The 488,189-nt window shown below is 39.0% G+C and overlaps 8 protein-coding genes and 1 long non-coding RNA gene across 14 annotated transcripts; 5 read left to right on the top strand and 4 right to left on the bottom strand.

Moving 5' to 3' along the window:
• Nucleotides 1-10,052: 10,052 nt before the first annotated feature.
• On the bottom strand, nucleotides 10,053-48,150 carry LOC134754311 (kelch domain-containing protein 4). 2 transcript variants are annotated; one of them, XM_063690557.1, is made up of 9 exons: nucleotides 47,979-48,150; nucleotides 47,684-47,857; nucleotides 34,529-34,650; nucleotides 27,580-27,688; nucleotides 27,186-27,413; nucleotides 21,304-21,516; nucleotides 21,011-21,191; nucleotides 18,164-18,382; nucleotides 10,287-10,805 (listed from the first exon to the last, which is right to left on the bottom strand). In XM_063690557.1, exons 1-9 carry the CDS (start codon nucleotides 48,087-48,089, stop codon nucleotides 10,663-10,665), a joined length of 1,500 nt encoding a protein of 499 aa, XP_063546627.1. In that variant the 5' UTR covers nucleotides 48,090-48,150; the 3' UTR covers nucleotides 10,287-10,662. The 2 variants fall into 2 exon arrangements, with proteins under 2 accessions (XP_063546628.1, XP_063546627.1); XM_063690558.1 differs by lacking the exons at nucleotides 34,529-34,650; nucleotides 47,979-48,150 and having other exon boundaries at nucleotides 10,053-10,805; nucleotides 47,684-47,814.
• Nucleotides 48,151-56,403: 8,253 nt separating this feature from the next.
• LOC134754304 (general transcription factor IIF subunit 1) lies at nucleotides 56,404-101,195 on the top strand. Of its 2 annotated transcripts, none has more exons than XM_063690545.1 (12): nucleotides 56,404-56,690; nucleotides 57,308-57,483; nucleotides 58,036-58,170; nucleotides 58,415-58,516; nucleotides 65,376-65,444; nucleotides 78,107-78,228; nucleotides 78,515-78,634; nucleotides 79,585-79,690; nucleotides 80,352-80,417; nucleotides 81,886-82,139; nucleotides 92,291-92,435; nucleotides 99,036-101,195. In XM_063690545.1, exons 1-12 carry the CDS (start codon nucleotides 56,670-56,672, stop codon nucleotides 99,241-99,243), a joined length of 1,524 nt encoding a protein of 507 aa, XP_063546615.1. In that variant the 5' UTR covers nucleotides 56,404-56,669; the 3' UTR covers nucleotides 99,244-101,195. The 2 variants fall into 2 exon arrangements, with proteins under 2 accessions (XP_063546615.1, XP_063546614.1); XM_063690544.1 differs by having other exon boundaries at nucleotides 56,405-56,690; nucleotides 57,305-57,483.
• Nucleotides 101,196-156,476: 55,281 nt separating this feature from the next.
• On the top strand, nucleotides 156,477-159,533 carry LOC134754788 (uncharacterized). The gene is made up of 2 exons (XM_063691154.1): nucleotides 156,477-157,292; nucleotides 158,092-159,533. The coding sequence occupies exons 1-2, from the start codon at nucleotides 156,477-156,479 to the stop codon at nucleotides 158,134-158,136; spliced, it is 861 nt and encodes a 286-aa protein (XP_063547224.1). The 3' UTR covers nucleotides 158,137-159,533.
• Nucleotides 159,534-172,122: 12,589 nt separating this feature from the next.
• LOC134753909 (organic cation transporter protein-like) lies at nucleotides 172,123-226,427 on the bottom strand. The gene is made up of 12 exons (XM_063689874.1): nucleotides 226,165-226,427; nucleotides 204,831-205,063; nucleotides 203,766-203,952; nucleotides 193,930-194,059; nucleotides 193,709-193,837; nucleotides 193,425-193,617; nucleotides 193,223-193,328; nucleotides 192,712-192,944; nucleotides 192,555-192,634; nucleotides 180,965-181,140; nucleotides 176,291-176,445; nucleotides 172,123-172,904 (listed from the first exon to the last, which is right to left on the bottom strand). Exons 1-12 carry the CDS (start codon nucleotides 226,177-226,179, stop codon nucleotides 172,838-172,840), a joined length of 1,704 nt encoding a protein of 567 aa, XP_063545944.1. The 5' UTR covers nucleotides 226,180-226,427; the 3' UTR covers nucleotides 172,123-172,837.
• Nucleotides 226,428-243,895: 17,468 nt separating this feature from the next.
• On the bottom strand, nucleotides 243,896-303,762 carry LOC134754791 (solute carrier family 22 member 3-like). Its single transcript, XM_063691157.1, has 11 exons — nucleotides 303,739-303,762; nucleotides 303,413-303,633; nucleotides 299,041-299,227; nucleotides 297,689-297,818; nucleotides 294,916-295,044; nucleotides 293,457-293,649; nucleotides 293,106-293,211; nucleotides 290,001-290,233; nucleotides 264,346-264,425; nucleotides 245,753-245,928; nucleotides 243,896-244,062 (listed from the first exon to the last, which is right to left on the bottom strand). The coding sequence occupies exons 1-11, from the start codon at nucleotides 303,760-303,762 to the stop codon at nucleotides 243,910-243,912; spliced, it is 1,632 nt and encodes a 543-aa protein (XP_063547227.1). The 3' UTR covers nucleotides 243,896-243,909.
• Nucleotides 303,763-318,099: 14,337 nt separating this feature from the next.
• LOC134754337 (E3 ubiquitin-protein ligase RNF13) lies at nucleotides 318,100-414,179 on the top strand. 4 transcript variants are annotated; one of them, XM_063690613.1, is made up of 11 exons: nucleotides 318,100-318,294; nucleotides 336,536-336,752; nucleotides 340,108-340,274; nucleotides 345,229-345,320; nucleotides 372,738-372,840; nucleotides 373,286-373,391; nucleotides 379,088-379,262; nucleotides 389,079-389,254; nucleotides 400,817-400,900; nucleotides 401,185-401,237; nucleotides 405,190-414,179. In XM_063690613.1, the coding sequence occupies exons 2-11, from the start codon at nucleotides 336,648-336,650 to the stop codon at nucleotides 405,473-405,475; spliced, it is 1,347 nt and encodes a 448-aa protein (XP_063546683.1). In that variant the 5' UTR covers nucleotides 318,100-318,294; nucleotides 336,536-336,647; the 3' UTR covers nucleotides 405,476-414,179. The 4 variants fall into 4 exon arrangements, with proteins under 4 accessions (XP_063546683.1, XP_063546682.1, XP_063546684.1 ...); XM_063690612.1 differs by having other exon boundaries at nucleotides 336,547-336,752; XM_063690614.1 differs by having other exon boundaries at nucleotides 318,100-318,290; nucleotides 336,547-336,752.
• Nucleotides 414,180-422,017: 7,838 nt separating this feature from the next.
• Nucleotides 422,018-477,055, bottom strand: LOC134754208 (PAX3- and PAX7-binding protein 1). Its single transcript, XM_063690369.1, has 16 exons — nucleotides 476,673-477,055; nucleotides 470,139-470,269; nucleotides 469,681-469,953; nucleotides 466,675-466,822; nucleotides 465,090-465,200; nucleotides 464,450-464,600; nucleotides 457,605-457,794; nucleotides 456,495-456,615; nucleotides 454,459-454,665; nucleotides 449,306-449,481; nucleotides 448,850-448,914; nucleotides 448,443-448,642; nucleotides 446,540-446,726; nucleotides 436,242-436,375; nucleotides 433,282-433,459; nucleotides 422,018-423,195 (listed from the first exon to the last, which is right to left on the bottom strand). Exons 1-16 carry the CDS (start codon nucleotides 476,833-476,835, stop codon nucleotides 423,141-423,143), a joined length of 2,490 nt encoding a protein of 829 aa, XP_063546439.1. The 5' UTR covers nucleotides 476,836-477,055; the 3' UTR covers nucleotides 422,018-423,140.
• Nucleotides 458,317-461,886, top strand: LOC134754501 (uncharacterized). The gene is made up of 2 exons (XR_010128905.1): nucleotides 458,317-459,058; nucleotides 459,784-461,886. It is a non-coding gene; the product is annotated as an uncharacterized LOC134754501 (long non-coding RNA).
• Nucleotides 477,056-482,163: 5,108 nt separating the features above from the next.
• On the top strand, nucleotides 482,164-485,676 carry LOC134754387 (large ribosomal subunit protein uL10). The gene is made up of 7 exons (XM_063690692.1): nucleotides 482,164-482,291; nucleotides 482,455-482,544; nucleotides 482,619-482,855; nucleotides 482,937-483,093; nucleotides 483,391-483,515; nucleotides 483,774-484,010; nucleotides 485,415-485,676. The coding sequence occupies exons 2-7, from the start codon at nucleotides 482,491-482,493 to the stop codon at nucleotides 485,562-485,564; spliced, it is 960 nt and encodes a 319-aa protein (XP_063546762.1). The 5' UTR covers nucleotides 482,164-482,291; nucleotides 482,455-482,490; the 3' UTR covers nucleotides 485,565-485,676.
• Nucleotides 485,677-488,189: the final 2,513 nt, after the last annotated feature.

Consider the following 488,189-nt stretch of genomic DNA (forward strand, 5'->3'; position numbering starts at 1 on the left):
CTGAATAAAACTTGTAACAAATTAAATCTCTTTTCATTTTGTATAAGTGGCCAAGTCGCTCAGACGCATAGTTTCCGAGATATAATCCCCCCCCCCCCCCAGCACCAGGGTTATGGCCGGGGACTTTTGATATGTTCACCTCCTAACTAGTCCAAACAAAGCTACAAAGTCAAAAATTGTGTTCCAAGCATTTCCCTCTATACCTTTTTTTGGGCATTTATTTCCTGGCCTAAAGGTGCTCAATTGTTTACCAAGCTTCCTATAGTTATTAAAGAAACAAAATCAATGTCCCATTTTAAATCCCTGCTTAAAATTCACGCTTTAAAAAAAATCTAGTTAATACTCTTAAAAAGTTAAAACATAGTTATATGTAAAAGTACCTAATACTTACTTTATATACTTTCATAAATTGAACTTATCTCTGCAAATAACAACCATAAAATATAGCATTCTAAAAACAAAATTAAGATAGCTCATTGATGAATGTTCCTTTTATTAAAATGAATAAATTACAAAACAAAAAAAAACAGTCAACATAAAAGCACAATAACAACTAATCAAATAACCCACCCCGGGTCATTTCAGGCGCAAAAGTTCCCAACACGCTCGCTGCGTTTCCGCGTTGAACCGCAATAGATAACCTTTGCACCAGGAATGACCCGGAGCGGGGATCCAGACCCCTCTCACGCAAGCGACTCCCGAGCTCCCTAAAGAAGGCCCGTGCCTCCGAGCACCAACACCCAGTGGTCTCCACCGCGAGTGGAACAAACAAATAATTACCCAAGCACGCATACTTTTCCCGTTTTCTAAGAGCGGCTATCTCAGCAGCAGCCCCCGCTAAACCTACTGTGCGACATGTGCGAAGCAGCAAAAGTGCTGACGCATGTAGCGTCCCAAAGCAAGCACTTACCCTGCTGCCAAGGCACCAACGTCATGCCATCCGGCCTCTTGCCATCGGACCGGCTAAGGCCCGGGGGCTCCAGCGAGCAAGGCACATTTGCCGAGACGAGCACTCTGCGTATAATGTCGTTTAGAGCGTGATGGCGTGGGAACCTTCCTGCACATCGGCAACAACTCAAAGCGTGGTGACCGTTGCTCTCCACCATGGTGCCGCAAATGCATAAATGAGGTACGCACACATCGCAGCCCAAGCGAAGAGCAACAGCCAACCGCAACGAATCGTTGTCGAGGAGGGTGCCTAAATGCGGGCAATTTTAATTAAGATAGCTACATTAACGTAATAATAAGTATATATTTAAAATATATCCATAGACCTAAGTAACGCAACTTACCTATGTTATACTGTAACTACGCTCAGCGTATGCATGCCGCATCTAGTTTTAACCGTTCCGTGTACTCAATTGTAAACTTGTTTTGCATAGATACTCGCGCGTTATCGCTGCTCGCATCGCGGGCGGTCAGTTATAATAAGTATTGCTGTAAAACTACCTGTATTAGTTAAGTTAAATTAAGTATTTAAGTTTTTTGTGCGCTCTAAACAAAATCTAATATACTGTTCTGTATTTATCTCGTCAAGTGAATTGTACAATTCTTATGAGAATAAATTATCTTAAACCTAAAAGATAAACTTCAGTCCATACATTGTGCATGACCATTGGCCGACCATTTTCGACAGAGGGGAACGCCTGCTAATGGCTACTCCGTTTGGTTATATCCTCCTAGGAGAAAGTGGACGACAGGGCGAAACTGCTTGTCCATTCAAACTTAGTACCCATTTTCCTCTCAGGAAATTTTAGAAATAGGTATTTTTACCACACGAACTCGTAAAGGCTCTCTCTATTCATCAAAAACTGATGAGATGATTGCATCCACGAGAGTGGCAAAATAATTAAATGCAAATTTTAAGTTGTTTTCTCATGTTGGCTTTTACTTTAGTAGAATTTGAAATGATAATAGTTATTTTCCCCTCACTAGCTCGGAAAGTTGTCTTTTATCCTTTAAAACAAGCGGGGAAAAATGCATTTTATCCACTAGTGGGGAAAGTAATTGGACCTTGGATGGAGCGTGTTTAAGTAGCTTGACAGATAACAAAACGTAAAACGCTCATAATAATGGTTCGTTCGATATTAATTATCATTCAACAAATGGTTTGAGAATCTAATAAATAATACCAAATTTAGCTTTATTTAATGATTTTATGTCATAAACCTTAAAGTTCCATAAGAAACGTTTGTTTTTTAACAATGATGTTCAATATAATTCTGAACTCACAAGTTGAGTCGATGCAATTTCAAAACGAATCATTGACATTTCATGCGTCAGAAATGTCAACATTGTCAACAAAAATACAGAATTTCCAGAGTTTTTTGTTATAATATCGTTAAAAAATCATAAATCATTTATTTCGTGATAAACTTACATACTAGAAAATGAGTGATTCCAGTGATGAAGATGATCTAACGCCTATGGATGTTGCACTTTCCTCGCTATAGTTGTTAGAAATATTGTATTAGCACCCTTATAATACCTACGCATGTGTGTATCACACCTAACCTCCTTTCTGTATATGTCACTATGAATTTATCTATTCTCTTTGGTATCGACTACGCTGATGATCGGACGTGGCTCCCTATTTTACAAGTATATTTGTGTATTCAAGACAATAAAACAAATTGATATGCGAACAGTGACTGTTTATTTTCCACTGCCCTTGCGGAACCTGGTATCCGCGCAATAGGTTCTGGGCACAGTCACGATTTACACTCGCTGTTCACTGTCACGCCGTCTCCACGTGGGTTCTACTTCGGATCGCCGGTAAGCGCATTTATCATGGCCGCCGAGTTGAATCATTCTCCAAGCTACTCCAGCCAATCAATTGAAAAGCTGCGAGGCTCTGAAAACTACCAGACGTGGAAGTACCAGATCAGGATGCTGCTGACCCTCGACGGCTTGTGGGAGACTGTGGAAGGGACAGACGTGGACCCGTCGCACGTCAAACGAGCATTGGCTCGCATCGGTCTCAGCGTGTCGACCGCGTGCCTACAACACATTCGACAGGCTACTACTTCAAAGGAAGCATGGGATAACCTCAAATCGGTATTTGAGAATAAAGGTCTGTACAGGCGCGTGCTGCTCTTGCGGCAGTTGCATCGTATAGAATATAAGCAATTTAATTGCATGTCCCGTTACCTGGAAGCGGTGATGTCGCTCGTGCATCAACTAGCGGACATTGATAAAAATATTGAAGACAAAGAAGTGGTGGAACTACTTCTTAGCGGACTGCCAGATGAATACGACGCCCTGGTAAGCAACCTCGAGACTGCGAATATTGCCGACAACAACCTCACCGCTGACATGGTGAGATCTCGCCTTCTCCAAGAAGAATCGCGGAAAAAGGAAGGATCTTCCTATGTGGATGAAGCCGCTATGTTTTCCAAGGCAAGAAATCATTCCGTCAGTGCAACACCGAGACAACAAAAGCAAGTTATTTGTCACTACTGCGGAAAAGGAGGCCACGTAAAAAGCAAATGCTTCAAATATAGGAAAGACAAGGTGAAGAATCGGTCACTTCTAGCTACCGAGTCATCGAAAGCATTCTTTGCTAAGAAGTCAACCTTTTACCTGGACTCTGGTTGCTCCAATCATCTTTGCAATGACAAGACAATCCTGAAGGACTACAAGGAGTTGCCGGGCGAAGGAAGTAAAGTGACTCTGGCCAATGATGACTCTATATCAGCTGAAGGTGTCGGGGAACTACTAGTGGGTGGTGTCATCGATAAACTTAATAAGGTATTATATGTCCCTAACTTGACCGCTAATTTGTTATCTGTGAGTAAATTGTGTGATATAGGCTATACTGTAGTTTTTACCAAAGATAAATGTAATATATATAATAGTTGTAAAATTCATGGCAACCCTATTACCTCAGCATTTAATAGGAATGGTTTATATGAATGGGTTGGGTGTAGTCAAGAGAAAGGAACTTCGCAAGAAGTGCACTCTTCCATGTTCTTGCATAATAGGCAAAATACACAGAGTGCTAATGTAGCTGTTTCTTCTCTGCCAGTTCAACTTCTACATTCCCGTTTAGGTCACCTTAGCTTTAAAAGCATGTGTACTTTAAGGGATGATCCTGCAACCGGCATCAAATTTCAGGAAACTTCTGGTGTAAAGTGTGAGACCTGTCTGCTTGGGAAGCAAGTTTCCTTGCCGTATCCCGTGGGCGAGGCTACACGTGCAAACAAACCTTTGCAACTTGTGCATAGTGATGTAGCAGGTCCGTTTCAAGAAGACAGCATTGGCGGTGCGAGGTTCATGGTAACCATGACTGACGACTACACCAGGAAGTCACACATCTTCCTCATGCGTCATAAATCCGAGGTAATTGAACATTTTATTACTTATAAGAATTTGGTAGAAAAACAATTAGGATTGCCAATTAAAACACTTCGGACAGATTTTGGGTCTGAATATTGTAACAAAAGTTTTGCTGATTTTCTTAGAAAAGAGGGTATTGTTCATCAGAAGAGTGTACCTTATTGCCATCAGCAGTGTGGTGTTGCTGAGAGACTGAATAGGACTCTTCTTGACAAAGCTAGATGTATGCTATATGAAGCTGGTCTCAGCAAGCGTTTTTGGGGTGAAGCAGTTATGACTGCCGCATACTTAAAGAATAGGAGTCCAACAAGTGCATTGTCGGGACGTACTCCTGAAGAGCTCTGGACAGGTACTACACCAGACCTCAGGCATCTTCACGTCTTTGGCTGTATTGCCTATTCCTTAATACCTAAAGAAAATCGTCGCAAACTTGATCCTAGAAGCAAACCTTATATTTTTGTTGGTTACAGTGAAACAACAAAAGGGTTTAGGCTTTTGGACCCACTGAACCCTAAGAAAGTAATTTTGTCTCGAAATGTTGTGTTTTTAGAAGATACATTTTACAACAACTTAGATAAACTAAGTTTTAACCAATCTGACAATGAGAATATATTTTATGAATTTGAATTTACTTATAATGATAATGCTAAATCTAGTCATAATAATATTGAAAATAATGATAATTTAATTCCTAGTCAGGATAATGTAATTGAAATCCCTAGTGATAGTAACGAAAATTTAGTTTCTAGTCAAACTGATGAGGATTCAATGTCTATTCAAAATGAGCAAATTCCCATCTGTAACTCAAGAAGTGAAGAACATATGTGTAATCAAAAAACAGATGATTCTTCCATGGCGTTTTCAGATTCAGAGGAATTCTGTACCGGAAGCGAGAATGAGGAGCCAGGCTGCTCTACTTCGGGCTCAGGTGACTCGTCGAGCGAGTCTATAGTGCTGTCGCCGCGACCGTCACGTTCAGGGGAAGCCCTGCCCCCAGCTGATGCGCCGGCTGTACATTCCTCACGTCCCGTACGTACTACAAGGTCACAAAAACCCAAAAGGTATGCTGATTATACGTCAGACTACTCCATGGTAGCGCACAACGCTGCGTCTGTCTGCAATCTAGATGTACCCCTATCGTATAAGGATGCTGTCACTGGTCCCCTTGGTGCAGAATGGTCTACCGCAATGAAGTGTGAGTATGACTCTCTCATAGCTAATAAAGTTTGGAGATTAGTTGATAGGCCACATAACATTAATGTAATAAAGTCAAAATGGGTATATAAAATTAAAACAGATGCATCGGGTAATTTTGATAAATTTAAAGCGCGCCTTGTTGCCATGGGTTATACACAAGTCCCTGGTGTGGACTATAAAGACACATTTTCACCAGTTGTAAGACATAGTACAATGAGAATATTGTTTGCTTTAGCTTGTGAGTATAATTTAAGCATAGATCACATTGATGTGACCACAGCTTTTCTCAATGGAGACCTTGAGGAAACCATTTATATGGAACTTCCACCAGGCTTTAATCATAACCATAAAAATAAAGTTTGTTTGTTGCAAAAAGGTATCTATGGTCTTAAACAAGCTAGTAGAATTTGGAATAACAAAGTAAATAGAATACTGTGTGAAAATGGGTTTATTCAAAGTAGACATGAACCTTGTATCTATATAAGTAAAGATAAAAATAGCTTAGTAATAGTTGCACTTTATGTAGACGACTTTTACATTTTCTCTAATAACGACTCTTGTAAAAATAATCTTTTTAATATACTACAAAGTAAGTTTCATTGTAAAAACTTAGGAAACTTAAAGAGTTGTCTAGGCATCAATGTCGTAAGGGAGGGAGATGTATTGAAGTTGGATCAAAGTGACTATATTATGAAAGTACTTAAGCGGTTTAATATGGAAAATTGTAAACCTGTTTCTACACCTATGTCTGTAGGATGTAAATTTGAAACTGATGGAGAAAACTTATGTGATGAAACCTATAATTATAGAGAACTTATTGGTTCCTTGATGTACTTAGCTGTTTGTACCAGGCCAGACATAGCATATGCTTGTAGCCATTTGAGTCAGTATAATTCAAAGTTTAATAAAAGTCATTGGCTTGCAGCGAAACGGATTTTGAGATATCTAGCGGGAACAATTAACTATTCCTTATATTTTATAAAGAGTAGAGAATTGAATTTAACCGCATATGCTGATGCCGACTGGGCTAATGATGTAGATAGACGTTCTTATACTGGTTTTGTAATAAAGTTAGGCTCGAACTGTATACATTGGGAATCACGCAAACAGCGGTGTGTTGCACTTAGTTCTACAGAAAGTGAATTCATTTCAATTAATGATGTATGTAAAGACCTATGTTTCATCAAGAATATTTTGTTTGAAATTTTACATGTGAAACCTTACATCACTGTGTTTAATGACAATCAGAGCGCGCACAAGCTTTTACTTTGTAAAGAATATTCACATAAGCGTACTAAGCACATAGATGTACGGTATCACCACATAAAGGACTTGGTACATAATAATGTGTTAACAGTAAAATACTTACCAACCGAAGAAATGATAGCCGATGTACTTACCAAACCGCTGAGTCTATGTAAACATTCTAAATTCATTCAGAGCATGAACATAAAGTTAGATAATTAGGTATGTTTGCATGTGTGAAAGTAAGGTCATTATATAATAGTTTATTTTGCTTACAAATGTACATGTGCAATCGTAAAAATAGCATGCACTGTCTCTTCACTTTGTCCATGTTTGTGTCGTGTGAAAGCATGTTATTATACGAATGTGTATATGGATAGAGTTAGTCTCTACTTAAGGCAAGCATTATTGTAAATGTAAACTGATATAATTGATATTATATTGAGTTCAAGCCTTTTATCAGGGATGTGCCAATACACATTGATAACTTATTCTTGTTTTGTATAATGTTCTGTGTGCTCATGTTGTGTTTATGCATTGGTCTTATAAGTATGAGGGGAAGTGTTAGAAATATTGTATTAGCACCCTTATAATACCTACGCATGTGTGTATCACACCTAACCTCCTTTCTGTATATGTCACTATGAATTTATCTATTCTCTTTGGTATCGACTACGCTGATGATCGGACGTGGCTCCCTATTTTACAAGTATATTTGTGTATTCAAGACAATAAAACAAATTGATATGCGAACAGTGACTGTTTATTTTCCACTGCCCTTGCGGAACCTGGTATCCGCGCAATAATAGTGAGGTGAAAAGTTTTGTGTTACACACGGGTGCAAATGTATTTTACTTCTCGTGTGTTAAAACACTCGCTACGCTCAGGATTCTATTTTACAATAACTATACAATCCTTTCGCTTGCTCGTGTTATAATTCCACACTCACGTGTAAAATACAACTTTGCACCCTTGTATAACAAATAATATTTAATAACTTTTATTTAAAATTTTATCGTGATGTCGACCTCGTATCAACCTAATATATGTTTGGCATAGAATAGGCGTACACCTTACTTAATAACAATAAATTGTATTTTTACATGATTTTAACTAAGATGGCATATATGTAGTCGGGAAATTGGGACCGGTTCCGCCGTGGCGAGGTGGCCTAGAGGTTCATGGCGTTAGCCCGGATAGCTAGACGCCGGTTAGAATCCGGCCTTCACCAGACTGGAGAGCTTCGTCACTTTTTCTTTACTACATAATTATTATGACATCTATTTCAGTTTATAATAAATTGTACCCATCAAAAACATAAATGTGAAATGAGAGCCTAATTCAATATATTATATATGCCTATTATGCCTTGGTTGTTGACTTCAACGACAAAAGAAGTGATCTAAATGGGTGCGAAGTTCAATGGTCAGTCCTGAAATTTATTTATAACAACATAAAAACATTAAAAACTGTTATAACAACTCAAAATATAATTTCTTCTTAAAACTTAGGATAATATATTGAAGCCTAAGGTTTGACTTGGCTAGTTCTCATATACGAATTATATTATAGCCTTCGCAAGTTCTAAAGCTGTAAGTCCTTATTTAATTCTTCCGAAAATTTGGCTTATTGGTAGAAACTAACCTTCGAACATGAACATGACTGTTTTAGTAGGTACTTAATAATATGAGAACTAGCCAAGTCAAACCTTAGGCATCAATATATTATCCTAAGTTTTAAGAAGAAATGATATTTTGAGTTGTTATAACAGCTTTTAATGTTTTTAAGTTGTTATCTGGGAGGCACGGTAGTGCCCCCGCCAAGACGACCAAAGCGAAGCGCTAGGGCTAGAGATGTGCCAGCTAGAATGTTAATCGCTCTCGGGAATTCCTTCTCTTGGAAATTTCCGCACTTTCTCGAGAACATTCTCTTGGATGAGAATTACCGAGAAAGTTACAAAAATTTGCAAAAAAGTTAAAATGTTAATGAACAAGTTTGGGAACAAATCAAATTATTTTATTAAATATTTTGATGTGTTTTTTAAGTAGTCACACAGTAGTCAGTATATAAATTAAAAACTGTAATATATGACATCTATTACAGTTTTTAAAATGTTAATGTTCGTTTATCATTATTTAAGTAATTGATAGACATCCGCAAACATTCAAATGTAATAGTATATTATAACGGCGACTTTCTCTTAACTCTCGGGAAATTCCCGAGCATATTCTCGATGAGAACATGCTCCCGCACATTTCCTTATAAGGCGTCCGTAGTATTTTGAATACAAACTATTTACTATGTAGATTTTCTTTGGCTTTGTGATTTTCGTGTCGTACATGTGTTTTTCAGATACTTGAGTTTTTACAAGCTTTTATTTAACTTGCCCTGTTAGTGTGAGTCAAATCTTGGAAGCTAGACCCAATTACCGATTTCCGATTGAGCTGAAATTTTGCATACATATGTAATTCGGATGATAATGCAATATTATGATGACATGGTACTGATCTGATGATGGAGACAGGAAGTGACCATGGGATCTCTGTGATAAAACAACACTAACTAATTGTGTTTGGAGTTGTTAGAATTGTCTAGATGAGTATTAGTTGCTTATGGAAAGAAAAGTATGGTAAGCGATAATAGCTTGGTACCAAAAATGTGTTTTGTTTTTCGAATAACTTATTAAGTTGTACTTTTAGACATATAAATAAAAAAAATATTATACTTTCAAGTAGATTATCGGAAAAAAAATTTGAGTAGTTTTTGCGCAATTGAAGGTATGAATTTGTGGTGACATCAAAAAACAATTTCGTTTTTGCGATCACTAACATTCTGCAGTTGATAAACTAACCTAAATTTAAATTTAATTTAATTTAATTGAACTTGGCACCCATTTAGATCTCACTTCTTTTGTCGTTGAAGTCAACAACCTAGGCATATATAATATATTGAACTTAGCTCTCATTTCACATTTATGTTTTTGATGGGATATCATATCGCTTATATGAGCGCGGCTGCCGCTCGCTCGGGCACGTTCGCGTCAAGGTTATCGTATCGCACCGTTCCCCGCCCCGCTGCTCCACGGCCGCCGCACCGTGCGCCGTGATAAATACCTATTATTTAATTATTTATAAGTAATGATATTACACTATTGATGTGCGCTAAATATTGAAATAATAATTAATATAAAATCCTAGTTAATAACGTAATAAATCGTAAGTCGACTATACTCTTAGTTGTAAGTAGTTATAATAATAAGTACTATAAAACTTATGTTTGGATAAAAAAAAAATTAAGCGTGGTATTTTACTCGTTATATAGGTATTCACGTGAAGACTACATAAAGACAGGCTGTCATCAATTTTGTTGCTGTAATTCTTATTACAGGCACTACAAGTAAGTGTTCCGAATAGAATCAATTAATTGAAAAATTATAATGAAATTATACAAATTTTACTAGTTTCTGATTTATTTCCTTATATTCACCCAACTACCTATCTGGATGCCAAATTTGAACTTTCTAGGTCATCTGGAACAGGGTTAGTTTTTTGGTCTATATGTCAATATATACGTGATAAAAATGACGATTTTTGGACGTTAATATTTAAGTAACCGTTTGAGGTGCGATTATGAAATTTGAAGAACATATGTATGTCGCAAGTTTCAATATATGAGCCAAATTTGACATGTTTATGTGAAATAGTTTTTGAGTTATGAGGGGGTCAAAGTGGCTCCAGATGGTTCATGTAATATTACACACGGTGCTGCTCGCCAGTTCTGTTAGCATGAACTTGGCTTGACACGCTACCGCGTGTCTAGATATTTGATTGTTCAGAGTAGATATACAGTAGGTATATTCATATATACATTATATGGCTTATATTAATCTTGATCAGATTGAGTGGAGGAATCGTGTTGGTCGGAGTCGCTGCCGGAGTCCGAGTCGGAGTCTGAGTCTGAGCCGAGCCATTCGGGCAGCGGCGGCTGCGGCGCGAGCGTCTTCCACTCGCTTAGCTTGTGCAAGTCTGTAACAAAACAAACGCACCATTCACTGTAACTACCTACCTACAGTAAGTACCTAGTACCTACCTACTTTACTTATACCTAATAATAAACTGGTAGGTATATCTATCTATCTACACACAACACAACACTAGAGAGAACAACACTCAAGATAAACTATTTTGTTACAACAAATGTATTATCTGTAAAAAAGATAATAAAAACGTATATAGAGTTAAACCAAGATAAGTCTGCAACGATTTTGATAGCACACGCAGTACAAGTGTTATTTTAACCGTCAAACTTGTATGAAATTATGACGTATAAATAAATAATACTTGCACTGCGTGTGCTATCAATATCGTTGCAAACTTATCTTGTTCTAACTCTATCGATTTAATAATGACATTTAAATTTCGAACATCTCTGAAAAAATATATGGAAGTTGATTCTATTCGACCTCATTTCTATTAAGGTCAATTACGGATAAGTGTGGCTGGCGGCTGGCGTTCACACCGGGGCTTGTTTAGCCAAGCCGTATCGTAGCACCGTTACAGTTTACACATTGATTAGTGTTTATGCGAGTTCATACATTAGTGCGTTTAGTGGCAAATGTATTAATTCGCAATGATTCGATCAAATTATGGAAGACAAACTAATTAATACCGTTTTGAAACTGATGTATGTACCTTTGGGTATGTCGCTTTATGCACACTAGCGTCCCTAGTGATGTGCCGAGAAAGTGCGGGAACGTGAGAATGTTGCGGGCATGTTCTCGAGAACATTCTCTCGGGCGGAAATTTCAGAGAAAGTACAAAAAATGTGTACGAATTCAGTTTTTATTTTGTTCGTGTATCATTCTATAAGTAATATTGTCTTCGGTTACCGCGATAGTTCCTCATGAAATAAAACTATGAAAACGGATTATATCGCGTATATTGAGTTTATAATACATCCCGACGTTTCGAACCCTTTACAGCGTTCGTGGTCAACGGGTGACTGAGGAAAAATTACAAAGTGCAAAAATACCCACACACTAAAATAATGAACAATCATAGACTACAAACTTTAAGGCTGGTTGTACATGCAAAATCGGTTCATAAGGCTAGTTATACACTACAATTATTTTCAAGTAAAGATATATATTTATACGCGATAAAAACTACGCCGGCTCCAACCCTACACCACGGACCCGAGAAGATTTAATTCCCTCCTAAATTGTAGGAGGGTATCCCAATATGGGACCGGCAACAAACTCGGCGGGACACATCTTTTCAAAACATATTTTACTCAGAATGTCCAGCATCATCCAACACTAAGGTCTCACAGTCTATGTCTCACTTACTCCTTTATCAGATGGACTACAGGATCCCAAGCTGGTGGTAGAGAAAAGCCATCTTCCCTATTAAAGTTTGGATATTTCTTAATCTCAATGGCCTCGCGCAGCATTCTGGGTATGTAACGCTTCTCCTTGGCAAGAACCAGAGGCTTATCAAACTTGATTGAGTGATTGGCTTTATCCATGACATGCTCACAGACTGCAGACCTAGGTCGACGGTGCCTGACATCAGCTATGTGTTCCTTCACCCGAGTGGAAATGCTCCGTTTCGTCTGCCCGACATATGATAGGCCACACTCACAGTCCAGCCTGTACACTCCTGCAATCTGTAGAGGGGTATTGCATTTTACAGGCCTCAGGAATTGTGACATCTTCTTCATTGGCTTGAAATATGTTTTTATAGAAGCACGCTTCAAGATGTGGCTGATCCTGTCCGTGACCCCCCTGACAAAAGGCAGAATGGCAGGCCTGCGCTCGACTGTGGGGGTCTTAATGTGGGACCTCTGGTTGACCCGCGGTATCCTGAGCTCGTTTGCCTGGAGCGCGCGCCTGGCATGCTGGAGCTTCGCGGCCAGATGCTGGTCATCACATACCCTCTGGGCTCTCTGAAACAATGATTTGCCTACTGTAACAAGTTGACTGGGATGGTGATGCGATTTGCCATTTAAGTACCTATCAGTTTGAGTAGGTTTCCTATACACAGTGCGACCTAGGGTGTTATCAGGATTTCTTTTTACCAATACATCTAAGAAGGGGAGAGAACAGTCTTTTTCCAACTCCATAGTAAATTTTATTTTGCTATGGATGGAATTTAGGTGATCCAAGAAAGTTGAAACACTGGAGACACCGGAGACCCCATGGCCACGCCGTCGACTTGAAGGTAGAATTCACCATTCCATAGCAAGTAGCCAGATGTAAGGCAATGTTCCAACAGCTTAGCATATTCCTCTGACATGTTCTGCTCACATAACCTCTTCTTGACAATTTCAATGCAGTCTTGTACCGGTAGGCTTGTAAATAGCGACTGAACGTCAAAACTGACCATGATCTCATCATCAGTCAATGTTAGGTCTTTAATCTCACCGATGAAATGGTAAGAATCCTTTGTATGCGTGCTAGTGTTACCACGTAATGCTGAGAGGGCTCCCGCGAGGCTCAAAAATAAATAAATTAAAATAAATAAATAAATAAATCAAAAATAAATTGGCTCAGCACCTCGCGGGAGCCCTCTCAGCATTACGTGGTAACACTAGCACGCATACAAAGGATTCTTACCATTTCATCGGTGAGATTAAAGACCTAACATTGACTGATGATGAGATCATGGTCAGTTTTGACGTTCAGTCGCTATTTACAAGCCTACCGGTACAAGACTGCATTGAAATTGTCAAGAAGAGGTTATGTGAGCAGAACATGTCAGAGGAATATGCTAAGCTGTTGGAACATTGCCTTACATCTGGCTACTTGCTATGGAATGGTGAATTCTACCTTCAAGTCGACGGCGTGGCCATGGGGTCTCCGGTGTCTCCAGTAGTCGCTGACATCTTTATGGATGACTTCGAGGAGAGGGCACTCTCATTGGCTCCTGTGCGACCGAAGATATTTAAAAGATACGTAGATGACACTTTTACTAACCTTCCAAAAAATAGTGTTTCAACTTTCTTGGATCACCTAAATTCCATCCATAGCAAAATAAAATTTACTATGGAGTTGGAAAAAGACTGTTCTCTCCCCTTCTTAGATGTATTGGTAAAAAGAAATCCTGATAACACCCTAGGTCGCACTGTGTATAGGAAACCTACTCATACTGATAGGTACTTAAATGGCAAATCGCATCACCATCCCAGTCAACTTGTTACAGTAGGCAAATCTTTGTTTCAGAGAGCCCAGAGGATATGTGATGACCAGCATCTGGCCGCGGAGCTCCAGCATGCCAGGCGCGCGCTCCAGGCAAACGAGCTCAGGATACCGCGGGTCAACCAGAGGTCCCACATTAAGATCCCCACAGTCGAGCGCAGGCCTGCCATTCTGCCTTTTGTCAGGGGGGTCACGGACAGGATCAGCCACATCTTGAAGCGTGCTTCTATAAAAACATATTTCAAGCCAATGAAGAAGATGTCACAATTCCTGAGGCCTGTAAAATGCAATACCCCTCTACAGATTGCAGGAGTGTACAGGCTGGACTGTGAGTGTGGCCTATCATATGTCGGGCAGACGAAACGGAGCATTTCCACTCGGGTGAAGGAACACATAGCTGATGTCAGGCACCTTCGACCTAGGTCTGCAGTCTGTGAGCATGTCATGGATAAAGCCAATCACTCAATCAAGTTTGATAAGCCTCTGGTTCTTGCCAAGGAGAAGCGTTACATACCCAGAATGCTGCGCGAGGCCATTGAGATTAAGAAATATCCAAACTTTAATAGGGAAGATGGCTTTTCTCTACCACCAGCTTGGGATCCTGTAGTCCATCTGATAAAGGAGCAAGTGAGACATAGACTGTGAGACCTATATGTTGGATGATGCTGGACATTCTGAGTATAATATGTTTTGAAAAGATGTGTCCCGCCGAGTTTGTTGCCGGTCCCATATTGGGATACCCTCCTACAATTTAGGAGGGAATTAAATCTTCTCGGGTCAGTGGTGTAGGGTTGGAGCCGGCGTAGTTTTTATCGCGTATAAATATATATCTTTACTTGAAAATAATTGTAGTGTATAACTAGCCTTATGAACCGATTTTGCATGTACAACCAGCCTTAAAGTTTGTAGTCTGATTGTTTATTATTTTAGTATGTGGGTATTTTTGCACTTTGTAATTTTTCCTCAGTCACCCGTTGACCACGAACGCTGTAAAGGGTTCGAAACGTCGGGATGTATTATTAATATACGCGATATAATCCGTTTTCATAGTTTTATTTCATTCTATAAGTGTTTAATAAATGTTTAAAACAGTTTGAAAACGAACAAATTATTCTAAGGGCAACTTTCTCTTCACTCTCAAGAAATTCCCGAGCATGTTCTCGGGAATGTTCTCGCGAAAACTTTCTCGAGAACTTTCTCGGCACTTTCTTTGTCCGTTTATTGTAGGAAACATACTAAATTATTGGGATAATGTTTCTTTTATGCTCAAATAAATGTCGTATATGTGTTTTATTGATATTAGTAGAGCGACCTGGTTTCGAAACAATATTTTAAACTTAATAGAGTAAAATTCTCATTGCTCTCAAGAATATTCTCGGGAAAGTACTCTACTAAAATTCTGTGCTATTATAATTTTATATAAAAATGGAAATCTAATAAATAAATAAATAATAAATAAATAAATATTATAGGACATTCTTACACAGATTGACCAAGTCCCACGGTAAGCCCAAGGAGGCTTGTGTTATGGGTACTCAGACAACGATATATATAATATATAAATACTTAAATACATAGAAAACACCCATGACTCGGGAACAAATATCTGTGCTCATCACACAAATAAATGCCCTTACCGGGATTCGAACCCAGGACCATCGGCTTCACAGGCAGGGTAACTACCCACTAGGCCAGACCGGTCGTCAAATGCGAAACACTTTTTTTTAAATATTAACAACAACTTCGAAATAACTTAAAGGGTAAATTTTTAAAGAGGGTGTTTTTTCAACATTTATATGGCATTTTTTTTATTTTTGGAAAATCGAATTTATAATTATCGTTTTAGGAAGGGTTTAATAACAACAAAAAATATACTGTAGGAGGCACCGCTCTACTTTGTATAGTTGGCTAGATATGGACGTTTAAATATCGACATTTGTATGGCACTATTCAGCTATTTGTAAGGCGCGTTTGACATGTATATAGTATTTTTTCGAGATTTTATGTCAGTATAACATTTAAAACTTTCGCTTTTTGAACACATATTAAATCACATTTACAATAGGGTCACTTTTCGTCGGGTAGTCACACAAATCTTTGTTTTGATATTTTGCTGGGACGTCAGTTAGCCGCGACCACGACCAGTGAAACCTGTGTCGAAACGTCAGTAAATAAAGGTAACAAAATAAATTCGCGATAGAACCGATGTAAATTAATTTTATAGCAGTATCAAAATTTGTTTGGCACTATTGTTTATTTTTGTGGCATTTGTAAGACCCTGGCGATATTTGAATGGCACCTTTTCGATATTTGTATGGCACTTTGTCGACATTTTTATGTCACATTCGATATTTGTACGGTCAAAGTATCCATACAAATGTCGGCAATAATCTTTTTGGGCCATTTTCGTACATTTCGTATATTTACCTATTTATTTAAAAATTTAAATCAGGCAACAAGGCCCATATTATGTACCCGATTCACGTATTTATTAAACACACCATTCTTACACCATATTGCTAACTTGTATTATAGTGAAACACATTTTTATTTTTATTGTATATCAATAAATAAGGAATGTCGTAGTGGCCGTACCAAAATACGTCGTTCGAAAAGATTAACTGTTATTTGGTCAAAAATACCGTTTCTGTGTCCACTATCGTTGAAAATAGAAGCCCAAGTAATGTACCTACTATTGTATCGTTAATAAACATGTAATGGTAGATCAATAGACAAACCAGATTTAGGGAGGTATCCTTGAGTCATATAAAAACAGTGCTGCGCGGTACAACCACAAAAAGGCTTTCCTGATTTTAATAAATAACGCATTATTTGTTTTATAATTAGTTAGTAGGTAAGTTTATTAACTGCAAAATGTTAGTGATCGCAAAAACGGAATTGTTTTTTGATGTCACCACAAATTCATACCTTCAATTGCGCAAAATCTACTCAAAAATGTTTTCGATAATCTACTCGTTTTTTATTTATATGGCTAAAAGTACAACTTAATAAGTTTTTGAAAATAAAAATTTTTTTGGTACCAAGCTATTATCGCTTACCGTACTTTTCTTTCCATAAGCAACTAATACTCATCGAGACAATTCTAACAACTCCAAACACAATCAGTTAGGGTTGTTTTATCACAGAGATCCCATGGTCACTTCCTGTCTCCATCATCAGATCAGTATCATGTCATCATTGCATTATCATCCGAATTACATATGTATGCAAAATTTCAGCTCAATCGGAAGTCGGTAATTGGGTCTAGCTTCCCAGATTTGAATCACACTAACTAACAGGGCAAGTTAAATAAAAGCTTGTAAAAACTCAAGTATCTGAAAAACACATGTACGACACGAAAATCACAAAGCCAAAGAAAATCAACACAGTAAATAGTTTGTATTCAAAATACTATGGACGTCTTATAAGGAAATGTGCGGGAGCATGTTCTCATCGAGAACATTTCCGAGAACATGCTCGGGAATTTCCCGAGAGTGAAGAGAAAGTCGCCGTTATAATATACTATTACATTTGAATGTTTGCGGATGTCTATCAATTACTTAAATAATGATTAACGAACATTAACATTTTTACTTTTTTGCAAATTTTTGTAACTTTCTCGGTAATTCTCATCCAAGAGAATGTTCTCGAGAAAGTGCGGGAATTTCCAAGAGAAGGAATTTCCGAGAGCGAGAACATTCTCCAAGCGTCCCCCACCGTCCTCTTGATGCAACCCCTCCTCTTAGCATAAAATATCCGATCCGATTGACGGTTTATATTTACTTTTGAGAAATGTATTAAGAAAATATTAAACTACTCAATATGAGGGCTCACTATCCCGCAGCCACATTCAGTCGAGATTTATTATTTATGATGCGTTGTGTGATCAAATGCCGCAATGGCGGTCGTAACATGCTATCCCTAACCACTCGTGTGATCGGTGTGATGTTTTCATGAAACTCGCTTTCAGCTCGTTTCGTAAACCCACAAGCGTATTTTAATGCCTACATGATTGTAGCAGCCACATACCTATAAACTACTAATATGTTAATTACCTAGCTAAACTTGGAATCCATTTGTTTCGTGTATTGCCTACATGTAGAGACCCCAGCAGTCACATTTTAATTTTACGTTACGGTAGTTTTATTTTGGGTGCAGAGGAAGTTAAAGATAGCCATAACTCACCTAAACTATACAAATCAGACAGGTAGAATTGTTTTTCATCTTTTTCTAGGATTCCACCGTAGACGTAGAGAACGGATCGTTGCACGGCCATCATGGCTGACATGCGCGGGCACGGGCCGGGCACGGCGCGCGCGCAGGCCGGCGCGCCGGCGCCGGGGGCCACGGCGGCGGCCGGCGCTGCGCCGCCCAGCTTCATTGTGAACACCTCGTCAGTTACCACTGTAAACAAGCATATCTAATAGTATTTTATACAATCGTGATATAATAGAGAGCTTTTCAGTCGAGTACCGTGTTTAAGCAACGAAGCTTGCTGAGTTGCTTAAGTTAAGGTACGAGATTGAAAAGCTTGATTATATCACTATTGTATACAATACTTTTTCTACGAGACAAAAAAATAATACTTTCAACTAGTAGAATCATATAAGTAAACAAACCAAAATATACAGCTAAGATACGCGAGCTGCCGCAGCCCGCGATACCTTCATACTCGTACGCGCCCCGGCCGCGGCCGCCGCGGGCCCGGCGCCCCCGGCGGGTTGGTCAACTTGGTCAACGACACCTCCTCGTAACTCATGAGGCCCAGGTACCTGCTTCTTGCTAAATTCAGTTTTAAGACAGTTTTTTTCTCGATTTGGGCCACCTCAGCCTATGGAGACTAACAAGCAACGCTAAGCGGTTTTCGTAGGGTATGGATGTTGCTATATGAAGGGTGTCACATGCGCGTTTCTGACTTATGAAGCAATTATTTCTACTACAACATAAAATAAAATGTTTTTGTTGTTCAATTACAAAGCAGATGCGACGCAGCAGCGTGTTTAAGTAGGCTAATTTGCATTGAATCGAGTCTCCTTAAACAAGAAACATTTTATCGAAATGTATGAAGTTCTATTTTCAAAATTTTTATAATTGACTAAACCGTATCGATAAAATTCTTATGCTTGAGTCGGAAGTGCCATAGACTATCTAACTTTGAAAAGAGTAAGGTTGTAGTGTTGCATATTAAGTTGTAATACACAGATTATACTCGACGAGTAGAAAAATGTTCTTTTAAAGGCTGGCGTCCACTAGGCTCGCCGAGGCGAATCGCAATAATTCGCCTTCTATACATTTACTATGAAACTGCGTCTATTGACGAAGAGCCGCGGCGCGTAGAATCGAATTTACCATTCATAGTAAATGTATAGAAAGCGAATTATTGCGATTCGATTCGATTCGCCTCGGCGAGTCTAGTGGATGCCAGCCTTTATAGGCTATATTTTCTAATGCAACTCTTCGTCAATGGACGTAGTTGCATTAGAAAATATAGGAGGCGAATTATTGCGAATCGATTCGATTTGCCTCGGCGAGTCTAGTGGACGCCAGCATTTATAGTCGGACCGCGCTGACTCTACACTGAACTGTATAAAAGTTAAACATCTATGAAAATAAAATAACGTTCAGTAACTCTTTCAGTTAATAACGTTCAGTAACTCTTTCAGTTACTTTATCTATATCTCGTGTAACTTTATCACGCTGAGAGAGAGTGAGATTAAATACTTAATAGTACATTACTACAGAGGCCGGGAAGTAAGGGGTTGCCGGCCGAATGCATATATACGGCCGAACGTAGTGAGGCCGGATAGTTATGAGGCCGACAACCCCTTTTCACGCCGATGTATGTATAGTGCTTTTCTCAAACATGCAATCAATCCACGAAATCAAAGTTTTAATTCTAAAGAAACTAAAAGTAAACTAGGCACAAAATATAACTACCACCTGTACCTGTCTTTATCACACGTGTCGTATATTTTACACATGTAGTTAATCAATTTATTACACAAATGTTCAAAGGTATATTTACGTATCTTTGATTTTTCGCCTTGCATCCTTCTGACTGTAGTGTTAGTAGCCACATAACTAAGATTACATCGTTTTTTATGTTGATATTATGCTTCACATACATCGTTGCCTTAAACATGGAGTATAATTAACAGGTATTCATTTAATATTTTCGTCGGAACTCATATTAAATAACACAATAAACAACGCACAATAAATCCAATAAAATAGAATTACAGATACACAATGAAAAATGTTCAACTTTACCTCCAAAACGATTAAAAAAACACCAACGCGTGTTTGAGTAGACATTTTTACCGCTAATATTTAAATGAAATATAGTTTGTCAAAGGACTGTCTCATTTCAAACATAGACAGAGATAATCATACTATCTTTGTCTTACACTGGTACTAGCAAAAGAAAAGGATGAGTATAGTTTTTTTTGTTCTTATTTACTGACAAACTGATTTGACCAACTATATTTTAAATCTGTATTTGTATTTGCAATTCAAAATTATTGGAATTTGTTAATAATGTTTTATTTATATATTTTTTGTAAATTCGATACAAATAAAACTGCAAAATATATTAATTATCGTTTATTGTTTTTTTTTTTAAGGGGTATTGGCAGAATGTCATTCCGAACCATAAGCAAATATTGGTTATAGTTTTTTTTTTGGCTGAATGCCATGATGCTGTGTCACAAATATATGTGAAATGGAAATTAAAAAAGAGCCACTTCCCGGCCTAGGCCTGCAACTTTGTATGAAATTTCATTACAGGCCCCTCGTCTAGCCGCGCCGGAGTCGTGATACTTCCCAGCCTAATATAAAGAACGTAATATCAATATTACATAGCATGTTTGAGAAAACAAAGTTAATTAAAATTTAATAGCTAAGCACTTGCAACGAAAAAATGTATATACCGGTACGTTACAGTTTTCGTTGTAAGTATTTAAATGTTCGTTTAATGCGCTTGTTCGCATATATTATAGTACTTATTGGCGGTTGTGACTGTTGTGAACGCACCTGTGACGGGGTCCGGAGCAGAGTGAACGTTAGCGAGTGGCGCGAGCGGCGCGGCAGGCCCGCGCGGCGCTGGCTGCTGACTGCGCAGTGTCACGCTGTGCCACTTGCCCGCCTCCAAGTCAAGCATTCGGAGATCATCACTCATTTCACCTACTAATTCTTCTTCTGTCTCTTCTACGTCCTGCAAACGGCATCTTTTTAGGTTTTTGTTGTAAAATTAGGAATCTTTTTGGCCGAGGTCTATATTATGATATATACCTAGGAGGAAAAAACAGGGGATATTGTAAACTCACTGTGACTCCACCAAAAACGTATGCTCTCGAGGAGTGTGTGTTGACGGCGGCGGCGAGCTGCGCGCGCGGCGGCGGCGCGAGCGGCCCGCCGGTCAGCGCGCGCCACGCCCAGCCACCGTCCGGCCGCGCCGTCAGCCGGAACAGGTCCGCGTGCGTCAGCGCTCGCTCCGTGCGGCCCTCGCGCGCCCGAGAAAACCCGCCGTACACTATCAGCTGACGAAACACCACTCACCATTATTCAATGCTGTATTCGTGAGCTCGACCATCGACATTCAATACGAGTACATATGTAATCTCCTTAAGGCAAATAATTTAAAAAAAATCCACGAGCTACGAGAGATCTGGAAATACCCAAGGGCCTACCGCTAACATCGATAATCAAAATTTCGTCATCTGCCTCATCGCTTTCGCATATTCGGGCAATAGAGAGAGATACTGGGGTAAGTAAGTGCAAAAATATATGGAGAAATTGGAGAAGTATATTTATTTTCTCAAACATGCTACAGTCCGTTAACTCTTAGAACGACATTCGTTTTTCGGGTAAAATCGGACGTAATCGCGTAATAGAAAGTGACAGTTTCTTACTGATTTAGTTGCAATCCAACACCCAAAGAGTGCAGTCGTCTTTCCAGCCTTAAAATATATAGAGTAGTTAATACCACCATAACTAGTAGGTAAACAATATATTTAATTTCATATTTTTGGCAACTATGGGGACTCGTCTCAAAAAGGGTATTTCTGTAAATGGTCAATCACGGGAAATCATATATAATGTATACCAATATTTTTCAAAAGAAGCGGAAACTTTTAAGAATAGTGATACTTGTAAATATTTTAATAAAATTCAAGACCGGGTGATAGAAGCAACAGGAATTACAAACCATACATTAAGAAAAATATTAAGCGAAGCCGACCAAAAACCTCCATCCATGCCCTTTGAAACGCCAAAGAAAAAGAGACCGAGAAAGGACTGTGTTAAATCTGGATAGTTTTGATTACGATGTAATCAGGAGGATGGTATATGATTTCCATAATAGATTCAAAGAACGCCCGAATTTGAAAAAATTGCGGTTGAAGCTAATAGAAGCTATTAATTTCAAGGGTTCTACAGTCACGCTACGAAAAATGGGATTTCGGTACTGTAAAACAAGGGATAATCGAAAAACTTTGATGGAAAAGCATGATGTGCGACTGAAAAGGACCAAAGGTAGGGATATAGTGTATATGGACGAGTCATATATACACACGTCGCACGTTGGTAGCAAAGGTTGGTCAGACTCTAGCAACGCAGGAATTAAAAAACCAATTTCCAAAGGACAACGTCTCATAATAGCTCACGCCGGCAGTGAAAATGGTTTTATACCTGGTGCGTTGCTTATGTATAAATCTACAGACACAACAGGCGATTATCACAAAGAGATGAATAGCAAGAACTATGAAAAACCGGCCAAGTGCGAGTCGGACTCGCGTTCCAAGGGTTCCGTACATAACACAATTTAAACAATGTATGTTTTATGTGAAACGTGAGTGAAATGTCTTTTAAAAACCCGTAGGGGTCGGATCAAAAACTAAGTAATTAAGCCCGACTCACGCTTGACTGCACATTTCTAATAGGTTTTCCTGTAATCTATAGGTAAAGATCTATTTTTGTGTATTTTTTTCAAAATTTTAGACCCGGTAGTTTCGGAGATAAAGGGGGGAAATGGTCATTTTTTGCCTATTTTCTTGAATATCTTCTAAATTGTTTATCCTAAAATTATAAAAAAAATATATTTGAGATTCTCACAATGAGCTCTTTCATTTGATATGTAACACGATATAGTTTAAAAAACTTTATTTTTTAATTTTTACATTTAACCCCCAAAAGTGGCCCCCATGTTTAATATACTATACGCTTCTTTTAATATACTTACATATAATATACGCTTCGCGTTCGCGTGTTGTTCGCCTACGTAGTACGTAGTACGCTGCGTTAGGCAATCCAACATACATACTTATATAGCCGCAGCCTTATCGGATTGCACCAAAATCACTATGAATATATGGTTCAAAATTTGGCTTGGCACCGACTTAAAACATATCAGTTGGTAACGCATATACTTAAACACGGAACCCTAAAAAGGAAAATATTTTATTTCATCCTTTTTGAGGTCGGTTTATCTTTTTTTTATAAAAGTTTTTATTGCTAAAGTCGTCGTCAATAGAACCTTTAAACAATGTAATCAAATATGACAGACTTTGTTAGCGTTTGACACATAACCTAAAATTTTTACGAAGGTTATTTTCGCTGAAATATTAATAATTAACATTTAATTTAACTACAAATTTATATAAATAAAATATTTAAGTATATAGACTGTTGATAAGGTCTTGGTTGTCCTTTTAAAGAACGAGATTACGAAGTAATGAAGGTAAAACGGTTTGTTTACATTGTTTGCAAGTTCTATTGACGACGACTTTACAAATTTGTTTTCGTTTTTTCATACAAAATTTAACCCCCCAATTTAACCCCTTTAAGGGTTGATTTTCTAAAATGTTATTTTGTTATAAACTTAAACTGGCCGAGGTGGTAGGCGCAGTTTTTCTGGTCGGCGCGGAGTAGAGGTCAGCGCAGCTCGGAACTGCGTGGCGCTGTCGGGGTAAGGGCCAGAAGCACGCCACGGTAAGATCTCGTGGCTACCGGGCCAAATCAGCTTTTTTTGATCTAAAGGACAATCGTGACAAGCGGAATCGCCTGAGAAAAAAAAATAAAACCGGCCAAGTGCGAGTCGGACTCGCGCACGAAGGGTTCCGTACCATTACGGAAAAAAACAGCAAAAAAATCACGTTTTACGTCACGTTTCGTATGGGAGCCCCATTTAAATATTTATATTATTCTGTTTTTAGTATTTGTTATTATAGCGGCAACAGAAATACATCATCTGTGAAAATTTCAATTGTCTAGCTATCACGGTTCATGAGATACAGCCTGGTGACAGACAGACGGACAGACGGACGGACAGACGGACAGCGGAGTCTTAGTAATAGGGTCCCGTTTTTACCCTTTGGGTACGGAACCCTAAAAATACATACCTACTGTTAGGTTAGTTCAACTTGTCTCTTTCGCTCCTGTACCGTTAGGCGAGTCAGTGCATTGAATGGTTACAACGCGAGCGCAGCGCACGTCTTTCATTTATCACAGTGGCGACGTCCAGTTTTTTTTTAAGTACTCACGCGGTCATAATGAATTCGACGATCGGAAATCTACCTGTTTTTGAAGTCGGCAATGACTGGAAGGTGTTTAAGGAAAGATTAAGCATCTGGCTCAGTGCAAACGCAATAATTAAAACAGAAACGGGGGTAGATCGTCAACGCGCCGTGTTGCTAAGTGCACTCAACGAGTCCGCGTATAAATTGGTACGCGAACTAGTTTCACCAAAGACGCTGGAAGAGCTGTCTTATGAAGAAATTGTGAAAGAGGTGGACAAACATTTATTGCCAAAATAAGTCGCTTTTTGCAGAAACGCACAATTTCCACAGGGCCATTCAACAAGTGGACGAAGATTTAACACAGTGGGCTGCAAGAGTTCGTCAGCTAGCATCCGATTGCAATTTTGGTTCCATATTAGATAGCATGCTCCGCGATCGGTTCGTATTGGGCATGCAGGGCGGACCCGTGCGGGACCGATGGTTCACGGAAGATGCAGATTATATATATATACTCGTAGTCCTCCTCATCGATTTCGATGACGGCGACCTCAGCAATTATGGATTACGCCTATTATGGGCTCGAATGTGGCTGGCCAGGCCGAACTTGGTCTTAAAGACTCTATTGCAGGTGCTACAATAGAGTTGGCCAGACCTTTTATAAGGTGTTACATAGAGATTTGGTACATGGTCACCCTGCAAGGGCGTAGCAATGTCTTAAAAACTAGTTAAAGCTAAATAGTTATGTTTAAATTGGTACTTTCAGTGGAAATATAATAATAATCAATTCGTAGTAAATATATAACATTGAATTGGTGAATTATCGTCAAGAAATAATTTTATAATTATAGCAAATTAGAATGTTAATAATTAAATACTAAAAAATATATAGTTAAATGTCAAGTCGCTAGAATTAGAATAGTTAAATTGTCATCAAAGTACTCAGCATTGCTTGGAAGACATTTCTTTGCATCATTCAACTTACAGATATCTAAAATAAACTCTTGCGAGTCCTGCGATAGCCAGTCGGAAATAGATTTTTATACGGTAAAATATCCAAGACTTTTTAGTTCCCGGTTAGGCTGTTTAAATAAATTTTCTCAAACATGCTATGTAATATTGATATTACGTTCTTTATATTAGGCTGGGAAGTATCACGACTCCGGCGCGGCTAGACGAGGGGCCTGTAATGAAATTTCATACAAAGTTGCAGGCCTAGGCCGGGAAGTGCCTCTTTTTTAATTTCCATTTCACATATATTTGTGACACAGCATCATGGCATTCAGCAAAAAAAAAAACTATAACCAATATTTGCTTATGGTTCGGAATGACATTCTGCCAATACCCCTTTAAAAAAAACAATAAACGATAATTAATATATTTTGCAGTTTTACAAAAATATATAAATAAAACACTAACAAATTCCAATAATATTGAATTGCAAATTTACCTACAAATACAGATTTAAAATATAGTTGGTCAAACCAGTTTGTCAGTAAAAAAGAACAAAAAAACTATACTCATCCTTTTCTTTTGGGTGCTAGTACCAGTGTAAGACAAAGATAGTATGATTATCTCTGTCTATGTTTGAAATGAGACAGTCCTTTGATAAACTATATTTCATTTAAATATTAGCGGTAAAAATGTCTATTCAAACACGCGTTGGTGTTTTTTTAATCGTTTTGGAGGTAAAGTTGAACATTTTTCATTGTGTATCTGTAATTCTATTTTATTGGATTTATTGTGCGTTGTTTATTGTATAATATGAGTTCCGACGAAAATATTAAATGAATACCTGTTAATTATACTCCATGTTTAAGGTAACGATGTATGTGAAGCATAATATCAACATAAAAAACGATGTAATCTTAGTTATGTGGCTACTAACACTACAGTCAGAAGGATGCAAGGCGAAAAATCAAAGATTCATAAATATACCTTTGAACATTTGTGTAATAAATTGATTAACTACATGTGTAAAATATACGACACGTGTGATAAAGATAGGTACAGGTGGTAGTTATATTTTGTGCCTAGTTTACTTTTAGTTTCTTTAGAATTAAAACTTTGATTTCGTGGAGATTTCTTTATTTATTTCATTGCATGTTTGAGAAAAGCACTATACATACATCGGCGTGAAAAGGGGTTGTCGGCCTCATAACTATCCGGCCTCACTACGTTCGGCCGTATATATGCATTCGGCCGGCAACCCCTTACTTTCCGGCCTCTGTAGTAATGTACTATTAAAGTACAATTATCATTGAAGCCTAACAGTCAACCGATTTTTTTGCACATTGGCATTTTTACACTTTATACTTACCCCAGTAAGAGGCAAATAGACGAACGAAAGAAGTGGTTTAGGCGAGTGAAAACGACACTGCCACATCACTATTAGATGACGTTTTGTAGTATATTTTTATACATATTAAACGAAAATTGGACTTGTTATACCTAAGCATCATCAGACCTATCGCCATGTAGGTATTCTATTGATTTGCAGACTGAGATAAATTAATGGAATGTAATTTAATTGGAAATGTAAGTTGGCGGCCAATGTTTGGCAAAACTATATCGACAGTACCTACGCCGCATCTATAGGTATACCTATACGATGCTTAGCGCAGGTTTTAATCGGTCGAGATCCCTGAACCCCCCACATAGTGCATATACACGACAATCCTATAGAGAGAGCTGACCTCATCGTTACCGGCCGGCACCATGACGCAGGCGGAGCGCGGCGAGGGCCCGCGGCCGCTGGGCGCCAGCCTGGTCCAGGCGCGCGTGTCTAGACAGAAGCTGTACACATCGTCGAAGTAGCGGCACTCGCGGCCGTCGTCCGTGTACCCGCCGAACACCACAAGCCGCCGCCCCAGTTGCACCATGCGGTGCCCCGACCGCGCCGAAGGACCGTTCCACGCAACTACCTTTTACAATACAATTAATTATTTCTCTTTTAGGTACATACTGACATAAAATATAGTCCGGCAAACCAATGCGCGAAATAAAATAAAATATACTTGAGATCCACCCTTTGCGCCTACACAGGCTTGCCAGACTATACAGTTTGTAACACTAATAATTTTTGTATACCTTTTCCCATTTGTTCTCGGCGAGGGAGTAGCACCACAGATCCTTATAATGGTAAAATTGTGTCTCAGACAAGCTTGTGAATTCGCCGCCAAATACCCATAGTTCGCCTCTGTCAATAAATAAGTAAATTATAAAATAAAAACAATATAATAATATTAGTAAAACTAAAACTCATACATCGGATTGATTTATTTTGTGTTTAAATGAACAAAAGGGGGCCATTGATTTTAGGCCCGCTTCGAACTGATCACGTATACAGTACCTATTTTGTAAAATAAATACGCAATTTATTACGCAGACAAAATATATTGTGAATTAGAAACGGGAGTTATAAATACAAAATAAATATTTTTATTGGTATCATAGAGTAACTTATACTAGAGCGGTACTGTCATAGTAAATTTTGTAACCCCAGTAAATTCACTGCCATCTGTCGACACACATTAAAACTAAAATTGAAGATTTGTAAAAATTCGATAAAATGTATTTAAATATAGATAAATGATTTTTTTTATTTGCATTAATTATTTTGATGATTTTGACCCATGTTCTTTCACTGATATGCGTTAAAATTGTTAAATAACAAACGAAACCGTCAACGCCATCTATACGACTGTAGGCCAAAACTAGTAGCGCCCTCTGAACGAGAATGAAATTTTCTTGATTTTCGAGGAACGTTTTTTCCTTAGACTGTATCCATCTATTACGGAGTTATATCTATCTTTGTTGGTATATAAAGGTAAAATAAGGTTTAGAACCTCATTGATACGTTGATAACTTGACGGTCTTAAATTCGAGAAACATATAAATTTGAAGGTAAAGGCTGCGATGTACATGCTAGTTGAATCTTTAATTTTGTCACAATTTAACTATTGCGACACAGTCTACGGCCCGTGTATATTACAGAAAACAAGTCAGCGTATACAAAAAGTTCAAAATTCTTGCGCAAGATTTAGTGAGCGGCTTGGGCGTCGCGATCGTATAACTCCAGCGCTCAATCAATTAAATTCACTGCAAATGTCCGCGCGGCGGCGGGTCCACCTCGAGTGAGCAACGTTCCGCGTATTAGCACAGCAATCGTCGCGTGCGCTGGCTGACAAGCTGCGGCGCGCAGCCGCGGCCGACTCCGCACGCCCGCGCCGAGCCTTCCATGCGCTGCTGCTGGTACCGCCCGAGTATTGTGCGGCCGCCTTCAGGCATATCCCCCCCCCCCCCCAGTGCGTGAGGCAAAGAGTATCCAACAGTTAAAATCCAGGCTTAAGAAGTTGTACATGAATCATCAAAAGGAGTTCGAGAATATACATGTGACCAGACCCGTGAGGGATGCGTTCATAAAGTTAACTTTTTAGGTAAATACTAACTACACGAAACATATGCTATTCTGTTCCTATGTTAAGTACCCCGTAGAAAAATATTGTTACATTTGTTACCTACTAATGTTCTTTTGTTTATGTTAATTGCATAGTTTCTAATATAATCTTAACTTAATACCTTTCCAATTAGCTGACCAAGGGCGGGTTTAAATCCAGCAAGCTGTACCCGCACCTTTTTCATTACGTACACCATTAAAATGTATAGATAAATACTTACCTAATACCTACTTGCTCTTTATACTTAAGATGGACTAATTACCTACCTAACCCTTATACTATAACTAAGAAAAGCTGTAAAAAGTAATGAAATAAACTCATTTGTATTTGTATAACTTTGAACGAAAAATTCTAGGTGTCATTTTGACTATTGAAAAGGGGCAGAGATGGAGGATGGAGAAAGATTGGTTGGTTCCATTGTGAGCAGGCAGCTGACAAAGTTGGAGGTAAACCAGGAAGAGAGGTCAACTTGGTCGTAATCACAAGCAAATATGACGGCAAGCACAAGAAACTAGATGCCGCGCACGGACACGTGGATGTTTCAAGAGCAGTATTAGTAGGCCCAGATGGCAAAGTCAGCTCCAATTATGGCGTCATCGACCCGCGCACAGGCAAAATCGATTACATCGATCCGAAGACAGGCAAACAAGAGCCTAAACAGGCGTACGTTGACCAGAAAACAGGCAATATCTTGGTCACAACAGGTGTTGTTGATCCTAAATCTGGTAAAGTCGATTCATCGCTTGGACAACAGTTCAGCATTGTTGAGAAAGATGCCACCAAGGCCAACAGGGAAGTTAGACTAGTTGTTATTACAAGCAAATATGATCTTAAGAGCAAGAAACTAGACCCTAACTTCGCTCACGTTGACGCTGTTAAGGGCGTACTAAGCGGTACCGACGGTAAAATTTACACTGACTATGGCATTATTGACCCTAGAACGGGCGATATTCAGGTAACTGACCCTAAGACTGGCAAACAAGAAACCACGCGGATTACCATCTCTCGTTGTGGCACTAACTACACTGGCACTGATAAATATTTAAAGGACGTTTATGTGTACCTGCGGAATCATAATACAGAGATTAGTCGGGAACTTGCTAAATCTGAAATAACCTGATATTGTCTTCGGTTACCGCGATAGTTACTCATGAAATAAAACTATGAAAACGGATTATATCGCGTATATTGAATTTATAATACATCCCGACGTTTCGAACTCTTTACAGCGTTCGTGGTCAACGGGTGACACAACGAGTCAAACGGGTGAAACGTCGGGATGTATTATAAATTCAATATACGCGATATAATCCGTTTTCATAGTTTTATTCCTGAAATAACCTGGTTATTCAATCCTCCGAGTAGTCCTAATATGGGAGGTCTCTTTGAGGCAGCAGTAAAAACAGCTAAAACGCTTATGCGTAGAGTTCTCGGCGAACAAAACCTGACTTTCGAACAGCTTAGTACATTTTTCACCCGTGCGGAGGCAGTTATGAATTCTAGACCTTTGACACCCTTAAGTTCGGATCCAAATTATCTTGAGGTCCTTACCCCCGGACATTTTTTAATAAGTGAGCCTTTGACGGCCCTGCCTGAGTATGACTTTGAGGAGACAAATATCGGTCGACTTAATCGTTTTCAATTGTTACAACGTCTCTCACAACACTTCTGGTCACGCTGGCGTAACGAATACCTACATACCCTACAGTTAAGGCATAAATGGTCGGACCCGACAGACTCGGGTAAAATTGGGGACCTAGTCCTTATTAAGGAAGATAATTATCCTCCCTTACAATGGAGACGCGGACGAATAACTAAGTTACTACCGGGTAATGATAACGTAATAAGAGTTGTAGAACTTCGTACTCAAAAGGGGACTCTAATGAGGCCCGTTGCTAAATTAGCTAGACTTCCACTTGACGCTTAAGATCAACCAAGCGCTACTTGGTTGGGGGGGGGAGTGTATGTTCAGGCATAATAAAACATGTCCATCGGCTACATAATTCAAATGACGCGGGAAAACGCCGTCGTTGCGCCGATCGCGCGACAGTCACGCCGCTCTCCGGTGAGCTCCGCCCGTGGCTAAAAAGGGAAACCAGTCGCAAGAGAAAACAAAATACGGGCGGCACGTTTTTGCTTTCGCGCTGTAATAAAAACGGTTTTATTGTGAAAATGCTATACTTTTGACCTGTGACGGTTCTGTGTTTGTGTAAAAGGTGTTAAGGAACTCGGAACATTAAATTTAAGAACCAACGAGAGCGGGGGCTCTGCCCCTTGCCCAATTGAAGCCGGCTTCGAGGCGGTTAGCAACAGATAATTACCGTGTTATTTGTTTGTGTAGTTGATGATGTGTATTTGCCTGAACATGGGGTTTATGAGAGTATAGTTATTAACATAATTTCTGTCTTCGGATCTACAGACGCCTTCTAAAAAATGACAAAATAAATAAAAACACGCGTCACGTATCCGGCTCGAAGGACCAAAGGGGCTACCTTAAAATATGGCATCCTAATATTGGGGCAATTCAACAGATTCTTCTAAAGCTTTTATTATACAAAAAAAATGTGTAAGAGCAGTTTATGGCTACGGACCTAGGGACTCCTGTAAACCTTTATTCCAAAAACGAGGCTTGCTTACACTAACTGGCCTGTATATTTTAGAATTAGCATGTTATGTTCGAAAAGAGCTCATCGTATGCAACAGTGAAATGCAATCAACGACTTAGACAAAGAGACGAGAACAAATTACTAATGCCAACATGCTCAACCGCTTTATTTAGAAATAACTGTTACGGCATGAGCATCACGGTATATAATAAGATACCAGAAGAAATGCGGAAATTAAAAGACCCATTATTTATGACAAAATTGAAGAAATGGCTAGTAAATAAATGTTTTTACACAATCAAAGAATTTCTGGACGAATAATGTTACTAAATAAATAAATGACAATAAATATTAAATTTGAAAATTATATGAAATATGTGTAGTTTTGTAAGTCAATTATAATATCTAAAAATAATGAATGTATATTCAATTTAAATAATAGCTACAATGGAAAATCAATGTCACGTAAATAGTTTATTGTTAATGTAAATAATGTACCTATATATAGCTTAATCTTAAGATCAATATTTGCATGCTGCCATTGGCTAAACATGTGATACTGCTTATAATGATTATGTGTGAACTTAAAATTACCATGTTTAAGCAAATAAAAATGATAATCATCTAAGACATGATACAATTTTCAGTCGAGGCGTATTTACAAAAAAGGAATACCAAATATGTACTTATGTACTAGATGTCACTTATCAATCTTATCATCGTCCGCTCTTGTGCTGCCCGCAGCCACCTGAATAATTGATGGCAATTTGTTATTTTAATATAATAACGTGCCGCCGCCAATGAGGAACCTGCAAAGTATTTATAGTTTTAAAACTTAGCCAGAAACCTGCTTACACGATACGAGCTGCCTGTAGTTTTTTGCTTTTACTTACCACGTAGATTACGTTCCCTCTGCATTGCCATGGCACATTACTTTAAAAAACTTTGTTCTCGCCCTCTTGCGACTGTCTGTAAGCACTTAAGCAGTCAAATCTAGATGTTCTGATAAAATCGACCTGTCTTAGCTGTCATTTTAGTTTAGTTTGCGTATCTGCCGCATGGCGCTAGTTATAATCTTAGGCATAATGTACGGCCAAGCTGAGTTCGGCCGGATATAACAGCTGTACGTAATAAAAGTGTCTATTGTAATAAGTATTTTTAACTTGTCTCTGTCTTTTGTATGTTTTTTTTTTACGACAAAACTTTTTTTAAATCTAGACTACTGTATATAACTAACACATAAATCAAATTTATTTATACTATTCCAATCTAACCTCAACTTAATACAAATATCGTATCCGCAACAACAACGGTCGAAGTAAAACAAATGCAACACACAAAAAATTCACTGCAACGACCTTTGCCCTCTGTCTACCGCTCGACAACTAGACATACATTTTATCGTTGGGCGCTATTTGTTATGTGTTGTCGAGGGAGTTAAAATAATAATAATTATAAATTACCGACTAAATGTTTATTAACTAATTAAACCTAGACTTAAAACTAAGAGGGCGCCAGGAGAGATTTTGTCTGGTGTTCGACAGGGTTTCTCTGCCTACCCGCTGCCTTTCTGACTAGCTCTGTCTCTGCGCACACCGTTGTGCGTCCACCGAAAAGGGCATTACGTTACGCTAAAACCAATACAATTTAATTTATTTTAATTGCAAAACTAATCAACGCTATAAGTATTTGACTTTACTTTTTACTATGACTTACCCCTTTGTGGAATGTTATGACACTTAATTTCAAAAAGGTAATCAATCACTCTCACTAGTGGGATATCCAGATTCATGTCCATACAATTTCGGTAAGCTATTTCGGAAATCTTAATCACTGCACCAGTAGAGGATACGTGTTTCTCTTTTGAATTCTATTTCAAATCTGCCCGTCATGCATGCGAACGACAACTAAACAAAGAAACTTTGTCTTTAAAAATAAACAAATAAAACTAGGAAAAAGTTCATCCACTGCGGGGTTCGAACCTCCGACCTTCTGTTCGCTAGTCTGAGCGCCTACCGCTGAGCCATGGTGACTGTTAAGGCCGTGGCGGAAATTGATCACCAGTTGCGGCCACTCGTAGTGCAATATAGGGATACAAAATAATGTCAACCTTAGCGCTAAGACGGACGGTTCACAATCACATGAAATTACTTGTTCATTACAGTGTCATTGAAGAGTTCCATTCTGATCATCATCAGCAGTTCCACTTTATCAAATGTCACTTTTTTAAATGTAAATGCTGGATTTGTTGTTGAAATACAAAAATCACTATATGTATGCCTTTAACATTTGAGGAGTTCCCTCGATTCCTCATGGATCCCATCATCAGAACTCGAGCTTGACAAAAATGTTACTTGAAAACCTAACTTGCTTAACAAACATAACGAAGAGGACAAATCGCCAAACGTGAACTATGCGTCATTGAAGAGTTCCGTTCTGATCATCATCAGCAGTTCCACTTCATCAAATGTCACTTTTTTAAATGTAAGTGCTTGATTCATTGATGAAAATACTAAAATCAATATATGTATGCCTTTAACATTTGAGGAGTTCCCTCGATTCCTCATGGATCCCATCATCAGAACTGCTTTTTGACAAAAACGGGAGCAATCTGTATGTATATACTTACAATCCAAAAAAGAATTTTCAAAATCGGTCCCGAAATGACGGACTTATGGAGTAACAAACATTAAAAAAAAAAAAACAAAAAAAAAACATACAACCGAATTGAGAACCTCCTCCTTTGAAATCTTGAAGTCGGTTAAAAATAGGTGATGATTGACTTCCACCCCACCTAAACTACTAGGCATAAAATTTTGAAAAAATACAGAAAATAGTTTACCCATATATTACAGAAAAACATGTGATTACGGAGCCCTAGACGCGCGAGTCCGACTCGCACTTAGACGGTTTATTGTTGAGTAGGTACGTGGCTTGTTTCTCATACGAGTAGACATATATGAAACTGCATACTTATTAGCTGGAATGGCAACCGCCTGGTGGCCGCTGCGTGGTGGCGGAGCCCCTGGCGCCTTCACGCGGCGCCACGTGTTACTTGAAGGATTGAAGAAAATCAGCTCATTGTACACATATGTCTGCAAACAACAACCGACAACTACATTCAGACCAGTCCACTAAGCTCAAATGTGGTGGTTGGTGTGTTTGTCACCCTGATTAAGAACATGATACATTTTGACAAACAGGAAACTTGTTTGAACTTTGAACACCTTGAACTTTGAACTTCACTAACATAGTATCAGGTTAAGTAGGATTAGTTGATACTCAAGGTAATTCCATATTTCCGGTGATGTTACGGGTAACAACATATCCCATTTACCAGTGTTGGCCGAACGCTAATGCCATTAACCATTAAAAAGGTTAATGGCCATTAACCATTAGCCATTGACGGAAAATGAATTAGTAATGGCCATTAACATCAATGGCCATTAATGTTAATTTATTTCAAAAAATTAACAATTAAAACAAACTAATGGTTAATGGTTTACAAACCATTAAAATTTAAACCAATTTTTAATGAAAATTAAAAATGTGATTGAAAATTAACAATTAACAAGAAGAAATATCATAATTTTATAAAGGCGTCCAAGGGATCAAAGGTCTGCAAGACTGAACTTGTAAAAGTTTTGAGTATGTATTACTCATCCTCCTTATGAACCCTGGCAGTACCTAGAGGAACTTAGGTTTGGTGCAACATAGGCGCACGCTGTTTTGCTCATCCGACTCGTCTTGATGAACACTTGGGAGAACAGTACTCATGATAGAGCTGACGCTGAACCCTGGCAGTACATAGTGGTGCTCAGGTTTGGTGCAACATAGGCGCACGCTGTTTTGGTAATCCGACTCGTCTTGATGAGCACTTAGGAGAGCAGTACCCATGATAGAGCTGATGCTGAACCCTGGCAGTACCTAGTGGATCTAAGGTTTGGTGCAACATAGGCACGCGCTGTTTAGGTCATCCGACTCGTCTTGATGAGCACTTAGGAGAGCAGTACCCATGGTAGAGCTGATGTTTAACCCTGGCAGTACCTAGTGGATCTAAGGTTTGGTGCAACATAGGCACGCGCTGTTTAGGTCGTCCGACTCGTCTTGATGAGCACTTAGGAGAGCAGTACCCATGATAGAGCTGATGCTGAACCCTGGCAGTACCTAGTGGACCTAAGGTTTGGTGCAACATAGGCACACGCTGTTTTAGTCATCCGACTCGTCTTGATGAGCACTTAGGAGAGCAGTACCCATGATAGAGCTGATGCTGAACCCTGGCAGTACCTAGTGGATCTAAGGTTTGGTGCAACATAGGCACGCGCTGTTTAGGTCATCCGACTCGTCTTGATGAGCACTTAGGAGAGCAGTACCCATGATAGAGCTGATGCTGAACCCTGGCAGTACCTAGTGGATCTAAGGTTTGGTGCAACATAGGCACGCGCTGTTTTGGTCGTCCGACTCGTCTTGATGAGCACTTAGGAGAGCAGTACCCATGATAGAGCTGATGCTGAACCCTGGCAGTACCTAGTGGATCTAAGGTTTGGTGCAACATAGGCACACGCTGTTTTAGTCATCCGACTCGTCTTGATGAGCACTTAGGAGAGCAGCACCCATGATAGAGCTGATGCTGATCCCTGGCAGTACCTAGTGGATCTAGGGTTTGGTGCAACATAGGCACACGCTGTTTTAGTCATCCGACTCGTCTTGATGAGCACTTAGGAGAGCAGCACCCATGATAGAGCTGATGCTGAACCCTGGCAGTACCTAGTGGATCTAGGGTTTGGTGCAACATAGGCACACGCTGTTTTAGTCATCCGACTCGTCTTGATGAGCACTTAGGAGAGCAGCACCCATGATAGAGCTGATGCTGAACCCTGGCAGTACCTAGTGGATCTAGGGTTTGGTGCAACATAGGCACACGCTGTTTTAGTCATCCGACTCGTCTTGATGAGCACTTAGGAGAGCAGCACCCATGATAGAGCTGATGCTGAACCCTGGCAGTACCTAGTGGATCTAGGGTTTGGTGCAACATAGGCACACGCTGTTTTAGTCATCCGACTCGTCTTGATGAGCACTTAGGAGAGCAGCACCCATGATAGAGCTGATGCTGAACCCTGGCAGTACCTAGTGGATCTAGGGTTTGGTGCAACATAGGCACACGCTGTTTTAGTCATCCGACTCGTCTTGATGAGCACTTAGGAGAGCAGCACCCATGATAGAGCTGATGCTGAACCCTGGCAGTACCTAGTGGATCTAGGGTTTGGTGCAACATAGGCACGCGCTGTTTTCAACTGAACCTTTAAACACAGGTAAATAAAAAAATATATAAAAAGCAACAATCAACTTTACATATAAAAAATGTACTTCCACTATTCCACTATGTACCGCCAGGGTTCAGCATCAGCTCTATCATGGGTACTGCTCTCCCAAGTGCTCATCAAGACGAGTCGGATGACCAAAACAGCGCGTGCCTATGTTGCACCAAACCTTAGTTCCACTATGTACTGCCAGGGTTCAGCATCAGCTCTACCATGGGTACCGCTCTCCTAAGTGCTCATCAATACGAGTCGGCTAAAACAGCGTGTATCTATGTCGCACCAAACCTTAGATCCACTAGGTCCTGCCAGGGTTCAGCATCAGCTCTATCATGGATACTGCTCTCCTAAGTGCTCATCAAGACGAGTCGGATGACCAAAACAGCGCGTGCCTATGTTGCACCCAACCTTAGATCCACTAGGTAGTGCCAGGGTTCAGCATCAGCTCTATCATGGGTACTGCTCTCCTAAGTGCTCATCAAGACGAGTCGGATGACCAAAACAGCGCGTGCCTATGTTGCACCAAACCTTAGTTCCACTTTGTACTGCCAGGGTTCAGCATCAGCTCTATCATGGATAACCGCTCTCCTAAGTGCTCATCAAGACGAGTCGGGTGACTAAAACAGCGTGTGCCTATGTTGCACCAAACCTTAGATCCACTAGGGACTGCCAGGGTTCAGCATCAGCTCCATTATGGGTACTGCTCTCCTAAGTGCTCATCAAGACGAGTCGGATGACCAAAACAGCGCGTGCCTATGTTGCACCAAACCTTAGTTCCACTTTGTACTGCCAGGGTTCAGCATCAGCTCTATCATGGATACTGCTCTCCTAAGTGCTCATCAAGACGAGTCGGATGACCAAAACAGCGCGTGCCTATGTTGCACCCAACCTTAGATCCACTAGGTAGTGCCAGGGTTCAGCATCAGCTCTATCATGGGTACTGCTCTCCTAAGTGCTCATCAAGACGAGTCGGATGACCAAAACAGCGCGTGCCTATGTTGCACCAAACCTTAGTTCCACTTTGTACTGCCAGGGTTCAGCATCAGCTCTATCATGGATAACCGCTCTCCTAAGTGCTCATCAAGACGAGTCGGGTGACTAAAACAGCGTGTGCCTATGTTGCACCAAACCTTAGATCCACTAGGGACTGCCAGGGTTCAGCATCAGCTCCATTATGGGTACTGCTCTCCTAAGTGCTCATCAAGACGAGTCGGGTGACTAAAACAGCGTGTGCCTATGTTGCACGAAACCTTAGATCCACTAGGTACTGCCAGGGTTCAGCATCAGCTCTATCATGGGTACTGCTCTCCTAAGTGCTCATCAAGACGAGTCGGATGACTAAAACAGCGTGTGCCTATGTTGCACCAAATCTTAGTTCCGCTAAGTACTGCCAGGGTTCAGCATCAGCTCTATCATGGGTACTGCTCTCCTAAGTGCTCATCAAGACGAGTCGGGTGACTAAAACAGCGTGTGCCTATGTTGCACCAAACCTTAGATCCACTAGGTAGTGCCAGGGTTCAGCATCAGCTCTATTATGGGTACTGCTCTCCTAAGAGCTCATCAAGACGAGTCGGGTGACTAAAACAGCGTGTGCCTATGTTGCATCAAACCTTAGATCCACTAGGTACTGCCAGGGTTTAGCATCAGCTCTATCATGGGTACTGCTCTCCTAAGTGCTCATCAAGACGAGTCGGGTGACTAAAACAGCGTGTGCCTATGTTGCACCAAACCTAAGTTCCACTAGGGACTGCCAGGGTTCAGCATCAGCTCTATCATGGGTACTGCTCTCCTAAGTGCTCATCAAGACGATTCAATTGACCAAAACCGCGTATGTCTGTGTTGCACCAAACCAGAATTCCACTAGGTAGTAGGTAGGTACTGCTACTACTGCCAGGGTTCAGTCAGGGTCATTTTGCTGTCTCATTTTAAAATATCACGAATGTAATTTTATTAGACGTTAATGCAATTGAGAGTAATTCTAATTAATTTTTTGAAACAGTATGGCCATTGAAGTTAATCCGAATTAAAGTTAATGGCCATTAACTTCAATGGCCATTAACGTCTCAAAAATTTAATCCGAATTAACTTTAATCCGAATTAACTTTAATGCAATTGGTTAATGGCGGAACTAATGGTTAATAAAATTGATCAATGGTTAATTAAAATTAATAATTACGGCCAACACTGCCATTTACCAAAATTATTTTGTAATGGATCGTGTTCATTGATATTGCTATGATATGAATAGTCATATCATAGCAATACATACACATATTATAAATACGAAAGTCTGTCTGTCTGTTTGTCTTTCTGTCTGTGTGTTGCCTCTTCACGCTTAAACCGCTGAATCTATTTAGATGAAATTTGGCATAGAGATAGGTTGAGTCCCTGAGAAGGACATAGGATAGTTTTTATCCCGAAAATCATCCCTTAAGAAAGTAAAAAGCGGGGTGGAATTGAGATAATTAATGAAGTGTCTGCTAATTTGTGTGCATAATATGCTCAAATTGAATTATTGCTATGAGAATTTTTCCAGGCGCTACTTTAGCTGCTGTTACTAAGACCACGCAGACGAAGTCGCGGGCAAAAGCTAGTAGACATATATTTGCGAAAACAGCACAGCAAAATACGCTGCAAGCATAACTATTATCTGTACTGAATGTTTCAAAATACATAGCTAGGTGAAGAAATAACCCCATATTTGTAATAATAAAGTTAATTTTTAATGTCCGACCGAAACATGTTTTTTTGCCGAGATCGAAGGTTCAGCTTTGGCTTATTTTTAGCTGAAACCGAAACTTTAGTAGACTTGTTAAAATCGTTGAAAAAATGTCATAAAACCGCTTTTATACACATATTAACCCATTCAGAGCCAGCGGCTCAGCTTATGGGTCATGCTCAAACAGTTCTGCTAGACCGCGGGCCAGGAACAGAATTGAACAGATTTCCATGACCAATCGCCTCCCGGGCGAAAACTCGTATAGTGGTTAACGGCCATACGAGTTTTCGCCCGGGAGGCGATGTCTGACGAAATTTGCGCCTGGCTCGCGGTCCATGCAGGGCCAGTGACTCGCATGTGAGTCCTGAATAAATTCTGATTTAAACAAACGAAACTTAATTTGTCGTAATAACGTAAGTATCATATAAGCTAACAAACATTTTAAAAAGGTATATTAGATATCCCCCTATCCTATTAGGGATGTATTACAAGGGAAATATTATATTTAGTCACGATTTATTCGTTGGCGACATTACACTCCTCCTGTGCTGTTTAGTGATTTCGTATTTTGTGACCTTGGCTATGGATTACCGGAATTTGAACTCGCCTAACCTGACCAACTGTGCTATGAACTGGACCTCGAATCTGCTTCTCGATCGGAAATCGAGGAATGGGTCTAATTTAACATCCAAGATTGTTAAATAGAGTCAGACTTAGCTAAGTTGCCAGCGATTTTGATAGCACAGGCTGGGTGAAATAAGGCCATAAAAAAGGCTGTTTGAGTGTTATTTTAAACGTCAATTTTCTACGAAATTATCACGTTTAACTTAACACTTGCACAGGCTGGGCTATCAAAATCGCTGCCAACTTAGTTTGGTCTGACATTAATAGCTTGTAGAAAGTAAAAATGTTAATTCCTAGATTCAAACTGCAATAATTAGTTTTTTTTTGATAGGCACAGAAAAAAAGTAGTATAAATGTTGTTCAACTGACCGGCTTCATAAACGGCGATTTATTTACCGTGCGCGCCAGGCTCGAGAACCATAAGCTGAGTCATACGTTTTAGCTAAAAACGGTTTGTATGGTGGCCCGGCGTATTGAGTACGCTCGGCGGTTCTTGGCCATGAATGGGTTAAGACTAGGGAATGCGGTTCCGGTACTGTTCCCAGAACAGGGACTGACATTTCCGGTACTGGGAAAGAACCGGGATTTCCCGGTACTTCGGTACTTTTCGGTACTGAGTATTTACTGCTGTATTTTTTGTTAAATGATCAATTATGTGAAACTGAAGATTAAGAACCAATTTTGTGTAATTCAGAAAAGAACAAAATAATGAAAATTTACACAAGCAAAAATCACAATTATGTACCTAACCTTTCTTACTTTATTCAATAATTTTCGTAAAATGTGAAATTTTACGCACAAGATCTATAAAAAAATATGTCATAAACTATAATTTTAATAATTAATAAATGGAAAAAAAATTAACGTCGTTAATTTATTTATTTATTTTATTTATTTAAACTTTATTGCACGATATAAAATTGTACAAAAGGCGGACTTAATGCCTTAAGGCATTCTCTACCAGTCAACCATTGGGTCAAACAGAAACGTGTAGTTAGTGCAGGATTGTAGAAAGCGAGAGGAAATATGAAACACAAATCAAATTATTCTAAACAATATATATTTTGTTTATACACTTACACATATAAGAATAATAACAATATATACCTATATATATACAAACATGCATACATACATACATATATAAATAAATATTGTATTATGTACCCAAGTATACAAGTAACATGCGGATCATTTATTTTTAAGCGAGTTAGAGAGGTGCTTACGTAATTTTCTTTTAAAAGAAAATTTGCTCTGTGCTTGCCTTAAAGGAAGAGGGAGATCGTTCCAAAGACGAATTGCCTGAAGGGCGAAAGAGTTGGAAACAAAGCCAGTGCGGTGATGGGGAATGGTCAGTTTCAGACTTCGAGATGTACGCAACTCGCAACCGGGACGTGGTGCTACAAAATTGAATTTAGATTTAAGGTAACCAGGAGCGGCAGGATCAAATAATATAGAGTAAAGGGTACAGAGAATTTTTAGTGACCTGCGTTCACGGATGGGAAGCCAGTTCAGTTTGCGGCGGAAGGCCGATACGTGATCGTATTTACGAAGTCCATATATGAACCTAATGCAACTATTCAGAAGTCTGTCTAGTTTGTTGAGTAACTCCTGGCTTATATTAGAGTAACACACATCTGCATAATCAATCACGGGCAACACCAATGCCTGAATAATAAGAGTTTTTGTGCTAACTGGGAGAGAGTTCTTGAACTTAATTCACTAATCAAGAGAAATAGTGTACTTATATTATTTTCTTTCTTCACTCATTAACTTTTGTAGATTTTCACGAAGGCGTTCTCTTTTTGTGTCATATTCCTTGAGTGAAATTTCCCGAGATTTATTAGGCAGCGGTTGACCAGCTCCTTCAGAGGTGTCAAATCGAGAGATATGGTAAACTTTTTAAAAGGAACTTGTCGAGTGCAACCATGCGACGAATTCTGTCGTTTATGTTATTTTTGGGTTCACAATCAAATTCATTAAGTATATCTTACAGTCGTAAGCTTCACGTTCATGAGTAGTTGGCATTGGGAAAAGGTCTGTGTGCAAAGAATCATCTCTTGTACTGGGTCCTGGTTGTGGGTCTGGCTGCACGTCAAGGACAATTGTTATTAAATCCTTGCGTAATCCACTAGTTGATCCACCTAACTTTTTTAAAAATTTACCGCACTTATGTGTGTAGTTTTTTTTTCTTTTTCACATAATGTACACGCGAATAATAAGAAAAATAAAATAATTTAAATATCAAAAAGTACGTTCGGATTGGCCCCTAATCTTTATTTCTTTGTTTTAATTTACATATGTGCCATTTTTAACCAAAAGGGTACTTATTGTCGGTTGTCAGTAAGGCGCTATTTCCATATAGCTTCAATTAGAAATCAACCTTATCGACAAGCGACAATGTGGTACCTTTTGATTGAAAACGTCACATATATACACCATTAAACTAAAACAGCTACAATACTTATAATAAGTATTTATCTGACTACTTGAGCCTGACTGTCGAGGTAGTTATCGCGCCAAGCCCAAATCGTAGCCGGAGAATACCGAGCGAGACAAACCTTGGGAAGCCGAGACTGCGAAGAGTACTACACGGATGCTACGGAGATTACGCGCCAAATTTTAAAGTGATTTAATGCGGTTTACTTTAGAAATTTCTCAGTACCGAAAAGTACCGAAGAACCGGGATTTTCATTACCAGAACCGGTACCCGAAAAATTGAAATTTCCCGGGAATTCCCGGTACCGAAAGTGTTAAGACTGCGTCGACCGTCCAGTGGCGTCCTCATTAGGGGAATTGGGTTTTTTAATGAACCATTTAATAAAATTTCTTTGTATGTAAATCAGTATATAAGTTGTTGTTGTCCTACTTGTTTCCTAACTTATGGTCTTGTCGCCAGCGGCGGCTGGTGATTATATATTATGAGTGTTCACTGTCACAGTAAATTAACCAATGTCAATTAACCGACACAAAATACGGTCATTGAACTCTCGCTTATATATAATAGATTTTCGCTATTACGAATATCTTGACGACCGATAGACGCCAACTGCAGTTCATTTTACAAATGGATTCTAGGTTGTGAATGTTGTTTTAAAATTTTATGGAAATATGTGCTAAATTGTTAACACATCGGCTTCGGTCCAAGCAAACTCACCGCACAGACGTCGCCCAGCCCTTCCGCGCCCGCTAAGTAAGGTAGGTAACACGAAAAACTAAAATACCTAAGTTACTTTTATCACAGCGACATAACACAACCACGGTGTTTTTGCATATTGATCTGATTTAAAGACATATAAGTTTTTGTTTTTGACGAACATTGTTACGAAAGTTCAAGGTCTTCCTTTTATATTGAACTCGAGTCGATTTTGTAAACTTTTTTCACATTCTCCCGTTAAATTCATTCATTTTTAAACACCTCACAACAAACAAATTATGTGCAGTTACTGTTTAAACTCTTGGTTAATTATTTATAATGAAAAAATGCCAAAATTCCATTCAAGCGCGTACTTTAAAATTGACTACTAACTAAGGTCTGTTTACAGGAGCGAGCTGTCACTTTTTTTGCCATACTAAATTGAACCTTATCACCGAGCCAGAAAGGTGTTCGTACCAGACTAGAGAAAACGGTCCACATGAGATAGCAAAAGTGGGTCGCGGTGTCCCACTCGCACATGTTGCCAATGTTAAAAAAATACCATTTTGGTAGTATTTATATCAATAACTACTAAAATTAAATACCTTCTTATATTATTTAAGTGCTATATTCAGAGTGCGGTTTTGATATTTTTTACGTAATTTGTAAATAGTTATATTATTAGTCAATTAATAGTCAATATTATTAACTGATTTAACCAAGCATGTGCGCAACAAAAAATACATTAATTTTAATAATGGTAGATATTGTAGTAACTTTGAATATTAATTGGTATCCCCTACTTGATAAACAAATTTTTAAAATACATGAATGGCGGCGCTCAAGATTTATTTGCGAAATAAAGTATAAAATGGGTAAAAGATATTGTGTGAAAGGTTGCAGAAGTGAAAGTTTTGTTGATTGTGGTATATCTTTTCACAGGTAAACCCCAACTATTAAAGTTTACGATAAAAATACAAGAAAACACTGTCAAACTCATTAGGGTGACTATGATGTCGGCACGATGTGAATCGGCCTTACAGAGTTCTTATTACCTACGTACTTACTTAAAGTAAAAATAAGTTTACCTAAATAAGTATATCTTTATTTTGGCATGCTTAATTATTTGGTTGATAGATAGATAGATAGATAGATAGATAAATGATTTATTTGTGCACGTAATGAGAGCTATATAATTGCCAAAATTTAAATCCAAAATCCTTAAATATTACAGACACATTTATACATAATATTCTATATAAGTCTTTTCCGTCAGTACACGAAGGCGGCAAATTAAAAAAAAATGGTGCAATTAACTACGATGACGCTTAAAGAATAGCTGAAGTGTGCAAAAGAGAAGCCATTACGTATATGAACATACCATGAGTGCGAAAGAGGCAGACTACAAATGAAAAAAGTGACCATTTTTAGGGTTCCGTACCCAAAGGGTAAAAACGGGACCCTATCACTAAGACTCCGCTGTCCGTCTGTCTGTCATCAGTAACAGCTTTTATAACGACTAAATTAAGTAAGGTTTTGAGAAGCGTTTTACAGAGGAGAAAAAAACTATATCCATTCTCTCTGACTTCCTATGCATGAATGAAAAAAGATCTTGGCCAAACTATAAATTTCAACTTATCCTAATATCCCACATACATATGACTTATGGTCACCCTAATTAGAAAGAGATGCAACCGCCCACTTTGACTTCTCATGTGGACACACTTTTTGGCCCGTGTACTCCATCCGGTTTATTAAAATCTAAATCCGTGCTGTTTACAAACAAGTGACAATATGGCGCGCACAATGCGCGCGCATTCGACGAGAGGGCGCAAGGTCAAACGGGCTACGGAGCGCCGCTCCAATTTTACCTCTTTCTTCATAGAAAATCTTCTGTTTCACGTGCGAAACTGTGGCGAAATTTCTCTTTCGCTCTTATTGAATTTCCTATTGATTTTATGTACCAAATCTTTTTCATAGTAGCGCAATCCAAAGCGCTCCGCTTCGCGCGTTACCTATGATTCCTATGAAGTTATAGGAGTAGGCCGAATAGTATAGGCTGTCTATAAACTTATGAATAAAGGTAATTATTTAATTGGTATTGACTTTTGTACGATAGATCTTAAAGAGTAATATATTAATTAGGTACTTTAATTTCATTATGATTATTTATGGGAGTGCACTGCACAAGCACTCCTAAGGCTAGGATTACACTCGTAAGTTTTACTTACGTAAGTAGGGACAAAGCTATTTGCTAGGATGAGATAACGATATTCATATCTCATTCTGTAGTACAGCTGTGTCCCTACTTACGTAAGTAAAACTTACGAGTGTAATCCTGGCCTTAGAAGAAACCGCGCCTGCTTGTCACATAGTTTAGTTTCATAGTATGAAGTACCATGTTAAAAGTTTCGGCCCGGCCGAGTGCCGAGACATGATTTTATGGCCGAAACTAGCCGAATAGAATAGAATAGAATAGAAAAACCGAAACCAAATATTCGGTCGGACACCATAAATTTTATGAAATGAACAAATTAAATTACTAATTTATATCCCTATTAAAAAGTCTAATCTAATATGCATAAACCAGAGGGCCTACTGTCAATATGGAAAAATTGGAAAATCCCTCTAATATGCAAGAGTGATAGAGAGGCAGATAATTATTTCCAATTTTTCAAGTTGGCAGGAGGCCCTTTGATACATACTCGCACTAAACTAATACATACACATAACATAATAGCTTCTGCCCGCAAAATTTATCTGCATGGAATGATGATAATGATTGATAAAAACTACCCTATGTCCTTTCCCAGGCCTCAAGCTATCTCCATACCAAAATCCCTCTTAAAGTTAAGCAGTCTATGTGTGAAGAAGTAACAAACAGTCAGTAATTTGGTGAGCCTATTTTTATCGAATCTGCGTTTTATTGATTCCCCATATAAACTTCCACCCCCTTAAAAACCCATCTCATCTCTATACCAAATTTTATCTAAATTGGTTCAGCGGTTTAAGCATGAAGAGGTAACAGACAGACATACATTCGCATTTATAATTGTAATATGGATATATTAAACATGTTTAATTTAACACTATATATATGCCCTCTGCCAGGGGGGTGTCACTACGCAGTTTAGGTACATTTGGCCGGCGCGCAGTGGGCAGTTTTGGCAGTGGGCTGCCGCTCGGCTCGCACGATAGTCGTGTCAAGTGGCGCTCGCGCAAAATTGGAAATACACAATGGCTTCGAAACCTAAATCTCGATCTAATCCGTATAACAGATATTGTTCTGTCTACGGATGTCTGAATAAACGGAACAACAAGGAAGTTAAAATAACATTTTTTTTAAATTTCGGACGATTATATACGATATTTCGGACGATAACTTTAAACCATTACATTATGTTTACAGAATCAACGTTTGTAATTCCTACACTTGTGACGTTTTCAACTAAAAGGTACCACATTGTCACTTGTTGATAAGGTTGATTTCTAATTGAAGCTATATGGAAATAGCACCTTACTGACAAGCGACAATGAGTACCCTTTTGGTTGAAAATTGCACATTCATCATAAAAATAATAAATCAGTAGGTATAGGCAGGCCTATGGAACTCTCCGCGCGATCTCGGATTTATACCTACAACTCGCTTTTCGCCGGCAGGACTCAAGCTAGCCAGTTGGTTGCCACACGCGCTCACGCACGCACGTCACGCGCGCTATGCCAAAGAAATGTGTTCGTCACGAGTGGAAGGATGCAGAAACAACAAAACAAATAAAAAATATAGTTTTTTCCTCTTTCGGCGGATGAGGAAAAGTAAGTAGACATTCTCAATATACCTACTGTTATTATTTTTACGATAGTTACAAGCTACGTAAGTACTATAAAATTGTTTTAAAAATGTAGGTAATGTTTTTTACGACACATTTATAGCTAGATATCTACCTAAGACACCTAAGTATTTGAAAGAAGCATCGGCAACCCTAGCGTTGTGCACGTTGAAGGTCACTCCATTGTATTTTTGTATAGGTATTAAAACGGTAGGTATTTGCGTTTTCTTTGAGATAAGTATCTGTTCGTAAGAACTATTATATAATCTGTGGTATAGGTACAAAAACTTGTCAAGTGACAACCCTGTGCTGACACTCGCAGAGAAGATTCACGGTTTGTGCGCGGTTATGTTTCAATTTTGCTTGCAGGCAGCAAGTATAGGTATAATATTATACCTAAATCTGAGTTTTGTGAAGAAGTGAACTTTCTGTATGGTAGTACTATTAGTTATTCTGTGCCTCTGCATATGCCGCTAGTATTCTAATAGAGTGCAATTTTTTTACCTTTTGACCATCATGATATTCTCCCCCAAAAATAATAAGCTCATTGTTGATGGGGTGTGGAGTCACACTAGCGTAGGCTCTGGGCGAAGGAGGCCCGTGCAAGTTCTTTTCTTTAGCAGCTGATCGCTTTGCTTCCTCTTGTTCAATCTGGGCAACAACTTGAGCTATGTCTTCCTAAAAGCACAAGGTACAAATAGACTTAACGATTTAGTACGTTGAATATCGACGAATATATTCTTTTTTGGTATCGATAATATCTTTGCATGGTTGTAAGCTGAATGGCGCATGAACTAACCTCTCCCAAGCTCGCAAGTTCTTTTTTAAGTTTGTTAGCCATTTTTTTCTCTGTTTTAGCTGCTGTTTTAACAGCACCACTAATCTTATTCTTATTTTTCTTTTTACCCATTCTTTTAGCTATTAAATATTAATTACAGCAGTGTCAAAATTAAGCAGAGCCTAATTTTATTGTTGCAAAATAATTCACAAAAAAAATAGGTTATTAAAGTGTCAAATCAAGTCGACAAACATTAAGTTAGGTGTTCCTTCTTAAATCCGTAGCACACTACCGGACTGCAACAATCATTTTAGGACACTTTGCTTTCTGCTGAGAGAGACGGAGAAAGGTATATGTTGTTTTTCTGTCCCTCTTAGCAGAATGAATTAGAGCCGCCCCACACTAGTCTCCCGAGCGTCGGCGTCTACAACCCGGTCACAATATCTGTGCACCTCGCTGGAATGTGGCGCCTCTCCCGCTTCCCTGTCACCTCTCCGCGCACTCCCCGGTGCGACAGTACGGTTAGCATCTTCGTTGCCGCTACACCTCCACATTTCTCGAAAAAACTTTTTTTCACACCGTACCCAGACCGCCGATATGACGTCACGAGGTCAGGTGCACAGATATTGTGACCGGGTTGTAGTCTATTCAACTATGGCTGCCGAGGAAATTACATACATATATTAGCTTTCAAAACATTATTATTTTAAGCAAAGATCGAGCCGAGCGACCGGGGGTAAGAGAAAGAATATTCATATAAAATTTGGGCAGCATAGGATTTTTTCTCTTTCACTCTTATAAATTTCGGTATTTCGCCATCGCCTCCTACCTATGATGCCACCCGGTCGGAGATAAGGACAAAGCATGGCACTATTTTCTCTTTCGTCTAATAGGAATCGCAATAAGACTATCTTTCTCTATCAAAGAGTGTCAGGCCCTTGTATCACGGCAATTTCGCAGTTTGGTTTGCGACAAGATAGCGGAAAGGCGGAAAAGCATCAGCTGATCGAGTTTAAGTGTCATTTATCCACGGATTCTACGATTTCTACGGCATCATACGTGCTGCAGCTATTTTTCCATTTTGTTTTGTTGTAAAACCGTAAAATATGGCCGCTTAATATAATATAATTAATATTTATCTCGCCACAGATGAGCCAAAATAGTGTGTAATGTGGAGTCTTGAAAGTTCGCGCTTCGCGTCTCCTTTGACACGGGCCAAAAAACCGACAAAAAACGGGGAATAAGGCGCAAAGGCTTATATAATCTGTGGCGAAAGCGTGAACAATCTGCGAAATCGACGCCACACCACACAATCGCACCGCACCGCGACCTTGGAGCAGTTCTAGGAATAGGTAGTACTGGCACCGAACTTTCAAAGGCACCGAACCGTCAAAACGGTGCGATCTACCTTACAGACTGCCGCACACGTGCGCCAGTGTTGCCAAGTGTCCCATGTTTCCGTTTTTCATTTTTTTTTTCATGGAAATATGGGACACTTGGCAGCACTGGTGCACGTGTGCGGCAGTCTGTAAGGTAGGATCGCACCGTTTTGACGGTTCGGTGAGATAGTGTGGAAGCCCACGCCAGTACTACCTATTCCTAGAACTGCTACAAGGTCGCGGTGCGGTGCGATGGTGTGTTACGCCTTTACGTTCGCGGCTTCGTTTCGCGCATGAGTGTGGAGCGCACTTTATATATATATATATAAGACCAATACACCCAGACGGGTGGTGACGCGAGTTGTCCTATAAGCTTGGTTGGTCTGTGATGTCATTGCTGAATGCTGTCAGTGACGTCAGTGTCACTGTCATTTTTGATTTTTTGCCAGCGACCGGACAACCCTTTCCGCGATAAAACCCTTTCAATGGGCGACACTTATATACGGCTAACACATAGAAAGACTTTCCCTTTTGAATTGCAAGCCCATTCATACCCTTACCTTTGACTAACCATTACCGAAAAGCTAACCAAAAATAAGGCTAGCTCTTAATAAGGGTTACCCTTATCTTTAAGCGCTTTTTATAAAGGTTTCCCTTTGCGTGAAAGAGACAGGATTAGTATATATCTACGGTAGTGCATGAAAAGGAAAGAAAATACGTGCCTAGTCAAAGAACGCCGCCGTCGCCGCCGACGATCGCTCGGATTCGAAGTAATGTGTGCTTTATGAACAAGGTAGACGACTTAAATTAGCACGCTTATATGCTAAAAGGAAAGCCCTTTATAAGGCTAACCCTTATAAGCAATATGCAAGGTGTTGGTGAGCGGGTGGTAAGGGTTTTGTAAGGGTATTTGGGCTACCGATTACTCAATTGTGGTAGCTTTATATAAGGGTTTTTAAAAGCAAAACAAAGGGTTTCGTCTGGCAAAGGGTATGGTGAGTTAAGCCTTATGCAATACCCTTATAAAACCCCGATAAGGGAAAGCGGGCCGGTCCCTGGCCTCAGCTTCGTTGGTATGTTACGCATGTACAAATTGACAGTGTGGAGCAGTCAGGGACCGGACAACCCTTTCCGCGATAAAACCCTTTCAATGGGCGACACTTAAACACGGCTAACACATTGAAAGACTTTCCCTTTTGCACTGCAAGCCCATTCATACCCTTACCTTTGACTAACCCTTACCTTAGCTAACCAAAAATAAGGCTAGCTCTTAATAAGGGTTACCCTTATCTTTAAGCGCTTTTTATAAAGGTTTCCCTTTGCGTGAAAGAGACAGGATTAGTATATATCTACGGTAGTGTATGAAAAGGAAAGAAAATACGTGCCTAGTCAAAGAACGCCGCCGTCGCCGCCGACGATCGCTCGGATTCGAAGTAATGTGTGCTTTATGAACAAGGTAGACGACTTAAATTAGCACGCTTATATGCTAAAAGGGAAGCCCTTTATAAGGCTAACCCTTATAAGCAATATGCAAGGTGTTGGTGAGCGGATGATTTTGTAAGGGTATTTGGGCTACCGATTACTCAAATGTGGTAGCTTTATATAAGGGTTTTTAAAAGCAAAACAAAGGGTTTCGTCTGGCAAAAGGTATGGTGAGTTAAGCCTTATGCAATACCCTTATAAAACCCCGATAAGGGATAGCGGGCCGGTCCCTGGGAGCAGTTAGCTCCCAATAGGAATTACATTATAATTTCAGAACTTGACTGGCTGGCTTGGTATTTATAAATAGTGCTATGCATTTTTCATATCACTATATGATGTCACTCTAAAAGTCTAAATGTTGTATTGACTTGTAGAAGAGCCCTTGAGGCCTACTAGCAGAATAATTTTTAATATTTTGAATTATAGAGAACACATACATGGAACATGTAAAAAACAGAGTGGATTTGTATTGCTCTTGGATAAAATAGACAATGTTTATTTGCAGCAAAATATTATTAGTTGTTGTGTTAAAATGGTACGTATACAAAAAAAGGGTAACAAGAATGTCAAATCGTGAAGCCACAAAGTTCAACCTGAGACTAGAGGAGATAATTCACAATAAAACTCGACCTTACTTGGGCATATCTTCATCTAATCCTTTGAATTCCTTGATGTTGTTCTCCCTATCCATCTTGACTTGAGTCCATTTTGCAAAGTCTACATTCAGTGTGGCATTAAAACCTCAGAATAATGACTAAAGCAAAGAAGCCGGGCAAAAATAAAAGCTTGGTAAAAAATATCGTATTCACAACACGCTATTACTTTTTGTCTATGAGTGAGTGAGATAACAATCCGCAAGTTCTTTCGTTTTTTTCAGTATTGTCATAAGATGAACTGAGGGAAATGTCAAATGGTCCTATGTGGTTCAATAATATAATCCAGCCAAATAAAATATATGTTCGTTATTTCACAGGTAGGTGTCAACTCAGGGGCGTATTTACCCTAGGGCCAAGGGGGCAATGGCCCGGGGCGGCAGGCTGCGGGGGGCGGCGCAGGCCGCCGCTGGCTTTCAGTTTTGGGTGGTGAAAAATGGGAAAAATTTGAAATGAAAAATTTTTTTTGTAGGTTTACTTACTGTTACCTACTAGACATAATTTGATTTAAAGTAAGTAATTATTCGTTGTCTACTGCCAGTGGTCACATTACAATTTTTACAGCGCGTTTTCGCCCCTTTGCCTTCTACTACCTTCTTTACCCACGTCGGATTGTCGTCGAGCTCTCATAATGTCGCCCCGTGTCGTCGCTCTTCACATCGCCTTAAGGCCGCCGGCTCCCGTTAATGCTTTTTAACGCTGCATGCTCGACGTCGGCATAAATAAACGTCGTGAACGACGTCTAGGTGCCGGCCATTGCGTCAGCAGCCGCTACATCGTGTACGGTGTCCGTGCCTCTGTGGCGCACAGCGTCCAGAAGCTGACGCCGACGTCAACCGGAAACCGTACACTATAAATATGGAGTATAGAATTCAGAGGCGGCCTTAGGGAGGTGGCGAACGGGGCGGTCGGAGCCTTGCACAAGAAACAAAGCACGTTTTTTTAGTGGGTACTAAATTTTCCATGAAACGCTGTGTTCATTTAGTGAACATTGCAGTGCTCAGCAAACATTGATCAATAAACGCAAAAATCATATTAAATTATAGAACTTATAGTAACTACTAGGTATTGAATAAAATTAAGTTCGGACACGACACGACATGGGGTTAGTGTTTCAAACGGACCGCTGGCAGGGTATTGAGACTATGACCCTAAGGATGCCAAATGGGAGCGCTCCACGTAAGGCCGAGATACTGCAGAGCAGTGGCTCTGTAAGCTGTAGACCTCGCGTTAAGCTTAGAAAATGTATAAGTGAAAAATACTTAATTCGTTGAGTCATTGTCACAGTGAACTCACAATGGTCTTAAGTGCTATGTAGACGCTTTTGGCGCTTAAGTGTTCCCCCACATATATCGACGCGGAATCGGCAAAATCCGATAGAAAAAAGCTTTACGTCTGCACAATAAAAGAGAAAAAGTCATCATTCGGCTCGGCTCACATCGGCCGGCGTCTCAGACATAAAGCTTTTTCCTATCGGCTTTTGCCCAATGCGCGTCCATATATCTGGGGAGACCCTAAGTCCTTTATGCCAATTTCCGTATTTCGAAAAATTTCCTACAACTGGATCGACCAAAAAATCATTAAATAGAATCTGGTCACAAAATTTCACGAGAATCGGTTAAGATAAGCAAAATGCCCGAGTTAAAACGGAGACCTTCGCATACGCTTCGGTCATAAAAATAATGGCGGACTAAAAGGTCAGGTTGTGAGCCCTGAAAAGCTTAAAGTTGCGCCTTCCAGAAGACCCGAAGCATTTCCAGCAAGTCGCGCCTTCGTTTCGCGTTCGCTATAATTTGAGCGAACGCCAAAGGTCGAGTAGCAGGAGAGCCAAGATCACATGCTCTCACATCACATCTCCCCTCCTTTCAACTCGGTCTTCGGCCTTGCATAGAAGCGCTTTATGCGGAGCTCGGCCTTTGGTATCACGTGTCACTTTAACTTGGTCATTGTTCCAATCCCAACATTGATTTAACCCACCTAGACCTTTGGCTTTGCACGGAAGAGCGCCGCAATTGAACGATCCGGGACTTTGCAGTATTTAGTTATTCTGTGGCAGCACTATGCAGAGCTCGTCTACTTGGCCATAGGCTTTTGTCCCAGCTCAGATCCACTGAAGCTCGACCTTTAAGTCTCTTGGGCCCGCAGATTCATATTCGTAGCCTTCAGCCTCCCTTAGACATGACCACTGCTTTAAGCTCTGTTCTTCTGCAGTTCGGCCTTCAGCCTCACAGCACATCGCAATCGGACGCTCCGGGCCTCCACCCTTTTGCAGAGCTCGGCCGTCGGCCTTGCTCACAATTGGCTATAGGTTCGATTCCAAGCTCTGTAGAAAGGCACTGAGAAAAAAATATGCTTTTGTGTTTACTTCATGGGTAATGGGGCGGGGGGGGGGGGAGGGGGGGGGGGCAGGGACCCAATGGCCCGGGGCGCCAAATTTTTAAATACGCCTCTGTGTCAACTGTAACAACTTGACATAGTCGTATTATTTTAGTTGAAATATTTCGGGAATTTCAGCGGTCATCTTGGTTTATTTTAATTATATTGTTGCTATTCCTGAAAGATTGTTGGAAAACGTGCTGAGTTTTTATTTGTAATGGTTTGAAGTTCCCTTTGTGATAATGTCTTGTGTGATCGAGGGCTGTAAATCGCATACAGGAAGAAAAGAAAATACGCACGAACCGATAACCTTTAATCGGTGAGTTTTGTTCAATTTTGAAGAAATTAATTTATAGGACCTGACCCTGAACATAGAAATCGATATGTTGTTTATGTAATTATTACTTGCATCAAGTCTATATAGATTTTTGCATATATTTTCGAACTTTTCTGCTAAGTATGAAAGGTTATATTTTTGGCATAGTGATGTATCGACCTCAGATCAATAACCTATCGACATTTACATTTTTCTTATAGTTTGGCCCAGGACTGTCTCATTTTAATTGATGAGTACGGTACAGGGCATAAATATATATACATTCCCAGTCTCAAAAATATGTGTACGCTCAGACAATAAAATCGTGTTCACATATTTTTAAGCCATTTGTCTGGATCGATATTTTTGCCTTCGACTGTACCTATAGTTTTCTTTGTTCTTACTTACTGACAGATTGTGTTTGCCAGACTAAAGTTTAATACTAAAAACCGGTCAAGTGCGGGTCGGACGCGTGCACCAAGGGGACCGTACTTTTTAGTATTTGTTGTTATAGCAGCAACAGACATACATCATCTGTGAAAATTTCAACTGTCTAACTATCACGGTTCATGAGATACAGCCTAGTGACAGACAGACGGACAGCGAAGTATTAGTATTATGGTCCCGTTTTTACCCTTTGGGTACGGAACCCTAATAAAAAAGACATTAATGATCATTGATGAATGTTCCTTTTATTAATATTGTTGGTCACAAAACTCAACTTTTTATTTCATCATGTTCTGCCACCAGAGTGCAGCACTAGCTTTTTTAGTGCACCGTAGAGTAACTTATTCATACTGTACCTTTAACAGGTTTTTGACAAGTTTTCAGGGGACCTACCGGAAAACTCGAATCCGAAATTTCGTTATCTTGCTGCCTCTTTATCGCTCGAATACGCAAGAGTGACAGAGATGTTAGATAACGAAAGTTCGATTTTCTTGTTTCGCGATAGACCCTCAGATTGTGATAGTGGCGCCACCTACGCCGAGTTTCGCGTAATATTCCCTATTATTAAATAAAAAAAATATATTACACGAACGTTTTTTTTTTTCATTACCTATTTGGTACAGTCAGCTGCAGAGAAAAGGTACCCCACGTCCATACTAATTTACAGAACTTTGTATGCAGGGGGGGTGCCTTTTCTCTGCAGCTGACTGTACATGACTAGAAACTATACTTAGTCTTTTAGCATTAGAAAAAACGGTAAACCATTTCCACGTGTCTTTTTATTGACAAGTTTTTTATAAATATAGCAATATTTTACTTATGAAAGCAAAAGTATGTAAATGATCGTATATTATATTTGTTGTGACTTATTTTCAAAGTGTTTTTCGATAAAACGACACTTTAAGATCGCTCGCCTTCTTTCTAATGATAAAAAAACGAGAGGTATACTTAGACGGTTCTGAGTGGTAGACTGCAAATGAGATAAAAGCTATATTAGGTACATGCATTAATCCTCATATCAGGCGGCTCTTTGATTCCAAGGATTGCATAATTTTTATACTTTTTAATGATTTTTAGAATATGAAAATTATAAAAAGTATAAATGTTATGCAATCCTTGTATTCCACGCATTTCATTTCATTTCAACGAGCCGCCTGCTACAGATTTCTTGAAATTGCCGCGTTTTTTCAGGTTCAACTTTCATTAGCCAGACTATTATCAATTTGCCAATTTCGTGATTATTCTTTTACACGGCACATAAACTTATGCATAATTTATCGATATAAAAAGTCGACACAGTTACATCCCTAGCAAATTATCAAACTTATGAACGTAAATAAGAAATAACAAGCATATATGCATCTCTTTTCGGCACATTATCTAATTCGTAAGGAAGTAAAGTACGGGTATACATATTTGCGAAGCATTTTTGCCCGACTTCTATGCTTTAGTCATTATTCTGGGATTAAAACGTGTGGGAACACACTACATAAATGAAGATATACATATATATACCAAAGAGCATATAATCACTACGTTCTATATATTGTATATATACATCGATTGACACCGTGTGCTGAGGCTTGGAAACAGTGACACTGTTCTAATAATAATAAGAACAGTGCGATTGACATACTCCGCGGTTAAGCAGAGAAACATGAAGTTGCTCTGAAAAGGGCAGTTTTAATATTGCCCTGAGAAGGACTGCCCTGTGATGTCATTGCTGAATGCTGTCAGTGACGTCAGTGTCACTGTCATTTTTGATTTTTTGCTCTTTGCACTTGCAGTGTGGTGTGCCTCGGCCTCGTTGCCCGTTGGTACCGCGTCGCGTCATGTTGTATTTCATATTCCTTCTCAACACTTGAACTATTTCTTATTCAAATAAAATATACTAAGATCACAAAAGCACCCTGTTACATTGGTCGGTCAGCTTTGTGAATTTATTTATTTATCGTACTAACAGTAATCGGCGCGTCAAAAATTCCTTTCCTATGACTAGACACTTGACAGAGTTGACAGATTATATTATTTTGATGATATAAAATAATTTTGCTGCAAAATGACTACACCAGGAACTTCGGTAAGAGTGTAATTAGTATACGAGAAGTAATAATTGTATTTAATCCGAAAGTTACTTTTACCTACCTCATTGTGTGGGTATAAAATACGTGCCACGAATATTTTTTTGAATCACCTGTGATTGCGCCGCTTGACATACGTACTTATTTTGATAGATTAATTTAACCCCAAGTTGTGACTGTGAAAAAGCTAGTTTTGTAGTGTTTGTAGTCTATACTGCATCATGCATGTTCAAACATTGTATACTTACTCTGAATTGTTTTCTTTGTCAATAAAATTGTGAATTGTTGTGTCAGGCAACAACAAGAAATAGTTCTTGTATTGTATAATTTGCTTTAACTGCAAAGTACATTTTATATTAGGCAGTGAATCTGTTAGTATTTTTTCACACAAGCTTGTGTACTTGTGTATTAGTCTATCCCTTTGTGTGGCAAATTCCCATAGCGTCAACTACCTCAGCTATGAATAATATGGGCCACTCTTGGCTATGGTGTATTGAATAAAACCAAGTTAAATGTTGTATGATGTGGATGTTTAATTGTAAAATTAGAAGAAACATTGCTGGGTTTTACTGCAACACAATGAGACAGAATGAGAGGAAGTATTAATTTTCAGCAGGCATCACCATCTGTGCAAGAGTTTAAAATTAGAGTCCCAAAGAATGTGAAAAAGAAACATCATGTAATGCGTTTTAATGCCACACTAAATGTAGACTTTGGAAAATGGACTCAAGTGAAGATGGAGAGGGAGAACAACATCAAGGAATTCAAAGGATTAGATGAAGATATGCCCAAGTAAGGTCGAGTTTTATTGTGAATTATCTTCTCTAGTCTCAGGTTGAACTTTGTGGCTTCACGATTTGACATTCTTGTTACCCTTTTTTTGTATACGTACCATTTTAACACAACAACTAATAATATTTTGCTGCAAATAAACATTGTCTATTTTATCCAAGAGCAATACAAATCCACTCTGTTTTTTACATGTTCCATGTATGTGTTCTCTATAATTCAAAATATTAAAAATTATTCTGCTAGTAGGCCTCAAGGGCTCTTCTACAAGTCAATACAACATTTAGACTTTTAGAGTGACATCATATAGTGATATGAAAAATGCATAGCACCATTTATAAATACCAAGCCAGCCAGCCAAGTTCTGAAATTATAATGTAATTCCTATTGGGAGCTAACTGCTCCACACTGTCAATTTATACATGCGTAACATGTGTATAATAATGAACATCAACATTTGTGGTTAATAGACTATTTACACCCACCATCCACATAATATATGTACAAATGTATCAGTGACAAGCAACAATTATTAGCTGAAATGTTTATTTGCAGATTCGGCGCGGGCTCCGAGTATGGGCGAGACGTTCGCGAAGAAGCTCGTCGTAAGAAGTTTGGGATCATCTCACGAAAATACAAGCCTGAAGATCAACCATGGATACTGAAAGTGGGAGGAAAAACAGGAAAAAAGTCCGTTATACAATAAGCACATGAAACTATCAGCAATGTTGCACTTTCAAATGTCAGAGTTCTGAAGGTTCTTCTCCTAATGTTTATATTTAAGGTTGAAAGCACTAAAATGACTTATCTAGGGCTCAAGCCTTTATACCCTCGGGGGTTTATTTTGGTTTTTGATTTCTGACTCTGGAGTCAGAAATCAAAATATGTTAGAGCCTCGTCATACCTAACGGTAGGTCGTGTGATGTGTGCACAGGTTCAAGGGCATCCGCGAGGGTGGCGTGTCGGAGAACGCCGCCTACTACGTGTTCACGCACGCGGCCGACTCCGCCATCGACGCCTACCCATTGCAGGAGTGGTGAGTGTGCATTAATGTTGTTTAATTCCCCATTCCCGAACCCGCTTTTAAATAATATCCCTGAACTTCATGATAAATAAGTTATTGGCTAACTAAAATGGCTTGAACTGGAATATTATAGCTTATGCATTATACGGAACAAGGGACGAGTAATTTGCTCTGATAATAGCGAGCAATGGAGCGCAGCATTCTAGGTGTCACAAGGATGGATCGCATGCGAAACACTACACTGCGCTCCAGAACAGGCATAGCGTACGTCAGTAGGGGAGAAGACCGCTAGGCTGAAGTGGGACTGGGCAGGTCACGTCTGCCGCATGCATCCGGATAGGTGGGCTAGTATAGCCACCAAGTGGATGCCACAAAAGAAGCGCGGACGTAGCAGGCCCAGGCGGAGATGGCGGGACGACTTAGACACCTTCACTAATAACTGGCCGGAAACAGCTCAACAACGGGAGTCATGGAAATCAAAGGGAGAGGCCTTTGCCCAGCAGTGGGACAGTACAGGCTATTAAAAAAAAAAATATGTTACCCATGGAACTTTAATATTGAAATGTCCCCTAAGATTAATTTTACTAATTTCATGTTGTGCAAGAAATAAATGAAGTCACAATGCCGTCTTAAGCGTATAAATAATAACTAGCGACCCGCCCCGGCGTCGCACGGGTGCAATGCTGATGTATTATACATATAAACCTTCCTCTTGAATCATTCTATCTATTTAAAAAACCGCATCAAAATCCGTTGCGTAGTTTTAAAGATCTAAGCATACATAGGGACAGACAGACAGCAGGAAGCGACTTTGTTTTATACTATGTACTAGCTGTGCCCGCGGCTTCGCCTGCGTGGAATTCGGTCTGTGTCAGTAAGCGGCTAATTCACCCCTAATTTATCTCCCTCTCCCCTGAAGGCGGAGCTTGAAGTAAAGTTTATAGATGGATACGCTAGAGGATTGTAGTCCAGATAAAATATTTTAAAATTAGGTACCACTAAATAAAACTACACTCCAAAATCAATATTTTTTTTGCCCTTATTCAAATCTTTGACGTGATTTAAACGACATAGAGTAGTAGGTGTATATCGAACGATACAGTACCATTTTTGTATTTTTACGTCCTTGACTTTTTTTTATACCACGCCGGTGGCAATTAAGCATACGGCCCGCCTGATGGTAAGCAGTTACCGTAGCCTATGGACGCCTGCAACACCAGAGATATTACACGCGCGTTGCCGACCCTTTAGACCCTTTTTGACTGTACCTATCCAAATCATGTCCATGGCAAATATCATCCAAATCGTTCCTCCAGTCAAATCAGTCTAAGCATGACGCCGGCGGCGCGCAGTGTCTGGCCCTACGACTTGTTGATGGTCATGGCGAAGCAGACACTCACGGGGACCTGTAGGCGCTTGAAGCGGAACGGGAAGTTGCTCGGGATGAGGGGAATGCGCGGGATGAACACGGCTTTTCTGGCGCCATACTCCGTTAGAATCTGCGCCTACATATGTATTGCGTACGATGTCTTTGGGATCACAATCGAGACTCGCGCTGGCTTGCCGTTTCAGCCGAAAGCGAAGCGACCTGCCTGGCTACAGCGCCACTGACCGTGGTCTTTTTTCAGACTCCTGAGACCGTGCCCCTTGTAGCCTCAATGCGTTGCGAGACTTTCTCGAAAGATTCGATTTTTTTCGGGAAGGCATGGTAACGCGTATAAGTCCCAAATCGTTTGACAATTACTCCGCAAACGACATAGAAAAATGTTTTTTTTTTTTAAAGTACCCACCTTCGAGGCCATTATTAAGAGGAAAGGGCACGGCCGTTTCTCAATACAAACGCAGTCTCCACTTTCCTCTATCATTATGAAAATATTTTTAGGTACATAATTTGAAGTATATTTACCATAGCTAAATGCTACGTTTTCTACGTTTGACTTTTTTAGATTTTTTGATTATTGTAAAAATTAGGAGCGATAATTTAAAGAAAAAAAAAAACCGACTTCAATGGGGGATGCCGCTGAAAGTTCACTTATTGTTGATGGTGCACTCTTAGATTCCAGATAATGAAATGAAAAAGACAGCATATTTTGCCTAATTATGTAGAAAAGGAGGTAAAACAACCCACTTTTCTAGTAACATTTCGTTTTTGTAAGGGTCGCAGTTCTAACCTAACCTACTTTTCTGATAGCATTTCTTTTCTGTAAGGGTCACAGCTCCAAACTAACCTAACCTACTTTTCTGATAGCAGTTCTGTTCTGTGAGAATCGCAGTTCAAAACTCACCCACCAACCTAACCCACTTTTCTAGTAGCATTTCCGGGTCCGAGTCTGGGTCCGGATCCGAGTCCGGGTCCGTGTCCGGCTGTCCGGATCCAAGTTTGGGTCAGAGTTCGGTCCGGGTCCATTCTGATCATCATCAGCAGTTCCACTTCATCAAATGTCACTTTTTTTAATGTAAATGCTAGATTTGTTGATGAAAACACAAAAATTACTATATGTATGCCTTTCATATTTGAGGAGTTCCATCGGTTCCTCGTGGGTCTCATCATCAGAACTCGAGCTTGACAAAAATATGTCTTAAAAACTTAAGTTGCTTAACAAACGTAAAGAAGAGGACAAATCGCCAAACGTAAACTATGCGTCATTAAAGAGTTCCATTCTGATCATCATCAGCAGTTCCACTTCATCAAATGTCACTTTTTAAAATGGAAATGCTGGATTTGTTGATAAAAATACAAAAATCACTATATGTATGCCTTTCATATTTGAAGAGTTCCCTCGATTCCTCATGGATCCCATCATCAGAACTCGAGCTTGACAAAAATGTTTCTTGAAAACCTAACTTGCTTAACAAACATAACGAAGAGGACAAATCGCCAAACGTGAACTATGCGTCATTGAAGAGTTCCGTTCTGATCATCATCAGCAGTTCCACTTCATCAAATGTCACTTTTTTAAATGTGCTTGATTTGTTGATGACAATACTAAAATCACTATATGTATGCCTTTAACATTTGAGGAGTTCCCTCGATTCCTCATGGATCCCATCATCAGAACTGCTTTTTGACAAAAACGGGACCAATCTGTATGTATATACTTACAATCAAAAAAAGAATTTTCAAAATCGGTCCAGAAATGACGGAGTTATGGAGTAACAAACATTAAAAAAAAAACATACAACCGAATTGAGAACCTCCCCCTTTGAAATCTTGAAGTAGGTTAAAAAACTGTCTTTGTGAAATAGAGAAAAACAGAAAAAGATAATTATGACTTATCGCGTTTTTGGAGTTCCGTATAGTCAACTAGGAACCCTTATAGTTTCGCCATGTCTGTCCGTTCGTTTGTCTGTCAGTCCACGGGTTGGCTCAGTGACTAGTACTAGAAAGTTGAAACTTGGTATGAATAGGTATGTGTTGTAAAATGTGAACATGCTGACAAAGAGTGCTCGAGCAAAAACAAAAAAATCTTCGGTACCTCTATCACATGAATCGGGGTGAATTGACACAAGCTTTTAAGGTTCAGGGGCTTGAGCTTAAGTTAAAAAGCTAGAGTTCCCTATGAGGCCCGAGTCTTAAAGACTTCATTTTGACAAGTCATAAAAAGTTTGAGTCGTTAAGGTTCTAAACTGCTTTGTGAGCAAACCTTTAACGCTCTAGCTTTCAAAGCTTGAGCCTTAAACGTTCGCGAGTCGTTAAGGTTCAAAAGTCTTAAAGACTAGTCTTTTAACAACACTAGTTCAGGCGGTTATTGATTCCCCCTACAATATTACACCTTCCTTTTCAGTTTTAAGGTAATTTTTTTTTGGATAAAAACTACACTATGTTCTTCTATGGGACTATACCAAATTTTATCTAAATCGATTCAGCGGTTATTGAATCTCATACGAATTTCCACCTCCCTTTTCATACCCTTAAGGGATGATGTTTGAGATTAAAACTTTCCTATGCTCTTCCCTAGGACTCAAACTATCTCTATACCAAATTTAAACTAAATTGGTTCAGCGGTTTAAGCGTGAAGAGGGATTAAAAAAAAGTATTATTTTTTCATATTTTTTGTGTTTTCACTCCGGAATGGTGTCATTTTGATATCATAAATGAATTCGGCATACCCGATTTATACAAAAACGATACCTAACTTGGCCTAGTAGCTTAAATGATATAGTTATCAAGATATAGTTTTTAACCCCTTTTTCACCACCTTGGGGGATGAATTTTTAAAAACGTTGAAAGTAATTTTCTTGCTTTTTAATATAATACCTTTTTGCAGTTTCAAGTTCCAAGCTTAAAATAAAATTTGCACCCTAAGACAAACTTTCATCCCCTTTTCAACCCCCTGAGGCGTTATATTTCCAAAAACGTCGAAATTTCTTTTTTTGTAATCGTATATTATGCCTTTCTAAGAAGTTTCAAAGCATTTGTAATGGATTCAAACTTTCAACCTCCTTTTAACCCCGTTAGGGGACGAATTCTTGATAACGCTGAAATCACTTTTCCTGTATTATTATAATAAACACTGATTTAAACTTTCACGATTTTTACTCATTATTATTTATCTCCACGGGACTTAATCGCGTAAAATAGTTTTAAAATGTACCTCCGACGTTTCGAGGACGGCGTTGTCCCCGTGGTCTCGGAGAAGACTGGCTAAAGTTGACATCAACATCTTCTAGGCGCGCGAGTTTTTCGAACTACCCGCACTTGGTCTTGTTTATTAACTTGAATTCGATTTTTCAACTTTCGATATTTGGGTTCGCTTACACTTACTAATGACTGGGTTCCATGTGGATGAGATCTTAAAACCTTCGTCTCGATTGAAATTTCTATGTTTCTTGATTTCAATGGCTTCACGGATTTTTCTACTATAAAACCCACGATCTGTAGAAAGTATTCTAGGGTTGTGAAGCTCAATCCAGTGGTTTGGCCCTGACTCTAGTAAATGCTCAGCAACGGCAGACTTGTTCACCTGACGGTTCTTGACAGCTGCGATATGTTCCTTAACTCGCTCCGCAATGGTACGTTTCGTTTCCCCGATGTAGGAACTACCACAACTGCAATCGATCTTATAAACGCCAGGTGACTGGAACGGGATAACGTCCTTCGGTGACCTCAGGTTTCCTGCAATTTTGGATAAAGGAGTGTATACCGTCCTTATAGAGTACCTCTCAAGTACTGTGCCAACCTTATCCGTTACTCCTTTCACATAAGGTAAAAATGCCGGTTGCCTGGAGACATCAGGACGCTTCACTCTTGCTTTTCGTCTGGGTTGCCACTTTCTCACCTTATACCCGTTCCACCTCAGTACCTCCTGAATATGCGACATCTCGCTCTTTAAATATTCAGGGTCACACAGATCTTGTGCTCTGTTCAGCAGCGAGCTGACAACCGATTGTAAGTGTCGGGGATGGTGGTGGTGGTGGTGGTGGTATTATAATAATATGCCCATATACAAAGTTTCAAGTAACGCACTCGAAAAAAAAATTTGATCGCCATACAAACTTTCAACCTCTTTTTCACCTCCTTAGGGGATGAATTTTCAAAAACGCTGAAATTAGTTTTCTTGTATTTCAATGATATATCTTTTCACGAAGTTTCAAATTGCTAGCTTAAAATAAATCTTGAACCCCATACAAACTTTCATCCCTTCTTTAACCCCCTGAGGGGTAAAATTTCTCAAATTTTTATAGCCTATAACCTGGCCGTGGTTTTTTTCGACAGATTAATAAAGTTTGCATTAAAATAGTCAGATGCGTTTCATGATCTGCCTAGGAATATCACAACTTGAAGTTTGGCACGATATGGCAGTCGCTAGGCAGATCATGAAATGCCGGCGTTTCATGATCTGCCTAGGAATATCACCCCGTGAGGTTTTCACGATATGGCAGGTGATTGCTAGGCAGATCACGAAATGCCGGCGTTTCATGATCTGCCTAGGAATATCACAACTTGAAGTTTGCACGATATGGCTAGTGGTCGCTAGGCAGATCATGAAATGCCGGCGTTTCATGATCTGTCTAGGCATATCACCCCTTCACGGCGATTTCGCAATTTGGTTTGCGGCAAAATGGCAGAAAAGCATCGGCTGATCGAGTTTAACTGTTAGTTTATCTACGGCATCATATGTGATTTAGCTGTTTTTCCATTTTGTTTTGTTGTAAAACCGTTAAATATAGTCTCTTAATACAATATAATTCTAATTTATAATTGATATTTATCTTTCCACTTGAAACCCTTGAAGATTGCACGATATGGCTAGTTATCGCTAGTCAGATCACGAAATGCCGGCGTTTCATGATCTGCCTAGGAATATCACACCTTGAAGTTTGCACGATATGGCTAGTGGTCGCTAGGCAGATCATGAAATGCCGGCGTTTCATGATCTGCCTAGGAATATCACACCCTACTTATTTGATATGCCTAAACGTCGCCGGGCAAATCGTCAAACGTTGAGGTTTGAACGATATGGCCGGTAGTCGCTAGTCAGATCGTGAAATGGCGGCGTTTCATGATATGCCTAGGAATATCTCGATATGCCCGGTTTTACGATCTGCCGCCGACATATAGATATAGATTAAAGTTTCAGTGGTAGGCCAGATGACCTGATGGTTGTTTAATATATTTGTAGCTACAATACACTTTGTTTTATACTATGTAGTAAAGTTTCAGTGGTAGGCCAGATGGCCTGATGGTTGTTTAATATATTTGTACCTACAATACAGTTACAGTTTACGTTAAGTCTAAACATTGACTGAAACAAATGAAGTTTCGCTTTTGTCTTCTCATTAGATACCTTGTTTGGCAACCTTTTATTTGAGAAAGGGTTTATTTGAACGGGTGTTATTGTTTGATTTAAAGTGTGTTTTTTTTTAACAGGTATAACTTTCAACCTATCCAAAGATACAAAGCCTTGTCTGCGGAAGAAGCCGAACAAGAATTTGGGAGGTTAGTACTGAGGAGCAGGACAAACAGGCTGATATATGATAAATTGCTAGGGCTACAGTTGAAACTTTTTCAAATTGAATGTGACAATAAAAACACAGATTATATGCATATCAGCAGTATGTACAGATGTAGTGCATAATTGTTTTCCATCGTATTTTCTCGAAAACGTTCGTATTGTCATGCTACTTCAGTCAACGTCAGTACTTTTTGTACCGAGACTGACTGAAAAAGCAAGACACGTTCGTACGTTTCTGTGAAAATACAATGGAAAATAATTATACACTAAATCTGTATGATGATGATGAGATTATAAATATGTATAGTACAGTAGTAAGGTCAATCGGGGTATTTGCCACTATGGGCTTATTGCATCTATTCGAGTTATTTTTTTAGTCACTACAGCTTCCTCCATCTAGAGAAAAAGTCAGAACTACTTGGAGGACAACACGTAACATAGAGAGCGTTTTACCGAATCGTATTGAAATAGTTGGCTATTTTGAGAATTAGTTTCAGCCCTTCGACTATACAAAATTTTCTAACTAACTAACTTCTAACTAACTAGCTTTTCTATGGAACGGAACTTTCTTCTTGCTTGCCAAGCTTTGCAATACAAGGAATACATTTTCCAGTTTTTTTTTTTACCACAGAAACATTTTCGCCCGCACTTAAATAAAACCTCTTTATTTTTTTAATTTAATATCAGTTTTTTAATCGACTATAAAGGTTTACAACATCTGGAAATTAGGTTTGGATAAATGCGTCTACAAATTAGGGACGCATTTACCGAAATTATACAATTTTCTACTTGTTGTTCAATATTCTTCATTTTCTATTAAAACAATAAAGTAAGCTAAAAACATAATGACCTAAACTAAAAAACTTACAAATAAAAAATCTGACCTAGGTCTCGGTCGTGTGGTAGGGTGCCCAGGGCTCGGAAACCGGTCTCAATGCTCAAACCGTTATCGCTCATTCGCCCGGGAACGAAAAGGATTTCGTTTCCGTTTGCGGTTACCGGTTAAAGAACAGTTCTTTTGAGAGAACGGTTTACACCAATTCGTTCGCATTTCGTTCTTGAGTTCTTATTTCGTTCGAAATAAACCGGTTAAATTGAAAATGTCGCAGCAAGTTAAAACGAGTTTTATTATTTGTAACCGGCACGCGGCAGTCCGGCAGAATATCAATGCTTTGCTCGAAAAAGCGAAGCGTATTGCTGAGTAGGAATCCTTTTGCTGCCTGTGACGGCTGTGACGAACACAACGTGCTGCACCGAATATTGTTTTTTTGTGTTCCATATTTTTTAGTTATCTTTTAATTATTGTATGTTTGTTAGTTTTCCCTGTTTGTTAACAAATAGTTTTTTTTAATTCTTTAGTTTAGGGGCCCAGATTTCTAAAAATTATGACTATTTTGAAATCATTTTAGTTTACCGACCGCGATTAAGTACCTACTATACCTAAATACATAATAAGAACTAGTGTATTTACATGTGTTTATACATATTAATCATACTACATATAGGTAAGTTTATAATTATAATAAATAAACTTTTTTATAACAGTTTAAATAATTATATTAATTAAAGAAAGCAATATTATTAATATTTTTTATTATTTATTGAAAACCAACAAATTTAGAATTCAGTTTCAGTCACTGACTTGGTGACTGACTCATCAACGCAGAGGCGAAACCACAAAAGCTTGAAAGTTGAAATTTGCACAACAGGTTACATTTATATTGTGTACAAGTACAAGAAATAAGAAAGGATTTTAAGAAATTCAACCCTTAATTGGGTTAAAAAGGAGATGAAAGTTTGTATGGGGTTCAATTTTTATTTTAAGCTAGGAATTTGAAGCTTCAAGGAAAGATATATTTTTAAAATACAAGAAAAATAATTTCAGCGTTTTTGAAAATTCATCCCCTAAGGTGGTGAAAAAGGGGTTGAAAGTTTGTATGAAGATCAAAAAAAAATTCAAGTGCGGGACTTGAATCTTTGTATATGGGCATATTATTAGAATATAGTAAAAGCAATTTCAGCGTTTTTTAAAGTTCATCCCGTAAGAGGGTTAAAAAGGGGTTGAAAGTTTGAATCCATTATAAATAACTTTGAAACTTCTTGGCTTGGAAAGGCATAATAGCCGATTACAATTAAAAGGGATTTCGACGTTTTTGGAAATTCAATCCCTAAGGGGGTTAAAGAGGGGATGAAATCTTGGGGTTCAAATTTTATTTTAAGCTAGGAACTTGAAACTTTGCAACAAGGTATAAGAAAACTAATTTCAGTGTTTTTAAAAATTCATCCCCCCAAGGTGGTGAAAAAGGGGTTGAAAGTTTGTAATGAAATCAAATATGTTTACCCTGTGTACGACTTTCGACCAGGATCTGCCGCCCAATGCAGAATGCTTCAGAAAAACCCTCAAGAACGGGATCTACATTCGACTTCTTAAATACCAAAGCCTTTTGCTTAGTACCTTTAAGATATCGCAGTACACGCTTAGCTTGATTCCAATGGAATTCCGTATAACGAAACGATCTAACATATTGTCAATCCGCTTTTCCTGACTAAGTTTGATGGAAGTTGCATCACGTTCTACCTTTATACCTAACATGTTTCGTACCGGGCCTAAGTCTTTGAGTTTAAAAACGTTTAACAAAGAACTTTTTAACGTATCAGCCAGACGTTTGTCATTATAAAACACAAAAAAATCGTCAACATACAGAGCGATAAAAACAATCGACTCACCTGATCTCTTAGTGAAGATGCAGTCCTCTTGTTTACACTGTCTGTATCCCAAAGAAAGTAAGATATCTTTTACCTTTTGGTACCAGGATCGCGATGCTTGCTTCAACCCATAAACAGCCTTTCGTAATCTATAGACTTTGTTCTCACTCCCAGAGCATATGAAACCTTCCGGTTGTTGCATAAAGATCTCCTCTTGCAAATCTCCATTCAGGAATGCTGTCTGCACGTCTAAATGATCAATGTTAAGGTTCATTTCTACAGCCAGAGATAGCAACAATCTTATAGTACAATGACGAACGACCGGTGAAAAAGTTTCTTGGAAATTTCACCATATCTTTGAGTAAAGCCTTTAGCTACCAACCTTGCCTTATAACGTGTAATGTTCCCATCAGAGTCTCTTTTAAGAGTGAAAATCCACTTATTTTTAACGACATTCTTGTCAACCGGTTTATCAGTAAGCTCCCAAGCTCCGTGTGAGACAAAAGAATCGATTTCCTCTTTCATGGCCTTCTGCCATAACTCTTTATCTTCACAACTCAAAGCTTCTTTGACAGTACGTGGCTCTATGGGCTCCGTCACATTACACACGTTAGTTATGTTACAGGTTGCCTTAGGCATACGTGAACGTAGGTTATATCGTTGACCAGTAGACTCAGGCAACGTTACCGAATCTTCACTAGCCTCGCGTTCACACTCCAACTCTACAGGATGATTTGGTGATTCTGCAGGAACTGTATCTGGCTCCGCCTCAAATGGATGATCTGACGACTCAGCCAACAGGTACTCTAGCTCCGCCTCAACCGACGTAGTCTCCAGCATCACCCTCTCATCATCACCTCCTGTAAGATAAATAGGTTCAAACACACGTTTTGGCCCTATTTTAGAATGTCTCCCTGGAAACACAGATTCGTTGAACACCACATCACGTGATACAACGATCTTATTGTCATCAGGGTTGAACAAACGATATCCTTTGACGTTATCACAGTAACCTAAAAAGATTAGCCTTCTACTTTTGGGGTCTAACTTTTTACGTTTACAGTCATCTACATGAGCAAATGCCTCGCAACCAAAGACACGCAGATTTTTAAGGCTCACTTTCTTACCACTCCACACCTCTTCTGGTAATCTACCAGAAAGTTTTGAGCTTGGCGATCTGTTGATCAAAAACGCCGCAGTGTTTACAGCCTCTGCCCACATCTTGTCATCGAGATTTGCGTTATACAGTAGACATCTGACCTTGTCAAGTAAAGAACGATTCAGGCGCTCCGCGGATCCATTCTACTGACTAGAATAGGGTACCGTCAGCTGATGTACAATGCCTTTCTTTTTAAGAAAGTCCGTCAACTCAGCATTAACGTACTCAGAGCCATTATCTGTTCTCAGTACCTTGACTTTAGCACTACACTGATTCTCTACCAGTCTAATAAAATCTTTAGTGTACTTACACACTTCACTCTTCTTTGCAATGGGATAGACGAACACCTTCCTGGAGTAGTCGTCTAGGAACGTGAGGACGTAGCGCTTGCCTCCGAGAGAAGTAGTCGGCATCGGCCCCATGACTTCACTGTGAATGAGCGCCAGCCGCGCCTCGGCTACCTGTTTGTTATGATTGGTCACAAAGGGAGCGCGGGATTGCTTACCCTTAAGACACACATCACAAACTTTCTTCTGAGTAATAACCTGAAAGTCAATGTCATTAGCAACCTTCCTAAGTGATGCCAAGCTGTCAAAATTTATATGAGCTAAACGTTGATGCCATAACATCATATCCTTAGACGTAGATGACGTTGTCAGATTGACTTTACCCACAGAATGAAGCCTGTAAATTCTCCCAACTTTCCTAGCATGTAAAACTACTTTACCATCTTTAAGTATGTCACATCCATGTATGTCATTTATCAAAAATAAATTTAAATCCCTTTTCAGCAAGAGTAGACACAGATATTAAATTAACAGTAAGGTCAGGTACAAGCATTACATCTTTTAAAGTAGTATCTATGGTATGTCCACGAGAGTTAACCGTAAAATGTACGTCACCTTTCCCATTCACATCTAACTTCCTGCCGTTAGCAACATACACCTTAGTCGACGACTCATCAAGAGCTTCAAACCATTCTTGGCGTCCTGCTCCTGACATATTATCTGTCGCTCCAGAATCAATAATCCACGAACTGTCAGTGTTAAGTGCAGACAGCACCATAGAAGTCGACGTCGCTCCATTACGGGTCAATTGAGGACAATCCTTCTTGGCATGTCCTTTAGAACGACACTTCCAACACCACAACTTGTTCGTACTTGACGAGGTACTAGTGTGTTTTGATGTACTTGAGGCACTTTTCTTCTCGCCTCGGAAGCTACCCTTTTCATTACTACGATTCCGTGTAAATAAGCAGCCATCGCCACTACCAGCGGCGCTCCCTTTCCATCTCTTATCTTGAAGTAGTTTTGTTTTTACCATATCTGTAGTTATGTCTATACTAGAATGCTCCAGAGCCATTATCATTGGGTCATAATCTTGAGGCAACCCTTGAAGCATAATAGCAGCCAGAAATTCATCATCAAGAGGTTTCTTCATGCTACTCAATTGTTCAGCAAGTGACAAGATCTCGACATAAATCTCCATGCTATCGAACTGTTCTAGCTTAATCGAGCATAAAGTTCGCAGACACGACAATCTCCTGTTCAACCCGGTGTCATCGTAAGCCTTCTGCAAGGCATCCCATACATCCTTCGCAGTTTTTGCCCGCACAATGTGAGAATAGCACGATTTTTCAACACTCAAACAAAGCCTCGCTCGAGCCTTCTCCTCTCTACGAGCTAATTTGTTAGCGTTGTCACCTGAGGTTTCGGATTTTCCAGTAACACATTGCCACAAATCCTCGAATACGAGTATATTTTGCATTTGAAATGCCCAATCGCGATAGTTGATGGTACCTTTTAGCTTTTCCATCGTAACTTTCGAATTGGTATACTCATCCATATTTCGAGTAAAATAATAATATTTTCTCAAAATATTTACACTTCACGCATGTAGCACATAACCTATTATTTTTATGCGGAGTCGAGTGATAAACACAGTTGGAAAGAAGTGAAATATTTAATATATATTATTAAAAATAAGACATGACATGTTTACATAGGAAAAATAGTTGTCGAGTGACAAACGGAACGAACACTAGCTTTCACATCTGAATTTGAAGTATCTTCTCTATCGTTGATGCTGGCATGCCGAGGGATTCTCCCAGCACTTCGACTGCATGAGAGGCCGTGGTGACCGAGACTATCCACCGTGACTCCACATTGGCAACGGTGAGGCACATTGGTTGGTGCCCCTATTCTTAAAGATATGGCTAGACGGAAGGTGGTATTGTCCAGCAATGTGCCTATGGTTGTGGAGGGGAGTGCCTGCAACCACAGACCCGACTCCCATTCCGCGGTGGCAATGAGACGAGCCCGATCTGTCGCGTTTAATGCCGTGTTTAAGAGCGCCGTCTTTGTTAGACGACACAGCGGCTCATCCCACTGTCTCTGTGAACACGGGTTGGCAGGCGGGTCCGTGTTGGGGCATGTTACAGACCATACATTCTTGGCTTCAGTAGAGTGCGCAGTTTCCCAATGAGGCTTTGAGCGCCGTGTACCGAAGCCAAGAATGCAGGTAGCGCCACGCTAGAAATTTTGCGGATTCCCAGGCCACCGAACCTAATGGGTAGGCTAGCCTGGGACCATGTTCTTTCACCAAAAGATATGTTAAAAATGGATGTGAGCGTTTCCAAAACTAAATCGTCCAAATTTGAAATCAAAGTAGGGTGTTTCCAAAAGTGTGATCCGCGAAGAATGTATGTAAATTTTGGCACAAAAAGACAATGCTTAATGATGCAATAAGCCGAATGTATGTTAATTTTTAGCAAACTATGTGAAGATGCTTTGAAATTTAGAATTTTGGTATTTATGAAATTTTCAAAAGATTGGTCCAAAATGGGACACCCGAGGAGGTGAAGCGACTTGATGTTCTTAATTGCTGTTTTTGGCCACTTGTATTGATTATTCCTTCTAAAATTCTGTATTATGAACACGTTTCATGAGGTTTGAAAAGTCTTATCGTAATTGTTTAGAAAGGAAAAGGCGTCAAAATTTCCATTTAAAAAAAAAACTTCTCTATATATTCTAATTATAGCGCAACGAAAAAGTTACTTCACGAATTATCTTGGCAAAGAGTTATAGAAAGCACACAGCAAATAGTACATTTCGATGCTAGTGCGGAAAGTATGTCGTTACATAATGAATAATGAATGTCATTACAAAAAGAATGACATTCCGCACGAGTATCGAACGACGTTTTTTAATACAGTTGCGAAAAAATAAGAAAAACAACAAGTAAGGAATTCGAAAATTTTATATTAATAATTCTGTGACATCATTGTCATTGACATTATGAAGAGGTGTTTTCTTTTTAGCTTTTATTCGACTAAAATGGATTTTGTTATTATTGTTGAACCCACTTCAATGAGAGTTTTTTTTTCAAGTAGTCATACGTGTTATGGAGCTTTTTTATACAAAAGCTGCATTTTGAGATGGAAGCAAGCCACTTTGCACGATGATAGTGGAGACCCAATAAAACGATTTTTTTCGAAGCACCCGTAATTTCGTCCCTTAGGAGCCGAGGTAAAGCGAGGTCTGTTAATAGCAGAAAAAAAATGTACAAGTTTAACGGATCGTCCGATTATAATAAATTTTATATCAATCGAAAGAAAATAACTTTATTTAATGTAAAAAAAATAGATAAAATATTTTTAAAGAAATATATATGTAGTGTTAAATTATAAAAAACATATATGGTGCTTTATTTTTCAAATAGGGTCTTCCACGTTGGAAAATATCAGCAAATAAGTACTTTATGATAAAGTCAAACATATTTCTTATCGGAAACTGAAAACCGCATCGAAAACGGTTAAGGAGTTTTTAAGATTTACGTTCCAGAAGTTGGCGCAGTTTTATTGACATGACGATTTTTAGAGACCGACTACTTCAAATTTTAAGTATCAAAAGAACTTTTAAAAACACTATAAGTCTCGGTAGTAGTTCAAACAGTAAAACTACTAAATATAATTAGAAAATAATAAAATCAAGAGTGTATTTCCCATTTGTTCCTACCCCACGTGACCGCCGCGATACATGAGGCGGGGACATATGGGAATGATTTATATGAAGCGCCTGTTCACATCTGTGCCCGGCGGGGAGAAATAGGAATACACCACATTGAGCCATTACTCATCATATGTTTAAAACATGTATTTTTATTTGTTACTTTAGTTTAGGTATAGTGATGTGCCGTTCTCGAGAAAGTGCGGGAACGTGAGAATGTTGCGGGCATGTTCTCGAGAACATTCTCTCGGGCGGAAATTTCCGAGAAAATACAAAATATGTGTACGAATTCAGATTTTTTTTTGTTTGTGTATCATTCTATAAGTCTTTAATAAATGTTTAAAACAGTTTGAAAACGAACAAATTATTCTAAGGGCAACTTTCTTTTCACTCTCAAGAAATTCCCCAGCATGTTCTCGGGAATGTTCTCGCGAGAACTTTCTCGAGAACTTTCTCGGCACTTTCTTTGTCCGTTTATTGTAGGAAACATACTAAATTATTGGGATGATGTTTCTTTTTGCTCAAATAAATGTCGTATATGTGTTTTATTTATATTAGTAGAGCGACCTCGTTTCGAAACAATATTTTAAACTTAATAGAGTAAAATTCTCATTGCTCTCAAGAATATTCTCGGGAAAGTACTCAGCAAAATTATGTGCTATTATAATTTTATAAAAAAATGGAAATCTAATAATACGAGACACTTTTTTTGGAGATAATAACAAGTTCGAAATAACTTAAGGGTCAATAGGGTAGGGGGGTTAAGGGTTAAGGGTCAATTTTTGAAGTTATGGCATTTATGATATTTTTGGAAAATCAAATTAATAATCATGGTTTTAGGATAGGTTTTATAACAACAAAAAATATACTGTAGGAGGCACCACTCTACTTTTTATAGTTTGCTAGATATGGACGTTTAAATATCGACATTTGTATGGCACTATTCAGCTATTTGTAAGGCGCGTTTGACATGTATATAGTATTTTTTCGAGATTTTATGTCAGTATAACATTTAAAACTTTTGCTTTTTGAACACATATTAAATCACATTTACAATCGGGTCACTTTTCGTCAGGTAGTCACACAAATCTCAAATTTGACATTTTGCTGGGACGTCAGTTAGCCGCGACCACGACCAGTGAAACCTGTGTTGAAACGTCAGTATATATAGGTAAAGGTAACAAAATAAATTCGCGATAGAACCGATTGTAAATTATTTTATAGCAGTATCATAATTTGTTTAAATAAATAAATAAATATTATAGGACATTCTTACACAGATTGACTAAGTCCCACGGTAAGCCCAAGGAGGGTTGTGTTGTATTGTGTTTGGCACTATCGTTTATTTTTGTGGCATTTGTAAGACCCTGACGACATTTGTATGGCACCTTTCCGATTTTTGTATGGCACTGTGTCGACATTTTTATGTCACATTCGACATTGTTACGGTGAAAGTAGCCATACAAATGTTGACATACAAATGTCGGCAATAATATTTTTGGGCCATTTTCGTACATTATGTACCCGATTCACGTATTTATTAAACACAACATTCTTACACCATATTGCTAACTTGTATTATAGTAAAACACATTTTTATTTTAATTGTATATCAATAAATAAGGACCCATACAAATGTCTTAGTGGCCGTACCAAATTACGTCGTTCGAAAAGATTGTTATTCGGTCAAAAATACCGTTTCTGTGTCCACTATCGTTGAAAATAGAAGCCCAAGTAATGTACCTACTATTGTATCGTTAGTTAACATGTAATGGTAGATCAATAGACAAACCAGATGTAGGGAGGTATCCTTGAGTCAAAAAATTTAATAAATAACGCATTATTTTTTTATAATTAGTTCATAAATCATAAATTATTTATTTGCATGAATAAATAATTTATGATTTATGAGTTACTTTGTAGGTTAGTTTATCAACTGCAAAATATTAGTGATCGCAAAAACGGAATTGTTTTTTGATGTCACCACAAATTCATACCTTCAATTGCGCAAAATCTACTCAAAAATGTTTCCGATAATCTACTCGAAAGTATAATATGTATTTTTTTTATTTATATGGCTAAAAGTATCTTAATAAGTTTTTGAAAAAAAAAACACATTTTTGGTACCAAGATTTGACTCACACTAACTAACAGGGCGAGTTAAATGAAAGCTTGTAAAAAATCAAGTATCTGAAAAACACATGTACGACACGAAAATCACAAAGCCAAAGAAAATCTACATAGTAAATAGTTTGTATTCAAAATATTATGGACGTCTTATAAGGAAATGTGCGGGAGCATGTTCTCATCGAGAACATTCCCGAGAATATGCTCGGGAATTTCCCGATAGTGAAGAGAAAGTCTCCGTTATAACATACTAGTACATTTGAATGTTTGCGGATGTCTATCAATTACTTAAATAATGATAAACGAACATTAACATTTTCATATAGTTGGTCAAAGGACTATCTCATTTCAAACATAGACAGAGAGAATTATATAGGTATACTATCTTTGTCTTACACTAGTACTAGCACCCAAAAGAAAAGGATGAGTATAGTTTTTTTTGTTCTTATTTACTGACAATTTGGTTTGACCAACTATAGTCTGTTCGAAAAAAAAAGAGTCGTGAAATGTATTGGTTCCCTTATATTTCGCGACTTCCGCACAGAAGCGTCTTAGGCTACTGATGATACTATAGCGTCTTATATAGGATCACAAAAGACTTTCTTAATTATTTGGCTGAGTTCGACGCTAGGTGACGCCATGTGGTACTTTGCCTCGTAACTGGTCTGATTTTTTAAAGAACAGCGAAAATAAGTCAAAACTCTTTGACTATCTAGGCTGCGAAGTACTTAAAAATGGTTCAGACCAATTTGTTGTGACGAACGTGACTACAAATATCACAGCTTCAGTCGCGTGTACTTCTTCCATAGGTATCTAACAAGACGATAGCCTCACATATGGAAGAAACCGATGGCCGTCTTATTTTGCACGCGAAAGATATGGTTATGCATGGAGTTACCACCATCCTGGTGCGATCATCAGACTCAGATGTGCTGGTCTTGTTAATTTCTTACTTTCTGTCTTAAAACAGGAAGGCTTGCGGGAGTTATGGCCGTATACAGGGACATCTAATAAACGCCGTTACCGTGATAATATATGCGCTGCACTACTTGGCTTTCATGCTTTTACAGGGTGTGACACGACTTCGTATTTAAACTCTAAAGGAAAAAAAATCATGCTGGAAAACATGGATGTCGCACCCTGAAGTAACTCCTGCCTTTACAGAGCACGAAACGGTGAATGCAGTCCGTAAAGATGTTTTTGCATCAAAGAACGTTTTATACGGTTTTATACGTTGAAACCACTTTACATAGCACTTTTTCCATTCTGATTTTGGTATACAAAATGTGCATTATTTACGCAAGAACGGCTTGTACAGTAACAATCAAATGTTCATGTAATAGCTTACAAATGCTCATCATACTATTGTCCAGAGACGCCTCTATCTCGCTCGCGATATGTACTATGACGATCTTGCATTATGCGTTCACGCACAGCATCTATATTTTGTGGGATAACAGCCGATTTGGAGCGTTTTTTTTTAATCGACCGTAAGCATACTACGACCACAATTAAACTCACTAAGCCATTGATACACATTGATCTTCGATGGAACTTTCTCCCCAAAAGTCGGAAAAAGTCGATCTATGCATTATTTTTGAGTTAATCAACCTCGAAAATCGGAAATAATCCTCGCACGACACAAGTAAAACCACGTTGGAGGTGAAACAAGCAATATTTGAAATGGCGCTACAATGTAAAACCAATTGATAGACCCTATGGAACAAACTGTATTCTACTTCTAAAGAGTTCCATTTTTATATGTTGTATATATATATTCAATATTGTTCCAGTAAGTGGCCCATTCCGGATATATAAGTAGCAGTCCTCGTTACCGTAATATGGGGTTAAAGGAGAGTAAAAAAACAGTAACGCATTTACCCTGGTTGACCTTATAGGTAATAAATAAACATGCTTCTAAACTTCATATAATTAATAAATAATAAATTGTTTATCTCACTTAATTATGTAGATTTGAAGGTACGTACTATTTTGATTATTAAGCTTACAGTTTTATGAGTAAATATTTCGTGATAAATTTTTTGGCATTGGAAAAAAAGGTATTTTTGGCCATAAAACCTCTAAAGTAAAGTAAACAACAATAAAGAAAGAAATGGTACATATTAAATAAAAAATGTTTAAATTCGTGCGCGCGTCGCTCGCATGGAACAGGACCTCGAAGGCAGGCACCTCGTTATTTTTTTTACAAGCTTTATATTTGCTTGCAATAAGTAATTATGTACCTATGTAATGTAATATGTTTGTATGGGTCAAATATTGCAAGTTAAAGACCCACTTCCCGGTTTCCGATGAAGTTGAAAATTTGCATACATATGTAAGTCGGGCGACAATGCAATATTATGGTACCATCGAGCTGATCTGATGATGAAGACAGAAGGTGGTCATAGGAACTCTGTGATAAAACAAGAGACCTAATTGTGTTTGGGGTTTTTAGAATTGTCTCGATGAGTATTAGTTGCCTGTGGAAAGAAAAGTACAGTCAGCGATAAAAGCTTGTACCAAAAATGTAATTTTTGCCAAAAACTTATTTTATGATGCCTGTACAGTCGGGTTGTGAAACAGTTGAAATATTTAATATATATTTCAGACGCCAAGAGGCTTACTCTTAAATATATGATGATTTCAGACGCAACAAAGTGATAAACTACTTTTCACTCATGTTCCGCAAGCGCATGCGCGGCGACGACGCGGCCGACGACGGCGACGACCCCGACGAAAAGAAGACTAAAGGCGCCAAGGCCAAGAAAGGTGCGTACACTACACTACGGCACAAGTGCAGCGGAGTGCGCTCAGCCTGTGCCACTAGCCGTAGCTCCAATGTGCTAAGCTGCCTACACTCACCTGTTACGATTGCTAAAGATAATTGTTTATAATGCAGCTGGTTGTTACACTAACTACTGGGATCCGATTTATATATTACGGCAAAAAATAGGCGCCTTTATTTTTTCAAAAACTCGCATTTTACTTGACAATTGCGTCTTCTGCAAGGAGTTTCTGGGTACACTACCTCATATACTATTTTAAATCGTTTCAGAGTTAAAAATATCCGATATGGATGAATGGATCGATTCCGACGATGATTCCTCCGGCTCTGAGGCTGCAGAAAAAGACAATGACAGTGACTCTGGCACCAAGAAGAAACCAAATAAAAAGGGTAAACGTGATACCAGTGTTCATTTCTCACCCTAACCCTGCCAGCTCTAAAAACTACGGCTCTCTTGCTTGTCGCCGTCGACTTCCTGCCGACATCGCGAACTACATTATAAACTAAAATAAAAAGGGTAAACGTGATACCAGTGTTCATTTCTCACCCTAACCCTGCCAGCTCTAAAAACTACGGCTCTCTTGCTTGTCGCCGTCGACTTCCTGCCGACATCGCGAACTACATTATAAACTAAAATAAAAAGGGTAAACGTGATACCAGTGTTCATTTCTCACCCTAACCCTGCCAGCTCTAAAAACTACGGCTCTCTTGCTTGTCGCCGTCGGCTTCCTGCCGAGTGCCGACATCGCGAACTACATTATAAACTAAAATAAGACAGAATACCATGAAATAAAACTATGAAAACGGATTATATCGCGTATATTGAATTTATAATACATCCCGACGTTCGAACTGTAAAGAGTTCGAAACGTCGGGATGTATTATAAATTCAATATACGCGATATAATCCGTTTTCATAGTTTTATTTCATGAGTAACTATCGCGGTAACCGAAGACAATATTACAGAATACCATATTAAATTTATATTGAAATTAAGTATATGATACGTTCTATTTTTAATTAGTTAGTACCTAAGTTACGTAATTTGCGGTGCCCTTACAGGGTTCATAGCTGTTCACCATTCTAATGTAAGACCTTATTGTACCTTTGAAAGCAATAAATTACTGAAATGTTGGACGTCCATGGCGCTCAAAACTTTAACTTAATATGATCCAGAGTTGAATTATCAGTAGTGAGTTCACAGAATTGATAATGATAAAATGAATTACAATTTGTTCCTCTAACGATCTAATGTCTTTGACAAAACTGTTTCACGCTATATAATCGCTTGATATCCAAATGATATATGAATGTGATTATGAATGAATGATTTCAACAGGACCGGTGAAGAAGAAGAAGAAGGTGGACGAGGAAGCGTTCGAGGAGAGCGACGACGGCGACGAGGAGGGTCGCGAACGCGACTACATCTCCGACTCCTCCGACAGGTGGGCTCTCCCTCGCCTCACGCCGCCTACCCTACCCTACCCTACATCAACACGCCAGCCAATCAATCACTCTAACGGGATTCGAACCCGACACCTCTGCCTTCGTAGCCAGGCTCACTACACTACCGACCGACTGGGCTAGGAGGCCGTTCAATTGTATCGTTTCACTTACACGACATATTTATTTTATTTTATTTATTTTATTACAGACTATATCTGATTATCGAACTTAGGTACTTATGTTCTAGTATGTGTATAGTCATAGAGTAACTTATACTAGAGCGGTACTGTCATAGTAAATTTTGTAACCCCAGTAAATTCACTGCCATCTGTCGACACACTTTAAAACGAAAAATGAAGATTTATAAAAATACGATAGAATGTATTTAAATATAGATAAATGATTTTTTTTATTTGCATTAATTATTTTTATGATTTTGACCCATGTTCTTTCACTGATATGCGTTAAAATTGTTAAATAACAAACGAAACCGTCAACGCCATCTATACGACTGTAGGCCAAAACTAGTAGCGCCCTCTCAACGATAATCAATTTTGATTTTCGAGGCACGTTTTTTCCTTAGACTGTATCCATCTATCACGGAGTTATATCTATCTTTGGTATAGTGGACCCTTTACCGTTTCTTTTGTTTGTCTGCAGTGAAACAGATCACGAGGCGAAGGCGAACAAAGAACTCAAGGGCGTCGCAGAAGAAGATGCACTCAGGCAAGACGCTTTTTATTATTTACCTCTCACTTGGGCCAGTACTTGTTAAAATATGACATTTTTCAAGGTATATAATATACCTATAACAGAGATGGGCATTAATCGATTAATCTTTTAGTTAACTAATCAATCGATTAAAAATATCAATCGTCATTTTTTAATCGCGATTAATTTAGTTGCGATTAAATTAGTTGTGAGAATGTTCGACTAACAACTAAATTAGTTTTAGTTTCAATCGACTAAATTTCACGATTAAATCTTTAAAACTACGTAGTCGCCCATTTTTGCATTTTTTTATCTTGCAATATGTAACTACAAGTACGTATGTATGTAACATACGGAGGTACTCGTATGTTGTAACTATGTTAGTTTGGGTAGAATTTTGCGACTTATTTTGAAGCAGATATCTTCATTCGATTGAGCTAAAATTATGTATACACGTTTAATTTGAAATGCTTGAATGACAATGCAAATAATGCCATAATATTATTATAACGATATATTGGTAATAACGACAAATAGCGAAAAACTGCATTGTTTACAAATCGCAAACAATAAAGTAGGTTGGTGCATTATTAATACTTTGAATTATACGATACTGAGTAAATCTTAGACATATAAACTATCAATATTTTGCTGTCTCTGACAATAGTAAAACTCTTTTTAGTGTCACGCGGTGACAAAACAATGGGATAATCCTACTTACCTGGAACTGGAAGTTGTTTGTTACATTTTGGTGCAAGTGCCGACGCATCTTCTAAAAATAACACGTTCTATTGAATGACACATCTGCATGTTGTTTATTATCTACGCGGTCTATTTTGTTTTCAACGTGTGGTCATTAAACTTACTTACTTTAGTAGCAAAATAATAGTGAGAACAGATCTCACTCCTTAGAAACGGTCAAAATATCATAAGTAATACATGACTATTTTATTTTTAAACATCCGTTAAGATGTCCTAATCAGTCTGTCAACATAGCCATACCGAGGTATTCTATTCAATTTTCTTCTAACATTAGTCGCGAGAAAATAGTCTAACTAATTAGTCGATTACAAAATTTAGTTGTCCGAAATCAATCGGCAACTAATTTAGTTGCAACTAAATTAGTTGCACTCTATACAACTAAGATTGATCAATCGTCGTTTTCAATCGTCAGTCGCAATTAATTCTTGTAATCTTAATCGTTAATCGTTAGTCGATTACATTTTGCCCATCTCTGACCTATAATATATATAACCTACCTATTTATGTTCCGCCCGCCTTCTTCTTTTCGTACATAAAATGTTGGCTTATCCTTATTTGGAAAACGGAGTGGTTTATATATGATATGGGTTATGTAGGTGTGATATATGGGTAGACGGCAAGTCAGTTCGCGTAGGTATTCGTCCGGTCCGCAGTCCGTGGCGTGGTGTACCTAGTGTAGGCGTGGGAGCTGGGAGTAATGTGAAGGTGTGGTGTGGTGCAGGAAGCTGCTGACGTCGGACGAGGACAGCGAGGAGGAGCAGGAGCAGAAGGAGGTGTCGGAGCCGGAGGACGAGCCGACGCGCGAGGGCGAGGAACGCGCCAGCAAGCTCACCAAGAAGAAGGCCGCCAAGCGGGGCGACGACAGGAAGGACTCCACCAGCGAGTTCAGCTCCGACTCGGACACGGACGCGGAGGGCGCTCCCAAGAAGACCAAGAAACGCAAGGAGCCCGGCTCCTCGACGACACACCATTCAGGTGCGCCGCATATCATTGCTTTCACTACTACCATTTTATTTATACCACTTATTTTCCTTGTATCTGCCCCTTAGGGCCACTTGCACCATCCCACTAACCCGGGGCTAACCCGTTAAACTGTTAACCCAGTGTCAAAGTGTGTATTTGTTTTAAAAGGGGGCAAAGTTGTTGTTTAACCTCTCGTGCTAATATTGGTATCCGTGCCAGCGAAAGATTCTAAAAGTGGAATCTTGAGCGTTGCGAGTTGATCACACCATCGCGAGGAAAATACTAAGTGTAAAACATTACAAATCAAATCCCAATGAACGTTACTAAATGTTTATCACTCAAAATCATCACTTAAAAAAATCAATTATATCAGCCAACATGAGCAAACAACTCAAAATTTGCATAATATTACTTTGCCAGTTTTGCCACACATGTGAATAAAATGCAACTCTCTTCCAGGGACCGGCCCGCTATCCCTTATCGGGGTTTTATAAGGGTATTGCATAAGGCTTAACTCACCATACCCTTTGCCAGACGAAACCCTTTGTTTTGGTTTTAAAAACCCTTATATAAAGCTACCACATTTGAGTAATCGGTAGCCCAAATACCCTTACAAAACCCTCATCATCCGCTCACCAACACCTTGCATATTGCTTATAAGGGTTAGCCTTATAAAGGGCTTCCCTTTTAGCATATAAGCGTGCTAATTTAAGTCGTCTACCTTGTTCATAAAGCACACATTACTTCGAATCCGAGCGATCGTCGGCGGCGATGGCGGCGTTCTTTGACTAGGCACGTATTTTCTTTCCTTTTCATACACTACCGTAGATATATACTAATCCTGTCTCTTTCACGCAAAGGGAAACCTTTATAAAAAGCGCTTAAAGATAAGGGTAACCCTTATTAAGAGCTAGCCTTATTTTTGGTTAGCTTTTCGGTAAGGGTTAGTCAAAGTTAAGGGTATGAATGGGCTTGCAGTTCAAAAGGGAAAGTCTTTCAATGTGTTAGCCGTGTTTAAGTGTCGCCCATTGAAAGGGTTTTATCGCGGAAAGGGTTGTCCGGTCCCTGCTCTCTTCAGTTCTCGTCAGTTTTTGAAGTACAAAGAGAGCCTTTACGAGCTGGTGTGGTGAAAATTTAATAAACTCTGACACGCTAACTTCGCACAAACTGAGCAGTAAGAACACATACAGACATACACATCCCATAAACTCATATTAAGCTTCAGACTTGACATAGCACTTGGCATGAAAACTTGGCGTGGTCCGACTCTATATAATAGTATTGTCAAATATTTAAAAAAAATACCTCTAGCAAATGTCAATTAAGTATTACCCCACGGTATTAACCAATAATTATGATTTAAGGTGGTTCGATTTTCATAAAAAATTCAATCTACTTTAATTAAGTCACTACACACTATTACTACATAAATACTTTCGCATTTATCTAGTTTCGAATATTCGTTTGCGCTAAATTAATAGAAAAACTTTGTTTCATACAGAAATCATACATAAATCAACGTTATCTTTTCATCAATTTTACGTATGAGTGTGTGTCACAAATGTAGTATACAAATACGTTGCGAGTTGCGACTAGGGCTCGCGGTCGAATCCGTGTTTCGTTTACACGTTTCGAATACCCGTTTCCGAATAATACGTAAACGGTTTTCTGGCCCGTTCCACACGTTTAATTAAGAAACGTGTAGTTAAGACCCGTGTACACGGATAAACGGGTATTCGAAGATACGTATCTTATTTATCCGTGGCTCCGGACACGTCCTTGACGATAGTAGCGAAGGAACGAACGCCAGCTACAAATGAATAGACAAAAGATTCAGGACGAGTTTCTGTCATATTTAACCTTATTCCGTGGGTCATAGAGTCGAAATTCAATAAACGGTTTAGAAACTCCTTTCTTGAGCAGGTAGTTTTTGCTTGCAATAGGTATTAAGAGTATTCACGCTTCTTATCAAAGTATAGTATTTTATATAGCACTTTAAATAGCTACTTTTTTTTACGTTGCGGCTTAGCAATATAATAAAAAAACCTGCTAGTACCTATTTAAAAAAAAAATTAGAACCATCGAGTTCAGTATGTAGGCAGGAAGTCAAACTAATGTTCGAAATTGGCATTAAGTAAGTATTTATAAAAAAATACAATTTTAACTTGCTTCTTTATTTTTAGTTTAATTTAAGAACATGATATGAAATTGTATTTCTTGTCATATAATGTAGGTACACCTTATAAAACAAAGTCCCCCGCCGGGTCCGTATGTCTGTCTGTATGTTCGCGATAACCAGACCTCACCTATATGAATGAAGTTTTTCTTTGGGAATGTTTATGTGTATATTTTGTTAAGGTTTTAGAAATATGACGATGTTTGCTAATGAAGTTAGAAAAAATCACGCTGGCTTAATCGAAAACGCTGCCCAATCTATTTGATATCAATGTATGATGGACTTGTCTCCCTTTCATTGGTCTACAAAAAAGTGCGCGATGGCTGTCTGTCTATATTTTAAGAATAATTAACCCATTATTAACTTCTAAAAAAACCGGACAAGTGCGAGTCGGACTCGCCCACCGAAGGTTCAAGAGATACAGCCTAGTGAGTGGTGACAGACAAATGGACATTGAACTCTTAGTATTATTAGGCTTCCGAAGTGAATACTTGTTACAGAATGTATTTTATTATGCTTGACTCTCCATGCGAAGCCGGGGCGGGTCGTTATAGTTTTTAAGCTCCTGATGACGCTCCTCGGTACGGAGTGAAACATGTCGAGCGTTTTCGACTTAAAACACGTGGGTGACCCGTTTTTAATATATTTAATATATTAATAAACACTTTAAATCAACTTGATAAAATTGCACCTCCTCAATAAATTCTAATTGTTTTTACTTTAGGTACCTAGTACCACAGTAAAACGCTTTTTAGTGCGGTGCAGCTACAAAACAATGGAAAACATTTTCTTGTGCAGATGTTTTGACCTTATTACAACGACATAAAGCTTGTAATTGGCGGTGACACTTGTGATAATAGTTTGGGAACCTACATGTTTTCGACGATGACAAACAAAAGGATATTGGAAAACAATGGATGGATGGACCACCGGTCGGCAACGTGCGCATTTAAGTTTATTACCTGAACGCTAGTGCGAAAGTGACCAAAGTGAATTATGAATGATTACCAATTTAAAGATCTATCTTAATGTAATTAGCAATATTATCGCAAGTTATCCAAGGTAGTATGGGTTTTTATGGTTCTTGGGTAAAATTACTCGATAATCCCGCTTTTGTGTACCTACTAATAACTTTTTTGCGCCGTTGGCAGGTTTGTTGTTTTCGCAAAGCAGTAATAGATCCGAGATAAAAATAACCACGAAATAATTAAACTGTTATTTTTAATTAATATTGTATTCTGTCTGCACACCTATTATTAACGAAAATACTATACCATTATGTAATTATAAAAAAAAACTATGATCGGTATCAAATTTTTGTAATTAGCTTAGAAGCAATCGGTTTTATTAAATGATATAAATAGTTTAAAATAAAAATTATGTATACCTACTATTAAACATAGGAAGATTAGGAAGATGGCTCAGTACCTATGTTTTATCAATACGGTTAAAAACAATTTAAAAAAAAGTAATTGTGGGGTTTTATGAAACCACAATGCAAGTGAAACTTTTTTCGGATTGTAGGCATTTAACTAAAAAAATGGGAAATTAATTCGATTTACGGTATTAAAATCGCGGTTTTAATTTAATCTTAACTTAATAAATTGGGGCGATAGAATAAAAGCTTCACTTTAAAAATCGTACGACAAACGAATTCATCTGAAGTCAACATAATAATAGTGGACCTTGTTACCATTGTACATTGGCTCAAACTGGTTCGGAGTATTCAGACCCGTTCGGAACGGTCTTAAGTACCCGTGTAAACGGAGATACGTGTCTGAGATACGTTTCTTGGGAACGTTCCTTCGAAACGTTTTCGAATCCCGGCGGTTCCGTGTAAACCGGGTTCTTAGTACCGCCGGGCTTAAGAACACGGGTATTCGTTTCGGCGTGTAACACGGATACCGGGAGCCCTAGATGCCTCGGCCGGCCGGATCGGCGCGAATTTGCAGTACCGTAATTTTTAGTGCATTTTTTGTTGGCACTGATACTTGACAGGTACTTGATAGACATCAAAGCGTGATCAAAACTACCCCATGTTTATTATGTGACTTGTCAATTTTATTTGTTTGTGGATTGAAAATGATTGCAACGTCTAAATCAAGTTACAAAAATCCTGGTCCGCGAAAATCCAGGAAAATTCACGCTCAATTGAAGCGGAATTCATGATGGTGAAGTGTCGTAAGGTACAGTTTCACTCCTTCATTGTACATTGTAATTTTCTCGTGCCGATATATTTTTAGAAAATAATTCTCACTTCTTCCGTAATGCTAGGATAATAAACAGTGACAATACCTATATAATGTAATTATTACTGTTTTGGTTGCCGAATTGTCAATGTATCACTAACTGTAGATTTTTTAGGTATTGTGTAAAATTAAGAGGCAATCTTGGATATAAATTGTTTTCCTTCATTAGCCAGAACAAATCAGGACATCCTCACTGCAATAAAATAAAATGAAAACTTTCCTGGAGTTGAAAATGATGGAATTTTGTCTATGAATGAAAAACACAATTATTACTACCAGGTAAGTAAATGATAACTTTATTGGAATCCATATTGTTGCATCATCTTTCTTCCATAACATTAGATGATTAGAGATTTTGTGCTATCATGATATTATTTTTCTTTCAGGTACAGGGACAACTACGGATAACAAATATGAAAAATTTTTATTTCATGCGTTATGTGAATCCATCTACACCAACAAGTGAAGTGATGAATGATATCATCCGAAAGACATCCACTGCTGGACATAGGCCTCCCCCAGGGATCTCCTCAACGACCGGTCTTGCAAGACCGGCCAAAATATCGGGAAATAAATAATATAAATAAACATGATAAATATCCCGTTTTCTATAAAAGTTATAATTAGAAGGCCATACAATTTTTTTTTAAATTTTTATTTACAATTACTACTTTATTATTAGTACATTACGATACAAGTGCGAAAAGTAGGAAATACCTTTACCTTTTCGCGCGTGTATTGTACAACGTTTTACAGTACATATGTCCCTTTACATTTTCGACATATGCACGTATTGTACTAATTACTGCACTCGGGCGGTAACGTATGTAGCAGCATATATGTACTGTAAAGTATTTTTCAAACTGCAAGGGTACGATGATAGATGATAGAATTCAATACAGTTTTGCGACATTTGACATTTTTAGGTTATAAATTGTATGGAGATGACATCTATCATCGTACCCTTCCAGTTTGAAAAATACTATAGAGGCTGGTCAGTAAGGGATTGCTTTACTTGTAGTTATTACCTAGCGCTTTAAAAAAAACTGATACCTGACACAATCCTAGACTTCCTTGGGCTCGTTCTACTAAGAATCGTCAGTATTCTCCATCCTAATCCTAACATAAAAAGATATCCTAAAATATCGGTTCCATCACGTCACGTTTTAGTATCAACAAATTTTCTCAGCCTGCTTGACGTATTATATGGTCTAAGATACGTTATATATGGTCGACATTCACCCATACGTCTGACGGATGAAACTTATATTTTACGAAAGAAAATATGTTCCTGAACATAAATAAATAAGGTTGTCTAAATAAATATGGTCAAGGCTATTTTTAATAAATTTTTGAAAATAATTTTTTTTCTTCAAATTTCACCGATTTGTCTGACGAACGAAATAAGTTCCAATGGAAAGTATACAACTTCTACAACATGAATAAATTAGGTTGCCTATGTTTTTCCGGTCACTATTATGAGGTTGCCGTGTTTAAACAGGCGAGTTAAAATCGATAATTGCACCCATCTGTCTGAGGCTTGAATTACCTATATATCAAAATAATGGTAATTTTATTGCGAATACAATGGTATAGGGTTGCCTGCAAAAATCCGGTCACAAATAAGGGTTGCCAGGCTTTTCAAGAAAATAAGAAGGAAAGACTTTTAGCGATAACTCAAAAACGGCTTAACTGATCACGATTGATTTAACTATTTTCGAATGTGTTTATTAATCACTATTTTTGTGATTTTTTTTCATAATTTTTGGATGAATGGTTCAAAAATTAGAAGGAAAAACCCTTTTTTTTCTTTCTAAATAATTATTTCCGAAATGATTCACTTTATCAAAAAATGTTGTTCAAAGAACCCTATTTATTTTGAAAGATTTATCCAACGACACCCCACATCATGGGGTTGAAACGATAAAAAAATTCTCACACACATTTTGTTTCTTTCAAAGCGATTATTTCCGAAAATATTCACTTTATCAAAAAATGTTTTTCTAAAACCCCTATTTATTTTAAAAGACCTATCCAACGACATCCCACATCATAGGGTTGAAACGAAACAAAAAATCCTTACATACATTTTGTTTCTTTCGAGGCGATTTTAGTTACGTTTCGAGCCCTTTACAGCGTTCGTGCTTTGCAGCGTGTGCGTGTTTATACAATCGTGATATAATAGAGAGCTTATCAGTCGAGTACCGTGTTTAAGCAACGAAGCTTGCTGAGTTGCTTAAGTAAGGTACGAGATTGAAAAGCTTGATTATATCATCACGATTGTATACAATACTTTTTCTACCAGACAAAAAACTAATACTTTCAACTAGTAGAATCGTAAAGGTACCTAAACAAACCAAAAGTAAACAGCTAAGATACGCGAGCTCCGCGACACCTCCTCGTAACTCATGAGGCCCTGGTACCTGCTCCTTGCTAAATTCAAATTTAAGACAGTTTTTCTCTCGATTTTGGCCACCGTAGCCTATGGAGACTAACAAGCAACGCTAAGCTGTTTTCGTAGGGTATGGATGTTGCTATATGAAAGGTGTCACATGCGCGTTCCTGACTTATAACTTAGGTGAACATTAAAGTGATGAGACGCTGGTAAAATTCGGAGTACCGCAGGGTAGCGTTCTTGGCCCTACTTTATTTCTAATATATGTAGATGGCCTCTGTCGCCTTAAACTAAGAAATGCAGCTATTGTGACCTTTGCTGATTATACTGTACTTATGTTTGATGGACCATCATGGCATGATGTTAAGTATACTGCAGAAAAAGGCCTGTATCACGTTATGAAGTGGCTCAATCAAAATTCCTTATCTCTCAATCTAAGCAAAACAAAATATGTTACGTTAAGCATAAAGAACTCCATGCAACCATCTAAGTTTTATATTCAAGGTCACACTTGTCCAGATACTTACGCGGCTCCCTGCAACTGCTACACACTTGAAAGAACTAATGTTGTTAAATATCTTGGTGTAAATATAGATCAAAATCTAAAATGGAACTACCACATTAATACTCTATGTTCTCGAGTAAGAAAACTAATGTATATATTTAAAAACATTAGGCATTTGAGGGATCCTAGTGTTGTCAAAAATGTACATTTTATTTTGCACTATGCCAGTCCATTATAGCATACGGCATTGAAGCTTGGGGAGGTGCCAAAAAGTCTCACATGATTGCAATAGAACGAGCTCAAAGAGCAGTTATTAAGGTAGCTACATTTAAAAATTTCAGATACTCAACGACCGCTATATATAGAGAATTTAATGTTCTATCGGTAAGACAATTATATATAAAGTCCATCATTCTAAAACAACACAAAAAAGCACCATCTTCAGCAGTTTCTGAGAGAAGGAGAAACCGAATTTTTATCAATCCACCTAGTAGAACTAGCTTTGCCCATGACTTTGCCTTTTTCCTTGGCCCATTTCTGTACAACAAGATCTCGAAAAATGTTAACTTAACCCAGCGAACAGTGAATCGATGTAAAGCAGCCGTTACATCTTTTTTGAAATTATACGACTACGATGGCACTGAAAAACTCTAAAAAATCACTGTCTAAACTTAACTAAATACAATTAATACAAAAATGTTAACTAACTTAATAATACCTGAACTTTTAAAGTATTAACCTCCACCTAAAATGAACCATCAGTCACGCAATGCTTGATAATCTTGATATCCCGGTCAATATAAGTCTAGTGAAACTAACCGTGAATCATTTAAAACTCTAATCTTGATATCGATTTTTTTCTATATACGTTGTGCTTCCCTCACATATTACATATCCATATATGCTTCCATACACACAACACACACACACACACACACACACACACACACACACACACACACACACACACACACACACACACACACACACACACACACACACACACACACACACACACACACACACACACACACACACACACACTATTTGTTTTTTGCTTGTTGCAACCTGTTTTATTTTTTCATTTTCTTGTCATCTTTATACAATATTAATATTACATATATATATATATATATATATATATACACATATATATCTATCTAGTACTGCTCAAATACATGTATACCTACTGCTAGATAAGAGTAAATGTGATCCGGGAGAGGTGGTGCTTCCTGCCGTCATACAGTTTTTACTAGTACGGAGGAATCGTTTCCTGCTCTTATGAACAACATGATGTAAACTTAAAATTGCACTTAAAGGAAATAAATAAATTGAAATTGTTTCTACTTCAACATAAAATAAAATGTTTTCGTTGGCTTTGTGATTACAAAGCAGATGCGACGCAGCAGCGTGTTTAAGTAGGCTAATTTTCATTGAATCGAGTCTCCTTAAACACGAAATATTTTATCGAAATGTATGAAGTTCTATTTTCAAAATTTTTATTATTGACAACCGTATCGATAAAATTCTTATCATATTCTTATGCTTGAGTCGGAAGTGCCATAGATTATCCAACGTTGAAAAGAGTAAGGTTGTAGTGTTGCATATGAAGTTGTAATACACAGATTATACTCGAGTAGAAAAATAGTTTTTTGACGCTTTTTTTAACCGACTCAATTTCATAGAAGGAGGAGGTTCTGTATTCGGTTTGGGCTATTTTTTTTTATGTATGTTCACCGATTACTCCCGAGACCCGTTGTCCGATTCTTTTTTTGTTGGAAAGGACCTACTTCCAAGTTGGTCCCATATTAATCTGGTTCTGATCTGATGATGGGATCCCTGAGGAATTGAGGGAACTCTTCAATTTTTAAAGGCATGTGTATGGTGATTTCGGTGTTTCCTAAAGTAACTCAAGCATTTTCTCCCAAAAACCACCAATTTCATGTAGCGCAACTGTAGCCTAACCACGAGTTTGACACTAAATATTCGCTAGCGTCTTCATAACTTTTTATACACTAATATGCCAGTACGAGCGAGATGCATAAACAGTAAGCACGCGATAGCGAATATATCAATGTCAAACTCGTGGTAAGGCTACTGATAATGAAGACCACGGACGAAATGTGGAACTTCCCTCGTATGTGTATTATGATTTTTGATGTACGTAGTGTTGGAAACAACCAAAGAGACTAGAGGTGAGGGGTAGGTGTGAGAGGTGAAGGTAGAGGGTATTAGTGTTTGGGGGGTATGAGGTTTGGGGTTGAGGGGAGGGGAGTTGATGGGTCGGGGACTGAGTGGTTGGGAGTTAAGGTATTGGGGGTTAGGGTGAGGAGTTAAGGGGTCTGGGGTTAGGGGTCGGGGAATGGCGGTTGAAGGGTTGGTGGTTTAGGGTCGAGGGTTCAGTGATCAGGGGTTGTTGTGCTGTGAGGTTGAGTGATCGGGGGGTTTGAGGGATTGGGACAGTGATGGGGCAGAGAATTGATTTAGTAACAGGAATGATTTCCCAGACGGACTCGAGGAAAATTCTGATTATTTAAAAAAATTTAGAGTTAAACATGATTATGTTTTTCATTCATGCGTCACGCTCTAAACAATGTCTTAAAATTTGTACAGTTGTAATGGGATTTGTAGACATAAAGCTGATTATTTTTGACTGGTATTGTTACTACTTGGCTTGGCACCGACTTCAAACATATCAGTTGGTAACGCATATACTTAAACACGGAACCCTAAAACGGATAATATTTTATTTCATCCTTTTTGAAGTCGGTTTATCTTTTTTTTTTAAGTTTTTTTGAAGACATGAAGTACAGTTACATAGTTGTGTGTCTTTTGCAGCGAGCGCTCCGGGCAGCGCGAGCACATCTCGCTCTGTCTCGCCCGCGCCCGCGGCCGCGGCCGCGGCTGCTGCGGCCGCCGCCACCGCCGCCGCCGCCGCCGCCGCGCCGCCCGCCAAGCGCCCCAAGATCGACCCCTCCTACACGTGAGTATACTTTGCGAGAATCAGGTTCTTATCAATCAACAAAACCGGACAACCACCTGGCCAAACAGGGCCTCCGCTGGCAGTAGACGGCCAGGGAGGCCTTGTACTACATGGAGGCGATCAGTTGAGAAGGAGGCTGGCCCCAATGTACTCGGCTAGAAAAAACTAGAAGTAGCCGCTCAAGATCGCGACAAATGGAGAATTCTTCTGCGAGCCCTGTGTCCCTAATGAGGGATCAAACATCAAACATTTATTCGGCAAATAGGCCACAGGGGCACTTTTCAAAATTACAAAAAACAATTACATAAATATAAATGATAACAGGAATGCATCAAAGAAGACTGTTAACCTTACAGCGCCGCGTCCCTTATTATTTAGCTTTGTGTTATGAAAACTTTCACCTTACTTAGGTAGTGCTATTTAACCGCACTAAGTAAAATTGGGTTTATCTGATCGCTGTCACAGGCACAAAAGTAACATGAGAGTGTCTTGTTTTAAGCATGAAACATATTTAACCGCCAGTAGCGCCACCTATTAACCATCTAACAGAGTTAAAAAAACTGATCGGCGATTAGCCCTAGTCACACGTGATGGAAAGTGAAGACAGGGCCTAAGATGGAGCCCACCGGTCCAGCAATAGCCTATTCACTTTTGCTTTAAAGAGACCGAGGTCATATTGATCAGGGGATACAGATGGCGGGAGCGCATTCCATTCTTTAGCCGTCCGGAAAGGAGCAGGCAAAACGTTTCGTGCGAACAAATGGTACGTGGACCACGAACGGGTGCATTCGCTCCCCGCGCCTGGATGTTCGATGATGGAAAGTGGAAGATGGAATCAGGTCGTTCAGTTCTTGTGCGTGCACCCCCCGGAATATAAATATCCGATAGAATACCGATAGGCAAGCGACTCGACGGCGATGTTCAAGGCTAAAAAGTCAAGTCATCAATCGAGATCGAGTTTAAAATGAATTTATGATAGATAGACTTTTATTGCACACCTCTCTTTATTGCACAATAAAAATACAACTTCAGAAAAACAATCGATAAAAATTGAGGTAGTCAACATGCCGGCGGTCTCATCAGCATCACTAAAGAGCGATCTATGTCTAGAATTGCACTTTGTGCCCGTGGCAGCGTTCAAACAATAGGGTATTACACTGTATTCGAAATAAAATAAATTATTAAAATAAATTAATAAAAAAAATATTAATAAAAATTAAATAATTAATATTTTTTATTTTTAAAATAAATTATTTCACACCATGCATGAAACAAAGCACCAGATTATTATTAGAAAAACATAGATAGCACTTATTTTTAAACACAATCAATCGGATTGAAGTATAAAAAGTAGGTGAGATGACCGTGACGTCATTGTGGGTAGGCGGGTATCCCTACCGCGCGCATTCTTCGTTTGCTGCGCCGTTTTATTTTGTAAACAAATAGTTATACGCAGTTATACTCGATAAAACCTACACAAAATTAAACTTTACAATCTGTGTTAATAAGTGAATATAGAAACAATCGGTAAAATCGGTTGTAACTATTACTGTGAATACGTTTTTCTCTGGTAGTGCTTTCATCACGCCCTCGTACCACGATATCGGACGCGAGGAAGTTTTTGACAGATAACCCATATACCACAGCGACTTCAACGCTTCGCGGCCCGCAGTATCGTGTTTCGTGGTACAAGGTTCGTACTAAGAAAAATGGCAGGAACAAACAGTGAAAAAGTATGCTCCGGCTGCTACCTTCAAATCAATGATGGCCTAGCTATAACCTGTAAACAAGAAAACTGCTGTAAATCATTTCATGCAGAGGTGTGTGGTAACGCTTTAAGCCTCACCACAGAACAAAAAAAGGCCTGGGCTTGCCCTGACTGTCAGGCGGCCTCCAAAAAGGGCGGCGACAACTCTATGACACCCGTGCGCACATTTATGCCATGTGATATCACCGTAAGAAAAAAGAAAGAGCCTACCAGAGTATCGGAAATAAGCGAACTGACATCAGAAATCAGGCAGTTACGCGACGACGTATCTGAAATTAATAACAAACTGACGGAAGCATTATCTTCAATAAACAGCTGCACCGCACGCCTGGATAGTGTTGTTACCCGAATCCAACAGTCGGAGGACAGACTAAAAGCATTGGAAGATAAACAAAACGAGAACTTAGTACTGAAAGAAACCGTCTCCCAACTGCAGGACCAGCTAAATAGACAAGCGCAAGCTTCATTAAGGAACGAGCTGGAAATTGTCGGTTTTCCAGAGAACCAGAACGAAAACCTTCATCACATTGTTCTTGCCACAGCCGTGAAAATAGGCCTAAAATTTAACGACAACGACTTGGACGGCGTATGGAGAGCGGGCCCCCGAGCGCCAGCATCCAGCAGCAGCGGCAGAAATAATTTACCTCGTGTGATCGCAATTCGTTTTACTCGCCGGAATATACGAGACAATTATCTAAAAGCAGCTAGAACTAGGCGGAATCTTACTACCGCTGATATCCTGAACACTGACAACCCACAGAAGATATACGTCAATGAACGCCTGACTCGAGCAAATAGACTATTTTTTCGTACCGCAAGACAAAGAGCATCAGAAGCCCACTTCAAGTACTGTTGGACGACGAGCGGCTCGGTGTTTGTGCGTAAGCGAGATGGATCCAGTGCTATTCATATTAGCCGTCTTGAGGATATGGACCGCTTTCTCCCCTCTTCTCTCCCCTCTGGCCCAGATCAAACAAACGCGGCGGGCAACGTTGACTGCTTTCCTGATAGCAATTAATTTTATTACACCGTTCCATATAATTGATTTTCTGTTTACTGTTTTCTGTGAAATTACACATATGTCTGTCTCACTCTACTTAAACACACATTTTCACTATTTTCACCACACAACATTACGAGCGAACCAACCTTTTCAAATTTTTGGAAATACAACTCCGCTTTTATTTTTGTTTGCTTTAAGTAAATTTCCTAGTACAGCCTGGAGCCACGGCGACGGCGACGCTTGCGAAGCCTACTCACTACGGCCGGCCTAGACATCGTAGATGAGCTGGATAAGTCTCTACTGGTAAATTGTCATGCCGTGGAAGCTCCAGAGCTGTGTAACAATATTATTTCTCATAACTATCCCATTAAAATATTGTCACTTAACATTAGGAGCCTGCAACATAACTTTGACCAGTTCTTGGTAACGTTTAACAGAATCAATATAAAATTTGATGTAATTATCTTGACAGAGTGCTGGCTGAGGGAAGGTTCGCAGGTGGGGCATATAGATGGCTACATCTCCTACCGAACCATGAGAACTAATAACCAGGCAGGTGGAGTGGTCGCCTATGTAAAAAAAGAGTTAAACGCTACTGTCACCGAGCCTATGGTACAGGACTGCGACTGCCTCCTCGTTAGCATCCCGGATCATTTTTCTTTATTAGGTATTTATAGATCACCCTCTTTTAGTAATATAAACCCCTTTTTAATCTCTCTTGAAAGCATGATATCGTGTATAAGGAAACCTCCCTGTTTGGTTATTGCTGGTGATATAAATATTAATATAATTAACGAAGACCCGGACACATCGGAGTATCTCAGTGTTATGGCAAGCCTAGGGCTGACTGCAGCAATAGATAAGCCGACTAGGAATAATGCTTGTCTTGACCATATTTTTGTAAGATCGAGATTTGCCTTGGAATCGGTAGTATGTGCATCCGATATTACAGACCACGACATAGTCATGTTGGGTATTGGATCTTGTGCTAAAACTAAAACCTCAAAACTCATTAAGACAAAAAATACTTTAAATTTTGAAGCTATAAAAACGGACCTTAGCCAAGAATCCTGGCATAATGTTACCACTAAGACATCTGCAACGGAAGCAGCACAAGTTTTTTCTGATACTTTAACTACTATAGTTAAGAGACATACAACCACCAAAATCATAAGTCGATCTACTCATGCTCTTAAGCCTTGGATGACTCCAGGACTTATTAGATGTTCTAAACATAAAGATAAATTACATTCTGAATATCGTAGAAATCAAGGCTGTGACCTAACCAAGTTAACTTATACCAGATATAGGAATTTTTACATAGGCCTAATACGTAAAGTTAAGGATGAATATGACCGTAAAAGAATAGCTGATAATACAAACAATCCCAAGAAACTGTGGAGTACGATCAAAGATATAACGTTTACTCATCAGCAACAAATTCACCCCTCTGAGCTTGCATTAATTAAACCAAATGCTGAAGATTCTCTTAATTACTCAAACAATTATTTCACCTCGATAGGACACAACTTAGCTAATAAAACCCTAAATCGGCTTAAAACTACAGAAAGCAACTTGTCGGCGAATGAAACAGTTAAGAGAACCCCGGCCAATTCACTCTTCCTGGGCCCTACTGATGAGGCTGAGGTAGAGAGTCTGATTAGGAATCTCAAATCGGACAGCGCACCCGGACTTGACAATATTAATAATATTCTACTAAAGCACATCAAGGATTGTATAATTATGCCACTGACATTCATTTTTAACTTAAGCTTATCAACTGGCTACTTTCCGGACCACTGGAAGGTGGCAGCAGTTATTCCTATCCATAAAGGCGGCGCCAAAGACTGCCCAGGTAATTATCGCCCCATCAGTCTCTTAGGAAGCGTGTCCAAAATCTTTGAAAAAATAGTACATAATCAATTAGTTAAATTTCTTGAATCAGAGAATATGCTTTCTTCGAGTCAATTCGGTTTTCGGCATGGGAAGTCGACTGAGGATGCTGTCTCAACTCTTACTCGCCTTGTTTCTAATTATTTGGATGAGGGTAACGCGTGCATCGGTGTCTTTTTGGACCTGGCCAAGGCGTTCGATTCAGTTTCGATACCAATTTTGCTCAGGAAGCTTGAACTGTCGGGTATTCGAGGTACGGCACTCCTATGGTTTAAAAGCTATCTAACAAACCGTAGCCAGTGCTTAAAGTTGGGCGCCCTGGTCAGCTCTCAAAGAAATATTCCTTACGGGGTCCCACAGGGAAGCATTCTCGGACCAACGCTATTTTTGATTTACATCAATGATTTAACAGACCTTTCCATAGGCGCCGAAATTATCTGTTATGCGGACGACACTGCCCTAATCTTTCACGAATCGTCCTGGGAAAAATGTTTTGCAGCTACCGAGAGGGGGCTTGCTTTAGTAACTAACTGGCTTGCAAATAATTTACTTACTTTAAATATCTCAAAAACCAAATACCTTTGTTTTCACAAGACTGCAGCTTCATCTCCCAGCCACCGCCCTGAAATTAAATTAGTGACAGACCCCTCTAGTGGCCCGGGGAGTAAGGATAACAATAGTGTCAATAACTGCCGCACAATAAAATATTTAGGCATTACCCTTGATGAAAATCTTAATTTTAAAGCCCATATAAATTCTGTGTCCGCTAGAGTTAGAAAATTAATATATATTATGAAACTACTCAGAAACGCTGCCGGCAAAGATATACTTAAACTAGTATACACAGCCATTTGCCAACCAGTGGTCGCGTATTGTATCACAATTTGGGGAGGAACTGCCAGCTCAAACCTCATAACCCTAGAAAGAGCTCAACGTTTTATCTTAAAAGTAATGCTCAGAAAGCCTCGGCTATTCCCTACTGCTTCTCTGTATAAAGAATGGAAGGTATTGTCAGTTCGGCAACTTATGTTTCAAAGGGTTACTCTCATGATACATCGTAACACCATTGCTTCCCAAAACTATGCGTACCTGCTAAGCAGAAGAGTGTACAAAATTCCAGTTCCGAGCACGAATACAATTTTTGCAAAACGTTTCCCCAGTCATCTCCACCCATACATATACAATGTGGTCACAAAATATTGTGACATTAAGAACGCATCCCTATCCGAAGCCAAGAGAAAACTTTTCAACTGGTTAAATAGCCAGAACTACCATGAAACTGAGCAAATAATGAAACGAGTTGTCTAAATTATACTCCATAATAAACCTTCAGGCTCGCTCGTACAGGCACTGAATGACATCAGACACAATCACTACACTTATACACATCATACTCACACTCACATGACACACATCATGATTTTCTGGTACGCTCTTGAAATTGTAACTACAATGTAATAATTGTTAGTTAGTAAGTAATGTTAGTATTAGTTTTGCATGTATCTCATTTCATTTCATTCAATGTAAGAACTGTAAGATAAGAGACTTACTTTAGTTTAGTTTAGACTTTTAGAGGATACCCCTAAACTTGTTATGTAGTAAATCTGTAGAGCGGTCACCACGATACAGGCCTAGCCTAGTGTGGGACCACTGAGCCTGTTGTAATTTTAAAATCTTTCTTTTAATAAACAACTTTTTATTTTATTTTATTTTATTTTATTGTGTAGTATTTCATATAAATTCCATATTTGCAAATCGTTTTGACAGTTCTAAAAAAGAAACTGACTTTGACTAGTAGGAGAATACCCTATTCCAATTTTAACTGCACCCAACTGTGATCCTTAGCTTTACAATCCTGTTCTCTAATACGGCGTTGCGTTGTATGAGAGAGGTATGAGGGAGAGGAGAAGAGAGTGACCTGTGAGTTTGTTGTCAGCGAGTGCGGCGTGACGGAGGAGGCGGTTCGGCGCTACCTGGCGCGCAAGCCCATGACCACCACGGAGCTGCTCACCAAGTTCAAGTCCAAGCTCACCGGCGTCAGCTCCGAGCGCCTGCTAGAGACCATGACGCAGATCCTCAAGCGTATCAACCCCGTCAAGCAGAACATCAACGGCAAGATGTATTTAAGTATCAAAAACAACTAACTTATTTATCTGCTAAAACTCTTCAGTAAGTGTAAGAATAATTGCGCTCTTGGTTGCATCTGGATGACACTCGCAGAATTATCAAATGTATGGAGCCGTATCAGCGCCATGCACCTAGTAACAGTTAGGGACACCCCACACTAACACTAGCGTAGCGTCTCCCGAGCGTCGGCGTCTAGTCAACTGTGTGGCTGCTGGTTGACGCATCGTTGGCGCAACTGCGCAGCGACGCCATTTTCCATAGCGCTGACGCTGACTAGACTTTGACACTCGTCTAGTCAACTGTGTGGCTGCTGGTTGACGCATCGTTGGCGCAACTGCGCAGCGACGCCATTTTCCATAGCGCTGACTAGGCTAGACTCCGACACTCGTCTAGTCAACTGTGTGGCTGCTGGTTGACGCATCGTTGGCGCAACTGCGCAGCGACGCCATTTTCCATAGCGCTGACGCTGACTAGACTCCGACACTCGTCTAGTCAACTGTGTGGCTGCTGGTTGACGCATCGTTGGCGCAACTGCGCAGCGACGCCATTTTCGATAGCGCTGACTAGACAAGACTAGACTCCGACACTCGTCTAGTCAACTGTGTGGCTGCTGGTTGACGCATCGTTGGCGCAATTGCGCAGCGACGCCATTTTCCATAGTAGACTAGACTCCGACACTCAAACAAAACCTGTGGACCTTATTATCACGGACAATTCGGTATTTATTGGGCTCAATAAGCGTATTGTATGTATAAATAATAAATTAAAAGCAGTAAGTTTTGTAAACTTCATGTACAGTCTGACAAGAAATTGTAGAACTTAAAAAGTGGCAATACCGTAGTGTTGTCCCTTTCAAAACAATCAAAGAAAACGGGACGACACTACAGTATTGCCACTTTTTAATTTCTACAATTTCTTGTCGGACTATATATCAGGGACCGGACAACCCTTTCCGCGATAAAACCCTTTCAATGGGCGTCCCTTAAACACGGCTAATACATTGAAAGACCTTTCCCTTTTGTACTGCAAGCCCATTCATACCCCTACCTTTGACTAACCCTTACCGAAAAGCTAACCAAAAGTAAGGCTAGCCCTTAATAAGGGTTACCCTTTAAGTGCTTTTTATAAAGGTTTCCCTTTAGTAATGTCGTAGTTCAGCCTTGCGTGAAAGAGACAGGATTAATATATCTACGCTAGTGTATGAAAAGGAAAGAAAATACGTGCCTACAGCCGCCGCCGACGATAATCGCTCAGGTTCGAAGTAATGTGTGCTTTATGAACAAGGTAGACGATTTAAATTAGCACGCTTATATGCTAAAAGGGAAGCCCTTTATAAGGCTAACCCTTATTTGCAATATGCAAGGTGTTGGTGAGCGGATGATAAGGGTTTTGTAAGGGTATTTGGGCTATCGATTACTCAAATGTGCTAGCTTTATATAAGGGTTTTTAAAAGCAAAATGAAAGGGTTTCATCTGGCAAAGGGTATGGTGACTTAAGCCTTATGCAATACCCTTATAAAATCCGGATAAGGGATAGCGGGTCGGTCCCTGCTATATATACGGTTTATTTTTGTGTAGTATTAATTTAATATGATGGACCGAGAGACTCAAGGAACACAGTAACCATTATGAGATTTATGAGAGTCCTCTCCTCTCCATATAGTTCTGTAAGCACGGTGTAGCCGGGCCGGGGTAGCTCGCCAGCGTAAAAACTATGTTGTAGTATAGTAAATAAACGTAATGGTCACTGGCATGGCATGGCATTCAAACACACAGCGGACCTCTTCTTTCAAATTGAACTGCATGCAATTGCAAACGAGTACCTACCGACAACTATGATGAAAAGTAATTTCCTAATGTTAATTATACATATATAATAAAATTAATAAATAGGTACGAGTACCAGGTGAAGCCCTTATGTTCTCATTTATGCAGTTTTAAAATAGAATAAAATATAATTTTGAGATTGCTGTACCTTTTTTAATTTGTGACGTTTTCAACCAAAAGGTACCACATTGTCGCTTGTGGATAAGGTTGATTTCAAATTGAAGCTATAAAGACTATAAATGCCCTTTTGGTTGAGAATGGCACATTTTTTAATGATTTGTCATTTTAAATTAAAACTAAATTGAATGTATTTGGGCAATATTGGTTAGGATATTACACATAATGATCCTCTCGCCAAATAGACCTTTGCAAAATCAAGTCCCAGTTGCTCTAAATCATCCCTTTTTAGGGTTCCGTACCCAAAGGGTAAAAACGGGACCCTATTATTAAGACTCCGCTGTCCGTCTGTCTGTCTGTCACCAGGCTGTATCTCATGAACCGTGATGACATGACAGTTGAAATTTTCAGAGATGATGTATTTCTGTTGCCGCTATAACAACAAATACTAAAAAGTACGGAACCCTCGGTGCGCGAGTCCGACCCGCACTTGGTCGGTTTTTTATTTATCAAACGTCCTGTTTGCAAAATGTGTCACTTGTAACTTATCGTACAACGTCCCTTGTTGAAGATTAGTCAATATTACCTATACAAATGTACTATACTCGTAGTAAACGTCGTCGTCGTCGTCGTCGTCGTCTACTTACGACTAAAAATAATATGAAAGGAAGGGTCTCATCTCATTAAATGAGTAACGTATTTTATTGTTTTTATCGTATCCCGCTGCCGATAAACCAACCAGAAACCGGTCAAGCGTGAGTAGGTCTTACGGATAAAAATGAACATTGTAAAAATTGTAATGAATTGAGATGATGGTAGTTAGGATGTGCGTCCAACTCTCACTTAGGGCCGATACAGGTACAGCTACAGACAAACTGATAGTTGTATGAGAAGCGCACGACAACTAGATATGAGCGCCGATAGACATTTAGGCGGCGGCGGCGCGCCGGTCAAAATCGGTCGGCGGCGGCGGCGTTTCGGCGGCGTGGCCTTGAAAAACGGTTTTTCAAGGGAACAAAAATCAAACCCTAATTATGCCGAAAATACGTGTATTTTGCCTCAAACTCTTAAGGTATTAGACGACTTTTGTTATTTCAAGTAAAATACTAGAGTTCTGTTTTTCATGTCTGAATTAGACGTAGATATGTTGAAGCTAAAAAATGGGAAGGCAGCTGGACTCGATGATATAAGGGTCGAACAAATCAAATGTTTCGGACCCAAAGCCAAGCGTCAATACAACGTTTTTCCCAAAGATATGGAGTAAATCTCACGTCATTGCTACTCTAAACTATAACCAGGCAAAGATCCTGACAATGCGAAAAGTTACAGACCGATATCTCTACTCTGCCATACATTCAACTTATTCGAACGCCTTGTACTGAAACCACAGCCCACCCCCTATAGACCGAGCTTATAGGACGACTCGCGGTCACCGCCCGTATGGTGTATAGGTCTTATATAAGATTGCTCGCGCGCCGCTCCGATCAGTTGCGCCTAGAGATGGGTAGTGAGTAAATACTCAAGAGTAAATACCGAGTAAATACTCAGTATTACTCAGTATATGTTATTATGCACTTTTTTCGATAAATTTATTACTTTTGGAAAAAAACCGTTTGCAAAGGCCAAAATAATGTTCATCCCTCTATAACTTTTGGAACAAAGTTTAATAAAATATGAAAAAATAGCAGGATAATAGACCCTAGAAAACACTTTGAGAAAAAATATTTTAAACATGATCGGTCGGGTCATTTTTGAGTTTTCATTAAAAAAACTCTTCATAAAAGGACGTAAGTGCCGCGAAAACACGTAATTTGGCGTGTACGGGGATTCAGGATTCTAAAAGGCGGACCTGTGGATTCTATTCCAGTCCTCAGTCACTTATTTTAATGGGAGAGTGGAACCCAGCGTGGAACGACGCTTTTTAAGCAGCAGTTGGCCGCAACTAGATGGGTAGTTAGTAAAAACCCACCAAATATTTACCTAAAATACCCGTATTTGCCGTATACCGTAACTATGTATTTAGTGTGGTTAAAATATGATTTAATTATAGTCGTTAGTTTTCAGGCTGGCCCTTTCGGTTAACTCTTTGTCTATTGTAAGTAAAACCGCACGTGCTACTACCTGCAAAAAAAAAGAATCGCTAACTTTGACCGCGTATACTATACGGCTGTACTATGTATAGTCGTTAATTTTCAAGCTGGCCCTTGCAGCTAACTCATTGTCTATTGTAAGTTAAACCGCACGTGCTACTCACTCAATAAAAAACGGTTCGGTCAATTTAACCGGTTATTGAATTACAATTTCTATGGAACTTGCAATAAGATTCAAAATGAACTACGGAAAAATTGCGAGGCTGTGTGGGGTCCCTCTACGGTTACTGAGTTTCGGCGAGTCGAACGCTACAGAACCAGTCTAAAATATGTCAACGAGATGCGTAACAAAGGCGCATTATCCGATATAAAATATATATTTATCGGAGAGCTTACTTACACTGGTTTTTGAACGTTGGCCTAGGGGGTCATCCATAAATAACATCACACGAATTTAGTGATTTCACATTTGGCAATCCCGTTCCCTCTCGTGTGACTTCACATATTTGACAATTTTGTTTTCAAAGAAATTAGCAAATTCAATGAAATATAGTTATTTTAATAAAAATATTTTAAATAATAGGAATATTAGAAATTTTATGACACGAAACCGATACGATATACCGTTTCAAAAACTAGCTTATTTAGTTGTATCGCGAATACAAACAATCAAAACAATTTTCGACTACAAGTGAAATTAAAGTGACGTCACAAAGTTTGTAACTCCTCTCCCCCTCCTCCCTAATTAATAGTTTTCCATTGTAATTGCCACGTATTTAACCGGTCGACTAATTAATCGAATTTGGGTAGTTTAAAAAAAATATGGGTGCTTTTTTATTTTTAGTTAGCCTACTTTGGTGTCCCACTGCTGGGCAAAGGCCTCCCCTCGTTTTTTCCATTCGACCCTGTCATCGGCATTTTGCCACCATTTGGGGTAGAATGCGTCCAAGTCGTCCCGCCATCTCCTTTTCGGTCTGCCTGAACCCCGGCCTGCACCGTCTATGGTGTTCCGTGGGTCCCACTCAGTAACCATTTTGGCCATGGGTACTCAAATTAATAAATTGGCAACAAAAACGGAGCCTTAAATTAATCAATATGAGTTGTATTTTTATGAATTTTGGCCACAATGCCAGGAAAGACAGTGATAACCTGGAAAAGCTGGTAATCACTGGTAAAATCGAAGGCGATAAGCCGAGACGCAGGAGCCCAATGCGGTGGACAGACCAAATTCGCTCAGCCCTTGATGTAACGCTCCACGGTGCCCTACACTCGGCGACAGACAGAAAGAAGTAGCGGCAAATTGTCCAAGAGAAGCTAGAAGTTACCTAGAAGTGACCACGACCCTCAGTGATGAGGTAACCGATAAAAGGAGGAGGAGGAGACCACATTTTAAAAAGAAATAAAACAATCTAAAATATTATACACAGCCAAATTATATTATTATATGCCCAATGAAAGTTCGTGTTTAATATTTTAGATTACCGAATATTGATAAGACAATAGCGTATTTGACTGTATTTAAAATTAATTATTTTACATCATGCATAAAATAAAGCACCAGAAGTTTAATAGAGAAACGTAGACAGCAGTTATTTTTAGACACAATTTCTATTTTACAGCCCGTATAAAACAATAAAGAGTACGTAATTTGATTGTGACTTCACATGCTAGTGTTTCATATAAATTCCGTAGTAGCAAAATCGTTTTGACAGTTCGAAAAAAGAAACTGATTTGACTAGTAGTCAAATACCCTATTAGAATTATATGCCAATGACCGAACCTTTTTTGCAGGTAGTAGCACGTGCGGTTTTACTTACAATAGACAAAGAGTTAGCCGTAAGAACTACTATAAATACTATGTAACAATCGCCGCGCTATCTGGTAAGAGCTATATTGTAAAGTATTTTCGTCGCAGTTTTATTTTAATAAAGAACTGGTTAAAAACTGTATAATATGTGAATCAGCTTGCAACATGCACTTATCTAGAACGTAAGTAAATAAGTAACTTTGAAAGTAATTAAGTACCTTCTTATTTAAAACAAAATTGTTAACTATACTTTATCACGTCTATATCCGCTAAATTCCAAATTACCTCTCACTGATAATCACCTTTTTGCCCAAAACTAAGCGTAATAAGCTTCTTACAACATAAATATCATTAATACACGTTAACACAATTAAATAAAAACCAATTTAGTACTTAAATCTCACCAAAATATTGAAATTTTGTTAATAATCGTTTTTACTCACCAAAATGAGTAAATACCAGTATTTACTGTATGCTTTGAGTAAATACTGAGTAAATACTCAGTATTTACTCACCCCTACCCATCTCTTTGCGCCTTGCGCCCAAGAATACGACCTATTAGCAGTGTGCACGTCTGTACGAAAATAAATCGTAAATAATTGAATTCGTTCGCTAATCATTTATATTGCAGCGTAAAATGGTGTGGCAAGTAATCTAAGACTTCCAAATACAAAACAGATGGAATAACATTCCAGTTAATTGTGAAATTCATTATTTTGTTGAAAATTGTTTCTTGTCTGCGGGGTTCATTTTATACTGGTCAATACGGTTGTACTGAGCAGCAACGAAGTATGCCCGTCCCTTTTCGTCTGCAGGCGATTATGGTGCAAGTAAAAGATCTTGATGTATATGAAATAGGGATTTAGTATCCGAAACTGATACAAGGGTTGATATTCGCGTTTATGTATGTAAGACGCGTGCGGCGCTGTGGCGGCCGCTGGAGCTAATGGCTTGTGGTGGGGTCCGTACCCCGCGCGGTAACTTGTTGTCGTAGACATGCTGGGGGGCCGTTGGAGGAAGCTGAGGTGTCGGTAGCATTGGCTGGCGCTGAAGCTTCTTCCAACATCTCATCATTGTCATCAGGGAGGGGGCACACCTTATTCAGTGCCCGTCGTTCGATCCCTCTGATCGTTCTAAAATCGCCTACCCTGGCGATTCCGTCCTTGCCATGGTATAGTCGATGGACACGTGCAAGTTTCCATCTCATGGGAGGTAGGTTATCCTCTTTAAACACTACCATAGCGCCTTCCTTAAGATCTCTGTAGGGATGTCTCCATTTTGTTCGTTTTTGTAGCTCGGAGAGGTACTCGTTTTTCCACCTCTTCGCAAAACTCTCACGCAGCGACACGAGCAGCTGATAGCGCGTCTTTATGCCCTTTCCGGATGCAGCAGGAGGGGACGCCAGCGAAGTCAGGGGACGCCCGATGAGGAAGTGCCCTGGTGAGAGGGGAGAAAGGTCGCTGGGGTTACATGTAAGAGGGGTAAGGGGTCGGGAGTTAAGAACTGCTTTAACTTCCGTGCAAAGGGTACTTAACTCCGGAAACGTTAAGCAAGAGTTACCTATTGTTCTTTTTAAATGATATTATAAGCATTTAACATTGGCCTCCCATAGCCCGCCGAATGTGGGGGAATAAGGGGGATTAAATATGAACTGAATGCGCTCTTCGGCTGTGTAATTATATATGGAACTCATGCCTGCTTGTAATGCTCGTCCCAGTTCATTGTTTGCACCAATAAAATTAGTACCGTTATCGCAATAAATTTTACTCGGTCTTCCTCTACGCGAAATGAATCTGCGAAGGCAGGCAATGAATGCTTTAGCACTAAGGTCACTAACGGTTTCTAAGTGGACTGCCTTAGTCCAAAAACAAATAAATATACAAATGTAGCATTTGCAAATTCGATTTCCGCGTCCTATTTTGCTTGAAATTGGAAATGGACCACAGAAATCTGTTCCCGTTATAGCAAAGGGGTAGCTAGGAGTAATTCGACTTGTGCTGGTAGGTGGCCCATCAGCGGCTCCATGGCTTTGGCTCTAAGACGAGTGCATATTACGCAGCAGTGATATATGCTTCGTGCCAACGTTCTACCTCCCAGGGGCCAAAACTGGTCTTTGAAGCTTGCCAGGAGTAGCTGAGGGCCAGCATGCAGTAAGCGTAGATGCTCGGCTCGCATCAACAATTTTGTTAAATAATGTTTAGCGTGTAGTAACACTGGATGCTTTTTATCATAACTAAATTCGCTATTATTAAGCCGACCACCTACTCTCAGCACGCCGACGTCATCAAGAAAAGGAGACAGCTGTAACATATGGGATGAGGTAAGTTTTTTATTATTTTCTATTAGTTTAAGTTCATCTTTAAATGACTCTGACTGGGCTAGTTTTATAAGGTAAGTTAAGGCTGAACTAAGTTCATTTTCTTTAAGGGGTCCTACTGATCGATTATGTTTTTCTTTGATTTTACAATAACTTATAAATCTGTGTACATATGCAATTATTCTTTTTAAGTGTAATGAACTTGAATATCTTTTTATGTCAATTAAGTTATTAGTTTCATTGTTTTGATTTATGTTTGATTGTAAGACTTTTATTTCAGGTAAAGCGGTCTCGGTGGTGGGGTTTTGCGGCCATTGAGATTCGTCATGTTTCAGGAAAACTGGACCTTCCCACCACAAAGATGACTCAACAAGGAGACTTGGAGCTACTCCTCTCGAGGCCAGGTCAGCGGGATTTTTATCAGTAGGTACATGTCGCCACGAGTCTCTAGAGGTAAGCTCACGAATCTCATTCACTCTGTTACACACGAATGTTTTAAGTATTTTAGGGCTTGTTTTTATCCAGCCAAGTGCTATAGTGGAGTCGGACCAAAAAACCTTTTTCTGTATGGAGCAACGGAGAGCTCCGCTGACCTTGGAAACGAGTCGAGCGCCCAACAAAGCTGCTGCTAATTCAAGTTTAGGTATGGTCTGAAGTTTAAGGGGACAAACTCGTGTTTTTGCGCAAAGCAATCTGACGGTTATGGAGTCTGAACTATCCGTGGTGCGTATGTAAACGCAAGCCGCGTCTTCTTCTTCTTCTTCTTCTTCTGCTACCATGCCCTAGCGGGCGTCGGTGGCCACCTTTGCAAAGTCGTTTCTACTCTTGGCCAGTCTTGTTAGCGTGGCCGCGTCCTTGATGTTTGTCCATTGTTTGATGTTATCGAGCCAGTTCATCCTTCTTCCCCTTCCCCGTTTTCCCTCTATTTTTCCTTCTATTATAACTTTCAGCAGATTATACTTTTCATGTCTATGTAGATGTCCAAAATATGAAATCTTTCTCCGCTTAACTGTGGCTAATACTTCCTTTTTCTTCTTCATTCTTTTTAGGATCTATATGTTCGTTATTCTTGCGGTCCATGATACTCTCAGCATACGCCTGTACCAGGGACCGGCCCGCTATCCCTTATCGGGGTTTTATAAGGGTATTGCATAAGGCTTAACTCACCATACCCTTTGCCAGACGAAACCCTTTGTTTTGGTTTTAAAAACCCTTATATAAAGCTACCACATTTGAGTGATCGGTAGCCCAAATACCCTTACAAAACCCTTATCATCCGCTCACCAACACCTTGCATATTGCTTATAAGGGTTAGCCTTATAAAGGGCTTCCCTTTTAGCATATAAGCGTGCTAATTTAAGTCGTCTATCTTGTTCATAAAGCACACATTACTTCGAATCCGAGCGATCGTCGGCGGCGACGGCGGCGTTCTTTGACTAGGCACGTATTTTCTTTCCTTTTCATACACTACCGTAGATATATACTAATCCTGTCTCTTTCACGCAAAGGGAAACCTTTATAAAAAGCGCTTAAAGATAAGGGTAACCCTTATTAAGGGCTAGCCTTATTTTAAAGGTAAGGGTATGAATGGGCTTGCAGTTCAAAAGGGAAAGTCTTTCAATGTGTTAGCCGTGTTTAAGTGTTGCCCATTGAAAGGGTTTTATCGCGGAAAGGGTTGTCCGGTCCCTGGCCTGTACAGCCACATTTCGAAGGCCTCTATTTTCTTCTCCATTGTTTTATTTAAGGTCCATGTTTCAACACCATAATAAAGTATAGATAGTACATAGCATTGTACTAGTCTCCATCTTAGTTTTAACTTATAGTCTTTATTGGTATACAATGTTTGCATTTTAATGAAATCATTACGGGCTATTTCTATTCTCACCCTGATTTCCTTTTCTGGATCCCAGTTTTCACTCAGCCAGCAGCCCAGGTACCTATATTTGGAAACTCTTTCTATTTGTTTACCATCGATAAGCAGTTTGTTTGTTGGAAATGTTGATTTGCTTATTACCATTAGCTTGGTCTTTTTAACGTTCATTTTGAGGTTGTAATGTTTTACCTTAGTATTTAAGCGGTCCAATAGCTGTTGTAGTTCTTCTATACTGTTAGCTAGTATTACAGTGTCGTCTGCATATCTTATGTTATTGATATATCTTCCGTTACACTTTATACCCATCTCAACACCGTCCAATGCTTCCACAAACAAGCGCTCTGAGTAGAGGTTAAATAGGCTTGGAGATAATATGCAGCCTTGGCGTACACCTTTTAGGATTTTCAGCTCTTTTGTAGCAGATTGTCCGACCTTGATATGTGCTGTTTGGTTCCAGTATAGATTCGTGATCATTCTCATATCTTTGCTGTCGACATCTGTTCGATTTATAGCTTCTAGCAGTTGTTCGTGGTTCACAGTATCGAATGCTTTTTCGAAGTCTATAAAACACGCGTATACGTCTTTTTGGTGTTCTAGGCAGTTTTGTACGAGTACCTGAACTGCTGTCAGAGCTTCCCTGGTTCCAAGTACATTTCTAAATCCAAATTGGGTTTCACCTATGTTGTAGTCAATTTTGTTGTACATTCTGTTATGTAATATTTTCAAGAAAATTTTAAGGACGTGGCTCATAAGACTTATAAGACGATATTCATTGCAGGTTTTTGCATTGGGGTTTTTAGGGATTGGCAAGAAGGACGATTTCAGCCAGTCGTTAGGTAATTCTCCAGTCTCATAAATGTTATTGAATAGCTTTACTAGTATATCTATTCCAAAATTATCTAATAATTTGATTAATTCTACATGCACACCATCTGGGCCTACAGCTTTTCCGGTTTTCATGCTACTGATGGCTCTTTCGACCTCTCTATGAATAATCGATGGTCCTTGTAAATCTCTGTTTATAATAGGAGGAATTTGGGTTCTGTTGTCTTGAAATAGCGTTGTTATATAGGTCTCCCATTCCTTTTTCTGTTCATCTATTTCAATCAGAAGCTCATTTCTATTAAAAACTGTAATAGATGTCATATATTAAAGAAAATGTGACGAAGCCCTCCAGTGGTGAAGGCCGGATACGAACCGGCGTCTTTAGCTATCGCGGCTAACGCCATGAACCCCTAGGCCACCCCGCCACGGCGGTGCCCGTCCGAATTTCTCGACTAATGGGGGATTTTAAGTGTTATAGTGCAAGCACTTCAGAGCCCAAGAGGGTCAAATATCTTACAAGTGTTAGATAAGATTGTTCTCTTTGTAGCTTTTTCATCTTTAGGAATTGGTTTTATGGCAAATGTAAGATTGTCAGTGTTTGGTGTCCATTGTACACCTAGAACACTGGACTGTAACCTAAGTAAGGTTTAGATTGTCAGATACTGGCGAATCCTTAAATATCTCAGGACAGTTACAGACAACATACTTTATGTAAACGGTCAAGAGTTTATTCCACCTTCTATATCAAACAGCAAGGCGTTAACTCCAGACACTAGTCGCAAACAAACAAATCATGACAGCGACTTATCACTTAGTCCAAACCACTACCAAGTCTCCCAAAGTGAATCAAAACTGCTCCAGCCCCAAAGAGACCCTTCTTTTAAAGACCAACCTAACCATTCCTTTCGCAGCAAAACCCAAGCATAATAATAATAAAAGCAATAACTGCAATATGAGTATACTTGTACAAAACATCCGAAGTATAAAAAATAAAACGGAATTACTAGAAAGTCTGCTACACGAATACAACTACCCGGTTGTATGCCTAACTGAAACCTGGATTTCTGCACTGCAAAAAGACATAATACAAATTCAAGACTATGTCTTCGGAGCGGCCAGCTACAGGACTGGGCGAAGGGGATGCGGTACGGCGATCCTTATCAAAACTGGAATATCATTTAGTGAGAGAAAAGACATCTGATTTGTCTATAGACAATATTATGGAGTGTTGTGCGGTAGAACTGTCCCCTAATATTTTGGTAATAACTGTATACAGAATAAATAACAACATACATGTATTTTTTGATGCTCTTAACCAACTACTGAGTAAAGTTAAATCGAAAATAAACAAACAAGTAATTGTTGTCGGAAACTTTAACCTAGATGCTTTTCAAAATTCGAATGATTATCGGAAGCTTATAAATATAATGTTAGAATATAACTTACACCAAAAAGTTACGGCACCAACTAGGGTCACAAGCACTAGCTCAACATGCATCGACTTTGTTTTTTCAAACAACAAACATAGTACCGCTTTTGTAAAGGACCTAGGCATATCTAATCATATGGCCCTGATTTATGAATTTTCAACTAGCAAAACTCGGCCAAATGTTGACATGTATACAAAAAAAAGATTATTCACTTCACATTAGGGCTCGCGGTCGAATCCGTGTTTCGTTTACACGTTTCGAATACCCGTTTCCGAATAATACGTAAACGGTTTTCTGGCCCGTTCCACACGTTTAATTAAGAAACGTGTAGTTAAGACCCGTGTACACGGATAAACGGGTATTCGAAGATACGTATCTTATTTATCCGTGGCTCCGGACACGTCCTTGACGATAGTAGCGAAGGAACGAACGCCAGCTACAAATGACCAGACAAAAGATTCATGACGAGTTTCTGTCATATTTAACCTTATTCCGTGGGTCATAGAGTCGAAATTCATTAAAACGGTTTAGAAACTCCTTTCTTGAGCATGTAGTTTTTGCTTGCAATAGGTATTAAGAGTATTCACGCTTCTTATCAAAGTATAGTATTTTATATAGCACTTTAAATAGCTACTTTTTTTTACGTTGCGGGTTAGCAATATAATATAAAAACCTGCTAGTACCTATTTAAAAAGAATATTAGAACCATCGAGTTCTGTATGTAGGCAGGAAGTCAAACTAATGTTCGAAATTGGCATTAAGTAAGTATTTATAAAAAAATACAATTTTAACTTGCTTCTTTATTTTAAGTTTAATTTAAGAACATGATATGAAATTGTATTTCTTGTCATATAATGTAGGTAAACCTTATAAAACAAAGTCCCCCGCCGGGTCCGTATGTCTGTCTGTATGTTCGCGATAACCAGACCTCACCTATGAATGAAGTTTTTCTTTGGGAATGTTTGTGTATATTTTGTTAAGGTTTTGTTTAAATTGGTAGAAATATGACGATGTTTGCTAATGAAGTTAGAAAAAATCACGCTGGCTTAATCGAAAACGCTGCCCAATCTATTTGATATCTATGTATGGTGGACTTGTCTCTCTTTCATTGGTCTACAAAAAAGTGCGCGATGGCTGTCTGTCTATATTTTAAGAATAATTAACACATTATTAACTTTTAAAAAAACCGGACAAGTGCGAGTCGGACTCGCCCACCGAAGGTTCCGTACAAATACATCTGTAAAAATTTCAACTGTCTAGCTATCACGGTTCATGATATACAGCCTAGTGAGTGGTGACAGATAAATGGACATTGAACTCTTAGTATGATTAGGCTTCCGAAGTGAATACTTGTTACAGAATGTATTTTATTATGCTTGACTCTCCATGCGAAGCCGGGGCGGGTCGCTATAGTTATTAATAAACACTTTAAATCAACTTGATAAAATTGCACCTTCTCAATAAATTCTAATTGTTTTTACTTTAGGTACCTCTTACCACAGTAAAACGCTTTTTAGTGCGGTGCAGCTACAAAACAATTGAAAACATTTTCTTGTGCAGATGTTTTGACCTTATTACAACGACATAAAGCTTGTAATTGGCGGTGACACTTGTGATAATAGTTTGGGAACTTACATGTTTTCGACGATGACAAACAAAAGGATATTGGAAAACAATGGATGGATGGACCACCGGTCGGCAACGTGCGCATTTAAGTTTATTACCTGAACGCTAGTGCGAAAGTGACCAAAGTGAATTATGAATGATTACCAATTTAAAGATCTATCTTAATGTAATTAGCAATATTTTCGCAAGTTATCCAAGGTAGTATGGGTTTTTATGGTTCTTGGGTAAAATTACTCGATAATCCCGCTTTTGTGTACCTACTTATAACTTTTTTGCGCCGTTGGCAGGTTTGTTGTTTTCGCAAAGCAGTAATAGATCCGAGATAAAAATAACCACCAAATAATTAAACTGTTATTTTTAATTAATATTGTATTCTGTCTGCACACCTATTATTAACGAAAATACTATACCATTATGTAATTATAAAAAAAACTATGATCGATATCAAATTTTTGTAATTAGCTTAGAAGCAATCGGTTTTATTAAATGATATAAATAGTTTAAAATAAAAATTATGTATCCCTACTATTAAACATAGGAAGATTAGGAAGATGGCTCAGTACCTATGTTTTATCAATACGGTTAAAAACAATTTAAAAAAAAAGTAATTGTGCGGTTTTATGAAACCACGATGCAAGTGAAACTTTTTTCGGATTGTAGGCATTTAACTAAAAAAAATCGGAAATTAATTCGATTTACGGTATTAAAATCGCGGTTTTAATCTTAACTTAATAAATTGGGGCGATAGAATAAAAGCTTCACTTTAAACATCGTACGACAAACGAATTCATCTGAAGTCAACATAATAATAGTGGACCTTGTTACCATTGTACATTGGCTCAAACTGGTTCGGAGTATTTGGACCCGTTCGGAACGGTCTTAAGTACCCGTGTAAACGGAGATACGTGTCTGAGATACGTTTCTTGGGAACGTTCCTTCGAAACGTTTTCGAATCCCGGCGGTTCCGTGTAAACCGGGTTCTTAGTACCGCCGGGCTTAAGAACACGGGTATTCGTATCGGCGTGTAACACGGATACCGGGAGCCCTACTTCACATAATATTGCATGTTTTAGGGACGCTTTAAAGCAGTTTAAACGGGATGATATTATCAAAGATGCTAATGACGTAAATGAAAACTATAATAGTTTCGATGATAAAATGCAAGAATTATTAAATAAATACATACCTTTAAAAACTTTAAAAATTATACTCCACAGGAAAAAAACTTGGATCACAAACGGTATTCAGCGTTCATGCAGGCAAAAAGACTGCTCCAGATGTTAGTCAATAAAAATATATTAAAAAAAAGTCGTATAAAAATATATTAAAAAAAGAGCATAAAATCTTCTAAGAAACTCAACTATGCCCGTGAAATTCTAAGTTCAAGTAATAAAACTAAAAGTATGTGGAACATGATCAACAACATAATCGGTTCAAAAACCACCAATCGTTCGCCTAACATAACACTAAAACACCACAATTCCACCGTAGAATGTCCTCGACTAGTATCAAATCTATTTAATCATTATTTTTCGACCGTGGGTGCACCATCTTGCATAAACTGGACGGCCGGTTATGCAACCTGCCATAAACTCGATGTTCCTTAGTGTGACGGATTGTCACTTGGCCGCAATATCATGGAATCCAGGAAAACAGCTTCTGGTTGGTGGGATCGAGTGTTATGGGCATTTTAAATAATAAATGTATTGCGAGTACTCACATCACGTTTTATTACGTATTCACATAATTAAAATATATATAGTCACATCATGTAGGATATGTGTGCTCGGCGCAGCGGTCAAAGCGAAAGAGAGAGAGCATAGATAATACAGATCTACTTGTTATGTAGTTTGTCATAGACAATACAGCTTGCGTGTATTACTTAAGGGCTATACAGACATTCTAACACTTAGCCCCGTAACTGATAACGAAGTACAATCAATAATAAGGAAACTTCCAAACAAATATAGTGCCGGCGTAGACGAAATACCCACAGCTTTGCTAAAAAACTGTAGTACGGAACTTACACCTATAATTACTAAATTAATTAACCAGACCTATACGCAATCAACTTTTCCAGATAAATTAAAATTTGCAATAATAAAACCTATTCTTAAAAATAAAAGTGACCCACAAAATACCAACCAATATCGACCTTACTACCTGTAATATCCAAACTTTTCGAAAAAACAATGGCAAATCGCATCTACAAGTTTTTAGAAAAATTCCACCTATTAGATGTAAATCAGAATGGTTTTCGAAAAAAACACTGCACTACGCGCACAGTATATAAATATGTCAATGAAATTCTTAATTATCTAAGAGATAAACATTATGCTATCGGTTTAATGTTAGATATGACGAAAGCGTATGACAAAATTTCGCATTTTATCCTATTAAATAAACTTTATGGAATAAGTATTCGAGGCGGTGCGCACAAATGGTGCAATCCTACTTAAAAGACAGGGCGCAATGCGTACAGATCCAACATCATGACAAAAAAACAGGTGAAGTCTCAAACATACAATCAGACACCCTAATAACTAATTGTTCTATACCTTAGGAGTCAGTTTTAGGATGTATCCTATTTTTAGTTTATATCAATGATTTGCCTAAAATTACTAAACACACTTGCATCATGTTCGCAGATGATGTGTCCCTCTTGTTTAGAAGTCCTAAAAACCATAACTTTCAGAGCGATATCAACGAAACTTTGGCAGAAATTACGAATTGGCTAAATGAACATAGTTTAGAACTTAATATGAGCAAAACTAAAATAATTCAATTTCATCCGTACCAAAAAGAAGACTTAGATTTATCGGCAACGTCAAAACAACTGGGCATCGAAGAGGTTAGCTCATTCAAACTATTAGGACTACACATTGACACGAGTTTAAATTGGAAAACGCATATTGAAGAGGTCAGGAACAAACTATCACGTTTTTTGTTTGCGTTGTGTTCTAAAAAGGAACACAAACGTAGAATGTGCACTTTCTGCATATTACGCATATGAATAAACTGACAATATAACATTCTAATTTGCTATAATTATAAAATTATTTCTTGACGATAATTCACCAATTCAATGTTATATATTTACTACGAATTGATTATTATTATATTTCCACTGAAAGTACCAATTTAAACATATCTTGTTTTGTATAAATTAACTTTTTAGCTTTAACTAGTTTTTAAGACATTGCTACGCCCTTGCAGGGTGACCATGTACCAAATCTCTATGTAACACCTTTTATAACCATGGTTTTTGCATTAAATAAATAAATAAATAAATGAATACAGCAAGTTTGGCTGCCTGCATCAAATACAGCGCGTGCTACATAATCCACATTTGTATTGGGGTTGGATACCTTAACTAAAGCGGTACCAAGCATAATCTGCTTACCTGATCGGACTGTTAAAGCCCTAGGCGGTTGGTTGACTACTTCAAGGTCATTTGATGTTCCAATCGTGGGTGTCGTCGCAGGCAAGGGTTTTGTTACGTTATTTTCTTTATGCAATAAGGTATTATGCTTCTTATGACATAACCTACATCCTCCTAATCTACAATTACGTGTTTCATGTCTGCGTCGTAAACAGTTGGTGCAAAGATTTAACTTTAAGGCTTCGCTCCACTTGTTTTCGAGCGGTAAAGATTTGAATGATTCGCAGTCTATGATTCTATGACCTACACATTGGACACGATAAACCTACCGGTTTAGAAGCACTAGACGTGAGGAAACTTTTTGAAAATTTGCTATGTGTGAATGAGCCTTTATGTTCATTTTGTGTGAATGAGCCCTTATGTTCATTTTTTGGTTGACTATCTTTAGGAATATGAGAGACGCTTTTTTCATGTCTATTAGCTAATGTTGTTTCTAAAATGTCCGCTCGATTGCGAAGAAACTCGATAAATTCGTCCAAGAGTGGCAAGTCGGAGAGATTATTTCTATGCTCCTCCCACTTACCACTGGTGGTCGAGTCCAGTTTACTGGACACCATAAATATAATGAGCGTATCCCATTGGTCAACCGGCTGTCCAAGCGTGGTCAGTGCCCTCAAGTTTTTGGTCACAAGGTCAATTAAGTATCTTAAAGATTTATGTGATTCTCTGGTTAAAGGTTCTATTTTCAAGAGATTATTAATAAGAATTTTCTTATTATTGTACCTCTGACATAACAAATCCCATGCGACCTTGTAATTTTGTGACGAAAATTCAATAGACTTGATTACAAGTGCCGCGCTCCCTTGTAGGGACGATCTTAAATAGTGGAATTTGTTTATGTCTGGGATAGTTTCATTATTATGTATTAATGACTCGAACGTGTCGTGGAATTCCAACCACAAAAAATAATTGCCGTCAAATATCGGTAATTTGATAACGGGTAATTTTACGTTTACGTTATCCTGACGTGAGCAACTACTGTGCGAACTTTGTTTATCCTCATTATTTATGGGTCGCAATTTTAATTAAGTTTGAGCACTGGCAATACCACTGTAAACCCGTCTTTCAGTTTTCTCTCTTTCTCGAATTTGTTCATCCGGGTCAGGAGAATATAGTTTTTTTTTTTTTAATTTATTTAGGAAACAAACAGTCACATACAGATAAGTTTAAACTTGCAGATATACAATAAGACCTATAGTTCCATTAATTATAACATACTGATATTGATAACAAGTAGAAACAGGGCTTGTTCGGCACTGCCTATAAATAGGAAGATACACAGAAGTAACAATTGGATACACAACTAATAAAGTACCTAAGTATCAAACATGCTTACAAACATACATACGTTACATAAGACTATAGAACAATTACAATTTTTTTTTTTTAAAGCAAAGACTGCTATGGAAAAAGTAAGCTCCGCAGACCACTACTATATTTACCGAAAGACAATGAGAAGATATCTAGATTTATGAAATTAACATTGTAATCATGACAGGCTCGTCTAAAAAAAGTATTTTTGGCGAAATTAGATCTACAAAAATCAATATGAAATGTTTGGGGGTGGCGCGTGGGAATACGAGGCAATTTAAAGACAATTTTTTCAAGAAGAGTGGAAGAATCAGTAAGGCCATTTAAGAGTTTATACAGAAACATTTGGTCTATATAAACACGTCGTGTATCTAGTGGCCCTAGACTACGACGGTGTGTGCTATTCTCTGACATATTCAGACCGTGGCGGAAATTGAGCGACTTTAACAGCTTTTTTTGGATTCTTTCAATTATTTTTATGTGAACGGTATATTGAGGGGTCCAGACGACGCTACCGAACTCTAAAATGCTGCGAACGTAAGAGGAGTATAATACTTTTAGGGTGTTTGGATCTTTAAATGGTTGAGATAGTCTAAGTATCAGGCCCAATTTCATGTAGGCCCTCTCGGAGATGTGGTCTATGTGTGAAATGAAGTTAAGCTTAGAATCCAAAATAATACCAAGATCTCGGACCTTGGTGATTCTATTTATGATCTTTCCTGAAAAACTATAATTGAAAAGAAGGGGACTTTGTTTGTGAGTGAAAGTAATACAGTTGCATTTATCAGGGTTCAGAAGCAATTGGTTATAATCGCAATATGCGGCAAAGCTATCAAGATCGCGTTGCATGTCCAGGCAGTCGTTCTTTGTTTTTATGATTTTGAAAATTTTTGTATCGTCTGCATAAACTAGATGTCTTGAACTAGAAAACGATGAACCCATGTCGTTTACGTATATGATAAATAAAAGCGGTCCTAAATGAGAGCCTTGAGGGACCCCTGAATCAATGGTTAAGTATCTGGAAGTATAGCCTCTTAGTGATACTGCCTGGCATCGGTTCTGGATGTAGGATTCAATCCACCTGTAGAGGTCTCCGTGTATACCGAGTTCGTATAATTTGTGTAATAACATAGTGTGATTAATTTTATCAAAAGCTTTTGAGAAATCGGTATACACGGCGTCAACCTGATGACCGTTGCCAATAGCGTTCAAAATAAAATCAGTGAAGGTAATAAGATTGGTGTCAACACTACGGCCACGAAGAAAACCGTGTTGGTCAGGAGAAATTATACGAATGATACAATTTGTCAATTCGGATGTAACAATTTTTTCTAATATTTTGCCAAAAATGCATAATTTAGATATGGGTCTGTACTGTGTAACATCATGTTTTATCTCCGCTTTTATGTATTGGTGTTATTAAAGCCGTTTTCCAAACAGACGGGAAACAACCCTCGGATAACGATTTACGGAAAATAATAGTAAGAGGAGTAGCCAATTCCTTGCTACAGCGAGAGATTAAAATTGGATGAATACGGTCAAGTCCCGCTCCCTTATTTGTGTTAACCTGTTGGAGGTGTTTAAGAACGAGTTTATTATTTATGTTAATCGAAGAGATATCTACCGGGCTATTGTTAGTATGAGAATTTGGAGAAACAGGGTACGCGATACCTTTAACAAAAACTGAGTGGAAATAATCGTTGAAATAATTAGCTACTGTCTCACTGTCAGTTGAGGAATTGCCTCCATAATACATACAGTCTGGGGTTTTATTTGCGGAAAACTTTGATTTAATGAAAGACCAAAAATATTTAGGACACTTACGGATATTTTTCTCAGCAAAAGATATGTATGAATTATAGCAATCCAGTTCCATTTTGTGCTCTCTTGTTCTTAACAGCTTGAATGCAAGATAGTCTAAAGGATTTTTGTAAGTTTTCCACCTGGTGTGAATTTTACGCTTTTCTCGACCTAATTTCACTAATGCCCGGGTGTACCAAGGGGGACGATTACTAGAGCAGTTTGTCTTACTGAGAGGAACGTACTTTTTAATAAGAGTATTTAACATTGAGTAAAAATGAGTAGTAGCCTGTTCAGTATTCATATATTGCATTGGGGTCCAGTCAGTAGAAGAAAGAGCGTCACGTATTTTTTCGTAATTTGCAGCATAAAAAAGTAATTTCTCTCTAGGAGGATCATACGCGGCCGAAAGAAAAGGAAGCTTGATGTTAATGTCGAGAGATTTGTGATGGGAGTCCTCAGGGGTTAGTGGTGTCGTACAATGCGTAACAGAGCAAGACAAATCGCTTAACACCAGGTCCAAGATCCGATTGTTTACATTCGAGCACCCGTTAAGTTGTTTTAAACCCGAGAGGTTTAAGAAATCGGAGATTAAGGTTGCAGTCGTATTGTTGTTTGTGTCAATAACTAAGCTTCCATTAAGAAGCGTCCAAATGGCATGACTAATATTAAAATCGCCTAGAATTATGTAACTATCGTTCGGATTACTAATTATAAAATCGGACGCAGAGTCAAAAAAGGATTGCAAGTCGGAATAATGTTCACCGCCGTGAGGGAAATAACAACAAGCAATAAATAACTTAGCCCGATGCGCGGCAGCGCCGGGCGGGCGCGCCCGCGGCGGCGGCGCGACGGTGCCGGCGCGTTCGATGCTCAGCCACAGCTCCTCCCGGCGCGGGCCGGAGCGCAGCTCGGGGCGCTCGCGCACCGCCAGGCCGCGCCCGCGGCGCACCGCCACCAGCACGCCGCCGCCCCGCCCCGCGCCGTCGCCGCGCGCCGAGCACCGGTCGTGGCGGTAAACGGCATAATCATTCCAGAAATACTCAGCATCGTTAAAGTCACTCGTCAACCACGTCTCTGTCAGGCATATAATATCATAATCGGCTTTCAAAACGTTTGCCAGAAAATAATGCGATTTAGTTCGCAACCCCCTAACATTTTGATAGTAAACGTTTAAGTCAGGTACTGTCGTCACGAGAAATACAGGTTTGTATAATATATTATGAAATTCAAAAGTATTAAATGTGGTAATAAAAATAGGTATATTAAAGGGCTATTGTTATTGAGACAATTTCCGAGCGTAACAAAAAATAAGTTGAGTCGCCTGTACGAGAAAAGTATGTATGGGTGGGTAAAACGAGTGCAGTTAATTGTAATTTTAGGTATAATTAGAAACACGGTTATAGTCAGTGAGAGTGTGTTTAAATTGTTTTTATAACGTAATAGTAATATCGTTGATCGGCGTAGCAGTAAAGTGAGCACGTAAACAACGTAAATAATGAGTCATTTCAGTTTTGAAAGGTCGGATTCGTTTGAGATATGCAGGATTTTAGATTTATCATTTTTACGCATTAAAATCTTGCAATCTCTAACCCACAGGTAGGCATAGTTTAAATTAGATTTAACTGCACGGGCTTTTTTTAATAATAGCTTATTTTCGCGAGTTAGGTGGTCGTTTATGTAGAGGTTTTGTGGGGGCCCCGGCATTCCGATGTCGACCGTAGTGAGTGTCCGGCGCGTGCGCATAGCCGCCAGCAGCTCGTCCTTGCGGCGGCGCTGCACGAATCGCACGATGACTGCTGGCTCGCGGTCCGCGCCGGCGCGCCCGGCCCCGCCGCTCGCTAAAGCGGTGATGGTTCCAAAGCGACGCACTCGGTGAATGGAATCGATGTCGGAGTCCGACACAAAAACTCCTAGCTTTCTTGATATATCGGTCAAAAGAGACATAAGATTTTCCCCACTTTTATAGGTTAGTCCAGAAATTTCAATGTTGCTCAAGCGAGAGAATTGATCGCGACTATTCAAATCGTTTTTGAGGGATTCAATAGTAACACAGGCCTCGTCAAAACTCTTCTGCAGGGGACCCAGTGAGGAAACTTTGTCTTCTACGAGAACCAGCCGCGCATCTATGGCAGTAAGCGAGGTGTCGAGCTCGCTCCATTTTGCATTAAGCTCCCGCAGGCCCTGTGAGGTTGCGCGAATCTCGCTTTTAATAGTGTTAACATCCGATTTCATTGCGTTAAAGTCATTTCGAAACGATCTGATCTCGTTCAGAATGTCGGCGGTGGTTCCGGTGTCCGCTGATGGCGTATTTCGGCAGTTTACACATCGCCAGGCTGCTTTTGCTGCGGTCCCTTTTTTCGATACGTGGCTTCAGTCAATCCAGCACAATCGAAGTGCAATCGGCCGCGGCATTGACCACATTCAGCAAAGTCCGTTAATTCATCACCACACTTAGCGCAATTCATTTTAATCTTGGGTAGACTTTTGAGGTTAGTGCAAAAACACAACACAAAAATGAACCTTAAGTTTGTGAACACAAGGCTGCAATACGTATACACTTAGATTAAAATTAACTTGTAAACAAGTCCCGGTACCTATGAGTCGAGTTAACCGCGATAAGGAAAAAGTGCAGGCGGCCGCTCCGACCCGGTTTCGAGCGTTGAATATGAGCGTTGATAGTTCTATTTGACTATGACATTTTTCAAAATCACAGAATAAAGCTTCCATTTTTACACTTCGCAAATTCAATTCATTAAATCGCGCTTCGGAAATCTGGTCAGGTTGTATCCGTTTCAACTCTTCAATAAATTGTTCAAAATGTGTCAATCTACCTCTAATTGAACCGCGCTGTTTAATTAAATCTTTAAGCTTTAATTCATTTTCAAGCGGATTTATGTCTACGCCGCCGTGAGGAGAAGTGGGTGTAGACATTGTGTAAATTTATATTAATATTTTTTATATGTGAGGCACTAAAGTTGAAATGGATAAATAATGACCCAACACAAAAAACGGTAATAAACAAGATCTAGCGAAGGGCAATCAATAACAAGATAAGAAAACTGTGCATCAAACCAGGCAGGAGTTGCAGGTGCGCGGAGACGCCGCGCGAAACTAGATCAAGTCTCACTCGAACAGCTGACGCGAAGTAGGTCGGCACTGCGGAGAGTAGGCAGTAGGCAGTAGGCACAGCCGACGCGAGCGCAGTCAGTCCGAAGTATTTATCCTGGAAATGTCGGCCCGAAACGAAATGAGAAATGATGCAAGTATATAAGGTATATAATGGTTTGGACCTTTGAGGAATAAACACTATCTTTAATAATGTGAGAAAAGAATTATTTACTTGTAACCACTTAATTTTACTAATTTAATAGTACATTACTACAAAGGCCGGGAAGGAAGGGGTTGCCGGCCGAATAGTATATATAGTTATGAGGCCGACAACCCCTTTTCACGCCGATGTATGTATAGTGCTTTTCTCAAACGTTGAATATATCATCTTCAATCATACTATCTTTGTCTTACACTAGTACTAACACCCAAAAGAAAAGGATGCGTATAGTTTTTTTGTTCTTATTTACTGACAAGATTTGCTTGACCAACTATATATATCAATCAAATATCGTTTATTGTTTTTTTTATAGGCGTATTGGCAGAATGTCATAAACGAACCAAAAAGCAAATTTTGCTTACAGTTTTTTTTATGGCTGAATGCCATGATGCTGTGTCACAATCATATGTAAAATGGAAATTAAAAAAGAGCCACTTCCCGGCCTAGGCCTGCAACTTTGTATGAAATTTCATTACAGGCCCCTCGTCTAGCCGCGCCGGAGACGTGATACTTCCCAACCTATTATATAGAACGTAATATCAATATTACATAGCATGTTTGAGAAAAGTTACTTAAACTAATTGTTTTTATGAAGTAGCTTAGCGAAATAATATTTAAGGAATGCTTTGTATAAAGAAAGCGTGAACAAGGGCGTGTTCTGTGCACAAGCACTTATTATTAAGTATTTTACGTAAACAACAACTTAAGATAAATTATAATTTTAAGAAGTGCAAATTCAAGATGCAAAGCAATTAGCACTTTATGACTTATATATTAAGGTTGATTAGCTCTAGCAGGCCAACGAATAAAATGCTTTTAATTTTAAATGTTTTACTTTTATAGTGATTTTAATGCTGTATTTATTGCTGTATTATGTATAGGCGCGTAGCAACATATAGGCGAAGAATGCACTCAAGATAAGAAATATGATTACCGGAATCCTAAAAATTTAATAAAAGTCGTATTTATATATTTTTTGGAATAAAGTACACTAAGCACAAAAATCAAAACTAGGATAGGTAAAAGGGTAAAGGATAAGAATTAGCTCCATGCACGAATTTATTTTTATTTTTGGATTCATAATTTATATCGTTGGAACACCGGAAATGATAAAAATACTTTTGTAAACCTTAACATTATTTTATTAAAAAATATTTAAAATGTTGAAAATTTTTGAGCGGTTGAAACGCTCATAATTTTTGGCGCGAATTCGACAGAGCGTAATGACGTCACATGTTGGGCGGCCCAACTGACGTTTGCTACTAATGACACTAATCTGTCGAACGCGTGACGTCACGTGGCGTTTCGAGCGTTTCGCTCACTAGCTTTTCGCGGGCAAATTTTTGTACTTTTTATTTATAATTTTAAGTAATTAAATGGTAATTTAAAAACGGTAATGCATTTGTAACATGATATAACGGTAACAAACATCCGAATAAAACATATTTCGTTCAAATATAAACCTCATGCATGAGGCTAATTGGGCACTCCCCTGGAAGTAGTTCGCCGTAGAGACCCGCGTCGCATCCAGTCCAAAGGTCGCGCTCGGTAGTTTCTTTGTTCTCGCTTCTCGAACGTTCTGCCTTCCCTGTTGCTAAGCCGCGTACGCGCAGATGTCTTGAGGTAACTGGTCGTGTCACGGTCGCCATAAACTTGCAGGCGATTATGGTGCAAGTAAAAGATCTTGATGTATATGAAATAGGGATTTAATATCCGAAACTGATACAAGAGTTGATATTCGCGTTTATGTATGTAAGACGCATGCGGCGCTGTGGCGGCCGCTGGAGCTAATGGCTTGTGGTGGGGTCCGTACCCCGCGCGCCCGCGCCCCGCGCGGTAACTTGTTGTCGTAGACAGTCAACATGAAAATGCAATGTGCTATCCCTTTCACGTTAACGACTAGTGATGTCCAAACCTCCTCACATACGTAGAGACGTGGCAACCGCTGTAGAACGCGCAAAAAAACTGTGTAATTCCCGACACCCACTACATTCGCATACTCCTATAACCGGCAGGCTAAAGTCACGCATCAAGAGTTTTGTTGACAACCTTCTGAAATGGGGAATCAACCCGGGACAAAGTGATGTACTATACGAATGTGTACAAACAACGCAACATATGATGCAGTGTTCCCTGTGTCCAACTACGTGCACTACAGAAGACCTCATAAGAGCCACCCCCGGGGGGTTAGAGGTGGCAAGATATTGGCAAAATATTATTTAGTTATGATCCCTTCACACGATAACAAGAAGAAATACTAGAGTGCGTGACCGCTGAAGCCCTCCCCCCGCCGACGGGAAGCCTTCAGCTGGATGATCGGGAACTTATGCAGAGCTAGTCTTAGCCACAGATTTTTATCCCAGATCAGCTCCACTGAAGCTCGGCCTTTAAGTCCCTTGGGCCCGCAGAAAACTTTAATCATATTCGTAGCCCTCAGCCTCGCTTAGATATGACCAGTGCTTAGCTCTGCTCTTCTGCAATTCGGCGTTCAGCCTCACAGCAGTGGCGGATTAGCCACGTGCCAAAAATAGCAAATGACACAGGCCCCGCGCGTTTAGGGGCCCCGCGCACCTATGCCATGTCGCTGTAAAAAACCCAGTTTCACTTCGTCCGACAAAATTAAAATAATCCATGGGCCCCATGACAGAATTTTCTACAGGCCCCGCGCTGGCTTAATCCGGCACTTCCTCATAGGGCAGCACACCGTAATCAGACGCTACGGGCCTCCGGCCTTATGCTACAATTGGCTATAGGTTCGATTCCAAGCTCTGCAGAAAGGCACTGAGAAAAAATTATGCTTTTGTATTTACTTCACGGGTCAGGGTCAGGGGGAGCGGCAGAGACCCAGTGGCCCTTGGCGCTAAATATTAAAATACGCCTCTGTACGTGTCTGACACCTAACGGTATTAATATTAATTTCGTTGGCTACACCACGTTGCCTTAATTCTTGAAGCAGAGGGAACGCACTTGAACGCAGTGCCTATCAATAATTATCTTAAAACAATACTTGGTGGCTCTGCTTGTTTACCATGATTAATCCAATATGGAAAAAGATTTAAGGAGTGAAAATTCGCGATAAACAAGCTTGCAACCTTGCATTGGCGGCGGCGGCGTGGAAATTTCGTCGGGGGCGGCGGCGCTCATATCTAACGACAACAGAACTGCAACGTCGGCGTGCAGCTCCCATACATGTTCCCATGCACGGCCCGATTCCAACTTTAACATACGTCAAATATTAGCTCTACAAACATACACATAGTAGGTATATACAATACAAGTAGTTATATAGACGCGCCACCGACCGACCGGGGGTAAGAGAAACAATATTCATATAACATTTGGGCAGCATAGGATTTTTTCTCTTTCAATCTTATAAATTTCGGTATTTCGCCATCGCCTCCTACCTATGATGCCACCCGGTCGGTGATAAGGACAAAGCATGACACTATTTTCTCTTTCCTCTTATAGGAATCGCAATGATAGAGAAAGGTAGTCTCTTCCTCTATCAAAGAGTGTCAGGCCCTTGTCTAGAAACGATATGGATTAGATGTGTCAGTGTCAAAAGTGACGTTCCTTCAAACAAAAACGTCACTTTTGACACTGCCACATGTACTTCATATCGTTTCTAGACCTAATATTTGACGTATCTTAAAGTTGGAATTGGAATCGGGCCGGCAGTCGGGTTGCAGTCCGTCTGTACCGGCCCTTAGCCGGTTTTTTTTGTCGAAACTTGTGCTCTCGGAAACTGTAATTTAGGCTCATGAAGACTACGAAATTATCAATCAATTTGAAGAAGAGAAACTGCTCTTTAATTTTGTAACAAAAATAACTACTTAGTTATTGTATACATACTTGTCATACTTTAACGGAGTTACGGGATAATAAAAGAAATTGTTCTGATCTTGTGACGCTTAGTTTTGTAAATAAACATATTGTTTGCTTTTGACAAAAACATGGTTTTATTCAGACTTAACATCTTTATTACACGTCGGTTGGATTAGCACGAAGTATATTTTTAAAATAAATAGAAGAACAATAATTATTATTTTTATAATTACTATAATTAATACGTCTATCTAAAAATATAAAAATAAAAAATAAATGTAAAGTCAGATTAATATGAATTGAATGCAGCTTCAATTTAGTCGGCATCGGCAATGAACATTTGAGCAGGGTCGTATTCGTATTAAACAGCCGTCGACTAAATTATTTGATTATCTGCTAGGCACAGGCTGGCGTTCATATCTCTCTCTCAACGAAGTTAGACATTTACGTCATATTGATGAAAGTTAGAGTTACCGCTTTTGTGATACCTCATTGGTATAAGTGGACTTCTTTACAGAATGCGCAGGACCTACATCAGCGTCAGAGGCTCTACCGCGAAAATCGAATCACATCATCTTCCTCTGTATAGATCGAATATGCAAGAACGATAGAGAGGACATTTCAATTTTATTTTTTTGCGGTAGGGCCTCTGCCGGCCTAGCCAAGGTGACAATCGCTATGGCTTCAACAACGAAACGCTTTGTGTCTCTCTATCACTCTTCCATATTAGTGCGACAGTGACAGTTGCGTTTTATCGCTACGGAGCGTTAGCGATTGGCTTGTTGGCTACGCGGCCGCCGGCCTAGTCAAGGTGATAATCGCTATCGCTACGACAACGAAATTCTTTGTGTCTCTCTATCACTCTATATTAGTGCGACAGTGACAGTTGCGTTTCGATCGCTACGGAGCGTAAGCGATTGCCATGTTGGCTACGCGGCCTGGTGTATAGGTACATAGTGCAACCCAGCAGATGAAACGTACTGTCTAAAGTTGCCCGCTCCTGGCAACCAAACAACCTCTACACTCTAGACAAGGCACTTTACCACAGCCTCTATTTACTAACCGCCTCTGTAAAACAAGTGGGGCTATATAATATAATAGGTCTCGTAACTCTTATCTTAAAAGCTATGCTTAGAATACATTGTTCTACTTATACTCTTCTCAAATTGAGAAATCTATTAAGGTAATGTAATGAGACACATACTTAATAACGTCCACTGTTAGTATACGAGTAGGTAAGGTATCGGCAGGAGAATCGCAAAAACGGTATTAAATGAATGAAAGAGTGAATGTGACTCAGTGTTGGGCATTCAAGAATAAAATCATTATTTGAATAATAATTCGTAAGAATAAATCCGAGTTGATTTTATTCCCGTCAAAATTATTCCAATTATTTTGGTCGGGACTAATTCGTATGTGACAAAATTGAATGGGAATAACTTATTCCCATTCAAATAAATGTAATCATGATTTTTTACTCTAAATAATATTCCTGGAATAAAAATGTACCTATAGTGTGGGTACCGTTTAGGCGTTACGTATATGTCGCATCCTAGCGTCGTAGCACGGTACGCTTATCACCATGCCTGTCACGTTCTAACAAGTATGTGAGTGCGAAAGTGACGGACTTAGTGATAGGGAAAACCATGCTGCGCGGGCTAGTCATGATTACGGATAGTCAAATTACTGAAATGGTTATGAGTACGCCGTACTCATGACTCGTCGGAAGTTGCTGCGGAACGCAAGCGCCATCTGTGGCGCTGTACGGAGTCTAGGAGAGGGGAGCACGAGAATGGCGATTGGCGAGAGGTCATTCTACTTCCAGCAGTGAAACATTGCGCTAGTCTCTTAGGAACTGTACCGCGTTTCGTTACAACTACCAAGTTGATGTTGATTTGTGATTAAAATTAAGTTGGTCGAATTTACCTCTATAATAAAATTATAAGCAGTGTTTTCTTGAGTTTTGACATTGATGGTTAACATTCCGAATGCTTATTTCATGAACTGCTAGCGTACACTTAAACTGTGAAGTTAATACATCGAGGTACTGCGCCTTTCGCTTTTGGCCATCCCGCCGTCATATAGATAGAGGTAAATAATAGTAATTTCTTTCTTGTCTAATTTATACCTATTTTTATGCAATAATTGACCACTGATTGACCAGACCACAATGACAATGATTGACCAGAGACTAACATGGCACATGCAAACTGAACTGATGATGACCCGAATTCGGAAACTTATATGGTCATTTAAACATTTAAGACACGTTGCCAACATTAAATTATTGAAACAAATTTATATATCCCTCGCACAATCTGTCCTCTCATATTGTATCTCTGTCTGGGGCGGTGCCACAAAAACTAAATTCCTGCAATTGGAAAGAGCTCAGCGAGCTTTACTGAAAGTCATGTTTTTCAAGCCCTTTAGATTTCCCACCAGTAATTTATATGAGTTATGCATGCGGCCTCTTATCAGTCAGGAAATTATATGTACTTAACGTTATTTTAATACAATTGCTCAAAAAGTGCTACTTTTCGTGGCTGTTTAGCGTGCGGAAAGTTGGTTTTCGCGAACTGGTGCTTTTTACTTTTCCAATTTTTTTTAAATGTTTACTTGTTCCAATTCATGACTACTTATTGATGAGTGTTAATATTAGTTTCCTTTAAACGTCGTAATCAACATAAAAACCTACTGTTAATGTAAGAATACGAGAAATATGCATATTTAATATTTTATTACTTACCTCTTCATCGGTATAAGTATTATAACATGTTTATTTTTAATGTTGAAAACCCGTTCTTAATAAGTTGTCTGAATGGAACGGAACGCCTGTCAAAGAAGAGGCGTATTTTCTTACTGCAAGAATGTTTTAAGTTTTCAAAGGCAACATTCGATATTGTTTTTTATAAATATACGATACACAAATAATCGTAAATAACGATATTTAGGTAATAATAGTACAATGTTTTAATATTTACAATTGTTTCTGTCTTATAGAACATGCATTTGAAAAAAGAAAACTCATTGAAGTGGGTTCAATAATAATAACAAAATCTATTCTACTAGATTTATATTGACCGGGATATAGACCGTGATTACCTTTTGTATACTACAAAAGGTAATCACGGTCTATATCCCGGTCAATATAAATTTAGTGAAACTAACCGTGAATCATTCAAAACTCTAAAATCTATTCTAGTCGAATAAAAGCTAGAAAAACACCTCTTCATAATGTCAATGTCAATGATGTCAGTGTCACAGAATTAATAATATAAAAGTTTAGAATTCCATTCCTTACTAGAAAGGATGCCAATCTCTTATGGCAGAATTGTTGCAAAAGTGACCGCTTTCAGCTTTAAATAATAGTTCCTAATCTCTCCGGTGGCGCTAGTTAGGCTCTGGGACATGAGTATAACATGAACCATATAAGGCTACAAATAACCCGACCAAATTACGTAGGTTTTTTTTGGTATGGAAAAGCTCATTATATACATTACTTACAAAAAAATACTCAAAAAACATATAATGAATCCTTTTGGCAAAAAACGGCATCTTAAGTTTTTTTTCTTACTCGACTGATAGTTTTTACTTGATTTCTTTAAAAAAAATATGGAACGAATAGTTTAGTAAATATATATATAGTACTGCGGTGTCAGCATGGTTGCATTTTTATCACCTGTCACTATGCCTGTCACTTTCGCACTTACATACTTGTTAGAACGTGACAGCCATGGTGACAGGCGATAAAAATGCTACCGTGCTAAGCCCGCTGATATAATAATTACAAATTTATTTACATACAAGATATATACAGTGGTACTACGTAAACGAAATTAATAACTAGGTTAAATCTAAAATAGGCCCTTGAGGCATTGTACCAAGGATGCTGGCGGCATTTCACGGTGGGACGGTGCCAGTGTGTCTACGCAGGTAGCATCCCACACCAACATCCGTCCCAAGCTCCAAGGAACCAAGGACATCCCATCGGGCCTCTTGCCATCATCTCTGATAATGCCAGTCGGCTCAAGAAGAGCGGGTACATTGATGGTGGCAAGAGACCGACGGATTATGTCATTAAGCGATGCATGTCTTGAAAAACGGCCGGCACTTTTTTGACAAGATAATCAATCCATGGTGTCCCAGTCGGTCCACTACTGATTATATAAAAGTTAATACAAAAAACCCGACACCGATACCTTTCATTCTTCACGAAATATTTAAGTTCAATTATACACGTTCTTACAAATAAATTCTTTAAAAGAAATCTTCAACCGCAGTAAGTGCACTGATTTTAATATGAAATGTCAGAAATGTGTCATATGAAAAGAAATCACCCAATTTATTTTCATAAATAAAAACTGAATAAAGATTTCCTGGTGCTCAATTACAAAAAAATATAACAAATCTAAAATTAGAAATAGTTTTTATTTAAAGTGACTACATTTGTAAACAAAAAACTTAAATGTCCTCTTCGGGTTTACCAGTAGATGTAGAACTGAAAAAGAAAAGTCGTTTTGTAGTACTCCTACCATTCCAATACTACAAAATCACTGATCATACATGAACTGGTTGCTGTAGATTACTGTTGAATTATTTTTGTGCCTAGTTGATAACCATTAAACCTATAATTTTGTGCCAGACCTATAATCAGTGGTCAGCATGCAAAATAAACTTTTGATTTGTACAGCCACATTTGCATGATTTACACTGGGCTGTGCATGGCCAGCTGACGCGACGACACCCACAACCCACAACGTATAGTTTCACAGCCAGATTTGCAGCCACAATGGTCCAAGAGGCTTAATTGCGACTAAATTGCTGTAACTGCCGACCATTCCGGAGTCCAACTCTCTTTTTACTCAGTCCATCCCCAAGAAGATGGACATGGTATGGAAACTTCTAGTTCCAGAGCGTTTCCCCATATATGGCCCTCTTGGTAAGCTGCTCGAAGTGCATGTTTATAGAGAGCAGCTGATGTAGGTGGCAGGGTTGGCAGGTTCTAATTTCCCGGCCAAATCAGATTTGTTCCCTGAACGACGCCCTCCATTGACTGACAACGAAGGTTTGGTTTGGTTTTCGTACTGGAAGAATTCGTTCAGATCAAGCTGCCTTTCTCTGGCCATATAAAAAGAGGGGAAAATAGGAGTATGTCAACTTTTAAGTTTTTGATTTTGTCAGTTGTCAGGTGTGTACCTACATATTTTAATTTTAGTATAAAGTAACCCAAGATTTGTGTTATTGTTTGGCTCAACGGAACACATAAACGTAAATGAAGTTCACAAAGATTTGTTTGCTTCAAAAACCAACAACAACGACAAGCCTGCCACCTACATCAGCTGCTCTCTATAAACATGCAGTTCGAGCGGCTTACCAAGCGGGCCATATATGGGGAAACGCTCTGAAACCAGAAGTTTCCATACCATGTCCATCTTCTTGGGGATGGACTGAGGAAAAAGAGAATTGGACTCCGGAATGGTCGGCAGTTACAGCGATTTGGTCGCAATTAAGCCTCTTGGACCATTGTGGGTGCAAATCTGGCTGCGAAACTATGCGTTGTGAGTGTCGTCGCGTCAGCTTACCATGCACAGCCCAGTGTAAATCATGCAAAGGTGGCTGTACAAATCAAAGGTAAGTTAATGTAATTTTCAATCCAGAGTTATTTTGCATGCTGACCACTGATTATAGGTCTGGCACAAAATTATAATTCAACAGTAAATCTACAGGCACAAAAATAATCCAACAGTAATCTACAGCAACCAGTTCATGTATGATCGGTGATTTTGTAGTATTGGAATGGTACGAGTACTTCTCAAAACGACTTTTCTTTTTCAGTTCTACATCTACCGGTGAACCCGAAGAGGACATTTAAGTTTTTTGTTTACAAAATGTAGTCACTTTATATAAAAATAATTTCTAATTTTAGATTTGTTATATTTTTTTGTAATTCAGCACCAGGAAAAAACTTTATTCATTTTTTATTTATTAATTTTTTATTTATTAAAATAAATTGGGTGATTTCTTTTCATATGACACATTTCATATTAAAATCAGTGCACTTACTGCGGTTGAAGATTTCTTTTAAATAAATTTATTTGTAAGAGGGTGCATAAGGGAACTTAAATATTTCGTGAAGAATGAAAGGTATCGGTGTCGGGTTTTTTTTGTAATACTTTTTATATACTCAGTACTATATATTTATTAAACTATTCATCCATAATATTTTTTTTATGAAATCAAGTAACAACTATCAATCGAGTAAGAAAAAAAAACTTAGGATGCTGTTTTTTGCCAAAAGTATTCAGTATATGTTTTTTGAATATTTTTTTGTAAGTAATATAGTAATATATAAGCTTTTATTTGAGATATAAAACATTAACATCGGTCAAAGAGTTTAGCTTGTAGAATTTTTTGAAATATATATTTAAGAAATTTACATTCACATTCAAACTTTCATATTTCGAGAAGTATGAGAGATATCGGTGTCGGGTTTTGTTTATAATACTTGTTATTTATTCAGTAATATATACATGCATTAAACTATTCATATTCCATACAATTTTTTTGAGAAATCAAGTAAAAACTATCAATCTAGTAAAAACAAAAATCTTAAGATGCCGTTTTTTGTCGAAAGTATTCAGTATTGAATAAAAGTAATGTGTATAATAAGCTTTTATTTGAGATATTAAACATTTAAATCGGTTCGTTGGTTTAGCTTGTAGAATTTTTTTAAATATTTTTTAAAGAAGTGGCGCCATCTCTGTTCCTAAGGGGTGAAACTGCCACTGCTGCGGGTCAAATCGCTCAGTTTGGTCCCTACTATCACTGTGCAAAGCGGCTTGCTTTTATCATGAAGTGCAGCATTTTGTTCATAACAAGTATGACTATTACCACCAACAAAGACAGCTTTTGCAAAAAGGTAATATCCTATACAATCGGCGAGATTATACAATAATATTAATAATAGTAGTTTATGTGACTGCTACATAATGAAAGGCATTAAAACTCTAGTGTGGGTTTATGAAACAAACGTAGTGAGTTTCATAATAGAATCACACGAGTGTTTTAATGCCTAATTATGTACAGTTACATACACTGCTTTATCTATAAACATATTATAAACTTGCTATGATATATTCACTAACCTCATATTACAGCCGACATTGGGGCATAGTTGCTCTCTGGCGGAATTCGCGGATATGAGGTGGCGTCTCCGAAATATCTTTATCGACATTTTACACGAATCTACAAGAGTTACTATATAGGTAAAAACAACATAATAAATTATTTTTTACTTACAAACTAATTTAGTTAAACTGCACGTCAAATGGCGGCAAAGAAAACTTTTTTCACGCATGTCACGCATCCGTAGTTTTTTTATATATTCAGATACAAACTAGAGTGGGGGTCGATTTGCCATATCGTTCGATACCAAATTTAATACCAAGCGAGATTTGTTAAATTTGTATGCAATTGACATTTCATGTCGAATAAAACGTCATCTCGACTGATATTAGAATAGAGGTCAAATAAAATTTCTTTGTTTTTCAGAGATGTTCGAAATTTGAATAAAATAATGTTATCGAAATCGATGTTATTATTTAGCAATAATAACATTTTCGCATATAATAAATTTGCTGTAACAAAACAGTTCATTTTAATGTTGGCCATTATTTACTGTTTTTGAAGGCATCATAGAGGGTTTATGATATGTGTGTAGCTAAAGTAATTAATATTCATCCCACAACCTACAGAGAATGTAAAAAGAAAATTCTAGACTGGATCAAAACAAAAAGCTACACTGAAACAGAAAACCTCCTCGTAAATTGTATCTCGTACACTTGGCTCCTGTATGTTATACCTTTTAATGTAATTTACTGTCTTTAACTGAATTATATTCAACCATGTTCTCTCTTAGAAACTATAATTAATAATTAGTTTATAGTCTTACTCATTATATTGTAATGGCGTGAGCATATTAATATTGTTGTTATGGCGTCTAGTTCTAGTGTACTTAGTAGTACTTAAGTAATTAAAATTATGTTAAACCCACCATTATCAAAGATGTTGTTAATTTCTATGGAGGAGCGGTGTCTCTTTAGTACTATGCCTTATGGGAAACGGTCGAAGAGATAGTTCAGATCCGGAAACCACTACCAAACTTTAGTATGCTGTTGGGCATGGTACTGGTGGGTCTCCAAAACTGCCGGGAGACAGCGGCGCCGGCCATCTACTTCAGCGGAATGACGTCATCAAAATGACTCCCGCCTCGTTGTAAAAATTGAATTTTGCACCCAAATTATGCATTGCACATACACGTGTGGGGTATTAAACGAAAACCAATAAAATATTATATATTTCACTAATATACTATGTACCAAAATATACAACAGTTAAAGAAAAATGTAAAAATAAATCAAAATTATGAAAAAAAAAAATCGATTATTTGGGTTTCTCACCCAAACCAAAAGTCGGACGTTAAAGCAATGTCCTACAAAATTAAAGCTGATGTCTCAAGCCATACACTGATATCAAAATAATCAAAATCAGACCAAAAATGTGAAAATTATGCATCAAAATGTAGGTATTTGCTAGAACAAATGCATTAAAGTAAAAAAAATCGAAATTGGTCATTTTCAGGATAATCCGCATAAGCTTCTTGTATGTTATTAGCAATATAAAAAGGATTATAAAACTGCTGGGAGACAATCTCTATAGTGTCTGAGTGACAAATAATGGCGTCATACATGTGACCGCTGCCGAAATTTGCAAAATCTAAATTATAACTATACCATGAGTCATATATACATGTGTGCTATATCAGACGAAAGGTTATTAAATATATTATGATTCGTTAATATATTATTTATAAAAACAATATATATTTTAAGAGTTACAAACAAAGAAAAAACACTTTTTATGAAAAAAGTTCATGTATATATATTTTATAACTCAACTAATATTATGTTTAGTAGTTTTACTGTTTGAACTACTACCGAGACTTATGGTGTTTTTAAAAGTTCTTTTGATACTTAAAATTTGCATTTATTATCAGACGGAAAGATAACATCATAGGAACAGTATTAAGACGATTCTCGCTGATTTGGCCTTGAGCGTCTCAGCGTCTCTGTACTCGCACCCCGCTCACTGCGATCGTACGTGAATTTCGTCTCGGTGCGGCGACTGCGGCGGAACGAGGTTCAAAGAATAACCTACAGCCCAGAGGCGCGCGGCATTTGGCGCTATACCTCGTATTTCGTATTTGTGTATCTTTTGCAGATATTTTGTTGTTTGAGTATGAGTACTTGAGTAGATCATGCGTGTAGTGGAGGTCGTAAATTATAATAAAAATATATTCCCTTATGCATTATACTTTACAAACCTCAATTAGTTAATTTGTGTTTTATCTGTTTCTTACAAATAAATACCTAAGTCAAATCGACGGATTAAGATTTATAGTTAAAGCTTGGTATGTACTAAATTGAGGCGTACAGTGCGTTTATTTTATACAGTTTTTTTTATCCGTAATAAATAAATATAAATAATGCCATTAATAGTTAACTTATAAAATTAAAGTACCTACTAGCTTCATATACTACTACAAATGTGTTATTTTTCGAAGTTCGAAGTTTTCTCAATCATTACGTGGGAATATCATCATTATTAGGGTTCCGTACCTCAAAAGGAAAAAACGGAACCCTTATAGGATCACTCGTGCGTCTGTCTGTCTGTCTGTCCGTCTGTCACAGCCTATTTTCACGGAAACGACTGAACCAATTAAGTTGAAATTTGGTGTATATATGTAAGTTTGTGACCCAAAGACGGACATGTAACGTAAACAAATTAATTTTAAACACGGGAGCCACTTTTGGGGGGTAAAAGAGAAAATTTAAAAAAAAAAAAGTTTTTCAAACTATATCGTGTTACATATCAAATGAAAGAGCTCATTGTGAGAATCTCAAATGTATATTTTTTATAATTTTAGGATTCTTTATTCAAATAGGCCTTAGCAACAAGCACTTTTAAATTGTTTAGAAGTTATTCACGAAAATAGGCAAAAAATGAGCATTCCCCCCCTTTATCTCCGAAACTACTGGGTATAAAATTTTGAAAAAATACACAAAATAGATCTTTAAACTGTGTGAAAGACAATTACCCAGATTCATTCATATCCCATCGGTATTACGGCTAGTTCCTCGTTACTAAAATAATAAAATTTTGAAAAAATACACAAAATAGATCTCTAAACTGTGTGAAAGACAATTACCCAGATTCATTCATATCCCATCGGTATTACGGCTAGTTCCTCGTTACTAAAATAATAAAATTTTGAAAAAATACACAAAATAGATCTCTAAACTGTGTGAAAGACAATTACCCAGATTCATTCATATCCCATCGGTATTACGGCTAGTTCCTCGTTACTAAAATCTGGTTGGTTTACACCATTATTCGTGTCGCTGTCATTGTAAGGTACACTGAACTAAAATGCTCTGTTACTAATCTCACTCGAATTACTAGCTTGTTTATCATCATACAACATAACTGGTGGATAATTTGAACTATTTTTACGCAAGTTCTTAATATGGGTCCAGAAATACTTAGGATTTTTCTTAATCTGTTTTTCTATAGAGTTTATGTAACTATTGTAGCATGTTTTCATAATCTTTTCACAATCAACCCTCAGGTAATCGAACTAGTTTATCTAGTGGATTTTGGTACTTTTTAAATCTTACGTGATATTTGTGTTTTCTATTCAACAGATATATTAGATGAGTTGAGTACCATACTGGAAAGGCGCGGTTGCGTTTGTGTTTAGTCATGGGCACATTCATTTTGATAATATCACGCAAAATTCATAAAACCTTTATACCAATTGTACGAAAACCGTACTACGGGAACCACAGGAATCGTAAATAATCACTACAATTGATATATCAAGTACTTGATGATTTATTCTGCAACACTTAGAAGCTATTTTTATCAGCGACCAGTAAGTAATGAATAGATATGAATTGAATAAAGACAGCCAATGTTGCCAATCAGAATAAACATTTTTATAATGATCTACATTTTACATTATTCTTTGCATGTTAACTTTATTGTAAATATTTTTAAGTTATTTATACAAATTGATATCAGAATGACATCTAACTGGTGTAATTCAGTTATCGTGCATATTGCTTGTACTTGTCCGTATACAAATTAAGTCTAATATTTAAATTGATTAAAGTACATATTCAACTAAACTTGTACAATCATAATCCATGAACATTAAAAGCAATTAATCACTAAACTCAAATGATTTTCAATTATACCCTCAACTGTCAATCATGAAATTGAATGTTTACATTGTTCGTTACCCACCATTAGCTAACATTCGGCTTTTTCTGACACCGTAAGCGTCCTCGCGTGTACGTGTTACTAATTATTTATGAATACATAAAACAATACATACCAATTGTTATCATAAATAAATATTAATCTCTTAACATATACAATCCTTAAGCAATCTCATCATAAATATTTACTAGATAATTAACATTATGCACTTTAAATCAATCAATTTAAATCAATGATAACTGATAATCACACTGCACTTACTTTCATTATAAAACACCTTGTCCTTACCTATTGACGCCACTCCGGGCTAACAACGCCATCAGGGCTAGTGACGCCCTCAAGGGCTAGTAACGCCACCAGGGCTAGTATCGCCACCAAGGGCTTATAACGCCACCAAAGGCTAGTAACGCCACCAGGGCTAGTAACGCCACCAAGGGCTAGTAACGCCACCAAGGGCTAGTAACGCCACCAGGGCTAGTATCGCCACCAAGGGCTAGATTTAATTCAACACAGTACATTTACATTACCTAATCATTAAGTAACACAAACTTCAAAGTAATCATTAATTTGTTTATCCATTTATGTTATACAATCACTTTTCCAAGTGATAATCAATTAAGATAATTTACTTCACACTTTAATACTTTCTGGGTCAGAATCACTCTCCATGGGATCATTTTCAAAAACCAACCAAGGGTGTATCTTATCTACCGCAAATACTGATTTGTATATTGGTTTTCCTACCTTTTTAGTAATAGGCGTGTCTTCAACCTCATACCTGTCATTACCTAAAACTTTGGTAATTTTATAAGGCCCGCTACATTTAGGTTGCAATTTCTTACTTTGACCAGTTGGGTTACCTATTTCTCTTTCAATTCGCACTAGGTCACCTACATTATATTTATGTGGACATTTTCTCTTACTATCAAATCGCTCCTTTTGTTTCTCTTGTTCTATACGCATCCTTTCACTAGCCTCTGCCCTTATTACATCAGGATTCTCATACTCTTGAGCTTCGGAAACTATCGCATTCATTACCCCATCAGAACTGCCTGTGGGGCTTAAGCTAAATAATAGTTGAGCCGGCGTTTTATTAGTGGCCTTATTGATAGTATTGTTAAGACGCCATTGGACTTTTGGTACACAGACGTCCCACTCATTATCAGGTTTTCCATGATTCATTGATGTAAGTGCGTCTACAATGGAACGATTGTAGCGCTCAATCTGGCCATTTGCGCGAGGACTAGCAACCGCGTTAAGTATGTGAACAGTCCCTTGATCTTTTATATATTTTTTAAAAGAGTTACTAGTGAAACTAGTCCCCCTATCTGTAATTAAACGCCTCGGTACGGCAAAGATGCTGAAATATTCTTCAAAGACATTTATGGTGGTGCTAGTCTTACAATTTTTGACAGGTTGTGACTGGTCGTATCCCTATAGCCTAGTATTAAGCTCAATTTTCATTACAAAAACATAGAAGATGGGAAAATATACCTTTGTAATACTGAAATCCTCTTCAGTCGCATATTTCATTCATAATTCCACTAAATATTCTGACAGATGAAACTTGAAGCACTTAATTCCATGCTTTACTATTTAACACTAGTGTTCTCGTTAAATTAACCCTTGTTTTAACTTAGAAATAACCAAAATAAACTTCAAAAAAAGGTTCAATATAAAATTACGGAGACTGACAGCTTGACAGGATGTCGAACTGACGTTTAGGTGCTCCTGGTACAATATGACATGCAATAACGTTTTTGATACTACATTCTGATCATAAAACTTACGTGTAAAAGATAGTTAAATCTTAATTTCCGGAATTTGTTTTAAACATATTTGTTATTAATAAACGTAAAACACGTTGAAGTGAGCGAAGAATTCGGAAATAAATTAAAAATATCATAAAGTAAAATAATATACCAGATTCATACGTAATGGATTTCAGAACGCTCCTTCTTTTATTATTTGTTTGGGCTCCTCAAACTGAACTGCTATCTATGTGTGCGTGAAATGTGGATGTCGTTGTAAATGTCTCTGTCCTTCTATAACATCGCATGCGTGAAAGGGATAGATATCGGGGGAATCGACATTGATTGTAAACGTTAAGATATAGGCTGTAAGGATTAGTAAACACAATTGGACATATGACCTTCTCCTTGAGTCGAGCGCCGTTACGTGCAATGGGGCGAACGACCTCCTTCTCAATTCTGGTATCCTGGTACTTTTTGGATAACATTTATCTTAATAAGTCGCCAGTATGTCGCTATTATGTCGCTGTTATGTCGCTGGTCGCCGTTAAGTCGCCTGTCGCTATTATGTCGCCGTTATGTCGTCATTATGTCGCCGGTAAGTCGCCAGTAATTCGGGTATAAATAGCTGGAGCGGGCACGGGGGGATTCATTCATTCTTCAACCATCGGACTAGTCGTGACTCTGGCTTTTGGGCGTAATTTTCGTACTGGTAAGCGAAGTTTCTCTGCTACTTTTTCTGTGTTTGTTTTTACTTGAAATTATCTTGGTAAATTTAAACTTAGAATTTGTGTCTGCGTTTGGTTTTACGGGGACAATATCGTCGTAACGCTGAACCTAGACTATTGTGGAGATTCTTTGCTGCTATGTATGGGTTTTATTTTATTGTAAAGTTTTCGATACTGAGTTGTTCCGAGTGCCGCCACGTTATGCAGGGACAATATCGTTGCATAGCAAGGACTTGGAATTGGTCTGTGTTTGGTTTTACGGGGACAATATCGTCGTAACGCTGAACCTAGACTATTGTGGAGATTCTTTGCTGCTATGTATGGGTTTTATTTTATTGTAAAGTTTTCGATACTGAGTTGTTTCGAGTGCCGCCACGTTATGCAGGGACAATATCGTTGCATAGCAAGGACTTGGAATTGGTCTGTGTTTGGTTTTACGGGGACAATATCGTCGTAACGCTAAACTTGGACTATAGTGGAGATTCTTTACTGATGTGTTGTGAGTAGTGTTGAGTGCCGTGAAGTGAAGTTTTCTACACTGTATTGTTCTAAGTGCCGCCACGTTATGCAGGGACAATATCGTTGCATAGCAAGGACTTGGAATTGGTCTGTGTTTGGTTTTACGGGGACAATATCGTCGTAACGCTAAACTTGGACTATAGTGGAGATTCTTTACTGATGTGTTGTGTGTAGTGTTGAGTGCCGTGAAGTGAAGTTTTCTACACTGTATTGTTCTAAGTGCCGCCACGTTATGCAGGGACAATATCGTTGCATAGCAGGTACTTGAAATTGTGTCTAGGTTTAATTTTGCGAGAAGTAATTTTCGTAATGTTAAGCTTGGATAATGGTGCCTAAGGGAATTTCACTTCTTTATTTAGTTTGTTTGTTTTGTGAGAAATTATACTAGTAAAATTACTCTTAGTTATTTTAGTGTCTTTTCTATGGAGTCTTTTGCTATTTTTGAAGCCAGATCATTGCTTGGACTGACAGTTTGTCCAACTAAACATTCATCACGCCTGGCGGTGTTAAAGGTGATGGGTGGTTAGGAGTCTTTTAGTTCCAGGCTTGAGAGGGCCTGGCATCTCTTCTTTACCAACATAAGAGATGAACTATCTCCCAGGTCTCAAAGCCCAGCTGTTAGATGGAAGTGAGGGCATCACGTGCGTGCCATTCGGAGTAATCTGAGCTCACTAAAGTCGGCAGTAATTGGGATCTGGGCCCCTATTAAATATATTTATATATTTCGGTGCTCTGGCGCATGCTACTGTTGATTGCGGGGAAGGATTCTGTCGTGACTATTATTATATACTTAGTCTTAGTTGCGGCAGGACTTCTCATGTGGTTGGTGCTGGTGTGTGCAAAGGGTGCCGATCCACTGATAGACACGGAATAGGGCGACTTACCTCCTATTTTCTTTGGCTTGCGAGCGTAGGAGGGGGAGTCAAATACACGGACCATTAGTTTTGCTAATCTCGGTTTGGTCTACCGAACTTTCCAGCTTCTAGTAGGGATACACTTGTGTATATTCCGAGGCACTAGGTCAATGGTAAGTGCGATCTGTGCTTTGGGTGTACATAGAGTAGGGCCAGAGGGTAGGATTATAAATAGGGTAGAGTCATACACTATTTGTCTGTAGGGTCTCTTTTATGCTTGGTCTAAGACCAAGCATAAAATATAATATGGTTGATATAAATTCTTCTTTTAAAGACTTAAAAATATGGCTTCATTAACCTAAAATATGTGTATTTAAAAGGTAAAGGATTCTTTTGCCTAAATCTTTCAAACTTTTAATTTATCTGGGGAAAATAAATAAAATTCCTATGAAATCTTTATTTTTTTTATCTATTAAATTTCTGGTTTGTGGAGTAAAGACGAGGTACTGAGTTTTGCAATCAGGTTTCTAAGGTATTTACAAAATAAATTCTTAAAATATCAAGATGGGTTTAGGCATACAGATCGTTCTGGGATAGAAGAATGGTTTGTTTTAGGGACCCCTTGGCAGGCAAGAGCAGTCCAATGGGAATTTGAGTGGAATAATGCTCAACTTGATATTTCAGTCTCATAAAATATAGCAAATAACATTAGTGCTTCGTTTATACATCTAAAAGACTAGAAATTTAGTCTATACTTTCAGTTCTGGGAATTGGGAAAAGGGATTAGTATCCCTAGCTTTTGAACATAAAAAAAGAAGTAATTTTGATTGACTGATGATACTTGGCGCTTCTTTCATCAGATCATCTAGGAATGCTTAGGTTGCGAAGCGTTGGTCTTAGCCCGTCTGGCTACAATGTTAGGATAGGTGACCCGAATGATGTTTTAAAACGGGATAAGGCCTTCTGACCCGCATCGAGCATGCGAAGCAGTACGTGTGGACTCACACATCGTTTAGAAGGTGATAGTATAATTATAACTTTTCCTAAAAAGCTAGGGTGTAAATGGGCTTATCCTGGGAGTGCTGCTTCGTATGTTATCCCGAAGGCTTAATAGGCGTAGCGGGACTTCACCAAAAACATTTTTAAACTCATTTTTCCAATAACATTTTTAACCTTATATTTACCATATATGCTGCAATTACCTAAATAACGTCATATGTAGTAAGCCTTTAACGGCATTTACATTACACGAATAGATTTAACAAAATTGTATTATTAATTTCATCACTACGCTCGGAATACTATTTTAGAATGCTTCGCTACGCTCAGCATTCAATTATAGAATTATTCGCTTCGTTCAGGATTCGATGTGCGGCCTCACCGTAAATATGTCAATTCCCTCCTTAGCGACACAATCTACTATTTTTACTACTGTAACTATTAAAATATTCTTTAGTTTCATATTAATATATCTTTAATACCATAAATAAATATTCCTTAAAATATAGGTAATAATAGAATAATACCGGAGTCCAAAATTTAGTCGATACTCATTAAAGAATCTAGGGTTCCGCGGTACACTTCGAGGGGTTCTAACTACTATCTAGACGATCACATGGCCAAATTTTAGGGGTAGATTCTTAAGAGGTGTTTAGCATAAGAGTAGCTTATAGTAATAGTTGGGGAGGTGACAAGGTTTTATATATATGAATTTGGTAAATGCGTCAATTATTGCTAGGATGTATACATTTCGACGTTTACTCACAGGGAAAGGACCGCAATGATCTGCGTGTAAGGTGTGAAACGGTCTATCAGGTTTTTGGATTGGATGTAGCATGCCTTCTTTAGGGCCGCCGGGCACTTTGTTATGCGCGCAGTGTAAACATGCATTACAATATTTTTTGACAAACCGCCGCATCTTTTTGAACCAATATACCTTGCGAATTCTTTCATAAGTCTTTTCATATCCAAAGTGCCCAACGTCATCATGGTGACTTTTAAGTATCTGCCACCTAACTGATTTCGGAACAACCCACAGCAAACTCACATCCTCACCCTTTTTAACCATACGATACAGTCTATCATTTTTACACACAAAATTATTTTTAATATCTACCGTTGTGTTAGTTTCAGGGTCTTGTAAAATTTGTACTATTCTTTGTAATTCGGGATCAGCCTGTTGAATAGTTTGTAGCCACCTATCATCAACTGTGACATTTGATTCTGCACCAACTATGTGAAAGACGTGACAATCATCATCGCGACATGGTGGATTATCTGCTGCAATAGCGTTTCGACTCAGGGCGTCTACATGAGTCATCTTTGTGCCCGCTCGATATTCTATAGCAAAATCAAACTCTTGCATCGCCATCCACCATCTCGCCACTCTAGGGACTAAGTCTTTCTTAGTCATGGTACTACGAATTGCATGGCAATCCGTTACTAATTTAAACGAGCAGCCCAACAAATAAACTCTAAATCGGTTCAGAGCAGTTATGACTGCCAGGGTCTCCAACTCATAGGCGTGGAATTTTTGTTCCTCAGGCGACGTTTGCCTACTATAAAATGCTATGGGTTGGAGTCCCCGACCAGCATCCTGCAATAAAATGGCCCCAAGTCCCATTTTGCTCGCATCCGTGTGAACCTCTAACCGTGCATGCGGTTCATACAATGCCAAAACGGGTCAGCTGACCAGTATGTCCTTCAATTGATTAAACGCTTTTAATTGTTCGGATTCGAACCGCCAAGGTTCGTTCTTTTTCGTAAGAACAGTAAGAGGTCTAGCTATTACAGAGAAATTGCGAACGAATTTACGGAAGTAACTCGCTAATCCTACAAACTGGCGGACCTCGTGTACGTTCTTTGGAGTAGGAAACTTTTTAACGGCATCGATTTTGAATGACCCTGGCCTAACACCCTCTTTAGAAATTTCATAGCCGAGATATTCTATTTTTTCTTGGAAAAACCGGCATTTCTTTAAGTTCAACGTTAGCTTAGCGTTACGAAGCATATTAAATACCCTTTCAAGCTTTTCAAGACCCTCTTCAACAGATTTTGACGGTACTAAAAGATCATCCATGTACGCAAGAACCAGTTTCTGCCCAACACCATTTACCATCGAGTTTATTGCGCGCTGGAAGACACTTGGAGCGTTTGCCAAACCGAACGGCATTCTATTGAACTCGTAGAGGCCGTCCGGGGTGACAAACGCTGTCAAGTGTTTACTGCCCTCAGCCATTGGTACTTGGTAATATCCGCTAGCTAAATCGAGGCTGGTGAAGAAGTTGTTACCACCAAGACAATCTAATTTATCCTCAATGCGTGGCAGTGGATATTTATCTTTAAGTGTTTTCCGGTTCAACGCCCGATAATCGACACATAAACGTTTTTGTCCATTTTTCTTGCTAACTAATAACACTGGACTTGCATAAGATGATGAACTTTCCCGGATAATTCCGTTTTTAAGAAGATCTTCTATAAAATCTAGTTGCTCTTTTTCTTTGAGGGACATACGGTAAGGATTATAAACTACAGGATTGTCATCCTTAAGTTTAATGTCCATCTTGGCCAGATCAGTTTTGCCTAATTCGGATAAGTCTAATGCGAAACAATCGCGGTATTTCGACAAAAGCGCATGGAATGCATCGCGTTCAGTTTCATTTAATTGCGTCCCTATTACGACATCTTCTATTGGTAATTCTTGCTCGATTTCATCTGTGGTTGACAATAACCTAACTGTTGGCTCATTAATTTCATCATAACTACTTCCTCTAGGTAATACTTGATTTTTATCAAACTTTAGTTCCACAGCAGCCAGATTTGAAATCATAACGAACCCGTGACTGTCACGAAAACTATACAATCCCGGTAAAATTATGTAATCTTTTTGCTGTGAATTGCAAAATGAAGCAGCTATGTAAAGGGACCCAGTAAAATTTGTTGTTGTACTCACGTCTATAGGTGAGGTACAACTCGCCGCAACCGTCACATCAACAGCTGTATTTAGAGTATATTTTGTATTAGGTAGAACACATCCCTCCCCTGGAGCTCAATAAAATGTTAAATTTTTTGGAGTTTTTATAACCACAATGTTTGGTAATTCTGTAAAAGTGCGGCCTATCATAATTTCGCTTGGCATGTGGTGGTCAGGCACGACAATAAAATCTACTGGATTATACACCTCATCTACCACTAGAGTACCGTTGACAATACCTAGGGGTCGCACGATCCCATTACCAAAACCTCTTAAAATTGCCAAATTGTTTGAGCGTTGCCATGATCCAAATATTTGATTCGCGTAACTTTCCCTAATCAAAGTGCGCGCACTTCCGAAATCAATGAAAGCAGGCGTAACTACGCCTTCAAGCTTAACGTCTTTATAGTTCTTGTCGCTTCCGGATTCTACTGTTTGAACATCGGGTGTTTCAGTGTTATTTATTTCAATACGTCTTACGTCGTTATTGTCAGATGGAGCTGGCAGTTGCAACAAACCGCTATTGTTAGAATTGGTTGATGACCTTAAAGTCGTCCTATTACGGCACTCAGTAGCCACGTGCCCCGCCCTGCGGCAAACACTACACTTCTTCATAGGTTTTGTACATTTGGTGCGAATGTGACCAACCTCTCCACAGTTATAGCAAACTATTTCTGGTTTAACTGGCTCGTTACTTGTTGCTGTATTCGTGGCGTTTTGAGTAGGCCGTGGATCTTTGTTCCAAGGTTTATTGCGTTTTTGTGACATTAAATAACTGTCATTCTGAGACAACGTGCGTAAGTACGAGAACAATTGTTCCGGTTCCTCAAAACGGCACGAATTTGCACTCATCCTAACAAACTTATCGTCAATTCCGTGAACTAAACACCCTACGGCCTTACGGCCTGCTACGTCACATTTATTTATCAATATCATTTTTTCGTAATAGTATACGTCTAGTGGTTGTCCAACTTTACAACGCACATTAAGCATTCGTTGCAAACGATCGCCATAATTTTCAGTTGAGGGAAAGGCTAGTTTTAACTTCTCCACCCACTGAGGCCAAGTGTATAAAAGGGATGGCAGTCCTTGATACCAACGCTTTGCCAAACCAGACAGCTTAGGTAGAGCATAATGACACGTCTGAGTGTCTGTCCACGAATATATTTGAGCGCACTCACTGACCTTGTGAATCCAGCATTCGATATTCTGAGCACCATCGTTAGGGTCAAACTCAGGCACTACGTTAACGTGTGCAGTGTAAGCATGACCCGGCAAAATGTTTCCTACTGACATACTACTTGTACTAGTTTGATTCGCTCCAGCGGTACTAGCAGACAGATTCCCAGACAGATGATCATTACTAGGATTACCTTTTGAAGGTAACGGCGGTGTAGAACTTTTAGGCCCTACACTACGATAAGTTTCAGGTTTGTTCGTCAGAGCATCCCTTTGTTTACTTTTGCGATGGCGATGTTTTCTTTGTTTCTTATGTCGCCGACGCGGCGGCGAATATGTCGAACTACGTGATGATGCCGTCGATATGCTTCGGCCAGAGGAATTTGAATAGCGACGGTGATGTTTAGAGCGACGCTTACGTGATCTAGAAGCCCTATCTGATCCCATGGTTAATAATTCTGAATGTACTTCACCATACGATAAGTAATCAACTAGGCATTACTCAACTTATTAAGAAATATACAATACATTACATAAATCATCTAATTATAATATACTAAAGTAATTAACCAAACTTGCTTTGTCACTAATTAACTACTATTGTTCTCACGTATCGTTACTTGAACCAACGTATCTTTGTAGAAGCGTACGTATCTACGTAAACACACATAAATCTATCTGTGCAACGAGTTCATTACGTAACAGTTTCATTATGAACATTCGAAAGTAAACGGTTAATCGGCGGGAAAAGTTTAAGAATTTTGCGTTTATCACTTCACTATACGCGGCACCAACAATGATCAGATCATAAAATAAGCACAAATCACCAATTATATAAAATTCAAATCACTGACCTTCACTCGGGATCAAATACCTCGGTTCCAGGCGACGTAGGTTTGCTTTTCCAGTATCGCACTTCTGAATTGTACGAAAACCGTACTACGGGAACCACAGGAAACGTAAATAATCACTACAATTGATATATTAAGTACTTGATGATTTATTCTGCAACACTTAGAAGCTATTTTTATCAGCGACCAGTAAGTAATGAATAGATATGAATGAGGGCTATCGTTTTTTTGCTCACCAGTTGGCGCCTCTGTTGATGGTGGTCCAAAAGACTATAGAAAAGCTGTCAGTCATTGAAGTGACAAGTGACATTTGATATTTCGAACTATGGAAAAGACCACCATCTACACCAGCGCCCCTAGCGGCGAATTCATACGCGTTAGCCCTCATTGAACAAAGACAACCAATGTTGCCAACCAGATAAAACATTTTTATAATGATCTACATTTTACATTATTCTTTGCATGTTAACTTTATTGTAAATATTTCTAAGTTATTTATACAAATTAAGTCTAATATTTAAATTGATTAAAGTACATATTCAACTAAACTTTTACAATCATAATCCATGAACATTAAAAGCAATTAATCACTAAACTCAAATGATTTTCAATTATACCCTCAACTGTCAATCATGAAATTGAATGTTTACATTGTTCGTTACCCACCATTAGCTAACACATTTCATCTATATCGCTATATTTATCGAGTACGTCGTGCCATGAAATTTTATTTAACTCCTTTACAATAATGTCATAGTCAACTTTATAAAAATTAAAATTGGAACTAGATTTATTTAACCTTGGCAATATTTTGTCAGGTAATTCAATTACTAAGTCTAATGTCAGGTGAAAAACATCTGTGTGTTTAATCGGAGATAAGCTTTCGGACACTCTAAGAACTTCCTCATTACACAGTGCAAGATCCAAAATACGACCTCTCGAATTAGTAGAAATTGCTTTAAATCATTTAACATCATAAAATCAACTAAAGTAGGTACTCTTGAGCAGGCAATTATTATATTGAGTAGGCTTGGTATACGAAGTATCAGCAGTCCACGTTATTCCACTAAGGTTAAAATCCCCTACAATTATAGTATATTTACATGGAATCTCTAGATCTTTATTTTCTTTATCTACAAATTCGTCCAGCGTTTTTTTCGAGGTTGGAGGGGGCAAATAAACTGCGCACAACCTTAACTTGTCTACCTGCCTACCAGATTTTATCTCTAATGTGAGTTACCGTTACCGCACAGCAAGCAATAATATACATATAGGTACAACTGAATACGTTTCACAGCGATATTTGCAATCATTTATTCCAGCCCGTACAGATTAAAATGCGTTAACCACCACCCGCGGAGAACATCACGCAATTTTATACCTTATCACGTTGCAGTTAGCTATCCGCCTTTAGTTATTTTATTGTATCGTCCTTGTGGTACTTTTCGCGCGTAGTGGTGGTCAAACGTTAAAGATGCAAGTAGGTATACGTACATGAATTAGGTATAAACTATATTTTTAACATAAAGAAATTATATGTATATGTTAAGGGTTTCCAATAACTGGTATGTCACCATTAATTAGGCACGGAAGTCCATTGTAACAGTATGTATGTACTTACCTAGTAAAGTTCATTAGCTTCTCACTCCTTTACAAGTCTTTATTGCCGTTCAATTTATCTAAAGTATATTTTTTCCTGCTATCCGTACATAGGCCGCCGCTACGACCACAACAATGTCCAATGTTTAGGTACCTACTAAGCAATGCGTAAGGGTAATATTTATTATGTATGAACAACAAATTCCTATATTGTTTAGGGTAAGTACAGGTATTAAGTATTAACTAAACATTCACATAGTAACCACACATATAATGCCAGTATTAATTATGTCAGGTTTACCAAAGTGTGTTTACCTTTAATTAAGATATAATTAGAGGACTCAGATTTACGCATAAAAATTTGTCCCTGTGTCACCCAAACAAACTTGTAATTCAGCTCTTTGGCCCTGGCACGCGCCGCAGCATGGAGATCCTTCAAGGTCGCTGACAGGTGCTCCATTACGTATATGGGTCTTCTGTCGCCTGCTATTCCGAGATGACTCGAATTCAGCTTCTCTGATGAAGATGATGCCTTTCTATTAAAAGATTTGACAGCAGCCAGAAATCCATCTCTCACCCTTTGGCAGCCAAATTTTACAATTACTGACCGCGGGCGCGGGTTCTTGGCTATACGTGTACACAACTGAATATCTGTCTCGTTAGGACTGTATTTCGTGATAGATGCAATTTGCTTTACGGTGCTTAGTAGATTTTCAGCCCTGTGCTCCGGAATGCATTGAATTTCGATGTTAGTTGATCTTGAGTGTTGTTCTAACTGGGTCAACCTGGTGCTAAGGTCCGTAACTGTTGTGCGCAAAGTCTGGTTTTCGGTTTCCAACGCTGTGATGGCAGCACTCTTGGTGGCTACCTCTTGTTTAACGTCCTCATATTTTATTTGGAGGTTGTTAACGCTAGTCTGGACCCGGGTAAATCTGTCTAACATATCGTTTATTTTCTGGTCAACCACTTCCATAACGCTGGCCTTAAAACGGTCAAGGATTGACTCCAACTCCTCCTTCATAGACTCCCTTACATAGCTCACGTCCGCCGGGTCCCTCTTATTTTCGCTGGTCTTGAGCTTCTTTCTAAAAGTGATATTATTAGGGCTGGAGCTGTCACCCTCAGTGTTCTGGTACTGGAAGCTGTACACATTTCGGATCGGTGTGTTTTTGTTGTCCGACTTGGGTTGCTTACTCAGGCACGTAGGGCATATCCATGCCGATTTACTTAGCTCCTCGAAGGGTGTAAATGTCTTAGTCACGGTTATGCAGTTATAGTGAAAGTTTGTGTGGCACGCCTGACACATCAGAACATCGGTAGCCCCAGCTCGATCGGGGCAACATCCATATTCAATCGACGATTCCATCCTATTTATTGTTATTTTACTCAATTGTAAAGACACAAAACCAAAAATATTCAATAATCCCTGTTAACAATGACACGCAGTGGGTAGATTCGTCACTCACAAATGTAGTCCGCACTTATTTCGCTTACAACACACGTTAAATCCTTAAAACATGATTCAACAACAACGTCCGAGATTAGTTTATTTACTTAGTGATGGCAAACTGACTTAAGTTTATAAAAAACGTCCACTTAGATATTTTAAACAGAATTATTAGAAGGCGCAACACGGCGCTCAATGTTAACGCTGCGCCGGCCTACCCGCTTTTTTGGTTGGTTTAAAATCATTTTTTAAATATTGATCCTAGCGAAAAGTGTCACGTGTTTCTTGTAGGAAATTCGATGTTAATTATTTATGTAGGTAACAGTTTTTTTGCTATGCGTCATACTTTACAAATTATTTACGAAAAACTAAAAAAAAGGAACCATAATTGATTATAATAAACTTTCCCTCTTTAATATCTATTTAAATATTGATCCCAGCGAAAAGTGTAATAAACCTTTTTTGTAGAAAATTATGTGTAGATTATTTAAGTTTAAGAGTTATTTACGAAAACCTAAAACGGCAACCTTAGAATTGATTATTATTAACTTTCCCGCGTTAATATCTCTCTGAATATTGATCCTATCGAAAAATTGTATGGAATCTTTCTTGTAGGCAATTTTATGCAGATTATTATGTACCATAATATTTTTTGCTATGCGTCACAGTTTACGAGTTATTTACGAAAACCTAAAAAAGGGACCGTAGAATTGATTATAATTAATTTTTCCGCGTTAATATCTCTCTGAATATGGATCCTAGCGAAAAATTGTACGAAATCCTTCTTGTAGGCAATTTTCTGCAGATTACTTGTGTAAAATATTTTTTGCTATAGAATTGATTATAATTAACTTTCCCGCGTTAATAACTCTCTCAATATTGATCCTATCGAAAGATTGTACGGAATCTTTCTTGTAGGCAATCTTATGTAGATTACTTACCTATGTAGCAGAATATTTTTTGCTATGCGCCACAGTTTACGAGTTATTTACGAAAACTTAAAAAAGGGACCTTAGAATTAATTATAATTAACTTTCCCGCGTTAATATCTCTCTGAATATTGATCCTAGCGAACAATTTTATGGAATCCTTCTTGTAGGAAATTTTATGCAGATTACTTATGTGGAAGGACATTTTTTGCTATGCGCCACCGTTTACGAGTTATTTACGAAAACCTAAAAAAAGCTTTTGTTTAATCTTTCAAGGGCTGTATATTTGGAACCATAGCAGATGGGTACTCCAAACTTTTAGAAAATACGTGTTATTATTACTGCTATTTTCTGTAATAGTTATACGATATATAAAAAATATATTTCTCTCGGGTCTCCATACAAGGAACTCATCAGAGTCGGCCGCCATTTTGAATATCTCACTTCCGGTCAAGATCTCGATCGATCAACCGGCAAATTCGGATTCAGCGGGGTCAATTAAGGTTAAATAACCCGGTTGCCAAAAAGTAGCATGATTTGCCAGTCGAAATCGATTTTGTCAAAAATATGACCTGACTATGGGTTAAAGTCTAGTGCTGATACCAGTGATACCTACGAGTAATAGGTAAGTGAAACTAAGGCTACATAGTCACATGTATAGTTAGTTAAAGGACTGTCTCGTTTCAAAATTAGACAGAGAGAATCATAATATTTTTTCCCCTCACTAGCTCGGAAAGCCGTCTTTTATCCTTTAAAACAAGCGGGGAAAAACGCATTTTATCCACTAGTGGGGAAAGTAATTTGACCTTGAATGGAGCGTGTTTAAGTAGCTTGACAGATAACAAAACGTAAATCGCTCATAATAATGGTTCGTTCGATATTAATTATCATTAAATAAATGGTTTGAGAATCTAATAAAAAATACCAAATTTAGCTTTATTTAATAATTTTAAGTCATAAACCTTAAAATTCCATAAGAAACGTTAGATTTTTTATAATGATGTTAAATATAATTCTGAACGCACAAGTTGAGTCGATGCAATTTCAAAACGCATCGTTGACATTTCATACGTCAGGTCAGAACAGAAATGTCAACATTGTCATTTGTCAACAAATTTTTTACTTAAAAACAATTCTCACCGACACGCAAAAATCAGAATTTCCAGTGTTTTCTGTTATAATATCGTACAAAATAAGTGATTCCAGTGATGAAGATGATCTAACGCCTGTGGATGTTGCACTTTCCTCGCTATAGTGAGAGGAAAAGTTTTGTGTTACACACGGGTGCAAATGTATTTTACTTCTCGTGTGTTGAAACACTTGCTACGCTCAGGATTCTATTTTAGAACCACTCGCTTCGCTCGTGGTTCAACTATAGAATCCTTTCGCGTGCTCGTGTTTCAATTCCACACTCGCGGGTAAAATACAACTTTGCACCCTTGTATAACAAATAACTATTGTCTTACACTAGTACAATACAATACAATTTACTGTATTTCTTATTTACTGACAATTTGGTTTTCCCCTCACTAGCTCGGAAAGTTGTCTTTTGTCCTTCAAAACAAGCGGGGAAAAACGCGTTTTATCCACTAGTGGGGAAAGTAATTTGACCTTGAATGGAGCGTGTTTAAGTAGCTTGACAGATAACAAAACGTAAAACGCTCATAATAATGGTTCGTTCGATATTAATTATCATTAAATAAATGGTTTGAGAATCTAATAAAAAATACCAAATTTAGCTTTATTTAATGATTTTAAGTCATAAACCTTAAAATTCCATAAGAAACGTTTGTTTCTTTATAATGATCTTAAATATAATTCTGAACGCACAAGTTGAGTCGATGCAATTTCAAAACGCATCGATGACATTTCATACGTCAGAAATTATGGATGGTATAAAAAGGATGCCAATCTCTTATGGCAGAATTGTTGCAAAAGTGACCGCTTTCAGCTTTAAATAATAGTTCCTAATCCCTCCGGTGGCGCTAGTTAGGTTCTGGGACATGAGTATAACATGAACCATATAAGGCAACAAATAACCCGACCAAATTACGTGGGTTGTTTTTGGTAGAGTATTTCGGTGTATGGTAGCGCCGCCTAATTACTGTTTTTTGATGGACACTTTTCATACATAGAGATTTGGCTCCTTTATATAGTCTCCATGTCAGAAATGTTAACATTGTCAACAAAATTTTTACTTAAAAACTTTTCTCACCGACTCGCGTAAAAATACACAACTTCCTGAAGGTTTCTGTTATAATATCGTAAAAAAATGAGTGATTCCAGTGATGAAAATGATCTACCGCCTGTGGATATTGCACTTTCCTCGCTATAGTGAGGTGAAAAGTTTTGTGTTACACACGGGTGCAAATGTATTTTACTTCTCGTGTGTTGAAACACTCGAGGGTAAAATACAACTTAGCACCCTTGTATAACAAATAACTATTGACCAACTATACCTACCTAACCTATAAAGGCCCTAAATGGACGATCAATGAAAATTATGAATTTAAATAATTGACAAACATTCGCTATTAACATGGCGAATGAGAGCTCAGATCGTAGATGACATTTGTTTAATATAAACTAGAGTTATGTTTATGTATTATAATATTATTAAAGAGAAATATAAACTTGATCGCTATGGAGCAAATCCAATCATACCAATTAAGCATTGTTATGGTTAATAAAACATCGCATTTTTCTGATCAATAAAATTTTCACTAAGTAAGTATCTAGGTATTTGATAGTAACTTCTGCGTTAGCTCTCGGAAAGCTATATTGGTGAAATGGAAATGCTGATAAAGATCACAAAATGAGGGCATTTATTATAGTAACAGTAACTCTCGGAAAGCTATATTGATGAAATGGAAGAATGGAACTGCTGATGAAGATCACGAAATGGAGGCATTTATTATAGTAACTTCTGCGTTAGCTCTCGGAAAGCTACATTGGTGAAATGGAACTGCTGATGAAGATCACGAAATGAGGGCATTTATTGTAGTAACTTCTGCGTTAGCTCTCGGAAAGCTACATTGGTGAAATGGAACTGCTGATGAAGATCACGAAATGAGGGCATTTACTGTAGTAAATTATGCGTTAGCTCTCGGAAAGCTACATTGGTGAAATGGAACTACTGATGAAGATCACGAAATGAGGGCTTTTATAACTATTTTGTGAAGTCTGCATTCATTTGTTTAGTTTATGCAATTAAGTCTGTTTATGACCCCTTTTCTTTTTATAAAATAATTAATTAAGGTACATTTTGTGCCTAATTTAAGTAGGTACAGCGAGTACATAAATATACAGTATACATTTTTTCACCTTATTGCAATGGATTAAGGTGAAGAAATGTATACATATTTATGAACTCGACTGTAACAATTGACTTAACGTACTTACCGCAGTGTCATAAAGGTACAATATTTCATTCTTTATTCAGTCCTTGAGTTTTATTTATATTAAGTACTTACTTCTCAGGTAGTAGCTACCTACATAAAATAAAAAACACCCTTAATATAAAAATAAATTTGAGCAACGCCTTCCAAATAGAAAATAAATAAAGTTTATTTTATTGTCTATCTCGAATACACAAGCAGTAGGTACCTATTGTGACATTTCCTTAGTTATTTAAATAATAACCCATAGTCTGTTTAGCTACTTACATAAAGTAATTCATCAATTACATAAAATTACTAGAGGCAAATTATTGCCTACCTATGTATGTAGTACATTACATACATAGGTAGCCATAGGTAGCATTAGGTAGCCTAATCATAATGGCTTGGTCTTGAAGCCAGAATCAATGGTGGCTGACAATCGCTTGAAGCCAGAGAACGAATTCTCAAAGACAATATATGTACTCAAGTCAAATATTTTAGTCGCCGTATGCCACTACTATGTCATTCATGACATGATTGATATTTTTTAAAGTTGGTACCTAAATATTAGTTAAAAATCTATTTAAGCGACGACTACTTAAGGCGGTGTAGGGCGTAGGCGTACTATAGCGCCCACTGATGTTGATATGTATTATACCTTGTCATACTTAGCTGTGTTTATTTTTTTACATCGGGCTAAGTCAATAATATTTATGAAAAGTGAAAAGTATGTATGTATTAGGTACATAGTAAATAAATGCATTATATGAACCCAGTGTGTGAAACACACCTAAGTAAGTGTCCAGTGGTGTAGAACCTACTTTATAGCTTGAATCGCCTCCTGCGTGTGGCAACACTGTTTTCTCTCTTCCTAGCCGCCATTCTTAGCGAGCACATCAAAAATGTAAGCATTTTCAATTAAAAATAATAAATACAGTTAGAAAGTGAAGTCAAAGTTTTTATCACATCCACATCAAGTCTCTCCATCCTCCAACATTTACATGGTGCCGAAATATATTCAGTTTAAATTACATCTTCCCCGGGCTAGGCCGGTAATATTCATGACCGCCGATCATCATGGCGGCCGAAAATATCAAGAAGCTAACAGCATCTAGAGGAAAATGCAAGGCGTCCATGACGAAAATGGAAAAGTTCCTACAACAAGATCCTCAACTATTTACAATGGAGAGTTTGACGACGAGGAAAACATCACTGCACGCTGTTTTTCAAAAATACCAAGACATCTGTGTTCAATTGGCAGTTTTAGATCCTGAGCACGACAAAGACGACTTGGACGATGATACAGAAGATCGATTTTATAATATCATGACGGCTTTGGAGTGTGCTATAAATGTAATCAATACAACAGCACAACAAAATACGCACGCAGCAGAGGGCAGCGGGAAGGCTGCGCGCTTGCCTTCGTTAGACATACCCGTCTTCGACGGGCGGGACGTCGCGGTTTACAAGTCATTCATCGAGATGTTTGAGGCTGTAGTACATCGTGACACGCGAATACCTGTCGTTCAGAAGCTGTGCTTTCTAAAGAAATACTTAAAAGGCGAGCCGCTGCAACTTATCGACAACTTGCCCATAATTGGAGCTTCATATGACTCTGCGCTAGAACTACTCAAGAAGCGGTATGATAACCCAGCATTAATCATCAGCAGCCACGTCAATGCGCTCCTGGACATCCCAGTGCTGCACCGGGGCACCGCTTTGCAGCTGCGAGACATTGTGGCCAAGGTCCGGCAACATCTCACCGCGTTACAAAACCTTGAGCAGCCAGTCACATCATGGGACGCCATCCTGGCCTGCATCTTGTTAAGAAAATTAGATTCTTTCACGGTGAGATTGTACCACTCCGAGAGGGACAACAGCGAGCAACACACTGTAAGTAGTTTACATAACTTTTTAGAAAAAAGGGCAGCTGTGTTGGAGGCGAGCCCATCCGGTAATGAAAGCTCATATGTAAAGACTAAAGTAGCGGCTCATACAATGACAGCCTCGCCTGCCCCGGCAGCTTCTGCAATAACTGTCATTGCAGAAAAATGTGTGGCATGCAGTCAGAATCATAGGCTTTATAAGTGCCCAAAATTTGGCACTATGCCAATCAATAATAGGTTAGACATTGTAACAAAAAATAACTTATGTAAAATATGCCTTGGAACGCATCAAAAGAAATGTAGATACACATTCAAATGTGCTGAGTGTAGCTCCAGAGCCCACAATACTTTAATACATGAAAAAGTCAAACAAACAACTGATGAGGAGTCGAGTCAAAGCCAATCAGGTACTGTCAATTTACATACTAGTGCAAAGAAAGCGACCAAAGTCTTATTGCCCACTGCCAAGGTATTAGTCTCAGATGTACACAATAACAAACGCATTGTTAGGGCACTTATAGATTGTTGTGCACAGACAAGTTTTTGTACAGCGGAGTTAGCTAGTAAACTAGGCTTACCGCAAACCAATGATCCAATAAATATTGGCATGCTTATGGAACATAGTAGCAATGTTAATAAAAGCATCAAACTAACCGTCCATTCTAGGGTTCAGGATTATAAGATTGATGTAGATTGCTCTATTGTACCCAAAATAACTTCAGCTCAGCCACAGCAGGCCATAGACTTGGGCAAGCTTATTTTACCCAACTCTATTACCTTAGCTGACGATGAATTTAATGTTCCAGGCGACATTTCCCTCCTTCTGGCAGCAGACATTTTCTGCAGAATAATACAAGACGGGAAGGTTGAGGCAGGCCCTGAGGATCCAGTGTTGCTGAACACGCGCCTTGGATACATCGTCTCTGGCAGAGTGAGTGTGAGTCCATCATGCAATTTTAATACAGTCGCTATGCATACAATGATTAATCCTGATCTTGACTCTTGTGTAAAGCAATTTTGGGAGGCCGAGAAGGTCCCTGAAGTGTATCCTGAGAGTGTGCCGGAGCATCAGTATAGTGAAAAGGTTTTTCAGAAACAACCTCATTGTTAGAGGATCGCTTTGAGGTTAGTTTCCCATTAAAAGTAGATTTAACTGAAATAGATCCTTCCAATTCATTTGTGATTGCCTTGCAAAGATTAAATAATCTTCAAAAAAGGTTTGCAAGGGAACCTGAGTTTCATAACTTATACAAACAATTCATACAGGAATACCTTGATCTAGGTCACGCCAAAGTAATTGATCTAAAAGACTGTGATCCTACAGAGCAACCGGTGTTTTACCTTTCACATCATGGAATTCTCCGGCCCGACAAAGCTACAAATAAGCTCCGGGCTGTGTTTGATGGTAGTTTCAAAACTAAGGCAGGCCACAGTCTAAATGACTATTTATGCAATGGCCCTGTAGTACAAAATTCATTATTTGACATCATGATGCTTTTTCGCACATACAAATACACGGTGCAATGTGACATACGTCACATGTACCGCATGATATCTATGCACCCTGAGCATAGACGCCTACAAAACATTTTGTGGCGGGCAGATGACACTTTACAGTGCTTACAATTACAAACAATAACTTATGGATTAAAAAGCAGTGCCTACCTTGCCACAAAGTGTCTTGTAGAGCTAGCAAAAAAATATAAGATTCAATATCCACTGGCCAGTGAAGCTATCATCAACAACAGCTATGTAGATGATGTGCAGGGTGGCTCAGATACACTTCACGGAGCTTTACAACTAAAAAGTGAGCTTATTTCTCTCATGAGCAAAGGCAACTTTCAATTACATAAATGGATTTCCAATGAGTCAGAGATATTGGAAGATATCCCACAAGAAAAAATTGACCTTGCCAACCAGGATATTGATCAGGATAAATCCATTGTTAAGATCTTAGGACTATCTTATGATGCCAGAGAGGATGCATACAAAATGAGTGGCCGTGTACTCACCTCCCCTGAGGTGCCCACTAAAAGAAATGTACTGAGTTCTATCAGCAGACTCTATGATCCAATGGGCTTCCTCGGACCTTTAACCGTCAAGGCAAAGCTTATTTTACAACAGATTTGGCAATACAATTTAGAATGGGACACTCCCCTGCCACCTGAATTAGTAAAAATTTGGCAGACATTCTATATTAATTTGGTTAACATGCCTATCATGACTATACCGCGATATATAAATGTGTCTGAAGCCACCAGCGTACAGCTCATAGGATACTGTGATGCATCAGTTGTAGCTTAGGGAAGAAAAGTAAAGAAAGTTGTGGAAACCAGACAACCGACAATAGAGTAAATGCAGTTATTGGTAAATTCAGCACTGGAGAAGGGAATGACAACGAGCAACGCTTGATAAACCTAGCCTTTACCTACAATCTCAAGATAATGAACAGCTTCTATAAAAAGAAACATAGTAAGAAATGGACATGGGTTTCGCCAAATGGCCAAACAAAAAATGAGATTAACTACATTCTGACCAACAAGCCATCCTTTTTCAAAGATGTAGACACAGTAAACCAACTCAACTTCAACACAAACCACCGCATGGTAAGAAGCAAAATACATATGAAGCAGCCTAAAACAAGTAGAAAACAAATAATTAGAGCAACAAACAGTAGACCTATACACCTACCGCTTCCGAAAGACCTATTGACACCCTTACAAACTAATCTCCAGATGATCAAAAACAAAAACGAAGATACAATTCAGAATAAGTACAATACACTAGAAAGAGAACTAAAAGCTATATCCTACAAAATCAACAACTCTAAAATATACAAAGATAAGGTTGGGGATGAAGCAAGGGCTCTGATGGAAACTAGAAAGTGTCTTATAGTGAAGAGAAGCGTGAACAGAAAAGAAATTGCAGAATTGAGCAAAGAAATCAACGACAAAATTAGAAAACATACAGCAAGATCCAGACTGCAGACGATACAACACCATATAGAGAGAACGGGAGGAACAAAAAAGGCACTAAAAGAACTAAGGGATAAAACTGAATGGATACCCAACCTACACAACAAAGCAACAGCAACTAAAGTTTCTACCCGCCCACTGATCATAAACACCGCAACAGAATTCTATCGAGAACTATACAGTGATACAGAGAACACTAACAGTCCCCTAGAATATAAAGAAGAAGAGGAAGAAATCCCTACTATTCTTGAAAGTGAAGTAAACCAAGCAATCCGATCTCAAAAAAATGGAAAAACCCCCGGTGATGACAAAATACCTAACGAAATAATAAAAGGATGTATAGACCAAATATTAGAAACCACAACAAAATTATTTAATGACATTATGATAGCGGAACCTATACCAGAACAATGGACAACCTCTACAATTATACTACTTCATAAAAAGAGCGACAAAAGCCTAGTCAACAACTACAGACCCATCAGCTTAATAACAAACTTGTACAAAATATTTTCCAAAGTTATCTTAACCCGAATAAACAGGGAATTAGAGGAAAACCAACCTAAAGAGCAAGCTGGGTTTCAAAGTGGATTTTCAACAGTCGACCATATCCATACAATCAAACAGCTGATAGAAAAACATGAAGAATACAACAAAATCTGCTACTTTGCTTTCATAGATTACAATAAAGCGTTCGACTCACTGAAACATAAGTACATATGGGAAGCGTTGAGGACACAAAACATACCGACAAAATACATAAGGATAATCCAAGAAATATATAAAAACTCAAGAGCTAAAATACGAACAGAAAGAGATGGTCAATTATTTAACATGCAGAAAGGAGTTAAGCAGGGAGACCCCTTATCAGATAAGCTGTTTTCTGCAGTTCTAGAATATGTATTCAGAAAACTTAACTGGGAATCTTTTGGTCTTAACATAAATGGAGCAAAACTAACAAATCTAAGGTTTGCCGACGACATTATTCTACTGAGTGACAACCCGAAGGACCTAAACCTAATGCTACAACAGCTTGCAGACTGCAGCAAAGAAGTGGGGCTAACTATGAACACTGAAAAGACCAAGAATCAAGATAATGACCAACAGTGTAAAGGAAGACATATACATAGACCACAACCTCATTGTCTATGTAGAACAATACACATATCTTGGACAAGTGATATCACCTCAAAACTTGACACAACAAGAAGTAGACACTAGAATCGGGAACTCATGGAAAAGATATTGGTCATTAAAGGAAATAGTAAAGAACAACCAAATACCAACAAACATTAAGTCCAAAGTATTTAACACTTGTATCCTTCCCTGCCATACACAAACTTGGGCCCTAACTGTCAAGGAGAGGAAAGCTCTCCAAGTCTGCCAAAATAGTATGGAAAGAAGCATGTTGAATATAAAACCTAGAGATAGAATAAAACTGGAGGACATTAGAAAGAGAACAAAAATAATCGACGTAAACCACACTATGAAAAAACTGAAATGGAAGTGGACCGGCCACATGCTCCGAGACAAGAGAGAAAAATGGTCAAAAGACATCACAACATGGTACCCAATGTAAGAATACGAAAAATATGCATATTTTATATTTTATTACTTACCTCTTCATCATTATAAGTATTATAACACGTTTATTTTTTAATGTTGAAAAACAGTTCTTAGTAAGTTGTCTGAATGGAACGGAACGCCTGTCAAAGAAGAGGCGTATTTTCTTACTGCAAGAATGTTTTAAGTTTCCAAAGGCAACATTCGATATTGTTTTTATAAATATACGATACACAAATAATCATAAATAACGATATTTAGGTAATAACTAGAGGCCCGTTGCGGCGTCAACACGCCGCTAGAGTATGGTTGTAAAAGTTAGGTTGCCTGTCCACTGGAGCGGAGCGGTAAGCGGGAAAAAAATCCAGCAATAGAATTTCATTAAAGTTTCAGAGCGGAGATTTTTCCTCGCTTCATCGCTCCGCCACCTCGCTCCGCTCCTGTGGACAGGCAGCCTAAGACTGAACGCTTAATGAAATCAGGAAATGTGACGTCTTCAGATGAATCACTGGCTGTCACTATCTATTTGATGCTGACTATACCCACAGAATATGAAATCTTATACATAATTATCCATACTAATCCATACTACATACTAATATTATAAATGCGAAAGTCTGTCTGTCTGTCTATGTGTTCCCTCTTCACGCTTAAACCGCTGAATCGATTTAGATGAAATTTGGCATAGAGATAGGTTGAGTCCCTGAGAAGGACATAGGATAGTTTTTATCCCGAAAATCATCTCTTAAGAAAGTAAAAAGCGGGGTGGAATTGAGATAATTAACGAAGTGCCTGCTAATTTGTGTGCATAATATGCTTAAATTTAGATTGCTATGAGAATTTTTCCAGGCGCTATTCTTACTCTAGCTGCGGTTACTAAGTCCACGCAGACGAAGTCGCGGGCAAAAGCTAGTAATTTTATAAATGCGAAAGTCTGTCTGTCTGTCTGTGTGTTACCTCTTCACGCTTAATTAAACCGCTAAACCGATTTAGTTGAAATTTGGTATACAGATAGTTTGAGTCCCGGGGAAGGACATAGGATACATTTTATCCCAGAAGTCACCCCTCAAGGGGGTGAAAAGGGGGGTGGAAATTTGTATGGGGAATCAATAACCGCTCAACCGATTTAGATGAAACTTGGTATGGGGATGGTTTGAGCTGTGGGAAATGATATAAAATAACTTTTATCCCCGAAATCATCCCTTGAGGGTGTAAAAAATGGGGTGGAAATGTATAGTGTGGACCAATTTGGGGGTGAAAAAAGGATGGATTAAAAAGCAGATTTGTTTAAGAATTAAGATACCCAAATTACTAATTCCACGCAGACGAAGTCGCGGGCAAAAGCTAGTTTCTTATAAAATGGCGACACGTTTGTATAATTTTAGCGTATTATATTTCGGTCGCGTAGCACCTACCAGCATTTTTTGTGATCGTTAGTTTTGATGCAAAAAAGACATAATTATTGTCTATCTTTTCGCATCTTTCTAAACTAAAAATTATGATACGCGACCGCGATATGATACGGTAAATCAAGATTTCGTGGATAGGATGCCTTCTTGTCATTTGGCTCTCATGCCTAAAATTTCATAGGGCTAGAGTATAATTTATATTTAATTATCTTTTTCCTATTATTCATGAGACTGAAGTTTACAAACATTCCGTGACATTCCGTGTCTGGGCTATACTGCGAAAATCGAAGTTCAAATTGCGGGCATCTTTCTCTGTCACTCTAATTACGCCTTCATTGGAGTAAAAGAGAAAGATCCCCGCAATTTGCGAATTTCGGTTTTCGCGGTAGACCCTCTGACCTAATAATAGACTTAGTATATACACGTAGTTATAGACATGAAACCGAGCGACCAGGGGTAAGAGAAAGACATATTCATGTATTGACAGTTTCATGTATGGCAGCATAACCCTTTTTAGGGTTCCGTACCCAAAGGGTAATAACGGGACCCTATTACTAAGACTCCGCTGTCCGTCTGTCTGTCACCAGGCTGTACCTCACGAACCACAGAACTATATCAAGATAGAAGACAAGAGCTCGGCAATTTGTAGAGAGACCGAGCGTGTAACATTTTGCGTAGGTACTTTGACGTCACGAGCGTAATTTAGTGATGAGAAACATAAGCCGCGCGAAACGATTCAAAAGCATCGATTCACAGATCGATTAGAACACGGCATCGATTCTAAAATATCGATAAGAACCGACAGAGGAAATGATAATTATTTTCGACAGAGGAAATGATAATTCACGTTGACGATTCAACGGAGCCACGCCGTTCTATTGCCAAAATAGTGTTTAGTTTTTAAGTTTATGAAATTTATACGTATGTCAGTCTATAAGGTATATGTAATATGGGCCTTGTTGCCCGAATTAAATTTTAAAATAAAAATCACAGAACTATATCAAGCTATAGGTAGAAGGAAAAAGTTCAGCCATTTGTAGAGAGACCGAGCGTGTAACATTTTGCGTAGGAAACCATTTTTTACGACCAGTTGCTTCAATCCATTTATTTTTAATATTAGGATCATTCGGAAAACTAAAACAAAATTGCAGTATAGAAGTAACCATAACCTGTTTGTTAATAGTATTTGCTTTGCACTACGTACATTATATAGCTGCATAATAATATAAGAACGTAATTATCATTTCGTCTGTTTTCAAAATCGATTTTAATAATCTAGTAAGAAAATCGCAGTGTACAGCACTATTCTTACTTTTGACAGAAAAAATGAGAAATTGGCCTTGAGCGTGACTCGACAGTTTGAATAGCTTATTTTTACATCGCTGGTTTTAAACGCACGCCAAGTCTGGCTCGTCAAATTAAAGCCGCAATGGAAAGCTAGCGTTGGCACACAATCGCCCGCTACTGTTTTGATGAAAATAATGAAATAAATAGTTTTTTAATTAATAACAGATATTTAAGGACAAATTATACTTACCTATGAAACGAAATACCTCCATTAACAGCTCCAACTTTATTGGTAGTGTTTGAACAGTTAATTATTGCGCAACAAACCATTTTGCTTTTAAAACCTGACGTCGCAAGCAGACATCGATCGGGAGCAGACTGAAGTTCGCGGCGAGCAATGGAGCCACCGGGTCGTCGTTTCGCCACGCGAGGTACATACACTCTTTCCTTCTATCTTGATATAGTTCTGTGTCACGAACCGTGATAGCTAGACAGTTGAATTTTCACAGATGATGTATTTATGTTGCCGCTATAACAACAAATACTAAAAAGTACGGAACCCTCGGTGGGCGAGTCCGACTCGCACTTGGCCGGTTTTTCTCTTTCACTCTTATAATTTTCATGGTCGGGTTATGCCATCATAGCAAACCCGACCATGAAAAAATGCCCGGTCGGTGATAAAGATAAAGCATGGCACTATTTTCTCTTTCGTCTTATAGGAATCGCAATAAGACTATATTTCTCTATCAAAGAGTGTCAGGCCCTTGAACCTAATTTAGTTTTTTTTTTATTTACTTTTTTGAAAGTATGTACAACGACTGGACCGCGACCTTGGTACCGTCAAAATATCTCGCTCTCGGCGTACGGCAGCCCACCTTAAGCGCCTAATACATTACCGCACCGCACTGGTCATTGTTTACGGGTCTGATGGGTTTATATTAGAAATAACTCCAAATGTAAAAATATATGTGTTTAATATTTCTTGTGGAAAATGAGTAAGTGACATTTGACATGCAAAAGCACAAAAAAAAACTACATTAACTTTTATCTATATATAATATACTGCCAGCATCCGCGGAGGTGTGATTTCTTGCGAACATGCCCCCGGGCGTTGAAAGCTTGCCTTTCAACCCAAACTGCTCTACCCAGGAAGTAAGTACATCATAACAGCGGGCCGCCAAGTTACTGAATGTGAAGAGGTATCTTCTCTTCTACGAGCACAACGGCGTCAAGTTGCAGAGCGTGTGTATCACTCAGGCTCTGATGGAAGGTTCCAAAGCTTCTTTCATGATTTGACTGCTGCCGCAACTGCTCAACGCTGACGGACTGTGAGTGGCCAATGTAGCGTACTCGAGGTCGTGAATCCATGCCGATGAAAGAGGACGGTCACCGATGGAGAGGTAGCAGCCACCTTGCAGCATCATTGAAATAAATGGCAGCAATTCTTCTGGGTGGAACGAAATTAAAGTCAGTGGGAAGTGGCAACCAAGCCAGTGTTGAGGTCATTGACGATAAACATTATATTACAATACCCAGCACTCATTAAATAAAATATGGTTGACTTTACCCCAGCTTCCCATGAAACTTCAATGTGAAGGACACGTAGAACTAACATTATAAAATAATTGAATCACTAGCTGCAGCATTAGCTAGCGAATTACAGCTGCGCTTTGATAGGTAAGTCAAAGAAATATTGCTTTCTCGCTCTTACTTATGGGTACGTCACACAATGACCTTGGTGCGGTGCGGTAATGTGTTAGCCGCTTTATAGCCGTATTTAACAGCCGTTAGAGACTACCACACCTCACCGCGACCTTGGTGCGATGCGGCGCACGTATCGATAGTGCGCAAGGTGGTCACCGTACGTACGTTAAGGACGCAGCTTTAAGTAAGAGCGAGAAAGAAATATTATAGCCGTATTTAACAGACTATCGTAAAAGCCGTTAGAGACTACCACACCTCACCGCAGCCTTGGTGCGGTGCGGCGCACGTATCGATAGTGTGCAAGGTTGTCACTGTACATACGTTAAGGACGCAGCTATAAGTTAGAGCGAGAAAGAGATATTTTGACCGCACCAATACGGCTTTTCGAGATATTCTCTTTCTCGCTCTCACTTATGGGAGTGGCGCACCAAGATCGCGGTGCGGTGCGGTAGTCTGTTACGGCTTTTACACACGATCGCACATACGCCGCACTGCACCAAGGGCGCGGACCGATGCGGAAAATGGGGTTGGCCGGTCGAAATAATTAACAGAGGGCGCCAGCATAGCTTGCCCTGTCAATCCCTAGAATTGTGTCAAATTTTTGTTTTTTTAAGCCAAATCTTATAGAAAAAGGGGCAAGCTATGATGGCGCCATCTCTGCAAACCTTTGACAGTTGCCAACCCCATTGGCTGACTGTTTACCTTAAAGATCCGACATCATTTAACATCCTCATAAGAACAAACCTCGCCGTACGTGCTTTTTGAAGTAAATATAGATGCTTTTCCCCACCGATTTGTATGGTTTATGGTGGCCTGGTGGGCTACAAATTCTGTCCCTCACGGGCGCACGCGGTACGCCACTTCTATAGGATCCTACCTTCTATGTGCCAAAGCAACAATAAAATAAACATGTGTCATTTTGATGAGTACGATGTGGATGACACATGTCTGACATGTTGTCAAACACAATAATAAAATTTTATGGTGTTTTAATATAATTTTTAGTGTGGTGTATGCATGTTACAGTCTCAAAACAAATATTTAAATGGATTGGATACCTTACATACATTGGATATAGGTTTGAGTTCAATTCAATCTCAAGTCAGAACAAAGGTCACGTGGTACATTTTTTCAAATTAACTTTTTAGTACTTTTTCGGGAAAAAATCAAAAAACCAAGAGCTTATTGCAAATCTGTAGCATGAGACGAATCTAATGACATATAATTTATTAAAATCGAACCATAACTGTAGATCTGATGGGATGAACAAAAATCGGCCTCGCGTAATATATATATAGATAGATAGTAAAATGTTTTAATATTTACAATTGTTTCTGTCTTATAGAACATGCATTTGAAAAAAAAACTCATTGAAGTGGGTTCAATAATAATATCAAAATCAATTCTAGTCGAATAAAAGCTACAAAAACACTTCTTCGTAATGTCAATGTCAATGATGTCACAGAATTAATAATATAAAAGTTTCGAATTCCGTTCCTTACTTGTTGCTTTTCTTATTTTTTCGCAACTGTATTAAAAAACGTCGTTCGATACACGTGCGGAAATGTCATTCTTCACTCGTCCCGAGTCTTGCCACGAGCCGTAGGCCTACGGCTCGTGGCAAGATATCTTGGTACTCGTGAAGTAATGACATACTTTCCGCACTAGCATCGAAATGTACTATTTCATCTCTCCTGTTCGGAAAGTTCACCTTTCATAGGCTGATAGCCGGGTTGCATTTCCCACCCACCATGCCTGGCAAAACTATGAATTTTTCGAATTGTTCAAATTTTACCGTTATCTTCAACTAATTTAATTTCATTGTTGTTATGTGGTTTACCTATAATTTGTTCTAAAGAAATATACTTACTAATAATGAACAATTTGTTTAATAATTTGTTCTAAAGAAATATATGTACTTACCAATAATAAACCTACATTTCTTGTGTTTGACTTTCCTCATAGTCGAAATGAAAAGTAGAGTTTTAACTCGGGCAAAAGTAACCATCTCACCCTCGAACTATTGGCGCTCGCACTTCGTTCGAGCGCCAAAATATCTCGGGTGGATTGTTTCACTTTCCACCCTTGGTTAACAATCTACTATATGCTTTTTTAGGGTTCCGTACCCAAAGGGTAAAAACGGGACCCTATTACTAAGACTCCGCTGTCCGTCTGTCTGTCTGTCACCAGGCTGTATCTCATGAACCGTGATAGCTAGACAGTTGAAATTTTCACAGATGATTTATTTCTGTTGCCGCTATAACAACAAATACTAAAAAGTACGGAACCCTCGGTGGGCGAGTCCGACTCGCACTTGGCCGGTTTTTAGTTATTTGTGTTACACGTAAGAATAGCATATATTTTTAAGAAAATAAGTAAACTCTATATCATACTTAGCAATTTAACTCTAGTTTTAGGTCAACCTAAATGTATTGTCCTAAGAGTAATAAAAACATATAAAAAAAATATAAGTGCGCAATGTCACGGACCGTGTAGTGTGCTTTCCTCGGATTTTGTACTTTTTTTTTTAAATGTGAAGTGATTTTGCAATAATTTATATCAAATATAAAACACTAATCCCTGTTCAACAACACTGTTAAAAAATTGTATGGATATATAACAACTTTGCCTTTTTAAAGTTTTTTTACAACAGCAACACTGTGTTGTTGTCCGATTTGCAAATGGCTGAAGGAAGAATTTATGTCGAAAATCCTTTCTTTGTATTCATTTGAAAAAAATGGTCAACCTTAACGCGTCACCGCCGTGTTTGAGTTTTTAAAGTAAGTACCAGTTTCACGATATTGTTTGTTACATAAGATATACCTCATACATTGCAGATTAAGCTATTTACTTAACATTTGCAAAGTCTAAGGTAATTTTTAGGTAATACCGAATGTACCGAATGTGTGTGGAAACCTGGCGCGCCACTTAGTTCATAAATGCGATCGCTGCATCAGGTTCAAGGCTAAGCCTCTTCAAATGTCAATGGGCAACTTACCTACCGATAGAACACAATTAGAATATCCCTTTTTACACACGGGAATGGATTTTGCCGGACCAGTGCTGATAGCTGACCGAAAGGGTAGGGGTAGCAAAACAATTAAATCGTATATTTTAGTTTTTGTCTGTCTTTCAGTCAAGGCTCTTCACTTGGAACTTGTCACAAGTCTTACGACAGAGTCGTTCCTTGCTACTCTCCGCCGCTTCAAGAGTCGTCGGGGAAAGCCTCAAACTCTGTATTGTGACAACAGGACTTCGTTTGTCGGGGCATCAAACGAACTTACTAACTTTTTAAAACAAAATCATGATAAGCTGCAGTCAGGTATGGCAGAAAACCTTATTAACTTCAAATTTAGCCCGGCTTACTCACCGCACTTCGGCGGACTTTGGAAAGCAGCAGTAAAATCAACAAAATATCATCTAAAACGCATTCTATCTCTTACACATTTAACGTAAGAAGAATTAAATTGTTGCCTGATTCAGATTGAAGCTACTCTAAATTCTAGACCCCTTATCTTCTGATCCATCTGATCTGACCTACCTATCGCCCTCTCATTTCCTTATTGGACGTTCTCTTCTGTCAGTCCCACAAGAACCTCTGACTGAAGAAAACATCACACGACTTGAACGGTTCCAGAGAGTTGAAAAACTCAAGCAGCATTTCATGAGCCGCTTTTCTAATGAGTATGTTACTCTCCTCCAGCAGAAGACGAAGTGGCACACCTCAACGGACCAACTGCAAGTCGGGACTATGGTCTTAGTCAAGGACCACGCACTTCCTCCTCTCCTGTGGCTGCTGGGACGCGTCACGAAGCTGTACCCGGGCACGGACAACGTCACCAGAGTCGCCGACATACGGACGAAGAAAGGAGTCATCCGTAGGGCTTATAATAACTTATGCCCCCTCCCTATTACATAGTTTATTTTTTAACTTTAATTTATCTTTTTTGATTTCTGTTGAGTCTCTCAAGTCAGTAGCTAAACGCAGCCGTCGGGCTCGCTTACTATGCGGAGGCTTTTTTAAAAGCACCAATAGGAGCGCTCCACATAACTTGTATCGCGGCCAATTAGAGGCACCTAAATTTAGACTACCTTTTTACTTTTCAAAATTAGCTTAATCACTCTTGCATCAGCCTCCATACTAGAACCACCACTTCTACACCCTTTAACCGTTTTCGTCAACTGTACCTTGTTGTAACGTAACCAGCACCTATTAATTATTAGTTTACTTCAAATCGAAGTATTTTTATTTGCCGTCGAGACCTGCACGGCGGCTACACCGAACATGTTGCAAATTATCACGACCATGGCCTCAAAAATCTATCACCACCACGGGCTTTTGAGTTCACGTTCGTAACATATAGACACGTGGTCGTGATAGTATCGTTTTTTTAATATAGAGGCACATGCACTCTTCAGAAATGGATTTTTATTAGCTATTGATCATTTGCTATTATTGCCCGACTGCCAACGCATGAAAATGTTTTTCGCATGTATGTATGATGTGTATACAATTCTTTGTCACGCTCTACAGCCTTTACAGCCTTTATTTCAACGTATGAGCTGTCAGTAGGTTGGTCGTAGTCATAGGAGTGACTTAGGCTATGTTAAAATTATAATATAAATCACAATAGTGGAATTGGCCGCCAAAATTCCGAAATGTCACGACTGTGGGACACTTGGTCACAACCGTGTTTATGTACTACCTTTTTTTTCATTTACCTTTCCTGAGGGTATTAAGCTTAACAATATGCATCAAAAATTTGCTTTTTGTATGTACTTTTGATATACTACCTATACATATAATAATATGTAAAAAATACTTTTATAAAAAAAAATTTTGGCCACAATTTAAGAATCATAGTAGTACATTATTTGACATGTTTAAAATACACTATAATTTAAAAAAAAAAGTGAACAATTTATACTTTTATCTACACACATATCATAAACCCTCTATGATGCCTTCGAAATCCGTAAATAATGGCCAACATTAAGATAAACTGTTTTGTTACAGCAAACTTTTTATCTGTGAAAATGTTATTATTGCTAGATAATAACATCGATTTCGATAATATTATTTTATTCAAATTTCGAACGTCTGAAAAACAAAGAAATTTGATTTGACCTCTATTCTAATATCAGTCGAGATGGCGTTTTATTCGAAATGAAATGTCAATTGCATACAAATTTGACAAATCTCGCTTGTTAGTTGGTATCGAACGATATGGCAATCGACCCCCACTTTAGTTTGTTTCTGAATAATAAAAAAACTACGGATGCGTGGATGCGTGACATGCGTGAAAAAAGTTCTCTTAGCCGCCATTTGACGTGCAGTTTATCTTTTAATTAGTTTGTAAGTAAAAAAAAATTGTTTTGTTGTTTTTAAAGTAACTCTCGCAAAAGTTTCGTGTAAAATGTGCGATAAAGATATTTCGGAGACGCCACCTCATATCCGCGAATTCCGCCAGAAAGCAACTATGCCCCAATGTCGGCTGTAATATGAGGTTAGTGAATATATCATAGAAAGTTTATAATATGTGTGTAGATAAAGCAATGTATGTAACTGTACATAATTAGGCATTAAAACACTCGTGTGATTCTTTTATGAAACTCACTACGTTCGTTTCATAAACCCACACTCGAGTTTTAATACCTTTCATTATGTACCAGTCACATAAACTACTATTAAAAAAATATTTAATATTACGTACTAGCTTTTTCGGGTTGCTCCCACCAGTCCGACCAGTGGGAAAAAAAATCCCAGTAGTTACCACTGGTAAAAGGTGGGATTATTTTTTCCAGTAGTTACCACCAAAAAATTTTTAGAGTTCAATAATGGTCAGTTTTATAAATAACGGAGATACAGTTCTTCAAGTCAGGACTTTTTTATTGGAAATTTCTTCCTTTTCAATAATTATTTATTTAGATTTCTGACATATAAATACTTTTGAGATATTGGCGGAAAAAGAAATATCTTCTTTTTTCCGCCTTTTAGGTTTATACTTAACTTTTGAATTTTTTTGTGAAGGATTAAGATATTTTGGAGACGCTATCTCATAGCGGCAAGTTCCGCGACAGAGCAACGATGCCGCAATTCGCCGGTAGTGGCATGCGGTTCCTGAACACATCATAGAGAGCTAATAATGCGTGTAAATAAAACAGTGTATGTAACTGTATATAATCAGGCATGAAATCACTCGTGAGATCCTTTTATAAAACTCACTTCGCTCGTTTTATAAACCCACGCAAGTACGAGTATTTTAATGCATTTCATTATGTAGCAATCACAAAAATTACTAGGTATAAATGGTTTTGTTGTAAATCAGCCCATAAGCGGATATCCGCACGCTACGACCTCGTCCTCGTTGACAGTTTCCGAAAATTTCTGATTTTGTACAATTTGAGACAATTTAGATCTGACGACAATATTTCTACCTTAATTTTAATACCATTAACGGTACCTAAGAGGTAAAGAAGTTTTTGATTAAAAATAGAAAATTAATGTAACCACAGCTCCCTAGCTTACGGTATACCTACGTATACCTGTACCCATCCCTTTACTTATTTTGTAGATACCCATGTATGTACAAATATTACATTACACAAAGTCGCTACATAATGGGCTCCTTCGTTTTGTTCATCTCCTGTAATTCGTCTTCTTCGATTTCTTCTATTTTTCTGTAAAACAAATAATAAGTGTTATAAAAGATAGAGTTAGACAAAGATAACTTTGCAACGGTTTTGATAGTACACGCAGTGCAAGTGTTATTTTAAACGTCAAACTTTTATAGAATTATGGCGTATACATTTTGGTACCTATTAAGAAAAGGTAATAGGGTAGATTTTTGGTGAGAGGGTCGAATGGATTTACCCGAGTGAAGTTAAGCGACACAATTATGACTAACTAGCGACCCGCCCCGGCTTCACTCGCTAGGGTGCAATGCTGATGTACCTATTATAAATGTAAACCTTTATGAGACATATTAACATTAAATAATTTCACGGGTTAGACTCACTTGTTTTAGTCACTCGCGCGACATGTTCACGCTACACATGCAACGCGATACACGGCCGTCGTGAACGCTGTTCGCACTATTAGTGCTTGAGAAAGGAGACCTAGGCTCTCCGAAACATGTCGCGCGACTGACTAAAACAAGTGAGTCTAAACCATGAAATTATTTAACATATAAACCTTTCTCTTGAATCACTCTATCTATTTAAAAAAACCGCATCAAAATCCGTTGCGTAGTTTTAAAGATCTAAGCATACATAGGGACAGACAGCAGGAAGCGACTTTGTTTTATACTACGAGTATGTACTGATAATCGATTTTGTGGTTTGCTCGAGCGCAGCCCTACGGTTTGTGTCGATGGTCACATTACGATTGGCGCGTCCCGAACTGTCACAAGAGCATCGCCCGCCATTACGGCGTTGGAGTGTGATTTACCTAAGCTATGCCTGTTTTCCGTGGTTTTATGTATTAAATCCTTTATTTAATGATGTATGGTGTTTTCTCCTCTAATAGTACTTATATAGTGATGATAATCTGACAATCGTTACATTTTGACTGTCAATAATTATGTCAAACAAAGGGATCCGTGTATTAATAACGCTTGCACTGCGGTATCTATCAAAAACGTTGCATTGCATACTTATCTTGGTCTTACTTGTAGATAGATTAATTTATTAGTTTTAGAAAATGAAATTAACCTTAAAAAACACAACTTCAAAAAGGATAAAATAAAATATGAAGTGCCCCTTTTAGAATACCGTTTTAATACCACTTCATCCACCATTTAATATCATGTGTCGTACGTACGGAGTGAAATATTTTACTTTATTTGTCGCCGAGTAGAAAACTTCGTGTTGACCTAAGATTGCGTTGGTGATTTGTATTCTCCATAAGTCCATATCGACGGAAGCAATACAGGTCAACGAACTACACTCGATTTCGCTTGGGATTTCACTATGCTAAACCGGCATTTATTTATTTCTTATTGAAAATTTCGTTTTACGTTGGCCAAATTATCTAGCCCGTCTATAACATATTCGGAGTTTTTCAGTTGCTAAAAGAGAATAATATTTTATTCATCCTTTTTTAAATCTATTTTTTTAAGGTTTCAGGTTTTAAGGTCTGGATCGGAATCCATCAAGATTTGAAGACTTACCTCAATTCCTCATGGAGACCACCATCAGAACTAAATAGATTAGACAAAAATATGACCAACTTGGAACTATATAGGGGAAGCGGGGCAGATAGGCACAAGGGGCAGTTTTGAACACCCGCACTAATAATAGTTATTTGTGCAACAAGAGAGGAAAGTTGGTTTTTCTTGCGAGTGTTTATTTTGAGTCCCGAGAAAGCGAAAGATGCCATAATTGAGTCACGAGCGAAGCGAGTGATTCTAAGTTAGAATCTTGAGCGTAGCGAGGGATTCAAAAACACGAGATGTAAAATAACTTTGCTCTCGTGTTGCACACATCATTTTTCACCTCAGTAGTGAAAACATATTAAAGGTTAAAATGTATTTCGAATTACACAGAATAATTCAGAGAAACAAAAAAAAAACAAAAAAAAAGTTATCAAAGTATGAAGTGGCAGTTCATGGCCTTCACTAAAGTAAAAAGCTACTTTGTTTCACTCCCTAGAGTGAGGAAAGTCGCAATTTCTTCACTCCCTGGAGTGAGGAAAGTCGCACTTTCCTCAGTCCAGGGAGTGACGAAAGTAGCCTTGTTCGAGCTGCTGAGGTGAAAAAACTAATGTTCACCTTCTGCAACACTAAAACGTGGCTTTATATGTGTGAGTGAGGTACCAGGCTACCAGCTTCGGCACAGCTGGTTTGCCAGCCGACGTGTTTCCGCGGTCGCATAGTAAATAAATTACGATTTTTTTATCGAGTTTTGGAACGAAGTTATAGACTGAGACTTTACCGCATGAACGACTAAATTGTAAAAAGTGGTCAAATAAATAAAAAATTATTTATTAAAAATATACTGTTGAGTATTACTTTAAAATGATAAGCTAACTTTATTACTGAATAAAGGTATCTTGGTACTCGTGAAGTAATGACATACTTTCCGCACTGGCATCGAAATGTACTATTCCATTTCGGTTGTCAAAAAACGGAGTTCTGGGGTAACAAACATACAAAGAAAAACCGGCCAAGTGCGAGTCGGACTCGCGCACCGAGGGTTTCGTACTTTTTAGTATTTGTTGTTATAGGATCAATAGAAATACATCATCTGTGAAAATTTCAACTGTCTTATCATATCACGGTTCATGAAATACAGCGGTGACAGACAGACAGACGGACAGCGGAGTCTTAGTAATGGGGTACCGTTTTTACCCTTTGGGTACGGAACCCTAAAAACGGTCGAGTTGATAACCTCCTCCTTTTTTGTAATCGGTTAAAAATAGGAACATGTGCTTTACAAGAATCCGTTCCGTGTCAGTAACATTACAGCCGGCCTAGCCAAGGTGACAATCGCTATCGCTTCGAGAACGAAACGCTTTGTGTCTCTCTATCACTCTTCCATATTAGTGCGGCAGTGACAGTTGCGTTTCGATCGCTACGGGGCGTTAGCGATTGGCGTGTTCAGTGTGGCGTGAAATACAGTTACGATGGCAGGCTTTATTATTCCAAGATACCTAATGCAATGAGAACACGCAATGAATGAAGGTCATAAGAATAGTAGCGGTTTAGTTTAGTTACCCGCATCAATTGTTCATTTGTGTCAGCCCGCAACCCACGGCCAGCACGGCCAGCCAGCTCAGTTTAGTTTAGTTACCCGCACAAGGTGTTGTTCCTGACAAGCGCCTGGCCGTCGGCGATGGTCTGCGGCATGGGGCGGCCCATGGTCTCGGGCAGCATCAGCCCGCAGCCCACGGCCAGCACGGCCAGCCCGCTCAGTTTAGTTTAGTTACCCGCATAAGGTGTTGTTCCTAATAACAAGCGCCTCGCCGACGGCGATGGTCTGCGGCATGGGGCGGCCCATGGTCTCGGGCAGCATCAGCCCGCAGCCCACGGCCAGCACGGCCAGCCCGCTCAGTTTAGTTTAGTTACCCGCACAAGGTGTTGTTCCTGACAAGCGCCTCGCCGTCGGCGATGGTCTGCGGCATGGGGCGGCCCATGGTCTCGGGCAGCATCAGCCCGCAGCCCACGGCCAGCACGGCCAGCCCGCTCATAATCAGCAGTGGCAGCGACCTCCAGTAACGTTCCTGCATTTTCACCATATAGGTAGGTAAATACTTGTAAAGTGCCGTGGCCCCGGCGCCTATTGTACTCGTATGTACATTTTTGCGTGCTGCTCACAAACAAATCGCTCCAAACTAGTTATAATCGGGTACCTAAATGTACTAATTCGGTTCTAAAGTACCTACAACACCGATAGAAGATAAATTTGGTCCCATTCAGACTAGTCATACTTGTTATGAACAAAATGCCGCACTTCATGATAAAAGCAAGCCGCTTTGCACAGTGATAGTAGGGACCAAACTGAGCGATTTGACCCGCAGCAGCGGCAGTTTCACCCCTTAGGAACAGAGATGGCGCCACTTCTTTAAAAAATATTTCAAAAAATTCTACAAGCTAAACCAATGAACCGATTTAAATGTTTAATATCTCAAATGAAAGCGCATTATATACATTACTTTTAAAAAAAATACTCAAAAAATATATACTCAATACTTTTGATAAAAACGGGAATTTTAAGTTTGTTTTTTACTCGATTGATAGTTTTTACTTGATTTCTCAAAAAAAAATGTATGGAATATGAATAGTTTAATGCATGTATATATTACTGAATAAATAAAAAGTATTATAAAAAAAAACCGACACCGATATCTCTCATACTTCTCGAAATATGAAAGTTTGAATGTGAGTGTAAATTTCTTCAAGATATATTCCAAATAATTCTACAAGCTAAACTATTCGACCGATGTTAATGTTTAATATCTCAAATAAAAGCTCATTATATATACTACTTATAAAAAAATATTCAAAAAACATATACTGAATACTTTTGGCAAAAACGGCATCTTAAGTTTTTTTCTTACTCAATTGATAGTTTTTACTTGATTTCATAAAAAAAAATTATGGTTTATAATAGTTTAATAAATATCTATATAGTACTGAGTATATAAAGTATTACAAAAAACCCCGACACCGATACCTTTCATTCTTCACGAAATATTTAAGTTCAATTATGCACGTTCTTACAAACAAATTCTTTAAAAAAAATCTTCAACCGCAGTAAGTGCACTGATTTTAATATGAAATGTGTCATATGAAAAGAAATCACCCAATTTATTTTAATAAATAAAAAATTTATAAATAAAACTGAATCAAGTTTTTTCCTGGTGCTGAACTACAAAAAAATATAACAAATATAAAATTAGAAATTATTTTTATTTAAAGTGACTACATTTGTAAACAAAAAAACTTAAATGTCCTCTTCGGGTTCACCGGTAGATGTAGAACTGAAAAAAAAAGTCGTTTTGAGAAGTACTCGTATAAAAAATACCATTTCAATACTACAAAATCACCGATCATACATGAACTGGTTGCTGTAGATTACTGTTGGATAATTTTTGTGCCTGTAGATTTACTGTTGAATTATTTTTGTGCCTATTTGATTACCATTAAACCTATAATTTTGTGCCAGACCTATAATCAGTGGTCAGCATGCAAAATAACTCTGGATTGAAAATTACATTAACTTACTTTTGATTTGTACAGGCACCTTTGCATCATTTACACTGGGCTCTGCATGATAAGCTGACGCGACGACACTCACAACGCATAGTTTCGCAGCCAGATTTGCAGCCACAATGGTCCAAGAGGCTTAATTGCGACCAAATCGCTGTAACTGCCGACCATTCCGGAGTCCAACTCTCTTTTTCCTCAGTCCATCCCCAAGAAGATGGACATGGTATGGAAACTTCTGGTTTCATAGCGTTTCCCCATATATGGCCCGCTTGGTAAGCCGCTCGAAGTGCATGTTTATAGAGAGCAGCTGATGTAGGTGGCAGGCTTGTCACAAGCTTGTTTTTTTAAACAAACAAATATTTGTGAACTTCATTTACGTTTATGTGTTCCGTTTGGCCAAACAATAACACAAATCTAGGGTTACTTTATACTAAAATTAAAATATGTAGTTACACACCTGACAACTGACAAAATCAAAAACTTAAAAGTTGACAACTTCCTATTTTCCCGTCTTTTTATAGTGGCCAGAGAAAGGCAGCTTGATCTGAACGAATTCTTCCAGTACGAAAACCAAATTTGTCCACCTTCGTTGTCAGTCAATGGAGGGCGTCGTACATCAGCTGCTCTCTATAAACATGCACTTCGAGCAGCTTACCAAGAGGGCCATATATGGGGAAACGCTGTGAAACCAGAAGTTTCCATACCATGTACATCTTTTTGGGGATGGACTGAGGAAAAAGAGAGTTGGACTCCGGAATGGTCGGCAGTTACAGCGATTTGGTCTCAATTAAGCCTCTTGGACCATTGTGGCTGCAAATCTGGCTGCGAAACTATGAAAAAAAAAAAAAAAGAAAATTGTTTATTTCGTTTAAGAATTACTTATACAGGTAAGCATTGTGGGTGTCGTCACGTCAGCTGGCCATGCACAGCCCAGTGTAAATCATGCAAATGTGGCTGTACAAATCAAAAGTAAGTTAATGTAATTTTCAATCCAGGGTTATTTTGCATGCTGACCACTAATTATAGGTCTGGTACAAAATTATAGGTTTAATGGTTATCAACTAGGCACAAAAATAATTCAACAGTAATCTACAGCAACCAGTTCATGTATGATCAGTGATTTTGTAGTATTGGAATGGTACGAGTACTTAACAAAACGACTTTTCTTTTTCAGTTTTAAATCTACCGGTGAACCATATAATTTGACATCACCTAATAATAATTAGTTGCCCGTTTATTTTTGTATTTAATACACTGACAATTATCTGATTCAATTCGGCTTATATGTATAGAAACTACTAAATTGACCTACTTTTATATTATACACATAGATTTAAGATTATATTCTAAGTATGCATGTAATATTGCTATGCCCCCACGGGGTCCATGTGGAACTACCAAGAATTTGTAATACCTATAAAACCATGGTTGCAATAAATAAATATGAAATATGAACCCGAAGAAGACATTTCAGTTTTTTGTTTACAAATGTAGTTACTTTAAATAAAAATAATTCCTAATTTTAGATTTGTTATATTTTTTTGTAATTCACCACCAGGAAAAAACTTTATTCAGTTTTTATTTATAAATTTTTATTTATTAAAATAAATAGGGTGATTTCTTTTCATATGACACATTTCATATTAAAATCGGTGCACTTACTGCGATTGAAGATTTCTTTTAAAGGATTTATTTGTAAGAACGTGCATAATTGAACTTAAATATTTTGTGAAGAATGAAAGGTATCGGTGTCGGGTTGTTTTGTAATACTTTTATATACTCAGTACTATATATATATTTATTAAACTATTCATGTTCCTTTATATTTTTTTAAAGAAATCAAGTAAAAACTATCAATCGAGTAAGAAAAAAAACTTAAGATGCCGTTTTTTCCCAAAAGGGTTCAGTATATGTTTTATGAGTATTTTTCTATAAGTAATGTATATAATGAGCTTTTGTTTGAGACATTAAACATTGAAATCGGTCAAATAGTTAAGCTTGTAGAATTTTTTGAAATATATTTTGAAGAAATTTACACTCACATTAAAACTTTTATATTTCGTGAAGTATGAGAGGTATCGGTGTCGGGTTTTTTTTATAATACTTGTTATTTATTCAGTAATATATACATGCATTAAGCTATTCATGTTCCATACATTGTTTTTGAGAAACCAAGTAAAAACTATCAATCGAGTAAAAAAAAACTTAAGATGACGTTTTTTGTCGAAAATAATCAGTATATATTTTTTGAGTATTTTTTTAAAAGTAATGTATATAATGCGCTTTCATTTGAGATATTAAACATTTAAATTGGTTCATTGGTTTTGCTTGCAGAATTTTCTGAAATATTTTTTAAAGAAATGGCGCCATCTCTGTTCCTAAGGGGTGAAACTTGCGCTGCTGCGGGTCAAATCACTCAGTTTGGTCCCTACTAGCACTGTGCAAAGCGGCTTGCTTTTATCATGAAGTGCAGCATCCGCGCAAAAAATGGCCATAACAAGTATGACTAGACTTCGTTCCCTATCCTTAGGTACTGTGTGCGCTGTGCAATTGATTGCTTTGATTGCTAGGTTAGTGGCTAGTAAACTACTTGAGTACCTATAGGTTCATTTAGAGCCAGTTGCACCAACCACAATTGATTGACTAATCAACGTCAATCAGCAGTGAACTATGAAACTTCTCATATAAGTGTAAGCAATAAAATTTAGCGTACGTGTTAATTGTGACAGGCGGTTTAGTCCGACCATCTCTTGATCAGCAAAGTTAAATTTCCCTTTGTAGCTTTTTGCCTTGCTTTATTTATGCATCATACTAATCATGCAGTTAGTCATTATCAGTGAAATACCTAGTCATCGTTAATCTGTCGGTCTAAGTCCGTATATGTCCTTTTAAATGGACATATTAAAATCGATTTTTAATCTCTTATGGAATTAAAGTTGGAATTAAATTAAAAACTATAGGTATGAACGAGTGGGAGGGCTGGGAGTTGAACGAATAGGTATATAATGTGAGTTGTGCACGTTATTGTACCGAGAAGACTATGAAAGGTGACAAGACGGTGGCCACGTAGCCACTGACGTGCACTAGCGAGGAGCCGGAGGCGCGCACGCCCGTGGGCAGCATCTCGGTGGCCCACTGGATGGCGGCCGTGTACGACATGTTGATGAAGAACCGCGCCATCACCGCGGCCGTCGTCTGCGGGACTCCTGCACACACACACCACACACACAACACAATCAATCAATACCATACCTGTGCAATACCTACACTACACTACACTCGGACTACTGCTAATTACCTATACTACTCAATGATTTAAAGTTGTTCCTTACATCATCCACTGCACATACAAAAAACATTGTAGATACATATATAAGAGGCTAATTAACCTGCATTCCGAAAAAATGACGAAAAATGTTTACTGTCTGTTTTATGATAATTACATCATTTACATCATAGGAAGAGTGGGTAGGATTCGTACACCGGGAGCATTCGTACAGTAGTGATATCTAGGTACGCTATACAACACATTGGCGTGTTCATGTTTGTGTGCGTAACTCCCACTCGTACGCATAGGCTAAGGGCGGAGCACGGGCGGAGGGACGCGGCAGTGCGGCCGCCGGTTTCGTCACGACAAACGACGTTCATGTTTTCGCTCCACGTAAGTATTTTTAACCGACTTCAAGATTTCAAAGGAGGAGGTTCTTAATTCGGTTGTACATATATATATTATTGTTTGTTACTCCATAACTCCGTCATTTCTGGACCGATTTTGAAAATTCTTTTTTTGATTGTAAGTATATACATACAGATTGGTCCCGTTTTTGTCAAAAAGCAGTTCTGATGATGGGATCCATGAGGAATCGAGGGAACTCCTCAAATGTTAAAGGCATACATATAGTGATTTTAGTATTTTCATCAATGAATCAAGTTAGGTTTTCAAGAAACATTTTTGTCAAGCTCGAGTTCTGATGATGGGACCCATGAGGAATCGAGGGAACTTCTCAAATATGAAAGGCATACATATAGTGATTTTTGTATTTTCAACAACAAATCCAGCATTTACATTTAAAAAAGTGACATTTGATGAAGTGGAACTGCTGATGATGATTAAAATGGAACTCTTAATGACACATAGTTCACGTTTGGCGATTTCTTCTCTTCCTTATGGACCCAGACCCAAACTTGGACCCGGACTCGGACCCGGACCCGGATCTGGACATGGACCCCAACTCGGACACGGACCCGGACCGAACTCTGACCCAAACTTGGACCCGGACAGCCGGACACGGACCCGGACTCGGATCCGGACCCAGACCCGGACCCGGAAATGCTACTAGAAAAGTGGGTTAGGTGGGTGGGTGGGTTTTGAACTGCGATTCTCACAGAACAGAACTGCTATCAGAAAAGTAGGTTAGGTTAGGTTAGAGCTGTGACCCTTACAGAAACGAAATGCTATCAGAAAAGTAGGTTAGGTTAGAACTGCGACCCTTACAAAAACGAAATGCTACTAGAAAAGTGGGTTTTCCTCCTTTTCAACATAACTAGGCAAAAGATGCTGTCTTTTTCATTTCATTGTCTGGAATCTAAGAGTGCACCATCAACAACATCCCCCATTGAAGTCGGTTTTTTTTTCTTAAATATTATTTCGATTCGCATTGAAACACGTTTAAATGTTATAAGTTTTGCTTGAGTTGTAAAAGTGATTCAATATAATTTGTAAATTGGTGTCGGGGTTTTATATACACGCAGTTATTTTAGGATAACTACAACGGTTATATTTATCTGAAATTAAATTGTTGATTTTTTGGGTTGGGGTACCTTCGTGCAGTTATCAGTGGGGTAGATTCGTACTGTACGAATGCTCCCCACCCATAACAAAAGATTTTTTATCAAAAACATTGTTAATACAGAACCAGAATGCCGAGAACATATGTAAAAAAGGGGACAAGAACGGGAGAGGTAGACGAAGACGCAATGAAATCTGCGATAGAAGAAGTTTTGAATAAAACTTTATCTATTAGGAAGGCTGCACGAAAATATGGTGTCAAACCAACAACGCTTGAAAACTCGCTTGACTAAGTTTCATAAGCAAGCAGCTGCTGAAAATGGAGATAGTATGGTAGGACGTGTTTTCAGTTCCAAGGACACTTCAAACCAAGTGTTTACTGCAGAAGAAGAGACTCATTTAAATAAGTACATAATGAACTGCTCCAAAATGCACTATGGATTGACGATTGTTCAACTAAGATAACTAGAGTACGAGTTTGCAAAAGAGAATAAATTACTTTATCCTTCTAATTGGGATCATAACGAAATGGCAGGAAAGGATTGGGCGGACAGTTTTACAAATCTAAGTCTTAGAAAACCTGAAAACACCAGTGCTGCGAGGTGTTTCGCATTTAATAAATCTGCTGTAACGGCTTTCTTCGAAAACCTTGAGAAAATATACATAAAATATAAGTTTACTGCTGACCGAATCTACAATTTCGACGAGTCAGGGATATCCACAGTGCTAAATACGCCTAAGGTTTTAGCTGAGAAAAACCAAAAGCAAATAGGGTAAAGGCACCAGTAGTCAGCCATTTTACGAATTTTCTATGTTCAAGATCGTTTAATTTGCTTCCTAATTGACCTATAAGAATTATTAAAGTTTTCACTGTTCAAGAATTTCATATACTTTAAGTTTTGTAAAGAATAAAACGTTTTTAAATGTTGCTTTTGGAAATATTTCATTAAATATAATAAAAGTGCGTTTTTGCCAGTAATCAGCCCCCTGTGTACCAATAGACAGCCTTTAAGTACCCAGTGCCCAGCCATCCCATTTTAACGGCTGATTAGTGGGTTCTGAGTTCCGCGATATCAATGTCCACTGGTCAGCCACAGGCTGACTACTGGATAGTTACTTATTTCAATCAAATAAAAGCATAATAATGTAAATATTTAAAGGTGCTTGGCTTAAGGACTTAGATTTCATTTGAAAATAAAAAAAGTTCTGATTCCTATGGTCAGCCTCCCCCGGCTGACTTCTGGGTTTACGACCTTTTCAAAATTACTGCCATAAACCCAGTAGTCAGCCAAGGGAGGCTGACTATTGGATTTCGTACAAAAAAGTAGTTCCCAATAGTCAGCCGCCTTAAAAATGTTACTTTTATATGGATTTATATTAAATTTTTACTTTTTTCAGATAGAAAAAGTATTAATCATGTGATGCAGTCCAAATTCTTTTAACAAGATATCATATTTCGGCTATTAAAGACTTATCAAAATACCATGTGACACTACAAAAAAAATGGCGCATATCACATGATCCTTCATGTCAGAAGACGGCACTTTTTTGAAGTAGTGTTGTGGTTCATGCTAGACAATTATTTTAAAAATTAAACTAATTTTCAATTAATAGTTTATCATGTTAAATATCATCTACTTTTGACATGAAAATTAGAAAATGTTTGATAATAACAGCCAAAAATAAGCAAGAAAGGCTGACCACTGTTGCATGGCTGAGCACTGGTGCCTTTACCCTAGGTCAAATTGTTTCGGCAGAGAGGGGAGAACTTGTTACATTTGGAGGAATAATTTCGGCCAGTGGTAACACAATTCCGCCTTTATTTATCTTCCCCAGGGTTCATTTTAAGGACCATTTTATGGATGGCGCCCCGGAAGGTAGCCTGGGAATTGCAACAAAGAGCGGTTGGATAAATTCTACTATATTTTTGGAGGTGTTGAAACATATCCAGAAGAAAACGTTATGCTCCAAAGATAACCCTATTTTGCTACTGGTTGATAACCGTGGCTACGTGACAATAGAAGCTGTAGACTATGCTCGAGACAATGGCATTGTTTACCTTTCGTTCCCACCCCACACAACACACCGTCTCCAACCCTTAGATGTTGGTGTATTTGGACATTTCAAGGCCAAATTGAAGGTAGCGTTTAACGATTGGCATGCGAGTAACCCAGGCAAAACTCTAAACATATACAATATTCCGAAACTCACCAAACTAGCCTATTTTGAATCATTCAATGGGAAGAATATAACACGTGCCTTTGAGAAGACTGGAATCTGGCCATTTAATAAGCTAGCCTTCGGAGACGATGACTTCGCAGCTGTGAGCGTATACCAATCGGGTTCTACGTCAGCCCCAGATGTTAACGTCGAAGAAACCAATGCTCAAGATGTCGAGCAACAAGATTTACCTCCAGAGTTAGCACATACATCAACTGCTTTGCCGCCACAGTCATTGGAACCCGTACCCGAACCCGCAAAGTCAAGTTCTACAGCGGGTCAAGATGCCAATGTGCCAGAAACGGACCTTGCTCAACTAGATTTCCCACAAAGCTCAGTTCCTATGTCACCTTCCTTACCTACATCTACAACTCCGCCTGCGATTTTACCTGCTGTAGGATTAATAACTCCAGAAGTTATCCGGCCTTACCCTAAAGTAGACAGAAATGAGCCGAAAAAGTCGAAAAAAGGGAAGCAGCAAGGAAAATCGAGAATATATACAGATACTCCGGAGAAAACTAGACTAGAAGAAATAGAAAAAGCAAAACAGTTGAAGAAGCAAGAGCAAGAGAAGAAACAAAAGGCTAATGAGATGAAGCGAGCATTACATTTACTATCAACGAATCCAAAAAGACAGAAGAAAACTGTAAGAACAACTGAACCAACGAGGCAAAAGAAAACTTTAAAGCCTGTCAGTGAGGACGAGACTGATTCTGATGATGACGCTAATGTAAGTTTAAGAGAAAGTTCTTGTTCTCCCAGCGAAGAAACGTCTGAGCAATTGGATATTCAGGATAAAACTCCAGTCATGTCAGTGAACATTAAAGAAGGATGTTTTGTGCTAGTAAAATTCGAGAAAAAAGACTGTTTTACATTATATTGGACAAGTGCTTAAAAAATACAGTCCTATTAAAAATACAAAGTTTCATTTATGAGGAAGAAGCCTGGTACATGGAAATTTGTTTTTCCCGCCACCAAAGATGAGGGGACTGTTAACATATCAGACGTGGTGCGTATACTGCCGCCATCACAATCTGCTTTGACAGCGAGAACAGCCCACATTTAATAGTTTCGAAAAAGACTTATCTATGTATAATGTCGGATAGTACGTGTATTAATAAGACTTGTTACAGTAACGGTAAATTTTATGATGTTGATTCATTACTTACTTTATTAATAAGAGTAAAATTTATTATACGTTTTTTGTTACTACCTCAAGTAGTTATTTGTAGCACTGAAGTACTTTAAAAATAATTATTCATAATTGTTACTACATAAAGGCTGATTACCGTCAATTTTGATCTCAATCATCATCATCTTCCTCGCGTTGTCCCGGCATTTTGCCACGGCTCATGGGAGCCTGGGGTCCGCTTGGCAACTAATCCCAAAAATTGGCGTAGGCACTAGTTTTTAAAGCGAATGCCATCTGACCTTCCAACCCAGAGGGGAAACTAGGCCTTGTTGGGATTAGTCCGGTTTCCTCACGATGTTTTCCTTCACCGATAAGCCATTGGTAAATATCAAATGATATTTCGTACATAAGTTCCGAAAAACTCATTGGTACGAGCCAGGGTTTGAACCTGCGACCTTCGGATTGCAAGTCGCACGCTCTTACCGCTAGGCCACCAGCGCTTTTTTTTTACCGACTTCAATTTCATAGAAGGAGGAGGTTCTGTATTCGGTTGTGGGTTGTGGCTATTTTTTTTTTATGTATGTTCACCGATTACTCCGAGACCCGTAGTCCGATTTGAGTAATTATTTTTTTGTTCGAAAGGAGCTACTTCCAAGGTGGTCCCATATTAATCTGGTTCTGATCTGATGATGGGATCCATGAGGAATTGAGGGAACTCCTCAATTTTTGAAGGCACATGTATGGTGATTTGGGTGTTTTCTTAAGCAACTCGAGCATTTTCTCTCGAAAACCACCAATTTGATGAAGTGGAGCTGATGATGATGATTGTTTTGATGATAATGATTTCAGCGATTACTCCGGCACCCATGATCCGATTTGAGTTATTCTTTTTCTGTTTGAAAGAAGTTACCTCTCCAAGGTGTTTTCGTAATATTTTTAGTTTTGATCTGATGATAGAATCCGTGAGGAATTGAGGGAACTCCTCAATTTTTAAAGGCACGTGTATGGTGATTTCGGTGTTTTCTAAAGTAACTCTATCATTTCCTCCCAAAAACCACCAATTTGATGTAGTGCAACTGTAGCCTAACCACGAGTTTGACACTAAATATTCGCTAGCGTCTTCGTAACTTTGTACACTTATATGCCAGTACGAGCGAGATGCATAAACAGTAAGTTACGCACACGATAGCGAATATATCAATGTCAATCTCGTGGTAAGGCTACTGATGATGAAGACTACGGACGAAATGTGGAACTTCCCTCGTATGTGTATTATGATTTTTGATGTAGGTAGTGTTGGAAACAACCAGAGACTGAGAAGTGAGGGGTTGGTGTGAGAGGTGAAGGTAGCGGGTATTAGTATTCGGGGGGTTTGGGGGTTGAGGGGAGGTGAGTTGATGGGTCGGGGACTGAGGGGTTGGGAGTTAAGGGATTGTGGGTTAGGGTCGAGGGGTTCAGTGATCAGGGGTTGATGTGCAGGGGTGATGGATTTAGTGACAGGAATGATTTCCCAGACGGACTCGAGGAAAATTCTGATTATTTAATAAAGTTTACGAATTTAGAGTTAAACATGATTATGTTTTTCATTCATGCGTCACGCTCTTAACAATGTCAAAACTAAAAATGGAAAAACAAACACTTTAATAAAAAAAAACCGATGAAATAAAATATGATCCTTTTTAGGGTTCCGTGTTTAAGTATATGCGTTACCAACTGATATGTTTGAAGTCGGTGCCAAGCCAAGTAGTAACAATACCAGTCAAAAATAATGAGCTTTATGTATATAAATCACATTACAACTGTACAAATATTATAAACGTGAAAGTAATTCTGTCTGCCTCTTTGTTACCTTTTCATGGGTATATAACTGAACCGCTTTAGCTGAAATTTGGCATGAAGGTTCCTTGAATTGTTTTATATTTTGAAATTTAGTCCTCTGGATAAGTGACCGAAAATAACTCAGTCCCAATCCCACACTTGCGTGCTATGGACTGTTCAAGAATTAGTAAGAAATGCTCTTTCAAAAATACGACGACAAATAAACGCATTAGATTTACACTAATGTGCCGACAAGCATGTAACGGTTTGCTATAAAACCTCGTTCGCGTTTAGCCTTTTGTGCTGGCCGGCTGTTAAAAATTTGAATCTTGAAATCTTTAGAAATCTGTCACTAAGAAAATTGTGAAGATCAGTGACATTTCTATCGCAAAATAATCTTCTAAATATTTAAAATATTAATATATAATTAAAACCTTGACGCAAACTAGCTAGATCGCGAGTTGCCGATCATTTTTAAATCATAATATGAAGTGTACATTTCCCCGTATCGGGTAAGTGTTGTGAATTTCTAATAAGGACAATTTGACTTTAATTTACCTTTCTATTGTAATCTTTGTGACTGCCATATCCGTGAACACTGAAATAATGCTTAAAGGGTCGCTTAATAATTCTTCCTTTGTGCGCCGGATGTCGCAGTCACACAACATTTTTAGTATTTTACTTAGATGTATAAAATCTTAGGGACCGAGTCTGGGGTTGAGATACTCACCTACCAACCTGGATGCGCAATGCGCATGCTCCTCTACGTTCCGGAAGGTTCCCGTGCTGAGGATCCGGAACCACGGCTGAAGACGTCTATCTCCGAGTGCAACTTTCTGCAACGTAGTGCAGGGATCAAAGACTTGTTTCGCGCTAATTTACTAATCTGCCAGCTCAGAATTAGACTCACGGCCCTATCTTCCTTTTAGTTAGTTTTTAATTTAAATACATTTTGTAATTTTAATCCGGGTATTTTTCTTCAACGTATCCTATCCTACTAAATGCGACTTAAAACGTCACAAGCATGGTACGAACTGCGTCAAGAAGGTTCAACCGTGTGTTCTGTTCTGAGGTGTGTTCTTAAATACCTACAGAAAGTTCGTTTATTATCGTCGTGTAACGCTGCGTCTTACATAAACAGTCGCGAACGCGAAGCGAAGCGACACGGCGCGGCGCGGCGGGCCCAAGGCGTTCGCGTTCGCAAAGAGATCGCCCACGTAGGTCACTTCTATAGGTACCAAAGGATTAATTAAGGCGCCGTGCCGCGCTGCTTAGCGTTCGCGTGTTGTTCGCCTACGTAGTACGCTGCGTTAGGCAATCCAACGTACATACTTATATAGCCGCAGCCTTTATCGAATTGCACCAAAATCACTATGAATATATGGTTCAAAATTTGGCTTGGCACCGACTTCAAACATATCAGTTGGTAACGCATATACTTTAAGTATATACGGAACCCTAAAAAGGATCATATTTTATTTCATCCTTTTTGAAGTCGGTTTACCTTATTTTTTATAAAAGTTTTTATTTTTCAATTTTGATCTTAATAAATCATAATATTACATTATTTAATGATTTTTTCTTTGATTGTACGAAGGTTCCCCACTATGTACGAAAGCACCCTACGCTATGTACGAAACTACCCCACGTGCGGGGCAGTTTCATACGTTTTTCCTCTTTGAAAAAAGTCACCGTAGCATCGCCACGCCTCCTTATATCGAAACAACACATCACTGTTATTAAACCCTGATAAGTGGGGTATGTAGTAGCATAAAGGATGACTCACGTTAGACCGGGCCGTGTCCGGGCCGGAGCTTCCGGCGCTTCGTTTTCTATGGAAAGCATCACGTGATCACCTGTCATGTCATAGTAAAGTAAGCGCCGGAAGCTCCGGCCCGGACACGGCCCAGTCTAACGTGAGTCATCCTTTAAAGTTATTTTTACATTATTATCAGTTTTTCTTTTATGTGGCATAAAATAAATAGTGTACGAATCTTACCCACTTTCCCTATGGTGATGAAATGTCGTCATCGTATGATAATGATTAGGTAATACACTGCTCTTGTATGGAATACTTACTTATTAGATATCTAATTACCGGAATAACACCGTTTTAATCATACAGGTCTATAGTCACCAAACGAAGGAAATACAAGGGAAATAATTCTTGTAAGCAAATTTTGGCATAGTTAAAGGGAATGGTGTATTAAACAAAATACAAAAAGTACCGGACGGTGGGGGTGAAGCTAACGGGTAGGGGGAGGTTTTAGGGTCCATTTTTATAGTTTTTCGTAAATAACTCCTTTGGTGGCCCTTAGCAAAAATGTTCTATTACATATGTAATCTATATAAAATTTTCTACAAAAAAGATTCAGTATACATTTTTTCGCTACGATCAATATTTCAAAATATATTAGAGAGGGAAGTTACTTATAATTTGTTGTCGTTTTTTAGGGTTCCGTACCCAAAGGTTAAAAACGGGACCCTATTACTAAGACTCCGCTGTCCGTCTGGCACCAGGCTGTATCTCATGAAACATGATAGCTAGACAGTTGAAATTTTCACAGATGTATTTCTGTTGCCGCTATAACAACAAATACTAAAAACAGAATAATATAAATATTTAAATGGGGCTCCCATACAACAAACGTGATTTTTTTGCTGTTTTTTCGGTAATGTTACGAAACCCTTCGTGCGCGAGTCCGACTTGCACTTGGCCGGTTTTTTTAGTTTCTCGTAAATAAGACCCTAATTTAATATTGTCTTCGGTTACCACGATAGTTACTCATGAAATAAAACTATGAAAACGGATTATATCGCGTATATTGAATTTATATTACATCCCGACGTTTCGAACTCTTTACAGCGTTCATGGTCAACGGGTGACCCGGGTATTATAAATTCAATATACGCGATATAATCCGTTTTCATAGTTTTATTTCAAGACCCTAATTTGTTAAACAAAAACCATTGTGTCTTTTGTGCGAGCGGTGGGCTCCATTGTTGAGCGCGATGTTGTTTAAAAAGCGGCTGTGTCGTGGTGATTTCAAGGCTCAAATCTATGTAATAATATGAGCGCTCGCCTACATAGGGGTGGTCGTTCGTTCTACATTACCAAAACATGTTACATGTACCTCAATGATACAGCCGCCATTTAAACGACATTGTTGCTTTGGCACGCGGTCTACACGGGAGATCACCGCTCACACAAAAGAAACAATGGCTTTTGTTTAACAGATTAGGGTCTTAGGCGCAAAAATCATTCTTTGTTACTCAGTTCAAAAACTTAAAAAAAAAGAAAAACTTCAAAAAGGATAAAATAAAATAATATTATTCCTTTTCTATGCGCTAGCAACTGATACGTTTGAAATTGGTGCCAAGCCAAATTTTTAAAGCATCAACACCGTCAAATCGAATGCGCCTTTAGGCATACATATACATATCACTTATTGGCTTGGCACCGACTTCAAACGTATCAGTTACTAGCACATAGAAAAGGAATAATATTATTTTATTTTATCCTTTTAAAAGTCGGTTTTTCTTTTTTTAACGTTTTTATTTTCTACTTTTTAGTTCAAATTTATTCATGTCCACTTTGTCAAATGGCACTATTTAGTTGTTAATGCTTAGCTTATTGACGATCATGATAAGAAGATAAGCATAATTTTGACATTGATGCAAATTTATAGTGTAATTTTTATCCTGAAACAAATAAATCTAAATCTATTGATGAAAATACAAAAAATCGCTGTATGTATGCTTATAATATTTCAGGAGTTCCTTCAATCCCTCATGGAATCCATGATCAGACTAAACACGAAGAGGACAAATCGTCAAAGTGAACTATGCATTGTTAAAGAGTTTCGTTTTGATCATCATTACCAGTTCCACTTTAAACTCACTTTAAATGTCACTTTTTCTGAACATAAATACTTGATTTATTAATGAAAATACAAAAATCATTATATGTATGCCTATAAGATTCGAGGAGTTCCCTGGATTCCTCATGGATCCCATCATCAGAACTGGGGTTTGACAAAACGGGACCAACTTGGGACTATACACATTCAAACAAAAAATCAATTTTTCAAATCGGTTCACCAATGACGGAGTTATGAGGTAACATACATACAAAAAATATATATATATATATATATATACCGGGTGTTTCCTGTAACAGGAGCATTAAATTAAGCTGTAGGCTGTATTCCTCAAACTGACCAACATTTGTTCAGCAACTTTTAAAAATAACTTGTGTTTTGATTTTCCTTACACTTTAAAGTTTATTCTAGGACGCAATGTATTGCAAAATTTGTTATGTTTAAAGGGTGACAAGCAACGTCAAACACACAGATGGCAGCGTACATTGAAAATAATATTTAATTAGTATGAAAAAGGTATAATCTAAAAATTTCATAATTTTAAAAAGTTGCTGAACAAATGTTGGTCAGTTTGAGGCGTACAGTCTCCAGTTTAATTTATTGCTCCTGTTACAGGAAACACCCGGTATATATATATACGGTCGAATTGATAACCTCCTCTTTTTGGGAAGTCGGTTAAAAAGGTACCACAATGAGAATATAGTCAATCGCCTTTACCAAGCATACCAATTATTGTTATTCAAATTTGGATTCAGTATTAAAGTATTAGAAATCAATTACCTTTAGGTAAAAATGCTGCAATGCCTATCAATATGCCCGATAATCCCATGGGCACCACTGTAAGCTTTCGCCGACCCCATCTGGAAAATAGACTTTCTACGTAAAATAAAAAGAAATATTTATGTAAAAGATGCGATTTCATGGATGCGATTAATACCTGTCCATGACAAGAGCTAGCAACGTGACGGAGGGGATCTCGGTGGCGGAAGCCAGCGTGAAGGTGAGGAAGAAGTCCAGCCCCAGAGACTCGGAGAGCCGCACCAGCCCGTCGAACATGAGCGCGCAGCACATGTACACCGTCACCATGTACGCAAGCATCGTCCGCAGCGGCGCACTTCTAAACAAGCCACTCACTGAATGCTTCTGATTTTGGGTTTGACGGGATGCTATCTAAAATGCATATATTGGTTCCTAGATTAAGATCAAGTCCAGATAACTATACGGCGTATTTTGCCGTAACATTTTTTAGCACGTACTAAATTAAAATGTAGTATTAATTTAGTCCAATTTACTTACTAGTCTCTATTCCGTCTATCAGAACTTTGCATAAAATCCGTTGTGTTAGGGCAACATATCCGAGAGTTAAAATAAAGTAGGTACATACGTAATAAAAGTTCGAGCCAGGTATGTAACCTACATACGAGTAGCATATTTTTGTTTTCACTTACAACAAAATCGTCCACCACTTCCTGCGGAATCTGGGTGCGGTTAATTTTTTCAAAAGTTTTGAACACCCGGACTGCTTGATTGGTGCGTCCTCTAGAGACCAGCCATCTGTATGAATTTACAAAAAGTATTGATTAAGTTAAGCACTCTTGCGTCGTCAAAAGGTCGCCATTGATATATATGTATTCGAATGGAGATAAATACCGGACACTTTCTGGAACCGTGAAAGGAATGGCGAGGACGATGAGCATGGGTGCGGAGGTGGCCCACAGCAGCGTACGCCAGTCGGCCAGCCACAGGGCCAGCCACGGTAGCGACACGCAGCCCGCGCCGAAGAACAGCGCGATCGACAGGTTCGCCGCCAGCGTGCGGTACCGAGGGCCGATGTATTCAAGAACTGCCATACAATATTACCAAGTACATATACATTATTTTCCTCAGCTGTGCATAGATATGTTAATAGCGGTTCAAAATACCTATCTACTTACCTAAAATATATATCATCATAAAACAACTGTCGTATGCCATGCCGACCAGAAACCTCGCGATGGTGAAGTCTACTATTCCAGTGGTGTATATGGTTGCGACTCCGCCTACAAACCCGATCATAGTGGATCCTAAAACAATAATTAGGTCGTTTTGAGTAGTGCACAATGGTAAGTTAGCACGTTTCCCAAATTATATATATGTATATGTTCGCAATACTTGCCAACTAAAGCGGGTATTCTTCCAAATCGATCTGCTAACCACCCAAATAGCAGCCCCCCCACAAATGATCCCGCAAAAAATATCGACTGTGCCATTGGAGCATAGCTTGATTTATCGCACACCCACCCTCGCTGCAATAAAGTTAAAGATTACTTTATAAATATACTGCAACTATAACTGCAATCGTAGTCAAATTGCAAAATATACCTATACGTATACATAAATGATTAAATATATAGTAGCTCCATATAATTTATAACCTAAAAAGACACATTTCTCAAAATTGTACTGAGATGACATCTGTCAGCGTACCCATCGAGTTTGAAAATACTTCAGCAGGGAATCCATATTAAGAGGGTATATTTAATAGAATAATAAGTTTTTGTCATACATTACATTTTTAATACAAGCTTTTATCGCTGACTGCAGTCTGCACTTTTCTTTCCAAGGCACTCATCGAGACAATTCTAACAACCCCAAACACAATTAAGTAGTTTGCTTTGTTTTATCACAGTTCCCATGGCCACATCCTGTCTCCATCGTCAGTCAGCACCATGCCATCATAATATTGCATCGTCATCCGATTTACATATGTATGCAGAATTTTAGCTCAATCGGAAATCGGGATCGGGATAGCACACTAAACAAAATTAACATACATACCAAGTTAAATAAAAGCTTATAAAAAAAAGCGGCCAAGTGCGAGTCGGACTCGCGTTCCAAGGGTTCCGTACATTACACAATTTAAACAATGTATTTTTTATGTGAAACGTGAGTGTGTCTTTAAAAAACCGGCCAAGTGCGAGTCGGACTCGCGCACCGAGGGTTCCGTACATTACACAATTTAAACAATGTATTTTTTATGTGAAACGTAAGTGAAAGGTAAATTGCGGTTTACGATTTATGACGTATTAAAAAAAACTACTTACTAGATCTCGTTCAAACCAATTTTCGCTGGAAGTTTGCATGGTAATGTACATCATATATTTTTTTTTTGTTTTATTGTTATCTTATTTTAGAAGTAACAGGGGGTGGGGATTTTTCCACTTTGGAAGTGTCTCTCGCGCAAACTATTCAGTTTAGAAAAAAATGATATTAGACACCTCAATATCATTTTTGAAGACCTATCCACCCCACACGTATGGGTATGATAAAATTTTTTTTTTGAGATTCAGTTCTAAGTATGGGGAACCCCCAAAATTTATTGATTTTTTTCTATTTTTGTATGAAAATCTTAATGCGGTTCACAGAATACATCTACTATCTACTTACCAAGTTTCAACAGTATAGTTCTTATAGTTTCGAAAAAAAGTGGCTGTGACATACGGACGGACAGACAGACAGACAGACATGACGAATCTATAACTGTCTGTTTTAAATTTCACAGTGTATTAGTTCGCTGTAATGCTGTGTAATTTTTTGCATCAATAAAAAAAAATAAAAAAAATAAGCCATTTGCCATTTGGCTACCGAACCCTAAAAACCCGTACGCGTCGGATTAACAACTAAGTAATTAAATCCGACTCACGCTTGACTGCACATTTCTAATAGGTTTTCCTGTGATCTATAGGTAAAGATCTATTTTTAACCGACTTCAAGATTTCAAAGGAGGAGGTTCTCAATTCGGTTGTTTTTTTTTTTTTTCTTTTTTTATATTTGTTACTCCATAACTCCGTCCTTTCTGGACCGATTTTGAAAATTCTTTATTTGATTGTAAGTATATACATACAGATTGATCCCGTTTTTGTCAAAAAGCAGTTCTGATGATGGGATCTATGAGGAATCGAGGGAACTCCTCAAATGTTAAAGGCATACATATAATGATTTTAGTATTTTCATCAACAAATCAAGCACTTACATTTAAAAAAGTGACATTTGATGAAGTGGAACTGCTGATGATGATCAGAACGGAACTCTTCAATGACGCATAGTTCACGTTTGGCGAATTGTCCTCTTCGTTATGTTTGTTAAGCAAGTTATGTTTTCAAGAACCATTTTTGTCAAGCTCGAGTTCTGATGATGGGATCCATGAGGAATCGCGGGAACTCCTCAAATGTGAAAGGCATACATATAGTGATTTTTGTATTTTTATCAACAAATCCAGCATTTCCATTTTAAAAAGTGACATTTGATGAAGTGGAACTGCTGATGATGATCAGAATGGAACTCTTTAATGACGCATAGTTTAGGTTTGGCGATTTGTCCTCTTCTTTATGTTTGTTAAGCAACTTAAGTTTTTAAGACATATTTTTGTCAAGCTCGAGTTCTGATGATGAGACCCACGAGGAACCGAGGGAACTCCTCAAATGTGAAAGGCATACATATAGTGATTTTTGTATTTTCATCAACAAATCCAGCATTTACATTTAAAAAAGTGACATTTGATGAAGTGGAACTGCTGATGATGATCAGAATGGAACTCTTCAATGACACATAGTTCACGTTTGGCGATTCTCTTCCTTATGGACCCAGACCCAAACTTGAACCCGGACTCGGACCCGGACCCGGGTCTGGACATGGACCCCAACTCGGACCCGGACCCGGACTCGGATCCGGACCCAGACCCGGACCCGGAAATGCTACTAGAAAAGTGGGTTAGGTGGGTGGGTGGGTTTTGAACTGCGATTCTCACAGAACAGAACTGCTATCAGAAAAGTAGGTTAGGTTAGGTTAGAGCTGTGACCCTTACAGAAACGAAATGCTATCAGAAAAGTAGGTTAGGTTAGGTTAGAACTGCGACCCTTACAAAAACGAAATGCTACTAGAAAAGTGTGTGGTTTTACCTCCTTTTCTACATAATTAGGCAAAAGATGCTGTCTTTTTTTTTCATTTCATTGTCTGGAATCTAAGAGTGCACCATCAACAAGAAGTAAACTAACTTTCAGCGGCCCCCATTAAAGTCGGTTTTTTTTTCTTGTGTATTTTTTTTTCAAAATTGTAGACCCTGCAGTTTCGGAGATAAGGGGGGGGGGGGGAATGGTCATTTTCTGCCTATTTTCTTGAATAACTTCTAAACTGTTTGTCCTAAAACTAGTTGGCTCTGTGAGCTGTAGACCTCGCGAGCATAGCTTAATATGGATGTGTCTAGGGCTGTCCTGCCGACGACTAACCACCAAAAGATGGCGTGATTGTGCACAATTTGCGAATTATCACCATCGTTTCCAAAACTCAAACATTTTCTAAGACGTGTTGGTATTTACGCATATGCAACAAAAATATTTTATGACGTCTAAATCGAAATATATTTACACTCAACAGTAGAGATGTCACACTTCATCAAAATTGTGTAAAGACTGCAAAATATAGTAATATCTTGCATTCACATACACATACGTACTTAAACACAAATGTCAGTAGATTCGTAATGTTACAGTAAAGTAACCTAGAGGGCGCAGCGGATGGAATGTATATTGTTAAAAAAGATCAGAAATTAAATTTAAATTCTTGTTTGAGCAACGATTGAAACTTTGACAAGGCACTTTTAAGTACTTTTAACTAACTGATATTTTCAGACATTAATTTTTGTGTAGTTTCGTGTTCATTAATGTGCTCGTGGCATCCGTAATCTCTGTTTTGAAAAAAAAAAGAACAGATAGTAGCTGAGATTATATATTATTATTATATTATACCTACTTGGTTCAAACCCCGACGGTGCCAATTTTTTTAAATAATTTTAACGTTCTCTTTCGAGTTATTTTAAGCGTAAATATGTTATTCTTATTATCAATTCAGTGTCGCGAATTCTTCTACCGATAACTACAAAAACGCTTCTATGCTTAGATTGCTTAGTGCTGACGACACGGCCCAGCACACTCTGGAAGAGTGCAATCGCTGGGCCGTGGAAAGAGCTGCCCTCAGGGCGGCAACAGGGGTGGTAGACCTGTCGCTGCACAGCATATCATAGCGGCGATGCTGAGCAGCTATAGGAATTGGGAAGCGGTGGCCTCCTTCTGCGAACAAGTCATGTTGCAGAAGGAGGAGGCGGAGAGGGGGCGCGAAGCAGATCCAGACGCGCGGCCTCACCGACGCAGGCGGCGGGGTCGAGGGCGAAGAGCGTATGTTCGCCTCGACCCCTAGTGGGGCCAGTGGGTGCGAGACCCGCATTGCACGGCTCCACATACGTCGTCGGGGGGGGGGGGGGGGGATCCAGCGTTTCTGATCCCCCCCCATTGTGCGGGTGTCCTGGCGCCAACCCGGGGCTGCCGGGGAGCGCCGCCATGGTAGAGTGTAATCGATCCCATGGTGCCCTCACAAACGGCAGAGAGGATACGAAACGCCGGAGAGGGTTTAGTGGGCAGGGCCAGGTTCTCCCTCCCCTCTCGCCAGTTGAGAGGGGACAGGAGCGGCGAGTCCCACACACCCCCCCATCAATGGCTTTCTCGCGGCCGGGGGGACGGTGCGTAACAGCACTCGCCCACTCCGTTAACAACAAAAAAAAAAGATTGCTTAGTGCTGTTGGCGTGCGAATCACATTTTTGAGTAGGTAATAAAAGTTTTCACCCATATCCGTACTACCATACCATCCTGAACCGATTTAGATGAAATTTGGCATAGAGATAGGTTGAGTCCCTGAGAAGGACATATGATAGTTTTTATCCCGAAAATCATCCCTTAAAAAAGTAAAAAGCGGGGTGGAATTGAGATAATTAACGAAGTGCCTGCTAATTTGTGTGCATAATATGCTTAAATTTAGATTGCTATGAGAATTTTTCCAGGCGCTATTCTTACTCTAGCTGCGGTTACTAAGACCACGCAGACGAGGTCGCGGGCAAAAGCTAGTTTACTATATGGAAAAAACGTGAAATTTTATTCACATTTATCTATCTCGCCAATCAGTCCTGTTAAGTTTAAGAGGGTAGAATAGCTAGAGACAATAGGTACTTTTTTCACACAATTTCCATTTCGGGAGAAAACGGTTTCCACTAACTAAATCTTAACAAATCACTTTGATTTTGATGTTGATCGCTTCAGCATAATATATTCTAGGTTTGTAAATTTCGCTTTAAAAATAATTGTATCTTGGATAGGAATGGAATCGATTGGCATAAAAAATAGCATGTGAAAAATAAAAGTTTTCATTTTCATACAAACTGTATGGGAAAAGTTTTCCTCGATTTGTGGCTTTTCTAGGCGGAAGTATTATTGGTACCATACAAGCTTTTGATCGTGGATAGAAATGGGATCGACTGGCATCAAAAAAACATGGTGATAGGCTGTATCAGAGATACAGCCGCAGTGGTTGATGTGAAACGTGGCGTGAAAATTATTGCGAAGACCGCATAGGGACCTCATAAAGCGTAAGCGTAAAGCAGGCGCCTTGTATGTAAGACTTGAATGTTGGGCTTTGCCCTACCCTACAGTAAAAAGTTTGTAGGTAAGAGAATAAGGCGCCGCAGGCGGCCCTGTACGTAATATTTGCAGTGTAAAAGGCGCCGCAGGTGCCCTTTGTGTAAGGCGTTGAATGTCGGACTTCGCCCGACAGTGTAAAGCCTGTATGTGAAAGCGAGTGCGCTTGAATAGGGTATTTGACAACAATAAAAATATATAACGAATTGCTGTCATCCTAAAAGATAATAATCTAATAAAGTATATTTCACTATATTTGAATGTAAATTATGTTTAGTTTTTGGAATATAAACGAAAGAAAATTTTATATTTTTTGAAATTTCATCAGGGACGTGAACGCTCTGTGATTGGTCAACGCTCGGATGACGTCACACGCGGGTAAACATTCTTGATTGTCTTGAGTGTTTTAACTGTTTTATTTGTATTTAGTTAATTTTAGTTATGGTTCCACAGTTTTCTGATATATTCTGATTTATCCGTATATCTAGTAGCACAATATTCATAAGAATCTCAAAATGGAGCCGAAATATGTGAAAGCTGGTAGGGGCAACCTACCAGACCTAGACGCATTAATGGTTGCACTTTTCTTTAAACATAATCCGGATTACTATGCTGCGGAACTTAGAAATGTCAAAACAGCTGTGTGAGTATACGTAGAAATTGTTTATTTACGAACATTTCGATTTCGATGATACGAATACGACGACGATATATATATAGAATACGATGACGAGAATAGTATCTCCATACTGCACTTTAGTTTGAAAGAAAAAGTATGCTACTAAGTTAAGCTACTAAGTTAAGCATTAGTAGGTAAATGCTGAAAGAGCTATGTTATGAGGTTATGTAGATTACTACATAACCTGTACCAACCAATGTATTAACATTAAATACCTAGATCGTGTTTCGTTAAATACAACAAAATCCGCTGCTTTAACTACCATATTTATTTACAGTTAAATATTACTTACATCGAAGTGGTCTTCACACATAAAAACATTTGTATGCGCTAAAATGCTCTTTGGGTCTCTTCGCGCTAGTTTTAACCACATTTTTTTTGGGATTCTTTGGAACGGAAACAAACAATTTATCTGGATTTTTTATAGTCGTACTTGAACATTGCGGCACTATACACCATTTATATACCATTTTACAGTGAAATAATCAATTCAATGCACATAAACGATAAGATTTACTAAGGTCATTGACTGAGTTTACTCGCGTGTGACGTCACACGTGTCACGTGATTAGCCTCTTTGCAAAAACAGCGTTTAAGGCGCGTTCAAAATAAATAAACTTTAACATTGTTTTTTTATATTTAATACAGGAAATTTCACGGAAATATCAATGTAGTGTAATTATTAAGTCATAAACAATCAATTAAAACCATTTTCAAAAATTAGTCAAAAAGCCTATTCGCCCGACCCTACAGTGTAAAGCCTGTGTGTAAGAGCGCGCTTCGCACGCTTGAATGTCGGGCTAAGCCCGACCTTACAGTGTATTAAAGGGCGCCGCAGGCCCCCTCTATGTACTCTTTACAATTTTAAAAGGAGCCATGTATAAAAAGCGCGTTTCGTGCGCTTTAATATCGGCTTTACCCGACCCTATATTGTAAAGCCTGTAGGTATAGGCGCATTTGAGCGTTTTATGCCTTAATTTTCGCACAGGGAGCTGGCCTCAAACAAATTTTCGTGAAAAAAACAAAGGTTCGTAAATTTCTGTAAAAATGCCACATTTTAAGTTTTTTCCAGCTTTTTATAAGACCGCGTATTCTATTTTTATAATATTTCATTAAAATTGAAAAAGATCTATCAAATGAACTCAATTGTATCAAAATCGGTTAATGGACTGATGAGTAATTAATAAATAAACTCTTCAAATAGGGGTAATTTTAGCTCCGAATGCGTCGTTTCTAGCGCAAAATCAGCGCCATCTATGTCAGCAGCACGTAATGGCTAACTAAACTTATGGCTCCGCCGTTTAGAACACTAGAAAATTAAAATAACAAAAAAAACATGTTTTTAGGGCTAGTTAAATAAAAGCTTGTAAAAATGAAACGAATACGCTTAGCCCGCACTTGATCAATCAATTTCAAAATAGAAAAATAAAAACATATAAAAAAAACAATACGAATTTTAAGTGTAAAATACAAAAAGTTATGTAGCAGCATACAATTACTGGGGATCGAACCAGGGACAACCCGGTGCAAACGAAAAAAGGCAAAACACGCCAGGATAGTGCTTACCTAAGCTGACGAAATTCAGCTACTCATTCTCGAGTAAAAACTAAATATCTAAATACCGCCAAAACCAGCAATACAAAGTTTCTGCATTTTTCGACATTTAATCTGTAAACATATCTCAAAAAGAAAATATTGTTATGATATCGATACGACTATTTGTTTAGGCGCGAGCTATCACAACTCCGCCATTTTGAAAAATTTACAAAAACCGGATCGACAAAAAAAAAATCTATTTAACCATAGAATTTGGTATAAAACTATGAAAACGGATTATATCGCGTATATTGAATTTATAATTCATCCCGACGTTTCGAACTCTTTACAGCGTTCGTGGTCAACGGGTGACTGAGGAAAAATTACAAAATGCAAAAATATTTATTATATATTTTATTATATATATTATTTTTATTTTTTATTTTTATTATATATTTTTGCATTTTGTAATTTTTCCTCAGTCACCCGTTGACCACGAACGCTGTAAAGAGTTCGAAACGTCGGGATGAATTATAAATTCAATATACGCGATATAATCCGTTTTCATAGTTTTATTTCATGAGTAACTATCGCGGTAACCGAAGACAATATTACATAGAATTTGGTCACAAAATTTCACGAGAATCGGTTGAGAATTGCGACCTGTAGAGGAGAACATCCGGACATACAAAACAAAAGCAAAATGCCCGAATCAAAGCGTAGACCTTCGCTACGCTTCGGTCAATAATCCTAATTGAACATAGCGCTAGCCTTAATGACATGCAGTTTGAGCAATACACATACGAGTACAAGTAAAGCATTGTGTGCGATTGCCAAGTCATTATATGTATTAAAAAAAATAAAGGTATCTAATAGTCTTACTGTTTTAACACCCCCTGGCACTGACTAAAATAACTGACTTGGTTTCACATTACATCTCAAAACTTTTTTGTAGTAGAAGAACTGCGTTGCGAGACTTGCATCTTTTTACATGTAATGTTTTTGGTGGGATCTCATCTCTTTTTGTAGGCAGTCCTTCTTTTAGTGTACCCATGCCATACTCATACTATGTATACACATATCATAATTATACACATCTTCATTCATACTCACATCGTACAACGTAGTGGACCTATACTTAACCTATTAATTGTAGGAACAAACGTAACTTTGTTATCGCATATATTTATATAGGATTACAAACTTACTAGTGCAGTTATTAAATCTTTAAAACTTGACTGATATTGCAGTATTTTTAAGTTTTTATTGGCTTAATACGCTAAAAACTAATTAAGTTTTAAATTTGGAGCTTGTGGGTCTGCCAGAAGTACCTTAGAATTATGATGAACGTGAGTGTGTCAGTGACAAAACTAAGGAACTTTGACATGCAATAATTCTTAAACTACATGTTAAAATTACATGTTATTGAGAATATATCTAAATCATGTTATGTTCTATACGTCACTGAAAATTCAGGGTTCTAGCTTTAGCTATCACAAAATTACAGTTTGTTGAAAATGGCCTAAGTGGCTTCGAGAAAAGGATGGTACGGCCGTGCCTCTTTGTTTTGCTCAACTTGGCGGGGGCACTCCCGTGCCCCCAGATATAGTTGGTCAAGCAAATCTTGTCAGTAGAAAAAGGCACGAAATTCAAATTTTCTATGGGACGATAACCCTTTGGGCCTACATTTTTTTAAATTTGCCGCGTTTTTCTAGTTTTAATAGTTGGCAAATAGTATCCGCAATTCGGACCGTATCTAACAGTTTATTTTTTTACAAAAAAGTTGTCGATTGAACTGTCAATTGACGTTCGTTATTTCCATATGATTTCACTGAAATTTCTTTTGTTTTGTGTTTGTGTTTAATTGCGGTAATTAAACTTAATTATTAGAATACCTTAAGAAAACATGAGTGAATAAGTGATGAAGAAGGATTACATTTTTGAGGTTTTATTTTTCCTTCTAATATGTTCTCACTGCTGAGGTGAAAATTGGTATGTACAACACGAGATCAAAGTTATTTACATCTCGTGCGCTTTTGAGTACCTTACTACGCTCAAGATTCTAAATTATTATAGAATCTTTCGCTTGCACAGGACTCAAAATAAGCACTCGAAGATATATCAAACTTTGCTTTCTTGTTGTACAAATAACTATTTCCCGTATACCGTACTGTTTTAATTAGTATTGATGTGGTACAGGATCTTTAACAAAATTTTGGTGGTAACTACCTACTGGGAAAAAAAAATCCAGGTAATTGGTAAGGTAACCTACTTACCTCGCTTACTACCGTGTGATAAGGAATGTCAGTAAGATCGAAATCGTAGGCATGGTGGCACGGCGCGGTGGGCGTGTCGTTGCCGGGCGGCGCCATGGTCTCCAGCACCAGGCTCCAGTTGGTTTGGAACGTGGAACAGCGCTCCCAATCCCCGCCCGCGATGGCTCCAGGTGCCGAAAGATTCCGTCTACAACATGCCCCTAAAACTATTTACGTAGGTATTTTTTAACCCAGTCGTTTCGGAGATAAAGGGGGGACATGGTCATTTTTTGCCTATTTTCTTGAATCACTTCAAAACTGTTTATCCTAAAATTATTAAATAAAATTTTTGATTCTCACAATAAGCTCTTTCATTTGATAGTAACACAATATAGTTTGAAAAACTTTATTTTTTAATTTTCTCATTTACCCCCCCAAAAGTGGCCCCATGTTTAAAATGCATTTGTTTACGTTATCATTGGATTAAAACTTACATATGTGTACCAAATTTCAACTTAATTGGTCCAGTAGTTTTGGAGAAAATAGGCAGTGGCAGACGGACAGACAGACGCACAAGTGATCCTATAACGGTTCCGTTTTTTTTTTCATTTTCAGGTACGGAACCCTAAAAACGATCATCAAATTATCCTTAGAAATGTAAAGGGACTCCAAGACTTGAATTTTTATACATATAATTATAAGTAATTGAAAGACAAGAAATTAAACCAGACAAACAGACAAGAACCGAATGAAGTGTCTCACGTTAATGCCACTCAAAAGTAAATAAGTTACATATATAGGTACCTACTTAAAATAACATAACATGTAGCCCATGTAAGCTTAAACAGATCGGTGGTTCAATTTTGGAATGTTTCGCTTGCTCGTAAGTAATACCTACTATACTATACTATGTATACTATACGAAATACAAACCAATACAAAACGTTCGTAGGTATTTGTCATGCTACTTCAGTCAGTCTTGAGTACTTTTTGTAAGAGAATATACGATGGGAAGGGATTATTGACTACATCTGTACTAACTTTAGTCATGCATGTAAAATCGAGGAAGTCAGTACCAATACCAACCTCAGGTCTAAATCCAAGTGCGCGAGCTCTGGTACATGGCACCAGTAGCGCTGCGGAGTGGCGGCGATGAACATCTGCACGAAGTACACGTAAGCGAAGAACAGTCCGAAGGGCAGCATGGCGCAGAACAGGAATTTCTGGTAGCGCCCGATCTCACCGATGTATGTAAGCATTGTCTCCAAAACATCATGATCGGTGTTCGTTGACTTTTTGTTTAATTCTTCCTTTGTTTCCTTAAAAAATATAAGAAACCTTAATGTTGACCTTCAGGTTATTGACTAGGTGGGTACCTACAGCTACGATAAGGGGTCATCCATTAATTACATCACACGAATTTAAAGATGTTTTGACCCCCTCCCTCCCTTCTTGTCACACCTAGTAACATTTGGCTAACCCCTCCCCCCCTGGTGTTACTTTATCATGGTCCACCACGGCAACGACACGATTTATCGTCACGATAAATCGACCTAAATGTATGCAGTCGCTTTTATATTATCGTTTATCGTTGATGATACCTATCGTCTGCGATATTTCGTTACCGCCGACGGTAGCTAAAATAAAAGCGATTGCATAGTTAAGATGACGTCACAAAGATTGTGACGTCATCTTAACTACATCGACTCTTGCTCGGGCCCGATAGCAAGTGTGGATCTAATCTAATTTGGCCCTGTGAGATTGTCTCTCTTTCATGGTTTACGTCTAACTTTTAAAGATAACTATAACCAAATATAGATATAACTAGAGACCAGTTGCGGCGTCAAAACGCCGCTAGAGTATGGTTCTAAAAGTTAGGTTGGCTGTCCACTGGAGCGGAGCGGTAAGCGGGAAAAAAATCCAGCAATAGAATTTCATTAAAATTTCAGAGCGGAGCTTTTTCCTCGCTCATCGCTTCGCCACCTCGCTCCGCTCCTGTGGACAGGAAGCCTAAGACTGAACGCTTAATGAAATCAGGAAATGTGACGTCTTCAGATGAATCACTGGCTGTCACTATCTATTTGATGCTGACTATACCCACAGAATACAGAATATGAAATCTTATACATAATTATTTAATTATCCATACTAATATTATAAATGCGAAAGTCTGTCTGTCTGTCTGTGTGTTACCTCTTCACTCTTAAACCGCTAAACCGATTTAGTTGAAATTTAGTATACAGATAGTTTGAGTCCCGGGGAAGGACATAGGATACATTTTATCCCAGAAGTCACCCCTCAAGGGGGTGAAAAGGGGGGTGGAAATTTGTATGGGGAATCAATAACCGCTCAACCGATTTAGATGAAACTTGGTATGGGGATGGTTTGAGCTGTGGGAAATGATATAAAATAACTTTTATCCCCGAAATCATCCCTTAAGGGTGTAAAAAATGGGGTCGAAATGTATAGTGTGGACCAATTTGGGGGTGAATAAAGGATGGATTAAAAAGCAGATACCCAAATTACTTATTCCACGCAGACGAAGTCGCGGGCAAAAGCTATTTTCTTATGAAATGGCCACACGTTTGTATAATTTTAGCGTATTATATTTCGGTCGCGTAGCACCTACCAGCATGTTTTGTGATCGTTAGTTTTGATGCAAAAAATATATAATTATTGTCTATCTTTTCGCATCTTTCTAAACTAAAAATCATGATACGCGACCGCGATATGATACGGTAAATCAAGATTTCGTGGATAGGATGCCTTCTTGTCATTTGGCTCTCATGCCTAAAATTTCATAGGGCTAGAGTATAATTCATATTTAATTCTCTTTTTCCTATTATTCATGAGACTGAAGTTTACAAACATTTTACAAACATTCCGTGACATTCCGTGTCTGGGCTATACCGCGAAAATCGAAGTTCAAATTGCGGGCATCTTTCTCTGTCACTCTAATTACGCCTTCATTGGAGTAAAAGAGAAAGATCCCCGCAATTTGCGAATTTCGGTTTTCGCGGTAGACCCTCTGACCTAATAATAGACATAGTATATACACGTAGTTATAGATTTGTAACCAAGCGACCAGGGGTAAGAGAAAGACATATTCATGTATTGACAGTTTCATGTATGGCAGCATAATCCTTTTTAGGGTTCCGTACCCAAAGGGTAATAACGGGACCCTATTACTAAGACTCCGCTGTCCGTCTGTCTTTTACCAGGCTGTATCTCACGGACCGTGATAGCTAGACAGTTGAATTTTCACACATGATGTATTTATGTTGCCGCTATAACAACAAATACTAAAAAATACGGAACCCTCGGTGGGCGAGTCCGACTCGCACTTGGCCGGTTTTTTCTCTTTCACTTATAAATTTCGGTATTTCGCCATCGCCTCCATTTCATTCGGCATTTTATCATGGTCGGGTTATGCCATCATAGCAAACCCGACCATGAAAAAATGCCCGGTCGGTGATAAAGATAAAGCATGGCACTATTTTCTCTTTCCTCTTATAGGAATCGCAATAAGACTATCTTTCTCTATCAAAGAGTGTCAGGCCCTTGAACCTAATTTAGTTTTTTTAAATTTACTTTTTTGAAAATATGTACAACGACTGGACCGCGACCTTGGTATCGTCAAAATATCTCTTTCTCGCTCTCGGCGTACGGCAGCCCACCTTAAGCGCCTAACACATTACCGCCCCGCACTGGTCATTGTGCGATGCACCTATAAGTAAGAGCGAGAAAGAGATATTGCTTTCTCGCTCTTACTTATGGGTGCGTCACACAATGACCTTGGTGCGGTGCGGTAATGTGTTAGCCGCTTTATAGCCGTATTTAACATATGATCGATGATGCGGCGCACGTATCGATAGTGCGCAAGGTGGTCACCGTACGTACGTTAAGGACGCAGCTATAAGTTAGCGCGAGAAAGAAATATTATAGCCGTATTTAACAGACTATCGTAAAAGCCGTTAGAGACTACCACACCTCACCGCAGCCTTGGTGCGGTGCGGCGCACATATCGATAGTGTGCAAGGTTGTCACTGTACATACGTTAAGGACACAGCTATAAGTTAGAGCGAGAAAGAGATATTTTGACCGCACCAATACGGCTTTTCGAGATATTCTCTTTCTCGCTCTCACTTATGGGAGTGGCGCACCAAGATCGCGGTGCGGTGCGGTAGTCTGTTACGGCTTTTACACACGATCGCACATACGCCGCACTGCACCTAGGGCGCGGAACGATGCGGAAAATGGGGTTGGCCGGTCGAAATAATTAACAGAGGGCGCCAGCATAGCTTGCCCTGTCAATCCCTAGAATTGTGTCAAATTTTTGTTTTTTTAATGCCCTGGATGCCAGCCCTTTAAGCCAAATTATCTTATAGAAAAAGAGGCAAGCTATGATGGCGCCATCTCTGCAAACCTTTGACAGTTGCCAACCCCATTGGCTGACCGTTTACCTTAAAGATCCGACATTTCATTTAACATCCTCATAAGAACAAACCTCGCCGTACGTGCTTTTTGAAGTAAATATAGATGCTCTTCCCCACCGATTTCTATGGTTTATGGTGGCCTGGTAGGCTACAAATTCTGTCCCTCACGGGCGCACGCGGTACGCCACTTCTATAGGATCCTACCTTCTATGTGCCAAAGCAACAATAAAATAAACATGTGTCATTTTGATGAGTACGATGTGGATGACACATGTCTGACATGTTGTCAAACACAATAATAAAATTTTATGGTGTTTTAATATATTTTTTAGTGTGGTGTATGCATGTTACAGTCTCAAAACAAATATTTGATTGGATTGGATACCTTACATACATTGGATATAGGTTTGAGTTCAATTCAATCTCAAGTCAGAACAAAGGTCACGGTACATTTTTTTCAAATTAACTTTTTAGTACTTTTTCGGGAAAAAATCAAAAAACTAAGAGCTTATTGCAAATCTGTAGCATGAGACGAATCTAATGACATATAATTTATTAAAATCGAACCATAACTGTAGATCTGATGGGATGAACAAAAATCGGCCTCGCGTAATATATATATATAGACTATACATGACGAGATATTTACAAGTTTTTTTAGTAACTGCCAACAAGCGTTGACAGTTACTTTAAAAATCTCGCATCCCGTAACTTGTGTGTTGTATTACATTGCGGGCCGAATTATTTTGTATGGTTAAAATTTTCCTTGTATGTATTTTTAAGCATGTGTCCTATGCTTACCAACGATTAAATATTCGCCCGTATTGAATTTACACGTATAACAGTTTTGGTTTGGCTAAACACTAGCTTTATAAATCGCTACTCTATAACTAACCTTTCTATTGGCACCGTTGGATTCATTAAAACTCATTTCATCAAAAGTATTTTTTGATCTATGCTAAGCGCGTCCGACCCATATGGGTAATATATACCTACTGACGATATTGATAACCAATTATCCAAGATATATCTTTCCTCTTATCTGACCGTTTTTATTATCTATAGGTACATTATTATCTATTTTGTTTTACGTAAGTACCCATTTTTAGGGTCCGTAGTGAACTAGGAACCTTTATAGTTTCGCCATGTCCGTCTGTCCGTCCGTCCGCGACTTTGATCCGTGATCGTTAGTGCTAGAAAGCTGCAATTATGTATCCATGATTTACATCATGCATGGCGACAGAACTGTAAAATAATAGTAGTTTATGTGACTGCTGCATAATGAAAGGCATTAAAACTCGACTGTGGGTTTATGAAACGAACGAAGTGAGTTTCATAATAGAATCACACGAGTGTTTTAATGCCTAATTATATACAGTTAGATATACATACACTGCTTTATCGACACATATATTATAAACTTTCTATTCTATAATATATTCACTAACCTCATATTACAGCCTACGTTGGGGCATACCTAGTTGTTCTCTGTGCGGAATTCGCGGATATGAGGTGGCGTCTCCGAAATATCTTTTTTCTACTCATCGAGTATAATCTGTGTATTACAACTTCACATGCAACACTACAAACTTACTCTTTTCAACTTTTTTCCATATATTTTATCGATTCGGTTTAGTCAATTATAACAATTTTGAAAATAGAACTTCATACATTTCGATAAAAACTCGATTCAATGCAAATTAGCCTACTTAAACACGCTGCTGCGTCGCATCCGATTTGTGATTGGTTGGCCAACAAAAATATTTTATTTTATGTTGTAGTAGAAACAATTGCTTCATAAGTCAGAAACGCGCATGTGACACCCTTCATATAGCAACATCCATACCCTACGAAAACCACTTAGCGTTGCATGTTAGTCTCCATAGGCTACGGTGGCCAAAGTCGAGAAAAGAACTGTCTTAAAATTGAATTTAGCAAGGAGCAGGTACCAGTTCCTCATGAGTTACGAGGAAGTGTCGTTGACCAACCCGCCGGGGGCGCCGGGCCCGGCGGCCGGGGCGCGTACGAGTATGAAGGTATCGCGGGCCGCGGCAGCTCGCGTATCTTAGTTGTATACTTTTGGTTTTGGTTTGGTTTGGTGGTATGATTCTATTAGTTGAAAGTATTATTGTTTTGTCTCGTAGAAAAAGTATACAATAGTGATATAATCAGGCTTTTCAATCTCGTACCGTACTCAGCAAGCTTCGTTGCTTAAACACGGTACTCTACTGAAAAGCTCTATTATATCACGATTGTAGAACAATACTATATCGCACATTTAACACGAAACTTTTGCTAGTTACTTTAAAAACAACAAATCAAATTATCCGCCAATTAGCTTTTGGATAGACTTTATTTAAACATAATTTAAGAAATAGATTTTTACCGTCTTTTTATTACTTAACTGTTACAAATAAACAAGGGTACCGTACATTACACAATTTAAACAATGTATTTTTTAATACAGTTGCTCAAAAAGTGCTACTTTTCGTGGCTGTTTAGCGTGCGGAAAGTTGGTTTTCGCGAACTAGTGCTTTTTACTTTTCCATTTTTTTTTTAATTTTTACTTGTTCCAATTCATGACTACTTATTGATGAGTGTTAATATTAGTTTCGTTTAAACGTCGTAATCAACATAAAAACCTACTATTAATGTAAGAATACGAAAAATATGCATATTTCATATTTTATTACTTACCTCGTCATCATTATAAGTATTATAACACGTTTATTTTTTAATCTTGAAAAACCGTTCTTAATAAGTTGTCTGAATGGAACGGAACGTCTGTCAAAGAAGAGGCGTATTTTCTTACTGCAAGAATGTTTTAAGTTTCCAAAGGCAACATTCAATATTGTTTTTATAAATATACGATACACAAATAATCGTAAATAACTATATTTAGGTAATAATAGTACAATGTTTTAATATTTACAATTGTTTCTGTCCTATAGAACATGCATTTGAAAAAAACACTTTCATTGAAATGGGTTCAATAAAAATCTAGTCTAGTCGAATAAAAGCTAGAAAAACACCTTTTCATAATGTCAATGATATCACAGAAATAATAATATAAAAGTTTCGAATTCCATTCCTTACTTGTTGCTTTTCTTATTTTTTCGCAACTGTATTAAAAAACGTCGTTCGATACACGTGCAGAAATGTCATTCTTCACTCGTCCCGAGATATCTCGGTACTCGTGAAGTAATGACATATTTTCCGCACTAGCATCGAAATGTACTATTTTATGTGAAACGTGAGTGAAATGTCTTGAAAAAACCCGTAAGGGTCGGATCAAAAACTAAGTATTTAAGTCCGACTCACGCTTGACTGCAATATCTAATAGGTTTTCCTGTAATCTATAGATAAAGATCAATTTTGTGTAATTTTTTCAAAATTTTAGACGCAGTAGTTTCGGAGATAAAGGGGGGAATGGACATTTTTTGCCTATTTTCTTATATAACTTCTAAATTGTTTATCCTAAAATTGTAAAAAATATATATTTGAGATTCTCACAATGAGCTCTTTCATTTGATATGTAACACGGTATAGTTTGAAAATATAGTTTTTTTAATTTTCTCATTTACCCCCCAAAAGTGGCCCGCATGTTTAAAATTAATTTGTTTACGTCATATGTTCGTCTTTGGGTCGCAAACTTACAGGGGTCACAAACAAAATAGGCTGTGACAGACGAACAGACAGACAGACGCACGAGTGATCCTATAAGGGTTCCGTTTTTTCCTTTTGAGGTACGGAACCCTAAAAAATGTGCTAAAATACCAAAAACAGTCCAAAAACATTTGACATTGACAGTTACTCCATACAAAATGAACTGTCATAGGAATCATCATTCGCCGTGTCGATTATACATACAAAAAGATAAACTGCACGTCTAATGGCGGCAAAGAATAGTTATTTGTTATACAAGGGTGCAAAGCTGTATTTTACCCGCGAGTATGGAATTGAAACACGAGCCAGCGAAAGGTTCTAAAATAGAATTCTGGGCGTAGCTTTTCGCCTCACTATAGCGAGGAAAGTGCAACATCCACAGGCGTTAGATCATCTTCATCACTGGAATCACTAATTTTTTTACGATAGTTTAACAGAAAACTGGAAGTTGTGTATTTTTACGTGTCGGAGTCGGTGAGAATTTTTTTTAAGTAAAATGTTTGAAGTTGACAATGTTGACATTTCTGACGATGCGTTTTGAAATTGCATCGACTCAACTTGTGCGTTCAGAATTATATTCAACATCATTAGAAAAAAAAGCAATGTTTCTTTTGGTATTTTTTATTAAATTCTCAAACCTTTTTTTATGACAATTAATATCGAACAAACCATTATTATGAGCGTTTTACGTTGTTATCTGTCAACAGCTACTTAAACACAATCCAACGAAGGTCAAATTACTTTCCCCACTAATAAGATGCATGCATTTTTACCCGCTTGTTTTAAAGGATAAAAGACGGCTTTCCGAGCTAGTGAAGGAAAACCTTTTTTACACATGTCATGCATCCGTAGTTTTTTTTTAATTCAGAGACAAACTAGAGTGGGGGTCGATTGCCATATCGTTCGATACCAATATGATACCAACTAACAAGCGAGATTTGTCAAAATTGTATGGAATTGACATTTCATTTTGAATAAAACGTCATCTTGACTGATATTAGAATAGAGGTCAAATCAAACTTTGTTTTTCAGAGATGTTCGTAATTTGAATGAAATAATATTATTTACGCTCGTGGTTCAGTTTTGTAAGCTCCCGCTTGCTCGGGTGTCAATATTAGCACGAGCGGTTAAACAACAACTTTGCCTCATTGTAAAACAATTAACCATTTTCTATCTGCTGCTCTGTCGAATGGAATTTTGTTAACGAACTCATTGTTAATGTTAGGCATGAACCACAAACCATTTATGCTAAGTATTTGGTGTGACCTTAACTCCGGGTCAAGCCATCGCATGTGCAAGTTGCTCCACGCAATTACCCATAGCCGGCCCGGCGGCGGCGAGGTGAAACACCCGCGTTCGATACCAGCTCCTAGCCTACTCACAATCCGGTCCACCCCACCTACGGAACACTGTGACCATCCTCGTAGAAGCACTCGCCCTGCTTTAACCATTTCCAATACGAAGCATGCTGTGAGGTGTGAAATTGGTAATTTTACAAGATGTTATGCTGGTAATTAATGAACAGCTAATATACACGTAAACTGAACTTGGTTTCAAATACTATCTACCTATAAATACTACCTATACTTAGTAAATTAAGCTTGGTTACAATATGGTTATTTTATATAAAAGTGCATTGTTCGCACCACTCTTTAATAACATCACCACTCATCATCACTCTTTAATAGGTATTTAAAATACGACATTGTATCTAATATTGTAACCGTATGTAATTAGATATTACATAAGTTAGGTAATAAATTATTTTCCCCACACTAGCTCTGAAAGCCGTCTTTTATCCTTTAAAACAAGCGGGGAAAAACGCATTTTATCCACTAGTGGGGAAAGTAATTTGACCTTGGATAGAGCGTGTAAGTAGCTTTTGACAGATAACAAAATGTAAAACGCTCATAATAATGGTTCGTTCGATATTAATTATCATTAAATAAGTTGTTGGAGAATTAATTGAAAGATACCACTTTTAGCTTTATTTAATGATTTTAAGTCATAAACCTTAAATTCCATAAGAAACATTTGTTTTTTTTTATGATGTATTTCTGTTGCCGCTATAACAACAAATACTAAAAAGTACAGAACCCCTGGGTGCGCGAGTCCGACTCGCACTTGTTTAATGATGTTGAATATAATTCTGAACGCACAAGTTGTCGATGCAATTTCAAAACGCAACGTCAGAAATGTCAACATTGTCAACAAAAAAATTCTCACCCGTAAAAATACACAACTTCCAGAGTTTTCTGTCATAATATCGTATTCTCGTAAAAAATAAGTGATTCCAGTGATGAAGATAATCTAACGCATGTGGCATGTTGCACTTTCCTCGCTATAGTGAGGGGAAAAGTTTTGTGTTACACACGGGTGCAAATGTATTTTACTTCTCGTGTGTTGAAACACTCGCTACGCTCAGGATTCTATTTTAGAACTTGAACTATAGAATCCTTTCGCTTGCTCATGTTCCAATTCCACACTCGCGGGTAAAATACAAGTTTGCACCCTTGTATAACAAATAACTATTTTCCTGGATTCATTTGAATGCCTATTTTATCTACATACCTATTATATAGGTAGTATAAATGCGTATGTCCTGATTCCTGACTGACTGAGTCCTCGCCGGAACCAATAGTCTGGATGGATGGACCGGCATTTCTGGGCTGGATAAACGAAATGTATCCGATTTGACCAAATTGTGTAGTTAGGTACTTACCTATTTCGTTTTTTATCATTATAAAGAACTCGATATAATAATGAAATTGTAGGCGTCCTACATTCGCCCAAGCTTAGATGATATTTAATAAATAATTATATTAATATTGTCTTCGGTTACCGCGATAGTTACTCATGAAATAAAACTATGAAAACGGATTATATCGCGTATATTGAATTTATAATACATCCCGACGTTTCGAACCCTTTACAGCGTTCGTGGTCAACGGGTGACTGAGGAAAAATTACAAAGTGCAAAAATACCCACATACTAAAATAATGAACAATCATAGACTATAAACTTTAAGGCTGGTTGTACATGCAAAATCGGTTCAACAAGGGGCTATAGTCTTCATCTTGTCAAATGACTTTTTCGTCTAAGACGATAATCTGTTAAACAAAAGCCATTTCATTTCATTTATTTGCATTAAACATGGTATAATGGTTCTTATGCTACTGTTATTAGGTAACACAATCATGATTTACTACATAGTAGCATGCAATTTAAATTTACACCTTAAACTCTAGGACATACAACACATTAAACTCCACATTGTCTCTTTTATGCGAGCGGTCAGCCTTTGTGTGCCATTGTGTGTGAGCGCCGCACCCGCCGGTGGCACGCGCCAACACACAATGGCACACAAAGGCCGACAGAATGCACGAGAGAGACACTGGCTTTTGTTTAACAGATTTCCGTCTTAGACGAAAAAGTCATTTGAGATGATGCAGACTATACTAGAAATAGCTGTGCCCGCGGCTCCGCCCGGAATGGAATTCAGTCTGTGTCAGTAAGCGGCAAATTCACCCCTCATTTCTCTCCCTCTCCCCTGAAGGCGGAACTCAAAGTAAAGTTGACAGATGGATAAGCTAGAGTACTGTGGTCCAGATAATAGTACATTATGATACAAGTGTGCTAAGTTGGTCATCACGAGGCGATATTGTGCGCGCGAGCTGTAAGCGAGCGCGCCATAAGAAAGCCGATGTGTGTAATGACCAATGCACACGCGTTTCATACGACGTTTTTCAACACACTTGCGAGAAAAAAAATAACTCATATTAATCAAATTGTAATAGTTAAAACAGTTAGTATTGTGTGTTGCATCTGTCATACTGCCGGCCGCCCCTCGCCCCGGCCGCGGGCGGCGAGCCGAGCCATTCGCCAGTCCGACCAATTAAAGAAGGCTCCTTTTCCATGCATATTATTAGCAATCAGTTATCTTCTTAACTCAGTCGGATAATGTAATGATAAAGCACGAGTAGAGTAATACACTGAAAGAGCACGCGTGTTTAATATCTAGGATTATGAGCCAAAAATCGGTGGAATAAAAACGTCGTTTTGAGCAAGTGTGTTGAAAAATATTTTACAAATAGGTACCTTATTCCAATTTTTGACGTGATTTAAACGACATATAGAGTTAGGGTGTGTATATCGGACGATACAGTACCACTTTTGTATTTTACGTCCTTGACTGCACCTATATCCAAATCATGTCCATCATGTCCATGGCAAATATCATCCAAATCCTAGGAGGATAGAACCAAACGGAGTAGCCATTAACAAGCGTAATACAGCCATTAACAATAGTGGAGTCAATATAACGTTTAAGTTACATTAAATGCACACTCAAATTTTTCTACATGGGTGAATTCTATATCATATTGAATACCCGTCTGTAAAGTAACAACTAGATATCAGTTCCCGTTTTTGAGAAATAAAACTTCTTTTAAAATCTTTTATACTACTTAAACAATAATTCCCACATAAGATATTTTTCGTAGAATGGGTTATGAAGCTTATACGACTACACGGTCAGAATATCTCTCGACAATAATGTAAATTATAGATTTATTGAAACAAATTATTATTTTGTAAGTTTTTCATGACCGAGGAACTCCCACACCGAGAGAAAAGTTTACTATGGTGGTTATGAAGTAGTTGTATCGATCATGTTTAAAAATCTCCCGAGTCACTACTATATTTGTAGAATAGCAGCAAGATTTTGGAAACAAACAGCAAATAATGTTCTGCACAATTAATGGACATTTCTAGTTTTTTGCCAGTAACTGCACAAGTTATGGAAGAATAACATTCATTTTTCTCTCGATAATTAAATCAATTTCCAGCATAAAAAAATAAAAAAGTATGCGGTTTTTCCAGGCATTCACGGAGGCCAATTCGAACTTTATTTAAGATGTCAATAAGATGTCAATAATATATCATTTTGTTATCATTCGCCCGACCGTCTCGCTCGCACAAAAACATATTTTAACTAGTACGAGCGAAACGCACACGCAAATTAAAAAAAATACATCTTTAATAACAGTTCGAATTAGCCTCAAGGTATATTAGGAAAGTATACCTCATGGCTTATGGCATTGCGTTAAGGTTCAATAGTTCAATGCATTAAGTCTCTGTCTTTATATGAAAAACGATAGCTGTCAAATTTTTATATCTATTCACAAAACGTTTAGAATACTGGATGCTGTGTCAGATATAAATAGACCCTTGAAGTCTTACAACTATCTATTATGCTTGATCTGAATCTTACTGGTTAGCAATGAGGATATAATAAGATAGAGCGGTACTGTCATAGTAAATTTTGTAACCACTGTAAATTCACTGCCATCTATCGACATACTTTAAAACTAAAAATGAAGATTTAAAATAATACGTTAAAATGTATTTAAATATGAATAAATTATTTTTTTATTTGCATTAATTATTTTTATATGATTTTGACCCATGTTCTTTCACTGGTATGCGTTAAAATTATAAATAACAAACTATACAGTCAACGCCCTCTATACGAGTGTAGGCCAAAACTAGTGGCGCCATCTGATCGAGAGTAAAATTTTCGTGATTTTCGAGGCACGTTTTTTCCTTAGACTGTATCCATCTATTACGGAGTTATATCTATCTTTGCTGGTTAGTAAGGACCGTCCACTTAGTTATACTTCGAATAGCCGCCCGGACAAATTATAAAGCTAATTTCGAATTTTAAATTTTGACAATTCACGAGAAGAGTAACGTAACGTCAAACGATATGTTTGTCCCTTTTCAACGATCCTGTCATCCGATGCTTTTAGTAGCGGGAGCTGTGAGAGTGAAAAGACGCAAATGTCAGCAATTCGTACCGCTTGGTATTTGTCAGCGAGCGCATCGCGACATGAAACCAGTATGAACCTGGCCCTCGATTACGTATAATTGTAAGGAAACTTGGGATCAAGTTATTTATTTAATACAATTCTGGTTAAACGGCATTACAGCAAACACCATAACAACGTTATATTAGGCTAACAGTTGAGAATAAGACGTGCTCTGAATATACAGTGTGGAAATTTTTTATGGGCCCTGAAGGGAAAGTGCCTTAAAACCTTAAGTTAGCTCATTTTATTTTTAAAAAGAAACAAAACTGCATTCAAAGGTTTTTTGAAATTCACTTGTCTCGCCTGGGAATCGAACCGACTAAAAATTCCAAACAATAAACACTCCCTATTTTATTCTACTAGTCGATACAGTTAATGTTAATGATAACATTTCTTCAAGAAACATTAGGTCTTACACTCGTCTGTCGTACAAAATTTCCATAAAATCGAATATTTAGTACTCAAGAATATTTTTAGACAAGCAAAATTGAAAAAAAAAAAAATTAAAAACCATTGAATGCAGTTTAGTTTCTTTTTAAAAATAAAAGAATGTCTCCTTTAAGTAAAATGAGCTAACTTAAGGTTTTCAGAGAATTTCCCTCCAGGGCCCATTAATTTGATTATTAAATTATAGTGGTAAGTAAGCGCATTGAGTATGCACTTTTGTCTCAGGCGATGCCGCTTGGCAGGATTGATTGTTCATTAGGGCAAACAAAACTGGTTCAGCCCGGTAGCCACGAGATCGTAACGCCCCCCAAAAGGGGGGTGAAAGGGTCGGCTCCCCAAGTCCAATCTATGCTATATTTTTTCCTGTTCTTAGCAACTAGGGCAACTTATATATCATTTTCGTATAATTTAGGAACGAGGAATTTATATTTGAAATAATTATTAGACCTTTCCATACAAAAAAAAATGAGTTGTTTACAAAAATTTTAAATGTTATGTAATTTTTTGTGATAATTTTCCCTGTTACAATTATAGTGTGGCGATTTGCACTAAATAAAAAAATGGACAATGTAGCCCATTTATTTTTCATTGTGGAAAATATCACTTTAAAGGAATAGCTGCCGAAACGCCTGCCAAAAAAGAGGCGTTTTTCTTACTAAGCGGCGTTTTAAGTTTCCAAAGTTTTTATTCCTTACTTGTAGATTTTATTCCTCACTTGTTGTTTTTATTATTTTTTCGCAACTGTGTTAAAAAACGTCGTTCGATACACGTGCGGAAATGTCATTCTTTACTCGTCCCGAGTCTTGCCAAGATACCTATCTCGGTACTCGTGAAGTAATGACATACTTTCCGCACTAGCATCGAAATGTACTATTTATTTCATTTGGGCACTAAGAAGTATGTTGGTAGTAAACCTTTTAGTGCGAGTAAAATAGTATGCGACGATGTAATAATGGTTTAATATATTATTGTTAATTAACTAAAGTTTCATTATTGCGTCATTTCATCTCATAACCCTACTACCCATTGAATTGAATGACCATTTTCACGTTTTCTGCAGCAATGCAGTCGACTGCAGCAATATTGAAGCGCGACATTGCTGCCGACTTCTACGGCAGTAGCCGTAAATGTCAAAATCAAATTTCCTGTCTGGATTTTGACGTTCATTTAAAATAAATAATCAAAGGGGATCATCGATTTTGGGCCCGGAGGACAAACCATCGCGTATATTATGGTACACTACACAGACGGTTACAGTAATTATTAACGCATTTTATAACGGAAAAAGATATAATATTGGGTGTAAATGAAACGGGAATGTATTATACAATAATAGTACATTATGATACAAGTGTGCTAAGTTGGTCATTACACACGAGGCGATATTGTGCGCGCGAGCTGTAAGCGAGCGCGCAATAAGAAAGCCAATGTGTGTAATGACCAATGCACACGCGTTTCATACGACGTTTTTCAACACACTTGCGAAAAAAAAAGAAACTTTCATATTAATCAAATTTTAATAGTTAAAACAGTTAGTATTGTGTGTTTCATCTGTCATACTCGTACTGCCGGCCGGCCCTCGCTCGCCCCGGCCGCGGGCGGGCCGGCCGGGCCGCGCGCCGCGCACTGCGCAGGCGGTCGGGCGCGCCCGTGCCCGCTAGTCCGACCAGTTAAAGAAGGCTCCCTTTCCATGCATATTATTAGCAATCAGTTAGCTTCTTAACTCAGTCGGATAATATAATGAAAAAGCACGAGTGGAATAATACACTGAAAGAGCACGCGTGTTTAATATCTAGGATTATGAGCCAAAAATCTGTGGAATAAAAACGTCGTTTTGAGCAAGTGTGTTGAAAAATAAATTATATCTATTATTCATTTCCGTAAATCACGCCATCATCTTTATTAGCATAGCATAGCTTAACGCTCAATTTCGCACAAGCCGTGAGGTTTTCACTAAGGAGTTTCAAATTCTCTTTGCCCTAAACTTTATGGTTGGTAGAAAAGTCTGTATTCTAATTTGGCACCTCAGAATAATGACTAAAGCAAAGAAGCCGGGCAAAAATAAAAGCTTGGTAAAAGATATCGTATTCACAACACGTTATTACTTTTTGTCTATGAGTGAGTGAGACAACAATCCGCAAGTTTTTTCGTTTTTTTCAGTATTGTCATAAGATAAACTGAGGAAAATGTCAAATGGTCCTATGTGGTTCTATAATATAATCCAGCCAAATAAAATATATGTTCGTTATTTCACAGGTAGGTGACAACTGTAACAACTTGACATAGTCGTATTATTTTAGTTGAAATATTTCGGGATGTTTCAGCGGTCATCTTGGTTTATTTTAATTATATTGTTGCTATTCCTGAAAGATTGTTGGAAAACGTGCTGAGTTTTTATTTGTAATGGTTTGAAGTTCCCTTTGTGATAATGTCTTGTGTGATCGAGGGCTGTAAATCGCATACAGGTAGAAAAGAAAATACGCACGAACCGATAACCTTTAATCGGTGAGTTTTGTTCAATTTTGAAGAAATTAATTTATAGGACCTGACCCTAAACATAGAAATCGATATGTTGTTTATGTAATTATTACTTGCATTCAAGTCTATATAGATTTTTGCATATATTTTCGAACTTTTCTGCTAAGTATGAAAGGTTATATTTTTGGCATAGTGATGTATCGCCCTCAGATCAATAACCTATCGACATTTACAGCTTTCTTATAGTTTGGCCCAGGACTGTCTCATTTTAATTGATGAGTACAGTCAAGGGCATAAATATATATACATTCCCAAAGTCTCAAAAATATGTGTACGCTCAGACAATAAAATCGTGTTCACATATTTTTAAGCCATTTGTCTGGATCGATATTTTTGCCTTCGACTGTACCTATAGTTTTCTTTGTTCTTACTTACTGACAGATTGTGTTTGCCAGACTATAGTTTAATACTAAAAACCGTCTTCGGTTACCGCGATAGTTACTCATGAAATAAAACTATGAAAACGGATTATATCGCGTATATTGAATTTATAATACATCCCGACGTTTCGAACTCTTTACAGCGTCACCCGTTGACCACGAACGCTGTACCGGTCCGGTCAAGTGCGGGTCGGACGCGCGCACCAAGGGGACCGTACTTTTTAGTATTTGTTGTTATAGCGGCCACAGAAATACATCATCTGTGAAAATTTCAACTGTCTAGCTATCACGGTTCATGAGATACAGCCTGGTGACAGACAGACGGACAGCGAAGTATTAGTAACAGGGTCCCGTTTTTACCCTTTGGGTACGGAACCCTAATAAAAAAGACATTAATGATCATTGATGAATGTTCCTTTTATTAATATTGTTGGTCACAAAACTCAACTTTTTATTTCAGATTTCCAAAGGACGAGGAATAGGGGATATTACTGCAATGTTATGCCACCAGAGTGCAGCACTAGCTTTTTTAGTACACCGTAGAGTAACTTATTCATACTGTACCTTTAACAGGTTTTTGACAAGTTTTCAGGGGACCTACCGGAAAACTCGAATCCGAAATTTGGTTATCTATATCTGCCTCTTTATCGCTCGAATACGCAAGAGTGACAGAGATGTTAGATAACGAAAGTTCGATTTTCTTGTTTCGCGATAGACCCTCAGATTGTGATTGTGGCGCCACCTACGCCGTTTCGCGTAATATTCCCTATTATTAAATAAAAAAAATATATTATATACACGAACGTTTTTTTTTTTCATTTCCTATTTGGTACAGTCAGCTGCAGAGAGAAGGTACCCCACGTCCATACTAATTTACAGAACTTTGTATGCAGGGGGGTGCTTTTTCTCTGCAGCTGACTGTACATGACTAGAAACTATACTTAGTCTTTTAGCATTAGAAAAAACGGTAAACCATTTCCACGTGTCTTTTTATTGACAAGTTTTTTTTATAAATATAGCAATATTTTACTTATGAAAGCAAAAGTATGTAAATGATCGTATATTATATTTGTTGTGACTTATTTTCAAAGTGTTTTTCGATAAAACGACACGTTAAGATCGCTCGCCTTCTTTCTAATGATAAAAAAACGAGAGGTATAGTTAGACGGTTCTGAGTGGTAGACTTCAAATGAGATAAAAGCTATATTAGGTACATGCATTAATCCTCATATCAGGCGGCTCTTTAATTCCAAGGATTGCATAATTTTTATACTTTTTAATGATTTTTAGAATATGAAAATTATAAAAAGTATAAAAGTTATGCAATCCTTGTATTCCACGCATTTCATTTCATTTCATTTCAACGAGCCGCCTGCTACAGATTTCTTGAAATTGCCGCGTTTTTTCAGGTTCAACTTTCATTAGCCAGACTATTATCAATTTCACTAGACTTATATTGACCGGGATATAGACCGTGATTACCTTTTGTATTATTTGTGAGCTCCCGATATTTCGACGCAGTTACATGCATCATGTTCACGGGTGACTGAAGATAGCGGGTGGGTGTCAAAGTTGTGTAGACAGCGCTCTGTCTACCCTCATTCTTGCGCGTCGGCTGCGTTCACTTTCAACTTTACCAACGGTCGCATTCACACTTGTTGGTCCGGTCGCGTTCACACTCGTTGGTCTGTCCAAACACACTACACTCACGGTGTCACTACGCGTGTTTGATTCGGATATCACTGGTTTTTTACACAAACAAATCACAGGATTCCACACATTTGACAGTTTAAACCCATCTTCACGATTGAAATTTTTGTATTTGTGAATTTCAACGGCTTCTCTTACCAATCTTGGTATATAGTGGCGTTCTGTCGAAATGACCTTGGGACTATGCAACTCGATCCAGTGATTTGTACCCGACTCGAGGAGATGCTGAGCAATAGCTGACTTGCGAACGTCATTGTTCTTGACCGCAGCAATGTGTTCTTTAATTCTGCAGGCAATAGTGCGTTTGGTCTGCCCAATGTACGAACTACCACAGCTGCACTCAACTTTGTATACACCAGGTTTTTCCAGGGGAAAATTGTCTTTAGGCGACCGCAGAAATTGTGCAATTTTCCTGTGCGGGGTGAAGATAGTTTTTACAGAGTAGTTATTTAGTATTTTTGATATCTTGTCTGTCACACCCTTGACGTACGGCATAAACGCTGGCTGTCTCTCAACGCGATGAGTGAGGCGCTTGGTTTTTGTGTCCCGCTTGTCAATGTTAACTCTGTAGCCATTCATCCTCAGGACACTCTGAACATGGTTCAGCTCCTGGTTTAGATGTAGCGAGTCACACAGAGCGTGTGCTCGATTAGTCAGTGATGCCACAACCGAGTTTAACTGTCTGGGATGATGGTGCGAGCTCGCGTGTAAATAGCGGTCCGTGTGAGTCGGTTTCCTATAGACTGAGTGTCCCAGCATGCCACAACCTGTAACATTCAGTCTCACATCCAGAAACGCAATACTCCTTTCTTGTTCCATTTCCAATGTAAACGACATAGATCGGTGCATGCTATTAAGGTGTCCTAGCATCAGTTCAGCTTCCTGTTTACCACCCTTAATTATGCAGAACACATCATCCACGTACCTCTTCCAAATTTTAACGGGAACTGGGGGCGCAGAAAGGGCTAGGTGCTCAAAGTGTTCCATCCAAATGTTAGCCACCACTGGAGCCACCGGACTGCCCATCGCTACTCCTTCTGCCTGTATATAATATTGCCCGCGAAACAGAAAGTAATTTGTAGTGAGGCAGTGTTCAAGGAGCCTTACGTATTCTATTGGCATGCCGTTCTCCTGGATCTTGTTTCTTACTACCTCAATGCTATCAATTACAGGTACGTTAGTGAACAATGACTCTACGTCAAAACTGACCATCACTTCATCAGGTTCAATCCTAACGTCCTGTACGATCTCAATAAAATGGCGAGAGTCCTTCACGTACGATTCCGTCTGCCCAACCAACTGTTGCAGCACCTTTGCGACGTGTTTTGCTAAGTCGTACGTAGGAGAATCAATCTGACTTACAATAGGCCGTAAAGGAGAATATTATCAATTTGCCAATTTCGTGATTATTCTTTTACACGGCACATAAACTTATGCATAATTTATCGATATAAAAAGTCGACACAGTTACATCCCTAGCAAATTATCAAACTTATGACACCGTACGTAAATGAGAAATAACAAGCATATATGCATCTCTTTTCGGCACATTATCTAATTCGTAAGGAAGTAAAGTACGGGTATACATATTTGCGAAGCATTTTTGCCCGACTTCTATGCTTTAGTCATTATTCTGAGTTTGGCACGAACTGCCACTGTCTGTCATTGCTATGTCATAGCCTTATAGCTGACATACGTGAGATATATGCCGCAATGTATGCATTGCGCGTTTTATCGGAGCTTTGCCTTGTGTTAAGTAAGCGCGCAATCAAAATTAAACATGCGTAAACAATCGTTACGCGTACCGATGAAACTGGGTAAGTTAGTCATGGCCTCATGGGAGAATTAACGGTCGACCGCATCGCGAACTCTCGGCTGTTCAAGCGGACCGATCGTCTACCGCGAACATTGAAGTGCGACGGAGATATGGAAGTCGATCAAACGTTCTCTAGAGTGAATCAGTACCCGTCAGTTAGTGTCTGCGTGGGTAATTTAAATAGCTTGGACGTCGTAATAATTATGGTTGTATTCCATACAATGTTACATATACTTGAGAAATTTTTTGTTATTACACTAACATGAGTAAGAGATTTATGAAGGTGAAACAAAAGTCGAGTGTCCATTTTCTATAAGCAACAAAAAAAATTCGAAACAAAAATGGTTAATAGTAATTAAACGGATTCATTTACGTTAGAGATTTTTTTGTAGAATATAGTAAATATAAAGAGCTTAATTAACATGTAATTTTTATGTACACATTAGTTGTTATTTTTATGTAAAAAAAATTAATTAAGGATGTTATTGGGGGCAGGTTTCTGTGTCAAGCTGGAAGTAAATATAAATACTTAATGAGTATATGCTTGAGAACAGCATATTAGAAAATCTCCAGTGTGGGGATTGATGTTTTGGTTTATTTTTCTATTTTAGTAATAATTTGGATTTATAAAAAAAATTGACATATTTTGTGGAGATTTTTCTCAAAATATATTATTTGTAACATAGGTAATCACATCTCAAAAAATCTCTGATGTGAGAATTAATGTAGATTTCTCATAAATTTTGAACTGTGCTGACCGGCCTATAACTCGAATTTGACAGATGGCGCTGGACGGCTTTGTAACTGGTCGACAAATAGTTATTTACGATACAAGTGCGGAAAAAAGGAAAACGAGTGGCGATAAATTAAAACACGACCGCAGGGAGTGTTTTAAATCGACACGAGTTGCGGGTTACCTATTCGCACGTGTATCGTACAACGTTTTACAGTACATACGGCCCTTTAAACTTTCGACATATGCACGAAAAGTGCTATTTGACGCACTAGTGCGAGAAAGTAGCACCATATGTACTGCAAAGACGTTTGGCAACTCAGTGACCGCAGAACAGCGCCATCTGGCTCAGCTGTAAAACTATTTCATACACTATATTATACCTACCCCTCTATTAAATACAATAACCTTTTGCTTTTATATCATGGCAATTATAGTAAAAATAATCTCTTAGGCAGTTTTTGAGTTTACTTCCAAAAACACCCCTTCTTATAAAAAGGACGTAAACTAAGTATCGGGAAGATACGTCCTAGTGCTAGTGCTTGTACGGCACGGTTTATAGTGTGTTTCTTTATCGCATCGTATGAAGGTATAGTACCTACACTACACCACACGAGGGTCTGGCACCAATTTGGCCGGTTTTATTTATAGAACATTTCTTAGCACACTGGCAATTTTAATGCAAAAAAGATTTTTCAACAATTTTAGTAGATAGCGTAGGTAAGTAGATAGTTTTAATTTAGATTCACGTGGTAGGTACTTAATACGAATATTTTATTTGGCATGGTGTCAAGTAACTTCACATAATGTAGGTACGACTTACCATATTCATCGTCATCGTTATGTCTCGTCCAGTTCATAAAAAAACTTACTGATACACTATTTATGCATGCACTTAATTAAACGGACGTAAAACACAACAAAGAACTCTAAAACACTTCGGTTGATATTTGTAGAGCACATTCCAAAATTAAAACTTCAGTGTGGACGACGCGACCGCCCGATGCTATCGGCTGAGTCTACTGCCGGACGTTGCGACAAATGTTCATACTTATGTTTCTACCTACCATGCTTTTGGGTTGTTACATTACTTAAACAATACTTTAAAATCACAAATTTAAGTTTCTATTTCAAGATTCTGTCACAAATCATCGATCGAGATACCTATACCGAGTAGTGTTATGGACACTAGTCGGGTTGCAGTACCTAGTAGTTTACACAGCCGGTCGGGTTACAGTTTCAGTTTGCCGTGCCCAGCTCCGAACACAGCGCAGTGCGGCAAAACGGCAGTAAATCAGCCAATGGGCGTCGAGCTCGCCAAGTTATCGACCAATCGCCACATTCAAGGACGAAATTGCTTTATGCAACTTTGTTCAATTTATTTTTTGCAATAAAAAGAACACAATAAAAATTCCAAAGTATTCATGAAGGTATATAAATAAAATGAGTATATCAGCATAATAAGTAGGGTGTAGTAAAGAAGTTGGTTTCTTACTCGCTTTTTATCAATGCACACATAAAATATATAGGATAACGCAGCTTAAAGCTTAACCTTATCCTACCTACAGTTAGCTGGTTAGTTGCAGTTAGTTATGAGTTATTTATCTAAAGTTTAGGTCCTAAACATAGCAGTTGTTCTAATTGTAAAATATAATTTATAAGCGTAGGAAAGTCAACGTTATCAATCTAAGTACATGAAAATAAAATCTTGTTAGAAAAAGCATTTGCAGTAAAAATAACACAGTACATTTCGATGCTAGTGCGGAAAGTATGTCATTACTTCACGAGTACCGAGATATCGGTACGACTCGGGACGAGTGCAGAATGACATTTCCGCACGTGTATCGAACGACGTTTTTTAATACAGCTGCGAAAAAATAACAAAAACAACAAGTAAGGAATTCGAAACTTATATTATGAATCCTGTAACTTCATTGTAATACAATCGAAAAATAATGAAGTTGTCCAAAATCAATTCCTGGGCTGGGCCAAAGGGGGCGTGGTCAAAAAGGACGTGCCTTGGGACCAAAAGGGGCGTGCCAAAATGGGTGTGGCTTAGGCCCAATGGGCGTGGCACAAAAGCGCGTGACTTGGGACCAAAAGGTGAGTGGCACAAGAGGGCCTGGCAAAAATGGGCGTGGCACAAAGGGGCGTGTCTTAGGATGTGGCCCCTCCCCCTGCCCCACCCCCTGTGCGCTGGAACATATTTACCCAATTACGGTCAAAATTAGCTGGAAAAGTAAAAAGCACACGCTAAACAGCTAAGTAAAGTAGCACTTTTTGAGCAACTGTATTAAAAAAGAACATAACGGTAAATAAACCCTTTCCTTACAACTTTGGCAAGTTAACACTAAATTATGTCCTACCTAAGATATTATTATCAAGTACAGTTCTTAAGCTCCCTCTAGACCAGGCGCGGCCCGCCTTAAGGAGCGCTTGTGCAGTGCACTCCCATAAATAATCATAATGAAATTGTAGTACCTAATTAATATATTACTATTTAAGATCTATCGTAAAAAAGTCAATACCAATTAAATAATTCGGTCTGTGTCAGTAAGCGGCTAATTCACCCCTAATTTATCTCCCTCTCTCCCCTGGAGGCAGAACTTAAAGTAAAGTTGACAGATGGATACGCTAGAGGACTGTAGTCCAGATAAAATATTTTACAATTAGGTACCACTAAATAAAACTACACTCCAAAATCAATATTTTATTGCCCTTATTTAAAATTTTGAAGTGATTTAAACGACAGAGTAGTAGGTGTATATCGAACGATACAGTACCATTTTTGTATTTGGACGTCCTTGACTGTACCTATCCAAATCATGTCCATGGCAAATATCATCCAAATCGTTCCTCCAGTCAAATCAGTCTAAGCATGACGCCGGCGGCGCGCAGCGTCTGCCCCTACGACTTGCTGATGGTCATGGCGAAGCAGACGCTCACGGGGACCTGTAGGCGCTTGAAACGGAACGGGAAGTTGCTTGGTTGAGGGGGATGCGCGGGATGAACACGGCTTCTCCGGCGCCACACTCCGTCAGAATCTGCGCCTACATATGTATTGCGTACGATGTCTTTGGGATCACAATCGAGACTCGCGCTGGCTTGCCGTTTCAGCCGAAAGCGAAGCGACCTGCCTGGCTAGAGCGCCACTGAGTCTCTCACCGTGGCGTGGTCTTTTTACAGACTCCTGAGACCGTGCCCCTTGTAGCCTCAATGCGTTGCGAGACTTTCTCGAAAAATTCGATTTTTTTCGGGAAGGCATGGTAACGCGTATAAGTCCCAAATCGTTTGACAATTACTCCGCAAACGACATAGAAAAATGTTTTTTTTTTTTAAAGTACCCACCTTCGTGGCCATTATTAAGAGGAAAGGGCACGGCCGCTTCTCCATACAAACGCAGTCTCCATTTTCCTCTATCATTATGAAAATATTTTTAGGTACATAATTTGAAGTATATTTACCATAGCTAAATGCTACTTTTCTACGTTTGACTTTTTTAGATTTTTTGATTATTTTTTTAGATTTTTTGATTATTGTAAAAATTAGGAGCGAAAAACTGATTTCAGGCAATTTTTTTAATGCTTCTAACTTTTATAATAAGTAATTAAAAATTCCAAAAACACAAACGTACACGGGACATAGCTGTGGTTGATACACAACTAATTGTGTCAAAATATTTTGAATAAATCTAGAGAGGAAATGAGGACTAACAGTTGTACGAAAAAGTGATTTCGTATGAGTAAAGGATGCGATACGTATGAATATGGATGCGATATACGATTAGGTATTTGGCAGAATTAATCTTGGTGTTCCTAAGATGTATTTAAGAAGTGGAGCTACCCAGATTTTTGATGTAGGGGGGTGGGGATGTTTAAGATTAGGTTCTAAGTCGTTTTCAACTAAATCAAAAGACGTATACGTAGATTTCATGTAAATCAGTTCAGGCGGTTATTGATTCCCCCTACAATATTACACCTTCCTTTTCAGTTTTAAGGTAATTTTTTTGGATAAAAACTACCCTATGTTCTTCTATGGGACTCTATACCAAATTTTATCTGAATCGATTCAGCGGTTATTGAATCCCATACGAATTTCCACCTCCTTTTTCACACCCTTAAGGGATGAAGTTTGAGATTAAAACTTTCCTATGCTCTTCCCTAGGACTCAAACTATCTCTATACCAAATTTAAACTAAATTGGTTCAGCGGTTTAAGCGTGAAGAGGAATTTAAAAAAAGTATTATTTTTTCATATTTTTTGTGTTTTCACTCCTGAATGGTGTCATTTTGATATCATAAATGAATTCGGCATACCCGATTTGTACAAAAACGATACCTAACTTGGCCTAGTAGCTTAAATGATATAGTTATCAAGATAAAGTTTTTAACCCCTTTTTCACTACCTTGGGGGATGAATTTTTAAAAACGTTGAAAGTAATTTTCTTGCTTTTTAATATAATAGCTTTTTGCAAAGTTTCAAGTTCCAAGCTTAAAATAAAATTTGCACCCCAAGACAAACTTTCATCCCCTTTTCAACCCCCTGTGGCGTTAAATGTCGAAATTACTTTTTTTGTAATTGTCTATTATACCTTTCTAAGAAGTTTCAAAGCATTTGTAATGGATTCAAACTTTCAACCCCCTTTTAACCCCGTTAGGGGACGAATTCTTGATAACGCTGAATTCACTTCTCCTGTATTATAATAGTATGGATATACAGTTTCAAGTAACGCGCTCGAAAAAAAATTTGATGTCCATACAAACTTTCAACCTCTTTTTCACTTCCTTAGGGGATGAATTTTCAAAAACGCTGAAATTAGTTTTCTTGTATTTCTAAGATATATCTTTTTACGAAGTTTCAAATTGCCAGCTTAAAATAAATCTTGAACCCCATACAAACTTTCATCCCTTTTTTAACCCCCTGAGGGGTAAAATTTCTCAAATTTTTATAGCCTATAACCTGGCCGTGGGTTTTTTCGATAGATTAATAGAGTTTACATTAAAATCCGTTCAGCCGTTTTTATTTGATGCGCGGTCAAATAAACAGACAAACAGATAAACAGACAAACAGACAATAATTCTAAAAACTGTTGGAACGTGTTCTGTTATCGATTCTAAGTATCCCCAGCCAATTTTTTTCGAATATCTTCCATGTACAGACTTTCGACTCTCTTCCGCTTTATTATATGTATAGATAAGTTTATAAACAGCCTATACTACTCAGCCTACTCGGCCTAGTCCTATAATTTCATAAAGGAATCATAGGTAACGCGCGAAGCGGAGCGCTTTGAATTGAGCTCCTATGAAAAAGATTTAGTACATGAAATCAATAGAAAATTCAATAAGAGCGAAAGAGAAGTTTCGCCACAGCTCCGCACGTGAAACAGAAGATTTTCTATAAAGAAAGAGGCAAAAATGGAGCGGCGCTCCTAGCCCGTTCGACCTTGCGCCCTTTCATCGAATGCGCGCGCACTAGGTACGCGCGCCATATTGTCACTTGTTTGTAAACAGATCTTAAAACAGTCAATTTTAAAGTACGCGCGTGAATGCAATTTAGGGTTTTTTTCATTTTAAATAATTAGACAAGAGTTTGAACAGTGAGTGCACACAATTGGTTTGTTGTGAGGTGTTTAAAAATGAATGAATTTAACGTGAGAATGTGATAAAAGTTTACAAAATCGACTCAAGTTAAGAGCCAACAGGAGTGGTCATTTCTTCATACAAACGTACTCGACTGTTTCCTCCGTGGTTTTTGAAGCTAGAGGAATGATTTTTTCAACACAGATTAATATTGTCAATATCTGTGTCGGTGTGTTTTGCTTTTTTTGATATTTTTGTTTTTTAAGGCGCTAGAGCCCTTCAAACATGGCCAAAAATGGCCTCACTGACTATGCCGCAATGAGAGGCGTGGTATTCAAAACTGATATCAATTAGCCAAAAAATCAAAACAGTCCGACACAGACAATTTCATAATCATTTAGATTTCCAAATTTGGTTACGATTGGTTAAGTTTTGGAGGAGGAAACAGTCGAGTACAAAACCTCGATTTTTGAGATTTTTACGCAGGATTTTTCGCCTACGCTGCAGTTGTCCTTATCGTACTAATTTTAGGGGCGGGGTCAAGTTTCTAAATACGTACACAGACAGAAAAGTGATGGGCAATAGTCGATATTGAATGTCGATAATCTAGTGATGTGATAAGATCGATAAACCATAACAGTCGCGATTTGCCTCTTAGTAGGCGAAGTAAGTAAAGCGAGTATGCACTTTGGCCTCAGGGGATATCGTTTAATACTATTTATTATTCCTTGGTTCATACAAAGCTGAGCTGACGCACTAGCTACGAGATTAAGTCCTGGCTACCCCCCAAAAAGGAAGGGGAAAAGTCGGTTTCTGCGGTCCAGTTTGCCTCTATTTCTACCTATCTGTTGATCATGATCTATGAGATCAAATTTGGTATAAATTTTGTGTAAATTAGGGACGAATAATTTATTTTAGAAATAATAGTTTCACATTTTCATATACAAATCTGAATATATGAACGAAACATTAAAATAAAATAAATATTTAAATGTCGCTCCCAAACAACAAACGTGATTTTTTTGCCGTTTTTTGCGTAATGGTACGAAACCCTTCGTGCGCGAGTCCGACTCGCACTTGGCCGTTTTTTGTTAATAGCTTTTGAACTTTTTTTATGTGGGAATAAATTAACGCTTCGAATACATTTTTCTAGACATCATTCCGAATCCAATGAGGTATCCTATGTATTTTTAGGAATTAGTATCTCTATTAGTGGCAGCCGTACAGGCCCAATTTCAATGAAAAACCGCAAATCGATGTACAGGTTAGCCGTTTGGCACACGCATACTAAGAGGTCAAAACAAAATTTTTGACACTAAAATTCCTAAAAAAATCCCTTTTTTTTGTTAATTAAAACAAATAGAATTTTCAAAACATACCAAGTTTGGGGTCAAGTTAAAGGGTTAAAGAGGTATTTTCCGTTGGATATATGGATATTACGTATCATTGTATGATTAATATGTACCGTATCTGCAGTACAGTTCCATAAGTCTCGTAAAATAGGTATTGAAGTAGATTGTGTCACTTTGTATTGAAAAAAAAAAACTAAATAAAATTATTTTTAAAATTGCTTTTTTGGGGTTCGATATGAGGATATCACTTATCATTTGTGGTATATTGTACAAAAAAAATCATCCATATCGTAACTGGAGGAGTCCAAACTTGCCCAGGTAGCAAAATGACGTCAAATGACGTCAGCGACGTCATAATGACGTAATAATGCCGTCATTATGACGTCGCTGACGTCATTTTACGTCATTTTGCTACCTGGGTTGGTATGTTTTGAAAATTATTTTTGTTTCAATTTAAGAAAAACCGGCCAAGTGCGAGTCGGACTCGCGTTCCAAGGGTTCTGTACATTACAAAATTTAAACAATGTATTTTTTATATGAAACGTGAGTGAAATGTCTTTAAAAACCCGTAGGGGTCGGATCAAAAACTAAGTAATTAAGTCCGACTCACGCTTGACTGCAATTTCCAATAGATTTTCCTGTAATCTTTTGGTAAAGATCTATTTTGTGTATTTTTTTTTTAATTTTGGACCCAGTAGTTTCGGAGATAAAGGGGGGGAATGATCATTTTTTGCCTATTTACTTGAATAACTTCTAAATTATTTATCCTAAATTATAAAAAAATGTATTAGAGATTCTCACAATGAGCTCTTTCATTTGATATATAACACGATATAGTTTAAAATACTTTATTTTTAATTTTCTCATTTACCCCCCAAAAGTGGCCCCCATGTTTAAAATTCATTTGTTTACGTTACATGTCCGTCTTTGGGTCACAAACTTACATATGTATACCAAATTTCAACTTAATTGGTCCAGTAGTTTCGGAGAAAATAGGCTGTGACAGGCGGACAGACAGACAGACAGACAGACAGACAGACGCACGAGTGATCCTATAAGGGTTCCGTTTTTTCCTTTTGAGGTACGGAACCCTAAAAATATAGTACATACCTTAATATCAAAACCGTTTGTCAGGTCGATAGTTTATTTAGTCAAACAGTCCTATGTAAACATCTTTTTGCATAACTCCTTATTCGCTAAGAAATTTGATCTATGACATACATCTTTCTTGCAATTGTTGACTTTGTGATGATAGCTAATGGAATTTTTGCACCTGAGCCAACATATTGGTCTAGTTGTTTCGGAGAAAATAGGCTGTGACAGACGGACACACAGACAGACAGACGCACGATCCTATAAGGGTTCCGTTTTTCCTTTTGAGGTACGGAACCCTAAAACTGGCTAAAATGTAATGATGTGGTATTTTCAGAATCGCTTCAAAAAGCCCTTTCGTATGATAGATAAGAGAAGATTACGATAGGTTTGAAAAAAATAAATTATATAAAAAAAAGGTTTCAGCATTCCCTCCTAAGGGATTTTTTTAGGAACTGCGGGTCAAAAATTTTGTTTTGACCTCTAGTATACGTGTACCAAACGGGTAACCTGTACATCGATTTGCGGTTTTTTATGCGAACAGCTTACACTATATTTTTCACCACCTTGAACGTATTGTAGACTAGACTATTGTCCCAAATTGGGGTTTCATATTTATTCCGAGCAGAATTAGCTCTTCAAACATTTTTATCAAAATCTGACTCATAAATAAAAAACGACGATTAATAAAACTGTATAATTACATCAAAGTAAGAAATATCACATGTCACATGTTTCTTTGTTATGATATTTTATCTAACCTGAGGCTATTTTTTTCTATTCCACGTAGCCGGAGAGCGGCAAATTTGTTTTTAATCACACTTGCTCGAAAAGATCTTATTCTATGCAGGTGTACTGAAGGTAAAAGGCCTTAATGTTCCCGCGGGAGTTATAGCTTTCTTTTTTAATTAGGTATGTCACTAATTCATACGAACCAAGTAAGTTATAAGTAAAGTACTTTGTTTAAAGTCAAGGTATAAGGGAGTTTTACTTTTAAAATAGTTACGACTATAATTTAATATTTTTGTTTATATTTAAAAATATTTAATTGGATTAATTTAACAGCCGTTATCTTGTATGTTTTTATACAACAATGTTTTCTTGTATGTCCATGTTATGTTATGTTTTTTTACTCTTCTTACCTCGAAATGTTAATTAGATTGCAGGTTGTAGAAGGATATTGAATTCAGTTACTTAAAATCAAGGAGTTAACCACAATAACAGGGAATAAGCAAACGCTTAGTGGTGGTAGCGAGCGAACGAGTTATAATCGATGAATAAAGTAAGAAAAGAACTGGTTGGTGTGTGTGGTATTTGGTATGCATAGCTATAGCGTAGCGGGCCGGCCAGCGGAGGCCGGCGAGGAGCGGAAAATGCGTTCGCGTCTGTGTGCGTGCACCACACACACTGGGATAGCCCCTCGCTACGCGGTACCGCCCCCGTCAGAGCGACGGCGATATTCAACTTGAAATCTCAAAATTGAACCCGGGCTCACCTCCTGTTGGCTCTTAAATACAAAAGGACGAACTTGAAGGAAAACAAAAACTTATGTCATATCAGACCAATATGCAAAAACACCGTGACTGTGTTGTGTGGATGTGATAAAAGTAACTAGGAATTTTGTTTTTCGTGTTTCGTGTGAGGGTGTGTACTATTTTGTCTTGTGTTTGCGGTGCGGCTTTGCGGTGAGTTTAATAAATAAATAAAAATTCACAACCTCGAATCCATTTGAAAAATGAACTGCAGTTGGCGTCTATCGGTCGTCAAGATATTCGTAATACCGAAAATATATAACCGGGTTAACCTAGACTTCAATGACCGGGTGGACGAAAACCGACATCTATTCGTATTTTGCGACGGTTAAGAGGCCGTAGTCGATTTTGGAGCAAAAATTTTAAATTGATGGATTTAGTCGTTGAAATTATACACGTTTTGTTACGTAATATCTAAATAACAGGTATTGGTTTCTATTAGCACGTTTTCTCATCTTGCTTTTAATAATGAGGTCGCGAGCGTGCGTCACCGGTAATATATGAAGAGAAGGGGAAGTTTTTAAAAATTCATCAAAAAATTATGGTGGTAAATTATACAAATTGATGTATAAAAATAGTTTCAGCAAATATTGTAGATTGAACAAGTATCCAAATTACGTTGAAATTAAGTCTATTTTCAGAGCAATTGTAACTTTTTTTTGAAGTAATTTCTGGAGAAAATTGAATTCGTTTAACTTTTATTTCCTTGAACTCTAAGTCATATAACAAAAATGTAATCTGATAAAGGTCAAGTACAGAATATGTGTAATACAAATTTACCATTTTTAGCAGTCCAAACTACGAAATTTACAAATAAGAGCGACAAAATCAGTGCTTTACGCGTGTTTACCTAAACGTCGTTCAGAAAAAGAATCATTACTAATTTAGTGAGTCTGTTTTCAAAAAAAAATATCTGATAAAAGGCAAGATAAGAAGACGTGCTAAAAGAAACCAGTACTTGTTATTTCAATTTGGTAACAAAAGGTGTACAATTTCATCAACGAAATCTATCAATTTTACATTTTTGCGACTAAAATCGACACCGGCCTCTTAATAGTATGTTTAGTTGTAGTCTTTTTACTGTTGTGAGTGAACTCCCATAATGTAAAGTCACCAACCGCCGCTACTCTAGACTACGTGCGTGAATCGCGGCGCGACTTCGCGGAGCGAACAAAGTGCGACGTTGACGTATCTATGACTCCACACTCGCATAAGTCGCACAATTTCAAGGCGATTTCGCAGTTTTGTTCGCGGCAAGATGGCGAAAAAGTCTTAGCTGATCGAGTTTAACTGATTAACTAATCATAGGTGATTTACATGTTTTTCCACTTTGTTTTGTTGTAAACCCGTAAATTATAGCTGCATAATATAATATAATCAAAATATAATTAATATTCATCTTGCCACAGAGGAGCCTAAATGCTGTGTAATGTGGAATCTTGCAAGTCAAAGGAGACGCAGGCTGAAAAACCGACAAAAAACGGGGAACAAGCGCGAAGGCTTGAACATCTGCGAAATTGACGCCACAAACCGCAGACGAAAGTCACCCTAATCTACTATGCAACAAGGTTCAAATTAAAAATAAGGAAAATGGATAGTGGGGCTTACGAGGCTAAGTAACTAACCGCTGGTGTTCCTCAAGGCGAAGTGTGGGATGTTCATCAAGAGTATGACTCAACCTCTGGTCTCATCATATCACCTATATGCAGACGATCTGCAGATATACGCTGAGGGTAGCATCGACGAGCCAGTCATTGATTAATTAATTCAATACAAAAATGCTTGTGCCGCACAGTGCCGCACACTGATGGAATCCCGCCTTTAGAAATATTTTTAGTCTCCGCAGAAAATATTTCGTCGCTTCGTTATCAACTTAATTGGTTACCTATCCGCCGCCGTAGAGACATGCGTTATCTCCATATCTCTCCTTTTCAAAATACTACTCATTCCCTACCCTATTCCACCCTATTACCTCTCTGAGAGCAGAGCTTCAAGTTCCTGGCAGACGATAGTGACCAGCCAGCGACTACGTTCTAAGTACCTATGTTAAAACTTGAATTTTGTAGAATCAAAATGCCGACGAAGCCGACTGTATATTTGTTTCGGATTTGGGACTCCCAAATCCCAAATTGGGAGGGAAACATCTATATATATATTACGCGAGGCCGATTTTTGTTCATCCCATCAGATCTACAGTTATGGTCCGATTTTGATAAATGATATGTCATTAGATTCGTCTCATGCTGGAGAGTTGCATAAAACTCCTGGATTTTTAATTTTTTTCTGAAAAAATACTGAAAAATTAATTTGAAAAAGTTAAGTTAATTTGTGAGTTTGACCACGTGACATGTAATCCCTATTTTGACTCAAGATGTCAAGATGACCAAATATTAAAAAACACGAATTGCACTCAAACCTGTAGTAAGTTGTTCAGCATTATGAAATATTATTTTTGAGGGCAACATAGTATCCGCAACACTTAAAACATGTACGAAAATACACAAATAATTTTACAGTTTGTTGACAATGAATGACAGTAAACATATTGTGTCAACTTTTAAGGGGACTATTATGTCAATACTCTAAATTGCCAGGTTGTTTTCATTTTAAAAATGTTGATATATGCAAACTTTTTTCGCATACCTATTTAACATGGAGACTGTATAAAGGAGCCAAATCTCTATTTATGAAAAGTGTCCATCAAAAAACAGTAATTAGGCAGCGCCACCATACACCGAAATACTACCAAAAACAACCTGCGTAATTTGGTCGGGTTTTTTGTTGCCTTATATGGTTCATGTTATACTCATATCCCAGAGCCTAACTAGCGCCACCGGAGAGATTAGGAACTATTATTTAAAGCTGAAAGCGATCACTTTTGCAACAATTCTGCCATAAGAGATTGGCATCCTTTCTATACCATCCATACTATTTAAAATGTGGAGAACGGTCAAGTGCGAGTTGGACTCGTGATCGAAAGGTTCCGTGTCACTACATATGCATATTGACTAAATGTAAAAAACCGGCCAAGTGCGAGTCGGACTCGCGCACGTAGGGTGCCGTACCATTATTATCTTTAAAAACGGCGAAAAAATCTAAACGATCGACCATTGACGGCTGTTATGGCTATCAGATCTACAGTTATGGTTCGATTTTAATAAATTATATGTCATTGGATTCGTCTCATGTTACAGATTTGCAATAAGCTCTTAGTTTTTTGGTTTTTTCCCGATAAAGTACTAAAAAGTGAATTTGAAAAAATGTACCACGTGACCTTTGTTCTGACTTGAGATTGAATTGAACTCGAACCTGTATCCAATGTATGTAAGGTATCCAGTATCCAATCCATTTAAATATTTGTTTTGAGACTGTAACATGCATACACCACACTAAAAATTATAATAAAACAACATAAAATTTTATTATTGTGTTTGACAAACATGTCAGACATGTGTTTTCTTTTCTTTTCTTGATGGACTTGAGGGCGGTGTTGCCCGTAGCCAATGTCACGTAAAAGGGTAGGAACAAAATAAATGCTCTTAGAGCACGACGCTGTTCGGTGGTTGTTGTAGTTGTCTCGTAAAACCGATAGCTGGATTTTACGAGAGGCACGTGGACTACCGGCCGTTGACTCCAAAATGGTGGTTAAACACGCTTTGAGATTAATTCTCCATTCACTGCACACTACCACATTAGATTATTGTATAATAAAGCTATCGATATTACACTTTAAACAATATTAATGAGCAAAAAACAAAGGAATTAATCACGAGGCTACTATCAAGATGGCGTTCGAACCGGAAGTCCCCAGACATGTGTTATCCACATCGTACTCATCAAGATGACACATGTTTATTTTATTGTTGCTTTGGCACATAGAAGGTAGGATCCTATAGAAGCTTAGTGGCCTACCGCGTGCGCCTGTGAGGGACAGAATTTGCAGCTTACCAGGCCACCATAAACCATACAAAACGGTGGGGAAAAGCATCTATATTTATTTCAAAAAGCACGTACGGCGAGAATTGTTCTCATGAGGATGTTAAATGATGTCGGATCTTTAAGGTAACCGGTCAGCCAATTTTCCGCATGGGGCCGCGACCTTGGTGCGGTGCGGCATATGTGCGATCGTGTGTAAAAGCCGTAACAGACTACCGCACCGCACCGCGATCTTGGAGCGCCACACCCATAAGTGAGAGCGAGAAAGAGAATATCTCGAAAAGCCGTATTGATGCGGTCAAAATATCTCTTTCTCGCTCTAACTTATAGCTGCGTCCTTAACGTACGTACGGTGACCACCTTGCACACTATCGGTACGTGCGCCGCACCGCACTAAGGCCGCGGTGAGGTGTGGTAGTCTCTAACGGCTTTTACGATAGTCTGTTAAATACTGCTATAATATTTCTTTCCCGCTCTAACTTATAGCTGCGTCCTTAACGTACGTACGGTGATCAACTTGCACACTATCGATACGTGCGCCGCACCGCACCAAGGCCGCGGTGAGGTGTGGTAGTCTCTAACGGCTTTTACGATAGTCTGTTAAATACGGCTATAATATTTCTTTTTCGCTCTAACTTAAAGCTGCGTCCTTAACGTACGTACGGTGACCACCTTCCGCACTATCTCTTTCTCGCTCTTACTTATAGGTGCATCGCACAATGACCTTGGTGCGGTGCGGCGCTTACGGTGGGCCGCCGTATGCTGAGAGCGAGAAAGAGATATTCTGACGGTACCAAGGTCGCGGTCCAGTCGTTGTACACTTTCAAAAAAGTCCAAGGTAGGTCCAAGGGCCTGACACTCTTTGATAGAGAAAGATAGTCTTATTGCGATTCCTATAAAAGGAAAGAGAAAATAGTGCCATCCGGGCATTTTGTCATGGTCGGGTTATGGCATCATAGTCATAGCAAGGAGGCGATGGCGAAATACCGAAATTTATAAGAGTGAAAAAGAAAGCAGGCTTCTCGAGCAGGCGTTTTACGACCATAGGGAGTTATTCTCTAATACATAGTGTAAGACGCTCTAATAATAATAATGCTATTTGTAATATATTTTATATTAAGGTTGACATGTAATTAAATATTGGGGCATTTCACGTCAAGCGGGCAGCAAAAAAATTGTCAGGTTCTGGATTTTGTTCATAGTTGGATTAATTGGACCTATATGTGAACTAAAAAATTTGGCATCATTACTTTTTTAATATATTGCTTCGTTAAAAATTTATACGCATTTAAAAAAACTACAAAATTTGAGGAACGGATTTTTTAAAAATTATTATTGCAATTCTTTCAATGGATTTAATAATAACTAAATAGTGATTATTTGAGAATATTAGTTGATTTCCTTGAAAATTTATAAAAAAAAGTTTTTTTTATCTTTTTTTCATATAACAAACCGGAAGTTAGTATTAAATATCTTTTTTTTTCCAACTTCGCATTTTTTTATATTTTTTATTTTTACACAGTAATGTAGCTTATGGTGTACTAATGTCCTATAAAAAAAATTATAATGGCATCTCGATTGGTTTTGAAGATTCATGAAGTAATTCTAAAGTACTGCGCGACGCTCCGTACTGAGCGGTAGTTCTATGTGGCAGTCTTTAATGGGCAATTACGGGTTTTTTTACTTTTGCGTAACGGAATTAAAGCAATAAACAATATTTCATCGGTTAAGATGTATAAAAGCAAATCATGTTTTATTCAATCGTGCCTTGTAGCGCTATCTCTGATCAACCATATCTTGGAACTGAAAACAAAACGTTTATGTTTTAACAAAACGCTAGAGGTAACTTAATAACTATAGCTAGGTTTAGACGGGTTATGTCACATGCTTAAGAGGTCACTTTCGAGTTAGGTCACGTTCTGAGGACGTCACTTTCTGTACGTCACATTCTGAGTTTGTCACATTCTGAGTTCGTCACATTCTGAGTACGTCACTTTCTGAGAACGCTACTTTCTGAGGACGTCACTTTCTGAGAACGCCACTTTCTGAAGCCCTCGCTTTCTGAGTACGTCACTTTTATAGCATAGTAAGATTAAAGCGTATACCTGCATGAACAATGGATACCAGCAATCATATACGCTTAAATATTACTTTGCTATAAAAGTGACGTACTTAGAAAGTGACGAACTCAGAAAGCGAGGGCCTCAGAAAGTGGCTTTTTCTGAAAGTGACGTCCTCAGAAAGTGGTGTTCTCAGATAGTGACGTACTCAGAATGTGACAAACTCAGAATGTGACGTACAAAGTAACGTCCTCATAACGTGACCTAACTCGAAAGTGACCTCTTAAGCATGTGACATACCCCGCCTAAACCTAGCTATAGTTATTAATTTACCTCTAGCGTTTTGTTAAAACATAAACGTTTTGTTTTCAGTTCCAAGATATGGTTGATCAGAGATAGCGCTACAAGGCACGATTGAATAATACATGATTTGCTTTTATATATCTTAACCGATGAAATATTGTTTATTGCTTTAATTCCGTTACGCAAAAGTAAAAAAACCCGTAATTGGCCATTAAAGACTGCCACATAGAACTACCGCTCAGTACGGAGCGTCGCGCAGTACTTTCGAATTACTTCATGAATCTTCAAAACCAATCGAGATGCCATTATAATTTTTTTTATAGGACATTAGTACACCATAAGCTACATTATTGTGTAAAAATAAAAAATATAAAAAAATGCGAAGTTGGAAAAAAAAGACTATGTAATACTAACTTCCGGTTTGTTATATGAAAAAAAGATAAAAAAAAACTTTTTTTATAAATTTTCAAGGAAATCAACTAATATTCTCAAATAATCACTATTTAGTTATTATTAAATCCATTGAAAGAATTTCAATAATAATTTTTAAAAAATCCGTTCCTCAAATTTTGTAGTTTTTTAAATGCGTATAAATTTTTAACGAAGCAATTTATTAAAAAAGAAATGACGCCAAATTTTTTAGTTCACATATAGGTCCAATTAATCCAACTATGAACAAAATCCAGAACCTGACCATTTTTTTGCTGCCCGCTTGACGTGAAATGCCCCTATTACCAGATAAAGTGAATATTAATATGAAAAAGGATTATGCTGCCATACACGAAACTGTCAATACATGAATATGTCTTTCTCTTACCCCTGGTCGCTCGGTTTCATGTCTATAACTACGTGTATATACTAAGTCTATTATTAGGTTAGAGGGTCTACCGCGAAAACCGAAATTCGCAAATTGCGGGGATCTTTCTCTTTTACTCCAATGAAGGCGTAATTAGAGTGACAGAGAAAGATGCCCGCAATTCGAACTTCGATTTTCGTTGTTATAGCCCAGACACGGAATGTTTGTAAAATGTTTGCAAACTTCAGTCTCTAAACTCGCGCACCGAGGATTCCGTACTTTTTAATATTTGTTGTTATAGCGGCAACAGAAATACATCATCTGCGAAAATTTCAACTGTCTAGCTATCACGGTTCATGAGATACAGCCTGGTGACAGACAGACGGACAGACGGATAGACGGACAGACGGACAGACCGACAGCGGAGTCTTAGTAATAAGGTCCCGTTTTTACCCTTTGGGTACGGAACCCTAAAAAGCACGAATATCTAGGATTATGAGCCAAAAATCGGTAGAATAAAAACGTCGTTTTGAGCAAGTGTGTTGAAAATATAAAATTATACATTAGCCCCATGAAATTTTAGGCATGAGAGCGAAATGGCAAGACAAGAAAACAACGCGCAGAAACCCAGCCAAGGACGAAGGCCGAGCTGCGGGAATGAAGTGCTGTCATGCGGATCTTTTCTTTCTACCAAAAGTACGACTTCATTACTTTTTAGGGTTCCGTACCTCAAAAGGAAAAAACGGAACCCCTATAGGATCACGCGTGCGTCTGTCTGTCTGTCTGTCCGTCTGTCACAGCCTATTTTCTCCGAAACTACTGGACCAATTAAGTTGAAATTTGGTATACATATGTAAGTTTGTGACCCAAAGATGGACATATAACGTAAACAAATAAAATTTAAACTTGGGGACCACTTTTGGGGGTTAAATGAGAAAATTAAAAAATTAAGTTTTTTAACTATATTGTGTTATATATCAAATGAAAGAGCTCATTGTGTGAAACTCAAATGTATATTTTTTATTATTTTAAAATAAACAGTTTAGAAGTTATTCAAGAAAATATACAAAAAATGACCATTCCCCCCTTTATCTCCGAAACTTTTGGGTCTAAAATTTTGAAAAAAATACACAAAATAGTTCTTTACCTATAGATCACAGGAAAACCTAATAGAAATGTGTAGCCAAGCGTGAGTCGGACTTAATTACTTAGTTTTTGATCCGACCCCTACGGGTTTTTTAAAGACATTTCACTCACGTTTCACATAAAACATACATTGTTTAAATTGTGTGATGTACGGAACCCTTGGAACGCGAGTCCGACTCGCACTTGGAAAACAAAACTACTGCACCAACAACTACTACACATCAACAACAGCACATGAATGCCTGAATGAATGAACATTTTATGAATCTTTTTATATGTAATGTTTTGATAGGATACTTTATGTACCCATTTTTATTGCTCTTGAGTTTTTTTATTTCATTAAGCGTTCAGTCTTAGGCTGCCTGTCCACATGAGCGGAGCGAGGTGGCGGAGCGATGAGCGAGGAAAAAATCCACCGATTGAATGGCATAAAATCTCCGCTCTGTAATTTTAATGAAATTCTATTGCTGGATTTTTTCCCCGCTTACCGCTCCGCTCCAGTGGACAGGCAACCTAACTTTTAAAACCATACTCTAGCGGCGTTTTGACGCCGCAACGGGTCTCTAGTTATAATATATTGTAGAACAATCGCTCTTGGGAAGGGTGTATAGTATCGAATGCTACTAAAATCCAAAGTTTCCAAATCTTTGCATTACGAAACTTGTACTAAGTATATCATAAGTAATAAAATATTTCCGCGATAGAATGTACTCGTAGTTGGTAGATGCATGAGGCTGGTCGGCGCGGCGGCGGCGGCGGCGCGGGCGGGCGTGCTACCGACGGCGTGCGTCGGCGATGCGGTCATAGTCGGCCAGGGTCTGCGGCAGCGGCTGGCCCGCGGTCTCGGGCAGCAGCAGCGCCACGGCGCCGCCCGCCAGAGCGGTCGCGCCCACCAGCACCAGCGGCAGTTCCCCCCACACGCGCTCCTGTATTCAAACACAACATCACCCACCAGCCACCCCACTATTAGGTGAATCCTTCACTATGCGGATATTAAAGAAAACAGTTTTTTCCAATTCTTGATACGACTGATAAAAATCACTCAATTTTAGACTTACTGCAGTCAATACTTAATAGTTGGTAGAGCAAGTACGAGTATGTGGACTAAATATGTGGTTCTGCTCATGAGTACACGAATATTAAAATTAATTGATGGTGTAACGAGGTCACAGATGTTGTTTACAATTACAACCAGCGATTTACAACATAAATATAGGATGGCCCAAAAATAAGTTGTAATTTTTTTTACTACGGCATACTGTTGAAAATTGTATTAAACGTTTTTAAGTTTGTGTATCAAGGCTAAAGGAGAATATTTAGAAAATAATACGTTTTCTTTTAGTTACATTACGGTAAATAATTTAATTTTTGATGACATTTTATAAAATAAAGACGTAAGTAAAAAAAATATTCCTTAAAAATTTTTGTCAAAATTTTGGGCCACCCTGCAGTGCACTGAACTAGCAAGCGAGTGTGAAGGTGGGTCAACAATATTTTCGTTGTCTTGTTTCTGACCACTCTGTCACGCTTCTATTTTTATCTTTTTTCAGATAAATAAAAAAAGTTGAGTGCTGTTGCATGTCTTTCTAGCTGTAGATTATAACACTCTTGAGATGAATAAAAAACTTAATTTCACCCCATACAAAAAGCACCACTCCGTCGCATTTTTTCGGGACAATAAACAAGACAACGAAAAGAATTTTGATCCAGGTGCCACAAGAAACGTCAAAACCCGTCAATTATGAACTAAGATAAGACTACCTTACATACCAAATTTCAGCTTCCTAGGACTTCAGGAAGTACCCTAAAGGTTTTGATGATCATCAGTGAGTGAGTGAGTGAGTCAGTGACGAAATCGGGTTTTTTTTAGATATGAATAAAATCTAAAGTATGCAATATAAGCTAAATAATCTAAACTATGCAATTGAATTTTAGTATGCTTACTAAGTCCACTATTGACATCATATTCCGAGAATTTTGTGTATCTGGTATAATCCAAACCCAAGTTTTGAGGGTTCAAAAAACAACGAAGCGCTTAGAGAAAAGGTAGGTAGTGCCCTTGCGTTTCGCTTTACTCGTCTTGACGGGGGCACTGCCGTGCCCCCAGATACCAAATTTCAACTAAATCGGTTCAGCGGTTTAAGCATGAAGAGGTAACAGACAGACAGACAGACACACGTTCCCATTTATAATATTAGTAAAATTAACATAACATCGTTAATATTAATTAGTATATTAAGTATTAGTATATTAGTATGGATGATGTTTGTAGTGGTTTAATCGGTAGGCTTGTGGTTTAATGCGGTGGTACCATTTGGTAGAAAGCATGAAAATTGGCATGTTATGTAGCTTGTGCGGGCACGACAAAATTCACAAAATTGAGGTGGAAACAAGCTGTCAAGAGAATGTTTCCCCTCCTGGATAAGCTACATGCATACTAAGTTTTATGTTTTCAGTAGGATGGGACCATACCTTTGAAATTTGTTAGGGCTCTGAGAAGTACAACAGCAACTGGAAGCTGGGAAGGTTTGTGAGCGAGACAGGTCGCGTTTACACCCTATCGCCGCATCGGGTTGCGGCGCCGGCGTCAGTGTGATAACCGCCTAAATTACATACGGAATAAACGAGGAAGGGGGCCAGCATGGCGGCGGCGAACCCGCTGACGTGCACGAAGGAGGCGCCCGAGGCGCGCACGCTGGTGGGCATGAGCTCCGGCGTCCACTGGATCACGGCGCTGTACGCCATGTTACCCAGGAACCGCGCACCCATTGCCATCACCACAGACGCCACTCCTACCGCACACAATAACTATATCTATTAAGTACCTAATCATTTTAATCGACGTACCTAATAAGGCACTCCTCGCCATTTAGCTCTTAGCGTATATTTTTCACAACTTTACGCATCCTAGGGATCTTGCCATTCGGGCTCGAAGTTCAAACCAAACTTGTAAATTATTTTTTCTCAAACATGCTATGTAATATTGATATTACGTTCTTTATATTAGCTGGCTTCCCGGCTGGGAAGTATCACGTCTCAGGCGCGGCTAGACGAGAGGTCTGTAATGAAATTTCATACAAAGTTGCAGGCCTAGGCCGGGAAGTGGCTTTTTTAAATTTCCATTTCACATATATTTGTTACGCAGCATCATGGCATTCGGCCATAAAAAAAAACTATAACCAATATTTGGTTTTTGGTTCGGAATGACATTCTGCCAATACGACTATTAAAAAAAAACAATAAACGATATTTGATATATTTTGCAGTTTTATTTGTATAGAATTTCCAAAAAAATCATAAATAAAACATTATTAACAAATTCCAATAATATTGAATTGCAAATTTATAAATTAATTTTTAACAAGCAGAAACGTCTGCGATCGATGCTATTAAGCTTAGAATAAATTTCCAGGCCGTGAGTTCAAGTCTCACCCAAGGCAGTAATTTTTGCAAATTTATAGTAGGTCAAACCAAATTGGCAGTAAATAAGAACAAAAAAAACTACTATATATTATATATATTTTTTTAATCGTTTTGGAGGTAAAGTTGAACATTTTTCATTCTGTAATTATTTTTTATTGGATTTATTGTGCGTTGTCGATTGTGTTATTTCATATGAGTTTCGACGAAAATATTAAATGAATTCCTGTTAATTATATTTCATATTTAAGGCAACGATGTAAGGTAAAAGGTAAATGAAGGTATCAACGCCCCCCTTAAGGCAATTTTAGAATCGACCATAGTTTTTAAGTATACAGGTTGCCCTCAAATATACTTTTCCCTTTCTATATGCTAATATTATGTTTATAAAAGGTAATTATTAAGTTACTTGTACCTAAATAAAGGATTATGATGTAAAAAATATTTTTTCACCTCAGCAGCTCGAACAAGCCTACTTTCGTCACTCCCTGAAGTGAGGAAAGTGCGACTTTCCTCACTCCAGGGAGTGAAACAATGTAGCTTTTTAATTTCGTAGGTATCGTGTCGTATCGTATCGTATCTTATCGTATCGTACATATTATAATACTTTTTTTCTGTTTATTCTGTGTAATTCGAAATACATTTTAACCTTTAATATGTTCTCACTACTGAGGTGAAAAATTATGTGTGCAACACGAGAGCAAAGTTATTTTACATCTCGTGTTTATGAGTCCCTCGCTACGCTCAAGATTCTACCTTAGAATCACTCGCTTCGCTCGTGATTCAATTATAGAATCTTTCGCTTTCTCGGGACTCAAAATAAACACTCGCAAGAAAAACCAACTTTCTTGTTGCACAAATAGAACCGTTTTTCATCCGAAGGGTAAAAAACGGATATTTAGGTTCCTGCCGAAGCTTGAACCACATATGAGATAACACCCTTGTAACTCAGCCCTAATTAAGGAAATTTATCAACTTGCAGCGCCATCTATCGCGCCACTCAAGTACTAATGTCGCCCGGTTGCTAGCGCGCGGCTGCTTTCTCGTCAGTACCATATGTATAAGCCGGCAAGGCCCTTAGGCGTGGTTCAAGCTTCGGCAGGAATCTAAATATCCGTTTTTTACCCTTCGGGGGAAAAACGGTTCTATTTAGGTGTCCTTGCCTCCCGCTTGAACCACATATGAGACGTGTTTAAACCTCTGCCGGCGCTGGCCCGGGCGTACTGTGACCTCTGTATAGTTATAATATTTATGCAAAAATCACATAATAAGAATATGGGCTTGAAATATATTCCGTATTGATATACCAAAAGATTGTTTGCGTCAAACCTTAATGACTAGAATTTCCTCATTTGTAATTATCGATAGATACGACAATCGTTAGCACTGACTGGCAACATAACTAAAGTTATTCATTGCGACTATGTAAGTATGCTGAATCACATCTGAAGCTACGCGAGCTGTGATGCTTGCAAAGTGAACCCCATCGAGTGAGTTTTATATCAAACCCCACCCCACTAGGTGAACATGATAAATAGGTTATGTTGTATAATGTAATGATAATTATTATTTTACCAAAAAATAATACTACTTGTCTACTGCTTAACACAATGAAATATAGAACTGCCGATCCATCCAAAAATCTTTTTCAATTCGTAACTAATTGAAAAAACCCTGGGTCCTCTCTGATTTAAAGTATTTTCTATCAATTAAATGTAAATTGGTAAGTATAGGTCAGATGTAATGTAATATGTATTTTAATATGCACGAATAACTAAATGTTTGTATTTTTAGACATTAATAGTTATTTACTATACCGGCTTCATTTGTACATAGCCCACTACATAATGACAACAAATTCCGTAAATGTGTTGAAAATTATATGTATACCTACATAATGTGTTTATTTGCGGAAATAATTGAATTGTATTTCGAATCGAGTACTGCTCTGCCTGAAAGTAGCGTCAGAAAATGAAGAAGAAAATACATCATTTCACGATTTAGCACTTTAATATCTAGTAACAACTTTCAGCTAGTAGTAGTTTCAACTGAGCCGATCATACATCCTTATTGATTGGTTTTAGGTGAGGGTTGCTTTAAAACAACCATATTAATGTTAAGCTATGAATAGTTAATAATTCTTATATGAAATGGTAGGCTCCTATTTATTTTAAGTGTCAATTATGCTGCTAAATTTACTATCCACAGATAACTGAAAACATGCCATTAGGCTGGTACCGCTTCAACTGAGCTTATATTAAATACTTATCAGTCATGCAAGCGAATGTAACGAATGGCGAATGAACAGAATTGCTGAGTACTGACACGCAGGTGACAATCGTATGGTGTTGATGATTGTAAATTTAAAGTGATGCTGACAACTCCAGTTGTTGTGGATGGCATCTCTCCATGATACTGTGCGTTTACTGAAGATACGTCTACCAGGTAGAATATTTTAGAAGATATTTTAATCATTGAATCATTCAAATGAGTTCACCTATAATCTTTAGGTTTGGCATTTTATGTTGTTTAACGTTCACTCTTTCTGGTGGCGAATTGATTCCCAAAATGAAAATTTTATGGTTCGCGCGCTGGTAGTGGATTGTACAATAGTTTATTGTTAGTCTTAGCACACTTCGTGAGTTTTTTATTACTTTCGTACCTATACATACGATCTTCTAATAAGAGCGTAAACACCTCTTGGCTGATCACGGAAGACTCTTTGAATAAGAATAGACGAAGTGAAAATATCCACTTTAAATTGTAGCGCAACCTATTAAAACCAATTGCGAAACTTTCGTGAGACTAAGACAAATTACATTACATTACAGTATTATTTGTTTATGTCCACGGGTCGAGCTTGATAACGTAATCTAATCTCAAATGCTGCGCTAGCGCCGTCGCGCGTGTGGTGCCGTGGCACAGTTCCTATTGACCCTTGACACGTGTAGATGCATTCATTACCAAATATTAATTTTGATAAGAGATTTAGCAATGCAAGGACGTTGTATGTTGTTTATTGACTTTCATGCAATTGTGCCATCAGGCAGGGTATAGTGCTACAAATATTTATTTACCGCTACTGTAATCAGTTTGACATATACTCACAAATAAAAACACTTTGAACTTTGTATATCAGTTGAATTTAGACTGATTTTATTATCCTGAAGGAACCCTAGTACTAATCTGTCATCATGATGCCCCCAAATAGACAATTATTTGATGATCTAGGCCTTTCTGCGACATATTATTTGTCACTTCGTTGACGTAAAGCTGATATATATCTAGAAATCTCATATTTACTATATTTAATGAATGTATCATGAATATATAAATATATGAATTGTAGTTGTCTTCACAAGTAATGCTGTAATTCGATTAGCAGCGCGTCTGCCCTATATCCAAGACACGATGATTTTGTAGGGTACTACAAACCTACAACACTACTTGATTGCATTGACGATGGTGTTTACAATTGCGAGTACATGCCATACGAGACCTGTTACAACAGTATGCTGTAAGCCTTGGACTGCTGTAAGCCTTGGACTTCTACCTTTCAGTTAAGCTTGTAGTACTTAGATCTGGCAATGACAACAGAACTAGTGTTGATTTTTAGAGTACATTGCACTCTATTTAACCGGCGAGCATATTGTAGTCATGAGACACTACTAGAATCATATTCGGCTTAGATCTTGCGCGATCCTTTGATGAGCGTTCTAACGTTATTATCAAGCCTCTGATTCCGTGCACTGGTATCTATTTGGGATTTGACCTAGTTGACTCGTCTTTTTAAGGATGTTCTCTTTCTGGTATTCCTCTAAGAATATTACATATTATCTTGAACTTGGGTGCATTTGGCCTAAAACGCTGTATGCTAAAAGCATGTGACTACTTCGTAGGAAGGGAAACATCTCAACTAGAAATCGAAAGAAGGGTTTGTATTTCCGATCCGTGCTCTTTTCGAATCAGGTATCTGCTATCGGTGACTGCCTGCAAATATTTTCTAAATATTACTCTTGTATGTACGTTTGCGTACGTTGTACCTTTGTATGTACATATAATGGCTTGCCCCGCAATCCACATGGTTTCAAAGATTTTGAAGTGATTTCATTTATTTGTCTTATTGGAAAATCAAACAAACTCTCGGAGCAATTATTTATTGTTTTTACATGTGTAGTCGTTTGAGTTAAAGACTTCCAAGTTCATTTAGATACAAAGCCGTGGACCATGGCTGTTGGTTCGACGGTTTAGTTCCCTTAGTCGGCTTCACTAATTTAATTCGCGATTTTTCGGTACACAGGATCAGTAACTCCACTAACTGAACTACCGAAAATTTTTTTCATAAATTCTTTCTTTATTTACACAAAGGGAAGCTTCGTTAGACCTATAACATCTACCACTAACGAAACCGATGTTTCCACTCCTATTGATCAATCATGGGTGACAATGCGGAAGGCCATATTAAATTAGTATTGTAGTCCTTTTAGTCATTCTGTGAAAGCACCTCCTACAAATACCATTCCGTTTCCGATAGTTATATTAATAGTAATAGAACTCTTTGAAATGGAACTAGAACGTTTGCGGTCAACGTATTATGATTTAAAACCCGCTGCTAAGATAATCTTCCAAAGTGGAGCTCGTTACTTACAGCATTTGAAGCTGAGTTTACAAGTTTCTACCTGATTGATGTGAATAGAGCATTATAAATGCTATTGTTAGTTCGGCCTTTTGAACGGAATGTGATAGAAGGTATGTTTTTTACGTGTAACTCTTAGTTCTGTGGTCTCTGCGTGACAGCTACTTAGTAGACGTTTTGAAATATAGATAATTTCTAGACTAGCGCAAAGGTTTCTCTTTGTGACAGGCCGCTATTTTGTAGCTATAGACTATAGTCAACATTAGAAGAGGATACAGGAGATGCTTTAGTATCCCCAAAAATACTATCAAAACCTGACTAGTCATTCAAAAGAGGGATTAAGTGCGATGATTTGTATTTGTATTGTATTTGAATTTGTATTTTACGTGTATTGATATTCCTATTCAGAGGAGAGAGTTTTAATCTTCTTTTCTTCTTTAAAACTGATGTCGATTTTCCTTACCTCCCCCTCTCTCGTTTTCGTTATCAATTTCGCGCCAAACCTGCCAATAGAAATTTAGCTGCTCATCGTCCTAAAAGGTGACACACAATTCGATCGATGACGTAGACTAACCGGGTCGCACATGGGTAATACCAGGACCATGCAGATCTTTAAAAAAATGTGAGTCAGACCAAGCAGACATCGAACAATAATGCGACCAATAAGACGTCCGCCACCGTATTTATGGTAGAAAATGAGACAACGGTTGTTTGTCTAACAAGACAACGTCATTTCATTGTCATTTCAGAGGACGATACGATGCCGTCTCATAGGACGACACATTAGGGTCTCACGATAGGACAAAATGTCGTTTTATCGAACAACGGAATGTAGTTCTACGGGGCGACGCAATATCTTCTCACGGGACGATACCACGGGATGACGTGATATCTTTCCACAGGATGACGTAACTCATCAGGATGACGCCTTGTCGTTTTACCGGACGACGCTTGGCGTTCCACAGGGATGCCAAGTCGTCTCACGAGACGACGCTACGTCGTCTCACGGGACGACGCTATGTCGTCTCACGGGACGACGCTTTGTCGTCTCACGGGACGACGCTTTGTCGTCTCACGGGACGACGCTTTGTCGTCTCACGGGTCGACGCCATGTCGTCTCACGGGACGACGCCATGTGGTCTCACGGGACGACGCCATGTCGTCTCACGGAACGACGCCATGTCGTCTCACGGGACGACACTTGTCGTCCCAGAGGCATAAGTACCAGTGTACTTTTTATTACGGTGCCTGTAGTAAGGTCACTGCGTCTCGTCGCTGGGCCACGGGCACCGAGCGGAATGTCATCGGAATGATGAATGTCAGAGATGCCATGTCGTCTCACGGGGCGACGTCATGTCGTCTCACGGGACGACGCCATGTCGTCTCACGGGACGACACCATGTCGTCTCACGGGACGACGCCATGTCGTCTCACGGGACGACGCTTGTCGTCCCAGAGGACGAAACCATGAGGCATAAGTACCCGTGTACTTTTTGTGACGGTGCCTGTAGTAAGGTCACTGCGTCTCGTCGCTGGGGCATGGGCACCGAGCGGAATTTCACGAAGTCGGAGTTATTCAAAATTCTTCCACGTCCCACAGGACAACGCCATGAGGCATAATTACTTACCCGTGTATTTTTTATGACGGTGCCTATAGGAAGGTCACTGCGTCTCGTCGCTGGGCCTTGGGCACCGAGCGGAATGTCACGAAGTCGAAGGTATTCAAAACATTTTCACGATTTGAAATTTCTCGATCTTCTTTAAACTTGCTTTGTAAACGTGTTGCTCGGCTGAGTTACAAAAGCGTACTGACGAGAAAGCAGCCGCGCGCTAGCAACCGGGCGACATTAGTACTTGAGTGGCGCGATAGATGGCGCTGCAAGTTGATAAATTCCCTTAATTAGGGCTGAGTTACAAGGGTGTTATCTCATATGTGGTTCAAGCGGGAGGCAAGGATACCTAAATAACTATTTGAAGTTACTGAGTCGATTGTTGCTATTGCCGATCCATAATAATGGCTGTGAAGCTATAAACGATTTTTAAGCAGCTATTACCGATCCTGATAAGAGAAGGTATGTGCCCAGCAATGAGACGTATATACCTAAGCTGGCGTGGCGACATAGTTTCCATAGTGGATTAATTTATAATTAATTTGAAATTTCTAACATTTTTATAGGGAGATTAAAATTTACTATTTCCAATATGAATGAAAATTTTTCAGAATTTTCTAGGAACTTTCACGCTTTGCTTAGTTTGGGGAGATTGATCTGGGTCAGTTTGAGTGTGTATTTATAATAATAGCTACCTGTCATGTTACAAAAGTGTATGAAATGAAATTACTTATATATCTACGATCGGTAATAACTTCTTATGGTTGCTTTTACCGATTTCTATGAGTCGGTGATAAAATATGTATGTACGTATTATACGTTGGGCATTCAAGAATAAAATCATTATTTGAATAAGAATTCGCCGGAATAAAATCGAGTTGATTTTATTCCCGTCAAAATTATTCCGCTAATTTTGGCCGGGACTAATTCGTATGTGACAAAATTGAATGGGAATAACTTATTCTTATTCAAATAAATGTAATCATGATTTTTATTCCAAATAATATTCCTGGAATAAAAATGTGGTCTGGGTCTGGGTACCGTATAGGCGTTACGTATACGTGTGTTACCACGACCCGGGCTTTTATTAAACCTGATAATAATATGCTCCGTTAACAATCGTTTGTACGTATTAGTAAATCATAATTATGTGAATTAACTCCACAATTAAAAATTCTAAACCGGCAGCTTCAATGTAGTAGACGTACTACGTAATTGTCGTAATTCCTGTCGTTGACTCACTTGGTACAAGGCATGTCGTGGTACGGGGGTAAAAAACTGTGACAACTAGCTATTGTCGTCTTCGTCATTGCGTTTATGCATGGAGGTTTGAAATTAACTAACGAGTTTTTCTATAAATTTTTGACATAGGTGACAATTTCAAGTGTTTACGTCGAGTTGTCAAATTAAAACGAAATTCTTAAAATTGATATTCGTTTTCTGTAAAATAGTTTTCGACGCACGAGAATTGTCTGATATGCTTTTAATTTACGGCGAAACACGCGGAAATGCAGCTCAAGCCTTAATACTTTATCGCGAACGCTTCCCTAATAGACAACATCCACACAATGCTCGGGTGATAACAACGGCTCACTAACAATCCCCATGTGCTCCGAGAGACTGCTCATCAGTACCGGTGGACAGTTAACGTGTGGGCAGCCATTCACAATGACAGGATCATCGGGCCTATTTTTATTGATGGGACATTAAACACGCGTAGTTTCTTAGATTTGATAAATGGTCCACTCATGGACTATTTAAATACTCTTCCTGAAGAGACCCGTCGCGAAACGTGGTATCAGCTATTCAACGGTGGTTGTGCGGGAAAGGTTGAACCAGATTTTTGGATTTTTTTTGTGGGGTGCTGTCAAAAATGAAGTGTTTGCTACCGACAGTGAAACTGTAGACTTCATGAAAGACAAAATTACAGCAGCTTTTCGTAGACTGGAAGATAGAAATTACTTTCAAACAATTCGTAATACAATTACGAGACGTTATGAATTGTGCCGTAATCAGGGTGGCCGACATATTGAACACATAGTTTAGCTGAATTTAGTAGTGCGGGGGTCGTATTTGTTTTATTTAGTTTGTAGGTAATAAAGTTTTTATCAAATGTGAGCAGTGATTTGGTTTCACCATTGTTCTTAAGTGGAGTAATTCTAGTATCTCTACAGTACTAGTAGTTGACCGAAGCGTAGCGAAGGTCTACGGTTTGACTCGCGCATTTTGCTTTTGTATATCCGGATGTTCTCCTCTACAGGTCGCAATTCTCAACCGATTCTCGTGAAATTTTGTGACTAAATTCTATGATTAAATAGATTTTTTTTGTCGACCCGGTTTTTGGATTTTTTTCAAAATGGCGGAGTCGTGATAGCTCGCGCCCAAACAAATAGTCGTATGGATATCATAACAGTATTTTCTTTTAGAGATATGTTTACAGATTAAACGGCAAAAAATGCAGAAATTTTGTATTGCTGGTTTTGGCGGTATTTAGATGTTTAGTTTTTACTCGAGAAAGAGTAGCTGTATTTCGTCAGCTAATATAAGAACTAGCATGGCGAGTTTTGCAAACAGTCGCTTTTTTCGTTTGCAACGGGTGGTCCCTGGTTCGATCCCCGGTAATTGTATGCTGCTGCATCTTTTTGTATTTTTATTCACTTAAATTTCGTATTGTTTTTTATTTATTTTATATTTTTCTATTAAAAAAAAATGAAAATAATATTATTGATTGATCAAGCGCGGGCTAAGCGTATTCGTTTCATTTTTACAAGCTTTTATTTAACTAGACCTAAAACATATGTTTTTTTATTTTAATTTTCTAGTGTTCTTAACCGCGGAGCCATACATTTATTTAGATTTAAGTGGTTCTCCTTATTCCGAATTTCATATAATTTTATTTACAGTATTTCTCTTAAAATACGTAAATTTTTTGCACTATAAACCTATAAACCAATTGAACCATACACCTATTAGAACAAGGGTGTTTAAGAAAGGGGCAAGTAGGTAATTTTGGAAAATATTTGTCAGATCGTCAAGACAGCACCACTAACCTTTCCGGAAGATGAGATCCGCAGACAGGACTCGGGCAGGGCACAATTCTTCAGGTAGGTATCCGAATTCACGAGGTTCACAAGGAGCACCACACCGGCGGCCAGGTGCATGTCTATTTTACGTCTGTCATAGGTCGTGTCAACTACTCGAGAGGGGACAAATCTGCATACATAGATAGTATTTTGAACATACCCCCGCCCTAAACATCACCATGTTTACGAGAGAAGAAAAGATATATACATATGGAATTTGTTGCATTCTGGAATGGATTAATAATTGACAGGTTTATCAACGGGTAAACGAATAATCCTATGGTCTGGTCAGTTCGCCGGTAGCCGTCCGGACTTGTACCACGCGCACAACGCCGTCCTTCCCAGGACGGATTGATATGATGCGACCGCGTCGCCATTCTAACGGAGGAACATTCTCTTCTCTAAGGAGTACTAAGTCCCCAACGACGGGGGGTTCTGTATGTGATGCCCATTTAGGCCTTGTCTGCAAGGTACATAGATATTCTGTTTGCCATCGTGACCAGAAATGTTGAAACATCTGTTGCACCAGCTGAAATCGGGTGAGCTTATTGGTTTTAATATCCTGTAGCGGATATTCAGGAATGGCAGTAAGGGGTTCTCCAATAATAAGGTGTCTTGGTGTCAGAATCTGAAGATCGTTAGGGTCCGGCGATAGGGGGCACAAAGGCCGAGAATTAAGGGCCCCTTCAATTTTTGTGAAAACCGTCGTAATTTCTTCATACGTGAGGGGGGTATCTCCGACTACTCGTTTTAAGTGGGCCTTTGCTGATTTTACGGCCGCCTCGAATAGGCCGCCCTAGTGAGGGGTGGTCGGGGGATCCAGAAAATCCAGGTAATGTTTCGTTTTGCCATCTCTGAGCCTATTGTATATTTGTTAAGGTTTAGGAAATTGTGAACTTCAATAACATGATTGTCCGCGCCTACATAATTTCGTCCACAGTCTGAACGTATAAGGGAGGGTGAACCGCGTCGGGAGGCAAAACGTATGAGTGCTGCGAGGAAGGCTTCGGTAGTCAGGTCCGAGACTACCTCGAGATGGACCGCTTTAGTCGCAAGACACACGAAGATACACAGATAGGTTTTTACGAGTCTCCGGTTACGTACAGCTTGTACTTTCGTATAAAACGGGCCAGCAAAATCTGTACCGACTCCCTCAAATGCACGTGCGGCCGTTACACGGTCTCTTGGGAGATCACCCATGAAAGGTTGTTTCGCGATTGCATTTAAACGATAACAAGGCAAGCATTTAAATACTGTATTATTTATTAGTCGTCGAACTGACAGGATCCAAAATTCACGGGCTAATATACTATGTAACGGGCCAGGTGGGGCATGTGAGTTTTCTATGTGGTAGTGCAGGATTAGAATTTTCACGAAATTACCAGTTTTTGGGAGAAGCAAAGGATGACGTGCATCGAATGGTAAATCAGAGTGCCGTATGCGGCCACCTACTCTGATTAAACCAGTTGTATTAAGAAAGGGATTTAACTTTTGAATAGGGGAACGAACTGTTAGTCCACGTTTTAAAAGATCAATTTCTGTGGTGAAAGAGGTAGTTTGTACAAGCCTGATGAGGAAGACAAGGGCATTTTTTCTTTCAGTTGCAGTCAGGAAGGGGGAGGTATCCCGGTGGTTAGGTGATCGAGCATTTTTATTAAACCTAAGAATAAAACCGGTTACGCCAATTAGTTTCTGGAATGAGCTGAAGCGTTCTAGGAGAAAGTCAGGACTTGGAATGCAACTTGCACTGGTGACTAAGAGACAACGTAGTCCAGGAAGTTGTGCGATCGGGCACAATTTGTCAGATGGCCAACTAGATGGTGGCTCTAGCAACCACTTCGGACACCACCAGAGTGGGTGATTTAGGAGCGCACGAGGGGATAAACCCCGGGAGGCGCAGTCGGCAGGGTTAAGACTGCCGGGAACATGTCTCCATATTGATGGGATTTCAGCATTTTTAATCTGAGATACGCGATTAGCTTCGAAAGTTTGAAGTTCATGTGGTGAAGTATTAAGCCAGGCAAGAGTAATTTGACTATCCGTCCAAGTATAGATGGCGTCTAACACTATTGACTTCTGCAGACAGGAGACAACGTGTTGGACTAATTTTGAAAGGAGCGCAGCTCCCTGCAATTCCAATTTTGGAATTGTGAGACGGATCCGAACTGGGGAGACCTTTGTCTTGGACATTAACAAATGAACGGAGGAATTATTTTGCTGATCTACAGCGCGAAGATAGATTACGGCAGCGAATCCGGCCTCTGAGGCGTCACTAAAACCATGTAAAGTATAAGTCTGAAGTTTCGGGGGGAAAATACATCTAGGTATTGAAATCTGTTGTATGGTACTCATCAGTTCCTCAGTAAATGTTAACCATTCGGTCGTTAGCTCTGGAGTAAGTGGGGCATCCCAATCAAGGCCCGAAAGCCATAGCCGCTGTATAAAAACCTTGGCTTTAAACACGATGGGTGAAATCCAACCGCTGGGGTCAAAGGTACGAGCTATCAGAGATAGCACCTTTCGTTTAGTAGGGCATTTATCACAGTCTACGCGCGTCGTATATGTGAATGCGTCAGTCACGGGATTGAACTGGACTCCAAGGACCGCTACTGTTTGGGGGTTTTCAACATCTCGGATTGTATGAAGGGGTTGGAGGTAATCAGGGGGGAGGTCATTTAACAATTCTGGCTTGTTTGAAAGCCATTTCCGCAGTTCATAACCGCCGGCACGCATTACAGATTGTAATTCAATTTTAAGGTCACGAGCTTCTTCAAGAGTTGAGGCTCCTGTCAGGCAATCGTCAACATACACGTCGGATTCAATTACCGCAGCTGCGCGAGGGTACTTGGAGCGTTCTTGTTCCGCCAGTTCAAGAAGTACGCGAATCGCAATATAGGGACTTGATCGCAAGCCATAGGTATTGGTATTAAGTTCATAGGTAAGGAGAGGTTCCGAAGGGGACTCGCGCCATAAAATTAACTGAAACCGCCTGTCCTCGGGATGTATCCACGACATTCGAAACATCATACGGATATCAGTAACAAATACAATTGCGTGCCTACGAAAATTTAGAAGTATGTGGGTAATATCTCGCTGTAACTTGGGACCTGTGTGTAAACACTCATTAAGAGATATTCCGTTCGAGCTTTTACTGCTGCCATCAAAAACTACGCGGAGCTTTTCACTGTCAGAAGCTTTAAATACTCCGTGATGGGGTACATAATAATGCTCTACTGAACGCAAATCTACGGAGGATACTGACATGTGATTTAAACTCTGATATTTGCGCATGAATTCAATATATTTTGATTTTAGCCGTGGGTTCATTTGTAACCGCTTCTCTAAGTTAAGGAATCTTTTTTCAGCTATGCCGCGGGTCTCACCGAGGGAGGGACGATCACTTAAGAAGGGCAATCTGGTTACGAAGGTACCGTCAGAGTTTCTAGTAGTGGTGGTCTTAAAAAGTGTCTCACATTCAATATCTAAAGGGTTGGGTTGAGGTGGTTCAGAGGGTTCCTCTATTTTCCAGAATCGCTCAGCGACTTGAGTTAAATAGAGGGCAGTCATAGGGGACTTTGAGGTAGGAAAATTCGTAACTGGCCCAGATAGGATGTAACCAAAATTTGTTGATATAGCTGTTAGACCACAGGGTTGTAGTTGAATTACGTCGGATTGTAAAAGAGATCCAAAAACATCGGCTCCTAGTAAAACATCTATTTGTCCGGGTTTATAAAATAAAGGATCGGCGAGGTGCAGTGATCGTGTTGCCGATCGGACAGATAGGGGCAGTTCCACATCCGGGTGGGCAATGGTATCTACAACCATAGTTGAGGTTTGAGGTGACCGTAGTAAGTTGTGAGGAGGAGTGAACAGGCTTGAACGTGACAGGGATACAATCGCGTATTGACAAGGCGGGAATATTTCCAATGCCATAAAGTACCATTGGCGACGAGGGGGGAGGGGTTAAATGCACATTCAGCCGGGTTACGGCTAAGTTACAAGTAATCATACAACCTTGAGCACCATTATCAATCAGAGCCCGTGCTTCAACGTAATATCCGTTAGATGTTTTCATATGAATAACAGCAGTAGCGAGTACGACCAGATCCGGGTTTATAATTATTGAAGCACGAGAAGGGAGTGGGGGAGGGGGGCTGTCTAGTTATTGTTGACTCTCGCGGTGAGAGCCCTTATAAATTTCATGCCGAGAAAGGCGTGAAGACGCTGCACGCCTATCTCTACTAGTGGTAGGGGTAGGGGAACGCACATCACGACGAAGAGTTGGTGAAGAGTACCGGGTAGGGGAGTGGTTTGGAGAGCGGTGCCATGTCCTAGAAGGAGATGGAGGGGGGGATGCACGGGGTGAGGTCGGTGAAGTAGGACGGGGTGAAGAACGGTTAATGACGTAATAGCGAGCACCCCCGCCCGTGCGAGGGTGGGGGAGCTAGGTCTGGCTGGTTCAGGAGAGCGACGAAAGGCAACCGACCGATTCTGCGGGTTTCCACGAGGGTATACCGAGTTTCGCGGGTCATTAAAGCACAAAAGCGTGTGATGGGTAGGACGGCGGCAAGTACTGCAACGATAATCACGCGTACACGATGCGATTGAGTGTTTATCTAAACATCTATAACACAGGCCATTTGATTTTACGAAATTCGAGCGGTCGCGGGGATTCATATCCAGAAAGTCTCGGCACTCACGCAAGTAATGAGTTTGGCTCGAACACATAGGACACTTAGATGAACGCGCGTTAGATTCAACGACCAACGCATGACGTGAGTCACGTGACTCACGTGGGGCTCTCGGCACCGTACCGGTTTTGGAGTAGGAAGGCGCGGCATCAACCAGAGAGGTATTTCCGACGTTATCGTGGTGCCGGCATTCTTCTTCTAGAAAATCTATAAGCTTATCAAAGGTGGGTAGATCCTTTTGGCCGTCCCCGTGGCGGCGTTCAAAACGTGACCTCAAGTCCGCGGGAAGTTTTCCAAAACAAATGTGAACAAGAATATATGTTTCACAGGTAATTCGAGTCGCTCTAAACAACGATAGGCAGTAAGTAAAGGATTGAGGAAACTGGCGCGTAGCCCAGTCAACCGAGGACTAATTTCGGGCAGGGATATTATTTGGGAAATGTAGGTATCGGCAAGGACGCGTGTATTATGGTATCTTCTTTTAAGAAGGTCACGGGCTACACAAACTAACCAATTGTACTACAAAAGTTAATCCAATTCAGAATAACATTTTAATTGAATAAAACGTTATTTGGGATAATTCTACATCGGGACTAATTAGTCCGTTTTTTATTCCTCATTTAAGATAAAAGTTACATGATTTAGTCCCGTTCATTTTATGCGGGACTAACGAGTGCAAGAATTATTTTATTTCAAATCGATTGGAATAAGAATAACATTTCTGTTTTTATTCTTATTCTTATTCAAGTTAATTTTTGCCCAACATAAAATGCATTACCGACTTATAAAAAAATATTATTTTAATTTAATTGACCTTTGTAACTACAAACCAGCATGTACGCAGTTTCAAGTCATATAAAGTTTCACATGAATGTTGTTACTACACAACATCGGTGCTTCAGAAATATTATATCTGTGGGTAATTTTACAACGCTAACATAACATAATAACATAAGTATGTATATCAGTAATAGATTTTTAAAAAGACTAATTGTTTGAGTTTAAACGGGCCCATAAAAATACTTTTGTTGGTAATAATAATATAAAAGAATGAAAAACTAAACATTACGTTGTGGCCGTTACCGACTTACGGATCGTTAATAGCTGCTGCAACTAAAAGTGGTGAAGCTATCACCGTCCTATTTTAATTTAAAGTTTTATGGTTTTAAAACTTTTTTTAGATAAATTGTGATGTAAAAACAAGAATTTACATTTGAATGAATACATTTAGTAATAAAAAGTAAAGTACAGCGGTCAATTATTTTAATAAATGTCTTAAACAGAAAAGTCACGTTCTTACTTGAAAGTACAAACACCAGTATGACATAACCTGCGTCCACGCCACCCGCGTCGTGGTTTGCATATTTTATCTTTTTTTTGAACTATTACTCAAAATACCGTTAAATTACCCGATACCCAACGAACAAACGCTTGTGGAAGTTTATCTACCTATCGCTGAAATGGTTCTGGCAACGAAAACATATCTAATTACTTAAATAAATCGGTAATACCTGCAGATTTTCGATGGGTCGTTGATAGCTGCGTTTACCTTATGTGAAGCATAATATCAACATAAAAAACTATGTAATCTTAGTTATGTGGCTAAAACTGCAGTCAGACGGATGCAAGGCGAAAAAATCAAAGATATATAAATATATCTTGAAAATTTGTGTAATAAATTGATAATTACATGTATAAAATATACGACACGTGTGATAAAGATACGTTTAGGTGGTAGTTATATTTTGTGCCTCGTTTACTTATAGTTTCTTTAGAAATAAAACTAATTTCGTGGAGATTTCTTTATTTATTTCATTGCATGTTTGAGAAAAGCACTATACATACATCCGCGTGGAAAGGGGTTGTCGGCCTCATAACTATCTAACTATAGTATATATGCATTCGGTCGGCAACCCCTTACTTCCCAGCCTCTGTAGTAATGTACTAATATGAAATACTTAAATAATCACGTCGCAAAGAAGCCCATTCGTAATAGTACCTACATTTCGATGCTAGTGCGGAAAGTATGTCATGCACGTGTATCGAACGACGTTTTTTAATACAGTTGTGAAAAAATAAGAAAAGCAACAAGTAAGGAACGGAATTCGAAACTTTTATATTATTAATTTTGTGACATCATTGACATTGACATTATGAAGAGGTGTTTTTCTAGCTTTTATTCGACTAGAATAGATTTTGTTATTATTATTGAACCCACTTCAATGAGTTTTTTTTTTCAAATGCATGTTCTATAAGACAGAAACAATTGTAAATATTAAAACATTGTACTATTATTACCTAAATATTTATGTATCGTTATTATTTGTGTATCGTATGTTTATAAAAACAATATCGAATGTTGCCTTTGGAAACTTAAAACATTCTTGCAGTAAGAAAATACGCATCTTCTTTGACAGGCGTTCCGTTCCATTCAGACAACTTATTAAGAACGGTTTTTAACATTAAAAAATAAACGTGTTATAATACTTATAATGATGAAGAGGTAAGTAATAAAATATGAAATATGCATATTTTTCGTATTCTTACATTAAGGTTTACGTTATAGGTAATAAAAGATTTAGTTATTATAATAATAACAGCTTTATAAATAATGTTTTAGTTTATTCATTAACTTCCTTGCGTTTTCCTAGCATTTTTGCCACGGCTAATGGGAGCCTGGGGTCCGCTTGGCAACTAATCCCAGAAATTGGCGTGGGCACTAGTTTTTACGAAAGCGACTGCCGTCTGACCTTCCAACCCAGAGGGTAAACTGGGCCTTATTGGGATTAGTCCGGTTTCCTCACGATGTTTTCCTTCACCGAAAAGCGACTGGTAATTATAAAATGATATTTCGTACATAAGTTCCGAAAAAGTTATTGGTACGAGCCGGGGTTTGAACCCGCGAGATTGCAAGTCGCGCGCTCTTACCGCTAAGCCACCAGCGCTTGTATAATGTTTTAGTTTATTATGATACCAAAATAATAATGTAGATAAGAACACCCAATGTTTTTATAATAAAATAAACTTTCAAAAGACCCTGAATTTTTAAGGTTTTTAGCATTTTAACTGACTTAGCGGTTTCACTCACGTGTTTTTAGTCACTCGCGCGACATATGTGACCGCTAAGTCAGTTAAGTTAATATGTCTCACGATAATTTAAATTCGATTTTTAGCATTTTGTGTAAGGTCTTAAAAAATCTGTCGCGCATACACAAACATCATGAACTAGTACAAGCCAGTGAAGCTATCAAATATAAAACAAATACGAAAACGCATGAATGACGCAAATAAATAATATAGAAGTTTGTTTAGAATAAGGGTTCCCGGCAAGCTCGGTTCTCCATACAAACGTATAGTAGTTCCGCTCTCATTTTAAAACGACTATTTACCTAGATTGCTCTGAAACTTTGTACTTACAATAGGATAAGGTATATATATATATGTCTGTAATTAGTTTATGTAGCTCCAGATACCATAATTCAAAAACATACAGCGAATTTAAGTTTTTCATACAAAACTTGTTTTTGCTCTATTTCGTTTGTTTTATAAACTGGAGCTATATAAACTAATTACAGACCTAGTTAGATATACCTCATGTCATTGTATGGGCAAAGTTTCATTACAATCCAACACCTAGTTTTAAAATGAGAACGGAAACTACGTTTGTATGGGAAAGTGCAATTCAGCCGAGCTTGCCGGGGACTCTTTAAGTTTTGTGTAATGTTACTTGATGTCTTGAATAGTGTTCTTAAGTTATTACGTCACCAACCTCTGGGCACAAAAGCGCCTACAAAAGCAATGACTCCTCCTATAATCAAGGGCAACGAGACTATTTTGCGACGTCCAAACCTGTAAATAATAGGATATGTTACATCGCTAAGAATAATAATAGCAAATGTATAAACTCGTACTAAACAGTAACCAATGTGTAAACAGGCCCTAAACCAAGTGTACCTACACGCTCGGCCTGTTTACACATTGTGCTTACTGTTTAGTACGAGTTTATACATTTGCTACTAAACGCAAATACCACAGTCTATAAAACAATACAGTCACTCGACGAAGCCGTCTAGACCATGAAGTTATACCCTAAATCTAAATCCGTGGCTCCTACTTAGTCAGCAATTATCTTAAGGGCCCTCCATACTCGTGCGCGAATCGCGGCGCGAAGCCGCGAACGCCAGTGTGGAGTCTAGTTCGCTAATTAATAAGCGAAATCGACTCCACACTCGCGTTCGTGGCTTCGCGCCGCGTAGTCTGGAGCGCGCTTTAAATCGCAAGTAGTTCTTAAAGTTAAAGTGTTTACAGAATACCGCTCCGCACCGCGACTTTGGTGCGGTGCGACGCACGTATGCACGTATCAATCGTGTGTGTGTGCGATGGCTCCTGTACACGATGGCCCGGCGTAGGCCAGTCCAAGGGACGCATTTATGCGTTAGATAGTCATATTGCTATCTCATTTCACCGCATAGCTGCGTCCCTCAGACTGGCCTACGCTGGGCCATCGTGTAGAGGAGCCATAAAGCTGGTTCACCGCACGTCCGAAGGACGCAGCTATAAGTGAGAGCGAAAAAGATATTTGTGCTTCCGGAGACCACCAATCTTTTGGAGACAGCAAGGTTTTTATAGATAACGCTAGACCACAGAATAACTAATAGGATATTACCGATGGAATGCCGATGGAGGTGTGGACGCAAGAATACCAATTAGTGAGTCTAGTATTCACATTTGGGCATGAAGCTGTACCCTAAACTGGAGCGAGCTGTCACTTTTTTTGCCATACTAAATTGAACCTAATCACCGAGCTAGAAAGGTGTTCGTACCAGACTAGAGAAAACGGTCCACATGAAATAGCAAAAGTGGGTCGCGGTGTCCCACTCGCACATGTTGCCAATGTTAAAAAGATACCATTTTGGTAGTATTTATATCAATAACTACTAAAATTAAATACCTTCTTATATTATTTAAGTGCTATATTCAGAGTACGGTTCTGATATCTTTTACGTAATTTGTAAATAGTTATAATGTCAATATTATTAACTTATTTAACCAAGCATGTGCACAACAAAAAATACATTAATTTTAATATGGTAGACATTGTAGTAACTTTGAATATTAATTGGTATCCCCAACTTGATGAAGAAATTTTCAAAATACATGAATGGCGGCGCTCAACATTTATTTGCGAAATAAAGTATAAAATGGGTATAAGATGTTGTGTGAAAGGTTGCAGGAGTGAAAGTTTTGCTGATTGTGGTATATCTTTTCACAGATAAGCCTCAACTATTCAAGTTTACGATAAAAATACAAGACAACATTGTGAAAATTTGTAATTTATAAAAAATAATAAATAATTTTATTAAATCTACATTCGTGGTCTAGACAGGGCAACGTGTAACTATTTATTGATCTGTGGCAACGTGCGGAGTGCGAGGGGCGAGGGGTGGGTCGCGCGCACCCGAGCTACATACACTGCCATTGTTAGTAGCTCGGTACTACTTACTACTATCTGAAATGTTTGTAATTTTTGGACAGTTGTGTTATGTTTGTGACAACCCTACTGTGTTCTTGTGCGGTGTCGGCATTTACGCAAACATCAAAGGCGATCACTGTAACTTTTTATACACTGTGCAAATAATATATAGTATTAATATATCGGACGATCGAGGATCGAAATACTATATCGGACGATCGATGATCGAAATGACATTCTTATACACTGTGTATCCAAATCTATTTAAAAAAGTGTGTGATGTGTGGAATTTTAATACCCGTTACCCAGATAAATTGCATTTGCCGAAAATAAAAACGAAATTATTTAAGAACAGTTGCTATCCGATGGCCATTAGATTATTTAATGCTCTTCCGAATAATCTCAAAAACTTGTCCTTAAGGGAACTGAAAAGAAAATTTTCACAATGGTTGCTAGAGGAATGTTTCTACTCTGTTAACGAATTCCTGAAGAGAAATGAAATTGCCCGTAGCTATTAAGTACCTATTATGTTACTGAATGTATTGTATATAGATTCGTAATAGTAGTTTTAGTTATACTAGAATAAGTACTAATATTTGCATGTCTTATATTGACAAAGCATGTGAAACTCTCTTCTGTTGTAAATACCTTTGTACCCATGTGTTAAGCAAATAAATTTCTGATTTCTGTGCAAATAGTATATCGGACGATCGATGATCGAAATGACATTCTTATGTCATAGTTTTCGATTGTTTGGTAAAATAAATAATTTTATTCGAAAATGTTAAATCTCAATAATGGCACACTTATACAAATTAAAACTAAACTAAACCTATCTTAACCTATGGGGTCTAAATTATATCAACAAAATCGACACCACAATAGCAACTAGTAACGTTATCTTTACATTCATTTTAAACCCGACCGTGCATATTAGATTTTTTGTGTATAAAGGCTGCATATTTTTTTTATTGTGGGTCAACTACATCGAGTTGTTTTTTCCTGAATTATTTGTGACGGGTCCTAATAATTTAACATTATATTATCAGAACTGTGGTGGTTTAAAAACTAAAATATCTGATCTGCGTCTAAATATACTACAGTGTGATTATGATATTATAATTTTAACAGAAACATGGTTGCGGCCAGGTATACACAGCGCGGAAATATTCTGTAATACTAATTACAATGTATTTCGGCGCGATAGGGACTTGATCGGAACGGCGAAGAAGGATGGCGGTGGCGTTCTTATAGCGGTAAAATCATCCCTACGAGCATCCCGTGTCCCAAATTGGGAGTCGAAAAATATAGAAGATATTTTTATTACTTTAATTAGTCAACAATTTAAATTAATAATTAACTGCGTCTATATTCCCCCTAAAACATCCTACTGCATTTATAAGGATTACTGTGACAAAATTACAAAAATAAACGATAGCTACAGTGGTTTTGATATTTGTATTGTGGGTGATTTTAACATACCTACTATTGATTGGGTGGAGCGGCCGGGCTCGCGGGAACTTATGCCATCGAATGGGGTCTTGTGCCAGATAGGGGGGCTCGTTCTAGGATCTAGTGGCATGTTGGGCCTTAAACAGTTTAACAGGTTTCGCAATACGAATGACAGGATTTTAGATTTACTATTTTGTATTTGTAGCCAGGAGGGCGTTATTTCTAAGCCTGATATTGAACTCTCTCATACCGATAGGCATCACCCGCCTATAGTATTTACCATGAACCTTAATTGTCCTCGACTCCTTTCCGTCAACTGTGTCCGAAAATATAACTACGAAAAGGCAGATTACTCCGTTATATCACATGAATTTAATAAGGTAAACTAGGAAGCTGAATTATGTAACCTACAACCGGACCAGGCGGTAGGGCGATTCTACAATTTGTTGTTTGATGTTATTGATAAATAAATTCCACTTAAGCACTCAAAAAATTCTAAATATCCAAAATAGTTCTCCCCGGCACTTATTAGCACTTTAAATAGGAAAATCAAAGTATGGCGCAAATGGAAGATCTATCAATCGCTTGCTGATTATCGAGAATACTCACTTCTTCGCACTCGCTGCAAAACATTAATATTAGAATGTTTTAATACCTTTACTGCTAACACGGAAAAGTCTTTGAAACGTAATATCAAGGCATTTTGGTCCTATGTGGCATCCCAAAGAAAAAGCTTGTCTAGCTACCCTGAAACTATGTTCTATGAGAGTGAATCTGCATCTACACCTAAACTAATTGTAGATCTATTCTCCAAGTTCTTTTTCTCCGTATTTGAGCCGCAGGGTGACATAGACCATGACGTTCTGACAAACCTACCACAGCGTGAGGGAGCACCTAACTTATCAAAAGTCGATACAAATAAGGGAATCGGGCCTGACAAAATTAGCCCTATATTTGTTAAGAACTCTGCTAAGGCGCTTACTAATCCACTGTATATTATATTTAACTAGAGACCCGTTGCGGCGTCAACACGCCGCTAGAGTATGGTTGTAAAAGTTAGGTTGCCTGTCCACTGGAGCGGAGCGGTAATCGAGGAAAATATCCAGCAATAGAATTTCATTAAAATTTCAAAGCGGAGATTTTTCCTCGCTCATCGCTCCGCCACCTCGCTCCGCTCCTGTGGACAGGCAGCCTAAGACTGAACGCCTAATGAAATCAGGAAATGTGACGTCTTCAGATGAATCACTGGCTGTCACTATCTATTTGATGCTGACTATACCCACAGAATATGAAATCTTATACATAATTATCCATACTATATACTATATTACTATATTATCTATATACATATATATGGTGAACAGGTGACAGTGCGGTATATGACGATTTTTCTAGGCTAAGGGCAGCTGTAAAATCGAAAACCACAGTAGCCTATGATAATTGACCGAAGCGTAGCGAAGGTTTACGGTTTGACTCGCGCATTTTGCTTTTGTATGTCCGGGTGTTCTCCTCTACAGGTCGCAATTCTCAACCGATTCTCGTGAAATTTTGTGACCAAATTCTATGGTTAAATAGAATTTTTTTGTCGACCCGGTTTTTGGAATTTTTTCAAAATGGCGGAGTCGTGATAGCTCGCGCCCAAACAAATAGTCGTATGGATATGATATTTATACAGACAGTATTTTCTTTTAGAGATATGTTTACAGATTAAACGGCAAAAAATGCAGAAATTTTGTATTGCTGGTTTTGGCGGTATTTAGATGTTTAGTTTTTACTCGAGAAAGAGTAGCTGTATTTCGTCAGCTAATATAAGAACTAGCATGGCGAGTTTTGCAAACAGTCGCTTTTTTCGTTTGCAACGGGTGGTCCCTGGTTCGATCCCCGGTAATTGTATGCTGCTGCATAACTTTTTGTATTTTTATTCACTTAAATTTCGTATTGTTTTTTTATTTATTTTATATTTTTCTATTTAAAAAAAATTAAAATAATATTATTGATTGATCAAGCGCGGGCTAAGCGTATTCGTTTCATTTTTACAAGCTTTTATTTAATTAGACCTAAAACATATGTTTTTTTATTTTAATTTTCTAGTGTTCTTAACCGCGGAGCCATACATTTATTTAGATTTAAGTGGTTCTCCTTATTCCGAATTTCCTATAATTTTATTTACAGTATTTCTCTTAAAATACGTAAATTTTTTGCACTATAAACTTTGAGGTTTAGGTAGTATAGATTCGTTTGTCTGAGCCGGTTTATGGAGCCAATTATTCAATAATATTATTGAAAAATTCAATAAAAATTGAGAAAATTTTGCCCAACGCCTGTCCATGTGAGTGATCGTCCATGTTAAACAAGATGGTGAAGTTAAGTTTAATAATAACTAACAAAGATGTCACTTTAACACAGGTGACCTAAGTAGTGCCTAATTTGCTCGATATGTGGTGACATCGTGAGGTCGAAACGGGCCGATTTTTAGGGTTCCTTATCCAAAGGCTAAAAACGGGACCCTATTACTTACTAAGACTCCTCTGTCCGTCTCTCCGTCTGCATGTCACCAGGCTGTGTCTAATGAACCGTGATAGCTAGACAGTTGATATTTTCATAAATGATGTATTTCTGTTGCCGCTATTGGAACAAATACTAAAACGTACGGAACCCTCGGTGGGCGAGTCCGACCCGCACTTGCTTGATGCTTAATTTCGTGTGGCTCCCTCCAATATATCTCCACTACTAAGCATTTCAATACTTTTAGAAATTAAAAAATCAGCCAGGTATACAGGGTGGTTTGGGTCAGTGAGGGCAACTACCAGATCCCGTGCTGCTACGTGAAAATGGTCATAGAAAACCTTCCCTTAATTTCAAAGTAATGAAGATTGGGGTTTACCGATTTTGGAAAAAACATAGGTACCTACAGGATGCATGAAAAAGATCATTTTTGACAAATGCCCGCGGCGCCCTTTTTCTCTTACCTACAAGCTTTTCACTGTAGGGTAGGGCAAAGCTCAACATTCAAGTCAACTTACATACAGGGCGCCTGCTTTACGCTATGAGGTCCCTAAGCGGCCCTATGCGGTCTTCGCAATAACTTTTCCACGCCACGTTTCACGTCAACCACTGCGGCTGTGTCCCTAATAGCCTTTTCCCACGTTTTTTTGATGCCAATCGATCCCATTCCTATCCACGATCAAAAGCTTGTATGGGACCATAAAAAACTTCGCCTAGGAAAGCCACAAATCGAGGAAAACTTTTCCCATACAATTTATATGAAATGAAAACTTTTATTTTTCACATGCTATTTTTTATGCCAATCGATTCCATTCCTATCCAGTATCAATAGTTTCATAGGGTTCAACTAATGGTAATGTACCTACTAAAAAGCCACAATAATTTTCAAAGCGAAATTTATAAACCTAGAAAATATTATGCTGAAGCGATCAACATCAAAATCAGTGATTTGTTAAGATTTAGTTAGTCGAAACCGTTTTCTCCCGAAATGGAAATTGTATGAAAAAAGTACCTATTGTCTATAGCTATTCTACCCTCTTATTTAAACCATCCTAGACACATCCATCTTAAGCTATGCTCGCGAGGTCTACAGCTCACAGAGCCACTAGTATAAGAAGATTCACGGGTATTACCCATATTTGTACCCATCAAAGTTACTGCTTGGCGTTTTGGGGTTTAATTCCTTAGAGGTAAGGCGTAACTACGGGCTTTTGACTACTGCATGTAATGTCTTACGGGGGAACTCGGACTGCCTTGAACTGGTTGCACAGCTCGTACGCCTGTTCGTTCCATCTATAGCTAAGGCCCAATTTAATCTCCGACCGCGAAGTCCTCACCTATTAGCTGTGCCTAAAACGCGCACTATGTCTCATGGTAAATCACCACTTGTCCGCGCTCTACAGTATATCAACGCGCTCCTCGCATCAGCACCGGAATGTGATGTATTTGCAAGTAGTTGGATGGATCTGTGTAAAGAATGTATGAAGTACTGTGAGGCGATGGATAAGTCATCTGTTTTGTATTCGTTTTTAACCGACTTCAAGATTTCAAAAGGAGGAGGTTATCAATTCGGTTGTTTTTTTTTTTAATGTTTGTTACTCCATAACTCCGTCATTTTTGGACCGATTTTGAAAATTCTTTTTTTGATTCTAAGTATATACATACAGATTGGTCCCGTTTTTGTCAAAACGCAGTTCTGATGATGGGATCCATGAGGAATCGAGGGAACTCCTCAAATGTGAAAGGCATACATATAGTGATTTTTGTATTTTTATCAACAAATCCAGCATTTCCATTTTAAAAAGTGACATTTGATGAAGTGGAACTGCTGATGATGATCAGAATGGAACTCTTTAATGACGAATAGTTTACGTTTGGCGATTTGTCCTCTTCTTTATGTTTGTTAAGCAACTTAAGTTTTTAAGGCATATTTTTGTCAAGCTCGAGTTCTGATGATGAGACCCATGAGGAACCGAGGGAGCACCTCAAATGTGAAATGCATACATATTGTGATTTTTGTATTTTCATCAACAAATCCAGCATTTACATTTAAAAAAGTGACATTTGATTAAGTGGAACTGCTGATGATGATCAGAATGGAACTCTTCAATGACACATAGTTCACGTTTGGCGATTTGTTCTCTTTCTTATGGACCCAGACCCAAACTTGGACCCGGACTCGGACCCGGATCCGGGTCTGGACATGGACCCCAACTCGGATCCGGACCCGGACCGAACTCTGACCCAAACTTGGACCCGGACACGGACCCGGACTCGGATCCGGTCCCAGACCCGGACCCGGAAATGCTACTAGAAAAGTGGGTTAGGTTAGGTTAGAACTGTGACCCTTACAGAAACAAAATGCTATCAGAAAAGTAGGTTAGGTTAGAACTAGACTGTGCTCACGTTCTGCGAGCACGTCATGAGAGATAAGGAGGCGGCCGAGCGCGAACGGGAAGTCCAGGCCGAGGCTGACCCAATGCGCCGCCGCCGCATAGACCGCAGACGTGCCGCTCATGAGCGGAACCTGCCGCCCTAATGAGAGCCAGCGGGCGGTGGACACGGGGGCGTCCCCGCCCATGACGCTGGCTCTCGAGATGTTAAGCGCGACCTAGTGTCCTGGAAGCGCTTCCACTGGGTAGGTCAGGGGAATAAAAAAGGGTATGGATCCTAGGCAGGATAGCCGCTGCGGGGTCGCGGACGCATTGCGTGAGCTTCCCCGTAACCCCGTAACCACAGCGGCGAGAGGACACCATGGGGTTTAGTGGGTAGTGGGGCCTCTATACAGCCCTGAGTCCCACATAACCGTCCGCATTCCCCATGTAAAAAAAAAAAAAAAAAAAAGGTTAGGTTAGAACTGCGACCCTTACAAAAACGAAATGCTACTAGAAAAGTGGGTGGCTTTACCTCCTTTTCTACATTATTAGGCAATATTATAATAATTAGGCAATTAGGCAAAATTAGTCAAAAGATGGATTAGGATAATTACGCGAAATATGCTGTCTATTTCATTTCATTGCCTGGAATCTAAGAGTGCACCATCAACAATAAGTAAACTTTCAGCGGCATCCCCCATTGAAGTCGGTATTTTTTTCTTAAAAATTAATCTTTCTTACATTTGTTCTGTTGTCCTTTCTAGACTGTATCATGTACCTAGTTGTATAAATACTTTCTATTATAAATTTCTCAGTGTATTAGTTCGCTATAATGCTGTGTAAATTTTTTGAATTAATAAAATAAAATAAAAAATAAAAACATATTACGCGAGGCCGATTTTTGTTCATCCCATCAGATCTACAGTTATGGTCCGATTTTGATAAACTATATGTCATTAGATTCGTCTCATGCTACAGATTTGCAATAAGCTCTTAGTTTTTGATTTTTTCCCGAAAAAGTACTAAAAAGTTAATTTGAAAAAATGTACCACGTGACCTTTGTTCTGACTTGAGATTGAATTGAACTCAAACCTATATCCAATGTATGTAAGGTATCCAATCCATTCAAATATTTGTTTTGAAACTGTAACATGCATACACCACACTAAAATTATATTAAAACACCATACAATTTTATTATTGTGTTTGACAACATGTCAGACATGTGTCATCCACATCGTACTCATCAAAATGACACATGTTTATTTTATTGTTTATGGATGGTATAGAAAAGGATGCCAATCTCTTATGGCAGAATTGTTGCAAAAGTGACCGCTTTTAGCTTTAAATAATAGTTCCTAATCTCTCCGGTGGCGCTAGTTAGGGTCTGGGACATGAGTATAACATGAACCAACAAATAACCCGACCAAATTACGTAGGTTGTTTTTGGTAGTATTTCGGTGTATGGTCGCTCCGCCTAATTACTGTTTTTTGATGGACACTTTTCATACATAGAGATTTGGCTCCTTTATATAGTCTCCATGTTATTGTTGCTTTGGCCCATAGAAGGTAGGATCCTATAGAAGTGGCGTACCGCGTGCGCCCGTGAGGGACAGAATTTGTAGCCCACCATAAACCATACAAATCGGTGGGGAAAAGCATCTATATTTACTTCAAAAAGCACGTACGGCGAGGTTTGTTCTTATGAGGATGTTAAATGATGTCGGATCTTTAAGGTAAACGGTCAGCCAATGGGGTTGGCAACTGTCAAAGGTTTGCAGAGATGGCGCCATCATAGCTTGCCCCTTTTTCTATAAGATTTGGCTTAAAGGGCTGGCATCCAGGGCATTAAAAAAACAAAAATTTGACACAATTCTAGGGATTGACAGGGCAAGCTATGCTGGCGCCCTCTGTTAATTATTTCGACCGGCCAACCCCATTTTCCGCATCGTTCCGCGCCCTTGGTGCAGTGCGGCGTATGTGCGATCGTGTGTTAAAGCCGTAACAGACTACCGCACCGCACCGCGATCTTGGTGCGCCACGCCCATAAGTGAGAGCGAAAAAGAGAATATCTCGAAAAGCCGTATTGCTGCGTCCTTAACTTATGTACAGTGACAACCTTGCACACTATCGATACGTGCGCCGCACCGCACCAAGGCTGCGGTGAGTTGTGGTAGTCTCTAACGGATTTACGATAGTCTGTTAAATACGGCTATAATATTTCTTTCTCGCTCTAACTTATAGCTGCGTCCTTAACGTACGTACGGTGACCACCTTGCGCACTATCGATACGTGCGCCGCATCGCACCAAGGTCGCGGTGAGGTATGGTAGTCTCTAACGGCTTTTAAGATAGTCTGTTAAATACGGCTATAAAGCGGCTAACACATTACCGCACCGCACCAAGGTTATTGTCTGACGCACCCATAAGTAAGAGCGAGAAAGCAATTTCTCTTTCTCGCTCTTACTTATAGTTGCATCGCACAATGACCAGTGCGGTGCGGTAATGTGTTAGGCGCTTAACGTGGGCTGCCGTACGCAGAGAGCGAGAAAGAGATATTTTGACGGTACCAAGGTCGCGGTCCAGTCGTTGTACATACTTTCAAAAAAGTAAATTTAAAAAAAACTAAATTAGGTTCAAGGGCCTGACACTCTTTGATAGAGAAAGATAGTCTTATTGCGATTCCTATAAGAGGAAAGAGAAAATAGTGCCATGCTTTATCTTTATCACCGACCGGGCATTTTTTCATGGTCGGGTTTGCTATGATGGCGTAACCCGACTATGAAAAAATGCCGAATTAAATGGAGGCGATGGCGAAATACCGAAATTTATAAGAGTGAAAGAGAAAAAACCGGCCAAGTGCGAGTCGGACTCGCCCACCGAGGGTTCCGTACTTTTTAGTATTTGTTGTTATAGCGGAAACGAAGAACCCCTGGGCTTTGAGGAAGTTAGAAAAGCTATCATGCGTCTTAAAAATAATAAAGCACCTGGCATCGATGGACTGGCTGGTGAACTCTGGAAGTATGGAGGTGGGTCAATACAATCCCGTCTTTACGAACTCCTGCTTCTTATATGGCAACATAAACGACAACCAACCGAATGGAACGTAGGAGTCATCTGTCCAGTACACAAGAAGGGGTGTAAGAAGAAGTGCTCTAACTACAGAGGAATAGCACTACTCCCAACGGCGTATAAAGTACTTTCGTATGTGCTGCTGGCCCGATTAGAGAAATACGCAGAGCAAATCCTTGGAGACTATCAGTGTGGATTTCGGCGTAATCGGAGCACAGTTGACCAAATCTTCCTCCTCAAACAGCTCATGGAAAAGAAATGGGAATATGCGATGGAAATACACTCTCTATTCGTGGACTTTGCCAAAGCTTACGACAGTATAGACAGGCAGGCGCTCTTCTCCATACTCCGGAATTTTAAAATCCCAGACAAACTCGTAAGAATGATTGTGGTCGCCACGGGTACAAGTCGAATGCGAGTCAAAGTGGGAGGAGGGTTGACGGACGAGTTTGAAGTCATTACTGGTCTTAAACAAGGAGATGCGCTGTCACCCATACTGTTTAACCTAGTACTTGAATACGTCATCAGGAAGGTAGAAATACTGGACGGCGGAGTGGAGTTAAACGGCCTGCATAAGATCATTGGGTACGCAGATGATCTTGCTCTTCTGGGAGAGGACAGCGTAACCGTCACGGAGAAAGCAAGGGTATTGACGGAGGAAGGTTCGACGGTCGGTCTCAAAATTAGCCAAGAGAAGACGGAATATTTACACATGCGGAGGCGCAGGAACACTTTGGAGCAAAGAGAGAACTTAGTTGTCGATGGTGTCTCGTACAAAGGAGTGAAAAATTTCAAATACCTGGGCTGCATTATTAATGACACACACTGCAGAAAAGAGGACATTGAACTTCGCATCCAAAGTGCCCTCAGATGCGCGGCGGCCCTTCACAAAATATTGGTGTCCAAGATTATGCGCCGGAAAACCAAGATTCGTGTCTACAAAACCGTTATTAGACCGATCTTGATGTATGGTTGCGAATGTTGGACACTTACTCTGAAGGAAGAAAATCAGCTCCTTGTCGCTGAAAGAAAAATATACCGAAAGATCTTGGGGCCAACACAAAGAGAAGATGGTAGCTGGAAAATCCGGAAAAATCAGGAGATAGAAAACCTGGTCTCTGAACCAAACATCATCGGCGAAACCAAGTCAGCAAGACTCCGCTGGCTTGGGCATCTCGAGAGAATGACAGGCGATAGGGCAGCAAAAAGGGCCTACGTTGGACGCCACATAGGTCGACGCCCAGCAGGTCGTCCTAAGTACCGCTGGAGAGACCAAGTTGAGAAAGATCTACGCGCCCTGCAAGCAGAAAACTGGGAGGAGATCGCACAAAACAGGGCGTGTTGGCGCCAACTCGTATCGGAGGCCAAGACTCACTTCGGGTCGCTGAGCCAGCGGAGTTAGTTAGTTTTTTGTTATAGCGGCAACATAAATACATCATCTGTGAAAATTCAACTGTCTAGCTATCACGGTTCGTGAGATACAGCCTGGTGACAGACAGACGGACAGCGGAGTCTTAGTAATAGGATCCCGTTATTACCCTTGGGTACGGAACCCTAAAAAGGATTATGCTGCCATACATGAAACTGTCTTTCTCATGAATATGTCTTTCTCTTACCCCTGGTCGCTCGGTTTCATGTCTATAACTACGTGTATATACTATGTCTATTATTAGGTCAGAGGGTCTACCGCGAAAACCGAAATTCGCAAATTGCGGGAATCTTTCTCTTTTACTCCAATAAAGGCGTAATTAGAGTGACAGAGAAAGATGCCCGCAATTTGAACTTCGATTTTCGCGGTACAGCCCGGACACGGAATGTCACGGAATGTTTGTAAAATGTTTGTAAACTTCAGTCTCATGAATAATAGGAAAAAGAGAATTAAATATGAATTATACTCTAGCCCTATGAAATTTTAGGCATGAGAGCCAAATGACAAGAAGGCATCCTATCCACGAAATCTTGATTTACCGTGTCATATCGCGGTCGCGTATCATGATTTTTAGTTTAGAAAGATGCGAAAAGATAGACAATAATTATGTCTTTTTTGCATCAAAACTAACGAACACAAAACATGCTGGTAGGTGCTAGGCGACCGAAATATAATACGCTAAAATTATACAAACGTGTCGCCATTTTATAAGAAACTAGCTTTTGCCCGCGACTTCGTCTGCGTGGAATTAGTAATTTGGGTATCTTAATTCTTAAACAAATCTGCTTTTTTATCCATCCTTTTTTCACCCCCAAATTGGTCCACACTATACATTTCCACCCCATTTTTTACACCCTTAAGGGATGATTTCGGGGATAAAAGTTATTTTATATCATTTCCCACAGCTCAAACCATCCTCATACCAAGTTTCATCTAAATCGGTTGAGCGGTTATTGATTCCCCATACAAATTTCCACCCCCCTTTTCACCCCCTTGAGGGGGTGACTTCTGGGATAAAATGTATCCTATGTCCTTCCCCGGGGCTCAAAATATCTGTATACCAAATTTCAACTAAATCGGTTTAGCGGTTTAAGCATGAAGAGGTAACACACAGACAGACAGACAGACAGACTTTCGCATTTCTAATATTACTAGCTTTTGCCCGCGACTTCGTCTGCGTGGAATTAGTAATTTGGGTACCTTAATTCTTATCTGCTTTTTAATCCATCCTTTTTTTACCCCCAAATTGGTCCACACTATACATTTCCACTCCATTTTTTACACCCTTAAGGGATGATTTCGTGGATAAAAGTTATTCTATATCCTTTCCCACAGCTCAAACTATCCCCATACCAAGTTTCATCTAAATGGGTTCAGCGGTTATTGATTCCCCATACAAATTTCCACCCCCTTTTCACCCCCTTGAGGGGTGACTTCTGGGATAAAATGTATCCTATGTCCTTCCCTGGGACTCAAAATATCTGTATACCAAATTTCAACTAAATCGGTTTAGCGGTTTAAGCGTGAAGAGGTAACACACAGACAGACAGACAGACAGACAGACTTTCGCATTTATAATATTACTAGCTTTTGCCCGCGACTTCTTCTGCGTGGAATTAGTAATTTGGGTACCTTAATTCTTATCTGCTTTTTAATCCGTCCTTTTTTTACCCCCAAATTGGTCCACACTATACATTTCCACCCCATTTTTTACACCCTTAAGGGATGATTTCGTGGATAAAAGTTATTCTATATCATGAAATAAAACTATGAAAACGGATTATATCGCGTATATTGAATTTATAATACATCCCGACGTTTCGAACCCTTTACAGCGTTCGTGGTCAACGGGTGACTGAGGAAAAATTACAAAGTGCAAAAATACCCACATACTAAAATAATGAACAATCATAGACTACAAACTTTAAGGCTGGTTGTACATGCAAAATCGGTTCATAAGGCTAGTTATACACTATAATTATTTTCAAGTAAAGATATATATATATATACGCGATAAAAACTACGCCGGCTCCAACCCTACACCACGGACCCGAGAAGATTTAATTCCCTCCTAAATTGTAGGAGGGTATCCCAATATGGGACCGGCAACAAACTCGGCGGGACACATGTTTTCAAAACATCAGAATGTCCAGCATCATCCAGCACTAAGGTCTCACAGTCTATGTCTCGCTTGCTCCTTTATCAGATGGACTACAGGATCCCAAGCTGGTGGTAGAGAAAAGCCATCTTCCCTATTAAAGTTTGGATATTTCTTAATCTCAATGGCCTCGCGCAGCATTCTGGGTATGTAACGCTTCTCCTTGGCAAGAACCAGAGGCTTATCAAACTTGATTGAGTGATTGGCTTTATCCATGACATGCTCACAGACTGCAGACCTAGGTCGACGGTGCTTGACATCAGCTATGTGTTCCTTCACCCGAGTGGAAATGCTCCGTTTCGTCTGCCCGACATATGATAGGCCACACTCACAGTCCAGCCTGTACACTCCTGCAATCTGTAGAGGGGTATTACATTTTACAGGCCTCAGGAATAGTGACATCTTCTTCATTGGCTTGAAATATGTTTTTATAGAAGCACGCTTCAAGATGTGGCTGATCCTGTCCGTGACCCCCCTGACAAAAGGCAGAATAGCAGGCCTGCGCTCGACTGTGGGGATCTTAATGTGGGACCTCTGGTTGACCCGCGGTATCCTGAGCTCGTTTGCCTGGAGCGCGCGCCTGGCATGCTGGAGCTCCGCGGCCAGATGCTGGTCATCACATATCCTCTGGGCTCTCTGAAACAAAGATTTGCCTACTGTAACAAGTTGACTGGGATGGTGATGCGATTTGCCATTTAAGTACCTATCAGTATGAGTAGGTTTCCTATACACAGTGCGACCTAGGGTGTTATCAGGATTTCTTTTTACCAATACATCTAAGAAGGGGAGAGAACAGTCTTTTTCCAACTCCATAGTAAATTTTATTTTGCTATGGATGGAATTTAGGTGATCCAAGAAAGTTGAAACACTACTTTTTGGAAGTATAGTAAAAGTGTCATCTACGTATCTTTTAAATATCTTCGGTCGCACTGGAGCCAATGAGAGTGCCCTCTCCTCGAAGTCCTCCATAAAGATGTCAGCGACTACTGGAGACACCGGAGACCCCATGGCCACGCCGTCGACTTGAAGGTAGAATTCACCATTCCATAGCAAGTAGCCAGATGTAAGGCAATGTTCCAACAGTTTAGCATATTCCTCTGACATGTTCTGCTCACATAACCTCTTCTTGACAATTTCAATGCAGTCTTGTACCAGTAAATAGCGACTGAACGTCAAAACTGACCATGATCTCATCATCAGTCAATGTTAGGTCTTTAATCTCACCGATGAAATGGTAAGAATCCTTTGTATGCGTGCTAGTGTTACCACGAAATGCTGAGAGGGCTCCCGCGAGGTGCTGAGCCAATTTATATGTGGGAGCATCTATCTGGCTCACTATGGGACGTAGCGGGGCACTAGGTTTGTGTATTTTTGGCAACCCATACAACTTTGGAGGCACGGGGAAGTCAGGAACTAAACTTGCAACATTCAGATCAAGGCTGTCCGAGTAATCACTAATTAGTTCTTTAGTGGTTTTCAATACTTTCATAGTCGGGTCCGTCTTTACATGTTTGTAGGTTGTAGTATCCGCTAATAATTCCCTAATTTTCTGATTAAAACCTGAAGTATTAAGTACAACCGTCGCATTTCCCTTATCCGCTGGATCATCGCGTAACGTTTTCAACGCGGCCAATTCATCTGAGTGTGAGTGTGGCCTATCATATGTCGGGCAGACGAAACGGAGCATTTCCACTCGGGTGAAGGAACACATAGCTGATGTCAAGCACCGTCGACCTAGGTCTGCAGTCTGTGAGCATGTCATGGATAAAGCCAATCACTCAATCAAGTTTGATATGCCTCTGGTTCTTGCCAAGGAGAAGCGTTACATACCCAGAATGCTGCGCGAGGCCATTGAGATTAAGAAATATCCAAACTTTAATAGGGAAGATGGCTTTTCTCTACCACCAGCTTGGGATCCAGTAGTCCATCTGATAAAGGAGCAAGCGAGACATAGACTGTGAGACCTTAGTGCTGGATGATGCTGGACATTCTGATGTTTTGAAAAGATGTGTACCGCCGAGTTTGTTGCCGGTCCCATATTGGGATACCCTCCTACAATTTAGGAGGGAATTAAATCTTCTCGGGTCCGTGGTGTAGGGTTGGAGCCGGCGTAGTTTTATCGCGTATATATATATATATATATCTTTACTTGAAAATAATTATAGTATATAACTAGCCTTATGAACCGATTTTGCATGTACAACCAGCCTTAAAGTTTGTAGTCTATGATTGTTCATTATTTTAGTATGTGGGTATTTTTGCACTTTGTAATTTTTCCTCAGTCACCCGTTGACCACGAACGCTGTAAAGGGTTCAAAACGTCGGGATGTATTATAAATTCAATATACGCGATATAATCCGTTTTCATAGTTTTATTTCATGAGTAACTATTGCGGTAACCGTAGACAATATTATTCTATATCCTTTCCCACAGCTCAAACTATCCCCATACCAAGTTTCATCTAAATCGGTTCAGCGGTTATTGATTCCCCATACAAATTTCCACCCCCCCCCCCCCTTTTCACCCCCTTGAGGGGTGAATTCTGGGATAAAAGTATCCTATGTCCTTCCCCGGTACTCAAACTATCTGTATACCAAATTTCATCTAATTCGATTCAGCGGTTTAAGCGTGAAGAGGGAACACACAGACAGACAGACAGACTTTCGCATTTATAATATTAGTATGGATATAGTAAAAAATATAGTAATAATATAGTAATATAGTATATGGTATGGATAATTATGTATAAGATTTCATATTCTGTGGGTATAGTCAGCATCAAATAGATAGTGACAGCCAGTGATTCATCTGAAGACGTCACATTTCCTGATTTCGTTAAGCGTTCAGTCTTAGGCTGCCTGTCCACAGGAGCGGAGCGAGGTGGCGGAGCGATGAGCGAGGAAAAATCTCCGCTCTGAAACTTTAATGAAATTCTATTGCTGGGTATTTTTCCTCGATTACCGCTCCGCTCCAGTGGACAGGCAACCTAACTTTTAGAACCATACTCTAGCGGCGTGTTGCGCCGCAACGGGTCTCTAGTTACTATATATTTTACTATATCCATACTAATATTATAAATGCGAAAGTCTGTCTGTCTGTCTGTCTCTGTGTTCCCTCTTCACGCTTAAACCGCTGAATCGATTTAGATGAAATTTGGTATACAGATAGTTTGAGTCCCGGGGAAGGACATTGGATACTTTTATCCCAGAATTCACCCCTCAAGGGGCTGAAAAGGGGGGTGGAAATTTGTATGGGGAATCAATAACCGCTGAACCCATTTAGATGAAACTTGGTATGGGGATAGTTTGAGCTGTGGGAAAGGATATAGAATAACTTTTATCCACGAAATCATCCCTTAAGGGTGTAAAAAATGGGGTGGAAATGTATAGTGTGGACCAATTTGGGGGTGAAAAAAGGATGGATAAAAAAGCAGATTTGTTTAAGAATTAAGATACCCAAATTACTAATTCCACGCAGACGAAGTCGCGGGCAAAAGCTAGTTTCTTATAAAATGGCGACACGTTTGTATAATTTTAGCGTATTATATTTCGGTCGCCTAGCACCTACCAGCATGTTTTGTGTTCGTTAGTTTTGATGCAAAAAAGACATAATTATTGTCTATCTTTTCGCATCTTTCTAAACTAAAAATCATGATACGCGACCGCGATATGACACGGTAAATCAAGATTTCGTGGATAGGATGCCTTCTTGTCATTTGGCTCTCATGCCTAAAATTTCATAGGGCTAGAGTATAATTCATATTTAATTCTCTTTTTCCTATTATTCATGAGACTGAAGTTTACAAACATTTTACAAACATTCCGTGACATTCCGTGTCTGGGCTATACCGCGAAAATCGAAGTTCAAATTGCGGGCATCTTTCTCTGTCACTCTAATTACGCCTTTATTGGAGTAAAAGAGAAAGATCCCCGCAATTTGCGAATTTCGGTTTTCGCGGTAGACCCTCTGACCTAATAATAGACATAGTATATACACGTAGTTATAGACATGAAACCGAGCGACCAGGGGTAAGAGAAAGACATATTCATGAGAAAGACAGTTTCATGTATGGCAGCATAATCCTTTTTAGGGTTCCGTACCCAAGGGTAATAACGGGACCCTATTACTAAGACTCCGCTGTCCGTCTGTCTGTCACCAGGCTGTATCTCACGAACCGTGATAGCTAGACAGTTGAATTTTCACAGATGATGTATTTATGTTGCCGCTATAACAACAAATACTAAAAAGTACGGAACCCTCGGTGGGCGAGTCCGACACGCACTTGGCCGGTTTTTTCTCTTTTCACTCTTATTTCATCTCCATACAATTTATAACCTAATAATGCCAAATGTTGCAAAATTATATTGAATTGAGATCTATCATCGTACCCTTGCAGTTTGAAATAGTTATTTACGATACAAGTGCGGAAAAGAGAAAATTCTAAACGAGTGGCCACAGATTAAAACACGACCGCAGAGTGTTTTAAATCAACACGAGTTGCGAATTACCTATTCGCACGTGTATCGTACAACGTTTTACAGTACATATGGCCCTTTAAACTTTCGACATATGCATGAAAAGTGCTCTTTACGCACTAGGGCGAGAAAGTTGCACCATATGTACTGTAAAATACTTTTTAGTACATATGGTGCTACATATACGTTACAATTAGTACAATACGTGTATATGTCGAAAATGTAAAGGGTCATAATTATGTAATGTAAAACGTTGTACAATACACGTGCGAAAAGGTAATTCGCAACTCGTGTCGATTAAAACACTTCCTTCGGTCGTGTTTCAATTTATCGCCACTCGTTGCCAATTTCCTACTTTTCGCACTTGTATCGTAATGTACTAATAATAAAGTAGTAATTGTAAAATAAAATTAAAACTTTTTTTATATTTCTTTTTGGATTCAAGTAGGTACAGTGAGTAAAAACATTGCATGGCCTTCTAATTATAACTATTATAGAAAACGGGATATTTATCATGTTTATTTATATTATTTATTTCTCGATACTTTGGCCGGTCTTGCAAGACTAGTCGTTGTGGAGATCCCTGGGGAGGCCTATGTCCAGCAGTGGATGTCTTGTTGGTGTAGATGGATTCACACAACAAATGAAATAACATTTTTTCATATTTGTTATCCGTAGTTGTCCCTGTACCTGAAAGAAAAGTAATATCATGATAGCACAAAATCTCTAATGTTATAGGAAGAAAGATGATGCAACAATATGGATTCTAATAAAGTTATCATTTACTTACCTAGTAATAATTGTGTTTTTCATTCATAGACAAAATTCCATAATTTTCATCCCCAAGAAATGTTTTATTTTACTTTATTGCAGTGAGGATGTCCTGATTTTTTCTGGCTAATAAAGGAAAACATTTTATTTCCAAGAATGCCTCTTCATTTTGCACAATACCTAAAAAAACCTAGAGTTAGTGACACATTGACTATTCGGCAACCAAAACAGTAATAATTACATTATATAGGTATTGTTCACTGCATATTATCGTACCATTACGGAAGAAGTGAGAATTATTTTCTAACAAGATCGGCACGAGAAAATTACAATGTACAATGAAAGAGTGAAACTGTACCTTACGAAACTTCACCATCATGAATTCCGCTTCAATTGAGTCTGAATTTTCCTGGATTTTCGCGGACCAGAATACCGATGATTTTTGTAACTTGATTTAGACGTTGCTATCATTTTCAATTTACACAAACAAATTGATGTCACAATAAACATGACCCTATGTGTCAGTGTCAACACTGTCAAATAAAAATGCACTAAACATGACGGCACTGCAAATCCTGCCAGGTCAGCCAGGCAACGTCGCCAACGTCATAGAGTGGCAACGCCGCACGCAACGTATTTGTACACGACATTTGTGACACACACATACGTAAAATTGATCAAAAAATTACGTTGATTTATGTATGATTTCTGTATGAAACAAAGTTTTTCTATTAGTTTAGCGCAAACGAATATTCGAAAGTAGATAAATGAGCAAATATTTGTGTAGTAATAGTGTGTAGTGCATTATTTAAAGCAGATTGAATTTTGTATGAAAATCGAACCACCTTAAAAGCCGTTAGAGACTACCACACCTCACCGCGACCTTGGTGCGATGCGGCGCACGTATCGATAGTGCGCATGGTGGTCACCGTACGTACGTTAAGGACGCAGTTATAAGTTAGAGCGAGAAAGAAATATTATAGCCGTATTTAACAGACTATCGTAAAAGCCGTTAGAGACTACAGACTACCACAACTCACCGCAGCCTTGGTGCGGTGTGCGGTGCGACGCACGTATCGATAGTGTGCAAGGTTGTCACTGTACATACGTTAAGGACGCAGCTATAAGTTAGAGCGAGAAAGAGATATTTTGACCGCAAAATTTCAAATTAACTTTTTAGTACTTTTTCGGGAAAAAATCAAAAAACCAAGAGCTTATTGCAAATCTGTAGCATGAGACGAATCTAATGACATATCATTTATCAAAATCGGACCATAACTGTAGATCTGATGGGATAAATGCCTAAGTTTAGGTGTATTTCCCGAGCAGTGGAAAACTTCTCATGTTACACCAATTCACAAAAATGGGTCACGCGCTGATATTACTAATTATCGACCTATATCAGTGCAATCGTGCATCCCTAAAGTATTTGAGAGTTTAATACATGACCTTTTGTATCCCTCGCTTGTTAATGCTATAATACAGCAGCATGGTTTCATAAAGGTAAATCTACAATCACTAATCTTACACTTTACACAAACTATCTATTAGAATCTATGGATAAAAGAGTACAGGTTGACGTGATATTCACTGATTTCAGAAAGGCTTTTCACAAGGTGGACCATATATATACTACTTCTGGAAAAGCTGGCTTACAATGGCATTCGGGGTAACCTCCTACGTTGGTTTATGTCGTACCTTTCAAACAGAACCCAAGTCATTACCCTGAATGGATTTAGGTCTGACCTCACAACTGTGTCTTCTGGGGTAATACAGGGTTCTATTCTGGGTCCCTTGTGGTACATTATTTTTATTAATGACATTAAGGACTGTTTAAAGAACTGTAATATTCTAATGTTTGCGGACGACTTAAAAATATTTAAATCAGTAAAATCTCGTAATGACATTCATTTAATTCAGGATGATATCAACAACTTTACCTCGTACTGCCATAAAAATAAACTTCAATTAGCGAGTGATAAATGTTTGCACATGTGTTTTACTAAAAATAAAAAAAAGGTAATTGATTCTGAATTTAAGATTGGCAATACGACCATTACAAAAGTATCATCTGTACGGGACTTGGGTATATTGTTTGACAATAAACTTGATACTTTAAGAACAAATTAAATTATTTTCTATGAAAATATTTTGTGGTTTTTCAAGTAGACACACTACTATTTAAACTATAAATGTCATATACGAAGGAAAAAATGACCAAAGCCGTGGTTCGATTCCAGCTCTGGACACTGCAGGCTTTGGTCATTTTTTCCTTCGTATATGACATTTATTTCAATAAACTTGATTTTAACAGTCACATTGAACGAATTATCTCTAAACTAGTGGCTCTGTGAGCTGTAGACCTCGCGAGCATAGCTTAAGATGGATGTGTCTAGGATGGTTTAAATAAGAGGGTAGAATAGCTATAGACAATAGGTACTTTTTTCATACAATTTCCATTTCGGGAGAAAACGGTTTCGACTAACTAAATCTTAACAAATCACTGATTTTGATGTTGATCGCTTCAGCATAATATTTTCTAGGTTTATAAATTTCGCTTTGAAAATTATTGTGGCTTTTTAGTAGGTACATTACCATTAGTTGAACCCTATGAAACTATTGATACTGGATAGGAATGGAATCGATTGGCATAAAAAATAGCATGTGAAAAATAAAAGTTTTCATTTCATACAAATTGTATGGGAAAAGTTTTCCTCGATTTGTGGCTTTCCTAGGCGAAGTTTTTTATGGTCCCATACAAGCTTTTGATCGTGGATAGGAATGGGATCGATTGGCATCAAAAAAACATGGGAAAAGGCTATTAGGGACACAGCCGCAGTGGTTGACGTGAAACGTGGCGTGGAAAAGTTATTGCGAAGACCGCATAGGGCCGCTTAGGGACCTCATAGCGTAAAGCAGGCGCCCTGTATGTAAGTTGACTTGAATGTTGAGCTTTGCCCTACCCTACAGTGAAAAGCTTGTAGGTAAGAGAAAAAGGGCGCCGCGGGCATTTGTCAAAAATGATCTTTTTCATGCATCCTGTAGGTACCTATGTTTTTTCCAAAATCGGTAAACCCCAATCTTCATTACTTTGAAATTGAGGGAAGGTTTTCTATGACCATTTTTACGTAGCAGCACGGGATCTGGTAGTTGCCCTCACTGACCCAAACCACCCTATATACCTGGCTGATTTTTTAATTTCTAAAAGTATTGAAATGCTTAGTAGTGGAGATATATTGGAGGGAGCCACACGAAATTAAGCATCAAGCAAGTGCGGGTCAAATTCGCCCACCGAGGGTTCCGTACGTTTTAGTATTTGTTCCAATAGCGGCAACAGAAATTCATCATTTATGAAAATTTCAACTGTCTAGCTGTCACGGTTCATTAGACACAGCCTGGTGACATGCAGACGGAGAGACGGACAGAGGAGTCTTAGTAAGTAATAGGGTCCCGTTTTTAGCCTTTGGATAAGGAACCCTAAAAATCGGCCCGTTTCGACCTCACGATGTCACCACATATCGAGCAAATTAGGCACTACTTAGCTAGGTCACCTGTGTTAAAGTGACATCTTTGTTAGTTATTATTAAACTTAACTTCACCATCTTGTTTAACATGGATGATCACTCACATGGACAGGCGTTGGGCAAAATTTTCTCAATTTTTATTGAATTTTTCAATAATATTATTGAATAATTGGCTCCATAAACCGGCTCAGACAAACGAATCTATACTACCTAAACCTCAAAGTTTATAGTGCAAAAAATTTACGTATTTTAAGAGAAATACTGTAAATAAAATTATATGAAATTCGGAATAAGGAGAACCACTTAAATCTAAATAAATGTATGGCTCCGCGGTTAAGAACACTAGAAAATTAAAATAAAAAAACATATGTTTTAGGTCTAGTTAAATAAAAGCTTGTAAAAATGAAACGAATACGCTTAGCCCGCGCTTGATCAATCAATAATATTATTTTCATTTTTTTAAAATAGAAAAATATAAAATAAATAAAAAAACAATACGAAATTTAAGTGAATGAAAATACAAAAAGTTATGCAGCAGCATACAATTACCGGGGATCGAACCAGGGACCACCCGTTGCAAACGAAAAAAGCGACTGTTTGCAAAACACGCCACGCTAGTTCTTATATTAGCTGACGAAATACAGCTACTCTTTCTCGAGTAAAAACTAAACATCTAAATACCGCCAAAACCAGCAATACAAAATTTCTGCATTTTTTGCCGTTTAATCTGTAAACATATCTCTAAAATAAAATACTGTTATGATATCCATACGACTATTTGTTTGGGCGCGAGCTATCACAACTCCGCCATTTTGAAAAAATTCCAAAAACCGGGTCGACAAAAAAAAACTATTTAATCATAGAATTTGGTCACAAAATTTCACGAGAATCGGTTGAGAATTGCGACCTGTAGAGGAGAACATCCGGACATACAAAAGCAAAATGCGCGAGTCAAACCGTAGACCTTCGCTACGCTTCGGTCAACTATTCACGGCCGTAGACATTTTCAACACAAACAAAGTACGTTTCCAAAAGCAAGTCCTTGAAATCCTAGCTGAGACAACTTAACTTCCTTGTGTAGCTTGTTTCTCTAGCGTGAGTTAAGTTTAGTTAAGTTTACTGTAGCATTAAGTACCTTACCTATATTATGTATAGTTCTTAGTGAGAGCGTTTTAGGAGGTAGGTGCATATGTTTTGGACTGTATCTTATTATCATTTGCTATTATTGTAAGTACTTACTTCTGTTGTTTCTCCAATAAAGAAAATAAAAAATAAAATGAAAATCACTTGGGAGTGTGCCCACAAGAAGACTGGCCGCGTTTCCTCACTGAATGGTAATGCCAATTGTTTGGTTGAGTTTAATATAATCCCATCAAAAACATAAATGTGAAATGAGAGCCAAGTTCAATATTAATAATATGCGTCGTTGTTGACTTCGCCGGCAAAAGACTGAGATCTATATGGGTTGGGTGCCAAGTTTCAGTTCGCTTGGGATGTAATTAAAGTTCAGGATTTGACTTGGTTAGTTTTTACGTACACGCTATATTATATTTGTCTTGATATGTTATATTTCTAAAATTTATTTTGTTGGTATTAAAACTAGGCAAGTCGATAAGCCTTAAGGGACTTGGAGTTGAAACTCTAGGTCCATGGGGTCCCAGCGCGCACAAGTTGTTTGCAGAAATCGCGAAGCGTCTGGTTGACGTAACTGGTGACCGAAGAGCTGGCGGCTTCCTCGCACAACGTATCAGCATTGCGATACAGCGGGGGAATGCCGCCAGCATCCTTGGTATATATATATCACAGTTCGAAGTTAACTGAATTCAATAAAAACACCGTACCGTTTATAACTACACTAGATACGAAAAAACCTCGCAGTGCGTGCTGACGAAGTATACATATAATAGGTATACCTATATTATGCACGAAGGTAACGTATAAGTATGGCCCAGTGCCACCTTCAATTAATCTTACTTCCATTCCAAGCAACAGAGCCAACAGAAACGACAAACAAAACTCTAGTTGGCAACTGGTAAACTGGTACATAAAGCTTTTTAAGAGGAAAAGGGGACGACCACTTCTTCATACAATTACAAACGTAGTCCCCATTTCCCTCTCTAGATATTGACTAGTTATAGTATGGAGTATGGATAAGATTGGCTCGCGTCGAGCTCGGTTCCTGGAACAAACCTGTCTATTAGCAGGACCACTAAGGCAATCGAAGGGACCTCTGTAGCGGACGTCAGCGTGAATGCTATGAAGAAGTCCACCCCTAGATGTTCCGACATCCTGATCAGGCCATCGAACATCAGAGCGCAGGACATGAATGCGATCACGAGATACAATACTGTTTTTCGTAAACCTTTGGTTTTAAATATTACTAACAAACTTTGATCTTGCTGAGTGAATGATTTGGCGGCAACCTGAAACAAAATATAGACAATTATCATTAATCAATGTACCTCTACCTCTACAATTAATTTTAACAGATCATATGATTACGATTTTACAATCAAAACTAATTACGTTACGTTGCTGACAAGTTACGTTCTCGATAGCGTTTATATATGTCAGTGCAAAACTGTGGTAGCCAGATAGGTTGTGGTTTGTGTTTAATGTAATTAAATTATCTTTATTAGGTACCTAAAGATTATGCATTTGTGCCTACAGATTTTTAGGGGATTCTGTTCTATTCCATTTATACCATCCATATACCAAAACCACGGCAATTAGTTCTTCTTCTTTTCGTGTCGTGGCTCCACCCCCACCTCTATACGATGGATGCCCAGTAGGTAGCGGTGTTGACAGCCCTGGCTGTCGCGTCCCTCAGATCCAGTTCCGAGCAGTGATGTGGGCATGCGGGGCACGCCAGTAGATGTGCCATGGTTTGCGTTGCTGTGTCGCAGGTACACTGAGTCGAGGGGCTACGGAGCAGTCCCCATCTGGCCATGTTATGCTTACATCGACCAACTTGGGACCTGAGCCTGTTTAAGGACTTCCAAATTGGCCAAGGTTCTTTATGGCCAGGCGGCAGCCGCTCCAAAGCCTGCACGTACCCGTCCGGTGGGGGGCACCGGGTCTGCCACAGCAAGCGGCGCACATCGGGCGGCACACCCTGCAGGGGGCTGGTGCTCCGCATGAAACTCCTGCGGCTTTTAAGACGGGCAGGTGGCGGGATATGTCCATGCAAGGGGTGTCGCTGGTCGTTCTCCTGCTTGTGCTTTTCGATAGCGCAGGCCACCTCCCGGCGGATGTTAGGGGGAGCCACTCCAGCTAAAGGGTAAAGCTTGTTTAGCGGGGTCGGCTTGAGGCAGCCTGAGATGGTGCGGCAGGTGTCGTTAAGCGCGGCGGTTACGAGGCTGGCGTGTGGGGACCGATGCCAGACTGAACAGGCAAACTCTCCAGCAGAAAAGCACAGAGCTAGTCCGGTGGTACGCAAGGTGTGCGCGGTAGCGCCCCAGCTTGTTGAAGTTAGCCTGCGCAGCAAGTTGTTCCGCGCACTGACTTTCAGGCGTGTGTTGGAGCAGTGCGCCCTGTAGGTTAGCGCTCTATCCAGTGTTATTCCCAGATATCGCGGGTGGGGGCAATGTTCAAGTGTCGCTCCATCCCACTCTACGCGAAGGGGTCTGTTTGCGTGGTGGTTGCGCAAGTGGAACGCACATGTTTGGGTTTTGCTTGGGTTTGGTCGGAGGCAGTTAGCCCTATAGCAACTACCGAGCTGCTCCAATGCCTCAGATAGGGTCCCTTCCGCATCCTCGAATGAGCGACATTGAGCTGCAAGGGCTAGATCATCTGCGTAGAGGAAACGTTGAGTCTTCGGTGGGCTTGGCTGATCGTTCGTGTATAGGTTAAAAAGGGTAGGCGCCAACACGCTGCCTTGGGGGAGACCATTCTTTTGGCGTCGCCATCGGCTTTTTCCCGTATTGAGGTGGACTTGAAAACAGCGGTTCCGTAGCAGCTCTCCAAGTACACGAACGAAGCCTCCATCTCGAGTGACGTTGGCAACCTTTGACAGCAAGATCCTGATGTTCACAGTGTCGTAGGCTGCAGATAGATCAACGAAAGCCACACCAGTGACCATGCCAAGCTCAAAGCCGTCCTCAATGTGCTGCGTCAGCTTTAGTGTCTGGCTCGTACACGACTTCCCGGGGCGAAATCCTGCTTGTTCGTTGATAAGTAGAGGATCCACTGCTTGTGTCAGCCGGTTGAGAAGAAGACGCTCAAACAGCTTGTAGGTGTGGCACAGTAAGGAGATAGGGCGGTAACTTTTAGCGTCATCGGGAGGCTTCCCAGGTTTTAGCAGCGCTACTATTTTTGATTTGCGCCACACTTTAGGTATGCTGAGCGACACCAGACAATCGTTAAAGAGAGCCAGAAGCCAAGAAGTTGCCACAGGTCCGAAGTGCTTAATTTGTTCCACTGTGAGGTCGTCCATGCCAGACGCCTTCCCGCTTTTCAGGTTTTTAATGGCAGTTTGGAGTTGACATGCAGTAAATGGCCTGCTCAGGCAGCGGTTGGTGTCATCCTGAAGAGCCGGGTTGGATCCTTTAGGCGGGCCAGGACAGATTCGTATTAAATCAGTTGAGACCATGACTTAAACAGAAGTCTTAGAAGAGTTATGATGTTATGTTTTTGAAGAATATAGTTTTGATTTCCTCTATGCAAATATTTTTTTAATTTTGCCTCTATACATCTACACTGTTAAATTATCTAGGACTAAATACGAATATAATGACAGGATTAAACGAACTTACCTGAAGTGAATTTTCTTACTATTAATTAATGCACTCTTTATGTTTACGTGCATTCACCTTAGCAGCTCAAACAAAGGTGCTTTAATGCTTAAAAACAGTGAGGAAAATTCGATTTTACTGCGAGAGTAAGACAAAATGTGTCGTTCCACGGGTAAAGGTACCTTATGATGATCACCGGCGCTACTGCGTCGCGCAGCACCGCACTACCTAATGTACTTACTTACCAATGAAAGCAATAAATTACTGAATAACTTTGAAATTATAGTGGCATTTCAAAGTGCGGTGTTTAATTAGTATTACCAATTTGAGACAGTTGCATTCAGCCAACTGTGGTTTCGTTTTCAACTCGGAGTGACCGTGCTCCGAGTTCCGACTGAGATTGGCACAGCGACTATCGACGACATGGCTGGCGGATATGGCCGGTCTGGTCTGGGAGTGGAACTGGAACTATGTCTGGGAATGAGTATGACTACCTACACTACACGGTGTATGAGGCCTACTTACTGCTCTCAATTATTACCTTACTTAAAATGTTACTTACTATAAATTCATCGAGAACCTCTTGAGAAATTTTAGTTTTGTTGACCCTTTCAAATGTATGAACTATTTTGACAGCTTCATCAACTCGCCCTTTGGATACCAACCACCTGAAATAATGCTGCTTATTGAAACACCTACGAAAACGAACCTAACAACTACTCAAGGTAAGTATACTACCTATACAAGTGTACAACATACAACGTGATATATCATTTTTTTGGTATTTTTATACATTTTCATTTTTAGTCTTAATTGTGTGTCGATAGATGGCAGTAAATTTACTGTGACTACAAAATTTACTATGACACTTATGACAGTAACCCTCTATCCTGTATATTCTCTTTGGTCTTACCCAACACTCTCCGGGACCAGGAAGGGAGTAACCAGCGCAACCAGCATGGGCAGCGAGGTGACCAGAATGAAGGTCTTCCAGTCGCTGAACCACAGCGCCAGCCACGGCAACACTACGCAGCCGCCGCCGAAGTACAGCGCGATCGACATGTTGGCCACCCACGACCGATGCTTTACGCCAACGTACTCCAAAGCTGCAAAAAAATCACCAACTTCTTACTGTACTTTCAAACAATTAAAAATGAAGCAAATGATCTAAACTTTCACGATTCTTACTCATTATTATTCACAACGGCGGGACTTAATCGCGTATAATAAGTTTTAAATTTACCTCCGACGAGACCACACGGACAATGCCGTCCTCGAAACGTCAGTAAATTTAAAACTTATTTTACGCGTCCTGCCGTTGTGAATAATAATGAAGCGAATATAGATCAAATAGTTAGGAATTATTTACGCATACGTGCTGGGTTCGTAGCCAACATGCATCGCTTACGCTCCGTAGCGAACGAAACGCAACTATCACTGCCGCACTAATATGGAACAGTGATAGAGGATAGAGAGACACAAAGCGTTTGGTTATCGTAGCGCAAACGATTGTCACCTTGGCTAGGCACCCTGATCCACCGGTAGAATTCCAGCGATACATCAAATTGTATTGCCACTAACTAAATTCGGGAAAAGGTTAACGTATAAGGGATAAGTAGCCAGGGTGAACACCTATCGTCTCCGAGCAACAACTTACACGGAGCACTAAGCAAGCTCAAAGCGTTGCTAGGCTTTTTGAAGCTGTGGTAGTTAGAGTAGCGCTAATAATGCGCTCACGCAAAATATGCCCAATGAATTTCGAATGGCGGAAAATCTCAGGAAAACAAACTGGAATATCAGTAATTTCTAAGTTTTCTTACAGAATAATCTAGGTATGGTGGTGGGGCTACTTTATTGTACGTACATAAGAAACCTACAAGAAGTGCAATTGGTACTCACTCGAGTTACGATTAACACAGTTCAGCCAGATGGATAATATTATATTAAAAAATAATGGATGCTTGTAAAATGTCGTACCACGGTACTGTGATGAAAAGCTCTGTATTAATGTGGGTATAAATAAAGATAGGGCGATTAGCGATAGAAGCAAGTAGGCAGGTACCTAAACGTGTTGATTTTTTAAAGATTTGTTGTCCAATTCATTAATGATCTCACTATGTATGCGAACGTGTCAGATTTATGGTTCGACTCGCACATTAACACGTAATGTCGTAACACGTACTCGTACCTACACATAAAATTATGCTAAGTACCTAGGTACATATAAATTATAATATTTGTACTCTCATACACATCGTACAATATATTGATTAGACATGGTAATTAAACTGAGGAGTAGGTTAGGTACTACCTATATCTCACATATATGACTTGCATGAAGTGTTGACATTTGTTTAATTCTCCTTACTTACCGAGGATATATATAAATAGAAAACAGCCGTCACAAGACATCCCAACCAGGAAGCGGCACACGGAGAAATCCCAAAAACCGGTAGTAAAGGTCATGGCCACGCCGCCGACACAGCCGAGAATGTTAGAAACTGTAAACATACACATAAACATACACTGTAAACACGTGTAAACTTCTATTAGAAATTTGGAAAGAAAACTAAACAAAACATAAGTAATTTAATAGAATTAGGTACTTAAAACCAGACCTTTAAACCTTCTTATCTTCTTCTCAACTTAAATACCGGGAACGCACTTACAACCCCTCTGGTGTTGTGGGTGTCTATGGGTGACGGTAATCGCTTACCATCAGGTGATTCGTCTGCTCGTTTGCCTCCTATATCATAAAAAAATGACAATCCCCAATTCCCTTCTCCAAAAGAGGTAATAAATAAGTAAAAACACCATAAAATACACTCGGAGGAGATTTCAACTGTCTACCTCTACTATCTATGTATAAAATACACTCGGAGGAGATTTCAACTGTCTACCTCTACTATCTATGTATAAAATACACTCGGAGGAAATTTCAACTGTCTACCTCTACTATCTATGTATAAAATACACTCGTAGAAGATTTCAACTGTCTACCTCTACTATCTATGTATAAAATACACTCGGAGGAGATTTCAACTGTCTACCTCTACTATCTATGTATAAAATACACGGAGGAGATTTCAACTGTCTACCTCTACTATCTATGTATAAAATACACTCGGAGGAGATTTCAACTGTCTACCTCTACTATCTATGTATAAAATACACTCGGAGGAGATTTCAACTGTCTACCTCTACTATCTATGTATAAAATACACTCGGAGGAGATTTCAACTGTCTACCTCTACTATCTATGTATAAAATACACGGAGGAGATTTCAACTGTCTACCTCTACTATCTATGTATAAAATACACTCGGAGGAGATTTCAACTGTCTACCTCTACTATCTATGTATAAAATACACTCGGAGGAGATTTCAACTGTCTACCTCTACTATCTATGTATAAAATACACTCGGAGGAGATTTCAACTGTCTACCTCTACTATCTATGTATAAAATACACTCGGAGGAAATTTCAACTGTCTACCTCTACTATCTATGTATAAAATACACTCGTAGAAGATTTCAACTGTCTACCTCTACTATCTATGTATAAAATACACTCGGAGGAGATTTCAACTGTCTACCTCTACTATCTATGTATAAAATACACGGAGGAGATTTCAACTGTCTACCTCTACTATCTATGTATAAAATACACTCGGAGGAGATTTCAACTGTCTACCTCTACTATCTATGTATAAAATACACGGAGGAGATTTCAACTGTCTACCTCTACTATCTATGTATAAAATACACTCGGAGGAAATTTCAACTGTCTACCTCTACTATCTATGTATAAAATACACGGAGGAGATTTCAACTGTCTACCTCTACTATCTATGTATAAAATACACGGAGGAGATTTAAACTGTCTACCTCTACTATCTATGTATAAAATACACTCGGAGGAAATTTCAACTGTCTACCTCTACTATCTATGTATAAAATACACTCGGAGGAGATTTCAACTGTCTACCTCTACTATCTATGTATAAAATACACTCGTAGAAGATTTCAACTGTCTACCTCTACTATCTATGTATAAAATACACTCGGAGGAGATTTCAACTGTCTACCTCTACTATCTATGTATAAAATACACTCGGAGGAGATTTCAACTGTCTACCTCTACTATCTATGTATAAAATACACTCGGAGGAGATTTCAACTGTCTACCTCTACTATCTATGTATAAAATACACTCGGAGGAGATTTCAACTGTCTACCTCTACTATCTATGTATAAAATACACTCGGAGGAGATTTCAACTGTCTACCTCTACTATCTATGTATAAAATACACTCGGAGGAGATTTCAACTGTCTACCTCTACTATCTATGTATAAAATTTGTAGAGCTCGCTGACCGGCGCCGACAGGCGGAAATGAGCTTTAGGGTGCGTAACCCTAAAATACATGAGACTATATTTAGCTCCCGCCCCGCTCCGCTCGCAACATCTTCCACGTAGAAGTCACCCTCAACCTCAGTATTCTTGAAGTTTACCATATGTAGAGTCGCCATCAAATATCTCGCAGCGGTGTTTACCTTCACTACATAGTAAGTATAAAACAAAGTCGCTTTCCGCTGTCTGTATGTCTGACCCTATGTATGCTTACATCTTTATAACTACGCAACGGATTTTGATGCGGTTTTTTTTAGTAGATAGAGTGATTCAAGAGGAAGATTTATTTATATGTATAATTTGTAAAGGTTTTGTGTTTTTCGACATGCCACTAGTGCTTTAATAACTAATACAGGCTAGAGCTGTTAGATGTTACTAATAATTGATATACTGATAATTATAATTTTGTTAATAATTTGAATATTGATAATTTTAATAATTAATTTGATTTATGTAACCTACTAAAAAAACGACATGTAACAATTGTTACCAATAAATATTTTCATTTTTTTTTTTCATTTTTAAATTAGTTGAACTACCCCTGCGAAGCCGGGGCGGGTCGCTAGTATCTGAATAAAGCCATTATCAAGACGTTAAAGTGCATGTCCTGATATTTTTAAGTACCTTGGCTGCTCTGACATTGTAAGTATCTGATGGCAACTGTTTATAGGTAAACGTAAAGTAAAATTTAAAAACTATTCCTAATCGTTAAGTGAAAGTTACAATAATGACCGAGCAAAGCTGGTATCCGTCCGAATCTATCGGCGAAGTATCCGAGGAGTATTCCGCCCAGCATGGAGCCCAGAATGCTGATGGTCTGGGACCACGGCACCAGGGCCGCGCGGCTGCACACCCAGTCGCGCTGCAACCACAATGCTTCATTGATTTACATCACAGACAAATTGTAAAAATATAAACATATAGTCTGCATCTTTTCAAATGACTTTTTTGTCTAAGACGGTAATCTGTTAAACAATAGTTATTTGTTATACAAGGGTGCAAAGTTGTATTTTACCCGCGAGTGTAGAATTGAAACACGAGCAAGGGAAACTCGCTTCGCTCGTGGTTCACCTATAGAATCCTGAGCGTAGCGAGTGTTTCAACACACGAGAAGTAAAATACATTTGCGCCCGTGTGTAACACAAAACTTTTCACCTCACTATAGCGAGGAAAGTGCAACATCCACAGGCGTTAGATCATCTTCATCACTGGAATCACTCATTTCTTTACGATATTACAACAGAAAACTCAGGAAGTTGTGTATTTTTACGCGAGTCGGTGAGAAAAGGTTTTAAGTAAAAAATTTGTTGACAATGTTGACATTTCTGATGTATGAAATGTCAACGATGCGTTTTGAAATTGCATCGACTCAACTTGTGCGTTCAGAATTATATTTAACATCATTATAAAAAAACAAACGTTTCTTATGGAATTTTAAGGTTTATGACTTGAAATTTGGTATTTTTTATTAGATTCTCAAACCATTTATTTATTGATAATTAATATCGAACGAACCATTATCATGAGCGTTTACCGTTTTGTTATCTGTCAAGCTACTTAAACACGCTCCATCCAAGGTCAAATTACTTTCCCCACTAGTGGATAAAACGCGTTTTTCCCCGCTTGTATTGAAGGATAAACGACAACTTTCCGAGCTAGTGAGGGGAAAAAGCCTTTGTTCCTTTTGTGCGTGCGGTCGCCCCTTGTGAACGTCGCCGTAGCACGCACTCAGACTCAATGGTACACAATGGGCGACCGCACGCACAAAAGGAACAAAGGCTTTTGTTTAACAGATCACCGTCTTAGACGAAAAAGTCATTTGAAAAGATGCAGACTATAGCCTATGAGATATTCATTAGTCTTAAATTACAAGCAGAAAAATCAATACCTAACCCAGTCACCAAAATAAATGTTAATTAACTGTCACACCCTACTCACTCAGCTAGCGCTAAGTACATACTTACCTTCTCTATATTACAAAATGTGCAAGAAGAGGGCAGAATGATTTTTGGTAGCCCCGGACGGACCCCGTATCTTTTGGTTGAGATACATACTAACAGCGAGAGGAACTTAAAGGCACATACCTCAGAAGAGACGGTAGAATATGGTATGTCATCGTAGAGGAACTCCCACCCATTCTGGCAGGGGAGGGTGCGCGAACCGGGCGCGGGTGGCAGCAGCGTCTCCAGCACCTCGGTCCAGTTGGCGTCGAACACGGCGCACCGCTCGTACCCACCCGCCGCCGCGCTCGCCGGAATCGACAGATTTCGCCTGACCAACACTACTAACGTTTATATATTACTTAATGCCTACCAACCTACCAATTCATTTTCAATCTAAAAAAATTACCAATTCTATCGAATAAGAACCTATTCATCTACCCACCGCAGGTAATTTCGCGTGTCGGTATATTTTATGTTATGACTCCTCTACACGATGGGCCATCGTGCTGGCCCACTAAGATGAGCCAGCGTGTAGAGAGGGTAGTGGTGCCGGATGGCTTATGGCGCGGCGGGATGGCGATGGGATGGCCACGGTGTCAAGTTTTTCATCCGCACAACAAAGGTAGTAGGCCAGCGATGGTGCGTACGCATCTACACGTGACCCATTCCATAATGCGTGCTCTCAACCATCGTATGGCTATCTCGCTGGTCCAGCGCTGGGCCATCGTGTAGAGGAGCCGTTATAGGGACTCGAATCTTTGAAGAACACTGCTAAATTGTATATAAGTATGAGTTTTTTATTAGGCAGGCTATTAAGTCACACTTTTTGTGTATGCAGTTGGGACACAGCCTGTTAAATTGAATTGAAATTGAAATTGAAAATCTTTATTTCAGGTCTGTCGGCCCATATTTTGTTAGTGTACAGTTCTTAAAAATATATTAGTAAACACACATAAATTGTAAAATAAATAAATTAAAATTAAAACCAACCACCGACCGAACGTGTTAAATATTTAACAATATTATATAAGGGTTTTATATATATCTACTCTATACACGGTGGCTAAAAAATAGGGACTATTAAATTAAATTAAATAATAAATTATTTCAGGCATGTATAACCCATATATGTGTTAGTAACATACAAAGTAAAAAATAAAGATTAATGTTAAGACTTACAACTATAATACAACCTAACATGAGTAACATGCCGCATGCGAAATAATGAGGTTCAGTGCGCTGCGAAACTGCATGGAGAAATTTTGAATGAATTCCACAAAGTCGCCATGCATTTTTACAGAAATTACAGTATGAAAATCAGCGGGATTGCTTCAAACTTTTATTTTTACTTTTTAGGGTTCCGTACCTCAAAAGGAAAAATACGGAACCCTTATAGAATCTCTCGTGCGTCTGTCTGTCTGTCCGTCTGTCACAGCCTATTTTCTCCGAAACTACTGGACCAATTAAGTCGAAATTTGGTATACATACTCGTATGTAAGTTTGTGACCCAAAGACGGACATGATTAAAAGTCCCTAAATAAATACATGAATAAAAATAAAATAAAAAAAAGACGGACATGTAACGTAAACAAATTAATTTTAAACATGGGGGCCACTTTTGGGGGTAAATGAGAAAATTAAACAATAAAGTTTTATAAACTATATCGTGTTACATATCAAATGAATGAGCTCATTGTGAGAATCTCAAACATATTTTTTTTATAATTTTAGGATAAACAGTTTAGAAGTAATTCAAGATAATTTTTAAGAAAAAAAAACCGACTTCAATGGGGGCTGCCGCTGAAAGTTTACTTAGATGAAATGAAAAATACAGCATCTTTTGCCGAATTATGTAGAATAACGGAGGTATAACCACCCACTTTCTAGTAGCATTTCGTTTCTGCAAAGGTCGCAGTTCTAACCTAACCTAACCTTCTTTTCTGATAGCAGTTCTGTTCTGTGAGAATCGCAGTTCAAACCCACCCACCCATCTAACCCACTTTTCTAGTAGCATTTTCGGGTTCGGGTCTGGGTTCGGGTCTGGGTCCGGGTCCGTGTCCGGCTGTCCGGGTCCAAGTTTGGGTCAGAGTTCGGTCTGGGTCCGGGTCCGAGTCGGGGTCCGGGTTCAAGTCCGGGTCCAAGTTCGGTTCAGGTCCGGGTCCGAGTTGGAGTCCATGTCCAGACCCGGGTCCGGTTCCGAGTTCGGGTCCAAGTCTGGATACATAACGAAGAAGACAAATCGCCTAACGTGAACTATGTGTCATTGAAGAGTTCTATTTCTGATCATCATTAGCAGTTCCACTTCATCAATTGTCACTTTTGTAAATGGAAATGCTGGATTTGTTGATGAAAATACAAAAATCACTATATGTATGCCTTTCACATTTGAGGAGTTCCCTCGATTCCTCATGGATCCCATCATCAGAACTATGCGTCATTGAAGAGTTCCGTTCTAATCATCATCAGCAGTTCCACTTCATCAAATGTTACTTGCATTTATGCAAGTGCTTGATTTGTTGATGAAAATACTAAAATCACTATATGTAAGCCTTTAACATTTGAGGAGTTCCCTCGATTCCTCATAGATCTCATCATCAGAACTGCGTTTTGACAAAAACGGGACCAATCTGTATGTATATACTTACAATCAAAAAAGAATTTTCAAAATCGGTCCAGAAATGACGGAGTTATGGAGTAACAAACATTAAAAAAAAAACAACCGAATTGAGAACCTTTCTTGAAGTCGGTTAAAAATAGGCAAAAAATGACCATTCGCCCCCCTTTATCTCCGAAACTACTGGGTCTAAAATTTAAAAAAAAATACAAAAAATAGATCTTTACCTATAGATCACAGGAAAACCTATTAGAAATGTGCAGTCAAGCGTGAGTCGGACTTAATTATTTCGTTTTTGATCCAACCTCTACGGGTTTTTTAAAGACATTTCACGCACGTTTCACATAAAAAATACATTGTTTAAATTGTGTAATGTACGGAACCCTTGGAACGCGAGTCCGACTCGCACTTGGCCGGTTTTTCGTTCTAAAACTCAATATGCAATGGCATGACTCATTCAGGCAACATGATAAAAGAATTTTAAATAATTTAAATATTAAATAACAATTTAATTTTTGCAGAAATCGCGAAGCGTCTGTGAGTTCTGTGACCGAAGAGCTGGCGGCTTCCTCGCACAACGTATCAGCATTGCGATACAGCGAGGAAATGCCGCCAGCATCCTTGGTACAATGCCTCAAGGGCCTGTTTTAGATTTAAGCTAGTTATTAATTTCGTTTACGTAGTACCACTGTATATATATTGTATGTAAATAAAGAGTATTATTCATTTAATGAATAAACTAAGCAAGTTTTATCTTATATTTTCTTCAACAAAATAAATCAAGAATAATTTATTTTACCAATTTACTTACATCATTTTTGATAAAAAAAGATTCAATGCGGGATTAGTAAAATTAGAACAATTACCAATTAAATAAAGACAAGGCGGCGAAATAAAGACACAATATTTCCATTTGGTTTGTACCCCGTTGCTCTTGGGACGGGGACGCAGAGGAGTACACCATTATTCTGCACTAGAGCAGAACACCAACGACCCACTTTAAGAACATGAGACATGAAATACTCTCTTAAACACACTACTCTTCATTTCGAATACGAGGAAAGTAAAATGCATGTTTTTTTAAACATGACTAAGTCCATAGGCTACGGTGACTGCTTACCATCAGGCGGGTCGTATGCTTGTTTGCCACCGTCGTGGTATTAAAAAAAGTATACATTTTTATAGTAATTCTTCTTGAGGGTACTTTCAATTAACAATTCAGGCAAAAGTATCATTATTTATAGAATGGAGAGTCAAATATCAGAATGGAAATTGTATAACAAATCCATTTAATTTAAGTTTCAATTGCGTATCGTAAAAAAAAAAACGTACTTCGAACGTAAACTGCCAATCTGCAGACACGTATCATTATCTGCACACCTTTTAGAACAACAATGACCCTCTTTCAGAGCATGAGAAATGAAAAAGTTATTTCAACGTTCTTGATACTTCAACTCCTATTAAAAAGGGATTTTTTTTTATATGTGGTTCAAGTTTTCTTTTAAGCTAGGAACTTGAAACTTGGTAAAAGGGCATTTATATTAAAATAGACGAAAACTGATTTCACCGGTTTTGTTTGAAAATTCATTCTCTAAGTTGGTGGAAAAAGGGTTGAAAGTTTGCATCGGGAACGAAAATGTGTGAGAGGGATTATATATCGAGAACAATTATTTTCAGTTAGGTACTTCGTAGGTTATGACGGACAAATTTCATACGTTGTGTAATTATTAACAAATGATTAACCGTCCCTACTGCATCTTTTGCTGCATACGCTAGATGCATATATGCCATATATAACCACCAACATACAAATCCACGCGTAAAAAGTCGCGGGCAACAGCTAGATATTCTATAGTGATATAAGGTGATATATATGTAACTGAGTGTATCTGTATCTACCTTAGTTCCCATCCTAGGCCATCGAGTTCAGGTACCCGGCACCAGTACTTGGAGGGCGTGGCCGTGATGAACAAGTGGCTCATGTACACAAATGCCCATAAAACCCCGAAGGGCAGCATCCCTACGAAGAGAAGTCGCTGGTAAATTCCCATGTCTCCCACATCTTTGATAACTGCTTCAAGTGCTGCACTAACATCTTTTGGTTCTGCAGAAGTAACTTCCTAGAAATGAACAACATAGGTAATTGATTACTGTCCCCGACTTGATTAGTGATGATTATAACTCCGTACAGAGTAGGTACAACATTCAGAACAAACATTAGTTACCTTATTGTTCGAGTCTGAATCCATTTTTTTAGTTATTACGACGACTGCGATGTAAGTCTTAACGAAAAGCTCAGGGGCTAATGAAGTTATCATAATTTCCTTATCATAATTTAAAATATTAAAAGATAAACATTATTACGTTAGATTCCATTAATCAATCGATTTGAAATTAGTCGCAGGGTGACGCATTTCTGATTACATTTTACCTAGACCTACCGACTAGTAGGTACTTACTTACCTAGGGTGCTTCACTTCACAGGTACCAACTCCTTCAAACGTATCGCTCATCTCAAACATAATTCCTAACTATATGTCCTATCCCTCTCTCGATTATAAAAATATATCTCCGTTTTTAGGGTTCCGTACCCAAAGGGTAAAAACGGGATCCTAATATTAAGACTCCGCTGTCTGTCCGTCCGTCCGTCCGTCTGTCACCAGTCGAAATTTTCACAGATGATGTATTTCTGTTGCCGCTATAACAACAAATAATAAATACAACAAGTGATTTTTTGTCGTTTTTTGCGTAATGGTACGGAACGGAGCCCTTCGTGCGCGAGTCCGACTCTCACATGGCCGGTTTTTTTCGTATTTCCACCAAACTTATTATTTTTAGGGTTCCTACCTAAAAGAAAGAAAACGGTTAAGTGGTTCGTTTAAGACGAAAGTGGAGGACGCGCGCGAAATCGCCTTGCCATACAAACGTAGTGTTCATTTTCCTCTCTGGATATTAACTTTATTGAAAATATTTTGACACAATTTGTTGTATATCAACCACAGCTGTATTTTCGTTTTTTTTTTCATTTTTAATTATTATAAGATTTATTAGGAGTAAAGCATTAAAAAATTGTATGAAATCTATTTTTGTTATGTTTAAAATAATCAAAAAATTGATAAAACTCAGACGTAGGGGCATAGCTATTAATATACCTACATCAAATTATTTTATTTTCCCCTCACTAGCTCGGAAAGCCGTCTTTTATCCTTTAAAACAAGCGGGGAAAAACGCATTTTATCCACTAGTGGGGAAAGTAATTTGACCTTGGATGGAGCATGTTCTGCGTGTTTAAGTAGCTTGACAGATAACAAAACGTAAAACGCTCATAATAATGGTTCGTTCGATATTAATTATCATTAAATAAATGGTTTGAGAATTTAATAAAAAATACCAGATTTAGCTTTATTTAATGATTTTAAGTCATAAACCTTAAAATTCCATAATAAACGTTTGTTTTTTAATAATTATGTTATTTTATATAATTCTGAACGCACAAGTTAAGTCGATGCAATTTCAAAACGCATCATTGACATTTCATACGTCAGAAATATCAACATTGTCAACAAAATTTTTACTTAAAAACTTCTCACGTAAAAGTAAAGAATTTCCAGAGTTTTTTGTTATAATATCGCAAAAAAATTAGTGATTCCAGTTGATGAAGATGATCTAACGCCTGTGGATGTTGCACTTTCCTCGCTATAGTGAGGGGAAAAGTTTTGTGTTACACACGGGTGCAAATGTATTTTACTTCTCGTGTGTTTAAACACTCGCGGGTAAAATACAACTTTGCACCCTTGTATAACAAATAACTATTTTTAAGGAGTAGGTACCAACAGCTACAAAAACATTATTATTAACATTATGTAAAAATACTAGCGACCCGCCCCCGCTTCGCACAGGTTACACAAAACCTTAACAAATTATACACCTAAACCAGCGGTTCTCAAACTTTTTTGGCGACCTAACCCTTTTTGAATGCGAAATATTTGACGGTCCCAAAGAGATGGGTAGGGGTGAGTAAATACTGAGTATTTACTCGGTATTTACTCAAAGCATACAGTAAATACTCGTATTTACTCATTTTTGGTGAGTAAAAACGATTATTAACAAAATATTTAAAATGGTGAGATTTGAGTACTACACTACCTGTGAGTTCCTATAATTGGCTTCCTGTATCAACTATAATTTTTATGTTAATGTCACAGCTGTTAGATCTCCAAAAAAAAAATGGTTTTCATTTACTTGTGTTGACGTGTATTAATGATATTTATGTTATAAGAAGCTTATTACGCTTAGTTTTTGGCAAAAAGGTGATTATCAGTGAGAGGTAACTTGGAATTTAGCGGATATAGACATGATAAAGTATAGTTAACAATTTTGTTTTAAATAAAAAGGTACTTAATTACTTTCAAAAAGTTACTTAATTACTTTTCACATATAATACAGTTTTTAACCAGTTGTTTATTAAAATAAAACTGCGACGAAAATACTTTACAATATTATAGCTCTTATCAGATAGCGCGGCGATTGTTACATAGTATGTATTAGTTCTTACGATTAACTCTTTGTCTATTGTAAGTAAAACGGCACGTGCTACTACACGGTTTACACGGTTTACTACCTGCAAAAAAGGTTCGGTCATTGGCATATAATTATAATAGGGTATTTGACTACTAGTCAAATCAGTTTCTTTTTTCGAACTGTCAAGACGATTTTGCTACTAAGGAATTTATATAAAACACTAGCATGTGACGTCACAATCAAATTACCTACTCTTTATACGGGCTTTAAAATAGAAATTGTGTCTAAAAATAACTGCTGTCTACGTTTTTCTATTTATCTTCTGGTGCTTTATTTCATGCATGGTGTAAAATAATTAATTTTAAAAACAGGCTTATCAATATTCGGGAATCTAAAATATTAAACAGGAACTTTCATTGGGCATATAATAATAAATTTTTGGCTGTGTATAAAAATAAACATTTATTTACATACAAGATATATACAGTGGTACTACGTAAACGAAATTAATAACTAGCTTAAATCTAAAATAGGCCCTTGAGGCATTGTACCAAGGATGCTGGCGGCATTTCCCCGCTGTATCGCAATGCTGATACGTTGTGCGAGAAAGCCGCCAGCTCTTCGGTCACCTGTATTAATATTTTAGCGCCAATAATTTATATTAGCCTCAAATATATACTTTGTTTTAAAAACAAAGTGTAAATATTAAATGTGGTCCCCTCCTCCTCCTTGCATCGGTTTCCTCATCACTGAGGGTCGTGGTCAATTCTAGGTAACTTCTAGCTTCTCTTGGACAATTTGCCGCCAACTCTTTCTGTATGTCGCCGAGTGTAGGGTACCGTGGAGCGTTACATCAAGGGCTGAGCGAATTTGGTCTGTCCACCGCATTGGGCTCCTGCGTCTCCGCTTATCGCCTTCGATTTTACCAGTCATTACCAGCTTTTCCAGGTAATCACTGTCTTTCCTGGCAATGTGGCCAAAATTCATAAAAATACAACTCATATTGATTAATTTAAGACTCCGTTTTTGTTGCCAATTTATTAATTTTAGTACCCATGGCCAAAATGGTCACTGAGTGGGACCCACGGAACACCATAGACGGTGCAGGCAGGCATTTTAGACTGGTTCTGTAGCGTTCGACTCGCCGAAACTCAGTAACCGTAGAGGGGGGTGTGGGATCCCTCGCCTCGCAATTTTTCCGTAGTTCATTTTAAATCTTATTGCAAGTTTCATAGAAATTGTAATTCAATAACCGGTTAAATTGACCGAACCGTTTTTTATTGGGTGAGTAGCACGTGCGGTTTTACTTACAATAGACAATGAGTTAGCCGCAAGGGCCAGCTTGAAAATTAACGACTATACATAGCCGTATAGTATATGCGGTCAAAGTTAGGGATTCTTTTTTTTGCAGGTAAGCACGTGCGGTTTTACTTACAATAGACAAAGAGTTAACCGAAAGGGCCAACCTGAAAATTAACGACTATAATTAAACCATATTTTAACCACACTAAATATATAGTTACTACCCATCTAGTTGCGGTCAACTGCTGCTTAGAAAGCGTCGTTCCACGCTGGGTTCCACTCTCCCATTAAAATAAGTGACTGAGGACTGGAATAAAATCCACAGGTCCGCCTTTTAGAATCCTGAGTCCCCGTACACGCAAAAGTACGTGTTTACGCGGCACTTACGTCCTTTTATGAAGAGTTTTTTAATGAAAACTCTAAAATGACCCAACCGATCATGTTTAAAGTATTTTTTTTTTCTCACAGTATTTTCTAGGGTCTATTCTCCCGATATTTTTTCATATTTTATTAAACTGTGTGCCAAAAGTTATAGAGGGATGAACATTATTTTGGCCTTTGGAAACGGTTTTTTCCCAAAAATATTAAATTTATCGAAAACATTGAAGTTATTTTTAAAGACCAATTTAATGATGTGCCACACGTTGGTGGTTTAAGAATGCATGTATTTCCCTCTTAAAATACATTTTTTACTAATTGGACTACTAAATCCAGTACAAAATACACCTTTATTTCAGTTTTCTATACCCTGTCAGCAGTGTCAGCACTCTAAATAGTTTAACCCACCAAATTGGGTATAAACGAGTAAATACGGGTAAGTTGAGTAAATACTGAGCCTCCCAAATAAATAAAAAATCGTTCGTCACAGTTTAATTAACTAGACCAGAGATATAAGAGCTGCTTAATTTCACTTTTTCTCGCGGAACCCCCACAGAGGCTAAGGCCTGGGGGTTCGCGGAGCACACTGAGAATGGCTGACCTAAACCTTCCTCAACAATCCCTCTATTGATAGGTGAAGGCCGCATGAAAATCCGTTTAGTAGTTTTTGAGTTTATCGAACATACATACACATTATATATATAGACACAGACAGACGCGGCGGGGGCGGGTGACTTTGTTTTATTTTTCCATTATGTCAATATCCAGAGAGGAAAAGGGGGACTACGTTTGTATGGAGAAGCGGCCGTCCCTTTTCCTCTTAACTCGCGCACCGAGTGTACCGTACAAACTAAATTATCTCATGTAACTAGAATCACGAAAGACTTTTGATCAGAAGTACGTACATTCAGCATCGGCAAATCACCGAATTAATTTGCACGATCTAATGTGTGTACTACATATGTTGGTTTTTCAGGGATGAGATGATTCTTTATCATGTAAACCGATTTCACCAATTTTTCTTTTATTTATAAGAAAGGTATCTTTAGTGTAATCTCATGTTACTCTTATGTGATAACTAGCTGTTGCCCACGACTTCGTCTGCGTGGATTTATTTCCTGAACATGCAGTTTCAACCCATTTTTAACCTTATTAGGGGCTAAATTTACAAAAGTTCTATAATTATTTTTCGTACTTTCAAATATTTTCTCTTCCTATCTACTAATTTTAAGTCCCTACTCACTCGTTCCCGTTACAAACTTACAACCTTTTTTTAATAGAAGGATGCATTTTCAAAACGCTGAAATTACTTTTCTTGTGTTATGAAATAGTTATTTGTTATACAAGGGTGCAAAGTTGTATTTTACCCGCGAGTGTGGAATTGAAACACGAGCAAGCGAAAGGATTCTATAGTTGAACCACGAGCGAAGCGAGTGGTTCTAAAATAGAATCCTGAGCGTACGAGTGTTTCAACACACGAGAAGTAAAATACATTTGCACCCGTGTGTAACACAAAACTTTTCCCCTCACTATAGCGAGGAAAGTGCAACATCCACAGGCGTTAGATCATCTTCATCACTGGAATCACTAATTTTTTTACGATATTATAACAGAAAACACTAGAAATTCAGATTTTTACGTGAGTCAGTGAGAAAAACAGTAAAAATTTTATTGACAATGTTGACATTTCTGTTCTGACGTATGAAATGTCAACGATGCGTTTTGAAATTGCATCGACTCAACTTGTGTGTTCAGAATTATATTTAACATCATTATAAAAAATCTAACGTTTCTTATGGAATTTTAAGGTTTATGACTTAAAATTATTAAATAAAGCTAATTTTGGTATTTTTATTAGATTCTCAAACCATTTATTTAATGATAATTAATATCGAACGAACCATTATTATGAGCGTTTTACGTTTTGTTATCTGTCAAGCTACTTAAACACGCTCCATCCAAGGTCAAATTACTTTCCCCACTAGTGGATAAAATGCGTTTTTCCCCGCTTGTTTTAAAGGATAAAAGACGGCTTTCCGAGCTAGTGAGGGGAAAATATCTTTTTACGAAGTATCAAACATAATATAAAACTTTATCCCCATACATGTCATGTCATCCCCTTTTTAACCCCTTACAGGATGAATATCCAAAAATACTGAAATTACTTTTCTTATATTTTAATATAATACCTTATCACGAAGTTTCAAGTTCCTAACTTAAGATAAAACTTGATCCCAATACACATTTTCATCCCCTTTTTAACCCCCTTAGGGGATGTCTTTCCAAAAACGCTGAAATGACTTTTCTCATTTTTTTACCTTTTTACGAAGTTTCAAGTTCCTAGCTTAAAATAAAACTTGAACGCCATACAAACGTTCAAACCCTTTTTAAACCCCTAAGGCAGGGGTCGGCAACAGGCGGCCCGAAGGCCGCATGCGGCCCGCGAACCTCTCACTTGCGGCCCGCGAGCCTCCTTGGCTATTTTGTATATGATTTTGACAAACGACAATACCTGATAAAGTCATAGCTATTAACAAAGTGCGGCCCGCGTCAATTTCGTTAACTACTATGTGGCCCTTGGCTGCTAAAAGGTTGCCGACCCCTGCCCTAAGGGGTTGAATTTTTCAAAATCGCATCTTAACTTCTCTTGTACACTTTATAAATGCGACCTAGTGTGCAAATTTCAACTATATAGCTTTTGTAGTTTCGGCTCTGCGTTGATGAATCAGTCAGTCAGTCAGGAGTGTCAGGACACACGCATTTATGTAAGTACTAGCTGTTGCCCGCGACTTCGTACGCGTGGATTTGAATGTTGGTGGTTATATAAGTCTTTTACATGAGCATAGAACATTATGCAGCAAAAGATATCAGTAGGGACGGTTAATCATTGGTTAATAATTATACAATGCATGAAACAAATTTCAACGAATTTTCAAGCCCCTAAGTAAAAAAAATATCCTCGATACCCACTCAACCCTCTTAGAAGGTTTTCAAGTCCACTACATTTTTTTTAAAATGTTTGCTCCCGATGCAAACTTTATTAATACAAACTTGAAAAACGGTGAAATCAGTTTTCGTCTATTTTAATATAATGCCCTTTTCGGTAAAGCTTCAAGCTTTTACCTTAAAAGAAAACTTACCACATATTAACTTACATCCCCTTTTTAACCACCTTAAGGGTTGAATTTCTAAGAACGTTGTAATAATTTTTTTTGTTGTCTTATATAATGCTTTTCTAAGAAGTTTCAAAGCATTTAATTGTAATAGAATCAAACTTTCAACCCCTTTTTAAAAACGCTTAAATTACTTTTCTTGTATTCTAATAATATGCCTTTATACAAAGATTGAAGTGCCGCACTTAAAAAAAGGTTAGATCTCCATGCAAATTTTCAACCCATATTTTACCACCTTGGGGGAAAATTTTCAAAAATGCTGAAATAGGTATCTTCTCTTTTCATTAAATATCTTTCTACGAAGTTTCAAGTACCTGGCTTAAAATAAAATTAGGACACCAACACATTCAATCCCTTTTTAAACACTTTGGGGGATGATTTTTTAAAAACAATTAAATTTCTTTTCTTGTATTCTAATAATATGCCTTTATACAAATATTCAAGTCACAACTCAAAAAAATGTTTGACGAGTTTTTTGCACCACCTTAAGGGATGAATTTTCAAAAACGCTGAAATCAGTTTTCTTCTCTTTTAATGAAATACTTTTTTACGAAGTTTCAAATTCCTAGCTTAAAATAAAATTGGAACCCTATACAAACTTCCAACCCCTTTTTAACCCTTTTAAGGGATGAACTTAAAAAATATCTGAAATTACTTTTCTTGTATTCTAATAATATGCCAATATACAAAGATTCAAGTCCCGCACTCCAAAAAATATTTGATCTCCATACAAACTTTCAACCTCTTTTTCACCACCTTGGGGGATGCATTTTTAAAAACGCTAAAATTAGTTTTCTTCTCTATTTATGAAATACTTTTTTAAGAAGTTTCAAATTCCTAGCTTGAACAAAATTGGAACCCTATACAAACTTTCAACCCCTTTTTAACCCTGTTAGGGGATGAATTTTAAAAACGCTGAAATTACTTTTCCTGTATTCTAATAATATAAAGTTTCAAGTCCCGCATTTGTAATGGATTCAAACACGAATGATCAGCCATTTTTAAACTTCTTAATTTAGCTGCATAACAATCATGTTAGGGTACCAGATGAAAATATCTTAATTTTATGGGTAATTTTGACCTCGAAGTTTTTTCGTACTTCTAATTCAAAAAAAAAAACATATTGTGAAGATTAAATGTGGTGTACATTAATTGGTGTGATTGCGATTTGTGATTTCTTTAAATTAAAACCCATAATACATTTTATTTAGCGTTTTATTTACTAAACATGTTTACTTTTGTACCACCTGCGCGAATTATAGGAGGTATTTCATTGTTCATACGCCTATAAAGAACGGCCCATTGACATTTTATTTAACAATTTTTTAATACCGTCAAACAAGCTAACTTTGGCTCCAGGATAATCGCCCCAACGTGATATCAAATATTGGGGTAATTTTTACCAATATGGTATCCCCACGTTTATGACGTCATCTATGTATATCCCTTACGGGCGCACGCGGTAGGCCGCATCTATAGAAATATACTAGATCTATGGTTTTTTTTTCATGGTCGGGTTATGGCAGCATAGGTGTTTCTACACTTGCCAACTCTGGACTGCTTTCACGCGCAGGTCGTATAGCACCATGAGGGTGCAATATAATAACTCATTTCGTGCCCTCATGAGGCTGCCGCGATGCTGCAGCGCATCCGGTATGTTTGGCGACGCGCGAGTGCCGGATTTTTATGCTGTGATGAGGACGCGTGTGGCTTCCTTCTGGGAGAGACTTAGTTGTTCAGAAAACGTTATTATAAAAACCATTTTCAGGGATCCAGATAGTCAAATCTTCCGATATTGGCTATCTGTGCACCGGGACGGGAATCGGAAGTGACTATATATGTGCTATTTAGTACATATCGTATTATTTTAATTTTTATTATTTGTTTTTTCTTTGTATTTTAGTTGAATTATTTGAATTATTTGTATGTAACATTTCTATGGGTGTCACTTGCCTGTCAATAAACGAATTTATTTATTATTTATTTATAGGTAGGAGGCGATGGCGAAATACTATGAATCTAGTATAACATGGATCGGTCATAAGGGGTGGGGCGAAATGACCGAACGGGATAGTCTAATGTATCTTTCAGTAGTAGTGACAGAGAGCAATATATTACTTTTTGTCTTTGTCATAGTTTCACTTTTCCACCGCTGCCACAACCGAAATTGTGGCAAACAAATAAGTACGTGACATGTCATGCTTGTTCTTTGCTTGTTTAATTATTATTGTTTTCTATGAAATTGTGCTTTCTCTTATAAAACATAGTGATGGTTAGCGTTTTGAATTGATAAAATAATGGTGAATTGTTCTGTAATCGACTGTAAGAGCATAACCTTTCACACGTAAGTTGTACGGTATTTTACACCTTCCTCTTAACACGTTCCCTGTGTAACTCGGAACAAGAGATCGACTCCTCGCGTGCATTTTTCTTTTTTTGGAAATACCTTTTATACAGTATATATTAATATATTTATGTATAAAAACACCATTAATGAGGACCGATTTTCCTATTTTCCCATTTTCCCGAGTGCCTCACATGTGATGCATACACGTATGAGCTTTCAAACTGTTGCCCAAATGTGATGCATACACGTATGAGCTTTCAAACTGGTGCCCATATGTGATGCATACACGTATGAGCTTTTAAACTAGTGCCCACAATGTAACGCATGCACGTACTAGCTCATTACTCAGTGCATCACACATATCATTTATACACGTTTTAAGGCAATTTGTAATTTTTCTTGGACTTATATCTGTGGTCTACATTAGTCTATGCCATAAAAAGGAAAACTATGACAACAAAAATTGTATTAAGTTATAATCGCGCCAAGAAAGGCATTGATATAGCTAGCTGATCCGCTGACAAGTCATCACCTCATCACCTGTTCGCAAGACTTGTTTTTTGTATAAAAAATTGCGGCTGATTTGATGTCTGTTGCGATTTTTAATGCAGTCTCTCTTGACAGGCCACGAAATAGTCATCAGCTATCTTCTTGGCATTAAAGATAGGTACCGAACCTTCGGCTGGACCATCGATTAAATCTACCTTATCCCGTCACCATGAAAAGACCAAAATTCCACGCCGTAACAATACAATTTTTAGAAAACTATGCGTTGAGTACTATAAATTGATGCCTGAACACTCAGTGAACAGGAAGTGCGCCGTGCGCCTACAGAAGCTAGCAAAAAGGCGAAGCAAACAGACAGTATTTGATGAGTAAAAAGCAGTGTCTCTTCGATGCTACAATGTTTGCCATTAAAGAAAAATTCCAGGAATTTCTGATTATTCAATTCAATACATTTATTTCATGTAACAAAGACACATTTTATTAGTAACACTTACAAGACTAAGGGGTTAGTAGGTAGGTACAGCTAGACTTAAATTTAAAACAAAATAACACTAACGGGAGAATGCAATCCCTCGCAGTGTGACAAGTAGGGACAGTCAACCCTGTCCGCTATCAATCGCAGAATGCTGTTGGGACTGCCGCGCACCCGGCGCACCAGGGATGCCGCGCGTGCACGCATGGTAGTGTAGAAACAGTCCACGCGCGCCGCCGCGAACATCCCCGATGCGCTACAGAAACGAGGCAGCCCCATCAACACCCGAAACGCATTGTTGTACTGGACCCTAAGAGCCCCATATGCCCGTTGCGAATACTGAGCCCACAGATTGCAGGTGTAGAGGGAAGTGCAAAACGCCCTGAACAATGTAACTTTCACCTCTTTGGAGCACCTTGCAAATCTGCGAGCGATCATATTCGCCCGGACCGACAGGGCCCTTCGTTCCCTTTCTATGTCCCTGTCATCTTTGAGGTCGGTCGCGATCACATGGCCTAAGTACTTAAAATGGTCCACTCTATCTATAGGGGTACCATTGAGGCAAACCCCAGGAACTTCCGTTGTGTTCTTGCGACCGCACTCAAACACCATGAGCTGGCTTTTGGCCACATTATATTTAAGGCCATGCTCAGTAACATACGCTTCGCAAATTTTCAAGAGTTTGCGTATTCCACACACTGACGCGCTCAACAGAACCATGTCGTCTGCATAACTTATGTTATTAACACAGACTCTATCCACATGACAGCCGACATGGGTTCTACTGAGCGCCTCGATTAGTCCGTTGATGTACAGGTTAAAGAGCGTAGGTGAGGTCAACCCCCCCTGTCTCACCCCGCACTCCAACCTGTACTCATCGGACAACGCGTCTGCCCATCTAACACTGTTGACCTGGTTTCCATACCAATACTTAAAAATGCGAATGGTTTCCTGCGGTAAACTTGTATTTTCCAGCTTTTTCCACAGTAGGTCATAGGAAACCAGGTCAAAAGCCTTAGATAGATCGAGGAAACAGGCCACCACCGGGGTTTTACTTTTGGCATAATACCTGACAGTGTGCTTAAGACACAGGATCGCCGACTCTGTAGATAACTGTGGTCGAAAACCTAGTTGGTTATCATGCAGTTTAACATGGCTATTTAACTGGGAGTTAAGCACACTATCAAGTATTTTTGCCATGACTGTTGCCAACGAAATGGGTCTGTAATTACTCCTATCCGCCAGGTCTCCGGTCCTGTTTTTGGCAATAGGTACGACGATCGTCCGCATTAGATTATCTGGCAGATAAGAATGCCTAATACACAAGGTATAAAACATTGCCAACACTCTCGATATGTGGGGACCTGCATGTTGGAGGTGCTCAATAGAGAGACCGTCGTATCCCGGGGATTTACCTCCAGACATTGATTTTATAATTTTGTCAATGTCCTTAGCAGTAAGGCTAGGACCCACACTCTCTATCTCGGTCTCACTATCGAGCCCCCCCAGCTTCGTTGGGCCTAAAGCCGATTTTATAACGAAATGATCCTTAAAGAGGTTGGCAATGCTTTTAGGATCACTAACGCCCCCCACGCTAGCCGGGTGACCATTCAAAGGCTTTAATTTATTTGTGGCCTTCCAAAAGGAGCGGAAATTCTTCTTTGAATGATGAGAGGTAATTATGTCCATCTTTATTTGATCTTCATGATCTTGGCACCATTTCAAGCGCGATTTAAAGACCTTGCGACTGTCACGCATTTCATTAAAAAGAATACCACTTTCAGGCTTTCCAGCCATTATCCAATCATAAAACCTTTGTCTAGCCACCAGGTGAGCGGAACTAACATGTTTGTTCCAACCTACAATCCGTTTCTTAGCCCTCGGTTTCCTGTCTCCCCGACCGACAGTCGCTGCACTCTTAAGCGCACCAACGATTTCCTCATATAGCCGGTCCAAAACTTTTTTATGTCCCTGTTCCTGACAATACCTATCGGCACAGGACTCTAATTCTATTGGAAAATTTATTAAACGCAGTCTTTGATGACATTCGTTGCGATAAACAACAATTTGTTCCGTCGTTCTCTCCCCCCATATTACATTTTTATCTACGTGAACCTGTCTTGTTGTTCTAGAGAGTCTAGGAACTATAACATTAAGGTCACAAATGAGCATTATCGCACCGCACAACAGAAACATTTTGAAACGCCGATTTACGATATAAGAGGCCAACCCCGCCGTACGGACGACCGACCAACATGCCCTCGCCGGTATTCATGGCAGACGTCCCAGTTGCGCAGTAGTCCTCGTCAATTGTATTCAGGAATACAGTATCTTCAGGAGATAGCCAAGTTTCTTGCAAAGCGACAATATGGCAGGTTCGGCACAACTCCTTAACAGTATCTATTGAGCGCTTTACGTTTTTGCAGTTAAAGCTAGCAAATCTATATACCGTATTATCCATTTATTTATTTATAATATCATGCTTGCCGTTCTCAGTTCTCGTCGATTAGGTTTTTACAAATTTATTTGATTATTATTTTATTTAAATTATCATGTGCTTAAAATGCAATTAATTCATTGTGTTTTGTTATTTAAAATAAAAATGTATATTTTTTGTGTTAATATTTGTAACAGCCATAACCAGGAAATATTATAGAAAATGTCATCCGGACACACGTGTTTTCTGTCAAAGTTTTCGTGGCCAGTATGTGCACGCAAATAAAAAACATCTAGCTCACACGTGTAAATTTTGGCAATGCTTTAAGTTTACAAGGGGTCGTGCATCATCCGTGATGCATGCACGTATCATATATACCCTTAAATGCTACACATATGATGCATGCACAGGGAACGTGTTAACGCAATATGTGAGAATAACATCGTAAATGCATCGCAATGTAGAATCAAACGATTTCAATAAAAATATCACAATTATTTACGCAAATTAACAAAACATTATTTGTAAAATTATCCGCCCAAATTACATAGGTTGTTTGTGGTAATATGTCAGCTACTCAGACGAGTCTGAGGTCAGCCGTTTTTAATCTTCTTCTTAATTTAGCTACATAACAATCATGTTAGGGATACCAGATGAAAATATCATAATTTTATGGGTAATTTTGCCCTCGAAGTTTTTTCGTATTTCTAATTCCAAAAAATAAAATAAACAAATGTTGTGAAGATTAAATGTGGTGTACATTAATTGGTGTGAATAATGTGATTGTGATTTGTGATTTCATAAAATTAAAAGTCATAATATATTTTATTTTACGTTTTATTTACTAAACATGTTTAGTTTTGTACAACCTGCGCGAATTATAGGAGGTATTTCATTGTTCATACGCCTAAAAAGAACGACCCATTGACATTTTATGCAACTATTTTAATACCGTCAAACTTTGCCTCTATGGTAATCGCCCCGACGTGATATCAAATATTGGGGTAATTTTTACCAATATGGTATCCCCACGTTTATGACGTCATCTATGTTTATCCCTCACGGACGCACGCGGTAGGCCGCATCTATGTAACGCTAGGTCTATGCGAAATACCGAAATTTATAAGTGAAAGAGAAAAAGGATTAAGCTGCTATACATTAACCTGTCAATACATGAATATGTCTTTCTCTTACCCCTGGTCGCTCGGTTTCATGTCTATAACTACTATACTATGTCTATGGCGGTATCTGATATACATTTTGAATGCAGTTTGCCTTAGCTTAGTAGTCGGCAATGTAACGTAAATTGCATGCAAGTTCTTGCTAGTCTAAACATCGCTTTAAATGGCATGCTACTTGTTGTAAGGTCTGTAGAGGCCTTTTAGACAGCGTTTCAAATTTCTGAACGATGTGAAAATGACAGCCTATGAAAAAAAAAGTATTGGTCGATGAGTGGTGAGTTGAGTAAGCTCAGACGCAATTAGTTATCTATATTTACAATTTAATTATATTCTTGGTCTTATACGTTCATTTTGTAACATTGTGGCGGTACATGTATCCTGAACATTTTGATCTGTAAAATTTCAATCGACTATATCACCTGGTTGACAGTGAAGTGCTTCTGTAATTTTATTATTAATGTAGGTATGTACTGATGCCCTGGTTATTATGTATTCTTGCTTAAATTAGTTATTGTTGTCGTAACAAAACGTATTCCAAGGCTAACCATGTTCATGTGTTCCAACGATTAATTGAATTTGTGGTACAGAACAGAACAGAACAGAGTATATGTTGTCTGTCCTCCAGCCGCGCCTAGCATGATGCATCGCGAAACAATTCTTTGTGCTAATGCTCCTTGTTATTACGACACTGCGAAACAATTATCTTTGTGCTAATGCTTAAAGTGTTTTTTTCATTGACTGAACTCCGATTTAATGTATCATATAGTAAATACTTTACTAATAGTATTGTTTCCTTATAAGATACAAAATTACTAGTTAGATACTATTTATACCAATAACTTAAATAAAAATAATACTTGATCAATAACAAATGCTACACAACGAAGACTACGTAACATAATTGATTGATGCCACTATAGAATTAAATTATTTCTAAGCTGTTACATTTTGTTTTAGGCTTTTCAGTACGAATTAAATAGGAACTGATGACAGCTATATCACTATAATAATAATAATAATAAAGCCATTTATTCTGAACAATATAAGTTACAGTTGATTATTTTATAATTACAAATATTATAATATGTCTCTCAGTTTGGTGTGCCGTAAGGCATAGGCCTCGTCCAACTGTCTCCAATGGGCTCTGTCTGCAGCATTGAGGGTTGCCAGTATGGCCCCAGAGTCGGACGAATGTCATCTTTCCATCTTGTAATTATATGTGCTTGCTTTCTAGTACAGCCTCTAGGGTACCATAGAGTAATCTGTTTACTCCATTTTTCTATTGGGCAGCGTAGCATGTGGCCTGTCCATCCCCACTTTAGATGATCAATGCGAGCAAGTATGTCAGTAATCTTTGTTTTCTTGCTTATTTCTGAGTTTCTAATCTTATCCGATAGTTTAATCCCTAACATGCTACGCTCCATTGCCCTTTGACACCTTGCAAGTGTCTCACGATGGTTTTCGGTAAGAGACCAGCTCTCACAGCCATATGTTAGGCAAGGTAGAATGCAGGTATTGAATGTTTTCTTTTTAACGTTGATGCTTAAATCTTTGCTCTTCATAATTTCTTTAAGTGACCAATACTTTTTCCACCCGCTGGCTATTCTTTTATTTATTTCCTTGGACATCATATTCTCAACAGATATGATTTGTCCCAAGTAAACATATTCGCTAACATATTCAAAACTGGTGCCATCCATTGATATATCAACGATTTTAGTGTTAGTCATCATTTTTGTCTTACCCGCATTTAATTGAAGGCCCACTTCCTTGCTTTTGGTCGCCAGGGTTTGTACCATGTTTAGTGTAGGAAATGAAGCAAGTTGTTGTATGGAGACCCATGCATTAATTTCTCAGTCGATGAAATTTTGCTTGGTTATGAGCCGTATTTATTATTATTATTATAGCCCTTTATTCCATAAGAAGTTTTATATGGTTTTTGTATTTGTAATTTAGATGTTATCTTCTATATGGATCCCTCTTTGGGTGTAGGCCTCCTCCAATTTTATCCAATCATCTCTCTGCTTCGCTTTCTCCATCCATTGTTTTCCAGCTGTATGGACTATGTCATCTGTCCACCGTTTTTTTGGTCTTCCTATGGACCGTTTGCCTGCTGGTGCTTTCCATTTAGTGGTTATGTTGGTCCACCTTTTGTCAGTCATTCGGGCTACATGTCCTGCCCAGCCCCATTTAAGTTTTAAAGCCCTTGTGAGGGCATAAGCAACCTTTGTTTTTTCTCTTATTGTTGTGTGTTTTATTTTTTGTATCTTCCTGAGTCCCATCATACTCCTTTCCATGGCTCTCTGTGTTGATCTTATTTTTTCTTTTACTTTATTTGTGTACACCCATGTTTGTGAACCATAGATCAGGCATGGCAGAAGACATGTGTCACTCACTACTTTCTTTAGGTTCAGGCTGTAGTCACCCTTAAGAATTTCTTTTAGTGACCAGTACTTATTCCAGGTAATATTCGCCCTTCTCGTAACCTCTTCTTCGTTGCTTGATTTTGAGAATGATACCTGCTTTCCTAGGTATATGTAGCTATTTACATACTCAATTGTTTTATTTTCCACAGTTATAGGTTTTTCATAGCTATTGGTCATTACTTTAGTTTTACTAGTATTCATCTCGAGTCCAACTTTACAGCTTTGTTCGGTTAGTGACCTTACCATGTTTTCTAGGCTTGTGGCGGATTCTGAGAATAGCACTATGTCGTCCGCAAATCGTAAGTGGTTTAGGTAACGACCATTTATCCTTATTCCGGTGTTTCTCCAGTCCAGATTCCTGAATACTTCTTCTAACACAGCGATGAAAAGTTTGGGTGAGAGAGGGTCACCTTGCCTCACCCCACGTTCTATTTTTATTTCTTCTCCTCTTCTATCAAGTTTCACTGTGCTAGTGCAGTTTTTGTATACATTTTTGAGTATGTTGATGTATTTAGTGTTGACCTGAGCTGATTCCAGTGCATTCCATATAGAGTTGTGGCTTATAGTGTCGAAGGCCTTGCTGTAATCTATGAAGCATATATAAATTGGTACATTAAACTCTTTGTATTTTTCCAATATTTGTTCCAACGTGTGTATGTGATCCATAGTGCTAAACCCAGAGCGGAAGCCTGCTTGTTCTACCGCTTGCATATTGTCGATTGCTTTGGTTATTCTCCTTAGAATGATCGAAGTAAATAGCTTGTATGTGCTAGTTAGAAGGCTAATTGGCCTATAATTTCCTATATTCAAGGGGTCACCTTTTTTGTATATAAGGATTATGTCTGAGTTTCCCCACTGCTTAGGTATCTCGCCTGTGTCTAATATTAGATTAAACAGTCTTGTTAGGTAGTTAAGGAGTATCGGTCCTCCTATTTTTATTGCTTCGTTAGTTATGGAGTCAGGGCCTGGACTTTTTTCATTCTTTAGGAGTTTTATGTGGTTATACACTTCTTTCTCCTGTATACAGAGATCTTCTCTGAAAGTTGTGTTGTCGTAGCTGGTTTGTTTTGATTGTCCATCACTCTCTCTTCTTTTGTAAAGGTTTTTGTAGAAATTTGTTGCGGTGTCTATTACATCTTCTCTCGATTTTGTTTCAGTTCGATCTTCTTTTAGTTTTTGTATCCATGTGTTATATGTTTTTAGTTCTTTCCAGGCACGTTTCGTACTTCTGAACCTCTTAAGGTTTTGGGTTATTATAACTTTTCTGTGGTTACTGTAATCTTTTCTGATGGATTTGCTAACTTGCTTAAATATTGTGCTAAGCTCATGCCTTATGGCTCTGTTTTTATTTTTGGTATGAATTAACTCTGTTCTTCTTTTTATTAATTTCTTAGTATGGCTGCTGAATATTTTGTTCTCCTTGGTTGCATTAGTTTTTCCTTCTGTCTTTAAGCTTGTTTTGATGGCAGTTTCTATCATATTGTAGTAGGCTTGCGCATTATTGGGTTCCATTTGGGGGTCCAAGTTGGTTTCTAATTCTCTTAAGTAGTTATTTATTTCGTCACTGGATTTTAGAGTTTTATGCAACATATGAAAATTTCTTCTTTTTAGCGTCTGACTTGATAGTATGAGTGTCGCTCGTATAGGCCTATGGTCACTCGGGAACTCTATCTTGCTTAATACCTCTATATTGTTTACTAGGTGCGGTTTGTTACACAGAATGTAGTCAATTTCGTTTTTTGTTTTAGAGTCAGGAGATACCCATGTCCATCTGCGGCTATCCTTTTTTTTGAAGAGGGTGTTAGTTATGGAAAGTTGGTACTCTTGTGCATGTTCTATAAGTCGCTCTCCTCTTCTGTTCCTTTCCCCATAGCCATGATGACCCATAATAGCATTTTCTTCTTTTGTTGGTTTCCCGATCTTTGCATTAAAATCTCCCATTAATAGCGTAGTACCTGTAGCCATTGTGTGAGCCTTTCTTAGATCGTTATAGAAAATGTCTACTTCTTGTTCACTTGCGCTACTTGTGGGGGCATAAACTTGGATTATAAAGATATTTGTGTTATCAAATTTAAGTTGTAGTAAGGCCACTCTTTCTGATATTCCCGTAAAACTCATTATGTTTGTTTTCAAGTTCTTTTTTATCAAGAAGCCAACTCCATGCCGGCCTTTGTTTTGTCCCATGTAGCAGAAGATGTACTCCTGGTATTCTTCTATTTCACATCCTAGTCTTCGGGTTTCTGCGATTCCTAAAATATCGAACTTTATGTTTTTTAAGGCATTTGTAAGTTCGACAAGTCTTTCTTCTGATGATAAGGATCTCACATTGTAAGTGCATATTCTTAGCTGTCTTCCTTTTACTTTGTTGTTTATGTGTTTTTTGATTGGAGGGTTTTGGTCAGACGTCCCACGGGGACCAGCCGGGTTGACCATAAACACTTCAAAGACATCATATATAATTTTTAAACCTAAAAATAAGAAAATAAAATCACACACGTCTACGTATTGATAATGTCAATTTAAAACAATCCAACGAGGAAAATATCTAGGTCTGATATTGGACACTGGCTTGACGTGGAAACCACACATCAAGAAACTGAAATCGAAAATGTCATCCTTATTAGGATCCCTACGTGGCGTAGTTAGATGACTCCCGAGAAAAGTCCGTTACAACAGCTATAATTCCTTAGTAAAATCACACTTGGACTATCTCATAGAAAAAAGGACATTAAAATTACACAAAATAAATAAATTAAAGTTTTGTTTCATTATGACTTCCTTACTCCTACTAAAAACATATACGCAAAAACTAAAATTATGAGCCTTAACCAGTTATACTATTTTAATACATGTATTTTAATCACGAAGATCATAAAAACAAATCCACTGCCAAACAGCTTTCGTTACCAATAGACAAAAAGGCCGAAGGATCCTTCGCAGTGCAGATAATCTGTTCGTACCTATTCCCCGGACTAAAGCCTATGGTAATAAAAATATTACATTTGAAGGAGCACGGTTATATAATAGTTTGCCAAAAAATATTAAAGAGGTTGAATCATTTATCACTTTTAAAAACAAGTTAAAGGCCCATGAAGAAATCACTAATATTCCCGCCACCTGAATCCGGGCCTGGCACTTGGCAATAGTCGAGCGTTCAGTGCAGTGTGTGTGCCCATATTGTATTCTACCCGTCCCTCTATTTGTTAGCAGTGCAATAATTACCCACTTTTGTTTTTGTGAATTTTGTTATTCTGATATTTGTAAATAATGTATACATTTAATGTAAGTATAAATCCAATGCTCACGGGCACAATTGCATGGCATGAATGTAAATAGTATTTAAGTCTCATGAAGTGAAATGTAAATTTCTTTTGAGAATGATATAAATAAACACTCCTAAGTTAGGTATTTATACGTAAAAATACAAATCTGTTTATATATTGAACCTAATAATTCCTCCGTCCAAAATTATTTTACCAAATAAGTTATTTGTATCAATATGTGATACTAGACTGCTTCAGCTTGACTGCGCGCACGAAGAAATTGCATGCCTTAACTCGGAGGTAAACAAGCTTTCAAAAAACCAATGGAATTAGAAAGGCAAATATCTCTCCTAAAAAAGCTTCTTAGTGAAGGGAAGTACTCCAGTTTTAGTAAATCGACCCCTAAATCTGGAAAAAAGAAGAAAATTGCCAAGCCTATAAATCCTACTGAAGTGCACTCTGAAAATACATCATCATTAACAGTAAGTAATGATAAAAAGACTGAACATAACAGGGAAAATATAAATAGTAACGCCATACAAGAAAAGGTAACGTCTAAAAATAAGAGTGAGATTAATTCGTCTACTAATCATTACCATGAAAAAGGAAGAATATTTGTTTTTGGTGGAGAACAATGCAGGGGGTTGGCATCGTCGTTTTTGAGTTCACGCCATACATTGCCCTATGTCTCAAAAACGTACGAAGTTACATCTTTAATCAAACCAGGTGCTACGACGGAACAAATTTTAGAGTCAATCTCACTCCATAAGTATTCAGAAGAAGACAAAATTGTGTTATCTTTAGGAGAGCATGATGATAACCCTATGGCTACTATAGTAAGCTTAGATTCGTTGTTGAAGTCTATGAAGAATAAATCTGTGTTTATAATTGGTATCAGGAGATGTCAACAAATGAATACGAATTCCTGGAATAATATGCTTAGCCTAAGTTGTATTAAAAATAACATCACATTTATTGACGCTTTGGATGGGAAATGTGTCAACAAAAGAATTTTTCTAAAGGAAATCTGTAGAAAGCTAAGCCACATTATAGATCAAACGGATTATAAGGGTGCTTATTACAATTTTGGCAAAGTCACACCTAGAGAGACTCGGAAAAACTCTACTTCAACTGCAAGTACATCTCAGGAAAATCTGGAAAGTGAGGCAACAGGGGAAGGAAGTATCAAGATTATAACACAAGATCCGCAAATTATACAAAGTAGCCCGCTTTTTCGTTCGAACTCAGAACAAAACACAAAAGACTAAAAATCAAGCCAGTACCCAAACCGCGGAAAAGTCGGTGAATATTAAAGTAGCTCACCAGAATGTACAGGGTCTTTCCAGTAAAGAAATTGAAATGGGCTTATTTCTGGAAAGTCATCAGATTAATGTAATGTGTATCACTGAACACTGGTTAAAAGGAAACCAATTGAAATTTAATTTTACTAACTTTAATATTGTCAGTTATTTTTCTAGAACTAAGGCTATTCGTGGAGGATCCCTTATATTAATTAACAATAATCTAAAATGTAAAGAAAGGAAAGACATAGTAAAATTATCAGTAGAACAAGTATTGGAAGTGGCTTGTATTGAACTAGAAAACTTTATAATAATATGTATATATAGACCGCCGTCTGCAAATTACTGTATGTTTGAGGAAGCATTGGATAATTTGTTAAACATTGCAACAAAAGACCAAACTCGTCTCATTGTCTGTGGAGATTTGAATATCAATTTACTCGAGGCCTCAATGCAAACTACTAGGTTTTTAAATCTCTTTAAGTCTTATAACTTAAATAACTTATTTTTGGAACCAACTAGAATTGGGGAAACTAGTGCTACCTGCTTGGATAACATTTTCTGTTACTGTTCTAGTTTAGATAAGAGTATATTTAATTGCTTTAATTCAGATCATTTCGGTCAAGCCGCCACGTTTCAAGATCCTCCTAAGAATAGACCACAGACCGTAACATACAGACCAATGACTGAACGTCGAATAAATAAATTTCAAGCTGAAACACAATATCATTTGTCTGTGACATCTTTTTATCCTAATGATAGTAATGATCCTAATTATTCCTATAATAAATTATTCAATATAGTTAGTACACAGTTTAATTCAATATTCAAACCGAAAACAATTTCCAAGAATAAAGTGAATCAGAAATTTAGTGTTTGGGCAACACCGGGAATTTACAAGAGCAGGGACCGTCTCTATGAACTATATAGTATAAAAGAATACAACGGATCTACGATATTTGTAGAATATGTCAAGAATTATTCGAAAATATTTAAGAAAGTGTGTATTGCCGCCAAATCTCTTAATATTAGTGCAAAGGTCAAGGCATCTGAGAATAAAATAAAAACTGTCTGGAACATCATAAAACAGGATAGTGCTGTGCTAGCCAGAAACCTCGTGATTGTCAATATAAGTTGCAATGATATAAAACATTTAAGTCTCTAAGCAATAAAAACACAGAAGATATATGGGGCATGTCAATGAAATCTATAGGCCATATTATTGAAATAATCACACCTTATTTATGTATTGTTTTCAATTCTTGTATTGACAAGGGCGTATTTCCTAATTTAATGAAATACAGTAAAGTCATACCTTTATTTAAATCTGGAGAAAAAACTAACCCAGAAAATTTTCGTCCAATATCTATTCTACCCGTGCTTAGTAAAATTTTCGAAAAAATCATGCTAAATCAATTACAAGCATATTTTACTAGAAACAAACTTCTTCATAATCGTCAATTTGGATTTACAAAAGGTCGATCAACCACTGATGCTGCGTCTGTGCTCATCAAGCATATTTATAACATATGGGAAGAATCTAGTGATGCGGTGGGAATTTTTTGTGACTTGTCAAAAGCCTTTGACTGTGTTGAGCACTTGACTTTAAAACTAAAGCTTAAACATTACGGGTTATCTGATACCGCTATTAACCTAATTTCAAGCTACCTCAGTGAAAGAACACAAACGGTTGTGATTAATGAAACCCAGTCGGAATCCGCTGCTATTAAACTAGGAGTGCCCCAGGGGTCAATTTTAGGCCCATTTTTATTCTTAGTATATATAAATGACCTTCCGTGTATTGTAAAAGATCATTGTGAAATTGTGTTATTCGCGGATGACACATCTTTAATTTTTGAAGTTAGTCGAAATATTGAAGACTATACAGACATAAATAGTACCACGAATATGGTCTCAAATTGGTTCACAATTAATAATTTGCTGTTGAATTCCAAAAAAACGAAGTGGATTAGATTCACATTACCTAATGTAAAAATTACTAGTGGGAGTATATTTATAAATAATGAATGTCTAGAAATGGTGGATAAGACTCTCTTCTTAGGTTTGACCATAGATAAAAATTTGCAATGGAGTCCCCATATATCTTCTCTAGGAAACCGATTGAGTTCGGCAGCATACGCAGTCAGAAGGATTAGGCAACTAACTAACGTGGAAACAGCTCGAATGGTGTATTTTAGCTATTTCCACAGCCTAATGTCATATGCAATTCTAGTCTGGGGTAAAGCTGCCGATATACAAACCATTTTTGTATTGCAAAAAAGAGCAGTGCGAAACATATATAATTTAGGGTCACGTGTTTCATTAAGAGAACGTTTCTGAGAAATAAATATACTAACAATGGCATCACAATACATATATGACTGCATATTATATGCTCTAAAAAATGTAGAAACCTTTCAGAAAATGCACAGTGCTAGAAATAATCACAAAATAGCAATAACTAGATCTCGTGTGAAGAGAGTGAAGAAATCTTTTCTAGGACAGTGTATACAGTTCTACAATAAGTTACCAAGGGAGGCACTGGATTTACCATTTCCTGGACTTAAAAAATATGTTAAATTTGGTCTACTGCATAAGGCATATTACACAGTCGAAGAGTATATTAATAATAAAGATGCATGGCCTTCTATAAGTAAATGAATAAATTATGAAATGTATTTGTATTGTATTTGAAATTTTAATTGTTGAATTTTGTATTTTGTAAGCTGTTATTTATTTTTTAATTTAGTTGTAATGTACTTTTGACGATTCAAAAGAGATTGTAAAATCCTACTTGATTAAATGAAATTCTATTCTAAATTCTATTCTAGAAAAAAATCTAAAAATTTTGTCAAACATGAGAATATTTTTTTTATGATAATTCCTTTTTTGACTCATTTTTATTGGAAAATTGCTCTGTCATTTTTTTCTTCTTATATGATCTTAGAATATAATTTGGCGTAGTGCATAAGAAAATCCAAAAAAAATGCATACCCAACTATTAAAAACAGAGTGGAAAATTTCTCAGCCTGATTTCTTTTTAAATATATACTAAGTAGTCACGTATACACTTAAATCCAAAATATCCAAAAGATGTATCATCCAGAACACCGAAATTTTGGAAGCGAAGATAAATCCATCCCGCGGTTACGCAATAATGTACCGTCTTCCTTTAGCAGTTAAGTGCAGATTAGCGTCCCGACCCGACCGCGTGACCCGCAGCCCGCACTTAAGAAGGGAGTTGTCGTTGTCACTGGTGTGTGATTCTTTACACTACATTTAGTGATTTTTACAAGCTTTTATTTAACTTGCAATGTACCTATGTAAGTAAATATCTATGTAGTTATGTAACTATGTTTGTACGGGTCAAAGTTAAATTTGACCCACTTTCCGGTTTCCGATGAAACTTAAAATTTGCACACATATGTAAGTCGGGTGACAATGCAATATTATGGTACCATCGAGCTGATCCGATGATGGATACAGGAGGTGGCCATAGGAGCTCTGTGATAAAACAATGCAACCTAATTGTGTTTGGCGTTTTTAGAATTGTTTCAATGAGTATTAGTTGCCTGTGGAAAGAAAAGTACAGTAAGCGATAAAAGCTTGTACCACAAATGAAATTTTTGCCAAAAACTTATTTGCGTTTTCTTCGTACCAAATATATATACTTACGTAGTTTCATATATAGGCCACCAAAAGAAGCCCAAAAATTGCCATTCAGGGGAAATAATTCGTGTGTAAGCGTATTTTGGCATAGTTGTAGATAAAGGTGCCTGAAACAACATACTAAAAGTACTGATGGATGGGGGTGAAGCTAACGGGTAGAGGGAGGTGTAAAGGTCCCTTTTCAGGGTTCCGTACCCAAAGGGTAAAAACGGGACCCTATTACTAAAACTCCGCTGTCCGTCTGGCAGTCTGTCCGTCTGTCTGTCACCAGGCTGTATCTCATGAACCGTGATAGCTAGACAGTTGAAAATTTCACAGATGATGTATTTCTGTTGCCGCTATAACAACAAATACTAAAAAGTACGGAACCCTCGGTGCGCGAGTCCGACTCGCACTTGGCCGGTTTTTTTAGTTTTTCGTAGATAACTCGTAAACGATGGCCCATAACAAAAAATGTCTTTTTACCTAAATAATCTACATAAAATTGCCTACAAGAAAGATTTTATACACTTTTTCGCTAGGATCAATATTTAAAAAGATATTAAACGAGAAAAAAAATTGAAATCAATTCTATGGTTTTTTTATATTTTCGTAAATAACTCGTAAACGATGGCCAATAGCAAAACATGTTGTTGGACGTAAATAATCTACATAAAATTTACTACAAAAAAGACTGCATAATATTTGAAAATATATTAAAGAGGGAATATTAATTATAATCAATTCTTAGGTTCCTTTTTTTTCAGTTTTTCGTAAATAATTTGTAAGCTATAGCAAAAAAAATCTTATACACAAATAATTTACACAACATTTTCTACAAGGAACATGTGAAACACTTTTAGCTAGGATCAATATTTTAAAAAGATATCAAAGCGGGATAGTTATTCATTATCAATTTTACAGTCCTTTTTAGTTTTTCGTAAATAGCTCGTAAACGGTGGCCCATAGCAGAAAAGGTTCTGGTAAATAAATAATCTACATAAAATATCCTACAAAAAAACATTCCGAAAACTTTTCTCTAGGATCAATATTTAAAACGAAATTAAAGGAATAAAGGTAATTACAATCAATTCACAGGTCACTTGTTTTAAGTTTTTCGTAAATATCTCGTAAACGGTGGTCCATCGCAAAAAAAAAAATGTTATACATAAATAATTTACATAACATTTTCTACAAAAAAGGTTTATTACACTTTTTCGCTAGGATCAATATTTAATGAGGTATTAAAAGGGGAAATTTAATTATAATCAATTTTACACATTATTTAAGTTTCCCACTTGAATAGTTTTATAAATATTAATCTTAGGGAAAAGTGTTCCACATGTTTCTTGTAGGAAATTGTATGCCAATTATTTATGTTTAAGATTTTTTTTTGCTATTGGTCATACTTCACAAATTATTTACGAAAATCTAAAAAAGGGACCTGAGAATTGATTATAATTAACTTTATTCCTTTATTTTCGTTTTAAATATTGATCCCAGAGAAAAGTTTTCGGGATGTTTTTTGTAGAAGATTTTATGTAGATTATTTATTTACCAGAAACTTTTCTGCTATGGGCCACCGTTATTTACGAAAAACTAAAAAAGGACTTTAAACTTGATAATAATTAACTTTCCCGCTTTAATCTTTTTAAAATATTGATGCTAGCGAAAAGTGTACCACATGTTTCTTGTAGGAAATAATTATATGTAAATTATTTATGTATCAGATTTCTTTTTGCTATAGGTCATACTTTACCAATTATTTACGAAAAACTGAAAAAAGAAACCTTACAATTGATTAAAATTAACATTCCCTCTTTAATATATTTTTAAATATTATACTAGCAAAAAGGCTGCATAGTCGTTTTTGTAGTAAATTTTGTGTACCTAGATTATTTACGTTCAACAACATTTTTTGTTATTGGCCACCGTTTAAGTTATTTACGAAAATATGAAATCACTTACCATATAATTGATTTTAATTAACATTTTCGTTTAATAATTTTTAGCGAAAAAGTGTACGAAATCATTCTTTTAGGCAATTTTATGTAGATTATTTATGAAAAAGGACATTTTTTGCTATGGGCCACCGTTTACGAGTTATTTACGAAAAACTAAAAAAAGGGACACTCCCCCCCCAGCCGTTAGCTTAACCCCTATCCATCAGTACTTTTATTATGTCGTTTCAGGCACCTTTATCTACAACTATGCCAGAATTCGCCACGAATTATTTTCCCCGATTTTCCTTCGTTTGGTGGCCTAATAAAATAACGAACTGCTCTCGTACGACCGCAGACAAGATAACAAACGAAAACAGTAAGCCGCCGGCGCCGGGCGACTCGGGTGAGGCGCGGCGCTCGCGCTGGCGGCGGCCGGTACCGCTCCCGCACTCCGCTTGTACACTCCGCTCCCTACCACACTGCTACCGAATCTCCCGATATGTCTAGTTTTTAATACGCTCGTTATTTTTTTGGATTTTTTTATAATTGAATGGTAAGAAAACTGTGAACTTAATTCAATAAATAAAATGGATAGAGAAATTTTCCACAGGGAGTAAAAAGGCAATTTCTGAAAATAGTATAGTTACATGGTATTTTTTTTAGATTTTAATTTTGTAGGTATAAAACGGCAATAAAATTGCATTCCAGTGAAAAAATTAGACGGAGCAATTTTCCGGTCCAAGACACGCCAAAAAATTATATTTTATTAATATTGGTATTTGTGCTGGGATATTTTTTTTTGATATTTCATATATTGTTGCAATACGTTACATGAATATGTCCGGTGAAGAAAGTTTGAACGGAGCATTTTTCCGTAAAAAGCTATTAACGATTTAAGACTAGGTATTTACTTAAATCCTATTATTATCATTCTTTGGAAATTTATACAATACTCTTTATTTATTGATACTTTATCATACTGTAAAGTTTTTTCTGGCAGAGGAATTACTGCGGGGGTCCACTACCTTTATTTCCTACACTAGTTTTGTAATTTCATAGGGTCTTCCTCCAGTAGTATGATATCATCAGCAAATCTCAGATGATTTTCAGTCGTTTGCCATCTATGTTGAGGCCACTACCAGCCCAGTCTAATTTTTTGAATATGCTTTCAAGCACTGCATTCAACAGTTTAGGAGACAGGGGGTCTCCTTGCCTCACACCTCTATTTATAGGAAAAAAGTCGCCTTTAGATTTCAGTTTCATTCGGCCTGTGCTCTTGCCATAGATATTTTTGATAGTATTGATGTAGGGTTCTTCTACTCCTTGCTGCCTTAAGCTATACCAGATATAGTTATGATTCAGGCTGTCAAAGGCTTTAGAGTAGTCGTTAAAGGCAATGTATAAAGGTTTTTGGTATTCGTTATATTTTTCCATAATTTGTTTAATAGTATGGATGTGGTCAATTGTACTATAATTCTTTCTGAAGCCAGCTTGTTCCACAGGTTGGTTTTCATCTAGGACCTTAGTTACTCTGTCTAAAACTACTTTTGCAAAGATTTTGTACACATTTGATATCAGGCTTATTGGTCTATAGTTGCCAATGTCGTCCTTAGCTCCTTTCTTGTGCAGAAGAATGATGTGAGATTCGCCCCACTGCTGCGGAATGATACCAGTGCTAATTATGTCATTGAATAGCTGGGCTAGGATTGGGCTCAGCTCCTCAATCGTGCCTCTCATTAGCTCGTTTGGAAGGTGGTCTGGTCCTGGAGCTTTCTCAAATTTCTGTGTTTTGATCGCGTTTTGTACATCACATGTTAAAATAGGTGGCACATGATCGTTAGCGGTAGAATTTTGAGTTATAGCATTTGCTTCTTGACAAACGTCTTTGCTAGAGTAGAGAGCTTTATAATAGTTTGTAGTTAGTCCATGAATTTCGTTGCGTTTTGTAGCTTGCTTAGAGTGATTATATTTTAGTCTAGGAATCCATTCTTTGCCAGTTTCGCATAATTCTTTCAGTACTTTTGTTCTCTCTCCCAATGCTCCGCTTCCAAACCATGAACGATTACATTACGCTGCCTCTCCCTGCTTTCTAAAAAGGAAATTTTATTTTCCAATCTTTCAATTTTTTCGTTGCTTTCTTCCTGTTTTTCCTCCATTGATTTTAATAGCTATATCACAAATTATGGTCTATTTACATTATGAGCAAGTTTTTTGATGTTCTGATTCTGACATACTGGACAGAATTCTGGTGTTTATTCAATTTCTAAAAATGGGGTTGGCAACTGTCAAAGGTTTGCATAGATGACGCCATCATAGCTTGCCCCTTCTCCTGGGAGATTTGGCTTAAAGGGCTGGCATCCAGGGCATAAAATTCTGGAAGGCCTGCACTTTAGCTGACGCGGAGTTCAGGGCTCATATTTTTTTTATAGAAAGTACTCATCATAAGGAATCTCTCCACCAAGTCTTATGGTGCGGAACCCCATAGCAATGAGGATATAATTAGATAGAGCGGTACTGTCATAGTAAATTTTGTAACCGCTGTAAATTCACTGCCATCTATCGACATACTTTAAAACTAAAAATGAAGATTTATAAAAATACGTTAAAATGTATTTAAATATGGATAAATGATTTTTTTATTTGCATTAATTATTTTTATATGATTTTGACCCATGTTCTTCCATTGATATGCGTTAAAATTATAAATAACAAACAAAACCGTCAACGCCCTCTATACGAGACTAGGCCAAAACTAGTGGCGCCCTCTGATCGAGAATCAAATTTTCGTGATTTTCGAGGCACGTTTTTTCCTTAGACTGTATCCATCTATTACGGAGTTATATCTATCTTTGCCCATAGTTTTCGAGAAAAAAAATGTTAAATTTCCAATACAAATTTCCTTCAACACGGCTCTGGCGCATTCAATTGTCAAAACTGATGAATACGTTCCTAGCTACGCTGTTTAGGACAAGGACAAGAAGAGTGACAAAAGGAGGGACGGGGGGGGCGAAGACCCCTAAGAGGGGGGCTCGAGGGGCGAAGCCCCCCACATTAAAAAACAGGCACCATAAGATAGTTATTTTTAATCTGGATAGTTTAGGTGTAGGCCCTGAGTTACGAGCTGGTAACCAATCGACGAAGCCCGCTTTCGCGGAGCTTTTACTTTCGCTCTGAAGGACACAAGAAACCTAACTAACCTATCCAGGTAAAAAATAACTATCTTATGGTATCTGTTTTTTAAGACGTCCTCTTGGGGGGCTTCGCCCCCCCCCCCCCCCCCCCCGGACCCCCCATTGTCACTCTTCTTGTCCTTGGATGCGTAGGAGTGTATTCAGTTTTGACAATTGAATGCGCCAGAGCTGTGTTAAAGGAAATTTGTATGGGAAATTTAAACCTCATTATCAAAACATGATTACTATGTCAGAGTAACCTGAATAAACATTTAATTTTTTTTACAGAAAAAAGTATATAAGCATATTGGTTTACAAAGCATCTAACTGTCATATCACAGATTGATTTCTTGGGCACCGCGACTATAAAAGTATATAAGTATATTGGTTTACAAAGCATCTGTCATATCACACATTGATTTCGTAGGCACTGCGAAAGTGACTTTAAAAGTATATAAGCATATTGGTTTACAAAGCATGTAACTGTCATATCACACATTGATTTGTTAGGCACTGCAAAAGTGACTATAAAAGTAAATAAGCATATTGGTTTACAAAGCATCTAACTGTCATACCACACATTTTTTTTCCCTTTTATGGCTTTACTCATCGTTAAGTTTAGCAAGGTGGATTCTGCCAATGTCGAGGTGTGTAGACCAAGTGTAGACTTTTGGTTTGTGCGACGAGGTTCGGTTAAATTTGAACTTGTGGAAGGATAGGCTGGGAACCTACAACAAACAGACAAACACAAATATTATGGACATCACAGACAAACAAATGACATGACACAATTCACATAGTACCAACATTAATGAAAAAGAGCGGAAGGCGGATGACAGACTGTTATGGCAAGCAACATAGCGGATGAAATGGAGGAAAAAACGTAGAAATTAAACATAGAAATAGATAGAAAGGAAAAAGTTATAGTAAGCCGTGCAGTAAGAATTAAAGTTTGATATTGTGTTCCTGTTCATACTTAATAAGAATAGAAGTTAGGGGCTGGTCCATTAGAGAGAAGTGAATAAAAATTAATAGGTCGAGGAATATTTGAAGGTAATACATCATACAAAGAGTAATTGAATCTCGGACAAGAGAAGAAAATGTGATCTACGGTGCCTTCGTCTAACGTGGTCTAACCCACATTCGCATAGTGAAGTATCCCGGACCCGTATCAAGGAATACAGGCGTACAAACTGGACCTAAGCGTAAACGACAAATTGTAGACGTGACCCATTTGGGGTATGCTCGGAATCTGAAAAACCATGGTTTACGACGAATATTGGGTTGAATGTCGCCATAATGTTTTCCCACCTCCAATCTGGAAGAATTCCAGAGATTTTGCCACGTGTTAAACATATCAGTCTGTGCATGGCTCAGAAGGTCAGAGCTGTATATCCTGTCGTGGCCTGGTGATCCCATCTCAATCGCTTTCTTTGCCCACAAGTCTGCAGATTCATTTCCAGCAATGCCACAGTGGCCTGGGATCCACCCGAGTACTATTTTTAACCCCTTTGCGTCACACTTTCTTAATAAGGATTTGATCTGAAGTACTAAGGGAAATTTTGCCTTCATTTTAAACTGATTGCCCATACCACACATTGATTGGTTAGGCACTGCAAAAGTGACAAAAGTCAACATATGACGATCTTCCAAGTGCCACTGCTCTGCTATACACAGGCTCATTCTATTTTTGGAATTTGTGTAAAACAACCTGATTGGTCTCGTCTTGCTTAATAAAGTTTTGTGTTTACTTGCATTGTCCACAATGTATCTATTGTGTGTGTTGTTAGAATTTTATTTAGGATATAGTAAACTGGTTAAGAAACAATAAATTTCATATTTGTTTTTATCTACAAAATCCTTGCTTCTAGTGAGTTCTAGCATTGAACAAGCGCTCAGCATGTGGGTGAATCAACTTGTTCTGTTCTACAATATGTGGCACAATAGTTCTTGCTGTGCTGCAATGGCCTGCCGGCTTACGGGACAAAATAACAACAAGAAGTAGTTGATCCACCCATGTACATTTATCATAAAATTGTGGTGTAACAATGTGTCACATGCATCCCCCTCTTCCATGTTTATTCCTCATATTGTAACCAATCAAGTTTGTGCAGATTTATACTTACCTCTTGCTTGTTTCATCTTTAGTTTGAATTGGTATTTGCAGTTAGTTGTATTTTATAATTGCTGAAATGTTTTTTTTTTTGCTTGTATGTGAGTTCCATGTTGGCTTGTAAAATTGCCGTTGTGGCCTATTTGCTGATTAAATGTTGAAATTTGAAGTTTAGTTATACATAACATTGGTTAAACATGAAAATGATCACTGTTTACATAAAAACCATATTCTCTGGCCGCCCAGAAGTCTCTCCCATGCCAATGCCATTCTATAAAAGCATATTCTCTGGCCGCCCAGAACTCTCTCCCATGCCATTCTATAAAACTATATTCTCTGGCCGCCCAGAACTCTCCCATGCCATTCTATACAGAATTTTTATTTTGACAAATCAAAATAGCATTGCATGTATATTTGAGGTATAAAAAAAATACCTCCACATTTGATTTTTATGATCTTCTTCCTCGCGATATCCCGGCATTTTGCCACGGCTCATGGAACCCCAGGTTTCCAGCTTCCTTCCGCTTGACAACTAATCCCAAGAATTGACGTAGGCACTACTTTTTACGACCCACAGGGGAAACTAGGCCTTATTGGGATTAGTCCGGTTTCCTCACGATGTTTTCCTTCACTGAAAAGCAACTGCTAAATTTAAAATGATATTTCGTACATAAGTTCCGAAAAACCGGGGCCGGGGCTTGAACCCGCAACCTCTGGATTGAAAGTCGCACGCTCTTACCGCTAGGTCACCAACGCCTATAATAAAATTAAAATTGGATTTTTATCATATGTGATAATGACAAAAACACAAACAATTTCAAAATATGTTAATTATTACAGACAATTTTCAGTGTTCTGCAACCTTGTGCATGATTGAGGCACCCGCACACTTGCAACTGAAATGTGAGCAGTTGGGCGCGTGAACAGTGTGAACAAGAAGCAGCGCGCGGGTATGTGGTGGCGCGCGCTCGCGCTCGTGGCCTGCGCCTGCGCCCTCGGGCTGCTGGCGCCGGTCCACGGCACCGTCGTCGTCTACACTCAGGACATACCACACACAGTAAGCTATTTAACCACTTTACTACCCTACTATACTTGGTCGGTCCATAAGTTCTGTCACAAAGATTTGTTGTAAATATTGTACATAATCGTACCTTACTCGTAGAATTATTTTTATCACATTGTGTATTCGCACATTTATAATTAGATATCCTACTGTGATGATGGGACGGAAAAATCTTCACAGTTTTATTATGCCGGTCGTCTTGGACTTGTGTCCTTATTGTCCTAAACAGCTGTATCGGACAGTACAGTGATCACATTTCTAAAGAACCACAATATCACCATCAGTAATTATCCCTGGTCAATTACATTCCGAATAACTATTGTGCAAATTGCAAAAAATGCTCCACTGTACAGAAGTCATTACGTTCAAAACCACATTTTATATACTGTCCGCGCGCGAATTCCGTGCACGGCTGAGGAATGTTGGGCGTCATGACAGAGTGGTGTCATTTTGTATGTACGGGCGCGGCGCACAACCCCCCACTTCCTCGACCTCCGAATGCACGGAATTAGCGCGCGGACCCAGGTAGATAAATAGTTCATTAATTTCATTAAACACATATATAGGTAGGCATTGCAAAATCATGCCCAAATTTTATCTGCACGTTTTTTCCGAACCTCTTTATTTTCAATAGCAGTATGAGTAGACCTAAGCAGACGAATGACTAGTCGGTGATATTGACTAGGCTATGGATAGTATAGAAAGGATGCCAATCTCATATGGCAGAATTGTTGCAAAAGTGACCGCTTTCAGCTTTAAATAATAGTTCCTAATCTCTCCGGTGGCGCTAGTTAAGCTCTGGGACACGAGTATAACATGAACCATATAAGGCAACAAATAACCCGACCAAATTACGTAGGTTGTTTTTGGTAGTATTTCGGTGTATGGTGGCGCCGCCTAATTACTGTTTTTTGATGGACACTTTTCATACATAGAGATTTGGCTCCTTTATATAGTCTCCATGGACTAGGCGGTTAAGTAAACATTTGTTTGACATAAACACTTAATGATAAAGCGAATCTTATCTGTAGCCATTACCAGCCAGTTGGATATTTCCAGTGAAGGTTTATGTGTGATTAACACACTACGGGTTTCGACTACTAGTACACCAATTGCTTATTATTGTATATATGTATTGAATCACAAATCGACGCTTGTAAAATGTGTAACTTCTGCCGTCGTGAAACAAGACGGTTATTTGTACTACAGTGAATATAACGCGCTTAATAATAAACCCACAAATACTGTGTTTACCATGAGAACGTTAATACCTACCTATCACTTGCGTTAGGAATGTGACCAAGTAATAATAATAAACCCACAATTAGTGTGTTTACCATGAGAACGTTAATACCTACCTATCACTTGCGTTAGGAGTTAGGAATGTGACCAAGTAATAATAATAAACCCACAATTAGTGTGTTTACCATGAGAACGTTAATACCTACCTATCACTTGCGTTAGGAGTTAGGAATGTGACCAAGTAATAATAATAAACCCACAATTAGTGTGTTTACCATGAGAACGTTAATACCTACCTATCACTTGCGTTAGGAGTTAGGAATGTGACCAAGTAATAATAATAAACCCACAATTAGTGTGTTTACCATGACAACGTTAATACCTACCTATCACTTGCGTTAGGAATGTGACCAAGTAATAATAATAAACCCACAATGAGTGTGTTTACCACGTGAACGTTAATACCTACCTATCACTTGCTTTAGGAATGTGACCAAGTAATAATAATAAACCCACAATTAGTGTGTTTACCATGAGAACGTTAATACCTACCTATCACTTGCGTTAGGAATGTGACCAAGTAATAATAATAAACCCACAATGAGTGTGTTTACCACGTGAACGTTAATACCTACCTATCACTTGCTTTAGGAATGTGACCAAGTAATAATAATAAACCCACAATTAGTGTGTTTACCATGAGAACGTTAATACCTACCTATCACTTGCGTTAGGAATGTGACCAAGTAATAATAATAAACCCACAATTAGTGTGTTTACCATGTGAACGTTAATACCTACCTATCACTTGCGTTCGGATCTAGGAATGTGACCAAGTAATAATTTTGATTAGGCATTGGAATGCTCATTGTAATCGCTAGTATGTTCCGGAGATGTACGCATTCATCCCTTTCAATGCAGTACATGTCCTGCAAATAGTCGGGCTGCAGCACTTGGTTTGTTATTATATAAACGTTATTTGTATTGCAATGATGCACTGACATAGTTAAACACAGTTTTAAGATAGTACGAGGTGTTTTAATCAAATGGGGCAGTGAGAGAAAATCAGAAGCTTAATATAAGCAAAGATAGATATAACTCCGTAATAGATGGATACAGTCTAAGGAAAAAACGTGCCTCGAAAATCACGAAAATTTGATTCTCGATCAGATGGCGCCACTAGTTTTGGCCTACACTCGTATAGAGGGCGTTGACTGTTTCGTTTGTTATTTATAATTTTAACGCATACCAGTGAAATAACATGGGTTAAAATCATATAAAAATAATTATTGCAAATAAAAAAATCATTTATCCATATTTAAATACATTTTATCGTATTTTTATAAATATTTATTTTTAGTTTTAAAGTGTGTCGACAGATGGCAGTGAATTTACTGGGGTTACAAAATTTACTATGACAGTACCGCTCTAGTATAAGTTACTCTATGATATAAGTGACATTATTTGCCTAAATATGGTAATTATATATTGTACATGTGTACATAATAATAACCTTGTGTCTTTAGTGAAATTTTATAGAATTACGAGTATATTTACATGTTACAAGTAAATTTTATAGAAACACACGCAAAGGTGGTTAAATAGCAAACTAAATTCGGTTTTATTTATTTATTAAAGAATAGATCAAGATGATGTGATTATATTTTTTCTGTAATATTGTTAATGTTAATGTTATGTAATTTTTTTGTAAGCTTCGGATAAAAGGGGGGTATGGTATTTTTTTTACATTTTCCTCGACTTGACTTAGTAACTAGACTTAATTTTGTGATAAAATAATAGAATTTAAAAAAGACTCAATGCGTCTGGGTGAGCTTTGTACATAATTAACTCATAACTATTCTAAATTTCAAATCGACAGCGTAAATAGTTCTAGAGGTATAGATTTTATTTTCAGTCTGTCCCATTTAAAGAACCTCGTACGTTAATTTTAATTATTCGAGGTTTCTACCAGTAGACTGATCAAGATCACTCGGCAGTGAACTACAAAACTTTATATACAAGAAAATTTAGCGAACGCTTTAACGGTGACAGGCGGTTTGGTGCAACTGACCCTGTGTACTTATTTATTACGTTTCGATTGTCGCAGATAGTGGACGAATTCAGCGACCAGCCGGCGTCGTTCGGCGCGAAGCTGCCGGACGACGGGCTGCGGGGGCTGCTGGTGCGCGCCGAGCCGGCCGACGGCTGCGCGCCGCTGGCGCGCCCGCCGCCCGCCGACAACTTCACCGACAAGTGGATCGTGCTCATAGCCAGGTGAGTTACTACACAACCCACATACCCCGACGGGGACTTGCCGACTCGAGCTTGTTTCCCGCTTCTACTTTTTAACCTAACACCAATATCACTAAAATCCGATTCTTACACCTTCACCAAAGCTTCTACCGAATCCTTAACGACTTTGGTCCAACCAATTGCCCTAATAATTACGACGAGAGTTTAACTTACAGACTAATTTTTCTCTTTAATTTGGTTTAGTTTCGTAAGTAATTGTTAATCGTATAAATAAGTAAATAAAATATAGTAATAATATAATATGTTAGTACTTAGCAGTCGTCTTCCGCCTCAGTTCGGGCAGGCTGAAAACCAGCGCTGAAACCACGCAGTCAAGGCGGGGCTTCCAGCACATTAGCTGAGACTGTCCTATTGTCACGTAGATATGTAATCTGAACTTATTTATACATAAATTGTCTAGTTTAAGTATAGCATAAGTGTGTAAAAATAATTGTAAAAAACCCTTGTTGTGGCAATAAATTATTTATCTATCTATCTATCTAATTATTTAATTAGGTGGTCATGAGCAAAAACTAATAAGTTAACAATAGTACATTATGATACAAGTGTGCTAAGTTGGTCATCACATACGAGGCGATATTGTGCGCGCGAGCTGTAAGCGAGCGCGCAATAAGAAAGCCGATGTGTGTAATGACCAATGCACACGCGTTTCATACGACGTTTTTCAACACACTTGCGAAAAAAAAAGAAACTTTCATATGAATCAAATTTTAATAGTTAAAACAGTTAGTATTGTGTGTTTCATCTGTCATACTCGTACTGCCGGCCGGCCCTCGCTCGCCCCGGCCGCGAGCGGGCCGGCCGGGCCGCGCGCCGCGCACTGCGCAGGCGGTCGGGCGCGCCCGTGCCCGCCAGTCCGACCAATTAAAGAAGGCTCCCTTTCCATGCATATTATTAGCAATCAGTTAGCTTCTTAACTTAGTCGGATAATAGAATGAAAAAGCACGAGTGGAATAATACACTGAAAGAGCACGCGTGTTTAATATCTAGGATTATGAGCCAAAAATCGGTGGAATAAAAACGTCGTTTTGAGCAAGTGTGTTGAAATAGTTATTTGTTATACAAGGGTGCAAAGTTGTATTTTACCCGCGGGCGTGGAATTGAAACACGAGCAAGCGAAAGGATTCTATAGTTGAACCACGAGCGAAGCGAGTGGTTCTAAAATAGAATCCAGAGCGTAGCAAGTGTTTCAACACACGAGAAGTAAAATACATTTGCACCCGTGTGTAACACAAAACTTTTCACCTCACTATAGCGAGGAAAGTGCAACATCCACAGGCGTAATCACTGAAATCACTCATTTTTTTACGATATTATAACAAAAAACTGAAAATTCTGTATTTTTACGTGAAAAGTTTTTAAGTAAAAATTTTGTTGACAATGTTGACATTTCTGACGTATGAAATGTCAATGATGCGTTTTGAAATTGCATCGACTCAGCTTGTGCGTTCAGAATTATATTTAACATCATTATTAAAAAAAACTTTTATAAAAAAAAGATAAACCGACTTCAAAAAGGATGAAATAAAATATTATCCTTTTTAGGGTTCCGTGTTTAAGTATATGCGTTACTAACTGATATGTTTGAAGTCGGTGCCAAGCCAAATTTTAAACCAGGGATTTTGGTGCAATTCGATAAAGATGCGGCTATATAAGTATGTACGTTGGATTACCTAATGCAGCGTACTACGTAGGCGAACAACACGCGAATGCGAAGCGGCGTGGCACGGTGCCTTAATTAATCCTTTGATACCTATATAGAAGTGTCCTACGTGGGCGATCTCGTTGCGAACGCGAACGCATTGGGCCGGCCGCACCGTGCCGCGTCGCTTCGCTTCGCGTTCGCGAGTGTTCGCCTATGTAAGACGCAGCGTTACACGACGACAATAAACGAACTTCCTGTACACCTCAGAACAGAACACACGGTTGAACCTTCTTGGCGCAGTTCGTACCATGCTTGTCGGCACGTTAGTGTAAATCTAATACGTTTTGTCGTCGTATTTTTTTAAAGAGCATTTCTTACTAATTCTTAAACAGTCATAGCACGCAAGTGTGGGATTGGGACTGAGTTATTTTCTGTCGCTTATCCAGAGGACTAAATTTCAAAATATAAAACAATTCAAGGAACCTTCATGCAAAATTTCAGCTAAAGCGGTTCAGTTGTTTAGCCATGAAAAGGTAGCAAAGAGGCAGACATAATTGCTTTCACGTTTATAACATTTGTACAGTTGTAATGGGATTTATAGACATAAAGCTGATTATTTTTGACTGGTATTGTTACTACTTGGAGTACTTGACTTGGCACCGACTTCAAACATATCAGTTGGTAACGCATATACTTAAACACGGAACCCTAAAAAGGATAATATTTTATTTCATCCTTTTTTAAGTCGGTTTATCTTTTTTTTATAAAAGTTTTTATTTTTCCATTTTTAGTTTTAAGACATTATTAAGAGCGTGACGCATGAATGAAAAACATAATCATGTTTATCTGTAAATTCGTAAACTTTATTAAATAATCAGAATTTTCCTCGAGTCCGTCTGGGAAATCATTCCTGTCAGTAAATCCATTCTCCGCCCCGCCACTGACCCAATCCCTCAAACCCCCCGATCACTCAACCTCACTGCACATCAACCCCTGATCACTGAACCCTTCAACCCTAAACCACCAACCCTTCAACCGCCATTCCCCTACCCCTAACCCCAGACCCCTTAACTCCTAACCCTAACCCCCAATCCCACTCCCAACCCCTCAGTCTCCGACCCATCAACTCACCTCCCCTCAACCCCCAACCTCAAACCCCCCAAACACTAATACCCTCTATCTTCACCTCTCAGTCTCTTTGGTTGTTTCCAACACTACCTACATCAAAAATCATAATACACATACGAGGGAAGTTATCAGTAGCCTTACCACGAGTTTGACATTGATATATTCGCTATCGTGTGCGTAACTTACTGTTTATGCATCTCGCTCGTACTGGCGTATTAGTGTACAAAGTAAGTTACGAAGAATATTTAGTGCCAAACTCGTGGTTAGGTTACAGTTGCACTACATCAAATTGGTGGTTTTGGTGAGGAAATGCTTGAGTTACTTTAGAAAACACCGAAATTACCATACACGTGCCTTTAAAAATTAAGGAGTTCCCTCAATTCCTCACGGATTCCATCATCAGATCAAAACCAAAAATATTACGAAAACACCTTGGAGAGGTAACTTCTTTCAAACAGCAAAAGAATAACTCAAATCGGATCATGGGTGCCGGAGTAATCGCTGAAATCATTATCATCAAAACAATCATCATCATCAGCTCCACTTCATCAAATTGGTGGTTTTCGAGAAAAAATGATCAAGTTGCTTAAGAAAACGACCAAATCACCATACATGTGCCTTTAAAAATTGAGGAGTTCCCTCAATTCCTCATGGATCCCATCATCAGAACAGCACCAGATTAATGTGGAACCACCTTGGAGGTAGTTCCTTTCAAACAAAAAAAGAATTGTTCAAGTCGGACAACGGGTCTCGGAGTAATCGCTGAACATCCTACATTAAAAAAATCATCATCACTACCTTCAAAACAATCATCATCATCAGGTCCACTTCATCAAATTGGTCGTTTTCGAGAGAAAATGCTCAAGTTGCTTATGAAAACACCCAAATCACCATACATGTGCCTTTAAAAATTGAGGAGTTCCCTCAATTCCTCAGGGATCCCATCATCAGATCAGAACCAGATTAATATGGGACCAACTTGGAAGTAGCTCCTTTCGAACAAAAAAATAATGACTCAAATCGGACCACGGGTCTCGGAATAATCGGTGAACATACATAAAAAAAAAAAAAAATAGCCACAACCGAATACAGAACCTCCTCCTTCTATGAAATTGAAGTCGGTTAAAAACAAACGTTTCTTATGGAACTTTAAGGTTTATGACATAAAATCATTAAATAAAGCTAAATTTGGTATTTTTTATTAGATTCTCAATCCATTTGTTTAATGATAATTAATATCAAAGCGGGGAAAGACGCATTTTATCCACTAGTGGGGAAAGTAATTTGACCTTGGGTGGAGCGTGTTTAAGTAGCTTGACAGATAACAAAACGTAAAACGCTCACAATAATGGTTCGTTCGATATCAATTATCATTAAACAAATGGTTTGAGAATCTAATAAAAAATACCAAATTTAGCTTTATTTAATGATTTTAAGTCATAAACATCAAAGTTCCATAAGAAACGTTTGTTTTTTAATAATGATGTTAAATATAATTCTGAACGCACAAGTTGAGTCGATGCAATTTCAAAACGCATCATTGACATTTCATACGTCAGATATGTCAACATTGTCAACAAAATGTTTACTTAAAAACTTTTCACGTAAAAATACAGAATTTCCAGAGTTTTTTGTTATAATATCGTAAAAAAATTAGTGATTCCAGTGATGAAGATGATCTAATGCCTGTGGATGTTGCACTTTCCTCGCTATAGTGAGGTGAAAAGTTTTGTGTTACACACTGGTGCAAATGTATTTTACTTCTCGTGTGTTGAAACACTCGCGGGTAAAATACAACTTTGCACCCTTGTATAACAAATAACTATTTTTGCATATCAACGGCATTTGAGCACTTAACTACTGCTGACTGATACTAAACCCCAATAGCTACTAACCCCCTTATTCATAAAACTTAGCAACCTCTTACAAACCTCTGTTAAATTTTGTCTCTTCCTAGCTAACAGACATGTCAAAATGACGGATAGGCACAAACGGTTATCAACGTTTTGTTAGATTTGACAAACGTTAATGAATAAAGCCATACGTGGTTTTGACGACAAGATAACGAAAAATATTGTCTTTATAGTTTCTTTTCAAGTTATTGGTAAACACGTTATTAAATATTCCTTCATGATAATCCAGGTATAACTGTACCTTCGATGTGAAAATCCGCAACGCGCAAGCGGCGGGATACGACTGCGCCATCGTGCACAACGTCAACTCCAGTGAACTCGGTGAGTCGCCCCTACACAACCCTGCACCTTTCCGTTTAAATTGTGTAATCATAAAAAGCAATAGGTTTTAAATCTTCATTACTCATTACTTACGTTGGTTGTCTCGGCTTTGTATTGTATTGTAGTTCGGGCGATTTTCCGCAACTCGACGACTGACCTATTTTGCGTGACATAGGGGGGTGGGCTAGTCCTGCCAGCCCAGCTCCTCGAGGAAACCTATCAAACCTTTGATGTTGAGTAGGACCTCGGGGAGGTCTCTCGGGGATCCGAGATGTTTTGCCCTGTATGGGGCCATTCCGCTGCATTCCAGCATCACGTGAGAGTCTGTTTCTTCTGTCTCTATGCGTCCTCTGCATAGGGGACTGTCTGTGACACCTGTTATAAAAAGATGTTTGTTAAATAGCCCATGACCTGTTATGACACTGGTTACCATGCTCAGTCGGGTCTTTCCTAATTGAAGGAGCACCCGTGTTTGTCTCGGCTTTATATTAAACCTAATATCAAATTAATATAATTGAGTACGAGAAGGATAAGGGCATTAGTAATGAGAGTAATGATGAATGCGCTCATTATCGCTCGTGGTCGGGACGTTACACTGCGGAGATAAGTGGCGTTGTCGAGGCGAGAGCTTCGGATAAACAGTATGCCGTCTCAAAGGCTGGCTGACAAATACTTTTTCTTTTTTCCAACATTAATTTAAAACCGCAGTTATTTTTAAAGCGGACCATGCAGTAATGTAGTACATAAGGCATTTAGTTTAGTTTAGGGTAAGTACAACCACAGATAGCGTACCTACCTAAACTATAAGGGGGTTTTCCTTGTGCCGTCCCCATCGTCGACTGACCCAAGAGACTGTACGGTGTACGAGTCCATTATACATTTTGTGTATGCCCAAATCAAGTCTACTAATTAATGATGACAAAAATCCGACGAATCTGTCAAAAAGATATACCTGTGTTTGTGTACGAGTTATAAGTACGAGCCCCGATGCATATGTTTTCGTCTAGTCAGACCATTTTTTGAGGTTCTCGCGTTTGTACAAAAATAATGTTTAAGTTAAAATATCACTAACATTTAATGCTAATGTAGTTTAATTTTATATGGTAATATTCTCCAATAACTAAATCCAAATACAAGAAATACCGTTTGTACTGAAAGAAAAAAAAATAACGATTTTTAGGGTTCCGTACCTCAAAAGGAAAAAACGGAACCCTTATAGGATCACTCGTGCGTCTGTCTGTCTGTCTGTCTGTCAAACTATATCGTGTTACATATCAAATGAAAGAGCTCATTGTGAGAATCTCAAATATATTTTTTATATAATTTTAGGACAAACAGTTTAGAAGTTATTCAAGAAAATAGGCACAAAATGACCATTCCCCCCCCCCCTTTATCTCCGAAACTACTGGGTCAAAATTTTTGTTAAAAATACACAAAATAGATCTTTACCTATAGATCACCGGAAAACCTATTAGAAATGTGCAGTCAAGCGTGAGTCGGATTTAATTACTTAGTTTTTGATCCGACCCCTACGGGTTTTTTAAAGACATTTCGCATTGTTTAAATTGTGTAATGTACGGAACCCTTGAAACGCGAGTCCGACTCGAACTTGGCCGGTTTTTTTATTTTTTATTTGACGGGTAGGAATAAAACAGATGTCAAAAGGGCTATTACTAGGGAAAGCAACACGGCTCTACCAATGTACTGACAATTTTGTTTCGAGCCCATGCATGCAGCAGTGCTATAGGAGAGGACAATATGATTTGGAGAACGTTTTAGAAAAGTAAATTTTTTTAACAATAAGAGTCTCATGCAATTTTATTGTATTATTATTATACGACCAAAATAAACTAGATTAAACATTACTATTACGGTTCCCATTACTGGGTCATTTTATCTTCATGTATAAAATTTATTAGAATAAACAAAATTGTTGTGTTGAACTAGACGAACTAATTTGCATCGGGGCTCGTAGTATCACGGTGGAATATGTAGGTATTCTCATTTTAGTGTAACTAATTTTACTAGTCGGTAATTTTTAGGATTAGGGTAGGGTAAGGTTTTACCCAAAGGGTAAAAACGGGACCCTATTACTAAGACTCCGCTGTCTGTCTGTCACCAGGCTGTATCTCATGAACCATGATAGCTAGACAGTTGAAAATTTCACAGATGATGTATTTCTGTTGCCGCTATAACAACAAGTACTAAAACCAGAATAAAATAAATATTTAAGTGGGGCTCCCATACAACAAACGTGATTTCTTTGCCGTTTTTTGCGTAATAGTGCGCGAGTCCGACTCGCACTTGGCCGGTTTTTTGCGTAATGGTACGGAACCCTTCGTGCACGAGTCCGACTCACACTTGGCTGTTTTTTTTATATTGTACCTGATGTATTGTTGTCATATTATTCGAGACCACTAAACTTCCGTATCGCATATTGACTCATTATGTTTTCCAAAGTTCTCCACTACAGATTACGTTAATACCTACTAATTAGTATTATAAATGCGAAAGTAACTATCTGTCTGTTACCTCTTCTCGCACAAAGCGCTGAACCGATTTAGATGAAATTTGGTATGGATATAGTTTGAGGCCCGAGGAAGCACATAAGGATAGTTGTTATCAATCATTCAAGCCAAGTTCAAAAAAACATTATTACACGAACCATTTGGAGCCACTTTTGACCCTCACGTAACTCGAAATCATGAACATATGAAAATTGGTTTAAAACTAACAAGAACCCCTTTTTTATAAGGTTTCCGTAGTCAACTAGGAATAGTTATAGTTTCGCCATGTCCGTCTGTGTTTGTCCGAGGCGTTGCTCCGTGATCTTTAGTGCTAGAAAGCTGCAATTGCAAGCCAGTCAAGCTATTGTGAAGTAAGGGTAACTACCCTGATTGGCCCGACATGCTTCTTGGCCAGTTTTTTAACCGACTTCAAGATTTCAAAGGAGGTGGTTCTCAATTCGGTTGTATTTTTTTTTTGTTTTTTTTTTTTTTTTAATGTTTGTTACTCCATAACTCTGTCATTTCTGGACCGATTTTGAAAATTCTTTTTTTGATTATAAGTATATACATACAGATTGGTCCCGTTTTTGTCAAAAAGCAGTTCTGATGATGGGATCCTTGAGGAATCGAGGGAACTCCTCAAATGTTAAAGGCATACATATAGTGATTTTAGTATTTTCATCAACAAATCAAGCACTTACATATAAAAAAGTGACATTTGATGAAGTGGAACTGCTGATGATGATCAGAACGGAACTCTTCAATGACGCATGGTTCACGTTTGGCGATTTGTCCTCTTCGTTATGTTTGTTAAGCAAGTTAGGTTTTCAAGAAACATTTTTGTCAAGCTCGAGTTCTGATGATGGGATCCATAGGGAATCGAGGGAACTCCTCAAATGTGAAAGGCATACATATAGTGATTTTTGTATTTTTATAAATAAATCCAGCACTTCCATTTTAAAAAGTGACATTTGATGAAGTGGAACTGCTGATGATGATCAGAATGGAACTCTTTAATGACGCATAGTTTACGTTTGGCGATTTGTCCTCTTCTTTATGTTTGTTAAGCAACTTAAGTTTTTAAGACATATTTTTGTCAAGCTCGAGTTCTGATGATGAGACCCACGAGGAACCGAGGGAACTCCTCAAATGTGAAAGGCATACATATAGTGATTTTTGTTTTTTTATCAACAAATCCAGCATTTACATTTAAAAAAGAAAAGTGGCTTAGGTGGGTGGTTGGGTTTTGAACTGCGATTCTCACAGAACAGAATTGCTATCAGAAAAGTAGGTTAGGTTAGAGCTGTGACGTGACCTGTGACTCTTACAGAAACGAAATGCTATCAGAAAAGTAGGTTAGGTTAGAACTGCGACCCTTACAGAAACGAAATGCTATCAGAAAAGTAGGTTAGGTTAGGTTAGAACTGCGACCCTTACAGAAACGAAATGCTACTAGAAAAGTGGGTGGTTTTACCTCCTTTTCTACATTATTAGGCAAAAGATGCTGTCTTTTTCATTTCATTGTCTGGAATCTAAGAGTGCACCATCAACAATAAGTGAACTTTCAGCGGCATCCCCCATTGAAGTCGGTTTTTTTTCTTAAAAATTATATTTAATATAGCTCATCCGGTCATTAAGATACAAACAAATGAAAATCGGGACTTTTCTGACTGACTGACTGACCTAACATGAGGAGTCTTTTCAAAAGGGTTTATTTCTCTATGAAAACCATACAAAAATAAGCCTTGTGAAAAGACACACAAGGCTTATTTTTGTATAGTTTTCATAGATAAATAATTACCTCACATCATAAACCTAACCTACTTCCATTCCAAGTGACCTAGCAAGTTGAAATTTGGCACCCAGCTGGGCAATAGGGATGATGACACATGTTTAATTTTATAATATTCAAATTCTAGTAACATAGATAGCAAATGAGCAATTTATCACAATAATGTAGATATTAAAATAATATATGGAAATAATACAAAAGTACAGGACTTAAAAGTTTAAAAATTTTAGTAATATTTCAACTTCCAAAAATTTTTTTTTTGATTATAAGTGTATACATACAGATTGGTCCCGTTTTTGTCAAAAAGCAGTTCTGATGATGGGATCCTTGAGGAATCGAGGGAACTCCTCAAATGTTAAAGGCATACATATAGTGATTTTAGTATTTTCATCAACAAATCAAGCACTTACATATAAAAAAGTGACATTTGATGAAGTGGAACTGCTGATGATGATCAGAACGGAACTCTTCAATGACGCATGGTTCACGTTTGGCGATTTGTCCTCTTCGTTATGTTTGTTAAGCAAGTTAGGTTTTCAAGAAACATTTTTGTCAAGCTCGAGTTCTGGTGATGGGATCCATAGGGAATCGAGGGAACTCCTCAAATGTGAAAGGCATACATATAGTGATTTTTGTATTTTTATAAATAAATCCAGCACTTCCATTTTAAAAAGTGACATTTGATGAAGTGGAACTGCTGATGATGATCAGAATGGAACTCTTTAATGACGCATAGTTTACGTTTGGCGATTTGTCCTCTTCTTTATGTTTGTTAAGCAACTTAAGTTTTTAAGACATATTTTTGTCAAGCTCGAGTTCTGATGATGAGACCCACGAGGAACCGAGGGAACTCCTCAAATGTGAAAGGCATACATATAGTGATTTTTGTTTTTTTATCAACAAATCCAGCATTTACATTTAAAAAAGAAAAGTGGCTTAGGTGGGTGGTTGGGTTTTGAACTGCGATTCTCACAGAACAGAATTGCTATCAGAAAAGTAGGTTAGGTTAGAGCTGTGACGTGACCTGTGACTCTTACAGAAACGAAATGCTATCAGAAAAGTAGGTTAGGTTAGGTTAGAATTGCGACCCTTACAGAAACGAAATGCTATCAGAAAAGTAGGTTAGGTTAGAACTGCGACCCTTACAGAAACGAAATGCTACTAGAAAAGTGGGTGGTTTTACCTCCTTTTCTACATTATTAGGCAAAAGATGCTGTCTTTTTCATTTCATTGTCTGGAATCTAAGAGTGCACCATCAACAATAAGTGAACTTTCAGCGGCATCCCCCATTGAAGTCGGTTTTTTTTTCTTAAAAATTATATTTAATATAGCTCAACCGGTCATTAAGATACAAACAAATGAAAATCGGGACTTTTCTGACTGACTGACTGACCTAACATGAGGAGTCTTTTCAAAAGGGTTTATTTCTCTATGAAAACCATACAAAAATAAGCCTTGTGAAAAGACACACAAGGCTTATTTTTGTATAGTTTTCATAGATAAATAATTACCTCACATCATAAACCTAACCTACTTCCATTCCAAGTGACCTAGCAAGTTGAAATTTGGCACCCAGCTGGGCAATAGGGATGATGACACATGTTTAATTTTATAATATTCAAATTCTAGTAACATAGATAGCAAATGAGCAATTTATCACAATAATGTAGATATTAAAATAATATATGGAAATAATACAAAAGTACAGGACTTAAAAGTTTAAAAATTTTAGTAATATTTCAACTTCCAAAAAGGAAAAAAGTAAGGGTACCATTCGATTCCTTACATTTTATTCAAAAAAAGATTGTATAACAACTATATACATAAACGCAATATTTCACCGACAAAAACCCAATTTTCTTGTTTTGTCCATACATTCAAAATGGGCTCTCAGTGATCTTGACGTCACGTTCACTTATCGTTTTGTTAGGAGCGTTTCGCGAGTGAAGTACGACTCGGACTTTGACTTTGATTATCATTTCTTACTTTTGTATTGCTTTAATTCAATGGGTCCCATATAGACATTTGATCCTAAGAATAAACCTGATCGATTGATACCATTAATAAAAAAATGTCATCTAGCCTATTGTGTGGTTACGAGCTTAAGATAAAGAAACAGTGATTTGTTCCGATTTCTAAGACTACAAAAAACTGTTCTTATTTCACACTAAGCGCCTGTCGAATTTGTAATAGCAAAAATGAATTTTAGTTTTGAAATCAACTACATATGATGAATACTAATAATTTATGTACAGAAAGTAATGATATCCCATCAAAAACATAATTTTGTAACGAGAGCCAATAATTAATTACATCCCAAGTGAACTAGAACTTGGCACCCATTTGGATCTCAATTCTTTTGCCGGCGAAGTCAACAACGACGCAGATTCTTAATATGGAACTTGGCTCTTATTTAACATTTTATGTTTTTGATGGATGGGATTGTATCAGTATACCTATACACAAACCTCGATAATACTTTAATGAGAGCAATTGTTTTTTTTTTATCAAGTCAGACAATACAATCATAATAATGATTGTGTTATCTGGCATCAGTTCGCGGTTCGCGTTCCCAATGATACCACCAAAATGTTATAATACTGGGGACTATAGTGGCAGCAATGTATAGTAAAGAGCACCTGGTACCAGTGGTACCAGTGGTACCAGTGGTACCAGTGGTACCTTGCATTATTGTCTCGGGCAACGCTTCTTGTTATGAATGTTTTTGAGCGAAACTAATGCTGAACAACTTACTTTATCTATGGTAAAAACATGACCGTTATTATCTTGAGAATGTTAATAGGCTTAATCATTACCATTATCTGATATTTATGATCAAGAAACCATAATATCTCTAATAAAACCGGCCAAGTGCGAGTCGGACTCGCGAACGAAGGGTTCCGTACCATTACACAAAAACGGCAAAAAAATCATGTTTGTTGTATGGGAGCCCCACTTAAATATTTATTTTATTCTGTTTTTAGTATTTGTTGCTATAGCGGCAACAGAAACATCATCTGTGAAAATTTCAACTGTCTAGCTATCACGGTTCATGAGATACAGCCTGGTGACAGACAGACGGACGGCGGAGTCTTAGTAATAGGGTCCCGTTTTTACCCTTTGGGTACGGAACCCTAAAAAAGTAATCATGCAGAATTTCAAGCGTGTGACCAGGTCACGCACAAAAAAAAACGAAAGGGTGGGCCGGTCGGACTGAAATGGCTTGTTTGATATTGCTCCTGGCCGGTGTATATGTATGTCGGAATCGTGGGCGTATCTTACTATCAGCAGCGCATCAGAACCTTCAATCGTGGATGACGAGGGCTCTCAATGAAATACGATATTCAACTCACAGTCTTTACTACACAAGACTGTTTACAAATCACAGCACACGTTTCATTTCTTATCCAAAGCAAAACCAGTGGATTAGACCCAGGAACCGCCAACGTCGTCATCTCCTGCCGTTCGTTCTCATCAGAAGATTGATTGACAACATCACTTCAATTGTTCTGGATTCTATTGTTTAGGCAGCGCCGCAGCGCACTCTATGATGACTTGGCGGAACTGCGTCAAACGCCACTCAAGTGTACTGTAACACCCTAGTTTGCTCTATTTGTCAAAGATTGCGTGATAACGCCTATGTAAGGCGATAGATGGCACAATTCAGTCACTCTCCAACATGTATATATCTCTGCGAACTTGACTGACATACCAGCGCGTGACTGGGTAGTTTATAAAACAAGAGGGTGGGCCGGTCGGACTGAAATGGCTTGTTTGATATTGCCCCTGGCCGGTGTATATGTATTATATGTGGGTCGGGCGAACTTAAACAACTCGAAATAATAATAAAAACTTATATTTTGGAAAAAACATCAAATTATAGTCTCACATCATAACGTCCGAAATCAAGTCTCTCGAATCTACGTTACCATTTTTAAATCTGCCGATGGCGTTTTGCTATCCCTTTCGCACGCACTCACACTCAGCATCACACTCTCTCATTTACACATCGTTCATTCTGCAGTTCGTTCTCTCACTTTCAGTCCTTACTTTCCAACCATTCCTCGGACTATACAAACACTGTCTCTACTCTATATTCTAGTTACAACGTAATTTGAAACAATAGGAACCATCGTGATACTAATCTAGATACATCCGTGAGATCGAATTGCATATCACATAGATTTTAGCAATTAGGTAACGTAATATAATCTCTTCTCTTTTCGGTCTTTATTAATTCTATAACTAGCAACATTGTTTCTTCTTATCACTTGTATGCTGACGATTTACAAATTTATTCCCAGGGTATGCTTGACGATCTACCATCCGTTATTAATACTACCAATAATGATTTAGAAAACATTTTAGATTGGAGTCATCGCTATGGTCTCATTGTCAATCCATCTAAAACGCAAGCAATCATTATAGGTAGTTCGAAATTAATCTCCCGAATTGATTTTTCCAATTTACCTACGATTTTATTTAACGGCACACAGATTCCTTATTCTTTTCAAGTTAAAAATCTAGGCATAATTATGGACCGTACTCTATCTTGGATTCCCCAGATCAATGAGGTTAGTAGAAAAATGTTTGCTGCAACAGGATCCCTACGGCGGCTTCGTAACTATTTACCGCTCGCTACTAAAATTGCGCTTGCTCATGCTCTGCTTCTTCCCATTTTAGATTATGCGGATATCAGCTACCCCGATCTTTCTGAGGAGCAACTAAATAAACTCGAACGTCTTCAAAACCTATGCATCCGGTTCATTTATGGCTTGCGAAAATATGATCACGCCTCCTACTATCGTTCGCAGCTCCTATACGTTTGCGACGCAATTCCCACTCCCTTCCCAGTCCCTTTCTCAAACTCGTTAATTATTAGATTCTGTCTGTCTATCTGTATTGTGTGATATGTTTATGTATATATGTATATATTACATTTATGCATGTATTGATATTGTTATATATTTAGTTGTGCTGATATATTTTTTTTCCTGTACTCGTTCTCCATTTATTATTATTATAATCTTTTACTGCTAAGCATATTTTAAATTTAACATAGTATAGCACAGAGTCACAACATACAAAAAACTAGGTATACATCAACATCAGTATACAGTATCAAAACCAAAGTTATAAGCTTTCTCTTAACATTATTAATCTTTTATATAACTTTATGCAATACAGTTACACATTAAACATTTAAGTTTAAGGAACACGATACACGTTAAATATTTAATTAAAGGCACACATTACACTTTAAATATTTGAAATATTGGGCACATCATCAAACTATTGAAACATGGTAGGAAAACATAGTGACAGCGCCCTGCATAGGCATGCAAAACACGTGTGGCGCCCTCTGTTATGGTGACATAAAATATCAAAATCTTACCTGACTTACTCCTCACCAGGCCATGGCTTCATGTTGTCGTAGGAAGTAGTGCTGTTCCCTGGACCTTCGGCTGTGCTGTCCAGTTTCTTCACCTTGTAGCGATCACGTCCCATACATCCAACGACTTCATATTATTAGAGGAGAAATCACCATACATCATTAAATAAAGGATTTACTACATAAAACCACGGAAAACAGGCATAGCTTAGGTAAATCACACTCCGACGCCGCAATGGCGAGCGATCCTCGTCTGACAGTTCGGGACGCGCCACACGTAGTGTGACCATCGACACCAATCGTTGGGCTGCACCCGAGCAATCCACATAATCGGTTATCAGTTCGGCCTCCTGATGAAAATCCTTCGCCCACGAAGGTCACCAAGCAGCACCACAGAACTTCTGCGCGTCGTGCGCCTTCAAGTCACGACAGAGGACTTGTGACGTAGGCGATTGGTGCTCAGTGAATCCGATGGCCCCGATGTCTGTCCTATAACCATCAAAGCGAAAGCCAATTAACATCTGTTACAGTTTCAAGTCAGCTTCTGATGTTGAGACCCCTTTAGGCCACATCAAAATGTCTATTTCTTAGTGTAAGACTCTTTAAGCACTGGAATGTTGTAAATTTTATGAAGTTATCACGGTATTATAAATTCGATCATAAGATCTCAACTCAATCCATGAGCAGTTGGCTCTAACCGTGTACTTCCTCTTTATTTTATTTTAGGAGAATTATCATGTAGTCAAACGTCATGTAGACAAGAGTAACATCGTAAAGCAAATGTAATATGTCAGTACTTAAATGAATCATGATGTTGACAACTGTCAGCTCTTAAAGCAAACATCTTATAGGCAAATGTCAGCTCTTAAATCAAATAATTATCAACTTTTAAACTAAAGGAAAACATGTAGACAATTATGAGCTCATAATTAAATATTTTGTAGGCAACTCTCAGCTCTCAAAGCAAATATAAACTTCTAGAGAGAAACATCATGTACACATATTCAGCTCTTAGAGCAAACATCAACTCCTGAAGGGAAACATCACGTAGACAACTTTCACCCCTTTTAACATCTTGTAGGTAATTGTAAGCTCTAAAAGCAAACTTTTTAAAATCAATTGTCAGCTCTTAAAGCTTACACCAAATATTAACTCATAAATGAAAACATCATGTAGACAACTCTTAGCTCTAAAAGTACACATAAAGTAAACAACTCCCGAGAGTTAAAGCAAACATCAACTTCTAGAGGAAAATATCATGTAGACATATTCAGCTCTTAAAGCAAACATCAACTCCTGAAGGAAAACATCACGTAAACAACTTTCAGCCTTTGTAATATCTTGTAGACAATTGCATGCTCTAAAAAGCAAACTTCTTATAATCAATTGTCAGCTCTTAGCACACTCACGCCTCAACCGGACTTGTATTTATATCCAGCTCTTTGAGTAACTTTAAATCATGGGCTCTCTATAAGCAACTTTAATTTATGTCTTTAGCTAACTGGTTTAACAGATTTGTATTATGACCTCTTTAACGAAATTAACATGGGCTTTTTAAGCATTTTGTAATATGGGCTCTAAGCATTTTTGTAATATGGGCTCTTTAAACATATTTATAACATGAGCTGTTTAAGCAGATTTGTATATGGTCTCTTTAAACATTTGCATCATAGGCTCTTTAAGCTGATGCGTCACATGGGCTCGCTAAGCATACGTATCATAGGCTCGCTAAGCTGATACGTCTCATGGGCTCGCTAAGCATTCGTATCATAGGCTCGCTAAGCTGATACGTCTCGTAGGCTCGCTAAGCATTCGTATCATAGGCTCGCTAAGCTGATACGTCTCGTAGGCTCGCTAAGCATTCGTATCATAGGCTCGCTAAGCTGATACGTCTCGTAGGCTCGCTAAGCGTTCGTATCATAGGCTCGCTAAGCTGATACGTCTCGTAGGCTCGCTAAGCATTCGTATCATAGGCTGGCTAAGCTGATACGTCTCGTAGGCTCGCTAAGTATTCGTATCATAGGCTCGCTAAGCTGATACGTCTCGTAGGCTCGCTAAGCATTCGTATCATAGGCTCGCTAAGCTGATACGTCTCGTTGGCTCGCTAAGCATTCGTATCATGGGCTCGCTAAGCTGATACGTCTCGTTGGCTCGCTAAGCATACGTATCATAGGCTCGCTAAGCTGATACGTTTCGTAGGCTCGCTAAGCATTCGTATCATAGGCTCGCTAAGCTGATATGTTTCGTTGGCTCGCTAAGCATTCGTATCATGGGCTCGCTTAGCTGATACGTCTCGTTGGCTCGCAAGCATTCGTATCATAGGCTCGCTAAGCTGATACGTCTCGTTGGCTCGCTAAGCATTCGTATCATGGGCTCGCTAAGCTGATACGTCTTGTTGGCTCGCTATCACATAGGCTGCATCAATCATGCACCGCCCCTCAGGCGCGCAGTCTCGCACCGCCGCTTAGGTGCCCAAACTCGCACCGCCGCTCAGGCGTGCAGACTCGGACTGCCGCTCAGGCGTGCAGACTCGCACCGCCACTCAGGCGTGCAGACTCGTACTGCCGCTCAGCTCAGGCGTGCAGACTCGCACTGTCGCTCAACCGTGCAGACTTTTGCCAGTACATTCTGAAACTATGATTCAGGGCAATAACTGTGTTCGAAAAACATAGTATGTTTGGATTCAACTTTTGTAATTACGGTTCAACTATCCATGGCTCACTTACTATTTTCTAATAATCTATCAAAATAATAATTGATCGGAATGAATTAAATGTGCCCTCCCGGGGAAGGCCTATGCCCAGCAGTGGGACATTGTATAAGCTGGTAATAATGATGATGACTTCTGTTACATTGACATGCATCAAGATGCACATTTACATAATAAGTCACATACACTTTGACAGGTTTTATTAGAATTAAGTAATGTCAATAAAACATGTGATCAAAATATTGACCTAAGGTGTAGGGATTCCGATACTGTACAAGCTATAGCAAGCAATCTTTCAATGTCAATTCTCTCCATAAGCATATAAGATATACCACCTTCATGTCACCAATAATGTTATAATTTATCTATTATAACACACATGTAGTGCCATTATATTATTACCATTGTTCTATGGCATTGTCAGATTTTCAATAAAAATGGGATGTAGTAATCTATGATTTGCTTGCATGAAATAACCCAATATTTCAACTTGTTAAAACAAGGAACTTGTGTTGAGAATACTTAACTTCTTTCATAGTGGTACATACAGCATCCAACTTGGTAAACATACTACCTGCAGTCGTCTCTCACCGCAGATTTCTATCACTGCAAGGTATTGGTCACATACTATTCCCCTTTATTATTTGTCAATTAGATATAAGATTATTTCACTGTAAGAATCAACTTTGTAATATGAAGCTTAACTTGGGATGAAACACATTCAGAAATATTAATATCCTTGAAAGAAGGCATTCAGTAATCATTCTTGAATTATATTAAAGTAGGTATTGTAATCATTATTGGATTATGTTAAAGTAGTCAATATTAAGTTTTCCATGACTGACTAAGACTTCATTGACAGTCCTAATAAGATGGACACAATTTTCATTGAACAACAAAATATGATTATGAATAGTAAATAATTTAAATTAGCACTTTTAAAAGTATCACAATTTAAAACCATATCCATTGTCCTTATTTTTATTAATTCACCGCTGAACTAACAGCCTCTTATAGTACAGTCAACATTAAGATTAGGTACATGTCACACATCACAGGCATTTAGTGGCTATGCTGGCCTGTTCTATTTTATTTAAAACATTTTAACACACATTAATTATTCGGTGTATAGTACATGACAATTTGAATCCGTTGGGAACATACCTCATAGCAGCTACTCATTTGTGTAAGTAAATTTTTATATGATCAGTAATACTCACTTGTCAATATTTTATTTATTATTTTTACCATGCTATACTATTACTGTAGGGTTTAGGGTTGATCACTCAAACGCCAATGTCAACAATACTTTTTTTATTGACTTATAGGTACATTAAGGGTTCATACAAAAAAACAGGTTTACTTCCTAACTAAATTAAAACGTGAAGTAGTCGGCAAGGTTGAGCACGCCTACTTCCTTTGCAAAGAGCCAAGGGTCAGTAGGGAACCTATCGCCAAGGCACTAACTAAATCCTAGGGAGGTCAGGGAGAAGACTGCAAGTGGCTATCGAACTCCCGTTCCACTGAGACTAGCCAAAGGACAGAGGGTGTACCTATCGCTAAGGCAGTCGCTAGCTGAATGTCTCTGATGCCTATCTCGTTCTTCAATCGCACCTCCGTAAGGAGGGGCGAGACGCCTTACCATCCCTTTGGGGGTGGGCAGTAGCGTATCGCCGCCCGTTACAACGGGCGGGTCTTTCTTCATTGCCTCATTCTGGGCGTGGCTTCTGACTGGCCGTGATTGGCCATGATGACCTGTCATGGCCAGTGTTTCTTTTTGGTGTTATTTGGGCCTGCTTGCAGCTTGAGGCTTGCGGCTCCTCTCAGCTGCTGGGGCCCTCATCCTCCTCAGCTGCTGGCACCAGAGTCCTGGGGAGCTGGCGCTGGCGGCGGCGGTTGTCAGGCGGGCGTGCGTGGAGCGGCGCGATGCCCTGCAGGTGATGGTGTCGGGATTGGTCTGCGCGCTCGAACATCCTGCTCGAGAGGTGACCTATGAAGGCGTCCAGGCTCTGCCATTTCAATCCCTTGGCGATGTCAATGTTTCGCACGTAGCGGGGAGCGTTGACTATAGTGCGTAGGGTCGCATTCTCCTGCGCACGCAGTCTCTTTTTATTGGTATCAGCCGTCAGCGCGTACCAGGCTGGAGCTGCGTACGTCAGGCGGGACCGCACATACGTCTTGTAGATCCCCAGCTTCGTGCGGCGGGGGAGGTTGCTACGGAGCACTGGACGGAGCAGGGTGCGAGCGCATTTGACGCGCCTGACCACCTCGTCCACGTGTGGCTTCATGGTAAGCCGCCGATCAAGTGTCACGCCCAGGTACTTGATCTGCGGCATCCAGTTGATCTCTTCGCCATGTAGACGGAGAGGCGGCGGGAGTCGGAAGGTGTTCCCGGTGAGCAGGGCCTGTGTTTTCCCCACGTTCACCGACAGCCTCCACCTGGAGAGCCAGTCGGGGAGGACGTCAAGGGACCTCTGGAGTTTTTTGGCAGCGTGCTTGTGGTTGATAGACGAGGCGAAGAGTGCCGCGTCATCAGCGTAGAGGCCCAGTTTGACGTCCCCGATGACCGGGAGGTCGTCGGTGTAGAGGGCGTTGAGGGCCGGCGAGAGGACACTGCCCTGAGGGACGCCCGCGAGGATCGGGTGCTCCTCCGAGACAGCATTCTCTACTGCCACTCTGAAGCGGCGGTCGGCCAGGAATGAGGCCACCACCTTGATGGTGCGCCTGGGTGCTTCGGTCTTCGACAGCTTGTAGATCAGCCCCTCGTGCCACACTCTGTCGAAGGCCTTCTCCATGTCGAGGCAGGCGGTAGCTGTGTGCTCCCTCCTATTCATGGCTGCCGTCATGAAATGGAGCACTCTGGTGAGCTGCAGGGTCGTAGAGTGGCCATCTCGGAAGCCGAACTGCTCCGGTCTCGGTTCGATGAAGGGCAGGAGACGGCTCAGCAGGAGCCGTTCGAACACCTTGGAGAGGGTGCTGAGCAGGGTGATCGGACGATAACTCTCCGGTCTCCCTCTGTCTTTTCCGGGTTTAGGCAGCATTATCACCCGGCCGAGTTTCCACGGTGACGGGTAGTGGCTCGAGCGCATGATCCCGTTGAACAGGCGAGTCACTGCCACTATGGAGCGCAGTGGCAGGTGACTCAAAGCCGCGTTCGGGATCGAGTCTGGGCCCGGGGCTTTCCTTGGTTTGCAGCGACGGAGAGTTCGCTGCACTTGGCCGGGTGTGAAGAAGACCGGATCTTCCTCTGTCCCCAGCGGTTGTTCAAAGTATCTCTCCAGGTGTTGTTCGACTTCTTGTTGATGTTCTTCGTTACCGACAGGGTTGGGCCGGAATTGGTTGCCCAGGCAAACAGCGAAGATCTCCGCCCTGTCCTCCGCCTTGTACTTGGGCTGTCCGGTCGCGTCTTTGAGAGGGCGAATCGAGTCCCGCGTCGTGCCGAGTTGACGGCATAAACGGTGGATGGAGGGGACATCACCGTCTATGGACGCGATGTGATTCTCCCAGCTCTCCGCGGCGTGGTCGCTCAGCTCCTGTTGTACCCGCTTGACGAGCTTGTTCAACTCGGCTCGCAGTGTGGGGCATCTGGTGGTCTGCCATCACCTCCTCAGGACGTGCTTTCGCTTTATCAGGTCCAGAATCCTTTGTGGCAGGAGAGGGCGTCTCCCGTCACTCTGGATGGTGTGCGAGGCTGTGTTGAGCGCGTCCTGGATGTTGGAGGTGATGGTGGAGGCTGCTATCTCCACTTCTTCTGCTGTGGAGACCGCCAGGGTCTGGGGTTTCCCCTCCATGGCTTGTGCGGCGTCTTGTTTTGGTAAAGATGGCCTTAATGGGCAGGTCTTCCAGGGCCAGGAGAACTGGGCGGTGATCCGACGGCAGGTCGGGAAGAGTCTCTTGGTGGAAGGCTGCGTCAATGTTTTTGTGGACCACGAAGTCGATGGTGTCGGCGGTCCCGTACCGATCGTCGTAGTGTGTCGGCTCTTCGGGGCCAGACACCTCGAAGTTATGGTCCACGGCGGCATTGTAGATGGCGCGGCCAGCTGGGCACTGCCTCTCAGCGTGCCACGCCAGGTGCTTCGCGTTCCAGTCCCCGGCCAGGATGACAGGCGTGGGGGGACTGAGAATCTTCAGTAGGTCGCGTACAAGTGTTCCGGCGGGTCCGACCGGCCGGTAGATGGAGAAAATCCTGAGGTCGTGGCCCGAGACTCTGATGTCGACTCCTAGTGCGTAGAAGGAGTCGAGGGGCTGGTAATCCACCGGTTGGTGTATGATGGACCTCCGGATGATGACAGCGAGGCCCCGGTATGCAGTGCCGTTTGGTAGGACCTCTTCTTTTCGGTACACTACATAGCCAGGAAGTTTGAGAGCGGCGTCGGCGCGCAGGAGTGTTTCAGACACCAACATCACGTCCACATCCTGCGCCTTCAGGAACTGTCGCAGCTGCCTGATCTTCGATCGTAGCCCCTGCGCATTCCAGTATACTACACGCAGCCTATTGAATTTTAGGCCGCGTGTTTAGGGTTTCTGTGAGCGCCTGAGCTACTGCAGCGAGCTGCGCCACTAGAGCGGCGAGGTCGTGTGTAGCTGGGGGCGCGATGCTGGTGTCCGGTGCTGGCGTTTGCGATGTGGATGGGGCAGCGAGGGGTTGGGCTGTCGCTGTCGTTGTTGCTGGCTTCTTTTTCTTTTTGGCCTTCTTTTTCGCCGCTTGTGGTCCCGGTCCCGAGGCCTGCTGCAGTCTGCTATCCCCCCTTTGGGTGGGGGGGTTTGCCGGCGCCATCAGAGTTGCTGGCGCCGACTCTTCCACCGTGGGCTTGGCGACTGAAGCGTTGGTTGTGGGTCCAGGGCGAAGCGGGGCCAGGAGGGCAGTCTTCCCGGCTTTCCAAAGGCGGTAGGCCTTTTTGTAGGCTGGACAGTTGCGGTGGTTGCCCGGATGTTCGCCTCTGCAGTTTTTGCAGGTGGCCTTCTGGTTGAGGGGCCTGGTGCACTGCTTGGCCAGGTGAGGCTCCGCACAGCGGACGCAGGCAAGTTCCCGATGGCAGCCGTGCGAGGAGTGTCCAAAGCCTTGGCAGTTATGGCATTGCGGGGGGCCCTTCTTTCCCCTCCACGCCTCCACTTTTACTCCTCGCACGTGGAGAAGCTCTTTCACCTCGTAGAGTTCCGCGTGGTCCCGAGCGGTCCCCACGAGCTGCACGAAGTATATGCAGCCCGGGCGTCCCGCTCTCGCGTTTATTTGCTTGATGTACTCTGCGGGGTGGCCAATCTTCTCCAGGGCGTTCAAGATGCTGGGAATCGGGGTTTTCTCGGGGAGGCCTCTGATGGCCACTTTAAACCGCTTTTCATCGTCCAGCCCGTAGACGTTGTAGAGCGGCTTAACGACGTCGGTGGTCTCCCCCTTCTTCTTTGCTTCGTTAATGGCCGCGACCGCTTCAGCCTCCAGTCTTGCCAGGTGACGTATCACGAGGCGGTACTCCGCCTCGGTGCGCGGTTCGAATTGAATGCCCTCTCCCCTCGGCCTGGTAGAGGGCGATTCTCCGAGCTCCGCCGCGATGTCGTCCAAGACCTTCGGCCAGTTCGGTAGAATTTCGGCGACGATGGGAGGGTATTTGGATGTTTCATTTTTTTTTCTACCCTCAACATCGTCACCGCAAGGCTGCGTTGTATCATTGCTCTTTTTGATACTTTTATAATTTTTTGGGTGCTGTTTATTAGATTCTCTTTTTTTTTTGGCAGCCTTGCTGCCGTTGGTCTCGTCGCACGCCTCGGCAGAGCCCGAAGGGAGGGCTGCGGCGTTGGCGTAGCTGGGTCCCAGGCCCGCGGTTTGGGACGCGGGGGGCGAGGGTGGCGGAGCAGGGGGTCCCGGCATGGGGGCCTCGTTGATGGCGGCTTCCCTGGTGGCGGGGTGGGCTTGTTTGGGCTGCGGGGCGGCTCCTGGGCGAGCGCGGAGTCGCGGGTCAGTCGGCGGCGAGATGTTGTGGCAGACCCTCTTGGGGTCTTGTTTTTCTGGCGGGCTGCTGTCCGGCTTTCTCTTGACCGCCGTAGGTTGAAGGACAGCCGGGTGGTCCTCCAGGAACTGGAGGAACGGGATGTCTTCTGGCAACAACTCGACGTCGTCGCCCAGGGCGTGCCCCTGGAGCCTGATGTAGGCCGCCATCCATGCCTCCATGCAAGGAGATATGTAGCCGACCTGCCCCAGACGGAGAACTAGGAAACGGTCACGTTCCAGTTGCTCGTGAGGGGAGAGTCGGTCCTGGGCTTCCCTCGGGAGCGGCGAAAAGGTGCGGCCAGGTTCGGGCGACCGCCAGAGCTTGGGAGAGCCTTCGGCGGGGTCCGATGCAAGGGCGTCTGTGAACTCGAACAGTTCTTCGTCTTCTTCAGTGGCTGCGGGTGGTGGAGAAAAAGCACTTTCCAGAGTACCCACATGTCCCGCGGCGGCGGGTTGGTCGGCATTTGTCGGTGTTTTTCCTGCTTTTTCTGCGGGTAGTTGTAAAAACTCGTTTTGGTGTTTGGGCTGCGGGTGGTTGGTGGGCTTCCATTCCGTGGGTACCCGCCCGCCCCGAAGGGGCGGGGGGGCCTTTTTTGTCGTCTTCCATTTCTGGAGTTCGCTGGGTCCTTTACCGACGCATTTCTGCCGGTCCGAACTGCGGGTCCTCTTCCGGGGGCCGGGGCTGGATTCGCAGCAGGGGCTCGCAGCAGAAGGCTTCTCAGGGTCGCGGGTGATCCCCTCCGGCGAGCCGGGCGCGATTCGAGTACCTTTTTCTTTACGAAAAAGACTTGAGAATTAGCTTGGTGCGAATATAGGTGCGTCCGTGGTTGGCTCCGATGGCAGTCCAGTCTCTGATGCGGCGCGGACGCGGCTTTTATTCGGTCCGGTCGGCGATCGTCGTGCGCGCTCGGTGCTCCTCGGTGGCTGGCCGGTGAGACGCAGTACTGTGCGAGCGAGAAAGTATTCGAGCCCGAGCGCCGTGAGAATTTGTACATCAGAAGGTTGCGTGTTCAAATCACGTCGGGGTCACCACTGTAGCGAAGGAGCTGGCTATGTAGGTCCAGAAGGTTTGTAGTAGAAGTAAACACTTGTCTATGTACAAAAATTGAATGAATTTATTTACAGAATACACGGTTTATATACAAAAATGGTGGAAAGAAAGAAAGAGACGTATTTACATAGAAGAGTGAGACAAGAGATATCCCCGCGCGGGGCGCGCGGGGGAGGTACGCTGGTACGTGCCGCAGGCGCGCGCGGCGCGCCTATAAAACTGAGTGGCCCGCCTTCGCGAGTCCTTTCGCTCGCCGGCCGCTGTGGAGTCAACATCGTGTCGTCGGTCCGCCGTGCCTCGCTGCGCCGCTTCGCGCTCGCTGCTTGGAAACAAGACACGACGAGTCCGATGAAGATGCTGCAGGCTCCTGGTTGCGGATATTCCAACTGTCCTTCTCAGGACAATCTAAACTGCTCTTATCAGAGCAATTTCATGTTTCTCCGCTTAACCGCGGAGTATGTCAATCGCACTGTTTCTCAGCCTCAGCACACGGTGTCAATCGATGTATCTTCACTTGTGTAGTGTGTTCCCACACATTACTTAAAAATTATGTGAATGTATAATTTGGCCTTACCTCGTTCAATCTTGTATGGCTGATTACATTTTATTTACCTCCAAAACCTTTTACACAGATCAGTATTACTCATTTGTGTGCAATCACTCTGCAGGGATTAGACCTCTGTGAGATATGCAGACACCCATCTTGTCTTGGTAAAACACCTCCAGTATAAAGCAAATTTATTATGTGAAAATATAAATGAGGCAACAACTTTATCTGAAATGGCAACTGTTACAATCTTTACCCATAATGCGATCATGCTTTATTTCACACAACATTCTCAAAGGGATCATGTTAACATGGACTTATAAATGACCCATGACAGCAATTTGGTCCGCCTTGCATAAATAACTCAAATTCTACATATATTGCATTCACAACAATAATATTTAAAGTGTAATAATAAGTTAATAATCACACACCACATAGTTCTCATACTATTAGTAACATGAAGCATCACTACATTAAATAACCAAACTTTATATTGGTAACATGTAAGATATTTAATTGAATTATTTTTATTGCTAATATTAGTATTTTCCAACAACAATCATAGACTAAGTGTTTTAACATAAACTAGACCACCATGACTGATAAATTTCATTAGCAATTTAATAACACCTCAATAGAACTTTCCGTACTTGTCACCGATGTATGATTTTTATAAAATTAGATTCTAGAATAAATATTATGGTGTGACAATGATGTCATTACAGTAGTCTAATTCGTCTAGTTTATCTGGCATTCATAATCTGATTCCTAATTTCATTATTGCCTTTCTTTGCATATTTTAAGAGTAAATAATTATGGCTATCGTTGTAGACATAATTATATGTCATTATAGCTATGATTTTAGGCTGTAAAATGTTTGCATATGTGCAATACTTCTCTACACTAAGTGGATAAGACAATCTTTCACGGGTTTTCCTTGATTCTGTAATGATATTCACAATTTGACACTATGGCACTTAGTTGTTAGACTGCTTACATAAAACATTCAAGTTATAACTTACGTGGCTTGATCGTTCCAACGAAACGATATATATGTATAGCTTACCAAATGTCCAAGTGTGGCATGACGCCATGAACCGTGGTGATGTACACCGTCATCAATGACTTACCGAACCTTTTTTTTTTATATGCCTTAATAAGGCTTCACCAAAGTGTTGTGTTTGTTATTTAATGATGAATGGTGCGAATATAATAGTAAAATCACTTGAACAGGCGTTCATTTGATTAACAACAATAAGCGGTTCAACTACGGCTTTTTCGCCAATCAGAATATATTGTGGACGTAAATTACGTATGCCGCTTCTGAACTATTAGAGGAGAAATCACCATACATCATTAAATAAAGGATTTACTACATAAAACCACGGAAAACAGGCATAGCTTAGGTAAATCACACTCCGACGCCGCAATGGCGAGCGATCCTCGTCTGACAGTTCGGGACGCGCCACACGTAGTGTGACCATCGACACCAATCGTAGGACTGCACCCGAGCAATCCACATAATCGGTTATCAATATGGACCTAGGAACCTAGGTTTGAGCTTCATGGGTCCTCTTAATAGCGACTCTTATCGCCCACAGTGTATAGTGTACTCGGCTTCCTTCGCTTATTGTAGGTCCTCCTATTCTCGTCTTGTATCTTTAAAATTTGCTCCTTAGCCTTCTTTCTATTTTCTTCTCTAATAGCCATAAAACTATCTCTGTTCTGTTCTCTTGCTCTATCAGTTCGTAGATATCGTAGTCTTCCTTTATTTTCATTTTCGTACCAATTAGCAACTCAAATGGCGTAGTATTAATGCTGCGCTGATGGGTGCTGTTGATGGCTCGCTGAACTCTACTTACATGGCGGTACCAGTGTATCGGTTCTTCAATACACAGCTTGGTCAGAACGCTGGTCATCACTTTGTGGATCCGTTCGACCTGGCCATTGCTCCGAGGTACCCCAGTAGTAATCTTAACATGGTCAATACCTTCGACTTTGCAGAAGTCCTCAAACTGAGAGCCAGTAAACGCGGTGCCTCTATCAGTAATGATTCTAGTCGGGTTTCCGAAACATTGCTGAAATATCATCATCTTATCTACTGTTTCCTTGACAGCAGTACTCTTAACTGGGAATAGCCACACAAACTTGGTAAATGCATCCACAATTGTCAAAATGTGGTAATACAGCTTCTTGGTTTCTGTCATCGGACCAATATGGTCTATGTGGAGAGTATCTAGTGGCAGCTTCTGTTTATCAATTGGATACAAGAATCCTTCTAGCTTTCCACTCTTCTTTTCCGCCAACAGACATGGTATGCACGTGACTATAAACTCTTCTATTTTTCTTTCTAAATTCTTGATGTAACAATCCTTACTGATAAGCTCAATCATTTTCTTTTTTGAAAAATGGCCATTCTCATGTGCTCTCTTTATAATCTCGGTTTCCATAGTCTTTGGTACCACGAGATGCTTCTGTACGCCTTTGTAGAGCAAACCATTTTCCAAGTAGTAGTCCTGATACTGTGTGTTCTTCTTGAGCACCTCTATGATCGCGTTTAGCCCATCGTCGTTTTCTTGTGACGTCTTTAGCCGTTCATGAATCGGCCCGTTACATACTGCCACATATGGGTTTCGGCTGAGTGCATCCACATGCTGCATTTTACTTCCGGCTCTGTGCTCAATCTCAAAGTCATATTCTTGCAGCAGTAGTATCCCCCTTGCCACTCTCGTTGACATTACCAAATCTTTCTTATTTAATGTCATTTGAAATGCTTTGCTGTCTGTGACAATCTTGAAGTGTTTTCCATATAGGTAACAGCGAAATTTCCTTACTCCTTTTATTATTGCCAAACCCTTCTTCTATGGCTTCTTTATAGCCTTCAAGTTCATAGCTGGTATACTTGCTCTCAGCTGGTGTCGTCTTTCTGCTCATGTAATACACAGGATGCAGCTCTGCATATTCTCCTTTTTGTAAAAGTATTGCAGAAATCGCTGCCATCGAGGCGTCTGTGTGCATCTCAGTCTGCAGTCTGGGGTTAAATATGCGAAGCACTGGCTGACTCACCAGTCTCCTCTTTAGTTCTTCAAAAGCAGCTCGGCATTCATCATTAAACTCATAACTATTTTCTCGTCGTAACAGGTCCGTCAGTGGTTTTGCAATCATGGCAAAATTCTGTATATATTTTCGAAAATAAGATGTTAGTCCTATAAAACTCTGTAATTGTTTAGTATTGGTGGGCACGGGGAATCTGGCAACAGCGTCCGTTTTCTCTGGTGAAGGCCACACCTGTCCGTCTTTGATAACGTGGCCCAGGTACTCGACTTGTCCTTGGACCAGTTGTGACTTCTTCCAATTTATGTCCAGCCCGTACTCAGCTGCCACCTCTAATACTTCTGCCAGCCTGATCACAGCATCGTCTTCATTTTCTGCGGGAATGATTATATCATCAATAAAGATAAGGATAGTACCCCTAGCAATCAGGTCCCTGAAAATTCCTGTGATAAATCTGGTGAACACCTTTGGGCAGACCGAAAGGCCAAAAGGGGCCCGAAGGAACTCGAACTGGCTCGTCATCGACACAAATGAAGTGTATTTGACAGATTCTTCTTCCACAGGCAAATGAAAATAGCCATTCTTTAAGTCGAAAGTACTAAACACTTTGGCATTTGCAAGTCTGTCAATATGGTCTTCAATGACCGGGAGAGGATACTCGTCTTTAACAATCTTTTGGTTCAGCCGTCGGTAGTCTACACACACCCTTATACTACCATCTTTCTTTTTTACTAATACTAAAGGGCTTGCATAAACAGAATAACTCACCTGTACTATGCCGTCTTCGAGCCACTTAGCTACCTGCTGGTCTACCTCCTGCTGCTCCCTTGGGGCCAACCTCCTCGGCCGCTGAGCCACAGGGATGTCGTCCTTGAGCACGATCTTGAGCTTGATCGGAGCCTCTTTCGTCTTCCTTGGAACATACGACTGTACCATGTTGTTCACCTTTTCCCGTATCGCGGGGCTTACCTCGTTACCTATAACAGAAGGGTCATCCACACGTATGGTATACACCCAGAGAATACGCGGTATAATCAAAACAAAGCCGTCTTCCAACACTGTCGTACAATGTTTCAGTAATTCTTGCCCGATAATCATTCTAAACAAATGAACTGGTATATTATCTTTGTTAATAACAAAAACTTCATGTCGTTGTACCAATATCCGTCAATTAACAACAAGTTAAGTTTAAACTTGTCCATAACATTTCACACCACCGCCAAGTCCAGTTATGTTATCATCGGGATCGCATTCTACAAGCTCCCGCGCACTTAATTCACTGTAGCACTCGATCGTCAGAAGATTTATGTCACTACAGGAATCAATTAACGCGATTTCGTTCTTTCCGCACACGGAGATTTGCTTCAACGGCTTGTTATTAATCATGTTTGGTCTCGCAGTCGTCATAACAGTTGTCAAACACTGATAATTATTATTCGTCGTCGCAGTACGAGTGTCGGCGCAGCTTACGTCATGGCCGCCGTCCGAAGTGAAGTTCGTGACATTCGCGTGACACATGAAACTCTTTTTCCCACCGCTGACGGCGCCACCGGCGTTACTCGAGTGAAGTTTTTTCGTGTTGCCAACTTCACTGCTGCTCGCCACTGCGTTTCCGTCGTCCTTGCCACGTGAAATTGTAGCTGGTGGCGTTTTGCACTGTGATGAAATATGCCCAAAAGAGTTGCACCGAAAACATTTTAAACCCTTGTCTTTATGCGGACACTCAGCCGATGAATGACTCATTTCTACACAGCTAAAACATCTTTTAAACGCCAGCCGCCTGTTTGACTTCTCGTGATCTACGTGCCTCGACTTAGCTTCTTTTTCTTTGCTCGAACCAGACATATTTTCTTTTAGTTGTTCGTACATTTTAATCTTCTCTTTTAACTTACTGTAGGTACTCACGCCGTACAACATGATTTTATTAACTTCTTGATATTTTATTCCCTCCACGATGTACTTTGATGTACGATGCTACGTAGTCGGGCATCTTGCCGCGTTTTCCCAATTCTTTCATTGTGAACATGTATTGTCTTAGTATGTAGTGTATCGTTTTAGTATCAATATTTTCTGGAAACTCCTTAAGAACTGCAGCTTTAAATTCATCCCAAGTCTTGTATATTCGCTCCGCCCGGAACCATAGCAATGCCGTTCCCGCCAACGAACGTCTTGCCATCAGCAACTGCTATAATGGGGTTCAACCGCAGAGCTCCGTACTGTCTTCAACGTCCTGGACCCACCTAGCCGCTGGGTAGGTCTTATCCTGACCGGTAAACTAAGGTATGAGGCCTTCGGTGAGATGTAACATACCGTTGCCGGCGCCATGCCACGTATTTGCCGCGAGGTCGTCGTCGTCTTGGCGTCGTCGGTTTTTTCTTGGTGACATCGTCGTCGTCGTTCGCAATCGTCGTTGTAGTCGTCGTATATTGTCTTCAATAGGAAAATCCTTCGTTTTCTGGTAGCGTCTTCGTCAAGGTCACGTCTTCAACTCATCATCTTTGCGTCGTATTCCGTAGTCTACTTAATTTTGAGCCGTTCCCACATCTGACACCAAAACTGTGGGTCGGGCGAACTCAAACAATTCAAAATAATTATAAAAACTTATATTTTTGGAAAAAACATGAAATTACAGTCTCACATCGTAACGTCCGAAATCAAGTCTCTCGAATCTACGTTACCATTTTTAAATCTGCTGATGGCGTTTTGCTATCCCTTTCGCACGCACTCACTCAGCATCACACTCTCTCATTTACACATCGTTCATTCTGCAGTTCGTTCTCTCACTCACTCTTTCAGTCCTTACATTCCAATCTACGCATCCTACATATATGTATATGTCGAAATCGTGGGCGTATCTTACTATCGGCAGCGCATCAGAACCGTCAATCGTGGATGACGAGGGCTTTCAATAAAATACGATATTCAACTCAGTCTTTACTACACAAGACTGTTTACAAATCACACTGGATGGATTAGACCCAGGAACCGCCAACGTCGTCATCTCCTCCCGTTCGTTCTCATCAGAAGATTGAATGACAACATCACTACAATTGTTCTGGATTCTATTGTTTAGGCAGCGCCGCAGCGCACTCTATGACGACTTGGCGGAACTGCGTCGAACGCCACTCAAGTGTACTAGTTTGCTCTATTTGTCAATGATTGCGTGATAACGCCTATGAAAGGCGATAGATGGCACAATTCAGTCATTCTCCGAGATATATATCTCTGCGAACTTGACTGACATACCAGCGCGTGACTGGGTAGTTAATAAAACGAGAGGGTGGGGCGGTCGGGCTGAAATGGCTCGTTTGATATTGCCCCTGGCCGGTGTGTATATATATATATACATATCTCTGCCAACGTGACTGACATACCAGCGCGTGACTGGGTAGTTTATAAAACGAGAGGGTGGGCCGGTCGGACTGAAATGGCTTGTTTGATATTGCCCCTGGCCGGTGTATATATCTCTGCGAACTTGACTGACATACCAGCGCATGACTGGGTAGTTTATAAAACGAGAGGGTGGGCCGGTCGGACTGAAATGGCTTGTTTGATATTGCCCCTGGCCGGTGTATATATCTCTGCGAACTTGACTGACATACCAGCGCATGACTGGGTAGTTTATAAAACGAGAGGGTGGGGCGGTCGGGCTGAAATGGCTCGTTTGATATTGCCCCTGGCCGGTGTGTATATATATATATATATATGTATATATATATATATATATCTGCCAACTTGACTGACATACCAGCGCGTGACTGGGTAGTTTATAAAACGAGAGAGTGGGCCGGTCGGGCTGAAATGGCTTGTTTGATATTGACCCTGGCCGGTGTATATATTATGTATATATCTCTGCGAACTTGGCTTACATACCAGCGCATGACTGGGAATAAAATAAAACGAGAGGGTGGGCCGGTCGGACTGAAATGGGTTGTTTGATATTGCCCCCGGCCGGTGTATATATTATGTATATATCTCTGCAAACTTGACTGATATACCAGCGCGTGACTGGGTAGTTTATAAAACGAGAGGGTGAGGCGGTCGGGCTGAAATGGCTTGTTTGATATTGCGCCTAGCCGGTGTATTTGTGTATATATCTCTGCGAACTTGACTGACATACCAGCGCGTGACTGGGTAGTTTATAAAACGAGAGGATGGGGCGGTCGGGCTGAAATGGGTTGTTTGATATTGCCCCCGGCCGGTGTATATATTATGTATATATCTCTGCAAACTTGACTGATATACCAGCGCGTGACTGGGTAGTTTATAAAACGAGAGGGTGAGGCGGTCGGGCTGAAATGGCTTGTTTGATATTGCGCCTAGCCGGTGTATTAATGTATATATCTCTGTCTGAAGGGCGTTGCGTTGTTTGCCGCAGATACTATGACCACGAAGCACCCGGCGGGCATCGACATACCGTCCGTGTTCGTGAGCGACATTGCCGGCCTGGCACTCGGTGACTCCTACCTCTACAATTGCGGGTCAGCTTCCCGGGTTTTTATTTTATGTTTAATACTTTTATGTCTACGGGTTCTATACCGAGTTTATATACATTTTATTATTTGATCGTTATCCTAATTAATGTTTTGCAAAAACTAATGATTAAAGCGTAAAGATATATATCCTTCCGAATACCTCTTTTGTTCAATAAGAGTTGAACAAATTTTGTTATGTACAATATTTTGGGCCTCACGAGGTCATTTTTTTATAGTAGCCAAATACGTAATGTCATTTCCTAATAATTATACCCCATCCTTTTTGAAGCCTAAAAGTAAGAGATAAGTATTCCCCGACGTCATGTACGTCAGTTTACAGTTGCAATAGTACCTACTCCCTACTCGCATTAATAGTATCGTTAACGCTATTTGGTCAATAGCGTTAACCCTCATTATTATATTAGACTTGTGTGTGTTTCGTTACTTGCAGCTACTACATAATGGTGAACGGCGCGCCCTTCGACATCAACACACAGCTGCTGCTACCGTTCGCCATCGTCGTCGCCATTTGTCTCTTCATCATGATCGGGTTAATGGTGAGACTGGAGCGCACAGCGCACCAATAATACGAGTAATAGACCGCGAGCTAGGAACAGATTTCCATAACCAATCGCCTCCCGGCCGATAACTCGTATAGTGGTTAACAGCTATGTATGATGAACCCTCCTGAACGTCAGCTGCCGCACTGTGGGACGAAATTCGGCTCTCATTCACATACAAACCGAAATCGTTAATTTTATGTTTTTTTAATTGAAATAAGTTTATCCCAGCATTGTTATGGTTACTTATGAGTTATGAATTTTAGACGATTGGGAATGAAAACTATCGAGTTACGATTTTTTTTTTTCATAAAAATGTATGGAGCAGGAACAAGAAATCATTATTACTCAAGAATCACAAACATTTTTATAGTATTACGATCTGCGAGGATATTACGGTTCGTTTTGCGGTTCTTGAGCAATGCTCCTCTGCTCCATGCATTTTTTTTTATCGTAGCATGATATTTTCATTCTCAATCGTGTAAAATTCAGAAGTTACCATAATAATGCTGGGATAAACCTATTTCAATCAAAAAAAACATAAAAATAACGATTTCGGTTTATATGTCAATGAGAGCCGAATTTCGTCCCACCCACAGTGTGCCGCTCCGTTGATGGGTTGAGGAATCGCAGTCACCGAAACATGTAAAAAAAAAATTTTGTCATCGCCTCTCGTTGGATACTTTGTCAGGTAATAGTTTAGAAGCTATTATAAATTAAAAAAAACCCTCAGCCGGTTGTATCGCGTTGGAAAGACCGTCAGCTGGTAGCATGAAACTATTACCTGACAAAGTATCAATCGGGAGGCGATGACTGAAAGATAGTTATTTGTTTTACAAGGGGGCAAAGTTGTTGTTTAACCCCTCGTGCTAATGTTGATACCCGAGCAAGCGAAAAATTCCAAAATAGAACCACGAGCGTAGCGAGTTTTAAGGCTCGGGGGTTAAACAAATTTTGCCACCGATTAAAACACAAAAATTTTCACTACACCAACACAAGGAAAATACTAACTGTAAAATATCAAACAAAATCTAAGTACTTCGACTCAAAATGAATGTTATTCATATTCTACCAGCAAACATAAGAAAACAACTCAAAATTTCCATTTGATTACTTTGCCTCACATGTGAATAAAATGCAACTTTCTTATCAGTTTTTGAACAATCAAGAGCGCCTTTACCAGCTGGTGTGGTGAAAAAAATTTTTACGTGTTCACGTGACCCACGGCGATACAACCGGCTGACTATTTTTTTAATTCTAAACTATCATGTGACGAAGTATCAACCGGGAGGCGAAGACTGACGAAATTTTCGCCTAGCCCGCGGTCAATAACCTTTAGTTTGTGTTGTTTTACTCTAACGCATCTTACTACTCATGCGTTAAGGCCCAAATACATGGAGATTATCGCCAGGCGAAATAGTTTACACGAGGAGCCGCATTATAGGGAGATATTTGCTTACGATTTCTCGTCTCTTCTAAACTCGTTCTCGTATGATATTTTTTCACGTACGAGCGAGTATCGCACGAATCGGTGCGATCCGCTTTTCATACGAGTTTTACCAGTCAGCTTACGTGATTAGTTGCTAATCATTACACATTATTTTTTATATAATTTAAGAGGCCGTAGTCGATTTTGGAGCAAAAATGTAAAATTGATAGATTTAGTCGTTGAAATTATACACGTTTTGTTACGTAAATAAATAACAAGTATTGATTTCTATTAGCACGTCTTCTCATCATGCCTTTTAATAATGAGGTCGCGAGCGTGCGTCACCGGTAATGCATGAAGAGAAGGGGCAGTTTTTAAAAATTCATCAAAAAATCATGGTGGTAAATTATACAAATTGATGTATAAGAATGACAGAATGAATGAAAGAGTGACGACCGGTCTGGCCTAGTGGGTAGTGACCCTGCCTGTGAAGCCGATGGTCCTGGGTTCGAATCCCGGTAAGGGCATTTATTTGTGTCATGAGCACAGATATTTGTTCCTGAGTCATGGGTGTTTTCTATGTATTTAAGTATTTATATATTATGTATATCGTTGTCTGAGTACCCATAACACAAGCCTCCTTGGGCTTACCGTGGGACTTAGTCAATCTGTGTAAGAATGTCCTATAATATTTATAAAATATATATATATATATATATATAAGAATAGTTTCAGAAAATGTTGTAGATTGTTTTAAGTATCAAAATTACGTTGAAATTAAGTCGATTTTTAGAGAAATTGTCACTTGTTTTGAAGTTTGGAGAAAATTGATTTCGTCTAACTTTCTTTTACACTACTTCAAAGTCATAATAATAAAAATGTAGTCTGATAAACGTCAAGTCAGGCCTCCGTCACTCGCTCAAGGCCACGCGCTATATGCCTACCGCTCGGCGTATCGTCGACGATACAATCGACAGAGGGCCGCCGAACGCCCGCCTGAGCGCTCGCACCGCACGTTTCCCGCGCTTACGCTTCGAAATGCAGGAAACCACGTAATTATTGTGCAGTAGTCAAAAAACAAAGAAAAAATGGTCGTTGTTTTCATTGCCGAGAGACGAAGAAAGGTAAAAATACTAATTTTAAATCTATCTTTATGAATTTTATCACCGTTTATTTCTTTGAACATAAGTAGGTAAATCGTAAACTAAGGAGTTTTTTGAGTCAGGTATTTATAAGTGTTGTTTTTAAATATTTGATTGACTAATAAAAAATGTGGTTGACATTCGTTTTATTACAATAATCATCATAGGTACAACCCTAGCGCATTCTTACGATGACGCGTTGGCACGTGACTCGCATGCCGGACAACACAGTCTCGACTCTTTGTGCGCGTACTTATGGTACATTTTTTCTCGTCCTGAGAAGCAGGTATTATAATTAAGATTTTGTAGGCTATTATAGCGTAGGTATTTTCGCTTTTGTATGGGAATGATGTATCTGTTACGTAGTAACTATTTATTAATCTGTGGTCAAGTACAGGATATGTGTAATACAAAATTACCATGTTTAGCAGTCCAAACATTACGAAATTTACAAATAAGAGCGACAAAATCAGTGCTTTACGCGCGTTTACCTAAACGTCCATCAGAAAAGCAAACATTACTAATTTAGTGAGTCTGGTTTCAAAAAATTGATCTGATAAAAGGTAAGATAAGAAGACGTGCTAATAGAAACCAGTACTTGTTATTTGAATTAGGTAACAAAAGGTGTAAAATTTCACGGACTAAATCTATCAATTTTACATTTTTGCGACTAAAATCGACACCGGCCTCTTAAGTTGCATTTATTTTAATATTGGCTCTTAGCTCAAATGGAATGACGTTACCTTTAAGAAAAAAAAAACGATTGCGGGAAACAGCAGCATTTAAGTATATGAAAAGAAAAACTTTATGTAGATTGATAAAACATTTAAATTGTCCCAAAAAACGTACAAATGTGGAATTTCAACAAACGTAAGGTTTTTTGAGTTGTATAGAAGCTACAAATGCACCGAAGACATCAATTACAAAAACAGGCATGCAAGAGAAGCAGCACTTTATTCATTTTTGCGTGAGCTGGCAATTTCAAAGTATGGTCCAAAATGAAAATAAAATCAAGATTAAAAATGCACTCATAATGGCGACTGAATAGCACATGAACTCGAAATACGATTCTCGCATTTAAATTTTGTTTACACGGAGACATCCAATCATCGAGGGCGAGGCGATTATTGCTCCGTCTCGTGCGATATGATATCGTACGTATAGTTTACATGATACTATATTTACTACGCGTACGCTACGTGCTACGACAACCGAATGGTCGAGGCGAGAAACTCGCATCATCTAAATGGGCCTTTAGGAAGGGACAGCGTGGTTCACTTTCTAAACTCGGTTTTATAATAATAATAAAGTACAGAATTCTCACTGTTTATCAATCAGTGAACATTCTGTACCTAGTAATATCGATCAAGAGTATTAAGCGCTGTGTAAAATGTGCTTTGTACTGGCATTTAATAATGCTGCCTCCACCAAGCATAACATACCACCTTCATCGCCAAAATAAAATAAGAAATTGCGACGCGCATGAGCTCAATGTGCCTAATTTTTAATATGACGAAGGAATTACTAGCAAAAAAATTAAAATCGGTATACGTGGAAATGTTCTTGATCTGCTCAAATCATACCTTAGTGACCGAGAACAGGTAACTGAACTTGTCCAAATATGTCCAAAAACTAAAACGGAAAGATCTTTCGTGTCCAATAGACGCAAAATAGTCTACGGAGTCCCTCAAGGGAGTGTTCTAGGGCCCCTTTTATTTCTAATCTACCTATATATTAATGATCTCCCTAAAATGTAAAATATCCAATGGTCTTATTCGCTGATATTAGCACTGTAATTATTGAATGTGATAATGATAATAATTATGAATCTGAAATTAATATGACATTATGCAATATTATTGAATGGCTTGCTTATAATAATTTATTAATCAATATCAACAAAACAAAAATTATGCACTTTTATCAACGGAAAATTCCTCTTCCAATTAAATGTGAATACCTAGGAACTGAGATAGAAACTGTGAACTCAACTAAATTCTTAGGTATCAAAATAGACAGTCAATTTACCTGGAACCGCATACCAAAGAAGTTTGTAGAAAACTTAATATATTCTCATATGCACTATCTAGACTTGCAAAGATAGTCAGTAGGGATGCGGTTATGGCTGCGTATCATGGTTATGTTATGTCTACTTTGAGGTATGGAATTATCTTTTGGGGCAACTCTACTAACAGAGAATTAGTCTTTAAAGATCAAAAAAAGATGCATAAGAGCTATATGTGGCTCAAAACCACTCGATAGCTGCGCCCAACATTTCAAAAGACTAAAAGTGCTTACTCTACCTTCGCTCTTTATTTATGAAATTGCTCTTTGTTAAAACAAATCCCACACTTTTTTTAAAAGTAACGCATTTACGAAATAAAAGAGTAAAAATCGATTTACATACAGAACCAGCTAAACAGCCCTTAAACTAAAGAGTGTGATTTGTTTGGGAAGCAAAATTTATAATAAACTACCTGACACAATTAGAAATAAGGATACAATTGAATTCAAACGAGCATTGATGACATTCTTAACAGATAAATGCTACTATTGTCTCTCGGATTATTTGAATATTTAATTTCTATTTTATTCTTTTCATTATTTGACTGACATTGCGACATTTGTATTCTTATTATACTACATAAATTTTAATTGTTTGACATCCGGGTATTTAATATTATAAAACTAGTCTCCTTAATAGTAACTGCTGACTTAAATTCTTTGATACTGATTTCTGTTCAGATTTTTTTTACACAATTTTTTAATTTAGACTTAAGACTAACTGTTTTTTGCATGCCTGTTGGTCAAATATAGAGACACCACTGATTGTAAGATTACCATCACTGTATGTACTACCTATATTTGCAAATAAAACATTTTGAATTTGAATTTGTTTACATGCAATAAACAAATAGTTTGAGTAAATTTTAAACATTTGTCATGTTACTATTACAATAATTTTAATATATACAGTGTATGGTACAGTCTGGCAAACCATGTCGTCAGTACAAAAATGCGCGAAATTCAAAATTTGCATAGGAGATTGACTCTTCTTGGACACATTTAGGTGGTGTTTAGAATGATAGTAAAAGTTGTAACAAAGGTGGTTCGGTACACAGATAGCGAAGTGCGTCCGCGACCGTCGGCACGCGCGGCGGCGGCGGCTGCCGGCGCGCGCGCTGCGCAAGATCCCCACGTGCAAGTTCAGCAAGGGCGACCCCTACGACACCTGCGCGATCTGCCTCGACGACTACGTCGAGGGCGAGCGTCTGCGCGTGCTGCCCTGCGCACACGGTACGGTACATCATTCGAATCGATTGTCCTCTCGACGCCTCGCCCTCGCCTCTCCCGCAAGCATGCACGTTCAACGCTCACGGTAGTAAGGCCAAGCAATAAGAAGGTATAGAGGGAAATGCTAGGAACACAATTTTTGACTTCGTAGCTTTGTTTGGACTAGTTAGGAGGGGAACATATTAAAAGTCCCCGGCCGTAACCCCGGTGCTGGGGGAAGAGTGGGGTTTAAAGGTTCCATTTTTCGGTTTTTCGTTTATATCTCGGAAACTATGCGTCTGAACGACATGGCCACTTATACAAAATGAAAAGTGATTTAATTTGTTACAAGGTTTATTAAGTCTACTTTTTCGATATCTTGTAGTTTTTGAGATATCCGCTCTTGAAGGTTTATTTAGGGCTCTCATTTTTATCTTAATTATCTACATCAGTGTAGCTGCTAGGCCGGGTTTGGTAACGTTTTCGTATAAATCGGGGGTGCTGAATTCATTTATGGTATCAATATTGACACCACTCCTGAGGAAAAACAAAATTTAAAGGAAGGAAAGCCACAAATTACGATTATACACGGTTTGGTTAAAACTACTAGACGTGTAAGTTTATTTATACTTCGTTCTGGTTTCCGATCAGCGTTTGCATTTGTGTGGGTATGGATAATCGGAATCGGGGTCTCTATTGTTTTACATAATTATTGAAAGTCATAATGTAATGATTGTCATATCATCATTAGTCATAATTTGGTTTTTCTCAGAAACGCGTAACTTTTCAGGATTGCCATAAAACAAACCTAACCTAACCTATCTATAGGATAACCCAAGGAAAATCCTGAAAAGTTAACGGTTTCAGAATTATGACTAATCATAATATGACAATCATTACATTATGTTGGTTGTTCCATTATATTGTCCCCGGGGAGATGGGCCTCGTTAGCATTGTGCTGCAACCCGTCTAGGAGAAGGAAAACTCCAAAATATAACCCGGGGAGATGGGCCTCGTTAACTTTGTGCTGCAACCCGTCTAGGAGAAGGAAAACTCCAAAATAGAACCCGGGGAGATGGGCCTCGTTAGCATTTTGTGCTGCAACCCGTCTAGGAGAAGGAAAACTCCAATATAAAACCCCCAAATCCAAGGTGTTAGCCGACCCGTGCCGAGGGATGCATAGCCAGAGGGTAGTACTGGCGTTGAACGGAGGGTGTCTGTGTTGGCGGTCACAGGACACAGTGGTGAACCGCCTTGCTTCAGTACAGGGCTCTGCAGTTGTGGAAATTTAAATCCCTTTTACTCGTGGAAACGCAATGGAGATTCAAAATAATAATAATCATCCGAATGGCGGCGACGTGGTACGCCACCCGTCACGTCTCGTTTCTCGCGGGGGCGACAAGCGGCTCACGGAGAGCCGCTTTGCTACGCTGAATGTTGGAGGAGGAATGGAAGAGAAATTAAACGAGGTTTTGCAGATGATGGATGAGAGAAAAATTGATAGTTTGTGTGTTGATGAGACGAAACGGAAAGGATGCGATACCACCTTGCATGGAACCTACACGGCGTATTGGTCTGGGGTACCTAGTTCGGATCGTGCCGGTCAGGGAGTTGGTGTTGTACTTTCCGCAAGAATGGCTGAGTGTGTGAGAGAATTTAAATGTGTGAATTCCAGACTGATGTGGATTAGACTGAAAGTGGGAATGATGTGCATATTTTTGGTAGGAGTTTACGCTCCAGTAGACCGGGGTGCGAGTATCTCACAGCGCATTCGGGATGAAAGGCAGATATTTTGGGATGAACTAAGAGAGGTTTTGAAAGTATGTAAGAGTAATGAAAGATTAGTTTTGTTAGGTGACTTCAATGGCTGGGTAGGAATAAAAAGGGACGGATTTGAAAAGGTTCTTGGAATGTACGGTGACGAGAGAGTGAATGATAATGGGAGAAGCGTGTTAGAAATTTGCCAAGAGTGGAACCTTTGTGTAACAAACACGATGTTTGACCACAAAAGGATACACTTATATACTCGAGAGGCGGAGAATGTTAGGAAAAGTATGATTGACTTTGTGATAGTGGATGAAAGAATTAGGAAGAATGTTATCGACTCCAGGGTGTATCGAGGGTCGGGTATCCATTCTGACCACTTCCTGGTAATGTGCCGATTAAGTGGCTTGTTTAAAGGATGGAGACAACGGCCCCGTACAGTTACTGCCGATTTAAAAAGAATAAAAGTGGAGATTTTGCAAGAAGAAGGAGTAAATGATGAGTATAGGAGTAGATCAAAAACCGAATTCAATGGTATGGATGAGATTAGTGAGACTGAACAATTGTGGAATAGTTTTAAAAATAAAGTAGTAAGTGTGGCAAGTGAAGTATGTGGAGTAAGGAAGAGGCACAAAGGAAAAAAGTAGAAGAATGTTTGGTGGGATAAAGAAGTGCAAGAAGCAGTGTGTAAGAAGAAAAAGTTGTGGTTGGATTGGTTAGCCTCAAGAGCTAACCAAAGAAATCACACGGCTTCATTTGACGAAGTCAGTGAAGCGAAAAAGGATTATAGAAGAATGAAAGTGTTAGTAAAGGAATTAGTAGACAGAAAGAAAGGCTAACAGAAAGATAAAATGGAAGAAAGGCTCTCTCAAGATTTCCAAACAAATATAAAGTTTTTCTGGAAGTCCGTTCGTTTAGCCAGGGGTAACACCCAGAATTCTGAGCTAAAGTCAATAAAAGACAAGAATGGAAGATTAGTGAATGAGGAAGAATGCATTTTAGAAAGATGGAAAGAGTATTTTGAAAGTTTGTTTGATAAAGAGGAGGGAAGCACGTCAATTTCGGAGTTGAATGAAAGCATTGAAAACGTGTCGGAGAACGAAGATAGTATTAGCATGGATGAAAGTGTGAAAGCGTTGAAAGGAATGAAATCAGGGAAGGCTGCAGGGTATGATGGAATTTCTGTCGAGATGCTGAAAGCTGGACAAGGCATTGTAGCAAGTCAGTTGTACCGCCTTTTCAATATGTGCTTCAGAACCGGTCAAGTGCCCAGGGACTGGTGCAAGGCCGTCATTGTACCTCTTTACAAAGGAAAGGGATCACAACTGGATTGCAAAAACTACAGAGGCATTAGCTTACTCAGCGTCGTCGGCAAATTGTATGCAAAGATATTGATTGAAAGAGTAGTGAAAGAAACCGATGAGAAAGTATGGGATGCACAAGCGGGATTCCGAAAGGTAATGGGATGTACGGATCAAGTCTTTTCCTTGCGATGCATAGCCGAAAAGTATTTGGCCAAAGGTCAGAAGGTCTATTGCGCTTTCGTGGATTTGGAAAAGGCTTATGACAGAGTGGTGAGGAATGAACTTTGGTCGGTACTGTCTGTGTATGGATTGAGCGGCCGTCTCATTCAGGCACTGAATTCGCTCTATGAGGATTCGAGTGCTTGTGTGAGAGTAAACGGGTCGTACACTGAGTGGTTTAGCATCGAAAAGGGTGTTAGGCAGGGATGTGTAGCGTCACCGTGGCTGTTTAATCTGTTCATGGACAGTAGTTTGCATGATTTGAGAAATGATGAATGTGGGCTGAGAATGAGTGGGTTACCCGTCAAATGTCTTATTTACGCTGATGACCTGGTATTGCTAGCGTCATCGGGTGAAGAGTTGCAGGAGATGGTAACTAGAATGCATGGATCTTTTGAAAGGAAAGGAATGAAAATAAATGTAAGAAAGACGAAAGTTATGGTGTGATGGGGTCACGTTCGCCGGGGCGGGCGCGACCTCATACACCTCCCTTGTTCCAGACGGGAGCAAGGGTTTCCTAGTTAGCTCAGAGGAGAGAGAGGGTGCAGAGTGAGACAAAGAAACACAGGTTTAATGCTGTAGTATAGATCGGCGGGCTTTTATGCCGGTTTATCATAAATCAAGATTACTTAGGTCTAGGTATCCTAAGCTAGGTACGACGCGGGGGTGACTCTAATTATCGCAACGGTGTGGCGCGGACCCTAAGCTACTCGCGGATTCGGGAACGGTATCCCCTAAGAGTGAAGGGGATGGCGAGACGGGAAGGATATGCGAATCGGGGGGAGCGCCTAGGGTGCCTACGCGTCTAAAACACGCCGGCTCTGACCAGGGCGATAGGGAGTATCAAGGGTTGCCTACGCGTCTAAAACACGCCGGCTCTGACCAAGATACAGGGTAGGACAGGTTACGTAATCCAGGTGCCTACGCGTCTGAAAACACGCCGGCTCTGACTGGGCTACGGGAATCAGGAAGGGTCGGAGGGGAACCGGGTGCCTACGCGTCTGAAAACACGCCGGCTCGACCGGGAGATCAGCTGTCCTCACTGCAGAAGGCGGTGAGCCCAACTGACGCTGTTGTAGTACTTTGTCATCTTGCACTCCCCTACTATGGGGGTGTGAGGAGGCCATTACTGGGCTAGGCCCATTTTGGCGGCTTCTGTCGCGGGCTGTGACTACAGCCCGGTCTGTTTGGGCCAGCGTTTAAGTTGCTGGCCATTTTTTCTTCTTTTTTGGCGGCCATCTTGGCGGCCATCATGGTGGCCATCATGGCTTTGCGGACATGTTGGCCATCTGCGGCTTGGTGGAGTCTAGGGGTCTTGTAGTGGCACGAGCTCACGTGGTTGGGCTCGTGTCCGGCGGGCTTCGGGGGGGGCGGGTGTGAAGAGGGGCTATTCCCTGCAGCAGTGGGTGACTGGACGAATCGGCACGCTCGAACATCCTACGTGCGAGGTGGCCGATGAATTCGTCCAGTTTCGGAATCTTAAGGTCCCTGTTGTATGGGCGCGCGCCGCTTTTATACGCTCGGCCCGGCGCGCGACGGGTGGGGCGAGTGGGCTGGCACTCGATCGGCGGCCGCGGCTCGATAGGTAGCTCCACTGTCTGCCACGTGGCGGCGGCGTGGTGTTGTAATGCGCGGCTGTGCGCGCCATTACAGTCCCGTCACCCGTCTGGAGATTTTTACCTATGGGGAAAAATCACCGTTAGAATATGCTGGCTGAAAGGCGTTACCCTTTTTTTTTTGTATTATTTATTTTTTATTATTCACTGGATGCTAAATGTTTATCTCTCATTTTTGTATTTATTCTAAGTATTCGTCTTCCTATTTGCAACACGTTTATTTATTTTGAGCTTACGTTCTCTCTTTGACCCCACGTCGATTGTTTATTTATGCTTATTTTAAGTATCTATTGCGGTTTAACTGGTCCCACTTTTGATTACACTTATTCTTTCTTTAATAACTATATTTTATGTAAACAAACGGTTTTTTTATACGCTTTTTTTTATGTTTTTTTTTTGGTACTTTAATCTATTAACGGGTTTTTTTTGATACTACACTATATTACGGTTTTTATTTATTACGGTACTTGAATGTAATCACTATTATATTTTTATATTATTTCACTATCCTATTATTTTACTATTTATTTATTCTTGTTTCCCCCCTTTTTCCTTTCCGGTGACGTTCGTAGGGCGGGTGCGCCTGCCGCGTTCGCGGCCTCCTCGTATGGCCGTGTTGTTGGCCGCCGTTCCTCTTTCTGCCCGCCCTGCGCGTCCTTTTCTTGTTTCCGCCCTCCGTGTCTGGTCTCGAGGACGGTGCCGGTGCCAGGGGGCTGGCGATCTGTAACTTACTTTTTGTTATCCATCCTATATCTATTTTTCTTCTATTAAATTTACGTTTAAGGGTCCCATGTTCCATTTCTGAAGTCGGTTCGTGTCCGCGCTGCTTGGTTTGTGTTTTTCGAATTATCTTCTTCTGGTTGTATTTTGTCGCTGGACTCTGTGTGTGTTGTGTAAGGTTCGCTTTCGCTCGGCGGCGCGGGACTCGGTTTGCTGTGTATTTACCTTTTTCGGATATCTGGTCAATCTTACCGAAATCTACCTGTGGTAGCGGGTACGCATCTTCTTCGGAAATCTGGCCTAAGCTTACGGTAATCTGCACGGAATCGGTACTGACCTGACGGGTTTTCCACTGTTACGACGGGGAAACTATGTGAGCTGTGGGACCTCTCGATCACGCCCTGTTGAAGCATGTCACTCACGGGTTTGTCGGTTATTTCTTGCTGTTTCGGACTTCGCGGATTGTATCTCTGTTTTACGGGTCCTGTGTGCTTTAGTTCTATTCTGTGATGTACCTTTGTGAACGGTGTGGTTGGCTGCTGTTGACTGGATTCGGCGGTTATGCTATTCTGGTTTTCTTCTGGAGTGTCTACTTTTTGCTTGTCCTCTCCGTTTTTCGGATTTTTTCTCTGGGTATCTTTGTCATCGGGGTCTTCTTCGTCTTGGCTCTCTCCTGGCCATTTTATAACCATTCCAAGTCGTTTCAGGACGTCCATTCCTGTTATAATGTCCGTCGCTGACGGCAGCACCCTCAGCCAGTGTCTTATTTTTACCTCTTTGACTTCTATGCCGACCAACAAGTTCTTGTGGGTTTGTGTCCTGGTCCCATTCGCTAGTATTACTTCTCTTGTTTTTAGCTTATTCTGGTACGCGATGTTCTTACATTCATTATATACTTGCTGGTTGATGTACGAGTTGGTGGATCCTGTGTCTATTACGCCTGGGTATTTTCTTCCCATTATGTGCAAATCGGTGTATATGCGGTTGTCGCTCGCCTGTGGGCTGTGGGCTGCTCCTAGCTTTTCCTGCCCTATCCAGGTTGCTTTCTTGCAGCAGGTCCTGCTCAGCACTCCCAGTTTTCCACACTGGCTGCAAAACACTTGGCGTCTGCCCCTGCAGGCGTCTGCGTTATGTCTCGGTTTCCCACAGGACCAGCAGCTGGTCTTGGGGTCATACTTCGGATGCACTGTGTGGCTCGTATTCTCTCTCGGTTCGGGTTTCGGTTTCTGGTCTTTGTGGGGTCGGTCGTCCCTACCTTGGGTCGTTTGTTCGCTGCTTGCTTGTTCGTACTCCCTCCATTTGTTGTTGTCGCTGGCGTCTCGCCACGCTCCTGACGACGTCGTTGCACCGTACGTGGGTGTCCTTATATTTTCATGCTCGGTTCCTAATTTCAATAGTTCTGGTAAGGTCTTATAGTCTTGCCTTTTGATGTATAGCTTGTAGCTATGTAACATATTCTCGTAGATGCGGTGTAACTTCGCTGCTTCGTCGAGACTTCCGTACCTGCGCATCAGCGTCAGAATGTCTGTGACGTAGTCGGTAAACCTCTCCTGGTCTCCTTGTTTTCTAGTGACAATTTTGGCTATGAGATACTCTTCATAATTGGCCGGGTAGTAGTACAGCTTAAATGTTTGCAGGAATTGATTCCAATCGGTCCATGAGTCTACGTAATTTCTGTACCACAGGAGCGCTCTGCCCTGCAGGATGCGTGGTAGTGCGGGCAGTATGTCCTCTTTTTCGACCTTGCTGGCGTCGATGAGCTCTTCCAATCTTTCGATGAACTCGACGGCGTTGTCTGTAGTTTTAAACGAGAGGTTCCATTCTTTTATTAATTTTGTGATCACCTTTGCATTGTTTTCCGCCATTTTATCGGCTTCTTCCTCTTTCAGGATCTCCACCAAACCCTTGCGTATCTCCTCTACGGTTAAGTCTTCAGTCGGTACGCCACTTGCCGTGGCTTCTTGTATTAATTCGGGTTTTTTCAGTCGGTATATCCAACTTGTAGGCATTTCTAATGCCTACCGGTAAGCAGCGGTCCGTGCGGGAGTTTTTTTTTTCCTTATTACTTGGATGGAGCGTCGGGGCTCCTGTTGTACCCTACGGGTGGGTGGGATGCGACAGTCCCGGTTGCCTCGGTGCGGTGATGCTACGTGTAGCGGCTGTATAGAATATATGAGTACACGGGGCGGTATATGTTAAATATTTATTTATTTATTTACTCTCTCTTTATTCATTTATTCTGCCCTCTCTCGAGCATTGGTTCCTTCCAGGATACCGTATGGACTCCTACGTGAGTTTTTTCGTTGGGCGCCAGATGTGATGGGGTCACGGGGGCGCGGCCTCATACACCTCCCTTGTTCCAGACGGGAGCAAGGGTTTCCTAGTTAGCTCAGAGGAGAGAGAGGGTGCAGATCGAGACAAAGAAACACAGGTTTAATGCTGTAGTATAGATCGGCGGGCTTTTATGCCGGTTTATCATAAATCAAGATTACTTTGGTCTAGGTATCCTAAGCTAGGTACGACGCGGGGGTGACTCTTATTATCGCAACGGTGTGGCGCGGACCCTAAGCTACTCGCGGATTCGGGAACGGTATCCCCTAAGAGTGAAGGGGATGGCGAGACGGGAAGGATATGCGAATCGGGGGGAGCGCCTAGGGTGCCTACGCGTCTAAAACACGCCGGCTCTGACCAGGGCGACAGGGAGTATCAAGGGTGCCTACGCGTCTGAAAACACGCCGGCTCTGACTGGGCTACGGGAATCAGGAAGGGTCGGAGGGGAACCGGGTGCCTACGCGTCTGAAAACACGCCGGCTCGACCGGGAGATCAGCTGTCCTCACTGCAGAAGGCGGTGAGCCCAACTGACGCTGTTGTATGGGCGCGCGCCGCTTTTATACGCTCGGCCCGGCGCGCGACGGGTGGGGCGAGTGGGCTGGCACTCGATCGGTGGCCGCGGCTCGATAGGTAGCTCCACTGTCTGTCACGTGGCGGCGGCGTGGTGTTGTTGGTTGGTGGTGCTGTGCGCGCCATTACAATGGTATTTGAAAAGGAGGAATATATGACAAACTGTGAAATTTTGATTGGTCAAGAAAGAGTAGAACAAGTGAAAGAGTTTGTGTATCTGGGAACATTATTCACTAGGGACGGTAAGCATGATAAAGATATTGAAAGGAGAGTGAGTGCTGGAAATCGCGTGAATGGGGCACTTAACGCTTTTATGAGCAGCCAGAAGGTGTCGCAAAAGGCACGGTTGGCTGTGCATAGAGGGGTGCTGGTGCCTACACTTATGTATGGTAGCGAAAGTTGGGTATGGCAGAAGAGGCATCAAAACCAAGTGAATGCAGTGGAAATGAGAGCGTTGAGAAGTGTGTGTGGTATGAGATTACAAGATAGAATTAGGAACAGTGTGATAAGGGAAAAGTGTGGACTGAGCGAAGATGTAGTGACAAAAATTGAGAAAGGTATGTTGAGATGGTTTGGACACGTGGAAAAAATGAGTGAAAGAAGGCTAACAAAGAGACTGCATAAGGGAGAGGTAGAAACGGGAGTTGGAAGGGGCAGACCTCGGCGGACTTTCTCTGATCAGATCGGGGAAATCCTGAAGAAAGGCCAGGTCAAGAGCACCCTAAACCGGCGAGCGTGTATGAGGAATGTTATGAAAGTGAAGGAAGCGAAAGAGGTATGTCAGGATCGTAGCAAGTGGAAATCCGTGGTCTCTGCCCACCCCTCCGGGAAATAGGCGTGATTATATGTATGTATGTACATTATGTTTTTCAATAATTATGTCAAACAGAGGGACCCTGGATAATCGTTCTAAATATGATATGCAAATACTCATTGATTGTATTATGCAAATATGATGTCTACTTTAGCTTTGAATACACATTCGTGTTTTGATTTGACAGTTAATATATGAGACCGTGGCACTTAGTCAATCTATGTAAGAATATCCTATAATATTTAATTTAATATGTAGATGGCGCTGTACGACTGTATATTATGGTAACTGGTTATCAAAAGTTAACGTTCGACAATTCAGTTACTTGAAAACAAACCGTACATCGGCATTTTGTTCATCAAGTATGGGTAGGGTAGGGGCATAGTGGTGAGCACTACAGCGCAGCGGTGGTACCTAGTGTACTGTATGATCCGTACCGTACCGTACCGTATAGTACCTATACTATAGTAAGGTTGTAAGGTGTTGTGTTGTGTGTCGCAGCGTACCACGCGAAGTGCATCGACCCGTGGTTGACGCAGAGCCGGCGCGTGTGCCCCGTGTGCAAGCGGCGCGTGTTCGCGGCGGGCGAGCGCCGTGAGCGCCGCGCGCCGCTCTCCGACTCTGACAGCGACGACTCGCGCGACCCGCTCGTCACCAACACCACCGAGCCCACTCAGGTACATTACATTACATAGATAGGTACCTAAACTACACACCACACCACACCACACCACACCACACTGCACATGCTTTCTCTTTATACCTACTTAATATCTGGTAGACCGAGCTTTGCTCGGAAAACATATAAAAACTCAAAAATGCGCGTTTTCCCAGAGATAAAACCTAGCTAGATCGATTTTTCGCCCTCGAAAACACCCATATAGCAAATTTCATCGAAATTGTTAGAACCGTTTCTGAGATCCCCGAAATATAGAAATATATATAGATAGATAGATATATACAAAAATTGTTCGTTTAAAAGTATAAGATAAGATGTAGGTATCTTCACTAGTCTCTGACCGCAACTTCGATCGGCTACCAACTATTATGTTGGAATAACAGTGTGTTACAAAACATTTACCTTTTTGAATTTGTTTGCTAGAAATTATTGAGGTAAAAACCAGTTTCCTAAATAGATCAAGGGGGTAACAATATAAATTGTCCCTTTTTGGGTTTTCCTGTATTCTTTATATTTAAATGGGAACCATCGTCCACTGTTCAGATTGCAACCTTTTTACATTTTAATGTGCATATTTGATAATGACATAATTTTGAATTTGAATAACTAAAAAGAATTGTGTCAATCACTCACATCTGTCATGGAAATAAAATAAGACGCTCTTTTATATAATTTTCGGATTTTTATTTAAATTAGTACAAATCACATGAAGAAAAACTACATTTTATTCATCCACAATTATCTCTCTTTAAGGCGACGGGATATGGCATTTTCGATTTAGACCTTACTTTGCGCACATAATTTGTTCAATGAATGTTTAATAATTGCATTAAATGGCACGTTAATTTGTTCACGAAGAAGCCGTGTACCGACTCCCCACGCCATTATATTTTTTATTTGCTGTTATTCTCTACAAATCGACACTAAAAGTATCAAAAAATCAAAATATGGAATCCGTTTGAACAAGACGAAATATAACCAAACTATCAAATTATTATCGATTTATATGTTTACTCATAAAGACAACACAGAACATCAATCTTAAATGTAAACTTTCGTACAATTTCCATACATTGACGACATCACTCAAAATTCTTCTTTGACTTAGATGCCCGCAGGGGCCTGACGAAAGCAGACGTGTAGCTGCGCGTATGAAAATGACAGCTGCATTTGACAATTATATTGACATTAAATCATATACGCATACGAAAAAGTATACCAGTAGATAATTAGTAAATTTAAAAGTGGAAAAATTACTGCCTTGGGTGAGACTTGAACTCACGGCCTCTGGATCGATACTCCAGCGCTCTGCCAACTGAGCTACCAAGACCTCATCCATAGTCAGCAAATCTTACCACTATATGGGTCTAGGGGACCCTAGCGACATCTACCGTAAGAGCGTTACACTTCTTAAACGGCCACTGGAGTTCCAAGTCATATTGGAAATTCACCAGTTACGATGTGCATGGGTAGCACTCCACTTTTAAATTTATTATAAGCTTAATAGCATCGATCGCAGACGTTTCTGCTTGTTAAAAATTAATTTAGATAATTAGTATTTCAGAAAATAGGGTAAATAAAATGCATGACGTGGAGCTCTAGTCTCATTTTAAATTTGATTTGTTTGTTATTTACTGGTCATACCGGTCGAAATCCGCAGTAAACTATCCTAAATTAATACCATTACAATCGAATTTAATTAATTTGTTCCTTCAAAACCCGGTTGAAATGAAAAAAGTTTAAAGAGCCGTTTTTACTGATTGGGATTATTTTCATTATGCTGGTATTAATAATTTGTGTCATTATAAAAACGTATATGACATTTCTACGTCAATGAATTTTGATGACAATTGTAGTTTTTTATTTATGTTAGAGAAATTTTATCTTAAAATAATGATTACCAATTAATAATAGGTAGCGTTATGCAACCCGTTTAATACGTGAAAGTCGCAGTCTCTACACCTAGTTTGTTGCCGTTCGTTCCGTCCGTCTATATGCGGTTACCTAAGTGCTTTTCTGACAATCTGCAAGAATCAAGAAACAGTTTAACGGCAATACAACTTCTTCTTCGGGCGATGCAATGCAACTTCTTCCGACTGCGGCATCGAGGACCAGACCATGGAGCACATTATCCAGCGGTGCCCACTCCGCACATACTCGGGTAGCCCGAATTATCTATTAGATTTGACGTCCGATGCTGTGCTATGGTTGCAAAACATGGATGTTACCTTATAAAAATACTGTACATAATTTTTGCTTACGTGGCTATATCGCACCAGACAAGACCAGCACTTAGTTCCTACTAGCGAGTTATACTATCCAACAAAACAATGTTTTATTTCAAAGACATTTTGTGCATAGGTATCTATAGTAGATTGTGTTACAAGGGAGGAAAATGACATAATATGTCATTTTGCTGCTAAACGAAGCGAAGGATTCTATAATAGAATCCCGAGAGTAACGAGGGATTCTAAAGTAGAATCCTGAGCGTAGTGAGGGATTCAAGTGTGTTACGCCCAAGATGAAAATAGTTTTGCTACCATGTGACACATACTGCTTTTCACATCACCTATGAGGTAATTATGATGTTTAAAAATATTATTTAAGCTAAATAAATAATGTGCAAGTTTTTTTTTTTAATAGTGTCCTAGAACAGAAAAGTGTTACTTTGATCCCTCCTAGCAGGGAAGAAAAACTCCTTTTTCGAATTGGCGATGTGAAAAAGTATTTTCATACTGATCAGAACATAACCGTAAGTAGAAAGCTAAATAAAATAATTAAGTATCCGAAGTGTATGTTTCGGTGCTATTCCACACATTAATCGTAAAAGGCAGAGACAGATTTCATTATGGTATTAAGCGGTACGGTACCGTTATTATTTATCGATAACGGTTCGTTTTGAAAGTAAAACAGAACTATACCTACGTACGGTATCGGTACTACCGGTATAAAATTCCAGCAAGGACAACATTTTTTTATAAGTGTATTTGAACCATTATTTACCGAGCGTTAGCGAAGGTCTCCGTTTCACCGTGGGCAAAAATGTGCTCCTTTGCAGATCTCATTTATCAACTGATTCTCGTGAAAATTTGTAAACAGGTTCGGTAGTTCGATAGAATTATTCTGTGGTTTCGTTTTTTTTGGAAAAAGGTGAAAAAGGCAGAAATTGGCAAGGACTAAAGCGCCAGTAGGGTCTATGTCACTTAAGACCATTGTGATTACGCCGCGCCACGTGGAACGTGAGGTGCGTTGGGGTAAGTGCATACAATTCATTCAACAAAAAAATACCTCTTATAAGATCACTAGTGTGTCTGCCTGTCTGTTACAGCCAATTCACATATTATTATTATGTCACATATAGTAAGTCGGTGCCGAAGATGGACTAGTAAAGTAAATAAATGAAATTTAAACTTATTTGCGGTCATTTTTGGTATCGTGTAACATATCAGATATAATTTTATTTATTCATAAAAGCAAATATAATAAAACTTACTGTTTAAGTACAAAAACTGTGGCGTAAAGCCAGTGGACTGTATAAAAATTGTGCGCTATGCTAACCCTAAATAATATAGCTTGGGCCTTGGCTTACCGGTGGTTTTGGGTCTGCTGCTGACAGAGGCCTTTGCTGGTGGTGGGTCCTTGTTGGTTCTTTCTTTATATTGGGGAAGACATTTACGAATATGTTTTACTAAATATTATTTATATTCGTGCTGTTTTCGATTGCGATTCTAATGACACATAATAATTTTAAAGGCAGATTCGCTGAATCTTCACGTCTAGATGTAACTGGCACAAAACCTCCTAGTCCACTAGTTTGCGAGACTTCTATGTCGGACATACGCATACGTCAGACGGAGGTTCGCAAAGTGCTGCAAAACCTGGACGTGAACAAAGCAAGTGGTCCTGACGGAATTTCAGCCATAGTTCTTAAAACCTGTGCACCTGAGCTATGTCCCATATTGACGCGCCTCTTCCGCCTCTCTATGGCTATCGGCCAGGTTCCGAAGTCTTGGAAGCTTGCTAATGTTCAACCAGTGCCGAAAAAAGGTAGCCGAGCTGACCCTGCCAACTATAGACCGATTTTGGTCACGTCCATGCTCTGTAAGAGTATGGAACGTGTACTGAACAACCGACTCCTGTCATACCTAGAAGCGAATGACCTGCTCAGTGACCGGCAATATGGGTTCCGCCGAGGCCGGTCTACTGGAGATCTTTTAGCGTATGCCACGCACATTTGGAGTGAGGCTATCGAGAAGAATGGAGAGGCTTTAGCTGTCTCTCTAGATGTATCGAGGGCCTTCGACAGGGTTTGGCACGAGGGCCTTATTAGCAAGCTACCGTCCTTCGGTCTACCCACTAGTCTCTGTGACTGGGTATCAGACTTTTTGAGGGATCGGTCGATTCGGGTTGTCATTAATGGCTGCTCGTCCGATCAGATGGCAATCAATGCCGGAGTCCCTCAAGGGTCCGTGCTTTCAGCGACCCTTTTCCTGCTCCACATAAACGACCTGCTGCAGCCAGGTACGTTCGGATATGCAGATGACACCACGGTTGTTGAAAGATACATACCCAATTTACGAGCTAGTGGAGCCCAAATTTAGGCGCTCAGGGAGGCAATGGTCGAACGCATGAACGTGTCACTGAAGGCAGTCTCCGATTGGGGCGAAGCCAATCTGGTTGCGTTCAATGCTAGTAAGACTCAGGCGTGTCTTATCTCCGCTAAACGGAGTCCATTCCATCTCACTCCTACTTTCCGAAATGTATCCCTTCCGTTAGCCGACCATCTTGAGCTGCTCGGAGTCTCGCTGACCTCGAAACTCAACTTCGGCCCGCATATCGAGTCTAAAGCACAGTTAGCGGCAAAAAAGCTAGGCATCCTCAACAAGGTGAGGGATGGCTCTGCAAAGTACCAGCTTGAGGCGCTCGAGTCAGTTGAGAGGAGGGCCAAGAGAATCATCAATGACAGCAATCTGACGAATGCTCGACTCCAAAGTCTGGAGCATCGTCGCAAGGTTGCCAGCCTGTCGATCTTTTATAGGATACATTTGGGAGAGTGTGCCGAGAAACTGCACAACCTTATTCCTCCGTCCCATTTTTACCATCGGACCACACGACAAACGGCACTCCGGCATCGCTTCATGGTAGGAACTCCAAACATACGCACGAAGCGTTTTGCTTCCACATTTCTTATGCGAACTGCCAAGGAGTGGAACGCCCTGCCCGAGTCTGTGTTTCCGCATGAGTACAATTTGGGGCTCTTCAAGGCAAGAGTTAATAGGTATCTCATAGGTAAGCGTGCTCCACCGTAGACCACATCATCACTTACCATCAGGTGGGATCGTGGTCAAACGCCTGCCTATTCATCATAAAAAAAAAAGATCATTATAAAAATATTATACATAGGCAAAAATTTACCATAACCTACCTATATATCAGAAATGTTTAAAATATACAATAAATAGTTCAACGCCATAAAAATAGTGGAAAACCTATTAAAAAGGACAAGCGTGAAGAAAAAAAATAGACATTAATTTAAAAATAAATGATTATTCTTCCGCCAAACATTGCCTTTGGAAATAGTACATTTCAATGCTAGTGCGGAAAGTACATATCCGCACGTGTATCGAACGACGTTTTTTAATACAGTTGCGAAAAAATAAGAAAAGCAACAAGTAAGGGAATGGAATTAGAAACTTTTATATTATTAATTCTGTGACACTGACATCGTTGACATTGACATTATGAAGAGGTGTTTTTCTAGCTTTTATTCAACTAGAATAGATTTTGTTATTATTATTGAACCCACTTCAATGAAAGTTTTTTTTTTCAAATGCATGTTCTATAAGACAGAAACAATTATAAATATTAAAACATTGTACTATTATTACTTAAATATCGTTATTTTCGATTATTTGTGTATCGTATACCTATATTTATAAAAACAATATCGAATGTTGCCTTTGGAAACTTAAAACATTCTTGCAGTAAGAAAATACGCCTCTTCTTTGACAGGCGTTCCGTTCCATTCAGACAACTTATTAAGAACGGTTTTTCAACATTAAAAAAATAAACGTGTTATAATACTTATAATGATGAAGAGGTAAGTAATAAAATATGAAATATATTTTTCGTTTTCTTACATTAACAGTAGGTTTTTATGTTGATTACGACGTTTAAAGGAAACTAATATTAACACTCATCAATAAGTAGTCATGAATTGTAACAAGTTAAAATTAAAAAAAATTGGAAAAGTAAAAAGCACTAGTTCGCGAAAACCAACTTTCCGCACGCTAAACAGCCACGAAAAGAAGCACTTTTTGAGCAACTGTATTAAAAAATAGTTTTTAAAAGTATATGTGATAGGCCACCTCTTTGTTTCATATTTGTATACCTATTGCAAAACTTATTTAGTGACCTATTGTATAAGCAGTTATTGCGTAAAAAGTAAGGGTAGTAGGTGTACGTCAAGTGCCATCGCTTTTGCGGGGAATTTAAATGCCAATGACAAATTGACAGCTTAATGGTCATAAGGTCATAATGGTCATATATAATTTAATTTCAACCTAAAAAATTAGGTATGTTAAAAAAAACTTAATTGTATTAGAGCTACATTTGCGCATTTCTATTTAGTTGTACAAAAAAAAATCGTGTTATAATTGGAAATTTTTATTTTATTTCTACTCATCCACGTGCTTTTTAGGATTCCGTACCCAAAGGATAAAAACGGGACCCTATTACTAAGACTCCGCTGTCCGTCTGTCCGTCTGTCTGTCTGTCACCAGGCTGTATCTCATGATCTGTGATAGCTAGACAGCTGAAATTTTCACAGGTGATGTATTTCGGAAATAGAGATTTAAGTGGGGCTCCCATACAACAAACGTGATTTTTGACCGAAGTTGAGCAACGTCGGGCGGGGTCAGTACTTGGATGGGTGACCGTTTTTATAGTTAATGGTACTATAAAAACATTCGTGTGTGAGTCCGACTCGCACTTGGCCGGTTTTTTTTAAATATTACTGCGAAAAAAGTGTCCCCAATATTTTTGGTCCGTTGGTTACGGTTTTCAATTGATACTTACAACGTTCTATGACTGTAACAAATCGGACCAAAAAAAAAATGAAATTTTGTGGACACTTTTTCTCATATTAGAATCAAAGGAGCTCGTGATTCTGAGTGGAAATACTTAATACAAAAGTTTAAAAATCTAAAATGCAAATAGAAATGCCTATTTATGTGATCGCAGTCGATTACCAAATTCGAAACTAAATTCCTGATCACCGATTAAATTCCATCTTATAAATGCATTTATCCCAACGCACTTCACGTTCTATGCTGCGCGGTTTCATTGCCGCTCCCACCGCCGTAACTAACATCAACAACTACATCATCAAGGGTACGACCTAATTTATTCAGCACTGAAATAATGCCGGTATAATATTTTTCTCAAAAATGGACGGCAAAGTCGACGTTGCCGGTTAAAAAGTAGGTCGCGAAGTGTGTAGTTTATGGTCAGTCAAAAAATTAAAAAGTAAAAAACATTGCAGTCTCGATTTCGGGACTGCAATGTTGCATACAAATTCCATTATTTGTCGAGTTCCAAACTTTTTAAAAGTTGAAGTGGCCATATCAAATGAAGGCATAGGTCCATTAAACAGCCAAACAGATGATCAGTACTTATTATTACAATGTTGGTACCGCGACTATTTTGGTGTTTCAAATAGGTTGGCGTATTTTCATCAGAAAAATACACTTCTATTTTTAATTAAAAAAATAAAAAGGCAAAGCAAATCTTTTTACTTTTTTCTGGGAAAATATATACATAATAACGTTGCTTCTGTAAAATATTTCTATTATATTTGTGTTTATTGCGCCATTTTTGAGAAAAGCACTATATATGACTCGGCTGGAAGGCTACTTGCTGGCTTCGGATTCAATTAAACGGACTCCCAAGGTCGTCCGTTTAAAACGAATCCTCAGCCAGCAAGTAGCTACTTCCAAACCTCGACAATAATGTACTATTTCTCAAACATGCTATGTAATATTGATATAACGTTCTTTATATTAAGCTGGGAAGTATCACGTCTCAGGCGCGGCTAGACGAGAGGTCTGTAATGAAATTTCATACAAAGTTGCAGGCCTAGGACGGGAAGTGGCTTTTTTTATTTCCATATTTGTGACACAGCATCATGGCATTCAGCCATAAAAAAAACTATAACCAATATTTGCTTTTTGGTTCGAATGACATTCTGCCAATACAACTATTAAAAAAAAACAATAAACGATATTTGATATATTTTGCAGTTTTATTTGTATAGAATTTCCAAAGAAATCATAAATAAAACATTATTAGCAAATTCCAATAATATTGAATTGCAAATTTATAGTTGGTCAAACCAAATTGGCAGTAAATAAGAACAAAAAAAACTATACTCATACTTTTCTTTCGGGTGCTAGTACTAGTGTAAGATAAAGATAGTATGATTCTCTCTGTCTATGTTTGAAATAAGACAGTCCTTTGACAAACTATAATTACAAATACAGATTTAAAATATTTCATTTAAATATTAGCGGTAAAATGTCTACTCAAACACGCGTATGTATTTTTTTCATCGTTTCAATACCTGTTAATTATATTTCATGTTTAAGGCAACGATGTATGTGAAGCATAATATCAACATAAAAACTATGTAATCTTAGTTATGTGGCTAAAACTACAGTCAGACGGATGCAAGGCGAAAAAATCAAAGATACATAAATATATCTTGACAATTTGTGTAATAAATTGATAAACTACATGTGTAAAATATACGACACGTGTGATAAAGGACGTATAGGTGGTAGTTATTTGTGCCTCGTTTACTTTTAGTTTCTTTAGAAATAAAACTTTAATTTCGTGGAGATTTCTTTATTTATTTCATTGCATGTTTGAGAAAAGCACTATACATACATCGGCGTGGAAAGGGGTTGTCGGCCTCATAACTATCCGGCCTCACTACGTTCGGCCGTATATATGCATTCGGCCGGCAACCCCTTACTTCCCAGCCTCTGTAGTAATGTACTATTTAATGTAGCGTGACGCTACATCTGTCGTTTTGTTTTGGAAACTACTTGCTTGTCAGTCATGTCTAGTTTGCTTGTTTGTTTAGTCGTGTCGTATAGTGTAAATTGATTCACGCAATTACGGTTAGATGGCGGTTTAAAGAAACACATGGAACCTTTTTTGGACGATGATATTTTCGAGATTGGCAGGTTACAATTGCGTTGGATTTTGAATTTCAATTCTGATTCGGAAAGAGAAATTTGTTTTCTTCGTGATACTTCAGATGGATTTTGGGATTGACGTGTAAAGATCTGTTTGTGATAAATTAGATTTTTTCCTGGTTTTTTCGTCAAAGTTAACCTTTTAAGCTTGATGAGGAACGTTTTCTTCTGAGGTTGCTAATAACAACTTCGAGTGCGCTTTACTTCCCGTCGTTCCGCGGCCCTGTTGGCCACAGTTGCCTGCAACAGGACCTTTTTAAGGCCACCGTGGAGCAGTGCTCCGGTGGTGCGTGGTGGTCGTATCAACGACAGGGCGCAGCCGCCGACGTGCAGTCGGCAGTGGATGGTCGTCGACCCCATCAGTCAGCGGTCAGGTATCAGACCCACGGAGGAGACGAGCCCGCATACTGCGTGGTTCGATAGCGTTGGTTAGCCAAACGTTTGCTTTGGAAAGGAACTAGCAGACCCACGGAGGACACGAGCCCGCATACAGCGCGGTTCGATAGGTCACGGTACAGCTTCGGTTGGCCGAACAAATTGTCATCGTCTACGGAGTTTGAATATTTTTTTAACGTATTGGAATCGGTTCCCGTTTAATTGTTATTATTTTTCCCGGTTCATTGTTATTTTTTTTGTGCAATATTTCTTTTAATTCTGTAAAGCCGCTGTTATCCGTATTCCGCATTTATTTAAGGCATTGTCTTTTAAAATTCTAATTCCCCTAATTGTCAGGCGAAACTAATATTCGGCAATAAATTTAGGTACCTATCACCCGTTGAAACAGCCATTATCGTCCATAATCTCCATCTCATTAATCCATTTCTTTTCTTCTACAGCTAAATTTATACGCCATTATCTTTCGCTCGTACACCAGTTCACGCCAGTGCGGAAAGCGGACTGTCAGAAAAACAATTTGTTTTGGTTACATTATTTTTTTAAATTCCAAGTGTACATTTTTTTAGTGACTTTCGGAAGTACTTATCAAATTATACGTGTTGTGCACAAGTATTTGTTTTACTGCATTAGATACTATTTATGCATATGTATATGTATAAGAAATCTCTTGCACTCCACTCGTTTCAAGTTAAATAGTCATATTTATATTAAACTTTAGTATGTACATATATTTTCTCAAACATGCTATGTAATATTGATATTACGTTTTTTATATTAGGCTGGGAACTATCACGACTCCGGCACGGCTAGACGAGGGGCCTGTAATGAAATTTCATACAAAGTTGCAGGCCTAGGCCGAGAAGTGGCTCTTTTTTAATTTCCATTTCACATATATTTGTGACACAGCATCATGGCATTCAGCCAAAAAAAAAACTATAACCAATATTTGCTTATGGTTCGGAATGACATTCTGCCAATACCCCTTAAAAAAAACAATAAACGATAATTAATATATTTTGCAGTTTTATTTGTATCCAATTTACAAAAAATATATAAATAAAACATTATTAACAAATTCCAATAATATTGAATTGCAAATTTACCTACAAATACAGATTTAAAATATAGTTGGTCAAACCAGTTTGTCAGTAAATAAGAACAAAAAAACTATACTCATCCTTTTCTTTTGGGTGCTAGTACCAGTGTAAGACAAAGATAGTATGATTATCTCTGTCTATGTTTGAAATGAGACAGTCCTTTGACAAACTATATTTCATTTAAATATTAGCGGTAAAAATGTCTACTCAAACATGCGTTGGTGTTTTTTAATCGTTTTGGAGGTAAAGTTGAACATTTTTCATTGTGTATCTGTAATTCTATTTTATTGGATTTATTGTGCGTTGTTTATTGTGTTATTTAATATGAGTTCCGACGAAAATATTAAATGAATACCTGTTAATTATACTCCATGTTTAAACCAACGATGTATGTGAAGCATAATATCAACATAAAAAACGATGTAAGCGTAGTTATGTGGCTAAAACTACAGTCAGAAGGATGCAAGGCGAAAAATCAAAGATACATAAATATACCTTTGAACATTTGTTGTAATAAATTGATTAACTACATGTGTAAAATATACGACACGTGTGATAAAGATAGGTACAGGTGGTAGTTATATTTTTTGCCTAGTTTACTTTTAGTTTCTTTAGAATTAAAACTTTGATTTCGTGGAGATTTCTTTATTTATTTCATTGCATGTTTGAGAAAAGAACTATACATACATCGGCGTGAAAAGGGGTTGTCGGCCTCATAACTATCCGGCCTCACTACGTTCGGCCGGCAACCCCTTACTTCCCGGCCTCTGTAGTAATGTACTATTATAATATAATTTGTGGTTCCAGGGCGGCACGTTTGAGCCGCAGCGCGAGAACCCGTTCGTGCGCGCCGCGCGCTTCGTGACCCGCGCGCGCCGCTCGCAGCCACAGGTGACTCGTCACTTCCTTCAAGGCGGGATTCCACCAGAGTGCCGCACAAGCATATTCAGTACGAAAATGCTTGCTCCGCACACTGGCGGAATCCCGCTTTTATAAATAGGTACCACCGCAGTGTCAAACTAACATATACCTATCCCGCTTTAATCAAACTCTTTACTTAACTTATACACTCTTCTTTTTAAGAACCACATACTATAGCTCGAAAAAGTTCGTTCGGCAGTCAACGCGTTATTACTCAATTCTTTAACCTTTAACCATCGTTTTTCTTTTTCTAGAACGAAGGACAGACTGACGAAGAAAACAATACAGTGAGAGCTGAAGTTGAAAAGTAAGTGTTGCTTTTAATTGAACTTCTGAAAGTAATTATAAGAACATTATTGCAGAGGCCGTGATACAGTTTATATTCGCTATACAGTTCAATAAGAAGTTTTTGGAATGATAGTTACGATAGTCGTTTTTAATCATTTAATTTTCTTTCCGAATCTGTTTTGGGTTATAAAATTAAATACTAATATTTCTTGTATCAATAAACCACCTGTGACAAAAATTATAAGCAACAATGTGTGCTCACGTTTTGGCGTGTTCAAGCTTTATTGCACAATTAAATTGAATGAACGAATATTGAATGGCACTGAATGACAGTATGAGTTGTGCCATTAACTTTAAAAAAATAATTAAAGAGGATAACTGATTAAAACTTATAGCTAGAGCTTGGTATGTAAAATTGAGGCGTACAGTGTGTTTATTTTATAGTCATTTTTTATCCGTAATAAATAAATATAAATAATGCCATTAATAGTTAACTTATAAAATTAAGTACCTACTACCTAGTCTACCTACATATAAAATTTAGGAAACTAGTGTTAAACTAGTATTATTTTTTGAAGTTCGAAGTTTTCTCAAACATTACGTGGGAATATCATTCGTGGGAAATTTATATTACAAGCGCGCTACAACCAAATCAGCGCTCTGCAGTTTTTTATTTTTTGGCCACAATAACTCCGATGGTTAACGGCTATGTATGATGAACCCCCGTGGACGTCACCTGCCGCTCCGTTGGTGGGTTGAGGAATGGCAGCCAGCGAAAAAAGCAAAAAAAAAATTGTCATCGCCTCCCGCATGATACTTTGTCAGATGATAGTTTAGATGCTAATGTGAATAAAAAAATCGTCAGCCGGTTGTATCTCGGTGGAAGGTCAGCTGGTCACATGAACATGTAAAAAAAATCTTTTCAGTAATCGCATCCCATTTCATTATACTTTGTCAGATGGTAGTTTAGAATTTAGATGATATTGTTAATAAAACAAATCGTCGGCCGGTTCTATCGCGGTGGAAAGACCGTCAGCTCTTAAGAGCGCTATTACATTTCGGCGTTGAGCGAGTTTAGGTATTTTACGCGCTGCGGCGGGCTGTGCGAGCTCAGTATTATAAAAGAATTATTTTATACTAGAAAGAAATTATACTCGCTTGTTTACATGTTTCGTCATTACATTTGGTACAGGTACAGGGTAACCGTACAGCTTGGGTAGCGGAACTATTTTAGCTATATGTAGCAGTGTTGGCCGTAATTGTTAATTTTAATTAACCATTGATCAATTGCATTAACCATTAGTTCCGCCAATCCGCCATTAACCAATTGCATTACGCACCAATGGCATTAAAGTTAATTCGAATTAAATTTTTGAGACGTTAATGGCCATTGAAGTTAATGTTTTGTTTAGTGTTGTTTGACATATCAGTCAAATTTGACAGATTGACAGTTTTTGTCATTTTCACTGAAAATTATCTTTTTGGGATAGAATTTAGCACCCACTGACATTGTTAAATGTAGATTTATACTATCTGTCAAAATTGACAGTTTGTGACCTTTTGACAGTTTTGGATCCCAAATCGAAACGGCTTGTCCGATTTTGATAGGACCTTCAACATTAGTCATGGGATGGAAAATGTAGTTTGACACATCTGTCAAAACTGTCAAAATTGACAGTTTGACAGTTTTTGTCTTTTTTAGTGAAAATTAACATGGTTTGTTTGCTAAATTATATCCCAAAAAGATAATTTTCACTGAAAATGACAAAAACTGTCAATCTGTCAAACTTGACTGATATAATTTAAAACTAATACGGGACTTAATCGCGTACAAACTTACGTTTATTTATGGCCTGACGTTTCGAACGTGACGTTACGTTCGTGGTCACAGGCAGACTGGCGAGGAATTGTTAAGGCAACAAATAACCCGACCAAATTACGTAGGTTGTTTTTGGTAGTATTTCGGTGTATGTTGGCGCCGCCTAATTACTGTTTTTTGATGGACACTTTTCATACATAGAGATTTGGCTCCTTTATACAGTCTCCATGGTTTCGCCAAAAAAATACGACAGGCCGTTTTAGTCTTTTTACTAAACGGCTTAATCAATTGTAAGGGTCATGATTTATAAATAGTTTGTATTTGGGTTATGCCTACTTTCATTTATGATTAGCTTATAAAAGAATATCAATTGACTCTTACTTGTCACTGTTCGTTTTCATCATCAACCACCACCAATCAATTGGAGATTACCCAATCTCCCAACACAATTAAAAAAATAAACTTAAAAATGAATAAATAAATATCTATATACAACGTAAATTAATAGCCTATATTAATCAATTAATTATTGTTTTATTAGGAATCGAACTTTATTCAAAACGTAACAATGGCAATATGTCCGCGCATGTCAGAAAACTTTTATTTTTATATTTCAAATTAAGCTTTCTCAAACATAAGTGGAAATACTGTCATTATTTTCATTATAATAGGCTGCGAAAGCTCGTCAGAATCAAATCAACTTTCTGCAGTTATTTAGTCTGGCCACAATAACTCCAATTTTATTGCACTTGGGCTCTGCACAAGCATACAGAGTACAAGGAAGGCACGGAGCGACGAGCGACACAGCCTCCTCGTCTCAAAGCTAGCACACGACTGCCGGCCACGCTTTTTTCGAGCTACATACGCACGAAATGTGGAATAATATTCGATTTCTTTAAAGAAATATTATTTTTTAACATTATGAAACGTTGCATTAGTAGTGCCTGTTAAAACATTTATTTTCGTTTAAAAATAACTTTAATCGAATAAACCGTTTAGGAGATATAAACAAAGTTAGTCGCAAAACGGCCTGTCGTAATGTTTCTTTTATGGAGAAACTATAAGTCACAGGGAAAAGGTCAAACGTTAGGAATGTTGTACATAAAATGTAGATTAATATATATTTTTTTCATAATTTTTTGTTGAACCTTTAAGCAGATATATACTCTAGAAAGTAAGAGTTTACGGCCAACAGTAGCGACTAGCGCCTTAAGGTTCGATTTGAGTGATACTTGATGCTTAATTAACGATTATTTCACCTTATTTCCTCGCATGTTTAGAGAAAAGCACCATTTATATGCCTCGGCAGGAATGGCAATTCGTGGATTCGTCTTCTTTGTCGGTTTTTCGCATCGTCCGGCAAAATCGATACTCAGGGTTCATCCATTAATTACGTCACACGAATTTCGAGGTTTTTTGACCCCTCCCCCCTCCTTGTCACAATTGGTCACATTTGGCAAACCCCTCCCCCCCTGGTGTGACGTCACATTTAATCAATGCAATCGGCAAATCGAATTAAGTATTATTAATATTTTACCACAGTCCTCACATATAACTGTGACGAAGGGGTATTATCACGATAGACATGCTGACAATGCCAAAATGGCAATGGCAATGGACTAGGTAACATAGGACATATTTGTAATTTTATGTGCCCACGTTTTGGCGTGTTCAAGCTTTATAAGCTGTATTGTACACGCTTGAGATCCTTTAAAAAAATATAAAAGTTATGTAGTCTGATTTTGTTAAGCAGTATTCGCACGATTATACAGTGGGTCTTGTAAGAACGAGACATGTAAGTTGGTTTATCTTCCTATCTCACTCTATCCTATAGCTTGAAATGACTGCAGACCAGTGTAGACTCGGCTATAATAATAATTGGCTGTTTGCATTGATTTTTCTTAGTGGATATGTACATATTTTTAAAAGGTAAAAAACAATACAGTAATATATAACTTCCTGTTGGCTAAAACAGGACAATAATTATTTGATTTTTTAGATTTGTGTGACCATAAAGAAGAACTCTCCGTTCTATTTTTGCTACAATAAGGTGAACATTTCCGCAGCACACTGGGGAAAAATTACATACATACCTACGTGTTAAAGATAAAAGTACATACACGAGAGTTTTTTTACGAAATACTTTGTTCAGTGATGAAAACGATGACACGGAGCCTCTGATTCGGCCATCGGCACCTGCGGACGGGCAAAGCACCTGGTACCTGTCCCGGTCGCGCCGCACCCGCCGACGTGCCGCCGCCGCCGATCCGCCCGCCGACCCGCCCGCCGAGCCTGCGCCGCCCGCGGCCGCCCCGGCGCCGATGCCGATGCTGCTCGCCGCCGAACACTCCATCAACACCGACACACAGTGCCGCGGCGAAATCGGGGTCGCGGCCCTGCCCGCTCCACAAAACCAGCCCTCACATATTCATTTATGAATGGCTTAATTTACCTCTTATGTGCTATTGCACAGTATCGTATTGTATAGTGCATATCTTATTAGATATAGTAGTTTATGTAACTGCTTCATAATGAAAGACCTAATTTTGTACAGTTACGTACACTGCTTTATCTACAAACATATTATAAACTTTCTATGATATAATCACTAACCTCATATTACAGCCGACATTGGGGCATAGTTGTTCTCTGGCGGAATTCGCGGATATGAGGTGGCTTCTCCGAAATATCTTTATCGCACATATTACACGAAACAACAAAACAAATTTATTTTTTTATTTACAAACTAATTAAAAGATAAACTGCACGTTAAATGGCAGCAAAGAAAACTTTTTTCACGCATGTCACGTATCCGTAGTTTTTTTTAATTCAGAGACAAACTAGAGTGGGGGTCGATTGCCATATCGTTCGATACCAACTAACAAGCGAGGTTTGTCAAAATTGTATGCAATTGACATTTCATTTCAATTAAAACGTCATCCCGACTGATATTAAAAAATAAAGGTCAAATGAGGTCAAATCAGTCGATCGACATCGATGTTATTATTTAGCAATAATAGCATTTTCACAAATACAAAATTTGCTGTAACAAAACAGTTTATAAATAGGGCTGATATGTACAACAGTATAAAGGTCCTGTAAAATAATAAATAAATAAATAAACAGTTTATCTTAATGTTGGCCATTATTTATGGATTTTGAAGGCATCATAGAGAGTTTATGGTATGGTTATGATATGTGTGTAGATAAAATCCTTATTTTAACATATGAACGTCGAAAACTCATCGAGATTAAATCAAGTTAACAACTGTATGTCATATTTAGCTTGGTTAAATTGACAATTAAAATTCTTTAGGCCTTAAATGTCGTTCAAGGCAGCACGACAGTTCATGGCTCCCAGGTTTAATAATGTTATCATGTATATATATTTAAATAGGTATTTAGTTTGCTTTCCGATATCCCTAAAGACAATTCCTGATTTCTCCTCATATTTAAATTTTAAGCTTTCTTATGTACTATCAAATTATTATTGACCTATCTTTATTTGTTGTCATAAGTACATCTATTTCCTACGATTTAAATAGCAGATAATTAGGACATCTTAGTATTAATTTAAATTCGTTGTATGACGTAATTTAAATTCTCAGAATTGAATTTGCTCAATGATATAACCGTCCGCCAGTGGTGGCGTTGATACAACAAAAATACTATAGTCCGAGTCGAAAACATAGACGTAGCTCAACGCGGGCTCCCACCACGCCCACGCCCACGCCGCGAGCAAGAGGCCAAACCATCCTAATTGACTGGTAAACCCTCTTTTGGAAAAAAATATTTCAGCCACTTGACACATTCTAAATTATCTTAGATTAATAATGTTTAATTTAAAATGAGGTTTCCTTGTAGCAGGGCAAGCGTAATACCAGTTAAATATCACGTTGTGTACACACGATAAACACTAGTACGGTAACGGGGCAGGTTTTGACAAAAGTTGACCAGCTTAACGTTTAATGGTATAAAACTTTAGTGTTTTCGTCAATCACGAAACTTATCAGTACATGGGGCCTAGCCAAGATAACAATCGTTGATATAAAACTGAGAGGACCCCAGGAACCGACGCGTGTCGCTATCCTTCAAAGTAAATAAATAACTGCTATGCCCCCAGGAACAGGAGCCGACGCGTGTCGCTATTCTTCAAAGTAAATAAATAACTGCCAGGCCCCCAGGAACAGGAACCGACGCGTGTCTCTAGCCTTCAAAGTAAATAAATAACTGCTAGGCCCCCAGGAACAGGAACCGACGCGTGTCGCTAGCCTTCAAAGTAAATAAATAACTGCTAGGCCCCCAAGAACAGGAACCGACGCGTGTCGCTATCCTTCAAAGTGAACACGAATGCCGTTATTCACAAACGCATTATAAGCCTGAATTAACTATGAATCGTTTGTCTTTATCTGTCATATGTCAACTAATTCAGGCTCGTAAGGTTTTATAAATAAGTGCAGGTTGTTTCAGGCCGCCTGTAGCAATTAAAGAAGGAAAATTGGCATTCTCTAAAAGAGCCGCAGCGTCATGTAAAAAATGAACAAATGGTATAACCTCCTAACAATAATTTAAATTAATCAAGAATGAGGCATAAGTTGTGTGAAAGCTTGTTTCGAGGGAGTGCAAACTTCTATTCAACTACATATACAAAACAATGACAACTTGTATATAGGTAAATAAAATGTATATGCTGAATGATGTTGCACACTATCTTTTGTTTTGAATTCATTTAATTCCAGGACCTAAGTATAGTGTACCAGTGTAATTATAATTTTCAATGGAAGGCCACCTCGGCACGACCTGCGGTATTCGTGGTTATACGATTACTAGTATTACGAGGGTTGATCCGTATGCACCACCCCTAACCCTCTTACAATGAAACTACATTCAAGATTTATTTTTTATTTTTCTACATAGTCTCTCTCAACACTAATACACTTATTCCATCGGTGCTCCAGCATTTCAATAGCCTCCTGAAAAAAAAATGTCCGACCTCTGAAAACCACTCCTCCACAACAGATATCACCTCTTGATTGTCCAAAAAAAAATTTCCACGTAAAAATTCCTTCAATTTTGGGAATAGCCTGTAGTCGCTGGGGGCCAAGTCAGGCGAATACGGTGGGTGCTCCACCAATTCGAAGCCTGCTTGGTGTATGGCAGCCTTAGCGACACAGGACGTATGGACGGTAGCATTGTCTTCCACTAAGACTTAGTGGAAGAGTACGCCACTTGTCAACTTGCCCCGGCGTTTCTCTTTAATAGCCTCTCGCAATTTTAGAATTAAGTTTGCATAATAGGCCCCTGTAATAGTATCTCCCTTTTTCAAATAGTCAGCCAGGATTATTCCTTGAGCATCCCAGAATACAGACAGCATAACCTTTCCTGCAGACGATGCCACTTTAAATTTACGTGGTGGCGGAGAACCACTGTGTTTCCACTGCTTACTTTGAATTTTAGTTTCGGGATCATAGTGATGTACCCAAGACTCGTCCATGATTACGTATCTATGGTGAAAATTATCTTTATTAGCTTGGTACATATCCAACAGACGCTAGCAATTCAATACTCTATGTCTTTTCTGATCAATGGTCAACATTCGTGGCACCCATCTTATTTATTTTATTTATTTATTTTATTTTAAAAATAGTTGTACAGCATAACAGTATGAAATATACAAAGTCACTGCAAAACTACAAACAAATTAAAAACAAAAACAGGTAAACTAATAATATTATTATACAATAAGCACATTCAAACTCTTGCACTGATCTTGTTCATACCCAATTCTTTAGTAAGTATCTGTTGCACTACATGATATGACAAGCCAGTCTCTTCAACAATTTGCCTGATACGTATTCGCCGGTTTTGTAAAACCATATCGTGAACTTTATTAATGTTTTCGTCTGGAGTGACCGTTACAGGTGGTCCACCGCCATGTTGGTTTTCACAACTTGATCTTCCGCACTTAAACTCTCGACACCAACGTTTCACTATGTAATAGGATACTGCACACTCCCCTACAGTTGCCACAATATCTTGATGGATTTGAGTTGGTGTAAAATATTTTTTTGTAGATATTTTATTACCGCCCTCTGCTCAACAATAGTTATTTGTGCAACAAGAGAGGAAAGTTGGTTTTTCTTGCGAGTGTTTATTTTGAGTCCCGAGAAAGCGAAAGATTCTATAATTGAATCACGAGCGAAGCGAGTGATTCTAAGGTAGAATCTTGAGCGTAGCGAGGGACTCAAAAACACGAGATGTAAAATAACTTTGCTCTCGTGTTGCACACATAATTTTTCACCTCAGTAGTGAGAACATATTAAAGGTTAAAATGTATTTCGAATTACACAGAATAAACAGAAAAAAAAGTATTATAATATGTACGATACGATACGAGACGAGACCGGACCGGACCGAACCGGACCGGACCGGACCGTACCGTACCGTACCGTACCATACCATAAAAAAAATGTAATAAAAGTATGAAGTTCATGGCCTTCACTAAATTAAAAAGCTACATTGTTTCACTCCCTGGAGTGAGGAAAGTCGTACTTTCCTCACTCCAGGGAGTGACGAAAGTAGGCTTCTTCGAGCTGCTGAGGTGAAAAATCCATTTTCATACAAAAAAACCACGACAACAATTACAGTAAGCTGTAGCTCAATAATAGTTCGTCATTTAAAAATGTTTTATTTTTTTTAATAACCTCTAAATGTCTATAAACCTACAGCAAAAAGGTTTTAATAACCAAGTGACAGCAAAGAGGTCAGGCGTGGTGCATACGGATCAACCCTCGTATATGTACGTTCAACCGATAGAAAATCGATACCTTCAATTGCCTTGAGCATACAAAAAAAACTTAGGCCATAAAAAATAATTGGTACTAATCGGATCAATTATGGGCCAATCACAAATGTATATTCTAATTTCTGTATCTGTTCCAGATATTTAAAAATATTGGCGAAATAAATGTTATGTAGTCACAACCATATATTTATTAGGCTCCATCTATTAACAACTCACACTGCTCACACAACATCTCATTTTGTCACTAAGGAATTTTATTAGAACAATTATTATTTATCTACTGTTGACACTGTTTACGTTATTGATTAAGTATATACGGACAAGTGTAACTAACAGCTATGAGAACATAGCTGGATTGAAAATATGAAACCGCACCGATGATGTCACCACTGAGCAGAAAACGTATTAAATCGATAGCATTCTGCGAAAGTGGACAGCCTGTTAAACAACGGTCCCCGACTTTGCTGTGGGTCCTCCTCCTTCGGTTTCCTCATCACTGAGGGTCGTGGTCACTTCTAGGGAGCAGCTTCTCTTGGGCAATTTGCCGCCACCTCTTTCTGTCTGTCGCCGAGTGTAGGGCACCATGGAGCGTTACATCAAGGGCTGAGCGAATTTGGTCTGTCCACCGCATTGGGCTCCTGCGTTCAAGTGGACAGCCTGTTAAACAACGGTCACCGACTTTGCTGTGGGTACATGCCTCATAAGTGAACAGCCCGTTAAAAAACGGTCCCCGACTTTGCTGTGGGTACATCGAGCGCTCGATGAATGCTATTTTTGAAATACAAGCTATACAAGTATTGACCACTCGTTTTCAATTAAATATAATATATACTACTAACAAAGATAGATATAACTCCGTAATAGATGGATACAGTCTAAGGAAAAAACGTGCCTCGAAAATCAAGAAAATTTTATTCTCGATCAGAGGGCGCTACTAGCTTTGGCCTACTGTCGTATAGATGGCGTTGACGGTTTCGTTTGTCATTTAACAATTTTAACGCATATCAGTGAAAGAACATGGGTCAAAATCATAAAAATAATTAATGCAAATAAAAAAAAATCATGTATCCATATTTAAATACATTTTATCGTATTTTTATAAATCTTCATTTTTAGTTTTAAAGTGTGACGACAGATGGCAGTGAATTTACTGGGGTTACAAAATTTACTATGACAGTACCGCTCTAGTATAAGTTACTCTATGCTACTAATAAGTAGAATTTAAATGCCTATTTAGAGTTAGACCAAGATCAGTGCAACGATTTTGATAGCACACTCAGTGCAAGTGTTATTCATAATTTCATAGAAGTTTGATGTTTAAAATAACACTTGTACTGCGTGTGCCATCAAAATCGTTGCAGACTTATCTCGAGGTAACTCTACTGGAAATAATATTGAACGAAATACACGAAATCGAGCAGTCGAAATTCAATAATCGGCCCCTTGAACTGAAAGTGTAAACTGTGTAAAGAACTGTCCTACATAGATCACGTAAAGTGACGCACGTCAATACCGAACATAGGGATGTATTCCGTGTATATGCATATACCGAGGCCCTGAAAACGTTAATGCAAATTTCTTTATCTGCCTCTATCGCTCGAATGTGCAAGAACGATAGAGAGGCAGATAACGACATTTCGTTTTTCGCGGTAGGTCCTCAGACCTCAATCCCGTCACAGACGTACTGTCCGCGCGCGAATTCCGTGCACGGCTGAGGAATGTTGGGCATCATGACAGAGTTGTGTCATTTTGTACGTACGGGCGCGGCGCAACCCCCCCCCCCCCCCCCCCCCCCACTTCCTCGACCTCGATAGGGTATTTGACTACTAATCAAATCAGTTTCTTTTTACGAACTGTCAATAGTTATTTGTTATACAAGGGTGCAAAGTTGTATTTTACCCGCGAGTGTGGAATTGAAACACGAGCAAGCAAAAGCGATCAGCGTAGCGAGTGTTTCAACACACGAGAAGTAAAATACATTTGCACCCGTGTGTAACACAAAACTTTTCACCTCACTATAGCGAGGAAAGTGCAACATCCACAGGCATTAGATCATCTTCATCGCTGGAATCACTGATTTTTTTACGATATTATAACAAAAAACTGGAAATTCTGTATTTTTACGTGAGAAGTTTTTAAGTAAAAATTTTGTTGACAATGTTGACATTTCTGACGTATGAAATGTCAATGATGCGTTTTGAAATTGCATCGACTAACTTGTGCGTTCAGAATTATATTTAACATCATTATTAAAAAACAAACGTTTCTAATGGAATTTTAATGTTTATGACTTAAAATCATTTCAATAAAGCTAAATTTGGTATTTTTTATTAGATTCTCAAACCATTTGTTTAATGATAATTGATATCGAACGAACCATTATTATGAGCGTTTTACGTTTTGTTATCTGTCAAGCTACTTAAACACGCTCCACCCAAGGTCAAATTACTTTCCCCACTAGTGGATGCCCCGCTTGTTTTTTTGTTTTAAAGGATAAAAGACAACTTTCCGAGCTAGTGAGGGAAAAAACGATTTGCAACCATGGAATTTATATGAAATACTGGCATGTGACGTTACGATCAAATTATATACGAGTTTTAAAATAGAAATTATGTCTAAAAATAACTGCTATCTACAATTCTGTATTAATCTTCTGGTGCTTTATTTCTTGCATGGGGTAAAATAATTTATTTTAAATACAGTCAAATACCCTATTGGCGCGCGGACAGTAGGTAGCTTTAATGTATATTAATACACCAACATATTATATATAGCTTTATAGCCAGGCATATTACGATATATTTTACGTAACTAAGTTGACAGAGTCCACTCACGCAGCTATAGTATATTATATTATTTGGTATATTAATATATAACAAGGCATCTTAAGATACCTACCTTGCTATAAATATATATTATAGCTCGGTATATTACGATAACCAATATATATATATATATATATATATATATATATATATCTCGTGCTGGCGAGTTTCCAATATATATACCACGCATCTGAAGGGAAACGTGAAAGTATTCGTGTTAACGAGTTTTAGTATTTATAGATTCGAGGGCTTAGAGGTTCTTATTCGTCAAAGAGGTTTCGAGTTACCGAGGTAAAATTAATGAAAATTCGTATTAGAGAGGTAATTAACATACGCATAAAGTACGGTCTTATTATTATCTTCGAGTTCCAGAGGTTTGTAATAAATAATTTCAAGATATAGAGGTGATACCTATAAGAAGATCTTAAGATGCCTTGCTATGATAAATAATATAATTATATTTTGATATATTAATATATATTATAGCTAGTAGCTACGTTTGTGACGGGCTTTATAGCCAAGGACCAAGGACGCGGGAAGCTCCGGCCCAAGTTGTACCTTCGAGTTGACTATTCAACAGCTGAAGCCCAATACACAGATAATTAATTAATTACTTACTAACATTAATTGTATACAATTTAATTAGTAACCTTGGTACCTAAGTAGCTGTTAAATAAAGGAGCAGTGTTTTGGGTGAGCTAATATTGATGTAAAAATAAACACACGTGTTACGCAAATATATATAATAGAATTTGGAAATGTAACGGGAATAAAGATAAAAAATAATAATTAGTAGTGATTTTATGTCGTGTCGTTCGAGATTCGTTATACAGAAAGACTGACTGACCTAATTTTTTTTTTTTCATTTCTCATGCTCTGAAAGAGGGTCATTGTTGTTCTAAAAGGTGTGCTGAAAATGATAAGTGTTTGCACTAGAGCATTTTACATTCAAAGTACGATTTTTTTAATTTTTTTACGATAAGCAATTGAAATTTGAGTTTATATTTGACCTTTTCATAAATAACGATACTTTTGTCTGAATTGTTACTTGAAAGTACCCTCAAGAAATACTATAAATACTATTGTGCAACAAGAGTATGAGATATACGGATATAACGATTTGTAAAATCCGTAGGTAATGATATCTCAGAATGGATTGATCGATGATGTTGGATATTTTCGCCGTCAGGTTGATATATTCCTGAATGATTAGGTTCTTTTTTTGGATGCGTAATCAAGAAATTATGAAGATTAATTTAGTTTAGACTTATTAATAATTCATGAAACACATTCATTATAACCTATTTTCCATAAAAACGATTGTCTCTTTTTAATCAGTTTTCTTATCTCATGTGATATGAAATACGTTTCTTTAATGTAATATTTTTGTTTAGTCAGTGATGTCCTTTATTTTAAAGAGTCCCTTGCATATTTAATATTACGATGGGGCTTGGGATGATAAGCTTAAATACTTTTAGGGTATAACCAAAGAAATAAAGTGGTTTGACACGATTATTTTGTCTTATTTTTTATGTGCTAGCAGCCTCCTAGTATTCAGTGCCGACCATGCCACCACCAGTCCACCAGCCGCGGCGGGCGGACCACTACTGGACTATGGCCGTCAAAATGAGGGTCATACAAATCATTAGGTCTGTTTATTCGTATTCAGTGTACTGAAGCTGGTTAGGAGTTATATTTTTCATGACTACGGGAACAGTAATGATTTATGACGTATGTATATAAATATATATGGGTACGTTTGAGTAGTGCTGTCCACCGTCGCTACTGACTCGGATTTGGTGAATGAGATGATGTCATGTCATTGATTTGAATGATTTGTTTTTAGGTAGCGGGTGATATTAGCTACATTTTGAACCTACTTAGAAAGAGGACAAAGTTTTTTCTTTACCAAAGATGGCCAAAAGAACCGCAGTCAGTTCGCACCCTTAAACCATTTGACATTCCTTTCTAGTCATTCGATTTCGAACCGTTATTCTTATTGTAGAGATGGGTTTTTGTTTAAGTATGATGGCAAGTATGTTGCCGCTGTGGACTTCAGGGTTATAGTTATTCAAACGTTTTGCTGGTCATATTGCTGGCCTACTGTTCTAACTTTGGTATAGTATGAATTTTCTGAGGTGATTTTTAGGCCTTACTCCTAATCAGTTAAACAAAAGGTACTGTTTCTTCTATGCAGCGGCTACAATGCTACTGACTGAACTGGAACAAACCCATTTAAAAAGCAATTTTACCCTAACTATTTATATGGTTCCAATTAATGTAACAGCTAATAGGCTAGATGACAAATTTTCATTAATGGTAATCTATCAAGTGTGTTTTTAGGATCAAATGTCTATATGGGACCCATTTTATTAAAGCAATACAAAAGTCAGAAATGATAGTCAAAGTCCGACAGTCGTACCTCACTCGCGATGCTCTTCTAACAAAACGATAAGTGAAAGTGACGTCAAGGTCACTGAGAGCCCATCTTACAGTATGGACAAAACAAGAAAATTTCGTTTTTGTCGGTAAAATATTGGGTTTATGTATATAGTTGCAATACAATCATTTTTTGGATAAAATGTAAGGAATCGAATGGTACTCTTACTTTTTACCTTTTTGGAAGTTTAAAAAAACTAAAATTTTGAAACTTTCAGGTCCTGTATTTTTGTATTATTTCCATATATTATTTTAATATCCACATTATTGTGATAAATTGCTCATTTGCCATCTATTTTACTAGATTTTGTTATAAAATTCAACATGTGTCATCATCCCTATTCTGTTACCGGACAGACCACCTACAGGCGACTGATCGTCCTACATTACCCAAACAGGCGCGGATCCACCGTTGTGGGCACGATGGGCATGCCCACAACCTTAATTGAGTCCCCGAGTAAAATTACGCCGATTTTTCGCACACGCTTTCGCAGAAATTTCAGTACGCAGAGAAGTTGGCATAATATTGATACGCGGATTTACTTTTTATAGAATGATCGTTTTCCGTCACGATTACCCGAGTAGATAACCATTGGTCGAAACACCAGTAAGTGATCATGTGGTATTCATTAGAAATTCTTGCATGTTAATATCAGCTGGCCACAGAGTTATTTTTAGCTTGTGGGAGTTATGGGTCTTATAAATCTTAAACATTCACAAATATTAGTACAATTTCCTAAAATAATGCCAGCTTTTAATTTACAGCTGTAGGAGTTTTTTTAGCGTAGTTTGCGTAGCGTTCAGTTTTATATTTATCTATGTATAAAAAGTGCTATCTATGACTCAATGAATCAATGTTGTAAGTAATGCAATTGCTAAATTACTAATTTAACTGTAAAATTTTCACCACACCAGCTGGTAAAGGCTGATTGTTCAAAAAGTGATGAGAAAGTTAAATTAAATTAACAAGTTTGGGAACAAATCAAATTATTTTATTAAATATTTTGATTTGTGTTTTTTTCAGTAGTCACACTACTATATATAAATTAAAAATTGTAATAGATGTCATATGGTGGTGGTGGTGTCAGTGGTGAAGGCCGGATCCGGCTCACCACTGGAGGGCTTGGTCACTTTTTCTTTAATATATGACATCTATTACAATTTTTAAATTAAATTAATTAATAAGATGCAAATTTTGAGTTGTTTCTTTATGTTAGCTGGTAGAATTGACTTTTAAATGATGATTTAGTTAGAATGATAAATATTTGGATTTTGGATTTGATTTTGTTTGATATCTTACAGTAAATATTTTCTACGGGCTGGTGTGGTGAAATTTTTTGTAACCCTCGCAACGCTCAAGATTCCATTTTTCGCTACTCTAACTCTATTAATTATAAGGTATTCAAAATTCATTTAAAACTGAAAAAATGTGGTGTATATTAAACACGTCAAAGCATGTACTACTGTTAGAAATTTATCTTAGATATTTTTTTATAAGTTAGGCAATTATTAATTTAACAAAAATCTTGAACTTCGTCTTTTTCGTAAACTAAAACTATGTAAAAAAAATTGTTTTACGCCAATTATTTTAACATTTTATTAATTTACAACAAAGCCGAAATTTCGAGAAAAATGTGTTAATTAATAATTGCCCAACAACAGTAACATTCTTTAACATGTTTAAAATACACGATAGTTTTTTTTTAATTTTTTTAATTTTTAAATAGATTTAGATTCAGATTGATTTATTTCATAATATTAAATTACATTATAAATTATTTTAAGCTAATCTATACGAATTTAATAAGTACCTTTAGGAATATTTTTTCATTTATTAAATATTAATAGTTTATGATATATTGGCAAAAAACAAAATACTTACCATCCATACATGCAACATTGCATACATTTAATATGATAAATGCGAAAGTCTGTCTGTCTGTGTGTTACCTCTTCACACATAAACAGCTGAACCGATTTAGTTGAAATTAGCATAGAGATAGTTTGAGTTCCGGGGAAGGACATAGGATAGTTTTTATCCCGAAAATTATCCCTTAAGAGGGTGAAAAGCGGGGTGGAATCATGGTGGAATTGAGATAATTAATTAGTTGTCTGATAATTTATGTGCATATTATGCTCAAATTGAATGATTGCTACAAGACTTTCTCCAGGCGCTAAACTTACTCTAGCTGCTGTTACTGATTCCACGCAGACGAAGTCGCGGGCAAAAACTAGTAATATTATAAATTCGAAAGTCTGTCTGTCTGTGCTCTTCACGCTTAAACCGCTGAATCGAATTAGGTGAAATTTGGTATAGAGATAATAATATGGGGAAGGACATATATAGGGTAGTTTTTATGGGAATCGATAAAATGCAGATTTGATAAAAAAATCACTAACTTTAAGAGAGGTAGGGCACAGCGTTATGTCATCACGCTTGAATCTGGAGCAGCCCAACTGGAGAAGTACCTCCACCTTACAGAAGACCACAGCCATAATAGCACTGCTGCCTACTTTGTAGGCATGTAGTGTTGTGTTCCTGATGGTGAGTAAGGTTCCCAGATAGCTCCAACCCCCAAACCCCCCTTTTCTAATGATGATGGCGCAGTTAAAGAGGTTACCCCAGGAGGGTACCAGTTGCTGCACTAGCGCTGGAGAACCCCTCACTGGGCTTCCATGCTCAGGTAACATTTTGCCTGAGCGTGGACGCCGAGGCCGCCCCGTTTCGTACTCTGGGGGGGGCAAAACCGCGCTCAACCATCTGTCATCTGCCCGAGGCAAGAGCAAAGCAACTTCGGCACCCCTTGCCACGCTGGCCGTGGACTTCTGCAACATCAGGGGTTTACATTCCAACCTTAATGCTGTCCACCTACACCTCGAGACAGCAAAGCCGGCCTTGCTCTTTTTGACCGAGACGCAGATAGCGTCTCCGGCGGACACATCTTACCTCTCCTACCCTGGGTACGGACTGGAACACTCCTTTTCGCCTAGGGCTGGGGTGTGCGTGTACGTTAGAGACGATATCAGTTTTCGTCGCCTCAACAATCTTGAAGGTAGGGACCTCTCCACCTTATGGCTGCGTATAGACAACGATCACCATCCCCGTGTCTATTCGTGCCTATATAGGTCCCATAGCGGTGATGCCGAAACTGACCGACTCATTGAGCAGATCCAAACGGCTGCAGACTCTGTGCAGCAGCAGATCCCTTCCGCTGAGATCATTGTACTTGGTGATTTTAATGCCCACAACGCCGAATGGCTCGGCTCTAGCAAGACTGATCATGCGGGCAGATCTGTTTATAACTTTGCTCTGGCATATGGCTTGACACAATTGGTTACTGCGCCTACGCGAATCCCAGATGTGGAAGGCCATGAACCTTCCCTGTTGGACCTTCTGCTGACCTCTCATCCGGTTGACTACAATGTATTCGTTGAAGCCCCACTCGGTTCCTCGGATCATTGCTTGATCCGGAGTACGGTGCCACTCGCGTACCCGCCGCGTCGGCGAGTTGCTTGTGGCCGCCGTGTGTGGCACTATAGGTCAGCAGATTGGGACGGGATGCGGTCCTTCTTTGCATCCTACCCTTGGAGGCAGGTTTGCTTCACGCCGGATGATCCCAACGTCGTTGCTGATTCTGTTGCTGACGTGGTGCTGCAGGGAATGGAGCTTTTCATTCCGTCCTCTGTGGTCCCTGTTGGTGGCAAATCCCAACCTTGGTTTGGTCGTTTCTGCAAAGAGGCCTCTCGCCGAAAGCAGGAATGTTACCAGGCCTGGGTAGACGCAGCGGCAGTACGGGATGTAAAGACTAGCGCATTAAAAAAGAAGTTTAACTTTGCCTCCAGGTCCTTCAAAAGAGTTATTGCCAGAGCAAAGTCGCTGCACATTGGTAGAATTGGCGAGAAATTAGAGCGCCTCCCGTCGGGAACTCGTGCGTTCTGGTCTCTTGCCAAAGCTATCCAGGGGAATTTCTGCACGCCATCTTTTCCACCTCTGCACACGGAGAATGATTCATTGGCCCACGACGCAAAAGACAAAGCCGATCTTCTGGGCAAACTCTTTGCGTCCAACTCGACTTTGGATGACGGGGGAAACGCGCCGCCGACCATACCGCGGTGCGAGAGCTATATGCCGGATGTCCGGTTCAAACAAAGCTCGGTGCGCAAAGCACTTCTTTCCCTCGACACTCATAAGTCGAGTGGGCCCGATGGAATCCCTGCGGTTGTGCTGAAGATGTGTGCTCCCGAGTTGGCACCGGTCTTAACGCGTCTTTTTCGGCTCTCTTACTCTTCCGGCGTAGTCCCGACCTCGTGGAAGTCAGCTTTGGTGCACCCGATCCCTAAAAAAGGCGACCGCTCAAATCCATCCAACTACAGGCCAATAGCTATAACCTCCCTTTTCTCGAAGATAATGGAGTCCATTATCAACTGCCAGCTCCTTCGGTACCTAGAGGACCACCAGTTGCTTAGTGACCGACAATACGGTTTCCGTAGAGGCCGCTCGGCTGGTGATCTTCTAGTCTACCTGACACATCGTTGGGCACAGGCAATCGAGACAAAGGGTGAAGCATTGGCTGTTAGTTTGGATATAGCGAAGGCCTTCGATCGCGTCTGGCACAAAGCACTTCTTTCGAAGCTACCATCTTATGGGCTTCCCGAGAGATTATGTGTATGGGTCAGTAGCTTTCTAGCAGATAGAAGCATAAAGGTCGTAGTTGACGGCGAATGCTCAGACTCCATGTCTGTGAATGCTGGTGTCCCCCAAGGCTGTGTGCTATCACCCACGCTATTCCTTCTGCATATCAATGACATGCTGCAAATCAGCGGAATTCATTGTTATGCTGATGATAGTACGGGTGATGCCTCTTACACCGGCCGCACCAATATCTCTCGGGAAAACGTCATCGAGAGCCGGAACAAACTTGTGTCTGAAATTGAGACTTCCCTAAAAGAAATCTCTGAATGGGGTCGACTAAACTTAGTCCGTTTTAACCCTGCCAAGACACAGGTTTGCGCGTTTACCGCAAAAAAGTTAGAATTTGTCGTATCACCTCGTTTTGAGAGCACTCCCCTGACTGCCGCAGCCAGTATCGGAATCCTCGGCGTCGACATTTCGAGTGAAGTCCAGTTCCGCGGCCATTTAGAGGGTAAGGCCAAATTAGCCTCAAAAAAGCTCGGTGTGCTCAACAGATCGAGACAGTATTTCACGCCGGCCCACCGCCTACAGCTGTATAAAGCGCAGGTTCGCCCACACATGGAATACTGTTCTCATCTATGGGCAGGGGCACCCCAATACCAGCTTCTCCCTCTGGACCGCATCCAGCGAAGAGCGACTCGAATTGTCGACTGCCAGCGTACTTCGGAACGGCTTGACTCCTTGGCGCTGCGTAGAGATGTGGCCTCGCTCTGCATTTTCTATCGCGTGTATAACGGGGAGTGCTCCGAGGAATTGTTCGGATTAATCCCTGCAGCTTCTTTTCGCCATCGCCCTACGCGAAAACATTACCATCCTCACCACTTAGATGGTTGGCAGTCCTCAACTGTGCGTTTCTCTAGAAACTTCCTGCCTCGCACAGCTAAACTGTGGAATGAACTGTCGCCTGCGGTATTTCCGGACCGATATGACCTTCAAACCTTCAAGAAAAGAGCGTATTCCCATCTTAAAGGCCGGCAACGCACTTACAACCCCTCTGGTGTTGCGGGTGTCCATGGGCGGCGGTAATCGCTTTCCATCAGGTGATCCGTCTGCTCGTTTGCCTCCTATTTCATAAAAAAAAAAAAAAAACTAACTCCACGCAGACGAAGTCGCGGGCAAAAGCTAGTATATTATATAACTCTTCCAATTTTTATGTGCTTCGCGAATAGGCCTACATATCTAGACAGTATTTTTAGATTTTTCACCATTTGATTTGAACTTGTCGACTACTTAACGAAATCTTTAATAAAAAAATGCATAAAATCTTACAATAATTATTCTTCTAATTAACACAGAAGCGAATTGAACGGTAAAACTAGTAAATGTCGTCTAAAAGTTAGATGGTTGGCGAAATGTTGTCTGTGAATCGATAATCTGCGAAACATTGGTAGGGGAATCATTAGGGGGGTACCCCTAATAGACAACACATGTGACGTCACACTTATACGGTCTATTGAGATCGGGATCATCGTTCAAGCGTCATGATTGTTCATGAGCGAGTTCGTACTCTGACTCTTACTTGCCGATTTTCGTGTGGCTGTGACCACAACCTTTTTTGGGGGCTGGATCCGCGCCTGTACCCAAACTCGTTATCTCGGAATGAGCTGTTACATAATTTTGAACCTTAATACTATCACGATAGTTGTTTTTAGGGTTCCGTACCACCAGGCTGTATCTCATGAACTGTGATAGCTAGACAGTTGAAATTTTCACAGATGATGTATTTCTGTTGCCGCTATAACAACAAATACTAAAAACAATAAAATAAATAACGAGGCGAGGTGGCCTAGGGGTTCATGGCGTTAGCCGCGATAGCTAGACGCCGGTTCGAATCCGGCCTTCACCACTGGAGGGCTTCGTCACTTTTTCTTTAATATATGACATCTATTACAGTTTATAATAAAATAAATATTTAAGTGGGGCTCCCATACAACAAACGTGATTTCTTTGCCGTTTTTTTTATAATGGTACGGAACCCTTCGTACGCGAGCCCGACTCGCACTTGGCCGGTTTTTTTTAAACGAAAGAAACAAAGGCTTTTGCTTACCAGATTAAGGGCCGGAGCCGAAAAAATCATCAGAAAATTCATACCATAACTAGTTTCAGTAGTTTCCGAATGGGAAGAAGACTAATAGATGGTATCATTAAGAAAACGACAAAACACAGGTCAAAAATTTCATTTATCTATAGACAATGTCCTTAAACTAGTGACTCAAACCAAATTGTCAGTAAATAAAGACAAAAAAAAAACTATACGCACCGTTTTCTTTTGTGCTAGTACTAGTGTAAGACAAAATACATTTCGATGCTAGTGCGGAAAGTATGCTATCACCCCACGAGCACCGAGATATCTTGCCACGAGCCGTAGGCGAGTGGCAAGACTCGGGACGAGTGAAGAATGACAATTCCGCAGGTGTATCGAACGACGTTTTTTAATACAGTTGCGAAAAAAAATAAGAAAAACAATAAGTAAGGAATAAAAACAATATCGAATGTTGCCTTTGGAAACAGCTTACAGTAAGAAAAAAACGCCTCTTTTTTGACAGGCGTTTCGGCAGCTATTCCTTCCATAGCTATTCCGTTCCATTCAGACAACTTATTAAGAACGGTTTTTCAATCTTCAATATTAAAAAATAAACGTGTTATAATGATGAAGAGGTAAGTAATAAAATATGAAATATGTATATTTTTCGTATTCTTACATTAACAGTAGGTTTTTATGTTTGTTACGACGTTTAAAGGAAACTAATATTAACACTCATCAATAAGTAGTCATGAATTGGAACAAGTATAAATTTAAAAAAATGGAAAAGTAAAAACTAGTGCTTTTTCGTGAATACCAACTTTCCGCACGCTAAACAGCTACGTAAAGTAGCACTTTTTGAGCAACTGTATTAAAAAGATAGTATGATTCACTCTGCTTATGTTTGAAATAAGACAGTCCTTTGACTAACTATACGTTACGTAGATTACTCAAGCAGTAGGTATACATTATGTAGTCGAACGTCACAGTTTAACGTTTGTGTTAAGAAGACATTGATACGATTATTTGTCACTATTCGTAATTATAGGTCTGCCACATAACTGAGGTGGTTGGTAAGAAGCTATTATGGTTAACTGAGGGCTGGTTGAAAAAAATACGCACAATGACTTTACCAACCGCCCATGTGAAATGATGATAGTGATAGGCATCTGCATCTGATTATCATTTATACCTACAACTGATTGGATTGGATTGTTCGTGTTAAAGCATGTCGACTTGGTCCGCATGCCTGCTACGTGGAGTACGTGGAGCCCGAGACGAAGCCGCTGGCGCCGCGCGTTGCCGAGCGCGACCGCCGTCACACTAACGTCTTGGCCTCTGCTATCACTGCTTTGGCTTGTTCTACAGCTTTCCTAGACACAAATAAACGCGTTTATAGGTATTTTTACGGTAAATTGTAATTTACAATTGTTTTATTTAATAAATTTGTCAATATTTCAGAACAAAATAATGCCTATATTTAAAACACTTCACTCAAATGTATACACCGTGTTTTTTTTAATCCGTTAATTTCAAACGTATATTCCTGCCAATCGCAAACGCTCCGTAGCGAACGAAACGCAACTGTCACTGTCACACTAATATGGAAGAGTAATAGAGAGATACAAAGCGATTCGATGGCCAAGCGCAAGCGATTGTCACCTTGGCTAGGTTGCCTGAGCAGAAATTAAGTTATTTTTTCAAAGAAACAGGTATTCAGATTAATTCCTTTTTCATGATAGGTAATCAATAATCAATTTTTAGGGTTTCGTAGTCACCTAGAAACCCTTATAGTTTCGCCATGTCCGTCTGTCCGAGACCTTGCTTCGTGATCGTTAGAGTAAGATAGCTGCAATTTGGCATGCATCATGCAGCACTACATAAATCATGCATTGCGACAGAGCGGTGAAATAAAAACTATAAAAAAATAAAAGGTCTTTTCTAAGGACTTAAGATGCTTTATTTATGCTTTAAATATACTTCAAGTCCAATTTTACGTTTTGAAATTATAAATAACAGTAGGGTGACATACGCTAATAACTAAAGTGTACCTAAACCTAATATGGAATCAAATGTCATACATATATGTACAAGATTGACGATTCTCGCGGCGTTGTACGGGGGCTGACGGTCTTGGTCTTCTTTATTTACTGGACTCCCTCCACTAACACTAATTACATTGCCTATACTTGAAATAACGAAAGAAGAACGTTTGCCTTAGTATCATGTCACGGACTACCGATGTTCGAAATGACATTGACATGTTTTTTGTTTTTAATTATTTACTTGAGATAATTATAATGCCTGTGTTATGATAGCGCTAGATGAAGCAATTAATCTGTCTTATATGTATAACTGTAGTTAGCCGTACGCCGAAGTTAACGGATAAAAAAACATGTTTAATACGACACTTATCACTTATTCCAATTTATTACAGTTTCTATATATGTATATGGGCCAGTTATCTTAAGCCTAAAAAGGGGGTCAACCTTGGAATGAGAGATAATAAGCTGGAAACTCGTATACACCTTCGTTATAACGTATTAAGGATTTGCCACACTGGATGCGGTCAGGTCAAATTGAACGCAGCCCGCATTATGTATGAACAACATTGTCGGTCAGGTCAGCGCAATCGGTCAGCGGTCGACGCAAGGCAATCGGTCAACGGTTCGGGCAGGGAAACCGGAAAAAAATTTTTTTTTTTCTTAGCCTATTTGAATGTCCCACTGCTGGGCAAAGGCCTCTCTGCTGGTTCTCCATAACTAAATAAATATATATTAATTGAGCCATTATATGTTTTCAGACAAACAAATTAATAAAGTTTTCAACCTTGTGTGACATGACATGATACATCTAGGTGTACTCTTTAAAATTCACCTGTCATCCCTAATAAATTTGCTATCAATCTCTTATACACACTATAGTGCTATCACTTATAGTTTTTGTGCAACCTGTCACCAAAGATGCAAGTTTTTTTAGAATTTAACGTTTTTTTTTTTCATTTCTAAGATAAATTTTATTTAAAAAAACTTACGATATCGCCAAATTTAGTTTGCTTTTAGTAAATAGTTAATATGCTCTTTAAAATGAAGTACTACTTATTCTTAAACTTCATTTGACGAAGTTATGCCATTCTGAAAATACATCGTCTTCAAATATTTTTAAAGTCAGCGAATATAGTTATCGTTATACACATAGTATGTGTTTATATTACCACCGGGTAATAATCGTGGGTTCACCCTCGGTTATGCTGTATAAAATTCGGTCAGGATTCGTTTCATTTATAGTCATACTTGTTATGGCCATTTTTTGCCCGGATGCTGCACTTCATGATAAAAGCAAGCCACTTTGCACAGTGCTAGTAGGGACCAAACTGAGTGATTTGACCCGCAGCAGCGCAAGTTTCACCCCTTAAGAACAGAGATGGCGCCACTTCTTTAAAAAATATTTCAAAAAATTCTACAAGCTAAACCAATGAACCGATTTAAGTGTTTAATATCTCAAATGAAAGCTCATTATATACATTACTTTAAAAAAATACTCAAAAAATATATACTGATTACTTTCGACAAAAGACGGCCTCTTAAGTTTTTTTTTTACTCGATTGATAGTTTTTACTTGGTTTCTCAGGAAAAATGTATGGAACATGAATAGCTTAATGCATGTATATATTACTGAATAAATAACAAGTATTATAAAAAAAACCCGACACCGATACCTCTCATACTTAACGAAATATAAAAGTTTGAATGTGAATGTAAATTTCTTCAAAATATATTTCAAAAAATTCTACAAGCTTAACTATTTGACCGATTTCAATGTTTAATATCTCAAATAAAAGCTCATTATAGACATTACTTATAAAAAAATATTCATAATACATATACTGAACCCTTTTGGCAAAAAACGGCATCTTAAGTTTATTTTCTTACTCGATTGATAGTTTTTACTTGATTTCTTAAAAAAAATACTATGGAACATGAATAGTTTAATAAATATATATATAGTACTGAGTATATAAAAGTATTACAAAAAAACCCGACACCCATACCTTTCATTCTTCACGAAATATTTAAGTTCAATTATGCACGTTCTTACAAATAAATCCTTTAAAAGAAATCTTCTACCGCAGTAAGTGCACTGATTTTAATATGAAATGTGTCATATGAAAAGAAATCACCCAATTTATTTTAATAAATAAAAAAAATATAAATAAAAACTGAATAAAGTTTTTTCCTGGTGGTGAATTACAAAAAAATATAACAAATCTAAAATTAGGAATTATTTTTATTTAAAGTGACTACATTTGTAAACAAAAAAATTAAATGTCCTCTTCGGGTTTATATTTCATATTTATTTATTGCAACCATGGCTTTATAGGTATTACAAATTCTTGGTAGTTCCACATGGACCCCGTGGGGGCATAGCAATATTACATGCATACTTAGGATCTAATCTTAAATCTATGTGTATAATATAAAAGTAGGTCAATTTAGTAGTTTTTATACATATAAGCCGAATTGAATCAGATAATTGTCAGTGTATTAAATACAAAAATAAACGGGCAACTAATTATTATTAGGTGATGTCAAATTATATGGTTCACCGGTAGATGTAAAACTGAAAAAGAAAAGTCGTTTTGTTAAGTACTCGTACCATTTCAATACTACAAAATCACTGATCATACATGAACTGGTTGCTGTAGATTACTGTTGAATTATTTTTGTGCCTAGTTGATAACCATTAAACCTATAATTTTGTGCCAGACCTATAATTAGTGGTCAGCATGCAAAATAACCCTGGATTGAAAATTACATCAACTTACTTTTGATTTGTACAGCCACATTTGCATGATTTACACTGGGCTGTGCATGGCCAGCTGACGCGACGACACCCACAATGCATAGTTTCGCAGCCAGATTTGCAGCCACAATCGCTGAGACCAAATCGCTGTAAATGCCGTCCATTCCGGAGTCCAACTCTCTTTTTCCTCAGTCCATCCCCAAAAAGATGTACATGGTATGGAAACTTCTGGTTTCAGAGCGTTTCCCCATATATGGCCCTCTTGGTAAGCTGCTCGAAGTGCATGTTTATAGAGAGCAGCTGATGTAGGTGGCAGGGTTGGCAGGTTCTAATTTCTCGGCCAAATCAGATTTGTTCCCTGAACGACGCCCTCCATTGACTGACAGCGAAGGTGGACAAATTTGGTTTTCGTACTGGAAGAATTCGTTCAGATCAAGCTGCCTTTCTCTGGCCACTATAAAAAGACGGGAAAATAGGAGTATGTCAACTTTTAAGGTTTTGATTTTGTCAGTTGTCAGGTGTGTAACTACATATTTTAATTTTAATATAAAGTAACCCTAGATTTGTGTTATTGTTTGGCCAAACGGAACACATAAACGTAAATGAAGTTCACAAATATTTGTTTGCTTCAAAAAACAAGCTTGTGTCAAGCCTGCCACCTACATCAGCTGCTCTCTATAAACATGCACTTCGAGCGGCTTACCAAGCGGGCCATATATGGGGAAACGCTATGAAACCAGAAGTTTCCATACCATGTCCATCTTCTTGGGGATGGACTGAGGAAAAAGAGAGTTGGACTCCGGAATGGTCGGCAGTTACAGCGATTTGGTCGCAATTAAGCCTCTTGGACCATTGTGGCTGCAAATCTGGCTGCGAAACTATGCGTTGTGAGTGTCGTCGCGTCAGCTTACCATGCACAGCCCAGTGTAAATCATGCAAAGGTGGCTGTACAAATCAAAAGTAAGTTAATGTAATTTTCAATCCGGAGTTATTTTGCATGCTGACCACTGATCCGGCACAAAACACTGATAGGTCTGGCACAAAATTATAGGTTTAATGGTAATCAACTAGGCACAAAAATAATTCAATTATTTTTCTACAGGCACAACAATTATCCAACAGTAATCTACAGCAACCAGGTCATGTATGATCGGTGATTTTGTAGTATTGAAATGGTACGAGTACTTCTCAAAACGACTTTTTTTCAGTTCTACATCTACCGGTGAACCCGAAGAGGACATTTAAGTTTTTTGTTTACAAATGTAGTCACTTTAAATAAAAATAATTCCTAATTTTAGATTTGTTATATTTTTTTGTAATTCAGCACCAGGAAAAAACTTTATTCAGTTTTTATTTATTAATTTTTTATTTATTAAAATAAATTGGGTGATTTCTTTTCATATGACACATTTCATATTAAAATCAGTGCACTTACTACGGTAGAAGATTTCTTTTAAAGGATTTATTTGTAAGAACGTGCATAATTGAACTTAAATATTTCGTGAAGAATGAAAGGTATGAGTGTCGGGTTTTTTTGTAATACTTTTATATACTCAGTACTATATATATATTTATTAAACTATTCATGTTCCATAATATTGTTTTTAAGAAATCAAGTAAAAACTATCAATCGAGTAAAAAAACAAACTTAAAATTCCCGTTTTTATCAAAAGTATTGAGTATATATTTTTGAGTATTTTTTTAAAAGTAATGTATATAATGCGCTTTCATTTGAGATATTAAACATTTAAATCGGTTCATTGGTTTAGCTTGTAGAATTTTTTGAAATATTTTTTAAAGAAGTAGCGCCATCTCTGTTCCTTAGGGGTGAAACTGCCGCTGCTGCGGGTCAAATCGCTCAGTTTGGTCCCTACTATCACTGTGCAAAGCGGCTTGCTTTTATCATGAAGTGCAGCATTTTGTTCATAACAAGTATGACTAATACAGACAAGTGGATCTTAAAAACGGCAAATAGCATGAAATTTTTTTTGATACCTAACTTGTCGAAAATTTTATGCTCTACAATTCTTACCTACATGTAAATAACATGGGAGCTATATAAATTTTGATATCCGTGAAAAACCGATTTTTATAACCTTTGACCTTGAATAACTTCTGAAGCGCACACGATATATGCGTCGAACGAAGGTGTATACGAGTTTCCAGCTTATTATCTCTCATTCCGAGGTGAAACCCTTATTTTGACTGGGCCAATATCTATTTTCGTACCTTACTGTATGTTCATTGGCGAGAGAATGGACTGTAAAGGGGGGCGATAAGGGATGAGATTTAGGGGCCAGTTGAGCAAGAAAGTTGTGCTATACTAAAATTAACCTATGAAGTGAAACTAAAGTGCAAAGTAGTGTAGGGCGAAGTTACCTTGCAATCCGGGGTTGTGGGCTTGAACCGTTGGCCTCCGTTGTAGACCCTGGTGTTGGTCCCGGGCTGCCCTTGTCGCAAGCTAGAGGTAAGCTTAGAACCGTTACCTTGATCGTCCAACTTAGACCTCGGATTCTCCACTTCACGGATGGGCACGGCGTACTTCGGCTACACAGCACTGATTTTAAAAGTAGTCTAAATATTAGCAGTAGTGCTTTTAACAAATTGCGAGAAAGTTAGCGATAATGGCGAGACACAGTGTTAACTGGTAGTAGGCTCATGACATACTGGCTCTGACAGCTTGTGACAGAGCAATATTCAAATTCAAACTGTGACTTTGGTGTTGCCACAGTAATTACAACAAGAAATCTAAAAAATACAAAGCCAAAGCTGAACACTGTACCTTATTATGGAACGGAGCTTATGCTTACAAATATATTATGTAGACGAATCTATTGTCAAAGTAAATGTTTAGACAATTATGATTTATGAGCATCATTTAGAGCTATATTTGTATTTCAGAAACAAAACTATTACTTACTGTTGTTTTGTATTTATCATAGTGGTGCTTTGTTTACGAGTTATGTTTGCATTTATTTTGCGAGAGTATTTTAAAATCTTAACAGAAAATTTGTACATACATATTTTATTAACGGACCAAATATTAAATAAGCGAACTTTACATGCGTACTATAATATCATCTTATCAATTTTATTTAATGGGATTTAAGCTATACTATCAAAATGCTCGTGGACTCAGGACTAAAACTACTGTATTTTTACGAAATCTATTGAAATATAATTATGACTTCATATGTATTACTGAAACGTGGCTGGTTCCTGGCATTTATGACTCAGAATTGTTTGATTCGAGGTACAACGTGTACAGGACGGACCGAGACTGTGAGAGACTAGGGGTGACGCGGGGTGTAGTGGCGGCGCGTTGATAGCGGTGCGCCGGCCGCGACCTGCGGGCTGACGCGCGCGGCGCCGGCGCGCGCCCTCTCGTGGCGCTCCCGGACGCCGACGTTACATGTCTTGATATTCATATAACTCAAGGGCCAGTATCTAAAAAATTAAGGTTGTTTACTTGTTACTTTCCCCCAAGTAAGGAACTAATGGATTCCGAATCACTATTTTTTGAGCATTTGTCTGACTTACATGCGGATTATCCCGATGATATATTTCTGGTTCTAGGTGACTTAAACATCGGAGATGCGGTTTGGAGCCAACTTGATCAGGGCCCTCATAGCCTTAGGTTAGGTAATCCTAACTTTAACAGCCTCACAGCCCAGCTATCAGCATTTTTACAATTTACAAACTTTGAACAATATAATCACATTTCTAATAAGAACGGTAGGCATCTGGACCTAGTCCTTTCTAATCACTTGTGTGAGGTAGCTAGCGCGGACCCTCTTGTACCCATAGACGCTCATCACCCAGTCCTTTGTATAACGATTGAAATTGGTTCGACTGAGCGTCTTTTAAAACCGGCCCCGCGTGTAGTACGTCGATTTTTTGCCGCCGATTATAATAAAATTAATTTGAAATTGAGGGAAATCAATTGGGAGACGCAACTAGATACTAATAATATCGAGAGTGCAGTCAATGACTTTTACACCACTATAAATAATATAATTCAAGAATTAGTTCCCTCCAAAACAGTTACAAAACCAAGTAATTTTCCTTCTTGGTATTCCCGTAATCTTATCACGTTAATTAAGAAAAAAAACAAGATACACAAAAAATGGAAAATATATGGACGAGTAGCTGACTATAACGCTTTTTCTAATTTACGCTCTAAAATAAAAAACGAAGAAATTTCTTGCTACAATTTATTTATCTCTAGGGCTAAAAATAATATAAAAGTTAACTCTAAGTCGTTTTGGTCATTTATAAAATCCAGGAAGGATAGCACTGGTATTCCGGATTCGCTCTATTTAGACAATATTACGGCAAACGATGGAGTCAGCACGGCTAATCTATTTAGTGACTTTTTTCATTCAGTATTTGAACCTATCTCAACTTCCATGCCTAGTGTCAATAGCCCACAAAATTGTGTTATTAATAGCGTTCATATTGACGCACCTCTGGTGGAAAAATACTTGAAGAAATTAAAAGAATCCAAAGGCAGTGGCCCGGATGGCATTCATCCTGTGTTGCAGTAAGTCTCTTGCATTACCGGTATGTTTACTCTACAACATTTCACTTAGGTCTAGGTCCTTACCAAAAATTTGGAAAAAATCTATCATTGTGCCTATTTTTAAAAGTGGTGATAAACATAATATTAGAAACTACCGCGGCATTTCCAAATTGTCTATAGTTCCTAAACTATTTGAAAAAATAGTTTATGACACGCTCTACCCAACAATAAGACCGATGTTAATGACGCAGCAGCATGGCTTCATTAATAAACGGTCAACTGAGTCTAATTTGTGCGAGCTCCTTGATTATGTTCTGAGCGCAATGGACAAGAATTACCAAGTCGATGCTATCTATACCGATTACTCAAAGGCATTTGATAAAATTTCACACTCTCTCTTATTAAATAAACTTGAAATGTTCGGTATCCATGGAGACATGTTGCGTTGGCTCACATCGTACTTGCGGGATAGAACTCAGGCAGTTACTATCAAAGGATACACCTCTAGTTTTGTGCCTATTACGTCAGGGGTCCCACAGGGCTCGCATTTAGGACCACTACTATTTAACATATATATCAATGATGTCATTAACTGTTTTTTGAATTCTAAAGTATTATTGTATGCTGACGATACTAAGATATTTACCATTGTGAAGTCCGAGGCTGATTGTGTCAATTTGCAGGATGACCTTCATAGATTGGACAACTATTGTTTATGTAATAACCTGTACTTAAACATAAATAAATGTTCAATTATTACATTTACGCGGAAGCTTGACCCTATAAACTTTAATTATACTATCGGAAACCAACAGCTTACTAGAGTTACGGAGGTTAGAGATTTGGGAGTATATTTAGATAGTAAAATTCAATTGGTTTCACACATACATAAGATAACATCTAAAGCCTACAAAATGCTTGGTTTCATTTTTAGGCAAAGTAAAGATTTTAAAAACCCCACAACGTTACTTCTTTTATATAATGCTTATGTAAGGTCATATTTGGAATACGCATCTACAGTTTGGAGTCCCAACTATTTAGTGCACATTAATTCATTAGAAAGTGTTCAAAAAAAGTTTCTTAATCGTATGAAGTATAAATTCAAATCTTTTAAGCCCGAGAATTTTGAGTCCTTGCAAGTGAGAAGAGAAAAGCGGGATGTAATTTTCTTGTACAAAATATTAAATAATTTAATTGATTCAGAAGAACTTCTCAGCAAGGTGTCATTTAGATGTCCTACGTATCGTACACGGTCCACCGCTTTACTATCAGTTCCATTCACTCGCAAAAAATATGTAAACAACAAATTTTTAGCAAGAGCATGCAATATATACAATAAGAAATATTCACACATTGATTTGTTCCAGCATAGGTGTAATAGATTTGTTTCTGTCATCAAACAAAATAAAAAAATATAATAAATGGCAAATTTCGTTAACTCGTAGCTAGTAATAAAATTGTAATCTTGTGTTGTATTGTTATGATTGTTATTGTAATTGTACCTATTTGATTTCAAATTCTAAATTGAAAATTGTGCTTGTTATTTTCCAAATTCTAAATTATGCTTGTTATTATTACTCAATGTTATTGTTAAATTCAATTTTAAATTCAAAATACCTAATAATTGTACTTTTTTTCGGAGCAAAGGAATTTTGTATTAACTATAAGTGGAAACTCTTTTGGCCCTATGTTCTTACTATATCTTTTACCTTATTGTATTATTATGTGCTGTATGTTTCCCAAATAAATAAATAAAAAAAATGTAAGTATGTAAAAGACCTTTAAAGTGCACTGTTTATGTTATGTAGGTTTGATAAAATGCAGTCCAACCGGGCACAGGGAACTGGTTAAAAATCTCGTATTATTAGAAACAAATGCAACAATCACTGTGACGGACACAAAGCTTGTACGCGATCATCACATCACATGAAATGCGGATCCGGCCCGTGTGAGAGTGGGACAACGCTATATACGTGCATAGCGCATGCAGTCTCGCACACACACACACACACACACACACACACACACACACACACACACACCAGAGCGGCGTGCTGATCATGCGTGAGATGCGTGATACAGATAACCGCGGTAATGGGTCGGCATTCGGCATGCGGGCTCAGCTCAGGCTTACATGTGGAGCGGGTTGGCTTGGTCGAGGCGGTCTATGGCGAGTGTGGCGAGGCGCGCGAGCCGACGCAGCGCGCGCGCGCGCAGCACGCCCGTGCCGCGCGGCAGCGTCTCGGCCAGCGCCGCGGCCGCCGCCGCCGCCGCCGGACCAGCGCACGCGCCCGCTGCTGTACTCAGCGTCTCTGCGACAATAAGTATTCGATCAAATGTCATTATTCACATTTATGCATAACCTCGACTACAGGAGGTACCAAAAGCTTGTAATTTCAAATGATGAAAAATGTTTGCACTTTTTACCATTCCAGTGCGTTTTGCAGTGTTAATTTGATTGGCTCGGAATCAATACACACTAAAGAAGTTTTTACAATAGGTAATGATGCAACGAATACTAATATTAGTATTCGCCGAATATCAGCATATGTATCGTATTCGTTAAATTTCGTTTCATACCAAATTTCAGGACTGTTCTAGAGATTTCGAACTTTGCCCTAGTTCGATTGTGCTACAACGGCAAAGTTAAGGTTTGCATCTCACTATTCGTATTCGTAAAATTACGAAAGTGCTATTCGTATAATAACTATTTTACATTTTTAGTTTTAAACTCTAGCGTTCCCACGGTCCTAGTGTGTTCCCAACCGACTAACCGCTCTGTCCCCACCAGGTTAGATGGTTAGTATTTTTTAACCGACTTCAAGATTTCAAAGGAGGAGGTTCTCAATTCGGTTGTTTTTTTTTTTTTAATGTTTGTTACTCCATAACTCCGTCATTTCTGGACTGATTTCGAAAATTCTTTTTTTGATTGTAAGTATATACATACAGATTGGTCCCGTTTTCGTCAAAAAGCAGTTCTGATGATGGGATCCATGAGGAATCGAGGGAACTCCTCAAATGTTAAAGGCATACATATAGTGATTTTAGTATTTTCATCAACAAATCAAGCACTTACATTTAAAAAAGTGACATTTGATGAAGTGGAACTGCTGATGATGATCAGAACGGAACTCTTCAATGATGCATAGTTCACGTTTGGCGATTTGTCCTCTTCGTTATGTTTGTTAAGCAAGTTAGGTTTTCAAGAAACATTTTTGTCAAGCTCGAGTTCTGATGATGGGATCCATGAGGAATCGAGGGAACTCCTCAAATGTGAAAGGCATACATATAGTGATTTTTGTATTTTTATAAACAAATCCACCACTTCCATTTTAAAAAGTGACATTTGATGAAGTGGAACTGCTGATGATGATCAGAACGGAACTCTTCAATGACACATAGTTCACGTTCGGCGATTTGTCCTCTTCGTTATGTTTGTTAAGCAAGTTAGGTTTTCAAGAAACATTTTTGTCAAGCTCGAGTTCTGATGATGGGATCCATGAGGAATCGAGGGAACTCCTCAAATGTGAAAGGCATACATATAGTGATTATTGTATTTTTATAAACAAATCCAGCACTTCCATTTTAAAAAGTGACATTTGATGAAGTGGAACTGCTGATGATGATCAGAACGGAACTCTTCAATGACGCATAGTTCACGTTTGGCGATTTGTCCTCTTTGTTATGTTTGTTAAGCAAGTTAGGTTTTCAAGAAACATTTTTGTCAAGCTCGAGTTCTGATGATGGTATCCATGAGGAATCGAGGGAACTCCTCAAATGTGAAAGGCATACATGTAGTGATTTTTGTAATTTTATAAACAAATCCAGCACTTCCATTTTAAAAAGTGACCTTTGATGAAGTGGAACTGCTGATGATGATCAGAATGGAACTCTTTAATGACGCATAGTTTACGTTTGGCGATTGGTCCTCTTCTTTATGTTTGTTAAGCAACTTAAATTTTTAAGACATATTTTTGTCAAGCTCGAGTTCTGATGATGAGACCCACGAGGAACCGAGGGAACTCCTCAAATGTGAAAGGCATACATATAGTGATTTTTGTTTTTTTTTTCAACAAATCCAGCATTTACATTTAAAAAAGTGACATTTGATGAAATGGAAACTGCTGATAATGATCAGAATGGAACTCTTCAATGACACATAGTTCACGTTTGGCGATTTGTTCTCTTCCTTATGGACCCAGACCTAAACTTGGACCCGGACTCGGACCCGGACCCGGGTCTGAACATGGACACCAACTCGGACCCGGACCGAACTCTGACCCAAACTTGGACCCGGACAGCCGGACACAGACCCGGACTCTGATGCGGACCCGGAAATGCTACTAGAAAAATGGGTTAGGTGGGTGGTTGGGTTTTGAACTGCGATTCTCACAGAACAGAACTGCTATCAGAAAAGTAGGTTAGGTTAGAGCTGTGACCCTTACAGAAACGAAATGCTATCAGAAAAGTAGGTTAGGTTAGGTTAGAACTGCGACCCCTACAGAAACGAAATGCTACTAGAAAAGTGGGTGGTTTTACCTCCTTTTCTACATTATTAGGCAAAAGATGCTGTCTTTTTCATTTCATTGTCTGGAATCTAAGAGTTCACCATCAACAATAAGTGCTTTCAGCGGCATCCCCCATTGAAGTCGGTTTTTTTTTTTCTTAAAAGTTATTTTCTTAACTGACAACCTGCCCGGTTTGTTGGTTAAGTTAATAGTTAATCTAAGTTGTTTTGTACTAACCGAACAGCTTTCTACGGATTCATTAATGGTTGGTCCACAGAAATAAATATACCATAGAAGAGGCAAGGAGTTTTTTGGAGAATAAAATGCAATTTGGGGAAACAAATCAAACTCATACTTTATTTCTAACACTACTGATTCAAATATCACTTCACAAATCAATAAAAATCTGTAGTTGTGGCAGAGGTCGGTCGTGTGGTGTGATTACCTACTGATTACCTATGGGGGACAGTGCAACGTCAAGGGCGCGCAGCAGCGGCGGCGACGGCGTGAGCGCCACGCCAGCGCGGCAAGCAGCAGCCGCACGCCGGCGCCCAGGCAGCGCCGCCAGAACGAGATGGTCACTCACCTATGAGGGAGAGCGCGACGTCATCGGCGCGCAGCAGCGGCGGCGGCGACGTGAGCGCCAGCGCGGCGCGCAGCAGTCGCACGCCCGCGCCCAGGCAGCGCCGCCAGAACGCGCCGCTAGCGCCGTCTAGAGCCCTGCCAAACAGTCGTATGCAAATGATGAACCGTCAAATGATAAGCGTAAACGAGCGGCAACTTTTATCTACTCGTACAGTCAGAGTCAGAGTAACTAGAAGCTTACTAAACGTACTAAATATTTTGAGTAAAGTATCATCCCACCAAAAACATTTTCATGTAAAATGTTGCCAAGACGAAACCATAAGGCTCGCACTGTCAATAAGTTATCAGATCCCTTGTAGAGCCAAGCTTCTAACTCTACAGGTAAAGGTGGTGGTGGTGGTGAAAAGGACGTAAGGTGAAAAATTGATTCATTATTCATTATTTTTAGGGTTCCGTACCCAAAGGGTAAAAACGGGACCCTATTACTAAGACTCCACTGTCCGTCTGGCCGTCTGTCCGTCTGTCTGTCACCAGGCTGTATCTCATGAACCGTGATAGCTAGACCTGAAATACGTCATCTGTGAAAATTTCAACTGTCTACTAGACAGTTGAAATTTTCAAAAGGAGGTAAAACCACCCACTTTTCTAGTAGCATTTCGTTTCTGTAGGGGTCGCAGTTCTAACCTAACCTAACCTACTTTTCTGATAGCATTTCGTTTCTGTAAGGGTCACAGCTCTAACCTAACCTACTTTTCTGATAGCAGTTCTGTTCTGTGAGAATCGCAGTTCAAAACCCAACCACCCACCTAACCCACTATTCTAGTCGCATTTCCGGGTCCGCATCAGAGTCCGGGTCCGTGTCCGGCTGTCCGGGTCCAAGTTTGGGTCAGAGTTCGGTCCGGGTCCGGGTCCGGGTCCGAGTTGGGGTCCATGTTCAGACCCGGGTCCGGGTCCGAGTCCGGGTCCAAGTTTAGGTCTGGGTTCATAAGGAAGAGAACAAATCGCCAAACGTGAACTATGTGTCATTGAAGAGTTCCATTCTGATCATTATCAGCAGTTTCCATTTCATCAAATGTCACTTTTTTAAATGTAAATGCTGGATTTGTTGAAAAAAAACAAAAGTCACTATATGTATGCCTTTCACATTTGAGGAGTTCCCTCGGTTCCTCGTGGGTCTCATCATCAGAACTCGAGCTTGACAAAAATATGTCTTAAAAACTTAAGTTGCTTTACAAACATAAAGAAGAGGACAAATCGCCAAACGTAAACTATGCGTCATTAAAGAGTTCCATTCTGATCATTATCTGCAGTTCCACTTCATCAAATGTCACTTTTTAAAATGGAAGTGCTGGATTTGTTTATAAAAATACAATAATCACTATATGTATGCCTTTCACATTTGAGGAGTTCCCTCGATTCCTCATGGATCCCATCATCAGAACTCGAGCTTGACAAAAATGTTTCTTGAAAACCTAACTTGCTTTACAAACATAACGAAGAGGACAAATCGCCGAACGTGAACTATGCGTCATTGAAGAGTTCCGTTCTGATTATCATCAGCAGTTCCACTTCATCAAATGTCACTTTTTAAAATGGAAGTGGTGGATTTGTTTATAAAAATACAAAAATCACTATATGTATGCCTTTCACATTTGAGGAGTTCCCTCGATTCCTCATGGATCCCATCATCAGAACTCGAGCTTGACAAAAATGTTTTTTGAAAACCTAACTTGCTTAACAAACATAACGAAGAGGACAAATCGCCAAACGTGAACTATGCATCATTGAAGAGTTCCGTTCTGATCATCATCAGCAGTTCCACTTCATCAAATGTCACTTTTTTAAATGTAAGTGCTTGATTTGTTATTTTATTACTAAGACTCCACTGTCCGTCTGGCCGTCTGTCTGTCACCAGGCTGTATCTCATGAACCGTGATAGCTAGACCTGAAATACGTCATCTGTGAAAATTTCAACTGTCTACTAGACACTTGAAATTTTCACAGATGACGTATTTCTGTTGCCGCTATAACAACAAATACTAAAAAGTACGGAACCCTCGGTGGGCGACTCCGACTTGCACTTGTCCGGTTTTTAGGGTTCCGTACCTCAAAAGGAAAAAAACGGAACCCTTATAGGATCACTCGTGCGTCTGTCTGTCTGTCCGTCTGTCACAGCCTATTTTCTCCGAAACTACTGGACCAATTAAGTTGAAATTTGGTATACATATGTAAGTTTGTGACCAAAAGACGGACATGTAACGTAAACAAATTAATTTTAAACATGGGGGCCACTTTTGGGGGGTAATGCGAAAATTCAAAAATAAAGTTTTTCAAACTATATCGTGTTACATATCAAATGAAAGAGCTCATTGTAAGAATCTCAAATATATTTTTTTATAATTTTATGATAAACAGTTTAGAAGTTATTCAAGAAAATATGCAAAAAATGAGCATTCACCCCCTTAATCTCCGAAACTACAAGGGCTAAAATTTTGAAAAACCCAAAAACCAAATAGATCTTTACCTAGGATCACAGGAAAACCTTTTAGAAATGTGCAGTCTAGCGTGAGTCGGACTTAATTATTTAGTTTTTGATCCAACCCCTACGGGTTTATTAAAGACATTTCACGCACGTGTCACATAAAAAATACATTGTTTAAATTGTGTAATGTACGGAACCCTTGGAACGCGAGTCCGACTCACACTTGGCCGGTTTTTTTTAACCGACTTCAAGATTTCAAAAGGAGGAGGTTATCAATTCGGTTGTATGTTTTTTTTTTGTTTGTTACTCCATAACTCCGTCATTTCTGGACCGATTTTGAAAATTCTTTTTTTGATTGTAAGTATATACATACAGATTGGTCCCGTTTTCGTCAAAAAGCAGTTCTGATGATGGAATCCATGAGGAATCGAGGGAACTCCTCAAATGTTAAAGGCATACATATAGTGATTTTAGTATTTTCATCAACAAATCAAGCACTTACATTTAAAAGAGTGACATTTGATGAAGTGGAACTGCTGATGATGATCAGAACGGAACTCTTCAATGATGCATAGTTCACGTTTGGCGATTTGTCCTCTTCGTTATGTTTGTTAAGCAAGTTAGGTTTTCAAGAAACATTTTTGTCAAGCTCGAGTTCTGATGATGGGATCCATGAGGAATCGAGGGAACTCCTCAAATGTGAAAGGCATACATATAGTGATTTTTGTATTTTTATAAACAAATCCACCACTTCCATTTTAAAAAGTGACATTTGATGAAGTGGAACTGCTGATGATGATCAGAACGGAACTCTTCAATGACACATAGTTCACGTTCGGCGATTTGTCCTCTTCGTTATGTTTGTTAAGCAAGTTAGGTTTTCAAGAAACATTTTTGTCAAGCTCGAGTTCTGATGATGGGATCCATGAGGAATCGAGGGAACTCCTCAAATGTGAAAGGCATACATATAGTGATTATTGTATTTTTATAAACAAATCCAGCACTTCCATTTTAAAAAGTGACATTTGATGAAGTGGAACTGCTGATGATGATCAGAACGGAACTCTTCAATGACGCATAGTTCACGTTTGGCGATTTGTCCTCTTTGTTATGTTTGTTAAGCAAGTTAGGTTTTCAAGAAACATTTTTGTCAAGCTCGAGTTCTGATGATGGTATCCATGAGGAATCGAGGGAACTCCTCAAATGTGAAAGGCATACATATAGTGATTTTTGTATTTTTATAAACAAATCCACCACTTCCATTTTAAAAAGTGACATTTGATGAAGTGGAACTGCTGATGATGATCAGAATGGAACTCTTCAATGACACATAGTTCACGTTTGGCAATTTGTTCTCTTCCTTATGGACCCAGACACAAACTTGGCCATGGACTCGGACCCGGACCCGGGTCTGGACATGGACCCCAACTCGGATCCGGACCCTGACCGAACTCTGACCCAAACTTGGACCCGGACAGCCGGACACGGACCAGGACTCAGATCCGGACCCAGACCCGGAAATGCTACTAGAAAAGTGGGTTAGGTTAGGTTAGAACTGTGACCCTTACAGAAACGAAATGCTATCAGAAAAGTAGGTTAGGTTAGGTTAGAACTGCGACCCTTACAAAAACGAAATGCTACTAGAAAAGTGGGTGGTTTTACCTCCTTTTCTACATTATTAGGCAAAATTATAACAATTAGGCAATTAGGCAAAATTAGGCAAAAGATGGATTAGGATAATTAGGCAAAATATGCTGTCTTTTTCATTTCATTGTCTGGAATCTAAGAGTGCACCATCAACAATAAGTAAACTTTTAGCGGCATCCCCCATTGAAGTCGGTTTTTTTTACTTAAAAATTATTAGTTTTAAAGTGTGTCGACAGATGGCAGTGAATTTACTGGGGTTACAAAATTTACTATGACAGTACCGCTCTAGTATAAGTTACTCTATGCTTGTTCAATTTTAAAGTTCGCGCTTGAATGGAATTTTGGCATTTTTTCATTATAAATAATTAACCAAGATTAAACAGTAAGTTAGATAAGATATGTACAATATAAACTTTAAAATGTAAAATTTGTAAAAACAAAATATGTCTGAATAAAAGGCTTATATTATATTATATTATTAAACAGTAAGTGCACATAACTTGTTTGTTGTGAGGTGTTTAAAAATGAATGAATTTAAATGGGGAAGTGAAAAAAGTTTACAAAATCGACTCGAATTCAATATAAAAGGAAGACCTTGAAGTTTCGTAACAATGTTCGTTAAAAACAAAAACTTATATTGTCTTTAAATCAGATCAATATGTAAAAACACCGTGGTTGTGTTATGTCGCTGTGATAAAAGTAACTAGGTATTTTAGTTTTTCGTGTTACCTACCTAAGTACATATGTCTTGTTTGGAGTGGGCGCGGAAGGGCCGGGCGACGGCTGTGCGGTGAGTTTGCTTGGACCGAAACCGATGTGTTAACAATTTAGCACATATTTCCATAAAATTTCAAAACAACATTCACAACCTAGAATCCATTTGTAAAATGAACTGCAGTTGGCGTCTATCGGTCGTCAAGATATTCGTAATAGCGAAAATCTATAAGAGAGTTCAATGACCGTATTTTGTGTCGGTTAATTGAATGTGTAGTTTTTTACTGTGACAGTGAACACCCATAATATATAATCACCAGCCGCCGCTGGTGATAAGGTTTAATTTAGTATGGCAAAAAAAGTCGTCACATGCACTAGCATCACTACAACACTAGTTTCATATAAGTTCCATAGTAGCAAAATCGTTTTGACAGTTCGAAAAAGGAAACTGATTTGACTAGTAGTCAAATACCCAATTAAAACCATGAAATACGTTTTTTTTTTTTTTAATCATTTATCTGGAGGCATCTTTTGCACAATCTGCTTTTTAATGATTCCGCATACAAACTTCAACCCCCTTTTTCCCCCTTACGATCTTTTCCACCCCCTTACGGGGTGATTTTGGGGCTGAAAACTCTAAAAATTTCAAGTTTTTGATTTCTTCTTACATCTTACATACCACATTTCAGCTTCCTAGGATTTCAGGAAGTACCCTAAATGTTTTGATGATTATCAGTGAGTGAGTGACGAAATGACGAGTGACGAACCGTCTCGCACGCAGGTTTGACGACTTCCAGCCTCCCGAACAAGCAGGTTTCCGTAAAGGCTATAGTACCGTAGACCACATACTCGTACATGCGTTGCGGCAGGTTATACAGAAGACTGAGGAGTATAACCTCCCCCCTTTTTTATATATATATTTTTATTCATTAAATATATACAACAAACTTTTCACTATTTCTAATTATACATTTTAATTTAAGCCAGCGTTTAAAGACATAGTGTGCAGTAACAGCCCAAAAAGACCGGGGCCTGTGCTAGGGCTAGATGTGACACAATTTTAGAGAGCGATCGGATTTTGGATAAACAATTTTCTTATAATATAAAGTTTACTTAGTCAATTAAAAAAGCTTAATTAAATAAACATGCATTACTGGTATTTTTTATTTTTATGTACGTATTTAATATACGTATGTTGGGTTTTATAATTATGTAAGTAGCTATATATATTATTTGCTATCTAACACATACATACATATATATTATATGGAAAAATAGAGAAATATGACACGGAGTTACGTTGCAATCTATTCACTGAGGAAATATTTTTGTGTAGAAGTCTTTAAATTCAGTAAAAGAAAAACTCAGGAGAAACACTTTAGTTTTTTTATTTAGCCTACTTATGTAACTTTGATTATTTTAAGTAGACACGCTTGAATAGCTAGGTTGTATTATGTCCTGTAGGTCACCTGGTAATTTGTCAAAAAGCCTAGTTCCAACATATGAGTAGTGCTTCCTAGCTGCAGCACTGTTCGTAATCGGTATCTTATATTTGCTTCTGGTGTTTCGAAGGTTTGCCGGGTTAACATTGAATACCATGTCATCTATATGTCTACTAATATATATTATTACTTGCCAGATGTATAGTTGCCTTGGTGCTAACACTTTACTTAACCTATAAATTGCTTCAGTAGAAAAACGCCTTGGTTTTCTTTTAATAATTTTTAGGATCAGTTTCTGTGCAATCTCAATGTTTGCTATATTTTTTGCGCTACAGGCACCCCACGCTATGATTCCATACAATAGGGTATTTGACAACATTAAAAATATATAACGAATTGCTGTCATCCTGAAAGATAATAAACTAATAATAGTTATTTGTTATACAAGGGTGCAAAGTTGTATTTTACCCGCGAGTGTGGAATTGAAACACAAGCAAGCGAAAGGATTCTATAGTTGAACCACGAGCGAAGCGAGTGGTTCTAAAATAGAATCCTGAGCGTAGCGAGTGTTTTAACACACGAAAAGTAAAATACATTTGCACCCGTGTGTAACACAAAACTTTTCCCCTCACTATAGCGAGGAAAGTGCAACATCCACAGGCGTTAGATCATCTTCATCAACTGGAATCACTCATTTTTGTACGATATTATAACAAAAAAATGGAAATTCTGTACTTTTACGTGAGGTTTTTAAGTAAAATTTTTGTTGACAATGTTGACATTTCTGACGTATGAAATGTCAATGATGCGTTTTGAAATTGCATCGACTTAACTTGTGCGTTCAGAATTATATTTAACATAATTATTAAAAAACAAACGTTTATTATGGAATTTTAAGGTTTATGACTTAAAATCATTAAATAAAGCTAAATCTTGTGTTTTTATTAGATTCTCAAACCATTTATTTAATGATAATTAATATCGAATGAACCATTATTATGAGCGTTTTACGTTTTGTTATCTGTCAAGCTACTTAAACACGCTCCATTCAAGGTCAAATTACTTTCCCCACTAGTGGATAAAATGCGTTTTTCCTCGCTTGTTTTAAAGGATAAAAGACGGCTTTCCGAGGTAGTGAGGAGAAAAGTATATTTCACTATATTTGAATGTAAATTATGTTTAGTTTTTGGAATATAAACGAAAGAAAATTTAATATTTTTTGAAATTTCATCAGGGACGTGAACGCTCTGTGATTGGTCAACGCTCGGATGACGTCACACGCGGGTAAACATTCTTGATTGCCTTGAGTGTTTTAACTGTTTTATTTGTATTTAGTTAATTTTAGTTATTGTTCCACAGTTTTCTGATATATTCCGATTTATCCGTATATCTAGTAGCACAATATTCATAAGAATCTCAAAATGGAGCCGAAATATGTGAAAGCTGATAGCGGCAACCTACCAGACATAGACGCATTAATGGTTGCACTTTTCTTTAAAGATAATCTGGATTACTATGCTGCGGAACTTAGAAATGTAAAAACAGCTGTGTGAGTATACGTAGAAATTGTTTATTTACGAACATTTCGATTTCGATGATACGAATACGACGACGATATATATATAGAATACGATGACGAGAATAGTAACTCCATACTGCACTTTAGTTTGAAAGAAAAAGTATGCTACTAACTACCTACTAATGCTGAAAGAGCTATGTTATGAGGTTATGTAGTAATACATTAAATACCTAGATCTTGTTTCGTTAAATATAACAAAATCCGCTGCTTTAACTACCATATTTATTTACAGTTAAATATTACTTACATCGAAGTGGTCTTCACACATAAAAAATCATTTGTATGCGCTAAAATGCTCTTTGGGTCTCTTCGCGCTAGTTTTAACCACATTTTTCTTTTTTTGGGATTCGTTGGAATGGAAACAAACAATTTATCTGGATTTTTTATACTCGTACTCGAACATTGCGGCACTATACACCATTTATATACCATTTTACAGTGAAATAATCAATTCAATGCACATAAACCATAAGATTTACTAAGGTCATTGACTGAGTTTACTCGCGTGTGACGTCACACGTGTCACGTTATAGCCCCTTTGCAAAAACAGCGTTTAAGGCGCGTTCAAAATAAATAAACTTTAACATTGTTTTTTTATATTTAATACAGGAAATTTCACGGAAATATCAATGTAGTGTAATTATTAAGTCATAAGCAATCAATTAAAACCATTTTCAAAAATAAGTCAAATAGCCTATAGTATAGTCTGTGTTAAGGCAAAATACACAGTTTCAAGTGTTCTCTGGTCAATTATATTTCGAAGTTCTAGAAATATATACGCGGTTTGTCTAATTTTATTAGCAATATGTTTGCAATGTAGATCCCATTTTAAGTTCTCATCGATTTCAACACCTAGGTATTTTGTTGAGTGTACCTGTTCTATTGTAGTGCATGTACAGGCAATGTCGGGAGTAGGACGACATTTATGAGTTTTCAAGCTGATGTTTTGCTTAGGTTGTCCTGTCTTAGCCTCCTTTGCCTTGCATTTGTGGACTACGAGAAAGCCTTCGATTCGATCGAGACTTGGGTTGTGCTGCAGTCTCTCCAAAGGTGCCAAATTGACTACCGGTATATCGAAGTGCTGAAGTGTTTGTACGAAAACGCCACCATGTCCGTCCGGCTACAGGGCCAGAGCTCGAAGCCTATTCCATTGCAGCATGGAGTCAGACAAGGAGATGTAATCTCCCCAAAGCTGTTCACCGCTGCATTGGAGGATGCTTTCAAGGTTCTGGACTGGAAAGGACGAGGCATCAATGTAAATGGCGAGTACATCACTCACCTTCGGTTTGCCGATGATATCGTAGTCATGGCTGAGACCATGGAGGACCTCAGTTCGATGCTCGCTGATCTCAGCAGAGTATCTGAACGAGTTGGTCTGAAAATGAACATGGACAAGACGAAGATCATGTCTAACGTCCATGTTGTGCCAACTCCCGTATTAATCAGAGGCTCTGCGCTCGAAGTTGTTGACGATTATGTATACCTAGGACAAACAATCCAGTTAGGTAGGTCCAACTTCGAGAAAGAGGTCACTCGTCGAATCCGACTCGGTTGGGCAGCGTTCGGGAAGCTCCACAGTATATTTTCGTCCAAATTTCCGCAGTGTCTTAAGTCAAAAGTCTTTGACCAGTGTGTGTTGCCAGTGATGACATACGGATCTGAGACGTGGGCGCTAACGATGGGCCTCATAAGAAGGCTCAAGGTCGCGAAAAGGGCAATGGAGAGAGCTATGCTCGGGGTTTCTCTGCGTGATAGAATCAGAAATGACGATATCCGCAGTAGAACTAGGGTCACCGACATATCTCGAAGAATTGCAAACCTTAAGTGGCAGTGGGCGGGGCACATTGCTCGCGGAACTGATGGCCGGTGGGGCCGGAAGGTTCTGGAGTGGCGTCCGCGTACCGGAAGACGAACTGCCGGTAGGCCTCCAACGAGATGGAGCGACGACCTGGTGAAGGTCGCGGGAATTCGGTGGATGCGAGCGGCACAGGATCGGTCGGAGTTGCGAGCCTTGGGGGAGGCCTATGTCCAGCAGTGGACGTCTATCGGCTGACATGATGATGATGATGAGTGACGAAATCGGGGTTTTTTAGATATGAATAAAATCTAAAGTATAAGAGCTATCTAATTGAAAATTTGTATGCTTAATAAGTCCACTAATGACATCATATTCCGAGAATTTTGTTTATCTGGTATAATTCAAACCCAAGTTATGAGGGTTAAAAAAAACGACGAAGCGCTTCGAGAAAAGGTAGGCAGTGCCCTTGCGCTTCGCTTTGCTCGCCTTTGCGGGGGCACTATTTGACATAGTTAATTACATAATAACGGAAGTGCTAAGGTGAACTATGTAATTTTAAAAAAAATATTTAATTACATAGTTCACCTTAGCACTTCCGTTTAATTGTTAGAGGTATCGTAAAGAGTGCGGTACTGACTGGTTGATGGGCAGCGGCGGCAGGAAGACGTCGGCGTTGAGTGCCCGCTGCAGGCGCGCGCGCGCCGCCGACGCCACGCGGGCCACGGCGGGCGCGGCGCCGGGCAGCGTGCACGCGCGCACCAGCAGCTGCCGCAGGCGCACGCACGCGCGCACGCACACGGGGTCCCATGCGGCGTCAACGACCTCTGCACAAGTTGATATTTATTATCTATTTATTTATCATGAACCGAAATGTTAAAGTTCATCAGGCATAGATAGTGTTGGGCAGCGGGAACATTCCCGATACCAGTAAGTTTTCATTTGGGAATATTACTAGTAAGTTACCAATGTTACCAGTAACATTCCCAAAAGTCGGTAACATACGAAACTGATGATGTGATGACTTATAGGAGATAAAATAAGGTTCAAAAGTTATTTTTTTAGTACAAGTTATGTACAATCTAGTGTAAAAATATGTCCCGTAGTTCTTAATTCGCTGACATAATTGTTCATGACATTATTTGTTAATTTCACAGCTGTTATACTCAGATAGCATTTCATAGTAGTAGTAGTAGTAGTAGTAGTAGTAAATCACTTTATTGTACAAAACAAAAATTGATAACATGAAATTCATAGTATTAAGTTTATTAAAAAAATGTTTACATACAGGAAACTATAGGTCTACATTGTAAGAAATTCTAGCTGTCAGCTTATTTACCTACATGTTTTATAAGACTGTTTGTTTCTAAATAATAATAAATAAATAAAAAATTAGCTATGCGATAAATTTTATAAATTTGGTATATGATGTATGATTAAAACCAATAAAAGTCTATACAGATAGTTTGAGTCCCGGGGAAGGACATAGGATACTTTTTATTCGAATTTAAACTATCGTGAGACATATTAACTTAACTAACTTAGCGGTTACACTCACGTGTTTTTAGTCACTCGCGCGACATGTTTCGGAGAGCCTAGGTCTCCATTTTCAAGCACTAACAGTACCTGAGTGAGTAGCGGTCACGACGGTCAGTACGTGACGCCCATCCGTCGTGACCGCTACTCACTCAGGCACTGTTAGTGCTTGAAAATGGAGACCTAGGCTCTCCGAAACATGTCGCGCGAGTGACTAAAAACACGTGAGTGTAACCGCTAAGTTAGATACTTTTTATGGCAGAATTCACCTCTTAAGAGGATGAAAAGGGGGGTTGAAATTTTGTATGGGGAATCAATAACCGCTGAACCGATTTAGATGAAATTGATATGGAGATAATTTGAGTCATGGAGAATAGGATAGGTATTCGCGGGCTTGGTATCCGCAACTCGACGTCATACTATTGCGCCTATGTTCCGTGAGGGACATTATAGGATAGGTTTTACCCCAGAAATCAAAAGGAGAGTGGAAATTTGTATGGGACCCAATAAAACCAATTTAGATGAAATTTGATATGTAGATAGATACACGGTCGTCGTGAACGCTGCTCGCACTGTTAATGCTTGAGAAAGGAGATCTAGGCTCTCCGAAACATGTCGCGCGAGTGACTAAAAACAAGTGAGTCTAAAACGTAAAATTATTTAATGTTAGTCTCACAACAGTTAAAATTCGGCAATATGTTTGTTTTAAGTTTAAAGCTAGTTTTAATCATAAATATTTATTTATACAAGGAATTCCAACACCTATGAAATATTAGTTTAACTTCTGAAATAACAATACAGAGCCAATTATAGGAATTAATGTATTACCACACCTCCCATACAACTTATTATAATTAAGTAAGGACAGACATGTATGGAGTCAGCACTCTAAGCTTACCTATTTAACAAAAGGGCAGCTTTAGAGCAACTGTGGGTTTGTTGGACAAAGGCCACCATGACCGTATCTATAGAATTATGTTTGTGTTGCAATGGTAAGTTGGGGTCACCTGCGAGCTTGGGCAGCACGACCCCGCAGACGACGGCGGGCACGAGCATCAGGTCGGGGTCGGCGCGCACGCTCTCCTCGCTCACGGTCACCGCGCCGCCGCCGCCGCCGCCGCCGCCGCCTCCGCCGCTCTCCTCGTCGCTTGACTGTTCCGACTCGCTCGACAGCTTCTCGACCCGAACTCCGTACATCATTAACCATCTAACGCACAAATACAATCCATAGAAACAAGAATGCCATAAAAATAAATGTGTAAATGTGATAAATAAGCGTGAAGCAGAAAAACCTAAAACATTGCAATAATTTCAGATAAAATCGTTTAACTTGGAATTCTCTTTTAAAGCAAATCATGTTAAAAAATTCTAGACAATATTTTCACCTATGCCTGAGGAAACTTATTCCACTTACTTATACCAATCCATCCTTTCATAGTCTTCATTGTCTTCATCTGCGAGTGGATTCCAAAGAATAAGCTAAAAAGAAATAAAATTGAAATATGTAGAATATATCTGTTTCACAACACTTTATTAAGGCCGATAGGCTACGTGGCAAGTGCGCAAGTAACGCAATGGTAATTACGAACAAATAAAACAGATTTCGTTTAAGACATATATGACTAAAAATGTTCAGAAATACCTCCGCTATCACCCGCTTAAAGCTTTGTATCTAGCTACCAAAACACCCTGTAAATTACATGTGCGAGGCGGAAAGCATTAAGTACGTACTATCATGCGACGCATACAATTCCCCGTTCCACTTTGCCATCCTTCCGGTGATGGACACATCTACCTTATTAGGCAATAGCTTAGTAATTTTTCAACATGTCCTGACTCGACTGCGAAAACTGACTCGTGCGGGGCATACCTGATGCCTGACGTAGGGAGCGATCAGCTTGGGCAGGCAGTCGGCCACGTAGGCGTCGGCGTAGGTCGTGGGGTCGCGGCGCCGCCATCGTGCCAGCCGCGCGCACACGCCGCGCGCGCTGCGCCACGCCGGCAGCGCATCCGCGAACACCGCCGCCGCCGCCGCGCGGATACTCTCTAACAACGCATAAACAATCAATATAACCATAGGGTTCAATACAAATTACGAATAATGTAAACAAACCAATTTACCTTCATTATTGCCTAATCTCGCACTTTGTTTAAGTATATGCGTTACCAACTGATATGTTTGAAGTCGGTGCCAAGCCAAATTTTGAATCATATATTATTCATGATCATAGTGATTTTGGTGCAATTCGATAAGGCTGCGGCTATATAAGTATGTACGTTGGATTTTCTAAGGCAGCGTACTAAGTAGGCGAACAACACGCGAACGCTAAGCGGCGCGGCACGGCGCCTTAAATTAATCCTTTGATACCTATAGAAGTGTCCTACGTGGGCGATCTCTTTGCGAACGCGAACGCCTTGGGCCGGACGCGCCGCTCCGCGTCGCTTCGCGTTTGCGAGTGTTCGCCTATGTAAGACGCAGCGTTACACGACCACAATAAACGAACTTTCTGTAGGTATTTAAGAACACACCTCAGAACAGAACACACGGTTGAACCTTCTTGGCGCAGTTCGTACCATGCTTGTCGGCACATTAGTGTAAATCTAATGCGTTTATTTGTCGTCGTATTTTTTAAAGAGCATTTCTTACTAATTCTTGAACAGTCCATAGCACGCAAGTGTGGGATTGGGACTGAGTTTTTTTCTGTCGCTTATCCAAAGGACATTTCAAAATATGAAACAATTCAAGGAACCTTCATGTCAAATTTAAGCTAAAGCGGTTCAGTTGTTTAGCCATGAAAAGGGAACAAAGAGGCAGACAGAACTACTTTCACTTTTATAATATTTGTACAGTTGTAATGGGATTTATATACATAAAGCTGATTATTTTTGACTGGTATTGTTACTACTTGGCTTGGCACCGACTTCAAACATATCAGTTGGTAACGCATATACTTAAACACGGAACCCTAAAATGGATAATATTTTATTCATCCTTTTTGAAGTCGGTTTATCTTTTTTTTATAAAAGTTTTTATTTTTCCATTTTTAGTTTTAAGACATTGTTAAGAGCGTGACGCATGAATTAAAAACATAATCATGTTTAACAATAAATTCGTAAACTTTATTAAATTTAATCAGAATTTTCCTCGAGTCCGTCTGGGAAATCACCCCGATCACTCAACCTCACAGCACATCAACCCCTGATCACTGAACCCCTCGACCCTAAACCACCAACCCTTCAACAGCCATTCCCCGACCCCTAACCCCAGACCCCTTAACTCCTAACCCTAACCCCCAATCCCTTAACTCCCAACCCCTATGTCCCCGACCCACCAACTCACCTCCCCTCAACCCCCAACCTCAAACCCCCCAAACACTAATACCCGCTACCTTCACCTCTCACACCTACCCCTCATCTCTCAGTCTCTTTGGTTGTTTCCAACACTACCTACATCAAAAATCATAATGCACATACGAGGGAAGTTCCACATTTCGCCCGTGGTCTTCAACATCAGTAGCCTTACCACGAGTTTGACATTGATATATTCGCTATCGTGTGCGTAACTTACTGTTTATGCATCTCGCTCGTACTGGCATATTAGTGTACAAAGTTACGAAGACGCTAGCGAATATTTAGTGTCAAACTGGTTAGGCTACAGTTGCACTACATCAAATTGGTGGTTTTTGGGAGGAAATGCTTGAGTTACTTTAGAAAACCCCGAAATCACCATACACGTGCCTTTAAAAATTGAGGAGTTCCCTCAATTCCTCACGGATTCCATCATCAGAACAGCACCAGATTAATGCTGACTTACCCCTCCCCCTCGAGGGCGGATGTGCTGCATAGTCCCGGTCCACACACAACACAATTTTAAATAGTTAAAGCACTGAAAATGGCGAAAGTAACACTCCAAGCAATAGAACAATTAATCCAGAAGGCATTGGCACCATTACAACAGAAAATTGTCGAAATCCAGATAAAAATGGATGGAATTTAGGCAAAAGTTGAATTGGCTAACGACAAAATTCAAATTCAAAGCAAACAAGACCAAGAAAGCGAAGCACTTCGGCAACCGAAGCCCACCGATCTGACGTCATCCTCTGCATCGAAGAGCAAACCGAAGGCGCAAGCAGGTCCCGCACCACCACGAGCGACAGAGACAACATCAGCGCGCGCTGCACGTGCGAGCGCAAGGAACGCAGAAAAACCGGTCTCACCTTCTGTCACCGTTGCACCACAGCGTAAGTCCTCTTCGCAGGAGACCGCAGTCCCTCTCCCGCAACCGAACACACCCGACATCCAGCCGAACATCATTATCAATGGTGAGTCAAACGTCACCAATGGCGAGCCGAAAGTTTCCGAGAGCACGCCGAGTACTTCCGAGCGCAATCAGACGAATAACAGCTACGCTCAAGCGTGTGGAGCCATAAACCGCGCGGATCTAAACGCGAATATCAGCCACAATGACGGAGAGTGGAACACGATGGTAAGAAGACGCAGAAAACCAGCACACCAAAATGTCATGGTAGGGACGGGCAGCGAGGATCATCATATTAAGGCGGTGGAAAACTATAAATACCTGCAAGCTTGGTCATTCAGCGGGGCCGCACCGCTGCGCGCAAGCAACAATGCGAATGAAATACCCGCCACCGCCGCAATAAATACGATCGCTCAACCAATATCGCATGATATAATTATATGCCATCAGAACATCCGCGCTTTAGACAATAAAACGCAACGACTTGAACTTCTGCTTCAAAATGACTTGGCGTGTGATGTCCTAGGAATTACAGAACATTGGTTGACCGAGAGTAAATTGAAGTGCATCAATATTGACGGTTTCAAGTTAATATCTAGTTTTTGCCGAGCGGATAACGAGCACGGAGGCTCATGCATATATGTACGCGAAAATATATTAGCTGTTGAAAATCATGACTTAACCGCTGTATCCGAGAAACGCTATTGTGAAATTTCCGCAATAGATCTCTTAGATTTAAATTTAACTGTGGTATGTTTATACAGATCTAATTGTAGAGTCAGTAACAATCAATTCCTGTGGTATTTGGAACGCTTGCTTGACAAAATATCCGATCTCGACCGGGATTGCATTATAGTACGAGACACTAATATTGATGACAAGCATAATTCTGGACTGGCACTGAAAAGGTTAACGGACCTTCTTACCTTCCACGACTTTAAAAACGAAGTGAATTTCCCTACGAGAATCACAAGCGCGACCGCCACAAATCTAGACCACGTATACTGGAACGGAACGCGCGGCGCGCTGCGCACGGCACCCGTGACCACGCTACTCAGCGACCACCTCGCCGTGCGCGCCGCGCTGCGCCGCCCACCGCCACCGCCACCGCCGCCGCCACCGCCGCCGCCGACGCGGCCGCGCCACGGTCGCATATATAGGTACTCGCCGCGCAACTACTCTAACTTTACCTCCGTCACACAAAGCGTGGACTGGAGAGCGATCTCACAACGGAACGAAACGTCGACCCAAAACTTGATCATGTCCATAATAAACATAATTAAAAATAAATTCGAGCTATGTTTTCCCATTGTTTTGATTAAATAATCGTAAAAAAGATTCCTGGGTGACGGATGACATTTATCAACATAAAAAATTACTATTTGACATTACCGAAATTGGAAAACTAGTGCCCGACAACAGCACGATCTCAAATCTAATATACGACATGAATAATAAATACTCGAAACTGTTAAACATTCAAAAATCTTCTTATTACACTAATAAAATACAAGCTAGCGGGAATACTATAAAGTCTATGTGGAACGTAATCAATCGAGAAAAGGGTAAAGCGGTCCGCGAACCGCTCGAGTTCACGGACGTTATCAGGGACTCCGCAGGTAATCCGTTTCCTTGCAAGAAAGATGCGGCCGATACGATGAATAGAGTATTTGACAACATTAAAAATATATAACGAATTGCTGTCATCCTGAAAGAGAATAAACTAATAAAGTATATTTCACTATATTTGAATGTAAACAATGTTTATTTTTTGGAAAATAAACGAATGAAAATTTATTATTTTTCGAAACTTCATCAGGGACGTGAACGCTCTGTGATTGGTTAACGCTCGGATGACGTCACACGCGGGTAAACATTCTTGATTGTCTTGAGTGTTTTAACTGTTTTATTTGTATTTAGTTAATTTTAGTTATTGTTCCACAGTTTTCTGATATATTCCGATTTATCCGTATCCATATCTAGTGGCACAATATTCATAAGGAGTAATTGCTGAACATCCTACATTAAGAAAAATCATCATCACTATCATCAAAACAATCATCATCATCAGATCCACTTAACCAAATTGGTCGTTTTCGAGAGAAAATGCTCAAGTTGCTTAAGAAAACACCCAAATCACCATACATGTGCCTTTAAAAATTGAGGAGTTCCCTCAATTCCTCGTGGATCCCATCATCAGAACAGCACCAGATTAATGAGGGACTACCTTGGAGGTAGTTCCATTTAAACAAAAAAAGAATTGTTCAAGTCGGATCACGGGTCTCGGAGTAATCGCTGAATATCCTACATTAAAAAAATCATCATCACTATCATCAAAACAATCATCATCATCAGGTCCACTTCATAAAATTGGTCGTTTTCGAGAGAAAATGCTCAAGTTGCTTATGAAAACACCCAAATCACCATACATGTGCCTTTAAAAATTGAGGAATTCCCTCAATTCCTCAGGGATCCCATCATCAGATCGGAACCAGATTAATACGGGACCAACTTGGTAGTAGCTCCTTTCGAACAAAAAAATAATTACTCAAATCGGACCACGGGTCTCGGAGTAATCGGTGAACATACATAAAAAAAATTGCCACAACCGAATACAGTACCCCCTACTTCTATGAAATTGAAGTCGGTTAAAAAGCAAAAGGCATACTGTATGTGTACAAATGATCATCTATTTGTGTCTTTTCCTACAACCAGTGAGCGGCAAGGAGGTTTGAGTGGACGACCTTCCGTATTTCGGGTGGTACCTTTCTCCTGGCGGTAGTAGTGTTCCTCGCTGGGCGGCAGGTCGTCGTCGCTGGAGTCGCCGTCGCGGTGCGCGCGCGGCGGGGGCGCGCCGGCCGCCGCCGCCGCCGCCTCGCGCTTCAGCCGCCGCGCGCGCCGCCGGCCCTCGCGCTCCGCCGTGCGACGGATCTTCTCCTCTGAGTCCGCCGGCTTCAGCGCACCCGCGCGACCTACACATAATACATTCATACCCGTGTTTTTTCTGTGTCTTTGTTTTGTACTTACACGTTATAACAATAATGCAATAGTTGTAAGTACTGTAACTTTATTGAATACACATAACATTTATTGAATATTAACAGATATAAATAAACTGAATTTTTTATATCTGAACGTGTTACGTTCTTAGTTTCGGGAAGACAGACATGTAAAAGATTTAGTGTTCCTGTGTTTAAAAACGTCACGACATGTTCGAGACGTCAGTACAAAAAAATAACATATAAAAATGATATGAGTCATTAAAACAGACGCTGACTGTGCCCTACTGCAGGATGATCTAACTAGTTTTGAAACATTTTGTATTGAAAATAATCTGTTTTTAAATAGTGACAAATGTTCAGTTATTACTTTCACTCGGAAAAGGGATCCCATTGTATTCAGTTACCGGCAGGGCTGTGCGCTGTGCGGCAGTACTCTAACACGACAGCATAGTATACGTGACCTAGTAGTAGGGGTGTTAATGGATGCAAAACTAACGTTTAACCCTCATATAGATCATCTTTTAAACAAAGCATACAAACTACTGGGTTTCGTTCTTCATGTAGCAAAACCTTTTCGAAGACCTCTCACTTATAAACTTCTTTATAATAGTTACGTTCGCAGTAGATTGGAATTTGCTTCTGTAGTGTGGAATCCTCTCTTTAATGTCCATAAGACCCGAATTGAAAGACTCCAGAAAAAATTCGTTAAAGCACTGGAATTTAGAGTGGGTCGTAACTATGTAAATTACGCTTCCTCGGCTACACATCATAATATCCAGCCACTTTCACTTAGACGGTCCTGTACAGATTTAGCATTTTTATTCAAAATTATTAATAATGTTGTAGATGCCCCCGACTTATTACATAAAATTTGCTTTCGTGTCCCCCGTAGGAATGAACGTAGTTGTCGCAGTAAGGCATTATTTAGCATTCCTAACAGCAGAACAAAACACGCACGGCATTCGTATATTGGGCGCGCGTGTAGGCAGTACAATGAAAAGTGTATGGACGCTGATTTGTTTAGCAGTTCATTAGGCTTGTTTAAAAGAACTGTATATTCTTTATTAAAATAAGGGTGAAATGTTGCAAGCAACCCGATAGTAAGTACTTGTAATCTTAGTAATTTAAGTCTAAGTTAGTGAAAAGTATAAGTATAAGTCTTTTCTCTTTTTTATACATTTATATGCTATTGTATTAGTAGGTATGCTATTATTTTGATTATGTACAACTACTAGGTACTACAAGTTTGCACTATTTATCATTACTTTTTAATTGTATCTCGATATGTGAATTAGGAAACTATAGGTCTATAAAAAATCAATTTGTAGCTATTAGCTAAGTTGCTTATGTTTATTTTAAGACTGTTTGTTTCTCAATAAATAGTAAAAAAAAAAAAACTTTTTGGTACAAGCTTTTATCGACAACTAACAATCGTCGAGACAATTCTAAAAACCCCAAACACAATTAAGTTGCGTTGTTTTATCACAGAGTTCCCGTCTCCGTCATCAGATCAGCTCGATGGTACTATAATATTGCATTGTCACCCGACTTACATATGTATGCAAATTTTCAGCTTCATCGGAAATCGGGAAGTGGGAAAAATTTAACTTACAAGATTTGGTCCGTACAAACATAGTTACATACATACTTACATAGGTACATTGCAAGTTAATAAAAAGCTTATAAAAATAAGTGTCGTCGTCCTCCACTCGTGTTGCTCCTCCAGCAGCAGCGGCTGCACACATACATCGTACACGATACAAGCAAGGGAGTGGGAGGGTACTGGGTAGGGTAGTTACCGGGCGCGAGGGTGTCGAGCGCCTGGTCCTGCACGTCGGCGCGGCGCCGCTCCGTGAGGAACTCGCAGCGCCGGCGGTGCAGCGCCAGCGCGCGCGCCTCGAGCGCGTCCAGCAGCGGCAGCTGCAAACATACGTGCATTCCTCATTAGGGCCGGTTGCACCACTACGCAAAACGTGAACACGCTGTTCAATTGTAAAATTAGCTTAATGTATTAGTCCAAAATCTCAGAGCCCCCCGACATTACTTATTTTCTCATCGGAAGATCAGCGCTGGAAGTCGCCAGCAGCATGCTGAGATGGGGCCATTTCGTGACACTTTATTTTCACTATGTTCTTTTAATGTCATGTCTATTGTCTGTGTGTATGCGAATAAAAACTATTCAATTCTATTCTAAAAATAAAATGTGTGGGATAAAGTAGTGTTACTATGTACAGTCAGCAATACTATTCGCTTAGCACCTTTGCATACAAACTTCTGTGCTGGGGGTGGGGGTCCCATTTCCTTGCAGCTGACCTGTACTTTGAGTGTGTGCATACCTACTAGCTTGGCCCGGCGGTCATTTATCCGCTACCAGGTGCGGCGGCGGCGGTTGAAGCGGCATATGAAGAGTGCTTATATAGAGCCAACGACATGGGAGAGTCTAGCCAGTGACCGTCCACGTTGGAGGCATATTGTGCAGACGCAGGTGCGTCAGTTTGAAGCTAGACGGCGCACAGAACTCGACGCTAAGCGCGACGAGCTAAAGGCCAGACCACCTGTGGCCTGTGGCCATACTTTACAATTATGTCGGAGGGGTGCTGACCTGCAGCGAGGGTGGTCGCGCATTTGCTGCAATAATTGGCTATGTTAGTCACCTGAGAGCGCACCAGCGACGCTCTCAGCGGTAAAACGCAGTCGCTGTGGCCGAAATCGGCTAGGAGATGATGATGATGATGATGACCAGGTGCTAAAGGCACGTAAACATAATACTCACATTTCTTAAATTCTCAGTGCTGATTTATATGTTTGTTTTAGAAGATATTGTTAAAAATTAATAATCAATTTTGCCAGATACATAATCTTGATCTTGTTCTATATTATAGTAGGTATCTTGAGTAGGTATTAGTGACCTTTTCATCGAGGCACTCGATGAGGTCGGTGAGGAAACCCCGGGCGGCCTGCGCGCGGCGGTAGGCCGCGTCCAGTGCGCCGGTGCGCGCGCCGCACGCCGAACGCGTCGCCGCCGCCGCTCCCAGCCGCGCCGACCACGTTTCCTTCTTTGCCAGGGTCGAACACCGATCCGTCTCTAATTCTTGCAATCTATACAAAAAAACACATACAAAATACATGTTAAACCTTAAATCGATAACGTCTATTATACTGGACAATTGACAGTATTATGCAGCGTTAAAACATGTAAAGCCTGACCAGGAATATATGATCATGCGCCATGTTGCGGAATTTCATTGGAACTAATTTCTTACACTGGCAATGATTTTAATGATAGGTTGTCACTGTTGTCAGTGTCATTGTGGCGGGTTACTTGAATCATACTCAAGTGTTAAATATTAAATAATAAATGACAAAAAATGTCCTAAACTATACATAGTCAGAAGCGGAACATTGTAAATAATGTAAATAGTAAACTTGAAGTGTATACATGTACATCGTATGTACCTATATATGCATAGACTAATGCGCTTGCGCCGAAACCTTGTCAAACCACTCTTATTCAGTATTAAATCAGTAACAGCAATATACGGTCGTTTCACTTCAATACATCTGTGTCGTACGAGGATCTTTTGTATACCTACCGCGCGTGTAAAAAAATATATAGTTATGTCGTTTTTGGGCAATTTGACCGATTTTGACCATAAAACCTGCGAGTGGCAGTTATTTAAAGGACGATTGACACAATTTATTAAAATAAATAAGGTGAGCGATGACCATAGAAGTGGAATTCTGATAGCTCATCTTACAGATGAGTCATACCGTTTGTTAAAAAATCTCGCTTATCCTTCGGAAGTAGATTCACTTACTTATGATCAGCTGATTTAATACCTGGACGACCATTTTAAACAGAAGAAGTGCACATATGCAGATAAGGCACGTTTTTATGGAGCGACAAGGAACGTAGGCGAAACTTTAGGAGACTGGGCGGCGCGATTGAGAGGTCTAGCTAGCTACTGTGAGTTCGGAACCGCCTTAGAAACGATTCTAGCAGATCGTTTTGTCCTAGGCCTAGGTTCAGGCTCTGAACGTGACAAATTGCTCGAGCATGATGCGTCGTCGATTAAAATTGGACAGGCCTTAGAAATAGCGGAGAAAGCAGAATCTGCTAGGGAAGCAAAGGCTGTGATGGCCGGTACCAGCACCATCAAGGAGGAGCCCCTGTATCGAGCGAGCAGCGAGGGGCGGTACGCGGCAGGCGGCAGCGGCGGAGCGCGGCGCGGCGGCGCGGCGGCGGCGCGCGGGCTCTGGCGGCGGGCCGCGACAACCAGCGAGCGGCTTCCCGGTGCTCCGTATGCGGCATGAAGAGTCACGAGGGTGACCGGTGTCGTTACAAGACCTATCGTTGTCAAAAGTGTGGAGTCGTGGGACACTTGAAGAAAGGGTGCAAAAATACACGCCTCAATAATATGGAATGTGATAGCTCGGTCGAGCAACACTGTTGCGAGGAATGCCAGATGTATAATTTAAGGTACGTAAACACCAAACCAATTGAACTAAATGTAATTTTAGGGGGTGTTCCTGTAGTTATGGAATAAGATTGCGGATCGGGTGCGACTGTGATGTCACACAAAATGTACAAAAAATTATTTTCTAAATATAATTTGGAAAAGTGTAATATTAAAATGTGTCTATACAATGGCCATAATATCTCACCGCTGGGTGGATTCACTATAGACGCTAATTATAACGATCGAGTTGAACGCATTAATATATTTGTATTAAAAAACGACGAGCCAGGCCTTCTGGGGCGAGACTTTATGGCTGCGTTTGGTTTAGAATTACGTACAAAGATAAATAAAATAAGTAATTGTAACGACGATGACGTAAACAAGTTACTGGAACAATACCCTGAATTGTGGCGTGATGAGCTCGGGTCATTTAATAAATTTAAAGTAACATTAAAATTAGAAGATAATGCATTTCCAAAATTTTTTAAGCCCCGTTCAGTACCCTTTGCCTTAAAAGACGAGGTAGAAGAGGAATTAAACGGTTTGGAAAAATTAGGTATTTTAGTACCAGTTAATCATTCGCTGTACGCGACCCCTATAGTTCCTGTTTTACAAGAAAATGGCAAAGTCAGGATAGCCGGCGATTATTCAGTCACATTAAACAAAGATTTAATAATCGACAGATATCCTTTACCTCGAATCGAAGAGGTTTTTGCCAAGATAGGAGGGGGGGAATGTTATAGTAAAATTGATTTAAAAAATGCGTATAATCAATTTTTGTTATGCGATTCGTCACAAGAACTTACAACTATAAATACGTCCAAGGGTCTTTTTAAATACACTCGATTAGTCTATGGCTTAGCACCCGCACCAGCTATTTTTCAGAAATCGATGGAAACACTTCTTTCCGGAATCGAAGGTGTAAGTTGTTGGCTTGACGATATATGCATAACCGGTCCTAATAAAACAATGCATCTCAATAGGTTACGCGAAGTTCTAACTAGGTTAAATGACGCGGGTTAGGTTACAACAGAAAAAATGAGAATTTTTCAAACAGAGTGTTACGTATTTAGGGTACGTGATAAATAAGGAGGGACTGCATACGTGCCCTGATAAGGTTAGGGCTATTATTAACGCGCCAGAACCAAAAAACATAACCGAACTTCAAAGTTTTATAGGTGTACTGAACTACTACAGGAATTTCATTCCTAACGCTTCTAGCATTATAAGTCCCCTACACGAGTTGACGCGAGCGGGCGTGGCGTGGTAGTGGGGCGAGCCACAGCGCAGCGCCATGCAGCGGGTCAAGCAGGAGTTGGCCTCCGAGCGGACGCTAGCGCACTTTGAGCCCTCGGCACAGCTGACGCTGGCATGTGACGCTGGACCCGCGGGTCTTGGAGCTGTACTTTCCTTGAAGGACCAAACGGGCTTCGAGCGACCTTTGGCTTTTGCGTCAAGGTCGCTGACCGCAAGTGAACGTAACTACAGTCAGATACAAAAGGAAGCTACGAGCTTGATATTTGGTGTGAAAAAGTTTCATCAATATCTTTACGGCCGTAGCGAACCGTTTATCCTTAAGACGGATCACCGACCATTGGTTTCCATTTTTAATAACAATACAGGTATATCTGTGACCACGGCGCTTCGTCTTCAAAGGTATGCAATCATATTATCGGCATATAATTATATTGTGCAGTATACGACTGGTAAAAGTAATGTAGTAGCAGATTATTTCTCTCGAGCTCCGTTAGCGGAGACGGTAACCGCTACGGATAAGGAATTCGATAAATTGAGTTCATTCAAGTTCTTAGATTCGGTTTTATCAGCGGTCACGGCAAGTGATATCAAGCAGGCGACAGAAACAGACACTGTTTTAAAAACGGTGATAAATTATGTTTATAAAGGTTGGCCACGTAAGGTAAGTTGTGAAACAATAAAACCTTATTTTCAATGTAAATCAGACTTGCAGATTGAAAATGGGACCTTATTGCGCGGGCATAGGGTCGTAATTCCTAGTACGCTAAGACAAAAGATGTTACTCCAATTGCATAGTTCACATTAAGGCATAATAAAAATGAAATCCAATGCACGTGCTCGTATGTGGTGACCAGGAATCGATGCCGATATCGAGCGTTGGGCCGCTGCCTGCGTCACATGCACCGCGCTGAGGTCAGCGCCGCCGAGAGAGGCACCGGCGCCCTGGCCTAGGCCGCCCGGCCCTTACCATCGTATTCACATAGACTACATGTCAATAGGGCAAAGGGTATACCTCGTAGTCGTGGACGCATACAGTAAATGGCTGGAATGTATCTATATGAATAATGGTACGACAACGCGAGATTTAGTTTCCAAACTCAAGCGTTTATTTGCTACTTTTGGGTTACCACATGCAATAGTTTCTGATAATGATGCTAACATAAATTGTAAAGAATTTATAATATTTTGTTCCAGTAACAACATTTAGTATATTACGTCACCTGTTTATCACCCGATTAGTAATGGAATGGCCGAATGTTCAGTGAAAATTTGCAAAAAAAATGCTAAAATGTATTTTAAGAGAAAATTTGAAATTAGAATTAGTACACGAAAAGTTATTTATTTGAGTATAGAAACACTGTTCACTGCACCACGGGCGAAACACCGGCCAAGCTTATGTTCGGGAGGAATTTAAGAACGAGACTTGATTTAATTTTGCCACCCGTAAAACAAACTTGTTCTGAGCCTCCGCCTCTTCGAAGAAGTTTCGAGATTGGTGACGTTGTTTTAGTCCGGTGGTATAGCGCAAGAAAGGAAACTTGGGAACATGGTATTATTAAAAGTAAAGTAGGTAATAAAATGTTTAAAGTGTACATGTTCGATTTTGAGTCTTATTTATTCTATTGTTAGATCATGTGGGGATATTATTTGTCCAATATAAGTATACTCCTCCACATATTCTATAAAACTATTGCAGTGATTAATTGGAATTTTGGTGTAGTTAGTCATTACTTTTATTTTTTCTATATTCATTGATAATCCGACTTTTTCGCTTTCACAGACAAGTTGTTCTATCATTTCTTGTAGTTGTCCAGCGTCTTCAGAAAGTAGGATAAGATCATCTGCAAAGCGTAGATGGTTTAGTAGTACTCCATTAACTCTGATACCATATTTACTCCATTTGAGGTGTCTGAGTACATGCTCGAGGACAGCAGAAAAAAGTTTTGGCGACAAGGGATCACCCTGTCTTACTCCACGTTTAACAGGGAAATATTCTCCTGTGCGATCTGTTCTAATCTTGGCCTGCATGTTCTCGTAGATATTGCTGATTAGGCGGACGTACTTGTTATGTATTCCTTGTGCTGTTAGCGCTTCCCAGATCTTCTCATGTTTCAGAGAGTCGAACGCCTTGTTTTAGTCTATGAATGCCAGATAGTATGTTATTCTGTATTCGTTACATTTTTGAATGACTTGTTTGATGGTGTGTATATGGTCAATAGTTGAAAAGTCTTTACGGAATCCCGCTTGCTCCTTAGGTTGGTTCTCATCTAAGGTTTTAGTCAAGCGGTCTAGTAGAACCTTCGAGAACACTTTATATATGTTTGACATAAGCGAGATGGGTCTATAATTTGAAATATCATATCAATGCTAAAAGGAAAGTATTTGATACTTGCATTCTACCGAGTATGACTTATGGCTGCCAGACATGGAATCTCACTGAACAAAATACCAAAGCTCTACAGACATGCCAACACAGCATAGAAAGGAGTATTTTAAATATTAAACTACGAGATAGGATAACACTTACAGCAATAAGACAGCGCACAAAAATTACTGATATAAAACACTGCATCAAAAAGTTGAAATGGAACTGGGCAGGCCATATTATAAGAACAAACAAAGACAAATGGGCCAAAGATGTGATGGATTGGTGTCCTAAGTACAATAAGAGGAAACAAGGAGGTCAATACTGTAGATGGGAGGACGACATAAAGAAAACAGCAGGAACAACATGGATGAGAATAGCAAGAGACCGATTAGCTTGGAGAAATCTTGGGGAGGCCTATGCTTCAAAGCAAGACAATCTGCAGAAACGACATAACCGGTGCCAAAAGAAAAAATAGAATAAAAAGAAGAAATAATTTAAAATAAATAAATAAATATGTAAGTAAACATAAGTTTAGGTACTAGAAATATGTATGTAAGTTAGATTGTTAATAAAGGCTTATATTATTATTATTTGTATCTCCTGGGATATCACGGGCCTATAAATCCCGGTCTTTTGATAGGCTTGCGTGGGGATATAAATCCAACACGTAGAGGCCCCTTGGAGAGCTTTAATGTCATGTAGAACGCCTGCTGGCTCGCAGCAGGCATTGGGACTATTGCAGAAAAAGTGAACAGTATACCGGTCTATGGATTGAAGTTTGGGTGGACAATGAGACTGGGCTATTGTAAAGAACTCCGGACACCTGCCATAACAATGTTAAAACACGTTATCGAGGCAGGTGGTGACTTGCTGACTAGATGGGCCCCTGAAACTGCCGTCGTGAAGACGACCAGGAGCAACACCGGTGTGAGCGGCTCAGGGGTGTCGAGAGGTGTGCGCCGCTTTCTACCCAGTGACTGTTAACAGCCACTGTGCCAACTCGCGTCTTATGCATCTTTCACATCCACCCCTGGAGCATATAGCTCTTACGACTCCCCTCTGGACGGCCAATGAAGGCAAGCCAGAGCTGAGAGTCCTGCGGGTCCCCTTGGGGTCCACTCCGACCGACGAAGACACGCCGGAGACGGAGACCCTGACCGACTCTCTGGAGCACTCGGGTTCGTGGGATCGTCACTCCCCAACAGCTCGCCACAAGCTGCCGTGCCCATCTGCCTTATTATTATTATTATTAGTATCTCCTTCTGGATTTCACGGGCCTATAAATCCCGGTCTTTTGATAGGCTTGCGTGGGGATATAGATCCAACACGTAGAGGCCCCTTGGAGAGCTATTATATATTAGCTATATTATTATTATTATTTGTATCTCGTATAAACTCACGGGTATATATATATCCCGGTCACTTGATAGGCGTGCGTGGGGATACAGATCCATCACGTAGAGGCCGTTTGGAGAAGTTTGCTGTTATGTAATACACCTGCTAGAACCCATTCACGGGTACAAATAGATACCCGTAAATCAATATTACATAGCATGTTTGAGAAAATATATTTGCGGAAAATGGGTAACATTTATTGGTACAATACAGTTACAATACAGTATTTACAAGTTCGCCTTCTAGTAGGTTTTGGTTTGAGCTCCTGTCATACCTGTCAGTAAGCGCGTCGAGCAGCGCCTGCGGCGTGGCGGGCGGCGGCTGCGCGGGCGCGGCCAGCGGCCGCAGGTGCGCCGGCGCTTCCTGCAGCCGCGGCGGCGGCGGCGGCGCCACCGCGAACGGGTTCAGCCCCGCCTCCGTGCCATCTGCAACGTAACACATTTATAGCTTTTCGAAAACAAACTGAGACCGGCACCGGACGCCTTGGTCCAACATGTACGTCAAGCTTTAGAAATACAGTAGGGGAAATATGTCGTACCGTTACTTATTGCTGACACGAAAATTCGTGAAAATAAACTTTGTATCACAAATATTTCAATAATTATGTTAAATTATTTAAATCTAATTATCGTCCTCGTACGCCACTATCCGTGGCGTATGTTTAGGGTGGCAAAGCAGACAAAATGTCACGGACACCTGGCTAGAGACGAATGCCAATTTGATCAAGAGGCCATAAGCTCAGGCCCCGTTGCCCCATTTCGATAAATTTGCCACGGGCCTCTGCAGTTGGTATAGTTACGCCGCGCGCCTTGTTGAGCTGCTGCGCGGCCCCCTCCCCCCTCGCCGTCAGCTCCGAGCCCCCGCCGCTGTACATGCAGCAGGAGCAGGGAGCAGGACTGGTGCGCTAGTGTTACCCGGTCCGTCGGGGAGCGCGCCGCGTGCCTTGTTGAGCTGCTGCGCGGCCCACTCCTCGCCCTCGCTGTCCAGCTCAGAGTCCGCAGACGCCGACGCCGCCGCCGTCCCGCCTGCCATATTACACTTTCAATTATAATCATTCCTTTTTAAGAATAAAAGGGCAGAAGTGAAAGGGCTGCTTTTCTTATCACCATCGACGTGACAAAGTGTGGACGAGCTAACGTATGGTATGGTTTTCATTGAAATTTGAAGTTTATGGTGACACTGCCACACTTTGTTATTCCAATGTATGTGGAGAGTAAGCTTGGTCCGAGTGTAGTCTATTTGCAATGTGGTTGTTGGGTGTATGCACAGACCTACTCAACCACTAGATGACGAGTACCGTAAATAGGGGGTATTACCTACTGCAACGTGCTGCCGCCAGAGTGGTGCACTAGCACTTATCATTGCCTTGTCACGCAGCATAAGACTTTTGGCAACCTGGAGCGGACATTAACGCAGGACATGGTTACACTAGCAAGGTATTTCAAAGCTTGGCGCCTCACACCTAGCACAAGTAAGACCGAAACATGCTGTTTCCACCTACACAACCAACTGGCAAACCGCGAGCTCAATCTTTCTCTTGACGGTTCGACCCTGAGACACAATTCTACTCCAAAATACCTCGGTGTCATCCTTGACCGCTCTCTAACCTTCAAAGAACATCTCACTTGTACTGGACGTAAACTACAAACGCGCAACAACATCATTCACAAATTAACTGGAACATCCTGGGGAGCAAATGCCAACACTCTGCGTACATCTGCCTTATCGCTGGTGTATTCCTCAGCTGAGTATTGAGCGCCGGTCTGGCTGGGCAGTGTTCACACTAACAAAGTCGATACGGAGCTAAACAAAACTATGCGGCTCATATCTGGCACACTGCGATCTACCCCATGCCACTGGCTCCCGGTTCTTTTTGGGATCCTGCCGCCTGATTTGCGAAGGAAGGATGCGCTTGTGAAAGAGTCGCAAAACCCAAACCTACCAATACACACCGAATTCACGCACCCTGTAAATAGTCGCCTGAAGTCCAGGAACCCTCCCTACAGTATTGCGTCAACTCTTTCACAGGGAGACTACAACGCTAACAGGGAGTGGACGCAACAATGGACTACTGCAATGGCTGGAAAGTTTGGATCGGGGATTGTTCCGGGTAAGAAAATAGATGGATTTGAGCTGCCGAGGCGGACATGGTGTAACCTTAATAGATTGCGCACCGGCCACGGTCGCTGTGGCCTATATAAATATCGTTGCGGGTGGGTGGAGTCTCCTGCATGTCACTGTGGTGCCGACGAACAGAGTATCCGACATATTTTCCAAGAGTGCCCATCTACTCGATATACTGGAGGCCCCTCCGGAAGACCTGATAAAACTGAACGACGAAGCTATCAAGTGGATTAATTCTCTGGAGTTAGATTTATGATTTCTCTGTATCTGTATATATTAACATAATGCCATACGATTAAATAAATAAACAACTTATCATAAAGCTTATACATAATGTGCGGTGTATGTGCTGTGTAGTGTAGGTAAGTGACGTACGCTTGGGCTTGTCGCTGGGCAGTTGGAGGCCGCGCACGAGCAGGCGGCCCTCCTCCTCGTCGTCGCCCGACCCATCGTCGCGCTGCAGCCGGGAGCCCGGCGCCGCCTCCGACGCCACGGGGATCACGTCCCCGCCGCACTCACGCGCCTACACACACAATAGTATATTGTGATACAAGTGTGCTACGTTGGTCATTACACACGAGGCGACATTGTGGCGCAATAAGAAAGCCCATGTGTGTAATGACCAATGGACACGCGTTTCATACGACTTTTTCAACACACTTGCGAGGGAAAAAAAACTTACATATTAATCCAAATCCAAAAAACTCGGTGTGCTCAATAAAGCACGGCGATACTTTACTCCGGGGCAAAGACTGCTGCTATATAAATCGCAAGTCAGACCCCATATGGAGTACTGCTGTCACCTTTGGGCAGGAGCACCTGGATGCCAGCTTGGACCCTTCGACTCAGTCCAAAGGCGCGCTGTACGAATCGTCGACGATCCCAAACTCACAAGCGGTATTGAACCTTTTAAGTCTAAGGAGAAACTTCGCCTCCTTATGCGTGTTCTACCGCTTGTACAATGGGCTGTGCTCTGAAAAACTGTTTGACATGATGCCAACGGCCGCTTTCTATCACCGCACCGCTCGCCATCGGCAGGGTGTTCATCCTCACACCCTAGCACCTAAATGGTCGCGTACTGTGCGGTTTAAAAAGAGGAATTTCCTCCCGCGTACGCTTCGGCTGTGGAATGAGCTCCCTGCCGAGGTTTTCCCGAGGGGCTACAGTATGGGGTTCTTCAAAAAAGGAGTGTACAGGTTTTTAAAGGGTCGGGTTACGCGCGTGTAATATCTCCGGTGTTGCAGGCGTCCATAGGCTACGGTAACTGCTTACCATCAGGCGGGCCGTATGCTTGATTGCCACCGACGTGGTTAAAAAAAAAAATTAATTAATAAAACAGTATAAGTCTCAAATCTGTCATACTGCCTGCCGCCCCTCGCCCCGGCCGATGACGGGCCGGCCGGGCCGCGGCAGGCGGTCGGCGGCGAGCCGGCGCCCACAAGTCCGCGTGGTAAAATCTACTCGACCAATTTAAGAAGACCCCCTTCCCATACATATTACTAGCAATCAGTTACCTTCTTAAGTCAGTCGGATTATCATTCATTACACACGAGTGCTATGATATGTGCCATTTTCAACCAAAAGGTACCACATTGTCGCTTGTCAATAAGGTTGATTTCAAATTGAAGCTATATGGAAATAGCGCCTTATTGACAACCGACAATAAGTACCCTTTTGATTGAGAATGGCACATATAATGAAAAAGCACGCGTGTTTAATATCTAGGGTTATGAGCCTAAAAACGGTTCAATAAGTTACACGTTACGAGCAAGTGTGATGAAAAACACTTTTTTAATACGGTTGCTCAAAAAGTGCTACTTTTCGTGGCTGTTTAGCGTGCGGAAAGTTGGTTTTCGCGAACTAGTGCTTTTTACTTTTCCAATTTTTTTAAATTTTTACTATGTAAGAATACGAAAAATATGCATATTTCATATTTTATTACTTACCTCTTCATCATTATAAGTATTATAACACGTTTATTTTTTTAATGTTGAAAAACCGTTCTTAATAAGTTGTCTGAATGGAACGAAACGCCTTTCAAAGAAGAGGCGTATTTTCTTACTGCAAGAATGTTTTAAGTTTCCAAAGGCAACATTAGATATTGTTTTTATAAATATACGAGACACAAATAATCGTAAATAACGATATTTAGGTAATAATAGTACAATGTTTTAATATTTACAATTGTTTCTGTCTTATAGAACATGCATTTGAAAAAAAACTTTCATTGAAGTGGGTTCAATAATAATAACAAAATCTATTCTAGTCAAATAAAAGCTAGAAGAAAAACACCTCTTCATAATGTCAATGTCAATGATGTCACAGAATTAATAATATAAAAGTTCCGAATTCCATTCCTTACTTGTTGCTTTATATTCTCTTTGGTTGCTTTTCTTATTTTTTTCTCAACTGTATTAAAAAACGTCGTTCGATACACGTGCGGAAATGTCATTCTTCACTCGTCCCGATCTCTCGGTACTCGTGAAGTAATGACATACTTTCTGCACTAGCATCGAAATGTACTATTATACAATCGTGATATAATAGAGAGCTTTTCAGTCGAGTACCGTGTTTAAGCAACGAAGCTTGCTGAGTTGCTTAAGTAAGGTAAGAGAAAAGCTTGATTATATCACTCTTGTATACAATACTTTTTCTACGAGACAACAAAATAATACTTTCAACTAGTAGAATCATATAGGTAAACAAACCAAAAGTATACAGCTAAGATACGCGAGCTGCCGCAGCCCGCAAAACCTTAATACTCGTACGCGCCCCGGCCGCCGGGCCCGGCGCCCCCGGCAGGTTGGTCAACGACACCTTCTCGTAACTCATGAGGCCCTGATGGTACCTGCTCCGCGCTAAATTCAATTTTAAGACAGTTTTTTCTCGATTTTGGGCACCGTAGCCTATGGAGACTAACAAGCAACGCTAAGCGGTTTTCGTAGGGTATGGATGTTGCTATATGAAGGGTGTCACATGCGCGTTTCTGACTTATGAAGAAATTGTTTCTACTACAACATACTTAAAATAAAATGTTTTTGTTGGCCAACCAATCACAAAGCAGTACGACGCAGCAGCGTGTTTATATCGAAATGTATGAAGTTCTATTTTCAAAATTTTTATAATTTACTAAACCGTATCGATAAAATTCTTATGCTTGAGTCGGAAGTGCCATAGACTATCCAACGTTGAAAAGAGTAAGGTTGTAGTGTTGCATATGAAGTTGTAATACACAGATTATACTAGACGAGTAGAAAAACGTTTAAATTATACTCGTAACTCGTAATAACAACAAAATACAGTAGTGTCGCAGAGGGTCCAGGCGCGCGAGCAGCGGGCGGCGGGGGGCGGGCGGCGGGCGTTGTCCCTCACCTCTCATACCTGCTGTCTCGTCTTGCGCGCCGCGTGGATGAGCGCCGCGTCGGGGATGTGGCCGGGCGCCACGGCCAGCGCCGCGCGCACGGTCTCGGCGCGGTACCGGTGGAACCCCCTGTTATCCTCCTCCGGCTCCTCCGCCTCCTCCTCGCTGCCCGACACATCGCCCGACCCGTCGGCCGCCAGCGCTTCCCTCCCGGACAATATTAGCCCTTCCAAACTAGCTTTCTTCTTTTTTGTTTTTTCTTGTTTATCGGCGCTGATCGGTGAATCCTTTTCCTACATTACAAATAGAAAGTTACAATTAAAAATGCAAACAAGTTAAATTTTAAACAAACTCCAACAACTAAAACTCATTGTGATGTTTAAATCCTAATTGGAGTGACATCTAAGGAGTCTAAGGATGGTGTCCCTGAGAGAACAGCTTATATGTACATGTACAATTGGTCTTAAAGAAACATTACCTCGTTGTTGCTGTGGTTGTCAAATTTGTTATTATCACTATCATTGGCGCGTCGTTTCTCCCGATCGCGACGCTTGGCCAGTCTCTTGCTTTGTGATGACTTCTTCACAATAAACACTTCACCATCTTCCTCTAAAATTACGTAAAATATGTATTTTTAAATTATTCTATAAGTGTAGTAGGTACGGCTACTGAGAAAGCATGAAACTTAGCATGTATTTAGAAATCAATAAAATTCATTTATTTTAGGCTTTATAATATTCTTCTTCATAAGGCTTTAAGTTTTACGGGTATCCACAAAACAGGCTACCACCCCTTACCAATGTGTTGTTGTAGCCAATACACAGTGTGTCCCTAGCCATTGGATAAATAGTACGTTGCTTCTGGAACGAAATATATGGAAAACTTCGCATAATTAATGGAAGACTTTTTTCAATTGGGATATGTACGTTATATGGTTTCGTTTTAGCAACATTTTACATGAAAATGTTTTTGGTGGGATGTACATTTCGGCTTTTAATTCAGGGAAATTAGCTTAAATTACGGCATAATTAATGGAAGGAAAAATAAAATAAAAAGCCCTTGAATAAAATGTGTAAAAGTTCAATATAAAAACTACAATTTTGCGTTAGTCCCAGGTAAGCCCATCTGAAGAGCAATGAAAACAGGATCACATTGTACAGAATTTTCATACAAAGTAACTTAACTCTACAACAACGTTCCTACTTAACAACAATTCCTAGTATTCTGACACAAAAGCTCAAAGTACAGTCCCAACTGTAAGAAAGCATGAAACTTAGCATGTAACTTTGGCATGGCATGTAGGCCATGTAGCTTATGATTCTTATGAAGGTAAAAAGATAGAAGGGGACTTCTGGAGTGCATTATTCCTCGTCTGTCCCCCACTTTTGTGACCCGTTTTGCATTTTTTTCTTTGTTATTAGAAAAACATTTGAAGTTACAACCAAACTGCTAATAAACAATATATCCTTCATTATCATACTCATTGCGGCAGTGGGCCTAAATACCCGATACAAAGTATGGTTAATTACGAGTTACACTAATTGTCATTATTAAGTTCATGTCTCTTGAAATAAAACTATGAAAACGGATTATATCGCGTATATTGAATTTATAATACATCCCGACGTTTCGAACTCTTTACAGCGTTCGTGGTCAACGGGTGACTGAGGAAAAATTACAAAGTGCAAAAATACCCACATACTAAAATAATGAACAATCATAGACTACAAACTTTAAGGCTGGTTGTACATGCAAAATCGGTTCATAAGGCTAGTTATACACTACAATTATTTTCAAGTAAAGATATATACATATACGCGATAAAAACTACGCCGGCTCGAAACGTCGGGATGTATTATAAATTCAATATACGCGATATAATCCGTTTTCATAGTTTTATTTAATGAGTAACTATCGCGGTAACCGAAGTCAATTTCATGTCTCTTGTTAAGACATTCCCAAAGTTAAGTGTTACAAAGATAAATGTTCTGATTGATAGGATACTCTATTGTGTTAACTCTTGTGCTCAAATTATCAATTGCAGACAAGTTCTTAACCATCTTCTACAGGAGCAAGAGTTTTCCAAATCTATGTACGACCACTCACAGAGTTACTGCTTTCTTTCCAATAGTCTGTCAAAAATATTTGTATTTAAAACGAAATGAGTTGTGGTGAAACAACTTGGCCAAATATAGACTGTAGATATTGGATATAGTTACAGTAGCGACCACAAGTATTAAACGTAATGAGTTGTGTGGGGAAACAACTTGGCCAAATCAGTTTCTATAGACTGTAGATATTGGATATAGTTCCAGTAGCGACCACAAGTATTAAACGAAATGAGTTGTGGTGAAACAACTTGGCCAAATCAGTTTCTATACACTGTAGATATTGGATATAGTTACAGTAGCGACCACAAGTATTAAACGAAATGAGTTGTGGTGAAACAACTTGGCCAAATCAGTTTCTATAGACTGTAGATATTGGATATAGTTCCAGTAGCGACCACAAGTATTAAACGAAATGAGTTGTGGTGAAACAACTTGGCCAAATCAGTTTCTATACACTGTAGATATTGGATATAGTTACAGTAGCGACCACAAGTATTAAACGAAATGAGTTGTGGTGAAACAACTTGGCCAAATCAGTTTCTATAGACTGTAGATATTGGATATAGTTACAGTAGTGACCACAAGTATTAAACGAAATGAGTTGTGGTGAAACAACATGGCCCAATCAGTTTCTATACACTGTAGATATTGGATATAGTTACAGTAGCGACCACAAGTATTAAACGAAATGAGTTGTGGTGAAACAACTTGGCCAAATCAGTTTCTATGAGACTGTAGATATTGGATATAGTTACATTAGCGACCACAAGCATTTTGACAATGATAATAACTTTGTTATTGTATAAAACATATTGGTTTTTTTCAAAATTATTCTTGTAGGCCAGGAAATAAATGCCCAAAAAAGGTATAGAGGGAAATGCTTGGAACACAATTTTTGACTTCGTAGCGTTGTTTGGACTAGTTAGGAGGTGAACATATCAAAAGTCCCCGGCCATAACCCTGGTGCTGGAGGGAAGAGGGGGGTTTGAAGGTTCCATTTTTCGGTTTTTCGATTATATCTCGGAAACTATGCGTCTGAGCGACTTGGCCACTTATACAAAATAAAAAGAGATTTAATTTATTACAAGTTTTATTCAGTCAAGTTTGTCGATATCTTGTATAGTTTTTGAGATATCCGCTCTTGAAGGTTTGTTTAGGGCTCTCATTTTTATCTTGATTATCTACATCAGTGAAGCTGCTATGCCGGGTTTGAGATCGTTTTCGTATAAATCGGGGGTGTTGAATTCATTTATGGTATCAACATTGACACCATTCCTAAGTAAAAACAAAATTTAAAAAAATGATTTTTTATAAAACTCCTCTTTACGCTTAAACCGCCGCGCCGAACCGATTTCGTTGAAATTTAGTATAGAGATGGTTTGAGTCCCGGGACAGTACATAGGATAGTTTTTATAACCAAAATCATCTTTTAAGGGTATGAAAAGTGGGGTGGAAATTTGTATGGGGAATCAATAACCGCTGAACCTATTTAAATAATATTTGGGATGGTCTACATGTTTGATTTAGTTGATAATGATACCAAACATGACTTCAAACCTAAATTTAAACAGTATTAACCTCAGGAATTCAACTTTGGCGAAGCGTAATTCCCCTCACACCAAATTTCACACCTTCAAAGTATGATTTTTGAGATAAAAACTATATTATATCCTGTCTCGGGACTTAAAACACCTATTTGCCAAATTTCAACTAAATCGGTTCAGCGGTTTAAGCGTGAAGAGAAGTTAAAAAAAAAGTTATTTGTTTAAAGTTTATATGTTTTTACTTCGGAAAGGTGTCAATGTTGATACCATAAATAAATTCAGCACCCCCGATTTATACGAAAACGTTACCAAACCCGGCCTAGCAGCTTTACTGATGTAGATAATCGAGATAAAAATGAGAGCCCTAAATAAACCTTCAAGAGCGGATATCTCAAAAACTATACAAGATATAAAAATCTTGACTGAATAAAACTTGTAACAAATTAAATCTCTATTAATTTTGTATAAGTGGCCAAGTCGCTCAGACGCTTAGTTTAAAAGATATAATCGAAAAACCGAAAAATGGAACTTTCAAACCCCCCTCTCCCCCCAGCACCAGGGTTACGGCCGGGGACTTTTGATATGTTCATCTCCTAACTAGTCCAAACAAAGCAACGAGGTTAAAAATTGTGTTCCTAGCATTTCCCTCTATACCTTCTTATTGCTAAGCCTATTGATAAGGTAGGTAATTTATGGCTTAAAAGCTCCTTGAAACATGTAAAAAGCTTGGTTTCATCGAATGAAAATATAAACTTGGTAAAACAAAACAAAAAATGACAATTTACTGGTTCATAAATATTTTGACACATTCTTTTTTACGATTTTATTGATAATAGGGGCTGCAGAATTTATATATTTTGGAAGTAATTACATCTGAATACATGCCAAAACATATGCATATTCGAACGATTTCAAGCAAATTCCGTTCTCAACAGAGGTCAAATATCTGGGGGTAACACTGGACCAGAAACTGACCTGGAACAAGCATGTGGACGGAACTATACAAAAGGCTAGATCAGCCTTGGCAATATGCTGTCGTTTAGCAGGCAACCAATGGGGTCTAAAACCCAAAATTGCCTTGTGGCTGTACACATCTATAGTGAGGCCGATAGTGTCTTACCCTTACGCCTCTGTAGCATGGTACAGGAAAACGACGCAAAAGGTAACAGTGATGAAGCTTGGCAGCCTGCAAAGAACTGCCTGTGTCATCATCACTGGAGCCATGTTATCCTCCCCGACGGCAGCCCTAGAGGCCATACTCACCATAAATCTACCGCCCCTTCACCTGCATCTGGAATTGGAGGCGAGATCTAATATGCCTAGAACAGCGGGCGCGAGGAGAGGTAATTGGTTATCGCAAACTCTGAGACTGTTTAAGGAATCAGTGTACGACAATCCTGTTCTTGGGATGCCATCCGACACTATGGCACCCAAATTTTGTCCACTCAAACTTTACTCAGTGGAACTCCCCAAAAGGAAGGACTGGTCAAACAGTCAAATTAAGTGGAAAGAAGGAAGCCTGAGGTGGTACACTGATAGCTCCAAATCTGGATCTGAAGTAGGCTGCGGAGTATATGGTAAAGAGCCTAGGAAAAGCATCAGCTTAAACCTAGGACGTTTTTGCTCCATATTCCAGGCAGAGGTATATGCCATCATTGAATGTACGTCAATCAATCTGCAAAGCAATTACGGCAACCACACTATCTATATCCATTCGGATAGCCAGGCGGCACTCTTAGCCCTAACCTCTGACGTCACCACATCGAGGCTAGTTGAGAACTGCAGGCAACTATTGAACAACGTTGGAGCCAGGAACAAGGTTGTTCTTCGTTGCGTCCCGGGGCATGCGGGTATCCTAGGAAACAAAAAGGCTGACGAACTCGCGCGAGCAGGGGCTAAGGGGAAGAACTACAGTCCTGAGCCGTTTTGTGGTATTCCCAGAAGCCTAACGCGGCTCACCCTAAAGACCTACTGTCACTAAAAACCATTCAACTCTGGAGAGAAAAACCAGGTTTGAAACATTCCAAAGCGCTTATCAAGGCCTTCAGCAATAAGGCGTCTTCGAACGCCTTAGCGCTGTCTAGGAACCAACTGCGCAACTTGGTAAGGGTGCTTACCGGGCACTGCACCCTAAATAAGCACATGTACACTATGGGGAAACGTGACATGGGGCAGTGCAGACTCTGTATGGAGGCAGAGGAGACGCCCTTGAACATCCTCACAGAGTGCCCTTGCCTAATGCGTACTCGTGACTTAATCCTGGGCGGACATATATTGCGCCCGGAGGAGTTAAAGTCTCTCGAGATCAAAAAGATCCTGCAGCTGTTTGAAGTTGCAGGTTTGGATCGAGAGTTGTAGTAGGTGGCGATCACAATAGATCAGGGTCCGCCTAAAGCAAAGGGGGCGCAATATAATTATATATAAATAGAAAATTTTTGACCAAGTGAAAATTATACAGGAATCATAAAATACTTAGAAAAATTTCATTCGAAACGCTAAAATAAGCGTTTTGTAGAAAAAACTTTTTCTCTAAAATCAAAAATGGCCGAGATATTGGACCTGAAAGTTGAGCCGATTTTTAGGACATAGAAAAAGTTTGATGGGTGTTGTTGTCATTATGACCCCTATTTTTTATGATGCTATCGTATAGAAGACGCTATTAGCCCATATTAGGTACAATAACATGTCTGTTCTGGCACTCTGTTTGAGCGCGATCATCGCGGTCAACCTAACACACTCCTCCTCGCTTCGCTCGTTGTCGCACCTATCTTGTCTCTGTTACTTAAATTTACTGTTCCAAATGATTGATTTTAATTTGTCAAGTAGTGGTTTCAACTTGCGGGTCAAATATCTCGGCCATTTTTGATTTTAGAAAAAAGTTTTTCCTACAAAACATGCTTATTTTAGCGTCTTCTATACGATAGCATCATAAAAAATAGGGGTCATAATGACAACAACACCCATCAAACTTTTTCTGTCCTAAAAATCGGCTCAACTTTCAGGTCCAATATCTCGGCCATTTTTGATTTTAGAGAAAAAGTTTTTTCTACAAAACTTGCTTATTTTAGCGTCTTCTATACGATAGCATCATAAAAAATTGGTGTCATAATAACACCAACCCCATCAAAAATTTTCTAAGTCCTGCGCCCCCTTTGCTTTAGTCCAACCCAAATTTCAACTAAATTGGTTAAGCGGTGTAAGAGTGAAGAGGACACAGACAGACAGACTCCCTTTCGCATTTATAATATTATAGTACGGATTGAGAGGTTCATTTGTTAAAATATTTTTGATCGCTACTGTAAGTCACTATTACACCAATTCACCTGAACCAGATTATGATGGAAAGTAATTAAATACCTTCATCTGCAAAACTTAGAAGTGGAGTGCTCTTGACCGGTTTGTTCTCCTTCTTAGCGTGACTGATGACCGGCGGTGGTGGCGGCTCAGGTTCACCATCATCATTATCATCAACGCAAAATACGCGCCTTTGAATCCTTTTAGGCTTACGAAATAATGACATGATTCACAAGTTTCCTGCACTTTAGTGGTATAGAGACATATCACTTCTAGAGGAATCACCTAAGCAGTTTCACGTGTAGTTCTGCAAAACTGCGGTTGAATAAATCCCAGTGCCAGTTCGTTGCTTTTCCAGTGCTATTCGTCTTCTTCTGCTATTTTATAAAGTTAGTATTCAGGTACAATTTACATATTGTATCAATAATCCTTAATCCCTCGCCCTTGTTCTTGCGTAGCGTAGCTCTGAGAGCGAGTCAAGTTTTTGACACCACGATCGACGCATGTTTGAGACACTGAATAAAATGCTTTGTTTCTTTCGATACGTTTTAACGCACTCTTGAACCGACCACCATTTTGGTGCGGTCCGGGTCCGTATGTGTGAAAGTTTAAAGGGCTTAACACACCATCGCACCGCACCAAGGTCATTGTGCGACGCTTTTTAAGCTCTCGTGCGAATGGGCCTTAATTCGATTTAAATAGTCACTCCACACTCGTTCATGTGAAATCTAGTTCGCAAATTAGCGAAATCGACTCCACACTCGCGTTCGCGACTTCGCGCCGCGTAGTCTGGAGCGCGCTAAAAACCAAGGCTTAAAAGTTGAAATCCAACAACGCTTGATAAAAAGTGTCGTGTGAATAAATACAACGTTCCATGTGTCATTCAAACGCTTTTTTAACGCGCGTTGAAAAAGCTCTCGTGTTAATGTGGCCTACTCTTTAGGGTCCTCCACACTCGCGTTCGCAGCTTCGCGCCGTGATTCGCGCATGAGTGTGGAGGGCCCTTTTGAAGTACGCATAAAGCTCGCTCCAGACTACGCGGCTTCACGCCGCGATTCGCGCACGAGTGTGGAGGACGCTTAAAGAATCATACTGTCGTTTTCTTTATACTAGTATTATAACATTATAATATTCCTTGCTAGTCATATCCAGCCAGAGGATATAACCAAAATTATGGAAGGTAGAGTTAAGGAAATGAATCTTCATGTATCAACAAAGTGACCGTAAAACAGTAAATAGGCGGCGCCACCATACACTGAAGTACCTAGACCATACACCTAGTATTTTATATAGACATAGACCTAGCATTACATAGACCAGCTATACGCGTGCGCCCGTAAGGGATAGACATAGATGACGTCATAAACGTGGGGATACCATATTGGTAAAAATTACCCCAATATTTGATATCACGTTGGGGCGATTACCCTGGAGGCAAAGTTAGCTTGTTTGACGGTATTAAAAAATTGTTAAATAAAATGTCAATGGGCCGTTCTTTTAAGGCGTATAAACAATGAAATACCTCCTATAATTCGCGCAGGTGGTACAAAACTAAACATGTTTAGTAAATAAAACGTAAAATAAAATGTATTATGGGTTTTAATTTAAAGAAATCACAAATCTCAATCACACCAATTAATGTACACCACATTTAATCTTCACAACATTTGTTTATTTATTTTTTGGAATTAGAAGTACGAAAAAACTTCGAGGTCAAAATTACCCATAAAATTATGATATTTTCATCTGGTATCCCTAACATGATTGTTATGCAGCTAAATTAAGAAGAAGTTTAAAAATGGCTGACCTCAGACTCCTACCTACCTACGTAATTTGGGCGGATAATTTTACAAATAATGTTTTGTTAATTTGCGTAAATAATTGTGATATTTTTATTGAAATCGTTTGATTCTACATTGCTTTGAGTGTAACGTAATTTTACGATGTTATTCTCACATATTGCGTTAAGAGGAAGGTGTAAAATACCGTACTTACGTGTGAAAGGTTATGATCTCATATTTTTGCTCAGAGCGGCTATTACAGCCGATTACAGAACAATTCACCAGTATTTTATCAAAGTTCAAGCATTCAAAACGCTAACCATCACTATATTTCATAAGAGAAAGCACGATTTCATACAAAACAACGATAATTAAACAAGCAACGAACAAACATGACATGTCACGTACTTATTTGTTTGCCACAACCTCGGTTGTGGCAGCGGTGGAAAAGTGAAACTATGACAAGGACAAACAATAACAGCGCTTTCTCTGCTACTCCTACTGAAAGATACATAAGACTATCCCGTTCGGTCATTTTCCCCCACTCCTCATGACCGATCCAGTTATACTAGATTCATGTATATAGATGTGCACCCGTGCAATCGTGAGGGACAGAACATACGCAATGCGACAAAATAAAAAACACGTTTTAACATTCCTGACAACATACCAGAAACAACCTACGTAATTTGGTCGGGTTATTTGCTGCCCCTCCCCTATTTCATCTCTACATTATAATACCTCTATGGTTCATGTCATAGAGTCTCTTATATATTACAATACTCTTTGGTCTCAGAGCTTACCTAGCGCCACCGGAGAGATTAGGAACTATTATTTACAGCTGAAAGCTGGTCACTATGGATGGTATAGAAAGGATGCCAATCTCTTAAGGCAGAATTGTTGCAAAAGTGACCGCCTTCAGCTTTAAATAATAGTTCCTAATCTCTCCGGTGGCGCTAGTAAGGCTCTGGGACATGAGTATAACATGAACCATATAAGGCAACAAATAACCCGACCAAATTACGTAGGTTGTGTTTGGAAGTATTTCGGTGTATGGTGGCGCCGCACTATGGCCCAAAAATCCGATCTAGCTGGACAAATTTATATTATACTCTTAATGAGTTTCAAGGGACTTATTTATTTATAATTTGTCTAAATAAAGCAAATTTATGATTATATGACCTTTCTTCTCTATTATTAATGAGAAAATTGAATAACCAGTGTATCTTGACCTTTGTGTAAGAAGAACTACTACGGCAGTAGAGCTCAGTTATAATTGGCTTTTGATTTTAAACGAAAAGAAGCATTATTACAATTGTCAACTAAAAAAGTAAGGATTAGCATAGATAAAAAGACATTTTTTTTATACAAAGTTTAATTTTGAACAAAATAAAATAAATACACTAAACAACCAGTCATTCGTCAGAGTCGTCATCGAAACTGGGTAAATCAATATTTCCCAAACTATCTTCACAGCGTATTTTTCTCACCAGGTCAAGTATTTTGGAATAAGCCATCGTACGTTTTTGCACTGGAACACGGTCCAGCTCAAAAGCTAACAACTTAGCGAACTCCACGTTTCTTGGATCTTCCGGTTGATTTTCGGAGCAAAAATTAACATTTTTCAAAAAACTGGTTTGACCGCGCACATCGGAATAATTATTTCTATTCCTTTTATATACGTTACAGTCCAGAATATCTTTGTATCGCACTTGCACTTCCTTATTTAAGAAATTGAGAAATTCGTTGAGAAATTCGGGAAATGTTAATTTTGATATTTCGTATAGAATCTTCCGTGACTGCATTCGAGTGAAATTTGATCGAAATTAACTCAAACAAACGAGTTTTTCTTTCGGTTTTTGGGTATTTAACACAAGTATGATAAAAATCTCTCCTCGGTATACTAATTACGTTTTCTGAAAGAAAAACTTAGGTTTAGGTTAACTATATATGACGCGGTTCCGCATCCGTCCGCAGTCTCAAATTTACATAAACGAATACTATATGAATGAGAGTAGCACACAAAAAAAATACAGGTGTGGGACATTGAATTACAGATAGTTTCTTGTCTAAAAAAGTTGAAATATGCACAAAAATGCCTTATAAATTGTGTTCGTTAGCATTTTTCTCAGCAAAAGTGAATTGGTTTACAATTGTTATATTTACAAAACATAGTACTTACCATCAACTTTACGATCCATGATTAAAAACTTAGAAACTTATCTTAAAACTAGCTAGAAATACTTGCAATTGAATACGGAAAGTGACCCACTTTAATAAGCACGACAACGCTCATAATGACACTTCAATGATAATATTAAACTAATGGAGGGTACTTACACAAAATTATCAACGGAATCGTGACCTCGGGAGTATATGCTATCGTTTTAACGAGTACTTTTGTAGAAGTGCGGTGATCGTTTTTGTCCAGCTAGATCGCACTTTAGGGCCATAGTGCGCCGCCTAATTACTGTTTTTTGATGGACACTTTTCATACATAGAGATTTGGCTCCTTTATATAGTCTCCATGCTGGTCACTTTTGCAACAATTCTGCCATAAGAGATTGACATCCTTTCTATACCATCCATAAAATAAATAAAATAAATCATTTTTATTTCGAGTAACTTTACACTCATATAGCTTGTGTTAGTAAGTACTTATAGCTATGTTAGTGCTTACATCTATCACTATATATACAGAATAATTATTAACACAAAATTAACATAACACAAAATTAACATTACAATAAATAATAAAAATAAACAATACTGAAATGAACTGATTTATGTTTCTAGAAGTACATACCCAAGTAGCTTATACATAATAAGTACTTCTAGAAACATGCATGTCCTCACAGTGCCTCATATATGGGCAGTCAAACCTCTCGGCTATCAACCGCAGGATGGGGTTGGGGCTGGCCCGCACCCGGCGCACCAGGGATGTGCATCGTTTGCGCATAGTCGTATAAAAGCAATCTATGCGTGCTTCAGCAAACATCCCTGACGCGCTGCAGAAGCGGGGCAGCCCCACCAGGACCCGGAACGCGTTGTTATATTGGACCCGGAGAGCCCCATAGGCCCGCTGCGTGTAGTATGTCCATAAGCTGCACGTATAGAGGGAAGTGCAATATGCTCTAAAGAGAGTTAATTTCACCTCCCTAGTACATCGCGCAAACTTACGCGCAATCATGTTTGCCCTCACCGACAGGGCCCTCCGTTCACGCTCGATATCCATGTTGTCTTTTAGGTCTGAGGTGACAACATGGCCTAAATATTTAAAAGCCCTCACCCTTTCCAGTGGAGTACCACTCAGGTTGATGGGAGGTACCTTGGGTATCCGATACCCAGTAGGTTCAAACACCATGTATTGTGTTTTACCCACATTATATTTTAGCCCATGATGGATGGCGTAGGTCTCGCAAATACATAAAAGTTTTCGCAAACCACAAGCCGACGCGCTCAACAAAACCATATCGTCGGCATAACTCAAATTATTCAGACAAACTGTGTCGATATGACAGCCGACATGAGTTTTGCCGAGCGCCTCGAGAAGCTCATTTATGTAAAGGTTAAAAAGTGTGGGCGAGGTCAAACCCCCCTGTCTCACCCCACACTCCAACCGATACGGGTCCGATAAGGTACCTGACCATCTAACGCTATTGACCTGATTTCCATACCAGTACCTCAGGATTTGTATAAACCAAATGGTTATATTCTAAGCCCGCTCCAGACTACGCGGCGCGAAGCGCGATTTATGTAAAAGGGTTTGCCAGTGTCTACCAAATGGAATCGTCTGTTAGTAGAATTATATGGCAACATTTTACAAACGTCAATAAAAAAAAGTTTATGTATCCGCCATTTCAATTTTGTCTCGCACGTCGTACGTGCGTTAGTTGTTTTGGTGAGTGAAATTAATCGTAACTTTTCTTACTAATCCATTGAGTTTGTGCAATTTACTACTTCTTATACAATATGTTTATAATAAGAAACTTATTAACATTGATATTTTGTTTGTATGCTTTATATTTAACTGGCTCACGTTTAATCGTCTTATAACCTTTCAGTCCTTAAATTTCTTCGAAGTCCCTACACACTTCAAGATGGGTAGGGAGGACAAAGCTACCTGGAAGTCCAACTATTTCGTGAAGATTGTCGTAAGTATATTATTATCGTACATGTTAATGCTTTGCGAGGTGGTATTTAATGCAACATATTATTTGGTTTGTAGCAACTCTTGGACGAGTACCCAAAATGTTTCATAGTGGGTGCCGACAATGTGGGCTCAAAGCAGATGCAGCAAATCCGTATGTCCCTGCGTGGACATAGCATCGTGCTGATGGGCAAGAACACCATGATGCGCAAGGCCATCCGTGGGCACCTGGAGAACAACCCGGCGCTGGAGAAGCTGCTGCCGCACATCAAGGGCAACGTGGGCTTCGTGTTCACTCGAGGGGACCTCGTCGAGGTAACTAACCTTCCATCTGCCATTCTTATTTGTGTTAAAGCCATGAATTTTATACTAAGGTAATTATATTTTTTGTAAAAGGTGCGTGAGAAGCTGTTGGAGAACAAAGTGCGTGCCCTGGCTCGTCCTGGTGCTATCGCTCCTCTTTCCGTTATTGTTCCGGCGCACAACACTGGTCTTGGGCCCGAAAAGACATCTTTCTTCCAGGCCCTTTCCATCCCTACCAAGATTTCAAAGGGTGAGAATATATTTTGAGTGTTGGCTTGGCTGTCTGTCCTAATACCTGAGAGCTTAATATTTACTCTCTGGCTTCGCTTTCAGACTACAGTAAATTTTTCAACTTTATCCTAGTGTGATTATTGTATTTAAAAATTGCACTGGCATTTTGAACATACATACCTAATTTATAAGAAAAAGTAATGTTGCATCACTATGGTGTAAGTTAGTGAAGATGGGTAGGCACATGTTCTACTTTCAACCACATTTTGATAATTAATATGTTAGTGTGTTACTGATGTATATATGAATGTTACAGGTACTATTGAAATCATCAATGATGTGCATATTCTGAAGCCTGGTGACAAGGTGGGCGCGTCTGAAGCTACACTGCTCAACATGCTGAACATCTCTCCATTTTCATATGGTCTTGTAGTGAAACAGGTAACTTTTATGTATAGTCACCCAAAGCATTGAGTCCAGTTTGTATCTGTATGACAGTCTGGAATTTGTCTTTGGTAAAGCATTTTGCATTGGACTGTCTTGACTAATCTATATCAATAGATTTTCCAAGTAATATGCACACAATTATTGCATATCCACATGTAATTAAGAGTGGATATGTTCCTATTAAGATGTTCATACTTTGTTTTGTCTGACATGAGAGTTAGTGCAGTCTGGTTAATAGAAATCTCATTTCAGGTGTATGATTCGGGTACCATTTTCACACCAGCCATTCTTGACATCAAGCCAGAGGACCTCCGTGCCAGGTTCCTGGAGGGCGTTGCTAATGTAGCCTCTCTATCTCTGTCCATTGGCTACCCAACTATAGCCTCGGCACCACACTCCATTGCCAATGGATTCAAGAACCTGCTGGCTATTGCTGCTGTCACTGAAGTTGACTTCAAAGAGGCTACAACTATTAAGGAATTCATCAAGGTGAGCCTAGATTTGCTTCTATTAAGTGATAAGGAGATTACATAAAGTTCTAAGCAAACTAATTACTTTATTGTTGATCAAGTTTAGTACTTATCGATTTTCAGTGTTATTCAACATTTGTCTGTCCTAATACCAAGGAATTGTTAAAATTAACTCCTTGGCTTCGCTTTCAGACTACATCATTTCCTTCAAATTTATCCTAGTGTGATGAAATCTTAATAGACATTGCACTGGCATTTTGCAGGAACAATTTTTCTATTATGATGGCAAAAACCATGTATATTGTAGCTGGAGGATACAACCTTGATATTTTGTGTCAATAACTAAACAAATTATAGCAACTGATGAAAAGGCGCAGTTAAAGGGTTAAAGAGGTATTTCCCGTTGGATATATGGATATTACGTATCATTTTATGATTAATATGTACCGTATCTGCAGTATAGTTCCATAAGTCTCGTGAAATAGGTATTGAAGTAGAACTGTCACTTTGTAAAATTGAAAAATTAAAAAAAAAATTGCTAATGATATTATTTTCAAAATTGCTTTCTTGGGGTTAGACATGAGGATATCACGTATCATTTGTGGTATATTGTACAAAAAAAATATCAGCCATATTGTGTCTGGAGGAGCCCAAACTTGGTATGTTTCAAAAATTCTTTTTGTTTTAATTAAAAAAATGCCCGAAATGTAATGATGTGATATATTTTTAGAATCGCCTCAAAAAGCCCTTTCGTATGATACCACATACCATAGGTTTTGGAAAAAAAAAATTTTTTTCATACAAAAAAAATGTTTTTAGGAACTGCGGGTCAAAAATTTTGTTTTGGCCTCTAGTATGTGTGTGCCAAACGGCTAACCTGTACATCGATTTGCGGTATTCCTTTGAAATTGGGGTCGAGCGGCTTCCGCTAGTGTAAACGAGATTTTCAGAACGCACTTGCAAAGAAGAAACTAAAAATACGGTGACATTTCAAACATTTGTCAGCCATAAATTGTCATTTCTTGACAGGTTAGGCATCAAAGGCACAGACCTTCGGCATTTAGCCATGGAACTCCCGCCACACACTCTAGGAAACATAGGCCTTTTCCCTGAACTTCAGTACACCTGCATGAAATAAGATCTTTTTCCAGCAAGTGTGATGAAAGGGTTGTATTTACATACTACACTACAGCTATATCTCTGTAGTACCTATACATATATTGTCATGGATGTAATGTTTTGAAAAGATGTATCCCGCCAAGTTTCTTGCTGGTCCCATATTAAGATATGCTATACCCTCCTACAATTTAGGAGGGATTGAAATCTTCTCGGGTCAGAGATGTAGGGTTAGAGCCGGCGTAGCTTTATTTGATGTTCATAAGCGTTTTGTCTTATATGCTTTAATTTGAATTGAATGTTTCAGGATCCCTCCAAGTTCGTAGCAGCAGCTGCAACCGTCGCTCCGGCCGCCGCGGGCGCCGCGGGTGCCGCGGGTGCCAAGGCTGAGGAGAAGAAAGTCGAGGAGGAAGAGCCCGAGAGCGACGACGACATGGGCTTCGGCCTCTTCGACTAGTCCGCTTAGGGTTTTTGTGCTCATTTTCACACTTGCTTGTAGGAAGTCAACGCCGCCGGGTTAGACACCCTAATGGCGGCTGACTCATCTCTCATTTGTGTAAATAAAGCCAGCCACTATGGAAAACACTTGTTTTTATTTTCTTTCTTCTGCTAAACAAATTTATACAATAATAACAACTTGCTATAATGCATACATATAGAACTTCATACATTTTTAAATCTTTGCCTAGTTCTTAGTATGAACGATTGAACACATTATAAGTAGGATTAGCGCTTCTATTATTCCAAAGGAGTGAAGTGAACATATGTGCCATTTTCAACCAAAAGGGTACTTATTGTCGCTTGTCAGTAAGGCGCTATTTCCATATAGCTTCAATTAGAAATCAACCTTAGCGACAATCTTTGAAGTCTGTACTAAATAGGGACCAAAAATATCTAAATATGACAATGACACCTTGTTGGTATTTGTGAGCATCTTTTTTACTCTGACATATCTGACCTGACTCCATACATCTTAAATTAAATGTGGCTTTCCACCAGAGAAGGGTCCTTATGATTCTGAAATCCCACGTACGGTTACTTCTCAGGAATGCTCTAACGTTAATATTTTTTTAATTAGAACAAAAGGTAAAAAATAAATTTTTCACCTCAGCAGCTCGAACAAGCCTACTTTCGTCACTCCCTGGAGTGAGGAAAGTTCGACTTACCTCACTCCAGGGAGTGAAACAATGTAGCTTTTTAATTTAGTGAAGGCCATGAACTTCATACTTTTATTACATTTTTTTTATGGTATGGTACGGTACGGTCCGGTCCGGTCTCGTATCGTATCGTACATATTATAATACTTTTTTTTCTGTTTATTCTGTGTAATTCGAAATACATTTTAACCTTTAATATGTTCTCACTACTGAGGTGAAAAATTATGTGTGCAACACGAGAGCAAAGTTATTTTACATCTCGTGTTTTTGAGTCCCTCGCTACGCTCAAGATTCTACCTTAGAATCACTCGCTTCGCTCGTGATTCAATTATAGAATCTTTCGCTTTCTCGGGACTCGAAATAAACACTCGCAAGAAAAACCAACTTTCCTCTCTTGTTGCACAAATAACTATTTAAACAAAAATTACAATGATCGACAACACAAAAAAACCGGCCAAGTTTAAGTCTGACTCGCGCACGAAGGGTTCCGTACCATTATGTAAACAAACGGCAAAAAAATCACGTTTGTTGTATGGGAGCCCCCCTTAAATATTCATTGTCTGTTTTTAGCAAAGAGTAACTTATACTAGAGCGGTACTGTCATAGTAAATTTTGTAACCCCAGTAAATTCACTGCCATCTGTCGACACACTTTAAAACTAAAAATAAATATTTATAAAAATACGATAAAATGTATTTAATAATTTTTAAGAAAAAAAAACCGACTTCAATGTGGGATGCCGCTGAAAGTTCACTTATTGTTGATGGTGCACTCTTAGATTCCAGACAATGAAATGAAAAAGACAGCATCTTTTGCCTAATTATGTAGGAGGTAAAAACCACCCATTTTTAACAGACTTCAATTTCATAGAAGGAGGTTCTGTATTCGGTTGTGGCTATTTTTTTTTTCTTCTTTATGTATGTTCACCGATTATTCCGAGACCCGTGGTCCGATTTGAGTAATTCTTTTTTGTTCGAAAGGAGCTACTTCCAAGTTGGTCCCATATTAATCTGGTTCTGATCTGATGATGGGATCCCTGAGAAATTGAGGGAACTCCTCAATTTTTAAAGGCACATGTATGGTGATTTGGGTGTTTTCATAAGCAACTTGAGCATTTTCTCTCGAAAACGATCAATTTGATGAAGTGGACCTGATGATGATGATTGTTTTGAAGATAGTGATGATGATTTTTTTAATGTAGGATGTTCAGCGATTACTCCGAGACCCGTGGTCCGACTTGAAAAATTCTTTTTTTGTTTGAAAGGAACTACCTCCAAGGTGGTCCCACATTAATTTGGTGCTGTTCTGATGATGGGATCCATGAGGAATTGAGGGAACTCCTCAATTTTTAAACGCACATGTATGGTGATTTGGTCGTTTTCTTAAGCAACTTGAGCATTTTTTCTCGAAAACCACCAATTTGATGAAGTGGAGCTGATGATGATGATTGTTTTGATGATAATGATTTCAGCGATTACTCCGGCACCCATGATCCGATTTATTCTTTTTCTGTTTGAAAGAAGTTACCTCTCCAAGGTGTTTTCGTAATATTTTTGGTTTTGATCTGATGATGGAATCCGTGAGGAATTGAGGGAACTCCTCAATTTTTAAAGGCACGTGTATGGTAATTTCGGTGTTTTCTAAAGTAACTCAAGCATTTCCTCCCCAAAACCACCAATTTGATGTAGTGCAACTGTAGCCTAACCACGAGTTTGACACTAAATATTCTTCGTAACTTACTTTGTACACTAATATGCCAGTACGAGCGAGATGCATAAACAGTAAGTTACGCACACGATAGCGAATATATCAATGTCAAACTCGTGGTAAGGCTACTGATAACTTCCCTCGTATGTCTATTATGATTTTTGATGTAGATAGTGTTGGAAACAACCAAAGAGACTGAGAGGTGAAGGTAGAGGGTA

This window comes from Cydia strobilella, chromosome Z (assembly GCF_947568885.1).
Source record: "Cydia strobilella chromosome Z, ilCydStro3.1, whole genome shotgun sequence".
Lineage (NCBI taxonomy): Eukaryota > Metazoa > Arthropoda > Insecta > Lepidoptera > Tortricidae > Cydia > Cydia strobilella.

Coding starts and splice junctions, on each gene's coding strand:
- LOC134754311 (XM_063690557.1), bottom strand. CDS start 48,089: ATGGGTAAAAAGAAAAATAAGAATAAGATTAGTGGTGCTGTTAAAACA. Junction 34,651..47,683: donor AATATCATGATGGTCAAAAG/GTAAAAAAATTG, acceptor TGTTGTTTGCAG/ACATATGTGTACAATGAGCT. Junction 27,414..27,579: donor CCGAGAACAAATGGGAAAAG/GTATACAAAAAT, acceptor GTATTGTAAAAG/GTAGTTGCGTGGAACGGTCC.
- LOC134754304 (XM_063690544.1), top strand. CDS start 56,670: ATGACTACACCAGGAACTTCG. Junction 57,484..58,035: donor TTAGATGAAGATATGCCCAA/GTAAGGTCGAGT, acceptor GTTTATTTGCAG/ATTCGGCGCGGGCTCCGAGT. Junction 82,140..92,290: donor CTCGACGACACACCATTCAG/GTGCGCCGCATA, acceptor TGTCTTTTGCAG/CGAGCGCTCCGGGCAGCGCG.
- LOC134754788 (XM_063691154.1), top strand. CDS start 156,477: ATGGCGGCCGAAAATATCAAGAAGCTAACAGCATCTAGAGGAAAATGC. Junction 157,293..158,091: donor ACAACAGCGAGCAACACACT/GTAAGTAGTTTA, acceptor TTAATGTTCCAG/GCGACATTTCCCTCCTTCTG.
- LOC134753909 (XM_063689874.1), bottom strand. Junction 193,618..193,708: donor TATGATGATATATATTTTAG/GTAAGTAGATAG, acceptor ATTGTATGGCAG/TTCTTGAATACATCGGCCCT. Junction 192,635..192,711: donor CTAGCTCTTGTCATGGACAG/GTATTAATCGCA, acceptor TCTATTTTCCAG/ATGGGGTCGGCGAAAGCTTA.
- LOC134754791 (XM_063691157.1), bottom strand. CDS start 303,762: ATGGATTCAGACTCGAACAATAAG. Junction 293,650..294,915: donor TCTATTTATATATATCCTCG/GTAAGTAAGGAG, acceptor ATTTTTTTGCAG/CTTTGGAGTACGTTGGCGTA. Junction 245,929..264,345: donor AGGCGCTTTTGTGCCCAGAG/GTTGGTGACGTA, acceptor TGTGTGCGGTAG/GAGTGGCGTCTGTGGTGATG.
- LOC134754337 (XM_063690613.1), top strand. CDS start 336,648: ATGTGGTGGCGCGCGCTCGCGCTCGTGGCCTGCGCCTGCGCCCTCGGG. Junction 372,841..373,285: donor TCCTACCTCTACAATTGCGG/GTCAGCTTCCCG, acceptor CGTTACTTGCAG/CTACTACATAATGGTGAACG. Junction 401,238..405,189: donor GTGAGAGCTGAAGTTGAAAA/GTAAGTGTTGCT, acceptor TACTTTGTTCAG/TGATGAAAACGATGACACGG.
- LOC134754208 (XM_063690369.1), bottom strand. CDS start 476,835: ATGTCATTATTTCGTAAGCCTAAAAGGATTCAAAGGCGCGTATTTTGC. Junction 469,954..470,138: donor ACAACCACAGCAACAACGAG/GTAATGTTTCTT, acceptor TTTGTAATGTAG/GAAAAGGATTCACCGATCAG. Junction 449,482..454,458: donor CTACTACCGCCAGGAGAAAG/GTACCACCCGAA, acceptor ATGCGTTGTTAG/AGAGTATCCGCGCGGCGGCG.
- LOC134754387 (XM_063690692.1), top strand. CDS start 482,491: ATGGGTAGGGAGGACAAAGCTACCTGGAAGTCCAACTATTTCGTGAAG. Junction 482,545..482,618: donor ACTATTTCGTGAAGATTGTC/GTAAGTATATTA, acceptor TTTGGTTTGTAG/CAACTCTTGGACGAGTACCC. Junction 483,094..483,390: donor CCCTACCAAGATTTCAAAGG/GTGAGAATATAT, acceptor TGAATGTTACAG/GTACTATTGAAATCATCAAT.